Source organism: Lissotriton vulgaris, chromosome 1_1, assembly GCF_964263255.1.
Source record: "Lissotriton vulgaris chromosome 1_1, aLisVul1.2, whole genome shotgun sequence".
Classification (NCBI taxonomy): Eukaryota; Metazoa; Chordata; class Amphibia; order Caudata; family Salamandridae; genus Lissotriton; species Lissotriton vulgaris.
Window position 1 is genome coordinate 882,407,047 of NC_141685.1, and position 576,716 is coordinate 882,983,762.

General features: G+C 47.3%; 1 protein-coding gene across 2 annotated transcripts; it reads left to right on the plus strand.

The window, feature by feature from the left end:
- The first annotated feature begins 230,618 nt into the window (after positions 1 to 230,618).
- On the plus strand, positions 230,619 to 480,786 carry MYH9 (myosin heavy chain 9). 2 transcript variants are annotated; one of them, XM_086958556.1, is made up of 41 exons: positions 230,619 to 230,871; positions 287,314 to 287,665; positions 308,550 to 308,706; positions 336,611 to 336,638; positions 340,731 to 340,824; positions 344,277 to 344,369; positions 344,648 to 344,711; positions 349,493 to 349,591; positions 350,052 to 350,195; positions 350,657 to 350,752; positions 351,080 to 351,198; positions 351,376 to 351,528; positions 351,633 to 351,806; positions 352,600 to 352,773; positions 354,654 to 354,768; positions 356,257 to 356,450; positions 356,666 to 356,787; positions 357,311 to 357,380; positions 360,712 to 360,872; positions 395,985 to 396,093; positions 396,689 to 396,820; positions 397,226 to 397,432; positions 401,376 to 401,513; positions 401,598 to 401,721; positions 426,312 to 426,483; positions 427,292 to 427,504; positions 427,649 to 427,793; positions 428,154 to 428,360; positions 428,592 to 428,696; positions 428,884 to 429,036; positions 430,090 to 430,338; positions 432,901 to 433,113; positions 453,787 to 453,999; positions 454,456 to 454,617; positions 460,707 to 460,835; positions 461,445 to 461,533; positions 464,626 to 464,749; positions 465,619 to 465,827; positions 466,900 to 467,008; positions 467,636 to 467,808; positions 479,454 to 480,786. In XM_086958556.1, exons 2-41 carry the CDS (start codon positions 287,333 to 287,335, stop codon positions 479,563 to 479,565), a joined length of 5,877 nt encoding a protein of 1,958 aa, XP_086814682.1. In that variant the 5' UTR covers positions 230,619 to 230,871; positions 287,314 to 287,332; the 3' UTR covers positions 479,566 to 480,786. The 2 variants fall into 2 exon arrangements, with proteins under 2 accessions (XP_086814682.1, XP_086814687.1); XM_086958561.1 differs by having other exon boundaries at positions 230,654 to 230,699.
- Positions 480,787 to 576,716: the final 95,930 nt, after the last annotated feature.

Genomic DNA, 576,716 nt, shown 5'->3' on the forward strand with positions numbered 1-576,716 from the left:
TGAGTCTGTACTTCTCATATATGTCCTCCTTAAGTCTGTTAAAAAAGTGTGACCCTCACCCTAAATATCCTCTCATGACTCTGCCTCCTTCTCTGCTTACCAGCCAAAATCCTCATCCTCACCAAGACACATACAGCTGCCATTCTGAATGATGCAAAAATAACAATTGATGGACAGAATGCAGAACAATGTCATACATTCACCCCAGTACAGAGATCTCGTCCAGGAAAGACATGGCTTGGCAGTTCGGGCTGGACTGTTCCCATGAGGCACAGGGTCAAGGCTGATTTGCATATGGCCATGTCTGAACTGGGTTGGTGTGGAGTGCAAAACAACGATGGATTTAGACCCACATATCTGTACTGGGGTGAATGTATGACATTGTTCTGCATTCTGTCCATCAACTGTTGTTTTGCATTTTGTCACCCCGAGTGGGCTGGGTATGCTCATACGTGAGTCTCATGCTCTCCACACCACTGGAGTCATATCCTGGCTGAAGACGGCTGATAGCCAGAAACCGGTCCTAGGATGCTTGATTCCGGTCCAGGAAAAACATGGCTTGGCAGTTCGGGCTGGACTGTTCCCATGAGGCACAGGGTCAAGGCTGATTTGCACATGTCTCAACTGGGGTGGTGTGGAGTGCAAAAAAACGGTTGATTTAAGCTGACATTGTTCTTTCTGCATTCTGTCCATCAATTGTTGTTTTTGCCATACTGAATGAGCCAGATGCATTTTGGTTGGTTCTGTTTTAATTTGCACCTGTTTATTACCAGATCCACATTGATGGTAATTGCATTTTCTAAATGGGCACATTTTGCCACAATACGCAATTAGGAAATCCTTTGTACAAAGTGTTTGTAATTCGCTATTTGGAGATCCCTATTTCTCTCTGGGGTAGAATTATTCACAGGTAACCATACCCAGTTTTGAAGCAGTTATTGCTTGCCTTCCTGCAAAAAAGCCAAAAATGCTGGGTGTCAAGGTATTTTTAAGATGGAGAAAGTCTTCATCCACACCAAATGTGGGCATTGAGGGCTGGGGTGTATTTGTGGGGAGTGTACTATGGTAAACCTAGTGTCCTTGCACATCTAACCCTAAAATCCACTTTAAGGCAAGTCATTGTACCCACGGATATAAGTCTCTTAGAACAAAAACAGGGTCCTTCAGCTATGAGATGGGGGATCCACAAGAATTGGCATGTCCCCCCTGTTCTCTCCCTTTCAATTGTGCACCAGGTGTTCTACGTGGCTCAGTAGACCTGTCAAGCAGGATTTGAGACTGTTTGTAGTCCCCAGGATAATGAGAGCCAGGAGTGGAGGACGGTCCATGGCCTTCCAAGCCTCTAGGCTCTCAGGAATCTGCTTTGTTCTAACCGGAATGGCAAGCTCTGACAATAATCCATTAGCTGTCGCAGCACTGGCAGGCCCTTCTGGGTAGCCATGCTCTTTATAAGTTCCCATGAATAGAAGGTCCCACAAATAGAATAGTGTCAAAAGGGATGCCCAGAGCCCTCGCGCTGCGTATTCTGTGGAGTTCAGAGGAGTAATGTCTACCCATTCAGGCCAGCGTATTGCACCTGGGAGGCATTTTGCACCTTTTTCTCACCTATTCAAGGCTGAGCACAGGTTGAGAGTTGGCGAGGCACATGCTAATTAGCCTTCTGACAATTCAGGCAGGTAAAGTGTAACTTTCTAAAGTTACTTATCCTTAAAATGTATTAAAAGCCAACTTCACCATTGAATTGGATTTTTAATAACTATTAAAAGTTGTAGTTTAATTATGTTCTAGCTCCTCTCATTGCCAAGATACAGTGATATTATTTTAATCTGTATTCTGTTTTTCTACATAGAACAGCAAGGCCTGCCGCAGTGAAAATAGGGTTTAGGACATTGTCACTGTAGGGACATGTTAATATTAATTTCCTACATGTCTAACTTTTAAATACCATGCACCCTACTTTGTGGGCTGCAAGGCTTACATAGGGGTAACCTACTAATATTAAAAGGTAGGGTTTTACATGACAAAAATGATTATTTTAACAGGTCTTACTGCACATTTAGACTGGAGCACTCAGGCGACATTGGTAAATGTGTCTAGTTACACTAGTGGTGGCACTATAAGCGCTACAGTCCTTTAGTGACATTTAACTTCCAAGCCCTAGGTGCACTTTTTACACTACATACTAGGGACATACAGGCAAGTGAAAGATGCCAATTAGGAATAGGCCAACCACATTTAGAGAGGGAGCGCATGCTCTTTACTACTGGCCAGCAGGGGTGAATTGCACAGTTCTAAATCCAGAAATCAAAAATAGGGCCCAGCAAAGGCTTAATATCTAGTGTGATCATGCAGAAAAGGCGGATTTTCTACACAGGCTGACTCCAGCCAAGAGCTAGACTAATAAATCCCTTGATGGTGTTCCCTGCTCAGCCAAAAGAACGTGGGCAATTTGCTACTTCTGCAGTGGCACCTGTCTGTTCTATGCTGCTCTGAACTTACATGTGCCTTCTGCCAACCTCTGCCACTAGCAACCCACTGCAAGGTCAAGGCTGCCATCTGGGGCCTTGAATAGGCCTCACTTCTAGCTGTGGGTCTGGCAAAGAGTTTCCCTCCTGCACCTGAGGTCTCCTCCACCTCCTAGGTTTCTTAGAGTTGGGAGTTGAACCCGGAGATGATAGAAGCCCTCCTTCCACTCTTTCTCCTACCATATCAGGGGGGACACCCTGAGACTGACCTTTCTGTTTAGGGTCTGTTCCCTGAGATGGAACAGGTGCATGTGGTGCAGGGCTTCTAGGATGGACACACATTCCCCCTCAAAGTTGACACTCTCTTCCTGTCATGCAGGGGGTCTGGCAGTTGCAGGTCTCCGGTTTTCTGTCAACATGGCACTGCAGGGAGCACCTCTGGGACACAGGGGACCTCACTTGGGTCAGTCCTGGGGTGCTGTCTACTCAGAGCGGTAACCCCTGGCCCACTCTGGTCCCGCCACTGTGGAAGCCATCCAGCGCCTACCCCTAACTCTTTGTCTGGGACTGTGCACCCTCTGTATAGGGACAGTAACCCCAGAAATGTGTGTTTATGGGGAGCCCTGGGCCACCGCCCCTACACCTTTCTTGCCAATAGGAGCCCATTGCCAAGGATGCCATCAATGGGCATCTGGAGGCTGACAATGACACTTTTTGGGCCTGTACACCCTCCCATTCTAAGGGTACCACAGCCGTAGGGTAGACCTCAATCTCGCCATACCCTGTGTTACCCTACAAACCTGTTCTGGCAGATACTGTTCTAGGAAAACCAGCCATGTTACCACCATTGTCAGGCTAGCACAGGTATTTTCCAGAGCAGTGACAGGGACTGCATTCCCTGCCTCCTCCTGGAAGTGATGACTAGTACCATTAGGGATTACCAGCTTATTTTACTGGCCCACCTCGCAGCTAGGGAATACTAGGGCATACTCTAGCCTCTCCTTCTGGGAATATGCTACTCCTTGGGCTACACTAGTCACCCCTGCAGTTTGCCCATCTGTGGTGGGTTCCAGTTATATACTAGATCCTCCCTCTTATGTCCTGCCTCTAAACAATCATCGCACCATACTTGGTGATATGGCACCCTGTGCTTTCTCCCACCAAGGGAGTTTTCTGGGAATCCCTCCACTCAAAACTCTTTTGGGGTCCTTTGGGGGAAATTCTCTTTATTATCTTGGACTTCTCATTCCCTCTGCGGAGAGGACCCTGAACCCTCCTCTTGTAGCTGCTTCCAGGTACCCTTTTGGACAATTTGGTGCTGATCCAAAAGTCAGCTTCCTTCCCAAGCTCTGTGGGTGCAGTGAGCTCAATGTCTTTCAAGTGCTGACGTAACTATGTAAACCAATTATTCAATATGTGCTCCTTCATCAACAAAATATATTACTCATCATAATCCTTTACCTTACTGACTTTCACCCAACCTTCCAGCGCCATACTAAATTGGTCTATAAAATTCACCCAAGACTGGTGTGAATGTTTATGGCCATCCTTTAAATGCAAGAAATACTACTCTTGGGTTAATCCAACTTTGCGGATGAGGACTTCCTTCATGGGGGCATACCCAATCTGGTCAGCTCTATCTTTGCCAATAGTGAATCGCTTCCAGAAATGGGCATTTCTTTCCACAGGCTAATCCACTGGTCCTCCTCTGGGAATCTATGCATTCTCTGGGCCACCTCGTATGCTGCAAACCATTTATCAATGTCATCCCCTACCACAACACTAGGAATCGGGTGTTTTGGGTTGTGGACTCTTGTTTGTGTGAATCGCTACCACAATCATCACTGGACTAGTATTCTGGTCAGAACCTCTAGTCCATCTTGTCAAGTCAAGTCAAGTCAAGTAATTTATATAGCGCGCTACATACCCATAGGGTCTCAAGGCGCTTGAAGAAGGGTGGGGAATTACAAGTCGAAAATCCAGGTTTTAAGTTGCTTTCTGAATGCAATGTGGTTCTGAGTGAGGCGAAGGTGAATGGGAAGTGAGTTCCAGGTTTTAGCCGCCAGGTAGGAGAAGGATCTTCCTCCCATGGTGGTTTTGTTGATGCGGGGTATAGCAGCAAGGGCTTGGTTGGAAGAGCGTAGCTGGCGGGAGGGGGTGTAGAAGGAAAGTCGTGTGTTGAGGCATTCGGGTCCAAGTTTGTAAAGTGATTTGTGTGCGTGGGTTAGGAGGCGGAATGTTATCCTCTTATTGACGGGGAGCCAGTGGAGGTTTTTCAGGTGATCAGAGATGTGGTCGTTACGCGGGATGTCTAGTATGAGTCTGGCTGATGCGTTCTGGATGCGTTGGAGTTTTTTCAGAAGTTTTGCGGTGGTGCCGGCGTATAGGGTGTTTCCGTAGTCCAGGCGGCTTGTAACCAGAGCGTGGGTGACCGTTTTTCTAGTTTTGGTGGGGATCCAACGAAATGTTTTTTTGAGCATGCGAAGAGTGTTGAAGCAGGATGATGAGACGGCGTTGACTTGTCTGGTCATCGAGAGTGAGGAGTCCAGGAAGACGCCCAGGTTCCGTGCGTGGTCCGTCGGGATGGGTGCTTTTCCAAGGGCCTCTGGCCACCACGAGTCGTCCCAAGTGGAGGGGGAGGTACCTAAGATAAGGACTTCTGTTTTGTCTGAATTAAGTTTCAGACGGCTGTGTTTCATCCACTCGGCTACTTCTTTCATTCCTTCATGAAGGTTGGTTTTGGCGGTGTTAGGGTCTTTGGTGAGTGAGAGGATCAGTTGAGTGTCATCAGCGTAGGAGATGATGTTGAGGTTGTGTTGGCGTGCGATGGTCGCGAGGGGGCTCAAGTATACGTTGAAGAGGGTGGGGCTGAGTGAAGATCCTTGTGGCACGCCGCAAATGACTTCAGTGGCCTCTGACTTGAATGGTGGGAGGCGGACTCTCTGAGTTCTGCCGGCAAGGAACGAGGTGATCCATTCCAGTGCTTTTCCTTGGATTCCGATGTTACTGAGGCGTTGTAACAGGGTGCTATGACAGACTGTGTCGAAAGCTGCGGAGAGGTCGAGGAGGATGAGGGCGACTGTGTCTCCATTGTCCAGTAGAGTTCGAATGTCGTCTGTTGCAGCGATGAGTGCGGTCTCAGTGCTGTGTTTGGCTCGGAATCCGGACTGTGAGGGGTCGAGGGATTTGTTGGTTTCGAGGAAGGCGGCGAGCTGGTTGTTGACAGCTTTCTCGATGACTTTGGCCGGGAATGGAAGGAGCGAGATGGGGCGGTAGTTTTTGAGTTCGGTGGGGTCAGCTGTGGGTTTTTTCAGAAGGGCGCTGAGTTCGGCGTGTTTCCAGATATCCGGGAAGGTGGCGGAGTTGAGGGAGCAGTTGATGACGTCTCGGAGGTGTGGTGCTATGATGGAGTCTGCTTTGTTGAAGATGGGCATGGGTCTGTGGGGGATCCTGAGTGGATGGAGTTCATCAGGCGGATGGTGTCCTCAGTAGAGATTAGGTTCCAGTCATTAAGGAAGTTCAAGGGGGGTGAAGGTACGACAGAAGGTTGGGTGGGTTGGTCTCCAGGTTGGTTGTCGAAGCTGTTGTGGATGTCTGCGATTTTGTCGTGGAAGAACGAAGCTAGGGCGTCGCAAAGGGTTTGAGAGGGAGTTATGTCGTTGGAGTTGGAAGTAGGGTTGGTAAACTCTTTGACGATGTTGAATAATTCCTTGCAGTTGTGGGCGTTGTTGTCAAGTCGGTCTTTGAATGCGGCTTTCTTGGCAGTCCGGATCAGTTGGTGGTGAATGCGGGTGGCGTTTTTAAAGGCGTCCTTGGTGCTGGTGTTTGGATCTTTTTTCCAGGCCTTCTCAAGGGAGCGACAGAGTTTCTTGGATTTCTTAAGATCATCGTTGAACCAGGGGGCGTTTCTGCTGCCTAGTTTGATTTGACGTTTTTTCAAAGGTGCTAGGTTGTCGGCGCTGTTGGTTAGCCAATGAGTGAGGTTAATGGCTGCTTGGTTGGGGTTCGAAGAATGGGCAGGGGGATTTTGTAGAAGCGATGAGGAGATCTGGTCGATGGTGATTTTGTTCCAATTTCTTCGCAGAGTAGGTTGAGGGTGGTTGTGGGTTGTGGTCTTTTTGTAGACAAAGTGAACACAGCTATGGTCCGTCCAATGGAGAGCTGTGGTGTGACTGAAGGAGATATGTTTGCTGGTGAAGATAGGGTCGAGTGTGTGACCTGCGTAGTGAGTGGGGGTATTAACAAGTTGTTGGAGTCCGAGGTTGGCGAGGTTGTCCAGAAGGGTGGTGGTGTTGCTGTTATCCAATCTTGCACTAGCCCCTCTTGAGGGCCAGCATGGCTGCCTCTCTTCTAAGGCAAGATCATCTTTTTCTTTTCCATTGCAAGGTTGCTGATTCCTTATTCTCCTCATCAGCCAACTTTCTCTCCTCAAGAGCAAAGGTAGCCAGCTGCAACTTTAAAGCCCTCTCTGCCTGTCTGTCCCCAAGGTCCGGTGGGCACAAGCAGTGACAAGACACACTGCTCCATGCCTTTGGCAATGCAGGTGATGCTGCTCCGTGATGACAACACTCCCCTGGCTCTGAGACTCCTTGATGTCCTCATTTCCCTCTTCAACCTCATCCATCTCTGAGTTGCACTTCAGTGAAACATATTCCCAGGCTCTGATTGCAGTATGTTAACCCCCCTCCTTATACTGCTTGTTCAGCTTCAGTCCTCTGTGCTTGCCCATGCTCCTCCACTCGGCCAATGTAATGTTCTCACCATAGCCAGATCAATCTCCATGCTTCCAAAAACATAAGGTGCTAAAAAGTGAGAGAAAGGATAAATTTAGAAAAAGTAATACAAAAATGAAAACATTTTCCTGTCATGCTCCTAATTGTAACCTGAGATCAGGCATGCCAAATTAGTGGCAAAAATAAAGAAAGCCAGATGGGCAGGTAGAAGTTTCTTCTTCCTAGCATGAATGCTCTAGAATATAATGCCTTTTACTTTGAGACTCCAATCAAATAGGGCACGTTTTATGAAAATGCTAAAACCCTGGCTCTTTACTATCTATAATAAGTAGATATTTTGGCCTACTCATTTGGACGCTAGCCCCAAGACACCTTGGCATTTGCGTGATATATAAAACTTTTACGTACTTATTCATCCAATCAAAACTAAAAGCCAATTAAAAATGAAAAAAATGTTTTCTGACAATTTAAAATTGATTTTTAATTTCCTCTTAAATCATTTCAAGGTACTGCAAAACAGCTGTATCCCACCGCTGAAAACTATTGTAAGAAATTGGAATATTATTTGGGGTGGGTGTCTACCACCTCAAAGAATAGTCACACCCCTTGAGAAGGTGAATCCTCAAAGTCACAACATTATTTTTGAGATGATTCCCCATGTAGATATTGCATAGAGCACAGATAGTTAGCTTAGGGCAATGTGTAAAGTATTTGTGCAGTACCAATACATAAAGAAGTCAAAACATAAAGCAACAAAAAAAAAAAGAATTTGAAAAATAAAGTCAAATTTCATAAACAAAATGGAACCAAAATCGCAAAAATCCAATAAGGGTACCCAGAGATATGACTTTTAAGTTTTAAGCAGAAATAGCACCAAGAAAAAGTAAAATGCCAACGATAGGCAGTGGTCACAATAGACTGGGACATAGGTGTGACTTGTGGCCGACCGTGATGGAGCTTGGGTCGGATACAGGAACTGGGTTCGTTCTGGCCAAAGATTTTACCTGCTGACTCATTCTTTTAAGTGCCAATGAACCGCAGGAGTACCGCAAGTAAGAATTCATTCGCCCATATATTTATATTAAATTGTGTTGCAAGTTCCCCTTATGGCAATCACTTTTAATACGTTTGTACAACGAAATTGAACAATTGTTTTTGGAACAATAATAGAATTCTCTTTTATTATACAGAAGGTTTTTGGTTTGCCTTGATGCAGAGTCCATTTTAATGCCCCCCTGTCCTCAGTGGGGGGCTGTTAGAGACTCACAAGGGGGGAGCATCTGGGAACTTGCCTGCTGCCGTCGGGAGCCCGGGTGGAGGTCTGCTGACCCTTCAGACTCGCTGAAATTGCCGCCTGCTTGCCGCCTGCCTGCCTCCCGCTGCCCGCTCCCACTACCATCCCGGGAAGTGCTGGCCGTCGCGTGAGTGCAGGTCAGGGAAACCTCAGGCCCCAGCAGCCCAGAGAACCACGTGATCAATCGTAGCGCCAGGAGGCGCATTAAACTTCCGTCACCCCTGCCGAGCGGGGGGAGCATCTAGGAACTTGCCTGCTGCCGTTGGGAGCCCGGGTGGAGGTCTGCTGACCCTTCAGACTCGCTGGAATTGCCACCTGCTTGCCGCCTGCCTGCCTCCCGCTGCCCGCTCCCACTACCATCCCGGGAAGCGCTGGTCGTCGCGTGAGTGCAGGTCAGGGAAACCACAAGCCCGAGCAGCCCAGAGAACCACGTGATCAATCGTAGCGCCTGGAGGCGCATTAAACGTCCGTCAGCCCTGCCGAGCTGGGGGAGCATCTGGGAACTTGCCTGCTGCCGTTGGGAGCCCGGGTGGAGGTCTGCTGACCCTTCAGACTCGCTGGAATTGCCGCCTGCTTGCCGCCTGCCTGCCTCCCGCTGCCCGCTCCCACTACCATCCCGGGAAGCGCTGGCCGTCGCGTGAGTGCAGGTCAGGGAAACCACAAGCCCCAGCAGCCCAGAGAACAACGTGATCAATCGTAGCGCCTGGAGGCGCATTAAACTCCGTCAGCCCTGCCGAGCGGGGGGAGCATCTGGGAACTTGCCTGCTGCCGTTGGGAGCCCGGGTGGAGGTCTGCTGACCATTCAGACTCGCTGGAATTGCCGCCTGCTGCCTCCTGCTGCCCGCTCCCACTACCATCCCGGGAAGCGCTGGCCGTCGCGTGAGTGCAGGTCAGGGAAACCACAAGCCCCACTAGCCCAGAGAACCACGTGATCAATCGTAGCGCCAGGAGGCGCATTAAACCTCCGTCAGCCCTGCCGAGCGGGGGCAGCATCTGGGAACTTGCCTGCTGCCGTTGGGAGCCCGGGTGGAGGTCTGCTGACCCTTCAGATTCGCTGGAATTGCCGCCTGCTTGCCGCCTGCCTGCCTCCCGCTGCCCGCTCCCACTACCATCCCGGGAAGCGCTGGCCGTCGCGTGAGTGCAGGTCAAGGAAACCACAAGCCCCAGCAGCCCAGAGAACAACGTGATCAATCGTAGCGCCAGGAGGCGCATTAAACGTCCGTCAGCCCTGCCGAGCGGGGGGAGTATCTGGGAACTTGCCTGCTGCCGTTGGGAGCCCGGGTGGAGGTCTGCTGACCCTTCAGACTCGCTGGAATTGCCGCCTGCTTGCCGCCTGCCTGCCTCCTGCTGCCCGCTCCCACTACCATCCCAGGAAGCGCTGGCCGTCGCGTGAGTGCAGGTCAGGGAAACCACAAGCCCCAGCAGCCCAGAGAACCACGTGATCAATCGTAGCGCCAGGAGGCGCATTAAACTTCTGTCAGCCCTGCCGAGCGGGGGCAGCATCTGGGAACTTGCCTGCTGCCGTTGGGAGCCCGGGTGGAGGTCTGCTGACCCTTCAGACTCGCTGGAATTGCCGCCTGCTTGCCGCCTGCCTGCCTCCCGCTGCCCGCTCCCACTACCATCCCGGGAAGCGCTGGCCGTCGCATGAGTGCAGGTCAGGGAAACCACAAGCCCCAGCAGCCCAGAGAACCACGTGATCAATCGTAGCACCAGGAGGCGCATGAAACTTCTGTCAGCCCTCCTTCGCGGGACGCGAGCGGGAAGCGAGCGGGACGCCGGGCTAAGCCCGGGCAAAGGGTGGGCCCTCTGTGGCCCTCAGAGGCCTGAGGTGGACGGGACGGGCCTCCCCCCTTGGTACCGCGATAAGAGGAGGTACATTGTTTTGAACTATTCATTGACACTTGTTGGACAGTGTATTTTCCCCTGTAAGCCATCTTCATCGATTATATACTACCACACTGTACTATGTCACGCAAGGGGACCAATAAGAAATCTACTTTAACACGCGACCCAGGCCAGAGGATCCTGAACTTTACTGCGACCTGTAGAACACTGCCCACTTCCAGCGAAGATGCGAATGAGCTGCGACAATCGATTGTAACTAGGCAATCTCCCCCATTGATCCCTGAAAGTCCACAGAACTTGCCTTTTTGGGAGGAAATAAATGCTCTATGTGGCACTAAGTATGCCCTAGTGGCATCCCCATCCCCCGTAAAAAGCATCAGCACTATTACCCCAATTAGGAAACCCTGTGACTCATTTCCACCATCTCTAATAGACAATACCCAAGGTATTGCTTCGTTTCAGGGCCTAAATGATAAAAGGAAGCATGACGGGACTAGCGACAGCGGGAATCATCCGAAAACACCAAAATCGTGTGCTGGTCCGACATCGCCAGTCACCAACCCCACCTTAACTACGGTGGAGACTGGAAATTATGAAGACCAAGCACTATCTGCCTAATTCCCTCTACTGTCTCAGTTAGAGTTACTGTTAAATTCTATTGTTTTACCACTGGTAGAAAAAATCAATGCCCTGGGTGATAGACTAACTGGTATCGAGAAAACCATTCTAGCCAACTCCCCACCATTTACTAAAGAGCCATCTAATGGGGGAAGAGCCCTTCCAGCTACTACCATAACAAAAGAGATATACATTAAAACTAATTCTCCGTCCACCTCTCAGAAGGTAATACCTAATGGTTCTGACCTATTTACTGCCCCCAATGCTCCCTTGCCTATTAACTTAAGTAAACATGCTCAAACTTCTCCACAAGAAACAGCTAGGGGTTGGCTCTAATCAGTATGGCTGAGCCAAAGTAATTATAAAACAAGACAGGGTTGCCAGTACTGATATGAATTAGTTAAAGAAAGTGACCGTCCTATACTAGAAAAGAAATTCCAGAAAGGGAAATGCTACTTAATAGCTTTTTTATTTTACCAAATTATAACATCACTATTTTCAAGAAGTCCATCAGTTTGACATACACAAGAAAATATTATACAAAAGGACACCAAAGACATTAAGATATAACTATGCATTGGTCAATCATTCGAGATCACACGCATATCACAGTCACACATTCTACATTCAAACTATCCAAGAAGACACAGTGTATAATACAATATATACATTCCAAAAACACAAAAAAGAGAGAAGAAGGGAAGGGGCCACATTCTGCAAAAAGTATTATAAACAGTGGAGAAATTAATAAGTCGTTATAAAGTACATTCCTATGTGTTACATAAATGATACACTGCTCGGTTGAGATTTTCTATCCAAGGTAATGTACAGTATTGGACTGTGGGACACATTCATTTAATGCCCGACAGTTCTTGCAGACCAACTGTGGCAGGGCCTACGCGTTTCAAATCCCGCCGAGTTCCTGGGGATTCTCTTCAGGGCCTGGTGTATTCCTAACGGAGTGAAGGCAATTCTTTAGTGTGGAAAGTGTCCTTTAAATCTCAACTGTGGCCAGGGGACTTTTTCTTATATAATCTATGTTTGAGAAACTGTGTTTAAGATGTGACGTTTGGGGTTCCAACCAGTGTCTGTTTTTCGAACGTTCGCCCCTAAATAACAAGAACAGCGTCTCGGAGATTAGTCAAGTGTACAAATTTGAGAATCGTGGGCGTACGCCCCTATAAATGAAGAAATGGCGGTATAGATGCAGGAGGAATTCAAAAATTGTAACGGGTTCGGGTCATTGTTTTCTCAGTCTTCAAAGTGCTTAAAGTGAATTGTTGCTGGACGATATAATACTTGTGAATCCAAGCGCGAGCATAAGGTTTGTCCAACTTTATCGAAAATTTGCTCGGGGTGGGGGTTCTTGGAAGTTGCACGTCCAAAAGGACGTGGCGTTCCAGCTAGCACTGATCCTTGGCGCATGCGTCCTACGGGACCTATTTACTGCCCCCAATGCTCCCTTGCCTATTAACTTAAGTAAACATGCTCAAACTTCTCCACAGCTTCCTAATAAATCTGCTACAACTGTCCCTAAAGTCGCTCCTAAATCTGGGTTCACTAAGTATACTGCTGCCAGAGCGGATCCAAAAAGAACAGCATCCATACACTTATCCCCAGAAGCCGCCCCATTTGTTCTTGTTCTCTCAGAAATACCGGCACCCTCCCACGGGAAACTCGAAAGTCGCCAGGAACTTTTAAACAAGGTCATATTCTGGCTATCTAAAAACAGACCACTTGCACCCAATCACGACGGTGGAATCCTGTGTGCTAGAAGGGTGGGCTGGCTAGGGTCTCTAACCAAAGACATCAGTGGGGATCTGGTCCTAGTGAAATTTAGAAATAGGAACATTGTCCCCCTCCTACGATCTAACCCGCCCCAAAAAGGAGACGGCCCCATATCTGTGTGGGACTTACATGACTTTTACCCATAGTACACCATACATCCGGTCAATAAGGTCAAAGGCGGACTATACCCATCTGTTGGGAAGGGGTCTCCATGTTTACCTAAATTTAATCCATGTTTTTGAATTGTTTGCACTATGTATTGATATTGTATCATTATGAACTGTTTTTATGTACTTTTATGGTTATTATTCTTTTAACCGAATAAAGTCAAACTGAACTGAACTGACTCACAAGGTGTCAGGCAGGGGCCGAAAGCAATGCTCACTCCAGGTGCAGTTACCACTGGTCAGCTGGGTACTTCCATGAAAAGGTGTTTTGCAGCTTGCTATCTCCCTGTAGCCAGTAGGAGTTCAGACAACTGAACGTTATCATGCATGTCTTTGTCCTGGGTACAAGAGGTAACAGGGTGCAGTCCGCTTCTGATCTTCTGCAGGTCCAGAAAGTGTACAGAAGTTGGTTCTTGGAAGTGCCACATTTATGCCTGACACTAGCTAGAGGGTGTAAATGACTCCTGGGCACTCCCTAACCAATGGGGTAAAAGTTACCAGGGGGAACCTTACCCACTTCTGCAGCAGTTCCTGCTTGGGTTACAGCAAACATGCCAAAAATGCCATGTATCAGGGTATTTTCAAGATGGCAAAAGTCTTCAGCCGCCTCACTAAATGTGGGATATGAGGTTGTGTCTGTATATATGGGGAGTGTGTGTGTGTGTATGGGGAGTGTACTATGGTAATCCTAGTGTCCTTCCACATCTAACACTAAAATCTAGTTTGACACATGCTCTGTGCCCACAATAAACTCAGATACAGAAGCTTGGTAGGACAAACGCAGGGCTCTTCCATAACTAGAAAGGGAATCAACAAGAATTGTATTGGCATCCTGTTCTTTCCCTTTCAAGTGTGGCCAACGTGTTACATGTGGCTCAACAGACCAGTGAAGCAGGATTTGTGTTCAGGACAGGACGCTTACCCATAATCCAGGTCTTCCGCTGCATGAGGTACAGCAGAAGCTATGATGTCACCACACATAGGAATATGTGTTAGCCAAGAGCCCTCGAAAAGCTGTCACTTTCTCTAGATGAAAAAGCACGAGACACAAAAACCTCCTTGCTGATAAAGTCTTTAGAGGCTTGAAGAAAACTAGGAGTTAGGAATCCAGACAAGGAAGTCCCATTAGCGAAGAGTCAGGATCACCAAGTGAAGGGAGCAAGGAAACAAGCGAAGGCACATGGCTTTGTAGTAGCACACCCTGCAAACTGACTGCGTCCTCTAAATAGTCAAAGAACAGGAAAAGGAAATGACGTCAAACACCACCTGGCAGAAACATAATGCATTTGGAAAGTCAATAAAAACCTATGGAGGAACAATCATGATGTTAAGGGAAAAGAAAAAGTGAACGAAAACCTGAAATGGACTAGCTGTGGAATTGTATTAAAAGACTGTTGCAGAGCCTCAGGCAAATGATTGCCACTTTGGGGTTTAAGAGAAAAGGCAGCAGCCAGGAGCACAAGAGGGAACAGACTCAGGTGAAAGACACGCCAAGTCTGCAGCTGTGGACTACTTCCAATGTCCTCTGAGCCCCAGGAATCGCTGGACCCTGCCGCAAAGTACTGCAGTGCTCAGGTGCCTGGCCAGCACAGAAGCAAGTTACAACAGTGTACCCCTACCCAAGGCCACTGATTTGTCAGAAAAGGCTAGAAAAAATTGCTGAACCAGTGTTGGGGCATGGAGTGAAGAGACATGAACTCAATAACGCTCACTAGCAGGATAGCCTTTCCAGTGAACAAAAAACTGCTATAGACCTCTGAAAAATTGAGTGTTATAAATCTCTCTGATCTCGTAGGGAGGAGGAGAGATCCGATGAAAAGGATCAGGTATAAAAGCCTTTAACTGGCAGATAAAGGTAGGTAGAATCTTCCAAGAGTTAGGAAGAGGGAGCCTAAAGGTGTCAAGATAGATTTGTTTGGTTAGAACAAAGGACCAAAAGAATCAACGTTGAAACCAGACTGGCAACTTTCGAGTAGGCAAGAACCTGGAGGACAACCAAACCTTCCCTTCTCTCTTAAAGTTTGGAACCGCTCTTCTTAACTTGTCATTTCTCACCCTCATAGACATCTTAGAATACTGAAGGTTTGAAGCAATTTCTCTCTTTTCAGAGTCAAGTTTCTCTAGAAATTCTGTGGCAGCACGCTCAAGAGGAGTTGGCAGCAGAGTAGAGGGAAGGAACAAGGATGGAAGCCCTTAATGAAATAGAAAAGGGAGACTTTAGTAACAGAGTGAATAGAGTTATAATACAAGAACTCTGCTAATGATAGATATTTTACCCAGGTGTTTTGAGAGGCGTTACAGAAACACCTCAGACATTGCTCTCCGCTCTGTATGACCATTTACATCTAACCATTTGACTGTGAATGGTAATTTGAGCAGACAGCAATTTCTCAACAGATCACATTCGAATAGGCAGTTTTGTAAAGCATTGTAAATAGGGAAGTCAAGGATGAAGAGATACAAACACAGATGTAATTGGAATACTTATAGCGGTCTGTATTTAAAAATCATATACATCAATAGTTATTTCAGCACTATTGTCAATACATGTGGATGTAACCCATATAAAGTGCGTGCACATACATTCTCGTGCAAGAAGTGATCGGCGCTAGTGACACGTGAAGAAGGATGAAGAAACAGCTATATAAATGGCGCATAAGAATTAATATCAAAGAAAGAATGGGTACAAAACAATATTTGAACAGGATGCCAAAAAATTACTACAATCTTTTTAAGCACCCATCAAGGCGCCAAACAATACGCTGATGTTTCGACCTGTAATAAGTTTAGGTCGTCATCCGGACCAGGTTACAATTTGTTTTGAGGAGTGCTGTGGTTGGCAGAGCTCGCAATCTGGGTGATCAAAAAGGGTGATCAGGTGTGATCCAACATGTCCTTGGTTGGATGAGTTGGTTGCAAGAACGAGGCGAGGTAGTGGGTCGCGTTGTAGAAGCCTCAGGATGGCGATCCAATGCAGATGAGTTCATAATCTCAAGCGGAGGTCCATTTCAATTTGTAGACTGTGAGAGAAACAGACTAATGTCCTGTTAAGTCCATTTGGTCTAGGGTATCCAATGTCAATGGTAGCTCGAGATGAGTATTGAGGGTCAGCGTCAGTCTGTCGTTGGGTGGGCCAAAGTTGGCCGGTTCCCGGTGTGAATATGAATCACAATTACCCTAGACAGAACAGACTTAACAGGACATTCGTCTGGTTCTCCCACAGTCTATCAATTGAATTGGACCCCCGCTTGTAACGAGGACATGTTGGCTGACATCTGGTCCCCCCCTTTTGATCACCTAGATTGCGAGTTCCTCCACCCTCAGCACTCTTCAAAATTAATTGTAACCCGGTCCTGATGATGACCTAAAGTTATTATGGATCGAAACGCCGGCTGCTTAAAAAGGTTGTAGTAATTTATATTGTTTTGTAACCAACGTTTCTTTGATATTTGATATTAATTCTTATGGGTTGTTCATTTTGGTGTTTCTTCATCCTTCTTCACATGTCACTAGCGCCGATCACTTCATGCATGAGCACGTATGTGCACACCCTTTATATGGGTTACACCCACATTTATTGATAATAGTGCTGACATAACTATTGATGTATATGATTTTTAAATACAGACTGCTATAGGTAGTCAAAATGTATCTGTGTTTGCATCTCTTCATCCTTGACTTTCCTATTTACAATGCTTTACAAAACCGCCTATTTGAATGTGACCTGTTGAGACATTGTTGTCTGCTCAAATTACCATTCACAGTCAAATGGTTAGATGTAAATGGTCATACAGAGCGGAGAGCAATGTCTGAGGTGTTTCTGTAACGCCTCTCAAAACAACTGGGTAAAATATCTATCATTAGCAGGGTTCTTGTATTATAACTCTATTCACTCTGCTACTAAAGTCTCCCTATTCTATTTCATTAAGGGCTTCCATCCTTGTTCCTTCCCTCTACTCTGCTGCCTACTCCTCTTGAGCATGCTGTGTTTGTCTCCCTTCTTCCTTGCCTTTCCAGTTTACAATGCTTTACAAAACGCCTATTCGAATGTGACCTGTTGAGATGTTGTTTGTTCTAATTAATCAACCCAGGGCTCAACAGGGTCTATGGGTGTTCCTCTTGTAGCTTTTCATGGTAATTTGAGGGCACAACTTGATGGATATCTAGGGTACAGCAGATTGAGCAGCAGAACCTAAATGTGTATTGAGGTGTCTCAGAATCCGCAACCACATTGTCTTGTCTAGAGAAGGCATCAGCAAGATTGTCTTAGTAACGGGAACATAAGTTACAGAAAAAGTCATATTCTGCAAAGAAATAGCCCCAGCAAGTTTGTGTGCTATTTCCACACTATTCATTCTGCAGAAACTGGAGATTTTGATGCTCTGTCTGAACCTAAAACGGTTCAACTGCTCCCCCTAAAAGACATACAGACATGTAGCCAATAGCTCACATTCCTCAGTGGAATACTTTTGTTCCCAAGGGTTAAAGACATAAGAGAGATAAAAGATGCAATGCTTCAGATTGTCGTCATCATGGAGATGAAGCAGAGCTGCTCCCACAGCAAAATTAGATGCAGTGCTTACCACAATACATTTCTTGGATGAATGTAGGTGCCTGAGCGTAGGGGCATGGGTGAAAACCTTCCTTCCTGAGCTTGATAAAGGCCCTCTGAGCCTTTGGAGTCCACGTAAAAGCTTATGTTAGGTTCTCCTCCTTCAGAGTGAAAGAAATGTGTCTGGTTATTTCAGCTAATTTTCTAATAAATTGTCTATAAAAGTTAGCCGCTCCCAAGAAACTGTGGGTCTCCATGATAGACTTGGGAGTTTGTCAGTGCAAAATGGTAGAGATCTTAAAGAGTATGTAGATAATCCATCCTCTGAAATCCCATACCCCAGATACTCCACTTCTGTTCTTTTGATTTCATACTTTTCTGCCTTACAGGATAGATAGTTTTCCCTTAGACAAAGAAGGACTGAACAAACAGGGACTTGATACTTTGTAAGGGAAGCAGAGAATATCAGAATATCATCCTTGTATACCACTGATTTGGGATGTCAGAGAATATGCTATTGGTGAGCCTCTGAAAAACTGCTGGAGCATTAGTAGGACCAAAGGGCATGACCGGATATTCATAGTGTTCGAAAGGCTGTCTTCACCTTTGTAGAAAAGAAATGCCTTTTGTGTGGTGCAACCCCAGATTTTTTCCTCCACTGTTTTTGCCAGTTGTAGAAGTCTGTGCACTTTACCTCTTCTAACCAGTGCTGTCTGTCGTTCTCCTTTTAACATGATGAAATGGGTATACACCAAATTGGCATATTTAACTTACCTATAAGTCCCTAATACATGTTACAGAGTGTACCCAGGGCCAATAGTGGACTGCAGCACCCACTATGCCATATACTATATTGACAGCTTAAACCATGGTTTCAGGTCTCCATTGTAGCTGGATACGGCACCTTTTAAACTGCAATTCAATCTGTCAAATAACCCCTTATGACAAGTCTAAGCGTTCCTTTTAAATATCCCTAAGTAGGCTTTACTGCCCATAAGGCATGTTGCATGGTATTTAAAAGTAGGACACATAGAAGTTTAATGTTAAACATGTCTTTGCAGTGAAAAAGCCCGAAATGCTATTTTGACTGGGGTACAGTATTAAATGTAATAATGTTATATCTGGGTAGGAACCAGCTACACATTTCATTCTTTGACAATTTGTAATATTTATTAAAAGCCCAATTCACTGGTGAAGTAAGATTTTGAATACAGTTTATGGAAAAGGTACTTTTAGAAGGTTACTTTCTTCCTGCCTAAAGCCTCTGGAGACCAATTTGCATTAGCCTTCAGCTTCAGAAATCTGGGTGTTCAACACTGTCTCCTGGTCTGGGAGCAGTTTTTACATCTCATTCAAAGTATTGTGTGTGGGAAGATTTTCCTGTTTCTCTGACAGGATGACTATTTGGGAAATGTGTTGGAACTTAATTAACTTCAGAGGGCCCTCCCCTGTCACAGCAGATGTCATGTGACACCTGCCCAGGCTCCTTCTTTGTTCCACCAGTCAGCCAGGCTTCAATCACAGTGGGTAGGGAACTGCCCCAATTGAGTGTCCACAGTGACAGGGTTGTTCATTTCCCTAGCCACATCTCATGCATGAGGACACAGGGTCTGCTCAAGAGGAGAGGGGTTTCATCATATCGTATTTAGACAGAGAAGGCACTGTGGGATTCTTTGTTGTAGAAAACTCAGTAAATACTGCAAAAGGGGTTAGGGCTACCCCTGGGAACTTCCACCTTATTGTTTAGGAAGTGACCAAGTGTTTCCCCATCCACACGCTGGTACCAGACATAAAGGTGGCATCCCCAGTACCCTCCTCATAACACTACTGGACCTGTGGAAGATCAAAGGGGGAATTAGCCTGCTGTTTGAGACCAGAGAAGAGCCCTGAAGGACTGGATCTGCCCCCATCATGTACCCAAAATAAAGTAGTGGACTTCAAGGGTCATAATAGACAGATAGACACATTAGACAGATATAAAACTGTCAAGGGTCATAATAAATAGACATAAAAGACAGATATCAAACTGTCATCCTTGGCCCCTACTCCTCTTGCAAAATGTGCCTAGACAGGGGTGTCCCACAGGGCACTTGTTTGAGCCCCAATTTGTTTAATATCTATATGGCACCCCTTGCTAAAATTGTAGAGCCTTATGGCTTTGCAATAATCTCTTATGTGGATGACTCTCAGCCGATGTTTACATTTGAGTCAGACCTGGCTGCTACTAAAAAGTGCTTTTCCTTGGGTATGTAGGCCATTTCTGATCGGATGAATGAGAATTTTTTTCACTCAAATGTAGACAAGACGGAGATTATGCTGCTTGGTAAGGCCGCTTCTGTCTGGTCAGATGAGTGTTGGCCTTGCCAACTGAGGTCTACCCCAAGACCAAACAATTGGTTAAGAATCTGGTTTGAAAATCGACCAAGCTCTTAAGATGAAAAAGCACATTCTGGCCACCACCATATTATATTATCATAACATGCGTCTTCTGTGCAGAATATTTCCTTACCTTCCTACATCGGCCAGAAGAACACTTGTACAAGCCCTAGTAATGAGGAGGTTAGATTATGGCAATACTCTTTTGGCGGCAGCAAACGAGATGCTGGTAACCATATTACAGGTAGTCCAAAACACTGCAGCCAGGCTCGTTCATAGTCTTCCTCCTGCCACCTCTTTGGCCCCGTTGTTAAAGAAGCTGCACTTCCTGACAGTAAAAAAAGGTGTATTTTCAAGATCTGCTCTCTCACGTACAATCCTTTGAGTGGCAAAGGTCCCTGGTCTTCAACTAAAAATTAAACTGTACACATCTAGTAGATGTTTAAGATCATGTGATAAAGCTCTATTGTGTGCCCCCCGCATTCGTTTAACGAGATGCAGGGGAAGAGCCTTCTCTTACCTTGCTCACTGTTATTGGTACAAGCTTCCATTATATGTCCACATTTGTACGAATTATTGCAAATTCAGGAAATTGGCTAAAAGCCCACCTATTTTAAATCTCTTTATTCCTCCTTCAACTAATATTTTCTAAAATGGTAGAGTGCTGAAATGCCCACGGGTGAGTCGTGCGCTGTATTACATTTAAATAACATAACATAATGCTTTCCTCCTGTTCAAACTACTGGGACACAAAAAGCTAAACAAGGCCTTTTCTGCAACTACCCAGCTGACCAGTTCCAAATTGACCTGATCTCAAGCCTGCAGGTGGCTTTGACTGGAGTAAATCATGATCCCCAAGTGTCCTGAAACTTTGTGTGGTGTGAAAATGTATTGTTCCTATAGCTCCTGAAAATCTTGAACTCAGAAACTTTTTGGTTCCAAGGCCTCTGAGGGACGGGACAAACCAGCCAAGCCTATCCTATAAAGGTGCTTTGCCACTGGGCTGAAGATTCAGGTGTCCTCCATGCTGAGCTTTTTCACAACAGCAAATCCGATTCAGTTGGACCTTGGACAGAAGATATCTTGCCTCGTGGAGCCCTCTGCAGCTGCAGGCGAATCCTTGCCGTGCTGGAAGAATCTGAGCTCCAAAAAAGTGACAAAATCCAAACATAGAAATCTTCACAGGACAACGGCTCCAAAAGTATCTAATCAACAAGGGACCATCTCTGGGTTCAAATTTCTCCCACTCAGAGCTTTCTGGCAAAATTCAGTGACTTCAATGGGCCCCCAACCATTGGCTATCCGACAGTGTGCAGCTCTCTTCAGCCACAGCCTGCTGCCTTGCCCTGCTGAAGATTTTTTACTTCTATTTTAGAGACTACGTTTGAAGGTAAAATACATAGCTGGGCCAAACCTGGTGTCTGTAGCCGACCAGATCTCCATGGTTGTGCTGAACACTTTTGGGCACAATTTGTTTTTATTCTAAAAATTCATGTTTCCTGTTCTTCTTATTGGATTGTTGTCATCTTGGTGTAATTGTATGTATTACAATATTCCCTAATTTTCTAAATTTCTGTGAGGTTTTTCTTGTGTTGTGTTTTGACTATGTTACTGTTTTGGTACTGCATAAATAATTTACACATTGCCTCTAAGTTAAGCCTGTCTGCTCTATGATGTAGCTACCAGGAGGTTGAACTCAGATTTATTTAGTTACTCTAAGGATTCATTCTGATATGGACAGTGGTTAGTACTTGAGGTGAGTATTTACCACTCACTCAGCTAATACTGAATTTCTTACAACCTTCCTTAATCCAGAGCAGTTGATAAACACCACAGAGATCTAACTTCATAAAATATTTTGCACCATGAAAAGGCTGAAATATGTGGTTAATGGTGATCTTACTTAGCCCACGATAATCGGTGCAAGCTCTTAACTCTTTGGAATTCTGAGTGACAAAGAAAAGGGGAGCTTCAGCAGGTGATGTAGACCGGGCAATCAGATAAACAAAAGTTGTGGGAAAAATGCATGCAATTAGTCTAACAACTGGCAATCACTCGGGTATCATTCCAACCAATCAGTCTTTTGCCCACCATGCCTTCTTAGTTTGGACCAAGCCATTTGCAAATCAGCCTTGACTCTGCTCCAATTGAAACATTCCAGACTGAACTGTCAGGCCAGGTCTCCCCTTAACCAGAACCCAAACCAAGACTGTTTTAGTTCTGATTGGGGCTCATCAGTCCAATGTAGCTTGGGTCCAGTGGCACAGTAAGCACGGGACCTACTTCTGGGCATATCCTTGCCACTTGAGATGGGAGTAATGCACACATTTTGTGTGTCTGATCGGGCAACCAGGCCATTCTAAAGATTCTCATCTAAATATTCCTTCAGAACTTGTTTCTCATGCTGTGGCTGCGTGTACATCTATCATAGGAAATGATGGCTCAGGGAACAGTTGGGATGGCAGAATCTACATCTCTATGATTAAGGAGTGGCACAGAAATAGGCTTCTGAAAGACATCAGAAAATTCCTGGTAACCCATTGTAATCGACCAAAGTCTGACCAATTGTTACTTTCAACTGGTCCTCAAAACTTTTTTGTACCACAGGAGCTCAATAACTCTCTGTGAACTGTGATGATACAGATTCAACTCTGGATTCCCAATTGGCATAGGGGTTGAAAATATGGTGATGGTCAGAAGACCTGAAGTCAAAGGAGAAATGTTGATTGTTTGTATATGATTCTGAGAAGACTTCTGCTGAATCGGAATTTGGAGTTTTAGCACAATTAAAATCTATACACGGAACAGAGGCACCCGAATCTAACAGACTTTCCAAGATGGACCTGAAAGATCAAATCTAACATGAACAAGCATGAATTGTAACCACCATAGGAGCTAAAACTCTCGGGAGAGTGGAATCTGCCTCTCCTTTCTCTCTTACAATGGCATAATACAGACACAAACCTTCCTTATATCTTCGATCCCTTTCAGCATTGGGCAAGGAACTTTTAGTGGATCTGAACTGCAATGGCTCACCAGGCACCTCGGAAGAAGGAACAACTGGCTCAGTAACTGGCCCAGTCTGCCTACAAATGTGGAAAGAACAAGTAGGAGTGAACCTCAGATTTTCCAGTTTTTCTATTCTTCTTTCCTTAAGTAGGAGTTCAGGTAGCAGAACCTGGTACAGACAGAAACAAGCATTTACAATGCAATGGTTTTGCCTTTGTTAAAGTTAGAGCTATTGGCATTGCTCTTTACATTATTTTTATTTATGTTTTTTTTTAACATAAATAAATGGCATTGTCATTTACAATGCCACTAGCTTTATCTCTCGCAAATGACACACACAAACACACACAGAGCCCCCCCACACACACAGCCACACAGAGCCCCCCACACACACAGCCACACAGAGCCCCCCACACACACACAGCCACACAGAGCCCCCCACACACACAGCCACACACAGCCCTCCACACACCCACACAGAGCCTTCCACACACACCCACACAGCACAAGCAGGCAACAGGGGCACACGGAGGCACAAGCAGGCAACAGGGGCACACGGAGGCACACGCAGGCAACAGGGGCACACGGAGGCACAAGCAGGCGACAGGGGCACGAAAACTGAGGCACAAGCAGGCGACAGGGGCACACGGAGGCACAAGCAGGCAACAGGGGCACACGGAGGCACAAGTAGGCAACAGGGGCACGAAAACAAGCGCAAGCAGGCAAAAGGGTCACAAGCAGGAATTGTAATTTAGACGGGGCTGAAGTGGAGAACGGTCAGTAGGGAAGTAGTGCGGCTGGTGCAGTGGTACCAGGCCGAAAGGTGAGAGGGGCTGTCTGCACCCCAGTTTGGGCAGTTTCCACTACCTAACAGGGATTGGTGGGAGGGGGGCGTACTTCTTGCTTGCTTTAGGGCTGTTACTTCGGGGACGCAGTGCACGCTCTTGCCTGCTGCCTGCTGCCGCCGGGACACGACAACAGGCAGGGAGAGGACAGGCTGGGAGAGGGCAGGGAGGGGGCAGGCTGGGAGAGGGCAGGCTGGGAGAGGGCAGGCTGGGAGAGGGCAGGCTGGGAGAGGGCAGGCTGGAAGTGGACAAGCTGGGAGAGGACAGGCTGGGAAAGGTCATGGAGGGGACAGGCTGGGAGAGGGCAGGCTGGAAGTGGACAGGCTGGAAGTGGACAGGCTGGGAAAGGGCAGGCTGGGAGAGGACAGGCTGCGAGAGGACAGGCTGCGAGAGGACAGGCTGGGAGCGGGCAGGCTGGGAGCGGGCAGGCTGGGAGCGGGCAGGCTGGGAGAGGGCAGGCTGGGAGAGGGCAGGCTGGGAGCGGGCAGGCTGGGAGCGGGCAGGCTGGGAGCGGGCAGGCTGGGAGAGGGCAGGCTGGGAGCGGGCAGGCTGGGAGCGGGCAGGCTGGGAGAAGGCAGGCTGGGAGAGGGCAGGCTGGGAGAGGGCAGGCTGGGAGAGGGCAGACTGGGAAGCAGAGAGGGTCTTAACTGAGAAGTCTGCCAGCGCGGAGCTCTCCGGGGCGCAGAGCAGCAGCAGGGCCCAGCAGAGCAGGGCGGGGGGCGGCAGGGGCTCGCAGAGGTGTCTCCTGGGGCAGCCGCCCAGGTCCACCATGGTGCGGCTCCAAGCCCCAAGCTCACATGGTGCCAGCGCTGCCCGCTGCCGAGCAGCGCCGAGTCTACGGGGCGCAGAGTAGCAGCAGGGCGGGGGGCGGCAGGGGTGCTTTTCCTCTAGTAAGAGAATGTCTCTCTGGACCCAAAGGCAGAGAAAAATCCTGGGGAGCGCTGTCCGTGACCTCAAAGGAAGCCAATGGGCGCAAACAGATAAATACAGTATGAAGCACATGCTATTCCATCTCACCTGCTTCTATTAGATTGTCACACCTAATTCCACCAGCAAGTCAGTCTCCACCCAATGAAAGCACACTCCACTCTTATCACATAGGGCATCCAAACACACTGATCCACGTCTATCCGCTGAGAACACCTTAGAGCACTACCATAGTACACAAGGGGCAGTACAAATGCTAAATAACTTAACTTTCTCTATACACATAGACCTGTGGATAGGAACGCTATAGTGACCCCCCCCTCTCGCATGCCAACATTAAAAGGACAAAGTTACCAATTGTGTAGTTTAAGACCACCTTAATGACTTTCGCTTACATTGTATAAATGTCCAAAATCCAACAATGCGCTAACAAAATGGGAAATACCAGCTCTTTTGGGAACCTTGTTTTTTTCCATACGTATATCCATTTTCCATATGGAATACAGAGTTGCCTTGTCCCTGCTTGTCTCTCTTGATTATGCCAGTCACTGGAGATGGCCCCTTTTTAATTTTACGTTTCTTTTTTTAACGTTAACAGGTAAAGCGACATTATACTTTGCAGCGGACCAGCACAACACAATAATACACAGCTATGCAAACAGATGTCTTCTTGTCCTTTTTCTCCCTGTGCCTGCATATTAGAATTTATAACGTGGTACACCACAACGACTGAGAAAGCCTGTTGGGGCGGTAGTGACCTCACGGTTTTCGCACAAAAGAATCAAAGAAGCCAACAGAAACAAAAACCTCGCCACATCAACATTACGGCTCTCGTTTGAAGACTGACAGATATTATTTTCCTAATGTGAAGTATAAGCATACATTGTTCTGAATGATGACATTTATAAGGTCTTTAACGGAAGCAGGACTTTCTCACTGTGTCCCCTTCACTGTCAAGTTGGGAAAGAAATACTGGAAAACTACTGGAGTTCAAAGAACATGAGTAGCCATAGCACATGGGACCAATCGGATGGTATGGCATATGAGATACCCCAGGATTGCCGCAGCCAATGAAAGTCAACTGGGCTAAATGTGAGAAGGCTGGCATGGTCATGGCGGCGAGAAAAGGCTGCTTGTGCTATACTGGTATTTAGTGGAGGACCGCGATAATTAGGTCAAATGTATCACTTGCCAGTGACAACAACCCTGTCCTTTAGGAAGACATAACTTTGCCCCCACAAGCTGCTGGGACACTGGAATTACTTGAAGAATGCTTCAACAAGCAGGCATGAACTCTCCACACAATTCCATCCTCAGTAACGGCTGCCTTTTGGAGCCAGACTCAAAGACATGGAAATACCACTCTGAAAGGCAAAAGATGGAGGGGTCATTTCTGCTTTTCCTTCCCAAAGAGTATAGCACGAAGCATCACGAGGTCCACAAAATAATCACGTTTCAGAGATCGCAATCATTCTTCAGATGTTACTTCAAACAAATTCAATTATGGAAGGGTAGATCTCGTGTGACTGGACATTTGAGTAAAGGAGTTTGTAGTGTTGCTGGATAACAAAAAACTTCAACATTATTTACCTGGTTTTTTTTTGTAAAGTACCACAGGCCACCAAATATGACAGTCTCAAAACACAGAGTCCAATACACAGATCGCTTAATGATCACTCCAAGACTGACAGTAGCCACTCACCAGTGGAATACAATTACCTGACAGAATCCATTATTCTCACATGCCAACATAGATGATTAAGCCTTCTAGAGGAGTCGTGCGACTTGAGATGTGGACAGCAGCTGCTTTTAGGCATTTAACCTGCAGCCTATACAAGGCAAGCGAATGAAAAGGAGCAACCTAAGGGGGGCTGGCTAACTCCGTCTGTTCAGTAAATGGGGTTTTAGAGTTCTATCCACCGTAAGAAAGGCTGTTTCAAGCCTTGGGTTCATGAAGTGAATCCCAGGGGTAGGACCCTGGCACATTCAGAGCCCCAATTCCAAATTTATTGCTGCTGATCTGCTACAGCGGGTGGGAAATATGGGATGAAAATCGTAGTCAAGCAATGATCCATTAAACTGTGGAGGTGATTGAGGGAATGGATATGCACTCTTCCTTCTCCTGGAAGCCTGAGAAGTGTCAGGAGAGGCACACAATGGTTGTATCATTTCAAGCCACTTTGAGAGATATGTCCACAACAAGAAACACAACAATGCCATTGCTGGATATCTTTCAGGACTAGACACGCCGATTCCCCTTAGGCTGGGTGGTCCCGAAACAGAAGGTATCACAGAACATATTCGTACTTCTATTTATGGCTGAAGCGCGGGTGTTACATCCTCCCTCGCCGTCTTCTTACACTAAATGGATTTTTGGCAAACAATGATGCCACTGTCGAGGGCAGGCCTACTCCCAGGAGCGCTCTCCGCACTCCTGAGAAAACGCTGCAGGGACCCGAAAACAACTCGCTTTTTAAACTGCGCTTCCCAGGAATCCTCCAGGTGTTCAAGCGCTTAGCGACATGTCTGCTGCAGAATCCCGGGCAGCCGCTAGACCAGCCCGGGGGTTTAATGGGCTTAAAAACAACCAGTGCCCCCCCAGTCTTGGAAAATTCCCCCATGGTATCCATGCCTTTCACTGTAGTCTGGCAGACTACCACACACGAGGCCCGACCTACAAGGAAAGATGCGAGAATTCCTGTCAGGCTTGCGCCTCTTGCAGGGCCGAGGAGGCCTCATGTCAGGACTTCACATCTGTTTGGGGGGGTTGGGGGTGGAGATTAGGCCTCGGCCTCAGAAAGATGCCCAAGCAACGCCTGACGAGGCCACTCTGCCGCTTCCCCGCCTCCCTCCCGGGGTGCCGTTCTTACCTGCTGGAGCCGTTTCGGTAGGGTGAGGGGGCCAGGAGCTGGGTGGAGTGCGGCCGCCGCGCTGTGTCTGTGTCCGTGCTCTGGGGGCGGGGAAGGAGTGGGGAGGAGCCGTAGGAGGAGTGGAAGGCGGGCACCCCCGACAGAGCCAGCCCCAGCCGCGCCACCCACCAGGGAGTACGTTTTCATACAGGGTGGAAGCAGGGGGCGGGAGGGGGCAGGAAGGGGTAGAATCGGGAGGGGGCGGGAGGGGGCGGGAAGGGGTAGAATCGGAGTGGAGGGGAGGGATAATTATTCCCGTCTGAGCCTGAGAAACACAACAGTGCTTACCTGAAAGTCGTTCCGCCACGGAGAAGGAGACCCGTCACCACGTAGGAAACCCGACACGTCACGCCAGGAACAATATGCAACCAATCAGCAAGAAGGCAGGTGCCGGCAATGCCGGACCAGATTCGGGGGCGTTCCCGGCTTTTGGCTGACGTCGCGTGACGTCGCCAAAAGCCAAAAAATCTCAGGAAGGCCCCCGAATCTGGTCCGGCATTGACGGACAGGCCCATCGTCCAATGGCTAGGCTCCATTTATGGAGCCAGCCAATAAATGACGGGGGCCGTTCCTAACTCCACTACAGTACTCAAGAGGTTTTCGCCTGCGCGAAAAAGATGCGCAGAGCGCATCTTTTCGCCAGGCAAAACCTAAAAACTAGGAAGTTCAGGGAACTCTTGCAAGCTCATCATATAACTTCTGCTTTAACCATCTACAGAATAAAGGCACCTGCATGTGTTCCACCCAGGTGGTCTCAGCAGCATGCTTGAGAAACGGAGTGCAGTAGGTGAGCACTTTAGAATTTGAGAGATATCACATAGGGGGACAGATCACAAGACCTGGAGTTCATAGCTCGATGATGGGCTGCATTCCCGGGCCTCAATTGGTCTAAATTCCACAGTGTGTTGCTGGGGGACAACAGCTAGGTCACCAGCAGAATCCATGCCAGAAATTGTCAGAAGTTTTACACATGATAACTTTTGTCAGGGCTGGGCACTTACCCAAAATCCAGAGCCGGGCCTTTGCTGTCCAAGGTAAGGGCGACTGGTTCCGGAAGCCATGATGTCACCACAGAATGTATGACGTTACAACGCATACATTTACAATGCATGCCTTTACAATGCATCGTAACATCCTTTACAACGCATTCTTTTACATAGCATGCCATTACATTGCATTATACCTTTACACAACGCATACCGTTACAATGCATACCATTACATTGCATTTAAGGTAAATGTTGGATAGTATAGGGGTAATAATTACTATTCTACTCCAGTGAGTGCAGCAGTAGGGTAAGTGTTGGATAGTGTAGGGGTAAAAATTACTATTCTAACTCCAATGAGTGCAACAGTAGGGTAAGTGTTGGATAGTGTAGGGGTAAAAATTACTATTCTAACTCCAATGAGTGCAACAGTAGGGTAAGTGTTGGATAGTGTAGGGGTAAAAATTACTATTCTAACTCCAGTGAGTGCAACAGTAGGGTAAGTGTCGGATAGTGTAAGGGTATTATGCATTGTAATGGTATATGTTGCAATGACTTGCGATGTAATGCCTGCGTTGTAGTGACATGCATTGTAATGACATGCGTTGTAGTGACATGCAATGTAATGGCTGCGTTGTAATGACATGCTATGTAAAGGATGTTGCGATGTAATGACTGCTACGTAAAGGTAGTGCGATGTAATGACGTCGTTGTAAAGGTTGTTTCCCGTCACCACACACTGGGACAGAGCTAGGTAGACAAGTGCATGCACGAAGCTGCCACCTTTTCAGGCTGAAAAAGCCAAAGGAGTGGAAAAGCTCCTTGCGGAGGAAGTCTCCACAGGGTTGGAGAAAACCAGGAGTGGGGAGCCAGGTGAGGAAATCCCAAGAGCAAAGAGTCACGACCAGCAAGTGGAGGGAGTGAGGAAACAAGTGAAGTTGTGATGCACCCTCCAACCGGACTGGGGCCTTTAAACAGTAAAAGAGTAGGAAGAGAAAATGACATCAAACACTACATGACAGGAAACACAATCGATTGGAAAAGTCAGTAAGAAACCAAGAGAGGAACAATGGCAACGGAAAGAAAAAAGAAAAGAGAATGAAAATCTGAAGTGGACTAGCTGCGGTCACCTTAAAAGGTAGCGGCAAACCCTCAGACAGGTGATTGCCATTTTTGAGTCAAAAAGAGAAGGAGCAGCAGTCATGTGCCCACGAGCATGAGGGGAAACAGACCCAGGTTGAGAGACTCTCCCAGCCCGCAGCTGTGGGCTTTGTATGGTGTTTTCTGAGCCCCAGGAACAACGTGACCCCACAAAGTATTGCGATTCTCGGGCACCCAGGTGTTGTCACAAAGTTCATATTGTAAAACCTCTTTCTATTGTATTTGTCAGACAGTTCACAATATAAAATGAAATGAAATGAATGAAACTTATATAGCGCACGACTTACCCTGGGGCATCTCCGCGCTTGCTTAGGGAACCCGTCCTGGTATTCCCCTGTGAGATACCCTGACAGGGTATCCACAAGGTGAAAGCCAGGCACCCCACCGCGAGGGGCCCTTCCTACTGTATTTGCCTCAGGGTTTCACTGTGCAAATCCACTTTCACCTGAATGTGACACAGTGCCTGCAATAACAGTGCCTCGTGAGATATTTTATGAAATTGCCTTAATATCATTATAATAGCTGACACAGTTGTAATTCGTTTACTGCCGTTTTGTTTGGCTATGTTGGGTATAGCTTGTAATGCTCTCTCACCTCTGACATTTCGACCCTCACTCAATTGCCTGGCCTGCTAAGTGGGGATTCACAAACAATAAGCTCAACGTCTGGAAGTTTACATTTGTCTAACTTTCTCGAGGTTCTTTTTCGTTCTCATGAAAAAGATGTGCCCTTGCATCTGAGTTTTGGATTCTCCATTTGTTCTCTCACTTGAAGCTTGTCTTGGGGAAATCTATAAGAAGTATTGCAAATTGGGGAAGGGTTAGCGTTAGATGCTGACACCTTATGAGCAGGAAATGCTGCTAGTTTGCTTGCTTGTTTTGCAGAATACATTTGTACAGACTTCGCGTTGGCGTACAAGCAGCCTTTCCTATCTTTGATAATCTGGTTTATTGGCCAGGATCTATCTACACTGAGCTGATGTGGGGAGACAGCTGGACCAGGCTCCACAGGATGGCCCAAGGCGCTAAAGGTAATGGGGAGAGATCTCCAGGGAAGCTGGGGTGGATCGCAGCCCAGCATCCGACCCACTGATCAGGTCTAGTGTGGTTAAAATTGTGAAATGGGAAGTCTTTGCATGTTTACTTCTTTGCTTCTAGGGTGCTCTAAAGAGATGTCAAATGTCTTATGCGTAAGAGATCGCGGGTTAAGATGGGTTGGGCTGGTAGGTTAAGGGGAGTCCCAAGATTTAGGAGGCTGTGATGGCACAGGGGAAGTTAGGCAGGAATGCCAGGAGCCTAGAGCAGACCCTGTAAGGATGAATGTGCATTCAACAGAGGCTCAAGTGACCCCGTTTGTACAAGCTTCACGCCTGAAATGGAAAAAAACTGGAATCAAGGGGTTCAGTGGGAATAAGGCTGGCAGACAAATTTGTGTTCCTAGGAGTGTGTTTTAGAGGAAGGATGGAGGTTAGAAAATCTACGTCTACAGAGCCCCGATGAAAAGGAATTCCTGCCTATGGTATGCAGAGCCAGCATGGAATAAGCACATGCAGGTATTTGAAGCAGCGGGTGGGACTCACCAGCGAAGCATGTTTCAACAAGTTAAGGCGAAGACTAAAGTATCTAAAAATAAGATAGACAACGGACTGTGGTAGTTTTTTCTGAATTAGCATGAGGAAGCAATAAGGGAAAGCCCAAGTCAAATATGTGTTGAAAACAGATCCACAAGAAACTCTCCCCCAGATTCATCAAAGTCCTCTTTTGTGAGTCCTTAATAGCGATTATCAAGGAATCGCTATTAAAGACTCGCAAAACGGGATGCATGTAGAAATCGCAATTTATGTAGCGATTTCTAATGCTTCCTTATTTGCGATTCGCTAATTGCTAATCGCAAATAAGGAATGGCTTTCCCATTCATTCCTATGGGACTCAAGGCCCATAGGAATGAATGGGGAGTCATTCTTTATTTGCGATTCGCAATTAGCGAATCGCAAATAAGGAAGCGATTTCAAGGGTGCCAGGGTGTCCAAAGGACACCATGTAGCACCCCTGAAATGCAAATGTACACTGGTGTTGCGCACACACATGTCCTTTAGACATGTGTGTGTGTAACATACAACTTAGAAGAATGCACTAAAGTGCATTTTTCTAAGTTTTCGCTATTTACCACGAAGTTACACTTCGCGGTAAATAGCGGCCCCATATTGCGAAATCGCAATTTTAAAAAGGTTCATGAATAGCATTTAAGGAATCTCTAATTGAGATCCCTTAAATGCGATTCTTCGCAATTTAGCGATTTCTATAATTGCGATTTTTGCATTTGGGATGATGAATCCCAAATGCAAAAATAGCGCTTGCAAAGGGCCAGATTCTCAGAATCTGGCCCTTTGCGAGATTATTTTGGCTTCATGAATCTACCTGACTGACACCTAATTAGCCATTTGTGGGACAGAGTTAGGGCTTGGTACCTCTACTGCCCAGCCTCCTCTTTATTTCCTAAAATAACTACTGACAAATCTTAGCATAAAGAAGAGAAGGATATATTAGATACTTTGTTTCCCCATGCTGGCAGGTGATACTGAAGAGCTCCAGTTGGAGCACCCGGAAACTAGGCAGAGAGGGTTCCCCAGATGGCACCATGGGCACAAGGAAACACTGCACAAGCAAGAGCATTTACTTTGGCAACTGGAAGATTGACTGGTAGCACAGCGTTGGAGGGTGGCGCGTGACGTGCACGATGAGAGGCTGACTCCACAACCCTACATTTCGCAATTTGTTCAGTCCGTACTACTCTTCCGAACTGACAGACCTACAGTCTGCCCATTACCCAGGGTAGTGTAAGACACTCTGTGATATGATTACCCAGAGAACTTCAAATTCCCAGTGAGGGACCACACACCATCCTTTAGTGACATTGACGAGGATAAACCTTGAGACGAATCCCCAGGAGCCCTCCTTCCCATTAGAAAATGCTCCAGTCCTTGAAGGAAAATAACCATCCATGCCCCACTGACATGCAGATGTGTTTAAAATCAAGAAACAGTTTCCCCTCTCCGCAAAAACCCTTTAAGATTCTGCAAGTTATGAACCAACTTGACAGATATGAATCAGTTGCCGAGATTGGTGGTGCCAAAGGGGTTAGAGGTCGACTAATGGAAAAAAGCAACTGGCCACGACATGCACCTGCTGCTAATATTGCTTTGGCTCCTGTTAAAGATGGATTCTTGAATTCAGTGATAGAAGTGTGTCAAGTCACGGCCAGCTAGACCAAGAATGCAAACTGTAAGCAGGATAAAGGGAAGCCTCCTGCTGATTAACTAGACACTTAAAGGATGTTTAAGAATTGCTTCTCCTGCAGAGAACTATGTGCTGCTTCTGTGCACAGATTATTGTCAAAGGTGGAGGAGTACTTGTGTAGCATCTGCATTGAATGGCAAATTGAAGGATTGGCTGAGTTGCTCATAGTTGGTAACCATTATATGGCAGTAAAAGAAAGTACAAAACAATCAAACAAATCGCAACCAATAGCTTTACAGATACTATAGTTCAACAAACTGCTAGAGGGACGTGAAGGAACATCATGAACCGTGTGGGAGATTGGGGTGGGCATGGAGGGAGGGGAGGGGAGTGTGAGGACAAGAAAAGGGAAGAGGGGATGCAGCCCCTGAAGGTGGTTCATGCTTTAACTGTGGTCAAGCGGGACATTGGAAACAAAATTGCCGAGTTTAACATCTGATGTTTCAACCTAACTCAAGGTCCCTGAATTTACTCAAATAACACAAACCCAGTACTGTTTGCCCAACTGTAAGAACCGCCTTCAAGGCACCTCGTACTGTCCATAAGTTAACATATCTGGTTTATGACCCATATATGTAATGGATGAATAGTGGTAAACCCATTGTGTGTCCTATGGGCATCAGGGCAGCCGGTCAGCTTTGAAAAGCTCTGGGTTCTCTTCCTTGCGTCTCTCGGGCATGTCCATCAATGCAGATGGCATTGTCAGTATGAAGGTTCCCCTTCATAGTACAGACCCTGCTTCCATCACTTTGGACCCTGTAACTGGCCGATACACACTATTTTTGTATTCAGCTTCACCTGCCAATTCGTTAGGATAAGATTTGTTGTATAAATATATTGTATTGCACAAGTGAGGGGGTGTACTTCACATGCCCAAAATCAAAGAAAATGAAGTGGGGACTGACCTGTGTGAATCAGACAACAAAGATGAGCAGATACAAATGCATACAACAAAATCATCTGACCATCCTTCTTTATTGCCTGAACATGCAGATGGTGTTCTCAGCTGACCCTGTAAAAATTAAAGTTAATCCCCAGAAGGAATTTCCTCGTATTCTACAGTATCCTCTACATCCATACACTTAAGTTGGAATTTGACCCATCGGAGTGCTAAATAAACAGGTTTTAGTGCCTACAGTAAGGACACACCTCAATTCTCCCCCAGAAAATCAGGTAAGAAAGATTGTTATCACTTTGTGTCAGGTCCGTGGGCAATAAATAGTGTTGTAATACCCAGTTTCACTGACTATAGCACCAAACCTGCTACCACCCTGTCTTGTATTCCTGCCTCTTAAGTAGTTGACTTATGCTCTATCATCTTCTCCATTCCCAGAAAAGAGGCAACATCTCTTTGTATTCTGATTTGGCATAGGCCAGCTAATGTGGCGGAGACTCTCCCAAGGCTTTACAGGGTATACTTCTATATTTTCCCAATCACTTAAAAATGATCTCAGCAAACTAGTCTTATCCGAGGGGTATATTTGTGTTCAGTATCTTAATGATTTGTTGAACGCTTCTGCCATTCAGGACAAATGCAAGGTTGGTTCAACGTATATGTTCAGAGAAAAAATGGTTTTGTCTCCCTGGTGTTCGATATATAGGTCAAGATATCTCCTCTGTGCTCTGCAGCGATGACAATGGGGACTTGGTTTACACTTTGTAGGGCTGCCCCGTACTGTCACACTTTTGGGAGGTGATGCAGGGGACTCTGGAACTGTGTTGTGATGGAGGGTCCCCAGGGTGCCAAAACTGGTCCTGCTGCATATGGCAGACAACTTGGGGTGGGGCAGCAGATACCAAAAGGCAATACTTTGGCTGGGCCTGATGGTGGCCAAAAGAGAGATCGCAAGGGCGCGGAAGAGTACAGATGCCCCATTTAGAGAGGGTTGGGCTAAGGCATGGATTTCTGCATGGACCTGGAGCGCCCGATCTATCAGGCTAGAGGTTGCCCTCATAAACATGTTCAAATATGGAAGGACTGGGCCAACCATAGAGGGATTCAGATGGAACTCTGACCTCCCAGGCCTTGGCTCATCGACAAAGAGTTGGGCTCCTGTGAGCTTGTATCAGGCTGAGTTTTAGGAGGGGGTGCCTTTATTCTTAAGCTCACGGTGGCCCCTTGGTCTGCTGTAGCCAATGGGAATACGCTATCTGACCCATGGGACATGTGCAAGTCACTATAGGTGGGTGGGTGGAATGACAGTGCCAGTGTGTTTTCATCTCTTGTAAGCTGTACACGGGCTTACCTTTCGTTTTGTTTTGTTTCATGTAAAATCTGATAAAAAGTTGTTATAAAAATAAATAAAAGACATCTCATCTGATGAGCGCCACCTGTCTGCAGACCGGATTGAAGCCAACCAAACGTTATCACACCTAGTTACCCACTTTCTGGTAGTCTGGTACGCACTTTCTTTCTTCTCATGATTATTTCCTTTTTACTGACCATTTGACTAAGTCCAGCATTGACCTGTCTGATGCCACAAAACCCAATAATGTGCTATTTTATTATGGATCATGAATTAGAAATTATGTTGGAAACCTCGTTGCTGGATATGCTTACGTACGTTTTGGTGGTCTAAAGCCAACAGTTGTCTCAGGTTTAATTATTTAAGCTTCTTGCTCTCACAAGTGCATGTATTTTGGTGTCACACAACATTGTCACTGTTTATTAATTCCAAATACGCTTTTTATGTTGCCAATTTCTTTGGGCCTTTACAGATGCAGAGAGGTTTCCTTACTTCTGCCAGAACCCCTGTAAAGAGAAATTTGCACATTAAAAACGTGTTAGATGCTCTTATGCTGTCGTGTAAAGTGGCCACTGTTAAATGCACTGCTCACCAGTGTCCAGAGGTCAAATAAATATGCCAATTTATTTGATAAGAAAGCTGAAAATTGGAAAGTATATTGGGCAAAGCGGGGAAATTCCTTAACCTATGCTTGAAGAGTTCTCTCTATTGAAGGAGCGTGCATCACGCAGTGAAAAAAAGTTATGAATCAAGCACAATTGTAAAAGGGACTTGTAGTGTTGGCTTTCTAGTTGTTTCACATATGTCATCATTTGGAATGTTATCACAGATTGGAATGTTTTGTTCTGATGCTAGTGTCAGTTAGGAACTGAGGATTGAGCTGACTGGTGACAGCTCCTGGTGGGGATTTACTAGGGGAATTACCTCTGGATTATTCTTACTATCCTATCTTATATATGAACTTCCACCTCATGTCAACTTGATTAATAAATACATCTTTCTACAAGAACCTACGTGGCCTGATCTTCATTTAACATCACTACAGGACTCTCATAGAGTGTGGCAGGATAGCCCTGATATTTCTGTGCCTCAACCTTGCTCCTCTGTTCATGTTGTACGGGACGGTAATGTTGCTTGAGTTTGAAATTCTTAAAAAAAATACAGAAGACAAGAGGCTTTTGGCAAAACAGAAACAGTTTGTTTATTTAAACATTACGGCAGGGAGAACAGTTTCAGGCACAAGGTCTGAGGACTGTCTCAATTTACAATTGGTATGTTTCCTTCTTTTATGCAATACACAACATGTTATAAAAGTTTCCGGCGTACCATATATGGTGAGGTATGTTGGTTGCTGCCTTTGGAGTCATAAATTAATAGTCTAATGGTTACCACAGGTGGGTCTCGACCTTGTGTGGACACAATGTGGCCAGTGAATACCGTGTCCAGATTTCCCGCATGAGGAGCGCATGATCTCAGCGTGTGGTAGTTCCTGATTGGCTATGTATTCCTAACTCATGTGGCATCTGACTCTTTATGGTGTTGTTTAGCAGCGCATTCCCCCACCGGTCATGTGTGCTTTATTAGGGCAATCTCCCTTGAGCACTGTAATGCCGCTGCGCCTGTCTGTGGGATTGATCAAGAGATTCCTGCCTGCCAAAATGTTTGCCCGCCAGATACGGACCCTCCCACCTGTGACCTTTCAATCAGCTCTCCCGGGCCTAGGTCTCCCGGCCCGGGATGCTTGACTACATATTTGGGAGTCGAGGTTGATGTGGAGTTCAGAATAAGCAATTCTGTTAATGAGACAGAGATTTAATTTTCATTGATGAATGCATCGATTTTCCATATTAACATTCGCCCCTCTAGTTGATTCTTCAACCACACTACCTAACTCATGTATTTTGACAGTTACTTTGTTTGGTGCCTGTTGTTCCTTATGCTTGCCTTTGACAACAACACCCTTTCTAAATGCTTGCATTTTTTCCAGTTTTAGGACTGCGTTTTTAAAGAAGTTGATCCCTAATTGTATAACCCCACGTACCAATTGCAACATAATGCTAACTGGCAACAGTGATTTACATAAACTGGATATCCATCATGGGAGCCAGGAGAACCAATTGGAAAACCACTCCTACTCAGGGGTACCCCCCACTTCATGCATGTCTCTTTGTAGATTGTGCAGTGCTTGAATGGCAAGCGTCAGTCTTCCATTGCCCATGTCATTACCTGGGATGAACATGCAGCAGGCTGCTCCGATCTTGGCCCCTCCCTCAATTGCAGTCTTAAGTCCAGTATTTAAAGGTGCTGCATTACCATGAGGCGGATTGCTCGCATTTCTTCCTTGATAGAATTAAGGCAGAGCTCATTGTTCATCATTTGGAGCATTTCCCACTGTGTGATTTGTAACCAGCAGGCATAAGCCTTTGTCTTCATGGTGCAGAAGGGTGTCGACACCCCCAGCTGTACTTCTGTGAACTGTCTAAATTCTTCTGCAATGTCTTTGAATTGTGCACAGCCAAAATATTCAGCAGTTGGGGTGCGGTTATGTAGGGGCTGCCTGATTCCTCCACGTGTGGGGGTTGGCCCGGGGGGGGGGGGTTCTTTGGTTGGAGTGGGTAGTTGGGATCCATTGGCATGGTTGGCCTTGGGCGCTCTGTTTTGGGCCCGAGGTTGCCCATGCCGAGACAGATACTTCAGAGTTCTATGAGGTATAGGGGTGGGTGGCAGGGGACGGGGGATGGAAAGTTGAGGGGAATGTTTTGGGGGGTGTGGGTGGGGGGGCCAGGGGTGGTTGGTGGGGTTTGCACGTGATTTCTAATGCCTTGCTACTGACTGTGGTGTGCGCCTGGGCGTGGCGCTGGGGGCCTCTATGTTCTGTCCCTTTCGACTGTGGCTGATGCACCAATTCCGGGGCTCCCCAGAGAGTCCATGCGCGTACTGAGTTGGAATGTCAGGGGGATGCTGGACAAAATCAAGAGGGGGCGATCTTGCGATGGGGGAAGAGGGAGGCTGCTGATGTATTACTGCTACAAGAGAAGCACATGATGGGAACGAAAGTGTTAAGCCTGCAGAGATTTGGCTACCAACAGGTCTTTCATGCGGGGTTGTTCAGGGGTTCCAGAGGGGTCGCCATTTTGGTCCATCGCAGGTTGGCCTACATTCATGAACGACATTGGATTGACCCGCAGGGCCGATATGTTTTTATCAAGGGAATGGTGGGTACTGAACCAGTGGTGTTTGGGAGCGTATATGCCCCTCCCCGTTACAGTGGTCCCTGGCTGAGAGGCTGTTTGCGGTGTGGGCGGACATCCCGGAGTCCCTAGTTGTGCTGGGAGGTGATTGGAATGACGTAATGGATGTGTGTATGGACCGCCGGAGAATACAGGGGACGCTGGCGGCCGCTGCCCCTACCCGGCTGAATGCGATGGTGGAAGGATTGGGCTGGGTGGATGTTTGGCGACACATGCATGCTAAAGTACGAGAGTATACCTATGTTTCTGCTGTACATGGCTCCTTTTCACGGCTAGATTATGTTTTTGTGCCCAGTGCGTTTCTGAATAGGGTACGGGAGGCGGGGATCTTGCCTAGAGGATTGTCTGACCACTTCCCGGTGGCCGTCAGGATTGAATTGCATAGGAAACGTCAACCGTTCCGATGGAGGATGTCCTCGTGGCACCTTCAGCAGGCTGACTATATCCAACACATGCGGGGTGCGATTGCCCACTATTGGCAGGAAAACCTTGTAGAGAACATAGATGCGGTGGTGGTCTGGGAAGCCATGAAGCCCACTTTGAGGGGAATCGACATAGCATGGTGCGCGGCAGCCCGTCGCCGACGTCGAGAGGCCATCGTTGCGGCTGCGGCGCAGGTAGAAATTCTAGAACAGCGGTGCCAGAGAAGGGGAGACGATGTGGCGGTGCGGTTGCTCCTGCAGGCGCAACAGTCCTATGCATCTGTATTAATTGATGAGGCTCGACAAGCATGGCTGGCCACGCGGAGTAGAGTATACCACTGGGGAGATAAGTCCTGTGCTATGCTCCATAGGCTATGTCAACATACCATGCAACCAATTACACTACCGGTCTCACAGATGGGGATGGCGTAGCTATAACAGTCCCAGCTGAACTAGCGGCGAGTTTTGCCCGTTATTATATGGAGCAAAATGCACCGCAGGATTGTCTTCCGGCGGATGCGATTGATAAATTCATTGCTGACCTGCCCCCAAGGGCATTCTCCACTGAAATGAGAACAGTGCTAGACCTCCCTCTAACGGCGGAGGAGCTGGGAGACGCGTTGGGGCAGCTCAACACAGCAAAGGCACCCGGGCCGAGCGGCTTTCCGTGTGAATTCTGTAAGAAATTCCAACTCCAATTGGGGTCCCATTACAGGACCGCGTTGGAGGCAGCGCGGGAACTGGGTAGACTGCCAGCTGACTGGCGACACGCCGAGGTTGTGGTGTTCCAGAAGCCGGGTAGACCCCCGGACCGGCATGACTCATATCGCCCCATATCCCTGCTCAATATCGAGGCTAAACTGCTGGCTAAGGTGTTGGCGAACCGCCTTCTCCCATACGTGGCCGATCTGGTCCACCCGGACCAGGCTGGCTTCATGCCACGTAGGGCGACGCGGCACAACATCAGACGGGCGCAGGCGGCTGTCGATGCCATGGGGGCCACTGGAGAGCGGGCAGCTCTGCTGTTAGCAGATATTGATAGGGCCTTTGATTCTGTAAGTTGGACTTATTTGTTTGCGCTCCTGCCATATCTTAATCTGGGCCCGGTGTTTATTTCATACATCAAACTGCTATATGCAGATATCACTGCGTCCGTGCGTGTCTCCGGGGCGGTCTCGGAGAGGTTTCCAGTCGGTCGGGGGACTCGGCAGGGATGCCCGCTGTCCCCATATGTCTTTGCACTGGCCATGGAGCCCCTGGCCTCTTGGGTACGCATCGATGTGCAGCTACGGGGCTTTGTGTGGGGAGGGGGACTCACCTACAGGATTGCACTCTATATCACTGATATCACTGCGTCCGTGCGTGTCTCCGGGGCGGTCTCGGAGAGGTTTCCAGTCGGTCGGGGGACTCGGCAGGGATGCCCGCTGTCCCCATATGTCTTTGCACTGGCCATGGAGCCCCTGGCCTCTTGGGTACGCATCGATGCGCAGCTACGGGGCTTCGTGTGGGGAGGGGGACTCACCTACAGGATTGCACTCTATGCGGACAATGTCCTCTTCTTCCTTACGGATTAAATAGATCGGGCCCCGAGTCTTGGAAATCATGCGCATATTTGGCGAGGTGTCGGGCCTTTGTCTTAACCCGCGTAAGTCCACCCTATGGGTGCTGGGTGACGGGGCAGGTGCCTACTCCTGGGCGTCGACCTTGCAGGTGGCGGCCGGGGGATTGAAGTACCTGGGAGTGTTCCTGTCCGAGTCCGCAGACATTGCATGGGAGCGCAACGTGATACCAGTGTGGGAGAGGGTCCAGACAGACATCAAAACATGGTCCCGGATGCCTCTTACCATATTCGGTAGGTCTGCGATCTTTAAAATGGTCGCACTTCCGCGCCTTTTATACCAACTGCAGACTTACCCACACCAGATCGCACCTCAGTGGTTTCGGCAGGTCAATTCTGTTCTAGGCCGCTTCTTGTGGGCCGGAGGTGCCGCCAGGGTGGCGCTGCGGACATGCCTTCTGTCCACGTATTGTGGTGGTCTTGCCACGTCGGATCTACTGTCCTATTATCAGGCCTCCCATCTGCTAGTACTAAACGAATGGTGGTACGGAGATAGAGGAGACCCAGCATACGCCCTCGAGCGCTCGCTGATGGGAGACAACACGCTGCACACGATCCTGTACTCGGCCAGGCTGCGGAGGAGGTTGCCATGTGCCACTCAAGTGGTCTTTGTGATGTGGCGACAAGTACTGCGTCGCATGGGCTGGTGGGGTAGACTGACAGCAGAGACCCCGTTGTGGAAGAACGGGCGGCTCCCCGCACTGGCCTCGCCGGCGGGGTTTGGCGGATGGGATTCTATCGGGATTTCTTCGCTTGAGCACGTTCTGACCGGGGTAACTCTCAAGTCCTTCCAGGAGCTTAGGACCGAATTCCATATGCCCAAGACCCAATTCTTCAAGTACCTGCAGTTTCGTCACGCGCTCGCGCCTAGCCTTGCTGGCTTGGAGTCGCTACCGGAATTCAGCCCAGTGGAAGCGAAAGTTTTCATGGGGGACCTCGGGGATAAGAAGGTATCCCAAATCTACCAAACACTAGTCACTCACTGCTCCTCTTCCTTACTTCCATTAAAGGATACCTGGGAGAAGGACGTTGGACCCATGGACGAAGATGATTGGAGGGAGGCCTTGGAGTCCCCGCGTGGGACTGCTATTGCGGTGCGACTCCGATTAATCCAGTTCAAATATTTGCACAGGGCTTACTATACCCGGGAGCGGTTGTGGAAGGCGGGCCTGATTGTGTCCCCGGAGTGCCTGCGCTGTGGAGCTGAGAGGGGTACGCTGTTGCATACAGTATGGTCTTGTGTTGGCCTGACTCAGTTCTGGAATGGTGTTTGGAGCTGTCTGTCGGAGGTACTGGGATGGGATCTCCCCCGCACCCCCCGTTTGGGACTTCTCCATGTGTAGGAGGGCGTGGGAGGGAATATCTACAAGCGTCGCCTTTTGTTATTGGGTCTAGTTGTTGCCAAGCGGGACCTGGCACAGGCATGGAAGGGTGAGCGAGCACCCCCACTGAGCGCCTGGAAGGCCGGACTAGACTACTTCAAGGGGCTGGAGCGCCCAGTGTTTGAGGCCAGAGGATGCCCCCGAAAACATAACAAAGTATGGAAAACGTGGGCAGACTATAGGGATTTGACTCTGGAGCCTCCAGCAGAACCGGAAGATGGGCTACATGTGGATGAGGACCTTCAGGCCTAGGGAGGCGCATAATGCCTAATACAATACAATCAAGTGATGAAGGCTTATTGAGATCACGTGCACCGGGCTAGGGTGGGATAAGGGGTGGGTAGCGGGGATGTTGGGTGGCTGGGGGAGGTGGGGGGAGATTGGGGGGGTTGTTCTTTTTATTGATTAGGTTTGTAATAATACTGAGACATGTCTTGCTACTTGGCAGTGATCTCCTGACTGTGGAGAGCTGTATATATGCTTTTACCTGATCAATCAATAAAATTTGTTGTGGAAAAAAAAATATTCAGCAGTTCTCCTTTCATAAACTTGGTGCAGCAAGGTTGTCTTTTTCCTTAACCAGTGCTGGTACAAGTCTGATAACTCTTCTCCAGAAATGACCAGGGTCCGGATGTGCCTGGTGACCAGGGAACACAGTGCCCTTCATCCGGGAACAAGCTCAGTGTAGGCATGCTCACCTCATTGCCAGTCAGTATGGAGGGACCCCATTGCATATCTGGATTATATAATATCACTCCGTAGATAGCATTCATGCCCATCCGAAGCGTTCCTTTTCCTCTGAAACATAAGGAATTCAGTGTAAGTTTCCGTACAATTAGGGATTGTACTTTCCCTTCTAACCAAGTGTATCCACCCACCTCAGTGTCCCAAATTTCCTGACATGGGGTATTCATACTTTCATTCAGCCTCCCCCATGCGACCCATTCTCCTTTTTATTTCGAGCTGGATGGCCCTACATAGTAATTCCATGTCAGGAGACCAATTAAAAAATGTTGTTTAAGAAGACTTCCCCGGTTACACTAAGAGACACTTGGTCCACAAATGGATGCTGGAGCAGATGTATTGGTGCACTGAGTTGCGGGTTTGCTACCTCCAAACATCTCTTCTCTGGGAAATCTTGGGCCATGTGATATCTTCCCCTATGTGACCCTTTCTACGCACCCTGTCATGATTGGTGTGGATATCAGTGGGTTCAGTTAGTAGGCATAGCTCTGTTGGGTTGGTGTCATATCGGGTTATGTTTACAATTACCCTATGTGGTTCTATCTTGTTCGGTGGGAGCTTGGCCCTTATTCTGCATAGGTAGAGGTGAATAAGTAAGGTATTTTTTTTTCTCTGGGCTACTTCTTGGGACAAGGAAAGCCTAGGTTCCTGCAGATTGGAAAAGGGCGGTGGTGAACCCGATTCGGAAAAAGGCATCCTCTCCTTGGACAGACCTCTCCAATCTACGACCTATTTCCCTCTTGCCTCACCTGGGTAAGGTTACGGAGAGGCACGTGAACACCTATCTCTCTCAACATCTGGAAGCGACGGATGGCCTGGACCACTCACAATCTGGGTTCAGGCCAAACCACAGCACAGAATCAGCCCTTCAGACAGTGACCAATAACATCAGAATGGCACTGGATGAGGGCAGCTCCGTGATTCTGGTGCTGTTGGACCTTTCCGCCGCTTTCGATACGGTGTCTCACACAGTGCTTCTTGACCGCCTAGGTGAGGTGGGTGTGGTGGGAGAGGCTTTGACTTGGTTGAGGAGCTTTTTGACTGGTCGTGTCCAAGAAGTTAGGCTGGGCTCCCACAAATCCACACTAAGGGAGCTCAATAAGGGAGTGCCACAAGGCTCATGCCTTAGTCCTACACTTTTCAATGTGTATGTGGCACCCCTAGCCAACTTAGCTAGATCTTTCGGGTTCACCCCGGTGTCGTATGCTGACGACACCCAACTCCTTTTCCCTTTCAAAACCCTCACATCTGCAATAAAAAGATCTTTTGCAGATGGGATGAGAGCCATTGCAGACTGGATGTCAACTAACCGTCTGCAGTGCAATGTGGGGAAAACGAAGGTCATGTGTTTTGGACAAGCGGCAACATATTGGTCCTCTGACTGGTGGCCCGTGGAACTAGGTCCTGTCCCCACTCCCAAGAGCTCCATCAGGAACCTGGGAGTGCTCTTTGACCAGCAACTTACTTTTAAGGGACATGTCAATCAGGTTGCTGGTACCTGTTTCCGGGCTATCGGGATGCTGAGACGAGTCTTTCCCTACATACCAGACCATCACAGAAAAACGCTCGTGGAGGCTCTGGTCATCAGTAGGGTGGATTATTGCAACGGGCTGCTCCTCGGAGCTAACGAGGAGCAGCTCAGTAAATTGCAAATAATTCAAAACACAGCAGCAAGGGTTGTCCTGAATGCTCCAGCCAGGACCCCTTCCAGTCCCCTGCTGATGAGACTCCACTGGCTTCCAGTTAGGAAGCGAGTCCACTTTAAGATCTTATGCACCATCCATAAGAGCTTGATAGGGGAGGGCCCAAAACATATGATTAAGATCTTCCAGCCCTACATCCCGGGACGACATTTGCGCTCCAGTCAACAGCAGCTCCTGCAGACACCAAGAGTAAAGAAGACCAGACAAGGTGGCCGTGCATTAGCTTATGCCGGCCCAACACTCTGGAATTCTCTACCCCAAGAACTCAGGTCAATTTCCAGCCATCTGAGTTTTCGGAAGAACTTAAAAACGTATCTGTTTTCTGACAAATAAATCACTTCCCGGCCTCGCTACCCTATACTAACCACTCTCTTGTAACAGCACTAATTTGTGGCACAGTAATAGCGCGGAGATACCCCTTCGGGAGTCTAATCTGGCGCTCTATAAGAATATAAAATAAATAAATAAATAAATAAATATCTGCACCTACACATGTGGGATCAATGAAGCAACATAACATGACCTGGCTGATGCTCGGGAGCCAACTGTGGTCATGTGTTGGTAGCATGTGTTGCAAAAGGATGCTGTGCAATGCATGTGGGATGCTGGTGTTCTCCAGTATTGGGGTGTCTTTCATAGATTCACATGCATGAATATTCCCCGTCGTCGAAGTGGAGTCCCACAGTAAATAACATAGCAATGTAGCTATAGCACAAGCATATATACATAGAGAAAGCAAAAAACCATAGAGTTTTCCTAGATAAACAACATATCACTTCTATGATATGTCTTAGTCATTATGTTTTGGTCCAAATTCCAGCCAATCAGGCGTCAGCACCCTCTTAGAATGTTCTCCTCAGAGGCTCAGGCCCTCAGATTTTCTACCGCACGTCGTGTGAAGGGAGTCTCCCTGAGCTCTGCTCAGTTTTTCTTCTCAAATCTCTCAGAAGCTTACTTTTGGAATGTCTACCACCAAGAAATCCCTCTTCAGGCCTTGTGGTAGCTGTGGAAAGCAGAGACTTCATTCTGAAGACCCTCATAAAAAATGTATTTATTGTCTGTATCCTGAACATCAGATTAAGAATTGCAAGATATGTAGGACCTTCTCACAGAAGACCTTGAAAGATAAAGAGGCCGTCTCCTTCTGTGGCTACAGAAGTTGAAGACTTCAGAGAACCCTGTATCTGATGTAGAGAGTGTGTCTTCCATCAAAACTTCTTCATCTCTGAAGAGAAGCAGTGAACATCAGAAGACATCTCCTAAACCTAAAGTGGTGAAGAAACATCACAAGGACCAGCCTTCCGCTTCAAAAGGGGTGAGTTCTCCCCCTCAGAGTCTTCCTACTCCTGTTACGCCCTCGAGATCTGACTCTCAGGCATTTAAGACTCAGTCTGCTCAGTTTTTACCTCAGAAACTGCTATCATCGTCGACGAATCCATCATCTCTTCCCCCGTCGATGAGAGCAGCCGTCGTCGAGCCTACGTCGATGACGTCGACATCATCATCTATGAAGACGGCTTTGGCCCTGTCGTCGGCGACTTCGCCGTCGACGTTTGTCTCAGTGAAGATAAGACGTATCTCGTCGACGTTACCTTTGACATCGACGATGATACCAGCTAAACAGAAGAAGAGAAGGCTCCGTCGACGCTTCCCTCATCATCGACGGCGACCTCGTCGACGGTGGCTTTGTCGTCGGAGGCAGCTTCGTCAACGACGGCCTCGTCAGCGGCGGCTTCTTTGACAACAGCCTCGTCGGCGGTGGCTTCGTCGGCGGTAGCTTCGTCGGCGGTGGCTCCGTCGACGGGGCTACGACGGCGGTGACTCCATCGACGGTGGCTTCGTCCGTGGAGGTTCCGTCGACGGTGGCTGCGTCAACGATGGCTTTAGTTCCTCTGAAGTCATCTAGTTCTCTTCTTCAACGGCGCCATTCCTCCTTAGAGGAGTTACTACCGATTCACACACCATCTCAGCCTCCAGCAGTATTATTTTCTTCAGAAGATGAAGAGTCTGATGACGATGGGAGATTCAGAGCGGCTCGAAGTCCTTCCGAACTATTGATAAAATGTCAGGACACAGACGAAGAAGACCTTGAGGAAGAGGAAGAGGAGGAGTATGATGATTACTCTACTTGTGAGACACCTCCTGAGCCCGAGCCTCCGAGATTCCCCTGACCTTAATTTCTAATCTACAGTATATGTTGGATGATTATAATCGCCAGTTTCCAAGATCTGTACAGGCCTCTCCAGTACCTCAACCTCCTGTTCAAGCTACTAAAGTCCCAGTGGTGACACCTTCAGATTCTACAACAGGGTCTCAGCAACAGACCCCTCAAGTTGTGATTGAGGACGACGACGATGACAATAATGATGAAGATGGTGGGGGAGAAGAGGGGGCGCTGGATGATAGGTCCATATTTTCAGAATGGAACAACTATCAAATTCAAATGCCATCCCCTGCTCCAGCTCCTAAAGATTCCCCACCAGTTGACATAGGCAGTTTCCATGCACTCATGGAAAGAGCAGCGAAAAGGTTTCAACTTCCCATGACAGTAACCGAAGATGAGTGCTTCTTATATGATTTTAAAGAACAGCCCCAAAAGCAGGTCCACTCTATTCCAATCATTGATTTTATTTGGCAAGAAGGATTAAAAATTATGCAAAATCCAAACTCTATTCCAGCAGTCCCACCGAGACTGGACAAGAAATATAAAGCACCTGCGACTGCACCTGCGTGTTTGATTTCTCAGACAAAGCCCGATTCCATAATTACTCAGGCGGCACAACACAATGACGATCACGGAACCCTTCGTCTCCAATATCCTCCCCACCTGACCGTGAAGGTAGGCGTCTCGATGCCATGGGCAAAAAATTCTCAACAATGGCAGCTACAACAGTCCGTGCAGCCAACTCAATGGTCATACTTGCCAGATACGATCGACAAATGTGGTCAGACATTTCTGCTTTAGTGCAGTTAATTCCGGAGTCTTCAAAACCAGAAGGATTAAAGATCCTACATGAGGGGAAAAATATTTCTTCAGAGATGATTGACTGTTGTATCGATGTCTCATCTACTGGCTTCCGTCTTTTAGCAGGAGCGGCGGTTCTCAGGAGACAGGGCCGGCTCAAAAGCAACATCTTTCTGTCAGGAAGTTCAAACGAAGATTTTAGATATGCCTTAAGACAGAGAATCTTTGTTTGGGCAACATATAGATGATGCACTACAAACAATAAAGAAAGACACCGACACGGCCCGTGCTCTTGCAATTTAAGAAGCGAACTTTTCGAGGCTCAAGAGGCCGTGGTTCCTCGTCCTCTTTTCGTGGCTCTTCCAATCAATATAGACAAGGTCAGCAGCGTTACTCCTCCCAGTCTCAACAATCATACAGACAACACTCTTCATCCAACAGGCAATACAGAGGTAAATCCTCTTACAGAGGAAAGGATTCCTCTAAGAAGACATGACTTTCATCTTCAATCTTTTCTAACCCCACCGAGTGTCCACGGGTTGGAGGTCGGATCTCACAATTTTACTCCAAATGGTCACAAATTACTACAGACCAGTGGGTCTAGGATATTGTACGCAGGGGACATGCTTTAGAATTCCTAAAAATTCCTCCCAATTCTCCACCAAGAGGTCCTCCTCCTGCGCATCTCAAAGAACTTTTGAAACAACTCTCAATCCTGCTAAGAAATTGCGCAATTGAAATGGTACCAAAACTCCAGAGGGGCAAGGGTTTTTATTCAAGGTTTTTCCTCATTCAGAAAAAATCAGGAGAATGGCGTCCTATTCTGGACCTACGTGCCCTAAACAAATACATCAAAAATCAGACTTTTTCGCATGTTGTCCCTTCAGGAAGTTCTCCCCTTACTATCTCAAGGAGAATACATGACAACATTGGATCTCCAAGATGCTTATTTTCATCTTCCCATTCTTCAAAGGCACAGGAAATTTCTCAGATTCAGAATAGCCGGGAAGGATTTTCAATTCAAAGTTCTCCCATTCGGGCTTCGTTCTGCTCCCCGTGTGTTCACCAAGGTTCTCGCACCGGTGGCAGCTTACCTTCGCCTGCAAGGTGTGCACATTTTTCCGTACCTAGACGACTGTCTTCTAAAGGCACGATCATTCAAGCAGGCTTCAAAACACACTCAAATCTGCAAGTCCCTTTTTCAGTCCCTGGGCCTCACATTCAACATGGAAAAATCTAAATTTCTCAGCGCTCAAAACAGAATATTCTTAGGAGCCATTCTGGACACCAGGCATGCAAAAGCTTTTGTGTCGCAAGAAAGACGTCTGTGTCTCCACAAGTTGGCGTCCTCCCTCCTGTTAAAAGAGTCCGCTTCTGTCCGTCTGTTGAAATCTTTCCTTGGGATGTCATCCTCTTGCATCCCTCTTGTCCCTTTCTGCCGACTGAAAATGAGACCTATTCAGGAAGAGTTGGACAATCAATGGACTCAAGTCTCGGGAACTTTCAACGATATAGTCAGCATCATGCCTCGAATGAAGAAAGGTCTCAAGTGGTGGACTCTCGAAAGAAACTTCTCGTCAAGCCGTTCATTCCTGGTAGACACTCCAAGCTACACTCTCACAACAGACGCATCTCTAGAAGGCTGGGGTGCTCACCGTCAAGGCTTAAGGGTAAAAGGAAAGTGGAACTTTCAGCAAAAGGCCTGGCACATCAATCGGTTGGAGTTACTGGCCATTTACTTGGCACTAAAAGCATTTCGTCCTATCATACAAGGAACATCGGTGTTGGTTCGAACGGACAACACAACGTGCATGCACTACATAAACAAACAGGGGGGCACAAGATCCATCCTACTATCCCGTCAGGCACAACAGATTTGGGAATGGTCTATTCAGCCTCAAGTCGTCCTTTCAGCAGAGCATGTTCCGGGAGCATCAAACGATCTTGCAGATTTTCTAAGCAGGTCCTCTACAGTGAATCACGAATGGGAGTTACACCAGCCCACACTGAACCACATTTTTCGGGTATGGGGCCGCCCGAATCTGGATCTTTTTGCAACATATCAGAACCGCAAATGCCTGTCCTACGCAAGTTGACTTCCCCAACCAGAGTCATGCGGAAATGCCTTTTTGATGAATTGGTCGACAATATATGCCTACGCTTTTCCACCAATCCCTCTGGTCCCAGAGTTCTTCGAAAGATGAGGAAAGAACCCTGTCACATTATTCTAATCGCTCCCAGGTGGCAGAGGCAAATACAGTTCACAGAACTCCTGCTCCTGTCCCTGTGCGATCCGATCATCCTTGGCCCTTTTCAGATTCTCCTGACCATGGATCAAGGCCAAGTTTGCCATCCCGACCCAGCTTCTCTACGCTTAGCGGCTTGAAACCTGAGCACTATGAATTTCTAAATTTGGACATTCCTCAGGATTGTAGAGAGGGCCTAGCAAAAGCAAGAGCACCTTCAACTGTGAACACATACAAACTCAAATGAAAAATATTCTGTCTATGGTGCAGTGGGGCCCAGGTGCACCCTATACATTCCACTCCTGAGCAACTCTTGCCTTTCTTTTTGCAATTGGCAAAGTCAGGCCTCTCGTTCGCCACCTTAAATGTTTTTCTAGCAGCAATCTCACGATTCCGTCAGGATGGCTCTAACTCTCTTTACTCTTCCAGAGTCATTCAGTAATTTTTTAAAGGTCTTTTTCGGATATTCCCGCCAATTTGTAGACTACCTCCTCCTTGACGTCTAAACATTGTCTTGGCACAACTAATGAGACACCCTTTTGAGCCAATTCATAAAGCTCATCTTAAATACATTACTTGGAAAACTTCTCTACTTCTGGCTCTCACTTCCTCGCGTCGAGTCAGTGACATTCAGGCGTTTACTACTAAACCACCTTTTCTGCAGTTTACCAAGGACTCAGTATTATTACGCACCAATCCAGTTATTATCCCTAAGGTGCCGTCAGACTTCCACCTCAACGAACCAGTTGTTTTAAAGTCCTTTTTTCGTAATCCTCAGACATCAGCAGAAAGAGCACTCCACCCCTTAGATATTAAAAGGTGTCTAAAATTCTATCTTCAAAAGACAGCGACAACACGTAAATTGGACCAGCTTTTTGTGGCCTATGGGATGATGCGGAGGGACATCCAGTCACCAAACAGACAATTGCACACTGGATTTCTTCTGCTATTGCCTTTTACCATCAACAAGCAGGAAAGCCACTTCCTGCATCTGTCAGAGCGGATTCTACTAGAAAGGTTTCCACGTCTACGGTGCTTTTTGCTGGTGTACCTCTTCATCGCATTTGCAGAGCTGCAACATGGTCCAGCAGGCACACTTTTACGAAGCACTACTGTCTAGATGCTGCGGACAACGCTGATTCAGCTGTGGGACAAGCAGTACTTCGAAATCTTTTTAAATAAGGTGAGCCTCTGTTGCTTCCCTCCTCCTATACAAGGTACTTTCTTCTTCAATGTTATATACTTCAATCTTTTGTACTGTACATGATTATGGTTATCATTATAATATCATTATTAAGAGGATTGATCAATACCTTGTATTATTCAAATTTTACTGCTCACTACTCTTATTCAAGCATGTGAATCTATGAAAGACACCACAATACTGGAGAAGAACAGAAGTTACTTACCTGTAAACTGTGGTTCTCCAGTGTTAGACCTGCGATGGGAAAGCCCAGCACAAAGGGGGTAGCTTGGCTCAAGTGTCAAGGCAAGTGAAGGTTGTCGTGTTAAGCCGGCTTTGACCCAATAATATCTCCTTGTACAACCACCCAAAAAGAAGGACACCACACCACTGTTGTAGAAAAATACGATTCCTTTATGTAAAAATTCTCTGTCGTAAATGGGGATCAATTAGGAAAGCACATACACATTTCTTTTGGCCACAATTTGCTGGGTTTCGATTTTGGAATAAATACAATACATAAGCTCAGGAATAAATATCATCAATAAATAGAATAAATATCAGGAATAAATACCATCAATAAATAGAATAAATATCAGGAATAAATAACATCAATAAATAGAATAAATATCACTTTTGTTTAGCAGAATAAATACTGGTTCATTTAAATAAACAACCACATGTTCATTCTGGTATCGGTGCCACCAATTAATTACTTCAGGAACATTACACTTGCAATGCACTTTAAGTTGGAAAGATAACTCTTACAGTTTATGATGGTTTCACCAATCCTATACACAGGCTTCTCTGGGCACAAAAGGGGTGTTGGGACTCTTTAAGTATCACACGGGGTTATGCGCGTGTATCTACAAGGCAAGGAAACACAGTGAACACTTCATTTACACTCGGCTGCCACCGGGTTGAGATCTCTATATGCCGGTGGGGTCTAAGCACGCCTATGGGCTTTACCACTGCTTGCACTCAGGCGGCACCAGTTCAAAGTCTTTAGACTGACGAACGGGGCTGCCGAAGAGGTCACACAATCTTCGCGCTCAGTCAGTTAAATGCCGGTTCACAGTTCCTTTATAACGCCGCTTCCCACCTAAAGAAACGGGCCCACCTCACATCGGCTGCAATCGGAAAGCGATTCAGTCAGGGCTCAGCACTTCTCACGCCAGCGACGGGTTCTCAGGGCTCCACGGACCTCCCTCCGACTTCCTCATTCAGGGATGGTTCCCGCCCACAGCTACAGCTGCCGATTCACTGGGGAGGGCAGAGACAGTAGTCCCGCCCAATGAAGGCCGGCCGTTCCCTGCCCCGGCGCACCACCTCACCTCAGTCTGCGCAGGAAGCACTCTACGCCGGTGGGGCTCAGAGACGTCCGAGCTCCTTGCTGGAGGCGCCTGTCACAAAGGGGGCACAGTAAACGCTCGCGGTCGCGGCAAACTTGCTCTCGCCTCGCGACCCGAGTCTGTCGTAGTTCACCACCGGGGGGGGGGGCGGGGAAGGCACACGGAAACGGCCACAGTCTCTTAGGGTGACGAGGCACTCGCTGGGCAGGCGCTGTAGGCGCGAGGTCACAGTACACACAGCTGACTGGAACGCCAGTCAGGATCCACGCCAGTGACCCTTGCTTGCTCTACTGCCCGCACTGCCAGCCGCCTCAGGGGTCAACAGGGCAGGTGTCAATCTGGTGTCAAGTCTGGAATCTCCTTCTTCACCTAGATCTGGAACATCATTATCCTATCTAGTCTTCTGGTCATCTAAAATGGCCGCCAGGGACTGGACCTTATATAGCCAGTGCCCTGAGGTGCTGGCTCGTGCCAGTAGGTTCTAGAACCTTCTTTGGGCTAAGCCAATGACATGGCACTTCTAAGAGGTATTTGGGACCCTAACAGCCACCATACTGGGGTTCTAGAGCAGCCATTTTGGGTACCTGATGAAAATAAAGCAATTCCTGTCAGGAATACGCGCCAAGTAAAAGGGCGCCAAAACCTTGAAAGGTCAAGGTTCATGGAGGCTCCGAGGGGAGTCACTCACATGAGGAAAAAGGATGGCCACCATTTTGAGGTCATTCATACAGGTTGCCAATCCCAGTCTATATTGTCACAGGTTTCGCCAGGTGTCTTGTAAATAGGTGCCAAAAACCTTGTGAACAACTGGGCGTCAAGGAACATCTAGCCCCATGAAACAGCACACAAAAGGTCCTGGTAGACAAAGAAAAGCGACAAATTTTGGGAGGTACAGGGGAACAAAAGAAATCATAGTGGTCAGGGGACTCTCAGAAGCAGACGGGTCTAACACGCGTCCCCCCCAGCTGAAAGTGGGGAGAGCTACCCAACCCCTTGGGAGTTCTCAACACTAAGGCGGAAATACCTGGAGAGACCATCTGCATTGGCGTGGTCAACTCCGGGTCTGTGTTCCACCCGAAAGTCCATTCCCTGTAGGGAGATAGACCACCTCAACAGTTTGGGGTTTTCCCCCTTCATCTGCATGAGCCAGCGAAGGGGTCGATGGTCTGTCTGAACAAGGAAGTGTGAACCAAACAAGTATGGTCGCAGCTACTTCAGTGCCCAGACCACCGCAAAGGCTTCCCGCTCAATGGTACTCCACCTCTGTTCCCGGGGAAGCAGTCTCCGTGACAGGAAGACCACGGGTTGATCCAGGCCCTCTTCATTGAGTTGCGATAACACCGCCCCAATGCCAATGTTGGATGCATCTGTCTGGACAATGAATTCCTTCGTGAAGTCTGGAGCCTTCAAGATGGGAGCGTTACACAATGCTTGTTTCAGAGTGTCGAAGGCTCGCTGACAAGCCTCCGTCCAGATGACTCTCCTGGGTTGCTTCTTGGCCGTGAGTTCAGTAAGGGGTGCCACGATAGTGCCATACCCCTTCACGAACCGTCTGTAGTAACCTGTGAGGCCCAGGAAGGCTCGGACCTCAGTCTGGGTCTTGGGGGGTTTCCAGGCCATGATTGCCTCAATCTTCGCCTGAAGGGGCTGCACCTTTTCCCTGCCCACCAAGTGTCCTAAGTACACTACCGACCCCTGTCCAATCTGACATTTGCTGGCCTTGATCGTCAGGCCAGCCCTTTCCAGGGTTTGGAGAACGGCTCGCAAGTGCTGCAAGTGGTCCTCCCAAATGCTACTAAAGACAGCTATGTCATCCAAGTAGGCAGCAGAGAAGGACTCCATCCCGGTGAGGATCGTGTTCACCAACCGCTGAAAAGTGGCAGGAGCGTTCTTGAGCCCAAAGGGCATGACGCAGAACTGGTAGTGTCCATCAGGTGTGGAGAAGGCTGACCTTTCCTTGGCTCCGTCAGTCATGGGAATCTGCCAGTACCCTGCAGTGAGGTCAATGGTACTGAGATATTGGGCAGCTCCCAACCGGTCAATTAGTTCATCCGCCCGAGGGATCGGATGAGCATCCGTTTTGGTTACCGAATTTAGTCCTCGGTAATCCACACAGAATCGCAATTCTGGTGTGGCGCCAGGTGGAGCAGCTTTGGGCACCAAAACCACCGGGCTAGACCAAGGGCTACTTGAAGGTTCAATGACTCCTAGCTCCAGCATCTTAGCTACTTCACTTCGAATGCTGGCCTTCACCTTGTCAGACAGCCGGTAAGACTTGGACTTCACAAGTGGGCTGTCTCCTGTGTCCACATCATGGGTACACAGGTGGGTCTTACCCGGGACAAGGGAGAACAGAGGAGCGAATGACCCCAAGACCTGGCGACATTCCTCCTGCTCTTCAGGAGTCAGGGATGGCGAGAGTTTCACTCCCTCCACCGACCCATCCTTTTCTTGAGACACAAAAAGGTCAGGGAGAGGCTCTGTGTCCTCTTCCTCTGATCCGTCAGTCACCATAACCAACATGACTTCGGGCCTCTCGTAGTGGGGCTTGAGGCGGTTGGCATGTAACACCCGATGTGGGTGCCGAGGGGTCTTCACGTCCACCAAGTAGGTAGCCTTGCACATCTTCTCCAACACCTCATAGGGGCCTGTCCAACGGTCCTGGAGGGCACTCAGCTCTCCAGGCTCCATCACCCACACCTTCTGACCAGGCTCCAGCTCCACCGGGTGAGCATTGTGGTCGTACCATGCTTTTATCACAGACTGGCTGGCTTCCAAGTTGTCAGAAGCTTGCTTCCACAACTTAGCCATTTGGCTCCGGAAGGCCAGCATGTAGCTCACCACGTCCCGGGGAACTTTCTGAGGAGACTTTTCCCAGGAGTCCCTCACCAGGCTGAGAGGTCCACGTACAGGGTGCCCGTACAAAAGCTCAAAGGGGCTAAAGCCCACTCCCTTCTGCGGCACTTCCCTGTAAGAAAAGAGCAAACAGGGTAGGAGGACGTCCCATTTCCTCCGCAGGCTTTCGGGTAGACTTCTGATCATACCCTTCAAGGTTTTGTTGAACCTTTCCACAAGGCCTTTGGCCTGTGGGTGATAAGGAGTGGTAAACCTGTAGGTCACCCCACACTCCTTCCACATTGCCCGCATGTACGCTGACATGAAGTTGGTCCCCCTGTCAGACACAACTTCTTTGGGGAATCCCACTCGGGTAAAGATCCCCATCAGGGCCTTTGCCACTACCGGTCTAGTAATGGTTCTCAGAGGTATTGCCTCCGGATACCTTGTGGCATGATCCACCAGTACCAGGATGAACCTGTGACCGGATGATGTCGGTGGATCTAGGGGCCCAGCAATGACAATGCCCACCCTTTCAAAGGGGGTGCCAACGACGGGAAGTGGTTCCAGGGGAGCCTTAAGCTTCATCCCTGTTTTCCCACTGGCTTGGCATGACACACACGACCGACAGTATGTGTCGGACGCCACCCTCATTCGAGGCCAATAAAAGTGGGGGACAAGCCGTGCAAAGGTCTTGTCCTGTCCCAGGTGTCCTGCCAAGGGAATCTCGTGAGCCAACTCTAATAGGAAGGCTCGGTAACACTGTGGGACTACCAGGGCCCGTGACAGTCCGTGCACTGGCGCCCTGGGCTCACTGTAGAGGAGACCATCCTCCCAGTAAACACAATAGTTCCCAGACTCGTTACCTGCTGCCTGGGCTTCAGCCTGTTGCCTCAGACCCTCGAGGGTGGAACATTCCCTCTGTCCCTTGGTCAGTTCCTCCCTGGATGGTCCTCCCTCCACTCGCCACTCAGCGGGGATAGGCAGCTCCTCCAACGGAACCATGTCCTCCTCCGCGGACTCCGGGCCCATCTCCTCCGATGGCCTATCCGTCTCACGGGGCACGGACATCGAGGCAGGCTCCTCCTGTCCTCGAGATGCTCCCTCATCGGCAGCTGGGTGGGCCATTGTTCCAGGCTCCGACCCATGCGACTTCTCCTCCCGAGCAGCCGCCGACCTGGTACTCACACAGGCCCAATCAGGTGTACCCAGCATCTCAGAATGAGTCCGGTATTCCACCTCCTTCCAAGCATTGTGCTCCATATCATTGCCCAGCAGACAATCGACTGGCACGGCAGGGCTTACGGCAACTCGAAGTGAACCTGCAACCCCTCCCCACTCAAAGGGAACCTCAGCCACGGGATAGTGGCTCATTCTGCCGTCAGCCATCGCAGCTGGATGAAGTACGCCTGGAATCACCTGCTCTGAGGACACCAGATGACTCCTGACTATAGTCATACTGGCTCCTGTATCTCTCAGAGCTTCCCCTCTATGGCCATTGATGGTGACCCATTGCCCATACTTGGTAGTATTTGAGGGCACCTGGATCTTTGGAACCACCTCCCGATCACCCAGGGACACTAAGGTGACACCCGCCCACTCCCTCCCCTTAACTAAGGGCATCTCCTCCCCGAGCGCTACACTAGCAACTCCCGGGGCCTTTCCTCCAGTGGGAGGGGGTGGTCTCTTTGGGCATTTCGCGTCTCCCTTATAATGTCCAACACCACCGCACTCAAAGCAATGGACAACCCTTGGCTGCTGACTCTGGCCAGGATTAGGGTTCTTTTGCGGGCTAGCCTTAGAGTTGGAGAAGAAACTTTTCCCCTTAAAGTTATTTTGGGGGCCTTTGGAGAACTCCTGTTTCTTATTATCTCCCCCCTCTTTCTTCTGGGGAGCGCCCTGTCCGGACTTCTGAGAATCTCCTCCCGTCCCCTTCGTGGACACTCGGGTACTTACCCAAATGTCTGCCTCCTCAGCAAGCTTACGGGGGCAAGTAAGTTTGCTGTCTACCAGGTGCTGCCTCAGCTCGGGAAGACATTTCTCGAGTAGATGTTCCTTGAGTATTAGATTGTACAACCCTCGATAGTCTTCCACCTCACTACCTTGGACCCACCCATCCAGGGCTTTCTTGGCATAATCCAGGAAGTCAACCCAATTCTGTGAGCTCAGTTTGTGGCTGCCCCTAAACCTCTGCCGGTATTTCTCGGGGGTCAACCCAAACTTTCTGATGAGCGCCACCTTCATGGCGGGGTAGTCTACCTGATCCTCCCGGTCTAGGGCCAATAGGGCATCCCTACCTGTGGGAGGCATGTAGCGATACAATCCACCACCCCAATGCTTCTCATGGATCCCATGGGCTCTTAAGGAGACCTCATAGGCTGCCAGCCACTTAGCTATGTCATCTCCAACGGTATAGCTAGCGACCACGTCCTTGGGCAAGTGAGGCCTGAGCTCCCTGGCAAATTCCTTAGACTCGACACCCTCCGGAGTGATGTTATGGGCCCTGAGGTCGAGTTCTCGTAGCTTGAACTCGTTTTCCATCCTCTTCCCTTCCATCTCCAGCTTGGCTAACTCCCACCTCAATTGTCTTTCCTCTCTTCTGTCAGCTAACTCGGTCTCTGACAACCCTCCTGTTGATGCACTGCTGCCCTCCCGTGAGGCTACCTTGGGGCTGATTATCATATCACCCACCCCCAGGGGACATTCCGCAGCTCTCTCAACGACAGTACCCCTGTCTGACTCCTCCTCCTCTACCATACCCTCCGGATGCGCTTCCACCCAGGCTCGCAGACTAATGCGGAGCTCCTCTCTTTTGGCCCCTCGCCTAACGAACACTCCCCTTTCCTGACAGAACTCCTTGAGCTGCGCCACAGTATAGGTCTCCAGCTCTGACATATCGAATTCCATCTTGTCAGTGAAAAGTGTGGACAACCACCTCGAAGTAGGTTACAAGGATAGGAACTCTGAGGGTCACCTCCAACCACCTCCAGAAGAGAATTTGGAAAAAGCAAAATATTGAATTGGAGGGCCGCTGGGAGAAAACTCCGGGTGTGTACCTGTGGCGCACACTGAATTATTATGGGGTCCAAAACAAGCACGGCTCGTAATCCCACCCGCTGAGCACCAATTTTATGTTGGACCTGCGATGGGCAAGCCCAGCACAAAGGGGGTAGCTTGGCTCAAGTGTCAAGGCAAGTGAAGGTTGTCGTGTTAAGCCGGCTTTGACCCAATAATATCTCCTTGTACAACCACCCAAAAAGAAGGACACCACACCACTGTTGTAGAAAAATACGATTCCTTTATGTAAAAATTCTCTGTCGTAAATGGGGATCAATTAGGAAAGCACATACACATTTCTTTTGGCCACAATTTGCTGGGTTTCGATTTTGGAATAAATGCAATAAATAAGCTCAGGAATAAATATCATCAATAAATAGAATAAATATCAGGAATAAATACCATCAATAAATAGAATAAATATCAGGAATAAATAACATCAATAAATAGAATAAATATCACTTTTGTTTAGCAGAATAAATACTGGTTCATTTAAATAAACAACCACATGTTCATTCTGGTATCGCTGCCACCAATTAATTACTTCAGGAACATTACACTTGCAATGCACTTTGAGTTGGAAAGATAACTCTTACAGTTTATGATGGTTTCACCAATCCTATACACAGGCTTCTCTGGGCACAAAAGGGGTGTTGGGACTCTTTAAGTATCACACGGGGTTATGCGCGTGTATGTACAAGGCAAGGAAACACAGTGAACACTTCATTTACACTCGGCTGCCACCGGGTTGAGATCTCTATATGCCGGTGGGGTCTAAGCGCGCCTATGGGCTTTACCACTGCTTGCACTCAGGCGGCACCAGTTCAAAGTCTTTAGACTGACGAACGGGGCTGCCGAAGAGGTCACACAATCTTCGCGCTCAGTCAGTTAAATGCCGGTTCACAGTTCCTTTATAACGCCTCTTCCCACCTAAAGAAACAGGCCCACCTCACATCGGCTGCAATCGGAAAGCGATTCAGTCAGGGCTCAGCACTTCTCACGCCAGCGACGGGTTCTCAGGGCTCCACGGACCTCCCTCCGACTTCCTCATTCAGGGATGGTTCCCGCCCACAGCTACAGCTGCCGATTCACTGGGGAGGGCAGAGACAGTAGTCCCGCCCAATGAAGGCCGGCCGTTCCCCGCCCCGGCGCACCACCTCACCTCAGTCTGCGCAGGAAGCACTCTACGCCGGTGGGGCTCGGAGACGTCCGAGCTCCTTGCTGGAGGCGCCTGTCACAAAGGGGGCACAGTAGACGCTCGCGGTCGCGGCAAACTTGCTCTCGCCTCGCGACCCGAGTCTGTCGTAATTCACCACCGGGGGGGGGGGGGCGGGGAAGGCACACGGAAACGGCCACAGTCTCTTGGGGGTGACGAGGCACTCTCTGGGCAGGCGCTGTAGGCGCGAGGTCTCAGTACACACAGCTGACTGGAACGCCAGTCAGGATCCACGCCAGTGACCCTTGCTTGCTCTACTGCCCGCACTGCCAGCCGCCTCAGGGGTCAACAGGGCAGGTGTCAATCTGGTGTCAAGTCTGGAATCTCCTTCTTCACCTAGATCTGGAACATCATTATCCTATCTAGTCTTCTGGTCATCTAAAATGGCCGCCAGGGACTGGACCTTATATAGCCAGTGCCCTGAGGTGCTGGCTCGTGCCAGTAGGTTCTAGAACCTTCTTTGGGCTAAGCCAATGACATGGCACTTCTAAGAGGTATTTGGGACCCTAACAGCCACCATACTGGGGTTCTAGAGCAGCCATTTTGTGCGCCTGAGGAAAATAAAGCAATTCCTGTCAGGAATACGCGCCAAGTAAAAGGGCGCCAAAGCCTTGAAAGGTCAAGGTTCATGGAGGCTCCGAGGGGAGTCACTCACATGAGGAAAAAGGATGGCCACCATTTGGAGGTCATTCATACAGGTTGCCAATCCCAGTCTATATTGTCACAGGTTTCGCCAGGTGTCTTGTAAATAGGTGCCAAAAACCTTGTGAACAACTGGGCGTCAAGGAACATCTAGCCCCATGAAACAGCACACAAAAGGTCCTGGTAGACAAAGAAAAGCGACAAATTTTGGGAGGTACAGAGGAACAAAAGAAATCATAGTGGTCAGGGGACTCTCAGAAGCAGACGGGTCTAACACGCGTCCCCCCCAGCTGAAAGTGGGGAGAGCTACCCAACCCCTTGGGAGTTCTCAACACTAAGGCGGAAATACCTGGAGAGACCATCTGCATTGGTGTGGTCAACTCCGGGTCTGTGTTCCACCCGAAAGTCCATTCCCAGTAGGGAGATAGACCACCTCACCAGTTTGGGGTTTTCCCCCTTCATCTGCATGAGCCAGCGAAGGGGTCGATGGTCTGTCTGAACAAGGAAGTGTGAACCAAACAAGTATGGTCGCAGCTTCTTCAGAGCCCAGACCACCGCAAAGGCTTCCCGCTCAATGGTACTCCACCTCTGTTCCCGGGGAAGCAGTCTCCGTGACAGGAAGACCACGGGTTGATCCAGGCCCTCTTCATTGAGTTGCGATAACACCGCCCCAATGCCAATGTCGGATGCATCTGTCTGGACAATGAATTCCTTCGTGAAGTCTGGAGCCTTCAAGATGGGAGCGTTACACAATGCTTGTTTCAGAGTGTCGAAGGCTCGCTGACAAGCCTCCGTCCAGATGACTCTCCTGGGTTGCTTCTTGGCCGTGAGTTCAGTAAGGGGTGCCACGATAGGGCCATACCCCTTCACGAACCGTCTGTAGTAACCTGTGAGGCCCAGGAAGGCTCGGACCTCAGTCTGGGTCTTGGGGGGTTTCCAGGCCATGATTGCCTCAATCTTCGCCTGAAGGGGCTGCACCTTTCCCCTGCCCACCAAGTGTCCTAAGTACACTACCGACCCCTGTCCAATCTGACATTTGCTGGCCTTGATCGTCAGGCCAGCCCTTTCCAGAGTTTGGAGAACGGCTCGCAAGTGCTGCAAGTGGTCCTCCCAAATGCTACTAAAGACAGCTATGTCATCCAAGTAGGCAGCAGAGAAGGACTCCATCCCGGTGAGGATCGTGTTCACCAACCGCTGAAAAGTGGCAGGAGCGTTCTTGAGCCCAAAGGGCATGACGCAGAACTGGTAGAGTCCATCAGGTGTGGAGAAGGCTGACCTTTCCTTGGCTCCGTCAGTCATGGGAATCTGCCAGTACCCTGCAGTGAGGTCAATGGTACTGAGATATTGGGCAGCTCCCAACCGGTCAATTAGATCATCCGCCCGAGGGATCGGATGAGCATCCGTTTTGGTTACCGAATTTAGTCCTCGGTAATCCACACAGAATCGCAATTCTGGTGTGGCGCCAGGTGGAGCAGCTTTGGGCACCAAAACCACCGGGCTAGACCAAGGGCTACTTGAAGGTTCAATGACTCCTAGCTCCAGCATCTTAGCTACTTCACTTCGAATGCTGGCCTTCACCTTGTCAGACAGCCGGTAAGACTTGGACTTCACAGGTGGGCTGTCTCCTGTGTCCACATCATGGGTACACAGGTGGGTCTTACCCGGGACAAGGGAGAACAGAGGAGCGAATGACCCCAAGACCTGGCGACATTCCTCCTGCTCTTCAGGAGTCAGGGATGGTGAGAGTTTCACTCCCTCCACCGACCCATCCTTTTCTTGAGACGCAAAAAGGTCAGGGAGAGGCTCTGTGTCCTCTTCCTCTGATCCGTCAGTCACCATAACCAACATGACTTCGGGCCTCTCGTAGTGGGGCTTGAGGCGGTTGGCATGTAACACCCGATGTGGGTGCCGAGGGGTCTTCACGTCCACCAAGTAGGTAGCCTTGCCCATCTTCTCCAACACCTCATAGGGGCCTGTCCAACGGTCCTGGAGGGCACTCAGCTCTCCAGGGTCCATCACCCACACCTTCTGACCAGGCTCCAGCTCCACCGGGTGAGCATTGTGGTCGTACCACGCTTTCATCACAGACTGGCTGGCTTCCAAGTTGTCAGAAGCTTGCTTCCACAACTTAGCCATTTGGCTCCGGAAGGCCAGCATGTAGCTCACCACGTCCCGGGGCTTTCCGAGGAGACTTTTCCCAGGAGTCCCTCACCAGAATGAGAGGTCCACGTACAGGGTGCCCGTACAAAAGCTCAAAGGGGCTAAAGCCCACTCCCTTCTGCGGCACTTCCCTGTAAGAAAAGAGCAAACAGGGTAGGAGGACGTCCCATTTCCTCCGCAGGCTTTCGGGTAGACTTCTGATCATACCCTTCAAGGTTTTGTTGAACCTTTCCACGAGGCCTTTGGCCTGTGGGTGATAAGGAGTGGTAAACCTGTAGGTCACCCCACACTCCTTCCACATTGCCCGCATGTACGCTGACATGAAGTTGGTCCCCCTGTCAGACACAACTTCTTTGGGGAATCCCACTCGGGTAAAGATCCCCATCAGGGCCTTTGCCACTACCGGTGCAGTAATGGTTCTCAGAGGTATTGCCTCCGGATACCTTGTGGCATGATCCACCAGTACCAGGATGAACCTGTGACCGGATGATGTTGGTGGATCTAGGGGCCCAGCAATGTCGATGCCCACCCTTTCAAAGGGGGTGCCAACGACAGGAAGTGGTTCCAGGGGAGCCTTCAGCTTCATCCCTGTTTTCCCACTGGCTTGGCATGACACACACGACCAACAGTATGTGTCGGACGCCACCCTCATTCAAGGCCAATAAAAGTGGGGGACAAGCCGTGCAAAGGTCTTGTCCTGTCCCAGGTGTCCTGCCAAGGGAATCTCGTGAGCCAACTCTAATAGGAAGGCTCGGTAACACTGTGGGACTACCAGGGCCCGTGACAGTCCGTGCACTGGCGCCCTGGGCTCACTGTAGAGGAGACCATCCTCCCAGTAAACACAATAGTTCCCAGACTCGTTACCTGCTGCCTGGGCTTCAGCCTGTTGCCTCAGACCCTCGAGGGTGGGACATTCCCTCTGTCCCTTGCTCAGTTCCTCCCTGGATGGTCCTCCCTCCACTCGCCACTCAGCGGGGATAGGCAGCTCCTCCAACGGAACCATGTCCTCCTCCGCGGACTCCGGGCCCATCTCCTCCGATGGCCTATCCGTCTCACGGGGCACGGACATCGAGGCAGGCTCCTCCTGTCCTCGAGATGCTCCCTCATTGGCAGCTGGGTGGGCCATTGTTCCAGGCTCCGACCCATGCGACTTCTCCTCCCGAGCAGCCGCCGACCTGGTACTCACACAGGCCCAATCAGGTGTACCCAGCGTCTCAGAATGAGTCCGGTATTCCACCGCCTTCCAAGCATTGTGCTCCATATCATTGCCCAGCAGACAATCGACTGGCACGGCAGGGCTTACGGCAACTCGAAGTGAACCTGCAACCCCTCCCCACTCAAAGGGAACCTCAGCCACGGGATAGTGGCTCATTCTGCCGTCAGCCATCGCAGCTGGATGAAGTACGCCTGGAATCACCTGCTCTGAGGACACCTGATGACTCCTGACTATAGTCATACTGGCTCCTGTATCTCTCAGAGCTTCCCCTCTATGGCCATTGATGGTGACCCATTGCCCATACTTGGTAGTATTTGAGGGCACCTGGATCTTTGGAACCACCTCCCGATCACCAAGGGACACTAAGGTGACACCCGCCCACTCCCTCCCCTTAACTAAGGGCATCTCCTCCCCGAGCGCTACACTAGCAACTCCCGGGGCCTTTCCTCCAGTGGGAGGGGGTGGTCTCTTTGGGCATTTCGCGTCTCCCTTATAATGTCCAACACCACCGCACTCAAAGCAATGGACAACCCTTGGCTGCTGACTCTGGCCAGGATTAGGGTTCTTTTGCGGGCTAGCCTTAGAGTTGGAAAATAAACTTTTCCCCTTAAAGTTATTTTGGGGGCCTTTGGAGAACTCCTGTTTCTTATTATCTCCCCCCTCTTTCTTCTGGGGAGCGCCCTGTCCGGACTTCTGAGAATCTCCTCCCGTCCCCTTCGTGGACACTCGGGTACTTACCCAAATGTCTGCCTCCTCAGCAAGCTTACGGGGGCAAGTAAGTTTGCTGTCTACCAGGTGCTGCCTCAGCTCGGGAAGACATTTCTCGAGTAGATGTTCCTTGAGTATTAGATTGTACAACCCTCGATAGTCTTCCACCTCACTACCTTGGACCCACCCATCCAGGGCTTTCTTGGCATAATCCAGGAAGTCAACCCAATTCTGTGAGCTCAGTTTGTGGCTGCCCCTAAACCTCTGCCGGTATTTCTCGGGGGTCAACCCAAACTTTCTGATGAGCGCCACCTTCATGGCGGGGTAGTCTACCTGATCCTCCCGGTCTAGGGCCAATAGGGCATCCCTACCTGTGGGAGGCATGTAGCGATACAATCCACCACCCCAATGCTTCTCATGGATCCCATGGGCTCTTAAGGAGACCTCATAGGCTGCCAGCCACTTAGCTATGTCATCTCCAACGGTATAGCTAGCGACCATGTCCTTGGGCAAGTGAGGCCTGAGCTCCCTGGCAAATTCCTTAGACTCGACACCCTCCGGAGTGATGTTATGGGCCCTGAGGTCGAGTTCTCGTAGCTTGAACTCGTGTTCCATCCTCTTCCCTTCCATCTCCAGCTTGGCTAACTCCCACCTCAATTGTCTTTCCTCTCTTCTGTCAGCTAACTCGGTCTCTGACAACCCTCCTGTTGATGCACTGCTGCCCTCCCGTGAGGCTACCTTGGGGCTGATTATCATATCACCCACCCCCAGGGGACATTCCGCAGCTCTCTCAACGACAGTACCCCTGTCTGACTCCTCCTCCTCTACCATACCCTCCGGATGCGCTTCCACCCAGGCTCGCAGACTAATGCGGAGCTCCTCTCTTTTGGCCCCTCGCCTAACGAACACTCCCCTTTCCTGACAGAACTCCTTGAGCTGCGCCACAGTATAGGTCTCCAGCTCTGACATATCGAATTCCATCTTGTCAGTGAAAAGTGTGGACAACCACCTCGAAGTAGGTTACAAGAATAGGAACTCTGAGGGTCACCTCCACCCACCTCCAGAAGAGAATTTGGAAAAAGCAAAATAATGAATTGGAGGGCCGCTGGGAGAAAACTCCGGGTGTGTACCTGTGGCGCACACTGAATTATTATGGGGTCCAAAACAAGCACGGCTCGTAATCCCACCCGCTGAGCACCAATTTTATGTTGGACCTGCGATGGGCAAGCCCAGCACAAAGGGGGTAGCTTGGCTCAAGTGTCAAGGCAAGTGAAGGTTGTCGTGTTAAGCCGGCTTTGACCCAATAATATCTCCTTGTACAACCACCCAAAAAGAAGGACACCACACCACTGTTGTAGAAAAATACGATTCCTTTATGTAAAAATTCTCTGTCGTAAATGGGGATCAATTAGGAAAGCACATACACATTTCTTTTGGCCACAATTTGCTGGGTTTCGATTTTGGAATAAATACAATAAATAAGCTCAGGAATAAATATCATCAATAAATAGAATAAATATCAGGAATAAATATCATCAATAAATAGAATAAATATCAGGAATAAATAACATCAATAAATAGAATAAATATCACTTTTGTTTAGCAGAATAAATACTGGTTCATTTAAATAAACAACCACATGTTCATTCTGGTATCGCTGCCACCAATTAATTACTTCAGGAACATTACACTTGCAATGCACTTTGAGTTGGAAAGATAACTCTTACAGTTTATGATGGTTTCACCAATCCTATACACAGGCTTCTCTGGGCACAAAAGGGGTGTTGGGACTCTTTAAGTATCACACGGGGTTATGCGCGTGTATGTACAAGGCAAGGAAACACAGTGAACACTTCATTTACACTCGGCTGCCACCGGGTTGAGATCTCTATATGCCGGTGGGGTCTAAGCGCGCCTATGGGCTTTACCACTGCTTGCACTCAGGCGGCACCAGTTCAAAGTCTTTAGACTGACGAACGGGGCTGCCGAAGAGGTCACACAATCTTCGCGCTCAGTCAGTTAAATACCGGTTCACAGTTCCTTTATAAGGCCTCTTCCCACCTAAAGAAACGGGCCCACCTCACATCGGCTGCAATCGGAAAGCGATTCAGTCAGGGCTCAGCACTTCTCACGCCAGAGACGGGTTCTCAGGGCTCCACGGACCTCCCTCCGACTTCCTCATTGAGGGATGGTTCCCGCCCACAGCTACAGCTGCCGATTCACTGGGGAGGGCAGAGACAGTAGTCCCGCCCAATGAAGGCCGGCCGTTCCCCGCCCCGGCGCACCACCTCACCTCAGTCTGCGCAGGAAGCACTCTACGCCGGTGGGGCTCGGAGACGTCCGAGCTCCTTGCTGGAGGCGCCTGTCACAAAGGGGGCACAGTAGACGCTCGCGGTCGCGGCAAACTTGCTCTCGCCTCGCGACCCGAGTCTGTCGTAATTCACCACCGGGGGGGGGGGGGGGGCGGGGAAGGCACACGGAAACGGCCACAGTCTCTTGGGGGTGACGAGGCACTCGCTGGGCAGGCGCTGTAGGCGCGAGGTCACAGTACACACAGCTGACTGGAACGCCAGTCAGGATCCACGCCAGTGACCCTTGCTTGCTCTACTGCCCGCACTGCCAGCCGCCTCAGGGGTCAACAGGGCAGGTGTCAATCTGGTGTCAAGTCTGGAATCTCCTTCTTCACCTAGATCTGGAACATCATTATCCTATCTAGTCTTCTGGTCATCTGAAATGGCCGCCAGGGACTGGACCTTATATAGCCAGTGCCCTGAGGTGCTGGCTTGTGCCAGTAGGTTCTAGAACCTTCTTTGGGCTAAGCCAATGACATGGTACTTCTAAGAGGTATTTGGGACCCTTACAGCCACCATACTGGGGTTCTAGAGCAGCCATTTTGTGTACCTGAGGAAAATAAAGCAATTCCTGTCAGGAATACGCGCCAAGTAAAAGGGCGCTAAAACCTTGAAAGGTCAAGGTTCATGGAGGCTCCGAGGGGAGTCACTCACATGAGGAAAAAGGATGGCCACCATTTTGAGGTCATTCATACAGGTTGCCAATCCCAGTCTATATTGTCACAGGTTTCGCCAGGTGTCTTGTAAATAGGTGCCAAAAACATGGTGAACAACTGGGCGTCAAGGAACATCTAGCCCCATGAAACAGCACACAAAAGGCCTGGTAGACAAAGAAAAGCGACAAATTTTGGGAGGTACAGGGGAACAAAAGAAATCATAGTGGTGAGGGGACTCTCAGAAGCAGACGGGTCTAACATCCAGTATTGGTGTCTTTCATAGATTCACATGCGACCCACCCTCCTCCCCTCAGAGGCTCTCTTTCTGTCTCTTGATCTCCTGACTCTATATCACTCTGTGCTACAAAAATCTGAGGGCCTGAGCCTCTGAGGAGAACATTCTAAGAGGGTCCTGACGCCTGATTGGCTGGAATTTGGACCAAAACACAATGACTAAGACATATCATAGAAGTGATATGTTGTCTATCTAGGAAAACTCTATGTTTTTTTGCTTTCTCTATGTATATATGCTCGTACTATAGCTACATTGCTATGTTATTTACCGTGGGACTCCCACTTCGACAATGGGGAATATTTAAGCATGTGAATCTATGAAAGACACCAATACTGGAGAACCACAGTTTACAGGTAAGTAACTTCTGTTCTTCTGTTTGGTGTAATTGTAGGTAACATATGAGAGATCCCTACACAGGTGCTGTGGTTCCCCTTCAGTAAACTTCTGTTGACTCAGCTGTTTTTCTGTAGTACTCAAGTATGGGACTATCCATAGTAGTCAGGTCATACATAACCATATAAATATACATAACATTTGTTGTTACACTGCAGTTCTAGGTATGGGTCCACTGGAAGTTATCTGCACTCCTCCGGTAGCTGTGTTTCTTCTGCCCAGTTCATAAAAGTTTGCTGTTTTTAGTTCACGGCGGGTATGTCGTGGAAGGGTTCAACAGCACATTGGAGAGGTTGCCTCACGCACATTTTCTCACCACCTTCAGGTCTGTGGGTGTTGAAAAGAACATCTGGTAGGGCTCCTCGAACGTAGCCTCTTTCAATTTTCTCTGTTGGATGTGGCAGCGTGGCGTTGGTGCACTTGGATATTCTGTGGCTGACCTTTTTGGATAAGCACATAGCAGTTTTTGTTATTTCTGAAAGATATGCATGCAGTTTGTCTCCCAATACTATGGAGCTAGCCTCGGAACTTAATCTGGTCCTAGTTGTTGGGATGGGCGTCTGTAGGAAGCTGGCTCTGTATGTCCTATACCAAAGTAAGCTATAGTGTGCACAGAGTCCAGGGGATCGCCAATGGCTTTACAGATTCTAAAGTAGATAATACCTTACTCTCTTTTTTGGTAGTGTGGTTGAGCAGTCAGGTTTATCAGAGGGTTGTGTTACTCATTTTTTGCACAAAATGGTTGCACACACTCAAAGACTGAATCTAAAACCAATTGTTTGTGCAAAAATATGACATTGTTACTTTTATTTTAGAACCAAGAGAACTCAGTTGCAGGTAAGTTTCAGTTTAAAATAGCGATACTTTTCAGGTACAGTGTGGTTGTTTTTGGAAAAGGCAATCAGAATACTTTATAGTGATAATAAAAATACTTTGTGGTGCCAATCAATACAGCAGTAACTTAGCAATTGAAAAAGATAGACACCTAATGCAATGTTAACAAATGCAATGCAATCCTACGGCAGGAAAAGAGGTATATACATTTACAGGTAAGTACCTGACTTACACATCCAATCATTAGGGGTTTGAACCGACACTGGGCAAGGGTCAGATCAAGGTAGGTTCTACACCACCAGCGGCACTAGGGCGGCCAGGTGCAGAGGTCACTGGGCCAAATGTTAGTCAATGGAGACTGGGGGTACCCACAAGAGGTGCTGGTTGCAGGTAAGTACCCGCGGTTTCGGGGCACAGGCCCCGGGAGTTAAAGCAAGCACAGGGGAGGCCATAAGGCAGCAACAACCAAACACCACCAGTGGCACAGGGGCGGCTGGGTGCAAATCAGCGTCAGGCAAGCAATGCAAGTAAAGGGAAATCTCAGTCACACAAAGAAGCTGCGGGCTCGCACATGGTGGCTGGAGGAAGGTGGCCAACAGCTGGGCTGGTAAGTAGAGGTGTTGGTGAATGCCTGTGTACTGTCGGCAGGGCTCCCCAAAGTTGGGGGTGTAGGATGCAGGGGTGCCTTTATGTGTTGGATTTTCTTTACCGCAGCCGGTCGCAGTCAAGGGACTCTTTATAATGAGGTGGCAGGTGCCTTCGTGGAGTCCAGTAGAGGTCCACCAATGCTGGATTCGAGGTCAGGATCGCAGGGGAGACTTCAGTGGACAGGTGAGCCACTCAGACTCGGGCCGTGGGCGTCGAGTGCAGAATGGGCAGGAGCTGCGTTCCAGCTGGATCCAGAGTCCCTGTAGTTGGATTCTTCTGGACAGGGCTGCTGTCCTTGGCAGATCTAGTCTTGAAGAGCAGGCAGTCTTCCTCTGGGTTCTGAAAGTCACTGGCCACAGGACAGTTGTTGTCTTCTTAGCAGGGTCTTTAAAACTGGAGACAGGTCAGTAGGGCTGGGGCTAAGTTAGTAGTCATCTTCAGGCTTTGCTGCATGGCGTCTTCTTCATCCTTCTTCTTTGTGGGTTGCATGAATCTGAGGACCTAGGTTCAGGGGTGCTCCTAAATACTAACTTTAGGGGTGTTACAAGTACTGGCAGATAATTGCCTTTAGAGTGACTAAACCCTTTGTATGTCCCCTCCCTTTGGGGTGGGGGGGGGGCATCCCCTAGCCTGACTGGCTAAAATCCTTCCATTCAAGGTGGAGAATTTTCTAAGGAGAGGGTCACCTTAATCCAGGGCCCTTAGGGGGTGGTCCTGGCAGAGAAGGGACACACCTCTTGTATTTACTAATTTTCCTACCGACCTTGCCGCCGAAATTAGGGCTCGGTCAGGGAGGTGGGCATATTCACTAGCTGGAGTGGACCTGGTCAGCATAACAAAGGGCAGGAAACCTTTGAGGCTCACTGCCTCGCATTCCGTTCCTGCTTGCTGGTAGGTGAGAAGCACCTCTACCCCAAGAATTTTTTGTTTCTGACCCACGAGAGCACAAGGGCTCCCACTTCAGGGGATCAGAAACATATATGGAAGTCTGGTGCAGAGCAGTCCGCTGTACACTAGGGAGTTGGTCGTTTTTCAGGGGGCCCCTCTAATATGCCCTCTGAGTGCATTTTGTAATAAATCCAGAACTGGCATCAGTGTGGGTTTATTATGCTAAGAGGTTTGATACCAAACTTCTTAGCATTCAGTAAAGTCATCATGGAGCTATGGAGTTCATAATGACAAATACCCTGCCCATTTACTCAATATGGCTTCATTGCACTTACAATGTCTAAGAATGGACTTAGGCACTGTAGGGGCATAGTGATCATACAGCGATACCCTCACCTGTAGTATGGTGAACCCTATCTTAGGGCTGTGAGGCCTGCTAGAGGGGTGACTTACCCATTCCTTAGGCAGTGTGTGTGGGCATGGCACACAGGTATGTGTGCCATGTTGACTCCTCAGTTTGGTCTGCAGCAAAACATGCAGCTTACAATGGGAGTGTGTGGGTGTTAAGGCGTGGGGTCTCTGAGGGGGATATAATACATGGTGCATCCCTCAGAGGCCCTATATGGTCACAAGGACCTTGGTACCAGGGGTACCTTTTACAAGGGATGTATGTATATGTGGGCCAGAGGTGCGCCAATTGTGGTAAAAAAGGTACAGTTCAGGGAAAAGAACACAGATACTGGGTCCAGGTTAGCAGGGACCCAGTACACAAAGTTTCATTAGATACCTGGCAAAAAGTATTGGGGGAGGTACTGCAACAGAATCCCATTTTCCTACAGCACGCCCCCCTCCGGCTACCAGTTACAATCTGGTGTAGTGATTGCTAGTGATCGCTGCTAGCCATGTTTCTCAGTACAAACAAAGCTACAGTGTAGCTATTTCTTCTTAAGGTGGCACAAATTTGCTTTTTTTTATTTTTTAATAATCCATTGTGCCTTTCTACAATGCCGTTTTTTTGTTGTTTTTTTAGAGTTTTATGTAGCGTGAACTAGACCCGAAAATATCGGGTATCAGAGTGCTTTACATAAGCACTAGTTTCGTTACACAAGGACCCATTCATTTTGTTAGGCACTGGGAGATTAAGTGATTTGCCCAGAATCACAGGATGTTGAGCGTCGTTGCCGAGACTCGAACCCAGTTCCCCAGCTTCGAGGTCGACAGCTCTAGTCGTAAGGCTACATCTTCTCTGCTGTTACTTTGGGGATGGTAAGCTGATGCTAATTTATGCATGATTCCTAGCAGGGTACAGATGTTGAACATGGTGTTGACAAAGATTTCCCATTATCTGATCTGATAACGTCTGGCACCCCCCACCTAAATACTACCTCCCTCACCAGGAAGGTTGCCACTGCTTTGGCATCACTATGATCACAAGGGCCTGCTTCGATCCATCTAAAGCACAGACAAACAACTACAAATACAAATACCTGTAGTTGGCACATCAATAGATCATGTCAATGTAGTCGATGTGCAGTGTCTTAAAGGGTCCCGTTGGTCTAAAGATGGATAAAGCTATGACCTTGAGGGTGGGTTTAAGTGAGTACAATTGGCAAATGTTGCACTCATTTAAGTACATCACTACTACTTCCACAAAGTTGGGGATAAACCAATCTGTCTGAAGTTCCATCAAAATATTTTCTTTTGAAGAGTGTGCTGGAAGGTGCAACTGGGGCAACACTATGTTTACTAAGATCTATGGCATGACTGCTTTTCCCGTAGATCGGTGTCGATATATGAAGTTGTGTGCTGCCTGTGTTCAGCCCCTGGCTTCCCATAACTCTTTTTCTTGTGGTAACGCTGTTTTTTACAACTATCTCAGATCTAATTTTGTCTTTTCTGTGTATGGTCTGTCCTCAGTGGGTGTCGCCTCTGGTGCCTGATGTATGGGAGTACGTGTGTCCCCCCAACTGCTCTGTATGCTGCCTTCTTTGCCATCTGGTTGGCTAGTGCATTTCCCTGTGATATAACATCCTTATCCCGCAGTATGCGCAGCACATTTTACTACGGCTGCGCTTTTAGGTAGGGTCAATGTAGTAATTAGTAGTTCAAGGAGGTCCTTGTGCATTGCTGGTGTAACGTCCGATTTCAGGGAGCTTCAGCTTTCTCTCACCAAAGACCCTCACTCCACCAAAACCAACCTCCACGAAGGAATGAAGGCTGTCGCCGAATGGATGAGGAACAGCCGGCTGAAGCTGAACTCGGACAAGATGGATGTCCTCATCCTAGGCTCTACCCCTTCAGCTTGGGACGACTCCTGGTGGCCGACAACACTAGGAACAACCCCAACACCCACCAACCACGCTCACAACCTAGGGGTCATCCTCGACTCCACCCTCTCCCTGACTAAGCAGGTCAACGCCACCTCCTTATCCTGCTTCAACACCCTCCGGATGCTCCGCAGGATCTTCAAGTGGATCCCCATCGCAACTAGAAGAACAGTCACCCAGGCCCTCATCAACAGCAGTCTGGACTACAGAAACGCCCTCTAGGCAGAAACGTCGGCCAAGCTCCGAGACGACTGCAACGCATCCAGAATGCCTTGGCACATCTGATCCTTGCATCCCCCGCCACACCCACATCACACCCCACCTATGAGACCTGCACTGGCTCCCCGTCAACAAGAGGATAACCTTCAAGCTCCTCATCCACGCACACAAAGCCCTCCACAACACCGGCCCAGCATACCTCAACAGACGACTCAGCTTCTACACCCCCACCCGCCAGCTCAGCTCCACCGGCCTCGCCCTCGCCACAGTCTCTCGCATCCGAAGAACGACCGCCACCGGCAGATCCTTCTCCCACCTCGCCGCCAAGACCAGGAACACCCTCCCCACCAACCTATGGCAGACCCAAGACCTACTGGCCTTCCAAAGACTCCTCAAGACCTGGCTCTTCGATCAGTAGCAGCAACCCGCCCCCCGCGCCTTGAGACCCTCACGGGTATGTTGTGCGCGTTACAAGTGTATTGATTGATTTCTGATTGATTTTCCACTTCGCTATGCTCAAATGCGCTGTTATGGTGACATAGACTGAGTACGAGTAAATTGTTACTTACTTCCCTGTGCGTTGGGTGACAGCATTAATCAACACTACTAACTCTGCTGCCTGTGCTGAGAGCTGTAGTAGGAGGGTTAGCTGTGCCATGACATATAGCGTTTCCAAAGCACGTGGTTACATGCTGTCACTACCCTTGCCTTGTTTGTCTAGTGCCTCGCTCTGCCTGGCTGATCCCATCGGGGTGTATGTTGCACAGTCATGAATCCCCTCTCCCTCCTGTACTACAAGGGCTAGGAAGGTGGCTGAGTTCACCGGGTGACATTGTGCTATTTTTAGTGATGGTCTAGAGAGCATCGGTTTGTCACCTAAAACCCATTGCGCAGTCAGCATGCTCTTAATCTTTTGTATGACTGCAAACACTGAATGTTTTATTAATGACAAAAGCTGCTGCTGCCAGAGCTTGCTTGCATGGTAAGTGATTCAGCATGACCGAATCTAGGTGCCTGCTGTAGTATGCAAGGGGTTTGTGCCCCAATGTATATTTCTGCACCAAGACTGCTGACATGACTCGCCCGTCACTGTGGCCGAATAGGGAGAATTCCTTATTATAGTCGGGTGTCCCTAACACAAGTGAACGTGTCATCTCAGTTGTGAATTTACAGAACTTATTGTGCATGTTGGGTTTCCGCTTTAGTTTCTCGCTCACGGATTTTGTCCTTTTCATAGCCTCAAGTAAGGTGGTGATGAGTGTGCTGTAATCAAAAACCTACTGCAGAAAGTACTTGCAAAGGTCCAGGAATTTTTGCATGCTCTTTTTAGTTTGTGGTGGTGGTAGAGCCCTAATGGAGTTTGCACGTTCTGGGGTGACCCGTTGACCAGCCCTGAATTCAGTTGGCCTAGATAGCTAACCTCCTGCTCTACCTGTTGCTGCTTGCACATCTCCACATTGTAGCTCTTCTTGGCTAGCGCCTTAACCCCATACGCGCTAAGCGTTTTCCCGCTGTACGCTAAAGATTTGCAAATCCCGAGTTACATGAGCATACGACAGGCGTACCTCATGACGAGCTGAGCTTGTCATTAGTGTGGAAGGGGTTAAGAAGAGCTATAGTGTCCTGACAACATATTGCTTCGGACGAGCTACATATCAAGATGCAATTCACATATTGTATCCAGGTGGTATTCAACCAGAAGTTAGCGAGACCCCTCTTCAGTATTCGATTAAAGATACTTGAGTACTCACAGTAAGTACACTTGTGGTAATCTCCAGAATAGCAGCTGAACCCCCTCGGAATGTAAATGTGGTCAGGTACTGACAGTTGGGGTGTAGCAGGATGCTAAAGAATGCGTTTTTATATCAATTACGGAAAAGTAATTTTAATCCGCTGGTATGTTGGTGAAGATGATGGAGGGGTCTGGTACTATGGGGAACTCTGAGACTACAATGTCTTTGAGGGGACATACGTCTTGTACCAAGTGCTACGTTCCCCCTTTACTCTTTTTTACCCAATAAAATATTACAGGGGTACACTTCCATGTAGAGGACCACTTGATCAATTAGAGCCTGCATTGTGGGCACTATACCCTCATTGGCTTCCCTACAGAGTGGGTATTAGGGCACCCTGGATAGGGTAGCCCCTTCTCTCAACGTTATTTTCACAGGTTCGGCTGTATTGATGAGACCCAGGTCATAGTGCCCTTTTGCCCACAGTTGTAAATGTAAATGTAAATGTGTGTGTCTTGTAAAGCACACTGCTACCCGGAGGCGTCCTGGCACTATAGACCGCTGGGGAACCCGTCCTGGCTTTCTCTGTGAGATGTATCTCCAAGGTGAAACCAGGCATCCCCGGCGTTTGTGGGGGGCCGTTGTGGAGATGAGGCAAGCTAATTCCCAGAGTTGCCGAGTGAGATCCCTCGTTAGAGTAGGCACCGAGGCGAGAATTATCGAGTCCGCTGACCCTGGTTCACGACCCTGCCGCGTCGGGGATTGAACCCTGCTCCCGGGCCGTCCTCTGCTTCCAGGTCTGCCCCCTCTAACCAGTGAGCCACACCACTCCAGCTGTGGCATTACTTTTGGCAAGTCCTGTTCCTGAAAGATTGTCAGGACCACCATTGGTTCCATAGCCTCATTATGTAGTTCTACCTTAACCTCTATCGCATCTTCGAAAATAACAGTTGAAGTTCCTGGGCATTCGCCGAGCAGCTGGTCATCTGTTACCTCTGGTACACTGAGGCCAAGTGTTGCATAGATGATAAGTGCTTACATCACATCTGTGTACTCGTTGGCCAGCAATACCACATAAGCAGGCCGTATTTCCACTGCCTCTAAGCAGAGCAGCACCTCTCTTGGAGTTCCCAGTCATGGTGTCCTCCCGGCAGAATACGATGTGGTTGGGCTGTTGCAACCTCTGTCCCAACAATTCCGGCGTGTTTGCCACAATCATTATGGCTGTCTTTGTGAAGGCAGTCTGATTGGCAGGTGATGCTCTCATTGGTTCACCTGTGCTGTGGTGGCGTTTTAATGACACGAGTATTAGGGATGAAACCCCAGGGGTGGAGCAGGCCATAGTCCCCTTGTCAGAGGAGTGAATGGTCATGTTTAGTTTGCCCATTAAATCTCATCCCAATATATTAGTTGGGTACGAGGGGTGATAGTACAGCTGCCGGTTCCCACGACTACCTCCTATGTCCTATTCAAGTTTTTTGTGTGAATGGAACCCTCATCACCGTACCTGTAAACATCTGAATGTCCATAGTGTCTCTTGATGAGGGGACTATTGCCACCCCTATGCATGACTTTGTTGCCCCTATGTCTATCAGGAAGCAATAAGGTGTGTTGTTTACTTGTACTGTTACTTTAGGTTCTTCTTCAGATTGACACTTGACTGATAGTTCAGGGCTTGTATGGTTGTGTGTGTGCTCCCCATGTACCGGATGCTGGGTCGACCTTTGTTGGCCCTGTGCCTTATTTTCTCCTGGGAGCTGAGGAAAAACTGCGACGTGTCTTGCCACTGAGAGTTTTGTGATGTCTGGCCATTTCTTTCTGTCCACTGTGTAATACTTCCTCGGGTCGTTCTACTACTTTGTCCTTTCCAAAACTCTGTGGAGGTACCCCCATCGTTACCACCACCTTCTGTGCTATTTTTGCTACCGCTGCTCTTCCCAGACATCTGTTCCCAATTGCCTTGCAGTGGTTCTATGGTGGTACCCTGGTTATGCCCTGCTTCTTTCTGTCCCTTTTTTCTCTCTCTCCTTATTTTACTTCTTCTATGATAGTGGAGTATATGGGCTTGTCTTCCCTGCTCAGGTTTGGCATCTACAATAACTATGCTGTCCAACCTACTCCGTAGCTCGGTGGGCAACCCTTTCTTCAAAATATTATAGAAAAATGTGACTTGTGGGCCTGTGTTGTTTCCACGGCTGTCCGGTTTCCCGTCGCCATCTTTCCCTCATTAATTTAGGAAATTGTTTATGCTTTCCTCTGGCTTCACAGTCTCTGCCATTAGCCCTCCTACATTTGAGTGGTCAGAGAACATTTCTCTGAGGGCGGTCCAGATCCGGTGCCTGTGCATAATAAACGTGGCTTGTCATGCTGGGTATTTGTTTGCGTGATTGCTAGAATGCAAGCTTGGGTGAACACCATTTGTCTGTTCCCCAATTAGGCTGCTTAGCAGACTCTTATTGTCTCCTATCGCTGGACTGATACCTGCTGTGCTTTTCTCGAAGTATGTAGTCCTTTTCCAGGCCCAATCCAGCAATTACAGCAACTTTGTTCTCAGCCACGCCCTTGGCACATATACAATCGCAGCCACGCCCTTCGGCAGTAACAGGAACATTCTTATTTTAGGTGACTCTACGGGTCTCTCCTCAACATAGCTCCCCCACCGTGAGGCATTACTTCATGTAGAGAAAGTCCAAACTAAGGTTTCCCCCTTCATGCCTGATTCAATCCTCCGCTACTGCCATGTCCTCTGGCTCAAATGATCCTTTCCTCGGCCAATGCCTAGCATATTGGCCCCTCTCCTCAGTCCAATCTGCTAACAGGTTGCAAAACGGGTACACAAAAGACTTGCCTTCCTTTTTGGCTATTATCTCCCTCAGGGTTAGTTTATCTTTGTCGCACACCCATGCTGAGCAGCACAATTCCTCGTTGCTGCTTCCCTCGTGAGCACGCACAGGTGCCATTTTATTTTTGCTGCATCGCGGGTGGGTAAGTACCAGGCTGCTTTGTTCCTTTCTTCTCTTGGTCAGCCCCTCTCCTTTGTTGACTGGATACTGTGGCTCTGAACCCTGTTCTTAGACTTTCATCTATCTCCGACTCTTCCCAACACTGCGCCCTGTACCTTGCCTGGCTTTCCTCATGTAAAGAGTGCACTGTCCTATATTCTCACTCTAAATCCTGGTCGAGTGCCTTTTCTCTCTCTCGAATCAGCTAATGCCTCTCTTCCTCACGCAGTCTGGCCTGTCTCTTTTGCTCAGAGCTACGTAATGTTTTCGTTAGCCTGGCTTCACCTTCAAATTCACTCTCCTTTTCCTGCTCTGCTACCTGGGCAAACCCTGCAGCCCCAGCCTCATCATTGGTTCCCAAGGAATAAAGCTCCCTTCATCTCTCAAGCTCACTGAGTCACTATCAACAATCGCCACAAACGTTCCTGACACTTGTTTACGCTCTCCTGAACCAGTGGAAGTGTGTGTTTTATCCACCTTTGAGTTGTCACATGTTGAGCGTGGTGGTCACAGAGTCGAGCTTTTGGGGACCTTCCCTGGGGACTTAGTCTGTGCTGGAGGCATCTTGGCTTGCTTGCTTTTGTATTTCTCAGGCTTAGACCTAACTGTCCTTCTTTCGGTAGGGCTTCTACCATTGTTGGATTTGAATATCCTAATGCTGAGGGAACTGGTGTGAGTACATCCATCCTTGCATATGGTGGGGACGGTGCCGCTGCCTTGCTCAATATCGGCTTTCAGTTTTAGCTTTCTCAAAGACAGCCCCAATTCTAGCACTAACTCTCTTTTGTCTTTCTTATGTCCTGCATATTTAGTCTTTATATGGGTTTTAGTGTGTTCAATTTTTGCGTCCAATGTTCCCTCCTTAGACCAGGGAAATGTGTGTGCCTTTGTGAGTAACTGCCACTCTTGGCAAAACTTATTAATTCACATTATCTGTTGGGGAACCTAGTTTCCATATGCTTCAAGGGGTAATCCATGGTAATTGTAGTAATTTGGATAAATACAACTCAAATGACGTTTTGTAGTTTGGTTTGTCTCTTTGTAGGGGCAATCGTACATGGTGCACTACTAGGAGCTCAGTGCTTACGTTATTTGCATCACAGTTTGACTGAACATTTCAATAAAAATAAGATTAACAAATGCCTATGTAGTATTACAACATAAGGCAAATATGTAATTTGTTAGAATAGCATCAGCACAATCTCGTTTTTTTCCACACAATACAGTTTTAACAAAACAATTAAGGCAACATTATCACATTCATAATACGATTCAATAATGATTGACAAAACAAATTACTTTGTCAAAAAAACATTGGTATGTTCTCAGCTCGTTATCCTCTAGCAAGAGAAGAATAGCATGGAACACATTCCTAAGTGAGCTGGATAGTCTGCCAATATCCGCTCCTAGACAAAGGTGGTAATCCTAGAAACTATATCGTAATAACTCGGGAATCACTGGCCCCTCTTAGCCACACATTCATGTTATACCCAGCTTCCTGGGTCCAGTTTTTTCCTATGTCAGAAATTCGCCCTGTAACCCCCAGAGTTAAGCCAGATGTACCGCCCACTCTCCTTCCAGATACTAGAGGAGGTTAAGAAACCTCTTTGCACTAGGAAAACTTTGAACTAAAAAATCATGAGACTGAGGTATCAACTCCTCCCAATTAGGATACTATAGGGTCCATTATGATATCGGGCGGATTGCCTCCGCCAGGCTGGCGGTAGCCACCGCCAGCCTGGCGGAGGCAATCCGCCCGATATCATAACCAGATTTCCCCCGCCATATTAGGATGGCGGGGGGGACCACGGCGGACGGAAAGACCGTCCGCCCCTTTTCCGCCCCGGTCGCCTTGCGGCCGGGGCGGAAAAGGAATAATATGGTGGCGGTGTCTAATAGACACCGCCAGCCATATTATGATGTCTGGTTTACAGTGCCTTTCCGCGGCGGCGATGTTGCCACGGAAAGGCATGCGGTCTTCACTCTGGGGGCTCCCTGCGGGCCCCCAGAGTGAAGTACAGGTGGGGGGTGCACATGGGGGGTAACTGTGGTACCCCCCTTCATTGTCATTTACAAAGCGGCAGGCACCGCACGGTGCTTGCCGTTTTGTAAATGACAATGTGAAAGTGCATTTTCAGCATTGTGGCGGGCGGTGCAGAGAGCACCGCCCGCCACAATGCTGAAAATACAGGATGTGCCCGCCACTGTGGCTGGCACATCCTAATAGCACCCCCGGGACCCCCGCCCTTATGGCGGGCGGTCCCGATTTACGATGGGATGACGGGCGGGCAAAGTCTGCCCGTCATCCTAATGAGGCCCTATGTCACAAAATCTGCGTCATGGGAGTTATCAAGGGCTATCTTCACCTTATCCAGCGTACTCAGCTATCGAACAAAGGTGACTTTTGTGGGAACACCTCCAAGGCAGCTTTACAAACGATTCTGTTAGAACATATAAAATAGGTAATATGCCAGACTCTGTCAGTGGGAGGGCGCTTAGGTTATCTTTTTATGCTTCTCCCTAGTTTTCCATATGCCAAATGCTTTAGTCTATGTTTTAAGGTCAGATGTAGCATCTTAACTTCTGTGATGGCTGCTTCAGGATGGACCCCTGTCCTGGGATTGAATAGAACTTCCCGTCAGTTGCCGTGTCTGCTCACCTTTCTTGTTGTATTATCTTGAATCTATCCGGGCAGGGTCAGTTGGGTTCAAGGTCCCAATCCCTCCTGGCTGGCTTCCCAAAACCTTACATGAGTTTGAAATGCTTTAAAAAAACAGAAGACAAAAGGGGTTTGGCAAACCAGGAAGTTTGTTTAATTAAACATTACGGCTGGGAGAACAGTTATAGACACGAAGGTCTGAGGCAGCGACGGCTCGTGGAGGGAGTTACGGTGGGGCAGGAGGGTGGGGAGGGGGAGGGGCAGGGTGGAGGTTGCTAAAAACCGGCATATGGATAATTGCAGGTAAGTAAACAATTTAATTAATAAAACGAATTTCGTAGCTCGCACTGCATTGCATTTTGCGATGCAAGGCGCACTACGAAATTCGTTTTATTAATTAAATTGTTTACTTACCTGCAATTATCCATATGCCGGTTTTTAGCAACCTCCACCCTGCCCCTCCCCCTCCCCACCCTCCTGCCCCACCGTAACTCCCTCCACGAGCCGTCGCTGGTCTGAGGACTCTTTCAGTTTACAATTAGTATGTGTCCTTTTATACAAAAGACAATAGGTTGTAAAGGTTTCCGGCATACCATATATGGTGAGGAATGTTGGTTACTGCCTTTTGAGTCATAAAGAAATATTCTAATGGTTACCACAAGTGGGTCTCAACCTTGTGTAAACACAATGTGGCCAGTGGATAACCTGTACAGATGTCCGGCATGGAGAGCGCGTAACAGCTATGTGTGCTAGGTCCTGATTGGCTATGTGTTCCTAACTCATGTGGAATCTGACTATTAATGGTGTTTTTAGGAATCTGTGTACCTCCACCAGCCATGCATGCTTTACTGGAGCAATTTCCCTTGACCATTGTAATGTCGCTGCACCTATCTGTGGGATTGATCAAGAGTTTCCTGCCTGAGTATTTGACTGCCACCTATGCACCCACTACTATTGTGACCTATCGATCATCAATCCTGGGCCTAGGTCTCAAGGTCTGTTTGACTACATATTTGCAAGTGTAGGCTGATGTGGAGTTCAGAACGGGCAATTCTGTTAATAAGGCCAAGATTTCATTTTTATTGATGAATACATCAATTTCCGTATTAACAGTATGATTCATACGCCAGCCACCCACTGGTTTGCGTCCTTCTTTCCCTTAGAAATCCAACAGATTTGTCACTTCTTCTCCACATGCCAAGCCCACAACACTGTAAAAAGCTAAATGCAAGAATAAGCTAGCTTAGATCAGAGCCAAGACTCAACCTAAGTGGTCCTAGAAACTACCACTGGTACTGTGGTCGATCCATTATGTACCTTCTAGGAAATCTAAGTTGATCCCCTACAAGGCAATTATTAGCCACCCGATGAAACTTCTTCCAGGCACTTCTGTCTCTCCTGCTGCTTTTGAATCTCCATTGAATGATATGGTGCTGCAATACAGCATGCAGACCTTCCAGAATGCCGCAGCCAGACTAATCCTCGATATCCCAGGGCACAACCACATCACCTAACACCTCTGGGGCCTCTACTGGCTCCTCGCCAAAAGAAGACTACCTTTCAAGCTGCTCACGCACACCTACAAGGCCCTACATAACATTGGACCACAATACCTCAACAACCGCCTCTCTTTCCATGACCAAGAGAGAAACTTCCACTCGGCCGACCTCTCCCTAGCCATCGTCCCACGCTTCTACAGGAACAGAGCTGGTGGAAGGTCCTTCTCCTGCATTGCAGTCAAAACCTGGAACAATCTCCCCCTTCACCTTGGGCGTAGCCTGAAACTGGACCAATTCAGAAAAGACCTCAAGACCTGGCTCTTCGAATGACCCCAACAGAGCTGCACAATTACCGCCCCCCCCCCAACCCAACAGCATCTTGAGACCCTAACGGGTGAGAAGCACGCTTTACGAACCCCTGATTGATAGATTGAAGCTGAGTAAAATAAAAATGAGTTTTGTTTAGATGGAGATAGTATCTGCTTCGGTAAACAACCTTTACAACGAAACTTTTACAACGCACTACCATTACGACGCAACTTTTACAACGCAAACCATTACAACGCATTGAGCTGGGGGGCGCTGTAGGATAGGAATAGGTTTAATTTACTATCCAACACCTTCCCTACTATCCACGGGGACTGGAGTTGGAATAGTAAATTAAACTATTCACTATCCAGCGCCCCAAAGCACTATGCGTTGTAAAGGCATGCGTTGTAAAAACCGCGTTGTAAAGGCATGCGTGGTAAAAGCATGCGTTGTAACGTCATACATCCATCTGCTTCTAGCTGGAAGATATTTTTGGAGGGGTGGAGAGTGAAGAGTCTTGAATTTGTGCTCATCGGTTTCATTCGCCTGATTTTTATTTACATTTTTATACAAATCTGCATGTTTGCTATTCATTATCTCACGACCGTCATACCAACCCCTTCTTTCTCTCTGACTATTCCAGAAGACAACAGTAGCCTCAATAATTATCCTGAATTTAAGATGGAAAATGGCTGTGAAGATTAGCTGAATAATGAAGTAAATAGATTGATGTTCATCAGGTTTCTGTCTGTATTGCACCAGATTGTGCAAAAGTGCGAGATTGAGAAACCGACCAAAATTGCTTTGAGGTTACCTTAAGAGCTGATGCTGTGTTGATTCATGTACTTCCATTTAGTTTGCACGCGTGTGTACTGCTTTCTTTCATCTGATGTATCTAGCCGTTCTCATCATACTTGGCACTGCTAAGTGAGGATTTACAAACCACCAGCTCAGCGTCTGGAAGTTTATATTTCTTGTATAAAATTCAAGGTACTTTTTTATTCACCTCATGAGTTTTGGTTTCTGTTATGTGTACTCTCAAGCGAAGCATGTTTTAAGACAATTTACAAAAAAAAGTTATGCAAATTGGGTCGGGCTTAGCATTAGATGCTCACAGCTACTGGGAGAGAAGTGTTGCTGCTTTGCAGAGTGATAGCTCACTTTGCTTGTTTTGCAGAATAAACTTGCACAGACCGCATAAGTGTCAGAGTAACCTGACTTACCTTTGACACTCATCCTATTGTTTTTTTTTTTTTTTTTTTTTTTAAAACCTTTATTGGTGCATCCAAAGAAATACAAATACGGGCCCACAACCCTGAGGCCGGCCACGAAAACTGGTTAGGCACAGGTGCAAGCAATACGGAGACGCAATAGCACGGCAATATCGATAAACAATTAGTCATCAGTTACACTGGAGAGTACTTGCTATCACGCCTAAGGAGCAATGAAGGTTAATTTTAAAATTTTAAGTCTGTATTCCTAGTTCTAGCAACCATTAAAGTCCAAACAGTTCCGTTAGAATAGAGAGAAAACCATAAACTAAAAAGCCGGGTTCACGTAGGCACGACATATCGATAGCAACCAAGGCACACATCGCCCAGCATCCCAACCAGCAGGTCACTCCAGGCGGCATGACGGCCCATTAAGTATACAACAGCAACATCAAAGTCAGGATCGTAACAAATTCTACCGCCACCCGCCCACCAGCATCACCTACGCAAACCCAAGACAGAAAGAAGAGGAAATAAAATAAAGAAGAAAAACAAGGCACCATAGAAACAGAAAAGAAATAAAATCCCCCCCCCCACCCCCCACCCTACACGCATGCAAAGGCTACGGCCTACCCCCCCCTAGCAGTGTGTCTGTCGCCCAATAAACCCGAAATATAGAATAAGAGTAAGAAAAAGAGAAAGAAAAAAAGGTTATCGCATCACATAAGTCATAGGGAGCAAGAAAAGAGCGATCTAAAAAAGAGCAATCTAATCTAAGACTCCCAAGAAACCCCACCCCAGAGGAGGGCCATTCCCATATCACCCGGACTACCCCGACCCTAAAATACTCTCCCCCCCAGACATGGTAACCAAATCAAGGATCATAAAGTTCAATGTAAACCGGGAAAGAGACATTATAGCACAACATTCCGCGCCGAGGAGGCACCCCATCCCGAGTCCCCACCTGCCCACTTAAAACAGTCCGTGTGAGTGAGGGCCCGTCTAACCCTGGCCAGATCTCAAGCGGCCATCCAAAAATGGCGCCGGAGAAGGATCCGCATCAGAAAGGACAAAGAGGCAAAATGGCCGCTCACGGTGGAGAAGAAGCCCCCCAAGACAATCCAAGTACATCCAAGCACACGTAGATTCAGCAATCCAAAGGGGCGCCAGTCCCAAGGTCTTCAAGTATTTCAGTGCACAAGAAAGTGGAGTCTCAGCGCGTGTGGGATAGGCAGCCATGTGAAGCAGCAGCCGCGTCAGCGGTTTCATGCCGAAAGGTAGCAAGTCTGTAGCCATGGTGGGAAGCTTCGACGTAGCAGGAAACAATGTAGCCCCGCCGGGATAAGCAGACGGCAGACCGCTGTAGTCACCCGCGCCAAAGGTTTGCCCCAGTTCACCATCGCGTGGCAACAATGTAGCGCGCTCAGTGCTGAGAGGGGCCAGGTCAGCGCGGTGATGAGAACATGCCGGCGATGTATACCCCGGCCCCAGTAAGACGGTGTCCAGCTGCATGATCAGCGCTCGGGAGCATTCTCGCCATTCAGCCCTTAAGTCGGCAATCGCTGCCAGAATGGAAGCAAGAGAGTAATCAGGCGGGTGATCCGATGTGTCCACAGTTTTAAGCACAGCACCGCATCCCCGACCACGCTGGAGTCCAGTCGGTGCTTCCCAATCCTGATCCGAGGTGGAGCTCGCAATTGCCACGGTGGGGACGGCCGCCATGTTGTTTCAGCCAGGGAAGTCGCAGAAAGCGTAGGCAAATCCGACAGCATTAAAGCGGGATGCAATCTTTCGAATCCAACTGAGCCAGTCGCTCCTAAGCGGCAAATAACGAGAGTTCCCTTCTTGCAAGGTCGGGCAGGAGCGAGCAATGAGGCGACGCACAGCAGCCAGTCCCACACACACACAGAAAGGAGCGGCGCGGCTCACTTCGGCGTCTCAGATAGACGGAGCTGTAAAGTCTCACCGCAATCGGTTGGTGCGTCCTGTGTACACAAAGGTCAGTGCAGGTGCCGCCATAGTAGGGAACCCGACAGTGGACACCCGTCACGCCACTGATCAAGCAACAACGGGGCTGCAGCCCTCTCCGGCGGTGCGCAGGGACAGGAGTTTCGGTTTCAGGGCTCGGCACTGGTCGAAAGATCAATGTGCCCGTAGCATCGGGAAACAGGCAGGTGGAGACACCGGAGAAGCACCCCCGGTATCAGCGCGCTATCTTCTTCCTCCCACAGTAGAGTTACGCCAGGATAGTGAACAGGATAATACTGCAGAAGAGACAGGCTCGGGGAGCCGGGCGACTACACGTCCGTCTCCGCCGCCATCTTGGCTCCTCCCTCACTCATCCTATTGTTAAGAGCAATGGAACTGCTTCACAGGCGTCCTAACATAACTGCTGCCCATTAAAATACCTGTAAAGAAGAGAGTCAACAAAGGGGCGGGCTGAGTCGACGCCCTGGGGCAGTCTTGGTATAGGACCCAAACTGAGCATCAAGTAGACCCTTTTAGCACTTGGCCCCCAGGACAGCGAAGTTGAGCAGTTCAACCTATAATCTGGGAGGTGGTCTGAGTTCCACACTCAGATAGCCACACATCACACAATAATACTTACTAAATAAATATCTATCCAGTGCTTCTACTTGTAAAAAAAGGAAAACATACTCTAATTCACACACAGCTAAATGCAAAACATAAACGTACTAATGCATACAATGAAAACCAGACTTTGGCCCCTCCTGAAAGAGAGATTTATGCAAAGGTCTCTCAGTGTTAAGCAACGTCGAGTTTCTTTCTTCACAGTGTTTCTTCACAGTGTGACAGCCCTCATCTTGTACACACAAGTATGTTTCTGCTTGGTGCATAATGTACAAATGGGACATCCTTCAAACACTGCGGTCTACCGCTTCACCCTGATAATAAGTGACCACACCATAAGGTGAAGATTGCTATTCTTCTCTATCTTGGGTGCACAGAGGTCATTTGTGCTTAGTACTATATGCAGGCAGTATGTCTGTTTCTCAAGAGTAATCTAAGATGTCATACCTTCCCCCTCATACTAGTTGGACTGAATGTTGGGGTGTCATATATATATATATATACATATATATATATATATATATGACAAGCAAGTCCTTAAGAAACAGCATACCAGGCAAAAGTCTCCCCCAGCGCTTCTTAACAGGAACGGACCACAACGAAAGGTAGTTCTTTTTAAAGTGCTGTTTTATTTTCCATCAACATGACGCGTTTCGACTAGGTCACCCCAGTCTTGATCACATATATATATATCCAAGCTCCCTTTGCACCGATAACACGAGTCACTCGAAAGTGGGTGCTGTTTCGCGGCGGTGCCCCGCGTTACAAATAATGGCTCCAATTCCTCTAAAATACCCAGCCGGGTCAGAAGAAATACAGCACTCACGGGGTTTTAAGCAATCAGCAAAGGTTTATTCAAAGAACAAATGCGTTTCGGGAAAGAATCCCTTCGTCAGTGTTCACATCTGAACGCGCTGCGCGGCACCATTATGTGTGTTCACTGGGGTTATTGAAACAAACAACGGACATCAACAAACATTCAAGTTTGCGCGCCATCTTTAAATGTGCATTTCATTCAAATTCGTTTACACAATGAATGTTTCAATCAAAGTATTCCAACATCTAATCACGCCGTGTATCGGCAAGGAATGTAACATAGAAAATACTGTCTAGTGCTACATCAATCATGAGGTCTTACAGGCATTGTTTAACTGAACATTGATTTCCTGAGAATTCGTAAATTTAAAGCACCAATTATCATGATATCTTGCCGTGTATCGATACACGGCAAGATATCATGATAATTGGTGCTTTAAATTTACGATATTCGTATACTTATGGAGACGTTATCGTTTTATACCGTCAAATTCTCAGGAAACACGGCGTGATTAGATGTTGGAATACTTTGATTGAAACATTCATTGCTGTATTTCTTCTGACCCGGCTGGGTATTTTAGAGGAATTGGAGCCATTATATATATGTATATATATATATATATTCCAAGAGAACTCCCAACAGCTACCTCCAATCCCACAAGATCGGCGAAGCAGGAGACGGACCACAATTGAGGGTAACAATTCTTTACTGCGGAAAAGGGTCAGATGATAAAACCAGCAATGACGCGTTTCGGGCCCAGCGGCCCTTGATCACATGCAGAGAGTAGCAGAATGTACTTATTTTTATAATGCCATACACCCAGCCTACAGCCCGCCTACAGCATATTCATGTGATATACTAGACATGGTAAAAAGTCTGTTTGTTATCGAGGCTGAATACAATACATGTCCATTTTGTTTTATAAATCCTATAAAAACACTGGAAACATGTTAAAATCTAAATTGCATGAATGCAATAACATACCAATCAATATTAAGAATTCTCAAGGCATAAAAATAAGTATATAAAAATACACCCACATTTTTGCAAATTTACAATAACTCACTGGATAAATCCATTATGCCGAGCAAGCCTCAACTTGTACAACAGCAATGATTATAACATACCATGTCAATTGTTTCCTTTCGAAACAATCCACATTTTTTTCGCTGGGACTTATGTAGGCTATAAGTGCAAAAGAAGTGCTAATAAATATATACAAAAAAAGTGGCTAAACACCTCTGCATAAAAAAGCTTTCAATAGAGTGCAAACACATCTATGAAAGTGCTGAAATATATAATAAATAATTCCCTGAATATAAAAAATGCATCAGAATATTACCTCTCTAAAAAATTAGACTAAGCCTTATTCTTCTATTAAAAGGTCAATCTAAAACATTTTAAAAACAGTAATTCATTATTATTATATACAATGTGCAAAAAGTTACGTGAATACTTTTTTTACAGGAATGAAAAAAGTTATAATCAAACTGGAAATCTAGAGAAATTGATGGTTAAACCACTTAAATACTAAGAGGAATTTCATATTAACATAGATAACAGGGAACCTGACTATCTATTAGGATCAAAAACTATCAATGAATGAATCCTAACCCCCATGGGGATCGACAATCCAAATGAGCAACAGGGAACCTGACTGCTCATCTGGTGGGGTGTATATACCAAAGTTCATCACAAAACTCATAGTCAACATAGGCTACCTATCATATACAAGACAGAGTGAAAAAGATGTTAACAAAAGATTTTCACAAAAAGTTATGGATGTCCTCAGTAGTGTTGAGGCCATTGGGCCACTTACTGTCGAACTCCAAAATGAAACGCGTCTCCAATTGCCTCAGTAGCAACTCCCTATTCCCTCCTCTCCGAGGTTTGGGGACTGATCCCACTACATAGTAGGACAAGCAACTTAGATCTTTATTATGCTTTAATGCAAAGTGCCGTGCTACCGGATATGTGGCATTGTTATGTAATATGTTGGAGAATCCTGACTTGCACCTGTGCCTTCGTACTTCCGATGTAATTTAATCCACAGGTGCCCGTCAGGACATAAACTGCAAAGTCTGTCTTACATGAGTGATTGCCTTTAATAGGAATTTCTTTAGGGTCAAATGGTATGCGATAGTGTGTTTTGCTCACACCAAATGTACATGCCCTACAGTGGGAACATTTTCGGAAACCAGCTTTAGGCTGCAGCCATGAATTCTTTTGCTTAAGCTCTGGGCTGCTTATATCAAGAGTGGCGCCCATGCTTTTAGCTCTTCGAAATGTGACCAGAGGCTTACTGGGTAAGGTAGAATTTAGTATAGTATCAGTAAGAACGATTGGCCAATTTCTCTGAATTATATTTCTAATGTTCTTCATTGCTAAAAGCAGTGATAAATCTTGGACAACTCTTGGATTCTTCACCCGAATTAGAGCCGGGGTCCAATGTATCTGCAGCTATAGTTTCCATTGGTAGGAGACTCTCCCTAGTTCTCAGTCTAGCTTTAGCCAAAGCTTGATTGAAAATCCTATCAGAGTAGCCTCGATCTTTCAGTCGAGCTCTAAGACTGGTAAGGCAAGTTTCAAAATCACTAGGGGAACTACAAATTCTTTTAATCCTCAAGATTTCCCCATACGGGATGTTGGAGATAGTATGCCTAGGGTGTAGACTGGAAGCATGCAGAGTAGTGTTTCCTGATGTGGGTTTTCTGAATAGAGTGGATTCTAGTCTGTTGGCATTGACATAGACCTTAACATCAAGGAACTCAATCTCTTCTCTGCTGATATGCGACGTAAATTTGAGGTTTAAAGAGTTGTTATTAATCTCCTCAATAAAGAGCAGGGCCTCCTCTTCATCACCCTGCCATAAAAAAGACATTTATTTATTTATTTATTTATAAAACTTATAAAGCGCACAAATGCCCGAGGGCGTCTCGGCGCTAGTAACAGTAAACTAAAACTCTAGAAAGGCGAACAGCGGGGAGTTACTGATTGACTAACCATGTTTTGATTTTTCTGCGAAAAATCATCAAGGATTGGGAGGATCATATCTCCAAGTCCAATGAGTTCCATAGTTTTGCGGTAGACACCACGAAACGTCTGTCACCCCAGAAAGCCGTTCTGGTTCTAGGCACGGGCATCAGGAAGGCATTGGCAGACTGTAGTGGTCTATTGGGGACATGAAATGAAAAGGCGTTTAAAAGAAAGCGAGGTCCTTGGTTGCGAGTTGCTTCATAAGCAATGCACAAAGCCTTGAACTTTATTCTGTTTTTCACAGTGAGCCAATGGTAACTTTTTATTACATGGGCAGTAGGCATGAACTTAGGAGTGGCTGAGAGCATTCTGGCAGCCGCATTCTGCACCGATTGTAACGTACGGATCACTTTCTGTTGGGTGTTCATAAACAACCCATTGCAGTAATCCAATGAGGACATTACAAAGGCAGTGATCAATGTTCTGCCTGAGCAAGGAGGTACATAAGGTAAGATCTTTTTGATGATTTTAATTTTATAAAAGGATGCAGATGCAATGGTATTTGCATAAGCAGCAAGCGTAAGCTTTTCGTCCAGAATAACTCCAAGATTTTTCACTTTAGCAACTGGATTGGGAGGGGAGCCTAAGTCAGCAGGCCACCAGGAGCTGGACCAGATCGGATGGAGTGTGCCAAAAATCCTAACCTCTGTTTTGTCAGAGTTAAGCTTAAGGCAATTTTCTGCCATCCATTTACTGATGGCAAGCATACCTAGTTGGAAATTGGCTGCTACTCTCTCTCCATTGTTTTTTATCGCTAACACCAATTGGGTATCATCCGCATAGGATGTTAGGCTCATCCCATATAGCTTGATGATTCTTGCTAAGTCCATCACATAAATATTAAAAAGCAATGGACTCAGGGATGAGCCTTGCGGGACACCACATGGTAAGGTCATTTGGGCAGAGTGATAATTGCCCAACGTGACCATTTGGGAGCGTTCGGAGAGAAAGGAAAGTAGTAGGTCTCCCGCTCTATTCTGGATGCCCATGGAATTGACACGGTCGATCAAGATGTTGTGATCGACCATGTCAAAGGCCGCTGATAGGTCCAGCAGGATCAGAACAGCTGACCCACCCTGATCCAGAATAGTTCTTATTTCATCTGTGGCCTTGATCATGGCTGTTTCTGTGCTATGCCCTTTGCGAAAGCCGAATTGGGTGTCGTCCAGTAAAGAGTGATGTTCAATATACTGGGAGATTTGAGTATTCATCAGTTTTTCATAAACCTTGGCTGCAAAGGGCAAACTGGCAATATGTCTATGATTTTTAACATCCTCTGGATCTAGATGAGATTTTTTTGGGAGGGGTTTCAATAAGGTGTTTTTCCAAATGGCAGGATAAATACCAGTGAGGAACATTGAATTAAATATTTCAGTAAGAGAAGCAGCTACAATATTCACCACAGGAACGAGGTTTGCTGGTGGGCATGGGTCCTTAACTGATCCAGACTTAACTAAGGCCATAGTTTCCTTAACTTGGGACATTTCAACCTTTTGAAAGGTCTTAAATGTAAACTTGGGTTCATTAGTGAGAGGGACCGAGAGACGTTTGTTAGTATGGGATGAAAAGTTGGTATATATTAACTTTCCCATAGAAATTATCAGCCAAATGATTGCAGAATTCTTGGGTAGGCGGCGGGGTTGTTTGCGAAGGTAGTTTAGACAATTTGTTAACAACTTGAAAAAGTTGCTTATTAGAATTTTTTACTTGTTCTATTTGAGCTGAGTAATAGGCACTCTTTTCTTTAGTAATCATCTGTTTATATGTCACAAGTTCTTTTTTGTATATTGCCTTTCTTTCTGGCGAATATGCTTTTCTCCACTGCCTTTCCCGGTTCCTACATATCTGTCTTTGCCCTCTAATGGCACTAGTAAACCATGGAGCAGATGGAGTCCTTCGATTATTTGACAATGATTTGGTAGGAACGGCCTCATTAATAGCATTGGTTAACCAGTGCGTATATGCTTCTGCAGCTAAGTTGGGGTCATCTAGCCTATCATATTTTGATGTAGTTAGAAGATTGGTAAACTGTTGGATGTCAATCTCTTTCCATGATTTGAACATGTTATTAATATGTTTCGCCCTTTGAACAGGGGGTGGACTGTCTATGGGAATTTCAAATATGATTGCATGGTGGTCGGACCAAGCCAGAGGTAGTACATTTTTGATTTTAATATTTCTCACATTTGTAAACAGTCCATCCAACGTGTGACCTGCATCATGTGTACTTTTAGGAACCCGTTGTGTAAGACCCAAGGATTGTAGATCTGAGAGAAGGGTAGTTGTATCTCTAGCAGACAGGTCCTCTAGAGGAAAATTAAAATCACCGAATATAGTAGTGGTATTTTCTGTCGCTAGGGATTCCATTATGTCGGTGATGAAAGCTAAAAATGGGGCTTTACCGCCCGGTGGCCGATATAGCAGAATACCTTTAAAGCGCTGTGTTGGTCCTAATGCAATTGAAAAGAACATGGCCTCACAGGTAGTGGTGGGGACTAGACTTATGGTGGCTGCCAAATTTTGACGGTGTATTATAGCTATTCCTCCACCTTTTCTAAGAGCCCTGTCCTGTCTCAAGATATTATAACCTTCTGGAACTGCTATTATTAGATCTGGATCTGATAAAGGGTTAGTCCAGGTTTCCGTAATGAAGAGCAGATCCAAGTTGTTAATGCTAATTAATTCTGCTATTTCTTCTTTGTGTTTACACATTGACCTGGCATTAATAAGTGCTGCTTGGATGTAGTAATGTTTTTCTTTCTGTCCCGATGAAAGATGGTTTTCACTAGTACTAAGATTGGTATCTATTGTAAAAGAACAGTGAGTGCATGTTTTAATACCGGGATTAGGAAAATCATAAAATGAAAATTGAGACATCGTCAATATATCTTAAAAACATCACAATTTTTTCATGTACCCATACAGCATGTGTGGTGTTCAGAACCTGCTCCTCCCACCAGCTCATGTGCAAGCACGCGTAGCTGGGGGAGAAGCAGGATCCCATAGCCACTCCTCTTAACTGTTTCCACACATCCTTTCCAAAGATAAAATAATTGTTATTGAGACACCACTCCATCATGCTTAAAATAACTTTGTTGTGCTCGTAAAGTTCTGCATATCTTTTGTCCAAAAAGTGCTTAGTTGCTCTCAACCCATCCGTGTGCCTGATGCTTGTGTATAGGGACTCAACGTCCAGCGTAATCAATAACATGTCTACCTGCCATTCCAATTCATTGATTTTCTGCAGGAAGTCACTTGTATCCCGGACGTAGCTAGGAAGGCTCTTTACCATATCATGCAAAAAATAATCGATATACTGTCCCACATTTTCACAAACACTGTTAATAAAGGATATTATCGGTCTTCCAGGCATAGGCAAAATACCTTTATGGACCTTAGGGATCAGGTAGAATACTGGGAGAACTGGATATTCTTTGAACATATATTTGAATTCTTCCCCAGAAATCAGCCCTTCCCTCCGCCATTTATGCAGACGTTTTTCCAAAGTTATTTTAGCTTTCAAGTATTCTTTGTTACTGGATTTTTCATAGCATAAAGTGTCATGTAACTGTCTATAGGCCTCGGTTACATAGTCTGTTTTCGGCAAATGATTATGTTTCCGCCCTTGTCCGAGGTCTTTACCACAATGTCAGGATTACTACTCAACTTCTTCATAAGCGCATGATAATTGGCTTCTTTTTGGTAGAATCTGTTTCTCTTGTGGTTGCAGGTTTGAGTATAAAGTTGTTTGATTTCAGACACTATGCAATCTTGGAATGTGTCAACAGCATCTTTTACCATCAAGGGGATACATTTGGACTTATTCTTAAATGGAGTGATCCCAGCTCCTTTTTGTAGTATATTGATCTTAGTCAGTCTAGTTTGTGTACTGCCATCGGTGTCAGGACCCATTGGTTGCGAACAGGAAGCTTGGCACAAATCATTGAGTGTTAGGAAAGTTGGAACATCAGCAGCAGTGACACATTCCACCTATGCTGCTGAACTTGGCAACTCCACGATGTTGGTGTCATTATTCGTTTTCAGTCTTTGTAACGCAAAGAATTTCTGGAGTTTGATTTTTCTAATAAAACAGAAAATGTCAAATCGGGTGGCAGCGTAGTTAAAGGGCTGCTTTGGACAAAAATTCAGTCCAAGAGATAATAGTTGTTCCTCAGCCTTAGTTAGAACAACATTCGACAAATTGATTATTGATCTGCCCCCTGCTGTTTCTTCTTCCGCCAACCCTGTTTCGATTTTTTTGCCTGCACATTTTTGTTTGATCCGTTTCCTTCTTTCTCGCCTTTTTTGGTTTCTACGTTTGTTGCCAAGTTTCTTTGCCTCGGACGCAATGTCCTTAGTCTTTCCTCGACTAAAAAATCGAGCTCTTCCTCCAAATTTCGGATAGGGGCCACTTGTCCACTCCTATCTGAATCCTGACTTGACTCGCTTGTGAGGGACGTCGTTTCAACACTTGTTGTATCGTCGTCGATAATGCCTGCTTCATTGTGGCCACAAGGTGGAACATGCTGCTTATTGGTCTTTCCACTGTATTGTTGTCGTTTGGCCACACTATATTTGCGGGAAAAAGTGAATATCCGGCCTTGGGCATAATCGGCTTGGTCACGTGCAAATTTGTTGACCTTCCTGATTTTAATTTTATCTTGAAGTTTTTTAAGCCTTTCTTCCATTGCTTCCCTCAACTTTTTTATTTCCTCAGTTTCTTTGATTTTCGCGATGTCATCATTTAATTTTTCAATATTTTTCAGGATTTCTTCCCTTTCAGAAGCGGCATATTTTATGAGAATGTGGACTAAGTTCATTGATGCCGCTAAATGACTTTGTCCCCATTCTTTCAACATTTGGGGGTTAGGTTTATCGAAACTTGGTGCTAACATAATACGTAGACTCCTAGGTACACGACCTGCATCCGCATACTTGGTCAATGAGTAGTGTTCCCACCATTTGGTTATCTCTAAACGCTTCTGTTTTTCTAAATCCTTATAGAGCGTTTTAATGCCGGCATCTTCCCTTGCCTCCACAATTATAGGGGCCGTAATCAAAGATGTACCCGATGTTAGTATCTTTCCAAACAATTCCTCAGCCTCCACTTCCCTTGCACGGAAAGCCTCCGCAGACATGCTGTAATCACTACAGACCCTTATACTTTACCTGCAATGCACTCGAAGCACCGCTTGTCGTATGTAATTTGTTTCGCTGCTTTTATTTCAGAGTGCCGATCAAAACCCCTTGACGAACCTCTCCACCTATCCGCTACCTTAGACTCACCGCGTATGCAATTCTTCAATGAAGCTGGGTCCTCCGACCCCGCCGCCGCTTACTCTTCGCAATTCACTTTCTCCAAATCAAAAGGCTGCAATAGGGGGCACCTGTGAAATTCCGTTTCAGGAACAAGCAAAGTTTCGGTTTGAAAACAGGCACCAACTTCAGGAGAGGGGGTATATATATATATATATATATATCCAATTACCACTCCGGTGCTTCGATCCACCCCAAGGAGAAAAACACGGACTCCAGAATAACTTCCTCACTGCTGGCTACAGTGACTTTTATTTAACCAGGTGCAAAATGTTGTCATATATATGGGTATATATATAGGTGTGTGTGTGTGTGTATATATATATATATATATATATATATATAGGATGTGAGCAAGGGCAACCGCCTGAAACGCGTCATCTGTTAACGCTGCTGTGACCTTCACTTGAATAAAGTACCTTTTGCCAGCAATTTGGGATTCGTTGGTTCTTTCCTGAGACAGAATAACAACTGGCATTCTCAAGGTGAACCTACATCTTATATATATATATATATATATATATATATATATATATATATATATATATATATATATATATTCCAAAAGACTGACGAAGTTCATGCCTGCGCCTCTTAGTCAATGGCGGGCCTCGACGGGGTTTCGCCTTGCCCCGTTAAATCCAAAAAATACCGTCATTAGTCGTTCATGCTCTGTCACATGAACAACTAATGACGGTATTTTTTGGATATATATATATATATATATATTTACTGATAAAACCATAGGTTTCAGGCACGTTATAGTTAGAAATTAGCATTAAAAAAAACTGCTGATGACGTCACATATTACATCACTCATGACATGGTCAGTGACATCACTCATGACATCACTGATGACATCTCAAATGACATCACTGACGGCATCACTGATGACAACATCCAGTGAATGTTTGTCTTTGTGGAAAATAAATATTTTTTATGTATGTATATCTAAAGGTTGATGGAAGAATAAATGGGTAAATAGGTGTCTAAATGGATGTTTTTTTGTAAAATTTATTGTATAACTGACTTATTAAGTATATCTTAGTGATTACATGTATTAGCGAGCAATGTTTAAATATGTAAATATCTGTATCAGTGTCTCACTTTGTGTATAGGTGGCTGCAGGGGTTGGTGAGTAGCTACATGAGTGTCTATATGGGTTATTAGTTGGTTTTTTGAGTATCAGAATGAGTGTCTGTATGGTTTGGTGGGGGGTATTACTTAGCGCCCAGATGCATGCATGACTTACTCACTGTTTGTTTGTGTTTTGAAGACAGAATGTGTGCAGGACTGTATGGGTGGATTTATTTATTTATTTATTTATTGACATTTGTAGAGCGCGGCGAATACCCGTGGGCGTCTCGGCGCTAGTTAAGGGATGGATCAGCAACTGGGTAAAGAAGATATACAAGGCTATTGGTCAAATAACCACGTCTTTAGCTGTTTGCGGAATGTGAACAGGGAGGGACTTGCTCGGATATGTGCAGGAAGGGTGTTCCAGAGTCTAGGGGCGGCAACCAGGAAACGCCTGTCGCCCCAGGTGACTGTTCTAGTGCAAGGCACAGCCAAGAAGTTCTGAATAGAGGAACGAAGAGATCGGGTTGGGACATGATGGAGAAGATTCTGTTTGAGAAAGTGGGGACCTTGATTATTGAGTGACTTGTAAACAATACACAGCGATTTGAATTTGATACGGCTGCGTATCGGGAGCCAATGGAGATCCCTAATGATGTTTGTAACTGGTGCGAACTTGGGGATCCCAGCCAGCATTCGTGCGGCTGCATTTTGGATTGACTGCATCTTATTTGTCACTCGGACTTGGGCATTTAAGAATAGAGCATTACAATAGTCCAAGGAGGACAGGACTAGTGAGCTGACCAGTGTTTTCCCGGCCGTGTTCGGTAGGAAAGGTAGTATTTTCCTAATCATTCTCAATTTCATATGAGCTGAAGCCGCAGTTTTATTCGCATGTGCCATAAAATTGAGGCCAGCATCGAAGATGACGCCTAGATTTCTCACTTTGCTAGCTGGACTCGGCGGGGGACCGAAAGATGGTGGCCACCAGACAGGTGACCAGCCCGGGGAGAGGTGACCGAAGATGACCACTTCAGTTTTTTCTGAATTGAGTTTCAGACAATTCGTGGCCATCCAGTCACCTATTGCCATCATTCCTCTCGTGAATCGATTGGCCACTTCCTCCCCGTCCCCTTTGATAGCCAGTACCAATTGGGTGTCATCGGCGTAGGAGGTCAGGCTCATCCCAAATGCTTTGATGACATTTGCAAGGTCCGACACGTAGATATTAAATAGTGTCGGACTCAGGGATGAGCCTTGAGGGACCCCACACGGCAGAGACACCTTCGATGATTGGTAGGGTCCTAGAGATACTGCTTGTGATCTATTGGCCAGAAACGATACAAGCAGGTCCAGAGCAGTTTTCTGGACCCCCAGTCGTTCGACACGGTCGACTAAGATCTTGTGGTCGACCGTGTCGAAGGCCGCCGAAAGATCCAGCAGTACCAGGAGTGCTGTCCCCCCCTGGTCTCGTATGGCTCTGATGTCATCCGCAGCCTTTAGAAGGGCAGTTTCCGTGCCATGACATTTGCGGAATCCGAACTGGGTGTTATCGAGCAACTGGTGCTGCTCCACAAATTCCGACAGTTGCTGATTCATGGCTTTTTCTATTACCTTAGCCAGGAAAGGAAGACTGGCTATCGGACGATAGTTTTTCAGGTCATCTTTATTCAAATTGGCTTTCTTTAAGAGGGGTTTGACCAACGTATGTTTCAGAGAAGCCGGGAAAATTCCGGAGCTAAACATAGTGTTGCAAACATGAGTTATAGCCGGTATCAACGTGTCCATAACTGGCATAAGAACTTTGAGCGGACACGGGTCTAATGCAGAACCTGATTTGATTCTTGAAATAATACTCCTCGTCTGATCCATAGTGAGCTCGACAAAGCAGGTCAGTGTGTTATCCCGTGAGGTGGAGGACAAGGATAGTGGTGTAGAGTCCGTGTTTAGAGAAAAAGCCTGATAGATGTTGTTAACTTTTTTGAAGAAAAAATCAGATAAGGCGTCGCAAAGATGTTGTGAGGGAGGTGGTGTGAGGTCGTGCGTGCCACCCGACAAGAGTTTAGTGATGTCGAATAACTCTTTGCACGAGTTTTTGGCAGTCTCAATTTGTGCAGCATAATAGGCTCTTTTCGCCTCTGCGATCATCTGTTTGTACCGGGCAAGTGAGTCTTTATATAATGATTTACTTTCTGGGTCATAGCGCTTCCGCCAAAGTCTTTCTCTTTGTTTATTTAATTGTTTCTGTTTTTTAAGTTCATCCGAGAACCAGGGAGCACTGGGGGAGGCTCGATTCTGGGAGATGTGTGTATGGGTGTGTTAGTGAGTGAATGACTGTCTCAATGATATCTTTATGAGTAACTACATATGTTTTAAACTAGTATATGTGAGTATTGATGTGTATAAGTGAGTATATGTGAGAGTGAGAGATTGGAAGAGTTCCTGTATAAATAATTATGTTTTCTATAAGTGATTGTTTAAGAGAGTAGGTATGTGTACGTTTCTGTAGAAGTAAGTGTAGTGGTGTGTGTATAGCTGTATATGCAAGTAAATGGATGTTTGATAGTTTATTTCCATGTGTGAGTATGTGTGTGAGTAACTCTATGGATGAGTATTGGTGTGTAACAGGATGTATAGGTGTACGAGTACATATTATGAGTGAGTACATGTATTAGTGACTATAGAGAACTGTTGGTGAATGAGTGGATGTGTATGTAGATGTTGGAATTACCTAATAGGTTGTTGTAACTGGTATTGGTATCTCCATTTAAAAAAAAAATTATAGTTTCTATTTTTGAATGTGTGTATCAACGGTTATATTAGGGTGAGAGGAGGTCTGTCATTCTTTCACAAGGATGATGTCATCAGTGATGTCATCAGTGATGTCATTTGAGATGTCATCAGTGATGTCATGAGTGAAGTCACTGCCCTTTGTCATGAGTGATGTACTATGTGACGTCATCAGCAGTGCATTGCGGGCGCGCAAGTTATAGTTAGCTGAACTAACTATAACTGGGGAATTTCAATGGTTTTGTACGAGTGAAATGTCCAGCTAACTATAATGCCCATGAAACCTACGTTTTTTTCAGTGAATATATATATATATATATATATATATATATATACACACAAAAAGTTGGCTTCCCCAGCACACGCTAATGTCAACATGTACTACATAAATAATAGATATCAACAATTCTTGTCTTTCTTTCTATTTGTTAGGATTATTCTCATATGTTCTTGTTTAGTTCTTTTTAGCCAACACGTTTTTCGCCATCCATGGCTGGTGGCCGTTACTTCCTCAGGGTTGTTTCGTCGGTATGGTTAATGTTATGGTTTACCGGTTCTAATTCCATCCCGGTTTTCCCAAATAGTTTGGTCCAAGCGTACTCGGTGGGGCAACGGAAGGCTGCACAAGCAAACACTCGGTAAGCGGTAAAACTGATGACAACAAATAACAAAGGTATAATACTGACACGATTGAGAGAGAAAAGCTAACGAAGACAAGGAACTATTTGGGGAAGTCAGTACGGAATTACAACATGGTTAAAAGATAATACTAATCATACCGACGAAACAGCCCCGAGGAAGTTGCAGCCACTAGCCATGGGCTACGAAACATGTGTTGGCTAAAAAGAGGCAAAAAAAGAACGAAACAAGAACATATGAGAATGAACCTAACAAATACAAAGAAAGACAAGAATTGTTGATATCTGTTATATATGTAATACATGTTGACATTAGCTTGTGGGAAACCAATTTTTTGTATAAACTGGGTGATTATGGTCGTCCAGCTGGGGAGTGGGTGATCTCTCCACCTCAAAGCACCGTACATAAATAGGCTCACGACAATTGTTTTGTTTTTTGGTATGTGCTGGTAATCCTTACATTTTATAAAGGATATATATTTTCGTATTTCGTGTATAGTGTAACAAGTTTTTGCACAGCTCACACGGGGTGCTTTTTGCATTTCACCTGGGGTAACTTTTATTGCTTGCCCATGCTCTCCACTAAACATTACATTAGTTCATACAGTGAGGTATTTATGGATTTAATTGGTGATGTCATCTGTGATATCATCAATGGTGTTACAAAGGATGAAATTTGAGATATCGTAGGTGATATCGGTAATGCCATTTTAGATTTCATCTTTGATGTCACGCCTGAGTTCATTACCAGTGCATAGTGGGTGAGGCGTAGGCAATTCTTTGCATAGCTAACAATAAATGGAGGGGTTCAGAGGTTTGTAGGGTCTGTTTCATGACCATAACTTCACTTTAAGTGTTTTTGCAGGGAATATCTGTTTCTTTTAAACATATCTTAATGCCTTATGAGCAAATGAAACCATAATTTGCCCTCGATAAAGAATTTTAGTGTATTTTGAAGTATTTTGATAATTTACAACATTTAACTTCCTTGTTTTTATATTTCAATATTCTCAACACTGTGTGACCAACCACCGCTCAGCAAGGAGTTGGTTGATTGGTGAGGAAAAGCAAGTGAGGAGCATTGAGGGGGGACTGGGCAATGTAGAAACTGGAGAGTGGACGAAAAGCAACAAAAGAGTGGGGATAGGTGGCAGAGCAATGAAGGAAGTAGGGAGAAGCAAAATGCAAGGGTAGCAACCGCTAGGAGGTGTTGAAGAACGAAATGCAATGGAGGAGCCGGCGGAGTGGTAAAGCGAGAGAGATAAGAAAAATGCATGCACTCCCATGGAGTGCTAAAAAAGAAACTAGTAGTTCCTGTATTTCAATCCGTGAAAGGATACAACTCATCCAGTCAAAAGTACTGTAGAACAGCTATGTTCCAGGATCGGGACAAACACAAGGAGAGGAAGGAAAGCCATTGAACAGGAAGATAGGAAGAAGACTGACAAGAAAGCAAATCAATGATAAACAGCAAGCTGACCCAAAGCCGACTTTAAAGCCATTATTACGAGTGGTGCAACCAGGTATATGTTATTTATAACCCTGATAAATGACATATTCCCCCAGATACGTATTTATTGGCTTGGGAATAACATGAAGATTGTGCAAAAATCCCTATTTATTTTTCAAATTTCGGTTTCTCACATCTTCTACGCATGTACATCTGCAGAGGGTCTGCAAAATAACAAACAAAGTATGCAAGTCTATCTCTGATTACACCTTTGAAGCTTTTCTGACATTTGATACCAAAAATCATCCTATTATCATCTTAACGCCCTCTGATTTAGGAAAGAAATATCTGGCCCTATTATGGCTTGCGGACGTCTTGTCAAACGGATCCTTTCGGCTCTCACTACCACTTTTTGAATCTTCTATAAGACCATGTACCTGCAGCTTCTCTCAGGATTCTGTCCTGTCGCTGCTGCTGTTAAAAAAAAAATAATAATAATAATAATAATATATATATGTATATATCTGTGTGTGTGTGTGTGATTTCCCTCCCCATCTTATTCAGTCATTTGGGATGAACCTCTTCCTTTATGCAGATGATATCCAAATTATAGTAAAACTTGAGGGAGCTCCACAGACAGCAGCAGCTCATCTCCAGGACAGCCTCTCCAAAATCCAAAGATCAAACGTCTGCAGTTGTTAAATCCTGTCTTTTCAAACTGCACTCACAGAGATGAATGCTTTCCTCTGTTGCCTATTACAGACAGTGCAAATCCTGAATACATTTCTGTCCACACAACTGGATTATTGCAAAGCAATTTATCTTGCTTTAGCACCTTTTTTGTTCCAAAAGATGCACGTCATCCAGGATGTGTGTGGTTAGTGTGTGGCCAACATCGGAGGTACAGTACACAGATTGAAATTATATTTTCATGTTGCCTGTTGAAATCTGAAAATCAGTTTCGCTTAGAGATTCCAAAATTTCACCTGAAAACTCTGGGTCATTTGAGATGTGATCATTGATGTAATTTACCATGTCATTAGTGATGTAATATGTGAAGTCATAAGCTGTGGGGGGTACGTTATAGAAGCCCAGTAAAGATTAACTGGTGAATTTCATGTTTTCTTTTTTTTTTAAAGTTAGTTTTTATATTATTAGAACACCTAACAATAGCGTCCCTTCAACCTTTGTTTTTTTTAATTAATTTCTAGGGTTTTGTTTAAACGTAAGATAAAATATTAATTCCTTCCCTAACTATAATTTCACTTTAACATTTGTTTTGTTTCCAGTGAATTTTGAAAGTTTTTTAATGTAACATAAGCTCTTATTACTATTCCTAACTATAACGTCACTTTAACTTTTGTTTTTTGTTAAGTGCATTTCTCGGTGGTGGTGGGGGATTAACGTATTGTAAAAATCTTATTATCACACTTAACTATAACGTTACTTTAACATTTTCTGTTTTTTTGTGAATTTCTAGGGTTTATTGATCCTATTCGTCCTACTCCATCACCGAGTATAGTTTTAGACTGTCTGCAGCATAGAGCTGGCCACAGGGCCTAGTATGTGGCCAGGCCTGTGCCCAACCCCCAGTGGGCAGCCACATCCTCCCCATGCACAGCCTTTGGGTATGCACGACTGGGGTTGGCCACACTCTCCAACCACCCTGGGGATCCTAACCTGTGTCCTACACCTGATCTCCAATCACCATGTCATATTTGTCCAGTAACATTTGTCCACTTGCCGAACATCATATACCTGATTACTTGAAGTGAATAGCTCTTGCACCTATTATCTATTTTGATTTGTATAGTTCACATTGTTGTTTCATTATCTTTTATCTACTTGTATGCCATGTTTGCTTTAAGATTGCTCAGTTCCACAGGACCAGTATTGGTCCCATGAGATCGAAGGTGGTGATGGGGAAAAAGCTCTCACAGCCATCAGAATGCTCTATTTTTCAGATTTGGGGTTCTGCAGGAGTCCCGCAGGACTCTTTTGGGACTAACCGTCCAGATATCAGTATAATTTAATAACTAATTTGTCAAACATCTGAACAAATTTACACCAAACTTGAAAAAAGCGCTCCTTTTGAGTTGTTCTTACTTTCTGCCAAATTGGGTGGAATTATGTTTGGTGTCATTCTGTCCTTCTGTTTTCTTCTGTGTCACTTCTCAAAGTATTATGGGAATTGCCTGGGGAAAAAAAGGTTTTGGGACCCCACCCCTCCATCTTTTGTTTCTTGGCCCACACTTGACAGGTAACCCCAAACTTTCCAGGATGGAGCTGAGGAAGATGAACTTTTTGGGGGGGTAAGTTTCGTGACGATTCGTCAAGCAAAGCACAAAAGGCTCTTCCTATGGGAACTGGGACCGAACATACCCCTATGGGGTAATATATGTATTATTATTATTTATCCAGTTTTCTAATTATCCGTGATTTTACTGTTGTTCGTGTGTGTGAGCTGGTTCATTCTGAAGGTTGTAACCTTTCAACAAATGCAGTTTGGGGTACGCAGGGTACATGGGGCGGGCAAGTGTGAAATCAAGGATGGGGGGGGGCGAAGGAAGAAAATACAACTTAATTAAGGGAGCCATGAGAAGACTCGAGAAACATGAAATGACTTTTAAAAAGCGAACAATCAGCGAGGGTAAAACAGGAAAAAATACTGAACACAGGAAAATAAAGCAGGAGGGAGCGGAGGAAGGCGGGAGGGGCAGGGGGCCCAGGAATCTCTTCCTAATAAGGTCTGGCTGCTCTGTGTACAAGGAGGGGGACGAGTCATGCCGGGGTTTGTACATCAGAGCAAGCGGAGCTCTGGGTCGGCCCCCCTCCCCTCCACCCTCACCCTCACTACAGGGACAGATTCCAGACATTCCTCTCCGCCTGGGAGGCAGCAGCCCCCACCTCCCATTAACCCCTCCAGGCACAGGCAGTGTCAACACCTCCCTATTGTGCAACCCAGCAATTATACAGCCCCCCTCTCCCTCCCCACCCCGCCGCCCTGCCCAGACCTGCTGCCATACTAACAACCGTTTGGACCGACAAGCACAGCACACACACACACCAGGGAAGCGCGAGGACACTCAGACAGTCGACTAATGCACACAGATGTACACTTATACCTGTACTGTGCACGGGAGGAGAGGTATGCACGCATGCATACTATTGTGCTCAGAAGCGTGCACAGTGAGGCCCAGTATACCTATACACGCTATAGTAGAGGGGGGTACACAGTTAAGGCACTCCCCCACTGCACAGGGCTTTATGCAGGCTCCTGCGGTGCAGGGGCCCCCACCCTTCAGGGGCCCTCAACCTTCTCGGGCAGCCTTTAGCTCAAGACCAATGATTATTTGTGAGATAAGGGTGTCTTAGGGGCCCCTCTTCACATTGTGGGGGAGGGGGGGGGGGCGGGTATGTTTTTTCGTTACGCCACTGTGTGTCAGTGGGGCACTTATGCACATAAACTATAGGGAAGTGCGCACAGTGAAGACACTTACAGGGATACGGGCACAGTGATTGCACTCATACCTATACAGCATGCAGAGACATGTCCAAAGGGAGTTCTCACTCACACATTGTGCACAGCAAATTTTATTTTATTTTATTTATTTATGCGTTTTTATATAGCGCAGACTTTACCCGAAGGTGTCAGAGCGCTTCACAGTAGGAACAGAACTGATACATGAGAACATTACAAGTGAGCAAAATACAAAAGCAAACGTTACATTAAATGAAGCAAAAATGACAATCGTGTGCCAACAAAATGCAAGAGGTAGCAAACGGCGCATTGCAGGAGGAAAAAGTGACGTGTGCCGGTTACAAAAGCGTACAAAATAAACATAGAGGTATAATACTGCAATATATGGAGGACACTCAAGCACAAGAACAAACGTTACGTAGGCACTGGTGCCACTTGTGCAGGTATCGAAAACAACCAAATGGAAGAGGTAGAAAACAGTGTGTTACAAGAGAAAGTGACGGGTGCATGTTACACATGAGTACCAAACACAGGTAGAAGGATAATACTGCAAAAAATGGCAGACTCTCAAACCACAAGAACACACTCGGAAGACACTTCCATAGTCAAGTTAGTAGATTTTCTATCATGGAAGGGTTTCCTTCAGATAATAGAGAGGGCATGGATTACATTTGGAAGTGTCTTTGAAGGAGGAGAACTTTGAGGTCAGTTTTGAAGGCCTGGGAGGAGGTGGTGGTCCGGAGCTGAGGCGGAAGTGAGTTCCAGATTCTCACTGCGCTGCCTGAAAAGGATTGGGCCATCGATCTTTCCTTCTTGAAAGTGGGAGGTTCAAGCAGTAGATTTTCCACATTTCGTGATGGTCTAGAGCCTCCAGAGAGTTTCAGTTTATTCGCCAGGTAGCGAGGAGAGGAGGAGTGCAAGGCTTTGTGGGTGATGCAGGCAGTCTTGTAGATAGCTCTAGCCGTGATGGGAAGCCAGCGGAGGGTGGATAGCATGGGGTATGCAGACATGCACACTCTGGGTAATTATGCACATTGAAGGCTCTCACAAATAAGCAATGCAGAGAGAGGGGTGTACCCAGTAAGGGCACTCATCTAATTACGCTATGAAGGAAAGTGTGCACAGTGGTGGCACTTGTGCTGTTGACTAATGTATTGTATTGCCCTGTAGCATTTATATATCTTTATTTATTATATAACCATGGCTCAAGTCCTGAAAAAAGAAGCGGGGGACTAACCAAGTTAAGTAGTATGTAATTGACATTATGCCGTGTGACATCACAGCATGTGACATCACGGCACTTGGCATCCCAACCCATGACCTCACAGGAAGTGACATCACAAGAAGTGACATCAGATCTTAAGACCTCACACATATGTTTAGCAGGTCTATCCTGAGTAGATTTGAGTGCATTACGAGATATAACAAATGAGATTTTGAGTCAGAATTGTGCCAAAAAATCTGTACTTTGGATGGCGTGGCCACTAACTTACCAGGGTGCCAGCCTCTCACTTGCTTGTGATATTGTGAACAATTACGCATACCACACTGCAGTAGGTGGAAGATAGGAGAATGGGGTGTACCCTCCCTTAAGTTAATTCTAAGTTACGAATCGTACAGAGAATACAAAACAGGTATCAAGAGGATAACAGGGCAGGCAATTCAAGTTTCGGCAAGTATTGTGATGATTACTAACTATAAGTTGGTAAAAAGAAACAAAAATTAGTAAGAAAATCAAAACATTTAATAAATGGGAATAAAACTAGGAGCAAATGATAAACGAAGACTTCCTAAACACTGTTAACACAAAATCAATAACCAGTAATGTCATTAGTGATGACATAATTAAAGCCACTTGTGATGTAAACAATGTTGCCACATTTGATTTTATACTTAGGCAATGGTGCGACTTATGGTTTTCATTGTGAGCCACAACTGGTTAATTTTTGTGCATGTGTCGCATTTGAGCCAGAACCATAACTCACTTTCTAACTGTGGTTTTTATATATATCCATTGATAACAATTGTTAAAAGGCATTAATGATTACAATACAGAACCTAAAAATGTCCCAGTTCTGGTTCAAATTACATCTTTGATGATGTCACTGATGGCAGCATCCAGAGACACCAATACGCTGTCCTCGGCCATCCACAGCGGGTTAGCTACAGGACCATGGCCTGAGCTCAACCCTCTGTGAGAGACTAACTAACACTGCACACGACCTTCATTTTTGCACAGCAGGGGTTGGTCACTGGCCACTGGCGTTGGCCAGGCCCTAGAGCCAACTTTCCAAAGATGGGCAAGATTTGCTGCGCCTGACCTTCTGAGGTACACAATGGTGGTAGACTGCAGGACCTTACCTCAACCCTCCATGGGTAGCCAACCCTTTCTAGTTCATGTTCAAGTTTATTTCTGGAGTGCATAGTTAATTAAAACAATCACACTTTTGTACAAAAAGGAAATGAATGACAAAAATAACCAATGTGCTAAAGAAAATATTTCAATACTATTCACTAAAATTACAAAAGAATCATAAAGTACATCTTTGGAAATAAGACTGTGCTTATAAAATAATAAAATCATGAAAAATGAGCTAAATTTCCAATCCCGTTGTGGCTTCCTGTGCAAACTGTAATATCATATTCTAGCACACATTTCAAAAGTTCATGTAGAAAAATTGCTAAAGTGGCACTGCTTCTTGAGTTGTCAAATGTCTCGCCATTAACCTATGCGGGCATTGCGGCTACCAGCCCCCCGTTGAGCTCTACTCTAGCTTTGAATATTTCTATTAACTTTACTGCCTGAATGTTTAGGTGCATGTTTTCTGGATTGAGGGCATACATTATAGTCTGCCTGCACGGACACACTGCCACTTGATTAAATGATTAACATAGTAACTTTTTACGGTTGTGTAGCATCGCTGGACCAATGCAGACTATTTGTATTAGGGTCTCTTTTCCGGTACCAGACAATGTCACAGTCTGCATCCTCAGGATTCTGCTTTACATTTGGCCTTCATGTTAGTGCCTGGTAGAGGTTGATTGCAGGGCCTAACCTATGGCCAGGTAATGCACTCAATCTTCCACCAACGGCAAGTGCTTAATTTGAGCCTGTTGTTTCCGGTGCTCGGCACCAGCCCTGAATTATCAACTCCGGCACTTATAACAGTCTGCCACATGGCGGCACTGTTTGTCTAATTTAGAGATCAGCTCAACAACAGTAATTTATTAATTCAATATACATAAAAAATAATATTACCCACCCAGAGGCGCGTGTATGACTTAGGGGACAAGGCCAATAGGATGATAGCCTGGCTTGAGAAACGGGACAGGGAACGCAATTGGGTGCCGGGGATTCGATCTGCGGATGGTACGGTGAAGGACACGAGCAAGGGTATAGCGGAGGAGTTTGCGCTCTATTATGAGGCAGTTTATCGGTCACACACAGCTAGGCGAGAGCAAGAATGCGGGACTTCCTGGTCCCCCAACAGATTTCCACCCTGGACCCAGCAGACAGGGAAATCTTGGAGGCTGACATCACAGTCAAAGAGGGAGAAGACGCCATGGGGGACTTACAGGCGGGGAAGGCGCCGGGTCCTAACGGATTTCCGGCAGAGGCGTTTGGATGCGTGTCAAGTAGAATAGCACCGCATCTGTTGCGCATGTTCACCGAGGCCAAACAAGTGGGGAAGCTTCCGAAGGATCTCAGGTCCGCAACGATAGTAGTGATTCATAAAAGCGGCAAACTGCAAGACCTGTGCAGTTCATACAGACCCATCTCCCTTCTTAACTATGAAACGAAAGGCTTTGGAAAGATCCTGGCTACCAGATTAGGGGCGGTTGTTCAGTCTCTGATCCACCCTGATTAGTCAGGCTTTCTGCCCCACAGAAGCACGCGGCTCAATTTGCGGCGCTTTTTTGGAGTATTGCAGGTGGTATCTGCGCAGCCCAGCGTGCCGTCAGCTCTGCTGTCTCTAGATGCCCATATGGCTTTCGATAGTATAGAATGGGAGTATATCTATGCAGTTTTGTAGAAATTGGGCATTGGAGAGAACTTTCGAACGTGGGCGAAGCTGTTATACACTGAGCCGCTTGCGAGGGTCCGAGTCAATGGGGCTCTGTCGAGGGAATTCCACCTGGGCCGAGGCACGCAACAAGGTTGCCCTCTCCCCCCGACTCTGTTCGCCATAGCCCTGGAGCCGCTGGCGTGCTGTGTACGCACAGACCCCATGGTGTGGGGTATAGACCTGGGAGGGGGCTGGGAGGAGCGTATATCACTCTATGCCGACGATGTGTTACTATATGTGCAGCGTCCGACCGACTCCATTCAGAGACTGATGTTAATTTTGCGTACGTTCGGAGAGTACTCCGGATACCGTATCAACTGGGATAAGTCCCTCGGCCACGTTCTGGCGGGGCCGCAACCGTGTCTCACTGAAGACTGTAAGGGCCTGGTCTGGAGGGAGCTATTTAGGTATCTAGGTATCTGGGTGACTAAGTCGGAAACAGAGTTCCTGCGACTGAACGTGTCGGCCCAACTGGAACGGCTATGTGGGGATGTGGAGCATTGGAAAACTCTTATTTAAAATGATGGCCCTTCCCCGTCTGTTATATGTTTTGCAGAGCACGCCCTTCCTGGTACCAGAACACATTTTTAGGATGGTCGAGTCGGAACAGCGCTCTCTACTATGGAGTGGGGGATGCCCGAGAATTGCTCTCAAGAAATTACAGCAGGGGCCTTATGAGGGGGGACTGGCAGTCCCAGATATCCGTCTTTATTACTGGGCGACGCAGTTGGTTAACATCAATGGGTGGGTGTTTGCACTACAGGAGGAGCGGCATATAGGGTGGACCGCATGGCCTTCGGTAATGGTTCTTACTTAGCAGCTCTCTATACGAGGGGCAGGCACGGCCTGCCTTTGCCACCCCAAACGGCAGCGGTGGTAGGGACATGGAAGCGGGCAACTAAATTGCTAGGCTGGGAGGCGAAACTCACGGCGCAGACCCCACTGTGGATTGGGAATTTCCTCCCGGATGTTGCGAAACTACAAGATCTTCGTAAATGGAGCCTCATCGGTATTGATGTATTAGTGGATTAATTAATTAATTGCAAGTTTATATAGCGCTAGGATCGACTCCCGGAGGAGTATCTCCGCGCTTCGACCGCTGCGAAACCCTTCCTGGCTTCCCTGAGAGATGGTCCCTTAATGGGTATCTCCAGGGTGAGACCAGGCATCCCCGGCGGTCTGGTGGGGCCGTTAGTGCAGATGAGGCAAGCTTATGCCCAGAGTTGCCGAGTGTGATCGCTGATCAGAGTGGGCACCGAGGCGAGAGAATTATCGAGTCCGCTGACCCTGGTCCAGAAACCTGCCGCGTCGGGAATCGAACCCTGGTCCCGGGCCGTCCTCTGCTCTCGGGTCTGCCGCCTCTAACCAGTGAGCCACACTACTGCACTGGATATCTGGAAAAGGGGGGTATGATGGGTTTGATACCTTGCAGGCGAACTTCCAAATGGGGAGGGGGGAGTTTTAATATTACCAACAGCTTATACATGCCCTACACGAACATTTGAGTCAGGGGGAACAATTACCAGTGTACGCCCCGTTGGAGGACAGGTTGATGATGGACCCCATGATCGACAAAGCTATTTTCCTCACATATAAGAAGCTCATTAATAACCTGGCAAACCCACTGGGACCTCTGCGGGAAAAGTGGGAATCGGATATTCGATTGTTAGAGGCTGACGACTGGGGGAGGCCTTGCAGTGTCCCTGGGAGGTGGAAATACGCGCCAGGTTTAGGCTGGTTCAGTTGCGCATTCTACATCGTTCATATACCCCACGCATGGTGCAATATAGAATAGGATAATTTGCTTCAAGGTTCTGCAAAAGGGGATGTGGGGGAGGAGGGTACCTTTTTTCACATCTTATGGGAGTGCGCTAGAGTCTGGGCCTACTGGTCCAGGCTAGCAGGCATTATGTCAGAAGTGGTGGGTGTAGAAGTCCCACTAGAACCCAGATGGCATGTCATAGGGGTGACGGCCGATGTCACTTGGCCGAAATGGGACAAATTGTGGTTGGCTCTGGCCAGTATGGTAGCCAAGAGGAACATAGCTAGGTTGTGGGGGAGTGACCTCCTACCAACGGTGGAAGAATGGGAGCGGGACCTAGACTGGTGTCAACTGGCTGAGAAAGTAATCTATCAAAGCCGAGGTTGCCCTAAGAAGTGGGAGAAAATTTGGTCGGCATGGAGACGGTACAGGGGGGAAGTGCTGTATACTCAATCTGTTACTGCTCCTGATTAATGTATGTTGATCCCCATCTAGCGAATGCACTGCTTCTGATGATTTCATGGATCGCCCTGCCTCCTTTGGTCCACGGGATTCTGATCGCTGGCAAGCATGGATGCGCCATTGCCCTGGAGGGATAGGCGGGGAACGAGCTGCTAAAGATGCTTGGAGGATGACCTGTTTTACTTTGGTGGCCTCCAGGGCGGATACGCTATTAGATTGAGGCCCTTCCAGGAATGTGATCTTTGTATGCGCGACATATTGTTAACAATGATTGTATGGTTGTCTTTCTTTGTAAATCCCAATGAACCTCCGATGCCATCTGAGGTGCGATTGTATGGAGCTTGTTATTACAATAAAAAGATTTAAAAAAAAAATACTATTACCTGTTGCCCAAGCCATTTTTAGGTCACGGGCCTAGCGTATGCTGCGCAAGCAGTGTCGCGCAGCCCGGAGTCCTTTTCCTGGGGTTTTGAAAATGGACCTGGAAATTCCACGCAGCTCCTGCGTGTTATTTCCTAGGTCCATTTTCATTGGCCTTTGCGTGCGTGTATTTGTAAGTCAGAACACGCAATAGGCCATGGGCGGTTGCGTTGCTCCGCCCATAGCCTATTGGTGTCTGTTACGTGCACCAAAGGCCATATATCTTCAATTATCGCGGGCAGACGGCCGCGATAATTGAAGACATATGCTGGCAGTGGCGCGCGCGCACCACTTGCCGTTTTTTATTTTTTACAAAAGCGATCGCGAAAGTGATAATTTTCAGTGCTGCTTGTTTGTCTTGGTCAGGTCTCTGTGGTGGTAGTGGATGGACAGGGTTATTGGCCCCCAGATCAACACAAGAGGTGCAGTTGTTGGATTGTGCGAAAGATAGTTTGCTCGAATGCTAGGCAGTTATGAGCAATTTCTGCGGTACCAGTGGGTATGGTATGGTGGCGCTTTCTTTATTGATGCTGCAGGACCCGTATTAGATACGTCCGTTTTACATTGTGCGTTGTATTTTTCGTTAAGACTTAGAAAGTGGATTAGTGCTGAATTTTGTTAGTACGAGCCACTTGTTGGATTCCGAGGTCCATTTTATTTGGCAGTGTCGTGTGTGCATTTGTGTGAAAAATCGCAAACACGTTTGAAATATTTAATTTCTCGGTTATGTTTTTTTGTGTTGTTAAAGCAAGACACAAATCTGGGTGTGGGGAAGGAGTTTGTTGCGACAGACAATGACAGCGGGATTAGTTGCAATGAAAAACAACTTGTGTTTACAAAGTGTTCCAGAAAAAAATACTTTTTCATGGTGTTCCAGAAGACCTTTGAAGCATATGAATAGTCCCAACAATTCTGCGCCAGCTCATATTTACTGCATTTCCCCATCGTCTGTAGTCTGTTCCGCTTGGCTATAAATGGATTTGTCACTCGGTAGTACAATTAATGTATAATTGAATTTGTGTTTTTGTTTTGTGGAATACAATGGATATGCGCCTATTTCTCTGCCTTGCCGTGAACCGGCCGTAAATGATTTGTTTCTTTTTTTGGCGTGAGTGATTCACTGAAACTGATGATGTAATCCTATTTCCTTTTCAAAGACCATATCACAGCTTCGGTCACGTCTTGCTTAATATCCGGATTGGAGCTTGTACTCGGTGTCGGCTGTTTAAAGAACGCATGTGACCACTCACTCTGTGTACCCAACAAATTTTATTGTCCAAGAGGACCTTATCATATCGGGTTTTGATTGATGCTATTTTGTTTAACGTTTAATAGACACCAGCAGTAAATCAAGAACAGAAGTGATTTAAAGAACAAGAGATTAAAGGTCAGCCTTGTGCGAGAACTGGCAGGAGGACGGCGGTTGAATGTTAGGGCTTTAACCCCTTCATCCTCTTCTGTTGACATCATGCCGGATTTCACCTTACATGTTTGATGCAAAAGATGGGAACATATGTATTGCAATTGTTGGTGTTTGTGGTAATTTTTTAATTTCGCGAAACATTTAACATTTCTATATCTATTTGTGTTTAGGTTCGCAATTTAATTTTACAGGTAATGTGGAACGTCTGGCCTTTGACTGGTACAGCTGTCATACAGAGCTGAGTGCTATAAAGATTTCCTTGTTAGAAGGGAAGTTTGCAATGCATGCATTTCTCTTATTCTTTCTAAGGAGAGAATGAAGGTAAAGGCAAATTGGTATTTATAGTTTCTTTAAAAAACGTTCACATATCGGGCTTCGTAGTAATGATTTTGACGATCACTTAATGATGAGAAAGGCAGGCTGCAGTTAATAACGAGAGAGCAAAAGGAAGCCTGAAAACATTCAGGCTGCCTTCAAATATCGTAGCAGTCAAAATTCCAACTGCACTGGGAACCAGAAGAGTTGGCAGCATCCTGTAATTATTTCAGTATGAAAATGTGTTAATTAAAAAGTCAAAATGCTTAACGAGAATCAATTCCTGAAAGAAATATTGGGTGGTAAGAAATGTGATACATTTCTAGGCAGGTAAAAATCTGTAACAGTCTATGGCGAGCTTAACCTGTTTATCACAAAAATGTAATTCGTTCTAAAATAGTACTGATTTCAAGCATGCAGTTCTAGGAAGGAAAAATTGCTCAGTGGCCTTCTCGCGCAGAAAGAAAGCTTCCTGCCTGGATGCGTTTGAAGACCAGAGTGTGAGTATGCAGGGTGAGCAGAGTGTGAGTATGCAGGGTGAGCAGTGTTTGAGTATGCAGGGTGATCAGTATGTGAGTATGCATGGTGACCAGTATGTGGGTGTCCAGGGCCAGCAGTGTGTGAGTGTGCAGGGTGAGCAGAGTGTGAGTATGCAGGGTGAGCAGTGTTTGAGTATGCAGGGTGATCAGTATGTGAGTATGCATGGTGACCAGTATGTGGGTGTCCAGGGCCAGCAGTGTGTGAGTGTGCATGGTGAGCAGAGTGTGAGTATGCAGTGCGAGCAGAGTGTGAGTATGCAGGGTGAGCAGTGTTTGAGTATGCAGGGTGATCAGTATGTGAGTATGCAGAGTGATCAGTATGTGGGTGTCCAGGACCAGCAGTGTGTGAGTGTGCAGGGCGAGCAGAGTGTGAGTATGCAGAGTAAACAGAGTGTGAGTATGCAGGGTGAGTAGTGTTTGAGTATGCAGGGTGATCAGTATGTGAGTATGCAGGGTGATCAGTATGTGGGTGTCAAGGGCCAGCAGTGTGCAGGGCGAGCAGAGTGTGAGTATGCAGGGTGAGAAGAGTGTGAGTATGCAGGGTGAGCAGTGTTTGAGTATGCAGGAGGATCAGTATGTGAATATGTAGGGTGAGTGTTTGAGTATGCAGTGTGATCAGTATGTGAGTTTGCAGGGTGATCAGTATGTGGGTGTCCAGGACCAGCAGTGTGGTAGTGTGCAGGGCGAGCAGAGTGTGAGTATGCAGGGCGAGCAGTGTTTGAGTATGCAGGGTGATCAGTATGTGAGTATGCAGGGTGATCAGTATGTGGGTGTCCAGGGCCAGCAGTGTGTGAGTGTGCAGGGCGAGCAGAGTGTGAGTATGCAGGGTAAGCAGAGTGTGAGTATGCAGGGTGAGCAGAGTTTGAGTATGCAGGGTGATCAGTATGTGGGTGTCCAGGGCCAGCAGTGTGTGAGTGTGCAGGGCGAGCAGAGTGTGAGTATGCAGGGTGAGCAGAGTGTGAGAATGCAGGGTGATCAGTATGTGAGTATGCAGGGTGATCAGTATGTGGGTGTCCAGGGCCAGCAGTGTGTGAATGTGCAGGGTGACCCTAGCCATTCCACCACAGAAAAACAATCTCTTCAGCATTTGGACATATACCTGTGAATCATCTGATGTCAATACCACTATTATAGATTATGTCATCAGGGATGTAATTTGAGATGTAATCACTGATATCATCATTGATGTCATTTAACATGTCAAGAATGATGTCATATGCAGTGCATGGCAGGGGTGCCGGTTATTTATTTGAAAGTTTTATAGAGCGCGAACAAGACCCTTGCGGATATCAGAGCGCTTTACAGTAAATACAGTTCTTATGACATTAAAACCGGCTAGATAAGCTGTATATATATGTACAGTTTGTAAGGCACAGTGGTGAGGTAATTAACATCATATCCAAACATACAGATATCTTGACATCAGTTAACAGGCTGGATAGGACACATATACAGACCATTTGCAAAGGCACAGTGGTATTGTACAACTGGGTGTTATCCCCTCGCGTCGGTTAAAAGGAATATAAAAAGTCTTGATTACTTAGTAGGTCCTTGTCCTCGTGAAGAGTAGTGAGGGAAAATTAGGGCGTGAAATGTCTTTGACCATAGCTCAGGTGAATTTGGCCATGAGAATAGATTTTACCTCCTTATTAAAGGAAGCAGTCAAGGGGTTCAGTCTGATTTTTGGGGTAAAGCGTTCCAAATTCTGGGTGCCATCCCTTAGAAAGATCGGTTATATGTTTTCTTCTTCTTGAATCTTTATGGTTTCAGCAGTAGGGCCTCCGCACTTCTTGAAGGTCTGAGCCCACCAGAGATCGTCAGTTTCTGTGCTAGATAGCTGGGCGTTTTGTGTTGTAGGGCTTTGTGTGTCAGACATGCTATTTTACAATGGATTCTGGCTTCCAGAGGTAGCCAATTCAAGGAATGTAGGTCCAGGGAGATGTGGGAATTTCTTTTAGAACCAGTGATGAGTCTTGCTGCAGCATTGATGGAGGCTCTTAGCGGTGCCGTTGTAGTTTTGGGTAGGCCGCAGAGGGAGATGCTTCCGTAATCGACTCAAGGGATAACTAACGCTTGAACTGCCAGCTTAAAGTCCTTGTGTGGCAGGAATGGTTTAAGTTTCCTCAATGTATTTATCTGGAAATTCGCTCCCTTAGTAGCATTGCTGATGTGGTTTTGCATATTGAGGTTGCTGTCCAGAGTTATTCCCAACAATTTAGCCGAGTCCACGATGGTTGGGTGAACGTTGAACGCCGTGATGTGTTTAATCAAGACTTGCATTGAGGGGACAAGGGCTGGTGGGGCTATAAGCAAGAATTCGGTTTTTAGGGCATTCAGTTTGAGATGGTTTTCTGCCAGCCATGTCCGGGTATTCTTGAGTGTTGTGTTCAGTAGTTTGATGTCATCTAAGGTGTGGATCTTAAGGTATAGTTGTGTGTCATCGCATCACTCCGGTCGCTCCGGTGCCTACTCGATTCACGGGTTCACACTCTGCGACTCTGGGCAATAGCTTGCTTAATCTCCACAACGGCCCCTCGCTATGGGATGCCTGGCTTTCACCTTGCGGATACCCTGCCGGGGTTATCTCACAGGGGAATACCAGGACGGGTTCCCTAAGCAAGCGCTTAGAGACCAGTTGGTGATTTGCGCTATATAAATTCCTGTACCTTTACATTTACATGTGGTATTGCACATTAGATGCTTGAAGCATTTCGGTGAGAGGTTCCATGAAAATGTTAAATAATGTCGGTGATAAAGAGGATCCTTGCGGTACTCCCAACGGTACTGGGAAAGGTTTAGAGATGGCGATTTTTACCTTGAATTGTTGAGTTTGATTCTGAAGAAATGAGATAAACCAATTTATTACTGATCCTGATAATCCCATTCTGTGCTTCAGAAGATCTATCAAATTATCGTGTTTGACCGTGTCAAAGGCTGAGGAGAGATCTAGTAAAATGAGTAGGCAGGATCCATTCTGATCAAGGATTTGTAGTGTGTCATTAAATATATGAGTCATAGCAGACTCAGTGCTGTGACCCGCTCGGAAACCAGATTGGTGTTTGTTGAGGAGGTCAAAGTGTTCAATATGCCTTGTTAGCTGGAGGTGAACACATTTTTCCAGTAGTTTCACCAGGGTAGGGATGTTGGAAATAGGGCAATAGTTGTGTAGGACCAGGGCCGGACTGGGAACCAAAACCGGCCCTGGCAAAGTGCTCGTCCGGCCCCCCCCTCCCCACTGGAGGGGTTGGAGGTGCCGCCGAGCGCCGGTTTTCGGCCGATTTTGTTGCAGGGCCGATTTTGCAGCTATGCTGCAAAAACGGCCCTGTAACAAAATCGGCCCCCAGGGACTCAAAACCGGCCCCCACCCTTGCGGCGCACCGGGGGATTGCCCGGTGCCCGCAATGGCCAGTCCGGGCCTGTGTAGGACTTTGGGGTCGGCCTTGGGTTTCTTTAGAATGGGAGAGACTTGTCCCACTTTGAGAGTGTCTGGGATGCAGCCTTGTTGAAGGGAGCTGTTAATGATCTTAGTCCAGAGAGGTAGGAGCAGAGGAGTTAAGTCTTTAACTGCGTTAGCGGGGAGAGCATCAGTAAAGTGATTAGCTGGGTTCAGGGCACCGAGAATTTTGCATATGGCTTTTTCAGAATATGTGGAGAAGGAAGACCAATCTGCATTGTTTTCTAGATGGGGCTTTGACGGGAAATCGTATGGAGCAGATGGGCTTACTTGGGAGGTCTTTGTGTGCTGTCCCGCATGTAGGATGAGGTCCTTGAGGTCATTCTTGATTGTGTCTGTCTTCAGGGTGAAGAAGGCCGAGAATTCTTCAGCGTTCGGTTCTGGGCTCGCTATGAGTGTGAACGTTGGGGAGCATCCTTAGATTGGGATTTGATCAGATTGAAGAGTTTTTTTGGACGATTTCTTGCATGATCAAGTTGTTGGCTGAAGAAGTCTACTTTAGTGCGCTTGATTTTTTTGAAGTATAAGTTTCTCTTTTTCCTTAGGGTGTTTAAGTGCTTGGCGGACTGAGCTGATCTCCAGGTGCGTTCCGAGGCTCGCAGAGAGCGTCTATCTTCATTGAGTATGCCATTGTACCAAGGCTTAGAGTCTTTTAGGGAGGCTCTCTTTAGTTGCAGTGGGGCTACCTCGTTTATTATCGTGGTCATGGAGCTAAGGTAGTGATTAGTGAGGTCATTGACATCGGAAGTTCCTGCAGGGGGGAGAAGTAGGTTATAACTGGATGAGGGTAAGGTGTGCGGGTTGATTTTTTTCAGGTCTTTTTTCCAGACTTTAGGTCATGTGGATTGGATCGGGTTCAATTTCAGAGTTTCCTTGCTAAAGAAGGTAAGGATGTGGTGGTCTGACCAGTCACAGGGTTGGATCAACTCTATCAGAATGCTATCTCTTTTAGAGATTATTGAATCCAGAATTGCACCTTTGTTGTGTGTAGGGTTGTTGCACATTTGGGTTAGGTCTAGGTCATCTAGGAAGTTTTTGAGACTATTGACCACTGCGTCATTATGGTTGTCCCAGTAAAGATTGAAGTCTCCAAGGAATATTTGGGTATTTTGGCGACCGGCGTTTGTTGATATCATGTCCATGAGGTGCTCAGAGACGGCTAGGTTATCGTCTGGCGGATGATATATGGTGTGTAAGGAGCATAATGGATTGCCATTATTGGTAATGTTGAGACAAATGTATTCGCAGGAAGGAAATACAGGTGAAATTGATCTGTTAACTGATATATTGCTCCGATGATGTCGTAGTTAGGGGGCACAAGAATGTCAATGATTGGTGATGAGGACTCTTTAACCAGGTTTCGGTTAACATTATCAGGTCTGGTTCTTGTGTGAGAATGAGGTCAGCTATGTCAGCTGCGTGTCTAACGGCCGATCTACAGTTCAGGAGGATGCATTTGAGGCGGGGCGCGATACGGGAGGACGTGGGTTCCTGGGTGATGGGGACTCTTATTAGATTGTTGTCCGACACTCCTCTGGAGTTATGTTTACTAGTCCTGTGTGGGTTGTGAGGGATTATAGGGATAGTCATAGGAGAGGGCAGGATAGGGTTCAGAAGGGCGGGTTCATATGAGTGAAGTAAACCAAGCAGATCGTTCTCTGAGATCAGATTGGTGCTTCGGATTGGGCGGGTTGATTTATTAAGCGAGGGAATAGATTTCAACTGGGTAACATAGGTTTTGAGGTGGCAGTTGGGTGCTTCCGGAGCCCGCTTGCTTTGGGCTGTCTAATAGTTCTAGTGAACCATGGATTTCTCGATACCAGCTCCTTAAGCGCAAGAAGTTCATTCTTGATATGATGTAGTGAGATCATGATCTCATCAAGTCTTGGGTCTGGTGTGGGTATGAGTAAGGCTGTCGGCTGTGATGAGGCAATAGCTGGGTGCATTGTGACCTGGTTACGCTTGTGGTCTGGAGCCGGTGTGAGTGTAGTGGAGGGGGTGTTGCGGCTATAGATGGGTGATTAGAGGAAATGGATGTCTGGCTTGCGAGCAGAGCTGAGGGAGATGAACTGAATGGGGGGGGTGTATGTAGCTAAGGGAGTTGTGTATGTGGACGGTGGAACTGAGGAAGTGAACGGGTGGGATGAGGGTGAGGGAAGTGTGACTGAGTCCGAGTCCCTAGAATGCTCAGGGGGCGGTGTGTCTTCATTGTGGAAGTGAAGAGACTTACTACATTCTGGGGGATGCTGGGGGATGATGGACCCAGTGGTATCAGTACGTAACGGGGATAGCGTAGCGGGACTGTAGGTAGTGGGGGGAGGATGTTGTCATGGGGAGCTGCTGTGCTCGTGAGTAAGGGGGGGGCTCAATATCGCCGTTGTGCTGGGTGGGGGTATCGTGTGTAGGTCAGGTGGGGTGGTAGTGGCCTGTTTCTCCAAGGTGCCAAGAGGCCAGTGTGATATAGGAACACGGATGTGGGGGGTGTTTGATGGAGTGATGTGTTGTGTGTTCTGATTAGACATAGCGTGAGGGTGGGATGGTGGTTTAGTCCGTGGTAGGGCGTGGCTATCCGCGGGGGTGGGTGATGGTTGGGCTAGTGATAGTGAAGGGGCGTTGCTGCCCATAGGGGTAGGTGGTGGGGTATAATGTGTAATGGTTGTGTAGGTAGCCTGGATGTCCGTTTGTGCTTTTGATGCTTGTGCTTTAATAATGGGAAAGATGTTATCCAGGCGGTTTAAACTACGGTCTGTCGATTGCATGAGGACGGTTCCGTTATTGTAGATGGTGATGGTTGTAGTCGCTTGGAAGAGCTGGGAGGGGGAGATGCAAATAACTAGGCCATGTGCGGTTTTTCTAGTGGAGGAGGTCGCAAATAAGGTTAGAAATGCTTTCCTCCATTGCGCCCTTCGTTTCGTATGGAAAATGATGTCAGAGTTTATGTGTCCGTTGTGTATAGAGAAGTAGGGATCTGCGAAGGGTATTTCGGGGTGGAGTTTTATGAACCTATGCTTAAAACTTTGAGCTGAGTTTCTTGATAGGTGGGGGATAGATGATGGAGTAGGTATGTGTGTCTGTGAGCTCCATGCTGTGTGATGGGTTTAGGAAACCCTCTGGAGCTTAAGTGTGTGTGGTGCTCCTATTAAGATGCAACATGTCCCTTGTGATGGGCTGGGGGGGTGACTATGTGAAGGGGACCGTGGCTGAGGTGGTGAATAGGTTCCAGTCTGGTTGGGGTGAGGGGTGGATCTCAAATCCTAATTAATAACGCAAGGGCGTTGTGTACGAAGTAGGATGAGGGTAGGCTAGAGGTAGATTATGATGAGAGAACTTTACCAAAAGATTCCAGGCTGCGATGTGTAGGTAGGGCGATCATTGGAAATGTGTGGTATCCTTGTAGAGGAGTCTTTCTAAAATGGCTGCCTCTTTTGTGGAGGGGTCTCCTAGACAGCGAGGCAGTTTTGTGTCTATCACTGTGCAGTCCTATGTCTATCTCTATGGACTGTGATTGCCCTGGGGAGCTGTTGTTTCATTTTCCCCTTCTCTATGTGTGTTGATAGTCCTCTTCCAGTGTCCAGTGGCCGAAGGTGGACCCTACATCCTTGTTGTTTCTGTGTGCGGCCATTTTGATGATAGGTAATCCAAGGCAAGTAGAGTCCGAACCAAATAAAATCTAAGTGTGATTGTAGTAAACACAGACTCAATGAGAAAAATAGCGTTAAGGCAACAGAGGTGTCACCGCAATCCCAATGTTCCCAGCCCCATCGAGCTGCAGGCTGACAATGGGGCCCGTCTTTGGTGGTTGTGGGTCCAGTTCAGTATCAGTGGAAACAAGGTCGCTATGTAATTAAATTATGTGTTCCCCGCTTCGTGGGATTATGTGCTGTCCTTGTTATTTTGTCTTGAGCTCTCGGGGCGGGGCTGAATATCGACTTCCTTCTGCCGGCACTGAGACGCACGCCATGGTGCACCGCGTTATCTGGCTCCCAATGCATCGATCTGTTAGGAGATCAGTTGGGAGATCGGGGGGCGGCATCCGTGTCCTCTGGGGGACAGATTCAGGCCCTCACCGCAGCCCGGGTGCTCACGAACTCCCAGGTATGTGAGGTCGAGCGTAGCACCTGCAGTTTGGTGGTGGGGGCTCGGGTAGGGCAGCTTGCCTTCTCTCCAGCCCGCTCCTGCCTGCAGGGGCTGCGGGGCAATGCCGGGCCAGCCCTCCACTTCGGGACACTTTACCCGCTCCTGCCATGGATCGTAGAGGGCCCAGCTACCGCCACACCCGGGACTGGTTGCCACACTTCTCCCAGGATCGCGGGGGCCCCACTTATGCTGGGTTAGTTTGCCTAAACATATCAGGTTAATTTCTGAGATTTTAGGATTTGTTTTGATATCATACCTGCACTTAACTAAGATTTTTAAGTGAATTTCAGTTTTTTTTAAATATACGTTAAGGTATTATCGTCAAGACGTTGGTGCTGGATTTTTGCCATTTCTGCATAGTCACCTCAAATGTTTTGCCTTTTTGCTTCACCCTATTGTTGGATACAAAACTCTGTGCACTTTACTCCTGCTTACCAGAGGTAAATTACTTTTGCTCCTCCTTTTAACATGATAAAATTGGTATACTCCTGATTGGTTTCTTTTACTTATCTATAAGTCTCTAGTATGTGGTGCCAAGGTGTACCCAGGGCCTGTAATTTAAATGTCACAAGTTGACTGCAGTACCCATTTTGCCAGTCACTACAGTGACAAAGTAAACATGACTACAGGCACACCACCAGTAGCTTGCAAATTCGACATGTCAAATAACCCCTTTTGACAGGTATAAACCTTCCTTTTAAATATTTGTAAGTCACAGCTAAGTAGGCCTTATTGCCTATTATGGCACGGTGCATGATATTTAAAAGTAGGACTTGTAAAAGCCTTTTCATGTGACAACACTTTATAGTTAAATTGACTCTCAACTTTGTTCGCTAGGTTTGTCTGCCTGCACTGTGAGAAAGTGCCATCTTTCTTGCATTGGTATGCCCCCACTTTTTGCTGAACTGCTGATGTGCTTTGACTGAGTGTGCCCTGGGCTCCTGCCAACCAGGTACCCAGGGCCTGTGTTCCTTCTCTAAAGCTGTATTGAAACTAAACCCAATTGGCATTACTGGCCAACTATCAGCCCCTAGTAAATGGTACCCTAGGTGCCCAGGGCCTGGTGACCAGAGAAGACCCCTAAGGGCTGCAGCACGCATTGTGCCACCCTTAGGGGCCCTGTACCCTGACACCCATACACTGCCTTTGCAGGCAGAATGTCTAAGCACAGAACTAAACAGAGAGTCGACATGGCACACATCCCTGTGTGCCATGCCCACAGAACCCACTGCCCTGGCATACTTCAGTCACCCCTCTAGCTGGGTGCCCTATGCCAGTGGTGTGGGCACAGGTGCAGGAGCCCTGTGCCCCTACAGTACCCAGAGCCATTCCTGGGCACTGTAAGTGCAGTGATGCCATTAAGAGTATATGGTGCTGGGAGGTTATCATTACGAACTCCACAGCACCATAATGTCTACGCTGAAGACTGACAAGTTTGGTGCCAAACTTCTCAGCACATTAAACTCGCACTGATGCCAGTGTGGGATTCAATGTAAAATGCACCAGAGGGCATCTTAGAGATGCCCCAACCGAACCTACAATCCATATCTGGTCTGAGTGGCTGCAGAGGCTGCCACACAGCAGACATGTTGCTGGACCCCTGGGTGGAGAATCCCCCGCTCTCCTGGGCCTGCAACAATGCACATCCTGGGCGAGGTGCTAGGTCTCCTCCCCCAGGATGGGCAGGGGGAAGCTTTAAAGGCATGCCGCCTCTGTGAGCTTCTCCAGACTATTTGTTGCACTCAAAAACTGGACCCCACCAGTTCCAACCCCCACTCTGGCGGGAAAACTGGTGGGAAACCCTACGTCAGTAAGGGGGGTGTGTCAACCCCATCCCTCGGGTGGGAGAGGCGAGGTGAAGCACGACCCCGGGCTACGGCCATCTTGAAGATGGGGAGCCCTGCCCAATCACAGCTAGGCTCCTGCCCCTCTCCCACAGGAGAGGATCAGGCTAGGGGTTGTACCCAACCCAGGACAGGGACCTATTGGTCCCTGCCCTTGCCCTACCTGTAATGCCCCTACATTTTGTATTTAGGGGCACCCTGAACCTTCCTTCCTCAGATCCAAATAAGGAAAGAAGAAAGAAGATCAAGAAGAAGAAGACCCGCTGTGCAGCTGCTAACAACAGGACGACACCCACTGACTTTGCCCCAGCCCTACCGGCCTGTCGACCCTGGAACCTGCTCCTGCTTAATCCCGGTGACTCCTGCGGACAGCACCCTTGGAGCACCCGGAGGACCTGCCTGTTTGACCCTCTTAAAGACTGGGACTCCCATAAGCAGAGGCTCTGCTTCAACAACCACCCCCTGGTGCCAGCCAGGAAGCTCAAGACCTGCCCACTCTACACCTGCCGAGCCCGGCCCGTGCCCGAGTGATCCAAGACCACGAGGACATCCCCCCGGCGACTGGGACCCAAAGTCCAGTGCCCAAAGACCCTCCTCGATGAACCAGACGACGCCTGCAGCCTCAGACCTAGGGACCCCACCAACCGCGACCAGCCGAGGGTAAGTTTCCCGACACCAAAAGACACCCCTGCACTCGGCTCCCTGCAGCCCCCTGTGCCTGCCTTTGGGGTACCTACCTCTTCTCCAAGATCCCAACTTACCTCTCGAAGTGGTGGTCGCACCTGAAGAATTACCGTCCCCGAGTCTGCAGCCTTTGTTTCCTTTTTACTTTTCCCATTGAATAACATTGAGCGCCCAACGGCTCAAAAGCACCCTGCACCCAGCTGCCCAAGTGCCTCTGGCTGTGCAGCCTTTGTCCTTTCCTACTTGCCTTGAGCAAGTGACCAGGAGCCCAGCTCCCACAGCTGCGTGGCCTGCTAGCCAGCGTCCACCAACCGGAGGCCCCCTGCCCCTCATTGGATTACATTGGGCCTAACTACCTCTACACCCGGCTGCCCCTGTGCCGCTGAGGGTGAACCAACTGTACCTACCTGACTCTGGGAGACCCCTGAGTCTATGCCCAGGACCCTAACTTCCCCAGTCGAGTACTCACCTGGAAACCAGTAACTCACTTACCTGCCCTTGGATAACATTGACTGGTTTGACTCGAAAAATCTTCTAAGTGTGAAGTTTTGAAACCTTAAATATTCCCATAATATCAACCGAATTCCGAATTCCGAAGTACTCACCTGTGATCAGGAGAGAAGCCAGTACTGCATCTTGTAGCCCAGTACTAAACCGCAAAAGTATTCCTAGTCGGGTTTACTAGTAACTTGAATTTTCTCCATAGGAATCTATTGTGTGGTTTTCTTTGAAATTTCTTCTGTCTACTTTTGAAAACTTGAAAAATTCTTTAAAAATCACACCAAATACTGAAACGTAATTACTTACCTGTTTTAAGTTGAGACCCCAGTGCTGGAGCTAAGAGCCAAGTACTGGATTACAAAAGTAACAAGACCGTACTTTATCTGTAACCTGAATTTTCTCCCGTTAGATAACATTGCCAGATTTTTATTGAAAAGTTTTTAAGTGTGAACTTTTAAAATAGCTTAATATTCCATCAAAATCACTGCAATAATGAAACGTTTTTACTAAACTGTTTTCAGCCTAGATCCCAGGACTGAATCTAGGATCCAGTCCTGGAACTACCAGAGTAATCTACAAAGTAATCAGCTGTATATATATGGAAAAACCCATTGAGCTCAATGCTAAATCGTGTTTAGAATTGTGTTGCCTAATGCAACCCCTGTACCTATTGTGTTTACAAAATGTATTGCCTTTCTGCAAAGTACTCATCTGAGACCTCTCATATTGAGAACAGTATATTTTGATACCTGTTTGTTCTAAAAATAAAACAATTATATCTTTGATATGAAATCAATTGGCCTGGAGTTCAGTCTTTGAGTGTGTGAAACCTTTTGCTGACTGAGTGGGTACAACAAATGCCTTACACTGTCCTCTGGTACTGCCTTACTGCTCGACCAAGCTACCACTTTAGAAAGTAAGGTCACACCTGGCTTTAACCTCTGTTATACCTCTGCGGTTTGTGGACTCTATACACACTATACCTTTTCTTGGTCCAGTGTATATAGAGCCACTTTCTCACATGCACGTTTATGGGGCATATTATCAAGCCTGTGCGCTAAAATTATCGCCGCTTTATCGGCCGAAAACGGCAGATAAAGCGGCGATAATGGGCTTGATAATATGCTCTGTGGAATTCCAATCGAAGCCCATGTTAGATGTCTTCACATCTAACATGTGCTTCGATTGGAATTCCATAGAGCATATTATCAAGCCCATTATCGCCACTTTATCGGCCGAAAACGGCCGATAAAGCGGCGATAATTTTAGCGCACAGGCTTGATAATATGCCCCTATGTTTTTTGTCCTTTCTTGGTTCCCACACATATCCTTTCCATGCTACCATTGTGGTTATTTGTGTTGTACTCTGTGTGAGTAGTTTGAAAATCCACTGTTTTGCTGTGGTCTCCTGGATAAGGCAAATATAGTATTTCTTTCTGATACAACAGATAACCTACTCTCTTTCGATCTCTTAAAGTCTCTTATAATCATTGTTCTTCATTGATTTTTTTTTGTCTAGTTTGTACTTGCCTTAATTTGGCCTAGCAATCTGTCTGGGTCAGACTAGACTTGCTAGCTCATTGAGGCTGCAGCGTAGCGTGGCCTTAACTATGGCCACGGCGGTGCTAAAGCTTCTAAAGTTGGAAAAGGGTGTGCTCCGGGTCGGATGCCAGGCACAGCATCTGCCATGATACCAACAGCAGCTTAATCGCAGCAAGACAGGGACACCTCGCTACCCATTAAAGAATCTCTCCTTGGGGCTGCTGGGCATATTTTGACTCCTTTCTGAGCAACCACAGAGGTGTTCACTGGAGCTGCACCCTAATACAGGAGGCCTAATCAAAGGGCAGGAAAGCATGACTTTGAACTTGCAAACACTATACATCTGAAGTGACTTGTCCTGACTGCTCAATCCTTGAGTGCTGTGAGAGTGGCTGGCCCTCATCCGATGGCCTTATTTCTCCTTCCTTTCCTCACCTTTCCGCTCCCAGTCTCAGTATGCGGTTGGGTGATCCACGGACTGGCAGACAACTTAACTTTAAACAGCCTCGCGTGGGATGCTGACCGGGGATTTGGACACCACAGGGGGCCCATCACCCCATCTCCCATGCAGCCTATTCCGAACATGTGAGCCCTGTAGGAAGCTGGGTTTCTTTTGCAGTAACCCCCCCACTTTTTTCAGACTACTGATGCACTTTGCCTTGATGTGCCCTGGGTCCCTGCCAATCAGGTTCCATGGCCTGTGTTCTTTCCCAAAACTGTACTTGTACCCCCATTGGCACATCTCTAGCCACATATCAGCCCCTTATAAAAGGTACCATGTGTACCAAGGGCACTGTGGCCAGGGAAGGCTTCTAAGGACTGCTGCACTTATTGTGCCACCCTTAGAGGCCCTGTACCTTTACACACACGCACACACACACACACACACACACACACACACACACACTGCCAGTACAGGCTGTGCATTTGATGCAGAACAAGGTGATGAGTCGACATAGCACACAACCCTGTGTGCCATGCCTACAACCCACTGCCATGGCATAGGTCAGCCACCCTTCTATCTGGGTGCGCTATACCAGTGGTGTGGGTACAGGTGCATGAGCCTTGTACCCCTACAGGGTCTAGACCAATTCTCAGACATCGTAAGTGCAGTAATGCCATTAAGAGTATATAGTGCTGGGAGTTTGTCATTACGTACTCCACAGTACCATAATGATTTTACTGAAAACTGGGAAGTTTGGTATCAAACTTATCAGCACATTATACCGACACATGCCATAGTGGGATTTAATGAAAAATGCACTCAGAGGGCATCTGAGAGATACCCCCTGAAAAATGACCAGCCTCTTGTGGGTTCTCTGACAGGTAAACCCCAGCCTGTCGCCACAAGACATGTTTCTGGACCCCTGTGGTGAGAGCCTTCGCTCCCTGGGCCCAGAAACAAAGCCTTTCCTCGGGAGAGGTGGTCACACCTCCCCCAGGTCAGGAAGAGCCATCTGTGGCAGGGAAGCTTCAAAGGCCTTTATGCTTTTATAACATGGCCCCAGCCTGTCCTGCTATCAGGAGCAGGCCCCTCTCCTGTCTCCCCTCCTTTTTGGCAGGAAGACAGCCGAGAAACTTTAGCACAGCCCAGAAGGTGTGTCCACTTCTGCCAACCCAACCCCTCAGGTGGGGGAGGTGAGGTGAAGCCCACTCTTCATGTCATCTCATCGATGTCATGTCAGGTTTGGCTATGGAGCAATTAGTCAAAGAGGGCACTCACGTCGCAGGACATAATCTTGATGGCATTTTTAACTCTAACTCCAGGCTTAAAATACATGAGGTCTTACCAGTTTCCTGGTCAGATCATAGAGCCGTCATATTTACGATTAAGGTATCGTCCCAACCAACGGCAGTGATCAACCCACCCGTGATATATACATATTAAGACTGGGCAAAAAATTGATACTGACTGTCTTCAGACATCACTACTTGAAGGTAAGCCGAACATGGTTGCAGATACAAACACGGCAGTGCATAATTTAACATCATGGATAACTAAGGCTGTAAACACAGCGCCACCTTTAAAAACCACTTCCTCTAGAAGGAAAAAGCCTTCCGAACCTTGGTTCTCAGATATCTTGAGAAAGCAAAAACAGTTATGTAGAAGAATAGAAAAACAGTGGAGGTCAAAATATGACAGGGATCTGAAAGAGAAGTATGCTCTGTCATTGGCCACATACAAAAAATTAATTACTGAGGAAAAGAGTAAATATTATACAGCCAAAATCTCAGCGGCAACAAATTCTAGTAAATAACTTTTTACTACTGTTAAAAAACGAGCTAAACTTCCGTCCAAATCCAAAACGGACAACAGCCCAGACTTTTGTAATGTGTTGGGCTAGACTTTTTCTGGTAAGGTGGAGACAGTATACAAAACTTTCTCAAACAGAAATCCGCCTCCCAACGAACCCCCTTGCTCAGGGATAGATTCCTATCAGCCACTATGCAGTTTCTCTTTCTCCTCCCCTGTAAGGGAACAGATTATCCAAACCGTAAAGGAAACTAAACCTGGGGCCCCTACAGATCCTTGCCCCCTAAAATATTTCATCTTTTTCCCAAAATACTCAGAGAACAACTAAGCTAAGAATTATAGATTCTGGACAGTTCCCGGAAGCTTGGAAGTCAGCATCGGTGTTACCTTTGTTAAAAAAAAAACACCTGGACCCTGACGATCCTAACAACTATCGGCCAATCTCTAGAATTCCTTTTTTTTCAAAGGTTCTGGAGAAGCTGCTTAACATCCAGCTCACCGCCTTTATCTCCTCAAATAATTTGTTGAATCATTCGCAATACAGGTTCAGAGAGGGCCATGGAACAGAAACTGCATTAGTCACAGCGAATGAGGCACTCAGGAGATCATTGGATAAAAGAGGGAAGGCCGCCTTGATATTGTTAGATCTATCGGCGGCCTTCGATACCGTCAACCATAAAATATTAATTGTCAGACTGACTAAGCTGGGTATATAGGAATCCACCACTACTCTATTGACGTCATATCTCACAGGGAGATCTTTCCGAGTCGAAATGGCGGATCCAGCTCCCTAATCTTCAATCGTCAGTGTGCGGTGCCTCAGGGCTCATCCCTGAGCCCTACGCTTTTTAATGTCTATATGGCCCCTTTGGCCGCACTGATCAGACAGTTCAGGTTTTCTCTAATATCTTATGCAGACGACACGCAAGTGGTCGTATCTATAACTAATAACGAGGATGAGACCGCTGACCGTTTTAACAATTGTATGTCCAATGTCAACAACAGGATGCAATCCAATTGTTTAAAATTAAATGGTGGACAGATCGAGGTACTGTTGCTGGGTACTAATCCTCCTGTCTGGTCTCCAAAATGGTGGCCGACGGATTTGGGTGAGTGTCCAACACCAGTTTCCAAAGCAAAAAATCTAGGGGTGATCTTTGACAGTCGGCTGACCTTTGACAGCCAGATCAACAGCCTCACTGCCAGTTTTTGGGGCATATTAAAACTGATCAAGAAGATCCATTCCTTTATCCCTCCTGATGCTCTAAAAACATTAGTAACTGCCCTCGCTATTTCTAGGCTAAATTATAGCAACGCCCTTTACGTGGGGATTCAGACACAACACCTGAAAAAACTTCAACATCAGCATAATGCAGCAGCCAGACTAATTCTAGACATTCCCAAATATTGTAATGTATTGTATTGTAATTGCATTTATATAGCGCTTACTACGCCTGACGAGGTGTCTAAATGCTTTTTCGGTGGTAGCCCGCTACTCTGGGATCCATAGAGGATTAGTGTTGAATTAGTATAGTGAAACATGCAAGTACGTTTTAAGTGGTGGATAGGTTAGTCAGTTATTTGGAATGATAGCAGAAGGATAGAGGAGGAAAAAAAGGTTTGTATTTATATAGCGCTTGTTACGCCTGATGGGGTGTTGAAACACGCTATTCAGGAAGCCCATAAAGGATTAGTGGTGAATTAATATGGTGAAATATGAAAGTAATTTTCAGTGGTGGATATTAGTCAGTTATTTGGAGTGAGAAGGATAGCGGAGGGATAAAAGGGGAAGAAAGGTTTGCATTCATATAGCACTTGTTACCCCTGATGGGTGTTGAAGCGCTTTGACCAAATGACGCACTTCTTTGAAGAGGCGGATGAATCAGAGGTCATGTCCCCCCCTACGACGTTGGAAAACCCGTTGCAAAGCATACATCAAAGCCCAAAGAGTACAACAGGAAAAAGGTCACGCCGTACTAAAACGAATCGCAAATCCCAAGCGAAGAGCCCTACACCTGCGCAAACCCAAAAAGGAAGAGAAGCAGCACTTGCTGTGGCATTCACTTTCAGGGACTGCAACCCCCCACTCCATGTCAGAATCGTCAGAAGAGAACACTATACACTCTGGCTCTGAGAAAAGTATCGCCCTGTTTCACACTGTGGCCCCCCCAAACAGCGGATGACTTCTTGGGCTAAAGAGGCACCTGACCGGAAAGCCCCAACCCATCTGAACAGTCCACAAATGTAACAAAGGAGGTAACTGCCTTCAGCGCTTCGGGGGAACACCTTAGCAAATGAACATGGTCCAGGCACTCAGGGGCTCACACATCGTCTACTGCATCATGCAAGGCAAAAGAGACAACACCCTCACTGCGAAAGGAACCCATACTCTGTTGATTGTTAACACAGTTGTGTTCATAGTTTGGAACAGCACAGTTCCGGTGCTGGACCTAGTATTGAATGTAACAAGGGTGTTTTGGGAAACTGGCTTACCCTATATCATACAATGTACACTGCTAACTTTGTTACCTAAGGCAGGCTCACGAAACACATACAAAACAACAAACAGATGCTGGGCACATATAACAAACATAATAACCTGGAAGATGTTGGGCACATATAACAAACATAATAACCTGGAACGTACCAGGACTTTGCTCAATTCATGAGCGTCACAGGATACATGGGCAACTAAATAGGCGTAGGGCACAACAGGTATTCCTGCAGGAGTCCCACCTTACCGACTCTGAGGTGACACAATTACGTAAAAAGTGGAAAGGACAAGTGTTCACCACATCATACTCAGCCTTCGCTAGAGGGGCGACAATGTGTGTCAGACATGGGGTCCCGTTTGTGGCATTAGAACAGCGCACAGACCTGCAGGCCAGATACATCCTAGTACATGGCATGCTGGATGGCACACACATAATAATAGGCAGCCTATATGCCCTGAACTTTGAGCGAGACAAATTCCTTACAAGCCTAAACGCAATACAAGTGGACAGGGAGGGCTAACCATGGATACTGGGCAGAGATTACAATGCAGTACTGGACACCCAAATGGACCGCTCGCACCCCCCATTTCAAGGTGCAGGGTCCATTAAACAGTCAGAGGCACTCCACAGATGGTCTGGTGGCTGGGCGTTGGGAGACGTATGCCGTTTAAAGAACTCGAACAGTCGAGAATACTCCTTTTCTTCGACCCACCACCTCCACAGACGGATAAATAGAATACTCTGCTCCCTCTCCCTCACTACACAAGTGCCTCACCCCCGTTATTTTGGGAAAAAGCAATCCCCAGCACAAGTCCACAGTGTAACACCACCCACAACCGCAAAAGTATGCACACAAAAATTCTCAAACTCGAGGTGGAAGATGGGCTGATTTACAGACAAATAAGTCTCCGAACGAGCTAGTAATTGTGGATCGTATTTGAGATCAATCACTATTGTGCAGCAGGACACTACACTCGGAGAACGGATATCATTCATTTCCCATGTGGGATGGAATTATCACCACATAAGAAAGATCTTTACCAAAGATATTGAATCCTTGAGAAAGTCGCGGGACGAATTCCCATTGTATGCGTCGAAACACATGTTGGCTGACAAAGGACATTACGATATGACGCAAGAATAAAGAAAGAAAACAAAAGGATTAATAACACTGTGTTTACATTTTATGCATACTTTTGCAATTATATGTTGCCTTACACTGTAGACATGTGCTGGGGACTGCCCTTTCTTGTGTGTTGGCCTCGGCCGCATTTTGGGGGAGGTTGCCTGTCCTCAGGCCTGGTCGCCCCCACGCTCCTGTGCAGCTCCTACCTGCCTGCCTGCTGCCGCTTCCTGCCTACTGCCGCTGCCTGTGATCTTCGTACTCGGGCGATCCAGCCGCCGCTGAGCCGCCCACCCGCACCAGCTTCTTCCCGCCGCTGCCTCCCTGCGGCCCCGCCCCCCGCCAGCCCATTCGCCGCCCGCTCCCCCCAGCCAGCTGCTCCGCCCATCCGGCTCCCTACTTATGCTGCCCTCACGCACGCGCAGCGGTCACGCGCAGCGGGCGCGCCGATTGTGCGCCGAAGGCGCGCCAAAGGCAAGCCCGTCCGCGCCTGGACCGCGCCCAGCGCCAGGACCCCTGGCCCCCGCCGATGCAAGACTACCCGCCGGACCTACGACGCCGCTACTTTCAACGCACTCAATGCCGGCCGGAACCCTGCCTGCTACCGAGCCACCCCAAGACGCACCAACGGACTCTTCGCCTGCAAAGCCTGCCGGTTCACCTGCTACCGGACCTGCACCGCCCCCGCCGAGTCCAACACAAACAGCAACCACCTGAAGTGCATCCTGCTGAACACCCGCTCCGTCCACAGGCACGCCGTGGAACTCTGGGACCTGCTCGACGCGACAGCACCGGACGTCGCCTTCCTCACCGAAACCTGGATGAACGCCTCCTCAGCGCCCGACATCGCCACAGCCATCCCGGACGGATACAAGATCACCCGGAAGGACCACGTCAACCCGACGGTAGGAGGCATCGCCATCGTACACAGGAACACCATCCGCATCTCGACTAACTCCGACGAAACCTTCGCTGCCGCCGAACACCTGCACTTCCAGATACACACCGACCTCAAGACTACACTCAGAGGCACCCTCATCTACAGACCCCCAGGACCTCGCACACAATTCAGCGAAGACATCGCAGACTTCATCAGCCCGCACGCCCTTCCCTCCGCCGACTACATCCTCCTAGGGGACAACAACTTCCACCTGGAGGACAACAACGACAGAAACACCACCGCCCTGCTGGAAAACCTCGCTAACCTCGGACTCAAGCAACTGGTGAACACCCCCACCCACCACGCCGGCCACACGCTTGACCCCGTCTTCTCGTCCAGCAAGTACATCTCCTTCAGCCACGCCACCGGACTCCACTGGACCGACCACAGCTGCGTCCACTTCAGCTTCAGCAGAACTACGACCCACCACCATCCGCAACGGGTCCCCCGCCGCAGCTGGAGCAAGATCACCGCCGAGCAGCTCACCGCCTCCCTCAGCCAGAACACTCCCACCAGCACAACGGACCCCAACGAAGCAGCCAGCAACCTCACCAAGTGGCTGACCGCCTGTGCCGATGACCTCGCACCACTAAAGAACCCTCCCAGCAGACCCGGCAACAAGAAAACCCCCTGGTTCACCGACGAACTCAAGGAATCCAAGAAGAACTGCTGCACCCTCGAGAAAGCCTGGCGGCTCCACCGCACCACAGACAACAGGACCGCCCTCAAACACGCCAGCCGCAAACACCATCAGCTGATCCGCACCACCAAGAAAACGGCACTCAAAGAACGACTGGACAACAACGCCCACGACAGCAAGGAACTCTTCAGCATCGTCAAAGAGTTCTCCAACCCCAGCGCCGGAATCAACGACATCACTCCCTCGCAAGACCTCTGCGACTCACTCGCCTCATTCTTCCACCGCAAGATCGCCGACATACACAGCAGCTTCGACGCACAGATCATGCACCCTACCACTGAACCAACACCCGCCACCACCACCCTCTGCAACTGGACCCCGATCAGCACCGAAGACACCACCCGCACGATGAACTCCATCCACTCAGGATCACCAACCGACCCGTGCCCACACCACATCTTCAACAAAGCCGACGCCATCATCGCACCCCATCTCCTCCTTCCACACCGCCACCTTCCCGGAGAGCTGGAAGCATGCCAAGCTGACCGCCCTCCTGAAGAAACCAACGGCGGACCCCACCGACCTCAAGAACTACCGTCCCATCTCGCTCCTTCCTTTTCCGGCCAAAGTCATCGAGAAGACCGTCAACAAACAGCTTGCCGCCTTCCTCGAGACGAACGGATCCCTTGACCCCTCGCAGTCCGGATTTCGGGCCAACCACAGCACCGAGACCGCCCTGATCGCAGCCACCGACGACATCAGAACCCTGATCGACAACGGGGAAACAGCGGCCCTCATCCTCCTGGACCTCTCCGCAGCGTTCGACACGGTCTGCCACCGCACCCTAGTGAAGCGCCTCCGAGAGAAAGCACTGGAATGGATCATCTCGTTCCTCACCGGAAGAACCCAGAGAGTCCGCCTCCCTCCGTTCAGATCCGAGGCCACCGAAGTAATCTGCGGCGTACCACAAGGATCTTCTCTCAGCCCGACCCTCTTCAACGTCTACATGAGCCCCCTCGCAGCCATCGCACGCCAACACAACCTCAACATCATCTCCTACGCCGACGACACCCAGCTGATCCTCTCCCTCACCAACGAACCCACCACCGCCAGAGCCAACCTACACGAAGGGATGAAAGACGTCGCCGACTGGATGAGGAACAGCCGCCTTAAACTGAACTCAGACAAGACGGAAGTCCTCATCCTGGGATCATCACCCTCCGCCTGGGACGACTCCTGGTGGCCCCCGGCCCTGGGCACTGCTCCCAAACCAACGGACCACGCACGCAACCTGGGCTTCATCCTGGACTCCTCCCTGTCAATGACCAGACAAGTCAACGCCGTCTCTTCCTCGTGCTTCAACACCCTGCGCATGCTTCGCAAGATCTTCAGATGGATCCCCACCGGAACCAGGAAGACCGTCACCCAGGCACTCGTCACCAGCCGACTGGACCACGGGAACGCCCTCTACGCCGGTACCACAGCCAAACTCCAGAGAAGACTCCAACGCATCCAGAACGCCTCCGCACAACTCATCCTGGACATCCCCCGACACAGCCACATCACCGGACACCTGAGAGACCTGCACTGGCTCCCCGTCAGCAAGAGAATCACGTTCAGACTCCTCACCCACGCACACAAGGCTCTCCACGACCTGGGCCCCAAGTACCTCAACGACCGCATGACCTTCTACACGCCCACCCACCAGCTACAATCGACCAGCCACGCACTCGCCACCGTACCACGTATCCGCAGAGCCACCGCCGGAGGAAGATCCTTCTCCTACCTGGCAGCCAAGACTTGGAACTCCCTCCCCACCCACCTTCGACGAACCCAAGACCATCTCTCCTTCAGGAAGCAGCTCAAGACATGGCTGTTCGAGCAGTAACATACCCCTCTCCCCCAGCGCCTTGAGACCCTCCCGGGTGAGTAGCGCGCTTTATAAATGCCGTGATTGATTGATTGATTGTTGGTGGTTCTCCTCACCTTACAGCACTGTCCTTTGGTACCATTTGTTTTTTAACCAGTATATGTGTTACTTTGTCACAGGGGCGCCAATATACCTAATATTATACCACTGGTCGTTAGAGTACTTATTTTGGGAGGACTTTCTCAGACCATAAGCCATTAGAAATCACCCTTGACTAGGGCAGGATCCCCAAACCGGTCCCCACCTGGAAATTATGGTCCCAAATGCAGGAAGATGCCGTCTTCCGGAAAACAATGGCAAACTGGCCATTACCAATTACTTTACGGAGAACACTAACGTCTTATAGAATGAGATACATTTAAAACTGTTATACGGGGAACTGCTATTAGTACTACAGCAGGAGCGAGACAAGAAATACACACCAGTATTAAATCTGGCAAAAACAGCATGAACAAATTAGAACAAGAAGCAGCAAGAGACTCGTCTAAAACGGCATCACTGAAGGAGGCACGCGTTTAGCAAGCCGATCTGCTGGAGAGTCAGATCCTATACCCAAATAAAACATGCGGAGGCAGACAGGTCAGGAGCGCTCCTCGCAAAGATAGTGCGAGAGGCACCCTCCAACACAATACATGAGATAACCACGCCGGGAGGAGACACTGGGAACACTCGGCACACAATAAATGAGGCACTCTGTGAATACTACAAAACCCTATATCAAACCCCGACAAAATTAACGGACAAACTCATGGACGTCTTTTTAGACAACCTAACCTATCTCCAACTTATCCGGGGGGCCCAGGACGACCTATCCGGCCCTATCACAAGAGCTGAAATCAAAGAGACCATCTGGGAGCTACCACGAAATAAGGCCCCAGGCTTAGACGACCTGCCGATAGAGTTTATGTACATATTTTCAGACATATTTATCCCCCAATTGGAGCAACTACATCGAACTGCACTAGACGCAGGAAACCTCCCACTCTCTACAATGCAGATATTGGTGGTGTCACTCCCTAATCCGGGACGTGCCCCCACGGACATATCAGGGTACCACCCAATGTCACTTCTTGCCACAGAAAATAAGATAGAGTAAAATATTGGCACGCTGGTTACTCCCCTATCTGCCAAAACGAATCCATACGGATCAATGCAGTTTTTTGCCAGTGCGCAGCACATCTTTGAATATCAGACAACTCTACTATGTCATGGAGGCCACTCCAATAGAATGTCCAAATGCAGGATGCATTACCCTGAACCCAAGACAGGCATTTGTTACCCTTCAATGGGAATACATGGTAAAGGCTCTGGGAAAGTTTGGCATACCATCTGCATACCTGCAATGGGTACAGCTCCTATACACGGCCCCTACGGCACGATTCCGCATCGGGAATCATATCGCACACATACCTAGTAGGCAAGGGCACTCATCAAGGATGTCCCCTGTCGCCACTACTATTCATACTTGCATTAGAACCTATAGCCATCAGATTTCAGAAAGAAGCCGGGCGAATGGGAAACACTACACACTTGCTGTTAGCATATGCGAATGACCTAAAAGTATACACTTACGACCTGATAGGCAACCTAGAGCCGACGCCAAGTATTTTCCAACACTCTGAACACATCTCGGGCCAAGCCATAAATGAGAAAAAAAAACAAGCATTCTTCTTTCACCCTAGCGAGCGCCCAGACGTGATCATATTTGGACAGCTTTCCCCCTCAGTAGCACAGCACACGTTCAAATATCTGGGTATCCAAATCTATAGAGCTCCACAGGCCCTAATAGAGGGCAACTTCACTCACCAGAATAGTAAGGGTGCTGCACTCCCAGACGACCTTCTGGACTTTGCTACCGCTCTCTGTAATGGGCCACATAGCCATATCTAAGGTAGTCGTTCTCCCACATCTGTTATATTTCATTAAAAACCTACTGGTACTGATCCCTACCTCCATATTTAAAACACTAGATACACTACTGTTGAACCTGATTTGGGTGACCGGCCATAGAAGGGTGGGACTAATCCAATAACAACTGGAGACAGAGGGGAGCTGGGGGCACCTGACATCCGCGCATACTGCTATGCGAGTCATCTCCAATGGCTATCGTACTGTCTTCCTGGCTGTAATCTGCACAAACTGGTTATACTGCACAAGACATCAATAGAGCAGCCCTACACACCCTTCTACTACCCCGGAGCAAGATCCGCCAAGAAGCCCCAACGCTTCTGCGCACGCTCCAAGGAAGGGGCCCTTTATACCTGACGTCTTGCATAAAATACCATGTGCCTTCCAGGAGCCTGAGATCAGCTCAGTTAAAACTGTTGCAAGTCCCCAGGTATAGACAGGCACTCTGGGGAGGTAGGAGCTTTCTGCTAGGAATCGCAAAAACCTGGAATCTCCTTCCACTAACAATCAAAAACAGCCCAAATCTCAAAATATTCAGGGAATCTCTAAAAACATGGCTATTTTCAACAGACCTATAAAACAGACATTCTGCACATCCTTCATATGCACGTTTCTCTGAGTCCTCAGCACCAAGACACCCCATGACATTCGCTGTGCTTTATAAATTTAAAAATCAAATCAAATCTTCAGTGCCCACCATCTTGCAGATGGCAGGTACTCTCCAATCAGGATTAGGGATTGTGCCCACTCTTCCACATGGGATAAGCACACCAAGGGTGTAGTCACCCTAAGGTTTAGTGGCTCAATGGCTACTGACCTTGAGACCTCTAAAACGCCCCCTAAATACAGTATTTAGGGGGCAGCCCTGAACCAAGAAGACAGATTCCCACAGCCTATGAAGAAGAAGGATGAAAGAAGATGCCCAGCAGAGGAGACTGCAGAGAAGAACTGACTTGGACCCAGCCCTAGTGGCCCGTCTGCAGTTTCCAGAGATCCTGTGCCAAAAGTGGCCTTGGCCTGCAGCCAGCAACCTCCAGAACCCCTGGGAGGACTGACTGCCCTACACAAAGACCAGGGGCCATATTATCAAGAAAGGGCGATACAATATCGCCGCTTTTATCGTCAGGAAACTGCAGCTAAAGTGGCGATTATGGGCTTGATAATATGTCCTTGTGAATTCCCACAGAAGCCCAGGTTAACACCAGAACCTGGGCTTCTATGGGAAATCACAAGGCAATATTATCAAGCCCATTATCGCCGCTTTAGTGGCAGTTTCCTGCCGATAAAAGTGGCGATAACGTATCGCCCTTTCTTAATAATATGGCCCAAGATCTCCTGCTAACAGGAGCTCTGTTCAAAAGAAACAGCCAAGAAAGACTCCGAGCCTGCTGAGGGCAAAGAAACCGATGCCTGGAACCACCACTGCACCCGACACCTACTGGCCCGAGTCCGAGTGGCCCACTGGTCCCAGCGAGGTCCCCCAGTGCTCCAGCATCAGAGTCCACCATGGGTTGACCCTCCTGGACTCCCCGACGTCGCCTGCATCCTCTGCACAAGCTAGTGGCCTGGTAAGATGAAATCCGACCTCAAAAGACACACCTGCATCCAGCCGCCATGCGCCCTGGTGAATTGAACCTGAGGTGCCCCTACTTCCCCGAGCCCTCCAACTTACCTGCCCAGCTGTTGGTTCCTCCCGGAAGTCTTCCTGGACCGAGCCTGCAGCCAAAATTCAAAACCAGCAACTTCCATTGAAAACAACAGGGCGCCCGAAGCCAAAACAGCACCCTGCACCTGGCTGCCCTTGTGCCGCTGTGGGTGCCCCTTGTGTGCTAAACTTAATCCCCCTTTGCACTGAGCTTAAGTCCAGAAGCTTTGCTCCCACAACCTTGTGGCCTGTTCATGAGCAGCCACCAACCGGAGGCCCCCTATCCCCCATTTGATAACATTGGGCCTCAGCACTCTGCAACCGACCGCCGTAGTGCCGCTGAGGGTGTTCTGAAAGTGCTTCCTCGACCCTAGGGGAACCCTGGTACTAACATCAGAATACCAACTCCCACAAACAAGTACTTACCTGTACACTGATAACTTCATTTCCTCCCATAGGATTGCATTGACTGCTCTTCTTAGAAAATTAGTGTGGAGTTGGTTTGTATGAAACCTTGAAAAACTGCAAATGTACCATAAGTGAATTACTTACCTTTTGTCTAAGAAATGTCTCAGTGTGATATCTAGGCATATCACATTGATTAGCAAAAGTAACTTAAAAAGTAATCCAAGAAGTAACGAGTATTGTAATCTACAAAGTAACTGAAAAGTAATTCTGATTATTGACTTACCTGAAAATCAACCAACTGCATTTGAACCTGCATTCAACTGTAATTCATTGCAAAGTATTATTTTACTTACCTGCACCCGGTCTGGCGTGGTTCTAGAAATTGGTCTGAGTTCAATGTGTGACATCATTTCTTGTCTGAGTTTGTACAATAAATGCTTAACCCCTTCGCCGTGGGGCTAATTCTCCCGTGGTGCAGGGGTGAGGAGGTCGCGCTCGGCACCGCTGTACTCATGACGAGTCCAGCTCATCATGCTGTACAGCGGAGCTGTGCTCATGAGGAGCTGAGCTCGTCAGGACTCCCCCACTCAATGGAACGCCCCGCACAGGAGGGTAATTAGCCCCACGTGGGCGTTCCACGGCCGTTATGACGAGCTCAGCTCGTCATGAGCAGCGAAGAGGTTAACACTACCCTCTGAAAAAGCCTTACTGCTCGCCCACAGTACCACAAATAGCGAGTAAGGTGTGATCTACTTTTACCTTTGGGGTTGCACTGGACTCTGTGCACACTATACCTAATTTTGGTATAGTATATACAGAGCCAGCATCCTACAAGCCCCAGACCTATAAGACCTCATCATCCAGGTGAAGGTCATGGGCTCCTGGGGTGATACATGGTGCTTTCTGTTGGCCCCTTTTGTGACCTGGCTGGAGGATGCTCAAAAGACACACGTAGCAGGCCTGCTTCCTCGTCTTTGGACTTTGAGAGACTGCAGAGATACAGACACTTCTGACGGGGACTTTGGATCTAACACTACATCTGGGCAGACTAGGCCATACCTACCTGGTAACGATGGCTGTTGGTGATGCCTGGTGACGGCAAGCGGGCCATTGGTGGTGGTTTAGCAAACACCACGTACTAGAGTTTGGCGCACGCCTGGGAATGGGACATTATAAGCCCTCACCGCCACTGCCTGCCCGGACCAAGATGGATCAATACACTAAACCTGTGACCGGGGCCTGTGAGTCTACTGCTGTGCCCCCCTCTGAAGGCGCCTCCACCCTACCTGCTGACACTGACATTATACTTAAAACCATTAGGTAATTCACGGAGGCAGTTGAACTTAGGGTGGAGGAGGTCTGTACCGATGTCTCTCTGCTACACCAGGACCTTCGATACGTGGAGGACAGGGTGACGGATGCCCAAACTAGGGTCTCCACAATGGAGGATGAAATGGCAAACCTTAAGATCCAAGTCCCAAAGCTAGGGAAGACAACAGCATCCCTGGAGAAACAGGCTGAAGACGCCAAAAACCATTTCTGCAGGAATAACTTACGTTTTACCAGTTTGCCAGGAGGTACCTGGCATGGACACTTTGCTGGAGGGTGGCTTAGGAACTGGATCCCTTCTTTTTCTTTTTTTTTTTTTAGTATTTAAAAGCTTTATTGTCTTTTCAAAAGTAACTTTTTACAGAGGAACAGTACTTCAGTGCTTATCATTTAGAAAAATCATACCTATGAACCATTTACAATGATTGCTAATTTTTTGTTTTTCAAGTCAATTTCAATTACGCGGAAAGATTTATAACTAAACTAAGTCCTCGTCTCCATTTTTGGTTGAGAGATTGTCTGATCTTCTAGAATATTTCTCAAACCACATCCTTGAAGTTGTAGGTCCTCAAAGGAAGGAAGTGAATGCTAACTTAGGCATTTCCTAGCTAAGAGACCTGATGAAATAGAGAAACTGCCAATGTGATACATTGCAAAAAGTGTGTTTAAACTTCCACAAATTGTTTTATGCATCTAACCTATCTGTATTCCAAACATATGGATAGACTGTATCGAATAGAGGATACAAATTTAGGTTTTAAAAAGAAATTGTGCATAACTTCCATGTCTGGACGGCATCAACACAGACATGTAACTGAGAAGACTGTAATGCATCTTGGACAAGAGACTTGGGATTCAAGACATGCAGATCATATTACTTAAAGGCTGTGCTACTAAGGTCATAAAAATATTGTAAATGTGCATGTGAGAATGAGAATAGGCCTCATGGACAAGTTGTGGCATTAACCCAAGGAAGGAGGGAAAGCGTACATCAAGCTTGCCAGGTACACTGGATAGAGCACGAAATATAATGCCTTGAAAAAGACGAATTGTCCTGAATACCTGCAATTTCAATGCACCCTTGAGTTAACACGGACTACCTACTCAGGCTCCTCCTTTCTCTATTTGAATGCATGCAATATGACTGGATAATTTACCAAATTATTCCTGCAAAGTTCAGTATGAATTTCAATAGTTTGTAACATGCACTATTAAGTTATGTTTGTGAGCATACTAGACTTTTCTTTACACTTTCATGAAACACAAGTGACTGTGTCGTGCATCACATTCATTACCCTGAGTGAATGGATTATGCTTCTTCTGAACCAAAAAAGCTTGGCCTACTAAAAAGCTTGTAGATACAAAGCAAAGATATTCACCCACCAAAACCAGAGGGCACGAAAGGTAGCCACTTATGTGGGCCAAAATTGTCAAACTAAATCATATAAAACCTGACAGACAAAAATGTACATTGTGAACAGACAAACAAGCCAATGGCTGTTAATGCACATAAAGCAAGAATTAAAAATCACAATTAAAGTTGTCGCTTAAAGAAAAGCATTCTGTGGCTGTTCGGAATATTTATACAGCGTACATTCAATTCCAAGTCATTCAACGCTATAGTTTGAAATACTTTAAATCTTCACATGGCAAGTAGTTCAGACACTGTGTATAATAAAAATGCAAATGAAAATAGAGGTTTTTTTAACATACATTACAAATCACTTCATTTTTATAATCAGTAGCGCCACTTGACAAAATGTTTTGTACCCTCGTAAACACAAATAAAATATAAAAGACTGACCCACTAAATAAACTAAAAACAGATTTATAAATAAACAGTTTCAATGTGTTGTGGGGAAAAAAAATCAGAATTTCAATGACATTTTCTTAAAGATTTCCCAAACTACAGCATAACAGTAGGAATGGAAAAAAACAAAAACTAAACAGCATCTCTTTTTATCTTTGCCTCTCCTATGTTCCTCACACAAATGGGTTTAGAATTAAAAAAAAGGCAAGGGCAAAAGTGATCTATTCAAAGTTAATGGCAAATACTGTATTCCAAGGGACTGCATTTGAGCAGTATATTACCATTTGCCATTCATCTACTTACTTCTCACAAGAAAACATAATGAACACATCTTACAGGGGGCGTGGCTTGGGCGCCGATGGCGATGGTCGCCTGAGAGCTCGGCTCCGGGACTGAGCCTGGATTTATCCTGAATATCGGAGGCTGAGGGGCACCCCAGACCCCGCATTCGGTTGAGCGAGGCGACGACACCCGCCCGAGGGCCCTGGTGAAGTTTGGTCGGAGGTGGCTTGGAAGAATTGCCGAAGTTTGCGGAGTGGCGGAGTGCGACCCAATATGGCGCCCGGACCCCTTTGTCCCCTGGATCGGACCTACGGAGTTGAGGAGGTCTCGCGGGTGTCGGCCGGCACCCGGCTTCACCAGCCTCAGGAGTTTTAGACATTGGACACTGGCTGGTTCGGACCCTCTACAGCGGGACCATACTCGATTGGACGTCCGGGCGGGTGCCCACGCACTGGAGGGCGCCGGGCACGGGCGCACTCAGCACTAGGCAGTGGTCGACACCGCGACTCCGCAGCGGGCTGCGGGTTCCTTGCCGCCCCAACTACATGGATGGCGCGACGCTCGGGCGCCACAGGACAACCGGGGGAGCTGATGGCCCGTGCCCCAGAGCTATAGTGGGTGAACGGGCCTGCCCGACTCGGAGACGGGTATCTCCGCCCCCTTATCGGTGCCCTCGGACGCCGTGGCGGTGGCGTGAGTCGAAGCGGCGGAGTCTCCACAGGCTCTGGAGAAGGAGATCGCCCATTCCGGACTGGAGAGCGGAATCCCGGGGAACACGTGCTGGACACTTGCCCACGGAGGTGACTACTCCGGGTCCTTTGCGGAGAGCCCCTGGCAGCATGGGGAAACCTAGAGGAGCCAAGGGGTCCAGCCAGGCCACCTCGGACTCTGAGGCCCAGGACAAGGAAGAACATGGAGATCCTAAAAGACCTGGTGGCGCACCACTCCAGCAACAATTTGACCGTGTACTGGAGGCTATAGAGGCGACTCGGTCGGCCCTACAACAGGACATTGCCCAGGTGGCGACTGGCCTGGGTCTCCTCAGGGCAGACCATGGCAAGCTTTCGGACCGGGTCAAGGAGGTGGAGAGCACGGTGAGGACTATGGAACCGGCGCAGAGAACCCTGGCTGCGACGATAAAGGATGCCATGTCCCGAATCGAGACCCTCGAACGGAGGGCGGAGGATGCGGAAGGCCGAAATAGGAGGAATAACATTCGGGTAGTGGGCCTGCCGGAAAAGGTTGAGGAAGGCGACATGGTGCGCTACCTGGAGACCTGGCTCCGAGACACGGTGGTCCCGGAGGGCCTGTCCTCCTTCTATACTCTGGAACGTGCCCACAGAGTTCCAGCGCGACCCCCGCAACAGGGACGAGCCCCGAGGCCGGTGGTGGCGCGGTTGCTACATTTCCGGGACAGAGACCTGATCCTCAATGCCGCCAGACACAATGGCCCGTTCCAGGTTGCAAACAGCCAGGTGAATATCTTCCCTGACTATACCTACGAGACGCAGCGCAAGCGGTTCTCCTTCCTGGCGGTTAAGCGTGAACTCAGGAGTGAAGGCATCCAATATTCACTCTTATTTCCCGCGAGGCTCCGAGTCATTGTCGACGACAAAACCCAGTTCTTCGACACCCCGGAGGAGGCCTGTGACTGGCTCGAACTGTACCGGACAGGGAAGGATGGTTATAGCGCCTCGACCCATCAGGCGGAGGAGCCGGAACAAAGGAGGCGATCTAAACGGGACAGGAACCGCCGCGGCCGCACGGGAGGACCCTCGACAGCGGAGACATCATCCGAGCGGAGGGGAGTGTTGGAAGTTCTGTCGGAACTGTCGAGAGCAAGGGGCGAAGTCATCGAAGAGGAGGAAGAAAACCCGGGTGCTCGGGGGGCTCCATCGGACTCGGAAGACTCAGTGGCAGACAGTACCCACACACCGGTGATCACACCGAAATCGGTGGAGGACCTTCTGGACGGTCAGGGGTAATGGGATCGATTGCCTTGCTTTGGGTGGGGGCCCGGCAGGGGGGAGGCGGCTGCCGTCCTTTATTGCTGACAATGGGAGAGGGAGGGTCGGGAGGCTTCTACTCTTGCCCCGAAAGAATTTGATACGGGGGGGCTCATGATAGTCCTAGTAGCCTGGGCGACGAGGGCCCACTGCCTCCGCTCAGCCCGCACCTGGCCCATAAGGCCTTCCTACGGTGGCGACCGTAGGGCTAGTGGGGTTTGTGGGGTTTTTGGGGTTGTTCTCCGTAGTAGTTTGGATGGGATCTAGATGGAGCAGTTTGGGTCCTGTTCTGGGGTGGTTGGGTGGGGGTTCTGTTGGGTTTCGGGGGGTTTGGTTCTGGTTGGGGAAAATGGCCGCCGACAGCGCTGGGAGGAACGATGTCTTTTCTTTGTGGGGACCCGGACGGGGGGACTGTGCAAGAACACTTTGGGACAATGGCTGATGTTGCTAACTTGAAATGTATTACTTGGAACGTGAGGGGGCTTCACACTATGTCCAGGCGTCACAAGGTCCACGCTTATTTAGTGCGTAGGGGAGTGCAAATGGCGCTGCTGCAGGAAACGCATCTGAACAAGGCGGAAGGGGCGGCGCTTCAGCGTAGGTGGCGAGGGCGGGTCTTCTCCACGGCGTACTCTGCTTATGCCAGGGGGGCGCTTATATGGATCAGGGCGGGAGTCCCCTTTCAAGTCACGAGGACAGTGTTGGACCCGGAGGGGCGCTTTGTGGCCATATCAGGGACGCTAGGGGGGAGGGACTTGAATGTTTGTTGTGTGTATGCCCCCAATATGGATCAGACTGCCTTCCTTTCCGGGTTATCGGGCTCGTTGGCCCACCTTTTCACCGGTCCCCTCCTGCTGGGGGGAGACTTTAACTCCGTGGTAGATGTAGATATGGACCGCTCGCATCCCCCGCTCCCCGACTCCCCGGTCCGGCGGGTGGCAAAGGGCCGTCGAGATTGGCAGACCCGATGGGGTTTGACGGACATCTGGAGGGCGCATCACCCCGCGTCTAGAGATTATTCGTACTTTTCGAGCCTTCATGAGCTGCATGTTAGACTGGATGGCTTTCTTGGTTCGTCCGAATTAGTCTCGTCGGCGGTCCGATCAGAGTATTTATCGCGGACCATTTCGGACCATAACCCCCTCCTACTGGACATTCGCTGGTTCCCTGGGACGCCAGCGGTACCCACCTGGAAGATGCGCCCCGAGATCCTTGAGGACAGTGTCTTCAAGGCAGACCTAGGGGAGAAAATCACGGACTATTTTGCATCCAACGGCGGTTCCGCGAGTACTAGGGCGCTCGAATGGGACGCTTTCAAGGTGGTGGTGAGGGGGTACTGTATCTCGAAGAGGGTGGGAATGCGGCGTGTTATCCTGGCTGATTTAGACGCAGCGGATCGGACGCTTCGCGAGCTCGAAATTAGCCGACCCGGACACCCGGAATTGCAAACACGAACGGTAGAGGCGAGGGAGAAGGTGGCGGTGGAGGTCGAGCGGCTCCGCTGTTTCGATTATAAGGCCTACACGGTCCGATCTATAGCAGAGGGCGACAGATCGAGCGCATTACTGGCGTGGCTGGCCAACCCCACGCGCCAGTCCCAAACGACGACTGGGATGCGTGGGGCGGATGGGACTGAGGTGTACACCCAACCGGAGATTCTTACTTGCTTTCGGCATTATTATGAATGTTTATATCGCAGTCGCTCCGCACGCGACCCGGACCGGCTTGTTGACTATCTTCGCCCGCTGGAACTCCGCACGGTGGAACAAGAAGTGGCAGACGCCCTGGGATCTGACATAGGCTTGGGGGAGATCCGCGGGGCCATCAAACGGATGGCGAGGAACAAGACCCCGGGCCTGGATGGCCTGCCGGTGGAGTTCTATGCAGCTTATGCTGACCTTCTGGCCCCTCGTTTACTGGTGGTCTACAGAGAGGCGAAGAGGCTGGGTCGCCTCCCCGGCTCGATGTGTGAGGCGTTGGTGGTTCCTCTCCTCAAGCCAGGCCGAGACTCGTCTGACCCGGGGTCCTACCGTCCCCTCTCTATGTTGACGGTGGACTACAAGATATTGAGCAGCATCTTGGCCTCGAGGCTGTTGGGACACATGCGTTCCCTAGTACACGAGGACCAAGCCGGTTTCATCCCACGGCGAAATACGACCATGAACATCCGACGGTTGTTCCGCTTGCTTGGGGAACCGTTTGTGGATGCCCCGTCCCCGGTAGTTTTGTCGGTGGACCTGGAGAAGGCGTTCGATAGCCTAGAATGGGACTATTTGGACGTGGTGTTGCGGAGATTCGGCCTTGGGGAGGGATTTGTTAAATGGACGGCAGTTCTTTACGCTTCTGCTTCAGCCAGGGTTAGATCGGGCCCCTTGATTTCATCGCGTTATCCGGTGGAGCGTGGCACGCGGCAAGGGTGTTCCTTATCCCCGCTTCTTTTTGCACTAGCGGTAGAGCCACTAGCGATGCATCTTCGCTCGGGAGCCCACTATACGGGCTTATGGACAACGGCGGGCCCGCATTACGTTTCGCTCTATGCAGACGACCTGTTGCTCTTCCTGGAGGATCCGATCGACGCATTGCGGGGAGCGGAATTAGCGTTAACGGAGTTCGGGGAAGTTTCAGGACTACGAGTGAACTGGTCTAAGACCTGCCTCTTCCCGATGCGACGGGGTGTCCCCATTCCGGCGCTAAGTAGAGAGATCAGATGGGAACCCGACTGCTTTAAATACCTTGGGGTATTTGTGTACCACGACCAGCCCGACCTCCTGGACGGAAACATTGCCCGGTGCATGCGAGCACTCCGAGGCAGCATGGATTTTTGGGCCACGCTGCCGCTCTCCGTGGCAGGACGCATTGCCCTGCTCAAAATGGTGGCGCTCCCCCGACTATTGTATTACTTTCGAACTTTGCCGATCTGGGTTCCACCGGCTACGTTTCGCCGCTTGCGTTCTATGGTGATCGGGTTCCTTTGGGGCACGGGCCGGCGGCGGGTGGCTCTCAATACCCTGATGAGGCCGAAGGACGAAGGGGGGCTCGCTGTGCCGGACTTTGAGAAGTACTATCTGGCGGCGCAGCTCCAGATATACACCCAGGAGATAGCCAGGGAGTTCAGGGGCCCGGAAGACGACAGGAGGACGGGTATAGCCAGGCACGTCCTATCGTTTATCGCGCTGCGACAGCGTTTAGTCCTTCGGGACCTGTCGATGGAGGAGCGGACTATCCGACTCTGTTGGAATCGGGCTCATAATAGAGGCCACCTGCGGACCCCATATGCACCTGAAATACCATTGGGGATGCTGACGGCCCTCCCCCACGGAGGAGACTGGTCGCGACTGGCGGACTGGGAGGAGTCGGGTTTGCAGCTCGTCGGAGACCTGTATGAGGACGGAGTGCTCCTGTCCTTTCAGGATCTCATTGACCGCTTTGGGATCCCCCGGGGCGACTTTCCGCTGCACTCGGCCATGGTGCGAGTGATCCAGGCGTATTGGCAGAACGGACTAGAGGAACCTCAGTTGTCTCAGGTGTGCCAGTATGTAATGATGTCGGCGGGAACAGTGAAGGCGGTCACATGCCTTTACGGCAGGCTGATCACCGAGGGGTTGGTCCCTCTCACCACACTGAAGTCCCGCTGGGAAGAGGACATCGGTAGGGAGATCCCGGAGACGACTTGGTCCCAGCTGGTGAGGCGAGCATGGAAGGGGACGCGTTGTGCCCGTTTCCAACTGGTCCACTACTATGTTCTCCATAGGGCGTACCTGACCCCGGTTAAGATCAGGCGTTATTTTGCCACAGCTTCGGCGGAATGCCCTAGGTGCCCGGCTCAGGAGGCGGACCTCCTACACATGCTATGGGCCTGTCCCGGATTGACGGCCTACTGGCAGGAGGTGGCGGCGACCTTAGAAGAGGTGACGGGGAGGCGCTTATCGTTCGACGCGGCGGTAGGGCTACTGCACTGGTTCCCCCATGCCCCCCGGAATAAAATCTCCAGTAAATTTATAGACCTGGGGCTCCTACTGGCTAAACGAGAGGTGACCAGGAATTGGAAGGCACGTGCTGGTCCTACGGGCAGCAGATGGCACGGTGAACTTTTGAAATGGGCGGCGGGTGAGAGCGCGCTGCGATATCAGTTGGCTTGGAGGCAAAGCAATGAGAAGGCGCAGGAGGCCGCGTTAGAATGGGAAACGCTGGTGCAGGCCCTCAGGGATTATTGTACCCCCAGCGATTCCGAAAACGAAGAAGCAACTAGTCCCGAGTCCCTTTAAACACTAGCATTAACAGCACTATTTTCTTCCCCGGGGGTCAAACAGTGGATCCTACAGTGATAAACTCCCTGGCGCTGATGGTGGGGGGGGGGGGGGGGGGGGGGGGGGGGAGTTTCATACTGTTTGGTAGTTGAGGGGGGGGGGGTTTCTTCTTTTTGGGGGTTGGGGTTTGTTTAGAAAAGCAGATGACGGACAGTGTGTTATCCGGACCAGCTCCAGCACCCTATTGACCCCAGCTACATTCACCGCCTAACCCCAAGAACACGAGCCGCTTGGCTGCATAGCAATACTATGGAAGGGGGTCGGCGGGCTGTGTTGTGTAAGAGTTGGCTATAACATGATGCTGGTCATTACTGTATTGTTGTACTAATTCCTGCAATAAAAATATATTTAAAAAAAAAAAAAAAAAAATGAACACATCTTACAGCTCTATCTGAACTTCTGACAGGGCACTGTGGATTTGATAAACTTGTTGTCTCTAAATAAAAACAAGGATATCACATAGCGGATACATAGTAACTAGAATAGTAGTTTTAGCAGAAATATTCTCAATGATGTTCACAGGAGCACTGCCGTTCCAATCCATAGACAAACTTAGCACTTAAGGTCAGGTGTGTACTCTTAAAGACATCCACACTGCCATGTTTAAACGTTGGCAAAGAATCCTGTGGATTATTAAAAGAAAGTTCCAGAGGGGTGATGCTGATTTTGCAAAGGTTCACTACATTTCTGGATTGTGTTCAATATTATCTCCAGTGAGTCAAGTGCAGGAAATGACTACTACTAACATTTTGTTTTTCAGGTTTCCCCGTGAAAGGATCCTTGTGCCAATGGCGTATAATCGTTTTGGTTTAGCGACTTCTCTCGAGGGAACTTCTTATGCCGCGTCTACTCCTTTCTGTTGTAGTGTTCAGTACAACTAATGAGAAGCACAAACTTACAAAACACAGTCACATTATACTATTGTTCTCTAAACTTAACTTTGTTATTTTTTAACAAAAACATGTTTAGCAGTTATAGTGGCTCGGTTTATAGACTGTTCCAGTTGTTAAAATGTTGCTATTACAGTTACAATATTTATTAAAGAATTATCTTGCCTCTCAATACAGCGGGAAGGATAAAAAAAATGGAAACAGAAAAATATTAACAGGGTTTTGTGTTCTTCCTTACTTTTTTCTTTAAACTAAATAAAATACATAGAGCCCTTCAACAAGTTTTCAACATCATGATATTTAACACAAAATTAAAGACAGAGAATTTAAGTATACCCACTGAGCCTAGTTAAACCATTTTCTCTGTATTGCCAAGTCTTTTACTTAAACAAATGGCCACATAATCACAAACATTGCTGTCCGTTTCATAGAAAGCTCTGTGTAACAAATGTTTTTCACCACTGATGCCAGCTAAAGTCATCATTTATGCCAAAAACCAGGAAGAATCCTAGTATAGTTGCGAAGATGACTGTGTTTCCTGTCAGGACGAGACCACAGGCTCCCCAATCAATCTTAGTTGCTCTTGCTTGGACTATTGGTAGCCCAAATGCTGAGACCACAAGGAGGTTAAACAGAAACTCTGAGCCCTAAACCTCCAATATATGCTCCTCTTCCTTGCCCGACTGAAGGTCATATACCAGTCCTCCACCCACTTCTTCAACACCCGGAACAGGCATGGGAATAAGCAACGTGATCTCTGACTCCCATGCAACAGGGAAAGGCCACAATCCATTGGAGATAACACAACCCCCAGCAATCCGGCGGCACCCTCCAAAGGGAAGAGACATCGCTTACGAAGAAACTTATCCAGATCCTAGAAACTGTAATCCTCCCCAAGCCGCTGCGAGATAGGACTACAGCTGGGGTTCTTACATCAGAGGCCCCCATCTCCAATACCCTGGACCTCTTTGGCACCGGGATTGAAATCCCCAAGCCGATCACCTGATGTAAGATGGCTCTAAGTGGTGGCTGAACAGAAGAGGCTCTATGCTACTGCGCAAATTAGACTTATTGCAGAAGTATAGCTGCTGGGGCACTGCCTGGGGTTAGGGAGGGGGGAATGGTACTGCTACAATGCTGCGCCCAATGATTAATGTGTGCTGTCAGGCACTAGAAACTTTATATCGGGTACCAGGGAGCAATTGAACAGCCTTCGGTCCTTTAAGGTGTTACATGTTCAAGGGTGGGGCCACAGATACTTATGGGTTAGAAGTGTTGGGTTTTGGAATGTTAGGGGCGTTGTTTTGTTTTCCTGTTTTGTTCTTACACACAGTCATTATAAAATATACCTACCATACACAGCTGAGTGCACATGAATTTCCCACGATGAGCACCCAATACAAGCCCATCGAGAGGAGGCCAACAGATGGAGCCACCCAATGGATCCAAATGGTTAGGGTCATTTCATGGAACGTCAACAGCCTAGTACACCATATTTAATGGTCAGCTGTCCTGAAATATGTGAGACATCTCCAACCAGAGGTTGTTATGCTCCAGGAAACCCACTTACTAGGCATACAATGTTCCTTTCTGGGTCGCTGTGAGAAGCTGGTTTGGTATATGATACATACTTATGTAAGTGGGCACCCAGCACCAATCCAGACAACCCTTATGGTGCTTTTAGTGGTCTTAGACAACATTAGAAAGCTCTCTAAGTGGTAGCCGTGGAGAGCAGCCTCAGGCTTAGTCCAGAAGGAGTGTAAAGCAGCTTGTTTTACCAGAACATAATCTCATAGGTATCGATTAAGTGAAAAAAGAACCACACAATGTATTTACAAAAATATGTATTTATTATAAGACACTCACTAACATACACAAATATCTCCTAGCCAGAGATATACACAATGCACACAATACTTTTCAATAGAAACAGGTAAGTAGCACAAAATACACAGTGGTCACCAGGGGGAGTACAGGAGGGATGGGCGGAAACAGAATCTCGGAGGCTTGATGTGCTGATTAATCTTGGCAGAGTTTTATTGTATTCACAAAAAGCAATACTCCATAGCAGAAAAGATAGGGGTGTCCCCTGAGGTTCCCAAATTACACCCTTCTCTTTTTCTCTCCTCTCCCAGTATCTTCTATCAGGCTGTTTGGACGACGTCCCCCGGAGTCTCTGGAAAAATAAGAAAGCAGCACTAAGTAAGTTAGTCCTATGGTTAAGCTTCTAATAAAGGTTCTATCACAACACCCAAGAGTGCCGGGATATAGGAGTGAAAAAAGGGCTGGGAGCGTGTTGAAAGGGAAATATTGTCCTGTGTTTCCCCTTCTTTCCTCTCTGCCCACTTCTGCCTATCCCCTAGTCCCAGGGGATAGGTCATGTACCATGCCAAAAGAAAAGAGCCAATCAAAATATGCGGCTCAAGTAAGTGATTATAACCCCCTCCTATCTCCCCACTCGTTTATCAGCCCCCCCTTTTTAAGAACTCCTCAGCCGTGAGGAAACAGTTTGCTGTGGTTGCCCCATATCAGGGTTGTGCCCCCCTCCTCCTCCTCTTTGATAGTTAGGGTGGGATCGACCCTAAGGTCCCCTTCCCCGCCCTAGTCACCTACCGCAACATCTGCAACTCTCCGGAGTTGCAGCAGCTTGACACCGATCCCTGGGGATGTCCACCACTCCTCGCACCAGACGTCCACGGATCAGTCCTCACTGTCGTCTCCGTCTTCTCTCCTGGCGTCATCTGGGCTTTCCTCTTCTGCCAGCTTGACGTTCTCACTCCCTTTTACCGCTGGGCTCTCGAAACACTCTGCGTCTTCCGGGTTTCCTCCGACTACCTCCTGCGCTGCTCTTCCCTTACATCTTGGAGGCTCCTACTCTTCCGCCTTTGTCGTCACCACCCATTCGTCATCCTGCTGGGGGAGAATGTCCTTCTTCCTCTGAGAGGGAGGTGTTGATTAATGTTAAACCTTTCCTTTCCCCTTTTTTCAGGTCGCAGGTACCGGGGACTGGTGGACCACGGAACCAACACAATAGGTCACCGGCCCATGACATGGCATCCTCCTCACATCCCCCTTCCCTAACTTTCTTGCCAGCAAGAAATTATTCAAGGGGGTTTCTGGAAAGATAGTGTGCATTTGTTTGGTCCTTTCCCTTTCTCTTGAGGGTGGTGAAACTGAAGGGTTGTAGAGCAAGAAACCATCTCATGATTCTATCATTATGTCCCTTGTTCTTTGAGAGTCACTCCAATGCGGCATGATCGGTAAACAGGACAAATTCCCACCTCCTAAATTGTACCTAAGGGATTCAATGGCCACTTTATGGCTAATGCTTCCTTCTCGATTACCGTATATCGTTTTTCTCCAAAATGGGTCTTTCCTTTCCTTGGGGATCTACCTGTGATAGGACTGCACCTAACCCCTGTTCCGAGGCATCTGTTTGTAAAATAAAGGGTTTGGTGTAATCGGGACTGAGGAGGAAGGTTTTGAGGTTAGGGCCTGTTTCAACAGATGGAAGGCTTGAAGAGACGACGGGGAGGGTTTTTTTCAGCTTTTTTTCTGTTTTTGCTTCCTTTTTAAGGAAGTCTGTCGGGGGGTTGCTATGTGGAAGGTGTTGGGTATAAACCGCCTATAGTAACCCAAGAAGCCCGAAAAAGCGCTAAGGCCTTTTTGTGTTTGGCAGAAAGGTATGTTGGTTATGGCAGCTACATTTTCCTCCTGTGGTTGTATGAGGCCCTCTCCCAAAAGGTATTTGAGAGACTTTAATGATTTAGCTGCTAATCTACTCTTCGAGGGGTTTATGGTCAGACCACTTTCTCTTAGGGTTTGAATGACTTTCTTTAGATGGTATACATGTTGCTCCAAGGAAACACTGTGAATAACTATATTTTTTTTATATAAGCCACAGCAAAGGCAGGGCATGGTTTTAGGACAGTGTTCAATTACCTCTGCAATGTGGCGGGCCCCGTGTAACCCAAAGGGGATTATGGTAAAATGATATAGCCCTCCCGGACTGGAGAAAGCAGTCTTTTTTCTGTCTTGTTGTTTCAAGGGCATTTGCCAATAGCCCTTGCACAGGTCTAAAGTACTTATATAGCGGGCTTTTCCAAGCCTCTCAATCATTTCGTCGACCCGTGGCAGTGGATAGGAGTCGAACTGGGATATCTTCTTGACTTCCCTGAAGTCAATGCAAAACCTGATGGACCTGTCAGGTTGGGGCACTAGAACAAAGTGGGAATTCCACTCGCTGTTGGAGGGTTCTATTATACCCATCTGGAGCATCTGTTGCACCTCTTTCTCATTAGCCTGTCTACCAGATTCAGGGATGCGATATGGACGTAGCTATATCTTTTTTTCCCGGTGGTGTAGTGATCGCATGTTCCACTAGGGAAGTCTTACAGGGAGTGAGGAAAAACACCTCTTGGAGAATCTGTATATGTTCACTCAACTCCTGTTTTTGTGCTTGAGGCAATTTAGGATCGATTCTCTGGTGGTATATGGGGACTGAATCTTCTGTTAGTCCTATTAGAGTGGGTATAGCCACCTCCCACTTTTTCGCTGATTAATTTGAAATATTTGCGTATTGGCCCTTTTTCAGGGTCCATTTCAAGGCGATATGTCACTGGGGTCACTCTTTCTATTACCTGGAACGGGCCTTGCTGCTAGCCTAACAACTTGTGATCAGAGGTCGGCATCATCAATAATGCAAAGTCACCTATCTCAAGGGTGCGTTCTCTGGTTCTTTGATCATACTGACACTTTTGAGAGGCCTGAGCTTGTTCTAGGTGAGTCCTTACAATACTCCGTATGTGTTGTAAGTGTGTTTTTAAGTTAAGAACAAATTCAGGAAGGGGTTTAGCTTCGTCTTGTTCCTCCTCCCATTCTTCCTTTATCATATCGAGTTGGGTACAGGGCACCTACCATACCACAACTCGAAGGGAGAATAACCTGTGCTCCTTTGTTGTCTACAGCGGATGACAAAAAGGGCTAGGGGTAACATGTCTTCCCATTTGCGGGTCTCCAGATCAAGGAGTTTCTTTAGGGTGGTCTTAAGGTTGGTGTTGTATCTCCCTACCAATTCGTCGGTTTGGGGATGATACGCAACCATTTGTATTTGTTTGATGTTTAACTGTTGGCAGACCTGTTTTACCAGCCTGGAAATAAAAGGAGCTCCCTAGTCAGTTATGATTTCCCAAGGAAACCCCATCCGAGAGAAAGTGTTGATCATGGCCTTGGCTATTTAGAGAGCATTGGATTGCCATAATGCCACTGCCTCGGGGAGCCTCCCAAGGTATTTATTTTATTTATTTAAGGTTTTTTATATAGCGCTAGCCTGACCTGAGGGTATCGGAGTGCTTCAACACAGTTTTTGAGCAAGATCCGTACAATAAGTAGTATTCCAACATATAAGTTTGATAAACCAAAGTGTGCTGAGCAGCATTAAGGTAGTAGGTGAGTCCTCTTAGTGTGCATGTTGCCTTGGGGTTGATACAATAAAGCAGGGTTCAACAAAATAGGTTCGGAAATCCAAGTGTGCTGAGCAGCATTGAGGTCGTCCGTGAGTCCTGAGATGACCTCATAGAGAGCACGTTGTCTTGGGGTTAAACCAATTAAGGGGAGGAGGAGCAATTGGAATAGCAGGGAGGAGGAAAGTCTTAGAGCTACAATGTCAGGAAGAGATGACGAGCAGGGAAAAGCGTATTGATAGCGGCTATCAATTCGGGAGGTAGCTATTGAGGAAAAGGATTTTAAGTTGTTTTTTTAATTTTATGAAGGAAGGGATGGTCCTGATATCGGCTGGAATGGCGTTCCAAATTCTGGGTGCATTACTGAAGGATCCTGCAGCAGTTTTTGTTTGTGTGTTTTGAAGGGGATGAGTAGTAGGGTACTGGAGCTCCTGAGGGTCCTTGTCTGACCAACCCTCTTAAGTTTGGCAGCCAAGTACTCAGGTTTACCTGTCTGAAGGGCTTTATGTGTCAAGCAGGCAGTTCTGTATCTGGCACGCAGTTCTATTGGGTGCCATTTTAGTTCTCTGAGTGCTGGTGAGATGTGATTGTGTTTCCTGATTCCAGTGACCATTCTGGCTGCTGTATTGAGAGTGGTTTTGAGGGGGGCTAGGTGCGATATTGCTGTGCCAGTGAGGGTGGCATTCCCATAGTCAAGTCTGGATAGCACCAGTGATTGAGTGGCTTGTTTGAGGTCATTGATCGGGATGAATGTTTTTTTTTTGTTAAGTAACTTCAAGTTGACGAAGGTACTCTTTTTGCGGAGTTCTTGATGTGATTGGCCATGTCGAGTTTTGAGTCTAGGGTAATTCCTAATGACTTAACGAAGTGGGTCAGATTTTGATTGCCATTAAGAGCATCCAAAGCTTTAGCCATTCTAAAATATGTGGGTTCTCCTCTTTGTTGGAGATGAGGAGTATTTTGGTTTTGTCTTGGTTGAGTTTTAGGTGGTTAAGTGACAGCCAATGTTGGATTTCTTTTAGAGTGGCATTTAGTCTGTGGATGTCCTCAATGGAGGAGGTTTCAAGATAGATTTGGGTGTAACCAGGAGTCCTGTGGAGGACTTGTGCAGAGTGGGAACTCGACTGTGTGATTGATACAAATCAACGGATAAGTCACTGTTGCAATTTAAAAAAAGAAGGACCCTTCCCAGCGGACCCTGAAGAAACCCCATGGAAGACAGAGGTTGGAGAGCCTCCCCACCCGTGGATACCTTACGAACCAAGATACCTGCCCCAGGGAAGCCGGGTGCATAGGTGTGAATTGATGTCCGAAAGCACCATCAAATCCAATGGAGGACTTCAGAAAGATGCTGCTTCTGGAGAAGGTGAAAGTGTCCCGTGGAACCCAAAAGTGGATTCAAGATGTAAAGAACCTGCAAGCAGAGGGAACAGAATCTATGCCACTCAGGGGTGATAAGGAAGCACGGAAGACGAATGCCTTCGATGTCGGATGTTGCAGGGAAGCTGATAGTGACCATTAAACTGCAGCTGTGTGGACCAGGTGACGTTGAGGATGACCAGGAGCCGGAGCAAGCTGTCCCATGTTGGATGTCGAGAGTTGAGGGGTCGGTGTCTGGTGAGAGCACCAACAAGCCTAGGCAACTTCAACCAACTTGGAAGGGGAAAAAGTGCAATGTTGGGACCAGCAAGGTCCAGCAGAGTCACCACAAGCAGGGGAGTCAGGGCAAGCCCGAGCAATCAGGGGAGCCCAAAAAATATGATAATGACCCTCAAGAGGACCCAAAGGCCGGAGACACTGGAGTCGCAAGAGGACCTCAAGCAGCTCACCAAAAATGAAAGCCCACGATGCAAGAGATGCGGTGAGGATGAAGAGCTTGGTCACTGGAGATGCTTGACTTTGGGACTACTTGGAGCCCGAAGGTTTTGGTGGAAGGAAACCAACAAGCCTTTGCAACTGCAAGTCGACGCGGTGCACAGGGGTTTGGTTCCTGCGGCTCAGACGAGGGATACTGGCCTCAAACTTAGTGAGAGGACAGGACAGGCCTCAAGGGATGTGAAGAACCACCACCCGTGTTGCTGAACTTTTCGGAGTCCGTGGGAGCTCAGGATTAGCAGACCGGTCAGCTTAGTTGGGGTGCCTACAGATGCAGGGAAGTGACTCCTTCACTTCAAGGTAGATTCCTTCAGGTATCTTGGATGACCAAAGACCTTGGAAGGTTCCTGTATAGTGCACAGGTACGGATGTTGCAGCAGATGAGCAATGCAACGAGATTAGGAGCAGCAGGAGTCTTCCTAGTTGCAGTCTTGATGCCCAAAGCGAAGTCCAGCAAATTCCAGAGTGCCCAAACCATCGAAGAAGAAGTGGTGTCAGAAATTAATTTTATGCCCCACGACAAATCTAGGGACCCACCCACAGGTAAGCCCTTAAATACCCTAAGTAAAGGGTTGGGGCAATTTAGGGGTTCCTCCCAAAGGAGGGGCTGGTAAAGGGGAAGGATACTCTCCTGTCCTTTGTCCAGTGTCGCACCTGAACGGGAGCCAACAGCTCCCTGAACTAGTTTGAACTGGACAATGCATGGAGGGCACCAAGTGTGCCCTGCAAGCAGACTATGTGGCGCTGGCAAGCGCTCCCACCCTGCCCCAATACATGAAATCCTGTCCGGGAAGTGGTCGCACCTCCCAGTGACAGGATACCTATTGTTCTACCTTCCCCTCCCCAAACTTGGCTCAGCGGCAGGAGGGCAGAAACGTGTCTCTGTCCGGCAGCAGCCCTGGCTTGCTGTCCGGGTCTAGAAGACCCGTACCAGGAGCACCGAGGGCCTTCCAAAGGAGCTTTACAGTGCATGGAATCATACCTCCCACACCGTTTACAGGATTGCAAAGGCCTGATGTAGGGGTGACTTATAGGTTTAAGGGCAGTGACCTTGGTTATTGGGAAACCTATATCTTTAGTAAGTGGTGCTTAGACAGGCTGCAATGGCAGGCCTGTAGAGATAGTTTGAATCGTCTCCCATAGGTGGCATAGTACATGCTTCAGCCTATGGGGGATCTCTGGGGTACCTATGCCCTGGGTACCTTAGTACCATATACTAGTAACTGATAAGAGTACCCCAGTATCCAATCTGGGATGTACCTAAGTACTTACCATTACAATTTAGGGGAGAAAGCACAGAGACTGGAGTCCTGATTAGCAGGATCCCAGTCAGGCTAGTCAGAAACAGCATTACATCAAGCAAAAAGTGGGGGTAACCATAAAATCAAATCCAACTTTCCTACAGTCGTTTTGGATACGACCTGGTATTTCATGCAAGGTTTTCCCACAGCCTCTGAGGAGTGGCAATTCTAATACACAAGGGACTCCCACTGGTTGTCACAGCTTCAAATGAAGACCTTGGGCAGTCCTTGAGGATCGGTTGTCACTAAAAGCCAGGCACTACAACTTTATTTCAACATATGTCCTCCAGCAGTGTCTCCAGTCAATGTTCCAGATGCTCTGTGGGCTCCTATTGGCCCTTCCTCAGGGAACCACACTAATAGGGGGTGGTTTTAATGCAGTCCCTTATCCAGTACTGGACACCTCTGATCCTCCTCAGTCGAACCGCTGTGCATGCTGTTTCCACCTTGCCACATGGGTTGACTCGATGGGCTTGTGCGATGCATGGCGAGTGTGGCACCTCGCTCTCTGGAGTACACACACACATCAGCGGCTCATAAAACACAATCAGGCATTGACCAAATCTGGCTCCCAGCTGCAGATGAGCTCCTCCTGCGGCGTGTGCAAATACTTGCAAATACTCCCCCATGGTATCTCAGATCATGGCCCTCTGCTCATGGAATTGGGACTCCTGCAGGGGATCCTAATTCCTGTGTGGTGGCTCAATAAGGAGGTAACAGCTTATTGTAAGCAAAACTGCAATTCAGTGGAATCGGCAGGGACATTATGTGCGGCCAGCAAACCCGCCCTATGAGGCCAGGTCAAAAGATACGTATGGCGCCAGAAGTCCAAACGACTGGCACAAGTACTGAGTTAGAAACACAGATCCTCTCCCTGGAACGACAGACGTGTTATTTGCCCTCTCCTGATCTATCTCATAGGCTGACAATGGCGAGATTGTCACTAAAACAGATATCATTGGAAGAGGCCAGACACTGCTGGAGGGCATCAACCCAGCAGGTGCATAAACACGGGCACACAACTTATAGATTTGTGCCATCCATATGGGAAGCTGAAGGTTGCATTCACAAACATACACTGGAGGTGACACAGGTTTTCGCATACTACTATCAAACCCTTTACGCAGCCGGGCCTGTGTCACAACGAGATCTTGACTCCCCGTCAATGGAGGTGATCCCTCTACCCCTCAATCTCTGGCCCATGATCTTGACCAACCACTCACATTAAAGGACTCAGTGAGGCTCTACCAGACCTAACCCCGTGGAAGACAGTGGGCCGTATGGCTACCCAACTGAATTTTTCATACGCTACCGCTCCCTCTTGCTCCCACATCCCCTGCCCTTTGCGCAGAAGAGGAGACCATGATTAATTCCCCCAGAACTGGACACTACCAACATCGTGGGATTGGCCAAAACTGGTGTTATCCCTCAGACTGAAGTGCCTCTTATAGGCTTATCTTCATGATAAACACAGACATTAAGGTATTTGCAAAGGCCCTGGCAACCCAACTGACTCGGGCTGACCCCACCTGATACACCCAGCTCAATGCTTGTTGTCCTGCGATCCCAGCGCACCATCTTTATTTTAAACACCTGGGATTCTGTATCTTTTGCCTTCTGGAACTGATGCGAAGTCTAAACGTTGTACCCCTCATGGCTGGCCTGAAAAAGGACCTCGAACTCTGGGAACGTTTTCCTCTGAACCCTCTGGGGCGGGTATTGTTGTTTAAATGATAAGCCTTCCACATTTTTTATATGTCCTTGCCAATTTTCCCCACCCGATTCCAGGAGGTGGTTCCAGACAATACGATTGAAGATTGCAGCCTTTTTATGGGCCGGTGGTCACTATCAAGTGGCCTTCATTAACGACAAGCACTTTCCCTATGATGGGGAACTGGAATGGCAGACCTGTATAGCTACTACCTAGCCACTCAGACTGCGACTATAAATAAGTGGCTCAATGGAGGTTGGGATGACACCGCCTATAGCACAGAACTACACTTACTGTATCTGGATGACCTCCTGGGTCTTCTGTATGGGAACCCGACCCCCCCACTACTCTCCTGGATTCACCCGGGCGATCTTGCTCTGCTGGAGAGCTGCATTTCACCTAATTGTATGGAATCGTAAGCTCATTGGGATGACCCCGTTATGGCTGCAGCTTGTAGCGGGTTTGCAGGGCTTTACCCAATGGGAAGGAAAAGGGACCAGCTGTCAGGGATGTCAGATTGAAATGCCACTGACCTTCAGGATCCACCAGCGGGAGTGATGGCATAGGGAATGTACGACTATTCCCTTGTCGCACTACCTTGCAAAGAGTGCATGTACCCCACTGCTTTGCAGGGAAGTGCACCAGGGAAAAGGGGAATGAATAATAATAATAATAAAAATAAAAAAGAGCTGCAGGACTTTTCTGGGAGGCCCTGGTGGTGAATCCCTCATGGGAAGTGGAAACGTCCTTTCCTGGTATGATGCCTTGGATGCAAGAAAGGAGATAGCAGGGTATGGTCATTCACTCCCGTCACCACTAGAAGTTCCCCAATTTAATCTACACAGATATATATGCATGAATACATGTACTCAAATCCATAAGTCACACAGCCAGCGTGTTAGAAAGATAACCACACATATACATATCCTGCAATAGTAGAAGAACAATCTACAAGAAAAACAAATGGTCAGGCTGGTAAGGAAAGGAGATACGTAAAAACTGAAATGTCATAGACAGCGAAATGTTATCCTGGTCTGTACAGCCTCAAAACAAAAGAGTCAAAAAGGCCAAGCATTTCCTAGCACCAGATGCGCTGTACAGATACTTATCTGTAGAGTGGAGTTCTACTATGGCACAGAAAGTCCTTCCCCTGTTACTGCACAGGAGACGCAAATTCCGAAGGCACGGGAGCGATGCTCGCAGCATGGGAACGCATACGTCTGCATCCTGTGTGGAGTTGAAGCTGCTCCTTGGGCCAGGAAGAGGCTCTGAACAACAGCGGAGTCCTAACCACGGAGGTACGGCCTGCAGACGTAGCTGCGAGTGCAGAGACCCATGGAAGCGGTCCAGATGGCCGTAGAATGGAAAACAGGCAGCGTGGACAGGTGCCAGCAAAAAACACGTTTTTCCCAGGTATACGGCAAGTCGGAAGGCAGGATATTCTTCGGAAACTAAAGACACGAGGAATCCTAGGCTGCACCAGTGGGGTGAAGTTAGCAATTACACTGATTGTCAAGCACTGGATTAAGATGGAGTAGGGGCTTATATAGGCCGTGCGTCACCAGCAATGAGGAGATACCGGTTGCCATTTTAGAAGCATTCTGGCAGATATAGTTCACTCCCGTTTCCCTAATGATTTCGAGTCAAACATATGCTCCCAGTCATACAGGAATACAGGGAAGTTGGGGAGACAGTGTCTCCCCACCTTCAAGGGTCCCTTCAACCCGGGACCCCCTTGATGGCAGAGAACCATAACAGTACCTCCCCGCTAGAACTGACATCTCGGCGGTTTGCCTGGTTTGGAGGAGTTCTGTTAATGAAAGCATCTGACCAGGAGGGGACAGCGAAGGTTCAGGACAGGTTCCGACGTTCTCTCCTTGGGACCATACCCCTTCCAGTCTATCAGATAGTACACCCGCCCTCTTGTGAGTTTGGAATGGAGGATGGTTTGCACCTCATATTCCAGATTATCCTCTATCTTGGCAGGTGGCTGGGGTTTTAAAACTTGTGTGTTCTCAGGACAAGGTCGTAGCAGTTATACATGAAACACTGGGTGTATGTGCCAAGACGATGGCAGGGATAACCTTAAAGCTACAGGAATCACTATTTTTTTCGATTGTGTAGGGGCCTACATATTTGGGCTTTAGCTTTTTAACCCACTTGACGTGCAGGTTTTTGGTGGCTCACCACACTTTCTCCCCATCCGATAAGACGGTTCTTTGGCACGCTTCCTATCAGCGAAACATCTCTCTACCTCTTGCGCCTTCGTTAGATGGTTTCTGACATCCTGGAGCACTACATGGAGATGAGCAAGATGTTTATGGATGGAGGGCTTATCAGAGGATATGGGCCATTCAAAGGGAAGCATATTTGGATGGTACCCATTTAAACAGAAGAAAGGTGAGCACCCCAGCGTGGAATGCTAGGCGTTGTTATAGCAAACTCCGCCATCCACAGCAACGTGCTCCACTCCACCGCTTACTGTAAGGTCAAAAATCTGAGGTATTGTTCCAGGGTTTGATTGAGGCTCTCTTTTTGTCCATCAGTTTGAGGGTGGTAACTGGTGGAAAGGCGGGCATCCACTTTCATAGTGGTGCATAAAGCCTGCCAAAACCTTGAGGTGAACTGAGACCCTCTGTCTCTGATGAACACTGCTGGTATGCCATGGATTTATACGATGTTTCATAGAAAGGAATTTGCCAGTTCGGTGGATGCTGGCACCTTACTCATAGGGATGAAATGGCCCATTTATGTTAGATGGTCTATGACCTCTAAAATTACTGTGTATCCCTTGCTAAGGGTCTTCTCCACGAAAACGTCTATTGAAACCGTATGCCACAGGCTAGGAGGGATCGAAATGGGACACAGCAATCCGACAGTTTTGCTATGACTGACCTTTCCTTGGGCACAAATGGAGCACTCCTTTGCGTATATTTCCTTACATCCTGACGTAGAGTGGGCCACTGAAAATGTCGCTCTGTTAATACAAATGTTTTGTAGATTCCCATATTTCCTCCCAAGGTGGAATCGTGTGTCCAAGATAGTACCAGCTTCTGCAATTGTTCATCGGGGACGTATAGGGCATGATCACGATACAGCAAGTCCTCTTTCTGAGAACTACATTCTTCCTGTATCCAGGCCTGAGGATTAAGCGCTGCCACAGTAACATTCAGGTCTTTCAGAAAATCAGTGGAGGCTATGATATCGAGGAAAGATGCCTTTTGAAGGTATCTTGATGGTTCCCTGACAGGTTTAAGGACTTCCTATGCTGCAGTGTCAAGTCTTGAGAGCACGTCAGCCTTCGCATTTTGGGGGATCTGGTCTGTACTTGATGACAAAGTCATAGTCCAAAAAGAAGAGAGATTATCTCAGTTGTCTTGGTGTTAGAGCCCTAGCCGTCTTCAAGAATAGCAGGTTCCGGTGATCAGTATAGATCTCAACAGTATTTTTGGCTCTTGGCTCTGAGCAGATAGTGCCTTCACTCTGCACATACTCTTTTTATCGGCAAGAGTTCCTTATCTGTAATGTTAAAGTTCCTCTCACAGGGGGTGAGTTTTCTTGAAAAGTACACCACTGGGTATAACTGTTCCATTTCAGGATGTCTCTGGGATAACACCCCCCCTAGGGCATAGTGAGAGGCATCAGTTTCGACCACAAAGGGCAGATGAAGTTCAGAATGTCTTAGTATGAGAGCTTGTGTGAAACGAGTTTTCTTTTCCTGGAAAGCCTGCTCTGTGTCCTCATCCCACATGAATGGTATCCCTTTTTTCAATAAAAGTGTGATAGGTTGCACAATCTTTGAGAACCTCTTGATGAATCTCCTGTAGAAATTAGCAAATCCCAGGAAGCTTTGCAAGGACTTGGCACACGTTGGGGATTTCCATTGTGTGATGGCTACAACCTTCTTGTTGTCCATTTGTAGTCCCTATGCGTTGATCATGTACCCAAAAATGTCTTTGTAGCCTATCCAATACTGCTGTTACATGAGCAACATGATCCACTCAGTTCTTGGAGTAAATGAGTATGTCATCGATGTAGATGATGCAAAACACATCTAGGTAAACCTGCAGCACCTAATCCATAAAGTATTGGAACTTTGCCATGGCTTTGCACAAGCTGAAGGGCATCACTGAATAACCCAAACTTAGTCCGAAATGCCGTCTTCCATTCGACCCCTTGTCTCACACGAACCAGATGATAAGCTCCCCGGAGGTCCAGTTTGGTGAAGTAACAAGCCCCCTTGAGTTGATCCAGCAACATCGGGATGAGGGGTAACTGTAGCGTTTTTTAATGGTAACCTGTTGATGGCTCTGTAGTCTATGCAGCTTCTCTGGTCTCCTTCCTTCTTTGGGATGAAGAAAAGAGGCGACAACGCAGGTGAAGAAAAGGGCCTTATGAATCCTGACCGGAGATTCTCGTCAAGATATTCTTTCTGATGTTATGTGTCAGGTTCCATCAAGGCGTAGACTCGGCTGCATGGAATAGCAGCCCCAGGTATTCTGTCTATCCGGAAGTCATATACCCAGTGGGGAGGGAGTTGACTGGCTTCCTGTTTGTTTAATATGGACGGGTACTGTACGCACTCGGTAGGTAAAGAAGTAACCAAACACACCAGAGTTTCTTCACAACCCACAGCTAAAAAGCCCGCCTGCATTTCCCAGTTCCTCTGCTGGAAGGCTTCCTCTTTGTGGCAATGTTATTTGCAAAAGGCAGAGTCCATACTCACTGTGCTGGCCGCCCACTTCACTGATGGGTCATGCTGGGTTAACCATTGCATACCTAAGATTAAGCGGAACTGGGGTGCGTGAATTAAATGAAACTGAATGGTTTCATAATGGTCCTCCAAACTACATGACCAAAGACTGGGTATGATACACACTGGCCCTGAAGTCAATACGGTTCCATCCACAGCCTTCATAGTTTCCTGGGAAGACTTCTTTATACAGGGTGTGCCGGCATCCTGTGCATATGTCCAGTTGATGAAATGGCCAGTGGCCCCAGAATCCAAAAGGGCAGGTATCTTCTGCTGCGTTGTTTCATTTAGCTAAATGGTAACAGAGACATTAATGTGAGCAACAGATGTTTGTAGTGTTGGCTATTATAGATGAGATCACGTTCTCCTCCTGTCTCGAATAAGGGATCTCGTTCTGGCTCTGGCCCTTCAGTTTTTCCAACTCACCACTCTTTTCCTAATTTTGTTGCACTATGGCTTGGGTTTTGCCAAAGGGCGTCCTCTCAGGTGGCCTGTTCCGGGTCTTACAATCCTTAATGAAATGGCCCCCCTTACTGCAATACAATCGCTCCTTGCACCTTTTTTCTCTCTCTTCCATGGTAAGAGGCCCCTGAATACTGTTGACCTGCATGGGCTCAAGTTCGTCGGTATGATGATGGTTTTCCTCGAGTACCGGCTTAGGGCGAGGTATTAAGTACCTTTGCTCTCCCTTCATCTTGTCACCCTTTCTTTCTTGTAACCTGTGGTCCAGTTGTACTGTAAGTTCTATCGGTTCTTCATAGGACTGTTGTAGGTAAATACTTTGACCGAGAACATCCTTCAATTCACCACGCAACCCATGATAGAATAAGGTGGTCCGTTTGTCCATAGGCCAGTCGGTTTCCACCAGGAGGCGATTGAAAGTGGTGATGTAGGACAACAGATCTTGTGACCCTTGTTTCAGGGAGAACAACTCTCTATTGAGGGAGAGGAGATGTGCTTTTCAGTCGAATTATTTCCGCATCTCTGCAGAAATCAAAGAAGTTGTATAAATCGGATCATCTCTTTCTATCAGCGTAATGGACCGGTTTTCTGCATTTCCACCCAGGTAAGACATAATAAAGGCAGTTTTTGATTGCTTATCGTAAGAAACTGTGGGCTTACATGTAAAATGCAGACAGCACTGGCTGAGGAAAATTCAGAATTTCTTTGGATCCCCAAAGAAGCGTTCTGGTGGAGCTAGAGGTAGCTGAGGTGGCTGTATGACCTGCATGAAGCAGGGCTTGTAGTAGGCAAAGAATGGAAAGGGGCGACCGCTCGGTCCCCCCGAACGTATGGTGGAGTATCCCGATCCCCCCGGGAAGCCATTTTGGGCGGGAGGCGAGTCTCGGCTGGTATGCCCGAAGCGGCGTAGCCGGGGCGCGCCTTTTCCCGCCCAAGAGGGGGCTGTCCTAGACACCTACGCCGATGGCCACGCCCCGGAGGCGGATTGGAGGAGGGTCCACGCCCGCCCGAAGAAGGATAAAAGGAGCAACAAGCCAAGGAAGCATCCTCTTGTTCCTGTGCTCTGAAGCTGCACCTCCCCGTTGCACGTGAGCTCGAGACGGAACGAAGAGCCAATTTTGAGAATTTAATTTTTGTGTTTCTTCTTTCAGCGAGTTCGAAGCTTCATGACCTAGGACCTTGAGGATTACCCTTGGACGATGCCTGGCAAGAAGGTCGGAAAGAGGGTCGGAACCGACCAGATGCTTCATATGCTGGTGAAGGACATGGCGGACATGAAGAAGCAGATGGCGGCAATGAACGGTGCGGGTGGACCAAAGAAAGTCATCGGACCAGCATTGCCGGGAGTGGTCCCTAACGGGAGAGGTAGAAGGGCCAAGAAGGGGGCATCGGGTGGGGAGGCCCTGGTTCCCGAATCACCTCCAGCGGACCCGGTCACCCCGACCGAGGCCCCAGTTCCGGTCCCGAATGCGGGACAACCAATCCCTGTGGTGGTCACTCCTGTGAACGAGGAGGATATGCCTCCGGAGCTGGCTGCCCAGTTGGCGGCATGGTTGGGCAGAGAGAATGAGGGGGCCACGGCTGAAGAAGCCAGGTCGATAATGAAGCAGTTGCGGCAATCGAAAGATGCTGCGAAGGCAACGTGTCCTCTTGTTTCCCCGCAGGCTCCCGTGGAACAACCAGTATCGGGCGTTGGTTCGGCAGCGACAACGGTCACAGCTACCGGTTCAGGTAAGCAGCCATTGCCGATGGCGGGGGAGGGATCAGTACCCTCAAGAAGGGAAAAAGTCATTCAACATATCCCGATCGATGTGAAAGAGAGGATTTGGGCGGATAAATATGTGAACATGTTTTCCTTGTTGACCGATCATTATGAGATTGAGCATGTAAAAAACCAGAAAGAGTTTTTGCACCCTAGTGTATGGCGCGCAAAGATGGCGGGTTTCAGAGTAGATGAAACGATCTCTAATTGGGCCAGAGCATTTGGAATGTTCACTGCAATTATGGGGGAACGTAGGCCCGAATTAGTGGTGGAATTAGCCGTTTATCAGACACGTATCATGGACTTTTATGAATCATATGGGGGCAATCAATGGTGTTGTTACGATAGCATATTTCGTAAGTCCAAAGAGTACGACTCATCCCTGACGTGGGATTGTTTCGACTCCATTTCCTGGCAGAAAATTGAGAGGTCGAGCACGGCGAAGTCGCCATTTTTAGGCGGGAACGGGGTGGAGCCTTCCCGCCATTCTTTGGGGGCCCCCTTTCGGGCGGGTTCAAGCAGCGATCAGAACACAAAGAATAATGGCAACTCGGGTAAGAAAGGGGTCTGCTGGAGCTTTAACAGAGGCAAGTGTTCTAGGCCACAGGGATCGTGCAGGTTCAGGCATGAGTGTGCAGGGTGCGGACAGGCCTCACACCCCGAGAGTACGTGCAGAGCCAAGACTGGTGATACGGGAGGTAGAGGGGGCGCCAAACAGGTCTAAAATAGACCGAGGGGCGCCATTACCTACCCCGGTTGATATCATGGCACTGATCCCTTGGCTGAACGACTACCCTGATTATATCTCCGCCGGGGTGTTGCGAGACGGTTTCTCATATGGTTTCCGCATCCCGGCGGGGGATTTTCGGGGGGAAGCACAATGTAAGAACCAACTATCGGTTCAACAGAATACGGCGGTGGTACAGGCAAAGATTGGTAAGGAAGTGGCCCGAGGTCGGGTTGCTGGACCATATGACATACCACCAGTTGGCAATTTTGTTTGTTCTGTAGAGTTGTGTTTGCGGAAACCGCAGGTACATCCCCAATGAGGCACACCAATAAGGATCATCAAAAGTGCTTCAAAACTTCATGTGGAACATAACGTTTTATTTTCTTCAATATTGTTTAGTATATTCCATGTTAATTATTTTTCTGATATTTACTGCATATCATAGAACAACATCGTTGGACATCTGAACATTTATATCCAATGCATTTCGGGCTGTTCTGCCCTTGGTCACGGATAGGCTGAGGAGGAAGAGTAAATAAACTGGTATTAGGGGTGATGTGATGATATAACAAAGGTTGCTTAGCGAGTGCTCTAAGTGCAAGACCCAAGTTAAAAACCAAGTTGAAAAGCGGACACCGTCTAATGGAGTGGAGGGATAGTGGCGAAATTTAATACTAGAGAGGTTAGCGAGAATAAACGGGTGATGGGATTTGAATGATTAGGTCGCGTTCGCGTAATTAAATCGGTAAGGGGGTGCTCCGGATTTTAACGCCGGTTGCGTGTTGTTCTGAGTGAGAGAGACGCGATTCCGCGTGTGCGCTTACACTTACTTCAGGGTGAAAAACGTGGAGACTCCAGTACATGTGCTCATGTAAGTATCAACCGGTTGTCTATCGTGCCGGGGAAACACGATGAAATAAATAAGTTAACAGTGACGATGGAGTTACACATGCGTGTCATAGTGGAGAGTGAAGCGGCCATATTGGAGTGGTGTAATAGTGGTGACTGATACCGAAACAATGAAGAACAAATGTGTGAACAAAGAGATTCATATACATTATAGCATAATGTCAAGTCATAAAAAGCAACTAAATTCGGTGCGGTCATTAAGCCCGTTCGGCTTGAGTGTTTGTAACCTGTAGATCCATTCGAGTTCTCTTTTAAGGAGGAACTTGGTGTTGTCAGTCCCTTCTTTCTTGGATACAGTCTCTAGGATGATGAATTTCATTTGAGCGATGGTATGGCGTACTTCAATGAAGTGCATGGCAATGTTCGATTTTTCTGATTTCAATCTAATGTTAGACTTGTGTTCATTGAGGCGTGTTTTCATTTTACGTTCTGTCTTACCTATGTACAGTTTGCCGCAAGGGCATTTTAATGCATAGATCACGTTGGCAGTATCACATGTTGCGTCCACCCGAAGTTTCACATTATGACCTTTCATGGGATGCTGTATGGTGTTTCCTTTTATTACGTTGTTACAGTGACTGCAATTCAGGCACGGTTGGGTACCCCTATGATGTTTGGATAACTCTGTCGTTTTTGCCAGAATTTCTTTGAAGTTGTTTCCTCTAGTGTGTGCAAAAATAGGGGGTTTCACGAAAATGCCCTGGAAATCGGGTTCATTTTGTAGAATGGGCCAGTGTTTCCGTATTATTTTTTTGTATTTGGCACTTGCAGTGGAATATTTGGAAACGAGAACCATACGTTGATCCGGATTTTTAGGAGTTTTAGTCATACTTTCTGCTCTCGATATGTTGGTGACACGGACACGTGCTTGTTGCAGAACCTTATCTGGGTAGCCTCGTTCCAGGAACCTGTTTTGCATTTCTGTGATGCGGTCTTCAACCAAAAGATCATCAGACACAATGCGTCTGACGCGTAGCATCTGAGAGAATGGGAGATGTTTTTTAAGGGAACCTTGGTGAAAACTAGCATAATGTAAAGAGTTGTTGCGGTCAGTGCTTTTTCTGTACAAGTCTGTAATCAATGCTAGTTTTCACCAAGGTTCCCTTAAAAAACATCTCCCATTCTCTCAGATGCTACGCGTCAGACGCATTGTGTCTGATGATCTTTTGGTTGAAGACCGCATCACAGAAATGCAAAACAGGTTCCTGGAACGAGGCTACCCAGATAAGGTTCTGCAACAAGCACGTGTCCGTGTCACCAACATATCGAGAGCAGAAAGTATGACTAAAACTCCTAAAAATCCGGATCAACGTATGGTTCTCGTTTCCAAATATTCCACTGCAAGTGCCAAATAGAAAAAAAAAATACGGAAACACTGGCCCATTCTACAAAATGAACCCGATTTCCAGGGCATTTTCGTGAAACCCCCTATTTTTGCACACACTAGAGGAAACAACTTCAAAGAAATTCTGGCAAAAACGACAGAGTTATCCAAACATCATAGGGGTACCCAACCGTGCCTGAATTGCAGTCACTGTAACAACGAAATAAAAGGAAACACCATACAGCTTCCCATGAAAGGTCATAATGTGAAACTTCGGGTGGACGCAACATGTGATACTGCCAACGTGATCTATGCATTAAAATGCCCTTGCGGCAAACTGTACATAGGTAAGACAGAACGTAAAATGAAAACACGCCTCAATGAACACAAGTCTAACATTAGATTGAAATCAGAAAAATCGAACATTGCCATGCACTTCATTGAAGCACGCCATACCATCGCTCAAATGAAATTCATCATCCTAGAGACTGTATCCAAGAAAGAAGGGACTGACAACACCAAGTTCCTCCTTAAAAGAGAACTCGAATGGATCTACAGGTTACAAACACTCAAGCCGAACGGGCTTAATGACCGCACCGAATTTAGTTGCTTTTTATGACTTGACATTATGCTATAATGTATATGAATCTCTTTGTTCACACATTTGTTCTTCATTGTTTCGGTATCAGTCACCACTATTACACCACTCCAATATGGCCGCTTCACTCTCCACTATGACACGCATGTGTAAGTCCATCGTCACTGTTAACTTATTTATTTCATCGTGTTTCCCCGGCACGATAGACAACCGGTTGATACCTACATGAGCACATGTACTGGAGTCTCCACGTTTTTCACCCTGAAGTAAGTGTAAGCGCACACGCGGAATCGCGTCTCTCTCACTCAGAACAACACGCAACCGGCGTTAAAATCCGGAGCACCCCCTTACCGATTTAATTACGCGAACGCGACCTAATCATTCAAATCCTATCACCCGTTTATTCTCGCTAACCTCTCTAGTATTAAATTTCGCCACTATCCCTCCACTCCATTAGACGGTGTCCGCTTTTCAACTTGGTTTTTAACTTGGGTCTTGCACTTAGAGCACTCGCTAAGCAACCTTTGTTATATCATCACATCACCCCTAATACCAGTTTATTTACTCTTCCTCCTCAGCCTATCCGTGACCAAGGGCAGAACAGCCCGAAATGCATTGGATATAAATGTTCAGGTGTCCAACGATGTTGTTCTATGATATGCAGTAAATATCAGAAAAATAATTAACATGGAATATACTAAACAATATTGAAGAAAATAAAACGTTATGTTCCACATGAAGTTTTGAAGCACTTTTGATGATCCTTATTGGTGTGCCTCATTGGGGATGTACCTGCGGTTTCAGCAAACACAACTCTACAGAATTATTCAGTGGTGTGCAGACGGAGAACACCACCCTATGAGAGCACCCTAAACTCGAATAACTTTATGCCAAAATTCATTTCAACCCAGTTGTGCACCCCCCAAACTCTTTTTTGATATTCCTGATTATCCGCCCCTGGTGGGGTAGCACACGTTCAAAATGCAATTTGAAGACATCAGCAGAAGTACAGAAGCTAGAGCACACACATTGGCATATGATGAATCAGAAAAAGACAGAATCTACGCGCTGATTGAGGAAGATATTAGTCCCACTACGAACACTAGAAACAAGGAACAATGTGTGAAGCAACTAATTTACTTGTCTAAAAGACACATTAACCAGAAGCTCCACGCGAGCACTCTATTGCGTTACCACCGGGCACTCAGGATCCCACGCGGATTACGCATTGCATTAAAACCTTCATTATGCAAAAATTCTAAAAGCTTCCTCGAAAAATGGAACGGGATACTGAACAAATGTAGCCTTGACCTTATATTATTGATTGTTGAGGAACTGGCTGGCATCCTCAAAGAATTGGAGACCGAAATGAAAGAAATACAGGAAGAAGTCAAAAACCTACTAACACCGGAGGAATTAACATCCATACTTGAAGACACCAAAACAATCCTAGATAAATACCAGAAAGAAATCCTTGAACGTAAAGTCAGAAAATTCCGCAGGGATACGCTTGATTACAAGCTGGATGAAGTTTACTCTTGGGCCGATGTCTATGCCCAAAGACGTCGCAACAAACCATCAACTATGAACACTGACACCTCATCATCGGATTCCGATTCAACCAAAATTCCACCTAAACGTCCCCAACCTTTCAGGCAACCACCTAATAAAGAACAAGCCAGCACATCAAGTACTAATCAACCACAAGATGTACCCGCATCCTCGCAGTCTTTTTTAGAGGTAGGCCAAACTCCACCCGAAGACCCAGGCGGGGCAAAAACAAAAGACAGAGACATAAGCCCACCAACTACGAGAAGCACGATCGCCAAAAAGAAACAAGCCTCGTAATCAACATCTCGAAGAGCGAAATCAGTGATTATCAAATGAAACTACTGGAAAAGGGTACTTCGTTTATCCCAACCACTTCTACCAACCTGTTGGAACTTGAAGTAAGTACCTTCAAATTCACCCGCAAACTTAGACTCAGACACTTCTTCGATAACGTTTTACCTCCCTCAAACATTACCAAAGAAGATGAACTCAAAGGATTACGTCCACCGAGCACATACGTAGCTCCAACCAGTCACAAATGTATAGATTTGTTTGAGACCTTAGTTCGCCAAGATGTCACCAACATCAACTTTAAAAATCCAAGGAAAACTCAGAACTTAACCACCAAAGATCGTGATACATTGAAATCGTTGGCCAACAATTCTCAAATCAAAATCACTAAAGCAGATAAAGGTGGGGCATTAGTTATACTCGACAGCGAAATGTACAGAAACAAACTTAAAGAACACATTGAAGATACCTCAACCTATATGGCATTGAACTGTAACCCTACTAATGAATACCAAGATCTGCTGAAGGAAATCATTCACAGAGCATTCCAAAATGGGGTCATTGAAGAACGCACCAAAAAATACCTGATCACAGATTGCCCAAAAAGCCCAACGATACACATGAGCCCTAAAATTCATAAAAATCTGATGGATCCGCCATTCAGGCCCATAGTATCCACTAAGCAATCTATACATGAGAAGACTGGAAAATTCATCGACAAATATCTGCAACCTCTAGTGACTCAAGCAGACAGCTACATCAAAGACACAACGGACTTTCTGCTGAAACTCTCTAAAATATCAAATCCTAACAATGAACCGTACATTCTATGTACCGCCGACGTGAGTGCCTTGTACACCTCTATACCTCACTTAGGAGGCATCGAAGCAATTGAACGAGTCTTACTCAACAGCGGAATCGATGTAAAAATGCAAACATTTCTGATCGAACTGATGATTTTCACTTTATATCACTGTTACTTTACAGTTGACAATCAATGGTTTCTACAACTCTCAGGGATGGCCATGGGGAATTGTGCTGCCCCGTCATACGCGAACACCTATATGGAAAATTTCGAAAAGAATTACATTTACACCAACAGGAACTTTCAGAAGCATTCTAAATTGTACGTACGGTACATTGACGATTTATTCTTTCTATGGTCAGACACCAAGGAAACCTTACATGACCTTATAACTGAAATCAACAACAAAGATCCACGTATCAAATTAACATGGCTCATTAGCGATACCGACATCGCATTCTTGGATGTACACATAAAGAACACTCCACAAGGATTGATTACTTTTTTTTTTTTTTTTTTGAAATAATTTTTATTGTAGACATACCTGTACAGGTCATTACACATAGAAGTATCATCATAAATGTAGCAGACTTCCAACTTGCTTCGTCAATCTGTACACAGCCTACATGCCCACAACCCTGGGGTTGGGCGGCAATGATGTCTCTGCTCGTCCACACCTGACGTTCCATATGAAGGAGTAATCAGTGTCCGGATTACTGTGTATGCCTACTTTTATAGTCCTACCTAACTACGCGCTAATCCCCAACTCCCCTTCCCTGCGCAAAGCCCCGAACTCCCCCCCCAACCAATCCCACCCACCACCACCCGCCTGAGGTTCCATTGCGACCATTCCTGGATTGCTAGTGTCATCCCCCCTGCATACCTGCTGCGCCTAGGGCCTCAGTCCACCTCCTCCGTCCCATCCGCCTCGGGGGCCTCCCCCTCATCATCAGCCTCGCTGTCCCTAAGTGCCTGCACCATTACTTCCCACGAGGTAGCAGTGTCAGCTGCTGTTGGGCTAGGGGTCCTACGCGCAAGCTGGTACCTATGTGTGCTGTCTGCCGCGGCCCATTTCAGAAATTCCTGCCGCCACCTCCGCGGAGTTGGCCCCACTCTCGCCTTCCAGTTCTTCGTGATCTCCCTCTTGGCCACCATCAGTCCCATGTCTATAAACTTACTGGTGAGTTTATTCTTGGGGGTGTGGGGGAACCAGTGCAAGAGACATTCCGCTGGACCGTATTCTATGGATCTGTCAGTCACCTCATTCAACACCTCTCCTATGTCCTGCCAATATTCCCGCAGGGCCAGGCATGCCCACAGCATGTGCACCAGTTCGGCCCCCTCTTCCGGGCACCTAGGGCAGGCCGCTGTCTCATCTCCAAAATACCGCCTGATTCTGCCCGGGGTCATGTACGCCCTGTGCAGCACATAGTAGTGGATGAGCTGGAACCTAGCGTTCCTTGTGCTGTTGCGAGCCCTGCGGACAAGTTGCTCCCACGTTGTGTCAGGTATTTCCCTTCCTAGGTCCGCTTCCCATTTGGCTTTGAGGGATGCGAGTGGAGGGGTATTCTCTCTGAGCATCCGATTATAGAGGCACGTTACCGCCTTGATCGTGCCTGCCGCCATCATGGTGTATTGGCACGCCGCTGCCGTCCCAGGTTCCTCCAATCCCGTGCCCCAGTGGGCCTGCATCGCCCTGGTTACGGCTGCGTGCAGCAGAAATCCCCCTCTCGGGATGCCAAAGCGATCTGTCAGCTCCTGGAATGGGAGCAGTGCGCCATTTTCAAACAGGTCCCCAACCACCTGTATTCCCGCTTCCTCCCATTCCTGTAGGTGCGACCAGTCGCCGCCATGTGGTAGGGCCGTAAGCATGCCCAGGGGGATCTCGGGCGCATATGGGCGCTGGATACCCGCTCTCTTTTGGGCCCGGTTCCAGCATTGTCGGTACGTGCGCTGCTCCAGTGACAAATCCCGACTGTCCAGCCGCTGTTGGAGGGTTACATATGCTAGGACATGTCTGGGCGTCCCCCGTAAGCTTTCATCCTCTGGGCCCCGGAACACCCGCGCTACTTCCTGCGTGAAGACTTGCAGTTGGGCTGCTAGGTAATATAGCTCAAAGTCCGGTACCGCAAGCCCCCCCTCATCCTTCGGACGAGAAAGCGTGGCCAGCGCTACTCTGCACCGACCCGTTCCCCAGATGAACGCCGTAATCTGAGACTTAAGTTGTCTAAAGAAAGAGCCGGGTAGCCAGATTGGGAGCGTCCGGAAATAATACAGTAATCTCGGCAGGGCGACCATCTTAAGTAGTGATATCCGGCCCGCTACCGACAGTGGTAACGTGGCCCAAAAGGCCATACAGCCCCTCAGTCCACGTATGCAGCGCCCCAGGTTGCCCTCAAGCAAGTCTCCTGGTTTGTGGTAAACGTGGACCCCCAGATATTTTATACAGGTAGGGCTCCAGACCGCCTCGGATCGGTGCTGTGGCTGGGCAGTGCCCTCCAGGAGCGGGAACAAGCTCGTTTTGGGCCAGTTAACCCTTAGGTCCGACATCTCTCCGAAGCTCTCCAGCAGGGCTTCCGCTCTCTGCAGGTCCTCCACACCGTCGCTGAGGAACAGCAGTAGGTCATCGGCATATAGCGAGATGAAATGGTGTCCGTCTCGGGCCCGCACTCCGCGAGTATGCTGCCCTGTCCGGGCCGCAGCCGCCAGCGGCTCAATAGCCAGCGCAAATAACAGCGGCGAGAGGGAACAGCCCTGACGTGTGCCCCGCTCCACTGGGTAGCGGAGGGATACAGTCGAACCCACCTTCACTCTTGCCATCGCCCCCGCATAAAGGACCTTCGTCCAGTGAATGTAACCGACACCCAGCCCGAGGCGCTCCATAACAGCATACAGGTAGTCCCACTCGAGGCTGTCGAAGGCCTTTTCGATGTCGACTGAGAGGACCAGCTCCGTCCCTGCCCCGCCGTCGAGCACATCCATGATACGGACAAGCCTTCTGATATTCAGTGAGGTGTTGCGCTGTGGTATAAATCCGTTCTGGTCGCCGTGTACAAGCCCCGTCATATGAGGCAGGAGCCTCGCCGCTAGTATGGAGCTCAGGATTTTATAATCCGCTGTGAGCATGGAGAGTGGTCGGTAGGACGCAGGGTCAGCGCCCTCCCTGCCGGGTTTCAATAGTGGGACCACTAACGCCTCCCGCATCGACTGCGGCAGCCGGCCCGTCGCCTTGGCCTCTCTATAGACAGTCAGGAGCCGTGGTGCCAGCGCGTCCAGGTACTTGCTATAGAACTCTATAGGGAGTCCATCAATTCCCGGCGATTTGTTCCTTGCCATGCGCCGCACCGCCGCCCGTATCTCCCCCACGTCTATATCAGACCCTAAATCTTTCGCCTGGTCCGCCTCCAGCCGGTGCAGGGGCAGGTCAGCCAGGAAGGGGTCCACCAGCCCCGTCCTGTCTCCCGGGGTACTCCGGTATAGACCCTCGTAATATTGCTGAAAGCCGTTGACTATGCCCAGCTGTGTGTGTTGCACCACGCCCGCTGTGTCCCTCAGTTGGAGTATGGGAGCGCACCGTCTTGTGGGGTTCGAGAGCCATGCCAGGAGCGTGCCCGCCTTATCGCCTTCAACATGGGAGCGCAGTACATATCGCTTGTAGTCGAAGGCTCGAAGTCTCTCCACTTCGACGGCCACTGCCTCCTTGGCCGCACATAGAGCCTCCTGGAGGTCTGGGTGTCCGGGCCGCCTCTTCTCTACCTCTCTAAGCGTAGTGTCCGCCTTAGTCAAGTCGCCCAGCAGTACTTTCCGCACACCTACATAATCCTTAATACAAATACCCCTCACCACTACCTTCAAGGGGTCCCATTCCGTCGCTCTAGATGTCGCCGTCCCTGCATTCTCTGAGAAATATAGGTCCACTCCCTCCGCTAGGGCCTCCCCGAAGAGGGGGTCCTCTAGGGTCTCCGGCCTCAGTTTCCAGAGCGGAATCCTGGGCTTCTCCGCTATCCATGCTAGCCGGATTAGGAGCGGGTTATGGTCCGAAATTGTTCTCGAGAGATACTCTGAACCGGTGACGCTCGGCAGCACCCCCCGGGAGCAGAGCATCGTGTCCAGACGGACATGCAAGTCATGGAGCCCGGAGAAAAACGAATAATCCCGGTCAGTCGGGTGTTGCCCTCTCCAAATATCTATTAGCTCCCAGCTCTCCTGCCATTCCCTCCTCCCTCTAGATAGCCTATGAACTGGGGAGTCACGTAGGGGGGGGTGGGACCTATCCAGCAAGGGGTCGGCAATGGAATTAAAGTCGCCTCCCAGCAGGACCGGGCCCGCCAAGGAGTGGGCCAGCGTCCCTGACAGTGTCGCTAGGAAAGCCAGTTGGTCCGTGTTCGGGGCGTATATACTAGCCAGCACAATATCCTTACCTTCTAGCTTCCCCTCCACCACCACGTACCTCCCGTCCTGGTCCACCCATTGGCGCGCTAGTTGGAAAGGGGTGCCCGCTCTAACCCATATAAGCACTCCCCGCGCATAGGCCGAGTAGCTGGTGTGGAAAACCTGTCCCCGCCATCTCCTCTGTAACGCCACCCCCTCTTGTCGTGTGAGATGCGTCTCCTGCAGCATTGCAATGTGTACTCCCCTCCGCACTAAATAGGCATGCACTTTATGTCTACGCTGCATGGTGTGTAGGCCCCAGACATTCCAGGTAATACAGTTCAATCCATTCACATTAGCCATTGTCCCGGTGGTCTAGTCGTAACCCTCTCCCCAGATCCTGCCCTTCGGCGGTGGTGGTGCCCCCCCTGAACAAAACAAAACATTGCAACTGCCCTCCCCATGGTGCACCCAGGGTCAACAACCTCAAGAAAAGTAAACAGTCCCCAACTGTGGTACCCCTCCCCCCCCTCCCCCAGAACAGGCCCCAATATTGATATATCAGTCCCCATCCAAACTCCCAAACCTGATGACCCAGGTCTCAACTACACAGCCGTAGCCGTGGGTGCCTTAAGGGCTTTCGGAGCGCGGCCTCGTCCAGAGGGGGGCTGCGCCGCCTCGCTCCCCGTCTCCTCCCCCGTTCCACATGGTCGCCCTGCCCCGAGCCCTGCGGTGTGCCCCGGCCCCCACTGTGTGCTCAGGCAATGGTTCCCCTCCCAGTCATTTCAAACATTACCCATGCTGCATCAACGGAGGTTCATATGTTCAGGATCTCATCCGCCGTTTGCGGTGTCACCCGCGGCCCCTCTGCGCGGTGAATCCCCGAAAGGTCCGACTCCGATCCAGAGGCCGATACGTGAGTGTCCGAGTCCATGGCCCCCCTGGATTCAGGGCCCTCCGCTCGACCAATCTTCTCGACTTCCAGTAGCGCGGCCTGCCGTTCCGCCTCAGTCTGGGAGGCCGTGGGTCCCAGCTTCTCCCGCCCTCGTTTCCATAGTCTCCTCGATTTCCGCAGCCGCTTGGGCGAGCGCTCTCGTTCCTTTTCCCGCTCTTCTCGTGCCTTGGCGCCATCAGTCCCGGCCTTGTACGTCTCCCACCACTCCCAGGCTTCCGCTGACGTCGCGAAGAAGATCGCCTTGTCGTCCACTACTATTCTGAGCCTAGCTGGGAAAAGCAAGGAGTAGGCAATCCCTTCAGCCCGCAGCTCCTTCTTGATTGTGAGGAAGGAGGCCCGTTGCTTCTGCGTTTCAAAGGTGAAATCTGGGAAAAGCGTGACTGCGCTGTTCGCTATCTGGAAAGGGCCATCCTCTCGAGCTTTCCGTAGGAGCAGATCTCTGTCCTTGTGGTGCAGCAACTTGGCTATAATCCGTCTAGGTGGGAGCCCTGGCTTGGGCGGTCCCGAGGGGACCCTGTGCGCTCGCTCCAGAGTGAAGAACGGCGAGAGCCCCTCCGGCGCCACCACTGACTTCAGCCATTCCTCCATGTAGGCAACCAAGTTCCCCGACCCCTCCGTCTCTGGCACGCCTACGATCCGCACATTGCTGCGCCGGCTTCGATTTTCCGCGTCCTCGGCTCGCCGTTCCAGGGTGCGTATGCGGTCCAGGGCGTCCGTTAGTTTATTTTCCATCGCCTTATGAGCCGGTGCCAGGTCACTCAGCGCCACTTCGTTATCCTTGACCCTGTCTTTTAGTTTGTCGTGGTCCGCTCGAAGCAGGCCCAGCCCCGACGCCACCTGCGCAATGTCATTATGAAGCGCGTCCCTGGTGGCCGAAATGGCGTCCAAGATCCGATCCTGCAGTCTCTGCAGGTCCGTCTGCTCAGCGGGGCCCCCTTCTGCCATACTCGACGACGCCGCCTCCTCCGCCTTGGTTCTCGGTTTCCCCATAGCCGCCGGCCTCCTCGCTCCCGCCTGCCACGTCCGCCTGTTATCCGTGCGGTCAGCTCCTGCGCGCTGTGGGGTCTTGCTGCTCAGTCACTTCCCCAGTGGGTGCGTCCACCGTGGTGTCCGATCCCCGGGTGCTGTGGGGGATCGCTCTCACTACCCTGGAGCGGCGCGTTAGGCTGGTCGCGCCCTCGGTCGTCTGGCGTTGTTAGAGATCCCTCAGTGGCCCATGGGCTCCTCCGTTATGTCCCCACTCGCTCGCTCACCGGGCTCCCGCTGCGGGGGGAAGGGGGGGGGGGGCGCCAAGGTGTGCAGCGCCGTGCCCCGTCTCCCCGGGATCCCCTCTCCAGGCGGCACTCCGCTCACCTGATGGGTTGGCTGGCAATCAGGGCCGGGCCGATGCTCCAGGTCCCGCTCTCCCTGCCAAGGAGTCTGTCTGGAAGTCGCGCCTGCAGCGGCGCGTCCGGGTGGCTCTCCTCGTCCCCACACGTCCTCGCTGCACTCCCTGCCGCCGCGGACCTAGGATCGCCTCCCGCTGTGCGGGGGATCGGCGCTGCCGGCTATCGCGTCTCTTCAGTGCCCGCCGGCGTTGCGACCTGCTGTGCAGCCCTCGGTGCTCCGGGGCGCCGTCGCGGCAGCCATCTTGTGTGGCGCAGTTCGCCTCTCCGCATCAGCGATCGGCGGTCTGCCTCGGCGCTGCGGGTCCGCCGGCCGCCCAAGCCTCGCCCAGCTGGCCTCCGATGATCTCTCTGCCGGCGCCGGGGCACCCACGGGCTCTCCGGCCCCTGTGTCAGGATTTTCGCGGGGAAGAGGCACGGAGCTTCGAGCTCACGCCGCCATCTCCCTCGGCGCTCAAGCCACGCCCCCCACAAGGATTGATTACAGACTTGTACAGAAAAAGCACTGACCGCAACAACTCTTTACATTATGCTAGTTTTCACCAAGGTTCCCTTAAAAAACATCTCCCATTCTCTCAGATGCTACGCGTCAGACGCATTGTGTCTGATGATCTTTTGGTTGAAGACCGCATCACAGAAATGCAAAACAGGTTCCTGGAACGAGGCTACCCAGATAAGGTTCTGCAACAAGCACGTGTCCGTGTCACCAACATATCGAGAGCAGAAAGTATGACTAAAACTCCTAAAAATCCGGATCAACGTATGGTTCTCGTTTCCAAATATTCCACTGCAAGTGCCAAATACAAAAAAATAATACGGAAACACTGGCCCATTCTACAAAATGAACCCGATTTCCAGGGCATTTTCGTGAAACCCCCTATTTTTGCACACACTAGAGGAAACAACTTCAAAGAAATTCTGGCAAAAACGACAGAGTTATCCAAACATCATAGGGGTACCCAACCGTGCCTGAATTGCAGTCACTGTAACAACGTAATAAAAGGAAACACCATACAGCATCCCATGAAAGGTCATAATGTGAAACTTCGGGTGGACGCAACATGTGATACTGCCAACGTGATCTATGCACTAAAATGCCCTTGCGGCAAACTGTACATAGGTAAGACAGAACGTAAAATGAAAACACGCCTCAATGAACACAAGTCTAACATTAGATTGAAATCAGAAAAATCGAACATTGCCATGCACTTCATTGAAGCACGCCATACCATCGCTCAAATGAAATTCATCATCCTAGAGACTGTATCCAAGAAAGAAGGGACTGACAACACCAAGTTCCTCCTTAAAAGAGAACTCGAATGGATCTACAGGTTACAAACACTCAAGCCGAACGGGCTTAATGACCGCACCGAATTTAGTTGCTTTTTATGACTTGACATTATGCTATAATGTATATGAATCTCTTTGTTCACACATTTGTTCTTCATTGTTTCGGTATCAGTCACCACTATTACACCACTCCAATATGGCCGCTTCACTCTCCACTATGACACGCATGTGTAAGTCCATCGTCACTGTTAACTTATTTATTTCATCGTGTTTCCCCGGCACGATAGACAACCGGTTGATACCTACATGAGCACATGTACTGGAGTCTCCACGTTTTTCACCCTGAAGTAAGTGTAAGCGCGCACGCGGAATCGCGTCTCTCTCACTCAGAACAACACGCAACCGGCGTTAAAATCCGGAGCACCCCCTTACCGATTTAATTACGCGAACGCGACCTAATCATTCAAATCCCATCACCCGTTTATTCTCGCTAACCTCTCTAGTATTAAATTTCGCCACTATCCCTCCACTCCATTAGACGGTGTCCGCTTTTCAACTTGGTTTTTAACTTGGGTCTTGCACTTAGAGCACTCGCTAAGCAACCTTTGTTATATCATCACATCACCCCTAATACCAGTTTATTTACTCTTCCTCCTCAGCCTATCCGTGACCAAGGGCAGAACAGCCCGAAATGCATTGGATATAAATGTTCAGGTGTCCAACGATGTTGTTCTATGATATGCAGTAAATATCAGAAAAATAATTAACATGGAATATACTAAACAATATTGAAGAAAATAAAACGTTATGTTCCACATGAAGTTTTGAAGCACTTTTGATGATCCTTATTGGTGTGCCTCATTGGGGATGTACCTGCGGTTTCCGCAAACACAACTCTACAGAATTATTCAGTGGTGTGCAGACGGAGAACACCACCCTATGAGAGCACCCTAAACTCGAATAACTTTATGCCAAAATTCATTTCAACCCAGTTGTGCACCCCCCAAACTCTTTTTCAATTTTGTTTGTTCACATTTGGGAGTGGTTCCCAAAAAGGACCCAGGGGAGTTCAGGTTAATACATAATTTGTCAGCTCCTAGGGGCCTTTCGGTGAACGATGCGATTGACCCAGGAGTTTGTTCGGTGCAGTACGCATCCTTTGATGAGGCCGTCGCCATGTTGAATCGCCTGGGGCCCGGAGCGCTGATGGCTAAATCAGATATCGAGTCAGCGTTCCGGTTGCTCCCGGTACACCCCGATGATCAGCGTCTCCTATGTTTCAGGGACGCTATTACATGGATAAATGTATGCCAATGGGTTGCTCCATCTCTTGTGCGTATTTTGAGAAATTCAGTACTTTTTTGCAATGGGCGTTCACAAGAGTCACGGGCTTTACACATGTTATGCATTATCTTGATGATTTTCTGTTTCTGGGGGCAGCCGGGGACATGGAATGTGCACAGGCTTTGGGGGCATTCTGTAATCTGATGGAGGAGTTTGGCGTGCCGCTGGCACCCGGTAAGACGGTACGGCCATCTACTACACTCGAGTTTCTCGGAATTGAGCTCGATTCTGTAGAGGGGTGCTTCCGCTTGCCCGAAGAGAAGGTTATGAAATTCAGGGCCTCGCTAAAAACATGTCTCGGCGAAAGAAAGGCAACTCTCCATCAGTTACAACAGGTTGTGGGTCAGCTTAACTTTGCCCTGAGAGTAATACCAATGGCTCGCCCCTTCTCCCGTTCTATCGCACAGGCCATGGTGGGCCTCAGGGAAGGGCACCACCGCACAAGACTGTCAACAGAGGTTCGCCAGGATATGCGCATATGGTTGGCATTTCTGGCGGATTTCAACGGTCGTGTGGTATGGACCGACCCACCAGTGTCCTCAGAAGAACTGGGGTTTTGGACCGACTCGGCGGGGAGTGTAGGTTTTGGCGCCATATTCGGCAATCAATGGTCGGCACGAACCTGGCCGGAGTGGTGGCACGATAATGGACTCACTAGTAACATTGGGTTTCTGGAGCTGTTCCCCATTCTGGTGGCCTTGGAAACCTGGCCAGAGGGGTTTCGTGATCGCTCTGTGGTGTTCTGGTCTGATAATATGACCGTGGTTGAGTGTATCAATAGTCAGGCAGCACGCTGCAGATGGATTTTGAGATTACTGAAGGAAATTGTCCTGCTATGTATGAGACTAAACGTCCACTTTAGGGCAAGACACGTGCCAGGGGTACTAAATCAGGCAGCTGATGCGCTCTCTCGTTCCCATATGCAGGCCTTCCGGGGTTTTCTGCCCTCAGCGGACTCGGTGGCGGCACCATTTCCCGAAGCTCTCTGGTCTCTCGGTGCCCCGGATTACAAAACCTCGTGGGAGAGAGTCTAGCACCCAGGACAAGGAAGGCATATGAAGGGGCGTTCCGTTCTTATTGGTCCTTTTTGGGTTCAGCTAGGGGGGAGCACTGGGGGCAGGAGGAGTATGTCCTGAAATTTCTGGTATCTTTACATCAGGCAGGCAAATCAGTGGCTACGGCCAATAGGCACCGGGCCGCCATTTCTTTTATGGCACGGGCTCATGGCATTCAGGACCCCACATCGTCCTTTTTGGTACAAAAGGCGCTGCGAGGGTGGCAACGCCTTGAGGGTCGCAGAGTGGATGAGAGGCACCCGATAGGTTTAGAAAGGTTGTCCCTGTTACTGTCCGTACTTCCGGCGACATGTTCATCTCAAACAGAGACGGTGCTATTCCGGGCCGCTTTTGCATTAGCATTCCATGGGGCTATGCGGGTAAGCGAACTGGTAGCGCGGAACAAGCAGGATACGGGGGGAGGTCTGTGTCGAGAACACATCCAAATTAAGGGGGAGACAATGATAGTCTCATTTGCCAGTTCCAAGACCGATCAAGGAGCGATCGGGGACAGTGTGGTAGTCCAGCGGATTCCAGGGTCTCCCATGTGCCCGGTAAAATGCGTGGAGGAGTATTTAGCGCAGAGGGCGGCATCATGGGGGGGAACCTTGCTGAGGCACACCGACGCCACCCCACTGACCAGGTTTCAGTTCCAGCGGGTGTTAACGATGGCAATCGCGGCAGCGGGCTTGAACCCGAGCGATTTTGGGACCCACTCATTCCGGATAGGTGCTGCTACAGAGGCGACAGCCAGGGGTTTGAGTGTAGATAAAGTGAAACAGTTGGGGCGTTGGTCCTCGAATTGTTATAAGAGGTATGTGCGGTTACACATGTTGTGAAGCTAATGTCATGCACTCACGCTTCTTGTTTTCTGTTTGGTTTTCAGTTTCGCGAGCAGGCTTTGCGGGGCGGACTGTGCAAGTGACCCGACACCTGGGGACCAGCGGTCAAAGATCACCGGCTGAGGCAAGAGTGGTGTGGGTCGTCGGCCACTCATACGTGAGGCGCGCCGCAGACGTATTCAAAGCAGGTGACATGATTCACATGGCTGGGGAATACGGGTACAGGGTGACCTTCTACGGAAGGGGCGGGCTCTGTATTGACCAGTTTCAAACTTTTATGGAGGGTTTGTTAGGGCGGACAAGGTCACCGCCATCTGTAATCATAGTGCATCTTGGGGGCAATGATTTGGTGACCACGGGTCGACGAGTACTTCTCGAATTAATACTATCCACAGTAAGTTGGTTGGCGAGAAGGGTTCCGGGGTGCACGATTGCATGGTCCCACATGATTCCACGGAAGGTGTGGCGGGGGGCTATTTCTGTGTCAGCTTTGAATCACTCGGTGAAGAAGGTGAATAACAAACTTGGTAGATTGTTTCGTACATGTACATTGCATTCTATTCCTCATGGATGTATCAGGGGGGACCATATGTACCTGGAGGATGGGGTCCATTTGTCCCGGGAGGGGAATGCTTTACTCATAGGACACTTCGTAGCCTGGTTAAAGAGTTTGTGCAGCCATGACCTTTAGGTAGGAGTTTTGTGGGGGGCCGGATAGCCGGTCAACTATCCGGCCTGTGGCGGTAAGGTCATGATCGGTGAGCAGTAATTGGAAGATCCCTAGAGGTGGGGCGTCACCCATTATGGATGGGAGCGCCCGGGGGGAGGCGGCCATTGGCCCCTCAAACGGGGAGGCGGTCCCCTTCTAAGGATGGGGACGCCGAAAGGGAAGGCGGTCAAGGCCCCTCCCTGGGGAGGAGGGGCTACGGGCCCCTCCTGGGAATTTCCCGGGGCCAGGATATCTGCGACGGCAGATGTGGTAAGCAGTGTGGGGTGGGAGGGGGGCCTACGCTACCTTCTAGACACCTCACACGAGTCCTCGGACGACCATTAAGATGGCGTCGAGTAAACAGGGGCCCCCGTTAAGACAAGGGAAATTGGAAGTTGGCACAGAGGTACAGTCCTCTGTGCGCCCGCCACTCACAAGTGAGGGGGGAGTTCTGGTATTAGGGATCTGACACCGGTTACGACCTTGCCGTTGGCCCGTAATGTTAGGATGTACAATTTCAATTTTGAGAAATGTATTTACAGGATGTTTTAGTATCGGCTAGGAGAACCTTTGTTAGAGATGTGTTAAGGTTAGCCAAGAACATCGTAATGTGTAAATGAAATTGTACATGATATGAAACTGTTATTTTAATGTTTTAATTTTGTTTCATATTTTAATAAATACGTCCGGGAGGGTAACTCCCTCCCGCCTTCCAAAAGTTCAGAACCGTTTCCGTCTTCCCATTCTTGGGGATTGTGTTGAGAGGGGGTGTCGGGTATACCAACCATAGAAGCATGTGCGGCAGAGAAATACCAAGAGGTCGGTGTCCTCCCTTCCATAGGAGACTTGGTAGTATGTCCTGAGGTGGCCCTTGAAGCATGCATAGGAGGGGGTAATGTCCCTTCCTTGATGTATGACCCTCCGCTGCTGTCAGGGTTACCCTTCCTGGACAGCCGAGCCACTTTTCTCCGTACCGTCACTAATTCTCTTCTTAAGACCTGATTCTCTGTGCGAAAAGCATATACCTCAATCTGTAATGCTGTCATAGTCTCTAGGACTGAGGTAACAACAGTATTAACATCCATCACCCAGGTTGTTATGTATATCGTGGGCTTGACAATCTGTCAGGTAGGTCAGATTGAAATGCTACTGACCTTCAGGATCCATCAGTGGGAGTGATGGCGTAGTGAATGTCCGACTTTTCCCATGTTGCACTACCAGGCATAGAGTGTATGTAGCCAACTGCTTTGTAGGGAAGTGCACCGGGGAAAAGGGGAATGGATAAAAGACATTAAAAAAAGGCTGCAGGACTTCTCTGGGAGGCGTCTGGTGGTGAATCCCTCATGAGAAGTGGGAACGTCCTTTCCTGGTCTGAGGCCCTGGATGTAATAAAGGAGATAGCAGGGTATGGTCATTCACTCCCCTCAGCACTAGAAGTTCCCCAATTTTATCTACACAGATATATATGTGCTTAGACATTTACTTGATTTTAAACACAGAAGAGTTGTATGGACAGTAACCTCATATAATGTCCATTTTAAATAGTGCTACTATTGTGTGAAGGCGTCCCTAATCTTTAGCAGCTCCCCATCATAAATGGTATAATTTCTTACAGAGTTGTTAAAATCAATAAACTTTAGGTGTACATAAGCGGCATTCATTTATGTTCACCACAGTCATATTGTTAAAAGTAAAATGACGATCATGAACATTGCCTGCGCCATCTTGTTTAGTGGGAATTTCTATGTGCACGTAAGCTGCAGCCATTTTATCCATCACAGCCATTTTGTACTCTGCTGGTCACCTTTGTCTCACCCTGTCCTTGCTAGCATCCCTCTGACTCTCTGACCAAACCTGATATGTGTGCTGGGGGCTATAAACCATATTGTCACGACAAACCTCAGTGCCACTTGCTGCCACAAACTCGTTTTTCCTTTCATCTCTGTTTACAGGCAAACCTTTGAACAATCTTCCCCCCACCGCACCTAGTTACTCAAACCGGTCCCAGACACAAAAATGACCCTTGCAGACATGATTTATTGCACTACAAATAGCGAGACTTGTTTTACCAACAATGGGACCTGTTTTTATCAACAGAACGGACTCTTAGATCTGGACGGCCTCACATGTTTTAGACCCTGAAGAAAGGTCCAGCTCGAAGATAAGATTGTCTGTTTGACCTGGGTGGGGGGAGAATTACTGTTGGGCTTGTGTGGGAACCTGCCCTGGGCGGGGACTCCAAGCTTGTGTAACCATGTTAATAAAACAGATCAACCTGTATAAAAGGAAGATCCCAAAAAGATGCAGTTAGAACATCTCCCTGAGATATCCCGGTGTCTGCAGTTGACGTGGTCTCCTCATGAAAAATAAACCTTTTTCTTGTCTTCCAGTTTCCAAAGCCTGCCTCATTATTTTGATAGCGAATCCAAAGTGAATTAAAGGTGACCCTGCGCCAGGCAGCATTGGGGGTCTTAGGAAACTCGCTGCTTTTCACAGAGTGGAAAGGGTTCCTGAATAATTCACTGGATGTACTACCTCGGTCTCAATAGCGAGTGCTGATGCATCAGTGTAGGAAGCTGGCTCTGTATATACTATTGCAGGTAGTGGTATGCGACATTAAGCTACCAGCCTTTTTATTTCAACTGTGCATACCTCAGTTAGTAATAAAGTAGTTTAAGAGGTCTGACTGTTGATTTTATTCTCACTCTGTTTTGTTTGTTTAAGGAGCCACGCTCTAAGCTCCTTGCTTTGCACCGTCTCTTTACTTTTCTTTTTCTTCACTTGTTCACTAAATTCTGGAATAGGAATGGTCACCTATGATGAGAAAGGGGCCAAGTCTCTGGTAAACATCTGACCAGATCGCCCCGAGGGTGTTCGCCCGTGAGGTGCCTTCCTCTCCGCCACACATTTTTTTCTGGATTAATTGGTGTATGTGTGGGTATATGTATGGTCCTATGTTGGGCTGACATTTTTTAGGTCGCGCCGAGTTGAAAACATAGTGAACCCCCCACAATTAGTAGTATTTACAAACTATTTTGTTTGTTTGGGACAGTAGGGCATTAGAGACAATGAACACCTAAACATAGAAATAAGAAGAGGTGTTTCCGGAATTTTACGATTGAAAATTCAGGCGGATAAGGGTCTCATGCCCGCTAGATAATTACTAACTAGTGTCCTGGGTACAGGGATTTTTTTGGATTAATTTTCTGTATATACTATACCAAAGTGAGGTATAGTGTGCACAAAGTCGAGTGGAACCCCAAAGGTAGGCCGAGGTAGAAGTAGATTGCACCTTACTCTCTATTTATGGTAGTGTGGTCAAGAAGTAAGGCTTTATCAGAGAGTAGTGTTAAGCATTTGTTGTACACGCTCAATCAATAAATGATGTCACACACTCAAAGACTGAACTCAGACCAATTTTGTTTTTATAAAAAATATTATTAAGTTATTTTATTTCTAGAACCAAGCCTGGCACAGGTAAGTGAAATAAATGCTTAGCAAAATCTTATGCAATGTTTTACAATTGAATGCAGGTTAAAATGCAGTTGATTGAAATAGAGGTAAGTTAAAATGTTGAAATTACTTTTCAGATTACTTTTCAGTTACTTTTCAGATTACTTTTTAAGTTACTTTTTCTACTCAGAGTGATATGCCTAGATATCACACTGGGACATTTCCTAGAGAAAAGGTAAGTAAAATCAGTTTTTGCACAGTTGTCGTTTTTCAGGTTTTAATACAAATCAACTCCACACTTGGAACATTTTTCAAGGGAATACAGTCAATGTATTCCTAAAGAGAGAAATTAAGTTATCAGTTAACAGGTAAGTACTCGGTCTTTTGGGTTGAGTTTCTGGGGTTAGATAGAACAAGGGTTCCCACAGAGTCACAGACGCACTCTCAAAACATCCTTAGCGGTACAAGGGCGCCAGGTGTAGAGTGCTGAGGCCCAATGTTATCCAAAGGGGGGTAGTAGGAGCCTCCAGTTGGCGGCTGCTCTCAAGCATGGCCACAAGGTTGTGGAAGCAAAGCTCCAGGGGTTTAATAAAAAAAGAAGGGCGCTCATGCATGCGGAACAGAGGGCCTGATTCACAAAGGGCCTTCGCACTTGTGGCAGAGGCTCCGCAGTCATGGGGGAGTCTGCGCACTCAGGGTGGAATCTCCGTAATGAGAATTATTATTGCCGTGATTTTGCCCGAGTGTGGAGACTCCCTCCAGTAGGCACTTTGTTACTCAGGCCCAAATGTCTAACAAACTCCTTGTTTAAGTTTTCTTGTAATTATTGCTTCAGCTCTTCTTCTTCATTCAGGGTTAAGGGGTAATTCTTTTCATGAGGCTTTAGAGTGCACGGTACAAGATCAATAGAAATGTCATACGGGTAACGTAGAGGTAATGATATCTACCTACCTTTCGACTAAAGATGTCTCTGAACTATTTTTCTGCTTCAAGAATCTTTTCTTCTGCTTATTCTTCTTCCTCCTTAACAAGGTTCTGGCTCGACCATTGTACATTTAAACAGATGCAATTCTACGTACCACTCACTGCTTTGGGAGGAACACAATGTTGCTTACAGTAGTCTGATATAAAGCTAATGCTGTGGAGTTCCCAATGAATCTCATTGTTATTTTCCCTCAGCCAGGTGGTACCCAATAGGATGGTGCATCAATAATATGAAAAACAATGGATTGCATATGTCCTAATAATTAAGTTGACATATTTTGTCTGAGTTTCTTTGCTCATGGCCCCCAATGTTAACTCGGTGCCATCAATCCTTTAAATTTCTTCTGTGTTGGAATCGGGCTCACGCCCGAGGCCATCTGAGAACACCATATGCGCCCGAAATACCTTTGGGGATGCTGACGGCCCTCCCCCATGGAGGCGATTGGTCACGATTGGCGGCCTGGGAGGACGCCGGCTTACAGCTGGTTGGGGATCTGTATGAGGACGGGGCACTCTTGCCCTTCCAGGATCTTGTCGACCGCTTCGAGATCCCCCGTGGTGACTTTCTGTTGCACTCGGCCATTGTTCGAGCGATCCAGGCACACTGGAAGAGCGGGCAGGAGGAACCCGCCTTATCTCCGGTGTGCCAATACGTGATGATGTCTGCGGGCACGGTGAAGGCGGTCACTTGCCTTTACGGCAGATTGATCAACGAAGGGTTGGCTCCTCTCACTACTTTGAGAAACCGCTGGGAGGAGGACATTGGCAGGGAGATCCCGGAGACGACCTGGTCCCAGTTGGTGCGGCGAGCCTGGAAGGGCACACGCCACGCCCGTTTTCAGCTGGTCCACTATTACGTTCTCCATAGAGCATATCTGACCCCAGTGAAAATTAAGCGATATTTTGCCACGAATTCGGCGGATTGCCCTAGGTGCCCGGCTCAGGAGGCGGACCTCCTCCACATGTTATGGGCCTGCCCGGGATTATCATCCTACTGGGTGGAAGTGGGGAAGACCCTGGAGGAGGTGACGGGGAGATCCTTGTCATTTGATGCGGCGGTGGGACTCCTACACTGGTTCCCTCATACCCCCAAGAATAAAATCTCCAGCAAATTTATCGACCTAGGGCTCCTTCTTGCTAAGCGAGAGGTGACCAGGAACTGGAAGGCACGAGTTGGTCCGACAGGAAGTCGATGGCACAGCGAGCTCTTGAAGTGGGCGGCGGGGGAGAGCACCCTGAGATACCAACTGGCTTGGAGGCAGCGTAATGAGAAGGCGCAGGAGGCAGCGTTGGAGTGGGAAATGTTAGTGCAGGCCCTCAGGGATTATTGCGCCCCCAGCGACTCTGAAGGTGAAGAAGCGACTCGCCCCGAGTCACATTAAAACATTTGCACTATTAGTCCTGTTGCTTTCCCCGTGGGTCCCATAGCAGATCCTGTTGCGGTTGTTCTCAGGCGCTGATGGCGGGGTTGGGTGGGTTTTACTTTGGTTAGTAGTATTTTGAGGGTGGGGGTTTTTCTTTTGGGTTTATAGGCTTGTTTGGAAAAGCAGATGACGGACAGTGGATCATCCGGACCAGCTCTGACATCCTTCTGAGCCCCCATTGAATTTCGCCGCCCGACCCCAGGGTTGTGGGCCGGAAGGCTGTGTACGGAACTTACGGTGCGGGGACAGAGGGTTGTATTTCGCTGATATTGCTTGTGTTATTATGCTGGTCGATTTTGTAACGATTTACTAATTCCTGCAATAAAAATATATTAAAAAAAAAAAAAAATCAATCCTTTAAATTTCTTCAGGTGATGCATTGTCTTTTACTGGAACCCCATTCTTTTACTGAAACGGTATATCAATGAAGCACCCTCCAGCTCTTGACTCACAAATCTGAAACAGGCCTCTCCGGGTTTATAAGCACACATCCATGTAAAGATGTGATTACAAGTTGGTAGGCGAACTTGCATTATTTAATGACCTTTCTTGTTTCCCGCCAACCTATTGCATCTGTTTCATAAATGTTCTTTTTGACCACAGTAGAAAAAGAATCCCTACCTGTCTCAATGTTTATTTTCTTCCACTGATAGTGATCTCCTCACTCCCACTATTTGCATTGGTTCACTTTCCATTGGAACACTCTCAGTATTCGTGAAAGAGAGATTAGATTCTAATTTAGCAATTCCGCGGTGTCCCTCCTTATGTCTCCCTGTTGAGGGTCAGTTTGGTGAGTTTTAACGCTATTTAAGCAGCAGATGTAACCAGACAGGTAACATCCAATGTTAGTGTGTGTTCAGCTCTTCTTTCAGACCTTGAGAGAAGGCCACCGAGATGACTTAATCGTTTAAAAGTGCCTCTAGTGAGAGTTGAGGGATGCTGCTAATATAATGTATCAAATCCTGATTTCTTTGTCAAAGCATTAACAACCCTAGTTAGTGGCTGCCTTACTCTGCCTCTGTCTAAAAACAGACTGAAGCCTCTAAATGAACATAGTCATGTAACAAGGGATTCAAAAATGGGTGTTGTCCAAAGCAATGCATCTTTGATTAAATATGATAAAAGAAACATACCTTTTGAAATACCCATAGGAAAATGCTACAAAATGTAATTAGCATTTCGCTAAGAATTTTTTACATTTGTTTGGTTCCCTGAGAACTTGTCTAGTGGGGCTAAATTACTCAGAGCTCCATTATTGAGCCATGCATCACCATGGGAGTTCAGCACAGGGATCATTCTATTAGTTATACCTTCCACAGGGGAATTAGGTTTGGAAGATGAAACAGTAGGCGTTCTCTGATACGGGAAATACTAACTGATTAAATTGGCATAAATGAATAAAAAATTAAAGGCTCATTCCTGTCTTGTGGTATGAAGCTCATTTTTAATCTTTTCGATGGCTTGCGCCATTACTGGTAATGGATTGTCCACTGACTACATAGTGGGTAGGACAGTCGGCCTGGCACACTCTCAGGGCTTAGAGGAAATGTGTGATCCCCAAGAGATATATAGCTGGCACTCCCAATACTCCACATGTTCCAACCCAGGTACTCATCAATAATACCTAGGTATATTTTGTTTTTTGTTGCTGAAAGATGTAACATGCTAATGAAGCGGCAAGCAAAGGAAGGATTCTGAAGGAAGGGTGAGCTATCACAGGAAAGAAGACCAAAGGCTTTAGAGGGGCAAGAAACTGAAAGGAACAAAACAACAAAGGCGAGGGTACAGAATGGTAAGTGATAAACTTCATGAGGTAGCGAAGGAGGTAAATCAACTGGGCCACATATCTACATTGAGTTTATAGTTAAGGTGTACCAAAAGTGTGGCCACAACTGGGAAGTATCTTTTCATGTTAATCTGCAGGATACTGTTCCCATATATGCTAATACTAACTCCTTCTAAACTCAAAACAGGGGTGGAAGTCTACAGATCTGAGTTTCGGCCCTTCATTAGTAGGATCTTTCCCACTAATCCTGTTACCAATGCATGGGCATCCTGGGGATAATCTGCATTATCCAGGTCAATGCCTGCTCTCACTACCACTAGCCTAGGATTCAGGTAAGCTGGCTGGTTTGCAGGGCTGAAGACTTCTCTGAAACTTCCACCTTCCTTCTTTTGTGAAGTATTACGATATTCAGTCCCTCTAGAGAGTGATGGACAGCCAGGACTCTCCGCGGATTTCTGTCTTCGGCTGAAGCTTGCCAATTATAACAAAAGCTAACCATAATTTTACTTTAACCGTTGTTTATTCAGAAAATTTCTGTGTTTTCATTATATACCGCAAGCAACCATATGTTGCCCCAAACCTCCTATTTACCGCCAACCCAAAGCCCACGGCCTTCAGCAGTGCGCTGTGGGGTTGAATACAGTGCCTGGCCAACAGTTAGGTCCTGTGCCCTATTATGCACACAACGCCCCACAAGGGGCCAACACCGAAGAAAAGGAGGTCTTTGGTCATTCACAGCTGGAATTGGCCAGGCCCTATGTCCAACCTGCTGCTGGTGGCCAACCATCATAGCAGGCAGCCAACCCATGCTGCACACAGCCTTTGGCTCATTGCAGGCAGCCAACCTACATGGCTTGGCTGCTGAGCCTGGCCTCCTGCCAAGTTCTGCACCGAGCATTGCTGCTTGCAGTCACCCCCTCTGCTGTGCACAGCCTTTAACTTGCCGCAGGCTGCCAACCAGCATGGGTTGGCTGCATGGCCTGGCTTTCTACCAGGCCCTGTACCCAACATGGCTGCTGCCAGCCATCTCTCGCTGCAGGTGTCAAACCCCCACTATGCACAGCGAAGGCCATATGCCGCAAGCTTTGGTCGCAGTGCCTTGGCCGCAGCCAGGCCTGACGGCAAACACTTTCTAGGCAGCCAACCAATGCAGTGCAGTGCCTACAGCTGTGCGCAGCGGAGTTGGCCACAGAGCCTGGACTGCGGCTACGCCATGCTGTCACCCTGTCGCAGGTTCTCAACCCTCACACGTGGCTGTTGGCCAGGTGCGGCTGTAGAGTGCTGAATGTTTTTTTCATCATAGGATTCACTAATCCTGTGCTAGATTCACAAATCCTGAGGTCCAAGTAGTGTCTGCAAGACCGCAAATCCTGCAACAAAAAATATTTTTTTTAAATGATTTTATTGCCAGGCGTACTTTGATGGATAGGCGCCCTACCCCACATGTGCCTGACGATCAGGGTATGTTCATCCTGCCCCCTTAAGACCTTTTTCTTATTACCAACTCAGTGCTTAGACTAGGGAAATGGCAGCCACAACATAAATTCTTCTGTTGCTAACAGCCCATCGGAGCACAGCAGATTCATGAATCCACAGGTGGATTTGTGAATCGTTAATGAATGATGAGAGAAAAGGTTCACTGGCCCTATGGTGTTGCCTTATTTACGGGGCTGGACTCATGAATCCTATGCTGTTTCTCAAATGATATCTCTAAAATTTAATTATTTTTGCCCAGACCACAATACTATTTAAATGCTAATTTCTTGGAAACTACTGAATGTATTTACACCAAACCAATCAAAGGAACTTCCTTGAGTAAGGTTCTACTTACAAGCCACTGAACTTTGTTTTCATTGAGGAGCAAAGCACCCTACAGCAATTAAAATAGGAATTGGCACTATTGGGACCCACCCCAGTCTGCATTGTTTGGCATACCACTTGCAATGAAGATCCCAAAGTAGATGAACTTTTATTTGAAACATGTTGTGCTGATTTACAAATGCCTAAAAAAGACAGAAGTGTACAAAGCCAGAGAGCACTCCAACATTTGCAAAGTATTGTGTTGGGAATATGCCCTGTGAGGGCCTTTATGCATTTATATTATACCCTGAAGTTTTAGCGTATATACGGGTATGATATGGGTGCCGTTTACATTAGGAAAAGGATCCAGCACTACGTCCCGCAGAGGGCCCTGAGATCTTCTTTACAGCTGCTGTTGACTACCCCAAAGTTTTTCCACTCTCGTCTGGGTGGTCGCTCCTTTCAAGTCCTGGCCTCCCGGCTATGGAATGGACTTCCATTTTCCCTTAGGCAGGTGCAAGATCTTTTGACTTTTAGAAAACAGTTGAAAGCCCAGCTTTTCCTGCAATAGCACGGTAGGCCGCCCTCTATCCGGGCAGGAGTACTGACGCCTGCCTCGTGGTTTTGTCTCGCCGGGACACTCTGTGGAGTAGCTGTGCGCTTTATAAGTCCCAATTTACATTACATTACATTTCAAGTTTGCACAGGGAGGGCATATGTACATATATAGTATCGTGTAGTTGAATACGGCTGTCTGTGTTGCCATGCTTTTATTCTCACAGCTGAGATGAGTTTCTCACCCTTTGCAAGGCACAGTGCATTGTTTTATTGCCAAATTCAAAACCACAGGTGACATTTGTGTGATCTACAGATGTCAGGAGGTCTGCACTCACTGCTCTGTACTTCACGCTGGTTTTTGGCCTTTGTATCTCCTCCATCCCAGGTTTTTGCACACGACATGACAAGTATGTGATACCGACGGTTAGGAGAGTGTGGCGTGATGCCTAGTACAACCGTGTAGAGGTGGTGCCAAACAAGGATGGATGATGTACTCTGGGCTGGGAGGTGTATAGGTTGGGTGGGATGGTCAGAAGTGACATTCAGGGTGGAGTCTATTCAGAGGTTGGGTGTCACTTCTGGGTCTAGAGTCAATCATGGGTTGGGTTTACTGCTATTGAGTCCTAGTCAGGGATATTCACAGGGGCAGACTAGCCGTAGCAGGCAAAGGGCATTTTCCTGAGAGGCTGGCCAATTTTGCAGTAGTGGGCAGTGGCGTAACAAAAGTTGAGGGGGCCCCCTGCAAGGTACAGGGAGGGGCCCCCACTCCAGATTTAATCAGGAGCTCTCAGTCCTGAGTACTGTGCTGAGGGGGCCCCCTGGAGCTCGGGGGCTGCGGGGGCCTCTGTTATGCCTCTGGCAGTGGGAGTGATTTTTTGTTCCTAGGGCCGTTTTTGCAAAGGTGCAGCTATATTGGACGCATAACAAAAGCAGAAGTGCTTTACACTTGCAACCCCCATGCCCCCGCCTTGGGCGGAGGGGACTGTCCTACAAAATTGCCAGGGCTGCTTTGGGTTCTCAGTCCGGCCCTAGAAGTACATATGATATCACTTGGACGTACAGATGAAGTCATTTACAGGTGGTGTTCAGTGGCGGTGCCTCCATAGGGGTGTTGGGGCGTTGCCCCACTATCCACATGGCCCGCAAGCAAGAAGCAATCTGCAATCATCATAAATTATTTTTAGAAGGAGTAAATAATTTTACTATTACGGCACTCGTTCTCGTCGGCGTCGGGTCGGGACACGCCCGAGGCAGGCTGGCAATCGGCCGCTGAAAGGGGTCGTCGGGGATGGCTGCGACAGCGTAAGAGTTGAGTGACAGGTGGTCCTGACTCCGAGCTCACACAAGTGCGCATGCTCAAATTTGGACTGGTCATTTTTATGACCAGCCGGAACATGCGCACTTACAGCCAGTCAGCCACCACCTATGCCATCTAACAGAGCAAGGGAGGACCCGAGGCCGAGGGTTGCCAGCAGCAGCCCCCGGTCTCTGGGCAAGCCCTCTATGTGCCTAGCCAATCCTGGCACTGCCAATGCAGCGTCAGGATTGGCTGAGACACCGCTCTGCAATACATATAATTATAAGCATTGGGTGAAGCCAGTGCCGCGGCACTGCCGCACTGTGATTGGGCATTTCCATTATGATAATGGAAATGGCTAACCACAGTTTTATGACGAGTAGCCCACTGCTGCACCCTCACTCATCACAGCGCACGCCAGTGCCACACACGACTCGTGCGTGGCGTTGACTAACTCGTGCAGTGCCACCAGTGTCCTGTCCACAGTGCACAGTGACGACAAGGTCATTGATTTCTCATTTGACGTCCGACATCGACGACGTTCTTGGAAAAGCTAAAGAAAGTAAGAAAGAGTCAGTAATATTACAACATGAACATAATAAAATATATATATTATTTAGCTTTCTTAGTCGGAGCCTGAGGGAGGAGTGAGAGTCCGCCGTTTGACTGGCTGGGTGTGGGTGGTCTGGACCAGAGTCCGTACCCTCAGGCTCAGTTTACTTTCACTGTAGTTGTTTAATCAATTGTTTTCTAATCCTGAATCTTAATCAATTGAATTAGAATACAATTGATTAAACAACTGTCGATTTTTTAGGAATGGCGTCGGCCCGACGACAGTCGGCGAATCCCCCTGGGCCCTGCACCAAACTGTTTTAAACTTATTGGGCTCTTACCGTAAGAGGGGCGGCAGGGCCTAAAACAGTTTGGGGTCAGATGTAGGTCGCCCAATACCGGTCGGTAACGGCCGAAATTACTGAATTTCGGCCGTTACTGACCGGTATTAGGCTACTGAGATGTAGGTGGCCTAAATTGCAAATTCGGTAATTTACCGATTCGGTATTTTAAGGAATCGGTAAATTACTGATTCCTTAAAATACAGAATCGGCAAATTACCGAATTTGCAATGTAGGGAGCACTCAAATTAGTGCTTTTCCCATTTTAGAATTCGTTATTTACCACCAACTATAAGTTAGTGGTAAATAACGAATACCTTTGAAAATGCAAATCTCTGCATTTTCAACTGTGCCATGTGGCAGACATACATGCCCTTAGGGCATGTATGTGTGCCACATCTGCACACAAGTACAATTCAGGGGTGCAACAGGGTGTCAAAGTGACACCCTGGCACCCTTGAATGTTTCCCCCATTTTACCGAATCAGTATTTACCGATTCGGTAATTCCCATTCATTCTTATAGGTCTGGAGGCCCATAGGAATGAATGGCAATTACTGAATCGGTAAATACCGATTCGGTAATGTTTACCGATTTTTTTGCTACATAGCATTTACCGATTCTAAAATACCGAATCGGTAATATTCGGTATTTTAGAATCGGTAAATGTACTTTACCTACATCTGGCCCTCGGTGTCTTACCTCGTGTGCTCCAATGAACACACGCTCCGCAGCGAGCAGACTGGCCGTTCGGTTCCACTCAGGAGGGGGCTATCACTAGCAACCAACTAGCGGGAGTTATCTTGGTGACTACGTCTTTTTAATTCTTAGTGGCGGGCAAGGTAAATATTTACTTGTGGATAGGATCAGGCACAAAGTCATCTTGTGTCATACCAGCCTGCAGATAGCCGGGAACTGACGGGCTCTGGAGTGATGGCTGATTGTCTACTGTCTGATGTACTTTTGGTGTAGTTTTAGCATTGTTTTACACTTTTCTCTGTGGCCTTTTTTTTTACCAACAGTAACAACACTGAAAATGTGGCAAAAATAAGCCAATAAAATGTAAATGTAAATGTGTGAACATTTTGCCGTTTCTTGATGTATCGTGAACCCACAAACCACCACGAACACTGAAAGCTTCATAAAACGTTGCCAAAAGAGAGAAACTGTGTAACCGTGTAATTTTGCAAGGGGGAAGAGATTCACGAAACCTGCAGCAAATAATTCAGATGTATTTCAGCTGAATGTTTTGCCTAAGCCTACCTAGATCCAAGCCGTGACCTTGGTCCCTTATTCTGACCAATGTTGATTAAGCAACCAAGCACGGACATTATCCTGCCCTGCACTGCACTGTTGTGATATTTATGACGTGGGGCACCAGAGCCTTCAACCAACATCAACTATTACTGTTATGAAGCTCTGTGGTTATACTCATTACCCCAGTATTGGAACTTTCATAGATTCCCATGCTTTGCATCATTCCCCGTCGTTGGAATGGGAGCCTCTGTAAATAAAGAAATAACATAATCATAGAAACAAAAGAGAAAATAGGCCTAGACCTCATCTCATTTTGTAGCATATCACCCTCTTTGTGTAAAAGAGCCCAAACTTTCCGCAAGGACCAATCAGAACAGCCTCACCCCTTGGAACCTTCCTGAGAGAGCTCAGAGCCTTAGATTTTCTACCGCACGTTGGGCTAGGGAGCCTCCACTGAGCTCTGCTCAGTTTTCAATTCAATACAACTTATTTCTTCAATTTTTTCATCTACAAAGAAACTATGTCTGACAAGGAGAAGAAGGCTTTTTTCAGGTCCTGTGCGTCTTGTGAAAAAAAGAGACTTTTTGTGGAAGATAAGCATGAAAGCTGTATTTATTGCTTAAATCCGGACCACAAGGCCACAGACTGCAAAATTTGTAGAACCTTTTCAACAAAAACATTGTGAGACAGGGAGGGCCGGTTATTGACCTGGCTGCAAAATATGAAGACTCGGAAGGAGGTGCTCTCGTCAGATGAGGAGGATTCTACATCTATGTCTTCCTCCAGGAGATCCAAGAAGAGGGGTAGGTCTTCTCCCTCTACTTCAGCTGAGCCCCCTGTCAAGGCCCCTCATAAGATCTCTGACAGGTCTGAGAGGGCTAGTCCCATTAAATCTCCTCACGGAAGTGAAAAGGAGAGGCTGGGACAGGCTGCTGGATTGGAGACAGCCACAAAGGACAAAAAGGAGGTTTCAATCACTTCTCCTCCGTCCAAGAAGGAAAAGACTGTCGAAAAAGCACCCTGCAGTCCATCCAGGGACCATACCTGAGAGAAAACGGCATCCGTCGACGACGAAAACAACTAGTACGTCGACGACGATTCCTTCTCTTAAAGCTTCTATTGTTTCCTTGACTCGGTCGACGGGACCGTCGACGATGGCGGGGTCGACGTTGACTACTCCTTCGGCGTTTAAGGTGCCTGTTTGCTCGTCGAAGATAACTACCTCCTTGTCGTCGACGATGGTATCAGGGAAGGTTCTGTCGACAGCTTCGTCGACGACAAAGACTACGTCGACGGCTTCGACGATTTCGACGGCGACAATGATGGTGATGACGACGAGCTCGACTACGAAACTATCGATGATACTGCCGTCGATGACAATAAAGACTCCGTCGACGAGGTCCAGTGTACCGTCGACGATCCCATGGATGATTCCGTTGGCAATGAAAGCATTTTCGACGACGACAAGGTCGACGAAGCCATCGGCGGGTCAAAAATTGCATTTTCTGATTCAGAAGCTGAAAATTACACCAGAAATGACGTCTCCAAGACGTGTTACGCCTCTTCCACCATCAATGCTTCTGGATGACGAGTCGGATGAGGAGGAGGAGGATGGAGGCCATTATGGGGATGCCTACAGTCCCTCAGATTTGAATGTGAAACTTCAAGAGACTGACACAGACGATTACTATGAGCATGCATATGAACATCAGGTGCATCACTATGTTCCTCAGGAGCAGCATCCTCCAGGTTTGGGACAGGACATGATGGCCATGCCGGCCTCTCTAGTCTCGGATCTACAGATGATGCTGCAAGATTACAGATCCAGGTTTCCATCGCAACCTTCGGTGCAGCCTGAACGACCTTCAACTCCAGCGCTGATTCAGGCGAAACCAGTTGTCATACCACCTCCTACGCAGGTGGCACCTCAGATACCTCCAGTGGTCATACCAGCGGTGCTATCACGGACAATGGACCCTGAATCAACCAATGCCGTTCTGCAGGATACATCTTCCGATGAGGAGGTACAGGCGGATCCTTTGTCGGATCCATTACAGGACCCAGACTTGGATACCGGTGACAGTGGATTACAAGATCCGGATGCCACTGTACGGGACACATCCGTGTCGTCGCCAGCAGATATTCGGGGGTTTCATAACCTCATGGAGAGAGCAGTGAGGAGGTTCGGACTGCCAATGACAAGGGAGCAGTCTGACTGTTTCCTGTATGATTTCAAGGAGCAGTACAAAAGATCAGTCAGATCCATTCCCATAATTGAACATGTGTGGGATGAGGGGATCAAGATCAGTCTTTGCAGTCTTCAAAAGAGTTACCCTCTTTGAAAACCTGCACCCCCTCCAAAAATGGTTGGTCCTTTATCACTTTAATGGGATTATCCTCTAGATGATATCTCACACTAACTTACGGCTCATGAGCCAACGGGTGGGCATTTATACTGATGGTGCATGTGTGCTCCTACTCAGGGTTTGGGTGGTTGGGTTGTACACCAGGTGTCACTCAGCGGGTGGAGGTTACTGCTGGGGTGTAACTAAGTGGGCCAGTGCTGCCCAGCTCTGGTGTCAGTCAGGTTATGTCACTCAGACAGTAAAGTGTCACTCATGAGTACGTACTGTGCCAACTTGCACCCTAGGAAGTGAAAGCACAAATAATCCAGGACTGTCAATTGTCTTTGTTCAGAAGAGTAATCTTCCAATAAACCAGGTATGAAGTTAAAGTTGGTGCTCTTGATGGGGAGAACCTATGAACTGTCGAACAGTTGAGTAGAACAATTCGAGCCAGCACTGTCCAAAATTACTTCCAAGCCTGAGTCTGTGAAAACTGAAAGCAATGATGAAACCCTGGAGGAATGCGGCCTGGGAGAAACAACTGTGAGACCAAACCAAGTAGTACCAGATATGCACTTTGACTATATCTGCAGAAGCAACCATCGAGGCAAAGAGCCTCCATGGAGCTCATCACCCACTAAATTCATGTGCACCATATCTCAGAGTTCAGATGCATTGACGGGGATGATAGAAAACTGGAAGAGGAAGACAAAAAAAGTGTTCCTGATCTCATGTTCAAACAGTTCAGCACACGGAAGAGTGTTGCAACCCAAATGCAAGGTGCAAAATCCAAGAACTCTTGATAACAGCGCACATTTATCAGTGAGTAAGTCAACGTCTTGTATATGGTTCAATTCAAACAACTATTACTGAAACCTAGGCTTCTACCCACTAAGATTAGAACATGTGCATATGACCCTAATGCTCCAGGCATGGATATTCACAGCAACAATCAAACGCCACAGTTGAAGCTGAATGATACAGCACATAAAAAAGATTAGGCACACTCCTTACCTGCAACCACATTCAGCGAATGTGGTCAAGGGGTTAGGGTGCCTAAAGTCAAAATTGATCAAGCTGCACAGGGACTCAACAATCAAACTGATGGTTCTGAGGGATTGAAAAGTGCCTTTCTATATGAGAGCATTGTTGGAGCTAGAACAGGAAGCAATGGATGTAACTGAAAAGGTGTTGGGCCTGACACCCTGGGTAATGCCCATGGCGGCATGTCAAAACAAAACAGCCGGGTGTTGCCTGGATACATATTGCAAAGGGGATGCCCAACAAAGAAATTAAAAGAGAATGCCATAGTACACCAACCATGGATAATATGCTAGCTGACTTTATTCGGACTCAGTGGTTCTCACAGCAGGACCAGGTCTGGACTGGCTGTAGCAGGCATCAGGCGTTTCCCCAGGAGGCTTGAAGGGTGGGAGCCGATTTTGCAGTGGCGGGGGTCGGTTTCGCAGTTGGGCTACAATATTGTCCCCCAGTAACAAAAGCATTAAGCAAGGGTGTCCAGCCTCCCGGGGTGGGCAGTGCTTCCCCAGGGGCTGGTCCAACAAAATTGCCAGGGCTGCTTTCTGTTCCCAGTCCCGCCCTGAGCGGAACTCAAACTCTGAGTGCAACCAGCTGCTACTTGATGAAGTGAGAAGATACATTATGACTTTTTCCACCCATGATAGACTCTTGTGATACAGAAGCCTCAGCTTTGAAATATCCTCAGCAACCAAGGTATTTCAAAATGCAATTCCATGAAACAAAATCTGGACTAAACAAATTACTCACTATCAGTGATAGCATCAGATATTTGCCAAAATAATATCAGAACAAAAACTGTTCAAAGCCACCCTGCAAAGATTGTAAGAACATGCGCTGACTCGTTCCAAATTTTAATTATTTAAGGACAATGTCCAAGTCTTTGGTTATGTGTTCTCAGAAGACAGTATCAGTGCGGATCCCGAGAGGGTGGAAAACATCAAAATGCAAACTACTGCCAAGCCGGCCAGAGCCAGTCTGAGGACTGTCCAAAGCACAACCCATCTGGGAGTGGTCTAACAATAGCCAATCAGTGTATCAGGACATCAAAATGGCACTACTACATGATGCCATGATGAAATGCTTCCACCCCAGAAAGGAGACTAGTCCGATTATTGACGCTAGCTGCCTGGGCCTAGGGACAGTACTACTAACAGACAAAAAGATATGTTAAGGCCCATAGCATTTGTGAGCAGAGCCCTCTAGTGATTAAGTGGGGATGCATATGTTTCTACCTGCAGGGCCGGCTTTAGGGTGGTGCGGCCGGTGCCACTGCACCAGGCACCGAGCTGGAGGATCGCTGCATTTTGAAAAATCTTATATGACTAAAAGCACATGCTGGAGAGTTCCTTGTGTTCCCAGCAATTTTCAGACAGCACCAAAAAGTTCACGGTGTCTCTGGTTAGCTAAGTCATAAAAAGGTCTAATTTACTTTTTTCTTAACATAGCAGGCCCTAGCTGAAGGTTTTCGTTATATAGAATTTAGAGGTAAACCTGTATGTTGTGCATCTTCCTATTTAGAGGAAATTTATATATCACCCAATTGTTTTCCATCATAATTAACGGGTCTATCCCAGTACGATGAGTGTACTTTTCCACATTTTGTTCCAATCAGGCTCACTTAAATGTATAAAACTGCCATGGCACTTTATATTGACCTTGTTGAAACAACATTCTATCATCGTATTTTTCACATTGCCATTATTATGCACTTTATTTACAACAACTTTTAAAGATGTATGATGTCATATTTTTTATTCACTGTTAGTATTTTAGTAATGTAATGTAATGTAAATACCAATTTATAACGCGCGACAATCGCTCCAAGGAGCATCTAGGCGCCCAGAAAGGACCACCAGATGTTAGGTAGTTCCTATGCTTACTTGACCGAGTCCCGAATTACACTAGGCTTTTGGCAGTCGTATCTTGTAGATTGAAGATCCAGGTTTTTAGGTGTTTACGGAAATCTATTTCTTTATCCAGTGATCTCAACTGGGGGGGAAGGGTATTCCATGCTTTTGCTCCCAGTACCGCCAGGGATTTACCCCCTCGAGTTTTAAGTCTGAAACTTGGGACAGTAAGCAGGTTGGCCGTTGAAGAACGCAGTGCTCTGGTTGGGCAGTATCTGCTGAATTTTTTCCTCAGGTAGGATGGGCCTAAGTTGTGGACAGCTCTAAAAGTAATTAAGAGTACTTTAAACAAGACCCTTTTTGTAATAGGCAGCCAGTGTAATGTCTTAAGGGCTTTGGTTGCAGATGATCTTCTCGGCCACTTTAAAACCAACCTCGCAGCTGCATGTTGCACCATCTGAAGTTTGTGTGTGACAGCTTTATTTGTGCCAGCGTAGAGGCTATTACAGTAATCGATGCGTGATGTTACTAGTGCAACCGTAACTGTTTTCCTTGCTTCAAGGGGCAGAAGATCAAAGAACTTTCTCAGTCCCTTTATTACCCCAAAGCACATGCCTGCCACTCTGGCCGCTTGTTGTCTAAAAGACAGGTCAGAGTCAAAATGCACCCCCAGATTACGGGCCAAGTTGGTTGTATGAGGTGGTATTTCAGCTTTTTCTGGCCACCATAATCGTGGGATGAACTCATTATTTGGGCCTATAGGCATGATCTCTGTTTTGCCTGTGTTGCATTTCAGATGGTTTAGACGCATCCATTCGAAGGTGGCCGTTAGGTAACCTTTGAGATTTTCCTCCCAGGCTTGGTTATCCTTATCCATTACCAGGATAAGTTGTGTGTCATCGGCATAGGCTATAGCGTCTATGCCAAATGACGAAATCAATTTTATTAGGGGTGCGGTATAAACATTAAACAGGGTCGGGCTCAGGCTCGAACCCTGCGGGACTTCCGTCAACAGTGCTTTTTCACTGGAGCAGAATTCCCCCAGGGTCACCACTTGCCTCCTGTCACTTAAAAAGTTTCTTATCCACTCAAGCACTGTCCCTGTGACGCCAGATGTTATTAGCCGGTCTAATAGGATGGCATGTGAGACCGTGTCGAAGGCCGCCGATAGGTCTAATAAAATCAAGACGGCCTTCTTACCTTGGTCTAGGGCTGAGCGGATAGTTTCTGTAGTGAACAGGAGGGCCGATTCGGTGGAATGTTGGACCCTGAAACCTGCCTGGTTAGGGTGCCATGCATCACTATCTTCCAAGAAACGAGTAAGTTGTTTATTTACAATTGACTCTGTAACTTTACACAGGGCCGGAAGTAGTGAGATGGGTCGTAGGTTCGACAATGTGGTGGGGTCGGGGAGTTGTTTTTTTTGCAGTGGTTTCACCGCTGCCAGTTTCCACTCAGGGGGGACTTTGGCTGTGGACAGTGAGGTGTTGACAATGGCATTTATTATTGGATTGGCGATGTCCACAATGAGGTGTAAGAGTCTAACTGGACAGGGGTCAAAGGGGGATCCAGATTTTGTTGCCAGAATTCCTCTTTTGGTATCCTCCAGGCTAACTGGAAGGAAAGTTTTCAGCTGCATGGCTCCTTGCCTCACTATATCCTCCTCTATTCTGGGCTCTAATATAGGAACATCAAAGTCCTTCGTCAGCCCCTGTACTTTTCCCTCAAAGAAATCTGCGATCTTATCACAGAGTGCCTGCGAGGGCGGGATATCCTGCGCTAAACATTTAGGTTTGTTAAAGCCGTTGACAATTTTGAATATTTCCTTTTGTTTGCTGCTGGCTGTTTCTATTGCCAGCGAGAAGTACCTTTTTTTTGATTGTTTGATCAGCGCATGATAGGCATTTTTTATCCTTTTGTATTTACTGCGTTCTAGGCTAGAGTAATTTTTCCGCCAGCTTCTTTCAGCTCTTCTGAGCTCCCCTTGTTTGTCTTTGAGATCTCGATCGAACCAGGGTGCAGATGTTTTCTTTCTACCCTGCCTCATTCTGTTTTTTCCCTGCCCAACTGTGCCTTTCAGATCATTCATCCATGTTCTGAAACTGATGGGATTAGCAGGTACTACCAGCTGGGGTCTACAGTTCCTGGCTATGGTTATAAGTTCTGGGTGGGACAATATCGTTTTCCATTCATCCCTTGTGACCATGCTGTGTTCCTTTTTAAAATCGTTTTCTCAGTAGGACATAAGAGGGAACGTAAAAGGAATCAGCATATGGTCAGTCCATATTTGGGGTCTAAGGGGATAAGTTGTCAAAGCGTCTAGGTTGGTGGCAATGCAATCTATTGTATGCCCTGCCTCATGGGTGGCTAGGGTGTCTAGGATAGTCAGGCCCATGACCTCCATGGTTTCCCGATAGGAGGCGGCAGAAGTATCGGTTGTGGACTCTAGGTGGAGGTTTATGTCACCCATCAGAGTGAAATTAGAATACCTAAGTATCAATGGGCTGAGCACCTCTCCTATGTTACTCAGGAAACCCGCACAGGGTCCTGGTGGGTGGTAGATCAAAGCCCCCGAAAAGGAGAAGTTGTCATTGATTTTAATTATAAAACCCATCCCTTCTGCATCTGTTAACTCTTGCAGTGGTACCGTCGAGCAGCTGAAGGAGTCCCTATATATGATGGCCACTCCTCCACCACGTTGTTCATTCTCTCTATCTACTCTCTGTATACCATATCCAGGGGGCAGGGCATGAACCACATCTGGGGTGCACCAGGGTTTAAGCCATGTCTCCGTAATGAAGAGACAATCTAAGTTGTCATCTATCAATAGGTCCTGGATATGCTGGGCATGCCTCGGTACAGATCTGGCATTTATTAGGGCAGCTTTAAAGCTATCTTGGGGTGTTGAGAAGGCCGAAACCTGGGACCACAGAAAAGTGTGGCGGCAGGCCTGGCAGCTCACTGGTCCTGCCCAGTATGAGGGATCAAAATTGTTTGAGTCACAACAGGGCTTTGTTTGTAAGGCCAGCAGGTCTTGTCTATCATAGCGCCTGGGTATGACATTTTTTACAGGGTCCCTGGCCCTGCGCCCGGCCTGTGCGCAGACGGGCGCAGACGGGCTGGACTCTGGCTTGACTCCGGCGTGAATGCGGCGTGCCCGCTGAGCGCGTCCGCTGCGCGGAGTCATAGCCGTCTATTTTTATAGTCTCTAGCCCTACCCAAAATGGCCGCCGCCGTTTCCCTTCGCTGTCCCGGCAAGAGCGCCCTGACCTGGCCGGTTGCTCTGGGGGGAGGCTGATGTGCTGTCCGTGCAGCGCGGGATTCGGGGGGTTCAGGAGGTAATTTTTAAATTTAAATGAAATTATGCCTCCACCCTCAATAGGTGGAGACACGCGCTGCGTTAAATCCGCGCGCTGTGCAGGGGGGGGAAAGGACACAAAGGAGGTGGTATTCCACAAAGTATTTAAAAGATTTTTAAAATTCAAGTCAAAGCATCTGCCCGGCTCAAGCCTCAGGCATCAAGTGGCATAATATCACATAGTATGTCAGATGTAATGCTGCTAGGAATATGTCTTTTTAGGTTTCGACTTTTGGCGAGGGGCGAAGCCCCTCCCAGTCGAAATCTTTTGTTTTTAGTAGTGAGGTTAGGACAGCCTCTGTTTCCAATTGGCTAGCTCCATAAATGGAGGCTAGCCATTGGGAGGCAGAGGCTGTCAATCGCGCTTTCTCTCGAAAACGCGATTCGGGGGCGTTTCTGGTGCTTTTTTTAAGCCCCGCCCCTTTGTCCCGATTGGCTGCCGGCCCGGGACACCCCCGTGATGTCATTCCCCGGGCCGCGCTGTGATTGGCTGCCGGCCCGGGACACCCCGTGACGTCAGCCAATCACAGCACGGCCCGGGACCTGACTTGTTTTTCTAGATTTTAAGCGCGATATAAATACAATTTACAACTCGAAATTCAGTTTGCAGATAAAATCATCGTTAACCAAAATCTAAAAAAATATGCCTGAAAATAGGGACAAGCGTTCAGGTATTTTGATAGGTAAGTCACCAAAAGTAAATACACACATTAACGCTTGTTTACATCGCCAGGCTATCCGGCACAACCAGGGCACGCCCACGAAAGTCGGGAAAAACACACAAGAAACGTGTTCGTTCAACAACGAATCATTGCTCGCTGCTTTGTAGCTTTGTTGCTGTGTCGTCACTTCCTATGAGCTTTACGTCTGCGGTGGTTTCGTATCCCCAAAAAAACACTGTTTCTGTGCGCTCCTTCTAATAAAATAAGAGTAATTACTGAGAAAGGGGTTTTAAGGGCTAAAATATATTTTACGGAGAAGCTAGTTTGTCCTTTTTTTTGTGTCCACTGCACCGGCCAGGCATGGTTGAACTGGGGGCGGGCTTATCCCAAGGCAGGCTGTGGTACTGAGTAACACAAGAAGGCAACAGATCACCAATGGGAACAGAGAAAGCATACACGAAAGGGCCGCCCCGGCGCTATTTCTGTTTCCTATTGCTGTGTTCAGACTGATGGGTGTGGAAATTACGCGGGGGTTAAAAATAAATATTTCTAGTGTTGGTGTGGGTGATACACAAGCGCGAAGGCCAGGCCAGCCGCTGTGCGTGTGCAGGGGCGGGATGCCCGCGCGTTTTTTTTATGTTATTGCAGTATTAGCTCACGGAGTAATTGTGATGGCTGTTCGGAGCTGCTTAATTATCTGAGCGAAAAAGCACAGAGTGTTAGAGAGTTCATCAAAAGGGAACAGGTAAATAAAACACACGAAATTAAATCAGGAGGGCTTTTAAAAATGTATTAAATGGGGTTTATTGGGTCTTGCCATGTTGTAATCTCTAGCACCCGATATTAAAGACATAATTCCTCCCAGCCCTCACATGTTGAGCAGCTTTACACTGCTGCCCCCAGCCCACAAATGTTTTACTCAAGCTAGAATTAAATACGCCTACGTTTCTCATCTTCATCCCACTCACCGCGTTGAGGTTTTAAGCCCCTTTCAACAAGACAGGAAACAATGAACACGACATTCCATAGCCAGCCCACAACCACTGTTAACTGGCTATAAAGACAGCACTTCTGTATTGAAGTACTTCTGTTATTCTCAAACACGTATCAATGAAAACGCAAGTATTCTCAATTACATAAACAGTTTTTTAAAAATTATAAAGCTAGATTGAATTTTGAGGTGTAATGTTGCTTATTCTTTTAGGAGAAGACGAGGTTTATATCTTTTATATTTAACCTGCACCCAATCTCTTTGCGTGTGAAAGAAATACTTTTATTTAAATAATGTGCAGGTCTTACTCTGCCAAAAGTCCCCCATGTTCCATGATTTTAAGATTTCTCTTTTATCGCTTGGCGTTTGTGCATTACTTTGTGAAGAAAATGATTGCATTGGGAGCAGGTGTTTTTTGTCCGGGCTGTTGGGAGGGAGTCGACCTTGTAGGCTGAACAGTTATGTTGGCATATCCCAAGTGCGTTTTACGAACATAAAATAGGTACACATTGAACAGATGCAGGAGGTCTTTTCTTACACCCTCATTATCTACAGTGCACATACCAGTTTTGAGAAGGAAGCAGTTGCTGCTCTTTTAGATTCTCGCAACGCAGGACATGTTGGCTTCGTGGTACACCCTGTCGTTCCTATGCTCTTGTTTAATTAAATTGTTTAATGGGTGAGGTACTTGTCTCGGTGTATGATCGTCTAGAAGAGAGAACCCAGCAGCAGCCACGAAATAACTACAACCCTTGGGTACTTAGCTGTGTAGGAATGTATGCCACCCTCCCAGCGGTGCCTATTTATAAAGAAAACTACATTTCACGAGGCCGTCACCTTTAATGAGGGTAAGCTTCTTCTTGGAACCAAAATTAGTCTTTATTCGCGTGTTTACGTTTTATGTGTCATACAAGTCTGTTCTGCTGTATGCTTTTCCTGAGTGCGCCGCGCGTGCCCCTCTTTTGGTCTGTTGCTGCCAGCTGGAAGGGAACAGATTAATTATTGATGTGTTAGGCACACCTGCGAACAATTTAAAGTGCACAGGGGATTAAGGCTCTAAATCTGTTTGTCATCATTTTAGCACCCTCTACCCCCTGCAAACTTTCTCTCGGGCATGTTTTCATTTAAATGTTTTTGAGGCCATTGAAAAGAGAGCTTTAAGATTTCACTGTGGTCAGAATTTGTGAACAGAATGTGCAGCAGGCAGCCTTCCAGGGCGCCTTTAAAGTAAGAAAAGTGGTCGATTGGTCCTAAGAAATAGACCGAAGTATCATAGGGAATATCTTGCTTCAAAAAACAATTAAAACTCATGGTGCTGTTTAAAACGCGCAATAGACTATTCGGAAAGTCTTACAGGATTTTGTATGGGTGTGGTAACTTCAGTAGAAAAGGTAGTCAGGATTCCTCTAAAGCAAGTGGGGTGTACATGGCCATTAAGTTCTACTGACATACAGAATACATTTTAATTGGGCATGACGTGTAGTGACACTTCTATCATTCATGCTGAACATATATTCTATACATACTCCCTATGGCTTTGGTTCAGCCCCCTTCTGCTTGTGGCTTCTTTGGTTCAAGAACCTTCAGACATTGGCTTGAAATATTATCAGACACATCTTGGATCAGCCACAGGAGTATTTTTGTTTCATCTTCTGTATGAGGGACTATTTTACACTTGATACATATATTATGTTACAAAAAAACTCACAGGTGTAAGGTGGCACTCTTGAGCACTCCTATGTGCAGAATAATTTTGCAGACAATTCAATCAAAGTAATCCAATGGAAAGAAACAAAGTTTTATTCATGAAAGATTAAGCTATTGACATTGTAAATGACAATGCCATTTATTTATCTGTTTTCAAAACCAACACATAAATAAACAATTTGTCATTTACAATGCTAATAGCTCTAACTTTGGCAAAGGCGAAACCGTTGCATTGTAAATGCTTGTTTTATATACTATGGAATTGTTATGAGTATTTTTATGGTTTTATCGTAAACCAAATTAAGATTTATTTTTGAATATAATTGAATTGCCTCTGGTGATTAATGTACCTGCTGGCGAGATCTAAGTTTTGTCTAGTTGCAGTTTTAGCTTATCATAAAGTAGCGCAGAGAGTTATATGCCCGGCTGCAAAGCACAAGTAACATGCAGATCACAGAATTATATTTTATGTAGATAGCTCAGTTGGTTATTGTTTTTGTCACAAAGATACTTTTGTTACTTTCAGTTCATACGTTACAACCCTTGTAATATTGTAATATAGCATAGTGAGCTATGAACTCGCTTCAAGGAGCTGCATGCAAACTGCAAGGCATAGGTTTAGGGAGGGGCCCCCGAGTAGTAGTGCGATGCTGCGGAAAGCATTGAATGCCGAACAGTGAACGGGGCAGTTTGCACTTTGCAGCCAGTTGCTGTTTTTCATTTCCTCCATCCTCCATCACCAGATTAAATTACTAGGAGATGGACGCCTCCTCAGTCTTGGATGTTGCTGTACGGGCTAATGGTGGCATCACTGTGTCCTTCACCTTCTCCCTTGTGGAGCCAATAGACATTAGGCGTATAGTGGGGCAATTAGGTGGCCTCCGGCAGGCTCCAACAACCTGAGGGGTGGTCAGGAAGGGTCCAGAGGCTAAAAAGGAGGTAAGAGCCATCAGAGAGGGGCAAGGAAGGAAATTAGAGGAACAACGGTTATTGGCAGTGGTTGAAAACATTAAGAACAGCCTTATGGTGAGTCGATCTTGGAAGTTCAAACTACTTTTTAAAGGGTTTTAGTGGTGGGTGCCACCGAGTAGCACGGGTGGGGCAGGGGATAGAAAAATACATATAAAGTTACTTACCTTGCTTCTGGCCGCCGCCTTGCCTCCGTCCTCCTCTGTTCCTGCAGGAAGCACACACAGGCTCCCCTTAGTCAATCACGTTCACAAAGCTGCTGAGCAGTGTCGTGATTGGTCTGAGCACTGTGGTTTGTCGTTCAGACGACAAAGTCTGTCAGTCTGTGCATGTTCCACACTAGGCTGTGCATTACAGTATGGTGGAGAACATGCAATGTGCGCATGACTGTTTGGCCGGCCAAACCGTCATGCACACTTAAGTGCCCCCAACTACTTCTCCCCTACTGGCTGTGACAACAGCATTGCCCCCCCTCCACCCCCCCCACCCTGCAATCATGCCTGGCAATGGAAAAATAAAATGCTAACATAGTGTTATTATAATTTTATTTATCCTTTTTCCCCTTTTTCCGATGGAGCAGCGCTCCTCCGCCTTAGCCGAGGAGTCTCTGCTGAAGGTTTTTCTCCTGTGTCAAGTGGTGAGTTTTGAAATAGCAGCTTGACATATCTGCATAGCAGTGGTGATAACTACGTTCATGAGACAGTGCTAAAACAGATAAATGAGCAGAACATGAGTTTGGTGGTGGTGCCTGTCCTGCAGTAAAAGCCAAAGGACCTCAACAAGTGTCAGGACCTCTAGACCAGGTCCAATTATTTGCAGTGCGGTATTGCCTCAGACGGTTAGGGTATCCTCTGGTGTAAACATGTGGACTGGTTGGGTCCGGCGATGGAGACATAAGATGGCCGCCAGAGTCACCATGCAGGTCGGCGGTCTAGTTTCTGCGCCGCAGCTGCAGGGAAATTAAGGTGCAGCCCGAGCGCCTTTGAAACCGCGCACTTCACCAAGATATCAGCCGGAGACGACGTGTTGAAGTAGCGCTCTTGTTCTTTAGGTTTTAAGTCACGAAGGTTATTTCCCGACCCTGTTGAGTTCGGAGAGCTGAAAAGACTGTTTTCAAGAGGAAACTCGACGCCCCGAATCTAGAGCGAGTTGGGACTCGTATATTCCCGAAATTATCGTCAAGTTGTATCGAGTGAGAGAACTCGACGCCCCTGAGCGGAGGGGTGCAGCGAGAAGCTGAAGCTAAGTAAAAATAAAGATTATATGTTAGAGAAGCATACTTACCAGCCCAAAGCAAACTATAGAATCCTAGGGGCTCCTAGTGATAAACAAGAGACAGAGAACGAAATTAGCGAACTGTGAGGAAAAGTCAACTGCTTGTTAGCAACAGTAATGTCTATGCAACTATGTAAATACTTACCTGGAACTGCAAAGGTGTCGATATTTCTTGAGGAAACATGTAGAGATATTAAATAGAGGTTTAAGGAAGCAAGACATTTAGAAGGCAGTAAAAAGGAAGAAGAGAGACTTGCAGAAAACTACTAGAGGAGTACTCCTCTAGCTAGTGAAGTAAGTGCACGTGCATTAAATAAATAGTTGAGGTAGTTGTGGTAAACTGACTAGTGGAATAAAAACTCTATTATTTCTCTATAGTACAACTAACTGATGAGGAAGAAATAACTCAATTAATAAGACAGAAGAGGAGCATTAGTCCAGAAGAACAAGGGTGGGTGAGATTTAAAAGTAGAGTTTGTCTAACTTTAGTGTAGAGTAGGATTGAAATTAATGGTGTATTAATTTCTAGGTTCCGCTAAAGAACAGACGGCGCCAGCAGTAGCAGGCAGAGGAAACCGACTCTGGACCAGTCTCTTCTTTGTTTATTTTTTATTTTATCCAATTCCCCCGTCCCCCGAGGTAATGATTAGAAGGTTCTGTGAAAAGACCTACTGACATTGCTAAGAGGGATTTGGGACCAAGCATCTCTGTTCCCGTGCAATAACTGGTAAGCCACTACAGTTTGATAAGCTTAGAGTTCTGACAGAGTGAAGTGCGAAAGTTGCCTTCGCACCTGAACAGAGATGGCGGAAGGAATTGATCTACAATCATTAGGGGCCATACTAAATGCTATACAAAAGGAATTGGGAGCAGTCAGAGAAGAAAATCTAAACCTTAGACAAGAGGTAATCAGTGCCAGGAAAGAAACAGCAGAATTAGCACTAAGACTAAGACAATCTAGTAGTCTGGAGAGAGAAGCAATGAATCCTCTATTAGAAGCTACTAATAGATCAACCACACAAGTAATCCATTCCCTATCCCCAGTCATACCATTAGCTGCTCCTGAAAGATTTAATGGGGATCCGCAGAAGGCGCTAATATTTCTCTCCCATTGCTCATTACACTTTATGTGCCGTCCTTCGATAGTCCCTGACGCACAGTCCAAAGTGGCTTTCATACTCTCTTATCTAAGTGGAGATGCAGCTTCATGGTCTATGCCCCTAGTCTCCCGGGATGATCCTCTGTTAAGAAACTTTGAAGAGTTTAAACAAGAATTCCTTCGGATATTTGACAGGCGGAGGATATCTCAAGTGGTGGATAACGAATTACTTGACTTGCGACAAGGGAATCGAGATCTGATAGCATACCTGGCCCAGTTCAACAAGCTGGTAGTGGAACTGACTGGCCAGAAAGTAAGAGAGCTGCAGTGTTTTATCGCGGTCTGAGAGATGAACTAAAGGATACGTTGGACCAAATTCCTAACCGACCTACCGAGATCTCAGCACTAATAGACTTGGTTTTGGAGATATATTTCCTACAGGGGGAGCGAAGAGGAGAAAAGAAAAAAGATCTTAGAGCATTAGCTCCAAGATTCGATAGAGCTCGACCTGATAGCACAAGAAGTTCAGAAACTCAACATGGTACGGAACCTATGCAAATAGGAACGATAAGAGGGCCCTTATCTAAGGAAGAGAAGGATAAACGAAGAAGTAGTAATTTATGTATGTACTGCGGATCAGGGGGGCAGTTCGTTAGAAATTGCCCGAAGAAACCCAAGAACACTTTCAAGCCGAAGGAAAACTAGCGGCACCACCTGTGGGAGGAGTTGAACAGGAGGGTGCGATTAAAGAAATATCTCCAAAAGAACATTGAGTAGCGAACACATTGCAAGCTGCGGCACCACATCTAAACCTGTCCATGGAGCTGAAATTCAGGCAAACAACCTTAACGGAGGTATAAGTCATGATAGATTCAGGGGCCACAGGAATCTTTTGTGACCTAAGGTTTGCGGACAAGGTGGGCATCCAAGCAATCAAGAAGACTAAGAGCGAGCCAGTTCGGGCGGTGGACGGAACAAACCTTTCGTCAGGTCCAATTGTGAGTCACACGGAACCAATTCAACTGATTTCTAGTGATGGACATAAGGAAAAGATTCAGTTCAACTTAATTGATGCTCCACAATTTCAATTAATTCTAGGGCTTCCGTGGCTCACCGAACATAATCCTACGATTAATTGGAGTTCCAGAACCATCGCGATGGACTCAAATTACTGCCACGAGAACTGTTATGGTTTGGAGGAGAAACCCTTGGAGAGTAATCCGGCCTTATCACTGTGTTCAACTGGGCATTCCATGTGTGTAATAAATTTCCAGGAAATACCTGAAGAGTACAAAGAGTTCAAGGATGTGTTCAACGAAGTAGAAGCTGAACAGTTACCTCCACATCGAGTGTATGACTGCAAAATAGATCTAGAACCGGGTGCAAACTTGCCATGTAGCCGTTTCTATGCCCTGACGGAGAAGGAGCATCATCACTTGAAGGAATATTTGGATAAATACTTAGCCAATGGGTTCATTCGACCCTCCCACTCTCCCATCTCATCTCCATTATTTTTTGTGCCAAAGAAGGAGGGAGATTTACGGACATATATTGACTACAGAGCCATCAACAAAATAACCAAGAAAAATCGGTATCCCCTGCCTTTAATATCGGTACTCCTGGACCAGGTGAAGGGAGCTCAAATTTACACAAAATTGGACCTGAGAGGTGCATACCATCTAGTTCGAATGCGCGAGGGAGATGAGTGTAAGACTACATTCCGGACTCGGTTTGAGCTTTTTGAATACCAGGTGATGCCTTACGGATTGTGCAATGCCCCAGCTGCCTTCCATCATTTCATCAATGACATCCTGAAGGAATTTATTGATCAGTGTGCAATAGTGTACATTGATGATATTCTGATATACTCATCTGATGAAAACAGACGCTGCGAGCAAGTGAAAGGAGTTTTGAGAAAGCTACGGGAACATAATTCTAATCCCAGCACTCCGTATGCTTCTCTTAATGCTGACCTTGTTTCTTTCACCCAAGATAGCTCACTAGAGGCAATTCCTTCTCTACACCACTGTGAGATTTTTTTGGGTGTCTCCCCGGTCCCTAGACGCTGCCAAAATCGTATTAGGGCCATCCTTGTAGTTATTGCCCATGAGGTAACTCACAACTCTAATCTTACTGCTTGTACCATCGATGATTTTGGCAGTGAGAACAAGCTTTTCAGAATCAAACCCTCCTCTTTATCCCAACATTTTTTCCCGCTTAAAAAGAGAACCTCTGCCCCGTACAGAAATTGCGCGGGGATCATATCTAGATAGGCCTTTATAACCGGCCCATCTGACATTTCTCCATAAAAACTATTAAATCTTTTTAAGCCCTTCGTGGAAGCCGTCGCCCTCATTTTTAGTGCTTCCAAATGGGTGGTCCAATTCAAATTACTCGTGAACCATATTCCTAGGTATCTGTATTCTGTTACCTTCTCAAGTAATTCCGTACCTAGACACCAAGAAAACCGGGTCTTACTTATACCAAAATATTTTGGTCTTTTCCATGTTCACTACTAATTTTTTATTTAGGCAGTATTTATGGAACATGTTTAATTTCCTCTGCAGACCTATCTCTGTCTGGTCCATAATCACCAAATCGTCAGCATATAGCAGACAAGATATGTGGTTACCTCCTAACTTTGGGCTGCCCCTCGGACCTCTCTTAAATACCAATGTAGGTCCGCTATGAACAGGGAAAAAAGCAACGGGGCTAGTACACACCCCTGTCTCAGGCCATTACCAATCTGAATCCTCCCAGACAATCCACCCTTCACATCCAGGATTACCTGGGCCCAGTTATTTGTATGTAAGGCCTGTATAAGGACTAACAGGTCATCGTGTATTTTATAGCCTATCAAGGTTGACCACAGCTGCTCCCTGCCTACAAGGTCAAATGCCGCGCGGAAGTCTACAAAGCAGCAGAACAGGTTACCACTCTGCTCTATCGACTTCCGCACTATCACCCAGAGGGCAAAACAATGGTCAACCGTTGAATGCCCTTCTTTAAAACCCCCCTGTTCTGGGGGTACTATACAGTTATCTTCAGCCCAATCTTTTAGGAGATCTAGAATTACTTTAGAGAATACTTTTTCCCCAATGTCCAAGAGGTTTATTAGGCGATAATTTTTTGGGGAATTTACATCACCTTTTTTATGAATCGGTCTAATGATAGCCCCTTTCCAACTGTCTGGTAAGATTCGAATGTTTAGTATTCTCAAACACATCTTTGAGAACAGGTCCGCCCACCAATCTATGTTATTTTTTATTATAATGGTGGGTAGATTGTCAGGGCCAGCAGCACGTGTCAGATTTAGGTTAGCTATTATGGTTTTAATATGGCCTTGGGAGAACTGCCCCATTACTTCTTCCTAAAACTCCTGGCCAGTTAGATGATAATATTTCCCACCCCCATGGCCATGTACCATAAATTTCCTCTAAATAGTTTGCCCACTTATCCTCTGGGACAGAACATTGCATGGTCCCTGCCACTTTCCCCGTACACTCCTGTATCATTTTCGAGAAGCCTTTGACATTTTTTTCTTCAATTGCCTCTAGCAAATTCATCCAGCATTTTTCTTTAAATGATCTTTTTTTTCTCTAATAGTTGCCTTATATTTTATCCTTATTTTCTTAAGTGCTAATACTGCTGCTTCATTGTAGCTACGCCTAAGGCTTCTTTCATATTGCCTAATGGCAGCCTTTGCTTTATGGCAATCTTCATCAAACCATGGTTTGTTACTTAGATGTAGTGTTGCTTTACTTACTACACTGTGCTTTCCCAGTTTTATTTTTATCCTGAGGCATTCTACCAGTTGTCTTATTATATCTTCATACCAGGATATCGCCTCCCCTGGTGATGGAATTTCTAGGTCAACTACTAACTGGAGATCCCTCAGTTTCTTTAGATGTTCTTCACTAATCCAGGTTGTAAGTCTCTTTAGATATTCAACATCTACATCTAACACTTTCTTTCTCGGCGGTACCTTGTTTACATACATTTCCATCAATAATGGGAAATGATCACTGCCATCTACCTGGAGTATTTCAAAGTGTTGAATTAGGTGGAAACACCATGCCTGATTAAAGGCATAGTCTATAGGGCACATTTGCTGTCCTATTTGAAAGGTTCCTACCATTAACACAAACCAAGCCCATAGCCCCTAGCAGCCGTCCAAGCTCCACGTCTTGATTTGAGAGCTCATTGCTGGTGAACATTGCAGACTCTATATTATATGCTTTTAGCAAGTCACTGTTCCAGGCATCGGGTTTTAGGGGGTTTAGTCTATGATTAAAATCCCCTAAAATTAGGAGCACATCTCTAGGGTAGATTTCATGTAGGTTCTCTAAGTCCTTTTTTAGACGCTCCAGTTCCACTTTATACTCATTTTTCCCCCTTTCTGTATATACACATTGATAATACATAAGCCTCCACTTCCTACTTTATTATTTAGAATCAGCACTCTGCTACCCAGTGCCCAATTACACATTAGATCAAGGAGAAATATATCTCTCAGTATCCTTGTGGAGACCAACGTCATCTGGCCACCTGATGCCCTACCTATTTGATTCTTCCTTGCAGGCTTTACATTATATGCAACGCCTTCAATAACAGGGGTTTCGTCACACAGCCAGGTCTCCTGTAGACATACAATATCGGTTTTCCCAAGGATGTTTTTATAGCCTTCCTGAGACCGTATTCTTTTATATCCGTTAACATTCCAGGACAGGATGCCCAGGCTGTGTGACGACCCAGTTTCCTAATCGATGTTACTCAAATTCCCCTCTTCCTCGTGGTCCATATAAGCCAATTCTCTATACCTGTTTCCAACCAATACATCATCGTCCCCCCACCCTATCTTTTTGGGAATTATAGTAATTTCCAGGGCTTCCTTGTTACCCCATCCAGATGTTATCATCTTTATTTGCCGTTCTCCCAGCTCTGAATGGTTCCTAAGGAATTGGAGCCCTTTGGTATCCCTTATCACCTCTTCTCACTTTACTATTCTAATTCCTTCCCTTAACATCTCAGCTTCTGCTTTTTCCAATGCAATTTTTATTAATGCTGAGTGGAGAAGGACCTTTGTTATTTCTTCACCTTTGGATTTAACCAAAAACCCAATTTACTTTAGATCGTCTGTACTGACATATTTTAAACTAGGGCATTTCATAAATGAAGAGAGTAGCTGCGAACGGTTGAGAGGTTTTATTTTCATACCCCTTCCCCCCCTTTCCCTGTCCCATTGGTTCTAGATATAACCAGGTATCCACAGTCCTCGTTTTCTGTAGGATTTTTAGGCTTTCATCTGATCTTTCATCTCTTCTCTTCATGTTAACTTCTACTCTACCTCTATTCCTACAATTTTTCACCGGGGATTGGTTACTGGGCCCTGCATCAGTGGACAGCCCCATCTCCCATTTTAATGCTACCTCCTCCTTTTCCCCCATGTATGTCCTCAAGAGGGCCTTTGCATTCTTAGCCAAACATTTACCTAAGTCGCACATTGATTAATCCTTCGGTCTAGGGGGGCTTGCTCCTGTATGAACAAGGTTTAGCTTATTTGTTTCTACCCTCGCTACCTTGTCCTTAAGCCTTAAGTCATGGATTGGCTCCTTCCTATTCCCCTGTTGTTTTGCAACTTGGTTTACACCTGGGGCCTTTTTCCAGTTCCTCCTCATCAGACAACGCCTCCTTTCACCATATCTCTTTATAATCATGGGACAACGGGAAATATATACAGTTGGCTCCTCCTCTTTGGGCCTATTTCCCTCCCTTTGGTGTTTCTCCCACCTCTACTTTATTCTCTACCACTATTACAAGGGATGGCATTTGTCTTTTAATCTGCGTCAGCTCCCCAATTATGTTCTTAAACTGGTTACATTGAGTTTTTAAGATTTCATTATTTAGAACTGAGACCTTCAAAATACCTTGCAGAGTTTTCTGGAGCATCAACATAACCCCGAGCATTGATAAGCTCGAGGCACCCGTCACCTCCAGACTATTCACAGGTAGACCTGATAACTCTATGTGGACGCTATTGACATTTTCTGAACTTTCTTTCACATTAAAACTAAATTCCCCTTGGACAACATCTTCCTCCGACTGTGATTCATTCTGGATATCATTTCCTTCCTCCCCCTCTACATCTAAATCTTGAATAATTAATGACTGAAACAGCCGAGGGGAGGAAGATAACCGAGGTTCCATCGGGATCTTAGCAATGTCAACGTTTGTCTGATTCAGGGAGTCAGCGTCTGATACCAGGTTCTCTGTGCTTTTTGGAGGTTCCACCACATTCCGCTCCCTTTCTGATGTCTCCTACACTTTAAAATGTTTACCCAAAAAGTCTTTAATGGATTTTGAAACTGCAGATCCGCCTTTTGCGCCTGCTGCCTTAGCGGTCGACAGCCCCTTCTGTTTGCTTATACTTGAGGATGGGGTAGACCCCATCACAGGTGTTTTATTCCCGGTGGGTGTTGCCATGTCACTTTCCAAGACTTTAGGTTGTTCTGTTAAATCCTCTGCCCCAGGGCTTCTATTTCCTACTTTTTTAGAGTTCTTCGGGGCTTTCCGTGGTTTACTCTTCCTCAGTGCCATAGCTTTATGTTCTCCTTAACTACTTGCTTCCAAGGACACAGGATTTTTCAGTGTGGTTTTCTTCTTCACTTTTGACAAGTTTCCACAATATCTAGATACACTGCCGCCCCTGTATCATAAGGCTCTTAAATGTACTCCCCTAATTATAGTTTTTATAAAGAATAAACTGTCTTTATCACTTACCTCTGATCAGTGGGCCCACGCTCTACCTCCACCACCTTTTTCCTCAGTTACTTCTAGACTTGGCAGCCTCCTCTTATGTATTTATGGGTTTATCTTGCAGCTTTGGGCGGTTTTGGGTGCGTGGGTCTCTAGCCCCACCCTATCACCACTACGGAGCTTCCCTCTGGTTGGGATCCACCCTGACCCGAGCTTATGGTCCACTGCAACCCTCACTGTGGCGTCTCCTCAAATTCCTCGTCACAATCACAAGGTTCCCAATACCGCACACACGCCAAACGGTGATTAAATGAACACGGCGTCTCCTTTGGATCACAATCGCGGGATTATCGATACCGCACGCCGGACGCTGGATGCACAAGCGGGTGAAAGCGGGTACACTACTACAGCTCCCGCAGTGCCCACGCCACGACGCTGTCAAACCTGACCCGGAAGCCAAGAGCCGGGGGCCGGAGGGCCGGAACCAGAAGCCTGAAGGCCGGAGGCAATGACGGCTTAGACGACGATGAAGAGGTGGGAGGTCTCAATAGCGCGGCCACACAGAATCAGAGTGCAACTCTTTTAATCTCTGCATGTCTTCTTCACGCACTATCTCTCCCTCACTCCTTGGGGCACTTATGTGTTTTTCTAATATGTGATGAAATGTTTGTGATTTATGATACTGATCGGTACGCTGTGATTAAATAACAGTATACCACCAAACTCTAGCTACATATGCTTTTCCTTAGGTTTCTAGTAGTTTTATGTTTTTAATAATACTGTGTACTGGGACCTTTCTCTTCATGTACCATGATATCAAGTTCCAGGACCTCACTCATGACAGCATGCACTCCTCGCCAATATTCCTGGATGGATTCGCATTCCCATATAATGTGCCTTCTCCTCCACATTGTCGCCTGTACTTCCCTCCCTGCACCCTCCCCATGCGAACTAAGCACGGCCCAGTGACATATATCCTATGTAGTATTTTTAGCTGAACAAGCCTCAGTCAGGCCGAAATCTCTACCTCCCGCGGAGAAGCGAGCGCCTCCTGCCACTCCTCATCATCCAGTTCGATGCCATCCCTCTCCCACCTCTCCGGCACTGTTTGAAGGGGAGTACCGGTGTTATTTATAAGTTTCTTGTACGTGAGTGAGATTGTTTTTTCTGGTAGATTGATTGATTGATTATAGCTCTTATATAGCGCATGCTGCCACCCTACGGGCATCCTGGTGCTTCAAGACAAGAAACAGGCCGTGGCCAGAATGGAACAAGGTCACCACAGAGTCGGCACATGGGGGAACGGCAGCAGGCTAGGTCGTGGGATAGAGCCACGTCTTTAAATTCCTGCGGAATTCTATCAGGGAACCGTCAAGTAGCCTATCCTTGAGGGGTGCGTGTTGTGGGGGAGTGGATCCCTTGGGAAAGCAACACTGCAGGGCATGTCGGACCTGGAGATACCAAAAAAACTCAGAGGATAGCTAGACTGGACCAAGCTGGTACCCGTTCAAAAAAGACTAGATTTTGGGAAATTTGGGAGGCTTGGGCCGAGATAACAACGATACACATATAGACATGTTTGTTTGAACAAGGGAAACTGAATTTTGCGGTATCTAGATTTGTCTTGCTTTCTTTCTTTTATCTTTCCTTTTTCTCTCCTTTTTTTGATTTCCAAGTCCTATGATTAAATAATATGCAACAGACAACTGTCTGAGGGACGGGTCTGTTTGGCCACCCTCCGAGGTAAGGGGTTACTTAGGCCGCCAAAATGTCAAGAATAAGGTGGAAACCTCGACAAGTAGATAAGGGTGCGGTTTTGGAGATACAATGTATCCTTTTCTCCCCAGCGGGGGTGTAACCAAACCGGTAATTTATAAAATGTATCCTTCACACACTTGGAAGGGTCTGAGATACCAAATCTTGAATTATTGTGCATATTATATTTAAATGAGGATAATTTTTTTTTATTTTTTAAAAGATTGTAGTCCCACAATACCCAGTGGTTTCTGACATAACTACACTTCTTACTTTGGTTCCTCCGACAGCAACTACATTTTCTGTGATTGACCTGAAGAATGCTTTCTTTTCGATTCCTATTCATCCTGATAGCCGATATTTGTTCGGCTTCACTTTGAATAATCGATCGTCCAGATTTTGTAGAATTCCTCAAGGGTACACTGAGAGTCCTAGTATTAACAGCCAAGCATTGAAAAGACAGCTTGATTCTTTTGCTGTACCTGAAGGAGTGGCTCTCATACAATATGTCGATGACATCCTGTTGGCAGCCGATACTCCTGAACAATGTGAAAAATGTACTTTGTCTTTGCTTTCTTTCCTTGCATCGCACCATCATAAAGTGTCACGGAAGAAATTGCAATATTGTAGACCGAAGGTAACCTATTTAGGTCACCTTCTGTCTAAGGAGGGACGTGCACTTACACCAGATCGCATTCAAGCAATTTTAGACACACCAGTGCCTTCCACTCAGAAAGATGTCCGTGCATTCATTGGTCTGACTCCGTTTTGCAGGTAATGGATATTAGGATTTTCACACATTGTTAAACCCCTGTTAGCGCTTTTGACTAAAGACACTCCAATGCCCATTCCATGGACAGATGAATGTCAGAATGCTTTTCATCAGTTATGTCAAGTTCTTTGTTCTGCACCAGTGTTAGGTACTCCAGATTATACGAAGCCTTTTACACTCTATGTACAAGAGAAAGATGGGTGTGCATTGTCAGTTTTAGTGTAGACACATGCTGATAAGCAGCGTCCCTGTGCATATTTTTCAGCAGTACTTGATCCTATTGCTCGTGCGTTGCCTGGATGCTTCCGTTCAGTTGCAGCAGCAGCTGTGTCCATACGTCAGAATGAAGGGATCGTTTTGTCACATAAATTGTTGGTCCTCGTACCCCATGCATTAGATGCCCTTCTAAACCAGACCAAAACGCAGCACTTGACTAGTGCTCGTATGACAGGCTAAGAATTGACACTGTTGGCCCCTCATATTACCCTAAAGAGATGTGCCACTTTAAACCCAGCCACTTTGTTGCCATATCCTGTGACTCAGTCTCAGTCACAGGAGCCTCATGATTGTATATTCCTTACTGAGGAACAGACAAAGAGTTGCGTTGATTTGCAAGATACGCCCCTTTCAGATGAAGATGGGGAACTGTGGGTTGATGGGTCCTCTTTGAAGTTACCAGATGGCACGACTTCAGCTGCATATGCAATTACGACACTTCAGACAGTAGTGGAAACAGCTCGTATACCTCAGAAGTCAGCTCAAGCAGCTGAACTAATAGCTTTAACACGAGCGTGTGAACTTAGCACTGACTTGCATGTGAACATCTATACAGACAGCCGCTATGCTTTTGGAGTGGCTCGTGATTTTGGCGAGCTTTGGAAGGAAAGAGGCTTTCTTACGTCCCACTGGATGCAGATAATGCACGGAGAGTTAGTGCATAATCTCTTAACTGCACTAACTTATCCAAAGAAGATAGGTATTGTGAAGTGTAGTGCACACACGAACGTAACTGACAAGACAAGGCAATGCCTTTGCAGATCGTGTAGCTCGTGAGACTGCAATGCAACGAAGCACTACTTCTATGTACGTGGTGAAGTCTCAAGCTGAGCGATGGCAGTATGCTAGACAGGAAGTGTTAGATGTACAGAGATCTGCTTCTGTAGCAGAACTTGAGCAATGGGCTAAAGAAGGAACATTGGACGATGAGGGTTGTTGGCGCAACAAAGACATGGATAAATGGAAACTACCTGCAGCCTATTTACAACCTATGGTTCAAACGGCACGTGGGCTGGCACATGTTGGAGCTCTAGCAATAACGAAATTGCTTATGCGAGTTTGGGATCATCCTGAAATTGCCATCACAGCTAAGAGAGTAGTACAGTCCTGTTTGATCTGTTGGCAGTATAATCCTGGTAAAGGGACACGGATTCCTACAGGAGGGTTTGCTACACTGACTGCACCTTTTGAAGTTTTGCAGATGAATTACATCCAACTTGGTCGCTGCAAAAACTTGAAGTATGTCCTAGTGGTGGTATGTGCCTTCAGCAAATAGATAGAGGCATACCCAACAAAGGATAATACAGCTCTCACTACAGTTAAGGTGCTTCTAAAGGAGTTTTACCCAAGATATGGTGTTTGCAAACTTTTGTGGAGTGACAACGGACCTCATTTTATTGGGCAAGTTGTTGAGTATGTTCTGAAAGGATTAGGAATCAAACAGAAATTCCATGCAGTCTTCCACCCACAATCAGCAGGATTAGTGGAGAGGTACAACACCACTTAAATTGAAATTAGCGAAAATATTGGCTTCCACGTCTCTGAAATGGCCTGATGCACTACATTTGGCATTGTTGTCCATAAGATCGGTGCCACATTCATGATCTGGGCTTACACCATATGAGGTGGTGTTTGGGAGACCGATGAACATTTGGGGAGTTCCTAAGTCACGCCCCATACATGATGTTCCATGTGTTCTGATGTGTTCATGATGTTCCATGTGTTCAGATCTACAGGTGAGACCCACAAACTCTGTCTTGGCGACCACGTGATGGTCAAGGTCTTCGACAGATCGAACAGCTTGAAGCCGAGGTGGCGAGGACCAGAGCAAGTGCTTCTTGCGACAAGGACTGCAGTTCGAGTGACGAATCGAAAGAATTGGGCCCACAGTACTCACTGCAAGAGAGTACTACCTACCTTGGTGGAACCTGCTGTGTTGACCGACCATCGAGAGATTCTGGCGACGGAGAAAGGTCAAGCTATCTCACCTGACGAATCTGCGGAAGTCTTCCCGGACCACACGATCGCTGGAGAATCCCGATATCAGCTGAGACCAAGGAAAGAATCTGCTTTGCCGGAAAAGACTGGTTGAGCTACCGCCCTGGGTTGGTGAAACGGAGTGCCGATTTGGCAGGGGGGGGGATCAGTCCTGCGAAGTGACACCGGTCTTGACCCTCGGTGAAGAAATCAACGGCTGCCCAGGGATAAGAGCTCCAACGATTGTTTTTGACGACAAAGTAATTATGTCTGTTGAAAGATCAACAGTTGCTAAGATCTGCAATAAGAAAATAATGTGTGCTTTAGGGTTTTTTGGTGCTATGGTGATTATGGCAGCAATAACATGGTACATTGAGAAGGTGGCTCCAGTTCGACAGCTTTTTGTTGCCACTACTCCAGTGCCAGTGGAACATCATTACTTCACGCTTCCGTACCATGAGCAGAAGCATCGACAATCCTACCTAAATAATACATTCATCCAGATGTTGCATCACACTCATAATACCACAAATACTACCAACTGTTGGGTGTGTGGGATGATACCTGCTCACCCGAAAAAGGGAGGAACACCTTTCATTCGTCTTCCATTCCCGCACAATGGTTCTTGTCAAGCTTGGTATGCGCTTTTGTTTGCATCTGGAAAGCCTTCAGTAGGTGGGATTAACTTTCACCTCAATAAAATATGCTACCAAGATAAAGATGGTTATCCTCAAGTTAAAGGGACTAAATGGGAATGGGAAGAGTATCAACCTGACAATATTTCGACACCATATGTCTTCACGAGTATTAGAAATATTAAGAACAATGAACCTTTTGTAATTTCTGTGACAAGAGCTAAAGCAGATTTATGTATTAGCAGTGTTGGGAGAATTCCAGTAGGGAGAAGTGAATGTACTGTAGTTCTGAACATTGAAGGTGCTAATAACAGCAGTTTTACGTCTTCACATAATACTTATTTTGTGTGCGGAAATAAAGGATACTATCAACTACCTGTCGGGTGGTCAGGGATCTGCTATGTGTCCTTTCTGTTGCCCCCTGTGTTTTTGGCACCTGCGTCATATCACCTCGACTTCAAATTGTACAATGACATTTCCAAGAACAGAAATAAGAGGTCAATAAGTATGGATGAAGTTGACCAAACTAACACTGCTTTGCAACAATATGTCGACTTTAACTTAGGCTTATTCTTCTTCGTGGGTGCTGCATTAAACAGCAGGAAAATAAGACGATTGACTAGAGTTGTGGAAGCTGTTACTAATCAGACAGCTATGGCACTTGGGAACATTACAGAAGAGCTGCAAGTTGCGAGGATTGTAGTACTCCAGAATTGCATGGGGCTATATGTGATTCTGGCTGATCTAGGTGGTGCATGTCGCATCATTGGCAGCAGCTGTTGTGTTTTCATTCCGGATCACTCACCTTCAGTATATGATGCAATCTCTAAACTGCATAAGATTGCTGCAGAGATTCACCCAGAGACTGGTACTTGGACATTTTCGAACTCGATATGGACACTCTTTATTACTTGGGGCTGGAAGCTACTGACTATTCTATGTATACTATTGGTGATATTGTTTACATGCTGTATATGTATACAATGTGGTCCCATGCTGTGCTCTATTTGCATCACTGCTTGTACACCTGCCAAGAGAAATGTTGCAGAAATGAAAGCCCAACAAATGCTAAATAAAGAGGTCACTGAACTGATGAGTATCGATATACAGGATGCATATCTAGATTACCCCAGATGAACGACTGTCTTCAGCTAATGCTAAAAGGGTCTTCTGTTGTAATTTGGCAGAGATTGGGTTAGCATTAGCAGAAGTCGTCCTGAATTTAGAGGTTATCTTGTCTGTTTTGTGGAATCCATTTTGTATTTCTGGCAGCCATCTTGTTTGCCATGTGCTACCACATGCATGCCATGTGCTCTGCCCTACCTTGCTGTTGTCTGCCCTTGAAATCTGCCTAGAGACAGGTTATATTTAGTTTCTTTTGCTTCGCACATGCTCAGTTGAGCTTGCAGCTGTCCATGCAGCTGCTGTTAGTCTATAACTGTCAGGATGTGTTCACCAGAATTAGCAACTGTTAGCTCCTCCCACTTGTTGACTGTGCATTTTCTGTATGACCTTATATGTACCTAAAACCTTCTTCTTGTACATGTACCACCTTCTTTTGAGCCCCTGTGTGGGTATAAAAGGGCCAAGCTCCTTCCATTCAGTGTGCTACTTCATACATTATCGAAGGGTGCTGTGTGAATGTAGTTCCACCTCGTGAGGTTTAATAAATCTTGTATTTTCTATTCCAGTTTCTGTGCCAACTTCTATCCTATTGGACTCTGTGCAGAGAAGGGCGAACCCCTAGCACTGGTAGGCCTTGCTGAGGCCCACTACTACACTTGTATTGTTGCCAATCTCCCCATTACCCCGAGCACCCTCTGGAGATTCAGTGCTGTGTTGCGTTGAGGCATAAATCCTGATTGGTCAGGGTGTACAATGATACTGATTACTTTGACTAGGCGGTTGGCAAGGAGCGTAGCAAGAATCTTGGGTTCTGCATTTAGCAAGGAGATAGGCCGATATGAGGCGCAGTTTGTCTTGGGCTTACCTGCCTTATGGATGGTGACTAGTGTAGCTATTATTTGGTCCCAAGGAAGCTGTCCCTGCGTTTTCCTGTCTGTGTACATGGTTCGCAGGTAGGGAACCAGCTTGTCTGGGGACAGTTTATAGAGCTCGATGGGCAGGCCGTTAGGGCCGATCGCCTTACCCGGCCTGAGATTTCTAACTGCCAACATGATTTCATCATTTGTAAAGCTGCTTTCCAAAAAGTCTCTCTCCAGGTCTGACAGGACTGGAAGAGCAATATCTCTAAGCAGGGATTGTGACTCTGCTTCAGTATAGAAAGAGTGTGTGCGATAGATGTCACTAAAGGAGGTGGCAAATGTATCAATTATAGCCTGGGAGTCTGTTATGGATTGCCTGTCGTCATCGATCAGTTCTGGCCCTTGTCGGGACACCAATTCCCTCCTGTCCAACCAGCTATCCGGGATAGTGCCTGTCCCCGTATGACGACTTTGAATGCCTCCCACAATGTCTGAGGGGAGTCCACTGTACCCTTGTTTTCTTATAAGTAGTAGTCTATAGCCTGGAGCAAGGCCTTACGTGTTTTCGGGTCACGAAGATGCCATGGGTTAATGGGGGCCACTCTACCTGCCCCACCCCGTCCTATTGCTAAGTGAGCCCAGAGCGGGGAATGATCCAAGATCCCTCTCGCCAGGTGTCTAACCTCTTGAATATGTGTGACTTGGGAGGCAGGGACGATTAAGTAATCAATCCGGGAAAGGCTATTGTGTGCCCCAAAATAAAACGTGTGTTGAATGGTGTCCGGGTGGTATATCCATGTATCTGCGAGGCCCAGAGCCTCCAAGAAGTCAGACATCCATCTGTTCGACGTGCCCATGTCTCGGGGGGGGATGTTGGTCTTGCATGCCGGAGACCACTGCGTTAAAGTCCCTTCCTATAATCAATATTCCATGTTAAGAGCAAGACGTACAGGATGTCAGACTGGGTCCAACAGTGCATCAAGACTGAAGTGGACGAGATGCTGGACCTGGGGGTTGTTGAACCCACCTGTAGTCTCTGAGCCAACGCTGTGGTTAGTGCCTAAGCAAGGGTCAGCTGACCTGCGCTTCTGTGGGGACTATTGCAGTCTAAACACTGTGACAAAAACTAATCCCCATCCTATTCCCTGAGGTGATGAGCTGGTGGATAGGTTGGGTGCTGCCAAGTACCTTAGTACTTTTGATCTAACCAGATGTTACTGGCAGATTGCATTAACCCTTGTGCTGAGGAAAAAACTAAATGTTTAAACCTACAGGGCCTTTATCAGTTTAAAGTTATGCCTTTTGGATTGAAGAATGCTTCCATCACTTTCCAGCGCCTAGTCAACCATGTATTGTCAGGCCTGGAAGAGTTCTGTGTGGCGTAGCTGGAGGACATTTTTTGTATGCAGCACCTACGGGGAGGACCACATGGAACACCTGGAGCAGGTGTTGGTAAGGATGCAGGGGGTACAACTTTACCATCAAGGCAACCAATTGTCAATTTGGGCAGTCCTCTTTTGCTTACCTTGAGCATCAGTTGGGTAATGGGAAGATTCGCCCCCTTAAGGCTAAAGTCCCAGCGGTGCTGGACTGGGAGAGTCCCACTACCCAGACCCAGGTTAGGGTTTTTTTTGTTTAAATGTATTTATCGAATTATTCAAGAAAATTACAACATACAGAGGTAGCGTGAGAATAGACATTGTAAGAATCTGGGTAGCCTGAGGATGTAACCGCGACTGGGGAGAGTCTTCGGAAGTAGAATGCATAGATGACAATCCGATGTTAAACTCCTCCTCCCCCCGCTACGGAAACAGGTAAGGGTTTTTGAGCCTTACTGGTTACTATCGGAACTTTGCAGCAAACTATGTGACCATAGTTGATAAATTAACATCCCTGTCCTCTAGCCGTAAGGCTACATGCTCTCTGCTATCATGGCAATGAAGTGGGAGAACCCAAAGTTGCTCAGGTAGTCCATATCTCTGCTGGGACTAGAGTTCACTGTGGAACATAAAGCAGGCTTACAGCACTGTAATTCAGATGGCCTTTCCCGCTGGTGTACCCAATCAGACGATTGTTTTTCTCCCACTGGAGGAGTAAGTACAGAACATTCTGATGTGGAGGAGGAGCATATGTTGAGATGGAAGTCTTATGCATATTTCTGGAGAGCATGCTTTCCCGGTCTTATGCTGATCTCCAGGCATATCACTGAAAAGTTATTGTATGGTTTCTAGACACCTACCTCCAGGAGCATGACAATCATGCATGCCCACGGAGGGTCTGCCTGTTTACATGGATTGAAACCCTAGTGCCCAAGGGGAAGCATGCATAGTGCCCCAATTTCACAGACTGTCGCTGTTGCCCTCTCTGCACAGGCTTTGATAGCCTAGCCTGACCGAGACATACAGAAAACTTCTGACTCAAAACCATTTCTTTAAATTCCATTGGGTTAAGTTCAAGTCAATCACTTGCTCTCAGCTCTCCAATGGGCCGTCTCGTGCTCTCCAGGTGTGAGGGTGATAAAACATTATAACATAGAGGTTTACTTTAACCCTTAGGCAACGCGATTTCCTTTATTTAGTTGCCACCTCTTCACGCTGTCACATCTAACTTCCTCCACGCCTTCCCTGCCAGTGCTTGGAGCGGACTGATTGGTCGTTACTCTCTCCTGCTTTGAAGCGGCTGCAACATGCCCCGCCTTTCCTGTTCCAGGGTGCCATGTGTGGCCGCGCCCATCCTGAGGTCCACAGTCATACTTTCAGACATATTGCGCACGCGTACTATGACGCGTATCTCAACAGCGGCCATCTTCGCTTGGGAACAGTTCATTGTTGGTGTGGGATGAGATTAGCGTCTCCGCCTGCAGTGGCAGTCGCCATTTTGCGTGTGGGCGTGCCGGGTAGTTCGTGGGCGGCATCGATTTCTCGGATGTGGCCAACGATAGCCTAGGAAGCATGGCTGCCCCGCCCCAGGTTTTGGGCGGGAAGACAGGGCGGGGCTCAGTGGCCGCTCCCTGGTGCGGGTCTTCTAAAGCCGCTTTAGTCTGTCCAGCCGTACTCCAGGTGAGGCTTTGACTTTGGAGGCTGTGGTCTTCGAGAACTGACGTCGCCTCCCGCGGCCTGTCAGTGCCGTAGCCCCCTCGAGCCTGTCTTGTGACAGGTCATCTTTTACCTTGCCTGCCATCCTAGAACCCGGAAGAGAGAGGGCACCTCTTGCCAAACTTCTGTATAACAGGTAACGGAGCTCGTGCTAGAGTTCAATCTTTTTGAGGCAGGCTTAATCGACCCAAGTACCTGGCGGGATACCCAGATTTCTGTCCGGGGGGTTCGGGATAGTGTAAAGATATCAATATTTGCGGATGGTACTTGGTTTTAGGCTCGCGCCGTGGTGTTGGGTGGGGCAGTGGTAACAAACATTAGCCTTTCTCAAGGTTAGCATGCTTAATCATTGGGCGTGGGATGGTACATGGCTGAAGTGAGCATCAATGGAGATTAGGAGAGGGCGGTAAGTAACGGATATGAGTTTAATCAGGGGGCATATATGATAATAGACATGCATCTCCAAGGTTGAGTAGATCTAGACAACATGCATAATCTTGGGATATACTTTAGGGTTATAGTAGCAGACATAAGATTGAGGGTATGTAGGTAACGGACATCCTCGTGGTGGGGCTGACGGACGTAATTGTCGGTGGGGGGTTAAGCGTCTGCCTAGGTTACCAGCTGAATTAGGTAAAACTATTGTGAATTTGGTTCAGCTTTAAGGGGAACCTCCTCAGTTTATAAATAGAGTATACTTCAGCAGAAGTGGAAGGTAAAGAATATAGGCCTTTGGGGGAGGACGACATTGTGCGAAGAGTAACTGACCTCTACCAGTAGGAGGTGTTTAATTTTATTTAGATTAAGTGACTGGGAACATCCGAAGCCGTCGTAGGTAGGGTGGACGGGATGTACAGATGGAAGGTAAACACTCAGTTTTGCCCTGTAATGTGGGTATAGAAAGCAGTCCCTTAGCTTAGTTTTGTTAACCAATCTTTTATTTGTTTCTAGTCCCCTTACATTTTTCAGATGGTACATATGCTCCCTACTTTTATATATTTATTCTAAGCATCGTTGGTAAGTTTTGTGTATTGTATTTACCACTTGAGGGATAGATCACCCTTCCCCGCGATAATTGTTTTATTCTTGCTTGATAACATGTCAGTATCTATGCCACTTATCTGACTTGTGGTACTGTATCTCTGTCGTCCCGAGTGGCTTTTGGCTCTTCGACCCAAAGATCTGTTAAGCGAGATAATGTATATGCCACTTTCGGTAACGAGTATGTGTGTTGGAGTGCTTGCAGTAATATATTGCAGCTCCCTGCGGCGGCCCTTGACTTCATCGAACGTTTGAGCCCCCCCCCCCCCCCCCCACTAATGTCCTTAAGACTCTAGTTGTATGTACTGTTTTAATTTACCCGCGAGTTCTCTCCTCCAGACTGCGTGCCTCAGGCAAGTATTGATGTTCCTGAGCCCATCCCTGTTGCTGCCTTCTGGGTGTGGTGCTGCTGTTTATATGCATACATCTCTCACCTTTATATACCTTATTGCTCCATATTCCTTAAGTCGGCTCTTCTGCTGTCTCATGGTTTTGGCACAAATGCGTGTACGTATACACACGATTTATATAATCTGTATGTTCATACTCCAGTAGACAACTTTACATTTATCTGAGGCCAACGCTCCTCGAACAAGGAAGGCTTAATGTACATAAGACCTGAGCTGCTGTTTGTATCTAGATCTTGTATCCTATGCCAACCCGTCTTCATGAATCCAGGCTGAGCTCAGCTGCAGTCTTCTCGCTGTGGCATTGCTGTACGTCTTTGAATATGTAGTATATATCCAGAAGCAGAATATTTGCATTTTTTTAGTGTGGGGCGAGGTAGTGTCTCACGACAGGTGAAGCCTTTCTCGAGTTATGCTGCCTCTTCACTCGATCATCCTAAGTCCTATTTCTTAAGGCACGTCTGTTTTGTCATACAGCGTTTTCATGGGCAGTAGTTGAACTGTGTTAAGCACAACCTAACGTTAACTCGTTCTAGAGTATCAACATATGAAACCGTGCAATTGGCCATAAGACTCAACTTTACAATGGAAATCTCACTACTGAATGGGTGACCAACTCCTTCTACCAGAGACGCAGGAAAGTAATGTAAGTCTTTGCATCGGTCAGTGGTATTCAAGGCCCTATCGGTGCACTCTGCATTGCATGGTAGCACATAGAGCGAAACATTGTAACTTGTGTCTTGATAAACCTCATGTACTTCTGTTGGCCTCTTGGTAATGCATCACGTTTATTTGAAACGCCATCTTACAACATGAATGTGATACACTAACGTCCTGACTGCAGAGCACCCTCGAAAGACTATTTCAGAATTCAAGGAACTGGTTATTTCTGTAAATTAATCTGACTGTTAATAACTCCCAGTATCTCTTCTTTTCGAAGTATTTGGTATCGAGGGAGGGGCAAGGCGCTGCTCAAGAGGAGGGGCCGGGGGAGGTATAGAATCCACCCCATAGTCCATGTTTCTAGGGTCCCGCTATCCTCACAGCATTAATTGTTTCCAGGCCGGTTCAACTTTTACGTAACTCTCTCCCTCAAGTTCCTTTTTCTGATACATTAAATCCGCGCAGCTTGCTGCGTGAGCCTCCCACCCCAGTGACCTCTCCCACGAAGGGGGCGGTGAGCTCCCAGAGCACTCGGCGCTAGAGCTAGTAAACTTTACATTTAATGGAGAGCGCGGCCACCATTGATCGACCGTTTGCATATACGTCGTCGCAGATGGGGGAGCGGCAATGGTTGAAACCCCTCCGTATTGAGTGAGTTGGCTAGAAGTCACTAACTGCACTTCTCTGCACCCGCGACAGAAACCAGTGACGCGGGTGTGGCCTTCACGCCGCTGTTGTCTGTGCACGAAGACGGTGGGCGTAGACTGCCATCAAAATGCTTCACCAAAAACAACTGCGAAGGCTTGTTTCCAGAAAACAAACAGCCTCTCTTCGTGAGAGGTGCTGCCACCTCGCATAACACTGCAGCATCTGGGCCTTGTGATCTGGTGCCTTACCCTCGCTGCAGTACTTTGAAACATGGTATCTCTGTTGGCATTGCTGAGGTACTACGTGCCCCCAAGGCTGTGTTGCCCTACCTTGGGTTCGAAGTGGCTCCACGTTAGCTACTCTCATTGCTTGGGCTCAAGGCTGTGCCGCTCTAATCATGTGCACAAATCTGCATCTGATCTGACCAGGATTTAAATTACATTTCGGGGATCACCGATCCTCCTTACTTACGCCCAACTTCTGGTGGGCAGGTGAACATATATATTTTTTAAACGTGGCGCTGGGCAATCTTCCTCTGTAGAGGGCTGTGCAATCTGGGTGCTGTGCCACCATATCTTGCATAAAAGGTTGCATCACCTGGGCGTATTGCTGTGCCTTCGGTCTTCTATGAACCTTTTCTTCATAGGCCTTTTGTTCCCAGCTTGTGAAGGGATCATCTGACATTGTGTGCTTTGATAACAACCATGGCGCTTAGTTGCCATTCTGCTTCTGTATCCATGGGCTCTGCCCTCCTATGTACATCTTCCACACCCTTGACTTTGCACAGGCCACACTTTGATACATTGGACCACTGGATGTGGGCAGTCGGTACTCACAGGAGACCTCCTCTCTAGCTGGCTCTTGGGCCTTATATTAAATATTCAACTAATCAGAGTTTAGCCTGATATAGCAGTCAACAGTGCTTACTCAACCCCTGCCTGTGGCAGAGCCCACACGTTTAAGTCTAAACATGGTATTCAGGCCTGTATGGGACCTTACTGACCTCTCCCCTGTACTTCTGCCCTTGGCCAATGCTCTGAATATTCATGCTGTGCTGACTCGGTGAGTTCTTGCAAACTACGTTGGGGCACTTTTGTTTTATACATACCACAGTGGTGCTCCACCACATCTCACTTTTCTGCACCAGTTCCTTCTCCTTTCCCCACTGTGTAAGCACAGTATGGTTATCTACCACCCTTGTTGAGGGCAGTGCTTTTACTTTTGTTCACCAGCTCTGGCCTGACTATGGACCATGTGGGGTCATGGGTGAAGCTTTATAATAGACGGTGTTCCTAAAGCACTTATCTAGCTCCTTGAAGTCCTGGTCAAGACACTCGATGGGAATGCTGATGGCCCAGAGTTCAAACTGCTTTTTATTCTGCCCTCTGTTGCCTACTGATACTCTTGCTCTGTACGCTTATTCCACGAAGGCCAGTGGGAGGCAATCGCAAGGCCATGGCATAGTACCGGCTTAAAGACTTCCAAGTGTCCATGCAGCCTGATACCTGAATGTAGAGGCTTTCTGTGATGGCTGTAGATGTGCTACTAGGGAGGGCTCTGCCAGATGTAGTTATAGTGATGTACTACTAGGTATGCTTCTTGATGCAAAGGACTGTAACCATTATGTGTAATGCTTATGAAATCTATGTAGATGCACTGCTAGGAAGGCCTATTGCTGGTGATGGCTTTGCCTGATAAACTTACTGCTGGTGAAAGCTGTCTCTCTACTGCCAGACACTAGGCCCATTGCTCATGAGCTATACCACATAGGCGGTCTGGCAACGAGTAGCAGTTCCAGATCCATGTAGTTTTGATGAATAACCTGCTATTGAGGGGTACATACTGACGGCGATCTTGCTCTTTAGGTACGTTGGGGTTTGTGAATGGATCGGTTGGCTGTAATCTTAGTCGTACCCACCAGGGCAGCCAGTGAGTAAGTTCTTCTCGAGTTCACGGAGGTCTAGATGAAGACTACTGTTTTGAGTGCGCTGCTGGCCCATGGGTATCCAGTGAGTGAGGTGAATTGCCGCTTCTGAAAGCAGTCCTATCTGCTTGGGTAGTTAATGAAGCTGATGCAGGAAAGGGAGAGATGGACGGGTTCTGTAACTTTGTTGACCCTAGATATGAATTTTTAGTGGAGGCAATAAACTCTAGAGATCATGACGCACAGTATTCTTGGATGGAACTTGTGAGTCCAAACTCCTTGCCTTTTTGGTCCCCTCCAAATGAGGGGTTTTTGCTTTTGTTTCCTCCCAAGTATCTTCATTTGATTTTGTGTTTGTGTTTTGGGCCTCTTAAGTGTGCCTCCCTTTCGTAAGTTATCTGTGGATTTAGTGAGGTCTGTGGTTCACATGCCTTTTGTGGCCTAGGTGATCTCGGAGGACCCAATGAGCTCTCCAGTAGCAGAGGCCTCAGCCTAGTCCTCGTGGAGTTGCCGTAACATTGATAGAGGTCGTGGCTTCTTGGCTGTATGTGCTGACAGTGGGGGATGGCGCTTACCTTATTCCACTAGTCTTGAAACGTCATACTAAATGTCGTTGGTACATTTCTGTATGAGACCTTAATATCTACTTTGAACAAGTGCAGATACGTGTATAGATGTATTTTTATTTTTGCAGCTCTGCTGTTTAAACCCGGTCTCTGATAGTGTGCACGATTTTACTTTCAAACTGTGCACTCCAATGTGCTCCCAATTGTATGCGTGTTCTAGCAAAGGTTTCTCCTCATTGAATCTGTCCTTGTTTAATATGATCTGGTCTCCTGTAAAGCGCTCTTACAACCGTGGGCCATTTAACTTTTAAAAACTGGGTTGGGGGGGGGGGGGGGGGGAGACATCTCAACACTAAACTGTGTAAAAGCGGACGGGGGTAACCTGGGCCCATCTGGCTGTTAGTGGTTAATATAACTTGTATTTGGTTTGCAGATGTGACTAGACCAGGCCTGCCTTTAGCTTTAGTGCTAAACGTTACAGGGAAGGGGGTTGCATTGCTTTAGACTGGAGGGGTAAGGCAAGGTCTGTCTGATGTCAGTGCACCACTAAAGTGTGTGGTGGGGGGGGGGGTTGCGGGTCTGGCCCAGACCCGTCTCCGCTGTGCTGTTCCTGTGTCTGCTCTTTGAAGTTGAGAGCTGCTCCAGCCTGCAGTGAAGTCACCTTTGTGCCTGCTCACCCCCCTCTTATCTCTACCACATTCTTCCTGTTTGTGAAGCTAAGCGCTGCCAAGGCCCTGTCGGCCGCACCCAGCGCCGAGCAGGAAAGAGAAGCCGCTGCTTACAACAGAAGACCAGAGGCCTTTCGAAACGCGCCGGATAGGGCACGTAGCAGGGTGTACTGTACATACCCAGACGGGTACTGTAACGGTGCGTTTCTCAGATGGGGACGACTGGGTAATCTCACTGGACAGGGATCTGCAACGCGGTCACTGCCCGTGCGGATGGATGGGCCGCCCTGGGTAAACAAAAGGCACGCTCTCCTAGAGGCGGACCGGCACAGGGCGGGTGGGCCGACCCCCGTGGCAGTGTGAAGGGTCGGTGCATGTCTGGGCCACCTCGCTCTGCGGGTTAACAGTCCCACCAGACCCGAAGAAAGGTTTCGAGCAAGGCCACTGCTGTACAGCGCCACGACGCCTCAGGGCAGCAGTGCGCTTTACAAGACGCATTACATTACAGTACATTACATTACACATTGCAGAAGCGCGGTCCTCTAGGGCGAAGGTGGGCTGCAGAGCCCTGCAGGTAAACTGGCTTCCGGGTTTAGAACGGAGTCTCCGTGTGCTTTGGGTGGATGCCTTCAGGGCAGGTGTATGGTAGGCAGGGCTTTAAGTGGGATGAAAAAACTGGAGGGTCTCATAAAGGGGCGTGGTCGGTGTAATTAAGGGCTTGGCTTAAAACATATACGCTTAAGATCTGTGCTTAGCATAGTGTGCCGCCCGACTTGTATTTTGCTGCTTCGGTTATTACATGCAGATATACTACAAGTAACATCATACCTACAACAACCCTGAACTATTGGCTTTGTCCATGGTTATTAGTTGTATAAGATAAATAAGCAGCAACTATGGCTTGTATATAACATTGAGAAAGCTTCCACTTAAAGCCCTGCTGACACCACGACAATGTTGCTGCTCCTGAGTTTCAAAAAGAGAAGCAGAGAAGAGAGAGAAAATGACTCTTTGAAGGATTTCCCTTCCCTTACAACGCTCACCTGGCATGACATCATGACGCAACTTCCCCCACAGGTGAGCAGCGCCCATCGATGTGCCTGCTGTCACTTCACTGCGGAAAAAAAGCGGGACTCTGGTGCACAAAACGGAGCCTGCTGGGGACCAGTTTTGAGGACCCCTATAAAAATCTGTGTTCAGCACCGGTGAGACCCTGGCCACTTAAAGTCCTGATGGTAGGCCCTGTAGCTGCACCACAGCACTCTGCGTGGGTATCACCATGAGTCTGGTAGGGGCCTATAGCAAGCCCAGTCCGCTCTGAGGGTACTTTCCTTCAAGAATGCAGTCAAGTGGAACAGGGTCCACCCTGTGTGGCATGTCAGGGGTTGGTATCTTTGCCGCAGTACTTACCCCCAGGATAGTGTGAAGGATGCATCAGACTCCACCCCTTGCCTGCCAGGGTGTTTTGCCCTGAAGATACTGTCCCTTCCACTGCACTCTGAGGGTGGATGGTGTCCCAGGTCAGGAACTGTAGCCAGGCCTCTCCATTCTACGGGTTTAGTCTCCTATCGAGGAGGTTCATAGCAGCACCACCACACTCTGTTGGGTGCAGGGTTTATAGTAGGCGGAGATCCTGCACTAGCTTGGCCTCTCTACCCTGCAGGTAGACTGGCCCCTTGGAAAGGGTGGTGGGTCTACAGGAGAACACTATTCACCTACATGGCCATCGTATGAAGGAACCTTCAACCTCTGAGCCACTGTACCCTGTGTGAGTGTTCAGGGCGAGGTAAAGGGTTTACAGCCAACACCCTTCATCTGTAGGGCCATTTAGTCTGTATGGAAGTTAAATCTATCCATAAGTGTTCAATGATTAAAGTTTGCTCTGCACAGAAACTGCCTCGTGTGCTCTCCTTGCGTTTTCCAGACATTGTAAACGTCATTTTAAAGTTAACTGGATTTTTTTTCCCTCTAAATATCCCTGTGATAGTTATTTTCAAAATACTCGTTGGGCTGCTTCTTGATGTCGTCCAAGCAACTTTTTCACCGGTGAGTTTTCCGCCTTCCTCGGAACCACTCCAGTGAGCGCATGGTTTCTTGTCTTTCCTAGTCCCTCCCAGGTGGTTCGGAGTCCTCTGCCTCTGTGATGTTGTGTTGATACTCTGGTGTTGGGGCCTAACTGTAGTAGGGCTTCAGGACATTTAATTTGGCCTGCGTCTATCTAGCTGCTATCTAAGAGCTTTCAACCAAGTGCGTGGGAAAAGAGCTTAGACGAGAGCCATGCAGTAGGTGGGGCAGGACCAATGCCAAGGTAGGTTTTTTCTTTTTTTTTTTTTTTTCTTTTGATGCTGATTTGCAATTACGTGCTATGTAACCCGCTGAATTTACTTGTTTTCACACACAAAACAAGCAAGCTCAGACTTCCTTCACGCCTGCACAGTTTCACCGATAACTGACTTAATTTGTGTACAGTACATCCAGTCCACTTGTTCGCTCCAAGCGAGTTTGTTTTAAAGTGCTGCACTTCTGCCACACTGCCTGACCAGGCTACTTTGCAGTTATGTGTTCTGTATTGAATCATCACTTGCTTGCATTATTGATTACACCAAAGCATGTTTTCTTTTACTTATGGGCCCTGAGTATCTGTTCAGTGACACTGCCTCTCAAAAATGGGACATCCTGTGCAATGTTTGCTCAATGACGTTTGTGCTCTTGGCTCATGCTGCTACCATGGTGTGAAATACGATGTTGGTTTAGCTGCAAGTTCCCTGGTATTGGCTCATTGAACCTTCCGCTGTGTAAGGGAGTGAGTAGTTGGTACATGGCCCTCTGCAGGGTTAGTGTGGCGCAAGCGATGACTCGTCGGTAATCTCTGGTGGAATGCGCTCAATAAAGGAGGAATGTATGACCACAGAAGCCGGAGTTGTCGGGTCAGACACTGGATATGGTTCATAATCCTACAGTTGAGTAGAAGCTGTAATGCCTGCTTACTGTTAATCTAGGCGGCTTTTCTGCTGGGCACTGGTTCCTGACTGGAAAGTTGTTCTGATTGCTCTGAAGTACTCTGGCCGTGGGTACTGTGTAAGTAGGACAGAGGAGTCGTGACACCAGTTACTGTCTGCGGCCTATGAGCCTTATTTTAGAGGGCTTTATGTCAAACTTCTTGTAGTTAGTGAAGGCTAAATTGGCTGGATGTAACAAAGTATAGCGTTTCCTTTTTTATTTTTTTTAAATCTTGAATTTTGCAAAGTGCTATTCGTTGCTTTTTCCTGTTCAGACCCCCCAGTGATGACTCAATCCAAATTAACTTTGGTGCGTAGCCTATGGACAACATTATTAATAATTAACAAGGAGCAGTAGCAGGAAAGTAATGGCCGCTCCTCGGTTGTTAAAAGGCTTTCCACGTGTCTGGAGAAAAAAAAACTGCTCTGACGTTTCCCGAGTCCAACTGCACACAAGGACCAAGGTTTGAACTTCTTTCCTGATGACTGCACCTCTTCAAGCCTCGATTGGGGCCAAGGCTCAAGTTTACACTGCGCAGTTACTCCAAAGATGCAGTCTAGCTGCATCACTAATTTCCTACGCATCGGTGTCTCATCGTCGAGGAGTGAATGAACTGCCGTCCAAACACCAGCTTGACTTCGATCTCCACTTGGACTAAGGCATAAGTAGGCGGGCTCCGTTGTGACGCAGGAACGCAGTCTGGCTCTTGCTGAACAGCATAGTAGCCGGTGAAGTCCCTGACTTGACTCTGTAAAAAGTCTTAATTGCAGTTGCAAAAAAAATCACCGGTTGCTCTGTGGCTAAACATGTCTTCGTTGAATAGCTCTTAAGTGCTTGCATCCCCATGCCCCCCATCAATAAGGCAGCTAGTCGATGTGTAGATCTAATATAGTAGGTGCTTGTGTTAGAGTGAAACTTCTCCATCCCAGCATGCATGTGGAGTGTCAAAGTGTGCGGAGACTCTTTACATCCAGTGAGTAACTTGATGTCACCTTGTAGCTTTCCGCACACAGCACAATGTTTCACCTCTCGTGACTTGTCTGTCTGAATGAGGTCACTTGCATGTCTCGCATGACTGGACCTCTCGTTTGGGATCTGCAGCATGCTCTCCAGGCTCTTATCCAAGTACACAGAGTAACTAAAGAAAATGGAACTGTTACAGTTCATACATCAAAGGAGCGTACCTGTTTTGATGTAGGCTTGGCACTGTTCAGCCGTTTAAGGGCTTCTCGTCCAGTGAGACCCTTCGTTGGGAGGAGGGGGGGGGGGGGGGGGGGAAGAAGAGGAGGAATGTTCCCTAATCTTTTTATGGCTATTTACAAACACTGCATGGTGACGAGCATACGCATGAGTGGGTTTTGGCTCCCACTCTATAACTGGGAATCAGTTTCTTAAAGTTGCCCAGGCAATGGAAAAGCAGTCGCATGCTGGTGTTGGGCAAATGCAGACAGTGGTGTCAAATCAGTTGGGGGCAATAAGCAGTTTAACATCCTCTAGCACGAAGCTGGTATATTCAGAAGCTGGTCATCTGTTAAATTAGGTGAGCACAGGTAGGAAACAACTACATATTTGTCCATAGACTGTCAGTGCTGATGTTTATACAGACACTTTAAATTGTTGGGGCAGTGTGGTCCAGCATAACCATAACCGTGATTTGTCATAGACACTGGCACTGCCTATGTCTTGACTATCAGTGTAATGTTAGAATCGCGAATAAAAGGAATTGTTTGGTATGGCCCTCTGGTTGGTGTGGGATTGTTATATCGCCTTATAAGACCTGTACTTCGATAACTACTTATATTTACTGTTAATTAAATAAGCCCTCCTGCCGATGGGTTGGTCTGAAATTACAATGTTATGTTGGTGCATCTCTCTTGGATAAGCTAGTGAGTATAGATGCTGGGACCTGTAAGCTGGAGTTGGGAGGTCCTGCAGGTGGCTTTCTTGAGACTTGTGGGGCAATCTTCTTTGACATTAGCTCAGTGTTCAAGTTTTTTTTAGGGGTTTTCCTCGTTGGTATGACCTGTGATGGTCAGTTGAAGTAGTCATCTGTGTGCTGGGGGGGTGAGATTTCTTGCTAGCAGCTCTGTACGAGTTTGGAAAGTTTGTAACGGATTTCCCCAGTGGGTAGGGTCTTCATCCTGTTGGATGTCCGAAGTTCATGGTACCTGAGCGGGCACATTCCTCTAGCTCTCAAGGCAGGCTTTTCGAAGGTGCTTTCTGAGGTCTGGCTGTATTGCTCGAGATTGCCTGCATGATGTGAAGGATACCTAACCTGCCGTATCACCCCAGGTCAATATCTTGAGGTGAAAAGATGCAGTTCTACTGTGTAATGAGCAGTGTGAGGTTAAGGACCAGTAGCCTGTGATCTTTAGCTCCCGGTGAGTGACACTAGTTGGAGAATTGTGTTGTGTTGAGACTTGCATTGTGCAATGAAGTCTGTTGGGGATACACCCAGGAAAGAAACCACCTATATATATAGTCTACTTCCTATAAATACCTTTATCGATTTAGAATTTAAAACAAGCTGTCTGCCTGACCTGGTCTCTTTTACACCTCCTTCCTATTCCCTTTTCCTCCCCAAGTTCCCTAAGCACATCGTGCTGAGCTATAGTTTAAGACATCCTTGATCTCAAATTGCCGTAATACCATTGGGCTAGAATTTTTTTCACCACGTGCTACCCAGAGCATTTAACTTGGCTGATCCATTGCCACACCTTTCTTTACCATTATGCTAAGGCGCCTGGTGGGTGAAGGTTTAAAAAAAATGCAAGTAGTTGTAATTTTGCCTTGGTTTCCATCTCACACCAATTAATTTCTTTGGAATTCACTGAAACTCAGTGGCGGTGGGAGGGTGGATTGTCTGGCAGTTTTTCTTGCCAGGATTAACTAGAATAATCCAGCTTCCAGAGCACTACTGCCATGTAAGCATGCAATCTTTGAAGGGGCTTGGGGGTATCTGGCTCTCTGCTTACTGTGCAGACTACTCTATTGTGACTCCATTCTCCCTGGCTAAGCTGGCCATCATGTTGGGAATTTAGGGGTGTGGCAGCTTCCACAATTTTCCTTGCAAGATGTTTCTGGCCGCTCCAACTCTGAGCTGGCGTGAGACCCACAAACTGGCATTTTGAGTGATGTTAGACGCCTGCCTCAGATTTCCTTCCTGGCATCTCACCAGTGGTTGTCTGAACTCACAGTTGCTGTATGGTTTGTGAATCTTTTCCACATTACATTGTTGCATGCTGTTACAGAATGTGAAGGCAGGTGTGCACATATTCATTTATCCTACTGCATGCCTTCTCTCCTTTTTCATTTGCCCTCCCTATGCTAGTTCTTGGAGATGTTGGGACTGGAATACTCCCATAAAATCTTCCGGTTTCAACAGATCAAAGTGACTCCTGAGCTGTGACTACAGATACCAGCAAGATCTGTGTATTCAGTCCAATTTGGGAGATCAAGGTCTCTGCCGCCCACTTGGTACTACTTATACTCTCTGAGGCTAAACTTCTAATCCTTGTTTCTGCTCTGTAAACCATTCTGGGAGAGCAAAGGGGATGTTATAGATTCATATGTTTCTATTTCCTAACCGGGTAGGACCTTTATCTTTAGGTGTGGCAGCTCTACCCTTGTGATCTTTGAGCTCTTGAACCCCTTCTGTTCTGCTCTCTATACCTTCCTAGGAAGGCGTGACCCATCAGTCTTCAGGACATCACTATCTGTAACACTGCTGCCCTGTCTGTCTTGGCACATCAAGGGCTGCGGGGTTCTTTAATGGCTCCCGCTGCATTTATAGTAGGCCTCCGCCCATCACTCTCCTGAGACTAGCGTTCATGTTTGTCCTTGTGCTTGAAAGGGATACTTTTCCTGCACTATTGATTCCTTGGCTTTACCTTTGTCTCCTAGATCCTGTGTTTCCTGCCCACATTATGGGTTGTGGTAAAGTTTCTGTTGGACTAAGTAGTCCTTGTGCAGGACGGGAAAATCATAACCACGTAACATGAAATGTTTAAAGTGCCAGTGGCAATGTTGGGCCTGGGTCTAGGGCAGACTAGCGACCATGTAGGTTCTGCGGTGGCAAACCTGCCTGGTGCACTGCTACACATGGGGATAGCCATGCCCGGTCTGACTTTCTACTGCTTGTCTTCAGACAGTGCTCGATCTTGGCACAGGAAGCTATGCCGTGGGCATACTGTTGGGGTGTCAGTAATTTATCTAAGCAAACAAGCGCCACTCCGTGTGGTACCACGACGCAAACTTTATCTTCTGTGGGAATTTAAATCTGAGTAAGGCAGGTTTGAAGGACGTGTGGATCCATAATCCAGAGGTTTAACTGTGCTTCCCTGCTAAACTTGAGTTTCTACGAATCCAGTGAGCAGCGCAGTCCGATGTGAACCAGTTTCACTATTAGTTCAAGCAGCGTTGGGTTTTTGTACCTCCGGATGGGTAGGCTTTACTTTCCTGTGACTTATGGAAGTTCTCCAAGTCTTCAGTCCCAGTTCGAGCCCTCAGGGGTGTTTAGTAGGTCACATTTAAGTATTGTTGGTTCTAAAGTCTGTGGCCACGGGGTTCCGGTCAGGATGCAGGCAACCAGAGACACCAGCTTCGCCTATTTTCCCAGTTCTTTCATTGTTTGTTCCATTGACACTCACCAGATGTGGGCCCTCTGAAGGTTGAGAACTTTGATCAGGACGGGGTTAAGGGCGCATCTCTTTGAGCTGTTGACTATCATTCGCAGTGAATAAATCTCGTATTTGAGACCCATTGGCTTGCCAGTCGATTCTAGCCACCTCCACAGCGTCCCAATACTGTTAGAAAGACTGAAGACTGCGGGCAAAAAATGCATTTGACGCAGGTGCCTACGTCGTTTTGTGCATGTACGCAGCATGTATGAGCTCAACCTTCAAAGTAAACAGGAGTTTTTCATTTCCAATATGATTTGAAAAATGACATTTTCCAAAATGTTGTTCTAAAGTAGTTGCAGAACCAACGCGGGGCAAGGGCAGAGGGGCCGAAGCAGCACTGGGGTTGGAGAAGGCAGTGTCAAAGCACATGGGAAAGTGCAGCATGGACGGAGTGGGAGAAGCAGACATACGACAGAGCAACTGAGGTACACGGACTGATTAAATGCATGCGCTGTCATGGTGTGCTTAAAACAAGCAAAATAAGTTCTTGAAAAGCAAGTAAAAAAGCAAGCAGTGAAAGTAACCTCTCTGACTTAATGAGGCAGTCAGTGCTCCGCGGTAGGAATAAACACAAGATTGACTAATAAGAAGCTGCCAAATGAGTGCCCAGGAAAGCCAACCAATGGTAAGCATTGTTGGCTCCAAGCTGGAGTGTTATTACTGAGCCGCAATGTCTCGCGACGACAAGGCATGCACGGTCTAGTAGACTTCGACTTAAAAATGTGGAAGGGGGGCCAGTGGCAACCCACAGTCTAAGTAGACCACCTCCCGCTGAGACGGTTACTTGGCAACCCCAGGCCCTTTGTACCATAGAGTACAAGCAGTCAACAGGCTCCTAGAACATGTAGGCTTTGAGTGCCCGTCGCTGCCTGCTACAGTAAATTCGTTTCTTGAAGTCTGTCATAACTGGTTTGCACTGTAGGGGTATGACATTATTGGTAACCACTTTGCATCGACGAATACCAATCTGCCGCTTCACAAACTAAGCACCATTGATGGGTTACTATTTTTTTAAATTGCACCTAGATCGAAAGGAAGCAGGAAAGTCTGTCATTGCTGATATTTTGTGATGCAATGGACCTGGGCTTGCACACAAGGAACCATGTTGGGCTCTTCTGTCGAAATTTATAATGACCACTTTCTTTTTGAAGATGGTTTCCCACGGTTCTACCTGCAGTACGAGGGCCATTATGAACCAGTTTTAAAGAGATGGATGAACTGCCAGAATTTCATAACTTGACATGGGAGTGCAGGTGCCTACCCATGGCACATTTTGCCACTGGATTCTTTGATTCTACGTTTCAGAGCTATCCTGCCAATGGAATGAGTAAGACGTTGCCTACATAGGACCTGTCTTTGCTGAGCAGTTTCTTAAGTGTATGCACTTCGAAGGTCCTTGATTGGACTCCTGCAGAATTACGCAGGGGTCTCCTTCACTGCAGTCTTGCAAAACAAACCTTTAATTCTATAGACTAAATGAAAGGGCTTTTGTAAACTGATTAACTGATAGGATAGTAACTTCTTACTGTGGTGTGCTGATTTTAAAGATTCATCTAGAAACGGGTGCCCCCCAGACTGGGAATTCTATGCTGTGAATTCCCCAAGTGCAAGGGGATGCTCTGAAGTATAATCATACAGTGGTTGGTTCTTGCATGTGAGTGGCTGTTCCCCCAGTTGGAACATGCCTGATCACACTAGTTTGCATCAAGAGGGTGCATTTAGCTTCTTACGAAGGGTTCTCACTGAGTGCTCTGCTGATTGGTATTCTCCAATCATTGTTATTATGTAGAAAGTTGGGGGGGAACCCTGTACTTGAGTAACTTACAATGTCCTACTTTGGAATGATATCAAGACTCCATCTCTGGAGGGTCAAGATTTTGAGGATGCATCGTCGGTCTTCTAAAGCCCTAAATTAGTCATTTGTTTCTAGCAGCAACTGCAGTGTCCACATGTTGGGTAAAGACTTTAATGCAGATTGCCTGGTTCTCTCTCCTGCCCTGTAGCTATCTTTGTACATGTTGAATCCTCCTTGTAGGTCTTAATCCAAGGTAAATATGTATTACCAAGGTAATGGTTTGGCATAAACTTTTTTGGTATGATTAGAAAGTGTCGGGCAGGCATGGAGCATGGTAACTATTCCCTTTACATTAAGGCACTGAGCCGTCCGCTGCGATGAGGAGCACAGTAATTTATGTGGGTAGCTGGTGACCTGCCTCATCCAGAATCAAGCTGTAATCTGCTGACATGTTGTAATTCCTCTGTGGGTACTCTGTAAGAGCTCCCATCTTGTATGCAGCAGAGCAGCTCTTCTGTAGGTGCCCAAAGAAGCCCCCATCTGGATCGCTCAGAGAAATTAATATTCATTGCACATAAGCTGTAGACTGCTTTCCATTGGTTCCCTTGTACAGCCCAGGTCTTGCGTAGTGTCTTCTGTAGGTGGTCTATAAAGAGCTTGCGTCCAGTATTGATTGGAGCAGGTTATCTGAGTGCACTGTAAGAGCCGGCATCTAGGATTGAGCAGCTCATCTTAAGAGGGTGCTCTTCAGCTCCACAAAACACGGTGATCCAGGGCTGCTCGAGTTTCTCTGCCCACAAAGCAAATTCTGGAAGTAGTCGGTTGTTTTACATTGTGGTGCGTTTTATTTTTTTAATTTTCAATATTTAGTTTGAGCCGATTTCTTTCCCCTTGTTTGTCCTTTCCCTTGGGCATAGCATCATATATTTATTATTGGCTGACCTTCTTTCTTGTGCTACTCACTTTTAGGTTTCTACTTTTTCTTTCATTAAGCTGAGTGCATGTGTTCCAGCTCTCTTGTATGTGCTTCTCCCACGGTCCAATATCGGTCCCCTCCACTCTGTCAAAATATCCCTTGTGATTGGTGCTCACATGTGCTTCTCCCCACCCCACATGTTCCATGTTGTGCGCACTCGTGTACTGCTTTTCTCCTCAGTTCTAGATTTACCCAACCTCCTCACCCCACACCAACTCTTACTGCTTTATTTATTTTTTGTAGTGTCCATTTGCTGCAGGACTGCGCTTAATTGAAACTATTTATTACATCGGGTGGCATCTCCTCTCTAGGACCAATAAATAATTGCAAATATGATGCTAGTGTCATTCGGAAGGCATGTATGGTGATGCATCCTACTGAATGACGCTGGCGTCAGTAATATTAGGACACACGTGCTTATGCCCAGATGTCTTCAGTACATGGTCTTCCTGGGCTATGTTGTGGACTTGTAATAAGTCGTAGAAATTGGAGTGCAAAAAAAGTATGTTCAATGTTCCATAATTACTGTTAGTGGTCCAGCAGGAGTAGAGTTCCATTTTCTTGGCCATTTGAAATGATAGCTGGCTACCTTCATTAAGAGACTTAAAAAAGCAGTAGTCGCCAGGAGTGAAATCACCACAACAAAGTATAGATATGTAGCATAAGGAGTTGCCTTGCAGCTGCATCCTGCTTTCCCTGTAGTTTGCAAATCGAACAGTGCTTTGAGGGTGTAGTACTTTGCATATTATAGACTAGGCAGTCGATGGGGGTGCACCCTTCGAGGGAAACCTAGGGAAAGAAAAGTAACCTGTAGGGGATTTATGTAAAAAGATCCATAACTTAGTCTGGCACCAGCCAGGACCATTTGATTTCACTAAAATTGTGTGGAGTATATTTATAGGCGCTTTCAGTCAGCCCTCTTCATCCGCTGGTCAGTTATGGACTCATGTTTGTCTTCCGTTCAGTACAGCTTAGAGCATGGGGTAATGGATCTGCCTACTTTAACCATTGGCTACTTTACTGAGTGACTGTATTCTGCCCTCGAGCAATAGAACTGCTGCGATTTCAGTTGAGTTGACACTTTCATGATTGTTCTGTTAGGTACATTTGGTAGTCATCGTGGCTTTCCCCACTCAAAAAAAAAATGTATTTTCCCACAAACTGACAATTTCATATTACCCAATAGAAGGACTAGGGTCGCTGCTCTGCTTTTTCAGGATGGGTCTGATGTAGGAAGTCTTGAATTCATGAAGGATTTGTCCCACTTCCAAGTTATATTTGAGTGTCCAGGATGACTGCAGAACCTTTAAGGAGGATGTCCCCGAATATAGGATGGACATGACGCACAACCTTTAGGCAGGTTGGAGAAATCCTACAAAGATTGTGAGGGGTTGTTAAGGAGAGTATCCCTAGTCCTGGTCAATCTAGGTTGAAAGGACGGTAATGAGATTCAATGGATTTCTTTCCTTTCTGATGTCACACTACTTCGCTGGTGAACTATACTAGTCTCCGTAGAATGTCATACATAACATATATTTTGTGTCCTTGGCAAACTTGTTTTTATGTAGGAACATTTAAATGTTTGTACGTGAGGCACTTAAAAGATCTCTGAAGGTTGTTTCTGGGAAAGGGGATTGGTGATATCAGTTATTAAAAACAAATGGTTGGAAAAAGGACTAAAGCGTCCTCCATGCCTCATTTGTTGGGACAGAAGAGCTGTTCCTGGGGTGTCTACGTTACCAGAATTGTCAATGTGGGTAAAAAATCCTAGGCCATCAGCTGAGTGCGTGAACAATTAGTCTAGGACCAGTGGAGAAAAGGAATGTCAAATGTATATAAAAAAATATATATTTAATTAACATAGATAAAAATCATATAGACTCAAACATATGTCAAACTATATGATACAATAAAATTATGGTACATAAAAAATCTTCAACAGACTTCAAACACTAAGTATAAGACAATTAAATCATATTAGCATATAAATCAAACAAGTTGCAAGTGATAATGACATAAGAAATACTGAAGAATTATTTATAAAGACTCTTATAAATAATTCTTCAGTATTTCTTGTCATTTTGAATTTTGGATGTATTATCACTTGCAACTTGTTTGATTTATATGCTAATATGATTTATATGTCTTATACTTGTGTTTGAAGTCTGTTGAAGATTTTTTATGTACCATAATTTTATTGTATCATATAGTTTGACTTATATGTTTGAGTCTCTATATGATTTTTATCTGTTAATTAAATATATATTTTAATATACATTTTCGACATTCCTTTTCTCCACTGGTCCTAGACTAATTGTTCACGCACTCAGCTGATGGCCTAGGATTTTTTTACCCACATTGGTTATTACCCTGCCCTAGGAGTCAGTGTATTACTGATACCCAGGGGGTCCTTGTTTTCTCTCACCTACGTTACCAGAATTCACACTTTATATTATCGCTCATGGCACAACTGCTGCCCATTGGAATCTTCATGCAGTGTTCTGCATGCCCGATGTGATAGAGCACCCTTAGTGTGCACTTTTGTATACCTCACGTGGGGGTTTGAAATTCCATGACTTCCGCACACTTTGATTTGTATCATTTGTAGAGGCCTGAGCTCCTGTGTATCATAAGCATGTGTGGGGCGTGAGCTCCCCTACAATGTATGCACTTGGTTGTGCCTCATGGGCATGCTTTGTTTTCCTTGCATGGAGAATGATCTGGCTTGCAGTATGCACACTTAGCGTGGCCCCCTTCTTTCATATACTGTAGAATTGAGGGGGTTTACCTCCTTCCCCAGAGGACCCTCGGACTCCAGCTACACATGAGGATGCAGTCAAGTGCCGGGAGGCTGTTAAAGCTTCCCTCGAAGCGCCGGAAACACTTAAGCTGATTAAAAGCAGACCAAAGGCATTACACCGGATTAGATGCCATGCTGCACATCCTGGTCTTCTCGGAGCGAATGGCTGGAATGTGATAAATACGAATGGCTGGAATGTGGTAAATACGCCAGTCCAGGCTTCGATGCCCTCCTGTATGCGTTTGGGTGCTAGACTGACTTGAATCCATTCCTGTGACTGGTGCTGCACACTCGAGGCCTCCGCACTTTACAACGCATTGAATTTGGGCTAGTGCTGTCTGAAGCCTTTGCCTGTCTGAGCCCATAGTCTTTGGTGTTGAACATCAGGTATCTCCTCCTCCTCTGATTCCATTCCTGACTGTGGGTGCACGTCTCCGAAGTCCATGTGCTGTACTATAGGCTTTGTCTCCTCTTGGCGTATTGGCTGGAAAGAGGGCTGCTATGCCAGGCACGTGCGAAGCTATACTAGCTTGAAGGTAAACATGATGATCAGCTTTGTTGTTTATTGGAGCAGATGCGAGACCGACTGCCTCCCCAGGCCAGCAGCTGGGTTCACTTAAATCCAACATTGATGCGTGCCTCTCTGTAGCATTCCTTCCAGGACCAGTGCTTTCATGAACCCTCTGATAATCGGATCCCTTTGCCAAGCGATTACGTTAGTGCTTGCTGCTCCTTAGGCAGAGCAGTATGTGCTCGATAGGGAGTGGTTCCCGCCTAAGGTTGTGGCAAGAAAGATGGAGTGAGTGGAAATTTGGAGCAGCTTGGGAAGCAATGGAAGACTAGCCTGGACACTGCATACTTGTGTAGTACTGAAGCACAGATGCAGCGGACTCCATGCTGGAAGGACCTTTCTGCTGACTGTAGTAGAGTTTATGGAGAACACCCAGAGATTCATTGTTGATCTGTAGTTTATCTCGACGCTCTGCAGTATCCAGAGCTCTAACACAGTGCCAGAGATGTTAATTGTTTTGTTAATAATCCTGGACTACAGACTTATGGCTCTGTGGGGTTTGGTATTTGACTTTTTCGGCCCAGGGTGGAGCAGAATATTTTATAACCTAGGCTCACGGTCTAGAGTCTGTAGAGCCTCAGCCAAAATGTCTTCAGTCATATACTGAAATGACCCTTAGACTGACTTCTTACCAGCTGGACTCTTGAGTGTGGAACGGATTGTGAATTTATGTCTTGTAGCACGGGGAGTAGTAGGTGATTTCATTATCTTGTGTTGCACAATCCTCTTTGGTCCGGCAGATGTAATGTTTCTTACCTCACTTTTTTCACCTCATCATGCAGCCTTATATTTCTTGGTTTTTGTTGGGCTTCCTGTTCTCCGGGCGTTCTAGTACTTTTGCAGCAGATTGCTTTCTGCAAACTTAGATTAGCAATTCTGGAAATCAATCGAGAACTTTTTTTATCTGGGATTTAGGAAGCGTGGATTAACAAACTAGGCTTTGAGTTGCCTGCCTTATTTTTTTTTTCTGTAAAGTTCTTTTGTTGTGGCGACAGTCCAGCGTGTTCTGTTCCCACTCATCCCCCAAAAGTTCTATGTCAATTTGGTCGCCTGACAACCAGAGATCTCCTGGTTGTGTAATGGAGTTCTGATGAGCAGAGTTCTTGAGTCTGCCTGAAACGCCAGAAAGGGCCTTTTTTCCAGTTTCCATTGAATAAGCTACCGATTGTGACCAGGAGACGAGCACCGCGTTAGTAGTGACGTTTTTGGTTTTCTAGCTACACCCACTGTTAAAAAAAAACATCTTTTTTAAAAGTGAGGCCGAGTTTAAGACTTTGTGTTTTACATTACCTGTGAGCGTTGCTCAACGCAGTCACAAATGTTGTATTAATAGTTAATGCTAACCTTTACTCTTTCGCTATATTTGCATGGTGGTGTTTGGGTGTTATGCTCTCTGATCACCTGTTGTGCATTTAAAAAATCCCAGCCGTTTATATGGTAGATCATTTAAAGTAAAACGTCTTGCAGTAGTCTATTTGCAATGTATCTGTAGTTTAGCTGAGTAAATTACTACTACCTCTGAGCGACTAGTTGGGGGTTGTGTCCATTGTCTTCAAAGCCGTTCTCATCTATTTCTAACTGTGTGAATCGAACAATCGGGGGAATGTATTGATATGAACTGTGAGCAGGATTTTATTTATTTTATTTTGAAATTTTTATATAGCACGAACAAGATCTTTGCAGATATCAGAGCGCTTTACATAGAGTACATGATCCTAGTCAAACAGGTAAGTCAGTAAAGCTAACAGCACAAATAGATGAAGAGCAAAAATACAGATAATACAAATAAACAGAGGTCTAACAGGGAGTAAGGTCTGTGCAGATTCTTTAAGAGTCCGAAGTAGTAGTTCAAGTGTATTTAGTACACTTGAACTACTTGGTGGGTTGGGTTGGGTTGAGTTGGGTGAGTTGTATGGGGTTTGTGGAGAGTAGTTCTTTGATGTTCAAGTCTTCTTTGACCTGGATGAGGGTGGCCATAATCTTGTCCAGCGTGGGGTATGTGATGGAGGTGGGAGCGGGGATCAGAGGTGCATGACTGACCAGTGAATTAGCGAGCAGGTGGGGGGGTAGGCTGGTGTTCGTGCAGGGGTCCGTTGTGTCGGTGTCAGTGTACGGGACGGAGTTAGGAAGGAGAGAGAGTTTGGGCGGGGGGGTGTGGATGAGGTAGAGAGGGGGTTGGTGGAAGGCGGAGAGAGCAAGGTGGAGGCTGGGTGTATGTTAGTGGTAGTGGGGATGGGGGATCTACGTCTATCCGATCTCATACATGTGCAGCATTTTTTAGGGCATCAGTCCAAACTCTATTTGAATAGAAACTGAAAGTATACTTACAATAACATTAATATAAAACCACTTTAGCCATTGATTTAAAGTCAGTTAAACCGAAATAATAGTTCCTGAGAAGCAGTTATGTTAAACATGGAGTGCCGAGGGTAAGGGAACCCTGTGTGGATTGGCTCAGCCGTAGCATTTCGTTTGTTTGGTCCTGGTATTCCCCCTTTGCAAAGGTTCATGGTAGACTTGTACCTGATAAAAATAAGAAGTTGGAAATAAAAGGGAGTTCAGTTTTTCTCTTCACTCTCTCCACGTTTTCAGGACTTGAGAGACTTGTTAGCGCAGGCTTTTTTTTTTTAAGGATTATGGTACAAGATCACAAATGGTATGCGGTTTTGTACAGAACACGATAATATGCATTTTGGCATTGTAAATCTACGGGGGATCTGGGGCTTAAGCAGAAAAGAATTTCTGGGGTCATACAAGTTTGATATTTCATTACCTTAGAACCATATGTTGCAGCAAGTAACCTGTAACCAACCTTCTCTTCTGGCTGGAGTGCGCTGTGATATTATCCTCTAGTGAAGTGGTTCTTGCAGGTTTATCTGCTTGGAGATTTAACTGCACTTTCATAATTCTACTGTATACAGTTTTGCACTTTATCCTCTGCACCACAGCATTCGCACTTTTAACTTCCTACAAGTGCTTTGTAAATGTGCCTACCTGACTCTTCAGTACGACTGGCCATATGCTTCTGAAATTACTTTATAAATAAATACAGCTGCACGACTTGCCTGTTATAACTGAAAGGGTGTCTTTGTGGTTGTATTTGAACAAGACCTTTTTTAAGAGCTTGTGAAGTGTTTTAGTGCTGTAGTGAATTTCATTTATGGGATTTTACTGGTTGAATTTTATTTATTTCATAAATAAATTCAAAGTATGATTAACGTTCTACTATAGTGAAGCTTTATTTTTAATCAATTTGTGGGATAAAGCTTTTTAGTGCATGTCTCTGTCCCCTACTAGAGTTGTATGTAGTCGCTGAAACTGCATCTTTTGAGCCATTAACTGCAACTAGATGTTGAATGGATTTTTATTATTTTTATAGATGTCTGACTTGATCACATGAACTCCCGTCCACCTGTTGCATTTTTTAATTCTTGCTAAACTCCCTTTCCTGGTGGGCTTGCCACTTTAATATTTAATGAAGGTTTTTTGTTGCTTTGTAGCTGGCTTTTTGACTGTGAGCAGCTACTTAAACGAATTCTCGTCTATTTAGTCCACTCTTATGTAGTGCATTACACTACCATGAATGTAGTGGCATGATGTCTGTTTCCATACACATACAAAAGTTGGGCTTCGACCTGATTTCATTGCCTGCTTTTTGGCTGGTCAGGACACCAAGTTGCCTGAGCTCATAGAGACCTTTGGCATCCCACAGATCATTGTCCTGACCAAGAGACTTGTTATGCCTTTGTAAGGGAAGACCAGTCCATCCAAGATGGAGAAGCTGGTCCTGTGGACGAGAACAATTTTAAATTTTACCTGCAGTACATAAGTGTTTGGTCTGTGCTTCTCTCTCACATTAGCATTGAGGAAGAGTGGCCTGTGTATAAGACTTGAAACGCTATTCCCTATGAACTATCCTTCCTTTCTCTTTCGCCCAGAGTAGAGAACCACTACCTAAAGTTTCCAGCTAGGATACGTAGCTCTTTAAATTTAGCTTGGTGGCCATAAATCGGAAGAAGGCTCACAGCTCCAGAAATATTAAGCTCAAATGTCCAGTTCCTAGCAGTCAGCCTGAGTAAAGGTATCTCCAAATGATTGGTATACCTGTACCTGAGATACATAAACACTGACGTATAAGTCTCTTTAGACTAGAGTGATTGGCTACCCCATTTGCTCATGTAGGCTTACTGGTAAGTTACACCTAGAGAGCTTACGTCTCGAGTGGACTAGCACTTTAATTGCAAGATATAATAATCCCCCTCCTTTTCAAAAACTCAGTTTATTTTAATGTTGAATGTGTGGCCTAATTTACTATGTCGCAACAACCTGCAACTTTTTGAGAAAAAATGATTGTGCTGGACTTGTCTGGCATCTGTCTCTGGACACTATCTGTCAGATTGGGTTCGTTGATGCTCTGCATGTAGGTGGTAAAGGGGAGAACTTTTTGCTAAATTGGGACTTCATTGGGGGCCGTCATGATTCATACGAGGATGTTCCAATTTCTGGGTGCGGGAGAGGGGGGGGGGGAGGGGGAGGCGGAGGGAAGAAGGATGGCGGCGGCGGCAACAGTAACCTCTGTGTATGGAGTAACCAAAGTGGGGGGTGGGTGGCAGCAGGGCCAGAAGTACAGGGCCCTATATGTGCAGCAAAGGTCGCCACTCACCCTGTGCCATACAGGTCCAATAACCCTGGAGTGCTGTCTCTATTGTGTGGGTACCTCAATAGATGCCACACTGAACTGCCGAGATGTGGACTAGCAGCCTGAGCTTCCTACTTTGAAACTGGGGAACGAGGTCTGAATCCCAGTGTTAGCTCAACATCCTGTGACCTTCAGCAAATAACTTCATTTCCCTGTGCCTGGCAAAAACAAATCAAATGTTGTGTAATGTGATCTGGTGCTCATGGTCCAGATTTGCTCTATATAAAACTGCACAAACAAAAAACTATATCCGGGAACTTTTGAGTCTTGAGGATTGGGACTGCTCCCCACTGGCCCTCTTTGCTATCCATCCACCCCAACCCTATTTTGCAAACCATTTTGCATGTACTTATGATTTTTAGCCAGCACTTTTATGACCACATCCCCAACCCCCCATTGACAGAAGTCTGGGCTGGAGGATGCTCACAGCCTAAAGACACCTCCCCTATTACCCCTCTGATGGAGAGGCTTTTGCCAATAGCCTGTGGGCGTTGCCTCTGCACGTTTCACTTTACGACGAACCTGTTGGACCAGTCGAGACCTGCATGGAAACACATTCCAACATTCCTCTCGTGTTTTAAAGCAAGTAGATAGCACGAATGGGATGGGTGTACGTGTAGGGTGCAAGCTGCCTCTAAAACGGGGGCGACACTGGTTGACAACATAGCTAGAAGTGGATTAGTTCGAAGCGCTTTGAAGGAGAGCGATGTAACCATGCCAGAAGCACAGCACTGTGGCTGAATGGTGGAGGGCAGTTAATAACCTTAAAGTAAACTCCTTGCCTGCGCCCTGAGAGCGATACTGTTAGTGAGATGTGCCCCATATATACTGTTAATCTGGCATGGTGCGCCTTACGGGAAAGCCCCGTTAGACAAACTGAAGCTGACGTTTGTAAGGCTAGATTGGTTAAAACCCTAGCTCATTCGGCCCGAACACCAGCCGTGAGGCGAGGCGCACTTGTTGTCTTTGTAGGAACCGACATGCTTAACTGCTGCAGAGAAATTTTACTCAATCTGCTATACCGCGCCCTAAAATGTTGGCCACTCCATTATTTCTGCCTCAGAACGGTCTTTAAATGGTGCACCTTTGGGACCAATGACCTCGCAAATTTTTTCGGAAAACCTTTTTTTTTCTTTCACGTTACACATTCCTTTCCAGTACCCCGGATTACTTTCTGAACGTAATGGTTTAGTCCTAATCTACCGTAGTTTGGATTAGGCCATGGATGTGCTTAAACTGCAGCCTAATGAATGTGCCACGAAATGTCCATAAATGCGTGTGAATCTCACTGCTTGTTACTGGTGTATGGCTTAATGGCAGTGCGCAATTCTACCTGTGAACGAAAACCTTCACGGGGTGAGGTACTGCCATACTCCATTTCTCACTTTGTAAAGGTCATTTGTTAAACCCTATGAGCCTCCAAATTAGTTGTAGTAGCATCCTCTTTAGACACCCCGGACACATCTCGTATACACAGACCGTATATTACCTAGGACTCGTCTGTTACCTAACTCTTCCGGTGTGCATAACGTCGTTTTACTTGTGTGTTGCTGCTTTTAAGCACTTACATTTTTTTTCAAACTGCCAAATTTAATGTTAAGTTTATTTTCATCATTCTTAATCAACGAATGAAGTTATCCACAGGTCCCGTCAGACTCTAGGCGTGCAGTAAGCACTTAACCAGTTGCTGAGCTTCCTTGCAGGCCTATCGGGCTTTGCAGCGTAAAAGTGCAGGCACCTGTCTGAAGATGTTTGTACCTGCTGCTGTTCAGATCTCTGCCAGAAGATCTCCACTTTTTATTCCTCCACGTTCGGTGAAATTGTAACTTTCGTTAGCGTTTACTGCCCCATACGAGGCGGTGAAGCGCTTCTCGGTGAGTAACGTGCTGCTCTTGAACCCAAACTATGAAAAGGTGGATTCATATAGGGAAATATAAGTTGTTAATTTGAGTTTTGGACGTGGGAGGTTTGGGCTGTCAAAGGAAGGAAGAGACTGGAATGGGTTATATAGGAGATCCTAGTAGTCCAATGAGGTTTGGGATGAGTCAGAGTGGCGGTGGAAGATATATTCAGAGATGCATAGGATGAGACGTGGAGTAGTGCATTGGGAGGAGTTAAAGTCCTTTTTTTTTTCTACAGTAGGCGTCAAATAGCATTGATACATACTACATAGAAAAGGTATACACATGTAACGAAAATAACAGCTGTAAAAGTGTTGTATACAGTTTCATATGTGCATGTATGGATAGAAATTCGACTTTTAGGTGTTATGTGTAAAGCTAATGTGTTATTTAAAATTTAACATACATTTCCTGTTTTCCTTAATGTTTTAATATTGGAGCACGTATAGATTCAGTGTTTCTAATTATATTTACATATTGACAGATTAATGAAATGGATCCATAAGCAACTAATCAGAACTTGTATGAAAACTATCCTGAGACCTATTTGCATCTTGAGGATAAAATGTGTACAAAAAAATGCACATTTCCAAATGAATACATATAATCCAATTATCCAGGTTTGTATGCACAGGCATATGTTTTATGTTTGCGTTTAAGTGTGGTATTATAGGAAAGAGCCAACTCTTGAGTAGGCTTCTGAAGAGGAGTAAGGTTATCCACGGCCCTTATGTTTGGGGGTAGTGAATTTCATAGACTGGCTGATTGAGCAGAGAAAAATGTACCCCCCATGTTTTGTTGTTATGCTGGTGCTTTATGGCGAGGTGTGAGTCTTGAGCAGAAGTTCCTTTGAATGCATTTGGTGAGATTTATTCCTGATAGTGATCCTGTTCCATGTATTCCTTTGTGGGTGATGGATAGCAGCTTGTAGGTGGATCTTCTGGTAACCAATGTAGGGCCCTAAAGGCGAGGGAGATGTGCACCTGTGGCGTTTCATGAGGAAGTAGTCTGGCAGCAGTTCTGAATTCTTTGTTTTTCAATAGTTACCCTTGTCTTGGGTGACAATAGCTCTTGGTAAATGCATGGCAGTGGCAGCTAGATCTATATGAAGAGAAACAAAGCAAATCATTCTTTCTAAAGCCGTAGTCTGTTATAGATTCAAAAGCTGTTAAATCAATGAGCAGTTGGTTGTCAAATTACTTTTTCCCCTCCACCTTTTGTAGTGTAATGGGAGTCCAGTAAAATATCGATCGTGACTCTGTATCCTCACTGCACATGCTATCTTTAGATCCTTTCTCCCTGCCATCTGGTTCGATCGGAGTAAGGATTCACCGAGAAGAAACAATTATGAGAGGCCGTCTCAAGGATCTGGTGACCTAATATGATGTTTGACACAGGGTTCAGATGCATGATGGCTGTCTCCATCCATGCCTTGTATTGAAAAGCACAAAATCTCGAATCTGTGCTTGCCAGGAGGGATATATAAGAACAACTTTTAAACCCAAAGACACTTGTGAGTCGGAAACCGAGGCATTGGGTCTTGTAGCCATGTCTGAAGGTGCAGACAGGATAAGGATACTGTTGAGATGGACAAGCCAGGCCCTAACATTAGGGGGCAGACTATTCCAATGAATTTCTTTCAGATCTCGAGACCCGCTTTCCTCGTACAAAGAGGACGTGCATATCTGGAGCACTGAAACCCCATAAGCTGGGTCCCATAAAAAAGGCAACAACAATATTAAGATCCACTCAGTTCCCTAGCTTTACATGGCACATCTAAGGAGCACTGATACATAAACAAGTAGAATCCTACTACCAGTTGGAAGAAAAAGTGAAGAAGGGGGGGAACACTCAGTGTTGTGTAAAATACCCCTCACACACCAACAGGCCCCTTGGTGTCATGCTTCATCATCGGGGTCTTCGCACCCTGCTAAGGGGATGCGGCACGCTACGACCTACGACTACGCGGGAGCGTTGACAAATCAGACTATGTGTGGTGTGTGTTGAGTGCAAGTAAAAGGATTAGATGTGAGTGGGAAGTGTAGTGAGAAAATTAAAGTACCTGGCTAGTGGGTGAAAAGAGAACTTTATTCTGTACCCCTGGCTGGTGCTGTTAAAAAATGTGCAAAAGGGCGAGGTTTTGTGTCTTAATTAGGGACAGAACCTCTGGTGTGCGTCGACATGTTTCGGTACAGGTGTACCTTCTTCAGGACGGGGCACAACTCCCAACCCTACTCACGTTTTTCTACAAAATAGGATTTTGTTCTAATTTTTCTAAAAAGTGATTACACTCATTAAAGACGGCTACAATGTGCCTACAGCGGTTTTCTGGAACATGTAATTACATGTCCTGAAAAAAAGAAAAAAACATTAGGTTTGGTTACCATATAGGGTAGGCTCAGACAGGTGCAGTCACCTGGAGCCCCAAACAGTTGATTTAACCTGTAAAGGAAAAACAGACATACGAAACACACAACACATAGACACATTTAGGACAAACTTAGGATTCTGTGTTTTTAGACATACTTATGGTATGAGCTGATTAAAGCTTCATGAGCAAGTCCTGAACATCAGGGTAGGTAGGTGGATCCACAATCTATAAGGATAGAGGAGTGGATTCAGTGTTGTTGTTTCTACTCACTTTTTGACTCTGTAATACACCTACAGAGGTTGGGTTCTGTTTAGCAAATACTCACGAAATCCGCCTGTATCGGCCTCCTTCTACCACCCTGTGCTGCTCCGTCGTAAGTGGAGTACGGATGAGCTTGGTGATATATAAAGGGGGATAAGGTGAGTTCTCATTGGTTAATTAGCGGAAATGGCAAATGACCATATAAGGGCGATAACCTTATTGCCGCCTCCTCCATGCATGTGGTTTTGTCACATGTAACATGAAAACCTCCGTTATTTGTTAATTACCGGGTTTCGTCTGTCCAAATATGGACTTTCCGCCTGCTAGCCACTCACTTGCTGATACTCTCGCTCGCGCCGGAGGAGCGCCCATGTGATGCAGCCGCCGCTATCTCCCGTTCGCGCATGTGCGCTGCCGGGTCTCCGGTGTTCTATTGCGCATGCGTTTAGACCGAATGTCGACCGCGCATGTGCGTTAGTGTTTGCGCTAGTCATCAATGGAGCTTCTTTGCCCGAATTTTATCCTCATTGGCCGAATGTCGCCTGCGCATGTGCGTTAGTGTTTGCGCTAGTCATCAATGGAGCTTCTTTGCCCGAATTTTATCCTCATTGTTGGTTTTAGTTGTTCGTAGATTACAGAGTAGATTTGGTACTTAGATCAATCAATAAGGCATTATGGGTCTGCTCGTTGTATCAAAAAAAGGGTATTAGTGCCATATCATTAGAGTGAGGTTGATATTCTGATGTGGTTGGCACTATAATGACATGTTATTTATACAGAAGGTAATACTGACTACCGGAGTGGTTCCCCGATTTTTGCACTTGTTATTCCTTTCGTTTTTTGGGGGTGTTTAGGTGACTTGGCTCCATGGTATGTCATCATTGAGTCCAGTGACATGAGTTGCCAGGCGGAACACCCAACGTTGTTCCTTTTGGAACAGGCCTGATTCAGAGGGTAATCGCTCTATGACGGTCCAGCGTAGGTCGTTGACGCGTGTACAAAAAAATGCACATTTCCAAATGAATACATATAATCCAATTATCCAGGTTTGTATGCACAGGCATATGTTTTATGTTTGCGTTTAAGTGTGGTATTATAGGAAAGAGCCAACTCTTGAGTAGGCTTCTGAAGAGGAGTAAGGTTATCCACGGCCCTTATGTTTGGGGGTAGTGAATTTCATAGACTGGCTGATTGAGCAGAGAAAAATGTACCCCCCATGTTTTGTTGTTATGCTGGTGCTTTATGGCGAGGTGTGAGTCTTGAGCAGAAGTTCCTTTGAATGCATTTGGTGAGATTTATTCCTGATAGTGATCCTGTTCCATGTATTCCTTTGTGGGTGATGGATAGCAGCTTGTAGGTGGATCTTCTGGTAACCAATGTAGGGCCCTAAAGGCGAGGGAGATGTGCACCTGTGGCGTTTCATGAGGAAGTAGTCTGGCAGCAGTTCTGAATTCTTTGTTTTTCAATAGTTACCCTTGTCTTGGGTGACAATAGCTCTTGGTAAATGCATGGCAGTGGCAGCTAGATCTATATGAAGAGAAACAAAGCAAATCATTCTTTCTAAAGCCGTAGTCTGTTATAGATTCAAAAGCTGTTAAATCAATGAGCAGTTGGTTGTCAAATTACTTTTTCCCCTCCACCTTTTGTAGTGTAATGGGAGTCCAGTAAAATATCGATCGTGACTCTGTATCCTCACTGCACATGCTATCTTTAGATCCTTTCTCCCTGCCATCTGGTTCGATCGGAGTAAGGATTCACCGAGAAGAAACAATTATGAGAGGCCGTCTCAAGGATCTGGTGACCTAATATGATGTTTGACACAGGGTTCAGATGCATGATGGCTGTCTCCATCCATGCCTTGTATTGAAAAGCACAAAATCTCGAATCTGTGCTTGCCAGGAGGGATATATAAGAACAACTTTTAAACCCAAAGACACTTGTGAGTCGGAAACCGAGGCATTGGGTCTTGTAGCCATGTCTGAAGGTGCAGACAGGATAAGGATACTGTTGAGATGGACAAGCCAGGCCCTAACATTAGGGGGCAGACTATTCCAATGAATTTCTTTCAGATCTCGAGACCCGCTTTCCTCGTACAAAGAGGACGTGCATATCTGGAGCACTGAAACCCCATAAGCTGGGTCCCATAAAAAAGGCAACAACAATATTAAGATCCACTCAGTTCCCTAGCTTTACATGGCACATCTAAGGAGCATACTGGAACTCGTGCATGACACCTGCTGCCAGAAAAGCAAATGGACAGTAGAAGCCCTCGACATGGAAGTCGCCATCAGTTTTTCTAGAGCATGATTTAAATCCTTCAAACGCCAGCTGTCTAAAGTGCGTTATTCTTGCGACTGCGAGCTGCGCTTACTTTGGCTGCAACAAAAGGACGGAAGACTCGTCCTCTCCCTGCAGTCTTTCAAAACTGATCTAATGTTGCGCTCTCGGCGGCCACTTGCTGCTGCTGTTAACTTGGTGTTTTATGTGGCTGTGTCTCGTGCTTGGCGGTTCAAAGCATTGGTTGCAGGAGCACGCCTCACGGCTGCAGACTGGGGGAAGCACGAAGGCTGCAGTGCAGGGTTTGGTATGTGAAGGTGCTGAAGCCAAAGAGGCACGTGGGAGTTTTTTATGTTTAAAGAGCAGCGTGGGAGGAGGCCTGCATTCTGTGAAGTGCTGCAGCACCTTCATTTAGGCCCTGCTTGCCTTTGCTTCAGAGGAGGTTCCATTTTTTCTTTACATTTGTTTATTGGCTTTTAGCATACCAGATTGATACAGAAGAATTGACAAAAAGGAGAATATCTGCTGATCGAGAAAAGCTTTTCATACAGTAAGCAAGTAACATTTCTCGGTGGTACATTCTGGGTGTTGCCTGCTTAGAGGAGTCTCATAAGTGCCCTTCGGGTTCGTACACAGCTCCTGTTTTGGGAGCTACTTTTTTCTTTTGGTTTGTTTTCTAGTGGTCTCCCTTGGGTGCTTCGCTGCTTCCCCAATGCCCTGAACGAGGCCTTCCAAATGACGATCTCCAAATATGCGTGGGTAAAACTGCATGCGTCCTGTCCCAAATGTGCTTCTGCGTGTAGTGCTTGGTTTGTCGGTGCAGGGACATGTGGGTACATCCTAGTCTTACACTGATTACCTCGGTTAAAGGCCCTGGATGTTGCGCGTCTTTATGTGGTTCATTGAAGCTTGCTTAAGGATCAAGCTTCCTGTGCAGTGTGTCTTAACCCCTTCCAGGCTCATGACGAGCTGGGCTCGTCATGAAGTAGCCTCCTACCAGGCTGATGACGAGCCCAGCTCGTCATGATCAATGGACTTTTGAAAATTCCAGCACAGGAGGAAAATATCACTAGCAGCGATGGTGTTAATAGAAGTGTGAGGTGGAGGGAGTGGCGACACAGTACCTCCGTGATCACAAGGAATGCCACCTGTACTTAAACAGGCTAGAAATGCTACCTTTTTGTTTCGAAAGGCCAATGCGATGAGTAGGCATTGCACTGTAATCTGCATTTAGCAGTTTGACACTACCCCATCTCGACCAGTGTTCGGGGCAGATTAAGCAGCTGTGTGGTCTTGGGCTCTCTTCAGGGGCTGGAGTGTGGGTCTCAAACCAAGGCCATGCCTGGTCACGGTGAAAGACATCTCTACCTTAGACGGCATCTAGGCCAGGACCTGCACTGGATAAACACTTATTTCACCAATCCCCATAATTGTTCTACCACTCTGAAGTCTCGTCTGGCCTCCTGTATGTAGTTTTGCGCATGGGGGGCTGTTACAAGGAGCCACTGCTGACAGTGGGCTGCACTGGGGCATCAAATGGGGCCTGTTTGCAGACAGGCCACAGTTAGACCTGCACTTTCAACTTCGTGCCTCAGACTCTGCTTGGTTAATGGGGACATGCCACGCCCTTCAAAGAGGCTGCATGACGCCCATCAATGTGCAGCGACGTCCTCCATGTCTGGGTTTGGCAGTTGGAGAGAGGAACTCTTGACTTTGTGGTCACTGTTTTGTAAGTGTGCAGCGGCCCTAGCAAAAACAGGATATGGTTTCGAAAAGACAAATGCAAGAAGGGCAGTCTGTGGAGGCTGCCGCACCTAATAATGCCTATGTTAAAGGTTTACCTTGCAACCTATCTCCACCAACCTTCTCCTTGAGTCTTCTGGAGTGAATTTTTTTGGTTTGGTAGTTTACATCTTGGATTTCAAATTTAAATTGCTTAGTTTCTTACTTACATTAGTTAAGTTGAGAACTGGTTTTCTGTTGGCATGCAGAAAATTATTCTGCCTTCCCCTGTGATAATTCTGGGTACTGTAGGTTGGTTTGAGGTTCCTTGGCAGAGGTGTGACTTGCAGTAGAAGTACCCAGGTGTACTGCAAATCAGGATTGAGGTGTTGCTCAAGCAAAGTTTCTGTGGGTGTATGGGAGCAAAATTTGACAGGGCAACTCTAAAGTTATGTTTTTAAATATTTCCAGACATGTTTCACTCTCTTGGATTAAGTCCTTCCTTGCCCTACTTAAACTCAACCCAAATTCTCATGAAGCATACTGTCGCCCCCACTGACAGTGGCTTTTGTAGTTCTTGTTGATGAGAAGACTGCCTCAAAGTCCAGAGCATAGCTGCCTGTGTATGTGGTCCAAGCTTTCCGTGAACTGAGAGTAATGGATTCTGCTTCGCAAGGACCGAAGACGGCTCATGGAATGACAGCTTCCTGCGTCTTTACAAGGAAGGGAGGTGGCAGAGGGGGTGATTGCATTTCCTGCTGCTTTTGCCGGAAGGAGATTAGTGTGATGTGGATCGGAAACCTTGAGGGTGGTGCAGTGCCTGCTGTTAGTGTGGCAAAGCCTTATCCTTTTGCCTTGCTCAGGTAAAGAGACTGAGCGAACATTGCCTTAAGGATTGAGTGGGCTAATGCAGACCTACTTGCTTCCATGCTAGTGCTGGCATAAGTTTGTTTATTGTGCCCAGAGTAGGCTGTCCTGTGCCTAGTTGGTGAGCAAAACATTGGAGGAAGGGAGAGATGACCTACAAGAGGTTCATTGATGAATGAATTTAGGTAGAAACTTGTCATCCCTGGTGCCAACAGTGGGAGCTTAAGGGAACAAGGCCTATACAAAGGAATGAAGCCGAAACCAAACCTGAGTAGGCAGATGGTGAAAGGCTGGCTGCAAAGGATTTGCTTGGGATTGGGATGTCATTTAGAGATCTATTTTGATGTAGCCCTTTGGTAACTAGGGATATTCTCCAGTCTAGTTTCAAACGTTTTCACCCGTGGCCTATAGTACCTACCATTCTTACCTCGATAGAGGCACAGCAAGTCTTTTTAACTCTATGCTGAACAACCTGTTGCTCATGACTGGCTTCCTCTAGGCCTTCCTCCTCTAGACGGTCTGAAATGTTCCTCAAGAAATTGTCCAGCTACCCCAAGGGAAAACAGTGAGTTTTGAGATGCAACCTCATGCATCATTTAGATGCTTCAGTACCATGATAATTATGTGGGATGCATGTTCTACAGGTTCACAACTCTCCTCCCGGGAGAGGCAGCAATGGGGATCAAGATCTCTGGGTCTGCCTCTACTGCTGCACAAGTGGCATTCTTTCTCAATGATGCCCCTTGGCACTTGTTGCGAATACTTGCAGTCTCAAGTCCCAGGCTCCTGAGTCATCTATTGGGAAACCTCTCAAGCAAGGAAAATGAGCTGTAGGGGGAAGCTAGTAACCCACTGGAGGCCCCTTTTAATTTGCAAGGGTATCCTGTGTCCACAAACAGAGCCCAGTCATGGGAACTGCTCTTGGAGGCCGCCAGCAGCTTTTCTGAGCATTATCACTCACGTCAACGGACAGGCAGACCCTGGCACGTTGCGGGGCGAGTGCGTACCCATTGAGACGCCACACCGCTGCAACGTCATGTTGCTGATCTAAACAGCCGCAGCCTTCGGTCCCAGGTCCGGTCTTTTAGACTTGCAACTGCTGCGTTGTAGTTACTTGCTCCAAGACTAATGCTTGTTCAAAGCAGATTTTTTTCCCCCGCAGTGGGTTCAGTGAATATTCCCGTTTTATCGCACAGGATTAATTTATGTCTAAAAGGGAAGAGCACTTGCCCATAGGCCCCCTCACAATGTATGTGGGACCCCTGTGTTGCGAGCCGGAGTTGCTGTATAAGGCCTTGTACGTCTGGCTGTAACCCCCGCCGATACCTTCCTTGGCGCTGAGGTGAAGCGTATTATGCAGTGGGGCGGTCTCCGCATGGTGGTATTTTGTCTTGTTCACTGACCGAGCTTGAGACTAATCTACAAGGCTAGAACTGCCCTCATGAATTTTAAAGTGCGTGTTTGGGGTGGCTGACCCTCGTACTCCGTATGTGCGAGTCCATGTTGACCGTGAGGGTGTGGCTGTCCAACGCCGGGGTCGCGTGTGTCCTGTGTTTAACGCGAGGGAGTCTCTTCCCTCTGCTTGGGAGTGGGAGCCCAGACCTAAGAGAAGGGAGCCCCTGCTCGCCCACCTCGCGGGTTCGCCCCCTCCCGCGGCCTTTTCCCTTCAGAGCGCGAGGCTCCGTGCTTACTCAGCAAGGGGCGTCCCCCTCCCTCCCTGGGAGAGCTCTCCCTGCTGGTCCCGCTGGGCCCAGGCTTCCTGCTTAACCTGATTTAACGCTTGCTTTTTGTGCTCTCTAGTGCGCCTTTCCTTCTAGTATCTCCTAAAAAGGCATTCATGGGATGCGAAGTTACAGCAGGAAGCGCCGGGGTTACCGAGGGCTTCCTCTGCTGCCAAGTTGAGTCCGGAGTGCTGCGTGAGCTCACTTAACCCCTCAGGGTGCTGTTTGAGGGCGCACATCTGCTCTGCAGTAGTGGGAGCCCACGACGCAGCCGCCCCTCACGTACTTTGTGTGCGTGCACACTTCCTGTACGTCCGCTTCTTCTGAACGTCACTTTTCTTCCTGCTCTATTTTACTTAACGGGCTCCGATCACCCGTATGGGCCCCATTTTTCCGTGGTCTTGTTAATACGCGTTTGCCTGTTACTGGCACGGTCTTTCCTGGACTCCAACTTTACTTCTGCTCTGACTTCTACTTCTCCTCTGACTTCTACTTCTCTTCCTGTGTGATCCATACAAAACCCATCTGCGAGCTCAATGTTTAACCTGCTTGTTTCAGTATGGCTCTCTCCTGCCTGTCTTTGACCCACACATTCTGTTATGGGTGCTGGCTTTATCCTTGCTCTGTATTAATCCGCCTCTGCCTTTCCCGACTCTCAGCCTGCATGGGCGTTGGCTTTGCTCATGTTCCTAAACTCCACTGCCTGTTGGCATATGCCGGCCCTACCTGGGCTTCAGTTTATTCTGGCGTCAGCTTGGGGTACACACAGCCTTCCTGAGCGCCAGCTTTGCCCTGCTCTTAGGGCTCTACTTTCCTGCCTTTCTTGAATCTCATCCCAACATCTTTTGCTACAGCTTTACTCCTGCCTCCTCTCTCTCCTGCTCTCCTGCCTGTAATTGACTCACAGTGACCTTTCATGGGCCCCAACTTTACCCTTGCTCCTTTGGTGTTGTAGTGCTGCCTGTTCTATGCCTTTTTGAAGTTAAAGCATTTTGAATACATTAATTGGCTGTAGGTTTGAAAAATGCTACTAGACAATCCGATTGGGATAAAAAGTGAATTGAAGAGTGCAGGATGACGTGGACTGCTTATCGTGGAGTGAGAAGCACCAGGAAGTGCCCTCCAATGGAGGACGCCACGAGACCTAGGCTTCCAGCTTTCCCTGGTAGCCCTTCTAAGAGAACTGTGCCAAGGCAAGGACCTGTAGGTTGTTGGGGTATGTACAGGATGGCCTTTAACATAGGATGAAGTGGAGTGTTTTTAAATCTAAACTACTTCTCGGGAGATGGTCCCACTGCTAGCATTTCTCATTGCTGCACTAAAGACCCTCTGGAGGTTAAGGCCCTTGAGCAGAGTAGGGTCCTGTGGTTCCACCCTTTATCTGGGCAGCCATTACCTTGTGGCCCACTAACTGCGCCAAGGACGTTGTTTGTGAATTAGCAAAATACCTTTATTAGTGGAATCACTCTTTCAGAGTTTCGTTATGTCGATCAGAGTTTAGATCTGAAGCATGGGTTCTTTGTCACTTCTTTAGGATACTCCTTACCGTAATGTTTTTAGGAAGCCGTGGACTTTCGTTTTCCTGTTAGAGACCACGCTAGTCTGTAGTTTAAGAGTACTAAAAAGAGACGTTCTGCAGTTAAAGCGAAGAATAGAGTGCAAATCTTCCCAAGAAACAAACTAGTTCATAGATTTACGGATAGGATCCATTCTCTAGTCATGTTGAATTTAATCTCTTGTTGTGGGCTAAGCCTCAAGGAGCTAAAGTGGCAATTTGTTGCTTGTTACTATAGTTGTGACTATAGTAGTTAAGAAGCGTATACCCAAAATTAGTCTCTGGACCTGAGTGCAAGACGATACGTAGAGGCAATGGTCCCAGAAAGCAACCATACATAGTAAACCAATTCAAAACAAATATTCTGAACATAAAACACAGGGTTTTTTGTTAGTGTTTAATTCACAGAGCAATGTTCTTAATGAAAATATTAACATGTTTAATTCACACAGAGCAATGTTGTTAATGAAAATATTAACATATTACATGGGACAATGTCCCTAAGTGGGGGCATGGTGAGGGATGGGAAAAGGGAGGGTCTGGTATTGGTGCTTCACTGAGGGTAGGAAAGTAAAGGGTAGAAGTACCAATCCAAAACTGTTATTTAAGGTACGTGTGGCTCATTCCTTGAGCCAATCAATCACAATTTCAATAGAAGCAATATAAAGCCATGTTTTCAACAGTTGCACAGTATGAGATCTGTTGATTGCTGGCTTGTTCCGTAAAATGTTGACGTTTCGACCCTATGGAACTGTAGGTTGTTGCATCCCTTACGTCAGGGTCTTCAGGACAAGAGGTGGGGAGGATGTGATCATAAAGCCTCTGCAGGCTAGGGGTGTAGAAGGGCGTGTTGGCTCCTAGGCCGAGGGTGACCAGAGCACTTCCTATATTGTAAGCTTTAACTTGTATGTCGGGTTGATGAAAAGGAAGGGTCTAGGTACTCTATAACTGAATTAAATCCAGATGTACTCGAACGGAGGCTTCCATCAAGAGCAGAGACGTAGAAGATTCTTTGGAGCCGGGAGGTCCGCTTCTATTAATCAGATACTTCTGGATTTAACTGTTTTCAAGGACATAGACCTTCCTTTTCATTACTACAACCAGACATAAGTTAAAGCTTACAATATAGGCAGTGCTCTGGTCACTCTGCCCTAGAAGCCAGCATGCCCTTCTACGCCCCTAGCCTGCGGGCAGAGGCTTTATGATCACACACATTCTCCTCCCCCGCGCCCCCCCCCCCCCCCCACATGTCCCGAAGAAGACCCTGATGTAAGGATGCAACAACCTACAGTTCCATTGCGTCAACGTCAATTTTACGGCACAAGTCTCTTCATTAAGAGAACATTGCTCAGTGTGAATTAAACACTGTAACAAAATACCCTGTGTTTTATGTTCTGTTTTGAATATTGGTTTTGAATTTGTGTACAATGTATGGTTACTTTCTGGGACCATTGCTCCTACGTAGCGACTCTAAAGTGGCAAATGCTTCTCATTTTTAGACTAGAATGTCCTCTATATACAACAATCTTAAATTGGATTTCTATCCCTTCTGTTTGAAATCTTAATCCCCCCCCCCCCCCCGAGCAGTAATTAACCATGCAGACGCCCATTCCACGTTAACGGTGTGGTGTCTATTTATTTGGACCACAGCACCTGAGCTGATCTCTGGCCTCTGTTAAGGCTTTCCATGCATAGTTCCTTGCGACCCCCGCAGCTTGTATGGATTAGTAACCGGCCCATCTAAAACTGCTGCGTAGCCATCTTTGAATCGTCTAAAGTTGAGGGATGTGCTATAGAAACTCACAACGTAACCTATTAAAACAAGACCAATTAAGTAATGCAACAGTTGTGAAAATTTACCTTTCAAAGGAAGATAAACCTTTCTCAGTTCTGGAAAAGTTTTTAGTGTACGCTACGCGGCATCTCACTCCTCCCTCAGCGGCGTCTCACTCCTCCCGCAGCGGCGTCTCACTCTTTCTTCTCTTCAACCCCCCGCGTCCTGAGAAGTTGGGCGTTTCGGAATATTGGCAACAACCCACAGCATCTTGTGGTATCGGTACTAAACTTCATCTGGGAAATTTGATGAAGCTGCCTAAGGTGCAGGTACATGGCCAGAAGAAACCAGATTGTTGCAGCTGTCACGGAAAACTAGCTCTTTCAGCATGTTTGCCTCTTTGGGTGGTGTGCTCCCCTTTAAGTCTGTGGCTACTCAGGCGTTTTAAAAAGACCACCCTCTTTCCCAAATCCATTTTCTTCCACAACCATTTCCCGGGACATCTCTAAGATGGGTTCTCACCATTTTCAGTTGTTGGACTGACGTGACCTCAATCTCAACAGTGTTTCCACAACGTGCCACACCCTTAGTTGTGTTTATTGTTGAGCTGTTGCCTTGCGCCACATGCATGATGTCGTCACTGTTAGCTGTACTCTTGTTCCAGGGTCATGCATGGATCTCCTTGCCAACTCTGCACCTTTGTTCACAACTGTAGAAAACCTAAGCTGGAGGAATAGCAAGTGATGACCATAGTCTGTGTATTTAAGTGGTCAGGTAATTGTCAAACAGTGCGCTATTGAAGGTGGGGCCAGCCTAAGACGATCTGGTAGGGGGTGGCAGTATCTTTTAACTGCCTCTCTATTAGGGCGTTGGATCCCTTCTCCCCATGTAAAGTTTTGTACTGTGTCCCCATAGTTGGGATGTTTTGTCTTCATGATACCTTTGACATGCATGGGTGGCTAATAAATGGCAGTGTAAATATAGGGAAGATCTGCTGTAAATATTGTGTCAATTTGTGAGGGCAGCAATTGTTTATTTCTGACTATAGATCTTGCACATTGTCTTCACTCCTCCTTCACCCCGAAAGAAAAAAATAGTTCTGTTTAATTGGGGGAGGTTGAGAAGTGGTAACATGCCTGATCCTTTAGACAGAGCAACACTTTTCTGGCCAGCCTGTCTCACTTTCCTGTTGGGATCACCTTTTCCTTTTAAATTCTACCCCTAATGGTGCCATCATGTTTCCACCTGGAGCAGTCTAACCTTGTAGCAGACTGAGCAGCCTGGGCTACACAAGCTGTGGTTTGCTCACATGTACATCAGGTTTAGAGGGGGCATCCAGAAATTTGAAGGGCGACATCTCACTAATTGTCCAGGCTTATTCACTAGAGAAACTAGTACGGACTCCCCTGTCAGTACTTTGTTCACAGATTCGACTTTTTGTGTGTGCCGCTCAAGTCTGGCAATGGACAGCTGGTGAGGATGAAGAACTTATCTGCCTGCTTGAGCTGCTGCCTGTACCAGGAGGAAGCGGTACAAAAGGGGGTGGTAATGGACGGAGCATCTGAACCAATCAAACACTCACCCAGTCAAAAGATCTGGGTTTAATCCATCACCGTTCTTTAGCCCACTCTGCCACCCCAGTTCAGAAGAGGCATTATTTAAGAACCAAAACTCAGCTGGTTGGCAGGACCTGGGTGGAGGACAGTCTACGGACTGATGCAACCCAGGAGCTCCCAGGTCACCTCATGCAGCAGCAGAGAAACCATCTTCCGGATCAAGGAGGTGCTCGATCTCCTTCACAGTAAAGAATACTACATTTGATTAAGCCCTAACCCTACCTTACCCGTAGGGTGCTTGTACCTGGCTCACCAATCATACCTTGAAGTCTTGGGTAATCTAGACTTTGATTCCTTGCCAGGGACTCCTAATCAGCTGGAGGAGAAACTGTTCGTCATTTTTCTAGGCCAAGCATTTCCAGAGAAATTGTGATGTGAATCCCTGGTCTAGACTTTGTCCAGTTTAGTAACCCACTGGTGTGCTGGATTCCATAGGTGGTGGGTTATTTTGACATTGATTTAGATCCCTTGGAAGCTGCATAGCATGCCTTATTGGACACGTATCTTCAGCTCATCATACCTACTGAAATCAAAAGTTGTATTGGGTGGAAGCCATATCTTTTGATTTAAATATATAATTCCCAAAAGCTTAATAAAAAAACCCTGCATCGACCCAGTAGGCTTTCCAGGGAAAACAATGACCTTGTGGCAAAATGTTAAATTTAAAACTTGCCCCCCTGGTGCGTATAAAAAAAATGTAGCTATAACTATGGCACACTTCTGGTTTTATTTGGGAAATCTAGAATTAAAGTGTAGGGTGTTTTACTTTTTATAAAGTAAAATGGCTGAGCATGTAAGGTTAAGTGATAGGTTTCTTTGGATTTCTAACCCCACCTCACTATCGCCTGTTCAACCCCAATTGAGTGTAAAAAAAAAGCTCTTGACCAATCAGCCGGAGTGCAGAAGTACCGTGCCCCTAAATGACTGTAACGTGAACAGTTCTTTAGTAACCTTGTGACTGCCCTAGAACCCAAAGAGCTGGCCCACATTATCCAAGCAGATATCCCATGATGCCCGTCCTGTGGCCCTTGCATGATGACGCGGGCTCCACCAGCGCCTCCGGTCTGTACACCCGCGATCTGAGCTGCCTTTCCTGTTCGTGTCCCTGTATACACCCGACTTGTCTTTGTGATTTCCAACCCTCCCCCAACAGCCATCCACAGTGCGGCCTGACCTTTGAACCTGCGTGATGGTAGGGTTGGCGTTCTTGTGGAGTTTTCGGAGCATTGAGGAAACTGCTCGATGGCCAGCCTGCATTAAACTCCAAACCAGGTGTGCCCCAGCGAGCAGTAGGTGCAGACTGTACTATTCCCGTTCTTTCCCTTGACCCCTTGGGTGCCACGAGGGCTGCATTGGCACCTCAGTGGCGGCGCCGCCTTGAAGGTCTGTCCTCGGCCTTCTTCTCCGTTGCAAGCTAATACCTGCGTGTGCTCCGCCGGAGAGCTGTGAACGATGGTTTGAGATGTTCGTGTCACGGCCTGCCGCCTCCTCCAGCGCCGACACTGAAGCCCTGCGGCTTCACTTCCGCAGAGCTGCACGCACAGGTGTGAGGCAGTCACGAGGCGCGGCCGCGATAGCTGTGCGCGCGGCTCTGCTGCTTCACTTCCGCAGAGCTGCTTCACTTCCGCAGAGCTGCGCGCACAGGTGTGAGGCGCGGGGCGGAGCCGCCATATTTGTGCGCGCGGCCTGTCCTCCAGCAGGTGCGGTGTGCTGTGGTACAGTTGAAATAATGATGCCTCTACACCCTCGCAGGGCTGTTTTATGCACGACAACCCCACGCTTCCTGGTCTGTGGCATTCCCTGATGGAAAACCCAGTGCCTATGTACCCCCCCCCTGTACGGTCACATTCCTATATAAGCAGTTTTTGCGTTCGAGGTACCGCATGTGGCGGTAGCTCTGAGCATTACAGCTTTGCATACCCGGTAGCAGGTTTAAATTCGTACCGTGGTGGCGGGGTGTGTAGAAAATGCTGGCAATGTTCCCCTCCATCTTCCTCTGGATAGAATTACGTGCTCTTCGTGGCTCAGTCTTGGTAGCCCTCATTGGCCGATGGGTGTGCTTGCTCCCTGCAGACCTGCTTGACTGTGTATCCTGCCATTGCCTGCTTTTGGTAGTGCTGGTCCCAGGGCAGTTGCTGTGGGTGCGCCCTCTTGGCATTGTCTTGATACTGGCAGTGTTTTGGATATGGCATTGATTGCTCATCGCCAGCCTTCACTGCTTGCCATGCCATACCCTGCCTGTCGGTGCTGGTCTCTCATGAGGCATGGCTGTTGGTGCCCTGGTCAGCTTTCTTGTCTGGTATCCCAGCATGCAGACTCTGAAGGTATTTCCTCTGAACCTGAAGGCCACTGCTCCTTGAGGCAACCATAGCATGCCCGCCTTGCAGGTTGTGAAGGCCATCTTTATGTATGGATGTATCCGCACCTCACCAGCTTTCCCTTTGTGGTGTGGTGTCCGTCTTATCCTGTCGCAGTGTTTGAGGCTTTCTGCGGTGTAGATGGCTGCTGCTTGCTCTCTGCATCCTGAGATTGTCCCATCATGCACTTCCTGTCTGTTTCTAAACTCCTTGGCGTTTGCTTGAAGATATAACCGTATATTCTTGCTGCTCGCAGTGGGGAAAAAAATTGATACTTGTATAGCGCATTACTCACCCGCAAGGGTCTCAAGGCGCTTGTACGAATACCGCTGTGGAACCCATCCTGGCTTTCCCTGTGAGGCGTCCACTCCTGGGCACCCCCAAGGTGGAGGCCAGGCATCCTTAGCGTTGTGGGGGCCGTTGTGGAGATTAAGCAAGCTATTGCCCAGAGTTGCAGAGTGGGACTCAATGATTGGAATAGGCACCCGAGGCAAATTATCAGGTCCATGGAATTTTGAGCCTAAGACCTGCCGAGGCGGGGAATTGAACCCTGGTCCCGGGCTAGGCCTCTGTATCAGGGTCTGCCGCTCTAACCATTGAGTCACATATGGAATTATTCCATATCTACCAGTCTGTTTCTCAGGCCCATACCTGGGACAGGACGTGGGTACCAAGGTTCTTTCTGGGCAGTATGCTGCCGCTGTTGGGCACAGACGCTCACTGCTTGATATGCAGTGACGTACGAAGGCTGCTCTTCGCTTTATGGTGGACCTACGACAGTAGGTAGTAGGCTGTGGCTAATCAAAGTTGGGTTGTTAGTGCATGTCACATTTCCTGGAGGCGCATGCTAGGTAATAAGCTGTCAGCTGCATGGGGCACAGCATGGATCAGGTGGTTCTTACCAGATGTAGAGCCCTCTCGCCAAGCTAATATTTCTCATTTAGTGTCTGGGTAGCCTCTTCCTCCTCCGTGTGTGCAGTTACATTCCTGTCCGGGGGAGGAGTTGGTGGGGGGCACTTGGCTCCAAATCGAGGAAATTCTCTGAATCTCTAGTCTAAAGTTCAGTCACCCAAAGCATTCCATGAGCTCATTCCACCGGTGTCTGCCGAGACTGATTGGGGGAGCAGACTTTGGGTGCCTGACAACGCGCGTATGTCCGAATAGCCCCCTCGTGTTTTTATATTTCTATCTGTTAAGGGAGTTTAACAGGACCGCCTTATAGACTGCAGAGTCGACCGATTGTGAAACTGCTGCTGTCCTCTCCTATTTATGCCCAAGGTTGTCCAACTGGTGGTGCCGCACGAGGGGGCAAATGGCCTACTCTGACCGTCAAAGGCGAGGTGGCTATTGGACATGGCACACGGGACAAATGTGAACATCTCTTCTTTCTATTCTTTGCTTGTCTCTGCTTCTTTTCTCAGTTACTTCTAGTCTCCCTCGGTTTCTCTCCACCCTTTTTAGGTTTCGACTTTTGGCGAGGGGCGAAGCCACTCCCAGTCGAAATCTGTTGTTTTTAGTAGTGAGGTTAGGACAGCCTCTGTTTCCAATTGGCTAGCTCCATAAATGGAGGCTAGCCATTGGGAGGCAGAGGCTGTCAATCGCGCTTTCTCTCAAACGCGATTCGGGGGCGTTTCTGGTGCTTTTTTTAAGCCCCGCCCCTTTGTCCCGGGCCGCGCTGCGATTGGCTGCCGGCCCGGGACACCCCTGTGACGTCATTCCCGGGCCGCGCTGTGATTGGCTGCCGGCCCGGGACACCCCCGTGACGTCAGCCAATCACAGCGCGGCCCGGGACCTGACTTGTTTTAATTCCCCTTAAAGCCCTGCGCGATCCACACGTAATGCTAAGATAAAAAAAAAAACCTTAACATTCATACATGGCAAAATTTTGAAATAAGCAAAGGGTAGATTCAGAAAAATAAATTGGAAGAAATTATTTTCCCGTTCACTCAGTACATAGTGCAAAAGTACCCTCGGAAAAAGGGAAGCTGCTAGCGGTTTGGAAAAGGGAACGAACGGGTAGGTATTTGTGCAAAAGAAAACATAAGCCATGCACGCTGACCAGCTGTTTCCGTAGCTTAGCAACGACAAACTGAGCTCCCTACAGCAGAGTAAAGGGGCGTAGCTCTAGGGTGACAAACGCTCAAGGTGGTATGCATACTCTGAGGCCACCTTGGACTAGCTTTGCATAGTCTGATGTGAGCGTTTCAAACTTAGTACGCATAGTGGTGAGGGGGTTCCACTGTAAGCATTATTAGCATTTGCTAGCTGCCTAAGCGTGATTATAACTGCTTATGCAAATTAAATCGTAGCTCAGTGCACCTTTTTCTGCACTATATTTTGAAACCTAATCCTAGATCATTTTTCTTCCGGACATATAATACTTACTACTGTATTTCTCGGATTTTATAACCAACGTTAGCGCTGGCATACTTGGAAATAAACAACGTCATTGGAGTAACACCGGTTTTTAGGCTACTGCAACAAATCACTCAAATTTCAAGATGGCGACCACGCATGCATGTTAATCGTGCGACTCTACTAGCCCCAGAATTATTTCCGCTGAATTTCAATCGAAGAGGCGGTAAACAATTTTCCTGTGTTCGGGGAGAGGATGGGGTTTGCAGGGCCGTGGCTCGTCAAAAGGACCGCAGTGAACTAAATTTAACATCTTCCACTCGGAGTACTGTTTCTGTTCCTCCTGCCCTCGTACCCGAATGTGTACCATGGAGTCAGACGTCTCGGATAGCACGGAGCTCTCCCTCATAGACAGGCATATCACTAGGTATGTAATGGTAGCTCCAGAGCTTTAGCCTTATATTACTGCGTTTTTGTATAGCGCGTACTTTACCCAGAGGTGTCAGAGCGCTTTACAATAATAGAGCGAAGTGAATTACATAAGGTACAAGAGTGACATCATGGTAGTAGGTACCATTGCTAATATGTACAATAGTTACTCGTGGTGAGAGTTACGTATTAATAGGTTACAAATTCACTCAAGGTTACATATTAGGAAAAGGTGGAGCGATTAGGGTTACACAAATATATAATACATATTTACAAAATTGAGACAGAGGGTCATGGTGTGCGGCACGCGAATCGCTTGATGTCGCTATTTAAATGCAAATGTGCGGGGGGGGGGGGATCATTGAAGCCTCAGCCCATAAATCCACACAAAAGGAACTGTGCGCGCCTCGCGAGGAGGACAGCCGCAGCTTCGGAAGGTCCGGCCGGCAGTATGCAAATGGCATTCAGGCCCGCACCCCTTCTGCGTGACTAACTCTGTCGAGGTACAGGGCCGGGTGAAGGGACCAGGGTCCCCTTCATTCACAGGGCCTCTCTGCTGGGGCAAAGCAGACAGTGAGAAGGGCTGTTCCCTTTTCAACCACAGACTTCTGCACTGGGGGCAGGGGTGCAAGTGTGAAGGGGACGCGCACCCCTTCACCCACAGAGCCTCTCTTCTGAGACACAGCAGCCTTGCATCGCTGTGCTTTTCCATTGGGGCAGAGCGGAGAATTCTGGATAAGTGAACATTGGAGCAGAACGAAAAGAGCAGTGGGAGCGTGAAGGGACCAGCTCCCCTTCACCCACAGGGCCTCTCTACTGGAAAAGGGAAACACGGGAGCTGTCAAAACGTGCAGCTGTGCACATCTGTTTCTGCACTGACTGCCCAATTCCTACTGTCCCGAAAGTGCTTTGTTTGCTAAAATGATCTCGACTATGCAAGTGGATGTCCAGTGTCTATAGGAGACACATACCATGGGTGAGGAGGGAGTGTCTTAAAATTCCTGGATAAGATTTAATTGCCTGTTCTCGACAGACATCTATGTTTAGAGGGGTTGCTATCTTATTGAAGCGAGGGGTGGGGATTTGTAAAAAAGTTAAGAATAGGGCTGGCAAATGGGCCTTAGCTGGAATTGTGGTGGATAATAGACACTTATCCATCTGCACGTTATATGGGTCCAATCTAGATGATCCAGAAGTGATAAGAGTAAAACTTAGAACTAGCAGCATGGCTGCAGCCAATCTTTTTGTGGTGATTTCAACATTAATTTGCCTGGTGATTTTAACCTCAAGTGCACAAGTATTTTGGTAGAAAGCCCAGGGTCTTTAAGGCCCTCCAGACCATAGTTCAAGAGCATGGACTGGTCGACATATGGTATACGATTCAGAAAAGGGGGTGGTGATGAACAGTGTCTGAATTAAGCAGACCACTCTTACCCAGTCCAAAGATCAGGGCTTGATCCATCACCGTTATTTAGCTCACTGCACCATCCCAGCTCAGAACCTGGCTATATGCAAATCAGTCTGTCCCTGGCCCAGTGCATCATGGGAACAGGGCAGACTAAACTACCAAGCCAATTCTTCACCAGAAAGGAGACAAGCTTCCGGGGACCGGTTTCTGGCATTTCAGCCGTCGTGGGCCCGGCTTGCTTAAATCCTGATGGTGCAGGGCCAGGGTCAGACTAATTTGCATATAACCAAGTTCTGAGCTGGGATGGCTGGGATGGTGCGGTGAGCTAAAAAACGGTGATGTTTCAAGCCCTGATCTTTGGACTGGGTAAGAGTGGTCTGCTTGATTCAGACACTCTGTTCATCACCACCCCCTTTTCCGACATATGGTATAAGCACAGTAAAGATGGCTGCACATACTGTTCTGCCTCCTACAACAAAATGGTTCAGTTAGATTATTTTTTTAATGTCTGATCAGGTGGTAGGGGCAGCTTCTGTTGTAATATCTCCAAGAATTCTGTCCGATCACAATCCATTGGTAGTGGAATCTCCCTGGGCTTGGTCTGTTAAGGCTCCGAGGACATGGACATTTGAGAGAATTATTAATGGATCAGTGTTATTTGGACCATATGAGAAAGTGGATAACAATTTTTAAATATCAATAGAACTGCCTCCGACTCCATAGTTTGGGACACCTAAGGCCGCAGTGCGGGGGAGACCAAGAGCTTTGCAGCTTATTACTGGAAGTTTGCTCAAGAGCAGATTAAGCACCGTGTGGAGGAGTTGCTGCTGGCAGAGCTAGAATTAACATGGAATATTAAAGATGGTCTAAATACAGATCAGTCAGCAGACAGTGGCTATAATGAAGTCTAGATTACTGTAATTCTTCGGGCAGGATCTGGCGTCTTAAGTATTTGCGATCTCGTACAACCATGTATGAAGTCGGTGAAAACTTAAGTAGAATTCTTGCAAAAAGACCAACAGAAAAGTTTGTCAAACCGAATAATTAAAATGCAAGATCAGCATGGGGACATTCAGGATACACAGGAGTGGGGTTATGGAGGTATTTCACGAGATTTACACCCTATTATATGCAAAAGATTGCTCCTTTCACCGACCGTCTTCAGCCAAGGGATGTCTTTGGCATATTGACACTCTTAAAGTCACAATGGGACAGAGTGAGGCGCTCTCCTCCCCAATTTTGCTGGAGGAGGTTGTTGGCTATAAAATCTTTGGCCAATGGAAAGGCTGCCGGCCCGGATCCCATTCCTTTAGAATTTTACAGGGTGTTTTACTCGATTAGTCAGGATATGCTGTCAGTCTTCAGGGCAATCCAAAATGGAACAAATGCCAATACTGTTCCACTAAATTTCTGTGAACCGTTTTATCACACATTTGATTGAAACAGAAGGAGTGTGAAATTCCCATTCGCTATTTTATAAAAAAAATTCATACATGTGTTGATTAAATATCAACAAACTTACATTTTAAACATCTACAATGCAAAAAACAATACATTTAATATACCGAAAATCCGTACATATCTACACCCATTCATTTCTCCCATTCGCACAAGTAAATCTTCTCTCATCCACACACCCCCTATATATATATATATATACACATTTACATATATATTTCAATGAGGTCAAAGAACCACAGCATCATTGTTCTCATTTCCTTAGGTTTGGAGCAGTTGTTGGAATTTAGTTTTTTGGCTCAACAAAACAATGGTCTACGTGAATCCAACTCCCATCTGGTATGGTGTTCTCATCAGGACCCAAAGCGTCAATGCAGAAAACCTTGTTACGACACTCGACAAAAAAAATCCATATATTTATTTTTAGATTTTTCAATAGCGCGAACTTGAACCGATTAGGTTATCAGAGCGCTTTACATAGCACCAGTTCCGTTACATGTTATCACAGCAGTTTACATAGAATCAGTTACGTTACACATTTCAGGAACTTGAACCGATTAGGTTATCCAAGCGCTTTACATAGCACCAGTTCCGTTACATGTTATCAAGGCACTTTACATAGAATCAGTTACGTTACACATTTCAAGAACACGTTTCTTTTTGTTCTAATGAATAGGGTTCTCTTCACACTGGGGAAGGGATACACCTGGCTATATTCCAACAGTCACACCGGCGACTAGTCGTTACAGCTATAACTCTAAACACACGGGGGGGGAAGGGATACACCTGGCTATATTCCAACAGTCACACAGGCGACTAGTCGTTGTAGCTATAGCTCTAAACACAGGGAGGGGATACACATAGATACAATCTAAGAATCACATAGGATATTAGTCATTAGAGCTATCTTCTATCTACACAGGAGGGATATGACTGGAAACACTCTAAGGGTCACATAGGGGTGGTAGAGAATACATAGGCCCACTGCAAATACTAGTCGTAAGAGTCAACTACGTACACATAGGAAGGGATATGACTGGCCAAACTCTAGGAGACGCATAGGGGTGGTATAAGGTGTAAGGACGTCAGCGAATACCAAAGCTTAGCATTATTGCAATCGGTCAAAGGTCTACTGCATACACCAGTGATTAGTCATCTCTACACACATAGGGAGGGGATATGACTGGATAAGCTCCAAGAGTCACATAGGCATGGTATATGGTGCAAGGTCTAAAGCAGATACCATTAACTAGAGTCACCACAACAAGACCAAAGCAGAGTTCCATAAGTGTGGATGCAGCCACAGCACAAAGGGAGGGTGGGAGGGATGCAATGGCATGGAGAGAAGGGGGCACAACAGGGAGGAAACATTTGAGGATCATCCACAGGGAGAGGGCTAAGGCCAGGGGCATGGTGGGGGGCCAGAGTCCAGAGAAACTGTCCGAAAACATCAGCAAAGTGTCGGTCAGGACAGAGCAAAAGTCAAGAAGTCCAGCAGAGAAGGTGGGAGCCCAGGTGAGAGATGACGCCGAAGGCCAGCCGCAGGCGCGTCTCAGGCATACGCTCGATTGAAAAAAGAATACAAGTGCCGAAAATCCAATCTTTTGATTATAGCTGCACTCGTGTAGTTTGTAGATGTGAAACCTTGTGGAGACCTCCAAGATCTGTGTGTCACACAGAGCTTGTGCATTTGATGGGTACGGCTCCATTCCGTGATCCGAGCAATCTTCAATTGGACTTGTAGATCGCCGTGAGGTTTCACATCCACAAACTACATGAGTGCAGCTATAATCAAAAGATTGAAAAAAAGAATACAAGTGACTAACTCCCAGCGTCAATGCAGAAAACTTTGTTCCGAAGCTAGACAAAAAAATCCAGATACACTCGATTGGATTTTAAACGCATAGACCATTGTTTTGTTGAGCCATAAGGCTATCAATTCAAACTGCTCCAAACATAATGAAATAAGAACAATTTGCTGTGGTTCTTTGACCTCATTGAAATGTAAATGTGTGTATATAGGGGGTGTGTGGATGAGAGAAGACTGACTTGTGCGAATGTGAGAAATGAATGGGTGTAGATAAGTACAGATTTTTGGTATATTGTATTTTTTTGCATTGTAGATGTTTAAAATGTAAATTTGTTGAATTTTAATCAACACGTATGAATAATTGATGGATTTATAGTGAATGGGAATTTCACACTCTCATTCAGTTTGTGTGATAAAACTGTTCACAGAAATTTAGTAGAACAGTATTGGCATTTGTTCAGTTTTGGATTGGTCAGTGGCTTGGCCTTACTGTTGGGAGCCCGAACCCAGTAGTGTTTTTGGTCCGTCTGCAGGGCAGCGCGGGGGGGAGGGGGGGGGTCATACCGGGCTCATGACGGCAAACTATTCTTTTCAAGAAAAACCCAGCATGAGTTAAACCCCTCTTACCGACCAATTTCTCTTATCAATACCGATAGCAAAATATACTCATTCTCCCCTCCAGACTTGCGGAGGTGATCACCTTGCTAGTTTCACTGCATCAGCACGAGTTCATCCCAGGCAGGCATACAGCCAATCCAGTTTGCTGAGTCATTGCTGTAGGAAGGTACATCCTGACTATGGTTGCCCCCAACTTTTTTGCCCTGTGTTTTAGCTGGTTTTGGACATAGTCGACCTGGGACCCTGCCAATCAGGACCCCAGGCCTACTGCTCTCTTTAAAATGGATTCCATGTACCCTAGGTGCATTTCCAATTGGTACTGGGCCACCCTATCAGACCCTGTAACTCAGGGCATGGGTGTACCCAGGGCTGCCAGGGGCTGAAGCATGTATTATGCCACCCCTGGCTGGCCTCCTAAATTTGACACAACTGGCTGCATGACAGCTGGGGCAAAGTCGTGTAATCACCCTTTGCTGTAGGTGTAGTATACCTATACCTAACCCTAAAATGGACACACAGATTCCTATCAGTCACTCCTATGGCAGGCCTTAACAATCCTGAAGGCAGAGTGCTTGGAATCGTGTGAGATGGTGCTCTGGCATGAGCTGAGCCTGTCTGCAGCTTGCGGAACCAAGTCCTAATAGCTGTTCCATGATATCGCATACCATATACTCTTAAGTGCATTATAATCCTCGCGGTTAAATGCTAACTTTGGTATTGCTTTATCAAAACATGTCGAGTAAGGTGTCATACGAATTGGAATACTAACCCCTCGCCAATTCTGGCGACGGGGTTAGCATTCCACCCTTCTAGAGGGACACGACATGTATGTAACTGTGAACCCCGGTTAAAGTTAACTAAAGCCTCAGCTCCACAAAATGGATGCTGCCACCACAGACACGAGTCTGACCTCCTGCTGCTGGGAGTCCTTCCAGCGAGGGAGGCTTGGACAAAGGGTTTCCTGTCCGGGGCGGTGCTAGCACCATCCAAGACATGGTTTTGTGTATCCTGGGTAGGCAGGGCTTTTCAGGAAGGTGACTGCTGAGTGGCACCCCAGTGCTCACTACGCATAGGCCAGTCAGAACCAGTTCCAGGGGCACACCAGCCCCTGGCCTGGGGAAGTCCGGCAGGGGAGAGGGGTGTAACCACCCCCCTCCTGGTCCCACCCATAGGCAGGACCTAGTCACCGGGTCAGCCCCCTTTTTTTGTATAAAGATAGGAGCGGGCCCCCTGTTCAAATTAGATCATCTTTGGAATCAAGACACGACTTTCTGCGAAAGGACTTCAAGATTTCTTCCTCAAGATTCTCCCTTGTGGCTAAGGAGTAGTCACCCTGCATCCGCAGGCACCATCCTAAAGAACACTGCGGTCTGCTGCAAGTCCTTCATCACGAATCCGACGACCCAGCTCGACGAGACCCGGCTTCCCTGGCATCTCTGACCTCTACTCGCCTCTACAGCAAAGCTGAGAACCGTGAGTGCGACGAGACCTCGAGGGACCGACGATCGCCAAGACTGCACGACTTCTTTACAGCAAGCCCACCGTGTCCTCCACTGGTGAGTGCTTTGGGGTCCGAGAAGCCCCAACCCTGAGCAGCTCCAGCACCGAAGATCAGCCCTCCAGCATCTCCACGATCTGCGTGGGGCCCTTCTGCTTTTGCGTGCTCACCGCGCTGTGGGGCTACTAGCCGGCTGGCTTGTGGCCTTCTTCACGACGCCCGACGACATCTCTTCTGCTGGTCTGGTTGCTCCAGGCTGGCCCTTGCTTCCTTGTTCAAGAGAGGCACCCCGGACCCTCCTGGTCCACTCCAGACGCCATTTTAGGTCCACCGCGTGGGCTTGAATTTGCCAAGGCTTTGTTGCCCAATCCGGGGTCCAGCGACGCAGACAGCTTCAATCATCGTGGGACAGCTCGCTCCTCCATCCTGGTCGCCGACAACGCCTCCTGGTCCGTGAGATCTGCGTGCACAGCATCACCCACTCACCTAGTCGAGGTGACTACCATCCGGTGCCCTCCTGGTGCCACCTGACTACTGGCTAGTAGTCTCGAACTTGGTCCCCTCTGCTTTCAGGTGTCATCTTCCATCGATCCAGGCTTGGATCCATCGAACTTTCTTCACTGGTCGCCTGCCAGCAACTTCTTTCTTCCAGGCTCCTGGTCCGTCTACGAGGATTCCCGACGTCCTTTGAGTCCTATGCAGCTGCAGCCCCTGGGCTAGGTAACTTCGGCATTTCGGTGCCCCAGCATAGCCTCACTATCCAAGGGTCAGAATCCACTTTCGTTTTCCTCCTACCAGGTCGGGTTCGCCCGAGAACACTAACTTTGCAAAATCTAGCTACCATAGACTTTGTCCCGCACCCCGCGTGAGAGTGCACACTCTGCACACGAGTCCCCTGGGTCTCCTAGAAGTAATCTAAAGATTCTATAGTCAAGATCTAGCGATTCCAAAGCCTATTAGTGCTGTACTTACCTGCTAGTAATTTCGCATTCCACTTTTCAAGTATATGGTTTTCCGTGCCCCTCGGGCATTTGTATATACTGTGCTAACTTAAGTATTTTCGTAAGAGTTTTGTTTTGTGCTTAGTACCCTGTCCTCATAAAGAGTACAGGGCTGTTGTGATTCTTAATAAATATCTGTTTATTTTCATAACACTTGTGTGGTGTCCTTTCACTGGGTATTCAAGGGGTATATGTGTGGTAAACAACTGGCTTAACACGCCCTCTCGAGTCTTTAGCCTTAGACTGCTCGTATCCACGCTACTAGGATAGCTGGTCTATAAGGTTGACTTACAACCAATCATCAATAAGGGTTGCTGGACTGATACATAGTGTTCACTAGAATAGTGAGCACTGCATATCAGGCCACCTTCTCACAATTGCCTTATTGGTTTGGGCTCAGGCTACGGACTCCCATTAGGTGTGATCCTGTTGGACGCAGAGAAGGCGTTCAACAAGGTCTCCTGGGAGTTTTTATGGGCAGTACTTCAGTGGAAGGGTTTTAGCACGGAGTTTGTTCAGGCACTCTCCAGCCACAACACTCCGCATCTCTGGGCGGGGGTCAGGTTCTTTTAACATCAGCAGTGGTACCAGACCAGGCAAGAGTGTCCCTGCTTTTTGCTCTGTACATTCTTTTCGAAGATGGACAGGAATGCTGATATTCAACCAATTAGGATCAATGATAGAGTAGAAGACGCTAGCCTATGCCGATAATATAGTGGTTTTATCCAGTAATGTTGGTCTTGCCTTTGCAGCCTTGAGGACTCTAGCCGAACAGTACAGCTTGCTTTCAGGGTTTAAGCTGAAGGTTTCAAAAACGCAGGTCATTCAATCAACTATGTCCTTCTAATGCTCCAGTTGTAACAGAAGCAATATACTTGGGTGTTAAAATCACTGCATCTGTAGCCAATATTACTGATCTGAATGTCCTCCCAGTGGTTGAGTCCACTAATGCTAAGCTAGTTGGGCTAGACCACTTGCATCTTTCATTTCATGACCGTTGCAATGTACGAAGGCTGATCCTCCCAACATTTTTCTATTTATATAGAACTATTCCATTAGTATTCTCGCAAGGGAGTTTGGTTAGGGCTGAAAGGATTTGTCAAATGTTCCTGTGGAGATATCATCGTTCACGCATAGTGTTAAGTGGATGTGCCTTCCTAGGGATCGTGGTGGCTGGGCGATTCCAAATCTTTTATTATACTATTGGTCGTCCATGTTGCAACACTTTGGGGTAACCTGTTAGATAGGGAGAGGTTCCGGTATTTAATTGACCCACTATCTGAGATAGGCCTTGGAGATGCCGCGAAGGGTGTATTAACCCAAATCCTAAGGGTGTATTAACCCAAATCCTTGAGCCGAGCTATTTCAAGAGAACAAGGTTCAAAGTCATTGCAGCGTTGTCTTCAGTCTGGCGCAAAATATGACCTAAATGGGCAATTCTGAAAATTATTTTCTATATGCCTTTTACAGCTGTTGTAGTGTTGCCCCCTATTTTTCGGGATCAGGTCATTTTTAGATGGCGTCATTGTGGTTGAATGCTTTAGGTCTTGATAGACAAATGGCCTCTTTCTTATTTAAGGGATAAGTTCTATTTAAATACCCACGACTTTTCAAATATCTTCAGATTAGAAGTTTTATCAACACTTACATGACAACCCAACAATGTTTGATAAGGTTACTATAATAGAATTAGCTCAAAGGAGGATTAGAATTGGTATAATTTATCTGTTATCTGGTCTTCCGGATTATCTTGATGTACAGAACCTTAAGTGGGAGGGGAAATTTGGGAAGACTGGTGTGGATAAAGGCCTGCACTGGAATTAGTAAGCTGTTTTAGTCTCCGGTAGCCTACTGACTCAGTTATGTCAATGTTAGACTTGACTACAGCAGGCAAAATTGGTGGTCGTAAAGGAGATCGCTGCTCTAGGTGTGGGCTTCAAGCAGTTGATGTCATACATATGTTTTATTTGGGTAGATTTCTTCACGAAGTTGAGTGCTTTATAGTCTCGCAGCTGAATGTTCCAATTACCCCATTATCACCAGCTCCGAAGAAATAGTATGACAGCATGGCGATGGATGAAAGATCTAGATCTGTCTCTGATCTTCTGTTTGTAGCAATGTCCATGATTCTGCTCTGTATCACCTCTCAATGGCTAAGTCCCGAAGAACCCACCGTCTTTAATTGGAGAGCTAGGATGCTCTGTCTATAATTTAGTCCGTTTTTTTTATTGATGGGGAGAAGGAGACGTGAGTTGGCCCTTAAGATCTGGGGCCCATTAGCTGAATGGTTAAAGCACTGATTTCATTTTTATGGAAAAGATCTAAGTTTATATTATATCTGTAAATGCTGCTATTTGTTGCATCTCACTCCCTTGCTCTGTTGTACTTATCCCGTCTATTTGGATGTATCTTCTCTTTTGTGTTTCAGCTGGTATTTCCTATGTATTATGGTGTTTTTTTGCTCTTTTGTATATTTCTGTAAATAGTACCTGCTATGACAGGTGTCGACTCTCAAATCAAGAAAATAAAGTTTAAAAAAAAGATGCTTAGAAAGCGGTTCTGTGATCGCAAAGTCAGTGTTTTCTCATGTTGAAGATCCCATGCTGGTGGACTGTAGCTCCCTCGTGAGTGGCTCGATTGTGTTGTCCTCTGTTTGGCCACTCATGCCCCGTTTGTTTGGGATATTATGAAATAAGATATTAGTCTTTTGTGGTGAACAATTGTGCAGTGTTGCTTGCATTTTCTGACATGGCGGCCTGTCTTCATTGGCTTCCTGGTTGTAGGTTTTGTTGCGACAGCCATCTGGAGTTGGTGCCATTACCACAAACTTGGCTGAGAGCCAAGCAGGATAAAAGTACACTGTTTATGGTGAGCTCTGTTCTACTCCCCCCCCCCCCCCCCATGCCAGTACTGATGCTGATTGTTCACCTCTGGTGGTTTACCCCTTTCCTTTCTTTAGTTTGATGCTCTAGTCGCAGTCTTGTATTTGTCCTTGTACCTTTTGGTAACAGGGTAACGGGGTTGTAAGTTTCAGTCCTGTATACTTTTGACTTGCCGCTCTGGACAGTTGTCGGTTTCTTTGTACCTTGATTTCTTTATCTCGTTGCACCTATTCCTTTATGATCTCTTCTCTTTTCAGATTGCTGAAGTAGGGCACCATGACCCAGCGGGATGCTGAGAAGTATCTGTTCGTAGACCGAAACTACATCAACAACCCTCTGGCACAGGCAGACTGGGCAGCCAAGAAGCAAGTATGGGTACCTTCAGAAAAGCAGGGCTTCGAGGCGGCCTATCTGAAGGAGGAATCTGGAGACGAGGCCATTGTGGAACTGGCCGAAAATGGCAAGAAGGTGAAGGTGAACAAGGACGACATTCAGAAGATGAACCCTCCCAAGTTCTCGAAAGTGGAGGACATGGCAGAGCTGACCTGCCTCAATGAGGCTTCCGTGCTGCACAACCTGAAGGAGCGCTACTACTCCGGCCTCATCTATGTGAGTACTGCTGCTGCGTCAACCAATTGTGTGTTGGAAATTCTCAAAGTTGCAATGATTGAGTAGTGTACATTGTACAGAGTGGATCTAAATAATATGAATCCCAAATAGCTGTGCGGAAGGGGTTCCTTACACAGCTCTGTCTGAGTGGGCTTAAATCTGATGAGCAAGTGCTGTGAGTCCTGTAGAGATGTTTAGCATTTTGTCCTAAAGGACCATGATGAGTGAGCAGAGTGCTTTTCATATAGAGATGTGCTATGCAAGCTGGGTGCGTGTCTTATGCAGGCCTGGGTGTATTTTGCTGCGTTTTGTTACGTGGTACTCCGCAAAGTGACACCACTCGGAAGTTTCGCAATTGGCAGAGGGCAGTGTGAACTGACATTCGTGCTGATCTTCCTGCGGTTCAGGTAAACTCTACCCTAGCAGTAGCTCGTGCTCGCCACCTTACCGTTCGCGAGCAGGGAAATAACTCCGCTGCACTACGCGGAGGGGAGTTTTGGGCTCTCCGCGAGCTGCGCTCAGTGCAGAAAACTCCAACGGAGCAGAGTTCCCTGCCCATGCCTAGTCCTTTGAACCTGTTTTCGGAGTAGAGCTTCCTGTAGAGTAGGGCACACAGATTTTAGTTTTTATTAAAGGCTCTTTTGTGTGCAGTGTCTGTCTTAATTTTTTTAAATATACTTTTAGTGTACAGAAAGTTTATTGCAGGGCATGGTTCAAGTCGTTTCACCTTCCTGATTCCCCCAAAGTGCGTCCATTTTAGTGCATCATGCTGGCTCCATGCCACTGAAGCACCCCCTCTCACTACAGACATTGTCCCGGGAGCGCCAACGCTTTAAAGTGTTTTTATGATGGCCACATGAGAAGTGTACTTAATGGATTTTATTCGGAATTGTTTACACAGCTGGTATCCTGAAAATCTGGCATGGTGGATATGGCCATTAGGTACTCATTACGACGCCATCACCTATCCAGATCTAATCCAAGTATTATTAATGTAGAAATACGTTTCTTCTAACTGTCAATATTTGCAATATATACACATACAACCTAGAAATATATTTAAACTTAGGCAGACTGGTTGAAAGCAGTGCCCATTGAATGGGGTCTGGATGCAATAACCTACAATTCAAACATTTATGAATTATTGTTTTATAAATTTGTTTAGCATGTTTTTACCATTGCATTTCAGGTTGACCATTTTAGAAACGGTTACTGATTTGCTCCGAATCACAAGATTTTAGGAAAGTGCTGAACTGGCATTACAATCCAAGATTCCCAGGTTCCGAAGCAAACTGTTTAGTCACTAGTTCTTGAAGTTGAGCCTTTTAAGATTAATGGTTTTGTTAGAGCATTAGCCCATGCATGGGAGGATCATCGTGGATTTACTTACAAACCATCCAGAAGGCAGACCTGAAACTATTGCATCAGAATTTGTGTTGGTGGAGAAAGCTTACGCCCTTTGACCAGGCTCAGAGTGCAATTTCTTGATCACCGCTTTGAATAGCTACTGGGGTCTATAGGACCCGGATCCCCCAGCATGCTCCACGCCCGCTTACCCACCAAACAATCCAACTTTGAGAAAGTGGTGGGTGTAAAAAAGGCCATGTTTAATAACAAAACACATACGTGACATAGGATTATTAAAAACATTATCAAATTATGAGCAACATATCATTTATTATTCAATCATCTTATTAACTAGTTTATGCATTATTCACATTGTATTCGCTCATAACTTCCTCTTCATTCCCCGAGCACCAAGGGGCCCTCTGGTTCACATCCCCCCAGGAAGAGATGCCCACGCAAGGTGCAACCCACCTGAGCGATGGGCCCCAGCCCTCGGGTCCTTGTCCGCCATTTCCAGGGCCCCACCTCTCGTCCACCAGGCTGTCTAGGAGGCTCGTACCTGTCGCCCTAGCCTCCCCAGCCAGTGGTCTCCATCCCCCTGCGGAGAGCTTACCTTCTCTCCCCTCAGTGCTGGCATAGGGAGTGCGCACTGGGGACTCCCGTCCATTTTGTAAGTCTATCAGTGGTTGAATGACTCTTTTTCCGCCACAAGGGGGACTAGGGCCCAAAGGTCCGGCGCCCTTCCCCCCTGCAGCTAAGTTCAGTACAAAGGACCATATCCCCTTGATCATGTGTCCGTGCCAATGTCAGATAAGTGAACTCCATCTTGGTGAAACATAGTTGCTCCTGAGATCATCTTGTGTGGAAGATGTAGCAAGCGGCCCTTCTCTGAGCACAACTTTGCCAACTCCCCGTTGAGACGTCTGACAAATTTAGAGCCCTTGCCCGAACTCCATCGCCCCACGATTGTCGTGGGATCATGCAGGACCATGCTATCTTGGCCTGGGGGAAGGTCCGCCCCAGCCAAGCAAATTCAGTGAGCAGTGCCTCTTTGACTGCCAAGCGACCTCTGTCTACCATATCATTGCCGCCCAAGTGGATGATGATCAATTCAGGGGACTTCTGTCCCTCACGTTCTCTGTCTTCCACAAGCCACCGCAGGTGACGAATGCACATTCCTCCCACACCGTGCCATAGGAATTCTGTCCCCTCCAGACCTGGTGGTTTCCGCACTCGCCGCTGTCGCAAACGCACCGCTGTCCCAACACCCACACCATCTTTCTTGGCATACTATTAATCGGAGAAGAAATATAAAGGTCAGGAATGGACATGGTATTGCATGAAGTCAAAGCAATTCAGGCCTTACGTATCGCCTATAGCAGTTGGATGACCAGCGGCCCACCTTTACTCCATTCGCAGACAGCCCAGCTGCCAAAGTAGCGGCCCCTATCCTGAATGAATAAGATGAGTAACCCGAATCCCCCAGTCCCAGGTCTACCAAGGCCATCCGCAGCACCGCCTTGAATTGGTATTGCGAGACACAATCCCCTCCCTCATGGATGAACAGAGCCTGACTCTTTCCCCCGGGTCGGATGGTTAGGTATGACTGCACACAAGTGACCAGGCAAATAAGAGCCTCCGGCATGGGGCACAGCTGGATCACCGCCCCTTTACCTACTTGGTCTGTCTTAGATTTCTTTAGGATCACCTCCAAGAACCCAGAGCCCACCCTGGTGTCTACAAACTGAAGCCCCCCCTCCGTGGTTGCTGCGTGATGACCCTACAATTTCCCATAAGCGGAATGCCCCATAAAAGGCAAGGGAGAACACTGCAAAGAATAGCGTGCCCTCGAAACTAGAGGCGCAGTCTCGGGAGGGCGCCTAGTATGTCTCTCAAGGTCCTAATATCTAATGGCCTCCTAACATCTCGCTTGGGGCCCTCCCTTTTGGCCCAACCTGACAAAGCCCTCCTAACTACGAATGAAGTCCCAGGGTCCTACAAGCCCGCTAATCTGGCGAAAAACCCCACAGCAGACACGTGAGCTCTGGCATAGGAGTGACCTGCCCTGATAGCTAAGTCGCTGAAGAAAATGACACATTGCATGATCAGTGTGCCAACATGAAAACCCAGCCTCTTGAACCAATGTCCTGTAGTACAAGAAACCCTGTTGATATGCTTTCCGAGTGCAGTCACTCAGTGAGGCACCTACCAGCCCCGCTAAAGCGGGGCTCCACTCTTCCACAGTGATGGTGGGAACAGTCATCGGGTCCTCCTCCTCGGGGTGATACCTCGAACTCCTGCAGCTTAGAACGAGACAAAGCATCAGCGGCATGATTGTCAACCCCTGGAATGTGTGCTGCCTTGAACATCAGATTCAACTTCAAACATGCCAACACCAGGCGCTTCAGTAACCTCAAAACATGTCTACAGGTAGCCCCCTGGCGGTTAATCGCCTCCACTACAGACCTGTTGTCAGACCTAAATATAACCGACATATTCCTGAAGTGCTCAGCCCGAAGAGTCATTGCTACCAGAATTGGGAACAATTCTAAAAAGGTTATGTTCTTAGTCAGTCCACTTTTATGCCACTCCTCCGGCCATTCAGCCCCGCACCACTGAGGTCCCAGGTTAGGCCCGAAACCAATGCTGCCTGCAGCGTCTGTGTATAGTCCCAATTCGGAGTTAGGTACTGGAGGAGAAGGCCAAACTACAGCTCCATTAAAGTTCATCAGGAAGTCGTGCCACATCCTCAGGTCCTTTCACCTCTGCTCGAAGGTGCACCCTGTGGTGCTTCTGGGTTAGGCCCACCATAGCCCTGGCTATTGATCTTGTAAAGGGGCGGCCCATTGGTAGTATTCTGAGAGCAAAGTTCAACTGGCCCACTAAGACCTGTAATTGGTGCAGGGTTACCTTGGGTCCAGCCAACGCTGTCTCTATCGCCTGGGAAAAAGCCTGTACTTTGTCTGAAGGCAACCTACACTCCCCCACTACTGTATCATTCTCAATCCCAAGAAAAGACCTACACGTCGCCGGGCCCACTGTCTTGCCTGGGGCCAAAGGGATATTAAATTCCCTAAACATAGCCACTAGCTGTTCTAACGCTTGATGACATGCTGTAGAGGCTGCTGGTCCCATCACCATGAAGTCGTCCAGGTAATGCACAACATCCCTGTGCCCTGTCTTGTATGAAAACAACCATTGGAGCATACAACTGAAGGTTTCAAAATACTTGCAAGAAACGGCGCACCCCATAGGCATACACTTATCAAAGTAGAATTGGTGGTGTAACTGAAAACCCAGCAAGTGATAATCATCGGGATGCACTGGCACAGGCGGAATGCTGACTCTGTCTTAGCCATGATAGCATTAGCACCTAAGAGCCTCACCTTACTCAAAGCTTCATCTAAAGAGGAGTAGGTCACCGAGCAAAGAGCCGGGTCGATGGTGTCATTCAGACTCCTTTTGGAGCAGACAAATTGTGGATCATTCTAAATTGGCCCGGCTCCTTCTTAGGCACTACTCCCAGCGGAGAGCACACAAAACCAGGGAGTGGGGGTGCCGGCAAAGGGCCCGCCACACGTCCCAGTCCACGCTCCTTCTCTACTTTAGATTCCACGACTGCTGGCTGTGTCATGGCAGACAATAAGTTATTACAGTACCCAACGGGCGGGACGCCCTGAGCTGGGATGCGAAAGCCTTCGGAGAACCCCAGGTACAACAATTTGGCCGCTGACGGGTCTGGGCACTGATTCAGCCAAAAAATCAGTCTCCCAATGTCTACAGGAGTAGGCAGCTTCAAGCTGAGGAGGCTTTACCTCCTTGCCTCCTCCCATTTCTTTGGACTTTTTGATGCACTTGAATTCGGGGTGGGAAGGGTGCCTGCAAAAGGAACACGCGTGCCTAAATCTGAAGTCTCAGGGGACCAGGTGCAGACTTTTTTTATTAAAAGCCCAGCACGCCCCCCTCTTCTCTCCAGGCCCTCCCTGGGAAGTCCGAAAGGGCTGCCTGCTGCCATGCGAACCACCTGACTTGCCATTCACACTTTCAAGCCACACATTGACCTCCACCTGGTTCCAGCCCATACCTGGGTCCTGGACCTTCTCCCACCTGAAATCCCTATCATAGTCCAGCCAAGCTGTACCCCATGCGTCGTGTGCGCCTTCAAAATCTTACGCATAAAGATCAATGACCCTGCCAACTCTGGTTTTTTTCTCAATGACTACTGTCATGAACACCTGGGAGCCAATTTGTGATAGATTCTTCCACCCTCGGTCTCTTGTCCTTAAAGGAGCTGTCCTTTCCATCCCTGTCCTTGCTCTCTACATCCAATCTTTTCGGTCTTATCAAAGAGAATATATCTACATATTCTCCTTTCCAAATCTTCTCCTTCACTTCAAGAGACACATGAGTAGCTAGACGGCCTGGTTTAGATAAAACATACCCCTTGCCCCCTCCAGTCTTAGCACCCCCTCCTGGCTCATTATTCCCACCCTCAGGCTTACCTCCTGAACTGGGAGCATTCGAAGGGGCTGCGGCCACCTGATGCGCCACCGGTACACTCCCGGACTGCGCTTTGACCAACAGAGCTAGCTGTTCCCTGATCTCGCTGAGGGGGCCCTCGTCCTCTCTCTGGGGCCCAAGGCGCGATTGCTGCTGTCGCAGACGCTACTGCTGGCAAGGGGGGCGCAACTCTACACTCGGCAAGGCCCCCGCTCCCCCGCCCCCTTGAGGTGCCTGCCCCTGGGTTAGAGCCCTTAATGTGCTTAAGATTTCCTCCAAGGGGCCCTTTGTCAAAGCCCCCCCCCCCCGGTTGCAAGGGAGGGGAAGCGCTCGCAGGACGCGGGGAAGTTGCACTCGCTATCCCAGGGGCCACCGGGGCAAATCCCAGCGCTGCTAAGGCACCCCGAATTTCGTCCAGGATCCCCCCCAGTCGTATAATCAGCAGGAGGCACTGCAGGGGCACTAGGGGCGCTGCATAGCGGAACTACGGGCAACTGAGGCGAGGAAGGGGGTGGGGGGGGCTATCGTGACCACTGGCTCCAGGGGAACCCTTGCTGGACGGATGGCCCCAGAACCCTTATTGCCCCCCTTCTTTTGTGTGCTTTTCCCACCCGGTTTCTGCACTCTGGGCTTCTTTTTTAAAGGCGGGAAGGCTGCTTTGGGTGGGACCCCCTGCCTGCGCGGGCGCTCTATGTTGACCGGAGCCTCTTCCTCTGGCTCCGAAGGAAGCTCCTCCGCTTCCTCCTCACTGCTCTCCATCCCCATTAAATTTCGCCAACAGGGAAAGTAGCTGCGCGATTTCTGGATCTTTGTCCTTGCGCTTGTGGCTCTGCCCCCCTCTGGCCGGCATAATTCTCTCGCGCTACGCTGCTCTTCAAAAGGCTCCCCCGACCACCGTACCGCATGCGCTGCCGCTCCCTCCCCAGCGGCGCTGCCCCACCGCGTCGACAGGAGTGTCGGGACCCCTTACCCATGCTCAAGGTACTCGTGAGCGAACGCGGGTCTCCAAGACGCCCTCCGTGCCGAGTACCAGGAACTAGGGAGGGATGGCAGAAAGCCTTGTCTCAGAATCCCGCGCCCGCCCACAGCCAACAAGAGTTCCGACACCTCACCTGACGAGCTGGTCGACGCTCTCCGCCTCTGTTCGGCGGCGTACTGGTGCAGTCGATCCATGTCTCGACCCGCTCCTCCTCAGAGTTCTCTGGCACGCGATGGGACAATGACACGACTATGGGGGAGGGGAAGCTACTGGGCCGGTACAAACCAGATTTAAGAAATACTATCAAACAAGGGGCATGGGTCGCGTAAGGTGCAAGCAGGTCCGGTGTTGGCGTGGAAAGAGGCCGAGTTCTGGGTGATCCTGACCTAAATAGGTGATGGCCACTGCCCCACCGGACGGGCGTCACCCCTCTACAACCCGGAAGCACTTCCCCGGCCGCCCATAGGGCAGCCGGACAGATACTCTTAGCCAATGGCGGCGCGGCGTGGGCCGGGGGGCCGGGCCCTAAAGGCGGGCTCATCTAGCCTCGCACTTCGTACAGTCCTGCACTGGGTACTTCTGCTTTTTTGGGATTGCTCTGAGCTGTGGTGTTATCTGCACCAGAAAGCAGAAGTCTGTAGTTAATTTGAGCTTGGACAGTAAATTGCTACCTGAAATAAGCCTTTGTTGCCTCTGGGTACGGATTCTCAGTCGGTTAGGCTTTTCCACCCCGTGGCAGCTGGTGTCCCTTTGTTCATTATCTTCTGTGGCTCTGCTTCTCTTCCAGTTATTGGATGAATATCTTCCTGTTTGTAGTAAGCTTTGGGATGTGTTGCATGCAGCACAGTTGTGGGCCCTTTGCAACAGTGTGATCAAATGATGCCTTGTTGAGGTCTCAATTCAGTTTATTTGCTTCCGTTTGCTCATCTTGTGTAGTAGACCATCAGGAAAAAGGAGCGATGCGTTATAAGGTGAAGTATACTTGAAAGTATGTGGAGATCACAGCTTCAATGTCAGGGCAAGCTGCAGTTCACTACTTGAAAGTCTCCTCCAGGCTTGAAAGGCCAGGAGTTCATTGGACAGAGAATGAGCTGGTCTTTAAGTAATCCTTCTGAGAGTCAAGAGCCTTAAAGCTATTTGTATTCCACTACCCCAGTAGCAAAGGTTGTATTTTGTAGAGTACAGCATGAGCTGCATCAGCTGATGGCAGAGATTTTGGATTACTAGCAACATGTCCATATATTGCCCGGAAATGGAGAACCTTTTCAGAAAAACCCTGGCACTGAAGACTAATCTGTGCATCTTGCCTTGTTCACTGCACGTAATCCTGCCTACACATGCTCAAGAAACGCTGATTCCAGTCTTCTTTGGTGTCCAGTTCGCTCCTTCCCTTCTTACTTTTAAAGTGTACAATCCTCCAGTATCTGTCACCAAGCTGTCCTGAGCAGCCTGTGTCCTTTATGTTCCCTACCTGTGATCAGTCTTAAGACTACGTCTAACGTTACCATGTGCAGTGTGTAGATGTTTGGGGGAAGGGTGGGGGGGGCTAATAGAGCTGCCAAGCAAGGTTTTAGGATCCCAGAAAAATCCAGGGCTGAGGCGCAAAGAATTGAAAAGAAAATAGACTCTGGTGGACATTATAGGCAAAAGAAAATGTTCAAGCAGACCCCATAATAACCACCTCAGCCAGGAAGAGGTTGGGGAAAAAAAGGCTGCTATTAAAGAGGGGTAAAACTATTTCCAACACAAAGTATGCCCTCTTCTGCTGAGATGGCTAGCTGGCAACGCTGCTTAAGACTGAACCTTTGCAGACATGATCAGTTTCACGTTCAAGTATTTAAACCAAAGGTTCAGGCTAATATGATTGACCACAAACCTATTTATTTTATCTAGGGTAAATGATTTTGAAGGAACAAAACTGTAATGAAGTGACTACAGCTAGAAGAGTATTGCTAACAAACCTTTTCAAAAGGATCTGTTAGCCGGCATAGAGGTCAAGGTTGCCTTCTGCTCTTGCAGAGGCAACACTTCTCACAGCAGTCCACACCTGCATTTCGAAAAACACTACAATGGCAGCCCTCACTTTTTTGGTGCAAGAGTACAGACGAGAGGACAGAGCACACGAGATTCTGCCAAAAGTAGTAAATATCTTCCTGATGCTACCCATACACTGATCACCCATAAGGTGGTGGGTTGAAGGATTACGTGTGAGTGCAGGGCCATAGCAAAGGACACAAAACTATTGGCATTGTAAATGTCAAAGCCATTAATTTCGCTATTTTCAAAACCAACACATAAAAAAAGTGTCCCTTACAATATCAATAGATCAAACTTTCCTAATGCGAGACCTATTGCATTGCAAATGCTTGTTCGAAAAAGCACCCTGTCCCACGCTTTCACTGACAGCAGCCGCGCCCCTTTCCTTAGATGCAGCTCGTCTAAGGCAAAAGGTGGTGCAGCCGACATTTAAAGTGAAAACGCAGCATGGGAGCTTTTACAAACCAGCATTTGCAATGCAATAGTTGTAACATTTGCGAGTTTCATAAATGCGAGACCTATTCCATTGCTAATGTTTGTTTTCAGTGTGGCGCCATGTCTGAATGTCTTGTGCACAGCTATGGTATGACATAAGTACTTTGTCCTAAACGTTCACGTAGGCGTAGTTTAAAAAAATCTATATATTGACGTCGGTAGTGGTAGGTTACGAGGTTTGTCGGCCTGGTTCTTGGTCCCTGGTCCCATCCCTTCAGTACATGTCTTAGACATTCCTTTAGGGGCGGATGTTGTGTCCTCGCCACTGGTCTTGTGTGACACAGCCGGGGATCCGTTTTCACCAGGCCCACTCGCACAAAGCCAGCTTTAAGGCCACGATTGACATACTGGCGGCAGATTCCTCACCATCTTTGCAGCTTGCTTTAGTTGCACTGTAACTGGGCTTTAATTTAAACGGGACGCTGTGCAAGTTGAAGGCAATTAAAGGGAGATGGAGGTAATTTATAGTTGTGTCGTCGGCGGTGGAGAATGTGGTGGGGTTGCCCTGCACGTCTGTTCGCACATCAAATACGCGATCAGGATCTGAGTTGCGAAGGGCACTTAGTCTGCCAACCAAGCGTTCGTACAAATTGTTGAGCAGAAATCTGAAGCCGACGCTTTTGACACTTAAGCAGCAGAAACCGTAGACCTTTCTCGAAGGCAGCTGACTGCTGCAAGGACTGACTACCACAGAGGTTGGAACATGACTCGGAACTGTCCCAGCTCCGCCTGCCGTACTAATATCTGCCAGTAGCGTGTATTTGACGTGCTTGTTACCAGGACCTGTCTGGCTTGTGACTTGCAGAAGCTAAAGGCAGTCCTTAATTTTAGCCGGGGGTGCCACCGGCACTTATTTTAGGGTCCGGCACAGCGGCACTTATTTCCCTTGTCAGATGTTTTCTGGGTGTAAAAAGGAAACTTGCACCGATCAGAGGCTGTGATGGTTATGCAGCCTTTCCCTCAAAGGTAAAAGCGAGAAAAGTGCCTGGGATTGTGGTAGTGGATGAGACTACCAGCCTTGGTATTCCCCGTGCCTATGTAGAATTCCGCAGGCTTCTGAGCAGAGCTTCGGGTACCGGCACTTTCTTTCATAAATTAAATACTGCCTAGAAGTATACCCAGGCTGTGAAAGGTCCTGTTATCACCATCTGTGGCCTCTGGGTGCATGGATAGTGCCTCGCGTGGCACCACCCTGGTACACTCCGCCCTCTTATTCCCTGGCTGCGCCTTCATCTGTCTGGCGGAGAATCATGGCGCTGTGCCTGTCTGCTGACAGGCTCTAATCGCCCCCTCTCCTCCTTCTGATGTCCCAGCTTCGAACAAGAGCACAGGGCGCCCCCTCCGGGTACTGTAACTCGAGAATGCTGCTGGGCCAGGTGAGGCAGGCCAAGTTTCACTGCCCGGAGCAGTGTTCAGAGGCGCCGCCCCTTCCTGCCTCGAGTTGGCAGTGGCACCCTGTACTGTCACCAGGAAGTATAATGCGCGTGGCACTGCCCGTCGCTGGCAGTGATGCCATACAGGCGCGCAACACCCATTGGCCTCAAAAGGCTTCAGCCCCCCCGTCGTGTGGCAGCTCGGGATGAGACACTTCCCGGGCCTGCTCACAGCCACACCCGAACACTTCACAGGTCTTTAAAAGACCTTGTGCATGTTAATGGAGCTTTGTTGTGGTTTCACCCCTTCTAAGAGCCCCTGCAGCTCGACTGCTGATTGCCTAAAGATTCAGCCCCCCAAATTTTTTCTTAGCCCCCGAAATTTGACTCTGATCCATATCCACGCAAACACTTGTACATGTAATTTTCGACTTGGTCTGCAGTTTCTGCTGGTCCGTGCGAGGCACATTATGTTAAACGTCCACCAGTTTCACCCCTAACCACTATGCGGGCAGAGTCACTACTGGCCAGCTGCTCCCTTCAGCCGCTGGCTGTACACCCAGGGTCGGCCTTTGTTTGATAGTGCCCTGGCTTGGGTGGAAGTGTATTTAGCTCTTGTTATCGCTGGTGAAGACCATTTGGAAGCAGTGGCCTCCTTTTTATGCCCATAAGGTAGTCTCCCTAGCCGAAGCTTTTCGGGCATCTCAACAGTCACCATAGCACCTCCCACCACTCTCCTGAATCGGCCACTGAATATCACCATTACCCTGGTGGAGTATTGGGGCTAGTGGGAGGTGTTATGGAAGGGAGGGGTTGGTGGGTAGCTGCATGGGCTAGAAAGGTGGCGTATGGCATTATAAACAGCACTTGTGGCGTTAATTAGTGATCACTGTAGCTTCGTGTTAGAAATGGGGTTTCTGGTTGGCTAGAGTATGCACCTAAGCCATGCAGAACCCACCGCTAGTTATAGTGGGAGTTAAACACCCAAGATAACCCCTGCTCACCCCCTTGGTAGTTTGGCAGAGCATTCAGGATTATCCCAGGGGCAATGTGTAGTCTTTCTCTCTTGCTCTCTTTTCCTCCCTCTTCTCCTTCTCCCCCTCTTTTCCTCCCTCTTCTCCTTCTCCCCCCTTTCCTCCTCCCTCTTCTCCTTCTTCCCCTTTTCCTCCCTCTTCTCCTCCTTCCCCTCCTTCTCCTCCTTCCCCTCCCTCCCTCATCTCACCCGCCTTAAGGAGTTTTTGTGGATGGTTAATTTTTTGTTCATTTTTAGCGCAGAAGGTGCAGTTGCATTGGGACCCAGGCTCGCAACACCCTAATTATGGAGCAAAAAAGTTTCTAGACCTCTAGTCTGTAGTGAATGCACAAAATAGGCCCCAGTCAGTCTAAAACAGATGTTGATTGGAGCCATACTGCAGAGCACAGTCATAATCACACAGATATGCCCACTTTTAAAAGTGGCATTTTTAAACTAGTAAAAAAAAAATCTGCTTTTAGTAATCAGTAGGATTTTTCATCACTATTCCAAACATGATGGTACTCCTTCCAGTTTAGAAATTATCACTGAAACACATCAGGAATTCCCAATGCAAACCTATGAGGGTAGCCACCTCACATCAGTGAGAAACCAAATGGGCAGTTTGTTTCGTGACATGTCCTGGTAGGCTCTACCTTTTACTTCCACAGCACCCTGCCCATAGGGCTACCTAGGGCCTACCTTAGGTGTGACCTATATGTAGTGAAAGGAGAGTTTCAGACTTGGCAAGCACTTTAAATGGCAAGTCGCTATGGCAGTAAACTGTGCATGTAGGTCCTGCAGAGGCCGGAGACCAGTTAGAAAGGCTACTTCTGTGGATAGTGCAAGCAGCGCTGCAGGCCCACTAGCATTTAATTTACAGGCCCTGGGTGTACGTGATACCTCTGTACAAGGGACTTGGAGGTAAATGAAGTATGCCAAACAGGAGTCAACCAGTTTTACCAACTTTACAGGACAGTGAGCACATGCACTCTGGGCACTTTATCACTGCTGATCTGTGCTAGAGTCCCAACACCACCAAAAACTTGTGAAAAATTTGGAGGAAGGCTAAAATGTTTTGGGAGAACCAAGCACTAACAGACCATTTCAACACTTGACGACCCAGGCCCTACTCGCCCATGCCAGAAGCCTGATGTGGGATCCATTTAGTTTCCCAAGGCAGATGCCCCCTCTTTGCCCACTTCATTACGAGTGTCAAAGGAGAGCTGTGGCAGTTGTAAGATCCTTGCACAATCTGCCCTCTTAGGCAGTCCTGCGTTCTGCAGTTTATCATCCCACATGCGGCCCTGATTTATGACTGCCAAGGAGCCAGCGTGGTACAGTTAAACTTGTGGGCTAGGTCGGTAAGCTTTCACAGATGCAGTTTCCGTGTTCACTTTGCTGTTGAGTGAAATAACGGATAAGCATTGAGCACTCCAGGTGTGCAGGTATTCACTTGTTGGAAGCACAGACTATAAGGACAGCCTTCACATGCCTTGGTACTGCCGGCTGCTAGACGGGCTCTGCTTGCAGTGGAGGCAGCGCTAGACTGGACCTCACCGGAGCATCGTATGGAACACTGTTGAATAATGCCCGCAACACATGGCCCCTGGCCTAGCACAGTGCATGAGTTTCTGAAGCATTGACCCAGTCTCTGGAATGCACCGTGATGTTATGCAGATTTGTAGAGCACCTCGTCACGTTGAGTCTTCAACTTCATGTGGAATTCAAGAAGTGAGGCGAAAGCGCTTTAGTAGCCTTTTGTTCCTCTCTTTAGGAGCCATGTTGAGGTTAACTGCCGGATCTCATTGTCTGTATGCGTGGGATGTGTGCAAGTAGAAGTTTCAGCGGTGATGTCTGGAAGGTTTGTGGAAGCAGATGTGAGGTATGCTGGGTTAGTGTCATGCAGTTCCTGTGCTATGGGTGAGGAGTTTAACTGTTCCAGTTGGTGTATGGAGAGCCAGTGGAGCACCTTCAGGGTGTGTTAGAAGTGAAGCGTGGGAGTTTGAGGGGTATTCTGAATGGTATGCAGCTTTATGGTGCGTTTTTGCTGATTCCTGCGTAGAGGGCGTACCTGTAGTCCAGTTCCCTTGTAACAAGGGAGTGAGCTATGTTTTTCCAGGTGCTGATTGGGAGCCTTTTGGAATCTTCCTTCACATGTTCAGGGTGCGAAGCATGAATGGAAGCATGAGGCAGTGATTGAGTGGACTTGGATGGTCATCTCGAGTTTGCTGTTGATTACAATCTCAAGCTTGTTTGTCTGGTCCTGGTGGAGCGCCATGGTTGGTGCTCTTCCTGAAGGTCACGATGTTGGTCTTAATGGTGGCTAACTCCAAACTAAGGCTCAGCAGGTAATAGAATCAGTGAGTGCCCCATCTTGTAGTCCAAACTGAGTCCAAAACTGATCATGGAAGGTGGGCATAACTAAATCATGCAGTAACGAGAAGGAATTTCATTTGCTTAAATTGGAACGAACACTGGAGGACAGAAGTCACAGCTCCCTGAATTAACCCTTGAGACCCTTCCAAAGTAGGGTTTTTATTGAAGTACAGCCCCTGCTGCAGTGGGTGAATTGCTCCTTGGGTAAAAATCAGAAGAGGTCGTAGTGTGATGTAAGCTCAAGTGCCTGAGTCGCTGATGAGACAGGCCTGTTCCCTTCAGCTCTTTTCTGGGATTCTCTTGGGTACATTCTTATGCGCCTTGCGTACACATTCCTCCGCTAGTGATCTGGTGCTCGAGCCCAGCTACCTTTGCTTCAGGAACGGGCACAGGCTTTCTGCCCAAAATGTGCCCCTTAGTGACCAGTTTGTGTGCCCCTCCCCCTTCGATTACTTCAATCTACGTAGTCCTGTATTTTCCTTCCCCTGTGCGTGTAGCAAATGGTTTGCATCTCCTTTGCTGCAATGTGAAGGAGGATCCAATCTAGCCACTGTTCTTTCAACCGACCCCAACCTCCGTTTGTAAACCTTTCTGCCTTGGCTCGTGTTACCTCCAAGCTTATGTAAGGGCCTGCCCGTGCTACTGAAGCCACACGTGCTGGAACAGGTTCTTTGTTCTGTTCAAGCACTCTACCACCCCTCGAGCCTATAAACTCTGTAATAACTTTCCACAATTTAAACTTGGATCTGCTGCACTCCTCGAGTTTACAGCAAATATAACCTAAATGTCTATTTGGGGGTTTTATACTTTTTATTTTTTATTACGAAGCCCTGTTCCATGTAGTTGGGCGGCTTAAAGGAGGACTAACTTCTGGGCAACTTGCTTGTGAAGAAGTAGGAAGACAAACCAAGTGCTCTGCATCTTCTACTGTACCATATCGAGTTCCCCTTCAAATCTAAGAAGGCACTCTAGGCTTTCCCAGGCCTCCCTCAATTCTGTTTACACCTGCCTACCTGTGCTCTAGTCCTACCTCCAGCTCTTTTGCTGTAGTCTCTCATGGGCAAGCAAACCCTGACCAAGTAAGATTTTTCTGATGGCCTCTCTGCCTCCTCTCGTCCCACTCTGTAGACGGATTGCTGTGTGCAAAGACCTAGTTTTATAGTGTCCCCCAACTGTTCCGATTTGAAGGGCGAGTGATGAGGGGAATTGGATAGGCGAGCTTAAAGTTTTTTTTTCTCCCAGACTAGATTGCTATACCTTCCTTTCCAGATCAAGCCAATGGCGGTGGGAAGTGTTAACCCGCAGATCTCTTCTATCCTCACGACGTATCCAGTCCCAGCTGAGGCACCGGGAGGATGACCCTTCACAAAGTTTCTCAATGTTGAACTGTCTTGCTACAATCCCCTACAGGTTTAGCATGCTGTCTGGTGGCGTACGTTACAGACGTTTGGATGTTTGACAGAATGGTACCCAGAATTGTTGGAGCACATGGAAATACTAATTCACATCTGTGGCGCATGATTAAGGATTGCTGGGCTGTCCCCTGGCCAGCAGAGGGATGAGGTCGTGTGAGGAACTGATCCCAATGTGATGGCTTCCATGCTCCAATCGCACCCAAAGGTGTCACCTTGCACAAGCATTATTGCAAGGGCTGGCACTCGTGCAGGGCCCGAAGGTGGTAACCTGGGGCTGCCATTAACAAATGACTCGTGGTGCCCTCTGGTATCGGCTGCTGTGGACTAAAGTCACTGCACGGCTGTGGAGGCCGCTATCGTTTTCTCCGAGGCCCCGGAAGTGTACAGTGTGCCCTTTGGCATCTCACCTGACAGCCATATTTTCTTGTCTGACCTGAAGGATGTTATGCAGATATTCTTTCAACTCTAGCGCGACCCGCCTCGTGCTTCCACAGCAATGACCTCCCTGATCACAAGCTTAGGATTAAGAGCTCGAAGCCGGGCTGGTCGGTCCTGCCTTGATCCGGAGTCCGAGCGATGACTCGATGCCAGTGTCTGCAGCGACGAGGCCTCAGTAAGGGGCCCTACCAGAGTCCATTACTGCACTGCACGCACGGGGTCCACGGCTTGCACGTGGCCGATCAGTCGCTGCTTTAGAATGACCTTACCTGGCCTTTCAGCTTTCGCCATTTATTTTGGGTTCTATTTTTCTGGCCCCTTTTACAAAGGCTTTAGCTACACCCCTCTGACCCGCTCTTGAAAGGACGTAGACACGAACTCCCAGCAAGTGTCTAGGCACAATTGAAAACGTCTTCTCTGGGTTGTGTATCCTGTTTAGGTCGACCGTTTTTATGGTATTTGGTTTTGTAAATTTTCCTTGTATCTATCCATATATTCTTTTGGCCATCTTATTGGTAAATATCCATATTTTGATTTGAGAGTAAATAAAGTTCTAACATTGTTTTTCCCCATGTATTTAACTGACGGACATGCCCTCGTACCTTGATGCATGTCCTGTTTCAGCAAATTAAGCAGCCATGTATGATAAAACATTACACCCACAGGTAAATATTAGCATTGTACCAGAACTGTTTGAATATGCCTGTATTTAATAAAATATGAGCGTGGTTTTAAACTCCTTGCCATCTGCTCAGCTGCTGGTTTGCAATTCACAGAAGACCGCATTTAGAAGCACTCGCCACAAGCATGTTTTTTTCTGGAGGAGGTGGTGCGCTTTAAAAAATACTGACTAAACTTTTTTTTTTTAATTAAAAAAACAGTAAAATGGAATACTTTGATACAATATTCGGCCTGGATGTGCAGTGGACGCTCTTGGCAAACACCCAGGTTCAGTCTGTCTCGTGGGTCACACTGGGGGTCAAAGTTAAAATCGTCCTTCCAGCCTTTGACTGTATAAGCAGCTTATCGTGCTCGGGTGTCCTGCTGGAACTGGCCCCTTGACTGAGATCAGGAAGACTGCTTGGCTTTCTAAAGAACATGGTTTGCCTCCTTGCAACATTGCCCAGATTAGTAATATAGGCAAATCACAACAGCAAACCAGTGGATCAGCATTCCTTCCTCCAGTTAAGAGCCACTTATAGATGTCTTTTTTTAAATGTTTGTGTTCTGTGAAATAGCATTTCGCTTAAAGGAATATTTCATCATACCTTTTTATGGTCGCTAAAGTATTTCCTAGCTCAGTGTGTGCCTTTACATATTTGCTCACATGCTTTTTTTCCCCCCCCCTAATGAAGCTGTAGTTTGTACGCTTAGCCAGTGCTGTGCTCCCCATTTTGCACAACCATCTTTGTATGGAAAGCAGGCAGACTAATCCATGCCTAATGTTCATCTTTGTGAGCAGCATGCAGCTTTATCTGGGCTCCATCTCTGTGGGCAGTGTTTAGTGTCCACCATGCCTCGAGTGCAGTCTTTGAACATCTGAGCAATAAGTAGAAAGCTCTAAAACCTTTGTAAACACTGTGACCAGTGGTCTTTGGTCAAGGCAAAACCTTTTTCTTTACTTCAAATGCCAACTACTGTTCCACTGAGCAATGTCCCTTTGTCCAACCCCCTTATTTGTCGATGCTGTGATCTGAGGAAGTGGTGTTGCGGAAGTTCATTATACAGCCATTTCTACACTAGAATAGTATCCAGGTAAATATGAGCACCACTCCTTAACTAGCTCTGGAAAAATGAGGATTTTACTAGGCAGGGTTTTCAAAATCATGACCTCCAGGTTGTATACGTTCAGAAGTTGAGAACTAGCTCCACTGGTATCTACACAGATGCAGTTTGCTCTTTAGTAGTGGTCATCTTAGAGTAGATGACATGCAGGGTTTGGTATTCATGTTCTGGCTTGTTGATATTGAATCCAAGTCAATAGTGTGCGCAGTCTGACGAAAACCACCCTGAGTGTGCAACTGCAGTTCTTTTGACTCCACACAAGGGTGCCTACCTAAAATGTCATGGCCAGTGTCAATCTAAAGACTCGCCCAGATCTTCCAATACTCAGTGGTGGTGCCCTTGACCCACTATTTCTGGAAGCTGTTCACTGTAAATTGCTGGTTTCCTATTTCCTCTCTCCCCTAGTGTTGCTACATTTGTTCAAGACCGCTTCCTTATTGTATTTCATTGGGCCCTTCTGCTTGGCTCCATTAGGTTTTTCTCATCGTTGCCATAGCTTCCTGTTGCTCCACACTTGCACAATTTATGTTTAAACACTACCTTTGTAGTACTTGGGTAGATCGCTTCCCCCCCCCCCGTCTCTTTGCTTTGGTGGCAGCACCCTAACCTTCATCCAGTGCAGGTCTTATTGCCTTGATAGCAATTATTTCGGCCCACGCCTTAGTCTGAAAGCCCCTACCTCACCGGGGTATCCTTTCAGTAATCTCAGCCCCATCTCATTTTGGGGTCTCCATAGCTTGGTCTACTCACCATCCCTAACCCACTGTTCTCCTCCAGTGTCTCCTTGGTCTCAGGCCAATGTCTTGGTAGTAGGACCCTGTTGGAAAGTGGGTTATTGGTAGGGGCAAATGTAGGTCCGCCACTGGCAATAGGGCCACTAACACATGATACAGCATAGGTCTTAAAGTATTCCTTTGCTCAACCCTTGGTAACGTGGCTGCGAGCACAGGCTTAACTTCAAAGACCGGTATCTAAAGCATTTAAAAACACCATTTCAGTAAATAATTGAGACACAACATAAAATAAAAATCCAACACCAATTTATAAAAACAGGTAATATTTTTATCTTTTTTAAATGACACCAAAACGAAAATAATCCACTGTAGGGAACCAGAGATGAATTTTTAAAGATTAGTCACTTTCTAGTGCTTAGAAACAAACCGTGCCCCTTAAGTCATTTCGTTTTCTCTCGGACACCTTTTTATAAATTGTTCTGAAGAATTCTCACCACTGTAGTAGGCAGCCTTCAGCAAGCGGGGTCCAGTTAGACCACCTTCCTGGCGTTCTGCTTGTGGGTTCCAAAGTATCCAACACGCAATCCAAGGTTCTGGAATCTCCAAGAGGGTCCTTGAAAGTGTGAAACTTCAATTATGCAATCCACTTGGACAAAACCCTTACAAATCCACTGGTACTCTCGAATTCTTTGTCAGGCTGTCAAGGTGAGCTGTTAACCTGTAGCTTGCAGGAAGTTTCCACTCGAGTCTTTTGGCAGCAAGGTAATCCACAGGGCTGTAGTTTCAGATGGTGCAGTCTGCAAAGGTCAGGCCTTAGAGTTCCTTGCACACAGCAAAATCTTCAGCAGGGCACTTCTTGCTTCATTCAGTTTCAAGCAGCAGATCTGGTGGGCTCTGCCCCTCTCAGATACAGCAAAATTCTCTGGGTCGAGCACCAGGTCTCTGATCAATGAGAGCAAGCAACTCCTCATAGTTATGACCACATCCTGTGGAGTGTGGCATTAGTTTGTCCCAGAGTGCATCATTCTTCCAAATCCATAATGGCAGATTTTCCAGCAAGGACGTAAGAGCTGGCTAAACACCCCCTGGGATGTGTTTTCCATGGACTCTCCCCCTTACCATCGGCACATACCTTCCTTAAGCCTAGCCCTGACTCTGGGTCAAGACTCATAGTGGACTGAAACCCAGGCCTCCCTTCTGACTTTGAAGAGCGTAGTTTACGACGCCACCTCCTGCCCTGGCATTCCTATAGAACAGATGACTGCCCTCCCAGCAGCCTGGCTAATCCACTTAACTCTGACCAATCAGGGCAGACCACTGAAAGGCTGAATTTGGACTTGCAAACAAGAAAGTCTCAACTTGTATGTACACTTTAGGAGAAATTCAACAATATGTTGGATTTACTACCATTCTGGGAAGTCTTTGAATGGTCTGGCTAGTCCTCTCCTATCAATATTTATCAATCACTTCTTACCATGTTAACCTATTGGCCATGGGGTTTGCAACAGGGAAAATTACCTGGGCCACTTCAACAACCAGGGCTTATAAAACCATATTTAAAAAGCATTTCCCTAATTTCTACAGGACCCCCACCCCTTGTGCAACTAGGAGACTTCAGGGGTTCTGAATCTGCAGAAATATTAGATAATCCTTACCCAATCCTTCTAGCATCAAAGTCTAATCTGAACAGCTCTTTAATACAATGTGGGGAGTGAAATGTAAAATGTTACTTTACCCAGGCATATAAACTCATTTTATAAGCGCGCTCCTATAGATAACTGACCCCCCCCCCCCCCCCCCCACCCCTGGGATACCTAGGGGTGACCCTGGGGGTCCCTAATATGCACAAACATGGTAGGTTTTTCATTTTTATGGGCCCCTACCCCAAAGTCTAGTTTGGGCACAATTTAAGGTTTAAAAGCTGTCCTGGCCACCAGTGCAGCTTTTAAACTGACCTCCGGCTTCAGCACTGCATGCATGCTGGTGCAGAGAATCTGCTGGCCTCTAAACTGCCATGCCACAGGTTACTGTAGACTTCTAGGTAGTTTCAATCCCCTACCCTATTACATACTAGGGGCTTAGGTGGTAGGTAATGCCAATTACCGGGGTACACCACCATACCATAGTGTACCCTAGTGTATGTTTGGTATCTTAACTGTATTCTAATGTGTTCCTTTTAGCGTGGCACTGGGGGCCTGGTTAAACAGAGCCCAGGGTTCGTCTGAGTCAGTTACCACCAGTTCCAGTCAGCAAAAAGTTGGGGGGGTGCCCAGGGCACAGGATGATTTTGCAACAGACCCTCATCAGCTTGCCGTGGTCACAGTTCACCTGACGTTCTAATGCCTTCTCTGACAACTTCTGACCATTTTTTTTTTTCTTCCTTTGTACAGACTTACTCTGGCCTGTTTTGTGTAGTCATCAACCCATATAAGAATTTACCCATTTACTCTGAGGAGATTGTCGACATGTACAAGGGCAAAAAGCGCCACGAGATGCCACCACACATCTACGCCATCACGGACACAGCCTACAGAAGCATGATGCAAGGTGAGTGCACGCCCCTATCACTGCTCACAGTATTCGCCATGTATCATTCTCTCGGACTTTGCTGTCCACCACGTTTCTTTACTCTGAAAATGCAGAATTGTTGGCCCTTCCCTCTGCTCAAGGCCACTCTGGTATTGTGGATGTTGTCTTCTGGACTTGCAGTTTCTGCATAGCACAATATTAAAAGGCTGGTAGGTTGCCAGGCTCGTTACCCGACTAGAGTTGCTCAACCAAGGTTATCAGAGTGGGTGTTTGACTACCCCCAGTTCGCCTGGACATCATCCTAAGTGGCATCTCCTCGTCCAGTTGCATTTCTTGTGAGAGGGGCTGTTAGTAACCGGTTTGCTTCCCTTTCTGGGAGAGATGAACTGTCTGGGTAGGACATAATGTACAGTGGCCAAGAAGTGTTCTTTCTGTTCACGATAGGCTGTTAGCTTTCAGCCAGTATTAAGGTAGAGATTAGACTGCATGGGCAGATTATGGGCTGACCGAGACTAGGGGTCTGATGTAGTTTGGCAGACTGGTTAAGCCTTGGCAAACTTGATAAGTGTTCTGTATACCTTATTACAATTGCATTGTACCCGATAGTACTGCATATGCAAAGTTAGTTGGTAGGAGTGGTTGTATCCCTGCACTTAACGAAAATGGTATATGGGATTGGCTGACTTGATCCTCATAGGGACCTGACAATTAGCTAACATTTTAGATTACATTTTAGAATCTGTTTATTAAATCGGTTATTCAGTGGAACATATCAACTGGTCTTCACCTTTTTTAGAAAATTGGTGAAATACCCCATATCATGAGGTGTGGTGCCTTATCGACATTAGCAAATTTGGAACGGACAGTAAAAATTGCGAAAGTAGGTTGAAAAATATTCTGTAAAACTCCAATGGGTTTGCATTGGGGCTCTATTGCTTTCTTAATGGAAGATGAGATCACCCATACACTAAAGTAGTGGATAATGAGTTGTTGGGCTTCAGTCTTGCACTCTTGTGTTGATATTACACAGTAAAGTTGAAAGAAGCTGTTGGAGTACTGACGAAATAACTCCATATATTAAGAGTGGGAAAACCTTATATTCTCCTTGCACAGAGAATCTAAGATTGTACCAATATTTCTGCTGTCTAGTTCTTTGACAAACGTTAGTAAAATCAGTCTCTTAATTACTATCTATCAACGTATTTGAGACCATGATTCTGTCCAAATTTAACCACCTTATCCCCAATTAACCTTACGAGAAGCATTTTTTTAAAATTAATAAGAACAGTTCACAGTAGCCCCTAGGATCATTGGAGATGCTGGGCAGCAAAACGTGTTCAACACAATACATCCGTTAAATGTATAGAAAGAGTACAATCAAAACTATAACTGCATTTTTCTGCTTAGGAATCCCTTGATATTGTTGGGTGACAGACTGAATATCCTTTAACAAACCTAGGCATACTTCAACATTTTTTTACTCTGCTTGTCTACAATAGCTCTGCTTGTCTAAAATAGCTCGTGTATGAAAACAACCACTTCCTCCCTGTGACCATTTATGCCATTGGGAAATTGTAGCTGATATGGCCTTCTTCGAACAAGTCTGGTCCTCCCCTTTAAAACAATCAGTAGTACCGAAGCTTGACAGGGCATGTGTCAGTAGCTCTACATAGAAAGGAAGTGGATGGCGGACACATTCCTGACCTATCATGTGTGGATGGTACTCTGGTGGGCCAAGAAAATCAACAACCATGCTGGAATACAAATGTTCCGGGTACTTAACTTTTATTAATGTACTGAATCAAAATGAAAATCTGCATTCAGTGTAAATGTATCTACCCCCCCCCCCCCCCCCCCCCCCCTGTCCAACATTTGCCCTTCCTCACAACCTTGAAACTGGAGCTGGAATGTTGGTGATAAATACATTGTATACTAGGATATAGTATAGGCTATTTCTTTTACTTTTGATGGCTGTGTAACATGCTTCCCTTTAATACTCCTTGTAAAGTTTGGAAAAATGTAAATACTATATGCTAATCCAACAAATCGCACTGTCCTGCCTGAAGGTTTTTGTTAAAAGTAGTTGTGCGTTTCAATACATCTTTCATTGCCAAACAAAATGTATTTGAGTGTTTTCCAGTGGTAGATTTAAATCTGTGAGGCCCTTCCCACGAGGCCAGTTCCAAAAGTAAATTGTGGCACATTTGTGAGTCATCCTTATTAGTACTATAAACTTGCAGTGTGAAGAACCCAGTAAATCTTCCAGCTCTAACTCGCCACCTTCCCTGCCTGTCAGAGCAGCATCTACACTTGCCCATAATGTCATTCTCCACGAATTTCAACCTCTTTAATGTTACCATATGTAGTAGAATCTAGAACTGAATACCTGAGTGATTTTTTTTTTATTGTCTTTGCCAAATGGATTCCTCTGCCTTAATGTAAAACTTAGATTTAACAGTGTACGTTTGATGCTGCTGTAAGTCGATCAATATTCAAAGACCTGATCCAAACTCCCACTTTAAATGCATTTGTCAGTGTACTTGAAAGGTGTAAACGATTGTGAATTTCCCACCGGAGATATACTCCTGGAACCCTTTTATTACAAACAAATTGCACCCACCTCACTTCCATTGAAACCCCACCCCCCTTTCTAGCCGCTCCTAATTGGTAAGACCAGGCTGCATAACGGTGTTCTACCATCCCATCTATTTTTCACACCAGAGGGCACCTTGCTCCAAACATCACAATTAGACCCACAGTTTTTGATAACCTAGCCGTCCGTGCCCCCACTCCACGTGGATGAGGAAAAAATCCACCCTAATTCACCTTACTATTTGATGTCCTCTTTGACCACTTTAAAAATTCTTTGGCCCAGGATTCCGAAGTGCATAGAGTTCTGTTTTAATGAACTATCTTGAGCTTAACACTCTAGCAAATGTTTTCCCCCTCACTGCCTGAAATGGAGTGATCACCTGGCGTAGTTGCCACCAGCTTTTCACTTTTGCATATCTGGGGCCGCATTATACATGCAGCTAATTTTCCTTCTTTGCGCTGGACGCACCTTTAAAAAGGTGGGCCAGTGCAATGCAGGGAAATTATGATATGCCCTTGCTTCGGACAGCTGTGAACTTACGCTGCCTTGGTGCAGCGCATTTATGTGAAACGTAGCGGCTGCTTTAAAAACGCTCCGTATTTTCAGTGCAGCCGAAACCAGTCTCCACTTTTAAAGGGGTTTAGAGATCCTCTTGGTAGCAGGTGCAGTCAATGACTGCACCTGCCTGCAGGGGGATATGGGGGGGGGGGGTGGAATTCATAGGACCCCCCCCCCTTAACCTCCTGCAGAGGGCTGCCATCAGAGGGCACACTTCCAGTGCACCACCCGACAGCTTCTTTGCCTCGGTCTGTAATATGACACCGTGCAGAGGCAAAGGATTCCCTCATTTGCATGGGGCACGCCCCCATGCAAATGAAAAAATGCTCCCTGAAGATGGTACTGGCGCTTTGTGTGCACCAGTACTATTGGTATTACAGAAGGGTCTGCAGCCCCTATTGTAATACCAGAGTGCCCGGGTGCATGCAGAGCAGGCTCCAACTAATTTTATTGCCCTTGAGGGACTTTATGTAATCCTCCTGAAGTCTGCACGTAGTAAGGAAGCCAGCTCACCAACCTTGCGAGGATTAGGGTGTCGTCTGCATCAGTCACTCTCGGAAAAGAAATTCTCCCACGTGTCGTAATAGCTTGTGGTTTGCTACGCTCTCAATTCCTTGGGTTTCTGAAAAAAATCAATCAACTCTTTGAATTTGAAGGCCAGTGTCCCAGGCTTCCAGGTTTGGGAATGCTTGTTGCAATATACAACAAGCATTTGCAATGCAAAAGGTATCGCAAATGCTTGTTGCAATATACAACAAGCATTTGCAATGCAAAAGGTATCGCATTTACTCAAGTTTGAGCTATTGGCATTGTAAGTGATAATGCCTTTTATTTGTTTTGGTTTTTAAAACATCAATAAAATGCATTGTCATTTACAATGCCAAGAGTGTAAGCTCTAATAAATACGAGACCTATTGCATTGCAAATACTTGTTGTTCAGAGCAGGCCACTAGACTTAACTCCAAACACTAAAGGTGATGGGAGGAATGCTTGCAATAAGTCTAACCGCTTGATATAAATTCAGGATAGTATTGAATGCATCATTCTTTTGCCCAATACGCTTCCTCCGTTTGGACCCAGCCTAAGCAAATCAGACTTGACCCTGCTCTTCATGGGAGCAGTCCAGCCCGAACTGCTAGGCCAGGAGCACAATCAACCCAGGACCAGTTTTGCCCTAACTGAGGCTCTTCATCCAGGCGTCCTATTTAGTTCCGACGGAACGCTGTCTGCAGAAAGGACAGCCATGCAGAAGTCAAAGTTGGCACTGTAGCCTATGACTGTGGGACTTCGGCGCCAAGCCTGGCTGAGGACAGCTGGCTTCTCAGGGGATGTCCAGAACACTGATGGACATGCTTTTTGATGGCATTCGCCTTGTTGGCAATAAGGCAGATTGTGAGTTGGAGCGCTTTAATAACTCCCGGGCTTCGGCCAAGTCCTTGGGCCTGTCTGCCACTCTGCCTCCTCTTCCTTCTGCTTTTTGCTCCTTTGGTGGCCACGGAAAGGGTGCCCCAACACGTTTGCTCCAGAGCCACTGGCCTGCGCAGCAACAACCGGAGTGGATGTGGGAACTGTCTAGGCAGTTCTGGGGGCCAGCGGGAGGGTCAGTCAAAATCCACCCCATACCATCCACTGCAAAGCCTTTCTAGTCTGGAATTTCAGGCCCATCAAATGCCAGTGGGCGGCAGAATTCTCCATAATCTCCCCCACTGGTGCAACATCACCTCGGACAAGTGGGTGCTGCAAATTGTCCGAAGGGGCCTCGCCCTCCCCTTCGAGACTACCCCTCCAGCCATGCCACCTCAGTACCACCGCATGTCGGACGACCATGTGGCACTTTTTCAGCAGGAAGTCACGACCCTCTTGGCCAAGGGGGCCATAGAGCACGTTCCTGGGCCAGAAGTAGGTATTGGTGGTTCCCACTACTTTCTGGTCCCCAAGAAGGGCAAGGGCCTGCGTCCGATCTTGGACCTCAGGAACGTCAACCGCTTCCTCTGGAAGGAGAACTTCAAGATGACGCTAGCTCAGGTCTTGTCTGCCCTAGACCCTGGAGACTGGATGGTAGCCTTCGGACTTGCAGGACACATTTCCACATCCACGTCCTGCCGGCACGCCAGCGTTACCTGCCCTTCACAGTATGCCACAAGCATTTTCAGTTTACTGTGCTCCCCTTCGGCCTTACCAGCGCCCTCTGGTTTTCACGAAAGTGATGGCGGTGGTCGCAGCTCATCTGCACAGATCATGGGTTCCAGTCTTCCTCAATCTTGACGACTGGTGGTTGAAGGCTGTCTCGCCACAGGCAGTCATATCCCACCTCTAGACTACAGCAGACTTCCTGAATTTGCTGGGATTTTCCATCAAGTTGCCGAAGTCTTACCCAATTCCCTCTCAGAAGCTCCTTCATCGGAGCGGTTCTGGACTACGCAGTTTCGGGTTTATCCTCCCGAACAGCGGGTATGGGATATTCAGGCTATGATTCCTATCTTTCAGCCTCTATCCCGGGTTTCAGTCCGTATGACCCTCCGGGGAATGGGCCTAATGGTCTCCTGCATCCTGTTAGTGGATCATGCCAGATGGCTTATACGGGCTGTACAGTGGGACCTGAAGCTCCAGTGGGCACAGCATCAGGGCAAACTGTCTGATCACGTCCAGATCTCGGAGGGCACTGCAAGACAATTGCAGTGGTGGCTCGCATATCGCGATTGGGGTCAATGGCAGATCCCTCTCCCTTCCCCAACCAGATCAGTGGTGACGGACGCGTCCCTTCTGGGATGGGGCAGCCACCTGGAAGAGGCGGAGATCAGAGGACTCTGGTCTCTGGCGGAGTCCCGGCTGCATATCAACCTTCTGGAGCTTTGGGCGATCCGGCTTGCACCAAAGGCATTCCTTCCCTCTGTCCAGGAGAGAGTAGTGAAGGTGTTGACGGACAACACCACCACCATGTGGTACTGCAATAAACAGGGCGGGGTAGTGGACCCTCTGTCAGGAGGTTCTGCGCCTCTACACATAGCTGGAACATAAGGGCATTTTCCTGGTGGTTCAACACCTGACCGGTTCTCTGAGCGCCAGCGCGGGTTAACTCAGCTGCCGGTGCATGATGGATCACGAATGGCGTCTGAACTCTGACGTTGCGCAAGGTCTTTCAGTAGTGGGCAGAGCCTTGGTTGGATCTAATCGCCACGAAGAGAACGCGCAATGTCAGCAGTTCTGCATGTTGGAATTTCCATGGCGGCACTCGCTATGCGGCTCTTCGTCGCGAGTGGAGATGCAGTCTACTATACGCCTTTCCACCTATACCACTTCTACCCAGAGTGCTGAAGATAAAGTACGACCGGACTCCAAGTCATTCTTGTGGCTCCGGACTGGGCTCTAAAAGAATGTTATCCCAAGCTACTCAGCATGGCTATCGAACCCCCGATCAGTCTGCCTCTTCGGGAGTATCTTCTGTCGCAGCAACAGGAGATGGTCCTCCACCCGAACCTGTCCAGCCTCGATCTCCTTGCATAGTGAGTGGCAGCAGTTTACGTCTTTTGACCTGCCTCCTAAAGTTTGTGATGTGATATTGGCAGACAGGCATCCCTCCACTAAGACAGTATATGCCTGCAGGTGGAATGAATGTGTGGCATGGTGCACAGAAAAGGCTGTGGATCCCTTTTCTGCCCCTCTTTCAGGGGTCCTCCTATTCTTCCTTTGGCCCAGCAGGGCTCTGCTCTGGGCACTATCGGACTATCTCTCTGCCATTTCTGCCTTTTTATGGCTTCCAGATCAGCCTTCCCTTCTCAAGTCCCCTGTTGTAAATAGATTCTTAAAAGGCATTCATCTTTTCTCTCCTGTTCCTTTCATAATGCCTCAGTGGGACTTGAACCTGGTTCTGACCTATCTGATGTGTGATCCCTCTGAGCCACTTCGCACTGTCCTCTTCGTCTTACTTTAAAGACCGCTTTCCTGGTGGCTATTGCCTCTGCCAGAAGCGTGAGTGAGCTCCAGGCTCTTTCTTCTAAACCTCCTTTTCTCTCTGTCCATCCAGACAAAGTTGGTCTAAGGATTAGTCCATCTTTTCTGCCAAAGGTTGTCACTGCCTTTCACATCGGAGAGCATCAATTTGCCCACCTTCTTTCTGCCTCCTCATCCCTCAAAAGAGGAACAGAGGCTCCACCGTCTGGACCCAAAATGTGTGCTCTCATTCTACCTCACCCACACACAACTCATCCTGGTGGATAACCACCTCTTTGTTGGCTACGTGGGCACCAAGAAATGTCGGGCCGTGCACAAGCGGACCATCTCTTGGTGGCTCGGTCTGTACATTAAGGCTGGTTATTCATTGGCTAAAAAGGAGCCTCCACTGGGGCAAGCGCCCATTCTACCAGGGCGACTGCAGCCACTACTGCTTTGAGACGGGGCGTTCCCTTGCATGACATGTCGGGCAGCTACGTGGGCCTCCCTGCGCACAATTACCAAGCATTACTGCCTGGACAGCCAAGTCTGGAGAGACTGCTTCTTTGGCCGTTCTGTTCTCCAGGACTTCCTGGTGTGATCTTGGTTCGCAGACCCACCACCAGGGTTGGTATTGCTGGGGTATCTATTCTAAGGTAAGGAACCTATCACCGTTTCTTTCAGATGCACAAGTTACTTACCTTCGGTAACTATATATCTGTATAACATTAGTAATAGATTCCTTACCGGCCCACCCATCCTCCCTGTTCTATGAACTGATTTCTAGGGTTAAGGACATCCCTTTCAGGGCCCTAGTTTATTGGCACCAGTGGTCAGTTTCTTGCATGGCTCTGCGTTCCTGACACGGAAAGTCGTGTACAGAACTGACGTCAGCGCACGTCGAAGTTGCTCCAGCGACATCATCTCGGCGACGACTCGCGCGGAGCTGCAAGAGGACTCCTACCGACATATAGGGGTACTGCTGACAAACTTTCCGGATCCAGTCTGACGCCTGGGGGTAATTTTAAGGTAAGGAATCTATCACTGTTTCTGAAAGATATATTGTTACCGAAGGTAAGTAACTTGTGCATTTATGCCCTGACCTATTCGCAATCCAATAACTGTGGTTTCATCCCCACCACCCCCTCCTTTACTGGTTGCTTCATATGCTTTGCTCTGATCCTGAATAAATCTTTTCATATAAGGTCTAAACACTGAGCAATTAACTACTGGACTTGATTTATTATGATGTAAACATTGTACTTATTTTGACTAATCCTGAGAATTCCTACGTTTCAGCCCCTAGTAAAAAATATAATCTATATTCATTTTATGTACAACACTATGCATAACTTTTCACAAATACCATTATTCACCTTCACGGTTTGTTGGAGCATCTGTAATGTGTAAAAATACTTTTCAGCATATCATATCTATGATCTTTATACAGGGAATAAAATGAACTGTATAATCTCAATTTATTTTTTTTAAATCATATTGCTTTGCCTAGAAGCTTTAGGCTTAAAATCTCTCCCGAGGGAAACCATTGTTTTACTTCTATGAATTTAAAACACAGCATGATTTTTTTAATATGCCTCTGATCTGCTGGGGAGGTCCTTTTTGATTCAGTGGAAGGTAGCGCATGGCCCCTTCAGAGGCACGGCCCCTTCAGAGGCACGGCCCCTTCAGAGGCACGGCCCCTTCAGAGGCACGGCCACTTCAGAGGCACGGCCACTTCAGAGGCACGGCCTTAATGGCTTATATTGGAATTTTAGCTGTAAAAACTGAAACCAGTTTGTGCAGAGCTGATCTGTTATTTTGTATCATGTTGGAAGCATATTGCCTAGCTTGCTTGAAGCTCCACTCCATGCTGGTCAATCCTGTATTGCTGGCAACGATCCGCCCAGGTGGAGTGCCACTTCTGAGTGTCCTTCCAGATTCCATGGCGCAGAGTTGTACACTGGGCCTACGGGCATCAGACTTCTCAAACGTACTGTTGGCAGCACAGTATCCCATTGTGCTATTACTGTCTGCAATCTGCCTTGGAAGAGTTAAGAGCCTGAATCCTGGTGTACTGTCCAGTGCATGAAGTTTACCTGTGCACTCAACCGTCCCAGCCCCAAACTAGTTGGACAGGTGCGGTGAGTCTTAAGATGAGCTTGTGATGGAGGTGAAAAAGTAAAAACCAGGTGATTGTCAGACTATAGCGAGCATAGCCAGTATAGCCTGTTGAGCCATAGCGCAGATAGACTACAAATCTGTGCGCGGGGGATTCCTGTCACCAGACAGGCCTTTTTCACTCTGTGCATTGGTTATTTTACTTCTGCTGCCAGGTGAACATTCAAACACCTTGTTGTCATGCATTGTTCCCCGGGAGCGCAAAGGCGTGTTTGCCCGCTTTGTGCCTCCCAGGCACAATTACAGAAGGGACCTCCATGCTACACAGAATACTGATCGCGCTGGCACACTTGTGCCCGTACTATCATAAGTGGGTGTTTGCATGGGGTTTTGGCACCATGCAAATGAGGAAATACCTTTGCGCCCATGCCTGATTATGGAGAGGCACACATGCCTTTAGAAGCCATGTCAGCCATAGTACAACTGCCACAGGGGGTAGTGCTGAAACACAAGTCCACAATACCCACGAAGCCATTGCCATTTCACAGGTTCCAAGGGATTTACCTGCTCTTGATCGGAGTAGGGGGCACAAGACCATCCCAACTATGCCACCCTTTAATTACCAGAGGCCTTGACAGACCTTGTCTGGTGCCTGCTGTGACTCCCCACCTTAAAAATGAGGATAAAAAAATCCACTGCGCCTTGATTTCAACACTCGTTTTCTCAGACAACAGCACCTCTACCCCCTGCTTAGTCACCAGCAATCACTTGAGGAGGGAGGCTGAAGTATGGGGGCTGTCACAATTCCATAAAAAATAGTGACCAGGAGTAATCGAGGTCCAGCACGCACACACTACTATAACCAGATCAACGAAAGATTCTGTTCCTGACATTACAATGGTAATAGCGAACATAATTCATTTATCAATCAGTGACTGTGTACATCATACTGAGGATTATCCCAATACACTGCTCAGACAATACTATTTGCAATATAAGATATACCCTTGAAAGGAAACGTTACATTCACAGAAGAGAGTGTACGTAAAGGCAGCTATAACAGGAGTGATATCCTAACAAGCACCCGTAAGGGGGTTAAGGGTTATCCCCAATAGTATCAAGCTTTTGGTGTTTGCCATGACTGGAGTTTATGGGGCCCACTGTACTGGCCAGTAAAGGAAATCTGCTGAGGCAAGCAGGTGTGCACCAGGTTTTTGCATTTTGAACGTAGTCTGATTTGTTTGTAACTTGTAGTTTATGAAAGTAGTCCTCCAAGTAGTTCACTCACAATGTAACTGTCACAATTCCCATTTTTTGTTAACATGATACGACATGCCTTTCTGTGCTTATGCAGAGTTCTGGACCAGGTTTTCTGTTTAGGCAGTATATTGTGAGCTGATCGGGTGGGGGTGCATGAGTATTTACTGCACACCTCTGGGGTATGGAGGGTAGCTGGGCTCCGTTGTGGGTGAGGGGCTGTCTCTGCCGGTTGTATGGAGGGTAGCTGGGCTCCGTTGTGGGTGAGGGGCTGCCTCTGCCGGCTGTAGGTAGCGAGGTATGGAGGGTAGCTGGTCTCCGTTGTGTGAGGGGCTGCCTCGGCCGGTTGTAGGTAGCGAGGTATGGAGGGTAGCTGGGCTCCGTTGTTGGTGAGGGGCTGCCTCGGCCGGTTGTAGGTAGCGAGGTAGAGGGTAGCTGGGCCTCATTGTGGGTGAGGGGCTTCCTCGGCTGGGTGTAGATATCGAGGTATGGAGGGTAGCTAGGCTCTGTTGTGGGTGAGGGGCTGCCTCGGCCGGTTGTAGGTAGCGAGGTATGGAGGGTAGCTGGGCTCCGTTGTGGGTGGGAGGCTGCCTCTGGGTTGTAGGTAGCGGGTAGCTGGGCTTCGTTGAGGATGAGGGGCTGTCACTGCCGGTTGTAGGTAGCGAGGTATGAAGGGTAGCAGGGCCTCATTGTTGGTGAGGGGCTGCCTCGGCCGGTTGTAGGTAGCAAGGTATGGAGGGTAGCTGGGCTCCATTGTGGGTGAGAGGCTGCCCCTGTCGGTTGTAGGTAGCGAGGGATGGAGGGTAGCTGGGCTCCATTGTTGGTGAGGGGCTGCCTCTGTCGGTTGTAGGTAGCGAGGTAGAGGGTAGCTGGGCTCCGTTGTGGGTGGGAGGCTGCCTCTGGGTTGTAGGTAGCGGGTAGCTGGGCTTCGTTGAGGATGAGGGGCTGTCACTGCCGGTTGTAGGTAGCGAGGTATGAAGGGTAGCAGGGCCTCATTGTTGGTGAGGGGCTGCCTCGGCCGGTTGTAGGTAGCAAGGTATGGAGGGTAGCTGGGCTCCATTGTGGGTGAGAGGCTGCCCCTGTCGGTTGTAGGTAGCGAGGGATGGAGGGTAGCTGGGCTCCATTGTTGGTGAGGGGCTGCCTCTGTCGGTTGTAGGTAGCGAGGTAGAGGGTAGCTGGGCTCCGTTGTGGGTGAGGGGCTGCCTCGGCCGGCTGTAGGTAGAGGGTAGCTGGGCTCCGTTGTGGGTGAGGGGCTGCCTCGGCCGGCTGTAGGTAGAGGGTAGCTGGGCTCCGTTGTGGGTGAGGGGCTGCCTCGGCCGGTTGTAGGTAGCGAGGTAGAGGGTAGGTGGGCCTCATTGTGGGTGAGGGGCTGTCTCTGCCGGTTGTAGGTAGCGAGGTATGGAGGGTAGCTGGGCTCCGTTGTGGATGAGGTGCTGCCTCTGCCGGTTGTAGGTAGCGAGGTAGAGGGTAGCTAGGCCTGTGTTGTGGGTGAGGTGCTGCCTCGGCCGGCTGTAGGTAGAGGGTAGCTGGGCTCCGTTGTGGGTGAGGTGCTGCCTCTGCCGGTTGTAGGTAGCGAGGTAGAGGGTAGCTGGGCCTCGTTGTGGGTGGGGGGCTGCCTCGGCCGGCTGTAGGTAGCGAGGTATGGAGGGTAGCAGGCCTCCATTGTGGGTGAGGGGCTGCCTCGGCCGGCTATAGGTAGAGGGTGGCTGGGCTCCGTTGTCCCTACGGGGGTGAGGGCTAGTTCGGGGTTCTCCAGTAGGGGTCCCTCGTAGAACAAGGGTGACGTAGAGAGGCCGGCGCTGAGTCACCTCCGTCTAGCCTGCAGCTCTGCCTGCATCGAGCCGGCCTCTGCAGCTCTCCCCTGGTTGGCTCGCTTCTGTTGGTCTTGGCTGTCCGCCTGAGTTGGCTTCCCTCTACGTCACCCTTGCACCTTGCAGTGAGTCACTTCCCGGCAGCCAGGTCGGCAGCGCATTCGCCGCTGCAGCTTTGTGCCCTTTTATGGAGGCTATAGCGCGGCATCCCCGCCGGCAATGCGCTCCTCGGCAGCCGCCCAGGGATGCAGGAAGTGGTGGCGCGCGCTGCTTTCGCAGAGGTGGACTGAGGGCGCGAGGAGCACACGCGCAGCACATGTGGCGCAGTTTAGTGTCCCGAGCCCAGGAGCCGCTCTATATTCCCCAGACTGTGTGCAGAGTAGGGCGGGGTCTGTCATGGCATCCGTTGCTGCACCTTGGCGTGTGTACCAGCCAGCTATGGGCGCACCCACGTTTCTTTCAGCTCTGTCCCAGCTCCTTTGCGTGTCCAGCGTGGGTTGTTTATGGCTTTGATTACACCCGGAATTCGTGGTGCTCTTTCCCGTTCCCCTGCCTTCTTAGCGCTCTAAGGTTCCGTTCGCTGCTGGTTGCCCCTCTGTCCTGAAATTCGTTTTCTGTGTGAAAGAATCGTTTTGTGGTGGAATTGCTCTCGCGTGGCAGAGCACTCGAGTTTCACAGGTTAATCTGAAAGTAGCTTGTCCAGGTTTTTGCTTTGCATTCTGGGACGTGTAGTCCTGTTCATGCTGCTAAGCAATCTAGGCAAACTGTCTCTGAATTCAAAGTAAATAACCTGGCCTGTATACGCCATCAATGAATCTTGGGCTTGTATGGGCGCCACCCCAGCCTTCCTGGAGTTCGGACCTTGCTCGCTGAGCGCATCCTGCCCCCTCAAGCTCTGGCCCTTGCCCCCTGTGTGTGAAGGCCCATTAGTTTCGGTTCAATCCATTAGGTTTGGGTGTGTCCCCAGTCCTCCGATGGGTTGGGGTTGCCTCAGTCCTCAATTTTCCCCCTGTGAAAGCGAGTGCCCATCGTAACGTAACGGCAGCGGAACGTTAGTGTTGAAATCATTTAAAAGGTGTGATCAAGAATCCACAGCTCGGAATCATATGCAACAGCTGAATTGCATCACGTAGTCACCCAACGCACAATATCAAGGAGATATGCCTAACGCAATATCTAGTGGCAGTGAGGGTCAGCTGGAGCTAATGTGAGCAGACCGTGACTTTGGCTTAAAGCAGGTCAAATATTCCACGGATGCTGTGCAAATCATACCCGACTGCAATCATTAGTAATGTAATCACACCTGAGGTGATCTCAGTCTAGCCGTGATGCAGGAGCTTCTGTAAACTGGTCTTGGCTGACAGAAGATTGGCTCTGGAAGAGAGATCCGCACGCCTATACCGACAAATCTAGCTGTGGTGACTTCAGTGTAAAGAGGGCACACCTCATTAGCACACATGCAGTAAACGTAACTAATTGATTTCTGTTCACCTAACCCGATCATTGATGCTGAATAAAAGATATTCTGGAGTCTGCAAGCACGTGACAGGTTTGCGCAACCATGACTGACTTGCATATATAAACATGCTAGAAGTACAAAAAGTGCTTACTATTGTAGTAATTAGTTGGAGGGTATTTTTTTTTGTCTTGCAAACTAGCACCCTACAGTCTGGCGTCATGGAATCCCATAATCTTTTAGAACATCAGATTATTGTGGTCTTGTAATCTGAGGCGGACGATAAAAGTGTTTGTCTGTTTTACGAACAGCTTCCATTTGACAGCCACGCTCTTGACATATAGTGCTGTTGCCTGTCTTGTCATAGAGGGATCTTGTTCTTCAAAAGACCTGAAGTGAGTGATGGTTGAGCTCTTCCTGTAGAGCGCTTAATACCTAAAATGGGATTCATCGTCCCTGGGAAGTGCCTCTTTTGAGGGTTTTTAGCCTAAAAAGTAGATTAAGGCAGGGAAGTGGACACGTTTGTGGCGTGATCTGTTAGCTCTACTGTAGGGCCGTACTGTAGTATTTTAAATCCCCAGATACCCAGAAATCCTCAATTATAGGTTGGCGATAACTGTAAATCTCACCAGAATATTCTTTCCAAATCTCTCAAGTCCAAGCAATAACTAAAAATATCTTTTAATTGCAGCAAATGTGACTAGACAAATACAGAATTTAAAGACAGACTGGCTTCCCGTGGCCGAACAGGTCAAATTCAAATCCTTAGTGATGGCCCATGCTCTTCATGGCTTCGGCCCTGCCTTCTTGCAAAAACGCTTCTCCTTCTATGCTCCATCAAGACATTTGCTCTCTATGTCCCAATGCCTCTCCCAGGTCCCTCGCTTCAAGTGCCAGAGGCTAGGAGGCAGCTCTCTTGCTTGGAAAGCTGCTGTTGCTTGGAACGCCCTTCCCTTCTAAATACTCAGGACCCAGTGGTTTTCAAGAAAAACCTAAACACACATTTGTTTAATGTCACAATTCACCCCTCATTGCTTCGCGCTGGGACACTTGAGTATCTTTGCGCACTACAAATAAAAGTAACGCCTGGCTATGCCTTCTAAAATTGCGGCTTATTTTTCTGAATATGTAGATTGGTTTGTACAAACTCATCTCACTTAGCATTCTGGGAAATAAAAGTAAAATTAATTATTCGAGTCTTGCTGGGTACAGGCAGTATGCAAGGAAAGGCTGTAGGACTTCGTTTTTTGTATCAAGAAAATGCAAATAACTGTAAATGAACTGTGCGCATTCAGTAGTGAAAGTAAAAATAAAGCATTTTGTACTTTAGAAGTGTGGACAAAACCGATTTTAATAGGATTAAAAGAAATCCAGACACTTGGGATGCACAAAAGGGAAATATTCACTGAAACCCAATTCTCACACTTATGTGCAATATTGTTTTATTGGTAAAACTGCAAATTTAGTTGCCATTTAAATTTAAAATGTGCAGTCTGTAAATGATTGCGTTACCACATGATTTAGTTGCATTAAATATCCTCTGCATCCAGTCTGTTAAAGGAAGGTGGGTTGCAAAAGTTGGTTTTGTTTTTCTAAAAATTGAGCCCTAGTTAATGTTTAAAGAGCACTGGTGTAGAGCAGTTCTAAACCTTTTCACTGTGGACCCCCACTGAATCATTATTCGAAGCAGAGAACCTCCTGCCTAAGCAGTTTGTGGAATATTTAGCTTAAATGACAAGCCCATTTTAGAGTTATCAAATGTGACATTTTGCTTTATTTGTCTATTAATTTTAATTTCATTTTAATTTTGTAAAATATTTGCACCCCCTCCAAAGAGACCTCGCTGACGCATAAAGGTCTGACTGAGCATTATTTTAAAATTTCCTTCATGAAGGCCAGCAGCAGGATACACGTTCAACATGTCGTAGGGAGAAGCCAGATGTATCAATGTAAACCAAGTTCTTGCTTGACCATGAAAGGCTATAGGAACGGTCACTGAAGCCTGGGCTTTAGAGCAGAAAAATCCTTGCAAAAGTGTACTTTTCCAGAGTAAAATGCAACTGCCCTGTGGCTTGCTAAAATATTAGGTGCCCTTTCTGGCCTTTATTAATGCCATGTTCCCGAGTGTTTTTCGCTCTAAGGTGGGAGTGGCTAGAGTCTTGATGAATGACTTCTATAAAACCTGCACATAGCGTAATTTTTATTGATCACTTTTTATATAGCCCAAACTTGACCTAAGAGGCTATCGGAGCGCTTTACATTTAGGATTATTGCGTTAACGTTTACAGCCGATACAAGAGCATAGTAAGATACAGTACACAAACAATGTTTCAAGAATTCGTGGGAGGGGAGGAAGGAGTAATAGCGGGGGAGACTAGAAGGAACTGTGCCCAATGTCAGTCTGGGTAGGTAGTAGTCAAGGGGGAAACCAAGGCCAATCCCCTCAGCTGTCTAGCAGCTCCACCGGTCATCCGCCATGTTGCTCAGGTCTCAGCGTTCAGGAAAAACAATTTTTAGTTCATTTGATTTGCGAAGGTTATATAGCGCTGTCTAGACCTGGAGGTATCGGAGCGCTATAACAAGAACATTGCGTTACCAGTTACATCAGTTACAATAGCATAGTAAGGTACAGTAAGTAAACTAGGTTGAGAGAATTTGTAGGAAAGGGGAAGGAGCCATAACGGGGAGACTAAGAACTGTGTCTGATGTCTGGCTGGGTAGGTGATGGTCGAGGCGGGAAACAAAGGCCAATCTCCTCAGTTGTCTAGCAACAACTCCACTGGGCAACAGCCATGTTTCTCAGGTCTCAACGTTTGGTAAAAAACGATTTGAATAGATAAATAGGCTACAGGGTAAGTCCCACTGGGGGTGACATTGTGGGGAGCAGCAAGGCCTCCAGTTGGAAAGGGGAGCACAGGAGCATGTGCAGGTTGGCGGGCAAACTCCAGTATGACTCCCACCATATGCTCCTCTTTCCGGACTATACGAGACTGGTACAACAGCACCTGCAGTCATTCTCGCAGACTGGCTTTAGCCGCTGTGAACTCAAGCCCCAGTATGCATTGTTCCCAGCCCGGCTGCGAGTCATACATAAGTCGCGTACGCTCTTTTTCGACACTCCCAAAGAGGTTTTAGTCTGGACGGATGAATGACGGACGCTCTAGACGCATACCCCACCACGTTTTGAAACAGTCGTCCTCTGGCAAGGCCTTGCAGCGCTTGCTAAGGGTAAACTGAACAGACGATCCTGCTCGAGGCGTCCCTCCCTTGGTGCCTCTAGCTCCCGGGGTGACTGGCTTAATTGACTTATCACCGGCACATGATGGAGAATGAGGTCTGTGGAACATGTCATTGTGCAGACCGGACACGTTGGTGAACTCCATCTCATTTTCCCTAGCTTGTATCTAGATCTTGTATATGTTGGTGATATTGAGGCGATTAGTGTTGTAATCTGATCACTACGAGCCTTGAACCTTTTCAAGGGCATGACATTTGTATAGAGCCCTAGACAATCGTCGTAAACTGCAGAGTTTTTATCCTGGCAGCCTTATTAGGTGATCTCATGGTTTTAGGAGGCCCTACTGGTTGTCACTCAGCACAGATATTTGTTACTGTGCCATCAATTGCTTCAGAGGCAGACTAGTGAAATGTTTGTAGATATGTCTGTATCTTCATGATAACGTCGGGTATAACATTCTAGGAAATGGGGACCTCTCTGGATTTGTGGTCCATATGGCTAGTTTTTCAACTGAGTGTGGTGATAATCTGTCCAGTCTGCTGGTGGTTCTTGTGCTTTGGTGTGATGGCTCCTAATTCTTGTTACCTTTCTGGTGGCACTTAGCAGGTAATCCATAGCAGCTCTTTGTATGAGCCACCACTTTCACTTCAAACCCGAAATTTAGCAGTAGATTTAATGGTTTGCAATGCAGGACTTGCTCCCCAGGCATCGCTACCGGCCCACAGCTTTTGTTTGGCAGCTTTAATATCGGATTACATGGCTGGCTGTACTGCTTTACCCCTCCACCCCTGCCCTCCTCGTTCCAGCTGTTTAGAAGCCAGCTCTGCAGCTTAGGACTTGTTTCACCCCCAGGTAGAACATTCCGCCTGTCTGAGTTTTCAGTTTGGAATCTGAAGCCAGCCTACACTCCTTATATGGTACCAATGAGGTTGTGCTTGCTTCAGGTGATAGTGGTGTGAGAATGGTGGAGTCGTGCTTCCTGTGATTTCCTGGTTTAAGGCTGGTGTGGTCTTGTGGCCTGGTATAGTTGGTGGTCTGGTATTTGAACATGACGCTGCTGACTTGTGTCCCAGCTTCACTGCAGAATCCTTTTGTGGTACTTGTTGCTCTGGTTTCTCCACCAGCTGGTCCGATTAGCACAAGCATGCTGCCCTTGCTGCGGATTGGCCAGCACACTTGCCCTACAGTGAGGTCAGGTGGGCATGCAGGCCTGGGTGAAAAGCTTGTTCGTAGTCTACTTTTGGGTTTGTTCACCAACAACCCATATACTCAACATCTATATGAGAGTTCATGAAGTTTTCTGTCTTGTTACGGCACGTCGTCCCTTAAATAGTCCAGCTTGATACCCCTCCATGTGGGAAGAGGTGAATGCTGGTGATTCCTGAAGGACTTAAAGTTCACATGTACTTATTGGGTGAGACTTCTCAGCTACTGTGGAAGGCTCTCCAATAACTTATGCGGTCCCTCCAATCCGCCCAAATATAGCAAAATGGAACTTTTTAAAGACTCTGCCTTGTAGCAAGTTACTGTCGGCAGCATTTTTTCTTCCCTTCTCTACCCACTCCTTAATAGATTCAGTTTCCAAATGTGAAAAAGTATACATCGCAATTTTCCCTCAAACGGCCAACCCGTTTCGTCCATAGCATTGGACTATTTCAGGGCAAAGATGTATTCTAATGTAGTTTCATCAGGTAAAGGTCCTGCATATGACCGCTTCCATTATATGGAATTCAGGTCGGTATGGATCAATATATCACTGACCCCAATAACAGATGAAGTGGCATATGATAGTGTCTACATATTTATATAATATGTAATCTCTAAGCCTCTAACTGGGAACATGTTGAAAGTCAAAAATAGGGGTCTATCCACCCCTCTGTAGCACTTGAATAAGTGCCGTAGACCAGTAGGCGTCTGACACACCCTGTGCGCCAGACCTAGGCTGTTTCTGCTGTAAAATTGGTGACATGCTTTTTTTTTTTTTTTACAAGAATAAAAAATTGCATATATTTTGGATTCTTATTTTTAAATGTATTTGTCGCTATTGTGGTGCACCTTTACTGTTTATAATTGAAATTTCTTTCTGGGGCTCCGTCTTTTCAGCTGGTGCTGATATTGTGTGCACACATAGATCACATTTCTCTTACTAAGTGTTTAGGGACATGGGATAGGTGCGGCGAGCTGTGGTCCGCTGCCATATCAGTTTGCAAGGGTTACTGCTGGCGGTCATGGGCTCAGCCTGCTGTATTGGCAAGTGTACTGCAGCACCGGTTTTCTGACTTCATAGTGCGTGACAGTGGATTTGAAGATCTATTTTCAAGAAGCCCCTGGTTTGCCTTTCTCCTGACCGAACTGAACCAGTTGAGGGGTGTTGTATGTTCTGTGACGTGTAGGGGCCCTCTGTGTGATCTCCCTTGTGGTGTAGGCACTGGCTTTTCTAAAATGTTGTCGCCCACTGTACGAGAGGGATCCTATGAAGCGTGCTGCTGCCACTGAACCTTGATGTCCTGGCTCTTTGAAGTTGGGAGGCAGCCATGACACGCCTGACAAAGGCAGATGACACACCATCTCTGGACCATAGCAAACACCTGTCCCTTTGTCTTTTTCCATGTAGCTGCTCCCCAACGCTGCAGGCACTCTACCTGCTGTTCAGTAACGGGGCGGTCTCTTCGGCAGGTTCATGGGTTTTGTTCCCTGACAAAGATGGGGCGCTGTAGGTTTTTACTTTACTTGGTTTGTATTTATATTATATTTATTTATTAAAAGTTTTATATAGCGCGAACAAGATCCTTACAGATATCAGAGCGCTTCACAATGACATGGTAGGGGCAGTAGGAATGAACAGGGGTAATGGGAGCAGTGTAGTAGTCACTAACATGAAAGGATAATAATAACATACATAAAACATATCAATATACAGTCAGGTAACATCTCAATATACAGTCAGGTAAACAGGTAGTATAAGACGGCACAAGTCATTGATCCCACTACAGAGGTGTTCAGGTACACTTTGGGTGTGTGGAAAGCTTATACCAGTGTTTTAGTATAGAGAGAGCACTGAGTGGGGGCACCCGGGAGGGTGAATCAGTGACCCAACGTGTATCATATATTGTAAGAAAGTAGCGTAGTAGTGTCTCCATCAAGTAGAGGTATAGTGCCAAAGGACAAGGTGAGTATTGACACAAGGCAATGCAGAGTCTCTGATCCAGCACCTATAAGGTTCAGGAGATCTTGGCCAGAAGGATGGTTTTCAACTCTTTCTTGAAGAGTGCAGTGGAGGAGATACACCTGGTTTCAGGAGGGAGCGCATTCCAGATCCTGGGTGCCATTCCTGAGAAGGAGCGCTTATAAGTTTTCTCTTTACGGAATCTACAGGGTTTCAGGAGTAGATTTTTTGAGCTTCTATTGGATCTCGAACCTCCTGATATAGACAACTTTTGAGCGAGGTAGTTGGGTGCATTGTGGTGCACGGCCGCGTGTGTCATAACTGCAATTTTTAGTTGTATTCTGGCTTCAAAAGGCAGCCATTTTAGGGACTTTAAGTCTGGGGAAATATGCCAATGTTTTCTTGAGCCAGTAATGAGTCTTGCGGCAGCGTTCAGGGAGGCTCTTAAGGGTGCTGTTGTGGATAGCGGGAGTCCGCTGAGGGCCACAATTCCGTAGTCTATTCGAGGGATGACTAACGCTTGTACAGCAGTTTGGAAGTCTTCAGTAGGGAGGAAGGGTTTAATTTTCCTCAGTGTTGATTTGGAAATTAGCTGCTTTTGTGGCTTTGCTGACGTGCTGCTGCATGTTGAGCTTGGCGTCTAGTGTGATGCCTAGGGATTTCGCTGAGTCCACGATGGTGGGTTGGACATTGAGTGCTGTTAGGTTGTTGAGCCATGTTTGGGTGGTGGAAATTTTCGCCGGGGGTGAGATGAGAAGGAACTCAGTTTTCAGAGCATTTAGTTTGAGGTGATTATCGGCTAGCCAAGATTGAGTGTTAATAAGCGTGGAATTCAGATGTTTGATATCTTCCGGAGATTGAAGCTTTAGGTACAGTTGTGTGTCGTCGGCGTACATATGGAATTGGACATTAGAAGCTTGGAGCAAGGTGGCGAGCGGTTCCATGACGAGGTTGAACAATGTGGGGGAGAGGGAGGATCCTTGTGGAACACCTAGATCGGCAGGCACAGGTGAAGATAGCACATTGTCGATCTTGAACTTCTGAGACCGGTTGTGAAGGAAGGACGAAAACCATTTGAGAACCGTTCCCGATAGACCCATTCTAGTGCTTAGCAGCTCCAGCAAGTTCTCATGTTTGACCGTGTCAAAAGCTGACTAGAGGTCAAGAAGGATGAGGAGGCAGGACTCATTGCGATCAAGAATTTGGAGGGCGTCATCAATTATGTGTGTCATAGCTGTTTCCTTGCTATGTTTCGCTCGGAAGCCTGATTGATTAGAGTTGAGGAGGTCAAATTGGTCAATGTGTCTTGTTAGTTGGAGTTGGACACATTTCTCCAGCAGTTTGGCCAGGGTGGGGATATTGGTGATGGGCCGGTAATTGTTTAGGTCAGACGGATCAGCTGTAGGTTTCTTGAGTATAGGCGTGACTTGCCCCACCTTGGAGTCTGGAATGAGGCCTTGTTGCAGGGAGCAGTTGATGATTTTGGTCCAGAGGGAGGAGCAAGGGGATGAAGTCTTTTACAGCATTAGCAGGTAGAGGGTCTGTGAGGTGATTAGAGGGCTTCAAGGTGCAGAGCAGTTTGTGTATTGTTTCTTCCGAGTAGGTATCAAAGTATAGCCAGGATGCCATGTTTTTAGGTTGAGTGTTAGCCATTCTTGTGTGGTTGGGGAATCGGCTTACATCCATGATGAGGTCATTTCTTATGTTGTCAGTCTTTAGCTTAAAGAAAGCAGAGAAGTCTTCACAGTGTGGGGTGTCGCTTGTTGTGCTATTTGTAAGGGTTGTGCCTTTGTTTGGGTCTTGATTAGTTCGAACAGTTTTCTTGGCCTGTTTTTTGCTTGGTCCAACTGGCGGCTGAAGAAGTCCAACTTTGTGCGCTTTATTTTCCTGAAGTAGGCATTTCTCTTGTTTTTAAGCCTTTTGAGGTGTAGTGCTGAGGGATCCGCTCTCCAGGTGCACTCTGCCATTCGCATCGAACGCCTGTCGTCATTGAGTCTGTCGTCATACCTGGGGTTAGAAGTTTTGGTGGAGACTCTCTTCAGTTGCAGTGGAGCGACTTCATTGACTAATGTATTCATAGATTCAAGGTAGTGGTCAGTCAGTGATTGAACATCCGAGGCACCTGAAGGGGGAAGGAGGAGATTGCAAATGTGGGGAGGCAGAGTAGAGGGGTTGAGATTCTTCATGTCCCTTTTCCATGTTTTGGATGTGATTGATTGAGCCGGGTTAGGTTTAACTTTTTCATTGATAAAGGTGATAATGTGGTGGTCTGACCAGTCGCAGGGTAGAATAGTCTCCAGTTGTGTAGAATTCTCTTTGGCAATGATGAGATCAAGTATCGAGCCTTTGTCGTGTGTTGGTCTATCGCATATTTGGGTGAGGTCAAGCGCATTAAGGAAAGTTTTGAGACTATTCACCACTGTGTCTTTCTGATCGTTCCAGTGGAGATTGAAGTCGCCCAGGTAGACTTGGGTGGTCTGCTGACCGGCATTGGAAGTGATCATGTCCATGAGTTGTGTGAATATGAGATTGTCACCAGGCGGGTGATAGATGAGATGTAAAGCACAAACTTGTTTGCCCTCGCTGGTGATGTCGAGGCAGAGGAGTTCACAGGAGGAGAGGGAGAGGGAGGGGGAGGTGACTTTAGTAACGGAGAGGTTGCTTCTAAAAATGCATGCAATTCCCCCGCCCGTCTTGTCCGAGGACCTGTCTAGCCTAATGATGTGATAGTTGGGGGGGGCTAGTATGTCCATAATCGGGGTAGAGGCTTCAGTGAGCCAAGTTTCTGTTAGGAAGGCTAGGTCCAGATCCCTAGCTGAGACGAGATCAGCGATGTCGGAGGAGTGTCTCTGGGCTGATCTGCAGTTGAGTAGGATGCATTTGAGTTTGGGAGAGAGAAGGGTGGCCGAGCTTTCTAGAGTGAGGGGAACTTTTCTGAGGTTGTTAGGGACGGAACCTCTGTGTGTTGGGAGCCTCAAAGGGTTTGTAAGAATTGTGGGTATGGGGATGTGTGTGCTAGGTATGTGTTTTACCGGACCTGGGCCATAAGTGCGTAGGAGAGAGCATAGGTCGCGGTCCGACAATGGGTTGAGGACACGGCGGGGGGAGTTGTTGCGAACGGGGATAGTCGGCCAGCGCGGATGTCGTTGGAGGCGAGGGTATGTAGGGCGGGAGCGTCCTTTGTAGGGTAGAGGGATGATGGGAGGTAGACTGGGCTGTGATGAGAGAAGGTCTTTGATTGCGTGGACATCTTTTTTGATTTGTAGAATATCCTCTTAGACTTGTTGGAGGGTGGGTAAAGTCAGGTCAGGGGGTGCATTGGGGATGGCGTAGGTGGTGAGAGCCATTGGTGAATGGTTGTGTAGTGAGCTGGAAAGCGGGCAGGGAATCGAAGGGGGGGGTATACTGGCGTTGTTGGAATGTTCTGCGGTGCAAATGGGTGGGATGGCATTCAAAGAGTGGGCGTCTTTGTGGGTGGGGGGTGTGGGTGAAGTGGGCGGTGAAGGCGGTGGGTGGGAGGCATAGGTAGTGCCGTCAGTGGGAGACGGTGCCGGTGAGTGGAAGAGTGAGTGAAGGCTGAAGACAGTGGGGGAGACTGGGGGGTAGTGAGGGCTGAGAATAGGAGGTGGGAGAGAGGGGGATGCTAAGGTAGGGGAGGTGGTATGTTCTGTGTGTGTTGTTGGGAGGGTGTGAGTGTCGTGGGGAGGGAGCTGGGGGGGGGAAAGGTGTCCGACCTGGGGGGTATGGGAGGGGGCGGTGGATAGACTCAGTGGTGATATCAGATGGTGGCGTGGTGTGGGTGAGAGTTGTTCTGTTAGGTGTGAGTGTCGTGGGTGAGAGTGGGGAGGGAGCTGAGGAGGGAGAGGCGTCTGTCGTGGGGGGGATGGGAGGGGGGGTGGATAAACTCCGAGCGGTGGTGTGTTCAGGTGGCGTGTTGCGGGTGGGGGTTATGTCAGGGAGGAGAGGGATAGGGGGGATGTGAGTGGGGGTAAAAGGGATCCTGTTAGAGGGGCGGTTAGTATAAGAGGTGGCGACATTTGTGTCTGTCCTTGGGGAATGTAGGGCGTTGACAGCAAGTGGGCCATTTACTGGGGTACTGGGGGTGTCTGTCATTGGGGAGTGTGGGGTGTTAACAGCAGGTGGGCCATTTACTGGGGTGCTGGGGGTAGAGGTGTTGTAGGTGGGGGCTGCAACGTCAGGGGTGTTAGTGCTGGTGGAGATCTGGGTGGGGGTCCGCAGATTGGAGAGGTGCTCTTTGAACTTGGGGAACAGGTTGTCTAGTAGTTCCAGATTCTTGTCCGTGGATTGAATTAGGACAATCCCGTTGTTATAGATAGTAATGGTAGTCCTGCCAGGGAAGAGGTGGGAGGGTGTGATAGAGAGAGTTAGGCCATGAGTTGATTTCCTGGTGGAGGAGACGGTGAGTAGGGTTAGGAACGTTTTTTTCCATTGGGCTCCGTGAGGTGTGGAAGATGATATCGGTATTCAGGGCTCCATTGCCCGGTGAGAAGTAGGTGTCGGCAAAGGGTGTTTCAGGGTGCTACCTCATGAAGTTATGTTTAAACCGTTTAGAGGCTTTTTTGGTGAGGGTGGAAGGGTAGTTAATTCTAAAAGTGTGCTTGCCGTTGCGCTCCATTTTAGAGAATGTAATGTTGGGTGAAGGAGCTAGGGCGTCATAGGTGACACTAGTGATCATCCAAAAGAGATATGAGGTAGCGTCCAAAAGAGATATGAGGTAGTATGTATCTAAATCTAAATCACTATCTAAATACAAAAATCACAATCAGACTCAGCAGTCGTTGTAAACATGGTCAGAATCAAAATCTAAATACAATAATCACAATCGGACTCAGCAGTCGTTGTAAACATGGTCAGAATCAAAATCTAAATACAATAATCAGACTCGAAATACAACGAAAACGGGATGTAGGAAGTGGTAATTGGTGCAGTCCAGGGAGAGGAGTGGAATGGGTTCACCTTACCGCAGGGGATGGAGACAGAAATATGTGAGGGGAGATCGACGTAGAATAAGCATAAAAATACTAATAGTAATAATACAGGTATGAGGTAGCATAGTACTAGTAATAAAAGTATGAGGTAGCAGTCGGTGCAGTACTGAGAGGAAGAAGGGTACAGCTTATAACAGTGGATAGTCTAGAGGTGTAATATTGCATGAAGGAAATAAGCCCACACTTTAACGGAGAGTCAGAGTGTTTTTTCTTGAACTGCCATTATATACTGCATCATTGTGACGCTTCATTGGAAACTTACTTCAAGTTAAATATATGAACCTATTTCATGATTGTCGTGAGGTATCTGACCGCCTGCTTGTACCTGCTGCAACGTAACTAGAGCATTTGTCCCTGGTGACTGCATGGGTTTGCTCTCATAGCTATGAGGTCTAGTGTCCCAAAGAACCCACCAAGTTTGAGTTCTGCTGATATCTTGAATAGTTCTTCAGAGCTATGGAGGAAGAGAACTGGGAAAGGTGAAACCCACATCGAGTCCTACAATGGGTTAGGAAATTCAAGTATTGGTCCTCTCAAACACCGGGTTCTAGGCAGCAATATATACACGTCCTTGGTCTAGAATGTTCAACTTATCGAGGCCGTTTAGTGTGCGGTCAGAGTTAACAACTTCCAGGTGTGTAATTTAATGTTGCGTAATAAATCTAGAGACCTTTCGACCATTTCTAAGGATGATCTTGATGACAGATTTCCGTTCTTTAGTGAGGTGGATAGTTTACGTTAAAGGATGGGTTACATATGAATTTCCTCATCCAATTGTAGTTATTTCACCTCCAAATTAAGTCCAGCCCAGGCCTCTGCCATATAAAATCGCTTTTATCCTATTTAAAACGAGGTATCTAGCAGGCCATGACTCATTTCTCCTCTTTGAAACCAGACTGTCATGCTGGCCAGTTATGGCAAACGTCTTGGTCAAAATGGCCTCAGTTAAGGTTTAATGCAAGACTTTGTGTTGAAGCTTGGGCACAGTCCGTCTTTCCATACCACTACATACAAGGCCTGTTCTGGGGCTATTGCTTGTTACTGGGTAGTGTCTTTAGTGGGTTCTATTAACGACTCGGGCCAGAGAGCCCTCAATTCTGATATGTTTAAAATGGCAGCAAGTGTAGAGCAAGTTATTCTCTTTTGTGGGCACTTTGACAGGGTAGTGAAGTCCAACAGCCTAGCCTTGCTGCAGGTTGTTGTGCGCAGGGGGGGCGGCGGGGGTTGTCAAACTTTTGGATGTAGAATTTAAATCTTAACGGGTGCAGTACCTTCTAGGTAAATTGACTTCACTGTTTTTCGATTTAACGTTTAGCACGTTAAGGTACTAGAATCTTCTGGGCCTAAGATACAATCCCAAACGCATATATCTACAGGCTAAATTTTGTATGGTATTGAAAGCCTTGCTGTCTTGTAATGAGGTATATGCTGCCAGGAACACTGTCAAGGCTCGTTTGATCTTGTGACCACTTTGGAGGGGCTGGACTTGGAATACAATTTATCAGAAGTGATCGGTTTATGTTCCTTTTAAGGTTCAGCTGCTTTATTTGCAAAACTGTAGACCGTCTATGGGGCAAAGCGATGTCCCTAAGGACCTGGGTAAAAATGTACTAAACTCTCTCGGGGAAGCTAATAGCCTATGCTTCCTAGGCTATTGTAATGAGATGGTCTAGAACGAAATCCTGTCAAAGAACAGCTGGTTAATAGATAACTATCCTTTATTTGCGCATGGAGTATACATATTCATTGATATCATCTTAAAAGTACAGAAAACCGTACAAACCGTAGTTGAATGGCAGTGTTGGTGAAAGATCGTCTCGTTCATATGTAAAACTGGGTAACTCAGTGGATTGGTTGCTCTACAACTGACCTCTCAGCAAAACATTTGTAAAAAAATCAGAACAAAAAATGAATGCGAAAAGTGGTCCCATCGAAATTGCCCTATTGAGCATTCAGTGGTTGGGGGTAGTGTTCTGGTTCATTTAACGGCTGGCCCAGCATGTCTCTAGTGGCTAAAGTGTTTTTTTGGAAGCAAGATTAATCAGTGGCCAGGTTCTATTGTACTTGCTAGTTGCTACAAAATGTTAATTTTGGGGGTTGTACGATGGGCATGTTCTGGACCAACCGTCTCAACCCATATGGATTTTGGACTTCAATTTTTTGGTTTAGATTCAACCAAGACCCTTTAATTGCCCTTACCTCTAGATTGGTAAGGGTTACAAAGGTGCAGGAGTGCGGTGAATGATTAGACTAACTTGTCTTCCAAACTTCCTGTTCGAATGTAGCCCTGAACCACTCAATCTGTTGATGTATTGCAGCTGTAAATATCAAACTTCAGTAATCTAAAATAGCTGCTGAAGTTATCTCCTCGGTCAATTTTAGAGTTTTGTCCAAAGCTTCCTGCTGTATCCCACACCCGCTTTAATAATTCCTTCTCCTGCAGTATTCCAAAGAGTCAACACTAACTTAGTGCTGTGAAGTGTCTGACTAATGCTGTTCAAAACAATGAATATTGACATATGAATGTCCTAGAATAGAAGATGGTCACCCTAATGCCTATGACAAATGTTGAAAGGATGTTTTGTGTTCAAAGCATGTTGAATATTGGTGCCGGATAAGGGCAGAACTTTCAGTGCCTTCATGTGAAGTTGCTCGTCTGAACTGCTTCTGTATCATGGCTCCTTGTGGTATCTGCACTGCCTATCGGGGAGGGAAAATATGCAATTGAGGAGTGACTTTGGAAACTGCTGGTTCTCTCTGCTTCACCACTTTCTCTTCTCTTTCAGACCGTGAAGACCAGTCCATCCTCTGCACGTGAGTAACACTCCTTTTCATTTGTAATCCTAGTAATGAGCAGTCATAGCTGTGGCACGTTTTATTATGCTGCTGTGTTGAGATATTCCAGTGGTAGGCCCAGTCAGCTACAGCAGCTGCCATGTCGTCGTTTTTTTTTTGTCAAGCTTCTCCTCTTCGCTAATATTCTCTCCTTCTTTGTGCTCGGTTCCAGTTTGTGTTCTTCCTCTGCCATGCCTGAGCACACCCACTACTCTTTGCTTCTTCCTTCCCAAAGCACCGCATCAAAATGCATTCTTTCTCTGCCACCCCAGATATCCTGTGTTACTGATGGTTTCTCTACCTCGTCTTAGACCCTGCTTTTCACCTCTGCCTGACCGTATCCCCTTACTACTCTGCTTCTCCCGGTTTCTTACTCCTTTTGTGTACTGCTAATGAGGTTTAAAAAAAATAATTTTAATCTTTGAGGCAGCACTGTGCTACTGCCTCTCCTCAGATATTTGCATTGGTCAATTCCATTGCATGTTTTGTAGACCAACAGGAGGATGACTGAACATCGTTCTTTCAGCTCAAAAACAGACGTGTAGGACATTATTTTAGGGGTAGTTCTCTTGCAGAGATGTACCACTGCGACATCTAAAATGATTGCAACTGTTTGGTCCTTCCAGAGGAGAGCAGATTAGATCTCTTGCAGAGATGTACCACTGCGACATCTAAAATGATTGCAACTGTTTGGTCCTTCCAGAGGAGAGCAGATTAGACCGGATCATCTACCCCTCTTTGGGATTGCACACGTCCGTGTAGTAGGGTCTCGCTATGAATGAAAATGCCTTTGGATTTAGTGCACTGTCACAAATGATCGATTTTGTGGGTGGCTAGGGTTCAGACTGACCTCCCATTTCCAAGTGCACCCTTCTCGATCCATACAGGACAGCAATACTCCTTCCCCTTGGAAGAGTCCTCAGCCAACAGAACCTGCCTTTAATTCAAGCTGTAATTGGGCATTATATGAGGTGTATTTGAAGAACGTGGTATCTTTTACTTTAAAAACCTGTGCCCAGAAGACCTTTCCTCCTGAAGCTAACTTTCCTAGCTCTTGCTATTGGTTACCGGGTTCTGATGTGGTCATCAGTGAGCCTCCAATCCTAAATTTCCAGGGCATACACCATAACGACCCACGTGTCTATTCGAACACTAGGTCTGGGATAGGTCAGCCAGTCCGCTTCTCTCCATTCTGAACTTTTTATGTGAAAGTAACGGAATTGGTCAGTTTGAGTAAAATGTATTTAGTAAGTTGACTTAATTAGCAATTCAAATGCTTCTCGTAGAGCATATGGAAACAGACTAGTGGCCTTATCTATATTAATGTAATTTAGTCTGGGAACAACCTAGTCTGTTAAGATCTGGGTTATGGTGTTTTAATTAGTCCACGTTGCGCCTGATTTAGGTTTAGACTTTCGGGCAAGGTTAGGCAAAGAGTCCAGGACAATGTTTAAGTTAGTTTAGTTAAGACATGTGGTCAAAGGTTAGTGAGTAGTTCAGGTAGGGTAGATTTCCAGCGATTTCCAAAATATTTCAGACTGATAAGACCAATTCGTATATTGCAGAAGACGATGGAAATGTACTTTTTCAAAAAGTATAGGTTTTTGCACAAATGCATACTGACCAAAGTACAAAAAAAGTCACTTAAAGACTGTTCCAATGTAAGTACTTGACCGAAATTGGAGTACAGTGAAATTTACTCTTGACTTTGATGTGGTTGATGTTGAATGTACCCCTTACCTGATTGTAGCAAGGAATCATATCTGCCATTGATTAGTGACTTGTACATCACCAATAGATCCCATGCAGTGGCTTGAAGTCATTTGACGCTAGATCACCATGAACCTATGGTCCTCCACACTTGCATATGTTAACAAGTTTCAGTGATTCTTGGACTCTGAGGATCTGACACTTTGGCCTGTGGGAAGTCTTAGGAAAGCCTAATCGCGCAGATGATCAAGCCTAGAAACCTCACACTTATTCCATACGCACGTCAGAAACCCACAATACCCTTTATCTCTGCAACCTTCCATATGAAGGTCTGGCATTAAAACCACTGTCACATAAGCAGTGGGAGCAGAGTGGAACGTAAGTAAACAGGTTTTTTAAAAAAAACCTTGTAAGGCTTTTCTGTTGAAGAATCTGATCCATATTTGATTCTTGTGGATTGATACATTTTTGTTCTGCCTTGAACACAGCACCTATTTGGCTTGCCTGAGATTTAAGCCAGATCATGTGACCTTGCAGAGAGGATGGTAAGTTGGTACTGTGTGAAGTGCTGTCTCAAATGACCAGGCTGTCTGATCATCTCATCAATGATGAGATTATTTCCAAAACTAGGTGTACACAGGATATTGTCTAGTCTGGCTTCAGCAGTATGTGAAGCCTATCCTTGGGTAAACCACTTTTTCGTTACAAAATGCTGCCACTTGTGTTCACCGAGCTGCTGGCCCTCGAGGAAGCATTTCTGCAGTTGCAAAGGCATGCCAAAACAACATTGCCGGACTGATTTTGGCAAGACCCTTGTTTGCATCCTAGTCTGTTTAGTATGCAGCTTTGTGATCTAAATCTGCTTTCCTGATCATTACCTCTGCACCAAACATGTGAGCTGAAGGTCCTGTATTCTCGCCACAATGTAACGGGGCGTTTTCATTGGGGCAGCGTGGTGCTCTGGACACTACTTTTGCCTGAGTATTTTCCCGATGTTTGCATGCTCTTGCATCTCCTCAACCCTGGAGGTTCTGCATAACCATCTGGTGTCTTGATAATTTAATTACTTTACGCACCTCGGTGCCAAAGTAAACAACTGATGGGCCTTCAATTCCACCATAAGTGCATCCCTTATAGAACCAACACTCTTCTGGAATGATTAGTGCTTGTGTGCACCATTCTCCACTTTAGAGCCAGCTTCAATAGCATTTTGCTGACCAATTCCCATCTGATAGCACTGTGGGAGCACCCTGGGCATTCTGCTAGCACTGTGCTCTTGAGAGCTCCCAGGTAGTATATTTCTGCTAGTAGTTCTTGCTAAGTGGTTTAACTTAGGTTTTTAGTTGTACAATGCTGACTTCGTTCTTTGTTTCTTGTTGCTGCTAGGGATACCAGCTAGGGAGCTAAAGCCGGGACAGGAATATACTATTTTTCACTACTGTTACGCTGACTCAATGCTTTCCCTTATTCCCATCAACCTCCCAACTATCACTCTGCATGGGTCACAGGCAGGCATTCTACCCAAAGGTGCCTGCAGAAGGGAGTGTGGGTTTCAGTGCTCTGAGGCAAGTTACGGTCTCGTTTGAGGTAGGTAAGGTAACAAATGAGCTGGGAAAATTGGAAGGTAAGTCTATTAGGACTAAGTTACAAGAAATTAGCTCATTCTTTCAGACCTAGTTTGTTTGGAGGCACGCACTAGAGTACATTCAAGAGCCTCATAGGCAGCATTATAACAGGGAATTTGTTGAAGACCTGTTTGTCTGATTTTCAAACTATTCAAGAGTGAACTATTTCATTGACAAAGCAATGTGTGTCATACAAATCGGTCCGTGTCCATGTCCAGAACTAACTTTGTTCGTGTGTGTGAAAGACCCAGCCTTGAGGAGAAGGTTTCTTGCTTGTAGCAATGGCTGTGCAGTATAATCTATGAAATTGAAACGGCCACAACTTTTTGGGCGGGTTGGGGGCACATAGAGGCTTATGCACTCTGGTTGGGTATGAAACCTATAGTGCCAAGTTAGTCAACTGGTCTTTTTATAGATCCCTTGATGACTAAAGGATACTCCTAAAATGGCTTACTTTACTGGAAGCAGTGCTCCCTCGCGTTTTTTAGACTTCACACCATGTAGCAGATTTACAGGCACATTACTTTGTGTCCAGATGGGATATTTCTTGTACGTGATCTTTGACGTATATTGTGCTTTATTAGGCTCATGTTGTGCAGCAACAACCAGCCATAGTGTTGAACAATCTAAAAAATAATCAGCTACTTCCATGGATGGATTAAAGTCCAGTCTGTGGGTTGGCGATGTCTTTTTGTAGCCTGCACCGTTGTCTGAAATAGCGTGCTTTTCTTTACAGCGGGGAATCTGGAGCAGGTAAAACAGAGAATACCAAGAAGGTGATCCAGTACCTCGCCTATGTCGCCTCTTCGCACAAGAGCAAGAAAGACCAGGTGAGTTTAAACCGGGCTCTGGCTGCAGGGGTTCTACTGTAGAGGAAGGTGGACTCTTGTTCCTAGTCCGGACAGGCTGTGACACATCTTAAGAAATGAAGGCCGTCTCCCCTGCAGCCTCAGACTTATTTCTCTTGAAGCAGCTCTGTTGGCGTCGCACCTGATCTCTGAATATTTGGGTTTGTTTAAACGGCAGTATATAATTCTGTGGCAGGTTTGCAGTGCATCGGAGGTCTGCAAAATGTGCCATAATCCTGCCACTCTTGAATTAAAGTACTTGTGCCCAACCAATGATCAATCATGACAATTATTTGACATTGGAGGGCTACTGTACATGAACTACCCGGTTTGTGATTCTTTTAGGGTCTGGCAAGTTTTTGTTGTACTCTTTTACAGCTACTCTTAGTAATCATGGGATTTGTAGCAATGTGTCTTCTAACAATTACTCCAAATTGACCTCCTAGATTCTTGAATTATGGAATGGAAACCGGTGCCTACTGCCTTCAGCTCATGCTGGCCGTGGGAGCTGCACTCTGTCCACTGGGGTGAGGGAGGGAGTACTGTTCTTTGGGAGGTAGTGGGTGTAGGGGAGTGTTAGACGGGACCTGGAGGGTCGGCCGAGGACAAGGGGAGAGGTCTCCAGGGAGAGCCGTCTCCAGCGATCGTACAGACGAGTAACTTCCCCCCCCACAGATGTACACCACACAAAGATAAGGTTTAACGTTCTTTATAAGCAATCTTTAAGTACGGTAGAATGGTACAAGGAGGTCCGCACTCAGGGGTCCCCTCGATTCTAGTCTCTTGGATGGGAAAGGGGGTAGCGGGACAGTCTTGTTACCAATCTGGTAGATGCGATGATAAGATGGGTAGCTCACAATCCTCGAGCTCGGCGTTCTAGGAGGACGGGCCGCGGCAGCAGGTCCCGAGATGATCGTAGGTAGCGACGGTCTGCGGCAGCGCCAGCAGGTCCCGATGAAGGTGGTAGTTACAACGGTCTGCGGCAGCCCCAGCAGGTCCCGACGAGGTGGAAGGATGCAGAAGGTTGCGGCAGCGCCAGCAGGCAGGACGATAGTTCACAAGGCAGGGCTGCGGCAGCGCTAGCAGTCCGTCAAGGATGAGTTCTTCACGGTGTCTCTCGACTCCAGGATACAACTGCCTTCCTGCTCTGGAGCTGCCCCAGTTATAGGTCTGGCGCCCTTTGATGTCCGGACCCTCTCACTTGGAGGTTGGGAGGTCCGGGATGAGGGAGTCCAGACACCCAGCAGGGGGGTGGAGCCAGCGCCCGGGGAGGCTGGGGGCGATCGGCACCTGGCGGGGGAGAGCCATCGACACTTCTTTCTCCCATTGACCTGCCAAGTGGTCCGTTCACCTCCTGGGTGGATGGTGGTGCCGGGATGTCGGGGCCTGGCCAGGCCCAGGGTTGGGGTCGAGCTGAGGCCACGCGGCCTCGTGGTGCAGTGTCCAAGATGGCGGCCGGGCCGGGCAATGGAACCGACAGTGGTCCGGCCCAATGATACAGAGATGTCCGGGGGCAGGAGTCCCGTAGGGGACTGGGTGCGGGTTGCTTCTGTGGGAAACACCTGGAGGGCCGGTGTCCGGGCCCTGTCATGCGGGGAGGGAGCGAGCCCTTCATGTGGCCTGTCCAACAGGGAGACATAGAGGGAATCCATACCTAGATTACATCGCCTTTTATCCCTTCATAACCTATTGAGTTTGAGCTTGCTGCAGTTTATGTAAGCTTGTTACCCACACAGATGTCCAATTGCACGCCTGCTGCTCAGTAGGTTTGAAGTCTGGTACTTTGAACATTTTCCTGTCCACTCTTCCATTCAGGGAGAAGCGGGGACTGCCTGACCTTCATGTTCTGTTCCCACTCCTGGATTTAGGATTGAAAGCAGATGTGATGAGTGCGTGGGTGGACAGCCCCTTGAGGGTTTTCTTTCTCATCGCTAGGAACCAGCGTGTTTAACACTTTGTACATGACGGAAGGGGGCGCAGCTACGGACTGTTTATTGTATACTGGATTGTTGCTCTAGTACTTAATAGACACGTGGCCTTGTCCTATTTCAGTCTGCAGCAATTCATGTCCGCTTTCTGCATCTCCCTTTGTGACTTGAGGTTGGACAGGGTGGTGAGAAAGCTTGTGTTCTCACGACTGACTTGTTGGCAGCTTTGGTTAAAACATTTAAACTGGCTATTGCAGTGTAGCCTTGCAGGAGGTAAGCTTAGAGGCCCAAATGTTTTAATCTGTGTGAGTAGAGGGCAAATTAACAACCCGGTGTGAGGTGCTGAATGCTTTGATTGGTCTGATGTGAGGTGTTGTACAATGTGTTATCACTTGCCACTGGGTACTTTATGTTGGTTTGGCTAACCCTCTGGGGTGAAGTGCTGTCCCTTTCTTTGCGATTGAGTGTTGGTTTAGTCATCATTTGGGTGATGGGCACATTAGGTTGTGTTGAATGGTAATTCCGGTGCTAGCAACTGTACATTTGGTCTCTCTCCACCTGGGAGTCAGGTGCTGTATATGGGCTGCTTCTTGGTTTCTGTTGCTGTACACTGGTTTAGGCCTTCAGCTGTGAGTTGCAGTAATTGGGTTTAAGCCTCCTGGGCATGCATGCACTACAGCGCTCTTGATTTAGACCACCTCCTGCCAACTTTACATTTTTGATCGAGGTACAGGCTTTGCAGCTTGATGGCACTGTGATGTTTCAGCTGTGCTAATGCAACTTTTCCTCTAGTACTGTAGCCTTTCTCCATCCGTCTCGAGCCATGCCGAAGTGCTGTACGATCCAGCAGATAGTTTCTAGTTCAACCATAGGATTTGAGGTCTGGTCGCTTTTGGGGTACCCTTTGGTCCTCTAGTTGGTTAAATCAGCACAAATTAAGTGCCACAGAGAAGCCCGCTGCTCAGCTTGTTGTTGGATGCTATAGACATATGCCACTTTTCCAGTATTTTTAGATGGCGGAGTTTTGAAGTCTTGTCTTATGCTACTTGTTTTCCATCATGGCCCTGTAAGTCTGACTGCAGACGCTTCTGCGGTTTCCCCGTACCAGCTAGTTTTCCTTAGGTTTGCTGTAGCCTGGTCAATAGTCTTTCCTGTCGTTGTCCTCCGCAGTCAAGAATGTCAACCCCTCCATGCCATCTCCCGCTGCTTTGAGCAACTTTAGCTTTATCTGGGGTGGCCTAATTCCCTGCATGCACCAAGTGTGGCACTAGCCAGGTCCTAACACGTAGAACTTGCTGTGTTTGATGTGTAACATGCGACAATTAGAGAGCGGAAGTGAGGTGTTTAAGCAGAGGTAGATGTAGGAATGGCAGCATCGCAGTTTGACTGGAAAGCAGGCCCACATGGTGATCCATGAGTAATGTTTATCTCTTGCTTTCTTTTTGTAGCCCGTTTTCTTCTCCCATTGACAGTCTGAATTCCAATTTTAATTTTTTTCTTCTGCAGGGAGAGCTGGAACGGCAACTGTTGCAGGCCAACCCCATCCTTGAGGCTTTTGGAAATGCCAAGACAGTAAAGAATGACAACTCCTCCCGATTTGTGAGTGTTCAGCTATCCATTTGTGCTCAACTTTGTCCTGGTACCAGGCACCATCTTGAGTAATTAACAGTGTACTACTTAGTGGGGTTACCATTGCCCTAACGATGTGCCCCTGAAGGGCATCCATACAGTGAATGCTTCTTTGTAGGCTGCTCATCGTGATCTGCAACATCCCTGTGCGGATTTGCGCCTCTGATGCATTTGGGAGTCTGTCCTCCACCAGAAATTAAGTCTTATGTCGTAAGCCATCTTAACAGCACTTTTTTTTCCCTCCACAGGGAAAATTCATCCGCATCAACTTTGATGTGAACGGCTACATAGTTGGAGCGAACATCGAGACCTGTATCCTTTTTCTGTATGTAGTTTCTGTATGTAGTCTTTGCTTGATTTGATAATGGATGGTGGCTTAATTTGCAAAGTGGAAATATTAGTACTTGGCTTTTGATTTGTGGTAACCTGTTGCTTTAGTCAAAAAGAGGTATTGGCCATGACCAGAGTGGGAAGCAAAACAAGAATGTTAAAACCAGCCCCACTTCTATTCTCTTTTCATTTCCTGGGGAGCTGCAGACAGAGTTCATGTCCATCGACCTTCAAAACTAGCCTCTAATGGCTCTTGGCCTGTGGCGAAATGCATAATGGGGATAAATGCCCACTGCCCTTTGTTGAGACAGCCTTGCACCACTAATGGATCTATTCGGCGTAGTGTGGGTGTCCATGCCCCTTTATCTGAGAGAACAGTAATGACACCTCTTCCTTGCAATAAAAGCTCTCTGCACCTGTTAAAATGCAGTACGTTTGAACTTTGAGATTCTCCCTCCAATCTCTGGTTGATCTGTCCCTAGAAATGTTGTTGTTTCTGTGTTGGTGTTAGTAAGATCTTTTCAATCTGTACAGTACTATAAATTTTGGGGGGCACTGCTTGGGTGTTTGTGTCCCTCTTTTTTGCTGTGGATCTGTGGAACCGAGCCAGCATGAGTATTACCACACTGTTGGTTAATATGACTGTGCTAGCGGTCTAGTGAACATTACTTGGAGCAGTTTCTTCAGAGAAACAAATAGATTGATGGGCATTTTTCTTCTCTGCTTCTATGGGACACTGGACATCTCATACATGAGAAACTCTTCCAGGACAACAGTTGCATGTCTTTGGATAGAGTGGAGCGAATTGCCTCAAGCCCCTGTGAAATTGCTTGATGCAGGGCGTTGAGATCCAGTTTAGAGATGAGACTTTTCTGAAACTAATGAAGCGATACCCTGACTGCACTAAAGTACCATGCTCCAGTTAAAATGGATACACTACTTTCTGTCCGTGAAGCTGTTAAAGTCAGGACCTAAGTTAGAACTATATTTCTGAATATTGCTGCTGTTTTTGCAGTGCTGTTTTAAGGCTGAGTAGTAAACACTTGACAGAGGTAGTTAAATGAGAGACACAAGAATTGTGTATATATATGCCTGCATGTACGTTAGACTAAAGTTGTGGGTGCTTTGTTCGTTATAAAGTAGTTCTGTTTGAAATTTGCCCTTTCTCCAGGGTCTCCCTTCCCCCCCCCCCCGTGCTAAACCCTATTTTTGCTGGCTTTAACACTGACCCTGTTAACCAGTGATGGTGTTCTCCCTCTTTCAACATGGTGCAATTAGTATTCTCCTGATATGCAGATTTAACTTGCAGATGAGTCCTTGGTGTATACAAAAGGGTACAGAGGGCTTCTAACTTAAAATGTCAAGTCCACTGCAGCACCCATTGTCATACACCTAGAGAAAAATGTTCCCTCATTGGCCACAATTATTCATTGCAAGTATACATCATTTATGTTGAAGGCGACATACACAACAAACTTTATTTTCTTCAAAATATATAAAGTGTTTAATTTTTGTTTTTAGCATTGCTTTCAAATTTATATTTTTCCTTTAAGTTAGAATTCATAAGAAACATACAATCACAGTATTAACATCATAAATCATTTCATAGGTCATACAAAAAAGGGAATTTTTTTTCCATTAACAGTAACTAATCGTGAGAAACAATTAATACCAATACATGTGTCCCTGATAACATACAAGCAGTCACAACATATTAGCCCATTCATACTAACATTACATACACACACTATGTCTGAAAAAGGAATCTGGGTACTAATTAGCAGGGAGCCCCCTGCCAACTATCTGGTCTCAAAACTGAGTATGAGATCCCGCACTCTGGTCGACGCGCGTTTCGGCGGCACACGGCCACCTTACACAGGACCTCTTCCAGGCAGTTAAAACCCACAAGACCAGGGGACCTAAAAAGTATAATACAAAAAATATGTACTGTCACCAAGGAACAAAAAACAACCAAGGAATAGACCAAGTCAGTATACACTATTTACATAGTTGAAAACTGATGTTGACACTTGGGTTCGACATGTGACACAACATAACCCGAATCTTCAGTGAATGTACTGATAGAGTACTATGAGAGCCTAAGGAAGGTGATATGGACAAGTACTGATGAGACCTACTCAATTGGTCTGATAGTATTATTTATATATATATATATATATATATATATATATATATATATATATATATATATATATATATATATATATATATATATATATATTCATTCCTGTAGGTGCAAAAGACAAAGGTCGAAAGAACCTTAGAGTCTGAAAAACATGAAACATATCAAAATACATAATGAGTTTACAATTACATACACTTAAAAACCATGAATTCTGCTTAATTCTCAAATGGCAGTGTCATGAACATGAACAACGTAAGGAGATAATTCTAAGTTTATCAATATCTGACAACAGTGACAATGGTGACCATCAGAGTAGATTTTGGTGTTGGATGTCTGTTTTCCAGAAAGAAACTGATGTCAGTACATAGGTGTGGCGCCAATATAGGCCCACACGTCACTTCTGACTCACTTTGATGTAGCACTGCTGGTGCCATCTTCTGGTACGCATCGTTACTGCTGAGGATTTTCCAGCCTATCTGCTCATCTTTTGAATATTTCCCCAGCGTCATTCTGCAGTTAGAGCTTTCTACCAAATATGTATAGTCAAATTGGCTTTTAACTTACCTAGAAGTCACTAACATAGTACCTGCAGTGTACCCTGGGCCTGTAAGTTAAGTGTCACCCGCCAGCTGCAGCACTGACACCCACTGCAGTGACCATGCAGACACCACTTCAGTGACCATGCAAACACAACTGTATGCCTGCCATCAGTAGCTTGGCTGTACAGGTTTAAAATTGCAAATTGTTACTGTCAAACTAACCCCTTTTGAAAGACCTAAAACCCTCCCATTAAACATCGGCCTTCTTGCCCAAAAGTGTGGGGTGTTTGGTATTTTAGAGTTTGACATGAAAATGTGAAACCTATCCTTACAGTGAAAAGTCCCAAAGGCTTTTTTCACTTTAGCAGGATTAACTGCTCCATAAGAGAATTGGGACACCATGTTAAGTTCAATAAATTATATCTCCATCTGTGAAACATCTACGGAAATAGGTGAACTAATTTAGTGGTAAATTCGACACTTGTCTATTACAGAAAAGATAATTTAGAACAGTTACATTTTTTCCAGCCTAAAGCTTTTAAGCCTTTCAGTGCCTTCCACCTGTTGCCTCATGGCTCTCCCGTGGAGGGGTATAACTGCTTGCAGATGCAAACAATACTGACCTTAATGGACCGAGATGACCGATCTGAACAAGAGAGCATATGCAGGTGAGACTGGGAGGATCCTCTTTGCCAAAATTGTCTAGTACTGATTGGATGTCATATCCTGCCTGACTGTTCTCTGAGGTAGCTGTGGGCAGTTACTGCATGAAACTAGATCTTTGTGTTATATGGGGAGGACACTAGGCTTGCCATAGTACAATCTCCACATGCACCCAGCCCTTAAATCTAAAGTTTAGTGTGGCCAAAGTCTTTGGCATTCTTGAAAAGTTGGTAGAGTTGGCCCTGAAAAAGCTTAACCCCATTGGTTGGGGCTTTCCCAGAGGCCATTCTCACCCACTAGCATGTGCTAGACCTAAATGTGGCACATACAGATATCCACTTCAGAACACTCTTGGAACATCAGAAGAGGAATGAACCAGCGACCTAAGAGGCTAAAAGACAGGACCTGCTTTCCCTCTTATACCGAAATCAAAGAAGTGAACTACAAAGGTCATAAGGATGACCTCATTTTAAAGTTACAGGTGACACAGCAAGCTACCAGGATCCTTTTCCCTGCAATTGCACAGCTGACCAATGACTGCTGAACCTGGACTGGAAACTCCTATCGGCCTCTACCTCTAAGCGCCTCCCCTGAGGTTTTTAGAAGTTTACTGCTGCAGTGTATTGGAACCTAAAATACTAAAGTAGGGACTTAACCTCTTTGACCAGGACGTATGGGTTAGCGTATCCGACCCATGCTCCATGTGCCCTATCACATGCTGCTATATAATCCAGGCACAGTGACTCCGGAATTTTTTTTTGCTGGAAAACAATCGTTAATTCCCTCAAAGGGTTTCCTGAGCTTGTCTCACAGGAGGGATGTAGCACAAAAAGGCAGAGGATTAGAACCTGCCCACACGAAGATGCAGGAAAAAGACTACGAAAGACCAAGAACCATTCCGAACCCAATGGTTAAATGGCGGAAGGATTCCCAGCATGTGAATCCAGAAAAGCTGCAAAACTACTCCGTGTAAATAGCCATTTTGTATTTGGCTTGGCAATCTTTTTGGGGAAAACCAATATTTTGTGGTGAAGTTAGGCCTCATTTAATTGTGTAGGAATCTAGTATTCACTAGCCATGTCAATATAGTGATGCCCACTGTAGAAACTCTACCTTCCTGATTGAAGCTACCAGGTGTAGTAGTGCTGGAACAAACTGTCATGTTACTCCTCCCACACCCCATAAAGTTTGGTTTGAAGTGATTATGGGGTGGGGGGAGGGGGTGGTTATCTTGTCTGTCCTGTTAGCTCAATTTCCCCTCCTTAGACCAGTAGAAAGCGAGAGATGGAATGTAAAGTGGCTCAATTTCCTTACTCATGCTTCAGTAGCCTTTGGAAGAGAAGGAATAGAACAGATACTCAACCCTGTCATGATTTTTACTTCATAGTATGTGCTATTCTTAACTTGTTGTACAGATCTGCTGGAGAAGTCTCGTGCCATTCGCCAGGCCAAGGACGAGCGCACCTTTCATGTTTTCTACTATATGATGTCTGGTGCCGGAGAGCATCTAAAGAGTAAGTGGGATGTGCACAGTGGGATTGTAGTTTCCTGCTTTGAGTGACCTTGTCCTAGAGGTGCTATTGGAGTCTTCTGTGGTCTGCATTTACATTGGAGCGGTTAAGCAAGTGAATCGGGTTAACTGCCACATTATCTTGCATGGTTGAGATGACTGATCAGGACCCTTAGGTGACCTGCACGGTCAAGGCACCCAAGGAGAAGGAAGTGCAATGAAATATTGATTTTAGGACATGGATTATAGAGTGAACTAAAAGCACACTTTTCATATAATAGGCCTACAAATGTCGTTCAAAGAAGCTTTTCTCCTGAAGGGGAGCTGCATTTAAGTTTGTTCCAGTCAGCTGCCTCCAACTCCTCTCACTTTAATTTGTTACTAAAGGCATAAACATTTAGTTTTCTCAGACTTTTGTTCTTAACCAGTCTAACCAAGTCTCACTCTTTTCTCTACCTGTGTAGCCGACCTGCTTTTGGAAGATTACAATAAGTACCGTTTCCTTTCCAATGGGCATGTGACCATCCCTGGCCAGACTGACAAGGAACTTTTCCAGGAGACCATGGAGGCCATGCGCATCATGAGTATTCCAGAGGATGAGCAGCTCGGTAAGAAGGCAGCACTTAACAAGTCTTCATGGGCAAACCATGCCGGTTTGTCATCTGTATTGCTAGGACATACCCTCTGTATGCAATTTAATTTCACAATAGAAATCATATTTTGCAGTTCATGTAAATCACCCTTACCAGTGCGGAGCACCTGGGAAAGTTTGTCCATAGCTTAGTATTAAAAACGTTTTGGCTTTAACTTGAAATGCTACTGTTTGCCTTTGCATGCAGAGGTGCTTCTTGAATTCCCTAACCTATTGAGGAGCTACCTTTATCCTTTGTCCTAGGAATGGTGTTTTTTTTCCTTTTGTGCTGAGGGGTTTTCTTTGGTGCTGCTTCCTAGTCCCAGTCTATGCCATAACACTTTAAATAAATAAAATACATTGCTGTGTTTGAGGATCCCTAGATTTCTGGTTATCTGGTTTTATCACTAACCATTTGCCTTTTCTTCCGTCTGCCAGGCATGTTGAAGGTGGTGTCTGGAGTCTTGCAGCTTGGAAATATTGTCTTCAAAAAGGAACGAAACACAGACCAGGCCTCCATGCCTGACAACACAGGTAATGTCGGATTGCATCTTCGTTCTCCAGGCATTCTGATAGGTTGCTGGGGGTGGTATATATTAAAGCATGTAACTATAAAAGATAACAAGGTGGAGGTTTGTAGTTACATTTGAGGAATTACACCACTGGGTTGCCCAGGAGAGGGTTTGAATATAGGGATCCGATCTGTCAGCTATAATAGTCTCCCAACATCCCCTTATCAATATTAGTTTTAATCTCCACTCATGCTGCCAGCCCCAGTTTGAATCAAGCTGACTCGGTGCACATTCTTTTTTTGTTCATTGAAGCTTTAGTGTATTCACTTTCTTTTTTCCTTGATTACAGCTGCCCAAAAGGTGTCCCATCTTCTGGGGATCAATGTAAACGATTTTACTCGTGGCATTCTCATGCCGCGTATCAAAGTTGGAAGAGACTATGTGCAGAAAGCCCAAACTAAGGAGCAGGTAATGGACATGGGGACAAGGGACATCTGGTTCTGCAGTTTTGGGTGTATGGGGGAGATTGGTTAGAAGCTGGAGATGTGATAGTACTGTATAGTCTGCTGAGTTAATTTCTTGTAATGAGTATTCAAGGGATGCATTACTGGGTCGATTAGTCTGACTGTTTTTTCTTTCACTCAGGCTGATTTTGCAATAGAAGCACTTGCTAAAGCCACCTATGAACGCCTCTTCCGCTGGCTGGTGATGCGTATCAACAAGGCGCTAGACAAAACCAAAAGACAAGGGGCTTCTTTCATTGGTATCCTTGATATTGCAGGCTTTGAGATCTTTGAGGTAAGTGGTGTCTGTATTTAAACATCCCTGCACTCTAGTGTAATTTCACGAAGTCTGCAGAGCGCACCGGTATGCAGGCCTAATCTGCTTTCTCTCCCTGGCAGCTGAACTCATTTGAGCAGCTCTGCATCAACTATACAAATGAGAAGCTGCAGCAGCTCTTCAATCACACCATGTTCATCCTGGAGCAGGAGGAGTATCAGCGTGAGGGCATTGAGTGGAACTTCATTGACTTCGGCCTCGACCTGCAGCCCTGCATTGAACTAATTGAGAAACCTGTGAGTCATTTGTATTTCGTTTTACCAAGAGACTGTAATCCCTTCCGACCTGTGCATGTTTCTCTTAAAGCCTTAACTTCAGCCAAGCCTTTACTCACTCTGGAATATCCATTTCTCGTTGGTGAGCTCTCCCTACCAGGTCTGGCCACCCAGTGACTTCATGTAGTTGTCCTCTTGAAGCTTGGGTGGTTTTTCTCTTCAGTCTCTTCTCTCCTTTGTTTGCAGTCATGTCCTCTTCCAACTTATTGCTTGATCACACAGCAATGGAAGTCTAGTTTGAAGGTCTTATGTCTTGTGGTGACCGCAATTTCCTCATTGGCTGCAAAGTACATTTTTTCACTCTTGAGCAAAATGAATACCATAAAGTTCAACTTCTTTAAACTAATTCAGTATTTGATCCTCCTGCGCCTATACAGGCCAAGTACCCCATTTCATGATTTAACACATGTCCTCATTCTGGGCTTCAAACTTTCAAAACCCTGCACAGTACTTATAAATATAATTTGTCCCAAGTCCTGGAGACTAGGTTGCAAGTAACTTCTCAGACTAGTAGCAATCACAAATGAGGGAAGAATTGATTCATAGTACCTCAGCTTGGTTTCTCATGTGTCCTACAGACTTGGGACTTGGATTCCCAAAGGTGACTGCCATGCCCCGTCTCCATTGTTTTTAATGAACTCTTGCCACTCCTTCAGGCTGAACTTCAGTCAATACCAAGTTAGTCATCTGATTTTTCTCTGCTACCCTGTTCTATTTTTTGACCTGCATCGTTTCTCCCCCCCACCCCCCCAAGGCTGGCCCTCCTGGCATCTTGGCTCTGTTGGATGAAGAGTGCTGGTTTCCGAAAGCCACAGACAAGAGCTTTGTGGAGAAGGTGGTTCAGGAACAAGGTAGCCATCCCAAGTTTCAGAAGCCCAAGCAGCTGAAGGAGAAGGCAGACTTCTGTGTCTTCCATTATGCTGGCAAGGTGAGACAGACTGAGGATTCTACGTGTTGATGCAGGAAGACTAAAGCAGTTTTTGTCTGATAAATGGGCACGGAGGGGAGGGGAAGGGAAGGATTGATTTTGACAGTCTGTGAAATAGAAGTTAAACCTAACCTTCCCCTGACCATTCTCTTCCCCTAAATTGTGCATTTTGCCTGTTGTCTTTTCTATGTTTTGTTAACTCAACCTGATATAGATATATATTTTTAGTTAGTTGATATTGTATTTCTAAGAGGCAAAATGGTCACAAAAGGCAGTCCTAGTGGAGGCCGCTCCTTTTCTTATAACGTAGCTGGACTTTGGAACTCCCTCTCACTCTGACATGAAACTGCCCACCTCTCTTCCCGGAAGGGTCTTAAAACATGGCTATTCCAGAATTGTAACTGCTAGCTTTCTCTTTTCAGCCTTAACTGCCACTAAAGCTGGGATGCCTCAGGGTAGCCATGCGCATTATATATGTTAATTAAAAAAGAGTTTTGGCCTAAGCCTGTCACTCTCTGTGCCAGGATGTAAATTCAGATGGGCAGCAAACAGTTTAAAATATTTGAATAGCCGTTCCAAATCACCATATTTAATTAACAGGCAGTTTTTAATTGAAGTGCAAAAATAGGAACGTAAACAATCTGCAAAGGTTACAGTAGTCTAGTCAACCGATGTTCCCTGTTGACTGGATAGCCTGTGTAAATTGCGAACAGGTCCATGCTGTGGGTGACCAAAAAAGAATGGTTATCAATTGGAAAATTGAAAAAGTGGGCCCTTTAATGGGAAATGGTAAGTCTTGAAATGGCAAAATGTACATATACTTTTGATCTGGTAAAATGCAGTGTAATCTGATGCTTAATGTCTGGTTAATCCACTTAACTATAGACTAAGGTGTTTCAACACTGGCAAATAACCTTGCCAAAACCTATTCAGCGTGCATTACAGGAGATGTAATTTTAAAATGTTACTATACAAAAAAAGAAATTGATGCTTCAGAGTATGGCATTGGGTTAAGACGCCTACTTGTGGAGATTCAAATGGATTGGCAAGGCTGGCTCACCCTGTCATTCTCCTAATTTTAAGGATCATTCACTTGGGGAACAGAATGCATGTTGCAAGCCTATTGGCTCCTGGGTGCCTTGCCAGTCTTGTAATCTGCTTGGCTCCCCATTTTGGAAAGCCCCTTTACACTAGCGAGCTCATCAGTTACGACAGTACAGACTATGTAGCTTCGCTCCTGCACCCCCCATACTCGTAAGTGACCAAGTTTTTCTCATCTTTGAGTATATTGGCCTACAGTCGATCATTGGGGTTTTGACCTTGTATGTCTGCAGACAATCTCACTTCCCCCTGTCTCTGAAATTGTTTGACCTGATGTGCAGCTGGTTTGTGACATCAAAAAATCCTGTTCATCAGCATTCAGCTTCTGTTGCTAGCCGTCCTAGCGGTGTCATTTAGTAGGCTCTTTTCTCTAGTCTTTGAAGGAACCAGTGGGCTGCTTGGTCATCTCTGGCTGACCCAGTTGTTGCTATGTGGCCTTGAATACTTCTTGGCAGGTTCTGGTGGGGTCTCTTCTAGGTGGCTTGCCTTGTATTCTTGGTAATGTCTGGGGTTTTTCCATAGGGAAAATTCTTGTACACTTCTTGGTCTCTCATTGATTCTGTTTGTTAGGTGACCACACACTCTCACCTCCTGGCAAACTGGTTGGTCTGTCATTGCGGTGACTGTCACCCCTGCTCGTGATCTCTTCTTAGGTTGGTGTTAACTGCGAGACCACCGGCATGTCTTTGAGATCATGTGAATGGGTATGTCTCTTGGTGAGTGACCAAAGGCATATTGACTTTTGTTAGGGTTTCTTTGTAACCTGCCTTTCTTTACAGGTTGATTACAAGGCTGATGAATGGCTGCTGAAGAACATGGATCCTTTGAACGATAACGTCGCCACCCTGCTCCACCAGTCTGCTGATAAATTTGTGTCTGATCTTTGGAAGGATGGTACGTACAGTGTTCTCCATGTTGCTCTGTTGGCCCCAATTTCTCACCACTAATCTCTACCATTGTGCCAGCCTACCATTGTGCCAGTAACCCAGCAATCTTGGTAGTGAATCTTGGTGTTATGCTATTTGTGTGGCCAGTCTGCTGCCCCATGAGTGAAGGGGTTTATACTGAGGCTGTTTTAGTTCAGATAAAGATACTGGGCTTCATAAGCCTATCTTAGTTTTTCTTTCTCTGTCCCTCAGTCCGCCCATGTTAAATATTGAGCTCTTCTGAGACCCTCCCTTCAGTCCTGATTTTTGCCTGCTCATTCGTTCCTTTGATTCACCTTCTCAGATCTGGGCCCCTCTGGGCCTCCTGTGTCTTCCTTCATCTGCTGAGACCCCTGGCCCTCGAGTGCAGGTATCGCAGCATGGTGTGATTATCACGGACTGGTTATGTTTCTGACACTTTGTACATAATGCTTCAATGTTCACGTGCAGTGAAAACTGTGTTTGCACACTGTTTGTTAGAATCAGGGGGTGGGGGCGGGTGTAGTCTGAAGGCAGTGTCATTTGGTGGGTGAACAACTTCTGTTCACAAGTTTGGAAATGACGCTGTAAACCTTTCTACCTGGTGTAATCAAAGTGCTGTGCATCTGTGGACTTCAAATGGCTCATTTGTTAAAATATCTTCATAATTAAGATGTTGGTTTTCACATTTGCGGATGTGTGCTTAAAGGCATTTTAGTCATTCTGCCCCTGGTTTCTGAATATGAATGCTATATAGTGCTGTAAAGGTTCCTACTGGCTGCAGGCCATTAATGTGTAGATTGCCCTGGTCTCATCAAGCAGCTTTTAGATGGAATAATGCTTTGTGTCCATTAAAAACCTAGAACTCCACCGTAGGGTATAAGGAGTGCACATCATGTAGGAAACAAAGTGCAAGTGTGGGCGATTGGCCCTTTTGTGTTGAAGGCATGTGGGTGCAACAATACAGTTGTGCCCTGTATTGTTTGTGCTTTGAAGACTGTCTGCCCATTGGATTTTGCCCAAACCCTTCTGAATTAATTGCAACAATGTGACTTGCAGCATCTTGCTATACTTTGCTAACCCTCAAGAACCGCTCCAAGCTGTAAACTAGTTTACATTGCGGGTGGTGGTGCACCTAAATAACCAGACCCATAGTTTTGTATTGCTTCAGCCATGCTAGTTGTAGGACCACAGGTAAGTATGCTGTCACTGTTTTAAGAATGCTTATCTGGGAGGAACTGTTGCCTGCTGTGTATGCCACGAACTGTAATTACACCCACATCTGCTTGTTTAACAGTCAAACGTTTTGCTGTTCTAAGATGGTTTCAGTCCTAGGCACGGCCACATCCTAGGGCACATAGCTTCTTGTTTCTTCACAATTTGAATGCTTACCACACTGAGCCCAAGCAGCCTTGTGCCTGCTTAGATGTGGCACCTTAAGCCGATGTTGCCTAATTATCTTGCTTCCCTTTTTCAGTTGATCGCATTGTGGGCTTGGATCAAGTCGCTGGTATGGGAGACTCTACCTCTCCTGGTGTCTTCAAAACCAGAAAGGGAATGTTCCGGACTGTGGGTCAGTTGTACAAGGAGCAGCTCTCCAAGCTGATGGCCACTTTGAGGAACACAAACCCCAACTTTGTGCGTTGCATCATCCCCAACCACGAGAAGAAGGCAAGTGCCTAAATATAGCTCAAGATTTTGGGAAGGAAGGGTTTGAGAATAAACAGTTTCGCGAACCCCTCTCCTCAAGAATTTAACTCTGGTTTGTGCCACCATATTTCTCCCATTTTTTTCAACGTAGTTTTATTCACTCAGTCTCGTGTCCTTTAGGGTGGGGGTTGGATGCAATAGTCCTGCTGCCTGCTCATGTTGCTCCCTCTTCGTAGGCTGGTAAACTGGATGCTCACCTGGTGTTGGACCAGTTACGCTGTAATGGAGTCCTGGAGGGCATCCGTATATGCAGACAGGGCTTCCCAAACAGAGTGGTGTTCCAGGAGTTCAGGCAGAGGTAAGGAATTTATGTGCTCTTGACTTTCCTTCTGACCTGCCTTCTCTTCTATTACATCATGCCTCTGCTGGTTATTTTAATGTAATTACCACCATGCCTTTTCTTTTTGCCCTGGCATCTCGCATACATATCTATTGCATGAGGTCGCTCCGCGTTGGATGTGAATGTCCATTACCCCTTCATGATCAAATTCTTGCCATCTTCAATGCTCCGTTCCAGTGTCCCTTGGTTGAGTGCTTGGACCTTCTCATCCATGTCTGCAATGCTCAAATGTCTTTTTAGTGCCTTGTTTCCATTGATACTAATTCCATCTTGCGGTCCTTCTGCTGCTCGGTGGGCATGTTTTTGTAGTGCATGCTTTTCTTCCCCTCCCTTCCAAATTTTAACTGGATTCAACAGCTGTTTGACTGCTTGCATAGGCCAGTTGTAGTTCTTGGTTTTCTTTCACTTTTCATAGCCTGACATCTGTCTGCTGGTTGTTGAATATGTTCCTCTTTAATATTCTCTTGTTACTCTTTTCCAGGTATGAGATCCTTACTCCAAGTGCAATTCCCAAAGGTTTCATGGATGGAAAGCAGGCCTGCGGTCTCATGGTAAGTGTGAGGTATCAACCTTGGCTTTGTTGACTAGCACATGTAAGGCTTTGTTGACTAGCACATGTGAAGTAATGTAATTAATGTCACAGCATGCTGGATATACATTTTGATTACTTCCCTTCCTCCACACCATTCCCAAACTCTTCATTTTAGGAAGAAGTTTAAGTGGAGACTGCCTTTAAAGTTTATAGCCCTGGAAGTGTAGAATCCTTTTTGACAAGAGCCCAGTGTTTTCCAATATCTTTGTAATTTTTTTTTTTTACCTAAGCCAGTATGCATGAGTTTCGCAGGTTTTAACATTGTTGCAGTTACTCAATTTATTTGTAAGCCTTTAAGCAGTGGTATTAAGCAATTGCTAACCTGATTTTTACAAGTATGCAGGTGACACAAATGCTCTAAACACAAGGCTCATCTGGTAGACTAGCTTAAAGTCTGCATGCATCCACAACAAGTCTATCTCTAAAATGTAGGTCATGTTAACCTTGTGCCAACCAATTTCTTGTACTAATATAATTTGGCCTGTGTCGTTGAGGGGCATTCCACGTGACCTGTAGTGGTGCTGAGACTTTGCATTTCAGTAGATGCCGATGTTTTTCTCTGGACAAACGTGGATATAACTAAAGCATGCTGCTTTCACTTGACAGTGCTATGAAGGATCTGTTATCGTTTCACACAGAGAATAATGGTAATGAATGTCTTAATTTAGTCCAGGTAGAACAAAGGCAGTTCCATCTAGCTTGATATTTCCCAAAAAGGAGCATTCAGCTGCAGTAAATGCAAAATTGGGCTGTTTATCTAATGAAACAAGCATTTGCATAACCAATAGGTCTAGTCTTTGGGACATTAGAAGTATTTAGTTATGCACACAATATCCTTGGTGCAACATCAACTATTGCATGGCTAAACACTTAAAAGGTCCCAAAGGTAAGACCTATTGGCAATGCCAATGCTTGTTAATTTTGTAAGTTTTCTGCCTTCATTTGGGCTTTCAAGGTGAACTTGTTACTCGAGCTACAGAGCACGCAGGATTGTAAGGTTATTTAAATTTCAGGAGTCTGAAAGCATATTAAATTTTACTCCAAAGTCGTTGCTCCACAGAGCAGTCCAGAGCTGTAAAGCAAACTGGCGTCACACACTCTGAGCCTCCTTGCATCCAAATACAATTAAATTTTCCTTGTTGAGCCAACATAGTGGCGGGTTTGCCAGCAACTGGGGTAGCTTAACCAGACACTGCTGGCCATAGTGGCTGAAGGGCATTACTGATGCAGCCTTGATCAGACAACTTTCCAGGGCACGTGTCTGGAGTCCACACGGGTGGGCGGTGCCGCACACTATTCACAGGGTGAACGATGTCACACTGCCAAGAATTTGGGGCCCTTCTGAATAGTGTGCTGAACTGGTCCCCGTGTAACTTCCAAACACTGGGACCCTTTAAGCAGCGCCTGCAGGTTGGTTGCATTCCATCTGCAACAACTTGGAGGTGGGGAAAGGAGCTTTCTTGTTTCAGACTCCTGGGCCATAACAAAAGCTGAATTTGAGGAATCCAGGTCTCTTGGCTGGGACTAGTCAAGAGCCACTCACCCGATGCAAATGAAGCAGAGGGGAAACAAAGGGTCACATCTTGTTAGCATTTCACACATACTTAAGAGTAGCTTTTCACTCTGTTCAGTCCCTGTTTAGGAGATATTCATGCACTGTAAGAGTCAGATGTGTTGGTCTTTCCTAGTATTTACACAAAGCACATTGCATTTATTTAGAGCTTACTCTACCTGAGGAGGCGTTCAATTTAGGTACAACTGTTTTCTTGTATAGCCCTACGCATCTCAATGCTGGGTGTCGAGCACTCATATTGAATGTACAATAAACTTTTAAAAGTTTCAAAATTAATGTACCGGATATGTTAAATAAAACTGTGGTATTACGAGGTGTAGACACATACAATCTTCCACAGCTCAGTGTTCGATTATCCTCCATGCGCTCAAACGTACACAAAGACCTGCTAAACATATATTTGAGGGCTTTAGATCTGATGTAATTTCTTGTGATGCCACTTCCTGTAAAGTCGTGGCTTCTGATGCCACTTTATAGGATTGCAGTTCCCATGATGTTGTGTGCCGGGATGCCACCTGCATACTGCCTAACTAGGTTAGTCCCCCGTCCCCCCCCCCCCCCATTCAGTACTTGTGACCTGCACCTTTCCAATCCTAGAAGTGCTGAAAGAGGTGCATTTAATTAGGTGAGAGTAAACCCCACCACCCCTCTTCAGGTTGTACATATGAGTGGGTTTTTGTCTTGCGTGCAGACACTGCAAAAGGCGACCCAGTATTCCTGTGGACCTTTGCTTCCTAACTCACCTTGAAATAGATATTCAACTTTGCTCAGATTCCTTTACCACACTGTTGAACCTTGATCTCTTTTCACTGCAAATGCTGTCCTGATTCACCTATTGAAAGTGTCCAAAGTACATTCTTGATTTGTGTATTGTAACCAGAAGGGTTTTGGCTCCATGTCATCTCATTGGTGTACTGGCGATGCGGGATTTCTGAGATGTGTATATATTGTACCTGGGGGGCTTTATGTCCCTGGGCTGTGTGCCAAACGGCAGATGGGTCTGCCCTGAGTTCCCTATATCAATTAAACTGCCCTGCTATCTTGGCAGAATGGTATGATCAGCGCTTTGCAATCACAAAAGGTCACTCCAATGCAACGCTTGCGCGCTGCGTAGGAGAGACCTAAAAATGGAGCTGTATCTTGACCTTTGTGAGTTGCATTGGCTTTCAGTTGGCAAGCACATTCTGTTCAAAGCCTGTCTACGTAGTAAAATTTATATGCGTAGACCAGTAGTCGAAGTCCAAATTTTGCAGCATGCCCCCTGTAAACATACAGTACCTGAATCTGCTCCTTCTACGAACCCATCAATTGATGCTGAAGAAATGTGCTGTGGCGTGCATCCTACATGCAACATGTTCCTGTTATCTCTACAGGCACATGCCTCGTGACTAAAACTATGCAAAAAGCAGATGGGTAATGAACTGCTAATTCAACTGATTCATAGTCTGATGTATCCGAATAGCTTTCTCTTAGTGTTAAGAACCTTGTAGGGAGAATTACCCGTAATATAAATATTCTTAAATAAAGTTAACCTAGCATAACCTGAGCTGTAGATCTCCAGGATGAAGTTTACATGCTTGCTCCTGCAATAAGGCAGTTTCTTGGACTTGAACAGAATTGAAAGTCTCTGCTAAACATTTGTCCTCCAGATCGAAAGAATGTCAATAGTGAAGGTGCTCAGTCATCACATGGTTTGAGTACTTTCTTCTTTCTGTAGGTCAAAGCTCTGGAGCTGGACTCTAACCTTTACCGAATTGGACAGAGCAAAGTGTTTTTCCGTGCTGGAGTCCTGGCTCACTTGGAGGAGGAGCGGGACCTGAAAATCACAGATGTGATCATCGCCTTCCAGGCCTGGTGCAGAGGATATCTAGCAAGGAAGTAAGTCTGCACTTCAGTCTGAGCTCAATTACTCTGGTACCTCACACCACACATGCAGTACCGTCTCTGGCCTTGAGTTTAATGATCTTTTCTATGTTAGATGTTAGATTCTGCTGCTGTTCTCCTTGATAGCTGCAGGGTAACCACCTTAGAGCTTGCTGAATGGTATGTTCACCCCACCTAAGAGGCTGATGCGATGTACTACCTCAAAGGGTATTCTGGTTTGCCACATAGGACCAGAAAATAGCTGGATATTTATACTGTTTATGCTGGTGCTACTTTGTATTTAACGAATGTTAAATGCCAATTCTGACTGCAATCATGACTTCTGAGCTACATTCCGCAAATTCCAGCTGCTGACAGTAGGGTACCTATCAAATAGTGACATTGTTTTGTTTAGATTACTCCTATACACTAGTTAGACTGCTAGGCACGAAGGCTCCACTCCCTTATTTAATTAAACACCTTTTGTATAGCACTGGCAAGACCCGAGGGTATCTGTTTTATACTGAGTATGGACTGCATCAAGGTGGATGGTGTATGCTACATAGTATAGACTCAGTTGTATCCAGCTATTTACAGACATTTACATATATTACGCCCCACTGCCACCTCAGGATATCAATTTGGTTAATGCAAAGTCAATGGGGCACAAAACAACATTGCTCCCGCTGTACAAGACACAAATCGATCATTGACTATCACGTGTCCTAGGTGTTCCGAATATACCGGAATAGGGGTAATCTAGTTTTAATAATTCAGTGACACTTTGGAGCAGGCCTTTTATCCAATGTTTTTTTTTATTACGTATCTAGACATTTATTTTTGAGCGATTGGCGCAACCCTGTGTATATACTTTATTAGTGTCCCCTGCCTAATAGGAACCTTTTAATCTATGTACCGATGGAGTGGCGCATTATTTTGCTTGTCTAGTAATGATTACAATATGCACATAGTAGTTTTATGTACTCTGCAAACTGTTTTCTGTATTCTGCAAACTTTTTAAAGATCTGATCAGTTACAGTGGTACCAGCTATATTGCCTATGTTTAAGCAAAGAGAATGGTTATACTGTGCAATGGGCCTATGTTGGAAAACGAGGCAGCATCTGTGAGGCCTGCACAAATAACATGACACATTTGTTCTTCACTGGGAACTAAACCCCCTAGGGCCGCACCTGACTCTCAGAGGGTAGCGTTGCAGAGCAGTCTGAGGCTTACTCAAGGGAGGTGGTGTGGGCTAGTAATCGCCATTTGCGCAAAAAACACAATAGATTGTCCTGTCTGTACTTTGCTTTATAAAAGTTAGAGTACATTTATTAAACACACACCACTCAATACTATACATTAATTTACAAATATACATAAGCTGATGGAATTACTTTGTGACATTGCATAACATCTCCACTGCTCCCGCAGGGGGGTGGGGTTTAGTACCACCACTCCCATGTATGCACATCTTGCCCCAATGCAGTAAATTGGTCTAAACCTGGAGCGAGGGCCCTGCGCACTGGCACCATCCCAGTGGCGACCCCACCCCAATTTCCTCAAGCATTAAACCGGCTACACCTGCCTTGGTAGAGCTAAATTAAGGGGACCCTCTCTGCAATAATTCTCGGTCAGGAAAAAGAGGGGTATGAACAAAACACACAATACAATTTCCCTCATCGATCTATGTACTTTTATCCATTGACTTGTTTATGTGTCTTACATTAATTTCATATACTAATAACATTAAAGCAGTACTGACAATATAATTCTCATTACTTTTAAATATTTCATTTTTTTATATTCATTTTTCATATCATTTTTATAACTTATGTCAAATTCATTTTTTTTAAAGAAGCATAATTTTCCAATTTGATCTGCAAATCAATATAATTGATTTTACAATCTGTCATTTACAAAACATCAGAAAACATTTATCTTACAATAAACAATATTACCTAAGAGAATATTTTCCTACAAACTCCCCTGAAAGAATATAATAGACACATAACCACACTCACCACTCCATCATTCATACAGTATCTGTGCATAGCTGAGTAACTCTTGGAAAGGAGATGCTCCTGCCAGTGTATGAGTCCCGGAAAATTCAGGAGACTCTGCACCAGGTCAAATGTTTATTAGTATATGAAATTAATAAAAGGTGCATGAACTAAGTCAATGGATAAAAGTACGTAGGTCGATGAGGAAAATAGTTAGTATTCTGTATTACACCTGCCTTGGTGACACATGACCCTGATGGAGCATCTCCTCCTGACTATACAGTATGCACCTCCTACATCTTAAGGGCTAATAGTCTGGGGTATTCACCTAAGTGCCGCAGCAAGAATACATGTTTACGCACACTTTAGAATGACAGTACTCAGCACATTTGTATATCATTAAAAATGCATTGCAGTTACAGTCCCTAAAGGCATCACAGATCACAGGATTAAGTTGTAAATACTGTCAGACACCCTAGCAAGAGTCTAGCCATTTAGCTTATGAAATCACCTTACACCAATACTAGACATTGAACATCAGTCCCTCTAAATGAAACAACCATTAATAACCATTTCAGTGCAATTACACCTCTTCACCTCAAGGGGATGCCATTCTGCAGACATCCCCCAACTCAGACCTATCAAAGAAGACCTGTTTCAATGGTCTGAAAACTCACTCTATCCTCTACCCGTTATTATAGAAGCATTGTTCCTTCCTGACAGCCACTGCGATAATTCCCGCCGTCCATATGATCGTGTCATGGTCACTGAATAATAGTCACAAGGCAATTAGTTAATACACCAGTATTTTGGACTGGAGAAAGAATAATTACATTCCAAGCCCTGGTGTCCCTGAAGGGACGAAGCGCGTAGGCTGTAGCTGTGGAAATTGTATAGAATATGCAACAGTTGTTTGTGAAAATGCAATGAACAGCAATACAGTGGATATCATCAAATGAAAATATTAAAGAATTGACTAAAGGAAGAGGAGAGCTTGCTTTTGAATACTTTCATTTTGCTGATTTTTGATTAATGGCATAAATTGTTGCTTTAATTATACCTGTACAGTAGATGCTCCTTGGTTAATGTTCATCAACGTTATTAAAGAAGCCAGACGTCCAACTACTAGAGCATGTTATGCTGCTAAGTGGAAACTATTTGTAATATACTGTCAAAACACCACAAATCCTTTAGATGTGTCTATTCAACACATCATAGGATACCTATTACACCTTCAAAAGTGTAATTTAGCTTACATGTCTATCAGACTACACCTTGCTGCCATTGCAGCATATTTACAAAATAGACAACATCTCTCTGTTTAGAGTACCTGCTATAAAAGCTTTCATGGAAGGACTCAAAAGAATAATCCCTCTCAGAACGCCACCTTCTCCGGGATGGAACTTAAACATTATTCTCACACGGTTAATGGGACCTCCCTTTAAACCATTACATAAATGTGAATAGCAATTCCTAACTTTGAACGTAGCTTTCTTAGTAGCTATTACTTCTCAGTCAGTGAACTACAGCATTTACTTCAAGAACCCTTTTTGCAAATGCATCATGAAGTGGTTATATGCACTAATCCTACATTCCTTCCAAAAGTCATTTCACCAGTTCATCTAAATCAATCTGAGCTGTTGTTTTTTCGCGCAGACAGTCGCAGAAAGAGCTCTACACACCTTAGACGTCAAAAGAGCATTACTGTACTACATCGAAAGGACACAAGCTTTTCGTAAAACTAAACAACTTTTTGTCTTTTTCACCACCAGATAAAGGCAACCCTATATCAAACTCTGGGATAGCTACGTGGATTGTTAAATGCATACAAATGTTACCAGAAAGCCAAACTTAAGTTAACAATTCCTCAAAGCCCATTCTACAAGGAAAATAGGGGCTTCAATGGCATTCTTAGGGAACATTCCCCTAGATGATAAATGCAAAGTAGCTACATGGTCTACACCACACATTCACAAAACATTGTGCAAACTAAACAACAAGCCACTGTGTACCAGGCTGTACTAAACTCTGTTTCAAACTACTGCAAGAGATACTGGTGGTTGCTGCTAGGTGTGGGTACTGCTATACAATCTATGCGCGGTGTGTAATCTGCAGCTCCTATACCTAAACGGAAAATGCTACTTACCAGTATGCATCTGTTCTTGGCATGTAGAGCTGCAGAGTTGCAACCACCTGCCTCCCAGGCTACCTGTATCTGTTCCAGTATATTATCTTTGATACAAATCACATGGACCTCACTACATCTTGTACAGCTCAATCACTTCCCTAATGGCGAAAAACAATCTGGGGATGGAGCCGATGCCCATGTGCAGTATCATCCAAAGGCGGAGTCTCCTATCCCGTGACTTCCAAAGACTTTTCTACAACAAAACAAGCTGCAAACATCCGGGCCCAACACTCGGTGGCCATCTATGCAGTGTGTAACTCTGCAGCTCTACATGCCAAGAACAGATGCATACTGGTAAGTAGCGTTTTACTTTCTGGACAACCCAAAAGCAGTACAAATATGACTTTGGACTCTGCAGAATACTAATTTTCACATCCCCTACACTGGACTATAGTGCGTGTCTGGAATCTGTATGCTTTGTGGAAGTCATTTTAGCCATGGGCCCCACATCCCCCCCCCCCCCCCCCCCCCCCCCCCCCCACCCAATAGGGAATAATGAAGTGAAAACACAGTAAAACACACTGAATTTCCCTGGCATGTCCCTTCCCAGGGTATAAAGCCTATTCCATGTCACCACTCAATTCTGCATTGGTCCTGTCACACCATTCACTCTGTAGCTGCTCCTGGACTGCGCATGCTAGGAATCTTCCCTGCGCAGCCCCTACACGTGTGCTCACGCATGTACACCCGTGTCTGCATGTAACCAGGACGGTGTCCCATTCTCCAGCTGCTGCGCAGCGGTCTAGTCAGGCCAGGGGTACACCAGTAAAATCTTCATGCAATCTCCATTATGAATTCACTATGGGGGAGTCTCAGATTATGAGGCTCTCCCACAGTAAAAGCTCAACAATTGGGGTGCTCAAAAAGCAAAATCTGGGCGGCCCATAGTCTGAACCACATTCTAGCCTTTGGCCAAAAATCTACTATGGCTAGCTCGCTGGGCAGACTCACACTCCTGATCTGTACTACAAATGTGTCTTATTCTCAGCATCTCCCCGTAGGGGATACTGCGTATAAGATGGGGTGGGGGGTGGGTGGTGGCTGGTGGCATGCAACAAGGTGTTGCCGGCCGTTGGTTTCCTATATAGTTTGGTTTGAATGTGGTCATCTACAATCAAAATTTCTACATCAAGAAAATAGGCTGTTGTGCGGCTTATATTGGCAGTAAACTCAAGATTAAACACTGACATTTTTTACAAATGTTTCTGCCACCTCCAATGACCCGCGCCAGATTAAAAATATATCATCGATATATCAACCACTGCAGAATGTTATTGCAGCAAATGTCTTTGAAATCACCACGGAGGACCTGTCTCTCCCAGTAGCCCATATGCAAACAGGCATAACTGGGAGAGAAACAGGCCCCCATGACCACTCCTCTGACCTGTTGGTAGTACTGCTTATTGAACATAAAGTTATTGTTCAAACAATGACTAATCATGGCAATTAACATTTTGTTATGCTGTGACATGGCTGCTGGTCTAAATTCAAGAAAATATTGGATTGCTCTAACACCATCCTGATGATGGATACTCGTATAGAGCGATGTGACATCCAATGTTATTAACCAACAGTCAGGGTCCCAGTTGATATTACTGATTTTTCTACGGAAGTCACCAGAGTCTTGGATGAAAGAAGGTAAACCACTCACAATGTCTTGTAAAAAAGAATCTATATAGATGGTTGTGTTTTCCAGTAATCCTCCACAAGCCGAGATCGGCCTGCCAGGCGGAATACTAGCGTTCTTATGGATTTTTGGAATGAGATAGAAAACTGGCATAATTGGATGCTCATTCTTCAAAAATGTCAGTTCTTCCATACTCAATAATCTAGTACTACGCCATCCCAATAGTAAGGAGTAAAATTCAGACTGTGATAACAAATCTTATCACCGCCGATACCACAAAGGATCATTTAATTGTGAAAGGGCTTCCTGTAGGTGTAACATGTGAGGCCATAATACGGCGTTGCCGCCTTTGTCCGCCTGGCGGACAATTATATTTTGATCTCCTTGGATTCTCTTGACCAGGTTGGTGTATTGATTATCCTGTCGAACCTGTTGGCGAGTGGTTTTCAGAACTTTGACATGTAATTTCTTGATTTCCTTAGTAGCCATTTCATGAAACACATCTATATTGTCATGAATCATCACTGGTGTAAAGGTGGATCGGCGTTTAAATTTTGTCATCCCTGCAGTACTTTGTCCAACCGGTTCCTCTGTGCATTGGGAATTGGATTGTTCCGATCTTAATGATTCCAAATTATGCACTGAATGCAAATCATGAGTATTCAGCTCCACTATATTGCTGGTGGTTTCCATTGTGGTGGGTGATTTAGGGGCTCTGTTATAAGCAAAGTAACTTTAATTTGCGAACAAATTTGAACAGATCCATTCTTGTTTTAGATAGAAATATAGATATATATAATATTCGCAACACCAATTGTCCTGTCGCAGAGGGAGCATCTCAGAGTTAGTGCGAGTCGAGACCAGGACAGGGTCGCATAAATATTTCACACGAAGATAGATTACTCTGGCACTCCGCTTGGTAAATCACATTAATTTATTTCACAACTGTGATAGCCATCACAGTTGTGAAATAAATTAATGTGATTTACCAAGCGGAGTGCCAGAGTAATCTCTTTCTTCGTGTGAAATTATATATATATATATATATATTACACTCCATCCACAGCTCCAAAGTTGCCTGGCAATGCAGCACACTCCAGCAGCTTGTCACAAGCATATTCCTCGCAGCATAGGTAAAAGCTACACTCCGTCCCTCTGTGATTAGTCCTTGTGTCGCATAATGAAGCCTGACTTGTTTCTGGGCTAATGCCCTCATCCGAGGCTAGACTGGAGGTTCATGGAGTGGACACGCCCACCTTATGGTTTTAACTCCCCTCAAATGGGCTGTTTTCAGGTGAATAACTGCAAAGGCTTATGAGCCATGCAGTGTGTCCACCACGATAATTTAACTATTAGGTGCCCTGGATGGGCCCTGAGGGGCAGGTGAGCCATCAATCCCCTGCTGCTGGTCCACTTGGGTCTCGAGTCTCCGACTCGTGGCCCCCTATGACAGGGGGTGGTGCGCGCCGTCATGGCTGGGCCGCTGTGTTCATTTTCAAAGTTCCAAAGTTGCCCGCTGGCAAGGAAGCACACTCCAGCAGCTTGTCACAAGCATATTCCTCGCAGCAATTGTAAGGGTGTTGGAAAACGAGGCAGCATCTGTGAGGCCTGCACAAATAACATGACCCATTTGTCCTTAACTGGGAACCAAACACCCTAGGGCAGCGCCTGACTCTCAGAGGGTAGCGTTGCAGAGCAGTCTGAGGCTTACTCAAGGCAGGTGGTGTGGGCTAGTAATCGCCATTTGCAGGTGCGCAACATTAAAAACACAAAATAATTGATTGTCCAGCCTGTACTTTTTCTTTGTAAGAGTACATTTATTAAAAACACACCACTCAATACTATACACCAATTTACAAATATACATAAGCTGTTGGAATTACTTTGTGACATTGCATAACATTTCCACCCCTCCCACACGGGGTGGGGTCTAGTACCACCACTCCCATGTATGCACATCATCTTGCCCCCAATGCAATTAGTTGAACCTATCCTGGAGCGAGGGCCCTGCGCACTGGCACCATACCAAGTGGCGTCCCCCTCCCATTACCTCAACAAGCATTAAACGGGGATACACCTGCCTTGGTGACACATGACCCTGACCAAGCATCTCCTACTGACTCTAAAGTATACCCCTCTACATCTTAAGGGCTAACAGTCTGGGGTCTTCACCTAAGCGCAGCAGCAAGACTACATGTTTACGCACACTTTAGAATGACAGTACTCAGCCCATTTGGATATCATTAAAAATACATTGCAATTGCAGCCCCTAAAGGCATCACAGATTATCACAGGATTAAGTTGTAAATACCATCAGACACCCTAGCAGGAGTGTGTAGCCACTTAAATCCACTTTGCTTGTGACATCACCTTACACTAGTACTTCACATTGAACATCAGTCCCTCTAAAAGAAATAACTATTAATAAATGCATTTCAGTGCAATTACGCCAATTTTCACCTCAAGGGGATGCCCTTCTCGAAATCTCCAACTCAGCCCTTCAATCTTAGATGCACTTCTCAATGAACCCCAAGCTGTAGAACAAAAGTTCCAGCCTAGGAGGTGATGCAATCTTCGCTGAGAGTTGAAGGGTTATTCTTCTTAAATCTTCAAGAAACTTAGGGTGGGACTTAGCTTTGTGCTGGGGGCGAGACTGCGCTGCTCCAGCAGCTCCTCAGCACCTTTTCACACTCAAGGGTGACCCCTCATCTGGGGGCCGCCAAAAACAAGCAATTCCTCATGCCTTGCAAGGCATCATGGGGCGCTTCAAGCTCCTGCCGCTTTCTGGGGCGTCGGTGGGCGGCCCGGTCCCACCCGGACCACCGAGTAAGGGTATGCGACAGGGGGAGCCCATAGCCGGCCGCTCCACGCTTTGGTCGGGGGCCCGGTCCCACCCGGGCCCCTAGCTCCTCCTTCCTTGTCCAGGGCCCTGGTCCCACTCTGGGCAGGCTCTCCACGTTGGAGGGCAGTCCCCGGGACCTGACCCACCCTGGGGGCCTTTTCTAGACCGGCGGCAGCGGAGCCGCACGCGCGTCTCAATCAGGGGGGCCACAAGTCAAAGGTCGCTCACCTTCTGGGGGCCATATCTCAGCCCCTGGAGGTCCGATCTGCCCCATTTTCATGTCTTGCTCCTAGCGGTGCCCCCCAGCCACTGGGAGCATTCTCTTTCACCCTCCGGGTCTCCAAGAGGGTGTGGTCTGCACTGGCTCCCTGCGCCAGCCTTTCACCTGGCTCTCCTCATGCGCCTCTCTTCTCCCTGTGCAGATGCCTTTTTCTGCGCACCGGTCCTGGGCTCTTCTGGCGCTGTTGGGGGCCTGGGGGGCAGGCAGGGGTGTCCTCCTTCCAACTGCCCATTGCACCAGGCGCCAGCACCTTCCCCTCCACAGACCACACCCCAGAGAGCTTCTCTTCCTGTGCAAGTACTTGAGTAGGGGGCTGGTAGAAAGTCTCTGTGGGTCCTATTAAACAGAAACACCACTTCCCTGCCCCTCCTTGTTCAGCCTCTGTGTTTGTTCAAAATGGAGTCGTCCAGTGTCTCTGGCCACATGGCCTCTGAAACCCAACTCTTTCCTTCTTGGTGCAGCCTGGTGCCTGGCACCCAGTGACAGCTGCTAATTTATTTATAGAGTTTTATATAGCGCAAACAAGATAAGGATATCTGAGCCTGTAGCCCCACCCATCATCTTTGTGGAGAGGAGGCCCTAGCTTGTGGAAGCAAGGTTATCAATCAATCCAGCTGAGGTCAACCCTCAGCCTGGTTCTGGTCATGGCTGGCTCTGAGAAATGACAGTTCTGTATGACCCAAAAGCAGTACATATGACTTTGGACTCTGCAGAATACTTATTTTCACCTACTCTACAATGGACTTAGGTGCGCGTGTCTGGAATCTGTATGCTTTGTCGAAGTCATTTTAGCCATGGACCCCACATTCTCCCCCCCCCCCCAATAGGGGAATAATTAAGTGAAAACACTGTAAAACAGACTTTCCCTGGCATGTTCCTTCCCAGGGTATAACGCCTATTCCATGCCACCACCCAATTCTGCTTAAGTCCTGCCACACCATTCACTCTGTAGCTGCTCCTGGACTGCACACGCTAGGAATCTCCCCTGCGCAGATCCTACACGTGTGCACACGCATGTACACCAGTGTCTGTATGTAACCAGCACAGTGTCTCTCACTCCAGCTGCTGCACAGCGGCCTAGTCCAGCCAGGCGGACACCAGTAAAATCTCCATGCAATCTCTATTATGAGTTCACTGTGGATGAGTCCCTGATTATGAGGCTCCCCCACAGTAAAAGCTCAACAATTAGGTGCTCAGAAAGCAAAATCCAGGCGGCCCCTAGTGTCAGAACCACCTTCTAACAAAGGGTAAAAGCTACTCCATCCTTCTGTGATGAATATATATTTATATATGTTCGAGGCATGTGAGCTGCAGATACTACACTTTGCATTAGATCGCCACCTGGTGTTGGCCTCGGATGATTGCAGGTTGTTGTCTTCTTAGAAGTCTTTGTAGTCATGAGAGGTGACTCCTCCCTTGGACGATAGTGCGCATGGGCATCTGCTCCATCCTTAGTTTTTTTTTTTTCTCCGCCACTGGGTTTGGATTAATTTTTTCCGCTCCGGATAGAATTAGACTTTTCAAGTACTTCGAAGCACAAAAACTTATTGAACTTTACCGAACTACTTTCGATAACCACTAATCATCAATTTAATCAACTAGATTCCGGTCGTCTAAGCGGGCCGTTGGGCCTATCCATGCCGTAAGGCTTACACCTCATGGAAAGGACGCCATTCAAGAAATGCCCAGTGTGTGGAGCAAAGTTTCCACACTGACCACCACAAGGTCTACAACCTGTGCTTCTCGCCAGAACACAACAAATCCAGCTGTACAGCCTGCACATCCTTTCGATCCAAGAAGACCATCTGAGATCGGAGGGCCCGTCGACACGACATGCAGAGATCAGCTCCGGAACTGGTGGATATCTTTGAGGTTCCACTTGTTCCTGAAGATTACAATCTCAATCGTATAAGAGGCAGACGACTCGTATGACTCCATACCATCGGGTCAGCGCGTGAGTACTACTGCCCCTGCACCACACACAGCAACTAGATTTAAGGCAAAGCAAACACTCCGCCTCCGGGGCCCAGTCGTGACCGAAAAACCACTTCGAAAGCCCTGCCATCAAGCCCGATTCCGAAGAAAGGAACTAAGCCTTCCAGTAGCTCTGTACCGATCAAGCCGCACGTGCCGATCCCACCAGCTCCATCTGCACCGAAACCTAAAGTCTCTGCTCCGAACCAGTCTACTTCTAAAGACATGGGTATGAAGCCAGCATACGACGCCGACGAGACAAGCTTCCACTGTGAATCCATCGTCTTACCGAAACCGACCAGGCTTATTCTCATGCCCTCGAACAGCCTATGACACCGAAAACCACACCTTCGGTGTCAAACTACCCCAAAGGACATTCTGACATCTCCTAAGGCTAAAGACAAACAGCAACCTCATCCAGAACCAAAAAAATCGGCGCCGACACAGGTTTCACAAGGAGAAGATCTTTTCCAACCAGATCCCCTGCAAAAGATCTACATTGACCCAAACACAGGTCATGTATCCACTATACCACATAAGGAAGGCAGATGCAACACCCACACCTGTAGTACCTGCCAAGAAGGACTCCGCCACATCTCCTATGCATCCTTCTCCTTCCTCAACAATTCACCACAGATTTCTCCTTCATTCTCCTCTTGTCTTCACAATTAGCTCAAAATGAGTATAGTTTAGGGAGGGGGATTGAGCCTTCCCATACCCTGTAGATACAGACTGGGAGTACCCAAACCCACAGGATGTACCAGATATTCCTGACCCAGTCATACCCATCAAAACCTTCTCCCCAGAAGATCACATCGTTTTTGGTCACCTGCTGAACAGAGCTGCCATTTACCATGGAGTCACTATGCATTCTGATGAGGCAGAGGAGGATTTTCTGTTAGACACATTTGAACAATCACAAAGGTCTGTTCAAATTCTTCCCATGATTTAAAGGGGTCATCAAACATGCTCCAGAAATATTTAAAGACCCTGTACGTACGAGGGTCCTAAACCCCAGAATTGAGAAATATAGGCCTGCACCTGCAGATCCAGCCTACATTAAAGGACAACTACAATTATACTCACTAGTTGTGTCAAATGTTAAAAGGGCAAACTCACAAATTTCAGGTGAGGCACCCCACCTGAATCCAAGGTAATAGATGCTTCAGGCAAAAGCATAGCTGCACAAGCTACCAACATATGGCATATAGCTAACACACAAGCCCTCCTTTCACAATGATAGGGCTCAATATAATCAGTTAGAGAAACTACTAGAACATCTACCTGACCAATATAAGGGGCAGGCAAACGACCTAATACAAGAAGGCAAGCTAATTTCTAATGCCTCAATCAAGTGCACACTAGATGTGGCAGACACTGCATCTAGAGCTGTAAATACTAGTGTCCTACTTAGGAGAAATGCGTGGCTCCGCATTTCAGGATTTAAACAGGAGGTGCAAACTACCATTTTTTTTTTAATCAACTATTTAATCAAAATCAACTGTTTGGACCAGAGGTAGACACAGCACTTGCAAAAATGAAGGATACAGATACTGCAAAGTCTATGGGAGCTTTACAGTCCACACAAGCTAAAAGTTCCTTTCGTCGCTTCTTCTAGTGTGGAGGCTTCAAACAAACTGGAGCAGACCATACAACATCCTTCAAATCTAACACACAAACATCCTCTAATAGAGATATTTTTGAGGATCTAGAGGAAACACGAAGGAAGAGGTCGGGGTAATGATGATGATTGCAACTCTTCCACCACAAAACAGTGACTCCCCTCTGCTTCACCAACAGCATTCCACTCCTGTGAGGGGCAGATTAACACAATTCCTACCTGTCTGGAATTCCATCACAACAGACAAGTGGGTGAGACAAAGTATCCAGTATGGCTACTGCCTGGAACTTACAGCAACATCTCCACACTTACCACCCAGGCAGCGTCCAATGTCTGCAGAACACCTTACTCTGCTCAATCAAGAAGTTCTGTCACTTCTACAAAAGAACGCAATAGAAATAGTTCCTTTAAAAGAGCAAGGAACAGGGGTTTACTCGCTGTATTTTCTAATTCCCAAGAAGGACTGGACGCTAAGACCAATTCTTGACCTCAAGCCCCTCCATCATTACATACAATCAGATCCTTTTCATATGATCACTTTACAACAAGTGCTCCCACTGCTGCAACAAAGCGATTTTCCTTACAACACTAGATCTAAAGGACGCCTACTTCCACATTCCTATACATCCTGCTCAGAGTATCTAAGGTTTGTACTGGAAGGACAACATTATCAGTTGAAAGTCCTTCAATTCAGAGTAACAACGGCACCAAGAGTATTCACAAAGTGCCTAGCAGTAGTAGTAGTAGTAGTAGTAGTAGTAGCAGCAGCAGCACAAATCAGGAGACCACAAATACAGGTCTTCCCTTATCTAGACGATTGGCTCATAAAAGCCAAGTCATTCAATCAGTGTGTCCAACACACACAACAAACAATTCAAACATTGCACGACTTAGGGTTCATAATAAACTACACCAAGTCGCACCTGCAACCCGCTCGTAAATCTGTATCTAGGGGTTACAATAAACAAGTCTACAGCTCTAGCATATCCCAGTCTAGCAAAGATACAGAGCATTCAAGCCTTAGCCAGTCTTTCAACACCAGCAATTTCTGCAAGCCAGTCTTTCAACACCAGCAATTTCTGCAAGCCAGAGTGTTCAGGAGACTAATAGGCATGATGGAATCTTCCAGCCACCCTTCCGTGCAGCACTAGGCGATAGGATTTTACAATACTTCGAAGAGAACGAGGGCACAGCCTCCTCCAGGGCAATAGAGTGGGACGCGTTCAAAGTAATAGTACGGGGGCATTGCTTAGGGAAATTTGCAGGAGCACGCAGGTCACTGTTAGATGACCTGGATAGGGCTGAGAGGAAGCTGAGGGAGGTGGAACAAGAGCGCCCCAATCACCCTGAGCTCCAGGGGAAGGTAAGTGAAGTGCGGGAAGCAGTGGCGGTAGAGGTGGAGCGCCTTCAAAGCTTCGACTATATAAAACTTATTTGACAAACTCTTGCTGAGAGGGACAAAACGGGAACACTCCTGGCTTGGCTAGCGAACCCCAGTAGGAGCAGTCAGCCGATTATGACCCTGAAGGGGAGTGACGGCAGTACTTATAGTACACAGCCGGACATATTCGAATGTTTTCGATCCTATTATGAGAGGTTGTACAAGAGAGATAGGGGACCAGACTGAAGCAATAGACTCTTTTCTGAGCGACCTGCAGTTACCGCAACTAGATCGGGAACAGGCCGACGCCCCAGGCGGCCCAATAGAACTAGCAGAAATAAGAGGAGCGATAAAGCGAATGGCACGTAACAAAACGCCGGGGATAGACTGGTTACCCATTGAATTTTACGGGAGGTATCTGGAACAACTGGCCCCGAGACTGCAAGTAATATACAATGAAGCGAAGGATAAGGGCAGACCCCCCCCCACAATCGATGCGCAAAGCCATAATGATACCAATATTAAAACCACGAAGGGAACACACAGATCCAGCATCCTACCGGCCGTTATCTATGTTGACGACGGACTACAAAATTTTGAGTACGGTGCTGGCCACCAGGCTGCTGACCCACATGCAGGACCTGGTCCACAGAGATCAATTGGGTTTTATACCTTCACGGAACACGACTCACAACATCTGTAGGCTCCTTAGGTTGGTAGACGACCCGCCTCAGTCCACGAGGGCCCCCCTCGTACTGGCTGTCGACATGGAGAAGGCCTTCGATAGCCTTGAGTGGGCATACCTATATCGGGTACTGCAGGGTTTTGGCCTGGACGACGGATATATAGCTTGGACGAAAGTGCTGTATTCATCAGCGAGAGCAAGGGTGAAAGTCGGACCTTTAGTGTCTGACCAATATGAAGTGAATCGGGGGACCAGACAGGGATGTGCACTTTCTCCGCTGTTTGTGCTCGCGGTGGAGCCTCTTGCGGCGATGGCTATGGAGGGATAGCATTACAACGGACTAGAATTCCGAGGGGCCCGCCACTTCATATCCTTGTACGCAGATGACCTCCTCTTAGAGGATGCTGAGATGGCTGTGGAAGGCGCAGAGAGACTGCTGGCGTGCTTCGGCGACATTTCAGGCCTGCGAGTTAACTGGACAAAGACCTGCCTCTTCCCCCTGCGGAAGGGGGAGGTGTGCCCCCGACCTGCCCGTTGCTTCGTTGGGAACCAAACTGCGTGAGCTACCTAGGGGTGCATATATACCACGACCCTGCAGACCTACTAGAAGGTAATATAGGGCGTTGTATCCGCACATTGCAGGGTAGTATGTCCTTCCGGGCCTCCTTGCCTCTCTCAGTGGCAGGCCGGGTGTCACTCATAAAAATGATAGCCCTGCCGCGATCATTATACTTCTTCCGGACCCTCCCTGTATGGATTCCGAGAGCGACCTTTAAACGGCTGAAGTCGATGGTTGTGTCTTTCTTATGGGGAACAGGCAGGCGTAGAATTGCGCTGGCGACGCTGACTCGCCCGAAGGATGAGGGTGGCCTGGCGATCCTGGACTTTGAGCTCTACTACCTGGCTGCTCAACTGCAGTTCTTTACGCAGGAAGTTGCGAGGGTCTACCGGGGACCAGAGCAGGAGGGGGAGAATGGCATCCCCCGCCACGTCCTGGCTCACATAACACTGCAGCAAATATTGATGCTCAGGGGGCTGTCCCAAGAGGTACGGACGCTCCGATTGTGCTGGAACCGCTCGCAAAAACGAGCTGGACCTGGACACCCGTATGCACCCGAGATCCTGTTGGGTATGGTGACTGCACTCCCACATGGCGGAGACTGGTCGGGACTACAGCGGTGGGAAGATGCTGGTCTACAGTTGATAGGGGATCTATACGATGACTGAGTACTAACCCCGTACCAGACTCTGCAGGAGCGATACGACCTCCCGAGGGGGACTATCTGCTACACGCGGCAGTGGTGAGCGCCGTACAGGCGCACTGGGGGGAGGGACTGATCGAACCCACAACTACGCTAGCGTGCCAGTACACAATGATGGCGGCAGGCACGTTTAAGGCGGTCACATGCATATATTCCAGAATGCATAGGGAAACCCTGCAACCTCTCACGTCGTTAAAGAATAAATGGGAGGTAGACCTGCAAAGGGAAATCTCAGAAACGACATGGTCCCAACTGGTGCGAAGGGCTAGCAAGTGCACTTGGAATGCACGTTTCCAACTAATACACCTCTATCATCCATAGGGCTTACCTTACCCCAAGCAAAATAGCAGCATACTTTGGAGCGGCAGACTCAGCGTGCCCCAGATGTAATCGGACAGGAGCGGATCTGGTGCACATGCTGAAGGGCTGCCCTCACTTACAAGACTACTGGAGGGAGATAGGGATTACTCTGAACGAGGTAGCGGATAGAGACCTGCCGTATGATACCGCGGTCACCATTTTGCATTGGTTACCACATACACGCAAGAACAAATTAGCAAGCAAATTCATTGACATGGGCCTGATTATAGCGAAGAGGGAGCTGACCAAAGGGTGGAAATCGAAATCGGTCCGTGGGGTACCTTTCAGTTTGTGTGTCATTTTACGCATAGATATAATTTAGGGGTTGCCTTAGGTTTCACCTGTGACCATTGTTTTTTTCCTTGTGACCTTTGGCACTGCCTTTACGACCGCCCAGCATCAGATCAGTAAGGCAGTGGCAGGATCAGAAGGAAAATCTGACTCCGATGTGCCCTGTTTACTGATTTTTGCTGGACCAAAATTAGAACCTTTCGTATCCTACTTTAGAATATTTTTGTTTTACAAATAGATACCATCCGGATGCAAGTACAACTCAAATGAATCAAAATCTTGCTTTTTCCAACCTTATTAAAAAAACTCCATTTCATGGGTTCCAAAAGCAGTGGAATTCCTTTCACTTTATCGGCAGCTGCTGAACTTTGTATACGCCTTTTCAGAGCCTCTCCTTCCAAGAGAGGGGAGAAGAAAGCCAAATACTAACGGTCACATGGCAGGTTATATATGCTTCATATGGACTTTGGCCAGATCTCCATCCTACAAATGGCTGACTAAGTCTGCCAACCACGTGGTGGAGTTTTTTCTCACATGTGGCATGCCTGGTGAGGTTTTCCCAATGTGAGCAGTCGCAGGCAGTTGTGACAATTCACAGCAAAGGTACCGCTCAAGAACAAAATCTACTCAATCTGCAGCAAAACCAACTCAAGAAACAAGTTCCTCTGGAGTGCTGCGTGGTGCAGTTCACATTGATTTTTTTAGCATGGAACAAGCTCCTGTCTCTAAAAATCCGTGTGAGCAGCACAAGTGGCTGATTTCTGCACAATCCTAGAACTCTGCGGAATCTCGCAGTTTTCATGCAACTCCGTGGAATTCAGTGGAGTGCAACTCCGCAAGTTCCCCCATTTCTAATTATGATGCAGTGTGCCACAACTTCATGTTGACTAGTGCCTTTTATTAAAAATATTTTTGACTATTTTTTCTAAAACTTAGTTGAGTTACCAATATATGGCTGAGTCGTCAAGCACAATGACGTTTGGGTCAGGCAATAAGTAATAGAATCTAGGAATACAATAGTATACAATAGAATCTAGGAATACAATAGTATTCCCCCCCCCCCCCCCCCCCCCAGGATTCAGTGGAGTGCCAGTAACATACTTGACAAGGAACAATGGGGTAGGGGGCGAAAAGTTAGAAAAGCAGAGGGCGGACGGCTCCGTATGTTGGCCACAGCAAGCAGCCCAACCAAAGTGAACATCATGTAAACTAATGTCTCCGCCCGACCTCCGGGATGTGGGCTGAATGGCTGTGTATAAGAGCACTGAGTCTGCCTAAGGAGATCCTAAGTTGATTGATGTGCACTGTATCTGATTCTGCAATAAAAACTTAAAAAAAAAAAATGATGGCATCTTCCATTTTCATAGTACCATATGCAAGACTGCAGATGCGTCCGTTACAGGAATGCCTAGCACAACAGTGGAACCAGGCTCAAGGTCAACGAACAGACCTGGTGTTGGTAAACAGCTGCACACATCGCTCTGCAGTGGTGGAACACCAAAAACTTGACAAAGGGACGGCCGTTCCTCGAACCTGTTCCACAAATAGTGCTCACAGCAGACGCATCTCACAAGATGGGGAGCCAATCTCCTACATCATACCATTAAAGGACAATGGAACACTCCAAATTGTTCCATATCAAACATCTATAGCTGCTAGCAATATTCTCAGTACTCAAAACATTCCAAGTACAAAACAAAGCGGTCTTAATCCGGACTGTTAACATGACTACTATGTATTATATACAAAAACGGGGGGGGGGGGGACACTACAACTGTCCCAGCTTGCACAGAACATTTGGCGATAGGCCATTCCACAGAATATTTATCTGCTAGCAGAGCACCTTCCAGAGTATACACAATCCATAGCAGATCTGTTGAATCTGCAGATATAACAAATTCACGAATGGGAACTACATCAGCAAGTTCAACTATTTTTTCACAAGTGGGGTCATCCAGACATAGATCTGTTTGCCACACAAACGCAAAATGCCCAACCTTTGCTGCCAGGTTTCCACACGCGCTGTCCAAGGGCAATGCAATATGGATGAACTGGTCAGGCAGATTTGTGTACGCTTTTCCGCCACTACCACTAATACCATTAGTAGTACGCAAGCTCAGACAAGTCTCTAATCCTGGTAGCTCCCACATGGGCATGCCAACCGTGGTTCACCATACTGCTGGAACTCACTAGTTCCACACCAAAAGTAACGACTGGCTCCATCCCTGCTAACGCAGAACCATGGAGACATTAGACATCCAGACCCAGATCAACTAAATCTGGCGATCTGGCTCCTGAAATCTTAGAGTTTGGTTATCTTAACCTACCACCAGACTGTATGAACCTCATTAAAGATGCCAGGAGACCAACTACCAGAGCTTGTTATGTTGGTAAATGGAAGAGATTTACCATTTATTACAACAATCAAATTGGTCCCCTGGATGCTTCTATCAGAATATCATTTGCTACCTTTTTACATTTAACTTGGTTTCTCCAGTATTGAGGTGTTTCATAGATTCACATGCCTGAATCATTTCCCGTCTGAGTGAGAGTCCCACGGTACATAAAAAAAGCAATAAAATGGCATAATATAGAAAACCTTTGTAATAACCAACCAGGAAATAAAGTGCTACAGGAGAACTTCCACACGACTATCCTAGTCATTTTGTACAGCCCAAACTGCAGCCAATCAGGTGTCTGCACCTACCAGAAGGTTCTCCTCAGCGGCTCAGGCTCTCAGATTTTCTACCGCACGTTGTGTGAAGGGACTCTCCCTGAGCTCTGCTCAGTACTTCTCTATTACCTTCTGTAATTTAGCTTTGAGGATGTCTACCAAGAAATCTTTGTTCGGGCCTTGTGACTCTTGAGGTAAGCTCCATCTTTTTAAGGAAGATCCCCACAAGCGCATTTATTGCCTATACCATGACCATCAGGTGAAAAACTGCAAGATTTGTAGGACCTTCCCTCAGACTCTCAGGGACAGAGAAGGTCGCCTGCTTTTGTGGCTACAAAAGGTGAAAGATCAGGACTATTCTGTTTCTGAGGTAGGCAGTATTGCCTCTGGATCTACAACCCCATCTAGAAAGAGGGCTGCTGAGGTGTTATCTTCTCCTGGGGCTAAGATTGTAAAGAGGCAATCTTCTAAGGGGTCTGAGAGGCCTTCTACACCTACTCCCCCTGCTAAGGCCAAACTTGGGCCATCTACGTCCCCGAGAAGAACAACCAAAAAGTTACCTCAAAAGACAACTTCTGAGAAGACTTTACCACAAACTGCCTCAGTCGTCGTCGACTACTATTCCAGTCGACTAAGTCTACGGTAACTTTTACTTCACCTAAGCCTGAAATGTTAATGTAGACCGCGTCTTCCCCTTCGATGGTCTATGTTGCTGTTTGCTGTTAGACCTATCTCGTCAACGAAGGAATCTTCATCTGCCATAGTCGGTGCCTTGTTGACAGCCAAGCTGAAGAAGATCCCGTCAACGATAGCTTAGTCTATGCCACCGTCGACGGCTGCTCCATCAGTCTACCATCCCGTCATCGACCAGCTCGTCTACTCAGACACCGTCGTCGACTGACTTCTTCATCTGGAGCCAAGCCTCCGTCGATGGGGCCTCTGTCGACGCCGTAACTGTCCACATGTACCACCATGCAGGTTTGGTCAGTCTACGGCTTTTGCGTCCACGCCAAAGCCATCTTTGCTCCAGAGACTCGGTTCTAGCCTAGAACCTTTGTCTTATTAGTCCATGACAAGTTACTGGACTCTGATAAGTGAGGAGGAATCTGATGTGGATGAAAGGGAGGAATCTGATGTGGATGAAAGGTTTGGTACGGCTACAAGTCCTTCTGAATTGAACATCAAATACCAGGAGGACGACCAAGACGACAATCGTTCGCCTGAGCTTGTGACCTCTCCTGTCACAACTGTTCCCTCAGCTCAGATGCCAGTAGCATTGCTAACACATCTTCAGCATATTCTCAACGATTATTACAGGCGTTTTTCACCGTCTGAGTCGGCGGATTCCGTGCCTCCCTCACCTGTGGTGCAAACGCCAATATCAGATTTTAGACCTTCAAAGTCTCCCCCACCTGTTGTATCCAATCAGCCTGAAGAACCACATTCTTCTGAGGAAGAAGAGTAAGTTGATGAAGGTTCCATAATGTCAGAGTGGGATGATTATCAAGTTCAGACAGTCTCCTTCACCTCTGGCTACTGCTGATTCACCTCTGGTTGATGTAGGAGGGTTTAATCTTCTCATGGAGAGCGCTACAAAACGCTTTCATATCGACATGGAAGCTACACAAGAATGCTTCCTTTACGATTTCAAGTATCCGCCAAGGAGACAAGTTAAATCAATGCCTATTTTTATTTGGAAAGAGGGGATTAAAGTCGTCTACTCCTGCATCTATTCCTCCAGTCCTGCCAAGGATAGATGAGAAATATAAGGCTCCTGAGCAGTCTCCAGCTTGCCTTATAGAACATCCGAAGTTAGATTGGTAATCGTACAAGCTGCACAGAAGCGGTCCAGAAACCCTTCCTCTCCAATCACAGCCCCACCGGATAGACGGCAGGCGTCTGGATGCAATTGGTTAGCGTGTCAAATGGCAGCTACCACAGTCCGGGCTATTCACTCATTGGCCATACTGGGCAGATATGACCGGCAAATGTGGTCTGACATCTCGCCATATATCAACATGCTTCCAGAGCCCTCCAAGTCTGAGGCTTTGAAAATCCTGCAGGAAGGTGAAAGGATCTCGGTGGAAATGATCGACTCTGCAGTTGATGTTGCGTTAACTGGATTCAGACAATTGGCAGGAGCGGCTGTTTTACGCAGACAAGGCTGGCTAAGAGCGACTTCGTTCCGCCAAGAGGTTCAAGCAAAGGTATAAGACATGCCTTACGACTGAGGTTTTTGTTTGGCCCGCATATTGAAGAAGCCCTGTAAACCATCAAGAAGGACACAAACAGCTAGATCCCTGGGCACCTTACAATTTCGAAAGCCGCCTTTTCAAGGTGCGAGAGCACGTGGATCGTCCTCTAATAGAGGAGGTTATAGTAAGCAGTCCTCCTACAGGCAAGGGAATAAACGTTGCCAAGGCCAGCGTTACCAGTCCTACGATCAGCAAAACACCAATTCCCAAAACAAAAGGAAGCCTGCCTATCGTGGGAAGGATAAGACAATGAGTCATCTCCTGCCACTGCCGCAGCCTCCCAACAAGATTAGAGTAATCTCAAAATGGTTCTCAATAACATTGGACAAGTGGGTCCTGGACACTGTGGCCAAGGGCCATGCCCTCTAATTCGTAAAGTTCCCCCAAAGGGCCCACCTCCAGCTCATCTCAAGGAGTTGTTTTCCCAGATCAATTTGATAAAGGAGCAATAGAAAGGGTTCCTCAGGCTCAAAGAGGAGCAGGTTTCTACTCCAGATTTCTTCTCATAAAGACGAATGGAGAATGGCGTCCAATTCTGGATCTCCCTGCTCTAAACAAATACCTGAAAAAGTTGACGTTCCGGATGCTGTCACTTCAAGAAATACTGCATCTTCTTTCGGAGGGAGAATACATGGACAGCTTAGATCTCCAAGATGCATATTTCCACATCCCCATTTTGCCTCTGCACAGGAAATTCCTGCGATACAGTGGCTGGCAGGGATTATCAGTTCAAAGTCCTTCCCTTAGGACTACGCTCAGCACACAGGGTGTTCACAAAGGTCCTAGCTCCAGTAGCAGCACACCTCCTGCTGGAGGGAATACAAATATTTCCATACTTTATCAAGGCAAATTCTTACACAAACAACCATATCCAGCGGTGTCTGAGCCTCTTCCAATCACTAGGTATCTGTCAATTACAACTAGTCACAACTGGAGCCGTCCCAAAGACCAGCTTTCTTGGGAGCAACCCTGGACACACAATTAGTCCAAGCTTTTGTGTCAGACAAGAGACGACAAGATACAGGACATGGCTTGAAGTTTACTTTCAAAAGTCAGTTTCAGCCCGACAATTCAAATCTTTTCTGTGGATGTTCTCTTCTTGCATTCCTTTGATACCGAATTTCCGTCTCAGAATGGGACCTCTTCAAGAAGAGCTCAGCCTGCAATGGACCGCTTTCTGATCACCCCTCATATCCAAGAAAATCTTCTCTGGTGGATTCAGAGAATTTGCAACAGGGCTGCGCATTCCTCCAAGACACACAACTTTACAATCCCCATGGACTCATCCCTCGAAGGTTGGAACTTATCTTCAGGGGCTAACATTTAGCGGGAAATGGTGTCCTCAACAAACTCTGGCACATCAATCTGTTGGAGCTGAGAGCCATCTTCCTAGTCAAGTCCTTTCGCGCAATCATTCAAGGAGCCACAGTATTGGTGCGCACAGACAATACTACAAGCATGGACTATTTGAACAAACTGGGAGGAACAAAATCTACTCTTGTCTCAGGAAGCCCAAGAAATATGGGCATGGGCAATACGACACAAAATCAATCTACAGGCGGTCCATGTACTGGGAACAGCAAATGTTCTTGCGGACACTCAGCAGGACATAGGTGTCCACCCACGAATGGTAACTTCACCAACCCAGTGGATCGGATCTTTCAGCAGTGGAGTCATCCAGATCTAGACCTTTTTGCGACCAAGGAGAACAGCAAATGCCAGTTCTTTGCAAGCTGGCCTCCCCACAAAGACTCTCGGAATGCGTTTTTGATCAACTGGTATCAAATATTTGCTTACGCCTTTCCTCATACTGTTGGTTCCCAGGGTTCTTTGGAAGATTAAGAACCATGTTGCCTATCTTGTGAGTACAAAAGACTTCTTCCAAGACGACAATATGCAATCATCCGAGCCCAACACCAGATGGCGATCTAATGCAAAGTGTAGTGATCTGCAGCTCTACATTCCAAGAACAGATGCATACTGGTAAGTAGTATTTACACAGTCCGAAAGAAAGGGGAAGTTGACGCCCTGTCGCTTCGCAGCAAATTCTGTTAGCTGGTAGTGTTAGACACGTTAACTGCTGAGAGATATATATATATATATATATATATATATATATATATATATATATATATATATATATATATATATATATATATATACGTCCCGAAGCGCGTCAAGTTGCCAGAATCTCTGCTTGAATAAATACTGCTTTTGGAAGCACAAGTGTCTGTGGTGGCTGTTTTTCCATTGGGATTCCTGTGGATTGCATCAGCATTTCTTGGATTGATTAAGACGCGCCTCCTTTTCCACAGACCACTGTCGGTGGCTGGGACATGTCTTTCTCTGTTTTGAACAGTGTGGCAGTTTGGAGATGTATAATCTCAAACCCTCCAAAAGAAAAGGCAGAGGCCACAAGTGGGGAACAGCTTGGTGCTTCTTTATTTCAGAATTGGCTAATGACGGGCGTATGCATTTCGGCTGTGTAGCCTCCTCCGCGCCCAGTGTGGATCAGAAGAGTTGTTTGCCACCAAAATAGTTCACCTGCACCAACTGAAATAGTTGATGTTCGCTCCGCCCACTGACGAAATTCACCTTTTGCAGTTCTCTGGGTGTAGGATGAACCTGCATCTCCCAGCAAGCAACAACCTGCCGGTATCGGGCGGCCAAGTGGTTGCACGAATAGCCGTGTGATGTGGAACCCCCTCGCATGTTTCTTCCATGCCCAGAGAAATAAACAAACTCCTTGCGTCCCCAAACTGCACAACCAGCGATTAGTCATCTGTTTCAAGGGGGTAAGTTTTCAATTGCGTCTCTCCCAACGCAGAGTTCCATGACTCAGACGCCGCTTCAATTTTTCCTGCTTGCACTGGTGAGCCCAGAGATAAATATATATATATATTCAAAACTCAACCTCGACACAGAATATGCAGAGGAGACTCCGCCAATGTGGTGAAAGATATATTTCATTTATTGCCGCTTTTCCTACATGCATACACATACACACACCACCAAAAGAAAATAATGTCCACACTCGCTTAATTCGATAATTTGGGTTTATTGAACAAGAGACTCTAATACAGCCCCCTTCACCTACGCGGTCGAACGCGTAGGTGAAGGGGGCTGTACTAGTCTCTTGTTGAATAAACCCATTATCGTATTGAGCGAATGCGGACATTTTCTTTTTGTGGTCAATTAATAGTAGGGGGGACGTTCATCCCTACTGTCCAGCACCAACCGTGCAAAGTGTGCACCTCAGAGTGAACGAATTGGTGGATATCTATATCTTCACCGCACCTCCTCTCTGGTGGTGGAGGCGAGGTGAAGCACACTCTTCAGTGCCTGCCATCTTGCAGATCACAGGCACTCTCTAATCAGGATTAGGAATTGTGCCCACTCCCCCATGTCGAGTGAGCACCCCAAGGGTGTAGTTACCCATTTGGTAATTTCAGTGGAAAAGTAGTTCTCAGTCTGTGCCCTGTCTTTATACAAGTGACCTTTATAATTGGTTTAAACATTGCTGCCTTTTGCAAGGCCAGTTTCCCAAATTACTTTGTCCACTGCATTTACTTACAGTACTTAAGTCAAGACTATAACACTCCCAAAAATAATCCTCAAGTATTCAATCAGCTGCATTAACACAGCTGAAAATTGTATAGAAATGTAGACTTTCAGGTACAGATCTGTAGACATAAGGGAAGTGTCCCTTTTAAGAATCTAGCAAAGTTCCCTATCCCATAACACGATACGGGCAGTTGCTGGAGACAAGAGCTTTTTACAGATTCTGCTGACTGGAGTGAAGAACTTATGGGGGTTACTTCACTTTTTTTCCTTCAGAATTATTTTCCCTGCACCTGTGAGGTTTGCTTTAACATCCTCTGTTTGCTTTTCATGATAAATAGTTTCTTCGCCCCTCTTTGTTAATTGCTCAATCTGTAGGAGAACAAAGACTGCAAATGACCTGTGTAGTTTGTTTCTTGAACTCCTATTCTGTGGATGACTGAACTTTCTGCTTTAAGATGTCAGAGGACAAAAGATGATGCGGGTACTGCTCTAGGGCCAGGTTGAAGGGTTAGAGGTAGAAATCAGAGGAGCAGGAGCACAATTAAGAGACAGTTTAGAGCGTCTTTGTACTGCAACTGAATTATCTGAAAGACTATTAGTTATAGATTCCTTACCTTAGAATTACCCCCAGGTGTTGACTGAATCCAGAGAATTTTTCTTCAGCAGTACCCCTTTGTGTCGGTAGCTGGCGTCGTTTGAATCCGCTTTCGTAGTTGGTTTTGTGATAGCTGGAATGCCGTCGCTGTATCTACTTAGACGCTGCCCCTGCGTGCTGACGTCAGTTTCTTTTTTCGCGCCAGACAGCGCAGATCCGGAGACAGGTACCCGTAGTCATTCTTTTAGGTCGAGCTGGTGTAAGCAGGGCGAAGCATCTTTTGTTAATCCACTTCCTGGGAATGTGAGACAGGGGATGGGTACGCGCAGGCTATTTCCCCATGTAAGTGCGTACGTTCACCCACATGCTGTGCAAATCTTCTGTCTCAGATTACGAGAAAGTGGATAACAGACATAGGCGCATGCCCCCCCACAGGCGCATGCCCCCCACAGGCGCATGCCCCCCACAGGCGCGCGCCCCCCTCCCACTCAGGCGCGCGCCCCCCCCCCTCACCTGGTCTGTCGGACTCCTCTCGTCCTGTGGTGGCGGCTGCACAAGTTAGTAGCCTCCTCCCTAGGCCGCATAAGTCTCGCAGCATTCCCTAAACTACGGCGGCAGATCCAGGGACAGCGCATGCGCAAGCAGCCCTCGCTCCCCCCCCCCCCCCCCCCCTCTCGGAGTAAGGTTCCCAGTGTTTGCCGCCTGAGTTTTCTATTTGGACTCATCTCCAACACCTCTTGGTACCTGACCACCAATTTTTGCCCCATAGGATTTCCGCGGCGTGAGTCCCGGGGCCCCCCTGAACAGGATCCCTGGCACAGCAGTCTGTCAGACAAAAGTCAGTCTCTGTGGCTCTCTGAGGTCCTGGAGTTCAAGGTTTCCATAGTGCTGCTGCATGCACCCTTTTGCTCTGCTCCTCTATGTACGCATTTTTTGCGCAAACATTGATCACTACGCAAAACTGTTGAAATTAGCTTGAAACTGGGAGGTAATGTTATCGTCTAGAGGATGCTTACATAAAGGGGTCAGACTCTGTCACTTGTCAAGCCATTGTCCCCTTTGTATGACTAACAGGGCTGAGGGGTATGAAACTGAGGACTTGTAAGCCACGCTGCAGGCTGGTTATTAACTGCTTTTGCCTCCATGTCAGTTTAACAATAACCTCTGCACTAATCTCCCTTCTCCCCTTCATCTCGCTGCCCTGCTTTCTCCACTATCACTTGTATTGCTCCATCTTTCTACATATCACTTCATCATGTCTTTGATTACCCTTCTCCACCTATTCCTCATTTACCTCCACTTCTTCCTCTCTGCGTTTTTACATCCGGCTCTTTTTAGGTCAAGCCAATTTAGAAGCACAAACCTTCAAGTACAGTTAAAAAGTTGTCCAGCACAACTACCACTGTTAAACAAAATGTGACTGATTGCGTTGTGTTCTTTCTAATGTTTGGAAACTTGCAGCTTGTTGTTTTTATGTCTTTTTATTCCCTTATACAATTTCTCTCCAGCCTCCTGCCTCCTCGTGCTCCATTTTTATTCCTCTTTCCTTTTCTGCCTTACCTCCCTTCTCCCATTAACACCTCATATTTCTCTATTTTCTCTCCTCTCAACATTCTGCCTTCCACTCACTTCTGTCTTACTACTGTCCCTTTAGACCAGTTTACATGCTCCCCTCTGTTCACCGTGTCATTGCATTTTATTCTTTATCCCTTAGTCTCACTATCGATCGCCCTCACTCTATCGATCGCCCCACCACAACATCACTCGGCGCCACCAGTAAACTGGTTCAAATATGTTCTCTCAATGTTTCAAGCTTTATTACACATGTCACAAAAAGATGTTAATATTTCACTTCTGTTCTTGGATTTTCGTCACAATAAAATACAATGAAAATCTACACGTTATTTACTAAAGTTTAAGCTATTGCAGTTATAAATTTCAATAACTTTTATTTAAATATTCATTATTAAAAAAATTAAAAGCCATTATTTGTAATATCAATACATCTAAGGCATGTAAATACAACACATATTGCCTTACAAATACTATAGGTGTCACATTTGCTATTGGCATTGTAAATGACAGCTATTTTTGCTATTTTCAAAACCAACACATAAATGCAAAAATTGTCATTTACAATACCAATAGCTCACACTTTCCTAATGCAAGACCTATTGCATTGCAAATGCTTGTTCTTATTTTGTCTACCCCTTCGATTCCTGGTGCATGTAGGGGTGTCCCATCGTTGGATCGGCTTCAAGCCTTGTGACTCTTGTTAGAAGTTGATGTCAGTCACTGACCCACATCTCGTGTGCCTGGAGCGCGACCACGACCCAGTCATACTCAGACTGTTGGGCCATGAACCTGAAGTCCTTGCGGGAGCAGTCCTGAAAGCTTCTGAAGGCCCGGCAGTCTGTTCCGTGCTGCTAGAGGTCCCAGTCGAGGGGGAGGTTGTGGGACCGATGAGTGATTGTGGGGACTCTGCGACCGAAGTCTGACTTCAGGTAAGTCCAAGCACATAAAAGTGGCGAAGCACAGTCTCCTCTTTTTCCCTGCATGTTGGCCGACACGGAAGGTAGTCCAGCGGAGCCTGCTGGGACGGCTCAGCGTCCCTCTCCTCCTGGGAGCTGGAGCGTCACCATCCCCAGCTTTGTGTATTTTACAAAGCTCCCCACTCAATCTTTGGGCAGCCCTACTCCGCTGGTGCACTTTCGGGCCCTGCGTACTCTGCTGGGGGCTCTAGGCCTGCGATGCTGACTGCTTCGACCTAACTGCCACAGGGCCCCCAGGGGGTCCAGGTCTGGATGCAGATCAATGCCGGTCGACCATACCGCCTCCTCTGGCAAAGATACCTCTGACGACTCTGCCTCTTCTGACGCGGGTTGTCTTGCCTGCCTTACTCTCTACTTGCACACTGAGCTGGACCAACGTCAACTGGTACTTTTGTACCATTGTTCAACCCTGGTGTTTCCTATCTCCCTGAGTGGCAGCGTGAGGAGGTCTGTTGACCCTTTGGCAGACCAGCTTGACAAGCTGGAATGGAGCGGAGTTTGGTGAGGCCAGTGGTCTGGATACCTCCACAGTCCTTGGCATGATTTCTCTCCAACCGTGGCTACAGAGAAGGGAGCCTCAAACTGTGGTGTTGCGTAGGGCGCTGAGAGACCTTTAACTTCCTACGGTGGCAGTCAGGACTAATCTAACTGAGGTGCTTCTGCCGGCTGTGGCCTCTTCGGAGCCCCTGCTGCCGTTCAATCAGACCTCCTTCTTGGCACTTTGTCCAGGCTCCTGTGGATTGGATGATTGCCTGACGCCACTGCCCGGACAACCCAATTTTCCTCTCCCAACACCATTCCCCCTGTAAGCTTGGTGGTCCAATCCTCAACATCCAAAGGCACGTTCCCTTCTGCTCCCCTAGGTAGGGAATTAAAGAAGCTGGGCCATCTTAGGAAGGTGTTTTCTTCTGCCAGCTTAGGACTACAGTCGGTGAACACTGCATGTCTCCTAGGCTGTTACACCAAATCTGTGTGGGACCCTGTTGGGCAAGTGCTGCCACAGTGCGCGGAGGAGATAGACCTTGAGGCTGCTGGACCTCATGGCCTCCTGCATCGAGCTGGTGGATCATGCCGGGTGGCGCATGCAGGCTGTTTTGGAACCTGCAGTTCCAGTGGATACAGCATCAGGGGTATCTTGCTGATGTTCTTATTTCAAAGGGCACTGCACACAAATAGCAGTGTTTGGTAACGAACCAGGATTGGGTCAACGGCAGATCCCTCTCCCAACCAGACTTCAGTGGTGACGGATGTGTCTCTCCTGGGATGGGGTGGTCACATGGGAGAAGTGGAGATCAGAGGCCTCTGGTCTCCTGTGGAGTCCAGGCTCCACATCAACCTGCTGGCGCTCTGTGCGATCTGTCTTGAAAGCATTCCTTCTGTCAAAGGAAGAGTATTGCAGGTGTTCACGGAAAACACCACAGCTATATGGTACTGTAACAGGGCAGGGTGGGGTTGTTGACTGTCCAGAGGCTCTCTGCCTCTGGACGTGGCTAGAATATCAGGGCATATCTCTGGTGGTTTAACACCTGGCAGGTTCCCTGAACGCCAGGGTGGATTAACTCCACCACCAGTGCATGATGGATCACGAAGAGTCTTCACTTAGAGGTGGTGCAAGGTCTTTCAGCAGTGGGAGAGCCTTGGTTAGATCGGTTTGCCACAGACTAGAACGCGCAATGTCGTCAGTTCTGGAATTTCCAAAGCTGCACTCGCTTGGCGATGCTTTTTGTTGCGAGTGGAATTGCGGTCTATGCACCTTTCCGCTTCTGCCCAGAGTGCTGAAGATCATGTACGACCAGGCCCAAGCCATTCTTGTGGCCCTGGATTGGGCCCCAAGAGTCTGGTATCACAAGCTCTTGAACATGGCCATCGATCCTCCGATCAGACTGCCTTTTCGGGAGGATCTTCTGTCACACGATAAGGGCACACTTCTCCACCTGAACCTGTCCAGCCTTCACCTCCCTTGCTTGGAGATTGAGTGTACGGTTAAAAGCTGTCGACGCTCAAAGTTTGTAATGTAATCCTGGCAGCCAGGCGTCCCTCCACTAAACTGTATAGCATTGTAGATGGAATAAATTTGTGGCATGGTGCACAGCAAAGGCTGTAGGACCCCCTTCTGCCCCTCTTTCAGAGGTTCTCTTAATTCTTTTGCCCCGCAAGACTCTTCTCTGGGCACCCTTAAAGGTAATCTTTCAGCCTTTTTAGCCTTCCTGATAGCCTGCTCTTCAAGTCCCCTTTTGTAAAAATGTCTTAAGGGCATTACTCGCCTCTTTCCTCCTATTCCTTTCGGAATGCCCCAGTGGGACTTGAATTTGGTCTTAACTTACCTTATATGGGCTCCTTTAGAGCCACTACATAGTCCTCTCAGACTCTTGACCGTAAAGACTACTTTTCTGGTGGCCATCACCTCTGCTCGCAGGGTGAGTTTCAGGTTCTTTTTTCTAAACCACCTTTCCTTGCTGTTCTTTGAACTAGACCTTCTTTCCTTCCCCAAGTGGTTACCTCTTTCCACATAGGACAGACCATTCCTTTGCCCACCATCTTCCTGCCCCCCTCATCCTTCCAAGGAGGAGAGACTCCCCGTTTGGACCCAAAACATGCTTTATCTTTTTATTTAGATCGCACGAAACCATTCCAGGTGGATGATCAACTGTTATCTGGGCGCCAAGTAAGGCTGGGCTGTGAAAGCGGACCATCTCTCGATGGGTCATCCTTTGCATTAAGATCTGCTGCTACTTTGTGAAAAAGCAACCTCCGGTAGGGCTATGCACCCATTCCATCATCGCAACAGCAGCCACTACTGCTTTGGGCCGTGGAGTTCCCCCTTAGACATCTGCCAGGCAGCCACTTGGACATCACTGCACATGTTCACTAAGCGTTACTGCCTGGATAGGCCGGTCCAGAGAGCCTGCTTCTTTGGCTGTTCAGTTATCCAGAACTTTTTGGTGTGAACTTACTTTGCAGACCCATCTCCTGGGTTGGTATTGCTGGGGTATCTATTTTAAGGTAAGGAATCTATAACATAGTTCCATTCAGATGAACAAGTTTCTTGCCTTCGGTAATGATAGATCTGTAAGACCTGTATTAGTTAGATTCCTCACTGCCCCACCCATCCTCCCTGTTCTGCAAACTGACGTCTAGAATAAGGGACTCCCTTTCAGGGCCCTAGTTTTAGGCACCAGTAGTCAATGTCTTGCATGGCTGTGCACTTCTGGCGTGTAAAGAACTGACGTCAGCGTGACATCTTTCCGGCGATCACGATGCATTCTAAAGCTGAGTTTACTGACGCCACCTACTGACATGCAGGGGTACTGCTGAAGAAAAACTCTATGGATCCAGGCTGATGCCTGGGGGTAATTCTAAGGTAAGGAATCTATAACTAATGGGTGTCTTACAGATCGTTACTGAAGGTAAGTAACTTGTTCATCGGGCCCTAAGAACTCCAATGGGGGAAATCCAGGACAAGTAATCTCCTGCCATTCCAATCACTGACCTTGGTCCCACTAGGTAAGTGTGCCATATTATCTTACTAGACTTCAGACTACACAGACCAGCACTTTATCCCCTACAAGGGCACCATGGAGGACCCATCAATACCTAGACATGGATCTTCAAGACCCTCTTCGTCAAAGGCACTCTATTGCTGCTGAAGCGTTTTGATATTGACCCATTTCTATGAATCTAAAAGAGCTTCTAGTATAATTCACTCTTGGGACTCTTGACAGTAACCGGATTACAGCACTTCTTCCTCCAGAAGCTTTTACAGAAGGCGTTGAAGGATGTCTTAACCAGAAAAGCTATGTCATCGCACTACCAAACCTTTGCATGTTCCTTAAAAGCCTTCAGTTCCTTCCCCTATGAGTTTAACCAGCACCCAAACAATTGATGAAATGGGCACAACAAATCCACCACCGGTTTATAAAAAATAGGGATTTTTAATACGAATTTAGACAATGGGAATGAAGGATCCACCAGAGTGCTCTAGGGATTGACTTTACAAGCAGTAATAAATCAAAGAACTTTTCCCCAACTGCAAACTAGCCTTGGCAAAGTCAACAAATTGGACGCTTAAAACCCTCTTCAAAGAACTTAGGTAAGTGTCAATGCGGTCTGTTAGAAGTACTTACAGTGACAAACTATGACAGGGAGCTAGTCAGGGGGAACCAGCAAGGTCCTCTGGAACAGTTACCTTCCCAAAATAAGTGGTTCTCAAGCAGTTCCAGGTACTTTATCTGCATTCCAAGGGATTCCTATGGACTAGTCCTGATCAAAGGTATGAAGGATGCTGTGGATGAGACTGTTGAAAGGGTCTTCCTGTAGTGTTTTATTGGCCCACTAAGGAAGGGTCCTTGTTGCAGGGATGTCTCAAAGTGCTCTCCAGTCTGGCCCGAGTTCAGGCTTCCCTGGACTACCAGTCGCACATTGTTCTCTACAGCGGTCCATAACACCCAGTGTTTCATATCTGCCTTTAAAGGCAGCTCCACCTTTTTTGAAGCCTTCCTTTTGGGGGTCTAACACCCAATTGGCTTCCTCCAGGAGGGAGGTGACCCCCTCCGTGGCTTGCAATACTTTATTCTCATTCGAGTCACTGGCATTTGTCCAGAAGGGCATTAAGATGTTTAGTGTAGCTGATTCCATATGTTCCCGAGAAGGCTCAGGAGTTTTAAAGGCAACAATGTGGTAGCTTTGCTAAAACTGTAACAAGTTGCATTAATTTTGACCTGAGCTACAGTTGGGCTTAGTGTAACTAGTTTGATACCTTGGAGTTCCTTTGATCATACCATTTCTGAGTTAGCTCAGCTTAGTGGTCATTGTGTAACCCTATACTTGCCAATTGGGTGACCGTCTTTCCACTGTAAAAATTGTAGTTTCGCATATTTTACTGTCAGAACATGCAAAGTACATCTCCTCTCGGGCATATATTGCACCCCGCCTTTAACACCTTGGCTGCTAATGGTTTTCCCCTCCTGTGCTAACATTTTATGAATTCCTCTATTCATGACGAGCTCAGCTCGTCATAAGCACAGCTCAACTGTGCCTCATGACGAGCTAAGCTTGTCATGAGCATCGAAGGGGTTAAGGCTTGGTAGGCCTGCCAGAGGTTGACCTGCACACATTCCCTGGGAACATGGTGGTTTTGCTGTTGCGTTCAACTGCGGAGTCAGGCTAGCAAGGCATGACTGCTCTACCGATCTTCAGTCGTGGGCTTGTTTTACTTGGGGGATCTCCAGTATGGTTCAATCAGTACTTCAAGTCCTGGAGAACCCTTCTAACTTGCCCTGTGTACCAGGATACTATTTACTAAGGACTTAATGGTAAGTTATCCATTTTCATTTGGGTACAACCAATTCGACATACTTTAGAGTCAGGGCACTGGTGCTAAGGTCTGATTAGCAGGCCTCCGTGCACTCTATGGTCATCCCCATGTTTTTCGACTGCTACAGATTTTTTGACAGGCATTTTCTTACACCTGCACAGACACCTCAAACATTTCTCTCCATGAACACTGCTGCAACACCATAACTCTGGGCTACATAAAGGCCTTCACTCTTTAAGGTCTGGTTTTGAGATGCAGATGAAGTGCCTATCTCAAGTCACTTTTAAAGGGATCATGTTTTGCAAAATAAAATATTGTCCATCTCCTGAACAGGATCTGTTAGGATCCGAAACCAAACTCGGTTAGTTTTGTCTGAGGAAACTGCATGTTTCAGCTCCAGAAATAACTATTCCCCCAGACACAAGCCAGAAAAAATGCATTACAACTTTCCTGTGTTTAAAAATGGAAAACATGTGCCTTGCTATGTCAGAACCATGTGTCTGAAAATGAATGCAGTCGGCCTCCGAAAGGACACACAAAGGACTTTCTAGAAACCCTTCGTAAGGGCCCTCTGTGTCAAACCAGTTGATTATTGCGTCTCTGGACTCAGCATGAATCTCCTCAACAGAATACTGGCTTGCAGTTAAACTCAATAGTTCTTCCTGAATCCATGTTACCTCATTAAAGATGCACAGCAGTCTTGTACTTTAGTCTCTAGATCTGTTCTGTCTGCATACTATTAGGTGTATCTGTAAAATATTTCTTCCAAACCAACATTTAACATAGGTCTATCAGTGGGAAAGAGATTGGAAAATTTACCAGAGCCAGACAGGCTTGGAGTAGATTATGTAGATGGGAAATCTGCTTGCAGATGGATTTTGCACCATAGAAATTGTTGCTACATTTAAGTAACTTTCTTTTGAGGCCTGATACATCTAGGTTCACTGGTGACACTCCATCTCCCGGGTGAATGAGTTTAAGTGCATATTGAAGAAGGGTTTATAGTTTGTTTCTGCATGTTTGTGCTTAATCAAAGTACAAATTGCAATCATGTAATGGTGTATTACAAGATTTTTCTTAACATTACACGAAGCAATACTGGCTCCCGTCTCTTAAATGGCCAAAATAAAAAATCGAATAATGTTTTGATTCCAAACAACCAGATTGCAGAATGCATTGCACATGTATTTGAGAGCTATGAGATCACAATTGGTACACACAACTCATTAATAGTTCGGAATGCCAAGGTACTGTCTCACCCACTATCGACCATTTAGGAATGCTGTCTAGATTGTGCACCTGAGTACTTGTCTGTGTGCAAAAACTGAACTGCAGGATTTTAAGTAGTGTTAAGTGGGGTTGGAAGAAGAGTAAGTGCAGTAATTTTGGTGTGCAATGGATGGGTGGCAGAGTTGGGAAAAGATGATATACAGGCCAGTGGAAAGCTGGGGTAAACCTGTAAAAGGAAATGTACAGGTCACCAATAATGACTAGATATGTGCCATATTATGCTTTATGGATATTGAGGCACTCAGGCAGTAAAATATTTGAAGTGAAACTGTGGAGAGATGGTACGCACTGCAATGGTGGTCTGCACCACAGAAGAAAACACCAGCTGGAATTTCTACCATTTCATTTTACTTTTTTTGTAATTTTTTTAGGGCCTTCGCCAAGAGACAGCAGCAGCTGACGGCTATGAAGGTTATCCAGAGGAACTGTGCTGCATACCTAAAGCTTCGCAACTGGCAATGGTGGCGGCTATTCACCAAGGTGTGCATAACTGTACCTCAACACCCACATCATACCCTGGGGGCAGACAGCTTTGGTTTACTTGTATAGTGCTGATAGGATCTACCATGAACCAGGTGGCACCTATCCCAGACTGAAGGTTTACAGAACCCCTTTCCTAAATTGCAAGCTGGAAGTTAATTTATGATGGCTGACTTTATGGTTGGATTGAAGTCAGGCAAAATCCCAGGCATTGTATCTTCCCGCATAAGTTTGTAACCATCTTCCCAGTCCTTTCTAGACATTGCTGATCGCTGATGCCCCTACAACCTCCTCACACTCTAGTCCCATGATCACTGGTCCATGCCCATCATTTTACCCAATGGCCACCAGTAAATTTAGATCCTGGTGTAAAGAACCCTTGCCTCCTAGTGATTGCAGGATTGAGCTTTCGTCCTGCCCCATCATTGTCATGTACCCCGCACTCCCTTTCCAGGCCCCCTTATTAGCCTTTACCCTGAGCCTTTTAATGGGACTCAGAGTTTGTAGATGTCTGTAGTGATGTTGGTGTGCAGTGCTTTCTCAGTGTGACAACTCATTTCATATGACTGTCCTTGAATGTTTTTTACCCCTTTAGGTGAAGCCCTTACTGCAGGTGAGCAGACAGGAGGAGGAGATGATAGCGAGAGAGGAGGAGCTGCAGAAAGCCGTGGAGCGACAGCAGGCCACAGAGCAGAAAATCAAAGAACTAGAGAGTGAGCATTCTCAGGTGAGTGTAACTCAAAAATTTGCTCTGCAACCTTGGTTTGTGGAGTACCACCCCTACAGAGTCAACTGATTGTCACTACTGTAGTACTGCTTAAGTAATAGAACAAATCGTAACTACCTCTCTGGACTGAGTGACAACTACTGGTGTGGTCAGGAGTGCTGCTGTAGTGAGCACCCTTGGAGGAGGCGGGGGAAATACTGGTTTTACGGTAACTCTTGCTGCACATAATGTTGCTGAAGTGACACCGCCCCAGGGAGGGCCTATTGAAGTATAGCTCTTACTGTACCACTTTTAATGTCTGAAGTGAGTGTAGCTCGGAGGACCTCGATTTTGATATTAAGTGGCAAGTAGTGGTGACCTGTTAAATCCTGTGGTGATAAACCTCTTGCTTCCTGTTTGTTACAGCTGATTGCAGAGAAGAATGCACTCCAGGAGCAGCTCCAGGCCGAGACTGAGCTTTGTGCTGAAGCAGAAGAGATGCGTTCACGTCTGTCTGTCAAGAAGCAGGAGTTGGAGGAGATTCTACATGATTTGGAGTCCAGAGTAGAGGAGGAAGAAGAGCGATGCCAGCAACTGCAAACCGAGAAGAAAAAGATGCAGCAAAATATAATGGTGCGTTGGAAGCTAGGAAGTTGTCCGTGTATTCTTATGAGAAGCGAGTAGAGCTGCTTGTACTTGAGGGGGTAGTAGGTGTGGGTTGGGCTGCACGTTGTGTTGCCTAAAGATTTAACTACTATGTCTGCTATAGGCAATTAGATGGACAGTCTTTACTTAAAACTAAACTCCAATAAGACTGTTCTCCTTTTTGGATAGAATCTGTATTTTAAGAGTTTCTGGGTGGCCTTCTAGTTTCTGCCCTCTTCCATCGCTAGTCCCCAAGGTGAGAAATCTTGGAGTGATCTTTAGTCTCTAAACTTACTATCAAAGATCAAATAAATCACTTGACCTCATCCTGTTTCTATCTTTGGTAAAAATAACTTTAGGTTTGCCTTTTATTCCCATCTATCTTCAAGTTAGTGGTCGTTTCTCTAGTGCTCTTGTGCCTGGATTATTGTATGGCCATGTATTTAGCTGAAGTCAAGGTCCCACAGCTGGGTAAGAGGCGCACTCAATGTTTATACACTGTTTTCTTAATTTTTCACTTATTCCGAAATGCATTGGGCCAGAGACTAATTATGGTTTATTAGTAACTATGGAAGCATCTGAATATTATAAACTTGAATAAGTTTAATAACATGTAAATTATTTGTAATGAGGATTGTTCAAAATTTGTGATGGACAAACATATAATTAAACAGTAAATACAACTGTTGGAAAAAGAAAGATTGTGTGATTAGTAATACGCAAGAGATCAACTTTTTGGCATTACGATTATCATTTTTGTGGTGTATTAATGGTTAATAGATATTAGTTCAATGGGTACAGTGCACACTAGAGCGGGTTGTTATCCTGCTCACGGATCATGTATTTAGCTGCCCAACACGGTTTGTTAAAGCACCAGAGGCTGCAATTTGCTGCAGTCCGGCTGTTGAAATATCTCAAACATGATTAGATTAGTGAACTTGAAGCTTAATTGGCTGCCGATTAAGAGTAGAATTCCTTTTAAATCGCTTTGTGGGGCATATAAAGCACTCATGAACTGACATTTAACACTTTCGGAATAAAATGAGATGATACTCTCCCAATAGACTTCTGCGTTCAACCTCTCCGGTCTAGCCAAACCTGTATAGTTTAAGAAAACAGCTAACCTGGCTCTTCTCCTCCCCGTCAATATTTTCCTTTTCGGTCTTTTGCTTTGATTCTTGCCATTCTGCCTCTAGCGCCAAGGCGCCGTTGGGCATTCATTGCTCTTTATGAATGTAATCTAAATAAGTCACTGGATAAGGTATGATGAGGATTACACTATGAGCAGTGTTGATTGTATTGGATAGAGAGATGAGAAGGAGAGACTTCTTTTGTGTGCTGGGCTGATGGGCAGGATTGGATAGGGTTACTTGTGACTAACTAGCTCAAATAACTGTTGCTATAATCCTATGATGCATGGTAAAGTAGGACCCTCCTTCCTGCCAGCATGTTGAGTACTGGCCCATACATTCTTTGCAACAGGTCTGTGCTCCTACTCATGCCTGCTTCGATCTGCATGTAAGAAAGGTCTGCTCCCCTAGTGTAGGAGGGTTATATTTTCCCTGGGCCAGCTGGACCTAATTCTATGGAATCTACAGGTGATCTGAACGGCTGCATGTACTAATCCGTGCCCCTGCCCCCTGGGATTTCATCCCCCTACCTCACCCCTTTTTTCTTCAAATGTAGATGCTGCAGAAGAGCAGATTAGTTTGTCTTCAATACTGGGCCCCCTGACCAGTCTATTCCATAGTTTCTTAACATCCAGTATCGAGGCTGCACACCAATGTACCACAGAAGATTGCCTTTTTGTAGTGTGCATCTATTCTAAAAAATCGTACTGTGCATTATTCTACAATCTAACAGTTGGATCTGCAAATCTTCTAAATATTTATTTTTGTGTGACAACCATTGGCACATCTAATGACTGAATAGGACCATATCCCCCCTCTCCCCTCAGTGACCAAGTATGTAGCAGCCATCTGCAGATTTGTTTTCTCTGGTGGGTGAGTGCAATGAAAGGTTACGGTGTTGGACTACGAGTCCTACTGGCTCTCCTTCTGGTGCCAAGATTCAGAGTTAAACTGTTAAATATTATACTTTAGCAAAAACAATGGTTGATAAAGTATAATACTTCGGAGTAAGATCCAGCTTTCCTAAACCACACTTAAGAGCTTCTTCAAGTGTGAATAAACACTGCATCCTAATAATCATATGTGCCTCCATACTCTACATGAAAACATGTAGATTCTGTTAAGACAGATAAGTATATTTGAGAACAATGTGGCTAGTGGTAAAGCACCATTGGGATGTTAGACTGAGTCCTTACAAGAGTTTTTTGAGGAGATTCATAAACTGGATTTAAAAATGAGAGGAAAAAATATCCACCAAAGAAAGCACCTAAATTCCAAACAAGACTTCTGCCAAGAAACGTCTGAGAAACGGGGAAGAGGATTTATTGCGGGTATTATAATTTCAAACAAAGATCAGATAAAATAATTAACCAATTCAGGACCTAAAGGCTACAAAGCACGTTTTGTTGGCTTTACAGCATATTTTCCTTTCACCAAATGTAGCTTGTGGCATTAGCAAACTATGATTATTTTCACATATACATAGTACAGAAATGCAGATTTCAGAGATTCAGTCTGCCTCGGGGCGGCTGCTCGCATATTGTCACGGTGCATGGCAGTTATGGGGACATACCTAGAAGAATCTATCTGTACTTAACCTGTTGAGTAATAATTAATATCTACCACTCGCTGGTCTTTGCAGCACTATCAGGGCTCCGGTATTACTTGATTACCTGGGGCTACAGGCCAATTTCCTAATCTGCTTCAAATCCAACACATTGCTAATGTCGGGCTGCAACTAAATGCCATATTTCATCCCTCTGGGCTATATTGTGCTGTGAATTTTAAATGTCTTGAATGCCAAACTGCATGAGCCGTATACAGGCATGTTTGGAAGGATTAGTCAAATTTGATGGATGGTCTTATCACCCGGTTAGAATGGACAGCATCTCTCCGCCAGAGCATCAACATATCACATCAACCTGCTGAAACTAGGCAGTATGTCTAGCCAGTGTGGAGTTTGCTAGTTTAGTTCAGAATCTCTTGCATCAATTATAGAATGTCCTCACATCTACTTAAACAAGAGGTCATAAGTTATTGGAATCTCTATGCAAGTCCAGTCACTGTAGTGAGGTTTCATCCCAGAAAGCCTCTCGGAGGATGTCAGTCAGCTACACATATGTAGATGGCAGTTGTCATACAAAGAGAAATATCAGTCCTTAGCTTTGCATAGTGCCCTTCAAAGGCAATTTTTAGAGTACTACATTGAAGAACCGTACACTTGCTCAAAGGAATGTTGCAGGCAAATAACTGGCATCTTACTGTGGTGGACAGGTTGGTGGTATGCACTTTGTACATCGCTCGTCAGGCTTCCAAGTTAATTTGCACACACATTGCTTGCCATGAAAGATGCATGCTTGCACTGGCTACTGTTCGAAACGAGGTTGACACTATCTCGCTAACACATGTGGCATGGGTAGCCTTTGCGTCTGGTACAGCCTGTTAGCATGGAATATTTGTGTCCCAATGGAGGATTGCTACTGTGGTTGTAAGTGCTAGAAATGGTTAGTTTTGGGGAGGGTCCTATCTGATGCTCCTTGTAGTTACCTGCTATCATGCACCAGAGAAGTGACATCATGGAGAGGACACTGCACAGACTTGTCTTGTTTCCAACCTCCGAACATTGCTTACCCTCAGGTTTTTCATTAATATTCATAAACACAGAATGTGAATGGGATCCTGTGATTTAATGAAGATTCCCATTTTATAGAACCAGTGTTAAAAGTAACTTTTTCTTACTAAAACACCTCCTCGTGCCAGTTTCCACCATAATGTTGACAAAACATGTCTTTGTCCTGCAGGAGCTCGAAGAGCAGCTTGAGGAGGAGGAGGCTGCCCGTCAGAAGTTACAGCTGGAAAAAGTCACCTCCGAGTCGAAGTTGAAGAAGGCAGAGGAAGAGCTGATTGTGCTGGAAGATCAGAACATGAAGCTTGGCAAGGTGAGTTGTGCCCTCTAAAGTCCGCATGTGTTGTGCTGGCATGTGCTTAATATTTTATCCTACCCATGTCTCTTATCTTTGCAGGAGAAGAAACTGATGGAAGACCGGATTGCAGAATTCACCACCAACTTGGCTGAGGAGGAAGAGAAATCTAAGAGCCTAGCCAAGCTGAAGAACAAGCACGAGGCCATGATCACTGAGCTAGAAGGTAAGAGGTAGAGCAGGGCATGGGCACACCATGGCGGACAGCACAGGGTTTGCAAGAAAGTGACCAGAGATTTAACTCCTTTTGTGACTACAACTTAATGTGAGTTACAAACTGACCGTTCCCTTACATTGCAAGTTACGATGACCCAAAGCTGCAGCACAGTTTGTTATTGATTTTACAGGCAGTGAAGAGAGAATTCTGCAGCTGACTGCATTGTTCAGCTGCATATAAACCTTTTTACTCTGTTCACAAATATAATTGCTCTCTGCATTCTAGGTAGTATTGACTGTTGTACAGATACGATTTAATTTGTTATATTATAATGGATTGTAGCATTTCTATAGCATGTTCTTGCCTCTAGTCACAATCCTACAGCACTTGCCAGTCTCGTAAATAGTTGCTACTTCTGTATTGCATTATTGTAGAGAAGTGTATTGAATAGTCCTTTATTAGGGGTTCGATTTGGTGTACTGCATGAGGCCCAGAGTGTGCTCCAGACTTCCAACAGGAACAGTGCTTTTTGCATGGGCTGGCCTATGTCCGTGTTAACCCAAAAGGTTTGCCGTTGTCATTCAGAATAACATTCTTGTACTAGCAGAGCATCTTTGAATGGACAAGTTTTGCAGCCCTGTTAAGCAGGGTTTGTTAAGTCAATAAATGGAAAATGAATCCCCTAGTATTTCATAAATGCTTTCAATGACTTGCACTCTTACAATCTGTTTTCTACTGCACAGAGGACAAATCTCAAGTCCAGGTTGCCCCACCCAGAGTTAATGGGCAATGTGCTATGGAGCATCAGGTTAAGAATGTGCCTAGTTTTCTTTCACTGCCTCGAATTCCATACACATAGGAAAATGCAGCAAATATCAAAGATCCTTATTCATGTGGAGTCCAACTTTGACTAGACAACCATGATGTTCCACACTGTTTGAAATGTCATTACAACACTCGGACCGTAGTCTAGTCAACCTAGCATAGAGTTCTAGAGTTTTGGTTACCATTCTCTCCTATAAAGTATGTGTTGAATGGGAATGGCACCTGCATGATGCACTGTCTTGTGCCAGAAGTGCTTGTACCTGTGATCCTGGTTTTTGGTTGTCTCCTGCTAATCCATTGTGCACCAGCTTTGACCTAAGCTTGACCTCTGGAGCTTGTCCTAAACCAAGAGGGTCACGCCCTCCTAATGGAGGAATACCATCGGTGTCAAGCTTCAAGCCAGTGGCGGCAGCATACCAAGTTTGGTAAATGATACCTGAAACACAAATGCATCCGTACAGACCCATTAATCTAAAGTTCTGTTGCTCATAATCTTGAATGCCAACATCCTGAGCAATGTACATATTCCTTTTAACTTTTGTATTTTTACATTCATGCATTATACTTTATTTTTACACTTGCTTTTTTGTTTTTATATCTTTCCTCTGGGAGGCAACACAGCGTTTTCACCCTTCTGGTGTCAAGAACTTCCTGTCTGTTTTTTACTATTCTCTGTCTGGAACTAGTTTCTGATGGAACTGTACACAGAACCTTTTACACTTGTCGCTTAATCGCGTTGAGCATGGCGGTAAGCATTGAGGCATCACTCGGATGGCCTGTTAATTATATTGGGGAACACTGCTTGCCTTTTTAATTACTTGCAAATGCTTTTTCGTTTTATTTGTTTGAACCTCACCGAAGTCACTCCAATCTATTAAAATCACCGGTGATGTTATACTACCAATGGTTTTTCAGTCACATTTTCTCGATCACTCTTTGCTAATTCACTGGTGAAGCTTTTGTTTGGGGTACACTTAGTTTTTTTTTCCACGTTTTTTCGTCTTCGCTGTGGCATGCATCCGAAGTCATCTGCGGCGTCCCTCAAGGATCATCTCTGAGCCCCACCCTCTTCAACGTCTACATGAGCCCCCTCGCGGCCATCGTACGCAAACACAACCTCAGCATTATCTCCTACGCCGACGACACCCAGCTGATCATCTCCCTGACCAACGACCCCGCCTTCGCCAGAGCCAACCTGCACGAAGGGATGAAAGAGGTAGCCGAGTGGATGACGACCAGCCGCCTGAAACTGAACTCTGACAAGACGGAGGTCCTCATCCTGGGCTCTTCCCCCTCCGCCTGGGACGACTCCTGGTGGCCTCCCGCCCTGGGCACCGCACCCAAACCGACAGACCATGCACGCAACCTGGGATTCATCCTGGACTCCTCCCTCTCCATGACCAGGCAAGTCAACAACGTCTCCTCGGCGTGCTTCAACATCCTACGCATGCTACGGAAGATCTTCCGGTGGATCCCCACCGAGACCAGGAAGACCGTCACCCAGGCCCTCGTCACCAGCCGACTGGACTACGGCAACGCCCTCTACGCCGGTACCACCGCCAAGCTCCAGAAGAGACTCCAGCGGATCCAGAACGCCTCAGCCAGACTCATCCTCGACATCCCACGAACCAGCCACATCACCGGACATCTGAGAGACCTTCACTGGCTCCCCGTCAACAAAAGAATCACCTTCCGCCTCCTCACGCACACAAAGCCCTACACGACCAAGGCCCGAGCTACCTCAACAGCCGGATCAACTTCTACGCTCCCAAACGCTACCTCCGATCAGCCAACCACGCCCTCGCCGCCGTCCCCCGCATCCGAAGAGCAACTACAGGAGGAAGGTCCTTCTCCTACCTGGCTGCCAAGACCTGGAACTCCCTCCCGACTGACCTGCGCCTGACCCAAGACCACCTCTCCTTCAGGAAGAAGCTGAAGACCTGGCTGTTCGAGCAGTAGCGGCACCCCCCCTCCCCCCCCTCCCCCCCAGCGCCTTGAGACCCTACGGGTATGTAGCGCGCTCTATAAGTGTCACTGATTGATTGATTGATGCATGGCACTCGCCTAATTACTTTAGACTGTCCCTTTCATACAGTTTTACTATTGTCCTGATTGACCCTTCAGACACCTTTATTCTTGTGCTTTCCTGCATCGTTATCCACAGATGTAATTTCCCTTGACTAAGGGCTTGCCCGAAATGCATTGGGCCTAGAAGACGTTGCCTCACGTTTTTCATGACTGATTCTGAAGAAAACTGGCTCCACTTCATGTTAAAACATAATTAAATACCATTCTATATCATTACAACTTTGATTATTAATGCTTGGATTCAACTCACTCGTGAGTCTTAGCAGTGCAACTGGGGGACTTTTTCCAGTGGGACAACGCTCTTCCTTCTCTAGGATGGATCATGTGCTATGCATGAGTGAATGAAGCCTGTAGTTTCCATTTTGGTAGCCAACTGCCTATATCAGAAAATGATGGAGGTTCCTTTTCCCAGACACCATTGATGTTGCTGACCTTTAAGAGGGGTGCGGGGAACACCATTGTGAGGAAAGTGGGTGTTCACTTGCTTGAAGTGCCGGGGTGCTTCCTGATAAATGTAAATGACTTTGACTGCAGCTGACATTGTGTTAATGGCAGGGGGTGCCAAGTAAGGCCTGCAGTATTTGTTGTTCAGGAAAGAAGTGTTTTGAAGGGGCATAGATTACGGTCTCCCTGATCTCTTAGAGGGATCATAAATAGCTGGGTGTATCCTGCTCTCCCCTCTAGGGATTTATGTGGTGGGAATGCACCTGGAGACTGTCCTGATGGGCAAAGCAGCATTGCAGACAGAGGCCAGACCTGAAGGCAGCTTAGACTGGACAAATAAAAGGGAAGTAACCCAAACTGGCGCCAAGGAAGCTGACCTGGAACATTCATCGCTTAGACTCCCTTCATAATGAGGAATTACTGGACTGTTCTGGGTGCCAAGACATCCGGCCTGTGAGCAAGTGAAAGAAGCTGCACCCTGCAAGAGGAGATGCTCATTAAAGGGTCTGCTGTAAGTGACTCTGGCATCTGGCCCACCTGCTAGACAAAGGGTGCCAAAGGAATCTTGGTACTGCCTGACCTGGCAGTATGACTTTAATCACTTATCCCAATCTGTGCTACCAAGGCACCTGCTACTGTGTGCCCAAGTGGTAGGCGTGACCGAAACCAGATAAGCTCCTGTTGATGGCCTGTTTCACTACTTGGTGTGGAAGTAGCACTACCAAAGTGACGTCTGACCCAAACGAAGGTGGGGAGGATCAGGAATGGACCAGTGGAGAGAATTGTCCCTGACAAATTATTTAAAGACTCTCACCTGTGAATGTTATTCTTGCATTATTGAATGTGTTGTGTAAATCTGTGTTCGAGGGATCGTAGCTGTAGATCACATGCTTGGCATACTCCTGCCATCAAGTGTTGGGTCTGGATGTTTGCAATTTGTTTTTCTTCGAAAGTCTTTCCAGTCACTGAGTATGGGACTCCTCCTTTCGGTGATAGTGCGCATGGGCATCAACTCCATTTTTTTTTCCGCCATCTTATTAGGCAATGTACTGCTGTGCTCCGTTTTGAAACCGTTCTTAGAGTTCCCCTCAGTGTGCAATCTTCTCTACCCTCAACTGTATTGGTTTCGTCAACGTATCCCACTTCTCTGCGTATTGTACCAGTCAATGGAACTGCTATTTCCATCTAAACTCGTGGAAGGAACTCGTCGAAGGCCGTCTGGCCTCACCGCATCGGTCCACCTCGCAGTCCATGGAACACTCATTCAAATTCTGTCCTCTGTGCCATGTGAAGTACTCGCACACCGACTCCACTTTTAAGTGTGCAACTTGTGCTCATCTCTAGCGCAACAAACAGAACTGCGACTCGTGCAAATCTTTGTTTGAAGAAAACGCTTCGCCATAGTCTGGCTCGATGTCGTGAAATACAGAGGCAAAACATTGAATCCATGCTGGCCATCTTCGGAGAAGGTTCTGAGCAAAAACATTACGTCGCTCAAGGATCCGTAGAGCCTGTGTTCATTTTGGTTTGTGTAATAATGTACTTCTCTTCTACAAAGAAGCACTGGATTAGATATGACCTTGTACTGATTGAAGAGAGGCGAGGGTCCTATTGATCCCTGAGCCTCTTTTACATCCACTCTTACCTTCCTGAGAAGCCTGTGACCTCTCACCCTCACTACCAAAAATGTTAGTCACAAGGTTTGTGCTTGGCCTAGTTTGTAGAGTCCTAGTAAGACAGGCACCTGGACAGCAGGGTTGCTGTGACTGCCTGTAACTCCGCACTCGCTGATGGGTCTACTAGTCTTTCTCAGTAAAAACGACAATTGCGAGTTTTTACGGTTCCACTTTTATAATATATAGCCACCTGTCTTTGTGCTCATCCGGCCTTCCTCAGGGGTGACGTGCATATGTTTAAAAGGGAGCCATAACCGTTTAGTTAGTTTGGTTGGCTGCTCATTAGGGTCGAAAAGGTGCTTTCAGTTCTTGATTCAAATGTTTGCTTCTGTTTGGCATAGATGGAGTTGGCCTTCTGGAGACCTTTGAATTTGCAGATCTCCTTTTTATATGTATATGGACTAGGAAAGCTCGCCCGAGGGCAATTAAGTTCTTGTATGAGGCTTTACTTTTAACTTTGTAGTGGATTACCTCAAATTGCCTCTTTGGTACTTAACCGTTTTCCCCCGTATCCTTTGCCTGCCCAGTGGCCTCTTGAGAGAAGTCTGACCGTATGCAAATCTTGAGCGGTGCATAAGCTCACCATGCAAGCCTGCTATGCTGTTAAGGTGCTTGGAAAGGCTTTGACCACTACTGTTTAAGAGCTAATCTATCCTTTGAAGGCATCTGTTCAGAATGTAATTTGCATAAAGCTGGGTTGATACACTTCTATTCATATACAGTTGGTCGCAGTGGCCGCCTACATGCAAACAGGGAGGATTTGCCACTCTTTAAAAGTACTTGTAATTAAGGCCTTTATGGAAGTCCTCAAAAGTACTGACAAGATTGATGGGGGCTTCCTTTGTAGCTACTTGACTCTTGTGCCATGGAGTTTTTGTTTTGAAAAACTTTTGGAAGCAATTGCCTCACTTAAAAGAATCACCGATATGTTAGCACTGATCGTGGAGGAGCCATTTTATCAGAGTAAAGGCATAAGCTTGTTTTGAGGTAACAAACCTTAAATTTCTACAAAGGGTGGTTTCTGCTTTCCGTGGTAACTCAAATTAGTTACCAGTCTTTGCAAACCCAGAGTCTGTTGCAGAGAGAACATTGCAAACTCTTCATATGATGGCAATGTATTAAATAGACATAAATCCTAAATCCATCCTTTTGGAAAATGGGTTATTTCTAGGGGCAAATGTAGGTCTGCCACTGTCAATAAGGCCGCTAACACATGATAGGACTCAACATAGGTCTTAGAAAAGTAGTCCTTTGCTCAACCCTTGGTAACATGGTTGCGAGCGGACAGGCTTAACTTCAAAGACAGGTATGTAAAGCATTCAAAAACACCATTTCAGTAAATAAGACACAACACAAAATAAAAATCCAACACCAATTTATAAAAATAGGTAATATTTTTATCTTTTAAATGACACCAAAACGAAAATAATCCACTGTAGGGAACCAGAGATGAATTTTTAAAGATTAGTCACTTTCTAGTGCTTTAACAAACATTGCCCCTTTAAGTCATTTCGTTTTCTGTCAGGGACACCTTTATAAATTGTTCTGAAGATTTCTCACCACTGGTGGGCTACCTTCAGCAAGCGGGGTCCAGTTAGACCACCTTCCTGGCGTTCTGCTTGCGGGTCCCAAAGTATCAAACACACAATCCAAGGTTCAGGAATCTCCAAGAGGGTCCTTGAAAGTGTGAAACTTAAATTCTGCAATCCACTTGAACAAAACCCTTACAAATCCACTGGTACTCCAGGCTTCGAATTCTGTGGGGCTGTCCAGGTGAGCTGTTAACCTGTAGCTTGCAGGGAGTTGCACTCTCGAGTCTTTTGGCAGCAAGGTAATCCACAGGGCTGTAGTTTCAGATGGTGCAGTCTTCATAGGTTAGGCCTTAGAGTTCCTTGCACAGCAAAATCTTCAGCAGGGCACTTCTTGCTCATTCGGTTTCCAGCAGCAGATCTGGAGGGCTCTGCCCCTCTCAAATACTTACTCAAAATTCTCTGGGTCAAGCACTGGGTCACTGCTGACCAATGAGAGCAGAGCAACTCCTCATAGTTATGACCACATCCTGTAGAGTGGCGTTGGTTTGTCCCACAGTGCATCATTATTCCAAATCCATAATGGCTGATTTTCCAGCAAGGAGGTAAAAGCTGGCTAAACACACCCCCTGGGATTGCTTATTTCCATGGACTCTCCCCCTACCATCTGCACATACCTTCCTTAAGCCTAGCCCTGACTCTGGGTCAAGACTGTCATAGTGGACTGAAACACAGGCCTCCCCTCTGCCTTTGAAGAGCATAGTTTACAACGCCACCCCCTGGCTTGACATTCCTTTAGACCAGCACACTGCCCTCCCAGCAGCCTGGCTAAACTCTGACCAATCACGGCAGACCACTGAAAGGCTGAATTTGAACTTACAAGAAGTTATGAGACTTTCTTGTTTGTATGTACACTTTAGGAGAAACTCAACAATATAATATTGTTGGATTTACTAAAACCATTCTGGGAAGAATTTGAATGGTCCGGCTAGTCCTCTCCTATTAGTTAACCTATGGGGTTTGCAATGGGAAAAATGACTTTGGCCACTTTCCAAGAACCAGGGATTATAAAACCATATTTAATTATTTCCCTAATTTCTACAAGACCCCCACCCCTGTGCAACTAGGAGACTTCAGGGGTTCTGAATCTGCAGAAATCATGCAGATTATCCTTACCCAATTCTTCTAGCATCGAAGTCGAATTTGAGCAGCTCTTTAACACTATATGGGGAGTAACATGTAAAATTTCACTTTACCCATGCATATAAAAACTCATTTATAAGGGCACTCCTTATAGATAGCTGACCCCCACCCCTGGGATACCTAGGGGTGACCCTGGGGTCTCGAATATGCAAAAACATGGTAGGTTTTTCATTTATAAGGGCCCCTACCCCCAAAGTCGAATTTGGGCACAATTTAAGGTTTAAAAGTTGTCCTGGCCACCATGGATGCTTTTAAACTGACCTCAGGCTTCAGCACTGTACACATGCTGGTGCAGAGAATCTGCTGGCTTCTAAACTGCCCTGCCCCAGGATACTGGAGACTTCTCTGTAGTTTCAATCCCCTGCCCTATTACATACTAGGGGCTTATGGGGTATGTCATGCAAATTACAGGGGTACCCCACCATAGCCTAGTGTATGTTGGGGTGTCTTAACTGTATTCTAATGTGTTCCTTTTAGCTTGGCACTTGCCCTGGGCCTGGTTAAACAGAGCCCAGGGTCAGTCTGAGTCAGTTACTACCAGTTCCAGTTAGCAAAAAGTTGGGGGGGGGGGGTGACTTTGCAACACATCAGAAAACGAAAAAAGGTTGCCTTTGCAAAACCCTACACTGGGAAACCTGTGTTCTTGGCATGTTGCCATAGATGCACAATGTTTCCATAGATGCACAATGTTTCCATGTATCTGAAGTCTAGTTAGACTTGGTGGTTCGAATGTTTTTAGTTTGAAGTGTTTCAAGTCAAGATGTATAGTGTTCTCCCTTAGTTGGCAATCTCCATGGGCACTGACTCAATGTCAGATTGTGGTATCGCCTCCCCCGCCAGCAATCTGGTTTGGATGTGTATCATCAGGGCTCCAGAGTTCAACTTGTTCTTGTAAGGGAAGGGGGGTGCTGGCAATGGGAGCCTCGGTTCCTCAGTCTTGCTCAGCGTCCACTCCCAGAAACTGACTTACAATTGATTTATAACAGTCAGGGCCTTGGGCTGTATTCAGAGCCACACATCCCTTGTCTTCGTCATCTTGCTAGGTGGAGAATGCACACATGGTGATGCAGTGGATGGCCTTCCTGAACTGTACACCGTGCCGCCTGATATTTCCATAGACCACCACAAAGAAGCGTGTAACCTCTACCCTGAACATGACTGTGCAAAACCTGCCTTACCTTTCTCACAACCCTTTTAGTATGGACAAGGGTGGTGTGCACATCAGAGGATGCAACATCCCCACTGGCTATCACCTAGCCAAGAGTCCACTTTTTCCTCTGACTACGATCCAGAGAGTTAGTTTTAACGCCCTCTGGTCCCAGGAGAGACCTTGCATGTACCGTGAGTGTGGCCCGAACTGAAACACTAGCCCCCCCCCCCCCCCCCCCCCCCCCCCGCGCCAAGAAGGATCCGGCATGTTTTCTAACATTAGTGGTAGTCTAACTAATAGCCAACCTGACCTCCAGGTAATCCATACTGCATGCAAGCAGGCTTCTGGTCTGGTAATGGGGGATACTTCTGTGCCCGAAAAGGAGAGCAAGAAGCTCAATGCTACATGGAAGAGAATAGCCTTAGGAGCCACTACTTATTAGAGGATAGCCAACACGGTTGTCTCTTCTTCCGATATGAAAGGGCTCAATGAGACTAGGGCCAAGAACTAGTTCAGGATCTCAGTAGTTCAGAAAGGGGGGGGGGGGGAATTGGCAGTATTGAAGATGGTCTCCCTGCCACGATCTCCTACGCACTGGACGCTGCTGTTCCTTCGTCTCAAGGGGTTAATCACCCCATATCAGTTGCCTTGCATGGCTCTCTGGTATCTGATGGACATCTAGCCTCAGATTCCTTTACTTAGAATATCGCCAGGCATCAGACTGGATCTGGAAATCTTTCCACAGCAACACCTCTGGGTGGCGCCGCACGGCTCCGCCCTGATGTCGTCCATGGACGGGACTTCAGCAGAGCCATAAACTCCCCTCACGGCTTGCTGACGTCTGTACTTCTTTTCCGTGTCCCAACACGTATCCTGGAAACCCAGCTGTTCCTTTGCCTGTTTTTCGGGTCTTCTCAACACCTTTGACTTCCCGGAACAGTTTGCAATGCCTTTGGGCTTTAAGGCGTGTGAGACCTGTGCACGTCAGATGTCAATGGACCCGCACGCCATCTATGTGGCATCTTAGAGTGCATCACCACTCAAGAATGCGACGCCGGTCAGCGAATGAAACCGAAGTCCTTACGGGAGCATTGTATGAAATTGCTGGCAGCACTGCTGTCCGGTCCTGTACCTTCGTGTCGCTGCTCTCCCTCTCTGGTTCTAGCCCATTCCTGATGTTCCCGTGGACGTCGTTCGGAGGCAGATAAGCACAAGCATAAGTCACAGGACTTCCTCCCATACGCGTGACGCTGGCACCCGCTCTTGCTCCATGCTTGGCATGGGCATCTGGCGGCCTCATCCTCTGTAACCTCCCTTTCCGGGTGCCGAAGCAACACTGGCCCAACTGGAGGCTTATTCCAAAGCACTCCACTCTTACTCTGGGTCACACCCTTTCCCTGGTACGCCTTTGGGTCCCAGAGAGGTGGAATGCACTCATGTCTGGTCCTCCCCGGCAGATTCGTCTCCTGCACCTGCTCAGTGCATCGACTCCGGTTCCGGAGCCGATATGACACAGAAGGGACATGGCCCAGGTGGCCCTTAGTCACCTGTCTAGCCTGCCCCTTCAATCTCTGCATAGCCCTTAGCGGCTTCCTGCTCTGACTTCTGAGGCTGCGCCAGGCTTGACACCCTGTGCCCTACATTTTGCAGTGGGGTCGACGTCGGACGGCGCCCATGCGGAGTCCCCTTTAGAGGTCGTCTACATCCAGACGACTCCAACTCTACGCCAGTGCCGACATCCATACCGCCTCTATTACATGAGGTTGGTGTGCCACTCGACTTCAGAAGTCAATGCGATTCCCACACTGCGTTGGTAGAGGCCGGCGCCTAAACCTAGGTTGAAGCTCCTCTGGACTCCCCAGATCTGAAGTTTTCAGTCCATGGTGTTGCGTGGCCTCAGCCTCCGACTCCTCCACTTTTGCTGTCTAGAAGACTGGTTAGTCTCAAACAGTCTCCTACTGATGGTTTATTATCTCCTCCTAGGATGGCCACTGAGGCTAATGCTGCCTATGCACAGGCTATTCACAGGGCGGCAGCTATTTTTAGTTTTCAGCCCCCTGTGGTTTCACTCCCTTCTGATCCCTTGTTGGATCTTCTCCACAAGGAGCCAGTTCAGGTGGAGCCTTTGCTGCCCCTTGGAGGATCTTAGTTTGTCACCCTGTTGATCGGGCCATAGCTCATCGTCACCATCCTGCTTCGGATGATCTGTTCTGCCAATCCCTTCAGCCTAGAGCTCAGGGCCTAGTTGTTCAGGCGACTTTTGACTTAGTCGTCTGCCTTACCATTGTTACCTCCCACCAGGGAGTTCAGGTGATTGGACGTGTGTGGTTGCCAGCTTTTTGCCTCTGACAGTGCTGGCATCCACACATTGAATACAGCTTGCGTGTTTGCACGCGCATCATCTCCCCGTTGGAACTTGGTAGAGAACCTTCTTCCTTCTATTCCTGATGGAATTGTTTCGCCTTTTGCATGATGGCAGGGTATTGGTGAAATTTTCCCTCCGCTCTTCCCTTGACGCCACTGATTCGGTGGGACATGCTCTTGCTCATACTGGGACATGCTCTTGCTCGTACTGGGGCTTTGCGCCGCCAGGCTTGGGTGCGCGACAGTAGTTTCCCAGACCATGTTCGGGATGCTTTTAGAGATCTACCGGTCAATGGCATGGACCGTTTTGATAGCCACGTGGATTTAGCAGTCTCCCTCCTCATGTCTGGGCTACTGGACTCTTGCAGCGGGGCCTTCTGTCTTATGATTTTTTTATTCTGCGTAGGCAATGTTTCCTTGTTTTGATTTTCCAACAGAACCTGGGTTCTTTGCGTAGCACCCGGATGGTGTAAGCGGTTGTTCCGCCATCCCAGTATTCGTTAAGTCCAGCCGTATAGCTGGTTTGGTCTTTACTTTCTGTCCTCTAAATGTGTGCTTTGCCCAAGGACTCCCTTCCCAGGGGTTAAGACTTATCCTATGTGGGTTATTTGCTGGCTATTGGGTGACTGCCTTCGCACGCTCCTATGACGCCTACCTCATGGACTTCCGTCTGGGGTCAGGCCTTCCTATTTCCTACAGTTCGCAATGCTCTATTGCACTTCTGTTGCAATTGGCTCCAGTTGTTTGTAGTGCTTCTAGTCCTAGGCATGGGTTCCTTAACGTGCAGCCTCTTCTTCGCCTGTCTTGATGAGGTCCTTATGTTTTTTTGTCAGCGTTGCAGTGATCCTCTGGTCTATCGTGGCTGCCCTTTGGACGGCCACGGTCTTTCGGGGCCCTTGTTCCCTTCACTTCAGGCACAATTCTATCTGAAAGACACGTTATTGAGATTCCTTACCTTAGAATTTCCCCAGGCGTCAGACTGGATCTGGAAAATTTTGCGTAGCAATACCCCCTGCGCGCCGGCAAGCGGCGTCCGTGGCTCCGCGTCAGTCGTCTGCGTCGTTGTCACCGGAATGACGTCGTCTGAGTACTTAGACGCCGCCCATGCACGCTGACGTCAGTTCTTCTTTTTTCCACGCAGATCCGGAGAAGCTCTACCCCTTAGTCTTTTTTTTTTTGACTAAACTTTTTGATAATCTCTCGAGTCTTCAACTCCAACGGTGCCGGTAGGGATGCCCGGGTTAAAACCCTGTTCCAGGTGTGACCGACTAATGTCGGTTAGTGACCCCCAACGCCGGTGCCTAAAGTGTTTAGGCCTCGACTGCACCTGCTCAAACTGCCGGGCCCTGATGTCTAAGGCTAGGCAAGAGCGGTCTCGCATGCGACTACAGCTCCGGCAGTCATCCCCACGCCGCTCCCGGTCCCACAGGAGGTCGAGGGACAGGTCGCGGGGTCTGAGCCCTCGCAGCTCCGGGAGTGGTCATCGGTCGTCGGGATCCAAGTCCTCAGGTAAGAGGCATAAGAGGTCGGAGAGACGTCATCGTTCCTCCGACCCACCCAGACGCTCGCACGATGCAGCCGGGGGTTTGGGTGACACCACCCATGCGGCTCCGCCGGAGTCGTCGTCGCCTGCCCCACACCTTCGGGTCCCTGGGCAAGACACAACGCCTAAGGAGATCGAGCGGTACCTCATGGCCTTGAGGTCCCTCCCTCCTCAGCTGGGTTCTGTGGCGCCTCTGGGACCAACAGCCCCGGCTGGAGGGCCTAGCGGGTCGGGTGCTTCGGCCCCAGCGCCGCCGGCCCTCTCTGGATCCGCTTCCGGATCCGGGTCGTCGCTGGTCAACCTCACGACCTCGCCGGCCCTACGGGTGTCGCCCCCAGCGCCTGCTATGGGTGCCATCCCCGATCCTACCCCGGGTCTTGTTCTGGCGCCGCATCCGACAGCATTTGGAGATTTCTATTTCCAAGAACAGGACCCATCTGTTGAGCCTGTACTACAGGAGATGGGTGACGAGGGTGATTGGGAGGGGTCTGAGGACCCTCTGGCATAGGAGTGCCAGTCACCACAGGACTGGACATATGAGCTTGGGGAGGCCAGTGGCATTGACACTTCGCCAGACACTGGATTTGTCTCCCCTCCCACCGTGGCTATGGAGGAGGGGGCTGCTTATAGTGTAGTGTTGACACTGGCAGCCAAGGCTTGAGCTTCCTGTTGCGGCCGTGAGGACTAACCTCCTCACAGAGGTCCTTAAACCGCAGGCAAGCTCCAGTGAGCCTCTGCTGCCGTTTAATGAGGCCTTGTGTGACGTTCTTGTGGGCACTTAGTCCAAGCCCGCCACAGGTCCGCCTGTGGATAGGAATGTGGCCAGACTCTAACGCCCGGCCCCGGGCGACCCTTGCTTTTTGTCCACCCCCGAGAGCCTGGTCATCCAGGCCTCCACTTCCCAGACTGCATTCCTGACGGCCCCGCCCGATCGGGAATCCAAGAGGTATGAGCAGTTCGGGAAGGTGTTCTCGTCCCTCAGTTTGGGACTGCGGTCAGTTAATACTGCATGCCTCTTGGGCCGCTATACCCACACCCTGTGGGACGCAGTCGTGGACATGCTGCCACAATGTCCGGAGGAAGTCCGGGCAACTCACCCAAACCCTTGCGGAGGGTCGAGATGCGGCGCGGTATTCCATCCGGTGTGGGCTGGATACCACGGACCCACTGAGCAGGGCGATGGCAACTAAAGTGGCGGTTCGACGCCACGCCTGGTTGAGGTCCGCCAACTTTTTGGCCGATGTCCAGGCCACTCTGCTGGACATGCCGTTTGATGGCCGTCGCTTCTTTGGCGACAAGGCAGACCATGCGCTTGAGCGATTTAAGGACTTCAATGTTACGGCCAAGTCTTAGGGCCTCTCGGCCCCTCTCCAGCAAATGGGTGCCTTTTGCTCCTTTCTTGGCCAAGGAAGGGGCGCCCCACACGTGCTGCCAGCCACGCGCCGCCGAATGTCCAACGCGGTGGAGGCCGTGGAAACCGCGGCTCAAAAGGGGGTGGTGAACAGTGTGTCTGAATTAAGCAGACCACTCTTACCCAGTCCAAAGATCAGGGCTTGATCCATTACCGTTATTTATCTCACTGCACCATCCCAGCTCAGAACCTGGCTATATGCAAATCAGTCTGTCCCTGGCCCAGTGCATCATGGGAACAGGGCAGACTAAACTACCAAGCCAATTCTTCACCAGAAAGGAGACAAGCTACCGGGGACCGGTTTCTGGCATTTCAGCCGTCTTCGGCCCGGCTTGCTTGAATCCTGATGGTGCAGTGAGAAAGGGACTCATGTCTGAGTATACCCTGCCACACCTATAGTGGCCAAAAACGATTCAGAAAAGGGGGTGGTGATGAACAGTCTGAATTAAGCAGACCACTATTACCCATTCCAAAGATCAGGGCTTGATCCATCACCGTTATTTATCTCACTGCACCATCCCAGCTCAGAACCTGGCTATATGCAAATCAGTCTGTCCCTGGCCCAGTGCATCATGGGAACAGGGCAGACTAAACTACCAAGCCAATTCTTCACCAGAAAGGAGACAAGCTACCGGGGACCGCGGCGGCGGTCGGGGACAACGGCGTGGCCAGTTCCCACCTTCCCCCGCAGCACCTGCCTCAAAACCCTCCTAGCCTGTGCTTTGAGGCCCATGTGACGCCAGTGGGGGGCAGGGTTCGCAATCACCTCTTTCACTGGCGCACCGTCACGTCGGACAGGTGGGTGCTGCAAATCGTTAGAATGGGCTACTCCCTCCGCTTCGAGGCGACCCCCCTCCAGCCATTCCACCGCGTGTCGGGGGGTGGATCACTTGCAACTTCTGCATGAGGAAGTCACGGCCCTCTTGGCCAAGGGGGCCATCGAGCGCGTTCCTGGGCCAGAAGGTTGGTGTGGTTGTTACTCCCACTACTTTCTGGTACCCACGCCCTATCTTGGATCTACAGAACGTCAACGGCTTCCTCCGGAAGGAGAAGTTCAAGATGCTGACTCTGGCTCAGGTCTTAGCTGCCCTGGACCCAGGAGACTGGATGGTAGCGTTGGACGCCTATTTTCACATCACCGTCCTGCCGGCCCACCGGCGTTACCTCTGGTTCACGGTAGGCCACGAGCACTTTCAGTTTACCGCGCTCCTCTTCGGCCTTACCAGCGCCCCACGGGTGTTCACCAAAGTGATGGCGGTGGTCGCAGCTCATCTGCGCAGGTTAGGGGTTTCAGTCTTTCCCTACCTCGACGACTGGTTGTTGAAGGCAGCTTGCCCCAGACATTCGTCAACCACCTCCAGACTACGGCCGATCTCCTGCATCTGCTGGGGTTCTCCATCAACGTTCAAAGTCACACCTGTGCCCCTCTCAGAAGCTCCTTCATCGGAGCGGTTCTGGACTCTGCGCAGTTTCGGGTTTATCCACCCGCACAGCGGGTTCGGGATATTTAGGCTCTGATTCAGATCTTTAAGCCTTTATCCCGGGTCTGTCAGGTTGACGCTGCAGCTTCTGGGGCTGATGGCCTCCTGCATCCTTCTGGTGCTTCACGTGGCTGCAGTGGGACCTGAAGTTTCAGTGGGCCCAGCATCAGGGCAACTTGTCCAACCATGTCTTGATCTGAGAGCACAGCAAAACAACTGCTGTGGTGGCTCACTGACCGCGATTGAGTCAGTGGCAGATCACTCTCCCTACCCCACCCGGAGCACGTAGTTGTGACTGACGTGTCCCTGGGTTGGGGAGGCCACATGGGGCGGAGACCAGGGGTCTCTGGTCTCCAGCAGAGTCCCAGCTCCACATCAACCTTCTGGAGCTGCAGGCGATCCGACTTGCACTGAAGGCATTCCCCCCCTCTGTCCGGGGGAGTATAGTGCAGGTGTTCACGGACAACACCACCGCCATGTGGTACTGCAACAGGGCGGGGTGGGGTCGTGGGCCCTATGCCAGGAGGCTCTGCGCCTCTGGCAATGGCTGGAACATCAGGGCTTGACCCTGATGGTTCAACACCTGGCAGGTTCCCTGAACGCCAGGGCGGACATACTCGGCCGTCTTTGCATGATGGATCACGAATGGCATCTGAACTCGGACGTGGCGCGAGGCCTCTTTCAGCAGTGGGGAGAGCCTTGGTTAGATCTATTCGCCACAGAAGAGAACCCGCAATGTCATCAGTTCTGTGCGTTGGAGTTTCCAAGGTGGCACTCGCTCGGGGACGCTTTTCGACGCGAGTGGAGTTGCGCCTTTCCACCTATACCACTTCTACCCAGAGTGCTGAAGATCAGGCGCGACCGGGCTCAGGTTATCCTTGTGGCTCCGGATTGGGCTTGAAGATACTGGTATCCTGAGCTACTCTGCATGTCACTCGATCCCCCGATTTGTCTGCCTCTTCGACAGGACCTTCTGTCGCAGCAGCAGGGGACGATTCTCCACCCGAACCTGTCCAGTCTCCACCTACAAGCTTGGAGATTGAGCAGCGACAGTTGAGGCAATTTGACTTTTCTCCGATGTCTAATGTCATTCTGGCAGCCAGGCGTTCCTCCAGTCTGTATACGCCTGCAGGTGGAACAGATTTGTGGCATGGTGCACAGCAAAGGTTGTGGATCCACTCTCTGCACCCCTTTCTGAGGTTCTCCTCTTCCTCCTTTCTCTTGCTCAGCAGGGCTCTGCTCTGGGCACTCGAGGGCTACCTTTCTGACCTTTATGACTTCTTATGGCTACCTGATCAGCCTTCTTTGTTCAAGTCCCCCATTGTAAACAGATTATTAAAGGGCATCACTCATGTTCCCTCCTGTTCCTTTCGTGATGCCCCAGTGGGACTTGAATCTTGTACTTGCATACCTGATGTGTGCTCCCTTTGAGCCGCTCCGTCCTCTTCGTCGTCTTACCTTGAAGACTGCTTTCCTGGTTGCCATCACCTCTGCCAGGAGAGTGAGTGAGCTCCAGGCTCTTTCTTCTACACCTCCTTTCCTCTCTGTTCATCCGGACAAGGTTGTGTTGCAGACAAGACCTTCGTTCCTGCCCAAGGTTGGCACGGCCTTCCACATTACCTTGCCCACCTTCTTTCAGCCTCCCTCGAAAGAGGAAGAGGCTCCACCGTCTGGACCCAAAACGTGCGCTCTTACGATCTGGATCGCACACGCCAGTTCCGGGTGGATGACCAACTCTTTGTTGGTTACGTGGGCACTAAGAAGGGAAAGGCGGTGTACAAGCGGACCATCTCGCGGTGGACCATCTTGTGTATCCAGGTGTTACTCCTTGGCAAAGAAAGAACCCCCTGTGGGACTACAGGCTCATTCTACCCGGGCCACAGCGACTACCACTGCCCTGGGCCGAGGAGTGCCCTTGCAGGATATTTGCCAGGCAGCTACGTGGGCCTCACTGCTCACGTTTGCAAGACATTATTGCCTGGACAGCCAAGTCCGGAGGGATGGCTTCTTTGGCCGTTCTGTTCTCCAGGACTTTCTGGTGTGATAAATGGTTCGCAGACCCACCACCGGGGTTTGTATTGCTGGGGTATCTATTCTAAGGTAAGGAATCTATCACTAACGTGTCTTTCAGATGCACACGTTACTACTTGTGTAACGATATATCTGTAAGACATTAATTAGTGATAGATTCCTTACCGACCCACACATCCTCCCCGTTCTGCGAACCGATATCTAGGGTTAAGGTCATCCCCTTTCAGGGCCCTAGTTTCATGGCACCAGTGTTGGTTCTATCATGGCTCTGCGTATCTGGCGCGGAAAAGCTGTGCATCGAAACTGACGTCGGCGCGCATGGGCGGCGTCTAAGTACTCAGTCATTCTGGCGCTGACGACGGATGCGGAGCCACGGACAACTCCTGCCGGCGTGCAGGGGTATTGCTACGCAAAATTTTCCGGATCCAGTCTGACGCCTGGGGATATTCGAAGGTAAGGAATCTATCACTAATGTCTCTTACAGATATATCGTTACACAAGTAGTAACTTGTGCTTCACGGCTAATGCCCTGCCATCGCTTTGCACCATGGACAAAAGCTGCTGGCCGGCACGTTTACTGCTATTGGCGCACACTTGGATACCCAGCCCTTATGGGCCTGTCTTTCAAGGTAGCAGATCTGCCATGTCCCTCTCTGCTGAACATTGTCTTATGGCCTAGTTTCCTGACCACTTTCCCAAAAGCAGTTTTTCACATCCCTGTTGCTTCCGCACAGGTGCTTTCCACGCTTCTGCTTTGGGCTAATTCTAGAACACTCAAGGGGAGTATTCTGTTTAGGATACTTTCTTCTTGGTTCCTGGGGTCTTTAGGTTGGTCCAGACTGTTTCCACTATTGTGCATAGCTCGATCTCCTCCTCTGTCTTGCGGGGGACGTTGTTCCTCCTGGGCAAGGGGTGGATGTCGCTTATGGACATGGCGCTGTGCTCTTACACAGTATCTTTCTGGCAACATTCCTTAATGTGGTTTCCACAGAACAACTCCACTTTTGAAGAAGAGTTTTAAGTGCTCCTTAAAGAGCTCATAAAATGAGTGAACCTACCTTCCCAGTGTGAGAAAGTGGCTCTATGTATACTGGACCAAAATAAGGTAGTGTGTATAGTCCACCAACCCCAGAGGTATAACGGAGGTTAAAGTCAGGGCTGACCTTACACTCCAAAGTGGTAGCTTGGTTGAGCAGTAAGGCCGTACCAGAGGACACTAAAGCATTTGTTGTACACAGTCAGCAAAAAGTTTCACACACAAGGACTGAACTCCAGGCCAATTGTTTTTATATCAAAAGATATATTTTTAGAACAAACAGGCATTTAAAAAATATACTTTTCTCAGTGAGTGATCTCAGGGTATTGCTTTGCAGAAAGGCAATTACTTTGTAAACACTATAGGGACCGGGGTTGCAATAGGCAACACAATTCAAAACACAATTTAGCATTGAGCTCAATTGTTTTTCTACACAATTACAGTTGATTACTTTGTAGATTACTTTTGTAAGTCCAGGACTGGATCCTAGATTCAGTCCTGAGATCTAAGCTGGAAACAGTTTATTAAAAACGTTTTGGTTATTGTAATTTTTAAGGAATATAAAGGTACTTTAAAAGTTCACACTTAAACTTTTCAGTGAAAATCTGGCAATATTATCCAATAGGAGAAAATTCAGGTTGCAGGTAAAGTAGGTTCTCGTTACTTAATCCAGTACTGGGCTCCTAGGTCCAGCACTGGGATCTCTACTTAGGACATGCAAGTAATTACGTTTCAGTAGTTCGATTTTTAAATATTTCAAGTTTTCAAAAGTAGACACTGAAGAAATTTCACAGAAAAGCAGATAATTTATTCCTTATGAAGAAAATTCAGGTTACTAGTAAACCTGGTTAGGATTACTTTTGCGATACAGTACTGGGCTACAAGATACAGTACTGGCTTCCCTCCTGATCACAGGTGAGTACTTCGGTTGATTTTATAGGAATATTTTAACTTTTCAAAACTTCACACTTAGAAGATTTTTCCAGTCAAACCAGTCCATGTTATCCAATGGCAGGAAAGTGAGTTATCGGTTTCCAGGTGAGTACTCGACCAGTACAGTTAAGGTTCTGGGCATATCAGTGGTCCCCCAGGGTCAGGTGGGTACAGTTGGTTCACCCTCGGGGGCAGCCGGGTGCAGAGTTAGTTAGGCCCAATGTTAACCAATGAGGGGCAGAGGGCCTTCGGTTAGTGGCTGCTGGCTAGCAGGCCACGTGGCTGTGGGAGCTGGGCTCCTGGTCACTTGCTCAGGGCAAATTGGGAAGTAGGATAGGGCAAAGGTTGCACTGCCAGAGGCACTCGGGCGGCAAGGTGCTTTTGAGCAGTCTGGGGCTCAATGTTCAATGGGAAAGGTAAAAAGGGAACAAAGGCTGCAGACTCTGGAAGGGTTCTTCAGGTGCGACCACCACTTCAAGAGGTAATTTGGGATCCTGGAGAAGAGGTAGGTACCCCAAAGGAAGGCATAGGGAGCCACAGGCGGCCGGGTGCAGGGGTGTCTTTGGGTGTTGGGAAATCTCACCCTCAGCTGGTCGCGGTTGGAGGGGTCCCTGGTTCTGAGCCTGCAGGCATCTGGTTCATAAAGGAGGGTCTTTGGGCACTGGACTTCGGGTCCCAGTCGCCGGGGGACGTCCTCGTGGTCTTGGATCAATCGAGCATGGGCTGGGCTCGGCAGGCGCAGAGTGGGTAGGTCTTGGGCTTCCTGGCTGGCAGCAGGGTGTTGGTTGTTGAGGTAGAGCCTCTGCTTATGGGAGTCCCAGTATTTAAGAGGGTCAAGGCAGGCAGGTCCTCCAGGGGTCCCAAGGTTGCTGTCTGCAGGAGTAGTCTGGATTGAGCAGGTTCCAGGATCGACAGACTGGTAGGGCTGTGGCGAAGTCAGTTGCTGTCGTCCTGTTGTGAGCAGCTGCACGGCAGGTCTTCTTGATCTACTTTCTTTTTCTTATCAGGATCTAAGGAAGGAAGGTTCAGGGTGCCCCTAAATAATAAGTTTAGGGTCATTACAGGTGGGGCAAGGGCAGGGACCAATAGGTCCCTGTCCTGGGGTGGGTACACCCCCTAGCCCGCTCCCCTTCTGTGGGAGGGGGGGCAGGAGCCTAGCTGTGATTGGGCAGGGCTCCCCATCTTCATGATGGCCGGAGCCCGGGGTCGTGCCTCGCCTCTCAGACCTGAGGGGTGGGGTTGGCAGAGGCTAGCACCACCCACCTTCCTGGCTTTGGGTTTCCCACCATTCTTCCCGCCAGAGGGGGGGTTAGAACTGGTGGGGGCCTTTTGCGGAGTACAGCTAGTGTCCTGGAGAAGCTCACAAAGGCGGCATGCCTTTGAAGCTTCCCCCTGCCCATCCTGGGGGAGGAGACCTAGCAGCCCGCCCAGGATGTGTATTGTTGCAGGTCCAGGAGAGCGAGGGGCTCTCCACCCAGGGGACCAGCAACATGTCTGCTGTTTAGCAGCCTATGCAGCCACTCAGTCCAGACGTGGATTGTAGGTTAGGTTTCAGGGGGCATCTAGCCATCACTAGCAAGTCAAAGTACTACTTTGGTGCCGCCCCTAGCTCCTTCACCAATTGCTTAGCAGTGATGGCTGCCCACTTATGGAGGGGAAACATCTGTCTTACCCACCTCAATGATTGGCTGACCAAGAGTCTATGCCTAGTGCAGGCGTCTCCTACCTTTTCTGTAATAAGTGCTACCTATGTTCAATGAATTATTCAGAGCTACTGCAAGTGATGCATCAGTCCATCAAAGCCTGTCCGCAGTGATCACATGAGTGCATTAGGCAGGGTTTCCAGCAGTAAAGTAAAAAAATACTCAATTTGGCTGTTATGTATTACCCATGTAGATGCATCCCAAAGCTGCAATTCCCCGGCTCCAAGGTAATGAGTAATAAATGTCTCTAACTCAAATAGCTTAATTTATTTTAAAAGTTAAACCATTTTTCTCCAAACATCAGCTTATGAGTTCTAAAAATACACTTTTGTCTCAAATACATGCTTTTAATTTTAGCATACATATCGTATAACCAAGCAAAGGCTTTCATATTAGTCTGAGATGCATGCAGGTGAGGTACTCGGAGGCTGCTGGAGAGCTACTGGTAACTCTGGAGCAACTTGTTAGGACACCTGCCTTATTGCATACCCAAACTAAAGTCTCTTCTACAACCTGACTGTTCACGCTACCAGGTCTTACCTATAACAACTGTCCCAATCAAGTTACCCCTGTATGCTAAGGATCCTGGCAGTCCACACCTTTTAAATTTTAAGTCATATTGTCGTCTTAGTCAGGCCTCCTGGGCCTGATGGCTTAATGCATTGCCATAGTGCCCTGAGCTAGACTACCCATGTGCCCACTGCAAGAGTGCTTTACATCCCAATGGCGACAGGTGGCTGGGTAAAATAGAGCCTGTAGTGTTGATAAATGCCAATGTGTATCACTGCAGTGATGGAATAACTTTTAGTAAGGCATGCATGGCCTAGACCCCATGCCACAAATTACCATTAATACTAGTGCCTTTCAAGCTGGTTTGGTGGATTTCAACCTAACTGCTGTGCAGGGAGTGGTTCTCATCCGAAGTGGCACTGCCGATGTTGAGAGCCTCTCCATACCCCTCTCCCTCAAAGCCTTACTTTACTTCATTCAGGGCAAAGTAATCTGTGTACCTCAGTGGGATGCATCAACTCCATGATTGGGAACTTCACCCACAAATCCTGGCCACCACCTTTGGTGCTGGGGTGCTCCAGAAATGCACTCATTCGTGACCCCAGAAAACGTAAAATGCCCAAGCTTCGCCTCCAGGTACCTACTCTCGCAGTCCATGGAGAATGCACTATGGCTGAACTGGTTGGGGATCTTTGCTTACTATTTTCCACCTTGCACTCTTTCCACTCATGATACGACGCAGACATTTGACGCCCATCCTAGTAACCCAATCTGGGTCAGATTGCACATCTCAGTTTTGAGTACTTGGTCTAACTTTCCCCACAAGAAGCTCCCCAGTAGACTGTACCTTCTCAACAGGAACCAGGGTGAGATCCGATACGCAGACCCCAAATAGCTCAATATAACCGTTTGACACCTTAGGTCCTAGAGTTTGGCTACCTTTGTATCGCTGGAATGCTTGGACATCCTGTGAGTCCCACAAACCAGGAGCCAGCTGTTCAGCAAAGTGGAAAAGAGTAGTGCCCACAACTGCATTTACAAACATGTGGATACCCCCAAAACCTGTAGTCCAGGGTATCGTAGGTTACCTGTCCATCTCTATAAATCTGATCTGATAGACTACTAGCTGCAGATTCCTTAACGTAGAATTCTCTCCGGGCGTGAGTATGGATTCGGAAAACTTTTTGCCACACCATCCCTGCGTGCTGGGGGACCTCATCACGCAACTCTGCCCAGGCGTCATTGACGTAAATGACTTCAGCGATGTCCCATCCCGGCGCGCCTACGTCAGTTTTTTTCCTGTTCTGTGTGCAACGCAAATCCGGTTCGGGCCTGCTTGGGCCTCGTTTTTCTCCTTGTGATGTATTCTGGTGGAACATTGTGCGAATGCCTTCGGGCTTCAAGACTTGCACGTCATGTGGGTGTCTTATGTCTGTGACGGACCCTCACCTCATTTGCATGTGGTGTTTGCGGGAAGATCACTGCACCACTGATTGTGAGGCGTGCCAACAGTTGAAGCTGAAGTCGCGGCGGGAGCGCCGGATGAAACTACTCTTGGCGTGTCTCAAGGTCTGCTTCATCCCCCCCTCGATCAGCCTCTGCAGACTATTTGAGAAATTCTGTCTTCGGCGTCCTTCTCCCTCTCAGATGTCGCGAGAGCGACGCTCCCTGGTGGGTAAGTGTCGCAGCTTGTCCCAGGGGCTGGTGTTCGGCTTGCTGGGGGCGTGGGCTCTCCGCGTGTGATGCGGCCTGCGTGTCTTCTTCCTATCCAGTTTCCCGGTGAGGGTGCGTTGAGTCCAGATGGAGACCTATGCGGCAGCTTTGCAGGCCTTGCTGGCGTCTCCTCTTCCGGACCCGGGTATAACCTCCTCTACCAGATACATAGTTACTGAAGGGGAGTAACTCTTATGATGATCCCCCCCCCCAGCTGATTCCGCTCCTTCCTTCCCACCACCGCACCTTGTACCTGCTTACATTTTCCTACTGCCTTCCTTGGGCGTTTGCCAGCTGTCAGATTATACCAGCCATTTCGCCTTTGGTTCTTTAATCTCTTATCCTTGTTCTGCTCCCTCTTGCCATCTGCCAACCCATCTTCTACTATGCTCAAGATTTCTCCCACATGCAACTGTTATTACCACCTATCTCCTTGGAGTTTCTGGTGGGCCTCTTCTGCCTGCTGCGTCTGTTGCTGTCTTTTCACCGAAGTCTTCGGGGCACCTCCGATCTCCATGGCGGGAAAAAAATTCTGAGCCTGCACACACACGATGGGGGTTGTAGCCTCACCAGAGGGGATCAGGTTTCCCAACCTCCCACAGCAACAAAAAAAAATACAAAGCACTTTCCGACTCCAACCACAAGATGGCGGAATATGCACAGCATAGTGAACCCAGAAAGATCTTCAAGCTGCAAAACTACACCGACAGGTAAACTATTCGTTTTGCAATTTATTGGTGTTGAATTCTTTTAACTAGTCTGTTACTTCCAGTTGTTTTGCATCTGCTCAAAGTGTGCATATGTAATGCATACACCTTGGGATTGCGGTGGTTCCTGAGGGTCAAACTAATTTGATCTCACATTGGTTTTCACCCCAGCTATCGCTATTCAGCTCTTCTGCTTCCACCTTCAGCAGGCTTTGTTTTATTGATAAACCCATGCTTTGTCCATTCAATTAGAACGACTCCGCAGAGAGGAGAAACAGCGCCAGGAGCTAGAGAAGACTCGGCGGAAGATGGAAGGTGATTCTACTGATCTCCATGATCAGATTGCAGAGTTGCAGGCACAGATTGCTGAGCTGAAAATGCAGCTGGCAAAGAAAGAAGAGGAGCTGCAGGCAGCCCTTGCTAGGTGAGTGCTTCTCTAGCCTAACTAGGTCATCATTGAAAGTATTTAGAAATAAAAAAGTATTGTATAGCCATGCTATCAGATCAGCTTACTTCATCTGATTCGAATGATAGTTGTGCCCACTCCCCTTTCGGGGTTGGGAAATGTAGGTGGTCAATGGGGACAGGCTCAACCATTTTGGTGCACGTTAGGAGTTTAATCTGCTGAGCTTTAATTTGAAAATACAATGAACTTGCTTAAAAGCTTTTCAGAAAACCGGTCACCCAGTAGAGTTAGCGTGCCTTAGTTGGGCTGTGTCTCTAAAGGAGTCTAAAACATTACAGCATATGTGGTTCATGGGGCACTTTCAGTTTAGAAGTGAGTTTTTCAGATCACTTGTTTAAAGATAATACAATTCTAAATGCTAGTGATCAGGATTTTTGTAGTTCCTTTCTCCTCTGGCAGGGCATGGCTTCAAATATTTCCCCAGCATTCATTGGTAAAAATGGACAACACCTGGGTCTCGACGTGCTTAGGTTATTTTGCAGGTGTGCTCATTTATTTTAAGGCATGGCACTCTGTCCACTTGGGACAGGAGCTACAGTTAGCGTGGTTAGTCCTCAGTGGCACGGTCTCCTCTTGAGAGGGGAGAAAGATCCCACTTTAGCGTAAGTCTTCAGCCCTAACAGTCTCCCAGCGAGAACATCCATAATTGGATGCTATTAATCCTCAGTTGCTCTGTCCCCTGTGAAGGAAGCAAGATTCCATGACTGTTATCTGTAGTTTTGTCTGCTATATGCAGGAAGTTCTGAGCTTTGCACTTTGTTGGCAGAATGGAAGAGGAATCTGGGCAGAAGAACTTGGCTATAAAGAAGATTCGTGAGCTGGAGGCTCAGATCAGTGAACTTCAAGAAGACCTAGACTCAGAGCGTGCTGCCCGCAATAAAGCTGAGAAGCAGAAGCGTGACTTGGGTGAAGAGCTAGAAGCCCTCAAGACTGAGCTGGAAGACACGTTGGACACCACAGCCGCTCAGCAGGAACTCAGGTGGGGGAAATGTGCTGGGCACTTGCAGAAAGTTGGTGGTTGTTGCACTGGCTGGCAGGAGGATGCATGTGAAGAAATGTAAGACCTCCTTTTTCGCCCTTTGTCCAGATCATTAATTGGGTCTTTTTTTTTTTTTTTTACCAGGACCAAACGTGAGCAAGAAGTGACTCAGCTTAAGAAGAGCCTTGATGATGAGGCTAAGACGCACGAGGCACAAATCCAAGAGATCCGGCAGAAGCATTCGCAGGCGGTGGAAGAGCTATCTGAACAGCTGGAGCAAACCAAGCGGGTGAGCCAACCTCAAGGGTGAAGAGGAGACTTTCATGGCCCGGGGTTCACAGGATCATGGCTGGTGATCAGGACTTTGGTGCTGCACTAATTTAAGAGCTGGGATATGACCATTAAAATCATTGCACATGTTGTTCCAAGGTGCTTCTACAGCCCTTACATAAACATGTTCTGAACAAAACCAATTCCTAGACCCACTCAGTCTATCCACATATTTGTGTTCTGTTGACCCTACATTGGTAGTCTCTAATTGTGGGACCGATCACCTGCCTCCTATACCTGCTCCCCATCTTTTTTTCTTTCAGTTTGAATCTAGTCATCTGATGTATCTAATGGATGCCACATTCTCTCTTCTTTAAAGCTGAAAGGAAACCTTGAAAAAACCAAGCAGGCCCTGGAGGCAGAGCGCAATGAGCTAGCCACTGAGGTGAAGGCTCTGCTGCAGGGCAGGGGGGACTCTGAGCACAAGAGGAAGAAAGTGGAGACCCAGCTGCAGGAGCTGCAGGTCAAATTCTCAGATGGTGAGAGGATCCGTACAGAGTTGGCAGAGAAGGCCAACCGGATGCAGGTGAGTGGCCTTTCGAATCTTAAAAAATTGGAGTATATTTAAATGGAAGTCTCATGTTGGGCATCGGAGTTTAGGAAACAGTTGGGCACAAACTCTGACACGGGAAGTATCTTTCTCAAATCGTGATGAGTGCTGATCCTACTATGCCGACGATTGTGGTTCTAGAACTTAGTCTAATAGTACATATTTAAGTTTGTGCTCAGCTTGTTGTGCCCTCGTGTTTTTCTGTAGGTTGAACTGGACAATCTCACTGGGCTCCTGAATCAGTCGGACAGCAAGTCCATCAAGATAGCCAAAGACTTCTCCACACTGGAATCACAGCTACAGGACACACAGGTGAGTTGGGCAAGCCATGTTTGCCCCTAAACTAGAGGCACGTTCTCATGTTCATTTACAAGGCTAATAAGCCTTACAAACTACTTTTCCTGCCATGGTCTGTCCTGGAGACTCCATCCATTCTGTGGAGGGGTGGGTTTGTTCCAAGATGTATTCAGTTGCCTGATACTTTTCGATCTGTGAGCAGGAGCTTCTTCAGGAGGAGACCCGGCAGAAGCTGGCGTTCAGCACGAAGTTGAAGCAGATGGATGAAGAGGTGCACAACTTGCGTGAGCAGCTTGAGGAAGAGGAGGAGGCCAAGCGGAACTGTACCAAGCAGATCACTACTTTACAGTCTCAGGTGCAGTACATATAAGATGTATGTTTAAGGGCTGCAGTTACGTGTATGTGGAGGGGCAAGCTAAAGCTATGATGTGTATTTGTGTTGTAGTCGTAAGCGTCATCCTTGTTGTAGGGACATGCATGTCAGCCACACTGTGGAGAAGTGTGGCTCACTGGTTAGGAGGCATACCCTGAAGCAGAGGTCGGACCCGGGACCAGGGTTCGATTCCCGACGCGGCAGGGTCCTGAGCCCAATTGTCCACAGACTCGATAATGCTCGCTTTGGTGCCCACTCTAAGCACGAGTTCACACTATGCAGCTCTGGGCAATAAGCTTGCTTAATCTCCACAACGCCCCCCCCCCCGCCCCGCGGCGGGATGCCTGGCTTTCACCTTGGGGATGCCCAGTACGGGTTATCTCACAGGGAAAAGCCAGGACGGGTTCCCAATGCAAGCGCCGAGATGCCCTAGGGTAAGTCGAGCGCTATATCACACACATGTACTGCAGACTGATACAAAGGAGATCAGTGCCCTTCTCATTTGAAGTGTATAATGGCTCATTGTGACACTCCCCTTGTCCTGTGGGAGGGTCATCTCTGAGAAATTGTAAAGGACTCCACACAGAAGCACCTGCCTTTAGAGTGCAGGTTCTGTATTTTACTAGGTGGAGAGACTAGTCGTCTTCCAGTGAGCTGCATGTTGTAGAGGGTGCAGAATTTGGCTCACTAGGCACCAATCCGGGTTTGTCCTATACTGTGAATCTTTTCTGGTCCATTTGAAGTGTTTTATCTGAAGTTTGGGAAATTGACTGCACACATGCATGCTTGGGGTGAGCACCTGTTTCATGCATGGCTTCCAACTTAACCTTCTTTCTATCCTTTTACCCAAACTCCTCCATCTGGTGCTCCTTGTTAAATCATTCCTCACTCTTTAATTTTCCCTTGTAACTTAGTTTTGTTTCTTATTGTTGGCTTTTACAATATTCTTTGGTTTCCTCCTTCACTTTAAAATGTTAATCTCAAATTGTTCCTTTCTAACTCTTCTCCCTTCACTAAATCTGTTGGTTTCTACAGATGACTGATATGAAACGGAGGATGGACGAGGGCCTAGGCTCTCTGGAGACGGTGGAGGAGTCCAAGAAGAAACTGCAGAAGGACTTGGAGAGTGTCAACCAGCGCTTGGAGGAGAAGGCAGCTGCTTACGACAAGCTGGAGAAGACCAAGACACGTCTGCAGCAAGAGCTAGATGATCTAGCTGTGGATCTGGACCACCAGCGCCAGATTGTGTCCAACCTCGAGAAAAAGCAGAAGAAGTTTGACCAGGTGTGCAGATGTGAGGTGTATGGGAAAATGTGTAGTGTGTCACTGCATGAGGGGTTGTAGGTTGAGTCATTGGTTGAAGTAGTGTTAGAAACGTGTGACCGCTTTGGAGCTTGGGGAATCTTGAAATTGTCCTCAAAAGGAGTGTGAACACTGTGAAAGGGAGTGTTGGAAAGTGGGTTATTGGTAGGGGCAAATGTAGATCTGCCACTGGCAATAAGGCCACTAACAAATGATGGGACTCAGCATAGGTCTTAGAAAAGTATTCCTTTGCTCAATCAACCCTTGGTAACGTGGCTGTGGGCAGACAGGCTTAACTTCAAAGACTGGTATGTAAATCATTTAAAAACACAATTTCAGTAAATAAGACACAACACAAAATAAATATACAACACAAAATAAAAATCCAACACCAATTTATAAAAATGGGTAATATTTTTATATTTTAAATGACACCAAACCGAAAATAATCCACTGTAGGGAACCAGATATGAATTTTTAAAGTATAGTCATTTTCTAGTGCTTAGAAACCAACCGTGCCCCTTAAGTCATTTTGTTTTCTGTCAGGGACACCTTTTATAAATTGTTCTGAAGAATTCTCACCACTGTAGTGGGCGGCCTTCAGCAAGCGGGGTTCAGTTAGAACACCTTCCTGGCGTTCTGATTGCGGGTCCCAAAGTATCCAACACACAATCCAAGGTTCTGGAATCTCCAAAAGGGTCCTTGAAAGTGTGTAACTTCAATTCCGCAATCCACTTGAACAAAACCCTTACAAATTCCCTGGCACTCTAGGCTTTAAATTCTTTGTGAGGCTGTCCAGGTGAGCTGTTAACCTGTAGCTTGCAGGGAGTTCCACTCTTGAGTCCTTTAGCAGCAAGGTAATCCACAGGGCTGTAGTTTCACTTGGTACAGTCTCCATAGATCAGGCCTTAGAGTTCCTTGCACAGCAAAAATCATCAGCAGGGCACTTCTTGCTTCATTCATTTTCAAGCAGCAGATCTGGAGGGCTCTGCCCCTCTCAGATACTTCAAAATTCTCTAGGTCAAGCACCAGGTCACTGCTGACCAATGAGAGCAGGGCAACTCCTCATAGTTATGACCACAGCCTGTGGAGTGTGGCATTAGTTTGTCCCAGAGTGCATCATTCTTCCAAATCCAGAATTGGCTGATTTTCCAGCAAGGAGGTAAGAGCTGGCTAAACACACCCCCTGGGATATCTAATTTCCATGGACCATCCCCCTACCATCTGCACATACCTTCCCCCTACCATCTGCACATACCTTCCTTAAGCCTAGCCCTGACTCTGGGTCAAGACTGTCACAGTGGACTGAAACCCAGGCCTCCCCTCTGCCTTTGAAGAGCGTAGTTTACGACTCCACCTCCTGGCCTGGCATTCCTATAGAACAGCACACTGCCCTCCCAGCAACCTGGCTAATCCACTTAACTCTGACCAATCAGGTCCAACCACTGAAAGGCTGAATTTGGACTTACAAACAAGAAAGTCTCAACTTATTGTATGTACACTTTAGGAGAAATTTAACAATATAATATTGTTGGATTTACTACTACCATTCTGGGAAGTCTTTGAATGGTCCGGCTAGTCGTCTCCTACCAATATTTAATAATCAATCACTTCCTACCATGTTAACCTATGGGCCATGGGGTTTGCAATAGGGAAAATGCCCTGGCCCACTTCAAGAACCAGGGCTTATAAAAACATTTTTAATACAAATTTCCCTAATTTGTACAGGACCCCCAACCCCTGTGCAACTAGCGGAGATTTCAGGGGTTCTGAATCTGCAGAAATATTGCAGATCATCCATACCCAATTCTTCTAGCATCAAAGTCTAATTTGAGCAGCTCTTTAATACGATGTGGGGAGTGAAATGTAAGATTTCACTTTACCCAGGCATATAAAAACATTTTATAAGGGCGCTCCTTATAGATAACTGACCCCCACCCCTGGGATACCTAGTGGTGACCTTGGGGGGTCCCTAATATGCAAAAACATGGTAGTTAAGGGCCCCTACCCCCAAAGTCGAGTTTGGGCACAATTTAAGGTTTAAAAGCAGCCCTGGTCACCAGGGATGCTTTTAAACTGACCTCCGGCTTCAGCACTGCACACATGCTAGTGCAGAAAATCTTCTGGCCTCTAAACCGCCATGTCCCAGGATACTGGAGACTTCTGCCCTATTACATACTAGGGGCTTAGGTGGTAGGTCATGCCAATTACAGGAGTACCATACCATAGTGTACCCTAGTGTATGTTGGGTGTCTTAACTGTATTCTAATGTGTTCCTTTTAGCTTGGCACTAGTTAAACTGAGCCCAGGGTCAGTCAGTTACCACCTGTTCCAGTCAGCAAAAAGTTGGGGGGTGCCCAGGGCACAGGATGACCTTACAACAGGGAGCTTGACAGCTAATTTTGACTACCAATAGTGGGGGGTGTCTGCTGCGTTACCCAGTAGCATATTGAGTCACTTATCCTCTTCTAGTGCAGTTTCTTTCGTACCATTGAATTCCAACCATGTATATTAGTAAAGACCTGACTTGTCTTCCTACCTCAGATGCTTGGTGAAGAGAAGACCATCTCCTCCAAGTATGCCGAGGAGCGCGACCGCGCTGAAGCCGAAGCCCGTGAGAAGGAATCAAAGGCCCTGGCTTTAGCTCGGGCACTTGAGGAAGCCATGGAGCAGAAATCTGAGCTGGAGAGATTGAACAAGCAGCTGCGTACAGAGATGGAAGACTTGGTCAGCTCCAAAGATGATGTGGGAAAGAGTGTAAGTACCACCCTTGTGGAGAACTGACTATCCTGTAATCTTGGTGCACATCTTGTGTAGAGGAGAGATGGTGTGCTTGCATATTAGAGGGGTACATGCCACTAGACTTGTTCAGTCGAGGCTTCTGGTTTTTTTCGGGGGTAGGGGGTGTTTTTTTAAGCCAAAATGGTTTATTTTAGCTGTCTCTCCCCTACATTGCCCCAATTAGGTTTCTTTCTTCAGGATCTCCTACATTCCAGTTCTAAAGTTTTGGCTTGTAGGAATTTTTGATATGGTTGCGTATTTATGATCTAAATCTTTGCTCCCTAGACTCTTGCACATAGTTGCTAATGAGTGTTAATTTCAAAGTGCAAGATTTGCTAGGATCTCCAGGCGGCAAACTTATTTACTGGTGTCTTATAGTAACACATGGTAGGAGTGCCAAGAGTTCCACTTCTCAGATTCCTTGGGTGCGCAGTACCTGGTGTGCTTGTTTTGCCTGCTAGTCTTACCGCTTTAAAATCCTATTTTAGTACGTAAGTGATCGTGGCATATGGCTGCAGACCACACTATTGCATTAGATCACCATCTGGTGGTGGCCCCGGATGATTACACTTTGTTGTTGTCTTGGAAGAGTCTGTCTGTTGAATGACTCCTCCCTTAAATCGTAGTGCGCATGGGCATAGACTCCATCTTCAGATTGTTTTTTCCGGCATCTGGCTCGGATGTGTTCATTGTTTGGTCCTGTTACCGTTCTCTTCAAATCCATAAATCAATCATAATACCATCTGCATCGTCGTCAACAGGGATTTCGGTTACCAGCATCAAGAGGCTTCACATCTCTATTCCAGCGTTCGTCTGGGCCCAACTGCACCATTCGGCCTTTGGCTCATGGAAAGAACACCTTTCAAGAAGTGCCCTGTGTGGACACCAATTCCCTCACACTGATCTTCATGAGGTTTGCAATCTGTACTTCTCTCCAGAGCACGAGAGTCGAGACTGTGAGGCCTGCGCTTCCTTCTGGTCCAAGAAAACCATCAGTGACCGTCTAGCTTGAAGAGTAATGACGCAGTCATCTTCATCAATACCAGACCTCATCATAGACGAGGCTCCGATTGAAGTAGAATCCAAGGAACAGCAGCACAAAGACATTGCTTCCAAAGCAGAGGATTCAGCTTCTGGAGCAGAGATCAATCCGAAGATTATCTTCCAGCTGGTCAACCAGTTGGGAGTACAGATGTCGACCCTGTTCACCCCACCATACCGAGACAGGCTTCGGTTCCACCTCCACCTTCGGGTCCAGGTGCACACCGAACAAAACCTTACGACGCCCAGCCTTCTGTCTCTGCAGCAAAGAATATAAAAAAAAGCCTCCTGTCGACTCGGGCTCGAGTCAGTCTGTCGGTCCCGAAAAGCAGAAGGTCCTTAAGCCAAAATTAACACCGGCACCAAAGCATCCTTCGGTACCGAAAGTGGTTGAACCAAAAAAGTTCGGCACCGAAAGGTTCCCAAAGCTACCGAGCCAAAAACCACCCCGGTTCCGAAAAAAGTGAACCCGAAGACTGTTCCGGTACCGAAACATACTTCGGCTCCGAAGGTAGATGGGGTCTAAATGTACTCCATGAACAAACTCCGGATCCAAAGAGCACGGATCCTAGGAAAAAGTCTTCAGAACCGGAACCAAAACCTGCTCCAGAAGCAATAGACACTGTTAAAGATAAGCATTTCGGCCCAAACCACATAAATCTGCGCCAAAAAAGGATTTTCCAGTAGAAGAGCTTTTTAAACCTGATACAAAGCAAGGCTCTTCATATTAATACAAAGACTGGACACATCACTTCAGTACCTGAAAAGAGGAAAATGGACTATCACTATCCTAAACCACCGCCAGTTCCCCTCAAAAAGCATGTTCAAACTTCACCCATAAGGATTCCTTCACCAGAAGCAGAAATACCAGTAGATATTTCTGCTGTACATTCGCCATCTAGTACAGTCTTATACCACAAGATGATGACGGGGGTAGCTACTCACAAGAGGTAGAGTGAACATCACATGGACAACATTAATGACCCAGATATTCCTGGGTGACCCATGGGAAGATTATAATGCACCAGATCTACCACAAGATAATGTATATCCTTCTAGACCATCTCCCCCAGATGACACTATTGGGTTTACGCTGCTCATTCATAGAGCAGCCACTTTCCATGGAGTAGACCTACGCACAGATACATTGGAAGAAGACTTCCTAATGGACACACTAATGTCGTCACAAGACCACAACCACACTTCCAATACTTAGTGGAGTGGTAAGTAGGCATGGGCGAATTTTGCGAATCTCGCGTTCGCGAATTTTGCGGATTTGCGAACTCGCAATCCGCGAATTTGCGGATTTTTTTGTGTGTTCTCGCGGGTTTCTGCCAGTTCGCGAGGGTTTTTGTACAATTTCGCAAACGCGAACTTACCTGTCGGGTCGCAAGTTTTGCGAACTTGTTGTTTCTACGTGTCCAGCCTGTTTGGGACACTCTTTTTCATCACTGCCACCCTCTGTCACCACTGCCACTCTCTGACTACTCATGCCACCCTCTGGCTCACCCATGCCACCCTCTGTTTCATCACAGCACTCTCTGGTTGTCCAGTGTACATTATTGTGGCAAAGCAAAGCACACCTTCCCTGCCTCAAGTGACCTGAATTAATTTGGGGCTGATTAATGTGTCACAGAATATTTTTTTAGCTGGCACCTGCTTCCTTAGTGCTTCCTGATTAGTGATCTTTTGCACTTGCTAAGTGCTTTCATTGTTGCAAAATTAGTTACAACACCTGCCCTGCCCCAACTGACAATAATGAATTAGGGGCTGATTAATGTGTCACTGGATTTGAACTTCCAGCCTGGCTCCTGCTTGTCTCCCTTAGCTGTAATTCAGGACCTTTGTGGCATATGTGTAACTATTCTGAGGGTCAGAGCAGGGTCACATAATAGTTGCAAGTAGGCAACTGAACTCTGGAGGGGCCCCTCAGGAAGCACTACAGGAAATGGCTACTAATGATGAGCTTGAACTTTTGAACCTGGTAAGTAGTTTCAGTTTTGCTAAGATCGTATTTCTGCAATTTAGCGCTTGTTCGCGGGGCGCGAAGTTGAACTGGGAAGCCGCGAACTCACGCGAACAGTGCGAGCAAGCCATAAAATCCGCTGCTTGCGGATTTTGCGGGAAATTCGCGATTCTCGCGAATTTACCAAAAATCCGCGAGCGGAACGGATTTTCCGCCCATACTTAGTGGTAAGACATGCGCCTGAAATATTTAAAAGCCCAGTTAGAGCAAGGGTAATTAATCCCAGACTAGAAAAAAAGTACAAAACTGATCCAGCATACATTAAAGGAACGTTGCCATTGGACTCACTAGTAGTGTCAAATGCGAGAGCTAACTCGCAGACAACAGAGGATGCTCCACCCCCTGACAAAGAGTCTAAGCTTTTAGATGCTTCGGGAAAACTCACCATTTCACAAGCTGCCAATGTCTGGAGGATTGCTAACACTCAAGCTTTGTTAGCAAGATACGATAGAGCTCATTATGATGAGTTAGTCACTAATGCAACACTTGCCAGAACAATATAAAACCAGGGCTTCTGACCTACTACAGGAAGGCAAGGTTATTACAAATACCTCCATAAGATGTGCACTAGACACAGCAGAGACAGCCTCTAGAGCAATAAATACTGGGGTATTGTTGCGTAGACTTGCATGGTTACACATCTCTGGGTTTAAACCAGAAGTACAAGCCAGTATCTTAAACCAGCCCTTTGACAAACATCTTTTCGGTCCATCAGTCGATAGTGCACTAGAAAAGATAAAAGGATAAGAAACTGCAAAATCCATATGAGCTTTACAAACACAAGCCCATAGGCCTTCTTTTCGTCGCTCCTCATATAGGGGCGCCTCTAAGGGTTTCCAAACCGACAATACCTCCTTCTTACAAAGCGCCCAACCAAACCTCTCCTAATATTAATAATAATAATAATAATAACACCTGGAGCGCGTGGCTACCCCTGAAGGGGGTGTCCCAGCAGGAGAGGGAGGCTAGGAGATTCATGGAATGCTAAATAGCCAAGTTTTCAGAGCCTTCATAAACAGTCGGTCTTGGCTTTCCTGATATGTATTGGCATGGTGTTCAACAGTGTAGCTGTTTTTACAGTGAACGAACAACCGCTGAGACGCGATTCTTTTATCTTTTTTAATTATTTTTTTTAACGAGGAACTGATAAAAATTCCTGATGGTTGGATCTCGGATCTGGTCTGGGTGTATTTCTGTACTCTAGCTTTGAGGTACTTGGGACCTCTGTCAAAGCCCGGCGTGCTATGGTTAATGCTTTGAACTCTATTAAAGCCTAGTAAAGGATATTAAAGAGGAGGTTATAGAGGAAACGACAATAAGAGCAGAGGTAGAGGAAACAATCACAACACCTCCACTCCTAAACAGTGACTTCCCTTCCATCCCCCCCCCAGTCCATTCCACTCAAGTTGGCGGGGAGGTTACAACAGTTCCTACATGTCTGGAACTCCATCACCACATACAGGTGGGCAAGACAAATAATTCAGTCAGGTTATTGCCTGGACCTTACTTCCACTCTCCCAACAATACCACCCAGACAGCGTCCCATGTCACAAGAACACCTCATACTGCAAAGACCAGAGGTGGAATCTCTACTGCAAAAGAATGCAATAGAACCAGTCCCAAAACATCAAAACACTTTTATTCTCTATACTTTCTCATACCCAAAAAGGATGGGTCCCTCAGACTTATTTTAGATCGAAGGCCCCTAAACCTGTACATACAATCGGACCACTTTCATATGGTCATGGTCACACTAAAACAGGTTCTACTGTTGCTAAAGAAGGGAGACTTGCTTGCCACATTAGATCTAAAGGACGCCTACTTCCACATTCCCATACATCAATTGCACAGAAAGTACCTGCAGTTCATTCTAGAAGGTCAACTCTACCAATTCAAGGTACTCCCTTTCGGAGTAACTACAGCACCTCGAGTGTTCACAAAGTGTTTAGCAGTAGTAGCAGCACACTTAAGAAGGGACCACATTCATGTCTTCCCATACCTGGATGACTGGTTAATAAAATCCAAGTCATACAGTCAATGTGTACAGCACACACATCAAACAATATGCCTGCTACACAAACTGGGATTCACAGTAAATCAAGTCGTCTCATCTCCAACCATCCCTGTCTCAGCAGTATCTAGGTGCTACAATAGATACCTCAAAGGCAATAGCGTACCCCAACCAAACAAGAATACAAATTATGCAGGATCTTATCAAAAGATTCCAGCCACAGCACTCACTACCAGCTCGAGTGTTCATGCGACTAATAGGAATGATGGCATCTTGCATTTTCATAGTACCATATGCAAGACTAAAAGTGTGCCCCATACAAGAGTGCTTAGCAAGTCAGTGGAATCAGGCTCAGCAACAAATAACAGATCTGGTGATGGTAGATGACCCGACATATCGCTCTCTGCAATGGTGGAACACCAAAAACCTTTCCAAGGACCGGCCGTTTATTGAGCCTTTTCCGCAAATATTAACCACACAAGCATCTCGTAGGATGGGGAGCAGCACATTTACAAAATCACACAGTACAGGGCACATGGACAATGCAACAAACTACTCCACACAAATCTGGAGTAACTAGCGATTTTTCTAGCTCTAAAATAGTTTCAGCATTACCTATCAAACAAAGCTGTACTAGTCCGGACGTGCCAGGGTCGTTCTTTTGCAAACTTAGATCCCCAACTACGGGGTTTATTTGGAGCGGGCAGGCATCGTGTCGCTCTGGTAACACTGATGCGTCCCAGGGCTGATGGGAAGATTAGTGGTCCCAGATTTTGAGTGGTACCTGGCAGCGCAGCTTCAATGGCTCACCCAGGCGGTGGTATGTGAGTTTCGCAGGCTGGAGGGACCACAGAATAGGTTGATCCCAAGGCATGTCCTCTCTTTTATAGTTATGGGCCAGAAGTTGGAGCTCGGCCACCTCACTCTCTAACGCACCCTCCGTCTGTTTGCTCCGGAGCCACAGGCGCACGGGCTCCCCCGGCCCCTATGCCCCGGAGATTCCCCTAGGGAGGAGTACGGCCCTCCCACACAGAGGGGATTGGTCGGCGTTGGCAGCCTGGGAGGATCTTGGGCTGCACATGCTTGGAGACTTCTATCGCAATGGGGCGTTGTTGACCTTTCAGGAGTTGCACGACTCTTACGGCCTCCCGCGGGGGGACTATCTGCTGCACGCTGCCCTGGTGACAGTATCCAGAAACACTGGGGCGGGGGGCTTGCCGAACCGGCGACCTCCTTGGGGTGCCAATGTGGTCATGGCGGCTGGCACTTTTAAGGCCGTCACCTGTCTCTACCGGAGACTATCGACGGAGACCCTGGTACCCTTGGATGGGTTGCTTATCAAATGGGTACTAGATCTTGGGAGGCCCATCCCCAAGACGACGTGGCCTCAGCTGGTGCGGCGCGCATGGAAGGGCACGCGGAATGCTGTTCCAAATGGTCCAATTTTTCACGCTTCATAGAGTACTTGACGCCTGTTAAGATTTTGCACTATTTTGGGGGCACCACCTCCCCCTGCCCGTGTTGCGGCACGGAGGGAGCGGACTTTGCCCACATGTTTTGGTCTTGCGCAATACTGACCGCGGTGGTTGATTGAGTGCTGTCACGGACTGGCAGATAGAAGTTGACATGTGCGTTTGTCTGTTGCTCCCGCACACCCCCGCATGAAAGTCACTAGTAAGTTCTACGACCTGGGATTAATCCTAGCCAAACGAACTTACCATGCCCTGGAAGTCGCGCACCGGTCCTAGCTATGTGCGGTGGAAGGCGTGCCTCCTGCGTTGGGCGCAGGCTGAGAGCTCTCTCCGGCTGCAGCAGGCGAGACAAGATAACGACAGGGCATTGGAAGTGGCTAGAGCGTGGGAGGCACTGGTGACAGAACTACAGCGCCCGGTGGATAGCTTGAGTGACTAAGAGTAAGATGTGCTATAGGACTGGAGGCTGGCTGGGAGACCCGACTTTGCAGTGGTTGGATCTTAGCGCATGGTTGGAAAGTGCACGTAGAAGTTGCCCCCCCTTGTACCGATTGATATGACAACACTTAGGACTGGAAGGAGGGTATTCCTGTTTATTGCAATAATGTAGGTTGAGCGAGGCGCACTGACAGGGGTGGGGAGGGTGGAGGCTCGGGTCATAAAAGGCATGATTAACAGATTGCGTTGTATTTTGGAATAGAGTGTTACTATCAAGTGATACGAGATGTTCCCACTTTGATAAGAATGCCAAAAATTATATTTACAAAAAAAAGCTGTACTAGTCCGGACGGACAACATGACAGCAATGTATTATATTAAAAAACAAGGAAGAACACACTCCCTACAGCTCCCTCTGCTGGTGCAGAGCATATGGAGGTGGGCCATTCCTCAGAACATTTTTCTATTAGCAGAACATCTACTAGGAGTTCACAATCAACTTGCCAATCTGTTAAGTCATCGGACAACCGATACACAAATGGGAACTTAATCATCAAGTTCTTCAGCACTTTTTTCGAAAGTGGGTCAACCAGAGGTAGATCTGTTTGCTACAAGAAACAACTCCAAATGGTGACTAGCTTGTGCAGGGATGGGGGAAGTGTGTATTAAGTCCAAAGCCGGAATGGTGGGTGGTGGCTGAGGGAATGTGGGGTGCAGCTTCCAGCAAGTGGCGCGCAGCTGATAGGAAAGCGTGTCCTGTGACCCCGAGGTGTCTGGGAGAGAGTAAAAGGAGTTCTCAGGGTATAGGTCCGCCACTGTTCTCAAACCCAGTTGCGTTGCATGCCGAGACATGCTTGAAGACTGGATTGAGGGGTAGTCTGGGTGGTTTACAATTGGCATGGAGTTAGCCAGAAAGCAGACGCAGACCAGACCCAACATAGTGTCCCATCATTCTCGACAGTGATGTGGGGCTGATAAGGGGTAGGGTGAATCCAAAAGTGCAGGAAACTCAGCATCTCCTACTGACCATAACGTATGCACATCGTAAGGGCTAACAGTCTCGGTTGTTCCTCACCCAACAGCAGCAGCAAGAATACAGGTTTAAGCACCACTTTAGAACGATAGTACTCATTTGGATATCATTCAAAATGCATTGCAATTACAGCCCCTAAAGGCATCTCAGAATTATGCATATACAGCCAGACACCCTAGCAGGAATGTCTGATAACATAATCCCACTTTGCTTATGACTTCACCTTACACCAGTACTTCACATTAAACATGAAATTCAGTCCCTCCAAAAGAAATAACCATTAGTAAATGCATTTCTATGTATTTACACCATTTCACTTCCAGGGGATGCCCTTCGCAAGACCTCTCTAACTCAGCCCTTCACTCGACCTCTCTAACTCAGCCCTTCACTCCTTGATGCCCTTAATGCACCCCCAGCTGTAGAACAAAAGGTTCGAGGCATGTGGGCTGCTGAATTCATATCTGTGCATAGATCGCAGCCTAGTGTTGGGTCCGGACGATTGCACATTGTTGTCCTGGAAGAGTCTTCGAAGTATCACGATAGGTGGCTCCTCCCCTGGACTACAGTGCGCATGGGCCTCCCCTCCATCCTCAGATTGTTTTTTTCCGCCATTGGGTTTAGATGTTACTATCTTAGCTCCAGTTAGGAAAACTTTCTATAAAGCCAAAAGGCTTTCGATAGCGTCTGTATTGTTTCGTTCGGTATCTGTGCCTTTGCTTAGTGGACATCGAGGACTCAACTGGTTTTTTTCTTTCCACACTCTACCCGATTTTCGATCTAAAATGGGAAGAAGTCCATTCAAGCGGTGCCCCCTTTGCAATGCAAAATACCCGCACATCGATGTCCACCCGGTGTGCAACAAGTGCCTGTCCCCAGACCATGACAAAGCCAACTGTATGGCCTGTGCCCTGTTCAGGTCGAAGTAAACCCTCAAGGTTCGACGCTCTACTGGAGTCGATAAAGTCAGCGCCTGTTCCCATGAACCTCTTCTGGACCGAAGACTAGGAGGTCGTTGATCTGGAGGATCAGGAACACTGCTCCGATCCAGCTTCGGGCCATGAATCAGAGTATGACGCTGAAGACTAGGAGGTACAGGACGAAGATAAAAACGTCGTCGGTAAGGTAGGAGACAACATGGAGGCCCTTGGGACCGGAGAAGATAGCTCAGGCGAAGAGCTAGGCCAACCCGGCCGCACAGAGGCCGAAGATGACGCACTCAGTAAGGCTCAGGTCGAGGGATCGCCACTAGGCCTTAACCCAAGATCCACAATCTCGTTCTACAGCCCCGCATAAAGGCCCAGCTTTGAACATTTCTAAAGAGCCTGCGGTCTCGAAACCGCCATCGGTCGATACAAAGAAATCTAAACCGACTGCATCTTTGCAGAAACCGAAAGTGCTTGTACCACTCGTCTGCTCCAAAGGCCTCGAACACCTCGGAGCCGAAGAAAACTAAAATGGCCGTCTATGCCGGAAAACTCAAGAAGGTCATCGAACCAATGGTTGGGGCGCCGAAGGTCAAGGTCGTCAAGCCATCAAAGCCGACGCCGAAGGGTGTCGATTCGCACAAAAGGCCCGCTCCAAAAGACTGGATCGATCCTCGGTCGAGGCCTACGGACAAGTCTAATACTGGCTCCAAGGACCCTGTCGAGTCGACAAAACCCAGTCCGTTCATAGCCAAAGAAGTGTCTGAGTCGCTCCAACGCATCAGGGAGAAGGGTACATCGGTCAGACCGAAGAAGGCCCCGATGCCAAAGCTTGTCGGACAAGTTCAGACCGCGTCGACACCTATAAAGTTTGGGTTACCGCACTCTGTGCGTCTGAAGATGTTCGAGCCCAGAAAATCTATCGGCGCCGCTACGCGCATGTCGACTGAAATGGAGGCTACAGAGGAGCCTGAAGACCAAGAACAAAGACCATTCATCAACGCGGACACTGGGAGTCTGTCCATATACAAACTAAAGTTAATGCCAGAGACTCCCATGGAATCATATAAGATTCCCTTGAAGAAAAAGACTTTCTACAACTTCTCCAGCTCTTGTGGAACCCCTCCATCACTATGAACAGGAACCACAACATTTTCCCCAACATACTCAGATGTTGAGACAGGGGATAATTACAATGAGGATGACCTCTATCATGTGGACACTGATCCTGATGATCAAGACCAACAATGGACGGACCCTGCTGACTCGAGGGATCCGCAGACTGGCCCGGACACGTGTACAGTGTGAACTTCTCTTACTGAGGACACAACTGCTTTTAAGGCCCTTAGTGAGAGGGCAGCCAGTAATCATGACGTCTAGCTACATGCTGACCCTGTGGACGAAGACTTTCTGGTAGACACTTTCAACTTCAGAAAGGGCAGTCAAAACCCTACTCGTGCTCAAAGGGGTCCTCAAGCATGCTGCTGATATTTTTAAAGATGCCACTAGGGCCAGGGTGTTAAACCCAAGGATTGAAAAGAAATGCCGGCCCCTGTGAACCCTCTGTATATAAATGGACAGTTGTCATTGGATTCATTGGTTGTTTCCAATGCACGTAAAAGAGCGAACTCCCAGACAACAGGTGATGCTCCTCCTCCGGACAAAGAGTCGAAGGTTATGGAAACTTCAGGGAAAAGAGTAGCAGCGCAGGGGGCTAACATCTGGCGCATTGCTAACACTCAGGCTCTCTTGGCCAGATATGACAGGGCACATTATGATACCCTTGAGACACTATTACAACACCTACCTGATCAGTACAAGGAGGGGGCAGAGCTACTTATACAGGAGGGGAAACTCGTAACCAATGCTTCCATCAAGTGTGCTCTTGACGCAGCTGACACTGCAGCCAGGGCCATCAACACTAGTGTTATGCTAAGACGACACGCCTGGTTGAGAATTTCAGGTTTCAAACCTGAAATTCAAACTTGTATCCTCAATCAGCCAGTTAACCCAGACTTCTTATTCGGACCTGAGGTTGACACCACACTTGAGAAACTTAAAAAGGACAGACTGCAAAGTCTATGGGGGCTCTGCAGTCCCAGCAGTTTCGGGGTGGCTCCTTTCGTCGCTCCAGTACTAGAGGCCCCTCAAGAGGCCAGTTAACACAACAAACACAACACAATAAGGGAGGTACACAATCCACCTACAATAAGAACCGTGATGGATATCGAGGAAACCACATCGAGGGCAGAGGCAGAGGAAACGACAGTTCCAGATCCTCTGCCAATACCAAACTGACGCCCTGTCACTGCCCCGACCACAACACCTGTCGGGGGGGGGAAACTACAACAGTTCCTGCCGGTCTGGAAATCATCACCACAGACAGGTGGGTGAGAGACATTGTACAGTACAGGTATTGTCTGGAATTAACGTTCACTCCACCCAACATCCCTCCAAGACACCGTCCTATGTCCGCAGAGTACTTACACTTATTGCAGCAGGAGGTCGTCAGCATGCTGCAAAAAGGGGCCATAGAGCTCGTGCCTGTAGAAGAACAGGGGTCAGGGGTGTACTCTCTACTTTCTAATACCCAGAAAGGACGGGTCGCTCAGACCTATACTAGACCTCAGGCCTCTAAACAGTTACATTCTGTCGGAGCATTTTCATATGCTCACCTTGCAACAGGTTCTGCCGTTACTCAGTCAGGAAGACTTCCTCGCAACGCTAGATCTAAAAGATGCGTGTTTCCATATACCCATACACCAGTCACACAGACAGTATCTCAGGTTCACTATTCAACATCAACATCAGTTCAAAGTTCTCCCTTTCGGAGTAACGACTGCACCCAGAGTGTTCACGAAGTGCCTGGCAACAGTGGCAGCACACCTCAGGACACAGCACATACATGTCTACCCTTATCTGGACGACTGGCTTATTCAAGCGAAGTCGGCCCAGCAGTGTGCCAGCCACATGTCCCACACCATTCATCTTCTTCACAGTCTGGGATTCTCACTGAATTACCCAAAGTCACACCTTCAGCCCGCCCACGTGCGACAGTACCTGGGTGCAACAATAGACACTCTGGCAGCCAAAGCACAGCCAAATTCAGTGAGAATAAACAGCATGCAATTGCTGATTCAAGAACTCAGATCTCATCGCTCGCTTCCAGCGAAAAGTGTTCATGCAGTTGATAGGCATGATGGCCTCCTGCATCTTAGTCCCGCACGCGAGACTACATATGCGTCCGCTTCAGGAGTGCTTAGCACGTCAGTGGAATCAGGCTCAAGGACAGTTAAAGGACCTAGTGTTGGTGAGCGGTCGGGCATTCAACTCTCTGCATTGGTGGAACCCACGAAACCTTTGCATGGGCCGACCTTTCCAAGAGCCTGTTCCACAAATTGTACTGACGGCGGATGCGTCTCTCCAGGGATGGGGAGCTCATGTACTCCATCACACAGTGCTGGAACTATGGACAGCACAGCAAAAGATGCACATCAACCTTCTGGAACTGATGGCAATCTTCATGGCGATGAAAGCTTTCAAGGTACTCTTGTGCAACAAGGTCGTGTTGATCCGGACGGACAACATGACCGCCATGTACTAAATACAGAAGTTGGGAGGAACGCACTCTCCACAGTTCTCATCTGGCTCAAAGCATGTGGAAGTGGGCCATCCAGAGGATCATCTTCCTCATGGCGGAACACCTCCCGGGCAAAGACAACCAGATGGCGGATCTGCTCAGCAGACACAGCCACCAGATGCACGAGTGGGAGATGCATCCATCAGTACTCCAACCGTACTTCCAGCAGTGGGGTCATCCACAGATAGACCTATTCGCCACAAGGGAAAACGCAAAATGCCAAAGCTTCGCCAGCAGGTTCCCACATCCACAGTCGCAGGGCAATGCGATATGGATGAACTGGTCGGGCAAATTTGCGTACGCTTTTCCACCAGCACCTCTAATACCGCTAGTGGCACACAAACTGAGGCAAGACTCGATGACACTCATCCTGGTTGCTCCAACGTGGGCACGCCAACCATGGTACACCACGTTTCTGGAACTATCCGTGGTACCGCATCAAAGGCTACACCTCACACCCAGGCTTTTGACGCAGAGCCTGGGCGACATTCAGCATCCAGATCTGCAACCGCTCAACCTGGCGATCTGGCTCCTGAAGTCCTAGAATTTGGCTACCTTAACTTGCCGCCAGAATGTATGAATATCATCAAGGAGGCAAGACGGCCCACAACCAGAGCATGCTATGCGGCTAAATGGAAAAGGTTTGTCATATATTGTAACAACAATGATGTTAACCCACTGGATGCATCTATTCAACACATTATCTGTTATTTGTTGTATTTATACAGATGTAATCTAGCGTACAGTTCCATTCGTATACATTTATCCGCCATAGCAGCTTATCTCCAGAACTGGCAGCACCTCTCACTATTCAGAGTGCCTGCCATTAAAGCTTTTCTGGAGGGACTTAAAAGAGTGATCCCTCCCAGACACCTGCCTTCACCAGTCTGGAACCTAAATGTGGTCCTCACCAGATTGATGGGACCACCTTTTGAACCTCTACACTTGTGAGATTCAATTTCTGACCTGGAAAGTTGCTTTCCTAGTAGCCATTACCTCACTATGGAGAGTTAGTGAACTCCAGGCACTAACCATTCAAGAGCCGTTCATACAGGTCCACGCAAATAGAGTTGTACTACGCACCAACCCTACATTTATGCCTACGGTGATTTCGCAGTTCCACATGAACCAGACCATAGAACTGCCAGTTTTCTTTCCTAATCCAGAAAATGTCGCAGAGATCCCTACACACGTTAGATGTCAAAAGGGCTCTAATGTACTATATAGACAGGACAAAGGATTTTAGAAAAACAAAACAGCTTTTTGTTGCCTTTTCTCCTCAACACAAAGGCAACCCCATTTCCAAAGCAGGGATAGCCAGGTGGATCGTTAAGTGTATACAGATTTGCTATGCTAAAGCTAAACGCACACTACCCATTCCACCAAGAGCACACCACACGTAATTTAGGAGCGTCCATGGCTTTCCTAGGGAATATTCCTTTAGAGGAGATATGTAAGGCAGCCACATGGTCCACCACACATACATTTACGAAACACTACTGCGCAAATGTGCATTCTAAACAGCAGGCAGCTGTAGGACAGACTGTTCTCAAAACTCTTTTTCAGACTGCTGCAGCTGGCACGGGCAGCCGCCGCGAACAGGATGGACTGCTATGTAATCTATGGAGATATGAATTCAGCAGCCCACATGCCTCGAACCGAATATGCTACTTACCAGTATGCATCTGTTCTTGGCATGTAGGGCTGCTGACATTCATATCGCCCACCCTCCTCCCCGGCGCCTGTAGCAGCTGTAGCATTCAGAATTACTCTGTAGCATGGACATCACTCACTGTATTACACTCCATCTCTGCCACAATGGCGAAAAACAATCTGAGGATGGAGGGGATGCCCATGCACACTGTAGTCCAGGGGAGGAGCCACCTATCTCGTGATACTTCGAAGACTCTTCCAGGACAACAATGTGCAATCATCCGGACCCAACACTAGGCAGCGATCTATGCACAGATATGAATGTCCGCAGCCCTACATGCCAAGAACAGATGCTTACTGGTAAGTAGCATATTCGTTCCAGCCTAGGAGGTGATGCAATCTTCACTGAGCCCTTGAGGGGTTCTTGGCAAACCGTGGTGCACAAAGGAAAAAATATTGCATACATTGAAAACGAGTGTTCGAGGCATATGAGCTGCAGATACTACACTTGGCATTAGGCTTGGATGATTGCATGTTTTTGTTTTGGAAGAAGTCTTTTGTAGTCACAAGATAGGTGACTCCTCCCTTGGACAATAGTGTGCATGGGCATCGGCTCCATCCTTAGTTTTTTTTCCACCACTGGGTTCGGATGAACTTTTTCTGCTCTGGCTAGAAATAAACTTTTCAAGCACTTCTAAGCCAAAAACGTATTAAAACTTTACCGAACTACCTTCGATATCGACTAACCTAGTTTTCGACTATCAGCTCGATTCCTGTTGACACGGGCCTATCCACGCTGTGAGGCCTACACCTCATGGAAAATATGCCATTCAAGAAATGCCTAGAGTGTAGAGCAAAGTTTACACACAGTGACAACCACGAGGTCTGCAACCTGTGCTTATCGCCAGAACACGACAAATCCATCTGTACAGCCTGTGCTTTCTTTCGATCCAAGAAAACCATCCGAGATCGGAGGGCCCACCAACACGACACACAGAGATCCGCTCCGGAACCGGTGGATATCTTCGATGAGGTTCCGCTCGTTCCCGAAGAAGATTCAGATCTCCAAATAGTATCAGAGGCAGACTCGGATGACTCAATACCATCGGGTCAGCGCGAGAGTACTACTGCCCATGCACCACACACGGCACCCAGATCGAAGGCAAAGGTTAACACTCCGCCTCCAGGGCTCAGTCACGACCGAAAAACCACTTCGAAAGCCCCCCATCGAGCCCGGCTCCGAAGAAAGTAACTAAGCCTTCCGGTAGCTCTGTACCGAGCAAGCCGCACGTGCAGATCCCACAAGCTCCCTCTGCACCGAAACCGAAAGGTCTCAGCTCCCAAACAGGCGACTTCTAAAGACAAAGGTATGAAGCCAGCGTCCGATGCCTCGAAGCAGACGAGACCAGCTTCCACTCCAAAGCCATTGTCTTCTGTACTGAAACCGACAAGGCCTGATTCTGATGTGCCCAAGCCCTCGAAACAGCCTACGTAACCGAAAACAACACCTGTGTCAAACTACGCCAAAGGGCATTGTAACACCTCCTAAGGCTAAAGACAGAAACCTCGTCCTGAACCGAAAAAATCGGCGCCAACAAAGGTTCCACAAGGAGACCTTTTCCAACCAGATCCTCTGCAAAAGATCACCTACATTGACCCAAAGACAGGTCATGTATCTACTACACCACACAAGAGGAAGGCAGATACAACACCCACACCTGTAGTACCTGCCATGAAGGATTCTGCCACCTCCTATGCACCCTTCTCCTATACTTCCTTCTCATCCCCTGTTCCCCTTAACAATTCACCATAGATTTCTCCTCCACATTCTCCTCTCCTGTCTTCACACTAATCAAAATGATGAGTATAGTTTAGGGAGAGGGATGGACCCATGATGAGCCTTTCCCATACCCTGTAAATGATAGACTGGGAGTACCCAAACCCACAGGATGTTCCAGATATCCCTGACAAACAGTCCTATCCATCAAAACCTTCTCCCCCAGAAAATAACATTGTTTTTGGTCACCTGCTGAACAGAGGTGCCATTTACCATGGAGTCGCTATGCATTCTGATGAGGCTGAGGAAGATTTTCTGTTAGACACATTTGAACAATCACAAAGGTCTGTTCAAATTCTTCCCATGATTAAAGGTGTCATCAAACATGCTCCGGAGATATTTAAAGACCCTGTACGTACTAGGATCCTAAACCCTAGAATTGAGAAAAAAATAGGCCTGCACCTCCAGATCCAGCCTACATTAAAGGAAAACTCCCATTAGATTCACTAGTTGGGTCAAATGCTAGGAAAAGAGCAAACTCACAAACCTCAGGTGAGGCACCCCCACCTGACAAAGAATCCAAGGTAATAGATGCTTCAGGCAAAAGAATAGCTGCGCAAGCTACCAATTTATGGCGTATAGCGAACACACAAGCCCTCTTATCAAGATATGATAGGGCTCATTATGATCAGTTAGAGAAACTACTAGAACATCTACCTGACCAATATAAGGCGCAGGCAAACGACCTTACACAAGGCAAGCTAATTTCGAATGTCTCAATCAAGTGCGCACTAGATGTGGCCCACTGCATCTAGAGCTGTAAACACTAGTATCCTACTTAGAAGACATGCGTGGCTACGCATTTCAGGATTTAAACAGTAAGTGCAAACTACCATTTTAAATCGGCCATTTAATCAAAATCAACTGTTTGGACCAGAGGTAGACACAGCACTTGAAAAGATGAAGGATGCATATACTGCCAAATCTATTGGAGCTTTACAGTCCACACAAGCTAAAAGTTCCTTTCGGCGCTCCTTCTACAGAGGAGGCTCCAAACAGACTGGAGCAGACAATACAACATCCTTCAAATAAATCGAATACACAAACATCCTCTAACAAGGGATATTTTAGAGGTGGATATAGAGGAAACAAAAACAAAGGAAGAGGTCTGGGTAACAACAATCGAACCTCTTCCACCACAAAACAGTGACTTCCCTCTGCTTCCCCGACAGCATTCCACTCCTGTGGGAGGGGCAGATTAACACAATTCCTACCTGTCTGGAATTCCATCACAACAGACAAGTGGGTAAGACAAATTATCCAGTATGGCTACTGCCTCTAACTTGTAGCAATCCCTCCACGCGTACTACCCAGGCAGCGTCCAATGTCTGCAGAAAACATTACTCTGCTCGAACAAGAAGTTCTGTCGCTTCTTCAAAAGGACACAATAGAAATAGTTCCTTTACAACAGCAAGGAACAGGGGTTTACTCGCTGTATTTTCTAATTCCCAAGAAGGACGGGACACTAAGACCAATTCTCGACCTCTGGCCCCTCAATCATTACCTACAATCGGATCCTTTTCATATGATCACTTTACAACGAGTGCTCCCACTGCTGCAACAAGGCAATTTCCTTACAACACTAGATCTAACAGACACCTACTTTCACATTCCTATACATCCTGCTCACAAAGTAGCTAAGGTTTGTACTGGAAGGACAACATTATCAGTTCAAAGTCCTTCCATTCGGAGTGACAACGGCACCAAGAGTATTCACAAAGTGCCTACCAGTAGTAGAACATCTCAGGAGACTACAAATACAGGTCTTCCCATATCTAGACGAATGGCTCATAAAAGCCAAGTCATTCAATCTGTGTCCAACACACACATCAGACAATTCAAACATTGCACGACTTAGGGTTCACAATCAACTACACCAAGTCGCACCTGCAACCCTCTCATACATCAGTATCTAGGGGCTACTATAAACATGTCTACAGCTCTAGCGTATCCCAGTCCAGCAAGGATACAGAGCATTTAAACTGTAGTCGGTCTTCCAACAAACACTCTTTCCAAGCCAGTGTTCATGAGACTAATAGGCATGATGGCGTCTTGCATTTTTATTGTGCCATATGCAAGACTGCAGGTGTGTCAGTTACAAGAATGTCTAGCACGACAGTGGAACCAGGCTCAAGGGCAACTAACAGACCTGGTGTTGGTAGACGGCTGCACCCATTGCTTTCTGCAGTGGTGGAACACCAAAAACTTGACAAAGGGGCGGCCATTCCTCGAACCTGTTCCACAAATAGTACTCACAGCAGACTCATCTCACAGGATGGGGAGCCCATCTCCTACATCATACGACACAAGGACAATGGACCATTCAATAAAGATTGTTCCATATCAACTATCTAGAGCTGCTAGCAATATTCTTAGCACTCAAAACATTCCAAGTACAAAACAAAGCGGTCTTAATACGGACAGACAACATGACAGCTATGTATTACTCTACAACTGTCCCAGCTTGCACAGAACAAATTGGAGATGGGCCATTCCACAGAATGTATATCTGCTAGCACAACACCTTCCAGGAGTTCACAATCAGATAGCAGATCTGTTGAGTCGGCAGACGCAACAAATTCACGAATGTGAACTACATCCGCAAGTTCTTCAACCATGTTTCCACAAGTGGGGTCATCCAGACATAGGTCTGTTCGCCACACATGGAAACGCAAAATGCCCAACCTTTGCTGCCAGGTTTCCACACTCGCTGTCAAAGGGCAATGTGATATGGAGGAACTAGTCAGGCAGATTTGCGTATGCTTTTCCGCCACTACCACTAATACCATTATTAGTACGCAAGCTCAGACAAGTCTCTCAAATTAATCCTGGTAGCTCCCACATGGGCACGCCAACTGTGGTTCACCACACTGCTAGAACTCTCTCATTCAACACCAAAAGTTATGCCTCACACCATCCCTGCTAACGCAGAACCATGGAGACATCCGACATACAGACCCAAATCAACTGAATCTGGCGATCTGGCTCCTGAAGTCTTAGTTTGGTTATCTTAACCTACCACCCAACTGTATGAACATCATTAAAGAGGCCAGGAGACCTACTACCAGAGCTTGTTACGCTGCTAAATGGAAGAGATTTGCCATTTATTGCAACAATAACCAAATTGATCCCCTTGACGAGTCTATCAGAATATAATTTGCTACCTTTTAAATTTACAAAGATGCAACTTAGCATCTTCATCCATACGCCTGCACCTTGCAGCAATTGCAGCGTATTTGCAAAGCAGACAACATCTGTCCAAGGGAGGAGTCACCGATCTCGTAACTACAAAAGACTTCTTCCAAGACAACATGCAATCATCCCAGCCCAACACCAGGTGGCGATCTAATGCGAAGTGTAGTAATCTGCAGCTCTAAATGCCAAGAACAGATTCATACTGGTAAGTAGCATTTTCCTTATCTCCTCCAGTCAGTAAAACTGGCTCAGATTTGTGGACGTACTTGCTGTTTTCAATTACTAGGAGAATAGCAGTGTTTAAAATACTTATACTTCACAGATGGCCTTACCCATTCCAATGCTGTATGTAGCCAATCCCATGCTAACAGCTCGTCTCCGTAATAATACTAATATGGAATTAAAAAAAGCGGAGTAAAGATTTGGGTACTGCAGTTAAACATAAGGGAAGGCTACAGGTTTGTAAGATGGAGACCTATATAATAGGAAGGTTTGGGGAAGAAACTGGCCTAAACCATTTTGACTGTTACATCACTAAATAAAACGGATCTCCTAGCCAGGCTTATCAGGCTTATCAAAAATTCAGTCGTTTGAGATTATTTGCTGTTCTCTCTGGCTTCCAATTTGACAAACTGACTTGTGCACACCCTGACAACTTTTTTTTTTGGTTTTTTTTATTTTTTTTTTAGCCGATGCTCTGCTTGTGGCATGTGCCATACACCTACACTTATTTAGTAGATTGTGCCCATGTTTGAGGCTATAGCTGAATTATGCTGTCAAACATGCAGTGTTCATAAATCCTTCTCCACATGGTCAGCTGGTGGTGGATCATGCTTCAGCCCCTACCTCGCTAGTCCCTATACTGGAGGGCTCTGGATTGACATCCACACAAGCAGTATGTATGAAAACAGATTCGATTTGATGTAGTTTGTGAAAGCTCACATGTAGCCTACCCCTCACAAATGCTCTAAGCACACAAGCATTTACTGGCTGCTCATTAGGAAAGGGGCTTTCAGTTCTTGCTTCCAATTTTTGCTCCTGTTTGGCATGGGTGGAGTTAGCCTTCTGGAGACCTTTGAATTTTCAGATAATCTCCTTTGATAAGTCTATGGACTAGGAAAGCAGGCACCAGGGCAATTAAGCTCTTGTATTAAGCTTTACTTTACACTTTGTAGTGGATGACCTCAAATTGCCTCTAAGATATGTAAAGTTAATCAAAAATTCACCTCACTGTCCTGTTTCGCCTTCATACTTACTCAGCCAATTAGTTTTGTCTTAATTTTTCCAGCCTATGCAGTTGTACCCGTGAACCTGAACCATGTTCTGTGCCTCAATCTCTGGCCTTCTTGACCCAGTTACAAATTTTCTCCCCTTCTCCAGGTCCATGAGATGGAGAAGTCCAAGCGTGCCCTGGAGCAACAGGTAGAGGAAATGAAGACCCAACTGGAGGAGCTGGAAGATGAGTTGCAAGCCACAGAGGATGCCAAGCTTCGGCTCGAAGTTAACCTCCAGGCTATGAAGGCTCAGTTTGAGCGTGACCTCCAGGGACGAGATGAGCAGAGCGAGGACAAGAAAAAACAGCTTGTGCGACAGGTAAGAGGGCATTGTATCTAACTGGAACAAATGGAGAATCCCTTGTAGACTGTACAAGAGATGAAGAACCTGGTAATACATGTGGCAGTAACTGTTGCTGAAAGGAGTGGAGAGACCCTAGAATGGAGGAGGGAGTGAGGAACTTGTGCGGTTGTGTGATTATCTGGTGGTAGACGGTACTATCCTTGGAACTGCTGGGGTGCAGAAACTACTAGAGTCCAGTAGGGGGCAACAGCTGAGCAGCAAGAGTGGATAAAAACCAATAGTAGATGATGGTGAGATGGATTCTCGACTCTATAGTACACCCTATAATCTGTTCCTCGGCAGACCAGGTCGGTGTCATCCTCTGCATGGCATTTGATGTCTCTAGGTGCAAATATTCGGATGCAGGGGTCTCTCCAACATCCCTCTCCTATACCCAATAGCCCTCCACTGATGTCCTGTCCTTTGTTTCAGGTAAAAGAGATGGAAACTGAGCTGGAGGATGAGCGGAAGCAGCGGTCTATTGCTGTTGCTGCACGCAAGAAGCTGGAGTTGGATCTCAAAGACCTCGAAGGACAGATTGACTCTGCTAACAAGAGCCGGGAGGAGGCCATCAAGCAGCTACGTAAACTCCAGGTAGGGTCTCTTACAACTACCGCCCCCTCTGCAGGCAACTTTCCGTCCAATCCCACATGTCCATCTACGAGAGGGTAGAAGGATGAGGACAATCATGGTGGGACCCTAGTGGAAATCTTTATACATGTGGCAAAAATTAAACTAATGCTTTTCATGCATATGTGTTCATGAACTTCCAATCCCTTAGCAACCGCACTGTTGGGGAAATTGGTGCCTACCACCCACTGTCTAAATTCATTAGTTGTACACAAAGTAAAAAAGTGCAAATTGCACATAGCGGTTTATCCAGCGTCTGTTTTAGGGTGGGTGGTACTATTGCACCTGCATACTTTCTCTTGTTTGCTCCTCATTCACATGCCCACAATGATTGTGTTGCTCTCTGGCTTTCTCCTCTCACAGTATACTAATGAATAGCTTTGCAGAGTCTTTACCCTCCCCTGAATTTAACTCCAAATTGTAAAAGTAGAATATCACACTTACAGCATGTTATGGATGACAGGCTGGGCAATTTTATTACTGTAGCAATTGGCTATAGTATTTTGTTTGAGTGCACATTAAGTGACTCTACCACCTCTTACAAACCAACAAAGCAGCAGAGTATAAACTCCACCTTCGATTTTTTTTTTTTTTTCATTTGCTTCGGAGCTTATTGATTAGCTGATTTGAAAAAAAACTAGATATCTTGGACTGAATAAAATGTTGCAGCCCAGTAGCAGGACCAAAGAAAAGGCACAGATCCAATATAGCACATTTCCATTTTTGCTCAAAATTCGAAGGTGAACACTACATTACTTTGGTCAGAACTTCTTAAGACACCTTTTTCTGCCCATCTCTTGAATTCCCTCCAGGCACCACACGCCATTCCATTAAACTTCATTTCATTTAGCTGCTCTATCCGCTTATTATGCAGAACAGACGACTCTCTTCCTTATTCTGTATAACGGTTATCCAGGCTTTCATGGTCATTCCCCCATGGTTGCCACCAGCAAAGAAACATGAATATATGTATATTGCCTCACTAGACTCCTAGGATCCCCCGTTGAGTTCCTGCCCCTTATGGAAATTTTCATTCTTGGTGGGTATAACTTCTCTCTGGCGCATTAGTGAGCTACAAGCACTCGCATCACTGGAACCCTACATCCATGTCTGCAACTATAGAGCAGTATTATGGGACAATCCAAAGTTTCTACCCAAGGTTATTTCTCCTGTTACTCTCCACCAGATTATAGAACTTTTGATCTTTTTTGCACACCACAGTCGGTGCCAGGGAGAGTCTTCCACACTTTGTCAAAAGTGCCCTCCTGTACTACAATAGAATAACGTGCTTTTATAAGGCATAACAACTGGTTGTATCTTTTACAAACCCCCAAGAGGTCAGCCTGTTTCAAAACCCGGTTTTGCAGGATTGCTAGTTGGGTGTAACTAAACCTGCCAACTTAAAGCCAAGCAAGTTCTCCCATGGCTTTGCATGGGAAAATCCCATTAGCTGGTATTTGTAAAGCGAGTGGCTCTTGCTGCAGATTTTTTTCTCTCCTATAGTTAATTAGCAATGCACATGTACCCCACTGGACTAAAAATATAAAATAAAGTTGAGGTCCTTGCACATGAAGGCATAAGAAGTACCCATAGACCGCATAACCTGAAACTTCTTCAGCACCCACGCACTCTCCTCCACGGACTACATCCTCCTCGGGGACCTGAACTTCCACCTCGAACAACGACCAACTCCGCCACCCTGATCGACAACCTTGCCAACCTGGGACTCAGACAACTAGTCACCGCACCCACCCATGCAGCCGGCCACACGCTGGATCCTGTCTTCTCCACTGGACCGACAACCGCTGCATCCATTTCACCTTCAAGAAACCAACCAAGCACCACCGCAACTAACGGCTGCCTCACAGCTGCTGGAGCAAAGTCACCAAAGACAAGCTGATCACCTCCCTTGCCAAGAACCAACCCCACCAACCCAGACGCCGCAGCCTGAAACCTCACAGTGGATCAACGACTGCGCCAACACCCTCGCCCCGCTCAAACCCTCCAGCCACGCCAACAAGAGCCACCTGGTTCACTGACTAGCTCCAGACCTCTAAACACGCATGCTGGAAACTGGAGAAAAAGATACAAAGTACCCACACCTCTCAGAATAAACAATGATTCAAGAAATTGTACAAGTGTAACTTAATGACACATGTGAAGGTACTTTTATTTATACCCACTACTCATAGTTTTTATATTTTTCAGAAATTTGTTTTAAAAAAAGCAAGAAAAAGGTAAACCCACAAACAATGCAGTGGTTATACAAACGATTATAAACAATTATAAACAACAACAATTCATGGAAAACGTAAATACACAGAACGAAAATATTAACACATTTAGTAATTCATGGTTACATATAAATGCCTGTTTTGAAACCACCAAAGCAAAGTGAAAGAGCAAGAGCTTGCACAATGTTCATTAGCATAGGCACATTTAATGTATTAATACGCTCTTGCAAAATGCCGACGCGTTTCGGGTTCGAGCCAAACGTGTTCGAACCCTCATCAGGGCTTTGTGAGTTGTCTGTAATTATCAGGCTCCTATGAACTGATCGATGGACAGGGGGCGGCACCTCAAAGGTTTAATTCTCTATGTGCACCGTCCGGCGCCTCTTAGAGGGTGGAGATCGAGATTGTATGTCTTTGGGTCCTTGCGTTTTTTGTTCGATGGAGAGAGGGATTTTCTCTCTAGGATGATTATCGATTGCCAGGCATTCGTTTGAAAGCCTCGCATTTTGAACACCAACTGTCCGAGGACAGCGCGCCCCGTACACGGAGCTAAATCCACGCACTCCGTTTATGATTCCTGGGCCGCCACGACTCACGCAGCTAACCCAGGTAGGAGAAATCCATCGATAATCATCCTAGAGAGAAAATCCCTCTCCATCTAACAAAAAACGCAAGGACCCAAAGACATACAACCTCGATCTCCACCCTCTAAGAGGCGCCGGACGGTGCACATAGAGAATTAAACCTTTGAGGTGCCGCCCCCTGTCCATCGATCAGTTCATAGGAGCCTGATAATTACAGACAACTCACAAAGCCCTGATGAGGGTTCGAACACGTTTGGCTCGAACCCGAAACGCGTCGGCATTTTGCAAGAGCGTATTAATACATTAAATGTGCCTATGCTAATGAACATTGTGCAAGCTCTTGCTCTTTCACTTTGCTTTGGTGGTTTCAAAACAGGCATTTATATGTTACCATGAATTACTAAATGTGTTAATATTTTCGTTCTGTGTATTTACGTTTTCCATGAATTGTTGTTGTTTATAATTGTTTATAATCATTTGTATAACCACTGTATTTTTGTGGGTTTACCTTTTTCTTGCTTTTTTAAAACAAATTTCTGAAAAATATAAAAACTATGAGTAGTGGGTATAAATAAAAGTACCTTCACATGTGTCATTAAGTTACACTTGTACAATTTCTTGAATCATTGTTTATTCTGAGAGGTGTGGGCACTTTGTATCTTTTCCTCATTATATTACGGTCCAGCCCCCCTCAGTCCCGCTCAGGACCTGACTCCTTCTGTTCGCCGGAAACTGGAGAAGACATGGCTCCACGAACGCACACCAGACAGCCACACAGCCCACAAGGACGCCACCCACAGACACCACCACCTCATCAGATTAGGCAAGAGATCCTCCTTCAAAAGACGACTTGGATAACGCACACAACAGCAAAGATCTTCAGCATCGTAAAGGAACTCTCCAACCCCAGCGCCAACGACATCCCGCCCTCACAAGAACTGTGTGACTCACTAGCCATCTTCCACCGCAAGATCGCTGACCTCCACGACCGCTTCAACACCACGACCGCCCTGACTACGCCAGACTCCACCTCCCCTGTGAACACCACCAGTGCCAACCGTCTGACCTCCTGGTCCAACATCCACTACGAGACACAAGGTCATGAACTCCATTCACTCAGGATCTCCGTCTGACCCGTGCCCACACCAGGTATTCAACAAAGCAGACGCAGCAATCGCACCCAAACTACGGAAGGTCATCAACATCTCCTTCGAAACAGACATCCGGAAAGCTGGAAGCACGCTGAAATAAACGCCCTCAAGAAGCCCAAAGCGGACCCCAAGGACCTCATGAACTTCCGGCCCATCTCCCTGCTTCCGTTCCCGGCAAAGGTCGTCGAATCGTCAACATGCAACTTGCCCGCCACCTGGAAGACATAATCTTGGACCCGTCCCAGTCCGGGTTCAGACGAAACCACAGCACCGAGACAGCCCTCATCGCCGCCAGACTACATCAGGCACCAACTAGACAATGGTAAAACATCAGCCCTCATCCTCGACCTGTCGGCCACCTTCGACACGGTCTGCTATCGCACTCTAAAGACACGCCTCCTAGAAGCCGGAATCCAAGAGAAGGCTCTTAACTGAACCACGTCCTCCCTCTCTGGCAGAACCCAGAGCATCCGTCACTCACCCTTCTGATCTGAAGCCACCGACCTCCCCTGCGGCGCCCCCCAGGGTTCATCCCTCAGCCCAACGCTGTTCAATGTCTACTTGACCCCCCTCACACAAGTGGCCCGCCATCACGACCTCAACATCTCCTACGCTGACGACACAGCTCATCCTCTCACTTACCAAGGACCCACACCGCCAAAACCAACCTCCATGAGGGAATGAAGGGCGTCGCCGATTGGATGAGGAGCAGCAGTCTGAAGCTGAACTCTGACAAGACTGAGGTCCTCATCCTCGGACCCAGCCCCTCAGCCTGGAACGACTCCTGGTGGCCAACCACACTGGTAACAGCACCAACACCCACCGACCATGCACGCAATCTAGGATTCATCCTCAACTCCTTCTCCATGTCTAAGCAGGTCAACGCAGTCTCCTCCTGCTACAATACCGTCCGCATGCTCCGCAGGAACTAAAAGTGGATCCCGACCGAAACAAGAACGGTGACAGGCCCTCGTCAGCAGCAGACTGTACTACCGCAACGCACTCTATGCAGGAATCCCAGCCAAACACCTACGACTACAACTCATCCAAAACGCCTCCGCCCGACTAATTGTCAATGTCCCCCGCCGCAGCCACATCACCCCCCACCTGAGACCTACACTGGCTCCCCGTCAACCAGAGTATCACCTTCAAGCGCCTCACACACGCACACAAAGCACTCCACAACGCTGGACCAGTGTACCTGAACAGCAGACTCTGCTTCTACACCCCCGCCAGCTCCGCCCCGCCAGCCTCGCCCCTGTCCCCTGCATCCAACGAACTACCTCCGGTGGCAGATCCTTCTCCTACCTCTGCCAAGACCTGGAACACCCTCCCTACCCACATACGGCATACCCAAGACCTACTCTCCTTCAGAAGACTCCTAAAGACCTAAAGCAGTAGCGGCACCCCCCCTCTCCCTCCGCCCAGTTCCTTGAGACCCTCACAGGTAAGTAGCGCACCTTACAAGTACTCTGATTTAAACTGCTTAGGAAAAAAACTTCAAATTGTAAATTGTTTGAGCTCAACACTAGGTGGCAGGAGTTAGCAGAGCATGTGAATCTAAGGCACTACAGGCTATGAACAATGCTTACAAAGGAAGTCACTTTTCTGTTCCAAACCAACACTAGATGACAGGATAAGATGAGTAAAGGAAGAGTGTAAATTTAAGATTAACCTTTCATTCTCAAGATTTTACTTTGTCCTTTTTTAAACCAATTTTAAAAATCAGCACTTCTGCTTTTTTTCATTGTAGCTACCTTAACTAGTTTTCCTTGTAAGTAGTTTTCTTTAGTGGCCTTCTCTGTAAAGGTGTTTTTGTTCTGATTTCTTTTTGATGACGACCCCTCTTGCTGCTTTTGGTTCTTGCGTACTTCAGTGATAGCTAGTTTATTGAAGCCTACCACAAACTCTTCAGAGTCCAAGAGGGCATAACTGTTGGTGTTGTGCATCAGCACAAGATTTCACACTGTTACTGTTGAAGCTTTTTGGGGCGAGAGGGCTGGTAGAAGTGCTTGGAGTGTTCAACAGCCTAGAATTTCTGGGTGGATATACTATTTTCTTATGCTGCCTCTCTTTGCATCCAGGCCCAGATGAAAGATTATCAACGTGAGCTGGAGGACACACGCGCATCCAGGGAAGAGATCTTGAGTCAGGCCAAGGAGAATGAGAAGAAGTTTAAGAGCATGGAAGCAGAGATGATCCACATGCAGGAGGTAAGCGCATTTGAGGTGCCAGGAGTTGAAAGGGGGCACTTGCTTCGGCTAAAGCAGTATGGCACAGAAGCATGCTAAAGAGTACTGGCCATGTGAGTAATTTGGTATCCCTAGTCACCCTGGTGGCAGGCTTGTTAATGTTGTGTAGCATAGGGCGAATAGTTGTAAGGGTGAAACATCTGAGTGAACAAATAGGATGCTTCTCCACGTCCCCAGAAGTAAGGTATAGGGATGCTCTGCTGCAAGTGTCAGTCTGCATCTGAATGAGTTCAGTTGAAGGGGGGGGGGGTTACTTGATTACTTTTCAAAATATGGTATTGTATTGCTGGATCTCCTAATGTGAAGAGGATGTTCATAACCGGAACTGCTGTAAACTGAACTGTATCTAGAGAACCAAGTTTTCTTCACCTGACAATGGGAGTATTTTTAGTGAGTGAAAATTAGCTTAGATTGCAAATTCCGTATTGTTTCAGAGGTTCCTGGCATAAGGGTGGGGGGTAAGCATTTGGTTTTAGTAAATGTCGGTGATTCTAGGTGGGCACCCTGCGTCTCTGGGCTTCAGTTTAAGGCCAGGTGGACTAATGTGATATTGATTTTCTGTAATTGCAGGAGCTGGCAGCGGCAGAGCGCGCAAAGCGTCAGGCTCAGCAGGAGCGTGATGAGCTGGCAGATGAGATAAACAGCAGCAGTGGCAAGGGGTAGGTTCACTGCTTCATCCTACAGGTGCACTGGTAATCTAGAACGGTTGTTTACTCGGGAGAATCTACTAACGAATCTCCGGAGATACATTTTCAGCTGAGCGATCATGTACTTTGATATCAATAGCACATTACATTAGCTTTCAACAGTACAACGGTTCTTTTGAATAGGGAGGGTGGGGGATGTAACCTAGCGATGTAATCTTGTGCAGTTTTTTTTGTTTTCTTGCATTGGGAAGATCCCCCTAGGAGTCTCATTTGAAGAATATTCTAATAGCAATTTGTTCTATTGGCTGCTATACCCAATGTAAGAAAGTGCCCTCTTTTTGCATTGTTGCCCCCATTTTTTTGTTGAACTGCTGATTTACTTTGACTGAGTGTGCCCTGGGGTCCTGCCAAACAGGTCCCAGGGCCTATGTTCTTTCCCTAAACTGCCTTAAAATAAAAACCCAATTGGCACTCTTTGGCCACAGGCCCGTCCCTTGTCAATAGTACCATAGGTACCAAGGGCAATTTGGCCAGGTAAGTCCTCGAAGGGCTACAGCACTTTTTTGTGACACCTATAGAGGCCCTGATCCTTTATACACACACCCTTTGCAGGCTGCATGTCTTGGTGCAGAACAAAGTGGTCAACATGGCACACATCCCTGTGTGCCACACCTACAACCCACTGCCCTGGCATAGATCAGCCACCCCTCTAGCTCTGTTCACTGTACCAGAGGTGAGGGTACAGGTGCATGAGCCCTGAACCCCTACAGTGTCTAAGGCAATCCTTAGACAATGGCAGTACTGTGCTTACAATAAGAGTATATGGTGCTGTGAGTTTGTCATTACGAACTCCACAGCCCCATAATGGATTTACTGAAAACTGGGAAGTGTATCCAACTTCTCAGCACATTGAACCCACACTGATGCCAGTGTGGGATTTAATGAAAAAAGCAGAGGTCATCTTGGAGATGCCGCTTGAAAAACGAACTAACACTAGTGTCCAGGTTGAGTGGCTTCTCCCCAGGTGGCACCCAAGACCTGTTTCTTGACCCCTGGGTCAAGAGCCTGCTGCCCTTTGGGGTCTGAAACCATGCACATCCTGGGACAAGCTGCCAAACCTTCTCCCCCAGGATGGGCAGGGTCCACGAAGGGAAAGCTTCAAAGGCTTGCCGCCTTTGTGATCTACCCCATGCCTTTGCTGCTTCCAGCAACTGGTCCCACTGGTTCTGACCCAAGCTTTGAGCTGGAGAATCAGCAGGAAAACCAAGGGAGGTGGCCCACCTTTGCCAACTCCACCACTTAGGTGGGGGAGGCGAGGTAAAGCACAACTCAGTCCCTGCCATTTTGAAGATGGGAGGACCCAGCCAACCAGAGTGAGGCATATGCCCCTCCCACTGGAGGGTGGCATATTAGCGTGTGTACCCACCCCAAGAAAGGGACAAATTGGTCCTAACCTTTACCCACCTGTAACTCTCCTAAATCTAGTATTTTGGGGCAACCCAGAACCTTGCCGCCTCAAACAAGAATCCAATAAAGATGAGTGATGAAGCCGTGCTGAACTAGGACGCCCACTTACTTGGCCCCAGCCCTACCAGCCTGTCCCCACCTGGAACCTGCTCCAGCAAAATCCTGGTGTATTTTGCATCCAGCAACCTCAAGAACTCTGAGGACCTGCCTTCCAAATCAAAAACTGTTTCCTGTGAGCACCAGATGCGCTCACCCATATACTCTGCCCCATCCAAAACCACGAGTCTGCACCTGACGCCCACTGCCAGAGGTCAAGTGGCCCAACACCACAAGGAGATCTCCCTGCCTCAAATCTCTAAGCGAAGCTTGCAGCCTGTGTTTGAAGGACCCCGCCCGACTGAGATAGGAGTTGGTAAGGAAATCTGACACCTAAGACACCCCTGTACCCAATGTCCCTTGGCCTCTGGTGGCCCAATCTAGAGTCCCAGTATCCCCAGGCATCACAACTAACCTCTTTATTGGTGGTCGCCTCGAAGATCTTCGTCCCAGAGCCTTCAGTCTGTTGCCGCTGGAGAATCCCCATTAAAAACAGAGCACTGGATGCCAAAACAGCACCCTGCCACCCATCCTCCACCGCTGCTGGTGTACTTTCAGGGCTAAGTCGGATCCTTCTTTGCCCTGAGGTTGGTAGTGTCCCTTTGCTCCCACAACCTTGTAGCCTGCTTTTGAGCAGCCTCCAACCAGAGCCCCCCGCCCCTCCTCCACTTGGATAACATTGGGCCTCAGCACTCTGTTGCCCTAGTGTCTTTGTGCTTTGAGTGCATCCTTGACCCTGGGGAAACCCTGGTTCTAACCCTAGAATACAAACTCCCACTAACTTGTACTTGCCTGCATACCGTTAACGTCACTTTTCTCCATAGAACCATTTTCAAAGAAAAACAGTGAATGGATTCTTAAGTGTAGAGTTGGTTTGTATGGGACATTGAAAACTGTCTATTTACTAAAAGTGAATTACTTACCTTCTGTCTAGGAGATGTCTGTGTGAAATGTAGGCATATCGCACTGATTAGCAATAGTAATCTGAAAAGTAACTTCAAACAGTGACTTACCTTTAATTCAATCAACTGCATTTGAACCTGCATTCTATTGTAAACATTGCATACAATTTTACAAAGCATTTATTTTACTTGCATGCACCAGGTTTGGCTTGGCTCTAGACATAACACCTTAATATTTTTGATACAAACAATTTGGCCTAAGTTTGTCTTGGAGTGTGTGAAATCATTTGCTGCCTGAGTGTACAACAAATGCTTAACACTCCCCTCTAATAAAGCATTACCGCTTACCCACACTACCACAAATGGAGAGTGAGTGCTACCTTTTACCTCTGCCTACCTTTGGGGTTCCACTGGACTCATTGTGGTATAGTATATACAGAGCCAGCTTCCTACACCCATAAAGAGGGGAATGGTAAGCTGTCCATTGAGCGAACTTAGATACAGGATTCCAAAGGTTAATAAGCTGTTCCTTTTAGCTGGCATTCACAAGAAAAGGTCTGCTGTAGTTACAGGCGCTCCACACCCAAAGATTATGCATTTCCATCTGGCCTTCTCCCAGCTATTGAATCTCATTTTCAGAGCACTTGCATTGGAAGAGAAGAGGCGTCTCGATGCCCGGATTGCTCAACTGGAGGAAGAGTTGGAAGAGGAGCAAGGCAACACTGAGCTGGTTAACGATCGACTGAGGAAGGCCACCCTTCAGGTATGTGGAATTTCTTCAGGCAGGGTCCAACCACATGGAGTGTATGTGGATGCCCCTTTCTGGGCATGTGGACCTGTCGGCTGGAGCCCTCCATTGCATGCAAGCTTGCCTGGGAGCATCCCCTGCACTGGGCATGTGAGCTTGTCTATAAGCACCCTCTGCTCTGGGGACTCTGGTTGGCCTGTGACTTGTGGTCTATCGGTAAGCGGAACATACACACTGGATGTTCATTCTTAAGGGTTAACTTCCAATGATAGTTTGGGTAGAATAATACAAAATGGCATCTAGTAATCTTAGACCACATCAGCATTCATTCTCTGACCACATTGAAGTACTCAACCCTGACAAGAATATCCCTTAAAACCTTTCCAGTGTAGGTTGTTGATCTCCGAATTGTTCTCATCCGTGTTGGGATTTGTGAGTTCCCAACTTTTGGTGACTTCATCTGGAGATCTCTTGGTGCATATTCTCCCGATGGCATAACAAAATTTAAAGTGGTGATTACTTAAAGAGGTGTTGTGGACTTAAGGTTGACTTATTCAGTCTCAGCCTATGGTGTTGCCCACCGAAAGTGGAAACTGTACATAAATCCAGATTTTCCCAACCTAATTAGTAGATGGCAGAATAATCAATGGTGTGAAATCTAAGCTTCATGCTGCAGAACAGTTACTGGAGGAAAGTTGGTCATTTCTTTCCTTTGTTTCGGGACTGTTTCCAAATTGCAGTTTTGAGCACGAGTCTGGTGTATTTAATGTCCTTGATCACGCAAATCAGCAGATTAGTTGGGGTTAGTGAATTTAGTGAGCGAGTGGAACTTCATGATGGAACTTGGGTTACAAGTAACTTTTTTTTCTTTTTTGCCCCCTCAGATTGACCAGCTCAATACTGATTTGAATGCGGAGCGCAGCAATGCCCAGAAGAACGAGAATGCGCGGCAGCAGATGGAGCGCCAGAACAAGGAGCTGAAGGCCAAGCTCCAGGAGATGGAGGGGGCTGTGAAGTCAAAGTTCAAGGCTTCCATCACTGCACTGGAGGCAAAGATAGCGCAGCTCGAAGAGCAGCTGGACACTGAGACCAAGTGAGTGCCCGTGTGTACCTCATGGCACGGTGCCACGTGACAGGGACTTTGAGACACTGGGGAGTTAAGCAGGTTTTCAAACGCAGGCTTGAAGGGGAGGTTTGTGATTGGAAACTAGTTCTTACTCCAGCCTATGAACAGTGAAGGGACTCTGGCCAATGTAGACTAGAGCCTTGGTAGAGAATATAGATTGTGGCAAGCGGATAAGTGTCAAAGTCCTGGAGAAGTAAAATGTTCAAAAATCGAATTTCACTTGGTTTGGATTGTGGGATGTACTTTCTCTGGTTCAGGGCTTTAAGTGGGCCCGGTCTCACCGGTGCTGAGCACCAGCAGTTTTTTAAATGAGGCCTTGAAACAAGTCTATCAGGCTGTTTTGTGCCCTGGGACAGACTGTTTTTTCCGGAGTACAGTGACAGCAGGCAGATGGATGTGCGCGTGCTCACAATACTCACTTCTTAGTAGACGTCATGCCAAGTGAGCGTTGTAGGGGAAGGTAAATCCAGAGAGAAAATGACTCTAAAGGATTTCCCTTTTCCAAACTCTGGAGCAGCAACGTTGCCGTGCTGGCACCAGGGCTTTAAGTGGAAGATTTTTCAATATTATACAAGCCATAGTTGCTGCTTATTTATCTTATGTAATAACCCTTAAAAAGCCAATAACCCGGACTTGTAGGTATGATACTTGTATCGTATATCTGGATGAAATGACAAACCGTAAAATAAGTCTGACACTATGCTCGGCACAGATTTTAAGCTTAGTTGTTTTTAAGTCACGCCCTTAATTAAATTGTTAACTCCCCTTTAAGAGTAACACACACCCCCCTCTTGTTTTTTCATCCCACTTGAAGCCCTGCTCTGGTTGGATTTCAGAAGCCGAGCCATCTAATTTTTTTTTGTGTACAATCCATTCTGTGGGTGAGACGATGTCTCCTTGAGCATGGTAATGTATTCCTGCTGGCACCACCTCAATTCTCCTAGGATTTGAGAGTTCTGCCCAGTTTGAGTTTGTTTTTGTAGTGTCCTATCAACCACTTTCTGATTAAGATTTCTTTTCCTTCCCCTTCTGCATGCAGAGAGCGCCAAAATGCCGGCAAGCAGGTCCGCAGAGCGGAGAAGAAGCTGAAAGAGATCCTTCTCCAAGTGGAGGACGAGCGTCGCAACGCCGAGCAATACAAGGACCAGGTGGGTGCAGCATGCAGAGTATGTGTGAAGACGAGCTGCCCTTAAACCTGCCTGCATCACAGGCCCTCTCACCAGCGCAGGGAGCTATGGAGGCAGCTGTCGCCAACAGAAGTAGGGTTCGGAATTCTGAGCACAGGGCTCTGGCCATCGTCTGACCTGTAATTCCTAAACATGTGACGTCTGTGTGTATTTACACTCAAACGTCCCTGCGTTTAATACCCAACCTGTTTTAAAGCACCCATGGCAGACAGGAGTCAGCCTTGCAGCAGCTCTTTGTCAGGCAGTACCTAGTACTCTGTGCCCCTGAGCAAGCCATCAAGTGTCCCGGTGGAAGGGAAGGTGTTTGTTCTCTGCTTGTGCTGCAACCAAGCAAAGGAGGCCTTGAGCAAACCACAAAAGCCTGCCTTTCATGGGACATTTCAGGGTAGAGGAGGAACAGCATGTAGGGCAACTGCGGGCATGCTCCAGCACAGACTGCCCCTGAGGTAAACGTAGATTTGACTGCACACATGTGAATAGAACACCATATTACCTTTTTCAATACCAAAGGCAGGAAAGTGTCCGCCTGCCTTCTTTAAGCAGGAAGCTACAGATCAGGCGTCATGAACTTGTTGTGCTGTTTTGCAGGCTGACAAGAGCAACACCCGCATGAAGCAGCTGAAGCGGCAAGTGGAGGAAGCAGAAGAGGAGGCCCAGCGAGCCAACGCCATGCGCAGGAAACTGCAGCGAGAGCTGGAGGATGCCACGGAAACTGCCGACACCATGAACCGGGAAGTCAGCGCGCTCAAAAGCAAGTTAAGGTGAGTCGAGCGGCAGACACGGCGCTGGGGTGCCTGCGGTTGATGTAGCTGAAGGGGTCGTGGCCTCACTGTCTCAATCAATGTGGGGATTGGGAGACGGGGGCTACCCTCCCAGCATACAACATGCACAATAAGCTAAACATTCCAGGGACTTGCAGGGGCTCACTTGAGTCTCATGCTCACCAGGCTACAGTTGGCAAAGCTCAGGACCGTGCAAATAAGCAAGTCTATTAGCCAGCGATTTGGGGTTGCAGTTTTTTCCAAGTACCCTTGGTTTCATAGTGACTTGCGGCACTGCCCCTAAAACGACATATTTCAGCTTACATTTTTCTTCCACCTTTATGCTCAGATTTGTTGGCTGCTCCATTACCTTAGTATCGGATGCCGGGAAGCAAACCCTAACATAGCATCAAGACATCGAGATTAACCATTACTTCTCATCCAGGGGATTCTCATCAATAGTCATAATCTAAGAATAATCCCCTGATGCCTTTATTACCAAAGGTTCTCAGCAAGAGGAAAGTGGAGCTGTCTTTTTATCCTGTTGGCTCAAGCAGCATTGTTCCACAGAGCTTCTCCTGCTATCTGAATACAGCCACCTTCTAACATCCTGTAAACGCTTGGTGTGCTAAGGCCAGGTTCTTCATCCTGACCTGACTTCTCTCCTCTTATGCTCATGGCTCCTAAATGGAAGCCACGAAGACCTGTAAACCGTAATTGAAACGTTTCTGCCTATGGCGCCAGAAAAGAAGCCTACATCCTCTACTAGCATAATCTGGCAGATACCTACCCAATCTCCTCTAACTTGCTCAGTTACAGTTGGTACATGTCTGTTCAGGTATGGCTACCATCAATATCAAGATATAGATGCTCATCACATTTTCTTTCCTCTGTTGTAGTATCATCAAACAGTTAAAGAGAATTATTTAGTTTTTTCCTCCATAAGGGCTCATTCGCCGGACTGGCACCTGAACATAGTTATATCAACTGAGTTAATTCGAACCTATTCACTGTGTATAGCTCCTATGTCTCACAAGGAAGGTCTCCTTGTTACTAGCGCTCATTCTGACCAGGAGGGTAGGGGAGATGCAGACTTTCTCAACTATGGAATCTTCTGTGCCTTGGCAATTTGGTACTTCTCAGAACCAATCCAAAGACTTATTTTAAGGTTCCTAGGATTTTCCCCCGGGCACCCTATAATAGTTTTAAGGATTTTCCCCCGGGCACCCTATAATAGTTCTGACTTTCTTCCTGAATCCAACATCACCAGCTGAGGTCTATTCATATGTTTGGTATCAAATGATATCTAAAATTCTACTTGCATCGGGCTAAACAACTCATGAGAACCGACCAACTGTTGAAATCAGATGGACACTCGTAAGGGTGCTTTAGTCACAATGGCAACCATTGCTCAATGAATTTCAACTGCACTTTATTTTTTGCCACTCAAAGGCTGGCAAGCCCCTCTCGGCAAACCAGGGTGCACTCAATTAGCGCAGTTTCCACTTAACAACTTTGTTTGCGAAATTGCCTCTGGAGAAAATGTTGTTCTGTGACTTGGAGTAGTGTGCATATAATTCATGCACATTATTACGCGGAATCGCCCCAGCACAGCGGTTCTGCGATTAAAACAAGTTTTACTAAACCACTTATTTCAATATGGGGAGCCTGTTTTGGTTCCATGTTTGCTTATATATTTATGCTAATTTTAATGAATGATAAATGATATTTGTTAAATTGCATATGAAGGTTAACTGCAGTTACAGGTAAGTAGCTAACTTTTCTTCTCCAGTATTTGATCTTTCATCTATTTACATGCCTGAAGCAAAATAGCAAGCAGTTACTGTATTTGTATATCTTACAGTATTCGTGTAAATAGCAGATGGTGGATAGAAAATATATACTTTATTGGTATCTTTCACAGATTCACATGTGACCCATAATCCTCCCCAGAGATGCTGCCCTTGTAGTTCAATTATTTATTCCCCCATGTGCTTGAAAATCTGAGGTAAACCGCCCCCTCCACAAACACTCACACTACTGATTTTCTACTTGGGTAGTGTACCGAGGCCTGCTAACCAGACCTCTGTGCCAGTTTTCCTGCCCCAGAATAAGGTGTCTAATCTTGCTACAATTGGTTAAAGAATTTAGCAACCCCTGTAAGCACCTAGTAAATAATACCCAGGGCATGAATTCTAAAGCAGATCCCAAAAGGCTGCAGCATATCTTATGCAACCCTAAGGTACCTACACACAAATTCCACACACTGCCATTGCAGGCTTCGTGACATGGTGCAAGTCATGAGTGAAGATAGGACACTCCTGTATGCCATGCCAAAGTCACTGCATCTAATATATGTAAGTCACCCCTACAGAAGGCCTTTGAACCCTTGGGCAGGGTGCATTATATTTACTGTGCAGACCTATCTGTATGATCAGATATGCCTGTGTCTAATTTAATAAACAATTGATGGACAGAATGCAGAACAATGTCATACATGCACCTCCGTACAGAGATCTGGGCCTAAATCCATCGGGGTTTTTCGCTCCCCATGCCATTGCAGTTTGAACCCAGCCATATGCAAATCGGTCTTGATCCTAGTTCTATTACTAGGCAGCATAAGTGAGCAGGGAAGCAATCTGTATGTACTGGGCCTTGGTCAAAACCAGTTCCCTAGCTACATAATGGCTTCACTGAAACATTGGATTTGGTATCAATCTCGTATTAATAAATCCACACTGATTCTAGTGATGGTTTGATTACTTTATTTACCCAAAGGATACCTTAGAGGTACCCCTGAAACCTACCAGTTCTCTAGTGTGCAGGCTGACTGACTGGTCCAGTTCAACCTACCACCACAGATGAGTGTCTGACCCCAAGGGGTGAGTCCGCGCTCTCAGGTCAGGAACAATGCCTTCTCTTGAGAGGTATATCTGAAAGACACGTTGGTGATAGATTCCTTACCTCAGAATATCCCCAGGCGTCAGACTGGATCCGGAAAATTTTGCATAGCAATACCCCTGCGTGCCGGCAGGCGTCGTCCGCGGCTCCGCGTCCGTCGTTGGTGCCAGAATGACGTCGTCGGAATACTTAGACGCCGCCCATGCGCGCTGACGTCAGTTCTTTTTTTCCGTGCCAGCTAGCGCAGATCCGGAGAAGCTCTACCCCTTAGTCTTTTTTGACTAAACTTTCGGATCTTTTTGATAATTTCTTTGCTAGAGTCTTCGACTCCTACGGTGCCGGTAGGGATGCCCAGGTTTAAACCCTGTTCCAGGTGCGACCGACTGATGTCGGTTACCGACCCCCATCGCCGGTGTCTCAAGTGTTTAGGCCTCGACCGCACCTGCTCAGACTGCTGGACCCTGACTTCTAAGGCTAGACGAGAGCGGTCTCGCAAGCGACTGGAGCTCCGGCAGTCGGCCCGCGCCGCTCCAGGTCCCGGTCCCACGGGAGGTCTAGGGACAGGTCGCGGGGTCGGAGCCCTCGCAGCTCCGGGACTGGACATTGGTCTTGGGATCCAAGTCCTCAGGTAAGAGGCATAAGAGGTCGGAGACATCCTCGTTCCTCCGACCCACCCCGACGCTCGCACGATGCGGCTACGCCAGAGTCGGTCGTCGTCGCCGTCTGCCCCACACCTTCGGGTCCCTGAGCAAGACGCGACGCCTGAGGACATCGAGCGGTACCTCATGGACAAGGGGTCCCTCCCTCCTCAGCCGGGTCACGTGGCGCCTTCGGGCCCAATGGCCCCGGCTGGAGGGCCTAGCAGGTCGGGCGCTTCGGCTCGGACGCCGTCGGGTGCTTCGGTCCTGGCGCCGCAGGCCCTCTCTGGATCCGCTTCCGGGTCGTTGCCGGTCGACCTCACAACCTCGCCGATGCCGGCCACACGGGTTTTGCCCCCGGTGCCTGCTATGGGCGCCGCTACCGACTGCTTTTGGAGATTTCTGTTTCCATGAACAGGACCCATCTGTTGAACCTGTGCTACAGGAGATGGGTGACTAGGGTGATTGGGAAGGGTCTGAGGACCCTCTGGCACAGGAGTGCCAGTCACCACAGGACTGGACATATGAGCTTGGGGAGGCCAGTGGCATTGACACTTCGCCAGACATTGGATTTGTCTCCCCTCCCACCGTGGCTACGGAGGAGGGGGCAGCTTATAGTGTAGAGTTGACACGGGCAGCCAAGGCCCTAAACCTTGAACACCCTGTCGCGGCCGAGAGAACTAACCTCACAGAGGTCCTTAAACCGCAGGCAAGCTCCAGTGAGCCTCTGCTGCTGTTTAATGAGGCCTTATGACGTTCTTGTGGGCACTTGGTCCAAGCCTGCCACAGGTCCGCCTGTGGATAGGAACATGGCCCGACGCTACCGACTGGCCCTGGGCGAACCTTGCTTTTTGTCCACCCACCCCACCCAGAGAGCCTGGTCATCCAGGCCTACACTTCCCAGACCACATTCCCGACGGCTCCGGGAATCCAAGAGGTAAGAACAGTTCGGGAAGGTGTTCTCGTCCCTCAGTTTGGGATTGAGGTCAATTAATACCGCATGCCTCTTGGGCCGCTATACCCAGACTCTGTGGGTCGCGGACGTGCTGCCACAGTGTCTGGAGGAGGTCCAGGCAAAACTCGCCCAAACCCCTTCGGAGGGTCGAGATGCAGCACGGTATTCCATCCGGTGTGAGCTGGATACCACAGACTCACTGGGCAGGGTGATGGCAACGATGGTGGCGGTTCGACTCCATGCCTGGTTGAGGTCCGCCAACTTTTCGGCCGATGTCAGGCCACTCTGCTGGACATGCCGTTTGCTCCGTCGTCTTTGGCGACAAGGCAGACCATGCGCTTGAGCGATTTAAGGACTCCATGGCTACGGCCAAGTCCTTGGGCCTATCGGCCCCTCGACAGCAAACTGGTGCCTTTTGCTCCTTTCGTGGCCAAGGAAGGGGCGCCCCACACGTGCTGCCAGCCACGCGCCGCAGAATGTCCAACAGCGCGGTGGCGGCTGTGGAAACCGCCGTGGCGGCGGTCGGACAACGGCGCGGCCAGTCCACACCTTCCCCCGCAGCACCTGCCTCAAAACCCTCCTAGTCCGTGCTTTTAGGCCCATGTGATGCCAGTGGGGGGGCAGGTTTCGCCATCACCTCTTCCACTGGCGCACAGTCACGTCGGACAGGTGGGTGCTGCAAATCGTCCGAAGGGGCTGCTCCCTCCCCTTCGAGGCGACCCCTCCTGCCATTCCACCGCGTGTCTGTATCACTTGCAACTTCTGCAAGAGCAGCTATCTGTTTTTTTATAGATAAAATCCAAGCAATCCAGGATGGCTTTGGATCCGCCCTCTATGCGCAGGCAACACCCTCTTCGGGTGACCCCAGACTTAGACCTAGCCTACACTCTCCTGACAGCTTTTACTCCTATTCCTCTGTCAGACACTTTGGCCATTCTTAAATCGGGTTCCCCAGCTGATCCCTGCCTAGCCAGGCAGTTATCAGCAGTGGCGGAGGTAGTTAACCCTAAAGTGAACAATATCAATCTTTCGCTTCAAACCGCTACGGTTCCATCTGAGTGGAAACAGGCAAAACTCCTCCCCGCTAAAAAAACCTTCATTAAACCCGCCACTCTTGCTAGCTACCGACCTATCTCACTTCTCCCTGCTGTGGCGAAGGTGTGAGAAGGCAGCCCACAAACAGCTCTCTGAGTTTAAGACTTCTGGCGACCTCCAACCAGTCAGGCTTCAGGGCCTCATATAGTACTGAGACGGCCCTGGTTGAGATGGCGGAGGCTATTGAAGAATGCCTAGATTCCGGCGGCAGAGGCCCTGGTTTTATTTTCCCTCTCTGCTGCATTCAACATAGTACTGCTTTATCAACTCTTGGCCCGTCCAATATCTGAATCTCCGGCTTGGTGTGGGATTGGTTGGATTCCTTCTTGGCGAATAGAACGCAGCAAGTATGGCTGCCTCCATGCTCTTCTATACCGAGAAGCGTGTCCATGGGCGTCCCCCAGAGCTCAACCTTGAGCCTCCTTCTCTTTACCGTTTGAGGCCGCTAATCTATCTGGTAGAGGAGCTGGGGGTTAAGATCGTAGCGTATGCTGATGATACCCAGCTCCTCTTCACGTGGAAGAAAAAACGATTTATCCCCTGATTTAGCTAAAAACTGTCTTGCTGAAGTTTTTAAATGGCTAGCACAGGCCCAACTCCAATGCAATGAGGACAAGTCCGGGGTACTCCTCTATGGGTCCTTCCCGCAGCATTTAAGGGATGATCTTTGGCCCGAGGGTTACCACATGCCCAAGTCTATGGGGAACCCAGTGAGGAATTTGGGGGTCTTGTTCAGTGAGTACCTCGGATTCTTACCGCAGATTAAAAAAAAATTGCCCGGAGTTTGCTTTGGCACCCTGAAAATACTTAATTTCCTGCCTTTGCTACCTAGAGCCAAAAAGGAAATGGTGACCCGTGCACTCATTCTCACGCTTGGATTACACCAATGCCCTATACATCAGCCTCCCGTCCTACCAGCTGAAAAAGTTACATTCCAGAATGCAGCTGCTAGTGCGCTTCCGGGCGTCTCTGGTAGGTCAAGCACAAAGCAACTTCTCCGGGATCTGCATTGGCTTCCAGTGGGCCAGGGCTTTCTGTTTAAGGCTCTCACCATTGCTCACTGTACCCTATACAAATCAGGGCCCATGTATCTCAGACTCTTTGTTTTCTATGTGCCTCACAGACTGCTACCCTCGACTGGGCAATGCCTTGCTGCTATTCCCTGCTACCGCCTCATGAGAACAGAAGGTAGCTCCCTCTGTCAAGGAGGCTAAAGCCTAAAATGCCCTGCCCATCGAGCTTCAAAACATTCACGACCCTATAAATGTCGAATAACCTACAAACCGATTTGCAACACAAGAAAAAGCAAAATAGGCTGGTTGGGGAAATTTAGATATGCATCTTGACGATACCTTTTTATTTATACCATTCGGGAGAGGAGCAAGCTATTGATGATACTGATCTTAATAGCACCCCAGTGGGCAAGACCCATGTGGCTTTCTGAGCTGGTGGAGGTCTCAATGTGTGAAATAAAGCAGTCCCCTTTGGCTGACTCTGGTTTGTCAGTAGGTCTTGTAGTCCCAACCTGGCGCTTGGCTTTTGAAGACTTTGACATCAGAATTCTGGGTTGCCCATAGAGAATAATGGAGTTCCTGAGGGAACTAGAAAACCAAGCACATACATGCTATACTGCAAAGTGCAACTAGTATGTTTACTGGTGCAAAGGTGATGTAGCAAGTAGAACACATTTTCATTAGTCCCTGGTAGCTCTTACCTTCTAGATGACCACCTCACCTACACATCAATCCAGTCCACTTGGCAGCCATAGTAGCATATACTATGGGACGTATAGGGAGAAGTTTCTTCCCTATAATAGTTATTAAGAGACTGCTGGAAGGATAAACTTATGGCACCATCACCTATATGTAAGAAAGTGGCTCTATATGTACTGGGCCAAAGTAAGGTACAGTGTGTATAGAGTCCCCAGAGGTATGGCAGAGACTAAAGTTAGATATAACCTTACACTCGTGGTAGCTTGGTAGAGCAGTAAGGCAGTATCAGAGGACACTGTGAAGCATTTGTTGTACAAACTGTCAGCAAATGGTCTCACACACTCAAGGACTGAACTCTAGGCCAATTGTTTTATATCTCAAGATAGTTTTATTTTAGAACCAACAAGGTATCAAAATATACTTTTCTCAATATGAGTGACTTTAGGTAATTACTCTGCAAATTGGCAATAGACTTTGTAAGTACAGTAGCTACAGTGGTTGCAAGAGGCAACACAATTTAACATTGAGCTCAATGTTTTTTTCTAGATAAATGCAATTGATTACTTTATAGATTACTTTTCTAACCACAGGACTGGATCCTGGATTCAGTCCTGGGACATAAGCTGTAAACAGTTAAGTAAAAGCGTTTGGTAGAAGTTGTTGTTTTTAAAGAATATAATTGTATTTTCAAAGTTGACACTTAGAAACTTTTCAGTGAAAACCAAGCAATGTTATCCTATAGAAGGAAATTAAAGTTACCATAAAAGTTCTTATAATTACTTTTACGGTTCAGTGCTGGGCTATAGGTGCAGCACTGGCTTCTCTCCTGATCACAGGTGAGTAAATCTGAATTAGTTAAGGCTGATTTTAGATGAATATTTTAAAGTTTCAAAACTCCACACTTAATAAATAAGAAGAATTTTCAAGTGAAACCAGTCAATGTTATCCTATGGAAGGAGAATGAGTTATCGGTTTTTAGTAGAGTACTCTACTAGTAGAGTTACGGTTCTGGGCATAGACTCGGGTGTCTCCCAGGGACGAAAAGGTACAGTTGTTGTACCCTCAGCGGCAGCTGGGTGTAGAGAGTGTAAGCCCAATGCAATCCAATGGAGGGTAGGGGGCCTTCGGTTGGTGGCTGCCAGCAAGCAGGCCACACAGCTGTGGGTCACTCAGGGCAAGTGGGGAAGTAGGGTAGTAGTTACACTTCCAGCGGCACTCTGGCGGCTGGGTGCAGGGTGCTTTTGAGCAGTCGGGCGCTCTGTTATCCAATTTCGAAAGTTAAAAAGTGAACAAAGGCTGCAGGCTCGGACGGAGATTCTTCAGGTGCGACCACCACTTCGAGAGGTAAGTTGGGATCTTGGAGAAGAGGTAGGTACCTCAAAGGAAGGCACAGGGGGCCCAGGGTGCAGGGGTGTCTTTTGGTGTCAGGAAATCTTACCCTCAGCTGGTCGCAGTTGGAGGGGTCCCTAGTTCTGAGGCTGCAGGCGTTAGTTGGTCGTCGAGGATGGTCTTTGGGCACTGGACTCCGGGTCAGGCGCTGGGGGGGGGGTGTCCTCGTGATCTTGGGTCACTCAGGCACAGGCCGGGCTTTGAGGGTGCAGAGTGGGCTGGGTTTGTGGTTCCTGGCTGGCTCCAAGGCTATTGCTGAGCAGAACCACAGCTCGTTACAGGTAGGGCTATGACCTGGGGTGGGACACCCCATAGCCTGCTCCCCGCCGGTCGGAGGGGGGCAGGAACCTAGCTGTGATTGGGCAGGGCTCTTTATCTTCAAGATGGCTGGAGCCTGGGGTCGTGCTTCACCTCTCCTCTCCCACCTGAGGGGTGGGGTTGGCACAGGCTGGCACACCCCCTTCCTGACGTAGGGTTTCCCGCCAGTCTTCCTGCCAGAGTGGGGGGTCAGAACTGGTGGGGGCCAGTTGCTGGGTACAGCAAATTTTCTGGAGAAGCTCAGAGGTGGCATGTCTTTGAAGCTTCCTCCTGCCCATCCTGGGGGAGAAGACCTAGCACCTCACCCAGGATGTGCATTGCTGCAGGCCCAGGAGAGCGAGGGGCTCCCCACCCAGGGGTCCAGCAACAGGTCTGCTGTGGGGCAGCCTGGGCAGCCACTCAGACCGGACGTGGATTGTAGGTTAGGTTTCTGGGGGCATCTCTAAGATGCCCTCTGGTGCATTTTACATTAACCCCTTGGCCGCGGCGGTAATTCCGCCACGGAGCTAGGGGTGGGGGGCGTGCGGCGCCGCCATGCTCGTGACAGAACTACTCGGTCACGAGCCGCGGTGGCGCTGTGCTTATGATGGAATGGTTCCGTCACGGCCCCGCCTGCTCAATGGAACGCTCAGCGCAGGCGCGGGGGCCGTGACGGAACCATTCCGTCACCAGCACAGCCCCACCTTGGCTCGTGACGGAATGGTTCCGTCACGAGCGTGCAAGTGGTTAAACCTCACACTGGCATCAGTGCGGGTTTAATGTGCTGAGCAGTTGGATACCAAACTTCAGTCTTCAGTGAAGCCATCATGGTGCTGTGGAGTTTGTAATGAATACCTCCCAGCACCATATGCTCTTAAATGGCAGCACTGCACTTACAGTGCCCAGCACTGTAGGGGCACAGGACTCGTGCACCTGTGCCCACACCACTGGCATAGGACACCCAGATAGGGGGGGTGACTGATGTATGCCAGGACAGTGGGGTTTGTGGGCATGGAACACAGGGATGTGTGCCATGTCGACTGTTTATTTCTGTCCTTAGACACTCCGCCTGCAAAGGCAGTGTGTTGGTGTCGGGGTACAGGGCCCCTAAGGGTGGCACAAGAAGTGCTGCAGCCCTTAAGGGGCCTTCTCTGGTCACCATGCCCGGAGTACATAGGGTACAATTTACTAGGGGCTGATAGGTGACCAGAGATGCCAATTGGGTTTTGTTTCAACACGGCTTTAGGGAAAGAACACAGGCCCCGGGTACCTGGTTGGCAGAAGCCCAGGGCACACAGTCAAAGCACAGCAGTTCAGCAAAACGTGGGGGCATACCAATGCAAGAAAGACTGCACTTTCTCACAGCTATGCCAATTTTCTGCACCTTAATCAATAGTATCCAGTTGGTTAAATGAGAATCGGTGCACTAATGTAACATACAAAGGCTAACTATCAGGAAGGAAAACTAGGTAATTCAATTGTGGTGCTCACGTGGTGACAGAACCCAGCTACCCAGGGCGTGTTCTTCTGTAATGTGTGAACAGTCAGGGACAGGTTTAATAGCACCAAAGCGCACACTTGTGAATCAATAACTTCCTTGATAAGGTGGCAAAGTAGTTTGTTGGTTCAATGTGATCTCCATTTATTCCATATATATCGTTGTGTGGACAATTGGATCTTACATGCGCGCTGCTTGTAAGATTCAATTGTCCACACTACGATATATATGAAACAATAAATGGAGAGATCAGTGATCTATCAATTGACTATGCCACCTTATCAAGGAAGTTATTGATTCACATGTGTGTGCTTCAATGCTATTACTGAAACTATTGCGTGGACACTTGTCTGACTAGCAACGCGTACATTGAACAGAAGATATTAAAGCACCTGATTGCTAGCACAAAATTGCTTCAACCCAACCTCCCAAGAGATCTGTTGCTACAAAAGCAATGCACAGCATGTGATTAATGAAAATATTCACTCTACAAAACCAAATTATTATTTAAACCTGAAGTAGTAGTTCTTCACCCCTAAAAATGAGGTGTTCTAAGATAGGAAAATAGACAAACGGAAAAGCAGGAAGCTATAGAAATGTTAGGGAAGAAAATATTCTGAAGATGGCCACCATGCATAGGAGCTTCTGGGATGTACATCTGCCTTCACAAGAGGTGGGGATTACCACTAAATGGTGCTAGTTATGTCTCAAATTAAAGAAAGCCGCAGGGAATTATGGTTCCACTGGATCGAGGAATAATGAACAGCATCTGAAACCAGGAAACTCTTTAACCACATGGCTGCTAGGCGTTGTCCCGTCCTGCGCTGAAAAAACAAAATCACAATAATTCATGACTAGCTGGCCTTGTCATCCGCGCACGGCAGGTAAGCGCCATGACGAGCCCAGCTCGTCATTAGCTTCGAAGGGGTTAAGGAGAAAAACTGCTCCTACTGGTAGGTAACCATTTTGTTAAATGCTGTAGGTTTAAAGCTAGGACATACACTGTGTGCCACTGCCCACCTGCTTTTGACAGCAGCAGTTCTATTTTTGTCTTCATCTGAAAGGGCTAGTACTCAGTGTTAAGATATTTCTAAGCTGTCTGCGCTTGTATCTTCAAGGTGCACCTTTTTATTGATTTTCTTTTCCATCTTTCACTCTAGGCGTGGCGGTGATGTGCCTTTCATCCCTCGACGTGCTGGCCGGAAAGGTGTAGAGGATGGCTCAGACGACGACTTGGACAGAGCAGATGCTGGAGATGCAAAAGCAGATTGAAAGCCATTTCTCTTTCTTGCTAAATAGCAGACTCCACTACTGGATTTCAAGCAACCATGATGCCTTCTCCTTACCCTGTGCCATTGTCTGAGTCTGAAATGATGCGAATTGGGGTTTCTTACCCGTTTGCTTATCTGCTGTCACTTTGTGCTTTAATTCTCTTATCCAAAGTAGGTTAAACCCTTTGGCACAGCTTTTCCTTGCCCCAGGCCCTCTGAATGGGAGATAATCCTCCACCCGTCCATGTCGCCAGATACGTATGCACTTTCCTAGAACCGCCACCTGATACTGAATCGAGCTGTTTTGACGAGGAAAGTTTTTTCCTATAGAGTAGGAAGCTATACCTCAAGACCAGCTTTTGGCAATCATGAATCTGCTTCTATTACTGCCTTATATGGAGATGTAGAATCCTCTGCTCTTACTCAGAAAAAGCAAGTGCAAACTTGTGTTGCTTACTGGACACACTGCTCTTGCCCTGACAACATGCGATCGGGGGATGATGGGTCTTGCTTAGCCACATTATAGTGTCCATCTGTCATTCTGGATTTGAAAGGATCGAGTAGGCCACGATATCTTGATCCACAGTATTCTGGTATTTTTTGTTGTGGATCTGTTGATAGTTGGCAAGCAGGGGAGAGAAGACCAAACAGATCTAGCAGTCATCAGATGTGTATCAGGACCAAAATCTATTTAATAAAAACTATAAATATATATATATCACATTGAACTTAGCCAGATTTTTTTTACATTATCAATGTCATTTATTTCAATTGTTTCATGTATTCTATCTTAGGAATTTCTAGGCCTGTGAAGAAATTTATAACTGGAGAGTGAATAACACTTACTGCACCTTGTACACACAGCCATATTTCACAGAGCTAGTTAAGGCTCTTCGAATAAAATAAACTGCGAACAGCACTTCTACGTCACTGCCTTTCTCCGGGATGACTGCCGTAGGGCAGGTTTCCTGCATCGCACACTGGCTAGTAGATATATATTTGTATGTTTGAATTGTAAAGTTGTGTATGCCATACATGGACTTAAGCACAAGGGTGAAAATCTGTAAAGCTCTGCTGTCCATTTCCCCTCCCTCCTCTGGCCAGCCTTGAGCTCCACTGAAATTTCCCTGGTGTACAACCCTCTACGAAGTGCCTTAAACTGCAGCAACGTTACCACTACTTGGCTGTCAAATGCAACATTGCAAATAAAGGTTTCACAATGCTGGTGTGTTAATTTTGTATCTGTTTAAAACTGGAGGCTGGAATAGTTGGGATGGCAAACGGAGCTGGGTTGAGTAGAGTCTACTATCTACAAAAGGAGCTGTTAAAACTGAGTTCTGTCTGCTTGAATGAGTGCCTGCCCAGTGATGCTGCTCCTTGCAGTGAGCCAGTGTATGTTTAGCCGGTGAAAATATGAATGTGGAATGATTTAGATTAACTCTTTGGCTAACCAAATGCACATAACCATCACATGCTTGAAACATTACCGGTTGTCAAAGGAACTCCCCCCCCCCCCCCCCCCCCCCCAGTATATTTGTAAAGCAATGTAATGGTGGTTTTGTAGTAGGGGATATTTGTGTATAGTCATAATCTAGTGAATAGTCCCGCCCATGTGCGTGGACCCCTGAGCAATCAATCTCTTAAGCTGTCTTCTTTGCAATCCTGCATAGACACTTAAGAGAAAATCTGAGACCAATAATGCAGCCTAAAATACAAGGCTTCACTGGCCAGTACGTCAACTTAAAGTGAAAGGATAGCCAAATAAAATCAAATTTTACACATTGCCAAGTTTCACCCATAGAGAAACTTCACTTCACCAAAATCCTTGAAATGATAGAGAGGAAGGGTTGGACAGACAAGCCCCCATAGGCTGCCATTATCTGTCTGGTAAAGGGATACCATGCCTAAGGAACTCTCCAGAGACCCTCTGAATCCCAGGATGCACAGCAAAAGTCCTTTTACTTTCAGTTCTTTTTTTCCAGCTCCTGCTAGCAGGACCCTGGAGCATTGAGCTCTCCCTTTTTGGGTATTTCTTCAATTTTTGACACTTTACCAGTATTTTGAGTTTCACTCAACGTCTGGGGTCTTCCTCTTCCATTTGCTGTGTTTTTTAACCAGTTTTATCACCTTTCTGTCAAATGCCAGCTTTATCTAAAGGCTAAATCTGACCCCCACAGATTATGCATACTCTGTCTCCCTTCCAGCCATGTCCCTGACTCCTGTGATATCTGTCCCACTTTCTCCAGGAGGACCCTGCATGACTGAGATTAGTCTCCAAGGCCTGGAGCAGGAGACATGAAGAAACAGGTGGGACTTCTGGGAATGGAGTGACTCCATCCTCTGCCGGTGCTTCGGCCTCTGGGGGCTCCCCAGTCAAGAAAAGGCCTGGAAACTGCACAGATCCCGTTCGACGTCAATAGCTTTGGCGTCTAGAGGTATGACCACAATCTGCTCTCCGTCGACCCAGGGCTCTGGGTCCAAGCAGCGTCGCCACTACGTAGAGGACAGGACGTCGAGACCGAGGTCGAGGACTTCACCGGTGTCGACACCCCATCGACGTCTAGATTAGTCCAGGAGGCAACGTAGTTAGCCGTCGAGGCTGTACCGCCGTTCGCCGTCAAAGTCCGCACAACGGTCGACGTCGAGGAGGCAAGTCGACGTCTAAGATGTTCGACATCAGACTGCATCGACGTCTAGAAGATCAACGTCTGAGTAGAAAGTCTAAGAGGTCGACGTCTAGGTAGGAAAAATAGACGTCTGAGACGTTCAAGGACCAGGACAGTGTCCCAGGCCTCAGTGGTCAGTCGGTCATCTTCATCTGCAAGCTCCCGGTCGCGGCGGCGGCTCCTCATCCAAAACGGTCAGCCTCCAGAACATCTTTGAGGCCTTCTCAGGAGAGGAGAGTGGTGAGGTCATCGGATTCGGACTATTCGCGGACCTACTCACCTTCTAGGCCCAGGACTCCTCCAACGCTGCCTCCGAGGATGCCTCCTCCGCGGCTTCCTCCTCCAGCGACTAGTCCGCCTCCACTCCCTGCCTCTTCCACCACCTCCCCGATCTCCACAACCTCTGCCTGAGGTTCTGACTCAGACTCCTACGCTTCTGCCTCCTCTAAGACAAACTGCTCCGGCAAAACCCAGGAGATCTAGATCGAGGTCTAGAGGAAGGGATCGCACTTGCAGTAGACACCGCTCCTCCACAAGGTCTTGTCACCGCCATCAAAGAGGCAGGTCGCAGTCTGGGTACACTGGCTCCTCGAGTGACCAGAGGTATTCTCAAACCTTATCGGATTCCCCTCCTACGAGGGTGTCACCTGTGGACAACATTGTGACGTTTCAGGAGGTGCTGCTGAGGGGGGCAGTGTAGTTGGGGATCACATTGATGGTCCCCACACCAGCTACCTCTGATCTTTGAGACTTTGCACAAGCAGCATCTGTCTCGCCCGTTGTTGCCAGGACTGGAGGAACCGGCCATGGAGCGGTTTCTGACCCCGACTTCGGTGAAGTCTGCTCTATCTCTGCTGCAAAAGTACAGGCCCCTGGATTCTGATCCGGCGTTCTAGGTCAGATCCTGTACCGGATTCTGTCATCTTGACAGCAGCTAAGAAACCGCATGCTACTGCTCAGTTTTCTACAGTGCCTCCGGACAAGGAGAGCCGTCAGATTGACTTGGACGGAAGGTTTGCAGTACGACTGCCACATCAATGAAAGCGGCGAGTGCCTCGGTGCTCTTGGATCGCTATGACCGCGCTTTGTGGCAATCTCTGCAGCAGTTTATTGAGCTCCTTCTGAGGGATAAGAGGGAAGGTTTCCATGAGATATTGAACAAGGGCATGATGGTCTCCAATCAAGTCATCAGCTCTGTGGCGGATGCCTCTCTCCTGTCGGCTCATGGTTTTTGCCATGGCATTCATGTAAGACTCCATTCCTGGTTGCGCCTTACCTCTCTCAAACCGGAGGTGCAGCAGAGTCGCAAATTTGCAGTCTCTGGATCGATGCTCTTCGGAACGCATGCAGATGAGATGGCCCGCATGAAGGCAGAAGTAGAGACATTGAAGGCCGTTGGTTTGGAGAAACCAATGAAACAACGGAAGTCCTTCCATCCGTTCCAGAGGAGAGATGGTTCCCAGAAGCAATGACAAGGTGTCAAGCTGGCCAGCAGCAGCAGTACCAGCGGCAGCCTTTCCAGAAGCGTCAGAGGGGCAGAGGCGGCCAGCATCCCTCCTCGAACAAGGGCCCGGCTGGGTCTAAGCCCTGAGGTGCTACTTAACCCCCCCCCCCCCCCCCCCCCCCCCCCCCAACGTCTGTTACTCGCGCCAGTGGGGAAAGCATTCAAAATTACCTGGCAGTGGAGAAAAATTACTCTGGACAAGTGGGTGCTGAATATTGTTTGCAATGGATACAGTATTCGTTTTGTCAGCCTTCCTCCAGCAGTTCCACCGGTGCGCTTGCAGTTCCACCGGTGCGCTTGTAGTTCCACTGGTGCAAGCTCCAAGCAGAGGCAGATACCCTGTTAAGACACTCCTTTGCAATGCAATAGGTCTCGCATTAGGAAAGTGTGAGCTATTGGTATTGTAAAAGACATTTTTTTAATGTTTTCTTTGAAAATATATAAATTAATAGCCTTGTTGTTAACTTTCCTAATGCGAGACCTATTGGCTATGGCAATGCTTGTTGGTAGCAAGCAAGGACAGTGCTGAGTGATGTGGTTGGGCGTCTCTGAGGGGGGTGGTTGGGCGTCTCTGAGGGGGATTTGACTCTTAGTCACCCAAGGCCACCTTCTGGACTCTGCCGGACTGGAAGGCTTTAAGTGTCTCGCGCTTTCCCTTGAACTCCGCAGGCCTTCAAACGGTCAAGTAGAATCCCATGGTGGACCGTATCGAAGGCCGCGGAGAGGTCCAGCAGCACCAGGGCTGCCCTCCCTCCCACATCGGCCACCGCTCTAATCTCCTCAGTTTTAATGAGGGTGGATTCCGTACTATGGTAAGATCTAAAACCATGTTGAGAGGGGTCCAAAGATTGAGTGGCAGCCAGGACGGTGCTTAGTTGAGCGTTCAGCGCCTTTTCTATTAATTTAGCTGGTAGTGGGAGCCTTGCTATTGGGAGATAGCTATTTGGGTACCTAATATCCAGGTTAGGTTTCTTTAGTAGTGGCAAAATTGATGCTTGTTTCCAACAAGCTGGAAAACCTCCTGTCCCAAGCATCATATTGAAAACAGTCACTAGCGATGAAACTATCAAATCTGGGGCCATTTTCATCACAGCCACCGGACACTGGTCTGACGGAGCACCTGACTTTGCCAGTAACAATAGTCGCCTAATTTCATCGCCATTTACTGGTGAAAAGCTATCAAGGTTATGACTTGAGGATGACTGCATAACAATTTCTGGAGAGGCCACCTGGCTGTTCAGTCTCTCCTATCTAGAGAAGGCTTTGCTATAGTGCTATAGTGCAAATCGTCAATCAATGATAAAAAATGGTCAATCAACAGTTCCCATAGGCAAAGCTGCAGAACAGCGCATAAAGGTAGTAACAGTACCTACAAAAGGAAAGCACATCAATTCGTCTCACTTTTGTCATTTTTGTTAAACTAATAAAACAGAACAAACCCTAAGCATGTGCAACACATTATTCACAGTAGGGGTGGTACCGTGTGGCCGGTGGACAGTCACATTTCATAGTAGGATGGAGACATCTGGGGGGGATGGATTGACAACACAGAAGGACTAAAGTGCTATATCTGTTTATGAGGTTCATTTAGACTCCGGCCCATCCCTCACGTCCTCACAGGGTCTGCCCACTAGTACCCCAACACAATAATTCCAGCTCATACCTCATCAACATGCGAAGACTCTGTTATCAGATAGCACTGCAGCGGGGCCCAGATATCCGTGGGCCTGGAGGAGGGTGGCAGCAGTTCTGCATACGTATGAAGTTGTTCCTGGCAATACACCAGGTCACCCATCCACTCCTTAAATTTGGGTGCCCTTCCCCATCGACAGGCCACCCTACGCTTGGCCAACAACAGCCATCGCCACATACTTGCGGTGAGCCGCCTGTAGGGGTTCGACATACCCTAATAGAGCCATTACAGGGGAGGGTGTCATCGTTGTGTTTATCATTGTAGAAAGGGCCTGAAACACCTGGTCCCAGTACCGAAGTACCCGGGTACAGCCCCAAGCAAGATGCAGAAAATCAGCCCCAGGAGCCCATCTGTCGCAGGTATCATCATCCCGCAGCCCGCATTTGTGTAAGCGTACCGGTGTGTAATATAATCTATGCACAAATTTGTAGTGAATGATCCTGTACCTGCTGCTGGAGGAGATGCGTTCCGTCTGCTGCAAGCAGAACGTCCATTGTTTATCAGTGAGGGGAACAGGCAGTTCCCTATCCCATTTCGCCCTTGCAGGGAGCTCAGGGTACTCATCGTTGGCACGGACTGACCTATAAAGTGTAGACACAAGTTTGCAGGGGTTCTCAAATTGCAGTATATGCTGTAAGGGGAGTAGGACAGGTGGCTCGTGTGGGAAATCTGGTGTGAGGGCCTGCAGTCCATGTCGCAAGCGCATGTAGTAAAAGATCTCTAGTGGGGTAGGGTGTATGCCCTCATATAGGTGATCTTTGGTGCGGAACGTGCCATTGCTATATAAATCCCCCCACGTGCGCACATGAATTTTCGTCAGCAGTCTCTGAAAGCCAGTTTCTTGTAGTAGCGGCAGTTGTGGGTGATACGTCAGGGGAAGAAGGGGGGCGTAAACCAACTGCAGGCCCAGCATTTCACTAATGCGCAACCATGCTGTAACCGTGCTGGACAGCGTGTTGGGGGGTCTTATCCCTACCTTCCACTATAGTGTACAGTGCTCCCTCTATAGGTGTGGGGTGCGCTAGCCAATGTTCTGCTGCCAGTTGTGGCATGTACCTAGGCTGTTTCACCCAGAAATAGGCGAAATGTGCCTGGGCCGCCCGAAAATACAGTTCAAAATCAGGCACTCCGAACCCACCCTGAGCATAAGGCCTGGTCAGCACCTCCCATCGGATCCTGGACGTCTTCCCACCCCACAACAATTTAAGCAATTCTGATCGAAGCCGCTTAAAGAAATAAGCCCCAGGGTGAAAGGGTATATTGAGAAACAGAAAGCAATTTCGGGAGCACAATCATTTTAACAAGGGAGGCCCTCCCTGCCATGGAAAGGGGAAGCGTTACCCACCGAGAGACCTGGTCACTGATCTTGCTCATTGCCGTACCATAGTTAGCTCTCATGAGCGCCTCCCTATCCTTCTCAATGTGAATACCCAGGTACTTAAAGTCTCCTTCACACCATGTAAGCGGATAGTCCAGTGGGAATGTAAGCGTGGAGGCTGTGAGGGGGAAGATACAAGATTTAGACCAGTTGATCTGTACTCCCGCGAGGGCCCCAAACCTGATGAATTCCCTAAGCAACGGGTGTAAGTTATCGCCTGGGTGTCTAACATATAGCGTGATGTCATCCGCGTACATGGATATGAGGATCTGTCTCTGGAAGCATCGCAATGCGCTGTCCTTGTAGTGTTGTCGCAGCTTAGCAGCGAGAGGTTCCGTGGCGATGGCAAAAAGGAGGGGGGACAGGGGGCACCCCTGCCTAGTCCCCCTAGAGACAGCGAATTCCGGGGAGAGCTGCCCATTAATAAGAACCCTGGCCGTCGGGTGTGTATACAACAGCTTTATCCATGAAATGAAAATTGCTGGAAAACCCATGCGTCTCAGCACTCCAAAGACATAATCCCACTCCAGCGAGTCAAACGCTTTAGTGGCGTCTAGAAATATGGCTGCCATGGGCAAATCCTCATGAACCGAGTCATACACCGAGAAGAAGGTGCGCAGGTTGTGGATGTCGCCCTGCCCGGGACGAAGCCGGCTTGGTCTGGAAGGATAAGGTTTGGCAATAGTAAACTAATGCGCGTGGCGATGAGTTTGGCAAGTATCTTTACATCGCACGTCAGTAACGAGAGGGGTCTATAAGTCGCAGTGCGAAGCAGGTTTCCCGGGCTTAAGCAGGGAGATAATCAGCGCAGTTCTCATGGACGCGGGAAGGTGACCCACTTCCAGAGCATCCTCATACACTTCCCGCAGCACCGGGGCCATGAAGTCTATGTATGTTTTATAAAATTCAATAGGGATACCATCAAGCCACGTGGCTTTACCCGATTGCATACTCATGATGGCCTCACGGACTTCATCCAGCTCAAACGGGGCGCATTCCTAGAATACCTGCTCCCGGTCCTAGACACAGTTCTTAACTAGGGCTCTGGTTGCACTAGCAACTGAAGAAGCCAGCTAATTCATGACTAGGCTTGCATCTATTGAACCATCAATTAGCATGACTGTTGGAGCTGCATGCTCAGTTTTTTTCCCCCAATGGTGTTCATATCACACTAATATGAATACGGAGTTGCACTGACTTTAACTGGGTGGGAATTGTTCCTAGCGCAAGATCTGGAATAGTTTTAGCACAGCTCGGTGGGAATTGTTCCTAGCGCAAGATCTGGAATCGTTTTAGCACAGCTGGGTAGCAAAAGGTACGCATGTTGCTGCAACCTTGTTATTTTGAATAACTGCTCTCCCTTCCTCACCAGTCAGCTAAAATACACCATGGACGATGGCCCATCCTGCTTCGTGCCTATGCTTTAAACCAGATTTCCCACTGTTACTTACCATTTCTTTCTGTTACTGAGCCAAAATGGCTAAATTAGCCTTTGGTCACATACGCATTTCGTGTGAGATGCATTGGTAATTAGTTTTGCATCTCTGGGTGGACTGGAAGTGCTGTTTTCTAAAAGGAACTTAATTGAGGTGCTTGGGGTAGGGTGATGGGATAACGTGTCTTACTGAGCCCCTTCTGGAGCACTCTGCTGCATATTCCAGGTTTAGGAGATTAGCAGTTCAGACTTTCCGGGGTACTGTGTGCCCCTCTGCATGCCCAGGTGTGAAAGGGCTGTCTGCCCTGTTGGCCCTCCCCGCCCCTACCAAGCAGCTGTCTGGGGCAGCGATCTATGGAAATGCTAAAAGAACAAGATCGTTATAGGGAAAGGCTGTATGAACTAATAACATAATGTACTATCTGAAAGAGACCCGTTAGTGATGGATTCCTTACCGTAGAATATCCCCAGGCGTCAGACTGGATCTGGAAATTTTTGCATAGCAGTACCCTTGCGCGTCGGTAGGCGTTGTCTGCGGCTCCTCGTCGGCGGCACCGTGATGACGTCATCTGAGTACTTAGATGCCGCCTCTGCGTGCTGACGTCAGTTCTTCTTTTTTCTGCGCCAGCAAGCGCAGTTCTGGAAAAAGCAGTACTTTAGTCACTTTTTGACTAGTCTTTTTGATCTCTTTTGATCTTTTCTCGAGTCTTTCGACTCCGGACGGTGCCTAGGGATGCCTGGTTTCAAGCCCTGTGAGGATTGCGCCCAACTGATATCGGTCACGGATACTCACCGTCTGTGTCTCCACTGTCTTGGTGTCTACCACGACGACAAGACCTGCCTTGACTGCCGGGCCCTTACTTCGAAAGCTAGGCGGGAGCGGTCCCGCAAGCGACTCGAACTCCGGCAGTCAGCCTCGCGCCGAGAGCTCCCGGTCCCGCAGGAGGTCGAGGGTATGGGTGCAGGGCCGGAGCCATCACAGCTCCGAGAGTCGACATCACTCCTCCGGGTCAAAGTAGTCTTCAGGTAAGAAACACAAGAAGTCGAAGAGACATAATCGCTCTTTTGACTCCCCGACGCTCGCGCGACGTGGCCGGGGGGGTTTGGGTGACACCGCCAACACGGCTCCGCCAGAGTCGCGGGCGTTGCAGCCTGCTCCACACCCTGGGCACTGCGCGACGCCGGGGGAGGTCGAGTGTTTCCTCATGGCAATGAGGAACCTCTTCCCAGACTCGTCCACGGCGCCTTCGGGCCCAGCGGACCCGTCTGGGGCCCCTAGCGGGTCGGTGGCTTCGGGCCCTGACGCCGCCGGGGGCTTCGGGCCCCGACACCGCAGGACCTCACTGGATCTGCTTCGGGATACGGGTCGTCGCCGGTTGACCTAATGACCTCACCGGCCCCACAGTTGTCACCTCCAGCGCTGTCCCTGATGCCTCCCTCGCTCCCCTTCCGGAGTCGGAAGGGCACCGCTTTCGGCGCCTCTTGGGGAGTTTAGCTTCTATGAACCGGCCTCATCGTTTGACAACTGACTATCAGGGGATGGGTGAAGAAGAGTATTGGGAGGGGTCTGAGGACCCTCTGACCCGAGAGTGTCTGTCTCAAGAGGACTGGACAGGTGGACTTGGGGATGCCAGTGGTCTGGACACATCGCCAGACACTGGCTTTGCCTCGCCTCCTACCGTGGCTACGGAGGAGGGGGCAACCTACAGTGTGGTGTTGATGAGAGCAGCCAAGGCCTTGGGCCTTGAGCTCCCCGTCGCGGCCGTGAGGACTAACCTCACTGAGGTCCTTAAACCGCAGTCCAGCTCTGCCGAGCCTCTGCTGCCCTTTAATGAGGCCTTGACCAACGTTCTTTTGGGCACTTGGTCCAGGCCCGCTACAGGTTTGCCCGTAGATAGGAACGTGGCCAGACGCCACCGCCCGGCCCCGGCAACCCATGTTTCCTGTCCACCCACCCTACCCCCAAGAGCCTGGTCATCCAGGCATCCAATTCCCATCTGCTCCGCCGGACAGGGAATCCAAGAGGTATGAGCAATACGGCAAAAAGGAATTCTCCTTCCTTAGTCTGGGACTGCAGTCTTCCAACACCGCATGCCTCTTGGGCCGCTACACCCACTCTCAGTGGGATACAGTCGTGGAATTGCTGCCGCAGTGTCCGATGGAGGTACAGGCCAAACTCGGCCAAGCCCTTGTGGAAGGCCGGGATGCAGCAAAATATTCTACCCGGTGTGGGCTGGATACCACTGACTCACTAGGTAGAGCGATGGCAACGACTGTGGCGATTCGTCGCCACGCCTGGTTGAGGTCCGCCAACTTTTCGGCCGATGTCCAGAACACACTAATGGACATGCCGTTAGATGGCCATCGCCTTTTTGGCGACAAGGCAGACCATGCATGCGCTTGAGCGCTTTAAGGACTCTAGGGCCGTGGTTCCCAAACTGTGCGCCGCGGCGCCCTGGTGCGCCGTGAAGGGAAGCCAGGGGCGCCGCGCACGAGGTGGGAAAGGAAGTGTTTAAGTTGCACTAAATGTGTCACTTTCGCCCCCCGCCTCCGTGATGAATAGGTTGCTTTGCCCCTAGTCTCGGCCTTTCTGAAGCAGAGCATCACTGCGGCGGGGGGTGCACAAACAGCGCACACAGGACTCGGCTACAGACATAGCTGTGAGGCACACCTGCCAATGAAGATCCAGGCACTTCTTACTCAAAGGCCAAAGATGATGCTCATAATCCCGCATTTTGGCGCCTGGCAGTTCTAACCATTAAAAAAGACAATCAACTCTTTCAGCTGCTGATGAGCTGTGAAAGATGCTGGTCAGTGGCAGAAGGGAAGGAGTTGCAGCACAGGAGGGGGTCATGCTCTTTGTGAAGTCATGAGCACCTTCGGTTATTTAGATGCAAATAGCATTGAAAGAGTAAATTAAACAATTTTTTTCATTTTTTCCCCCTCAATTTTTATATAGAGCAAACCCAACCCAAACATATTGGAGTGCTTTACATGAGCACCAATGACATTTCATAAGGACATGTTCCTTTTTTAGATACAGAGAGATTAAGTTATTTGCCCAGGATCACAGGATGTTGAGCCAAAACCAGAATCAAACCGGATTCCTCAGTTCCAAAGTCGGTAGCTCTGACCTCAAGCTCCATCTTCTCCCCTCCTCTACCCATGCTCAGGACCTGTCCAGGGAGTACACTCTTAATATCTGTCATACATCTGTGGTTCCCAAAGTGTGCGCCGCGTCACCCTGGTGCGCCGTGAAGGGAAGCCTGGGGCGCCGTGCCGCCGCGCAGGATGTGGGTCTGAAAAAAATATATAATTATCCTCAAAATGTAGTGAAACTGCGAGCTGCCAATTTTGGAGCTGGGGAACCGGTTCGACCCTCGGTGTCAGCTCAGAATCCTGTGTCATTCTGGGCAAATCAATTAATCTCCCAGCGCCTACAAAAACAGAATACATGAATGTATCCTTGTGTAACGTGACTGGTGCTCTGAGTCGAGTTTGCGCTATATAAATCAACACCAAAAAAAGAAATAAATAAATCCAGCCAACCAAAACACAGAAAAAGGGTAAAACTTTTCAAAAGTCAAATGACATTCACGAACGTTCCTATTATGACGGCTTTTTCAAATTCATGTGCAACGTTGTACCAAGTCCATTATCAGGCAGAAAAATCACATTATTGATGAGATATATTTTGGATTCTTTAAATGGTGGAATCATTTAATGATTGGGAGAGAGGGTGTTTGTGCGCTGCTTAATAAACCTGTGGCGGTATCCCAGTGTTCTCTCTGGGAGCACAGATACGCATAAAATGACTCTTTAACCTCCATTGGATGGGTGCAGGGTCAGGGTCCTGGCGGAGAGCTTTGGGTGGGTGTGTGCAGGGTCAGGGTCCTGGTGGAGAGCATTGGGTGGGTGGGTGCAGGGTCAGGGGCCTGGTGGAGAGCGTTGGGTGGGTGGGTGCAGGGTCAGGTCCTTGCGGAGAGCATTGGGTGGGTGGGTCAGGGGCCTGGTGGAGAGCGGTGGGTGGGTGGGTGCAGGGTGAGAGGCCTGGTGGGGAGCGTTGGGTGGGTGGGTGCAGGGTCAGGGTCCTGGTGGAGAGCGTCTGGTGAGTGGAGGGTTAGGGGCCTGGTGGAGAGCGTAGGGTGGGTGCAGGCTCAGGGGCCTGGTGGAGAGCGTTGGGTGGGTGCGGGGTCAGGGGCCTGGTGGAGAGCGTTGGGTGGGTGGGTGCGGGGTCAGGGGCCTGGTGGAGAGCGTTGGGTGGGTGCAGGCTCAAGGGCCTGGTGGAGAGCGTTGGGTGGGTGGGTGCAGGGTGGGGGGCCTGGTGGAGAGCATTGGGTGGGTGCAGGCTCAGGGGCCTGGTGGAGAGGGTGGGTGGGTGCGGGGTCAGGGGCCTGGTGGAGAGCGTTGGGTGGGTGGGTGCAGGGTGGGGGGCCTGGTGGAGAGCGTAGTGTGGGTGCAGGGTCAGGGGCCTGGTGGAGAGCGTTGGGTGGGTGCAGGGTGCGGGGTCAGGGGCCTGGTGGAGAGCGTTGGGTGGGCGCCTTATGCCCTGATGCAGCCGCACTCTGCCAGCTTCTGTCTTTGCCTCACTCCTCGTTGAGGGGTCATCACTCGTGACTGCTGCATGTTGGAGAGTGTGAGGGAAGAAGGGTGCAAGGCAGAGGAGAGAAGGGTGCAAGGAGGAGGGGAGAAGGGTGCAAGGAGGAGGGGAGAAGGGTGCAAGGAGGAGGAGAGAAGGGTGCACGGCAGAGGGGAGAAGGGTGCACGGCAGAGGGGAGAAGGGTGCACGGCAGAGGGGAGAAATGTGCACGGCAGAGGGGAGAAGGGTGCACGGCAGAGGGGAGAAGGGTGCACGGCAGAGGGGAGAAGGGTGCACGGCAGAGGGGAGAAGGGTGCAAGGTAGAAAAGGGTGCAAGGCAGAGGTGAAGTAGTGTACAAGGGGAAGGGGGAGAAGGGTGCAAGGTGGAGGGGGAGAAGGGTGTAAGGCGGAGGGGGAAAGGGTCCAAGGGGGATGGTGATGAAGTTAAAAATGTGCCCCCCCCCACGAAAACATTTCTGAGGATACCCATGATCAGAGCCCACCTCACGTAAACTTCTTGTAACGCCACAGAGCTCCTTGAGCCTTTCTCTAGCCTGGTTTCTTTTAGTGGGAGTGCTTTATACTACTCTATGTATGCATTGAAATGTACTTTATAAGATCTTTGTGATTGCAAATAAAGATTTATGACAGTGATGGCGACTCTCTGAATCTTTCATCACGTCTAGGCTTGTTTCTTCATGTAGACCAGTGGCTCCCAAAGGGTGCGCCGCGGCACCCCGGTGCGCGGGTAAAAAATGGTGGGGAGCCACGGCCAACTGCCAATTAGGTCAAGGGAGCCACGGGTCAAAAAAGTTTGGGAACCACTGCTCTAGGGCTACGACCAAGTCCTTGGGCCTCTCTGCCCCACGCCAGCAAACGGGTGCCTTTCGCTCCTTTCGTGGCCAAGGAAGGGGCCTCCCCACACGTGCTGCCAGCCACCCACCTCAGACTAACATCCAGCGCGGTGGTGGCAGTGGAAATCACAGTGGAGACTGTCAGGGACAACGGCGAGGCCAGTCCACACCCTCCCCCGCAGCATCCGCCTCAAAACCCTCCTAGTCCGTGCTTTTCGACCTATGTGACGCCAGTGGGGGGCATTGTTCGCCATCACCACTCTCACTGGCGCACTGTCACGTCGGACAGGTGGGTGCTGCAAATCGTCTGAAGGGGCTACTCCCTCCACTTCAAGACTACCCCTCCAGCCATGACACCGCAACACCACCTCGTATCTGTGATAATTTGCGGCTTCTGCAGGAGGAAGTTTCGGCCCTCTTGGCCAAGGGGGCCATCAAGTGCGTTCCTGGGCCAGAAGTAGGACGTGGTTGCTACTCCCACTACTTTCTGGTACCCAAGAAGGGAAAAGGGGGGCCTACGCCCTATCTTCGACCTACGGAACGTCAACGGCTTCCTCTGGGAGGAGAAGTTCAAAATGCTGACACTGGCTCAAGTCTTAGCTGCCCTAGACCCAGGAGACTGGATGGTAGCGTTGGGACTTGCAGGACGCTTATTTCCACATCCCCGTCCTGCTGGCCCACCGGCGCTACCTGCGGTTCACGGTAGGCCACAAGCACTTTCAGTTTTCCAGTGCTCCCCTTCGGCCTTACCAGCGCCCCACGGTGTTCATGAAGGTGATGGTGGTGGTCGCAGCTCATCTGCGCAGGTTAGGGGTTTGTCTTCCCCCTACCTCGACGACTGGTTGTTGAAGGCGGGCTCGCCCCAGACAGTCGTCAGCCACCTCCAGACGACTGCAGACCTCTTGCACGAGCTGGGGTTCTCCATCAATGTACCAAAGTCACACCTGTGTCCCTCTCAAAAGCTCCTTTTCATCTGAGCGGTTCTCGACTTGGCGCAGTTTCTGGTTTGCCCACCCGAACAGCGGGTTGGGGATATACAGGCTCTGATTCCACTCTTTCAGCCTTTATCCTGAGTCTGTCAGGTTGACTCTACAGCTTCTGGGGCTGATGGCTTCCTGCATCCTTCTGGTGCATCACGCCCGTTGGCGGATGCGGGCTCTGCAGTGGGACCTGAAGTTTCAGTGGGCCCAGCATCAGGGCAACCTGTTCGACCCACTCCTGATCTCGGAGGGCACTGCGAGACAGCTGCAGTGGTGGCTCATGGACCGCGATTGGGTCAGCGGCAGATCCCTCTCCCTTCCCCAACCAGAGCGCGTGGTTGTGACGGACGCGTCCCTCCAGGGCTAGTTAGGCCACATGGGAGAGGCGGAGATAAGAGGCCTCTGGTCTCCGGCGAAGTCCTGGCTCCATATCAACCTTTTGGAGCTGCAGGCGATTCGTCTGGCACTGAAGGCATTCCTCCCCTCTGTCCGGGGGAGTGTAGTGCAGGTGTTCACGGACAACACCACCGCCATGTGGTACTGCAACAAACAGGGCGGGGTGGGGTCGTGGACCCTCTACCAAGAGGCCCTGCGCCTTTGGCAGTGGCTGGAACATCAGGGGGTGACCCTGGTGGTTTAACACCTGGCAGGTTCTCTGAACGCCAGGGCGGACGAACTCCGCTGCCGGTGCAGGATGGATCACGAATGGCATCTGAACTCTAACGTGGCGCAAGGCCTCTTTCAGCAGTGGGGAGAGCCTTGGTTAGATCTATTCGCCACCGAAGAGAACGCGCAATGTCATCAGTTCTCCGCGTTGGAATTTCCAAAGCGGCACTCGCTAGGAGACGCTTTTCGTCATGAGTGGAGTTGCGGTCTGTTGTACGCCTTTCCGCCTATACCACTTCTGCCCAGAGTGCTGATCAATCGCAACCGGGCACAAGTCCTCCTTGTGGCTCTGGACTGGGCACGGAGGTACTGGTATCCCAAGCTACTCAATATGTCAGTCGATTCCCCCGGTTTGTCTGCCTCTTCAGGAGGACCTTCTGTCGCAGGGGACTGTCCTCCACCCAAACCTGTCCAGTCTCCACCTCCATGCTTGGAGATTGGGTGGCAACAGTTGAGGCCATTTGCCTTGCCTCCTGAAGTCTAACATCATTCTGGCAGCCAGGCGTCCCTCCACAGTCTGTATACGCCTGCAGGTGGAACAGATTTGTGGCATGGTGCACAGCAAAGGCTGTGGATCCACTCTCTGCCCCTCTTTCTGAGGTTCTTCTCTTCCTTCTTTCTCTTGCCCAGCAGGGTTCTGCTCTGGGCACTATCAAGGGCTACCTTTCTGCTCTTTCAGCCTTTCTAAGGCTGCCTGATCAACCATCTTTGTTCAAGTCCCCTGTTAATCAATTCTTGAAGGGCTTCACACACACACGTTTCCACCTGTTCCCTTCGTGATGCCTCAGTGGGACTTGAACCTGGTTCTTACTTTCCTGATGTGCGCTCCTTTTGAGCCACTTCACAACTGTCCTATCCGTCTTCTTACATTAAAGACTGCCTTCCTGGTTGCCATCACCTCTGCCAGGAGAGTGAGTGAGCTCCAGGCTCTATCCTCTAAACCTCCTTCTCTTTCGGTCCATCCGGACAAGGTTATATTGCGGACAAGGCCCACTTTTCTGCCCAAGGTAGTCACAGCCTTCCACATCGGGCAGTCCATCACCTTGCCCACCTTCTTTCCGCCTCCGCATTCCTCAAAGGAGGAGCGGCTCCACCGTCTGGACCCAAAAACGTGTGCTCTTTCAATTTAGATCGCACACGCCAGTTCCAGGTGGATGACCAACTCTTTGTTGGTTACGTGGTTGCTAAGAAGGGAAAGGCGGTGCACAAGCGGACCATCTCACGGTGGATCATCTTGTGTATTCAGGCGTGTTACTCCTTGGCTACGAAGGAACCCCCTGTTCGGCTTAGGGCTCATTCCACTCGGGCCATGGCGACTACAACTGCCCTGGGCCGAGGAGTGCCCTTGCAGGACATTTGCCAGGCAGATACATGGACCTCGCTGCACACGTTTGCAAGACACTATTGCCTGGACAGCCAAGTCCAGAGGGATGGCTTCTTTGGCCGTTCTGTCCTCCAGGACTTTCTGGTGTTATTATTGGTTCGCAGACCCACCACCGGGGTTGGTATTGCTGGGGTATCTATTCTAAGGTAAGGAATCTATCACTAACGTGTCTCTTTCAGATGCACAAGTTACTACTTGTGTAACGATATATCTGTAAGAGACATTAGTTAGTGATTGGTTAAGGTCATCCTCTTTCAGGGCCCTAGTTTCATTGGTACCAGTGTTTGTTTTTAGCATAGCTCTGCGTTTCTGGCGCAGAAAAGCTGTGGCCAAGAACTGACGTCAGCACGCGGAGGCGGCGTCTAAGTACTCTGACGTCATCACGGCGCTGACTGACACGGAGCCGCAGACGACGCCTACCGACGCGCAAGGGTACAGCTATGCAAAACTTTGCGGATCCAGTCAGATTCCTTACCTTAGAATATCCCCAGGCGTCCATCACTAACTAATGTCTTACAGATATATCGTTACACAAGTAGTAACTTGTGCAACAACATGACAGGAGCATTTATGTAAAAGGGGACGTAATGAAATGACCAGCTCTACGGTTAACGCAGATCACCACTCTGCCATGTTGTCGGTGTCCATTTTGCCTGGCTTTTCCTTACTAGCCTTTATGAAATCCTTTGATCTGAAGCATGCCAAGTGTTCAGCCTCCAGATTATCTATCAATGTATCATTAATTTCTTTTTGTTTCCTGCTAAAATGTACGCTGACTCAAGGTGAGAATGCAGCTGCACCGGAGCAGCTCAAATTGATGAATTACGTATATGTGCCGGGTCCTTTTCATGGCTGGTGACTTTCCAGCAAAGCAATTATCACTGCAGAATGCATAATAGCCTAATTACTATTGTCAGCCCGGCCCCTGCGCCATGATTATACATTATACAGCTAGCGTTTAAAACATTTGGATGCAAAAATATTATAATTGCCAAGGCAAATTGCTGTGCTACCCTTTCTCTTTTGATACTCTAAACAAAACAAAAATACTTGCTAAAATATACGGCTGCTTGGTTTATTATCTCTGCGTGAAATGGTGAGGAACACATTAATACTTGCAATGCACACAAAGCACAGAATAACTAAAGTGATTACCACAGAAGGGTAGAGATGGGAAACTAATACATTCTGGCCAAGTAGAATAAACATTGGGGCACGGTTAGTGTTTAGAGGCAGTTATATAGCGCTTGAAGCCCCTGTCTAGGCGCAGAAGAAGTTTGTGCATGCGTAGAACCTACCCTACATGTGGCAGTGCTTCTGTCATATGGTCTATGGAGGGGCTGTTTTGATGGGGTGGGTGCTTTAGGACCAGAAATGTACCCTTACAGTGATTTTGTTTCTGCCTACAATCCTGGTGATTAATTTTTATAACTTTCACCCGGTGTGTGAATTGGACCATTTGAGAGCCTTCTCTGGGTTTCTGGACGACGATGAGGAACAGAATGATACGTTTTATCATCTTTTAGTGCTTGGCGACTTTAACATACATGTTTGCCATATGCACTGTTTCCTGAACATGGATTCTGATAACGACCCTGTTGGGAATACCCACTTCGAGCACACTAAGAGTGGGCAGTATTTAGAGGTTTTTTTATCAGCCCATTATGTTTGCAGCAGATCATGAGGAATTTCAGGACCCTGTCTGGCAAGGCAAAGTCTATTATAGACTATATTTTAGTGTCCTGTCTTATGAGAAACTTAACAGGTTCCTTGTCACACAGAGGATTTAGTGATCATAACCCACTCACGATAGACATTAATATCAGGGCCCTCAAAAAAGATTGTTTCTGCCCCATCTCAAATCTAAGTATAGATTCGAAATGCCAAGGTCGAAGATTAAGGTGGGAGTTGATTACTCCTACTGATTTCCTGGAATGTCTGTACAGGAGTAAATCTGAGGACCTGATTTCTTGTTTAAGTGCTGGTGCAGACCCAAGGGATATCCTGTGCTTTTAACCGCATCACAGAACAGGTAGCAACCAATTTGACTGGGAAAAGTAAAGCTAGGCCCAAGAAACTGGAAAATTTGTTTAATCAAGCCTGCACTGATACCCACAGGGTGCTCCTTGAAGTATTAAAAGAATCCGATAACGATTTACAGAGGATTGCTGAGGCAAGAAGGGCCTATAAGAAAGCTATCAAACGAAGGAAAATAGAGCTAAAAGATATGGCTTGGGAGCAACTTTCCAAAGTGAGTGTCCTGAAAAGTAGTACGCAATTTTGGAAAGTGATTAACAGTCCTCTTTTTAATGAGATAGAAAATACAAATAAGGATTGTATCATCCCTCCAGAAAAGTGGGTGGAGCATTTTGGTGGTCTTTACGCAGACATAAACAATTCATCTTATGCCCCAAGGTGATTTTGAATGGTCAGGAAAAATTAATTTTATTGAGGAAGAAGTCTTGATGCCATTGAGTCCACGGCCCATGGAAAAGCCCCAGGACCGGTCGGGGTGCCGGCAGACTTATACAGGGCAGACCTGCATTATTGGGCTAAGATTTTAACTTCTGTTTTTAATGCAGCTACTAAAGTGGGTCCTCCAGTGTCCTGGGCCAAAGCTGTGGTCGTCCCAATATTTAAGAAGGGTTCAAGAGGCTAAAATGGGAAAAGTCATTCTAGAGAGCTTGACAATCTGGTTGGAAGAGAATGCTGTCATCTCTGATCTGCAGTATGGCTTCAGAAAAGGGAGAGGTACTGTGGGTCAATGCCTTAATCTACATCTCGTGATAGGGAAGTACACGGTCTCAAAGCAGGGGGATATACATCTAAGTTTTATGGATTTGTCCACTGCTTTCAACCTTGTAAACCAGCAAAAACTTTGGACTTCCCTGTCTGACATAAGGTTGGACCCCGTACTGATATCCTTCCTAGCAGTTATTTAGGAGAACAACACCGCAGCGGTTTGTTATAATAAAAATAGGAGCCTGACGGACGCCTGGCCAGTAAAGCGAGGGGTAAGACAAGGGTGTATCCTGGCTCCACTGCTTTTCACACTTTATATTAATAAGCTGGGCGATGCTTTAACTTCAGCATGCAAGGATATTCTGAGTTGGCCAAAAAAGATTCCCGCTCTTCTCTATGCAGATGATGCTGTGTTAGTGGCTAGTACCGCAAAAGGATTACAATCGCTTTTAGACTGTTTTATTGATTTTATGGACTCACTGGAGCTGAAAACTAATTTTAAGTCTCATGCAATGTCGTTGGGCAGCGGACAGGCGAAAAAGGCAGCATTCTTTTGTAAAGGACAGGCGCTAATCAGTCTCCACCTTCCCATACCTGGGAATTGTATTTCATGATAGAAGGACATGGGCTATACAACGCGTTTTAAAGAAAAATACACTAGCAAGGGCCACAGGTGCCCTGCTGGGCTTTGCGAAACGCTTAGGCTGTAAGCCTCTTCCGGCCCTCATGAAAATCTACAATGCCAAATGTGTGCCCATGGTGTCATATGGGAGTGAGGTATGGGGTTATACTAAAGTAAGGGAGATTCAAACTGTTGAAAATGTCTTTTTCAGAAAAGTGTCGCTCCCTCAATCCGCACCCATTTTTAATATACATGAAGATCTGGGGCGGGTTACATTTCAGGTCATTTCGCTGTGGCACCGATATTAGGGTGGCTAAGAATTTGGGCACAACAACCCCCGAATTTAAACCAACTAATTATTCAAGATTGTCTGTCCCGAGACAAGGCCCTAGCTATACTTTGGATCCGGTTTATTAAAATGCAAATGCATACAATGGGTGGCCCTGATTTGTTCACAAACCCTAGGGCTTTAAGTAAAACTGCAATTAGGGCAGTAAAATCCGACTTTTTAAGCAGGGCGATGTTACAAAGGGAGGAAGAGGAATTGGTCAAACCCTCGTTCAGAAATTTTGTTATGCGAAGTATAGGGAGAGAGATTCAGCCGTACCTAACCTTTGTGAGCAAGCCATGCCATCTGTTTGTCTTACTAAGGTTTAAGTAGAATATGCTACCATGGCTGTTGTCTTTTCCCAGAGGGTTTGCTATTAGTGGGACTTTGGGGTTGTGCCCATGTGATAATTCTGAGCAAAATGTGCTCCACATGATCTTTTTCTGTAAGTTTTATGTACCACTACGCAAGAACTTTATTTTGCCATGGCTAAGAGAGTATAATTTTGACCAGGTAAGACCAGCGTTGGTCTACCTACAAATGCTTGGGACTACTGTGGTATGTTTTGGAGTGTCTAGTTGTAATATTGGGGCGATGAGATGTAGAAAGAAATTATTGATACCCTAAAGCCTCTCTCCATACCGTCTGGAATGCCGTCCCCAGTATTTTAAAGATTTTTTACGCTGTGACCACTTTTATATGAATTTTAGATCTTTTTGTAAGCTAACAATCCTTAGTGTGTGATACATTTTTTTATCCTGCCTATGCGTCTGCCAAAAGTAAAGCACTTTATTATCATGTATTTAGATGTGCCACCGTTGTATGTAAATAGGATCAACTGTGAAATGTAATTTTGTGGTGTGCTTTGATGGTTTTAAACTTTTTAACCGAATAAAGCAATTCTTTGACTTTGTTTCTGTGCCTAGGTGAGCAGGAAGTGAAACAAGCGCACGTATTTAAAAGGTATTTAATGCGGGTGGGGGGGCGAGCCACGTCATGGCTCTGAAGAAAAGCAGATGGTCCGGTTTATGACCTGCTGAGCGCGTGAAGTGGCTGGCTTGGCATTGCTGTGGTGGGTCTGATGCGAGGGACAGACAAATGGAGGTTTGTGATGTGGCAGGGGGCAGAAGGGATTCCTTTGAAGTGTGATGCCAAGGCTCGGAGCAAATGGCAAGCACTGAGCACATGCACTGTGCGTAATCCGCCTGCCAAATCCCTCTTGGTAAGCTTTCCTGTTGCACCTCTATATGTCTCGACAGCTGCAATGCGCAAGCGCATTGGCAGGTCGAGACCTAAAAAAGGGCGATGGATGTCCCTTTGTCTCAAAGGGGAACAGGTCTTTACTCACAGTTCTTCCTGGTGCGCAAGAAGGACAAGAACGAGTTCAGGCCCATTCTGGATTTGCGACAAGCAAACTGATTCGTAGGGAGAAATTTTGCATGCTCTCTGTGCACCAGATATATCCTCAGCTACAAAGAGGAGACTGGCTTTGCGCAATATAGCTACAGGATACGTACTTCAATGTGCACATTTCACGGAAACACCGGAAGTTCCAGCGCTTTCTAGTCTGCACCAATCACTATCAGTACACCATACTACCGTTTGGACTGAAGTCTGCACCCATGACAGTGGTGGCAGCGAACCTTAGAAAGAACAAGGTGTTTGTCTACCCGTACCTGGATGACTGGCTGATCAAAGCCTCCACCTTCCAGGAAGCGCAATTGCACTTCAACAGGACGGCCGTTCTGTTGAACCAACTGGGGTTGCACATAAACATGTCCAAGTCGGTACCGAGTCCTGTCCAGTGCCTACAGTACTTGGGAGCCTCCATCGATACTCTTTCAGCAAGCATGTCTCCTTCGGAGGAGAGAAGCTTATCGATCCTTCGGAAGGCTCAGGCTCTCATAGCTTATCCATCTATGACAGTGAGGACGGTGTCTTCACTACTGGGGTCGATGGCCTCTTGCATCTTTCTCACGCCACATGCACACCTTCACATGAGGCCGCTGCAGGAGAATGTCTGGAGGATCAGTTGGACCAGAAGCGGGGGAGCTGGGACGACAGGATCTTCACGCTCAACAGTCCCTGATATGGTGGACCTCAGAAGAGAATCTCCTCAAAGGGGTTCCATTCCACATTCCACAAGGACATTCCCAGTCACTCATTAGGGATGCTTCTCTCCACGGCTGGGGAGCGCATTCAGACAATCTACAGATCCTGGGAACGTGGTCCCCGGCGGAATCCACGTATCTCATCAGTTTCCTGGAGCTCAGAGCTGTTCATTTCGCTCTTAAGGCTTTTCATCTGTCCTTCCAGACCAACTCCTTGCTTGTACAGACGGACAATAAGACCACAATGTATTACCTCAACAAGCAGGGGGACTCGATCGCGCACACTGTCACAAGAGGCACAGGAGATCTGGCACTGGCTGCTAGCCAGAGGACTGACAATAACGGCTACCCATCTGCCAGGTGTGCAGAATGCTCAGGCGGACGCACTCAGCAGGCTGGTGCAAGAAAACCATGAGTGGGTTCTAAACGACGAAGTGCTAGGAAACCTCTTCGACAGGTGGGGCACTCCAGATGTAGATCTGTTCGCCACCGCAGAAAACAGAAAATGCTGAGACTTCGTCTCCAGGTATTACCAACCGGGGACTCTGGGGAACGCGCTATGGATCAGCTGGTCGAACAGCTTTCTGTACGCTTTTCCACCCATTCCCCTGATCCCAGCGGTACTCAAGCTGTCTGTCCAGACTAGATTATGACTATACATGGAGATCCCCTACTACAGAAGTAGTTTCTTACCTGTAACTCCAGTTCTGTAGTAGGGGTATCTGTTATAGTCATAAGTGCCCGCCCTCCTCCCATTGGAGAAAATTATGATGTACTGTATGCTACAGGCCTTGCTTTATACACCTTCAAAAAGAACTGAAAGTAAAAGGACTTTTGCTGTGCATCCTGGGATACAGATGGTCTCTGGAGAGTTCATTAAAGGCACGGTATCCCTTTTACAGACACGTAATGGCAGCCTATGGGGGCTTGTCTGTCCAACCCTTCCTCTCTATCATTTCAAGGATTTTGATGAAGGGAAATTTCTCTATGGGTGAAACTTGGCAATATGTGTAAAATGTGATTTTATTTGGCTATTTCACTTTAAGTTGAATTATTGGCCAGTGTAGCCTTGTATTATAGGCTGCATTATTTGTCTTTGATTTTCTCTTAAGTGTCTATGCAGGATTGCAAAGAAGACCGCTTAAGAGATTATTTTTGATTGTTTCGGGGTCCACGCACATGGGCGGAACTAGTCACTAGATTATGACTAGAATAGAGATACCCCTACTACAGAACTGGAGTTACAGGTAAGAAACTACTCCATATAGACTAGAAAAGGCCTCTATAATAAATAATATGGGTTATTATACTATAAAGAGACCAAACTTTAAGCTTAAACCAATCTGAATGGACTACCCTCTAGAACACTACTGTGAGACGCTTCAGTCACTCCTCTGACCTCTGCTCAGTTTTCCACCATCTGTCCTAGACTGATAAGCATACATGTTTATGGTGTATGTGTATGTGTATATATTAGATAAATGTATAAATTACTAACAATGAGAACATTTCTGGGTAATATCATAATATTTCTAAAAATCATCATATAGGATAAGTGCAAAAAAGTGATAAAATGACTTTTCATTTATAGGCGTTTGAGTTATTCGTATATTACCTTAAAGGAAATAAATAAATGTATTCCTATTGATATGGGGGTCTACTTCTTAAGATGGAGTAAACAGGGCTATATACAGGTCATAGGGAACACATAATGGCGGTTTTAAGTTATAATAGTAAATGTGCCCAACTCAATGCAACGGGGAATTAAAAGCTTCAAAGAAAATTGTATGTATCTTCTATATTATTCAACCTGTTTAGCCATTTGCTGTCAAATTCCAGAATCATTTTTGTTTCAAGTTGTCTCAACTGACGTTCATGATTTCACCCTCGTCGGGACTCGAACTGACCCCACCACAAAATATTTAAGGCATGTCATTATTATGTATCCTCTTAAAATGACGTGATACAGGGTAGGCAGGGTCGCTGTGCAAAACTGCGCTAAGATGCTGCAGAATCCTCACATGCACCTGTAGCTTCGTGCTACCAATGTAGTTCAGGCCACCGGTGCATGTCAGGAAGTATACAACAAACTCTGTCTTGCAGTTGAAACTTGCTGAAATGGCTATTTCGTTAGTGCTAAAAGGGGTACAATAGTGGGTTGAATTGATTCCGAATAGAGCATTTGCGGAATCCTTGAGCAGGTTGAAGCCACATATTTTGTCTTGTTTGGGGGCTACTTTTGTCTGACCGCTCCCATGCTTTTGGCTGTCCTAAAGGTAATCATGGGAGTGGTGGGCAATCTTGTACTTAACACTACATCTCTCAGTACTATGGGCCATTTTTTCTTAACTATAGCCCTGATCTTACGACGAGTCGAGCTGTACTGCTTGTTTATTTATTTTATTTATTTTTAGAGGTTTTATATAGCGCTGGCGGGACCCGGGGGTATCGGAACGATTTACATTTTAGAGACCAGAAAGGTCAATAAGACAGGAGACATACATAGCATCCATGTATATAAACAACATATAAGTCTCTGCCTGACAGATTTCAAAATGATAAATATGGGAAATAAGCACAACAAAATGTGAAAGATGTGATAAATCAAAAGGCACAAATGAAAAAAGAGCTGGAAAATTGCAGTGTCAGGATAGGGAGGTTAATGGTCCGTTAGGTTGGTAAGGAAGAGAAGCGGGAGGGGCAGAAGTGGGGGGGGGGGGTTGGAGGGGATGCGGGCTGAGGGTGGACAAGAGAAGGGGGGAGCAAGCTAGCTTACACAGAGCGTTATCTGCCCGCTGCGTGTGGTTCCTGATTGGAAAGCGGCCATTAGCGATATTTTAATGCTCCCAGTTTTGTATTTGCTTTAACTTTTTATTTTGGGTATTATCCCTTGTTTTTAGTCTTCAGCCCCCCACTTGCACCATAATTGATTGAGACTCACTGCTGTTGGGCGGGCCCTCTTCCCGGTTTCGGATCGTTTCTGTGGCGGCCATATTGGGTGAACTTTGGGACGCCTGCCGGCGCCATTTGGGACCTCATGTTCTAGTCGTCATAAGGACGCTAGACGGCTTTAAAGGGAGGTCATGCTGACGCGCAGCGGTCATGCGCAGCGGGGACGCCGGATTTCTGCCTGCGTTCAGCCCGTCTGCGCTGAGGATGGGCGGACGCTGGACTCTCTCGTCAATTGCCGCAGGTAACCTATTGTTACACTTTCCGGGGGATATTGGCTCTTAAACCATCCTTTTTGCCCTGTAATCATAGATTCTCTCCGGAGGGTGTAATACTCTCCCTTCTGTCACACCTGCAAATCGGCTCTTCTGCCACCCGCTTCTCTTGAGAGCAGTTCTCTGAATGACTCGATGCCATCTGGGGCCATTACGTCTAGAAAGGGATACCTGGTTAATGTTAGGTCTCAAAAACAATATCGAGTTTCATGAGTTCGTATCGGACAGACAACCTGACTGGACGTTTGTGACGGAAACGTGGGCTTCTGAGTCGTCGGGCCATGATCTATTGTTGGCAATTCCTGAAGGCTTCAAATTGCTTAGACAGGATAGATTTAAACGGGGGAGGGGCGGGGGATACTGGCCGTTCTCTGTAAATCCTCTCTGCCCTGTACGATAAAATCTGTCAGTGGCCTCGGATCCTTTCGAGGCATTGTATTTTTCCATTCTATGTGCTCCCACGGTCTCGTTTACTGGTATCCTTATTTATAGACCACCGGGCCCGAGAGCTGCCTTTAGCGGGGACCTTCTGAGGATTCTTGAACCTTATTTTGGTAAACCCCACCTCACCATACTAGGGGATCTTTATTTCCATTTGGAAAATTCGAGGGACACTGACACCGCTATGTTGGTGGACTCACTCGGAGCTTGTGAGTGTACTCAATTGGTGAATAGCCCGACCCATCGGGCGAGTCACATCTTAGATGGCGTATTCAGTAATGACCCTAGACTTTCAGTTGGTACTCCGGTGCCTCTAGTTTGGTCAGATCATCTGGCCGTACCTCTTGAACTAGTATCTGGCCCGGCAGAGTTGCCTGTTCTGACTGCCAGCACTAGAGGTCCTAAAAGGAGCTACAGGAACAGTACCAATGAAGCCCTTGCTCCCTATATAAAGACCAGCAAGCACTCTCCTTGGAGAGACGTTGACGAGGCAGCCGATGAGCTTGCTAATTCCATCACCAAAGCTGTTGATGAATTAGCCCCTGCATCATATCGATACTCGGCACGTCTTATCGATTCTGTGAACCAGGGGGCAGAAGGTTTAAGACTTCTAAGACAAAGTTGCAGAAGACAGGAGAGAAGATGGAGGAAGGCTTGGGATCCTACAGAAAGGGATGCACACAAGTGTTTGAGAGAATACAAGGCTAGTGTAATCAGGGAAAAACAGGAGTTTTTCTCAAATCTCACTACCTCCCTTACCTCTTCTAGGGAACTTTTCAAGATCGTGGATTCCCTTTGCTCCCTTCAAGTTCCTGATCCAGTTGTGGGCTCACAGGAGCTGTGTAACAACATCTGAGTTTTGCCATAAAAAAATTAATTGAAGATATACATCTTGCGTTGGAAACTCAGAGGAACACCCTGGGGGACCTTTCTCTCCAAACTCTATCTAATCTAGAGTCTTGGTTGAGAGATTCCACCAAGAGCCTTACTCATTTCCCGCCACTTTCCCTTGACGGGCTTGAGCTCCTGTTGGACCGGACTAAATCGTCTTTGCCTCTGGACCCATGTCCTTTGAAGATTCTGAAGGTTTGTAGGCTCACGCTTCTTCCGCCCCTTCTTGAAGTGATGAATGGTGCCATGACTCAAGGCACCTTCCCTTCAGTTTGGAAAAGGACGATAGTGAAGCCTCTTCTGAAGAAGCCCACCCTGGACCCAGAACAGCTTAAGAACTTTAGACCCATTTCCCTGTTACCGGCTCCTGCAAAAATGCTCGAATCACACCTGAATTTACATCTCTCTACCTTTCTGGATTCCTCTGGGTTCTTAGATGGTTCCCAGCATGGATTCAGAAAGGCCCATAGTACGGAGTCAGCACTTACTATGGTGGTGAATAATATTCTCCTGAAGGTGGATATGGGCCAAACCACTGTGTTGGTCCTACTTGACCTCACAGCAGCGTTTGACACCCTGTCTCCCTCTACGTTAACATTGCGTTTGAGGGAGGCAGGGATTGCGGGTCCGGCCTTGAGCCTTCTTCACTCTTTTTTTTTTTTTTTACATCTAAGAGAGCAGAGTCCTGCTCGGAGAGTTCCTCTCCCCTGCTAAATCCTTGTAGCATGGGGTGCCACAGGGGTCGGCCTTGAGTCCGACCCTATTTAACATCTATGTGGCCCCCCTCGCCAGGTTAGTAAAATCGCAGGGGATGGAGGTTGTGTCATATGCCGATGACACCCAAATCATGGTGTCCCTGGCTCACTCTGTTACCACTTCCGCCGTCAACTTTAGGACTTGTACGCAGACAGTCTCGGAGTGGATGATCCAGAACTCCCTAAAGTTGAACGGCGATAAAACAGATTCTGGTCTTTGGCAAGGACCAGGATATCTGGTCCAGTGAGTGGTGGCCTTCATCTTTGGGAACTTTTCCATCTCCTTCCCAATCAGCCAGAAACCTCGGCGTAATATTTGACACATCATTGTCCATGACTCTACAGGTCAATCGAACAGTGGCCACCTGTTGGGGGGTCATTAAGATTCTCAAAAGAATCTTGCACTATCTTTCTCCCCTAGCACGTAAGCAGACGGTTGCATTAGTGGATTCCAGGTTGGATTACTGTAATGAACTTTATGCAGACTCCAACAAGGGACTCATCCAGCGCCTTCAGATCGTACAGAATGCGGCTGCGCGATTTGTTTTGGCTATTCCTAATGCATCCTCTGCCACAATGGCCAGAAAGAGCCTGCATTGGCTCCCTATACAACTGAGGATCTCTTTTAAGATCCTGTGCTTGGCCTATAGAGCTCTTGCAGATGGTCCTTTGGACCCTCTAGGTGCCCTGTTAACTCGCTATGTGCCTAGTAGAACCCTCAGATCATCGGAGATGAACCTGCTTGTGGTTCCCTGTGCTAGGACGGACCGTTGGGGCAGTAGAGCATTTTCCATCGTTGCCCCTAGGCTGTGGAACTCTCTCCCTCTGGAGATTAAGGCCCAACCGGCCCTTTTTAAAATGGCGCTCAAAACTTGGTGCTTTATCAAGGCCTACCCACAATGAGAGCATATTTGCTATAGCTAGTTTCTTTTTGGTTAGGTGCATTGACGCCCACTGGGCTTAGTAGCGCTATATAAATTTGTTTTCATTTCAGGAGGAGTGAAGGTGGTAAACAGGGAGGGATCTCCGACCGACCCCCTGCCCTCACCACGTCTTCAACAAAGCCGACGCTGTCATCGCACCCCACCTGCGGGACATTATCAACACCTCATTCGACACCGCCACCTTCCCCGAGAGCTGGAAGCACGCCGAACTCAGTGCTCTACTCAAGAAACCTACAGCAGACCCCACCGAACTCAAGAATTACCGCCCCATCTCTCTACTCCCGTTTCCAGCCAAAGTCATCGAGAAGACCGTCAACAAACAGCTGGCCGCCTTCCTCGAGACGAATGGATCCCTCGACCCATCGCAGTCCGGATTCCGTGCCAACCACAGCACCGAGACCGCCCTCATCGCCGCCACCGACGACATCCGAGCCCTGATGGACAACGGAGAAACAGCGGCCCTCATCCTCCTAGACCTCTCCGCGGCTTTCGACACGGTCTGCCACCGCACCCTAGTGCAGCGCCTCAGCAACGTCGGAATCCAGGAGAAGGCGCTGGAATGGATCGTCTCCTTCCTCGACGGAAGAACACAGAGTCCGCCTACCACCGTACAAGTCAGAGGCCACCGAAGTCATCTGCGGCGTCCCTCAAGGATCCTCGCTGAGCCCTACTCTTCAACGTCTACATGAGCCCCCTCGTGGCCATCGCACGCCAACACAACCTCAACATAATCTCCTACGCCGACGACACCCAGCTGATCCTCTCCCTGACCAACGACCCCGCCGCTGCCAGAGCCAACCTGCACGAAGGGATGAAAAAGGTAGCCGAGTGGATGACGACGAGCCGCCTGAAACTGAACTCCGACAAGGCGGAGGTCCTCATCCTGGGCTCCTCGCCCTCCGCCTGGGACGACTCCTGGTGGCCCCCCGCCCTAGGCACCGCACCCAAACCGACGAACCACGCACGCAACCTGGGCTTCATCCTGGACTCCTCCCTCTCCATGACCAGGCAAGTCAACGCCGTCTCCTCGTCGTGCTTCAACATCCTGCGCATGCTTCGGAAGATCTTCTGGTGGATCCCCACGGAGACCAGGAAGACCGTCACCCAGGCCCTCGTCACCAGCCGACTGGGCTACGGCAACGCACTCTACGCCGGAACCACCGCCAAGATCCAGAAGAGACTCCAGCGCATCCAGAACGCCTCAGCCAGACTCATCCTCGACATCCCACGGAACAGCCACATCTCCGGACACCTGAGAGACCTGCACTGGCTCCCCGTCAACAAAAGAATCACCTTCCGGCTCCTCACCCACGCACACAAAGCCCTACACGATCAAGGCCCGAGCTACCTCAACAACCGAATCAACTTCTACGCTCCCAAACGCCACCTCCGATCTGCCAGCCATGCCCTCGCCGCCGTCCCACGCATCCGTAGAGCCACTACAGGAGGATGGTCCTTCTCCTACCTGGCCGCCAAGACCTGGAACTCCATCCCGGCCGACCTGCGCCTGACCCAAGACCACCTCTCCTTCAGGAAGAAGCTCAGACCCCTCCCCCCAAGCGCCTCGAGACCCTACGGGTAGGTAGTGCGCTCTATAAATGTCTTTGATTGATTGAAGTGATGAGGAGGAAGGGCGAGTAGGGCTAAAAAAGGGAGGGCAAATGAATCTAGGGTCGGACAGATGTAGCCAGTGGAAGAGAACAGATATGGATTAAGGTCCCCATTATTTGAGGAGATGTAGTTTGAGTTCTTTTTTGAAACTAGAGTAGGAAGGGTTGCAGCGAAGGTCAGTTGGAAGGGCATTCCAAATGCAAGGAGCATTGCCGGAAAAGGATCGAGACTGGGTGGTTTTCTTTTTTAGAAGGGGGGGGATAAGAAGGAGGGTGTTGGTACGTCTCAAGGAACGGGAGCAACTGGCTTTAGTGAGTTTGCTAGCGAGGTAGGTCGATGTATTCTGATGAAGAATTTTGTGTGTAATGCAGGCTGTTTTGTAAGTGGATCTACCTTCAATGGGGAGCCATTTAAGGGTTTTAAGGGCAGGTGATATGTGGTCGAATCGCTTGCATTCTGAGGTAAGCCTAGCTGCAAGGTTAAGCACAGATTTAAGAGGTGCTAGGTGGATCTTGGGTATTCCGGTGAGAATGGTATTGCCATAGTCGATGTGAGAAAGAACAAGGGATTGGACTGCTAGTTTGAAATAATCGATCGGGATGAAGGGCTTGATTTTCTTAAGGTGGCTGAGAGTGAAGAGGGATCCTTTGGCAGAATTATTGATGTGTACCTTGAGGGTTAGGAGGTTGTCAAGGGAGATCCCTAGTGATTTGACTCAGGAGGACAAAGATAAGGAGCAGTTGAGGGCGTTAAGGTCAGAGATCCAATTCTGAATGGGGAGCTGGTTATTTTTAGGGGAAAAGAATAATTTCAGTTTTTTTAGGGTTGAGTTTGAGGTGGTTACTGTGGAACCAGGTTTGAATCTGGAGTGTTGTTGAGGTGAAGGATGTCGGCATGAGTTACTCTTATAATGGAGTTGGGTGTCGTCAGCATAGAGATGGTAGTTGATCCCTGCTTGTTTAAGAATGTGTGAGGGGTTCCATGAAAAGGTTAAAGAGTGGATGGATCCTTGTGGAACTCCTAAGGAGATGGAGGTAGGGTTAGATAGGCAATTTTGGATTTTGATTTGTTGAGAACGGTCTTGTAGGTATGAGACAAAACATTTGTGTGTCGTACCATTCAGGCCGAATCGATCTTGAAGAACATTTAGTAGAGCAGAGTGGTTAACGGTATCAAACGCTGCAGAGAGATCAAGGAGGATCAGCAGACTAGATTCACCATGGTTAAGTGAGTGGTGGATGTGGTCAACAATGTTTAGCATGGTGGTTTCAGTGCTGCTTCCTTTCCTAAAGCCAGATTGGAAGGGGTCTAGTAAGTTAGTGTTCAATGTGTCTATCTAGTTGGAGAAGGACTCATTTTCCAGGGCTTTAGAAAGAAGGGGAAGGTTGGAGATGGGACAAAGGTTATTGAGGTCGTTTGGGTCTGCCAAAGGGTTTTCGATAATGGGGGTGATTTGGCCTAGTTGCAATGAAGTGGGGGGGACAGGGGGGCGCTAGAGGGCGCCGGACAAGATGGCCGCACTTGCGTGAGGCTCTGTCAGGACCACACAATATCCGTCCATTTATCCTGCTTACTTCGCAACCTGCACCCTGTAATTGAGCTGGGGGGGCCCCGCTGACATCGGGGGCCTGCTGCATACCCTTTGGCCGGAATCTGAGGCTGTCCTGAGCGCGATTGGAGAGGAGCGCTGCGAGCCGGGAACCTGCCGCCTGCAACGCTCGCACCTCGTGGACCCGGATTGCCGCTGCTGGCTGACTTGGGCACCCGCTGGATCCTGACGCTGCCGGCCGGCGGAGATGGGGACTGGCACCGGCGGAAGCGGGGCGGAGCGGAGTCGTCCCTAGGTGTCCCCCCGGAGAGGCGCCGGAGCAGAGAGCGGCCTGGACCCGGCTCCGCCGGAGTTGGTGAGTGGGGCGGGGCGCTACGCAAGCCCGGGGCTGCGGAGGTGGCGCTGGGCCTGCCGAGGCCGCGCGAGCCGATTTCGGTGGGGGCAGGGGAAGGGGGCAGGCGGAGCAGTAAAGCGGAGAGGGGCCACCACGGAATGCAGCGCCTGCACCCTGGACAACAAATGGGCGCTAGTTTGGCCGCCTCTACACTGATACCTTCCATAGCCATGTTGGATGCTTGAGAGATCTATGGGGAGCCCGCCAATTCACTTTTCCACGCTGCAGGCTTCAGGCTATCGGTCCCTGAGTGGGGTGCAGTGACCCGCTGCTTTGGAGGAGAGCGTTGAGAGTATCTAGACTCGATTGGGGTGCTGGTTCCTGTTGGGAGTGGTGACCTTGCCTGAACTTCGGACAGGTACATTACAGGGGGCTGAAGCTGCGGAGCCCGCCTGATAGTTGCAACGGACCCACTCGGCTGGCACGTGTGATCTGCTAACTTGTGTACTTGGTAGTGCTGAGTGCTCTGCAACCATGGGCCGAACAGACAGAAGCCAGCCGAAAATCACATTCGAGGCGAAAAAACTGCACTCTCGTCCTCCCAGGCTCCGGTGGACGCTGACCAGGGGGGGGCCGTGGGGGGCGCCCCGAATCTGGAATCCACGTTAGTAGCCATGCAGAAAACCCTACAATCCATCGAGGGCACCATGGAGTCAGTCAATCACCGTCTCGATCAAATGGCGACGCAATTTGACCGCCAAAATGAGCGCATGGGGGAGGTGGAGCAGAGAGTGTCTGCCACGGAGGACGGCCTGGCCACTGTCTCATCTAAAGTATTCAGCATGGAGAGGGTGCTGGCGGTCATACAGGCGAAGAACGAGGAGTTGGAAGGGAGGTCCAGGAGGAACAACGTAAGGGTCACGGGCCTGCCGGAATCCACGAATGTAGGACGCATGGAGGACTATATGGAAAGGATGCTCATTGACATATTTGGAGCAGATCAGTTGTCTAGAGTCTTTATAGTGGAGCGCGCCCATCGTTCGCTGGCCAAACGTCCGCCACCTGGGGCTCCACCGCGGCCGATAGTAGCCAGAATTCTGAACTATAGGGACAGGGACACTATACTTCGGCTCGCCAGGGAGAAAGGGGCCATTGAATATCAGGGCAACAGGCTAGAGTTCTACCCCGACTTCACCATGGCGGTGCAAACAGCCCGTAAAGAATTCGCCCCGGTGAAACAACTGCTGAGGACCAATGACGTTGCGTACGCCATGTTGTATCCTGCGCGCCTGAGGATAGGGCCACCGTCGGACAACAAGATCTTCTCCTCCCCCAAAGCAGCAATGGACTACGCCAAAAAATTGAAAAAGCGCGCCAAGGAACCGGACGGGAGACATGCGGCTGAGGATGAGGGGCTGGAGGAGGCCGCGTGAGCTGTGTCTGGACTGATTGACTACGACAGGGGCGCTGCTGCGGGGCGCTGTGCTGAGATCTCCCCTGTGGTCTGTCATCTGCTTATTTTCTAACAATGTTGAGTGACCCACTGAGGCCTGGAGAATTTCAGAGCGAGAACATGTACATTGCGGAATGAGGGAGGAGCTGGCGAGTGGCATTTTTACATCTGCTGTGGACTTACGGTTTGCTGGCTCGGTCCCCACTGCACAAGACTGAAAGCTTGTTCGGGCGGTGGGCACGGGGGGGGGGCTGGTACTGGGGCTGCCTGTGCTCTTGGTTATGTTTATAGCGCTGCTGGTTGTGGACAAGTCCGGGGTTTTTCTGGCAATATACTGCAAATGTTTGACTTACCACTGGGTGTTTTGCTTACGATATCAGGGTTGCAAGGTTGGAGGTGTTCTTATTTAGAGTGGTCCACGCTCCCGTCACTTCTTGGCGGGGGAAGTGTGCCTCTACGCCCCCCGATATGGGAGATCCCCACACACTGTTGGTTGACTCGTTGAGGGTTGGGCGGTGTTGGGTTTTGGGATGGCTTTGGCAAATTGGGTGCGCTGAAGTGGGTGGTGGGATGGGGGACGGGGATTTGAGGGATGTTGGGGGATTGTTTTCTTTTCTGGTCTGGGATGAGGGATCTGTGATGCTGGTAATGTATGTTCGACTCCATTGTATGGGGGTCGGCCTTCTCAATGAAGATATTCCTGTTGCTCGTGGTTTGCGGGGTGCAGAGGTGAGGCCCTCGGGGTGGACAGGGGGGCTGCTCTACTGGCTTTTGGGAGGCTTACAGAACGGGAGATATGGATAGGGGGGGGTAAGATCACATGCGTAACTTGGAATGTACGGGGTCTTAATAGGCCGCAAAAGACAAGACAAATGCTTGCATTTTTGAATCGACATGGCGCACAAGTGGTGTTCCTGCAGGAAACACACCTTCAGGGCAGGGCGGCTGAAATGGTGGGCAGACAATGGGCGGGGGTGCGCTTGGCCACTAAGTACTCTTCCTATGCTCGGGGGGTGATGATTTTGATCAAGAGAAATATACCCTTTGAAGTGGTACATGAGGAAATAGACCAGGAAGGAAGGTTTATTATTGTGCAGGGCAAATTGTGTGGTACGCTGATTACTTTGCTTAATGTATATGGTCCAAATATTGACGATCCTGATTTCTATGTTATGCTCTGGAACAAACTTTATATGCTTGCTCCGTCAGCTATCTTATGCGGGGGGGATTGGAATGTCACGCTGGATTCGGAGCTGGACAAGAAACATGATAGACCTGTTGTGCACAAGAGGGCGGCGGAAGCGGTGTGCGAAGGTATGGCTGGGCTGCAATTGCTGGATGTATGGAGACTGCGAAATCCGACTGCGAGAGTGGGTACTTGTTACACATCGGCACACGACACGTGGTCGAGACTGGACTTCTGGCTGGTGACTAGGGATGTGAGTGGATGGGTGGTGGAAGCTGCTCATTTGCCTCGCACTATATCAGATCATGCACCTACTACACTGGTATTGCGGATCCCATCGCATGCTCCGCCCCCTTTCACTTGGAGACTCTCTCCCGGGATCCTGACCGATCAGGTGCTTTCCGAACGCCTGGGGCAGATAGTGGAGGATTTCTTTGTTAATAACGTGGGGTCTGTTGAAGATATAGGTACGGTGTGGGAGGCCTTTAAGGTGACGGTGAGAGGTGCATGTATAGGTTTACGATCAGGGGTGCTCACGTCCATCAGGGACTCCATGTCCCGGCTAGAAAGGGAGTTATTATCACTTGAGCGACGGTTGGAAGAGGGTGCGGAGGGCACGATACTTGCAGATATAAGGCTGAAGGTCACTGAGTACAATGAGTTGGCGGAGCAAGAGGTGAAATTCATGGCTAAACATGCTACTGCTAGATACTATGGAGAAGGGGGCAGGCCGGGAAAGGGACTGGCGGATCGCATCAGAGAGCCGTGGGCGCGTCACTGCATGGTACAAGAGATTGAGGACCAAGGGGAAGTGGTGACTGATACTGAAGGCATCTTGGCCTGCTTCTCGAAGCATTATGCGCAACTCTATGAGCGAAGGGACACGGCTGATGAGGAGGAGGTGAACCGTTACCTAGAGGGTGTTGCCTTGGTGTGGCTCTCCAGAGGTCAGCAAGAATTCCTAATGCACCATATTACGGAGGCTGAGTTTAGGGATGCTATTGCGGCACTTCCGAATGGGAAGGCAGCCGGCACGGATGGCCTGCCCTCCGAATTTTATAAAAAATATGCTGATATCCTGATTCCGCAGCTGGCGCAGGTCTTGGAGGAGGCGTTTGAGCGCGGGCGACTCCCAGCGACCATGAGAGAGGCGCTCTTGGTGGCACTGCCCAAACCTGGGAAACCACCAGATAAATGCGATTCATATCGTCCCCTATCGCTTATGAATACGGATGTCAAAATCATTGCCAAAGTCTTAGCTACAAGACTGCGTCTCCTCCTGCCGGTCATGGTACTACCGGACCAATCAGGATTCATCCCTCTCAGGTCCACGTCGCATAATCTGCGGACCCTTTTCGCCGTATTACACCTGCTTAAGCCGGACCTCCCTGCAGCTGCAGTCCTGTTGGATGCGGCTAAGGCCTTCGATTCGGTGGCATGGAAATATATGATAACTGTCCTTCACCGGATGGGGGTGCCTTTTTTCTTCACTTCCCTCATTGCTCTATTGTACACTGCGCCGACTGCGAGAGTCAGGGTCAACGGGCATGTCTCCTCGTCGTTCCCGATCCAGAGGGGGACAAGGCAGGGGTGTCCTCTATCGCCGCTACTATTTGCCATCATGATGGAACCTTTGGCCTGTATTCTGCGGCAAAGATACGCGGAAGCAACGTTAAAATTCCCCCTCAGAACGCTGGCAGTGTCGATGTATGCGGACGACATGGTCCTATATGTAAGAGACCCGGGGCTTCATCTCGAAAATCTGCTCCGAGAATTCATTAAGTTTGGTCGGCACTCCGGGTTGACTATCAATTGGGACAAATCGGTGATACTCCCACTCACGGATGCGACTAGCCAGATACCGCTGGAATTCCCTCTGGAGTGGGCAACGGAGTCAGTTCGCTATCTGGGTGTCTGGGTGCATAGGGATTGCCAGGAGGTCATAAGGGCTAACTACGGGGTCGCCATATCTAAGTTGGAGGATCAGGTGGCGAGATGGACTCGGCTCCCTCTAACGCTTGCCGATCGCACCTCTTTAATTAAAATGGTGGTTCTGCCGAAGTTTCTTTATCTATTCGTAAATATCCCTGTACAGATGAAGTCGCATTTTTTTGCGAGACTGAAGTCTCTTCTGATCTCGCTCACCTGGGCCGGCAAGAAACCACGTGTGACCTGGGACGTCATGATCAAGCCGCATGCACTGGGTGGGTTCGCCTTACTGGACATGAAGCTGTACTATCTATGCGCGCAAGCGCAATTTGCTAGTTATTGGATACAGGCTCCGCCGTATACACCACATGTGGCGCTTGAAGCTAGTGCAGTCTTGCCGTATCCGCTTAGGGCGATGATAACTAACAAACATTCGATATTTGAGAAAGGGGAGATCGATACTGTGCGGCGCACAGCATCCGCCTGGGAGGAACTTGGTAGACGAGCTGCCAGATTGCCGCTATATGCTCCGGCTATGCCTCTGTTGTACCACTCAGATATTTCAGTGACCAGTGAACCCGGGGGATTACAGGTTTTAAGGGAAGTTGGAGTTCAGACCATGGGGGATCTCTTCCCAGGGGCGTCCTTTCTTTCTTTACAAGACATGACAGCAGGCCCCACCAACGCCACTATGGCTACCTTTGTTTATGCACGATTGAGGGCAGCAGTACGAGATTTATTTCCATCATATCCGGCGGAACCGGCGACGCTTGGGGCATTACAGCTGCTCTACACAGCCAAAGATAGAACTAAATTACTCTCTAGACTTTATAAGGCTGCGCAGGAGGATGAGGGAGGAGGGGCGGTCTTGGCCAGGGCGCGCTGGGATAGGAGCCTACCAGACCCTCTGAGCGATGATGAATGGGAAGAATGCTGTAGCATGACTGGGGGGTGCGTGATTAATGGCAACTTTCGCCTTCTGCACTTTAAATTTCTGCACCAATGGTATTACACACCGGTCCAGCTGGTCAGATATGGGCTCCGGGCTGGTGCCCAATGTGTTCGATGTGGAGCTGACGACGCCGATTTTATACACCTGGCATGGGGTTGTCCGCGTGTGTATGATTTTTGGAAGGAGGTGACCGAAAGACTGACTGTTATGATCTCTAGCGAGGTGAAATTGGATGTGCGTCTCTGCCTCTTGGGCATCGCTTCTGGGGTACCAGCCCAATCGAGACGGCTTGTGGTCCTGGCTTTGCAGTTGGCTAAAAGAAGAGTTGCGGTTGGATGGGGGGGGGAGACGGGCGCCTGATGTACAGCTGTGGCTGAAAGACATGGCCTACTGTAGAGACCAATTGCACTGCTATTATGAGGGGCTGCCAGAGAGATCACGTCCGAAGGATGTGTGGGGGCCGTTTACGCTCTACGTGCTGTCATTGGATGATTCTGATAGCGAAAGGAGTGAGACAGTTGAGATGCCGAGGGGGGTCCAGGAGTCTGATTGAATGCGGCCACACTCTGTGTGAGACGTCCCTGCTATGTGGGGTGCATGACTAGTGATGCCACCTGGGACTCTCGCCTTTGCCCTGAGAAATGTCGGGAATTTGCTGGCTCTTGTTGCTCCGTACTAATGTGAGTGCTGAAACAGAAACTGTGAGATATTGCCCAACTCGTTCATATACTTTCTGTACCCTGTTGAACCGGTTGACATATGTTCCACACACTGACTTGATTTGGTATCTTCGTTAGGACCAGGATGGAGAAGGGAGGGTGGGTGTTGGGGTTGGATTTTGATTACCTTTAGTTCTACAAAAATGGAAAAAGACCGAGATCACATAAGGGCTATACGGCCGGAATTGATAGTGCACCTTGGACAACGTTTCTGGAACATTTGTGGTGCCTTCACGGGCTTAGCATACACTGCATATGCGTTTGAACTGAACTGACACGATGTATTGCTAGCCCTGTCTATTCTGTGGTGCTCTGATTGCGGCCGGCCCTATCAGTGGGTTGTAGGCACACTGCTGTGTAAATGTATAATGTACAATAAAGGTCTACCAAAAAAAAAAAAAAAAAAAAAAAAAAAAGTGGGGGGGACAGCCTGTGGCAAGGGAGCTGTTGATTATAGGGGTCCAGGAAGGGGTGATGATGTGTTTGAGGTTTTGGACAAGTTTAGAGGGGAGAGGGTCTTTGGTGTGGGGGGGAAGGCTTGCGTTTGGAAATGATGTTAAAGACGTCTCTTTCAGTGACTGACTGGAAATTAAGTACTTAGTGAGTGATAGGTAATCACTGACCCTCCCTGCACTGCTGGTGCTAACCGTTTAGGTTGGCTACTGTGTTTAAATTATTTTTTGTGTTGATTTTTTTCAAATAATACATCTAAAGAAACTATTTTGCAATATCATGAATATTGTCTTCATTTATTTACATTACACTCGTATTTATGCATTGTTTTGCTTTTCACATGCAGAAATTTTTGATTTCATTTAACATTCAACACAAAAAACATTTACATTTTCACAAAATGATTCGTTATCTACTGTCGTTAATCCCAATGCATTTCGAGATTATTTGATCTCTTCCTCAGGGGAACTGTAATGTGAAAAAATCAAAAAATATACTTGTCAAGTTCAAACAAATAAATAGGATCGATACTAAGAATAAAAACATAGCAATTTCAAGACAGACATGGTTGCTGCAAATTCAAGAGTTAGAGAATACAATGTACATCAACATCACTAGTTTGGAAATGTCACAGCTATATATAAAATGATGTCACGCTCAAAATTGATACCACTGTGATTGAAGTTAACCATTTAGTGAAGGTGAATGAGAAATTTCCTAGTTCACACAAAGGAAAGTTTCAATTCTATTAAGGACGCGGAGGCGAGGATTTTGCTAGTCCTTCATTTTTATTGACAGCAAGTTAGAAGATTAAAGAAAAAACATCCTCCATAAACTACCCTGACCAACAGCCAATCAGAGTCCATAACGCCAGCATAAAGGGATCCCACGTCGGTAGTCCTTCCTCTTTGGCTGCTGCTGGTGAAAAGAAGTCTCCTACCCTTCAGTCCGTTTTTTGATCGGAGCCTAGGGAAGAGAAAAAATAATATCTTGTCCAGAACAATGCTGAAGCATCTTACACATTGCAATGGAAGAGGGCAAAACTAATTGCAATAGAATCAGTAAATATGCAATAAAACATATCAGTCAATGAACACATCATTTATAAAAAAAGGAAAAGAAATACTTCCCTCGAATGGAGAACTAAGCTTGGATTGCATAGGATTGGGAGGGAAGGCTGGAAAAAGCCAGGGTGGGAAAATCCTCGCCTCCGCGTCCTTAATAGAATTGAAACTTTCCTTTATGTGAACCAGGAAATTTCTCATTTTATGTCGGGAAGCGGAGGCGAGGATTTTGCTTGTTTAAAGCTTACTCACCACCAAAGATGTCGCCTCATGGATTGGTTTAAAATAAAACTTCTTAAAAGTTGAATATGAAGACCAATCCGCTGCATTCATGATATCTTCCAATCTGCCCCCAACCTGGACAGCCTTGGAAGCCATGGCGCCTCTAGTGGAGTGAGCGCCAAAATTTGAAATGTCAATTCCAGCCTCCGACATAATCCACCGGACCCATCTGGCAATGGTGGGAGAAGAAACCGCTTTGAAAGGCTTCTTAATCGCAATTAGTCATTGTCTTTCGCCCGGGGGACGAAATTCCAAAGTTACATCCTCATAAGTCTTTAGACAACGAACAACACAAAGTTTAGGTGACTCCGGAAAGGCTGGATAAGATACTGACCTGGTATTACACTTTGTTCGTCTAGAGACAGTAAAAGTAACACCTTCCGGGGTAAAAACTCCGGCAGAAACATCAAGAGCGCGAACATCGGAAGCCCTTTTGCAAGAAATGAGACAAAGGAGAATAGCCAATTTAGCGAAAAGCTCCTTGCGTGAAAGGTATTCCTTATCCTGCCAAGAAAGAAGGAAGCGTAAAACCACATTAATGTCCCAAAGACCAGATTAACGCGGTTCAGGAGGATGCGACAGTCGAATACCCTTTAAGTTTGCAAACCCAAGGATGCTCTCCCACCGGAGAACCATCCACCAGGGCATGACCCGCAGAAATTGCTGATCTGAAGGAATTGATGGTACAATAAGCAAGTTTGTCTTTAAAAAGCCTAGCAAGAAAGTAAATTACTTCAGTCACAGGCAATGTTCCCTCTAATTTTTTTCCTCTGTGTGCGGCAGTGGAGGGTCTCTGTGTGCTGCAACCATGGCTATGTGCGCCAGGAACCAAACCGCGCGTGTCTGTGGCGCCAAATGGCACTCCAAAATTTTTCTTTAAAAAGCGAAAAGATAGTGCATTTTCACACATACAGCGCCACAATAAGGGTCTTAAGGGCAGTTTGCAATATTGGATAAGCACGCCATGAAATGAACTGGTTACACTGGCAAGTACACTTCAAGTTTAGAAAAGCACAAGACTTCAATGGTGGTACCATCATTAGATTTTAATAAATATTCTTAACTGGAGCACAGTTCATTGGGTGGGGAAATGCTGCGAGCCTATACAATATCACATATACACAAGAAGGTAGAGGGCTGTTCAGACACGTCAAGTGGCGTCACTAGATGGGTGACAGGGTTGCTTCTCACGGCGATCCTTGCCATTTTTCCAGTGCTGATAAACTCAATCTAGGTCAACTTTCCCGTTCAGGAGGTAGGCCTTTGTCCTCATCAGCATGTCCAAATGCTTCTGCTCTAGTCTATTCCTCAATTTGCTCTTGATAGTATTCATGAGGCTGAATCCTCGTTCACAGTCTGCATTAGATGCTTGAAATGTTTCGCAGACATCAACAAGCTGAGACACGACACTATACTGAGCAGCATTGCGTACAGTGAAAGTCACCATGTCTTGAAAGGTGGTAAATAACCCACCCTTAACATGTTCTGCCACCACATATTTATAGTCTCTGTACTGTCGAACAACATCTTCTGGTGTTTCACAATCACCCAGGGCCAAGACATTTTTATACTTTTCAACAAGTCTTTCAATATTCTCAGTCTCAAAATGAGATTGTGTGGCTATTGCCTGGATCTCAAAACTTGCCCATTCTTTTAGCTCACCTTCAGGGAACCTTTTTTGCATGTGCTCACAAAGAAGGGAAACAAAAGACAAAATAGGCCCACTGTCAAACTCTTGCCTATCCTTGTACAAAACCATCAGCTCTCTTACATTGCTGCTCCAAAAGACAGTGTCCCCCAAATACTGTTGCTTAATTTGGCCAACCTTCGCTCTTGCACACTGTACGGCTTCAACAGTAGTTAAAGAACTTTTTTGGAATAGTTTGCACAAAGATGCAAATTCACCCAGAATGTCATTAAGTACTGCAAGGGAAATATGGTAGTTGGAGTCTGATAGCTTTTTATAACAATATTTAGCAATTGGATCATTCTCCCCAACTTTCTCATGCTCAAAGTACTTAAGAACTGTTTCGTAATTACGAATTAGTGCACCAACAGCAAAATGCCTTGAAAGCCACCGGACTTCATTCAGTGGTCGAAAAGAGACAACTTCACATTCAGTGACCGATGCAATTTCATCCAGCTTGGACTTCCTTGCAGGAGATCTGGTGAACCCAGTGTAGACAGTCCTCAATAATGTCTCCATCTCTTTAATCATTGGAACCCTCTTCCAGGCATCATCAACTCCCAAATCTTCTCGATGGGCGACACAATGCTGCTCAAATAGATGAGGAATGGATTGTTTAAGGCGAGTAGCAACACCATTATTCTTCCCCAGCATCACAGATGTGAACATGACCATTTTCATGAGGTCCAGTTCATTGGTTAGTGTAGAATTCTTTCACAGCAGTAGTGATAGCCTCAGCATTACAGCTAGTCAGCTTCACTATGCCCCCAAACTGCGTTTTATGCTCAGTTGATGTTACAGGTCGGAACTTGAAATACAGGATGAGCATTTTTGAAACAGAAATATCTGTGCTCTCGTCAATTATCATGGTGTGATACAAAGCTTGCCGAAGTTCTGTCATAGCTTCACAGTGTACCACGCTATTGATGGCCTCAAGGAACTTAAAGGCATAGTTCTTGCTCCTCCAGCTGTCTGGTATCTTCACATACAAAGCTAAGTGGTCATGGATGTCTTGTACAGATAACATTGAAGTGTTCATCTTGACTGTCAGCAACACGTTGTTGATGAGAATCTTTATCTCCTCAGGTATAGATCTTTGGCGTTCAACTACTTCCATTCTATTTGCTTTGTCTGTGGCAGTTTCTGTCAGCATTGCCCGTACTCCAAAACCAAACCTCGCAGCAGCACTTCTGTTTCTCAATATCACCATGGCAGACTCGTGTACTTTGCTAAGTAGATGGCGTTTCATGTAGTCCAGTTTCCAGCCATCACTCCATTTCTTCCCTGTGGAAAAGTCCCCAACAATCTTGGCTTCGGCACATGCTTTGCAAATCAAGCCCACATCCGGACTGTATTGAAATAGTTCCCCGAGTTGCATGCGGACCTTGCTTCGTGACTTCTGTGTCTCAGCCTCCACAATTTCCTTCATCCACTCTTCCTTGAATACAAGGCAACATTTCTTCCTTTGTGGTGAAGCACTGCACTCTCCCGAAGTTACAGCTTTGCGCTTGAACATTTCCGTACCCGCCGGTTTGAGCCTGCTGTCCCACAAAGCCTGCAAAATAAGGAAACATGGCTTACGTTGACGCCTAGCTCATGAATGCAAACTGTTATACTACAATGTTCAAGATGCACCACAGTTTAACTCAACCCAACAATTGCCTCTTCTGCCTGCACTCACGTGCGCCTCTTTAAATGTATGGGGTTCTGGCTGTGAAACCTGCAACAGAAGAAAACATCGGTAAGTATATATGGTACTACAATGTTCAAGACGCACCACAGTTTAACTCAACCCAACAATTACCTCTTCTGCCTGCACTCACGTGCGCCTCTTTAAATGTATGGGGTTCTGGCTGTGAAACCTGCAACAGAAGAAAACATCGGTAAGTATATATGGTACTACAATGTTCAAGACGCACCACAGTTTAACTCAACCCAACAATTACCTCTTCTGCCTGCACTCACGTGCGCCTCTTTAAATGTATGGGGTTCTTGCTGTGAAACCTGCAACAGAAGAAAACATCGGTAAGTATATATGGTACTACAATGTTCAAGACGCACCACAGTTTAACTCAACCCAACAATTACCTCTTCTGCCTGCACTCACGTGCGCCTCTTTAAATGTATGGGGGTTCTGGCTGTGAAACCTGCAACAGAAGAAAACATCGGTAAGTATATATGGTACTACAATGTTCAAGACGCACCACAGTTTAACTCAACCCAACAATTACCTCTTCTGCCTGCACTCACGTCTGCCTGTGCAATTGTCTTTGTAGTACGGTCTCATGAACCTGCAAAAGAAAAAAATGTGCCGATTGTGAATCTATTTACCCAGCAACCCCCAACCCAACGAGGAACGTAAACAGAATTACCTTGTCTTTGTGGTACTCTCACCTGACCACTGTAATCCAAATACCGTACAGACTGGAAACCTACAAGTGAAGACAAGTAAGTCAGCAAACGCCCGAAGAATTACAAACTGTGCATGTGACCGGTCAAGAGGCCCAAGACAAAAAATGACCAAATAATTACCTGGGATTTCAGCCTAGGACAAACAGGGGTGTGCCCATGTGTTCCATTATTAGCATCCATTATCTTAAACTGGTCTATAAATGTGAATCCCAGGGGAAAGCGGCATTACAGAAGGTGTAGCACAAAATACAAAATGCAAATGGTTGAGGTGGGTGAACAAGGTAACCCACAGGATGGCTGAGAAGCACACAATCCATCAAAAGATCCCACCTGAAGATGCTGCAGTGGCGCGCCAAAAATATGATTGACTACGTTCAAGCAATTTTCAGGCAACCATAAATATGTCAAGATAACTGAAGAATGATGGACCTGCTGCAGAGAGATCTCAGTTTTGCCTACTGGAAGTTGACTCAATAAGTAGCTGAGGAGGTTAAAATGCCTGATAAAAAGCTGGTGAACCATGCAGGATTGGAAGCAGAACTGGAGTACATCATGTTGGCTTGATGCCAACAAAGTCTTTCTTTGCGCATGGCTACTTGAAGGTTTTCGCTACATTTACTTTTTATATACGGGCTTCTTGGCTCACAAGGGTTATATGCTGTTCCGTGAGCCGAGACGCCATGATTGACTTTGCAGGTAAGCGTGTTAGCACAGTGGAAGTTTTGGTGCCACTACATCTCTTTGGAGTATGTTATCGTCCTGATTCAGCCCTTGTTCCCCGCTCGATCTCTGTGTTTTACTCTTAAAGCCAGAACCAGGGGTTTTCTTTTGATAACTACGCCCTATCGATCACTTCACTCGCAGCATTTACCCGCATTTCTCACCCAGCGAAGGAGATGGCTTTGCCTTGATTGTAATGGGCATTATGCCTAGCTCCAGATACTTTGTATCAAGGGTCAAGTCAAGTGATATGGGACTTTGGTTGCCCTAGTGCGTTCTTCATGCCCACTTGGCGTCATCGTGAGCCATGAGTTGTTTAGGTATTTTAAGCAACATGTCACCATTCTTGAAGTGGTTCCTTTTACAGTCCCTTACGGAGAGTTAACTTTGACCTATTCTACACTGCCTGGAATGTCAAGCCTATGCACATGGTGGTCATTCATTCACAGTTGTTTCTTTAAAATTATTTCCTCTGTGCGCATATACTGAAGAAGGATAATTTTATTACCCCATAGCCAACAGGCAGGTTCAGAGTGTCTGGTTGACATGATCAAATCACCATCTGTCTCCCCAGCAGCACTCCTCCCACACCTTTGAAGTGAAGCTTAGCTTCACTTCAAAGGCCCCTGCTGCTTCACACTCCCCCATTGCCGCTCACCCCGCTCGGCCCCCGCTGTGGCCGTGTCACATTTCTCCCCCCCCCCCTCCCCAGAGCAATGCCCTCCGTCTTGTTGTTCTCCCCTCACCACTCTCCCCTATAACAACTATCTTCTCTCATCCCACCTCCCCAGTATGCACTCACCACTCTCCCCTCTAACCATCACTCTCCCCTCCCTTCTCTTTTTCCCCTCACTTCTCACTCTCCCATCGCTTTCCCCTCCCCCTCTATCCCCACTCTACCCTCCCTCTCACCACTATCCCCTCTCACAACTCTACTGTCTCCTGTCTCCACTCTCTCTCCCCTCCACCATCTCCCACCACACTCTTCCTTCTCTCTCCTCTACCCTCTCTCCTCTCTCACCACACTCTCCTCCCTTTCTCCCCTCTTTCCTCACTCTCCCTTCTTTCCCCTCCCCTCTCCCATCTCTCCTCTCCCCTCTCCCATCTCTCCTCAAGGTACACACGATTGTCAATGAGCACTAACACAGCATAATTTATACCATTTCGGCATGAGCAACAGGGAAAAACTAGTGGTGTTGACTAATCTTCATCTGCCCCATGGTTACTCCTTTCCCAGGTCTATCTCCATTGCTCTGCCTTTCAACTCTCATGCCTCTCTCCCAAACTCATCTTCTCCCTTTCTATGCTCAACTCTCTCCCTTTCTATAATGTCAGACTCCCTCTCCTGCTTCTCTCTCTTGCTTCGCTCTTGGGCTCCCTGTCCGTACTTCTCGCCCCTGATACACTCTGTCTCCCTCTCCATGCTTCTGTCCCATGCTGCACTCTCAGGCTCCCTGTCCGTGCATCTCACCCTTGCTTCACTCTTGGGCTCCCTCTCCGTGCTTCCCTTCCTTGCTGCACTCTCTGTGCTTCTCTCCCCTGCTGCACGCTCGTGCTCTCTAGAGATGTGGCCTAACGACCAGAGCTGCCATCTAAGTCACGTACATACAAAACATGTTGCACTCCAAATGCTATAGGTGTCACATTCGCGAAAGTTATAACTATTGGCATTGTAAATGACAAAGCTATCCATTTAGCTATTTTAAAAACCAACACATAAATAAAATATTTGTCATTTACAAGACCAATAGCTCCAACTTTTCGAATGCGAGACCTATTGCATTTCCAATGCTTGTTGTGCCTTTCTGTCCTGTGTCCAACTCGTTTTTGGTGCCCTTCTGCCCCACTCGTTTTTTGTGCCTTTCTGTCCTGTGCCCCACTTGTTTTTTGTGCCTTTATGCCCTGTATCTCACTCGTTTTTTGTGCCCTTCTGTTCTGTGTGTCTCACTCGTTTTTTCTGCCCTTCTGTTCTGTGTCTCACTCGTTTTTTGTGCCTTTCTGACCTGTGCCTCACTCGTTTTTTGTGCCTTTCTGTCCTGTGCCTCACTCGTTTTTTGTGCCTTCACTCGTTTTTTGTGCCTTTATGCCCTGTATCTCACTCGTTTTTTGTGCCCTTCTGTGTCTCTCACTCGTTTTTTCTGCCCTTCTGTTCTGTGTCTCACTCGTTTTTTGTGCCTTTCTGACCTGTGCCTCACTCGTTTTTTGTGCCTTTCTGTCCTGTGCCTCAGTCGTTTTTTGTGCCTTTCTGACCTGTGCATCACTCGTTTTTTGTGCCTTTCTGACCTGTGTGACACGCACACGAGTCTGCTGTGGCCTTTTGTTTAAATATTGCTGACAATCAGAGCCCCTCATGGGCTCTGATTAACAGCAATACTTAAACAGTGAGCCTATGGCATGACAGCTGCCCAAGCCCAAAGCATGGGTGGAAAGTGCGCTATAACAATCCACACAAACCAAGAAAGGAACAACAAAGTTCCACATCCATTCTCTTAGTAAACATATCATCAATCACTAGTGATAAACAAACGAAATCAGGCCTTAACTGGGAGGCATTCTGTCAGTGGGACACATCTAGAAGTAGGTCTATTGTTTGTTTTTTTATCTCAATTGACCTCGATCCTTTTAGGACTTTAGGTCTGACTCTCCTATACCGAAAACCAAATGCTGCCATTACATGCAAATCATACATTGGGTCCTGCAACCACAAATCCGTCCAGGAGCAGAGAGGCTCCTCACCCGATATGAGCACTACGTTGAAAGCACTCCTCCAAACGACTGATCACAGAATATTATCACATCCTACACCCCCCCAAATTCGCGGATAAGTCGGCAGGACAAAGACGTGGGAGGCTGAACAAAGCCGGGCCCTGAAACCCAAAGAATGGTCAGAAGATGCTCTTCACCCAAGCTTAAAGCATAGGCGGAAAGTGTGGAAAACAAATCCACACGAACACAGAAAACAAGACCGATCACTAGCACAACGCTACATCCAAATAAGTAGTGAAAGTCAACAGCACACAAAAGCAAAAACGCACACTCTATGCAAAACTGGCTTTAGCACAGCCCTTCACCCAAACCTGAAGAAAGGGCGGTACCTGTGGAAATAGTTCAGTAACGAGCGGGAGAGAAAGAGGAGACTATTCTTTCCGCCCACGTCTCCCACCCAGGCTCTCTAGTAAGGCGTTGAAGGGCGAGAGCGTCAAGGCTATCTATCGGCTGTCTGGAGAATAGTCAAACCCTGGCACTATCCATTAATTGCCAAGCGACTTCTCCCGCTCCCACACTACCATAACCCCCACAATAACCACCGGTTCTTCCCGCCTCCCGCTCCTTACCTGCAACTTCTCACGCCCGCACCGCCGCCAACCGCTGCCACCACTGAAAATGTGCTGCATGTCATGTTCGCGCCGCTCACTTTTTAAAAGCGGCGTGCGGCGTGAATCTCTTGCGACGGCCTGTGTGCGCGCTCCACGATAGGTGGTGCGCGCTGACATCAGGGAAGGTGCGCGCGCGGCCTATAGGGAACAGTGGTCACAGGAGAGCCCACGGGATCCAAGTGTTTTGCCACACACCAACGACCCATCTGTTCCAGGCAGATCGGTATCGCTTGGTGGCACTCGGGGCCCAAGCTCGCTGAATGAGGAGTTCAGCGTCTTTCGAAAGTGAGTCGTTAGACCAACGTCTCATGAAATCCTCCAGGCCATAAGACTTAGATGGCCTTGGAGAACCAGAGGGTGTAGATGTTCCAATGGATCCGTCAGAATGAGATCGGATAAGGGGAGCTGAATAGGACTGTCCCAAGATAATTCCAGAAGAGAAGGGAACCAGCATTGAGCTTTCCATATAGGAGTGATCAATATGAGAGAAGCTCGTTGTCTGCGGACCTGGGCTGCTACCCTTTGAATGAATAGGAACGGGGGGAAAGCGTAAGCTGGAAACCGGGTCCAGTCCTGTAGGAAGGCATCCACTGCTTCCGCACCCGGATCCTGTTTCCAGCCGTAGAACCTGGGAAGTTGGGCGTTCCATCTGGACGCAAACAAGTCCACTTGAGGAAGGCCCCAAAGCTCTGAGATCATTTGAAAGACCGCAGGATCCAGCTTCCAATCGCTGGCATCCCGGAAATTCCTGGATTGCCAATCCGCCACAGAATTCAGTTCGCTGGGAAGATACTCTGCCAAGACCGAAATCTGGCGAAGAAGACAATAGTTCCAGAAGTCCTTCGCTAGATCCGCTAGGACTTTGGAGTGGGTGCCGCCCAGGCGATTGATATACCTGACCGCAGTCGTGTTGTCCATCCGAAGGAGCACACAACAAGAGACTTTGTTTGTCGTGAACGAGCGAATGGCAAACTAACCCGCAAAGAGTTCCAAGCAATTGATGTGGAGATGAAGTTCCTCCTCCGTCCATCTGCCTCCCACCGAAAGGGAGCCGCACCGGGCTCCCCATCCTTGGCGGCTGGCATCCGACTCGATCACAAGATCCGGGTGGGATCCGAAAATCGCCTTCCCGTTCCACGCCTTCATGTGATCCAACCACCAAAGGAGCTCCGATCTGGCCTCCGTGGATAAAGAAATGAGTTCCGAATAAGTGAGGACTTTGCGGAGATGGAACGCTTTGAGTCTTTGGAGAGCTCTGTAGTGAAGTGGGCCTGGAAAAATGGCCTGAATCGACGAGGATAGTAAGCCCACTATCCTGGCCAGGAGAGTGAGAGAAATCCGGTCCCGAGGGAGGACTTTGCGAATCTCCCTCTTGATCTTGGAGATCTTTTGAGAAGGAAGATGTAACGTCGCATCCGTAGTCTTTATCAGAAATCCCAGAAAAATCATTTCCTGCTGAGGGATGAGCTCTGATTTCTGGGCGTTGATGATGAACCCCAGAGATTGAAGAGTAGTTATGGTCACCTGAAGTTGATGGAGGAGGAGATCCTTGGATTGATTAATTAAAAGAATGTCGTCCAAGTAAATTATCAGACGAAATCCCATGGTGCGAAGATGTTCCACTACAGGACGTAGAAGTTTGGTGAAGCACCAAGGTGCTGAGGAAAGACCAAAGGGGAGAGTAAGAAACTCGTAGATCTGATCTCTCCACATGGACTGTAGGAAACGGCGATGTGGAGGGTAAATCGGAACTGAGAGATCTACATCCTTCAGATCCAAACGTACCAACCAATCGTTCTGCAGAAGGAGGTCCCTCAATAGATGGATGCCCTCCATCTTGAAGTGTCTGTAAATGAGCCATTCGTTGAACGAACGGAGATTGATGACTGGTCTGAACCCTTTGTCTTTTTTCTCGACCAGAAAGATGTTGCTGAGAAAGCCGTTTGGATGAAGAGAGGAAAGAGAGATAGCTCCTTTTTGCAGCATAGCATGAACTTCCACGTCTATAAGTTCTTGGTCTGCGAGAGAAAAAACCAACGGTCGAGGACGTGAGAGTTGAACAGGGGAGCCGTAAAACTCTATATGAAAGCATTGGACCGTTTCCAGAACCCAAGGGTCTGACGTGAGATGTAACCAGGCCTGAAGAAATAGAGCAATCCTTCCCCCCAGACGTACTGGAGAAATGATGGAAAAACTCACAGTTGAATCCTTTGGCGTTGAACTGGTTTCCACCACGTCCTCTGCCCTGACCTCTGCCTCCACGGGAAGGATAAAAGGAACCTTGACGTCCGTCGTTCCATCCGTTGTTCCTTTTGAACTGACCTCTATTGGGGCCTTGTTGGTACTGGCCGCCGGAAGAGCGACCCCTGCCTCTGCCGGCCCCGCCAAAAACCTTTTTAGGGAACATTTTCTTCATTGAAGCTTGGGCCTTGTCCAAGGCAGAAAAAGTAGCCACAAATTTGCCAAGTTCCTTGACAAAGGGATCACCAAACAAAGTACCCTGCGCTACTGAACCTGCTTCTGAAGAGGATAATTCACCCAGTTTTGGGTCAATCTTAAGCAAAAGAGACCTACGACGCTTCGCAGAGAGAGCACAGTTGGCGTTGCCAAGGAGACAAACTGCCCTCTGTGCCCAGCCTTCCACGTCGTCCACTGGTAGAGGCATACCTGATTCCTTAGAGCGTTGGGCAAGCTCAATGATTTTTGTTAGAGGTCCGACAACATCCAACAGCTTGTCTTGACAAGCCTTCCAATACCTGTCAATTCCCTTCTTAGGATCTTTAACATACTTAGCGAAAAAAGTACACAACTTCGGGTCAATTTCCGGAGTGGCTGCCACTCTATTGGGAAGAGAAGGGCGAGGACACTCAGAGCGTAAGCGTAGCCTGACATCCTGAGAAAGGGGCTGTCTAAGTTTAGCGGCCACATAATCAGCCGTAGATTTTTCAGGGACCCACTCCTAGGAGCGTGGTCTATAAATAGAATTAGGATCAAACCTATCCGGTGCCACAAAGTCACCTTCACCACACTCAGACATTAGATTTAGGGCGCCAAGACCTACTAATGTCAGACATATCCTCAGAAGATGCATCATCATCTTCTTCATCAAAGTCTTCCTCGTCATCCACTTCCTCAAGGGGAAACCCTTCTTCCGGGTCAATGTCTTGGGTGGAAGTACCACCAATATTCCCGGGTGAGTCGTCCCCCCGGAAGGGTGCGCTTCTTAGCGTGCGTGCACTCTTATGGAAGACCTCAGCAAGTTTACTGAAGCCTTCCAGGTGCCCCGCGTCACGCTTTCTGGCCGTGCGTGGAGGTACAGAAAGTACACCACTGGGCCCAGCCCCACTGTCCCCAAAAACACCTGAGCCAGATTTAAAAACATGGGCTGACAATTTATTGACACTATCCTGTAGAGGTGCCAGAGCCTGGGCGATAGCCGAAGACAGGAGTCTGTCAACCTCTACAGGAGGGCGCAATAAGGGCTGAGGAGGCTGTTCAGATTCAACAGGCATACCCTCTAGTTACTGACGAGTCTGCATTTGTGCAGATGATCGGGCACCCATACACAGAAATACGCCCCAATCTATATAAAAAGGGGGTGGTTCCCCACACAGGTACCCACAAACAATTTTAGAGTAAAATTGTAAGACTAAAATTGCCAAAAAGTGACTGACTCGAAAAATACAGTTTTTTTTATTTTTGTCAAAGAAAATGCAGTCACATGATCTTCCTGCTGCCACAAGCAGCGTCAGTGTGGGGAACGAGGCAAACAGAAAGAAACACGAAGCGCTTATGCCTCAGCGGGTGTTCTCCTCAAACGCAGGAAGCGCTGAGGAAAAAGCCGGTCAGCGCCTGACAGACGACGCTACAGACCGCGCCGGCGCACAACAAAGACGCTCGGGCCAAAGTGCCTACCGCGTCTAACAAACAACAATATAGCCTTCAAAAGGATAATAATCAAAACAGTCAAATACGCTGTCAACAATTACAAAATACCACTGCCACGCCACAAGAATAAGTATGAGGAAATAACGACTTATCTTTGACGCGGCAGCAATGAAGAAAGAGGAAGGACTACCGACGTGGGATTCCTTTATGCCGGTGTTATGGACTCTGATTGGCTGTTGTATCACCATGACTACCGCCGCCATGTTGGTTAGGGTAGTTCATGGATGATGTTTTTTCTTTAATCTTCTAACTTGCTGTCAATAAAAATTAAGAAAGGACTAGCAAAATCCTCGCCAGTCAAGCCAGTTTCAGTCAGCTGCAACGTGCAGAGCAAACGCAAGGCTTCCGAGAAATGATATGCCAGCTTTCAGCTTGCTATTGCTAAACATCATATCTCCAGTAAAGATATCGACATGACCTGCCCTAGCTGGTCAAGTACGTGCCAAAATCCACGTACACTAGAAACGCAGATTTCACCTTTAGGGAAAAGCCCAAATCTGCTCTTGTAGATGACACGTGGGTAACAATGTTCGGGTGTAGGCACTCTTCGAGCCTTAAAGGGGTATCACACCATATGTGCACTTCACTGATTGGTCTAGCAGGTCATAGCCTGATCCAGATTACGTATGCTATGATGCCCATCCTGTGAGGGCTTATACCTATAAAATGTCTCTGCACTGTCATACCAATTGGGCACTCAGTGAGCTTTGCTGAGGTCTCCGTGCGCACGTATATAACATTATGATTACTTTCTGATTGGGTTCCCAATAAATCTTGCATACTCAAACATGCTGAGAGCGAATTGTTTATTTTACTGTTGTCATTGATCTTTTATTCTTGCAGTTAAACATTGAGGTTCGACATTTGGTGGAAAGAATGCAGACTCATTACAGCTGACTGGCTACACCGACAGAGCACTGGTGATCGGACCCTTCGGCACTCATCTGAGGGCGGGGATTTGAGGTGATAACGTTCTGTTTGTTTATCTCTCCCCGGCCTGGTTGGTTGCTGGAGGGGGTCGGATCCGGTGGATGATCCCTGTGTGGCCTCTCTGCTGTCTTTGGTCTTGTCCTGCTCCTTTTCGCTCTCTGCACGCTTGTGTTGTGTTTCTGCTCCTGACTCTTCTTATTCTTGCCTCTCTATGTCTGACGAGGTGTGCCTGTGTCCTGGGGATATTTACAAGGCTTATTCAGACTCCATGTCTTTCGTGGTTCCTTTTCTGATCACTTTCTTCATTCTGCTGTTTCTGGCTCTGATGGTTTACGTGTGTTTTTGTCACCACACGGCCCGGGAGGTAGCTCCCGTCTAGCTCTCTTTTCCTTTTCTCCAGCCCTTTTCTCCAGCCCTCGGTGCTGTTGACCTTTTTTACGTTCTGTGCCACAGGCGTGTGTTCACCTCTTTCATCGCTGCCTGAAGTCCACTGCCTTTTCTCACATACATTTTTTTATCTTATAGGGTCTGGCCTTGGTCCCCTGCGTTTCCCTGGCTGGCTGGTGACGGCAAGCTTCTGCAGGATTCCTGGCCATTAGCGCCTTCAGCAGAGACTTCCCCCGTTTAAGTGAGGAACCCCGAAGATGGTACGAGGAGCTTAGCAAAATGATAGCATTGGGAGGTCTACTGTGGCGCGACCTCGACACTCTCTTTAACATTATCATCTCAAAAGATCTATGGGAAGATTGTAAAAGAACGATTGAGTGGCCAGATGTTGAACCAAAGCTGGGGAACGGAGGGACGCCAGGCCCAGAAGTAGAGGAGTTATACAAAAAAGTAGTGGAACACTTGAAGGAAAAGGTACCGGAAGATAGGGTTGATTGGAGCAAAATTACAAGTACCAAACAGGAGAAAGATGAAAGTGTGAATGCATACTTTGACCGCCTCCTGTAAGTATATAGGCAGAACAGTGGATTGAAAGACCCCATGGGAGATGCAATGCCAGCCCTGGTAACTACATTTGTACAAGGCCTTGCACCACCCATCAGGACACACCTGCAAACTTCTTTCGTCTGTTGGCAGAACGAGAAAATTGAAAAAGTGCTATCAGCGGCTAAATACTGCGCAGATTTCCAGGCTAGCGCGCAGGCAATGGAGACAGAAAAATTAAAAAAAGAAAGTCAGGTTAATGGTAGCACAAGAACGGTTTTATAGCAACAACAGAGGTAGGGAAAGGAGCAGAGGGGGGGGGGGCGAGGCGTAGGAAGACAGCAGACCGGTAGGACACCTTCCTTACCCCACAGATCAACCTCCCTGCCACCCCAAGGAACAGCATGCTTCTATTGCAAGGACCCTAATCATTGGAAAGCAGATTGTCCAATATTAAAGAAAAGAAATGAGGACAGTAGGTACAAACAGAACAGCGGGCAAGAGGGCAGACACCAGCACGCCAACTAAACTCGGCACACAGAGTACCGAGACAACATGCCACATGAAAACGAGTCCCAGCAGCAATGGGCAGGGGGGGGGAGGGATGGACTCCAGTAACGAATGACTGGCCCCCATCCCCAGCACCATTCTAGGGATGCCTGAAAGTGGGAAACTGCGTGATAATAGCACCAGCAATATTAGTAGATCAATCCGGACCATATGTAGAGGGAGAGGTATTGGGCAGGGTTGTTCCATTTCTAATTGACACAGGGGCTCAAAGATCAATGCTGAAGGCACTAACAACGCCTGAAGCTCCACTTTCTAGGACTACGACAACCACAGTAGGCATGACTGGCCAACCTATTACAGAATACCTTACTGAGCCACTACAGTTTGTAGTAGGCGCGATAACAGTGCACCACCAATTTATTCTTAGCAGGTTCTGCCCCGTGAATTTGCTGGGGAGAGATCTGTTATGCAAATTACAATGCACCATACACTGCTCACCAACAGGGGTCTTTTTAGAGAGCAAGGCAAACGGTTTAATGATACAAGCCTTTATGAAATGCACTCCTTCCAGCACCGACCTCCAAATACAACTAGAGTTACGCAATTGTGTGCCGCCGGAGGTCTGGGCAACAAGTGCCAATGACGTAGGCCGGGTATTGAACTACCCACCGGTACGGATAAAACTGAAACCAGGGGCAGTTCTCCGAAGAGTGCCACAATACAAGATCTCAAAAAAAGGGGAGGAGGGCATTGCACCAGTTATAAAAGACCTTCTGAAGCAAGGAATTTTAAGAGATTCAATTCAGTCAATGTAACACCCCTATACTTCCTGTGAAAAAGGGATCCAAGGGCCCGAACGGGGCCCCTGTCTATAGATTCACTCAGGACCTCCGAGAATTGAACAAAATAGTCTTGCCATCTTTCCCAGTGGTCCCAAACCCAGCGACAATATTATCTAATATACCTGTGTGGGCTACGACTTTCACTGTGATGGATCTTAGCTCCGGCTTCTTCACCATCCCCTTGCACCCTGACAGCCAACACTTCTTCTCCTTCAGTTTCCGACAAAAAAGATTTTGTTGGACACGGCTGGTACAGGGCTATACAGAGTCACCATCCATTTTCACACATGCCTTAAAAACAGATTTAGACTCCCTGGTACTAAAGGAGGGGTCCACGCTTATCCAGTATATTGACGACTTGCTATTGGCCTCACCTTCAAAGGAGGCTTGTGTAAAGGACACCATCGCTGTCCTATGCCACTTAGCATTAAAGGGATACAAAGTCTCCCCAAAGAAGTTAGTTTTGCCTCACCTCTGTGAAATACTTAGGCCATGATTTAACAGAAGGAACAAGAAAACTTTTGCCAGACAGAATCTCGACAATAACACATTTTCCCAGACCCTGCACTCAGAAGGAAGTTAGAGCTTTCTTAGGAGTTGCAGGATACTGTCGCCATTGGATACCAAACTTCTCTCTCATTGCAAAACCCCTGCAGGCATTGACACACCTGACACTGTACCCTGGTCACCAGAATGCGAAGCAGCCTTCAATGCGCTAAAAAGGGAATTGGAAGGAGCACCAGCATTAGGCATACCAGACTATGGAAAAGATTTTCATTTGTTCTGCCACGAGAAGGGGGGGGGTGCTCAACGGGGGTCTTGGCTCAGAAACATGGAGCTTTCTACTGCCCCGTGGCATACTATTCTGCCACACTAGACCCAGTGGCTGCAGGGCTCCCACCGTGTCTGAGAGCAGTAGCTGCTGCAGCACTCGCCGTGGAACAGTCAGACAACTTAGTGCTAGGACACACACTAGTGCTACATGTGCCCCACGCCGTGGACACACTTCTGACATCCACTAAGACACAGCACCTCACAAATGCACGCCTCACCAGGTATGATTTGGTACTCCTGACACCACACATTATCATCAAGAGGTGCACCATTTTGAACCCTGCATGCTTGCTACCAACGGAGCATGAACTGGAGGATTTTGATTCAGATGATTCCTTTCATGATTGTGTATTGGCATTAGACAGGCATACTAAGATACGACCAGACCTTAAAGACACACCGCTCCCAGATGCTCAAGGAGATCTATTTGTAGATGGGTCATGTTTAAGGGATGACACAGGAGTACTACAAGCATCTTATGCGGTGGGCACAGCAACTAAATTGTTGGAAGGAGGGAGACTGACAGCAGCAAAAAGTGCACAAGCAGCTGAACTTGTGGCACTTACCAGAGCATGTGCATGGGCTGAAGGGAAGAAAGTAAATATATACACGGAAAGTCAGTACGCCTTTGGGGTGGTCCACGATTTTGGCCAGTTATGGGCAATGAGGGGGTTCCTTACATCAGCAGGCCAGCAAATACAGCATGAACAATTGATTTGTGACCTCCTCCAAGCACTGCTACTACCTTGCAAGGTGGCCATAATAAAATGTGCTGCCCACACTTCATCAAAAGACCCCATCTCCAGAGGCAATGCTTTCATTGACCAAGAAGCAAAGAGAATAGCGCTTACAGGATGCGAGCGAGCTATGGTACAACTAGTAGGCAACAAGACAGACACAGAAGAGGGTAAGGGTTCACTGCATTTTGATCCAATACGTATTCAGAGGGAGGCCGCTGACAATGAAAGAGAGGAGTGGAAGCAACAGGGATGCAAACAAACTGAAGAGGGGCTATAGGTAGGACCTAATGGCAGGATATGCTTGCCTTCAACCATGCTCCCTTCAATGAGTAGGTTGTTCCATGGTCCCTCACACGTGGGGTGGGATGGTATGGTCAGGTTATTCTCCCAGTGTTGGTACAACACGAAATTCCGCCAGACAGCAGAAAGGCTGTGCAAGCAGTGTGCTGTCTGTGCGCAGTACAACACTGGAAAAGGTATCCCAACTGCGCCTGGCCACTTCCCACCCCCCCATGGACCATTTGAAAGCCTTCAGCTTGATTTTATAGACATGCCCCCCACCCAGTCATATAGATTTGTTTTGGTAAACGTTTGTATGTTTAGCAAATGGATAGAGGCCTACCCCACCAAACACTGTGATGCCCAGAGCGTGGCAAAGTGTTTACTTAAAAAACTATTGCCCAGATTTGGGGTACCTTCCGTCCTGGCATCCGATAATGGGCCTGCATTAATTTCCAACGTCATAAAGGGACTGTGCAAGGGATTGGCCATAAAACAAAGGCTACACTGCGCCTATCACCCGCCGGCGGCAGGGGCTGTCGAGCGCAGAAATGGAATTCTGAAAAATAAAATTGCAAAGATCTGTGCGTCAACTGACCTTTCGTGGGTAGACGCGCTGCCTCTAGCGCTTCTAGCAATGAGATGTACACCAGACAGAATAACAAAGTTAAGCCCCCACGAGATTATATTTGGCCGACCCATGCAAATACCAGGCTATATGTCAAGAGCCCCCCTGTCCGTAATGGACGACTTATTGCTATGTTACTGTAAAGAGTTAACACATGTCTTACGTTACCTCCACTGCCAGGTGCTGACGTCCCTTCCAGATGCAGTGACACCACCAGCCCACGACCTAAAAGCTGGTGACTGGATCTGGGTCAAAGCCCACAACCGGAGGAATTGCTTGCAGCCGAGATGGAAGGGGCCCAGACAAGTCATCCTCACGATGGCCACAGCGGTGAAGTGTGACGGCATAGCTTCGTGGATTCATGCGTCACACACAAAGAAAGTAACGGACGGAGAAAGGACGCAACAGATTCAGATATCAGCCGCCGAGCCCAGCAGAGGATACCACCTTCGCTCCCACAGCAAACAGAAACATGACCAAGGAAGTTCATGATCAACAGACTGCTGGCTAAATGCAATGCTCCTGACAAATAGACTTTGATCTGTGTCAATACAAGCCTGCGGACAACGGTTCAGGATAGAATTAACTATTTTATGCCCGGGAGAAGGCATAACTGCAACTCTGACCCTCCTGGTACCGAGGCCGCTATTGCTCAGTAAGCTAATACGTTTGATTTTCAATGACATTTCCTTTCCGGTGGGCCAAGAGCAAAAGTTAACAGACCTACTTTTTGACATTCTCAATAGTTCTATTTTTGCGATACAGAGTACTGGTTCTAGCATTATTCAAAACCTTGAACACCATCCATTGTGCCGCTTTTGCAACAGAAATCACTGGTCCTAGACCTGTTCGAGACATTGAAAACTGAGAGAAGAGCAGTGGTTAAATGCTTGACTCTAAGGGCCAGCCAGCATAGCGCCAAGTGGACCAAGAATAAATTTAGGGCCTATTCACAAGAAGATTGCATAGCATACGGAAGGGAAAGATTTGTACAGAGTCATGCAGTCCACTGAGAGACACACATGTTATTGGAGAACAGTGATTCTTGCAATATTGTTACCAGTTTCAGCGGTTATAGTAACAGCAATTATAATAACATATTCTGATGAGCTTGAAATACCACACCTCAATGGAAGGGTGGGGGATGGTAGTGATGAAACTGAGCCAACAAAAACACCAAGAGACTATGAACAAAATATAACAATGAACATTACTGGTGTGGGGGTGGATGTGAATAAAGGGGACCAAGAAGGATTGTGGGATACATACGAGGGGATTCAATATGTGGAAATGTTGAAACTGTATTTGACAATTTTGAATATATCTGACTGCTATGTTTGCACACACCTGCCCACAGACACCACACATAGTTTAAAGTACAACGTCCTGCCATTATCCAAATATGTAGGCTGTGTCCTTTTGCGAGACATGTTACAAAGTCAACACGGCATGTCTGTGTCAGTATCGATAGGTACACCCTCGTCTGAAATACTGTCTGTGGATCCCAGCGGCAGCAATGGCTATAGCTATAGCAGAAGGACAACAGACCCCCCCTCCCAGACCTAAGAGGATCCCTTGTATGAATATGCAGCCAACTAAGGGAGACTTAGAGATGCTAAAGGGATTTGACAGGGCGTCCAGAAACAAGGAATGGAAGGGCAGGGCAGGTTGGGATGACATAGAAACAGGCCACTTGAAAATACCAAGGTTCAGGGTAGGGGAAGTTCCAGCCCCCTTTTGCATCCTCAAGGAAGAAGTAGTAACACCCAAGAGAGTGCCGGTTCTTCCAAAGGGAGCTACCAGAACATGCACCCTTTCAGAACTGCTGTCCAAAGACAATTGGAAGGAGTGCATCTCATTTGGATGTACCTTCGAGGAGGTCGCTCAAGGAGAGCAGGGCCTATTTGATTGCGAGGACAGGATAAACAAGATAAAAGGCATACCACCCATAAAGGCAGTTCCCCAGATTTACATGGGAATGAGCAGCTGTAACCACACAACCAGACTAACTCGAGTTAGGAGTCGTGACGAGCCGTCACCAGGTCTGGTAGGTTACAAAGGCCTTTTCTTTGTTTGTGGTCCATGGGCATACTTCTACCTGCCCCCAGGATGGTATGGAAGTTGCTACTTAGCATCCATCATCCCAAAAATGACCCACTTCACAAAATTAGTGCAAGCAGAAAAAACAAAGATGACACTGGTGAGGGCCAAGAGAACGGCCGCTTGGGTAGACCACGCGTTAACAGGTGTTGGGGCAATGGTTCCAATACTAGGCAATATCTATACTTCAGAACGGATACACCAGTTGTCCAGGATGATTGAAGATCTAGCGGACTCTACTACTGATGCCTTAGGAAATATAACAGAAGAGCTCACCTCGATGAGGGCTGTCGTAATTCAAAACCGGATTGCTCTCGATATGATTCTAGCCAAGGAGGGAGGAGTCTGTTCCGTCCTCCATGAGGCATCTCCCCCAACATCTTCCCTGGCTCAGAGCCAACCCTGTGTATTTATTCCGGATAACAGTGGGAATATAATAAAAGACATTAAAAAAATTAAGGATATAAGAGATGAGGCCAACGGGATACACACAGGTAGTCTATGGGAAGATGTGATGAAATGGTTCACAGGCTGGGGCTCATGGATACTTGAGACAGTCATAATAGTGGTAGCAGCTCTTTTGACACTGTGCCTCCTGATAAGAATATGCCCATCTTGTTGTGCAGCAATTTTCAGGTCCTGTGCCAACTGCATATTCAGGAAAGGTGGTTCACCACACCACACTCACAAGGATGAGGATGAGGATGAGGAACAGGAGATGATAAAGATGAATGACTTCTGATTAACATATGATTTAGTATCAGATTTGGGGATGACGAAGCAGACATTTATATGATACCAAATACATATGTTTTCAGGCCTATAGTCTTCCTTTAACTACTAAAGAAAGACACCAGTAGGAATCCACAGAATGGTCGCACGCTCCATTCTGTGTGTCAAGCCAGTTTCAGTCAGCTGCAACGTGCAGAGCAAACGCAAGGCTTCCGAGAAATGACATGCCAGCTTTCAGCTTGCTATTGCTAAACATCATGTCTCCAGTAAAGATGTCGACATGACCTGCCCTAGCTGGTCAAGTACGTGCCAAAATCCACGTACACTAGAAATGCAGATTTCACCTTTAGGGAAAAGCCCAAATCTGCTCTTGTAGATGACACGTGGGTAACAATGTTAGGGTGTAGGCACTCTTCGAGCCTTAAAAGGGTATCACACCATATGTGCACTTCACTGATTGGTCTAGCAGGTCATAGCCTGATCCAGATTACGTATGCTATGATGCCCATCCTGTGAGGGCTTATAACTATAAAATGTCTCTGCACTGTCATACCAATTGGGCACTCAGTGAGCTTTGCTGAGGTCTCCGAGCGCACGTAAATAACATTGTGATTACTTTCTGATTGGGTTCCCAATAAATCTTGCATACTCAAACATGCTGAGAGCGAATTGTTTATTTTACTGTTGTCATTGATCTTTTATTCTTGCAGTTAAACATTGAGCTTCGACAATCACTCCTATATGGAAAGCTCAATGCTGGTTCCCTTCTCTTCTGGAATTATCTTGGGACAGTCCTATTCAGCTCCCCTTATCCGATCTCATTCTGACGGATCCATTGGGACACCCACACCCTCTGGTTCTCCAAGGCCATCTACGTCTTATGGCCTGGAGGATTTCAGGAGACGTTGGTCTAACGACTCACTTTCGAAAGACGCTGAACTCCTCATTCAGCGAGCTTGGGCTCCGAGTACCACCAAGCGATACCGATCTGCCTGGAACAGATGGGTTCGTTGGTGTGTGGCAAAACACTTGGATCTCGTGGGCTCTCCTGTGACTGAAGTAATTAACTCCCTTGCTAAGCTTTTTCAAGACAAACTTGCTTATTGTACCATCAATTCCTTCAGATCAGCAATTTCTGCGGGTCATGCCCTGGTGGATGGTTCTCCGGTGGGAGAGCATCCTTGGGTTTGCAAACTTCTCAAGGGTATTCGACTGTCGCGTCCTCCTGAACCGCGTTATTCTGGTCTTTGGGATGTAAATTTAATTTTACTCTTCCTTCTTTCCTGGCAGGATAAGGAATACCTTTCACGCAAGGAGCTTTAGGCTAAATTGGCTATTCTCCTTTGTCTCATTTCTTGCAAAAGGGCTTCCGATGTTCGCGCTCTTGATGTTTCTGCCAGAGTTTTTACCCCGGAAGGTGTTACTTTTACTGTCTCTAGACGAACAAAGTGTAATACCAGGTCACTATCTTATCCAGCCTTTCCGGAGTCACCTAAACTTTGTGTTCGTTGTCTAAAGACTTATGAGGATGTAACTTTGGAATTTCGTCCCCCGGGCGAAAGACAATTACTATTTGCGATTAAGAAGCCTTTCAAAGCGGTTTCTTCTCCCACCATTGCCAGATGGGTCCGGTGGATTATGTCGGAGGCTGGAATTGACATTTCAAATTTTGGCGCTCACTCCACTAGAGGCGCCATGGTTTCCAAGGCTGTCCAGGTTGGGGGCAGATTGGAAGATATCATGAATGCAGCGGATTGGTCTTCGGATTCAACTTTTAAGAAGTTTTATTTTAAACCAATCCATGAGGCGACATCTTTGGTGGTGAGTAAGCTTTAAACAAGCAAAATCCTCGCCTCCGCTTCCTGACATAGAATGAGAAATTTCCTAGTTCACACAAAGGAAAGTTTCAATTCTATTAAGGACGCGAGGATTTTCCCACCCTGGCTTTTCCAGCCTTCCCTCCCGATCCTATGCAATCCAAGCTTAGTTCTCCATTCGAGGGAAGTATTTTTTCCTTTTTTATAAATTATGTATTCATTGACTGATATGTTTTACTGCATATTTACTGATTCTATTGCAATTAGTTTTGCCCTCTTCCATTGCAATGTGTAAGATGCTTCAGCATCGTTCTGGACGAGATATTATTTTTTTCTCTTCCCTAGGCTCCGATCAGAAAAGGGACTGAAGGGTAGGAGACTTCTTTTCACCGGCAGCAGCCAAAGAGGAAAGACTACCGACGTGGGATTCCTTTATGTCGGCGTTATGGACTCTGATTGGCTGTTGTATCACCATGACTACCGCTGCCATGTTGGTTAGGGTAGTTCATGGATGATGTTTTTTCTTTAATCTTCTAACTTGCTGTCAATAAAAATGAAGAAAGGACTAGCAAAATCCTCGCCTCCGCGTCCTTAATAGAATTGAAACTTTCCTTTGTGTGAACTAGTAAATTTCTCAATCTACTGCAAAGGAGATTAAAGATAATGTTTTCTCTATTAAGTCCAACGGGCCAAGTGTAAAAACATTACTAGACCGGAAGATAACTAGATTTCATTAACGTGATAAGGAATGTATAGAATGAGGAAAAATAAAAAGGGTGGAATTAAAGATTGAACAGAATGAGAAATTGATACGAGCGCTGAAACGCCTCAGTTATCGTCCCTTTAAGATCATATTGAAATGGTCAGTAGGAGAAGCATAGTAGTAATGGTTGTAGGTGGCTATAAGTAGTGTCGTAAAACGAAACTGGAACATCCTCTAACAATCTTGCTAGAAATGTTACTTGGACAAATACAAGTAGACACATTAATATACATCTACATAGCATATTAAAACGGGCACTGGATTCTGAATAACACATTGCTAGAATTTTCTTATATCATAATACAATGAAGTAAATCCACATTACATGTACAGATAAACATGTCCGCTAGGAAGCAACTGTGGTGTGTAGGCTAAACGTCCCTGTACTCTCTTATCATGTGGTAGTATGGTGGAGGATATCTGAGATATTTACGAACAGTTAACCAATATGATAGCATCAAAGTATCGTGTGTGGTACTAGTGAGTTAGTTGATGTTTATAAGATCTGAGTAGTTATAAGTAACACACCATATCTATTTTGTCATTAAGGCCCTTTGGGATCATGGTATCCATATCTTTGATCCACCAAATTTCTATCTGCGATAACCATTTAATGTTATCACAATCAGTTTTTTGTTCAATCACTTCTATCACTTGAAATCTCAGTCGAGGAATCGTAGTTTCATTAAGTTCCAGTGTGTTGCCAAGCTTGAAAAGGTAGATGCATTGCGAATTTGACTTGTATGTTCTGATATTCGAGTTTTAATTTTTCTGTCAGTTTTCCCAATGTATAATTTTCCACATGGGCATTTTATGCTGTACACTACATGGGTTGAGTTACAATCTGCTTTATCTCGTATTTTTATAGTTTTTCCTGTTTGTGGATGTTGGATAGTTTTGCCTACTATCACATTGTTGCAATGAACGCAGTTAGCGTATTTTTTCATTCCTGCTTGTGTTGTGTTCAAGTCAACTCTGGTTGGTTTAGTTACCATCTCTTTAAGATTCTTATTGCGATTATAAGCAAATAACGGTTTGTCTTTGAATATTCCTTTGAAGTCTTCCTCTGTCTCAAGTAGTTCCTACCATTTATAGATGATATTTTTGATTTGTGTTTGAGTTGAAAATTTAGAAACTAATACCATGCGTTCCTGTTTAGGTTTGTTTTTTGTTTGTAACAAGTTGCTCCTTGGGATAGCTTGGACTCTTGTTTCAGCTTGTTGTATGACTTGTTGTGGGTATCCTCGTTCTGTGAATCTTAGTTTTTGTGATTGTATTTCTTTGAGGCATGCTTGCTCTGTCGATGATATACGTTTAGCCCTCATGAATTGTGAAAAAGGTAGATTGCGTAATAAGGCTTTAGGGTGAAAACTAGTAAATAACAGTTTTATTTCGATCAGTCGGCTTGTGGAACACTGTTTGGAACAACTGATATGGGTTGGATCAACAACAACACTAGAACATTTCTAACAACTACCTTACCAAGATGTCCACGAATCTACATGATGCCGAAGATTCACAAAAATTTACAAAATCCTCCTTTCAGACCGATAGTAAGTGGATGTGGATCCATCTTTGAACCATTGGGGCAATACATCGATGGATTCCTCCAACCCTTTGTTCAAAACTAGAAAACTTATCTCAAAGATACTACGCATTTCCTGCAACTGCTCCAAAACATCTCCGCGGACTGGAAGAACATAACTCTATGCACCATTGACGTGACTTCCCTTTACACTTCAATACCCATTCAAGAAGGGATTGAGGCTTGTGAATGGGGCCCTGTTGCAAACTCCTGACTTACCAACAAATAAAGTTTTTTTGTTAGAACCTTTGGAATTTTGTTTGCGCCATTCATATTTTTCATGGAAATCAGACTTATCTCCAAACCAGTGGAACCTCCATGGGTTTTTTAGGAGCACCAGTATTTGCCAATATTTTTATGGCCAAATTTGAAAACTATTTCATTTTGTCAGAATCAGTTTGGAAGAAACAGTTTATCTTCTTCAGAAGATTCATTGATGACATCTTTGTATTATGGGATGGCCCACAAACTACGCTTCTTGAACAGATCAGAGATCTCAACACCAAGAACAGCAGGATACAATTCACATCCACCACAGATGCAGTACAGATTCCGTTTAGATGTCATGATCTCCAAAAATACACGACAACTAGAAACTACAGTGTTCCACAAACCGACTGATCGAAATAACTTATTTACCAGTTTTCACCCTAAAACCTTATTACGCAATCTACCTTTTTCACAATTCATGAGGGCTAAAAGTATATCATCGACGGAGCAAGCTTGCCTCCAAGAAATACAATCACAAACTAAGATTCACAGAACGAGGTTAGCCACAACAAGTCATACAATAAGCTGAACCAAGAGTCCAAGCTATCCCAAGGAGCAACTTGTTACAAACCAAAAACAAACCTAAACAGGAACGCATGGTATTCGTTTCTAAATTTTCAACTCAATCAACACAAATCAAAAATATAATCTATAAACTGTGGGAACTACTTGAGACAGAGGAAGACTTCAAAGGAATATTCAAAGACAAACCGTTATTTGCTTATAATAAGAGATGGTAACTAAACCAACCAGAGTTGACTTGAACACAACACAAGCAGGAATGAAAAAAATGCGTTAACGCCGTGCATTGCAACAATGTGATAGTAGGCAAAACTATCCAACATCCACAAACAGGAAAAACAATAAAAATACGAGATAAAGCGGATTGTAACGCAACCCATGTAGGTACAGCATAAAATGCCCATGTGGAAAATTATACATTGGGAAAACTGACAGAAAAATTAAAACTCGAATATCAGAACATAAGAGTCGAATTCGCAATGCCTCTACCACTTCAAGCTTGGCAACACACTGGAACGAAATGAAACATACGATTCCTCAACTGAGATTTCAAGTGATAGAAGTGATTGAACAAAAAACTGATCGTGATAACATTAAATGTTATCGCAGAGAGAAATTTGGTGGATCAAATATATGGATACCATGATCCCAAAGGGTCTTAATGACAAAATAGATATGGTGTGTTACTTATAACTACTCAGATCTTATAAACATCAACTAACTCACTAGTACCACACACGCCACTTTGATGCTATCATATTGGTTAACTGTTCGTAAATATCTGATATCCTCCACCATACTACCACATGATAAGAGAGTACAGGGACATTTAGCCTACACACCACAGTTGCTTCCTAGCGGACATGTTTATCTGTACATGTAATGTGGATTTACTTAATTGTATTGTGATATAAGAAAATTCTAGCAATGTTATTCAGAATCCAGTGCCTGTTTTAATATGCTATGGAGATGTATATTAATGTGTCTACTTGTATTTGTCCAAGTAACATTTCTAGCAAGATTGTTATAGAGGATGTTCCAAGGGACGATAATTGAGGCGTTTCAGCGCTCGTATCAATTTCTCATTCTGTTCAATCTTTAATTCCACCCTTTTTATTTTTCCTCATTCTATACATTCCTTATCACGTTAATGAAATCTAGTTATCTTCCGGTCTAGTAATGTTTTTACACTTGGCACGTTGGCCTTAATAGAGAAAACAGTATCTTTAATCTCCTTTGCAGTAGATTTTGTGGAAGTTTGTAAGTTTTTTCGTCGTAATTTAACTAGTCTATCATGGCCGCTATGGTACTCTCGCATAACGTTGATTCGTCTAAAAATGGCTGACGCGAGATCATGTGTCTCTCGCTAGTCCTCTTTCTAGTTTGATGTCCATATACATACCTGGAGTGTTAGCATTGGCGTCTCGAGTGCCGAAGAACCAGCGTATGAACGTTGAATTGAACCGAACAGGTAGTTCAACCCCGAGTTATCTAAACTTCATAAATATCGTATAGCTATATAGACTGATTCATTTTAAAGCGTGTTCCGGTTTTATTTCAGGATACGGAGTCGCTGAATTTTGAGTACCTCAACCTTAGACTAGTGCCCAGTTAAAAGGTATTGTCTGTATTTGCATGGTTTTTACTCTCGTGTAGAGCGTATTACACACAGGAGTGCATTATAGTAGTCTTTGTTTTGCATTTTCGTTATAGGATTGACATTGGACGTGGCTGACACTCTGTTACATCACTCTACGCATAGCTTCAGGTATGCCCTATTACTTACCGAATTTAGATTCTGATATTGTCAAAGGTTGCCCTGAGCAACCATGTTTGTGTAGGAACTTGGAATAGTGGCCATGATTATGTCTCGTTTTTCAGCCCTGCGTTATTTACATCAGAGGGACTAGTACCTCCCCATCTAGTTTCAAAAGCATTACTGTCTTTTTCTGCTGGTAAGCAATTCTTTATAAAACCACTACTAATCATGAATTCACCTTCACTAAAAGGTTAACTTCACAGTGGTATCAATTTTGAGCGTGACATCATTTTATATATAGCTGTGACATTTCCAAACTAGTGATGTTGATGTACATTGTATTCTCTACCTCTTGAATTTGCAGCAACCATGTCTGTCTTGAAATTGCTATGTTTTTATTCTTCGTATCGATCCTATTTATTTGTTTGAACTTGACAAGTATATTTTTAGATTTTTTCACATTACAGTTCCCCTGAATAAGAGATCAAATGATCTCGAAATGCATTGGGATTAACGACAGTAGATAACAAATCATTATGTGAAAATGTAAATGTTTTTTGTGTTGAATGTTAAATGAAATCAAAAATGTTTGCATGTGACAAGCAAAACTGCATAAATAAGAGTGTAATATAAATAAATGAAGAGAATATTCATGATATTGCAAAAAAGTTTCTTTAGATGTATTATTTGAAAGAATCAACACACAAAAAATAATTTAAACACAGTAGCCAACCCAAAAGGTTAGCACCAGCAGTGCAGGAAGGGTCAGTGATTACCTTTCACTCACTAAGTACTTTTGATCTACAGGAGGTTAGCGCCCTCCTACCGACCTAGCACGCCCAGTAAGAAAATGATAAAAAATTGTTGAAAACAAGAGATTACTTTAAAAAGAACCGAGTGCGCAGTACAAACCCACAATACAATGGCTGGAAGTTAAGCCACACGGCATTATTTTTAGTAAGAGAGTTAGGATGATTAGAGTACAGGAAATTGGAGGCCAAGGGGGGGGTGAGGGAGGATCAGAGTTTTGATGGGCGGTAGTTGGTGTAGGGGGAGTTATGGTGGAGGGTGGGATATTAAGAGAGATGTTCGGATTGGTGGGAGGGATCACAGTAGAGAGGAAGGTTTGCTCAATTAGTTTAATTTTGTCTGAAAAAAAGAGCTATTTCTTCACATCTAGTAGTCAAGGCCAGTGGGAAAGGGGGAACGGAAGCAGTTTGATTGCACACAATGTTGAATCGTTCTCTTGGCCTTAGTTTGAGCTCGATCTAGTTGTGACCTGAAGAAGGAAGTTTTTTTGTCTAAAGATGTGTTTTTTGTAGGACGATCTAGCAAGTCTGATGTGGGTCAGGTTAGAGGGAGAGGAGTGCTGTCTCCATAATCTTTGTCAGTCAGAGTCTACGTCTTTCATTATTTAGGTCTGTGTTAAACCATGATTTGAAGACCATTCGAGATTGGAGGGCCCGTCGACGCGACATGCAGAGATCAGCTCCGGATCTGGTGGATATCTTCGAAGGTCCATGTGTCCTTGAGGAAGATTCCAATGATCTCCAGATCGTATCGGAGGCAGACTACTCCGATGACTCCATACCATCAGGTCAATGCGTGAGTACGACTGCCCCAGCCCCAACACCTAAACCAAAGGCTAAGGTCACAAATCCGCCTTCGGGGCCTAGTCGAGACCGAGACATTGCTTCGAAAGCCCCGCCATCGAGCTCAGCTCCGAAGAAAATAATAAAGCCTTCTGGTAGCTCCATACAGAGCAAACCGCATGTTCAGATACGTCCAGCTCCCTTGGCACCGAAACCAAAAGAAGTCCCGGTTCCGAAAAACACCCAGAAACCGTCGACTCCTAAAGCCAATACAGCCCTGAAACCAATGAAGCCTGTTTTCGATGCTTCCAAGCTGACCAAAACCGCTTCCAGTCCAAAATCTTCAGTGCCGAAACCTACAAAGCCTGCTACCTATGCCTCCAAGCCCTCAAATCAGGCCTCGATGCTGAAAACGATACCTTCGGTGCCGAAAATTACGCCAAAGGACTATACAACAATTCCTAAGGCTAAAGACTAGCAGAAATCAGGCCAGGAGCTGAAAAAATCTGCGCCAAAAGCAATTGCTGGAGAGCTATTTAGGCCTGATTCTTTGCAAAAGAGGGTATTCATAGACCCAGAAACAGGACATGTTTCCACCACACCGGAAGAGGAAGTCCAATACAGCACCTACACCTCCAGTGCCTGTGAAGGACTCTGCCACATCTCCTATGCACCCTTCTCCTGCTGTCCCTATAAACATTTCACCTCAATTCTCCTCTTCATTCTCCACAACATAGACCTCCTCAGGATGCTGATGATGATCAGTATAGCATGGAGGGAGGGTAAGACCCATGACCCTTTTCCCTACCCAACAGGTTTACCAGAATGGAAGTATCCAAACCCACAGGATATACCAGATATTCCTAACCCACATATATATCCATCTAAACCTTCTCCTCTAGATGATCATATTGGGTTTGGACACTTGATAAATAAGGCTGCCATCTATCACAATGTCACCATGCATTCAGATGAGGCAGAAGAGGACTTTTTACTAGGCACTTTTGAACATTCCCAAAAATCTGTGCAAATACTGCCAATGATCAAAAGAGTTATTAAACATGCCCCAGAAGTGTTTAAAGATCCTGTACGGGCTAGAATCCTAAACCCAAGGATAGAAAAAAAAGTACAGAACCGCTCCTGGGGAACCTGCTTACATTAAGGGACAGCCACCCTTAGACTCCCTAGTAGTTTCAAACACAAGGAAAAGAGCAAATTCGCAAACATCAGGGGAAGCACCACCTCCTGATAAAGAATCCAAAATCATAGATGCTTCAGGGAAAAGAATAGCTTCCCAAGCTAGTAATGCATGGTGCATTGCTGACACACCGGCCCTCCTCGCAAGATATGATAGGATTCAGTATGATCAGCTAGAGAAGGTACTTCAACATCTACCTTATCAATATAAGGCACAAGCAGATGCCCTCCTACAAGAGGGGAAGCTTATTTCTAACGCCACCAATAAATGCGCACTAGATGTAGCAGACCCTGCATCCAGGGCAATAAACACCAGTGTCCTTGGACGTCACGCGTAGCTACGCATTTCAGGATTTAAGCAAGAGGTACAGACCACTATCTTAAATCAACCATTCAACCAACACCAGTTGTTTGGTCCAGAAGTAGGCTGCTCTGGAAAAAATGAAGACACTGCCACAGCCAAGTCCATGGGAGCTGTGCAGTCCACCCAAGTAAGAGGCTCCTTTTGTCGCTCCTTTTAGAGGAGGCTCCAAACAAGCTGGAGCAGACAATTCAGCTTCCTTTAAAACTAATACACATGCATCCTCTAATAAAGGATACATTAGAGGGGGATACAGAGGTAATAACAAGAAGGGAAGAGGTCGAGGTAACAATCGATCCTCTTCCACCACTAAACAGTGACTTCCTTCAGCTCCCCATAACAGCATACCAATCCTGTAGGGGGGAGATTAACACAGTTCCTACCTGTCTGGAACTCCATCACAACAGACAAGTGGGTAAGACAGATTATCCAGTATGGTTACTACCTAGACCTTACAGCTACCCCTCCAAATATGCCACCCAAACAGCGTCCAATGTCCACAGAACATCTAACGCTGCTCCAACAAGAGGTTCTCTCACTGCTACAAAAGGATGCAATAGAGCTAGTGCCATTGCAACATCAAGGAACAGGGGTCTATTCACTCTACTTCCTAATACCCAAAAAGGATGGGACACTAAGACCAATTCTAGATTTGAGGCCTCTCAATCTGTACATACACTCAGATCATTTTCACATGATCACTTTACAACAAGTGCTCCTGTTGGAAACGGGATTCCCTGTGGGCTGAAGGTTGCATGCAAAGCCCAGTAGGAGCCCCACTCCCACGTAACAGAGGGGAGGTGCACTCCCCGAAATAACGCCGGTTCCCCCGTGTAGTACTGTAGCCAGGGCAGCCAGGCTCATTTCCTAGTTGGCTGGCCAAGCATTTCGGACTACGCCCGGTAGTAGAGGAGACCAACTACAAATGGACGCGACACAGAGTTCTAGTAAAAATATCGGATTCTTTATATACCTTTCTCATAAGGTGCATAACGATACAATTCACACGGTTACTTCAGGACGAGGCTTTTAGTTGTCTTGTTCAAGAATGTTTTAGGTGGATTTAGTCCAGGTCAGGGTAGGGTGAGTCCTTGAGCTGCGCCGCTTGTACTCTGTGTCTCAAGGAGGTCACAAGGGTGATGCGCACCGGCTGGTGCGGGTAAAGAGTACGTGGCGTACTCCTACCGAGGTTGCAGGACAAGGACACAAAGCGCACCGGTGGGTGTGGGTGGAGTACTAGGCATAATCTAGCTACTGTTAGTCACAAGGGCGGTGTGCACCAGCGGGTACGGGTGAAGAGTACGTGGCGTACTCCAACTGATGTTGCCGGATAAAGATACACTGCGCAACGGCAGTTACATGTGAGGAGTACCAGGTGTACTCCACGTTGCTGCAGGGCAAAAGGTGATGCGCACCAGCGGGTGCGTGTGAGGAGTACCAGGCGTACTCCACGTTGCTGCTGGGCAAAAGGTGATGCGCACCGGCGGGTGTGTGTGAGGAGTACCAGGCGTACTCTACGTTCCTGAATGGCGGGATTCAATGCGCACCAGCAGGTGCGGGCCAGGAGTAAGGAGCGTACTCTACTGGCGTGTCTCGGGAGCCGAGAGAGCGGCAGTAGGGCTCTGGGGGGTCTTGCAGGGGCACACTCGCAGGGCCTTAGATGGGACCCACGACTGCGTCCGCAGGGCTCTGGGGGTCTTGCAGGGGCACACTTGCAGTACCTGAGATGGGAGCTGCGACAGCGTCGGCAGGGCTCTGGGGGTCTTGCAGGGGCACACTCACAGTGCCTGAGATGGGAGCTGCGAATGCGCGTCAGCAGGGCTCTGGGGCTCTTGCAGGGGGCACCCTCGCAGTGCCTGAGATGGGAGCCACGACAGCGGGGGTCTTGCAGGGGCACACTCGCAGTGCCTTAGATGGGAGCCGCGACAGCGTCCGCAGGGCTCTGGGGGTCTTGCAGGGGCACACTCGCAGTGCCTTAGATGGGAGCCGCGACAGCAGGGCTCTGGGGACGCATCTTTCATTCCCCAAACAAGTCTGTTTCTCTCGTGCCAGGCTCACTCCTTTATCCCCCGAAAATGTCTTTCAAGTCTTTCATGTGGGCAGGGAGTTCCCCTCTCTGGATCCAGGGGGTGGGTGTCCCCTGTCATGGGACACTTCACCCTGTGAAGCAGGAAGGCAGGGTCATCAGCCGCCCAGCAGGAAGCGCCGTCGGTATTGTGGAGGACAGGACACAGCCCTGAAACTACTCCTCCCCCTGATCTCAAATGCAGGCAGCTATCACCAGATGCTGGAGTTTCCCCAGGACCTGTCATGAGCTCCAGACGGGGAATACACATTTCAGCAGCCGCCCCCAGCTCGAGATGACGAGGAAACTACCACTTCCTAAGAGTACTATTTCCCCACTCAGACGTTAGAAATCCTTCACTCTCAAGAGTGCACTAATGAATTCTGAATTCTGGGACGCTAGTCTGCTGTTTCTACCATGTTCCCTGCGTCAGATAAATAATAAGAGGTAATAATCAAAAGCTACTAAAATGAAGATGGCTGTAAAGTATTAAGAGGTCATGCCACCCCCACCAGGGAAGGACCTACCTTCTACTAACAATGCACCCTGCCCACGGGCCGACCATAGGGGTGCCTGATATGTAGAAAAGGAACCCAAATACGTTTAAGAAAAGGGTAAATGTGTCGTAAAGTTCAGGGCTTAGCCTTGAAAGGAGGGCCAGGTCCAACAGCTCCCATTATTGCAACAAGGCTATTTCCTCACTACACTAGACCTCAAAGACGCCTACTTTCACATTCCCATAGATCCTTCTCACAGGCAGTATCTCGGGTTTGTGCTAGGACAACACTATCAATTCAAAGTCCTTCCATTCGGGGTAACAGCACCAAGAGTGTTCACAAAGTGCTTAGCAGTAGTAGCAGCACATCTCAGAAGACAACATATCCATGTCTTCCCTTACTTAGATGATTGGCTCATAAAGGCCAAGTCATTCAACCAGTGTGTTCAACACACATCCCACACAATACAGACACTGCACAACTTGGGGTTTACAATAAACCACAACAAGTCATATCTACAGCCCTCATGTACATCAATACCTAGGGGCTACAATAAACACCAATACAGCTCTAGCTCATCCCAGTTCAGCCAGGATACAGAGCATTCACGCCTTAGTCACAAGGTTTCAAAACCAACACTCTCTCCCAGCCAGTGTTCATGCAACTAATAGGCATGATGGCATTTTGCATTTTTATTGTACCGTATGCAAGACTGCAGATGTGTCCATTGCAGGAATGTCTAGCACATGAGTGGAATCGGGCACAAGGATAACTGACAGACCTGGTGTTGGTAGACATCTGCATACATTGCGCTCTGCAGTGGTGGAACACCAAAAACTTGTCCAGAGGGCGGCCCTTCCTCGAGCCTGTTCCACAAATAGTACTGACGACAGACGCATCCCTGGCAGGATGGGGAGCACATCTGCTCCACCACACAACTCAGGGAAGAAGGACTTCTCAACTAAAGGTGCTTCACATCAATCACCTAGAGTTGCTGGCGATTTTCATGGCACTAAAGTCCTTCCAAGTACACATACAGAACAAAGCTGTCTTAATCCGGACAGACATGACAGCCATGTACTCCATACAGAAACAAGGAGGCACACATTCCCTGCAACTGTCCCAAATCACACAGAACATTTGGAGATGGGCCATTCCACAAAAGATATATCTGCTGGCAGAACACCTTCCAGGAGTTCACAATCAGATAGCACAATCAGATAGCCGATCTGTTAAGTCGACAGACCCAACAGATTCACGAATGAGAACTATATCTGCAAGTTCTTCAACCATTCTTTCACAAGTGGGGTCATCCAGACATAGACCTGTTTGCCACACACGAAAATGCAAAATGCCCAACCTTCGCTGCCAGGTTTCCACACCTGTTGTCAAAGGGCAATGCGATATGGATGAACTGGTCAGGCAGATATGCGTATGTTTTTCTGCCAACCCCACTAATACCACTAGTAGTAGGCAAGCTCAGACAACAGTCTTTCAAACTGATTCTGGTAGCTCCCACATGGGCACGCCAATTGTGGTTCCCCACACTGCTAGAACTCCCTCTAGTTCCACACCAAAAACTGTCTCTCACACCATCGATGTTAACGCAGAACCAGGGAGACATCAGGCATCCAGATTCAAATCAACTGAATCCGGCAATCTGGCTCCTGAAGTCTTAGTTTGGTTACCTTAACCTGCCACCAGACTGTAAGAATATCATTAAAGAAGCCAGAAGACCTACTACTAGAGTTTGCTGTGCTGCTAAATGGAAACGATTTGCCATTTACTGCAATAATAATCACATTGATCCCTTAGATGCTTCTATCCAAAATATTATCTGTTACCTTCTACATTTACGAAGATGTAATCTAGCTTATTCATCTATACGTTTACATCTTGCAACCATTGCCGCAAATCTGCAAAACAGACATGTTTAGAGTACCAGCAATAAAACTTTTATGGAAGGATTAAAAATAATTATTCCTCCTGGGTTACCACGCTCTCCAGTGTGGAACCTAAACATTGTTCTTACAAGGCTCATGGGCCCCCCTTTTGAACCTTTACACAAATGTGAACTACAATTTCTCACATGGAAAACAGCTTTCCTTGTTGCTATTACCTCTTAGAAGAGTTAGTGAAATTTAAGCTTTCACTATACAAGAACCTTTCCTACAATTACACTGTAACAAAGTGGTTTTAAGATCCCAATCCTAAATTCCTTCCTAAAGTAATTACTCATTTTCATCTAAACCAATCAGTTGAGTTACCAGTGTTTTTTCAAAACCCAGACTCGGTAGCAGAAAGAGCTCTACACACACTAAATGTCAAAAGAGCTCTTCTCTATTACATAGATAGGACTAAGTCGTTTCGCAAAACAAAGCTACTATTTGGAGCCTTCTCTCCACCACATAAAGGCAATCCCATTTCAAAATCAGGCATTGCAAGGTGGATTGTTAAATGTATACACATATGATATCACAAAGCAAAACTCACATTAACAGTTCCTCCTAGAGCGCACTCCACACGCAAACTAGGAGCCTCTATGTCTTTTTTAGGAAACATTCCTCTAGAAGACATATGCAAGGAGGCAACATGGTCTACAACACACACCTTCACTAAATACTATTGTGTTGATGGGCAAGCCAAGCAGCAGTAGGCCAAGCTGTCCTTAAAATGCTTTCAAACTACTGCAACAGACCCATGTGACCAACGCTAGGGGAGACACTGCTGCACAATCTATTTTAAGTGTACTATCTGCAGCTCATATGCCTCAAACGGAAAATGATACTTACCAGTATGCATCTGTTCTTGGCATGTAGAGCTGCAGAGTTGTACATACCCTCCCGCCTCCCTGGGACCTGTGTCTGTTCCAGTTTTATCTTCATTAGATATACACGCATGGACATTCTTTCTTCTTTCTACTAACTCCATTTACCATCATGGCGAAAAACAATCTAAGGATTGAGCCGATGCCCATGCACACTATCGTCCAAAGGAGGAGTCACCTAGCTCGTGACTACAAAGACTTCTTCCAAGGCGACAACAACATGCAATCATCTGAGCCCAACACCAGGTGGCGATCTAATGCTAAGTGTACAACTCTGCAGCTCTACATGCCAAGAACAGATGCATACTGGTAAGTAGCATTTTCCATATATCTATATCTATATCCCAGTCCATAAACAAACTCCTCCACGAAAATCGGGTATGGACCACAGCAAGTTTAAATTTCCAGTGCTTTATTGCAAAATCCACAGCATGACACATTTTGACTGGATCTCCCCGATCTTGATCACATGACGTGCCTGGACCTGTGACATAGTTTTATAGCGACACCTAGAAAGAACAGCCCCTCCCACTCCCTTAATAGAGCTCAACAAAATACTACTGCTGTGCCTACTCAGATAAATGTATCGTAAGGCTTAAAGGAAGATAAAATAGCAGCTATCAACATTCAAAATATAGATACAATAATTCATGTTATATTTCAAGGCAAGTGGCTGAATGTGATGGTGTACTGTAGCAACTGAGGAACGGCACATATGGAATAACCTGTATTTGACATCAAAGCAGATTTTCATTGTTGAGCAAATAAAGTGCCTAGCGAAATAATTGTGCAAATATACTTTCTTTTAAAAGTGCAAGTGCATGTAAAGTGCTCGTGTTAAAAGTAAAGTATGAATTACTTACCTTCGGTAATGATGTATCTGGTAGACGATTCTGGCCGCAGATTTCTTCATGTAGAATTATCCCCAAGCAGGAGACTGGACCTGGAAACTTTTCTGCCACAGCATCCCTGTGCGCCAAGGGGGACAGCACCACGCGACTCCGCCCGACATCCTTCTTGACGTCAACGAGGACACAAGTCCCACCCTGGTGCGCCTACATCAGTTTTCTTCAGAGAATATTTCAGTGCCACAACACCGAGCCATCAGCAAAAACTAAGAATGCTGGAACAGTGTGCGAAAAGCCCCACTAAACAGAAGGGAAACAAACAATGGTGTTGAACAGAACCATCCAGAATAGAGCCCAGCACTGAGGCCTCAAGACCTGGACTGAAAGAACAGGACACCCCAAGTGAAAAGCAATCCTGCAAACAAATACAACGCCTCCCAAAGGCAGAAGCTGGTGAAAGTCCACATCAGACCAAGAAGGCTGCAGCCTCCTCCCGGAACATAAAGGGACACCAAGGTCAGAGTGTAGAGCAATGACCAGTCAATCACATAAAACACTAGTAGGGAGAACGGGTCCCGAACTACTAAGTAGAGACCAACCAAGGCACCTCGGCCCAAAGACTGCCACAGGTGGAAACTCCATCAACAAAAGGAGAACAAGCGAACCCCATACTGGATGTCAGAGTGCAGGGGTGCAGAAGTGCCTATAAAGTCCAGAATGGGACCACAACCACAACAAGGAGAGCATCCCCCGAAGGAGGGGGTACGAGAGACATGCACAAAAGCCAGCCACCCGGGGGCAGGTGAATGCGAAAGACCCAGAGGACCCTCGCAGGACTGAGAGGAAGGGCGGGCCGTGAAGGAATCTGTGGCTAGAATCTTCTCTACCAGATCCATCAATACTGAAGGTAAGTAACTCGTACATCTGAGACTACTAGCCACAGATTCATTCACGTAGAATAGATACCCTAGCCATACCCAAGGGTTAGGAGGGTCTGTAAGAAGCCCTCCCAGCTCGGGCGAACCCAAGACCCCGATGGGGCAAAAATGCAGGGACCAGGGATAACCCAGTCCTCCCCAACAGATGGGCCACAGGGATGGGGGGGAAAAAACCCCAGTCCCCTCCCCCCCCAAGCAGACTAGGACAGCAGCGCCGTACAGGACACCATTCTACAGGGAGTGCCCCCAAGGCAAGCGGCAGCCCCGCCTTCACCAAGCAGGATAAGGAAGGCCATATGTAAGAAAGGACATCAGCCAATGCACCATGGACCTCCACCGGAAGCCCCAGACCCAGGCTCAGGCAAGACGAGAGGAGACTAGCAGCTGTTGTACCAGGAACCTCCATCGGCAACCCCAGGTAAAGGCAATACAAAAGAGGCCAACAGCCATGTACCAAGCACCTCCAGCGGAAACCCCCAGTACAGGCAAAACTAAGGCTTCGGCATCCTCAAAAGAAAGCCCCCCAGGGGCAGGCAATAGAAAGAACAACAGTCAATGTACCAGGCACCCCCACCGGAGCCCCGGATACAGATCACTCAAAAAGGAGGTGTAACGAGGACGGGTGGCCCCCGCCATCGGTGCCCCCATGTGAGACTGTAACCTGTGACCCCTCCCTCTTGTTTTCGCAGCCCCCACCTCCTCCCTCATGGAACAGGTACGAGGAGCGATACAGCTGTGACAACGAGGATGCAGGCATCGGATCCTTTAACAGGTCTGGCGGAATCGTGGAGGCGGAGTCCGGCACCGCCATAAACGAAGAGGGAGAGCCAGCACAGGTGTGTCTATACACCGGAGGAGTGGTCAGTAGAAGGAGAGGAGCGGCGTGGATCAAGAGCGAAGAGAGCGACTGAACGTGGGAAGAGGACGAGGTGCGGGACACATCGGGATCGGAGGACGAGAGGAGAGAGGCATCTGTATTCAGAGAGGAGCGGCGCGAAGCAGCGGTATCCGGAGAGGACTCGCGGAATCAGAGGAGGCGGTGATACCAGGACCCGGAATCGAGGAAGAGGAGGGTCGAGAGAGCGTCTAGCCGAAGGTCGGACAGAGAGCAGACGAAAACCAGCAGCCAGGAGGCCAACGATCCTGCAAGCCGCCCAGCCGCTCCCCTGGAGGGGTGTGGCTCACAGAGCTGCGTGCACGTATAGCGGGTTGGGTTGGAAGAAAAGTAAAGCGCAAAAGCCATCCCTAAGCCCCTTTGGTTAACAGACGGATTTCACTTCACTCACCCTCCCTAGCGTTACTCGAGCACTGGGTTGTCCTCACGTCCTTCCCCCCCCCCCTTTCTGCACCTGTACTTATAAATTCTATCCTGATACGTCCCTCTCTTGTTTTCCCTACCGGCGGTGACGAGAGCAAGACGGAGCCAGACGACGTAACCCGGAGAAGGAGCCTGACGAGACGAAGGAAAAAAGGGGTGATCACAAAGAGCCGCCTAGAAAGAAGCCGATCTCCCAGGAGGGCAGTCCCACGTAAAACCTGTACAGACTTCCTTTATCACCAAATAAAACCTGGCAGTGTAATAACAAAAACTCGTCTCCTGCCTATCCCTGTCCTGCAAGTTACAGGAGGCCAAGGAGGAAGAGCAACACGGGAACTCAAAGGAGAAGAGCTGAAATGAAGGCAAGAGCCCCCCCCCCTCCTTCACCAGGAACACAACCGGTGAAGAGGGCAGTCTGACTCGTCCAACTGAATGTCAATAGCCACCGAACAACGCCTTGATAATTAGGCATGTGAAAAGCGGAAACCGTCTCTTAAGCTCCCGGAAGCAGGGGCCCCAGGCCTCACTCCAAGGCCCTTGGCCTGACCAGAAGAACCTGCCGATGCCGCCGGGTACTTAACCAGTAACAGCCCAGGAGACCAGAAGAGAACAAGAAGGACGCACGAAGTTGCTAACATAGGAAATAACCCTTCTGGACACCAGACGAGGGGTCAGGCCAAGATGGCCAGCTCCAAGATGGCTGCAGCGAGGGGTCAGGCCAAGATGGCCAGCTCCAAGATGGCTGCAGCGAGGGAGCACCGAAATAAAGCTCCTGAATGAATTAACATTTAGTGTGAAAGAACACGCCGCCTCGCCTCCCAACCAACCCACGGAATGAACAGAGTAATCACCGTACTCCCGGGCAGGGTAAGCCTGATTAGAGTCTACGACTAGGAGCATTGCTGCATCAGATTCTGGCTGCAATCCGCTGCCTCCAAAGGTGAACGGCGCCTCCCAGTCATCACTCGACCCCAGGACAGCCATTCCCGGTTCCGCAGGAGCACAAGAATGCTGTCGCTGCAGAACCTGAGTCACCCCGCATCCAGACCAATCGGAACAACTGCAACAGATCACGGAGATCGCGGTAAACTGAGTGTGACCGTCTCCATCCCGCCTGTCCTTAAAATGGCGGCCAAGCCAAGACATTGCGCATGAAATTCCTGGCTGCAACTCGTGCTGGAGGCATCCCCAAGTAGGTACAGGGGATTCTCCCCTCAGCACAACCTCCGAAACTGCCTCCTGCCCTAGACCCCTCACGGAGATCCATACTTTTAAAACCGAAGTGCTGCAGACAACCCCCCCACCCCGCCTGACCTCAAAATGGCAGCCCGCAAGGACAGCTCGCCGTAAAGCTCCTGCCCAAAATCACGCTGGAGGCATCCTCAAGTAGGCACAAGGGATTCTTGCCTCAGCTCGAACTACAAAACCGCCTCCTGCCCCAGACCCCTCTCGTAGGTGCATACTTTTAAAATCGGAGTGCTGCGAACAACCTCCTCACCTGACCTCAAAATGGCGGCATGCCAGGACATCTCTACGTGAAAATCCTGCCCACAATCACACTGGGGCATCCTGAAGCAGACGCTGGGGAATAGCGCCTTGGCACAAACCCAGAAAGACTCCCCCCACACCCCACCGCCCCCCCCCTCCGCCCCAGACATCTCTTGGAGGTGCACACCAAATCGGAATGCCTATGCAATATCTCTCTCCACCTGTCCTCAAAATGGCGGCCCCGCCAGGAAAACTTACCTAGAAACTCTGGGCCTCAGTCTCCAGAGGGTCAACCTAAAGGAAGCTTAGGGGAGTCACGCTCTGCCACAAGCCCAGAGACTCCCTCCGGACCTTCGCCTCTCCCAGAGGGGTCCTCGTGAAAAAGCGGAATGCCTCACACATTCCCCCTGTGTTGCCTGACCACAAAATGGTGACGCAACGAAGACCGATCATCCCGAAACGCACGGTCGCAACCACTCTGAGGGCATCCTGAAGTAGGTGCAGGGGGACTCTCGACGGGACACAAGCCCAGAGACTGCCTACCGCCCGTTTCCAGATCCGGAACCTCGAAGGTATCCCAACCGATCTTTTCTCCTGATCTTGAAAGGCCGGATCAACTAGGACTGCACCCTGGATGCACAGGTCCCAACTGTGGGCGAATCCCAACAGTCACAGGTGAGCCGCTTCCTGTCACAAGACCTGCATCTGACCCATAAACCCTTTCCTAGGTGTCTCTCTGACAAATTGGAACTCCTAAATCCCCAATGCTTTCTCTCCTGACCCCAAAATAGCTACATAGCTAGCACCACATTCAGTCACTACTCCCCCCTCTTTTTCTGCTATACCGCAGCCCCTATCGCTCCCAACCACCACTTCTACCCCACCCCCCTTGCTCCCAACCCCCTCTACTACCCCACCCACCTCCAGTTACTAAGCTGACTCAAGCTAACCCACTCCCTACCGCCCATGACCCCCCCAAGATCGCGACCCGACTACCTCTACCCCCCCACACAGCGGTCTGCTACCGTTAACACCCCGCCCAAAGTCAATCCCGCCACGACCACCGGGCTACTAGATTTACCCAGCACCACAAGGTTGACACATTCTGAAACCCCAGCCATAATGCCTCCCAGCACGACTACCGCCTCCAAACCCCTCTCCTCATAAAACGACATGGACCAAACTCCTCCTCAATCACCCCGCCCACCAGCCTCACACCAAATGCAAAAAAATCCCTCAAACACAAACTGATCAGGTAATTCCCCAAATCCCTCTAGGGACGTTTATCAATGTTCCTCAAAAGGTCAAATAAAAATGGACCTCATCTTCCACACAGTTAGACCAGGTTATTGGATCTCCACCCTGAGAGCAAAACGCAAAATCACAAAAACCACCAAGACGACCCATAGCTGCAAACGCTCATTCTACTCCCCTAACCACCTGCCCCACTACGGGATCACATCGGTGACCATATACTCCAACGGCACAGTCTTGATCCAAGCCAACAATGCCAATCTGGAGACTTTTGATCTCCTCTTCACTTCTCTACATATCAACACTGCCACGCTTGCTGCCCACCAGGGCTACCAACCCCCAACACTGAACACCCTCCTGACTGCACTCCCCAGGACCAAAGTCCCCCTAGTGCAACCCTTAACCCTCCCCAATCCCTCCACCTCCAAAGACACGGTCCAGCCCCCCGGCCTAGTCCAACCTCCAGAACTACCCCCGATACTGAACACCCCCCAAGCCGCACCAGATGACCGCAAGACAAGCCGTAAGTCCCCAATCCCTGATCTCTACTGCCCTACAAGAATAACCGACTACCTCAACCCGACCCCCACCTCCCCAGACCACAACCCAATCAGACAACCTAATTAACACCAAAAGACAACACAACTCTTGCATCTTTTCTTCCCGCCAAAGAGAGCCCATCCAGAATCAACACTCCCCCGCTCAGGAAGAGACAGATTGCCACCTCACCCGTATTGAAAACCAAGTCTACATTATGATACAAGGCCTGAATCGTATCCTTACCAAACTCTCGACACTCCACAGCCCTCCCCTAAGCACCCACTCCACCACCTTCTCCTCCACACCTGCATACCCCAGGCCAACCAAGCCACCGCCCCCCTAGCCACTCACCTTGCCCTTCCTCGTCCCAGGCCCGGAGACCAAGTAGAGCGGCAGAAGCTGTTGTCGAAGGAAGTGCTCGAGCTAGCCTCATCTTACACCACCCCTTCTACCTACGTCCTACAATCTACTATCCAGGTAATCACCAGATTCAGAAGGGACTACTCACTCCCGAACCCCCCCCACTCCCTCCCCTCATCAACATCCCTACTGAACCAAAAAAAGTCTCCCCATACCAACTGCATGCTCATAAACTGCAGATCTGCCACGAAACATGCTACAGAGCTGGCAGAATCTATCCTCAACCATAACATAGACGTAGCCTTCATCGCCGAGACCTGGCTAAACGACTCTTCTCCGCCTACCCTGGATATGCTCGTACTTCCGGGCTTTTCCATCATCAACAAAGCTAGGAAAGACCAAAAAGGCGGAGGCGTGGCAATTATCCACAACAAGATTTGAAGCATCCTCTGTGTAGAGGATGACCCTCTGGGCACAGCTGGTAATCCGCTGTGAAGCGTTTCTAAGTTTATTAAAGTATTATTCCAAAGAAGGTAAAGGTTTCAAAATGGTATTTATTTGAAGATAATTGTTGTCATTAACTTCAAAGGGTAACTTCTTTTTTCACGAAATCCACATGTTTTTTACAATTCCATGAGTTTTGCAAAACGCTCCCAATGAATTTCGTGCACTTCGTCAGGGGAATCTAAACACAAAAGATTAAATGAACTCAGTGGGAGGATAGGATCCTACTAAACTCGTAGGTAAACATAGTTGTATCATCCATTAAACATGCAGTCTGATATTATTAGAAATGATGACATGAGAGATATTAATAAAGGTGCAATATGGTTTGGTAAAAGAAGTTTAAGGTTCAAATTATTTACTGGATTGCCGAAGTGTTGTGATTCTGAAAAAACGATATAAAAGTTATTTGTGCGTACCGAAGTTTAAGATAAAGGTGAGAGTAAAAACGTTCGATCACCCGATTTCCTGAAAGCTTATCAACTCGAAAATGTGCTCCGCGATGCCTCGTATTAAATCAAAAGTGCTCGTATGAATTTCATACCTGTTAAATCATGCAAAAGTTGTGGCCGGTATCTTCCGTGTATGCCGGGTTCGGGAAACGAGCCGGCAATTCATAGTTAAGAGTGTGTTTGGAGATAGAAATAAGACTAATCTGGTAATCCGATTTAATCGCCATCTTCGAGTGGTGAAATACATGCGTTACAAGTGTGTTAAAAAATAAAAGTAAGACTGAGAAGGTGATTTAATTTACGTGCCATTTTGGAATGGTGAAAACTGAAAAGATGCCATAAGTATAGTGAAAAATAGGGGTGAATAAAGGATGAAAAAAGGTGATTTCAATATGGTGATTTAAATATGAAAATACATATTGCCACAAAGGGTGAATAAATATGATTAATCGTGAGGGTCAATCCTAAGTGAACAATAAGATGTCATCAATAAATACAGTAATGTCAGGCCTTAGAGGTACAGAGTCTCGTGATCACATTATAAGTAGCAAGAGAATTCCACTCTGTCATTGAGACCATTCGGTTTCATTGCATTCAGAAAGTATATCCAATAGTTTTCTCGTTGTAGTAGTGTACGATTAATATCTCTGCCTGGAATTTTTGCAATTGTTTCCAATATTGCAAACTTCAGTTGACTGATGTTGTGATGTCTTTCATTGAAATGTGTGGCGACACTGGACCTCAGGTTGTTGGTTCCAACCACCCATCACAGACACCCCCCCCCCTCCTCCTACATGGTCTAGGAACCTATCGCAGATCAACACAGCTGAAGTAGAAGAAAGAATATCCTCCCTCCTGCCAATCTGTCCGGATGGCCTCTCAACTACTGAACTCTCCTCACACTACAACACTACCACATCCGCCATCCTAGACCAACTAGCACCCTTGAAACAGAAAAAAACCTAGGAACACCCGATCCAGAACCTGGTTTAACAAGGACATCAACGAGGAAAGAAGACATATTAGAGCCACAGAACGTCATTGGAGAAAGAATCCCTCCTCCAGCCATTGTGAGGAACTCAGATCAGCAAGAGGAAGGTATAACCAGCATTGGCATAATTCCCTTCCCCCTGAACTGGCAGGACAACCCTCCCTTGTGCTTTTCCGTAAAGCATTAAAAATGTGTTTTTTTGTAGAGGCTTACCTGTAATTATGCACTAGGAGAATTAGAGACTGTATGACCTGTTTGGCGCCTTGATGCCCTTGGGCTAAGTTGCGCGGTACAAGTTACCTTCATTCATTCAATAGGTCTCGCTTTTGGGACCTTATAAGTGTTAAGCCATGCAACAGTTGATGTTGTTGCACCAAGGAGATTGTACTGCATAGCTAAATACTTATAAGGTTACAAAGGCGAGACCTATTGGCTATGCCAATGCTTGTTTTTCAATGGTGCCGTAAGCATCAGGGTTACCAAGCTTTACAGCGAGAGCTCAACCCACTCCGCTATCTCAGGACTGTTTTGTGGGAATACTAACTATCTACAAGGCTGCCCTGTCCCTTTAAGCCACTCCAAGGTCTCCAAATATATGGCAGCTCCCAGGCACTGCCCCACCAAATCTTAATAAACGACACTTCCCTAAGAATTATCACACGTGAAATGCACAAGCGTGAATGGAATCTCCTAAGGAAGCAAACTGCCCCACATTGCTGCACTATATGGGGCGCAAAGAGGCCGCTGGCAAAGAGGAGCCAGCGCTCCAGACAAGGGGCAATAGGACACTGAAAATAACCCCAGGTCGGGTAAGTCGCTAGGGCCCCGAAAAGAAACGTAGGTATCAGAGGGTTAAGTGTCGTCATCTCGTAATGTGGTCAGATGAGGACAGCTGCCTGTTCCATGTAATAGCCCATAAAAAGGAACACCACACCAGTGACTTTAAATGCCCCACCAAATCGATAGCGTCCGTCATCACAGCCATCTGTAAATTGTTTCCTGGAAGGACTGCCTTTTCCCACCGACGCATTTCAACTAACCTTCTGTATATGAGCACCTTACTCCTAAAAGTTTGTTATAAGGAAGATGTGATATGCCATAGGCCTTGTGTCAGAGCTTTGTTACTGTAACAGCACACAGACCTACCAAGAACAGCTCACGAGTGTTTGTCATTTAAGTATAAAATATTTTAGGCGCGCAGATGGTTGGTTGCGGGTCAAGAACTTAATATTTTGTTATTCCGTAGTCGAGCGCGTGTTATTTGCCCTTTGCAGGCCGATGAATCTTGATACCAACTACCCTCCCCCTAGATCTAAACTTGTAGTTCCTGAGCATAAAATATTCCCACTGCCCGCCCCGATCTCTGAAACATTACACTTGTGACATACATACCCACAACCGCCCCAAAATGTGAATCACTGTATTCCCGGGAAACGCCCACTGCCCCAGCGTGATACTACTCGAAGTGCTTTTACCTGCCCTTTGCTCGCACCAACTCCTAAACAAGCGTGACACTGTCGCTGCCCTCCCCTAACTCTGAACCCCGTACCGTGCATGGTCAGTTTAATCACTACCTCACCTAAACACCCTCCCCTCATTGCAGATCAAGTCCAAAACACTGTTCCATGCATGCATGCATGTAAGTGGATTAATTGCCGACCAGTTCAGAAATCTGCACCAGGTTTGATATTCAAATATGCTTGTTCACGGATAATGGTTAGGGGAGGGAGTACGTTTAGCCAATTAGACACAGACATACCCATGTCATCTATAGCATGCGTCTGTTTAGTCTTCGGCCTAAATATACTCAACAGAGAAGGTATGCTGTGACAATTCTAGCCCTTTTTTTTGTTTTTGATTTATCGGGCTTCTTAAACCCTTGAAGAATGCATTCTGCTTTGTTCGATTCAGCATGTAAGATGTGTTTCACTGTGATGTTTGTAACAGGGAGCGTTACTGCCACCACTGAGGCCTCGCATGTACATATTGTTGGCCCAAAATTCCCAATTTACACCTTCAAGTGGGAGATGTAACGTAGAAAGCGTGGGACTCTCGTCACAGGTAGCTTATGGTGATGCGCATTTGACCCAGGAGTCGGGCAAGCTTATTTACAATAATCCCGTCTTGTTACTTGCACAGCACAAAAGGACCATTGCATCCAAGCAATTTGAAAGTGTGTGCGGTTGGTGGGGGGGTTAGTTTGGTTACACTGTTGTGAACGTATCTAGGACCCTAATTAAATATCCCTGATTTATGCCCTTATGTGGTTATAACAAATCATATCCTTATAAAGGCATAAGAGTCATATCCAGATTTAGTAATAGCCAATGCAATCCAAATACGGCAAGGCTACTTCCTTAGACTCCTAGAAAGTACGAGTTCTTTAAACAAAACAAACCTCCAGCAACCTGGGAATTCCCCATACTTTTATTTTGATTACTCCTAGAACTCCTGAGAGTCTGAAAGAACTGCCAGTTCCTAGTGACTGTTCTTACTGACGTCTTATGTCCAACCTTACGTCAAACACGGCACCTTCCAGGTATAAATATACCAGCATTTGCCTTAAGCAACACACGGTGGTTTGGAGCAGAGCGGCTATCTACTTACCCAAAGCCCAGCAGATGCGAGTGCATGGGAAGCCGTCCCTCCCATTTGACGCACTGGGAAAGACACTGTCTTTTCCCCGGCCGAGAAAATCCAGCTCCAGTGTTTCCAGTCACCCTTGTGGGTTACTGGGAGATAGAGTCCTGAGAACGAGATACAAGACCTCCTTCATTCTAAAACCAAGGTACGGAGCTGATTAGATCCTTAGAGAATTCTTGATTCAGATTCTTGGCAAAACTAACTTAACTTAAACTGCAACTCCCTTACTCCTTCCCACGTACTAGGCTTAGGTTAGGTACACTGGGGTAGGCATATTTAGAAGCACCAGTTGAGTAAGTTTAGTCAACTTTTATCATTGTATGTAAGCATATATTTTATCTGTTTTAAGTATCATATGGCTCAGAAACCATATCAATGCTTTTACAGTATTATTTCATAATACTCCTTTTAATGTACACACTTTACTTTATGACAAGTGTTGCAATTGTGGCAATTCACTTCTCTTCCATGAGAAAGAAGACTGTTCAATAAATAACACTTTTTATTGAAAACGCCCATCTCTCTATTTCTCTGCACTCTGGTGAAACTAAGTATGCACGATTGACTGAGTGAAATAGTTATCTATTGTTTTCACACGACTCTGGAGATATTGTCAAGGATCCCCCTCGGTAGAGGAGGCTGTTCGTCCACAGGAGCAAAGATGAATGTCCCACACACTTCCAGACAACAACTACCAAAGCGAGAAGGTATAACTTCGCTACAAGGCAGCTGCTACCAAAAAGTGTGGGGGGAATTTCCCCAGGAAGTATACCACTCTCCCCCAGCAAGGTGACGTAGCTGCAGTCTTGATGGCAGGAGACTGGAAAATAAAAGTACAACAATACTAACCTCACCAGTACTTTACAGGGCTGATACACAAGTGTTCAACATAACATTCCACTTACCTCACAGGTGAGTGTCAGGGCTTTAAGCTAGAAGTCCAGGCAAGAACCAGGAGGTACAGCAGAACCTGGGGGACAACTAGCAAGGATATCTCCAAGGTAGAAAGCACCCAGTTCCAGTCCTACTCATAAACTGAAGACAGAGCAGGACTGGGGGCCACAAGCGCAGCTGATGACAATAGTATCACTTATAAAGCAAAAGACAAAGTGATACAGAAATTCTCACTTCCAGCGCATAAACGTAAGACAGCGTGGAGCGAGTAGCAAACATATAACACAGACAATCCCCACTTCCGGATCATAAGCTTAAGACAAAGCGGAGGTAGGGAACAAACAACATTAAACACGGACAATAAACACACCCCGTCTGACTAGTAACTGCAGAGCAGAACGGAGTGGGCGTACCTACAACAAGACGCGATAGACCAGCCACGCTCCACTCGTAAACTCAAGACAGAGTGGAGCGCAAACAACAAACATACACAAAACCCCTCCGATCACAAGAGTGACTGCGGAGCATAACACAGAGCTGAATTGCCAGCAAGGAACTGACAACAAAGATGAGAGAAGGGCAGGCGGGGAATCAAGGCGGAAGGGGACGCTAGGCACCGGGGAAGGGCGTGCCAAGAAGTGGAAAGGTAACGGAGCAGGGCGGGAGGAACAACAACAGGCAGGACACAGATCAGGAACAGAAAATACTGTGACCCAAAGGCGGAAATCTCAGGAGCTGGAAAAGAGCACAAACGGGATCGATAGGACAAAGCAGGATCTCAGAACACTACGGGAACCTCACGGAGCAGAACGCTGAGTAGAGGGGGCGTGGTCACTAACCAAACAGTAAGCCAAGCAATGATTCGCGGGTGAGCTTCCCTTTTCAGCTACCTAGGGAGTGTCTCAAAATACCATGACTTACCCAGTAAGAGGTTTTAGGGAAAGGTGCAAAAGTCTCACAGGGGCACAAGAATGTTTGCAGAACTGAGCATTCTACGCAGCCCTGTGGAATCTATATTGAACACTTATGAATGGGGTCAAATCCGACCACCCCTAACAGATATACTCCTTATTCTGGAGGGAGCAAAGTTGTCATGTTTCTGCGGTTGTCAGAAGCAAATCCCTTCTTGTCTAATCAGGGAAGTTAACTCCTCCCTGTTCATTCGGGAAAGTTTCTAGTGACCTCTGAGCTAGCTGGCATACCTAATTAATTCTAACATATTCAGTAGAGACCTAGTTGACCTCAGTCCTACGTCTAAACTGCGGTTTGTTATTCCAATGCACAGAGCCTATTGGGAATATAGGAACTACACTACATGGCGCCCAACGTTTGGTAAGGCGATAATCTAACGCAAGATACTAGAGTAACTCAGTCGTGCTTTTTCACACAGACCCCTTTTTCCCGTAAAAACTCCAATAGACGTCTGCAGTGGGTGAAAGGTTAATATCCACCGAAACTTAGTAGGAAGAGATCCGATGTAGTAATTTTTCGGTTTAGTCAACGTTGAAGGATAGTGTTCCAAAATATTGTGCACCTAATCTTTGTTTCCACAAAACTTGCTCTGCTAGAAACTTTCATTAAACAATGTCAAACCACGGCGACAACAATGAAACCGGTGGAGCCGCAGTACATGCGAATCAACCAGGTACAGACCTTACAGGGTTTAATGAAGATAACTACCCGGATGCAATAATTATCCCGGTCAATATAAGAAAAACTAGAACTATAAAACTTATAGAAAATGGAGTAACATCAAGAGGTGGGACAGTCGTATTTGTGGTAGAGGCACATGAATTTCGGCAGACAGAAGTATTCTATTTTCCAGTAGCACATGCTGTAACACATGAGTTCCACTACTACAAAATAGCGGAAGCTCCACAGGAATACTCTCCTTTCGAGGAAGTTGAAATTCCACTAACATACCAAGAGCACCTGCTCTGGTTTAATGGTACCCTAAAACATCAAAATCACATTACCAGGCTCGGTCCACTAGGTAGACCAGGAGCACATGGCCGTTTCTAGCCAGCTACACACCACACCCAACATTGAAAAAATGTCAGACAGAGAACTTTTAGTTCAGTTAAAACAACTAATTAAAATAGACAATTGGTCCAATATGTCATGCGGACTTCAACAGTCCAACCTGCAATTAAAATTCCACAAAACACCCCTCAACAGGGGAACACAAATAAAATTACACCACAGAATATAAAATCATGTCTTGGTAAAACACCCGCAAAACGGAAACAAATTCCATTCTGGTTAGCTCAAAAAATCACTTCGGCAGTATTTCCTGATACTACCCCTCACGAAAAACACAGAATTCTGACTATCTGTCTCCCAATGGGGATCGTACCACATGTGGAGGACTGTGACACTTGGGGCACAGTTTTTGCTTCTATCTATACAAAAACACATGGTGTTCCGTCTATGGAGGTTATACCAGATGTACTAAGACCGATTCAAAATGAATACGGTCCAGAACCTGCTTTAACTCTGGGTATGAAATTAATAAAAGACTTTAAGTTGGTCTCTGCTATATTATTAGCCAAAATAAAAGGAGAAGCAGCATGTGTGGCGATCGGCCAAAAATTGAAAGAGACTGATACAGCAGACCAACCTTTTGAACTTGCTAAAATAGTTGAAAAATCCTATGAAGAATTAGGTAGAGATAGCTTAGGTGGTAAACCAGTAAAACCCCAACTAATTGAAAATCCTGAAAAGACTCATTAAAAATAATCTCAATTCTTAAAAGAAGTGGGAGGGTAATAAACAAACCTCTCCCAGAGAAAAACCGTTTCAGTCCAGAGGAAGGTCGCCCCAACAAAGAAATAGATCTCCAGAAGGGGGTGGGGTGGGGGGGGAGGGCAGGGTGGCAAATCTCCACAATGGGAGCCCTCTGAAAAAAGATACAACCTTAGAAACAGGGATAATTTGAAAAAACTTGACAGATATCAAGATATTGATGCACGTCCCTCTCGATCTTTTCAGACTTCCTCAAAGAAATCGGAAAGAAGAGGACGGTCAGAACACAAAGAAGAGCACGTCAAGTCCAAAGACAAGGAACCTGCTCATCAAAGTAAAAAACTACAATTTCCCAGAAAGAAGGTAGCCAGTATTAAAATAAAACATGCCGAGAATCCTGAGGACACAACTGAAAAACGGAGAGTGGGCCCAGACAATGCTAGACAGCGCAGCAGAAGTGACCATAGCTTGCAAGATCCTGATGAATCTTCTAGAGATAGTGGACACGAATGAATACATTAAAGTGGAAACTGAAGACACCCGAGTGAAGTGCCCCATAAACTATATGAGATAAAACTAGGAAAATAAAAGGTCTCTTTTGGGAGAATCTATCTAAAGGCTATGATATCCTTCTAGCAGAGAAAGACTGGCCACCAGAGTTTGTCAGGGAGTGCCCACATGGTGAAGAAATGATTATGCCTGCCTTCTCAAATCACATTCCAATTCATAAAAAATACACATTTGCTAGAAAATGGGCAGTGGCCCAAGCCCCTGCATTATATCAAAATCATGTAGGTTGGGATGAGGATTCTCCTCACCATAAAATCCAGTTAAAAAAATCAACCTACTGCACAGAGGCAGTATCTTGTTAAGCAAGAAGCTAAAAAACAAGTAAGAGAAATTTTAGATCAATTTGAATATCAGGGGGTGATTGAAACATGCACCTCACAAATGAACAATCCTTTGTTTCCTGTATCCAAGCCGGATGATACATATCGTCTAGTTTTGGACTACAGACACCTAAACTCCTGCTGTAAAACATTTGCAGTACAAAACTCACACATGCAGCACTAATGAATAACATCGTGCACAAGAAATATAAAACGACATTAGATATTTCAAATGGTTTCTTCTGTCAAAACATAGCACCTGAAAGCAGATATTTGACCTATTTCTCCAGCATGGGGACCCAAAAACAATTTTGTCATTTCCCACAGGGATTCAAGAACAGCCCAGGATTATTTTCAGCCAGGGTAACAGAGTTACTACAAATATATGATGATGAGGCATTATCCTATGTCGAAGACATCTATCTTACAGACGATGACTTGGAGACTCACTTGAAAAGAGTGAACACCATAATACTTGGGTTCGCATCTGAAGGGTACAAATTTAACTTTAAAAAAACACAAATTGCCCATCTAACTGTCCTATTTTTAGAATATGAATTATCAAGTGAAGGCAAAAGCCTAGCAGACAACTTCTTAGAGAAGTGTGCTGTACTCCAAGCTCCAAAAATGCTGAAAAACTTACAATCAATACTAGGTTTCCTGAATTTCGGAAGAACATACATTCTAAATTATGCAGAGCGAGTTAAACCTCTCTACGAACTAATAAAACCTGATTTCAAACCAATTAATTGGACTCAAAAACACACATTAATTTTAAGATCATTACAAACAGACATGTTAACTAAAACAAAACTGCAAACACGCGCAAACGAACGCAACCTTGTAATCAGTCATCCCAGAAAGATGCGGATTCACATACCTGACCTCTAATGAGGGAGAAACGGTACCAATAGCTTACAAATCACACTTGCACACACAAGCTGAAATGAAATTCAGTTCTACTGAAAAAATTCTAAATGCGGTTCAAACTGCTGTAGCAAAAGAAAGAGCCCTGGCTCAAGGGAAAAGGATATCTGTTTTAACAGCAGTATCAGCCCTTGAGGCAGTAACAAGACCATGCATTTCAAATGCTATAGCTCTAGATCCAAAATGGATACAATGGGAAAATTCTCTTGCTACAGAAGACGTGAAACACGCTTTTGATCCGAAAATGAAAAAACTAGAAAATCTGGAATACGAACATGAATGCCCTCTGTCAATTGAAATTCTACCTCTCTAACAGTACACCTGTGTAATACACACGGACAGATTTGTACAACACTACGTTGTGGAAAAACAGATTTACAATGCAGCTTGCGCGATTGTTAAAGGTCGCTGGCGCTTAGGTAAATTCAGACGGATGGTCTCTAAAACTGAATCACTCAAACTGTACAGCTCGGCGAGCTGAAATAAGATCTCTAAAGATGGCGCTTGAAAATGCAGAACGCGAACTCCCGACACGAATAGTGTGCGATTCGCATTACTGCGTCCGGTCTTACAATAATTCCATGCAGACCTGGATAAAAAACGGTTACAAAGATGAGACCGGTGCCACAATAAAGCATAAAAAACTATGGGAACAAGTAGTTCTTTTGCAGAAAGAACTACAAAAGACTCACGTGATACATACGCAGAGTCTTCAACGTGATGGCGTTCACGTTGCAGGGAATTCATTGGCTGACAGAGCCACAGCGGCAGCTGATCACTCGGCTTCCGTAGCTACAAAAAAAGTACGAAAAAACAAATAGATGGCGAAACGCTGCTTGCAGTAAAAGCCTCAATGGAAGGCAATTATGCGGCGTAACCTCTAAACTATCCACTCGGCAATACATACATAATTGATGCGAACTCCGTTCCGTTTGCTCAAATCCCTGGAGTGGGGAATAGAGTAATTCCAAACACGAACCGGAGAGTCTTCTTGATACAAGAAGCACTTATGGGATTGGGTCTGAGGCACCAAGAGATCCTAAAATCTCTAATAGAATTACAATCACGATACTGGTGGCCATGAATGAGCGTGCAAATTTATAATTTTGCAATAAATTGTAAGGACTGCAACCGAGATCGCAGTTGTAAACCGGACCAGACACCTGCCCAGACACCTCTATTAGACAGCATCAGGGTATCTATGCTCAGACATCCAGACGGAGAAATGCGATCCCATAATTAAGACGAGATTCATTTGGATGTGGCCCCAGCGCTCGGCTGACGCCAGAACTGTTATAAAATATTTGCAAATCTTTATCGGCACATATGCAATCGGGGTGCTACATTCTGACCAGGGTCCTGCGTTTAGCTCTCGGGCTTACAAGGAGGCCATGGCCAGCATATTCTAGTCCATTCCATCCCAAGGGAAATGCGGTAGTGGAGAGAAAAAAACGTGACATAAAGCAATCTATAACTGCGAGGGTATTAGGTTTGGGTGACGGGTGGGTCAAACATCTATTAAGTGTCATACGTAGTCTTAATAACATGCCAAGAAATTCTCTAGGAGGTATCAGTCCGTACAAACTTTTATTTGGTACTAGAATGATCATCCAGGATTTGGATTGTCAAACTTCAGTGGTGAAACAAAAAACCGTTGATATCAAAGATCGTTTGGCTGTTTTACAGGACTTAAATGAAACAAGAAAAAGTCTGAGTAACGAAAAGCTAAAGCCAACATCCACTGAAGAAAAACCACCTGTCCCAGCAAGACCTGTCTGGATTCCAAAGATTGGGGATCTGGTCAGAGAAAAGATCGTGGTGAAGAAGGAATTTGGGCCTTCTTACAGAAAAGCAGTACCTGTCTTAGCTGTCAGCGGAACAAGATCAGTAGTACTACCGCCACTTGCTGGAAAAAAGGAGAACCGAGTTGTATCAATCGACCTGGTGAAACCACAACCATGTGGCCAATAATAAGTAGTAGGCCCAGTGGACTCTCAAGAAATAGCAGAAGACCAAATCTTGCTACAATCCAAGAGGTTCAAACTGAGAGACTAATCACATTTGACAAACCTTCAGTGAATAATAAAGGACTATGCAACAAAGCCATGGAACTTGTGCCTCTTGAACCCCAAATTGCAACAGTTCGTCAAGAAGCACCTGTCTACAACGATGTAGCCTCGGACTATACAAATGTAACAAAAGAAAATCCAAAGATCAATGGAAATCCGGAAGCAATTCCACCAATTGACAGAACTGCATCTGGCTACTTTATCAACTTTCACTTTTCCGATGATCCAAGTGAACATGGAGACAAGCCAGCAACAAAAACATTCAAAGAAAAAATTACAGAACTCTTTCATCAACTCAGAGAAACCTATCTAACTTCACCATGGATTACATTATGGATTGTGTTAGGGGTACTTTTCATCCTTCTATGGCTCATCTTGGTTTTAAGTTTGGGTTGATTTATTGATGGAAAATATAGTACAATGGACACAGCAAGTCAGAACATCAGCGTTGGTCCTGAAACCACACAGATCCTCTCACATCGAAAAAAGAGAACTATCAGTGAACATCACAGCCATCCCTGGTGGTATAGCATGGGACAAAACTGACTATGAAATCTATGGCCCGGTTGAGCTCTTGAAATATCCACACCAATTTAAGATTTCCTTAAGTAACTTTGTATCACCTAGTACTTTCTCTGATGAATGGGACTTTGAAAATATTAATAATATGATGTCAGATTTAGAAATGTCAGCAAAATGTACAGAACATGAATATTTACAGGGTTCGTCGAATTATGAGGAAATGTATTGTTACAATCACTTTGGGCATCACTATCTGCATAAATCTGCAAATCCTAGAAATGTTTTCAGTTATAATCAGTGGGAACATTGTCCAACCCCGCCAAAAGGCAGTTCAAAAACATTTTATGAGAAATTTCCATACTTCTCAGGGTTTAATTACACTAATCCAGAAACGTTTTATTTCAAAATGTTAAATGAAAAACATGTTGACAAATACTAAACTGATTTATTCTGAAATTTTATGAAAAAATGTCTTCATTTGGTTTTGAATGTTGGAAAGACAACATTGAGACAAAAACCATGTGGGGTACAAAAGAATGGCAGGTACAAGGTCTAGAATCATTGTTTAGAGCCTGTATGATCCCGGAACAAATATTGTTCCTGAATGAAACCGTTCAACAAACATGTCTTGGTTTAGCCAAGATAAAAGATTTAAACAACCCGTCTATACCAAAACCTATGCCTGATAGAAACACCACAACAGATGAGGGGTTAGACGTGTCCTATATTTTGAAACAAAACAGAACAATTCCTGATTGGAACAAATGGTTGATCTCGCCCACAGACACTAATACCTGTCAAGATAGATTCCTGAACAAAATACAGGGGTTCAAACAGAACAGACCAGACCCAAGATATTCCCAGAGACAACCTCCAGGGATAGCTACAACATACAGTGTAGGAAAACTATGCCTCGATTGGCTACAGAGATCCACACTTCCCGAAATTAAGCAACACTTAACTTCACTTAAAGAAGGTGCTGACTTGCGAGATTTCATAATGGGACCTCGCAAACATCGTCAAACGTTTCATATACGCCGGTATATACGCAGCTTACAATGAAGCTTGGAAAGTAACACAAATTGAAACTGCAGAAAAAATACGAGAAATTGATTG

Bases quoted from the DNA above. Each gene is read 5' to 3' on its own strand.
- MYH9 (XM_086958556.1), top strand. From the start codon at position 287,333: ATGACCCAGCGGGATGCTGAGAAGTATCTGTTCGTAGACCGAAACTAC. The intron at 396,821-397,225 runs GTGAGTGTAACT...TGTTTGTTACAG, and splicing joins TAGAGAGTGAGCATTCTCAG to CTGATTGCAGAGAAGAATGC. The intron at 454,618-460,706 runs GTAGGGTCTCTT...CTTTGCATCCAG, and splicing joins AGCAGCTACGTAAACTCCAG to GCCCAGATGAAAGATTATCA.